This window comes from Dendrobates tinctorius, unplaced genomic scaffold (assembly GCF_039654945.1).
Source record: "Dendrobates tinctorius isolate UK_male_01 unplaced genomic scaffold, ASM3965494v1 ptg000028l, whole genome shotgun sequence".
In the NCBI taxonomy this organism is placed as follows: Eukaryota; Metazoa; Chordata; class Amphibia; order Anura; family Dendrobatidae; genus Dendrobates; species Dendrobates tinctorius.
The window spans coordinates 100,213,485-100,790,200 of NW_027361696.1; the positions used below are offsets into that span (position 1 = coordinate 100,213,485).

The following is a 576,716-nucleotide window of genomic DNA, read 5'->3' on the forward strand; positions in this document are numbered from 1 at the left end:
TCCTAAAGCCAAATTGGATATAATTCCACACCAAACATAAAAAAGAGGGTGGACAAAAGTATTGGCACTGTCCAAAAAATCATGTGATGCTTCTCTAATTTGTGTAATTAACAGCACCTGTAACTTAGCTGTGGCACCTAACAGGTGTTGGCAATAACTAAATCACACTTGCAACCAGTTGACATGGATTAAAGTTGACTCAACCTCTGTCCTGTGTCCTTGTGTGTACCACATTGAGCATGGAGAAAAGAAAGACCAAAGAACTGTCTGAGGACTTGAGAAACCAAATTGTGAGGAAGCATGAGCAATCTCAAGGCTACAAGTCTATCTCCAAAGACCTGAATGTTCCTGTGTCTACTGTGCGCAGTGTCATCAAGAAGTTTAAAGCCCATGGCACTGTGGCTAACCTCCCTAGATGTGGACGGAAAAGAAAAATTGATAAGAGATTTCAACGCAAGATTGTGCGGATGTTGGCTAAAAAACCTCGACTGACATCCAAACAAGTTCAAGCTGCCCTGCAGTCCGAGGGTACAATAGTGTCAACCCGTACTATCCGTCGGCGTCTGAAAGAAAAGGGACTGTATGGTAGGAGACCCAGGAAGATCCCACTTCTTACCCCGAGACATAAAAAAAGCCAGGCTGGAGTTTGCCAAAACTTACCTGAAAAAGCCTAAAACGTTTTGGAAGAATGTTCTCTGGTCAGATGAGACAAAAGTAGAGCTTTTTGGGCAAAGGCATCAACATAGAGTTTACAGGAGAAAAAAAGAGGCATTCAAAGAAAAGAACATGGTCCCTACAGTCACACATGGCGGAGGTTCCCTGATGTTTTGGGGTTGCTTTGCTGCCTCTGGCACTGGACTGCTTGACCGTGTGCATGGCATTATGAAGTCAGAAGACTACCAACAAATTTTGCAGCATAATGTAGGGCCCAGTGTGAGAAAGCTGGTTCTCCCTCAGAGGTCATGGGTCTTCCAGCAGGACAATGACCCAAAACACTTCAAAAAGCAGTAGAAAATGGTTTGAGAGAAATCACTGGAGACTTCTAAGGTGGCCAGCAATGAGTCCAGACCTGAATCCCATAGAATACCTGTGAAGAGATCTAAAAATGGCAGTTTGGAGAAGGCACCCTTCAAATATCAGGGACCTGGAGCAATTTGCCAAAGAAGAATGGTCTAAAATTCCAGCAGAGCATTGTAAGAAACTCATTGATGGTTACTGGAAGCGGTTGGTCGCAGTTATTTTGGCTAAAGGTTGTGCAACCAAGTATTGGCTGAGGGTGCCAATACTTTTGTCTGGCCCATTTTTGGAGTTTCGTGTGAAATGATCAATGTTTTACTTTTTGCTTCATTCTATTTTTGTGTTTTTTCATTTAAGACAAATTAAATGAAGATAATAATACCAAAGAATTTGTGATTGCAATCATTTTCAGGAAGAAACTGAGTATTATCTGACAGAATTGCAGGGGTGTCAATACCTTTGGCCACAACTGTATAGTCCTCATGAGCCTAGGAATAGGGAGGGATACTGCTATAGTGCCACAGTGTCGCTGGATTATATGCTCACATTATATGTGCTTATATGTGTGATATTTATGTGCTGACATGTATTATGGGTACTATGGATGCCATAGTTTTGTGATTTTATCATGTTTTTATTATGTATAACTCTTTTGTATCAATAAAAATTACTTATTTCAGTCTTAATTATAATTGGTGCAGTGTGCGCTTTTTCTGCAGTGGTGCTTTCTCTCCTTTTTTTTTTTCTTTTTGTCATTATTCCACTGCTGTGGCACCTGGCCATATCATTGATGTTGCTATCACGCACAGCTGAGTGCGCCCACAATTGCACCTTAAATGTAGTCATGTACGTCGCAGAAAATTGAAGCGCTGCTGGAAACGGCAGAAGATGGTGACCAGTGGACATTGCAATACACTCTGTATACACATTACTCTTTTCTAATTGAAAATAAAATAAATAACTTAAATCAATTATTTTGTAGATACAATCATCGACTAGGGTGGTAAGGGCCCACCAGTAACATTGATTTTGAGGGCCACGTTTTGGCTATATACAAATACCACATTTACCTGATTCACAAATTTCTACATAACAATACACTTGGGAACAGGGGAGGTCACTTCTGCACAGGGGCTCACCGGAGGTTCACCTGCTCCCCTATGGGCCAGTCGGAGCTTGTGTATATAGGTAATATTATTAGTTAAATTGGGACAATGAGAAGCAGAGGCTGGGAAAAGAATACCTTTCATTAGGTAACAGTAGTATTCGTTCAGCAACAATCACAGTTATTGAAGTTCAGACAGAAGGAGCAAATTCCTAGTGTAGAGAAGAGCCTCAATCTTCCAGCACATCAACCATAATGTGGACATTGGAGCTCTCCTTTTACAGTCATAGATTCAGACAGACAGATTGATCCTTTGCCAACCAGCCCTGCACCGAGTCTTTTCTGCCTTTTTGCTGCTGATTTAAGCCTATAAAAGGATGGAGAGACCCTATTCTGTTGTTTAGACCTACAGATCTCCGTGATAAACAGGCAACAGTGAGACTTGCAGAGAGCACATTATGACATGGAGACCTCCTTGAAGAAATTAGAGCATCCCATAAAACAAAAAAGATACATTGCGGGTGGCGATTCTTATCACAGCACAGTCAAATATTTCTCAGCATTAAGGGCAACTTGACCTGCACAACACGGATTCATCCTTATGCTTGGAGCACAAAAGTGATTAGAGTGATGTAACGATGCATTTGTGCTTATAAACCAGTGGAGCACCAATGATCATAGATATAGAAGTTACATTCACTTTAAAGGGTCTTCCAAACTTTTTTGAATACTACATTCCTAGAAACAATAAGAGCAACATCTACGGAAAAAACTCCACTCTCAAAAGCTTCTTTACACACTTACATGGAAGGTGACACTGCATTCCACGTACCATTTGCCTTAAACTAGCACATAGAAGTTAAAGTGTTTAGCAACTATAACAGAGTTAAAAGTACCTTATAATAATGTATTGTGTATATAAGCTCGACAATGTCTGCTTCCCTTCACCACACATAATGCTGGAGTTTATACTAACACATAACAGATATGCTTTGTTCATATATACTGTAAACCACACAGCAGTCACATAAACATCCCTCTTAATCATGTCAATTTGTTACTTCGCCAAGAAAAAACCTGTGCACCATTTCCTACAAATCTGTTATATACAGTAGTCTTGAGACTACACCTGCCATAACATCTGCAAGGCTTTTTGCTTTTTTTTACCTTTTCAAAATCCATAGCTTTGATAACTTTGGACGCTTCTGCATATCCCAGTGATACTGAGATTCTTTTTGTGACACATTGTTTGCTGTAAATTTAGGTCGATATTCTTGGTTTTTATTTATGAAAAAATACCGGAAACATTGAATTTGTATGCCACTAAACCAGACAGTCTTACTATGCACAAAAATGTAATCAATAACATTTTCTATATGTCTACTTTACGTCAGCATCATTTAAAAAAAAAAAAATCCTTTTATTTTGTTAGAATGCTAGAAGGCTTAAAATTTTAGCAACAGGTTCTCCTGCTTTACACTTATGAGTTGCAAACAACTTTAAAACACTTTTTTTAAAAATAAAAAAACATCTGCAAATGAAGTTTTATATTTGGCTTCCTTCCCTAACTCATGTGACAGTGTGGGGAAGGTGACTTGACGGACAGACGTGACTGGCAGTAGGAGGGGACGGTTTGTACACCAGAGACGGAGATTGACAGGATAGAAGGGTGACAGCTAGGAAAGGCAGGATAGGAGGGTGTAGTACTGAGAAGTGACCACAAGATGGCAGGGGAGAGTAGTGTAGGACTATACATCAGCTTATGGCTCAGGATATGCTATGCTTAGTCAAGGGGGCGGGGAGATAGGAGCCCGGGAGGGGAATTCCCCTGTGGGAGAGGGGATAAATAGAAGTAGGCGGGGCTCGAGATTAGTCTAGTCCCGGGAGGAGCTCAGAAGAAGACAGGGAAGAGAGAAGAGCTCGGCCGGGGGACGGACAGAGAAGAGACAGTCGGGGGTGGATCTGACCCAACGGACCGCAGAACAGGCGAGGTGACATACCGCAGGACAAGTGAGGCCCCGGGGGTACCGACTGGACGACGACCTCGGACAGGTGAAGCGCTGGGGGTAGATTGGTCTAAAGATCCACGAGGTGCGTTACTGCGACTGGAACGAAGGTGCAGGGCTTGGAGACAGTGTGAAGAAGCTGCGGTGCATGTTTGGTGGTCGTCAGGAGGACGACAAATAAATCCGGAACTGTTACACGTGAAATCTGTCTCCGCCTCATCCTTGAGTCACCTGGTGCCTGCGACGTCCGAATAGGGTAAGCAGTGGACCCCCCCAGGCCCGGCCCCTACCACATTTGGCGTAGTCGGCAGGATCGCCGCCGCTAATACGACACCTTCCGCAGCAGGCCTGCGTCTGGAGAACCTAGACGGACTTGGACTGCCCTCCTGTGGATTACGAATACCTATGGATTACAAATACTTGTGGATTACAAACACCTGTGGATTATAAATTGGGGATGTTGTTCCGGAACATCGCTGCCATCAGAGGATCCGGGGCGGCACCAGATTCCATCCAAGATGTTGGTGGTACTCCAGTGCTGGGAAGAGACCCAGGCATTTGCAGTCGTTCTGGACGGACTGGGGCCCCCTCCAACCCTACCCCTGGGGGGAGCGGGGTGTGTCTGGAGGCTGCCGCCCCCCCATACTGGACCCGGGCAACTGGGTGGAGAAGTCGGCCACCGTCTCACCCAGGAGCGGGAGGGGCCAGGGAGAGAAGGCTGGCTGCGGCGGCTTGGCGCCATTCGACTTTTGCCCACTGGACGGGATGCGACGCTGCAGCTGCCGTGGCCTCAGACGCCTGGAGTGGCAATGGCATCGGGAGATCGAGTCTCGCTGGCAGACCAGCTTCTTGGAGTCATGGACAGTACTCCAGACTTTGGGCAGAGAAGAGGAGCAATGGCGGGCCCCGCGGGAGCGGCCGCCGAAGACACCACCGGGGAGCCTCCCTGCGGGATCCGTGAGCCTGGAGGCTAGCCCTGCCAGACGGTGGGGTGAAGAGCGGAGGCTGCAGGAGGAGCCGCGGGGTGACATGTCGGAGGCCGTGGCGCCGGGGAAGGTGAGAGTTCGCCCGCAAGCGGCCCCCACCACTCAGCCGCAGCGCGCGGCCTCCTGTGCTCCTGGAAGCCTGGCGGTGGAGGGCTCTGCTCCCGTCCCCGAGCCGCCTCGCCCAGCGGCGCCATGTCAGGTGTCGCCGGTGCGGAGCCAGCCCGCGGCCGACGCTGCTGCGTTCCACCTGGCAGCGGCGGCCCCGTCCCTGAAGCCAGTCGCTACTCCGGCCCCATCTGCAAATCCGGTTGTAGCCCACCCCGCGGCCGCATCTGTGTCATCACCGGAGTCCTCCGCGGCCTGCTTGTCGGGCTCTGCATCCTAGTCATCAGGAACTACGGCGGCCCCTACCCGCCGCCCGGCCCTAGCGGCTGCTGCGCCACCGACATCTATGGCCGCCTCTGCCCCGCTCTCGACCCTGGCTGCGTCCCGCCCACCGGACTCTGGGGCCTACACTGGACCCTCCGTTTGTGTCTCAGAGGTCATCCGAAAGAAAAAGGCCAGGGAGCAGGAGGTCTGGAACCTGCTCCTTAAGAGGGGGGAAGCTGGCATGGCGGCTGCACGATCTATGGGACGGCTCGTGTATACTAACTTTCAGAAAGGTTACGGCTTCATCCGAGACCTCGCAACCGGCCAGAAGGTGTACATCAATGTGACCTCCATTTGTCACGGCCGGGCGTTGTGAGAGAGGGACTTGGTGTCATACTACAAGGAATACTGTCCCCGCGGCTACTACGCGGTAGCCGTAAATCGCTGAACCCGAAGCTTACGAGCCCCCATAGAAAGGACACCTAAAGACACTCCCAGCATCCTGGGAGCTCCACGGCTGTGGGGTCCCTTGCTACCGGCCACCAGGAGATGGCTTGGACTGTCGGGATTTCGCTGCACCGTTGTGCAGACCACGAGGACAGTGTTCGTCCAGGTTGAAAGAAAAATGTTTTTGTATGGTTAAGGTTGTTTTTCATGACATAGCGGGGATGCGTAAAAGGGAGTACTAATGTTAAAGGGAGGGGGAGTCTTCATTTTAAAGATACTGTACGGGAAGTATTGTGAAAAAATATGTTAACGTGTTTTGGAAAAAAAAAAGAAGAGGAAAAGGGGTTACTCCAGTTGAGTAACTCCCCATGTTATTAAAGTAAAAGTAACAGTATGTTAAGAGTTGATTTAGTGAATAATATGTTTAACCCCTTAATGTCCAATGATGGACACAGTCCATCATTAGACATCTTCCCTACTTTGATGAGGGCTCCGGCGCTGAGCCCACATCAAAGCCGGGACATGTCAGCTGTTTTGAACAGCTGACATGTGCCCGCAATAGGCGCGAGCAGAATCGCTGTCCGCCCGCTCCTATTAACTAGTTAAATCCCGCTGTCAAAGCTGACAGCGGGTATTTAAATAGAACTTCCGGCAGCCGGGCCGGAAGTGAGCTCATTGCCGACCCCGTCACGTGATCGGGGGTCAGCCTCATGTTGCCTGGACAACCAGAGGTCTCATAGAGACCTCTATGGTTGTTCCAGGCTGATGGCTTTCAGCGCCGCCCAGTGGTCGGCGCTGAAAGCACAGGAGTAAATCTGTTACATATGGGCGATCTGCTCATCGCCCATATGTAGCAGAGCCGATCGAGTTGTGCATGCTTCAAGCCTCCTATGGAGGCTATTGAAGCATGCCAAAAGTAAAAAAAAATATGTTTAAAAATGAAAAAAAATGAAAAAAATCTAAAAGTTGAAATCACCCACCTTTCGCCCCAATCAAAGGAAAACAGTAAAAAAAAAAATCACACATATTAGGTATCGCTGCGTTCAGAATCGCCCAATCTATCAATAAAAAAAAGCATTAACCCGATCGCTAAACGGCGTAGCGAGAAAAAAAGTCAAAACCCCAGAATTACATTTTTTTTAATCTCTGTGACAATGAATTAAAATGCAATAACGGGCGATCAAAAGAACGTGTCTATATAAAAGTGGTATCATTAAAAACATCAGCTCGGCACGCAAAAAATAAGCCCTCACCCGACCCCAGATCACGAAAAATGGAGACGCTACAGGTCTCAGAAAATTGTGTTTTTTGTGTGTTTTTTTTAGCAAACTTTGGATTTAGAATCATAGAAATCATAGAATCATAGAATCGTAGAGTTGGAAGGGACCTCCTGGGCCATCTGGTCCAACCCCCTGCTCAAAGCAGGATTCGCTAAATCATCCCAGTCAGATGCCTGTCCAGCCTCTGTTTGAAGACTTCCATTGAAGGAGAACTCACCACTTCTCGTGGCAGCCTGTTCCACTCATTGATCACTCTTACTGTCAAAAAGTTTTTTCTCATATCTAATCTGTGTCTCCTCCCATTCAGTTTCATCCCATTGCTTCTAGTCTTTCCTTGTGCAAATGAGAATAAAGTTGATCCTTCTACAATGTGACAGCCCTTTAGATATTTGTAGACAGCTATTAAGTCTCCTCTCAGTCTTCTCTTTTGCAAACTAAACAATGCCAAATCCTGCAACCTTTCCTCATAAGACAGGGTTTGCAGACCGGTCACCATTCTGGTCGTTCTTTTCTGAACTTGCTCCAGTTTGTTGATGTCTTTTTTAAAATGTGGTGCCCAAAACAGGACACAATATTCCAGATGAGGTCTGACCAAAGAGGAGTAGAGGGAAATAATGACTTCACGTGATCTAGACTGTATGCTTCTGTTAATACATCCTAGAATTGCATTTGCCTTTTTTGCTGCTGCATCACATTGTTGACTCGTATTCAGTCTGTGATCTATTAGTATACCCAAGTCTTTTTCACATGTGCTGTCACTAAGCCCTATTCCTCCCATTCTGTATATGCTTTTTTCATTTTTATTGCCCAGATGTAGTACTTTGCATTTCTCCCTGTTAAAAACCATTCTGTTAGTTGCTGACCACTTCTCCAGTTTATTTAAATCTTTTTGAATCCTCTCTCTCTCTTCTCTAGTATTAGCTATCCCTCCTAGCTTTGTGTCATCAGCAAATTTAATCAGTTTACCCTCAATTCCTTCATCTAAATCGTTGATAAAGATGTTGAACAATACAGGGCCCAGGACAGAGCCCTGTGGTACCCCACTTGAGACATTCTTCCAACTGGATGTGCAGCCATTTACGACCACTCTTTGGGTCCGATCACTAAGCCAGTTATGAATCCACCTAACAGTTGCCTTGTCCATTCCATACTTAGTCATTTTTTCAATAAGGATTGTATGAGAGACTTTGTCAAATGCTTTGCTGAAGTCAAGATATACTATATCTACAGCATTTCCTTGATCCACCCAATCAGTGTTACCGTCATAGAAGGAAATTAAGTTAGTCTGACATGACTTATTAGTTACAAACCCATGCTGACTCTGTTTAATCACTTCATTCTTATCCAGGTATTGACATACATGTTGTTTAATAATTTGTTCAAAGATCTTTCCTGGTATAGAAGTCAGACTCACCGGCCTATAGTTGCCTGGGTCCACCTTCTTCCCCTTTTTGAAGATAGGAACAACATTTGCTCTTCTCCAGTCTTCTGGCACTTCTCCTGTTCTCCAAGAATTTTCAAAGATTATGGAGAGGGGTTCAAAAATTTCTTCTGCTATCTCCTTCAGTACTCTGGGGTGTAATTCATCTGGACCTGGAGACTTGAATTCATTTAGGTTAGCTAAGTGTTTCCTCACTATCTTTCTGTTTATAGATATCCTGGATTCTTCTATTCCCTTAATAGGACAGTGAAGAACAGTTGATGTTACATTTCCTTTCTGAGAGAAAACAGATGCAAAATAGGAATTTAAAAGTTCAGCCTTCTCAACATCCTCTTACCATTTCATCATTTTTATCCTGTAAAAATTCTATAGCATCTTTGACTTTTCTTTTACTTTTGACATATCCCCAAAATCCTTTATTATTGCTTTTGACATCTCTTGCAAGCCTCAATTCATTTTCAGCTTTAGATAATCTAATTTGTGCCCTGCAGGTTCTGCAGACAGGATTTTTTTTTCACCACTTAGATAAAAAAGAACCTAGACATGTTTGGTGTCTATGAACTCGTAATGACCTGGTGAATCATAATGGTGGGTCAGTTTTAGCATTTAGTGAACCTAGCAAAAAAGCCAAGCAAAAAACAAGTGTGGGATTGCACTTTTTTGCAATTTCACCGCACTTGGAATTTTTTTCCCGTTTTGTAGTAGACAACATGGTAAAATCAATGATATTGTTCAAAAGTACAACTCGTCCGGCAAAAAATAAGCCCTCACATGGCCATATTGACGGAAAAATATAAAAGTTATGGCTCTGGGAAGAAAGGGAGCGAAAAACAAAAACGCAAAAATGAAAATAACCCCAGTCCTTAAGGGGTTAAAAAAAATTGTATGTAACAGGTTCCGGGTACGAGGTAGAGGTGACGAATACGCCGACCATGACTCTTAAGTGGAAGATGAAGAAACGAGGAACATTGAGCCAGACAGTGGTCCGCCAGTCAGGTCCCCAACACCACGGACACCCCAAAAGGACAAGTGGGTGTCGATGACCTGGTCGGCGAAAGCCCTCCGTCATGGCGTTCCGGACAACTGAAGGTAGTGGAAGGGGAGAGCAGTGGGAGGTTCACGCCGTAGAGTAGGTGGACCTTGCCAACCCGAAAGAAGTTGTCACGCGGCGTGCACGTTGGCGAGTAGCGGTAGGCTGCTCAGAGCATGGTACTCCTGGTTTAGTTCGGCCCCCGTGGGTGGCGGGTGCGGCCAACGACCGGTCCGATAACAGACTGTGGATAAGCTTTAGAACGACGTAGGTAGGATGATTGTCAGGACGACAATGGACAAAGGGAGGAGGAGTGTGGGGAAGGTGACTTGACGGACAGACGTGACTGGCAGTAGGAGGGGACGGTTTGTACACCAGAGAAGGAAATTGACAGGATAGAAGGGTGAGAGCTAGGAAAGGCAGGGTAGGAGGGTGTAGTACTGAGAAGTGACCACAAGATGGCAGGGGAGAGTAGTGCATGACTATACATCAGCTTATGGCTCAGGATATGCTTAGTCATGGAGGCGGGGAGATAGGAGCCCAGGAGGGGAATTCCCCTGTGGGAGAGGGGATAAATAGAAGTAGGCAGGGCTCGAGATTAGTCTAGTCCTGGGAAGAGCTCAGAAGAAGACAGGGAAGAGAGAAGAGCTCGGCCGGGGGACGGACAGAGAAGAGACAGTCAGGGGGGTGGTCCTGACCCGGCGGACCGCAGGACAGGTGAGGTGACGTACCGCAGGACAAGTGAGGCCCCGGGGGTACCGACTGAACGACGACCTCGGACAAGTGAAGCACTGGGGGTAGATTGGTCTAGGACAGCCCCCAGTGAAAGATCCGCGAGGTGCGTTACTGCGACTGGAACAGGTACCCCGGCCTGGAGACAGTGTGAAGAAGCTGCGGTGCGTGTTTGGTGGTCGTCAGGACAACGAATAAATCCGGAACTGTTACACGTGAAATCTGTCTCCGCCTCGTCCTTGAGTCACCTGGTGTCTGCGGCATCCGAACAGGGTAAGCAGTGGACCACCCCCCCAAGCCCGGCCCCTACCACAACATGTACCTTTAAAACATTGATATTGACTTTTAGGATTGCTACATCCAATAGCTGACAAAAGATGTACATTCCTCTTCCTCTCAAAAAAGATTATTTTCATATTTAAATTCTCAGTTGAGCATTTCATGTCCTATAAGTCTCCCGATGCCGTATTGACTATTTACACTAGCAGTAACTTTCCTCTAAGACCACCTATCAAAGGACTACTGAAGCGATGGACGGGGAACCACCACGGTGCAGGGAGATTACAGTACACAAGATGAGGTGCAAACAACAAAGTGTAAATTTATTGGAAGGCAAGGAATGAAGTGGATAGGGAAGGTGCAAACAGGGGTACGCAGTGGCAAAAGATAATTTACAAGAGTTTGTATTCTTTAGCTGGGCCGTCAAATAGCACGGTGCTCCAACTATTACAGGATCAACATATTTCACACAGGCAAATCCAAACAACACAGAATGATGCTACTCTACATGTAGCCTCCATGGCCTCTACTAAACAGGGCACACGGCTGCTGTGTTCTGTCTATTGAAGCCTACACTAAGCCCTGTCATGTGCTCAAACGGGAACAAACTCACGGTAACGTTGGGGACTTAGGTCAGTCCCGGGGACCCCCAACAGTCTTGAACAGTGGTGCGCACATCTGTCTGGCAGATCCGTGAAATGTGGTTTTCTCCTTTCTTCAGGGTCTTGGAGGTGCTCCGGGAAACTGTTAATCCCTTTCTCGGTCTATTCATGGCTTCTCACAATAGCACAGGACAGCCACCTTTGCTACACCCGAAGAGTCTGTTTAATCTCACAAGTCCACTAAGTCTCAGGCTGTGCGACCTTTTTACACAGCTCCATGTACAGCAGCTCTCAGCAGCAGCAGCTTCCAGCTCACAGCTCTCACAGGCTCAACTCCTTCCCTCAGACTCGAGCAGTTCATTAACACAGTCCTTTACAGAGGGAGCAGATCATTCCATCACACCAGACAAGGGGGTACTGTCTCTTAAAGTTGCAGCATGTTTCTTACTGTCCATAACAGCACCACCCCCTTACACTACTTTGCACTGATGAGGGGCACACATGCCTGACATGTCTCTACAATTAAAGTGTTGCTCACATATTTGTGGAACCACTGAGTCACGGTCTAGGGTGATCCTGGAGCACCTGACTCTTCGTTAGAGACCCTGATGGTGGGGTTAGAACTGGCTCCAGGTGAACACCACGTGTTACTCCAGGATGGACCTACTGAGTGGTGTCAGCTGACCTCCATGGAGGACAGGGAAGCAGGAACGGTCAGAAACCAGTTAGTGGGATGGTACACCACAAGCTGGACTAGAACAGGAACACGGGACAGCCACAGAATGGGATCACAGATACAGCTACACAGGTGCAGGTTCACACTAGGTAGGTAAGCGGCACAGATAAAGGTCAGACGGATCAGGTTTGGGACCTGGCACAGGCCGAACGGATTCAGGACTGAGTATAGAAGGGTGGACTGGGACAGGTACAGGACAGAGCGGAGCGGATCAGGAGTATGGGGACATTAAAACTAACTAGCAGCAGACACACAGACTAAAGTTGTTAAATCACCTCCCAATACAAGAGGGTGCCTTACATACAAGATTTCTACCAGCCAATGGCTCTGGATTACTTTAGCAGAGGGCTAATTGGCCCAGGAGAACTGTGTGCCGCACGCAGGTCCTGGTAGCAGACAGACGCTGAGGGAGCACAGACAGGTAAATACACAAGCCACAATTCATGTAGGAAGGGGAGAGAGGACACGTGCAGGGATGCTGGCGGTGTTCTAATATAAAATTTATGGTTTGAATATTTATCCTAAATCATGTAGCAAGGACCTTAAAGGCTGTGCTCCCACAATGAGTTCACAGTGAGTTTTTGACCCTCATATTTTTGCTGTATAGGTTACTGTAAAGCGGTTAAAATGAAAAGAAATCTCATGCACACTGTGCTGCATAAACTCACCTGCAATGAGTGTTTCAAATCCACATGTCAATTTTTCTTGTGAGTGTGCTGAGCTTATGCGCATAGCTCTCCCATAGAATTGCATTAGATCAGGGATGTTAAACTCAACTACACAGAGGGCCAAAATTAAAAACTTGAAAACCGTCGTGGGCAAACCTTGATATTTTAGGAAGGATTGGAAATCTTGAAAAATGAAATTCTCAAAGCACAATTGTTAGCAATTCTGAAAAGAGGGAAGAATAGGAAGCATTTATGGAAACCAGGATGGATGAACACAGAACTTAAGCACATGCTAAAAAGGAAGAAAGAAATGTTTATAAAATGGAAAGAGGGAGGCATATCTAAAGAAGAATATAATGCTGTCTGCAGAACCTGCAGGGTACGAATCAGATTTTCTAAAGCGGACAATGAATTGAGGCTTGCAAGAGACGTCAAAAGCAATACTAAAGGATTTTGGGAATATGTCAAAAGTAAAACAAAAGTCAAAGATGCTATAGGATTTTTACAGGATGAAAATGATGAAATGGTAAGACAGGATGTTGAGAAGGCTGAACTTTTAAATTCCTATTTTGCATCTGTTTTCTCTCAGAAAGGAAATGTAACATCAATGGTTCTTTACTGTCCTATTAAGGGAATAGAAGAATCCAGGATATCTATAAACAGAAATATAGTGAGGAAACAACCTGGATAAGAATGAAGTGATTAAACAGAGGCAGCATGGGTTTGTAACTAATAAGTCATGTCAGACAAACTTAATTTCCTTCTATGACAGAATCACTGATTGGGTGGATCAGGGAAATGCTGTAGATATAGTATATCTTGACTTCAGCAAAGCATTTGAGAAAGTATCACACACAGTCCTTACTGAAAAAATGACTAAGTATGGAATGGACAAGGCAACTGTTAGGTGGATTCATAACTGGCTTAGTGATGAGACCCAAAGAGTGGTCGCAAATGGCTGCACATCCAGTTGGAAGAATGTCTCAAGTGGGGTACCACAGGGCTCTGTCCTTGGCTCTGTATTGTTCAACATCTTTACCAACGATTTAGATGAAGGAATTGAGGGTAAACTGATTAAATTTGCTGATGACACAAAGCTAGGAGGGATAGCTAATACTAGAGAAGAGAGAGAGAGGATTCAAAAAGATATAACTAAACTGGAGCAGTGGGCAGCAACTAACAGAATGGTTTTAAACAGGGAAAAATGCAAAGTACTACATCTGGGCAATAAAATGAAAAAAGCATATACAGAATGGGAGGAATAGGGCTAAGCAACAGAATATGTGAAAAAGACTTGGGTATACTAATAGATCACAGACTGAATATGAGTCAACAGTGTGATGCAGCAGCAAAAAAGACAAATGCAATTCTAGGATGTATTAACAGAAGCATACAGACTAGATCACGTGAAGTCATTATTGACCTCTACTCCTCTTTGTTCAGACCTCATCTGGAATACTGTGTCCAGTTTTGGGCGCCACATTTTAAAAACAACATCAACAAACTGGAGCAAGTTCAGAAAAGAGCAACCAGAATGGTGACCAGTCTGCAAACCCTGTCTTATGAGGAAAGGTTGCAGGATTTGGGAATGTTTAGCTTGCAAAAGAGAAGACTGAGAGGATACTTAATAACTGTCTACAAATATCTAAAGGGCTGTCACATTGCAGAAGGAGCATCTTTATTCTCATTTGCACAAGGAAAGACTAGAAGCAATGGGATGAAACTGAATGGGAGGAGACACAGATTAGATATTAGAAAAAACTTTTTGACAGAGTGATCAATGAGTGGAACAGGCTGCCACGAGAGGTGGTGAGTTCTCCTTCAATGTAAGTCTTCAAACAGAAGCTGGACAGATATCTGTCTGGGATGATTTAGCGAATCCTGCTTTGCGCAGGGGGTTGGACCAGATGGCCCAGGAGGTCCCTTCCAACTCTACGATTCTATGATTTATTAAAGCAATGTCTACAATTTAAGAAATTTTCTCCTATAAATATAATGATGAATCTTTGTTCTCAACAGTGCTCTTCAAACCCTATATTTGTGCACTGTGCAGGTTGTCAACAGTGCTCTGCAGACCCTATATATGTGAACTGTGCATGTTCTCACCAGTGCCCTGCAGAGCCTATATGTGTGTATTGTGCAGGTTCTCACAAGTGCTCTGCAGACCATATACAGTATGTGTGTACTCTGCAGGTTCTCAACAGTGCTCTGGAGATCATTTATGTGTACACAGTGCAGGTTCTCACCAGTGTTCTGCAGACCCTATACATGTGCATTGTGCAGTTTCTCACTAGTGCTGTGCAGACCATTTAGGTGTTTATATTGAAGCTCGCTATAGGTTGTTTCCAATACTTGCAGTATGTATAAATACGTTCACATGTTCATTGTGTTGAATTCTATGACTAAGGCCAGTTGCTAGAAATGCATCAGAAGATTTTAATGTATTACCTGAACTAGTTTGTGGTTTTATGGATTTTCAATAAAGATCTTTTACTTTCATCTACTTCCATTTGGACGGAATTTCTCAAATTTTGTCTATTACTTAAATTAGTGGTATAAAACTTATGGAACTTTTTTATGGACTTCGTGCGCTGCCAAACATAAGACTTAGATCCAGTTGATGACAGACAACATGTCTGTCATCCCCTGAGGAAGAAGTTATTAATACTTCGAAACGCGTTGGGAATAAAACTTTAATCTGTCATCTCAACTGGATCTAAGTCTTATGTTTGGCAGCGCACGAAGTCCATAAAAAAGTTCCATAAGTTTTATATATGTTAGCGGTCACTGGTTTGACCCGTGGACGTGCAGCAGCTGAACGCATATCCTACATGCTTTTTCTTTCCTGGAGCGGGTGAGTTAATAATATATAATTATATATCTCTTACCATCGGATAAGACCCTATTTGCGCTTCCCTTGTTCCTACAGTATAAATCATTAAATTAGTGGTAGACAGTCAACAAAACATGCAAGGATTGCCTGTCATACATGCAAATGTTGCAGCCATGTTCGCTACTGGCATTACTGTGATTGGCCAAAAGTATAGATTAATCGTGTCTTATTTAAGACATGATGAAATGAAGCTCAGCATACTCTCCTCTGGAAGCAGTTCAGAGAGAGTTTATCTAGGAGGAAGTGCATAGATTAGAGCAGGCATATAGGCAGTGTTTAATTGCTATTGGAGCACTGACATACCGCTGCTGCACCATTAAAACAAAAGTCCTTTCGCTATTAAAACTGCTGTAACCTGTATTCAGAGTAAGGATAGCTGTAGGAAAAGGGATAGTTTTATATTAGAGGCATATAGGCAGGGTTTATTGCTTTCGAAGAGTGCTTCTATAGATAGACTGCTTCTGCAACCTAAAAACAAAACACCTTTTCAGGGCTACATATTTTCTTTTCCTTATTAATACTGGAAAGTTTGCAGGCATATATTATATACATAATTTAAAATGTGCCAGGTGTGCGGTTAGGGACAGGGAAGTGAATATGCTACTGATGGTGCACGCAGAGGCCACGGGCCAGGTGAAACTGCCTCTTGTGGGAGCACAATAAACATCTTCATCCACGAGACCTAGCTTCCTGTCACACTTTGCAGGGAGGGGCACAGAACACTATTCTTGAAGCCAAGAACAATGCGAACAGATGGTTGGTTGGATGGCAGATAATGCTTACAGTATGTTTCCCAGCACCACCCTGCCTTCCACACTGTCAAATCTCACTAGTTAAGAGTCTGGACCATATAATGCTCATAATGATGCTCCTTCCCACCATAGTGAGTCTCAAGAAACAAGAGATCCCACACTCAGAGGAGCTCTTTACATTTCCATTTATTGATTTTGGCCTCTCACTCCGCAGTCAGAAAGAGGCAGTGGGGTGGACAGAGGGAGAAAGTGGCAAACTGTTCCCACATGCGGCACGTTCCCAGCCAAGAGTTAGGTGTTCCCCAGTCTGGTGCTTTTTTAAAGACAGTGCGGATGATAAAAGAACAGTCATTTGCAACATGTGTCGTACCAAGAACAGCAGGAACCTGACCACTCACAGCCTAACCACCACCAGCATGCTCAGGCACATGCAATCAAAACACTCGGCAAGGTGGGCTGAACGCCTGGGTCCACAATCAGTGTCTGTGGATGATACCACTGTCTCTTCCCCTGTGATATGTGATTGTCAATCCCCTGTCCAGAACACAGGGGTGGATGCCTCTCGCCCTGCCCCGGTTGTTGCACATTCGTAAGCACCATCGGCAACCACGTCCAATTTTTTGTCCAAGCACACCATTCAGCTGTCCCTACCTTAGTCATTAGAATGCAAATGCAAATACCCAGCCACCCACAGTTCTTAATACTAAACTGGTACTTTTACACACTGCTTGCCCTGAAAATATTGCCGCTTAGGCTTGTGGACATTGAGGCTTTCCGCAGCAACAAGGAGGCAGCCATCTCCTGTTACTCGGTCTTTAGCCACAACTATTTTTCCTGGGGTGCCATTCACGCCTTCCAACAGCACATGTCCCATAACAACACTCGTACCAAGAACAACATAATTACTAAGAAGTTCCACTTAATGACTAGACATGAGCAAACCTTTCAAGGTCCTGGCTGGATGTTCGCCGAAAGGTTCGTCAAACACACCCGAACCCTATTGAATTCAATAGGAGGCAAAACCAGACGCATACACCTCACTTTCGGAGGGGAGAAGATGCCAAAACAGCTCAAATTAGGGGCAGATACCAGGAAAAGTGGCATCAATTGACCCAGAGTACAAATAGTATAATTGTGCAGCATGGATGCAGGGCCTGGGACAGGGCTTGGACCAGCATTTCTAGCTTAAACATTGATCAGTAACAGGTGACTGAGTGACAGGTGTAGGCCTGGTGCTCTGAGAGACCTCCAAAATGCAGGCAACACACATGAAGAATATCCAACTTGGAGTCCAAACATTTCCAAAAATTAGGGGCAGACACCAGAAAAAGTGGCATTAATTGACCCACAGAAGAAATTTGATAATGGCACTGTAAAGCAGGTTGTGGGATGCAGTGACGCAGGGAAGGCAGAGCAAGGGTTAACAGCATAACAGTTTAATAACAATAAGAGAACTCGCAGGAGATAGTTAAATTGAGAACAGAAATTGCAATGTAACAACGGTCCAGTTATTAAACTTATCGTGTCTGTGGGTTCCTCAGCCGCAGACAGTCCGCTGGGGGTTGTAGTACTGACAACGGCCGGCGTAGTGTCCTCAGATGGGGTCCAATAATTAACAATCCAACTTCTGGTGGCAACGGACCGTCTCCCGTTTTGCCCGCTAAGCCCCTAGTTCATAAGCCTGTGCAGCCGAAGTGAAGGAAGCTGCAGGAATCCCGGTAGAAAGCATGAGCTGATGCGCACTTGTCAGTACAAGAAAACAAAACTCAGAATCCTGTGATCGGGCCACACTTCTCTGCACAAGCGCTGTCCTATTCTTAGCCAGAAGCACGATGCTCTACACTCTCACTGTCTCACTGGAGTGCTCAGGCAAGCTCAGCTGCAGTAGTTCTCGGCGCTGCTTCTCGGGATTCGGAGCGCGCTGCACACCCTGCTGCGCTCTCCCTGATATTGGGAAACTTACTGCTCCTTCGCACGCTTTCTGCTCTCAGGCCGGCTTAGCCACACACCCTCTCCCCGGGTCATGGGGCCTGTCTGTTCGCCTATTCCTTCCCCCAGGCAACATGCGATGCACCCTCGACAGTTCAGGACCCGGCCTGATTCAGGTACTCGCAGCCCGGTCTTCCTTCTTACAGCACAGCAACAGGCAGCTATGGGCCAGCATTTAGAGCTTTAAATTTAAGTTTAAATTAAGACAAGGTGGGTGAGGAACTGGTGTAAGCCTGCTTTGCTGGGAGCCCTGATACCTCATGCAAGAGCTTAAACAGCTTTTTTGCTCAGCCACACTAAAATGGCACAAATATCAGCTTGTTAGATCACTAATGTTCGAAAAATTTAAGGATCGTAACACAGGTAGTTGACTGAAAGTAAAGGCAGAGCCCTACTGCTACAGGCAATACACATGAAGGAGACCCAACTTAGAATCTCCACATTTTAAAAAATTATTGCCTCACTAAAGTGGCATCAGTTTCCCCAGAATAGAAATAGTATAATTGCGTAGCATTTTGACAACTTCTGTTACTGGACGGACTGCTTGACTCCCTTTCTTTGGCAGCCGCACAGATGTATTTTTATTTTTGTTATTTATTATTATAGGGCAATTTATTCCATGGCATTTTACATGTGAAAGGGTTATTAATAATAAAAACAAATACAATAATCTTAAACAACACAACTCACCGACTGGTACAGGAGAGCGTAACCTGCCCCAGAGGGCTCACAGTCTACAAGGGATACAATAGGTGAGGTTAGAGCTGCTTGTGCAATGGTATGGTGGAACGATGATTACTGTAGTTTGTAGACTTGTTGGAAGAGGTGGTTCTACAGGTTCCTTTTGAAGGTTCCCATGGTAGGGAAGAGTATGATATGTTGGACTACACAGTTTCAGAGTAGAGGGGTACAAAGGAAACAATGAATTATGTTATATTGTGTATTTAATCTGCAATAACTATAACTATGGTAACAGCAAGAAAACAATAAGGGTATGTTCCCACGGTAAGTAAAAGCTGCGGTTGGACATTGTGTACATCCGCAGCGTCCATCCCGCAACGGCCAGGTATTACAGTATAGTGGATGGGATTTCAAGAAATCCCATGCTCACTATGCGTGCTCCAACACCTGCAGCTTCCCTGCAGAGGCACACATGCGGTGCGCTTTTCCAGACAATAACATGTCTATTTATGTAGTGGAGAATCTCAGTCTCCGCTGCCTAAATTACCCATAGACTTTCATTAGATGCGGTAAAACCGCACTATCTTCCTAGTCACATGCGTATTAAGTGCGGGAATGCAGCTTACTACGCATGTGTACCAATTTACATAATGGTGTACCTTGTTTTAGCTGGAAGTACACGTGCACTGCAGTTCTCACGATCAACTGACCGCGAGAAATGCAGTGCACATGACCACTGGGACATGGTTATCACCGGTCACTAGCATCAGCTTCAAGTTCTCACGATCAGCTGATCACGAGAACTGCAATGCAAGTGACCGCCAGGGACCGAGTTGTCTCCAGTCATCAGCTTCAAGCTCAGCTGTGTTCTGGATGTCAGACTCAATGGTGGCATAATGCCACCGTTCAAAGGCATTCAGATGTAGCAGAGCTGAAATCGTCATGGTACAGTATGTATATTTTCTTGGTGGACAGGTAAGGAATATTGTTGCTTTTTTATTTTAATTCTTTTCCAGGAGACAAGGTCGTCGGTGGAATAGTCAATGCAGTAAGTATGGTTTATTTAAGATCTATTAAAGGAGTCTGTGTCATTATTTCGATTAAAAGACTTTATTCTTGCTGTGTGTTTATTTACCATACAACTATAGGATTAGCAACGAATAGGTGTCTTTGACACTTCTCCACTGCTAAGCTGTGGGCTTGATGTCACCAGACAATACAACGGTGACATCAATCCCACAAAAATTAACCCCACTTGCCACCACAACAGGGCAAGTGGGAAGAGCCAGGTAAAGTGCCACAATTGGTGCATCTTTGGATGTGCCAATTGTGGGCAGCTGCGGGCTGCTATAACTCACCGACTGGTACAGAAGGAGAGCGTAACCTGCCCAAGAGGGCTCACAGTCTACAAGGGATACAATAAGTGAGGTTATAGCTGCTTGTGCAGCGGTATGGTGGAACGATGATTACTGTAGTTTGTAGACTTGTTGGAAGAGGTTGTTTTTCAGGTTCCTTTTGAAGGTTTCCATGGTAGCGGAGAGTATGATATGTTGGACTACACAGTTTCAGAGTAGAGGGGATCTACGGGAGAAATCTAGTATGCAATTGTGGGAAGAAGAGATAAGAGGGGAGTAGAGAAGGGTATCTTATGAGGAACGGAGGTTGCATGCAGGTAAATACCGGGAGACTAGATCACAGATGTATGGAGGAGAAAGGTTTTGGATGGCTTTGTATTCCATGGTTATGGTTTTGAACTGGAGTCTCTGGGTAATTGGGACTTAGCGAAGGGATTGACAGAGCAGAAAGGCTAGGGAATAGCTGGGGATAGATGGATTAGTCAGGCAGCAGAGTTTAGGATAGATTGGAGAGGTGCAAGAGTGTTAGAAGGGAGGGCAGAGGTTGCAATAGTTGAGACAGGAGATAATGAGTGCATGGACTAGGATTTTTGCAGAATCTTGATTATTTTTGAGTTGCAGTTGTCAGGAAGTTGAAAAGGGCATGGATAAGTGTTTTAAAGGAGAGATCAGAGACCGGGGTTACCCCGAGGTAGCGAGCTTGGGGGATGCCCTCATCTATGCCTTGTAGATGAGGGCCAGAAAGAGCATGTGCTCCAGTGGATGGAAAGCACTGCATAAAATGGCCTCTCATCCTCTTCCTCCACCTTAACATCACACACAGTACAGTCTTCAGAGGTGGCACCCCAATTATCCTTGTTCTTTCCCCACATCACAACTCTCCAACCGCCCAACTGACTGTGGGGAACCACAGATGGGCAAGTCAGCAGAGCTGTTTACACATTATATTCCATGGGCATCAGAGAAACTTGGCACTCTGGTGATAGATGAAAGTAAGTGATTTTATTTAGTGTCACAGTACAATTGACGTTTTGGTCGGCAAAGACGTTCATCAGAGAACACACTGTTATGAGTACAATGTCTTTAACACAAACTCCAGTGTTGCAATCTCAGTGGTCCAGGGAAGACTCAGCGTTGGTGAGGCGTGCATATGAACGCGGTGTATACCGTGTTCACGACAGAATCTCCACACATTAAGTTAATGGGAAAAAAAAGAACAAGTCTGCAGCTCCTCTGACCTCTCCACACCCCCACCCTCATCAAACAGGTCCCCCCGCTCATCATACAGCATCACTATCCTAGTCAAAGTCCTAACAAAAGCATTAGTGGAAACGTGATCATTTACTGAATGGCGCAAGGAATTTTGCCGACTTTGAGGAACCTGAAAATGAATCCGAATGAGATACGTTCGTGCCGAATTTGAGATTGTCAGATGTTTTACAAACAATTTCGCTCGTATCTATTAACGACCGAAACTGCTTGTGGCCAGGAATATTATATTTTCCTTACGGCACACTGGGTGAACCTTGTAAGGGCCGGGGACAAGTTGGACCATGGGATGACACACGTGCTACTGACAGGATTGCGGGCCCTAGTTCCATCATGGTTTCCTCCACCTCACACACCAATTTCTGCACCCCCTTCTCCTCATTCTCCAACTCCGAATTGTCATCACGGAGGACATCGTTCATATCAGTCGCAAGTTAGAAGTTGCAGCTCTGCATCTATAAAGCGACAACAGGCTCTCTTGAAACTGTTTAGGCGACAAACAGCACAGTGCAGCAGAGTTGTGGAAAAGTATAACAGACCAGACATATATGTGGCACTACAATCTGGCATGGTCTTGTGTGAGAATGGGTATAATTAGTGGTCGCTCTGAAGCTTGGCATGCCTGGCCCAAGTGCTCAACTTAGTGGTTCAGTGAATTCTGAAAAACCTACTCAGATTTGCCTGAGCTACTTGTGAAGGTACGCCATGTGTGCTCACATTTCCGATAGTTCCAGCTGCCGCCTGTCTGGCAGCGGTGCAGCAGCACTTGCAAGTGCCAGCTCATTGACAGGTGTGCGATGTGACCACGCACTGGAACTCCACATTACTTGTCTTTCTAAGACTTTGTGAGCAGCAGAGGGCAATAGTTGAATACCAACCACAACATGTCCATCATTATTCCAGTCAGCGTCTGCACTTACCAACCGTTGAGTGGGCATAGATGTCTGACATCTGTGAGGTTCTATAAATCTTTTGAGGAATCAATCAAGATGGTAAGTGGCGCTGATGCCATAATCAGCGTAACCATTCCACTTTTGAAACACTCGCTGATCACAATTAAAGAGGAAGATTTACATGTTGACCTGGTGGAGATGGAGGGAGAAAATACACAAGGTAAAACTACTCAGCACAACCTCATCTCATCTTCTCATCCTCCTGGTGGGGACAAGGAAGTCTTGCCTTTTGGGGGTCTGGTACACATAGCAGACTTATAGACCCACTGACGTACCTGTTACCTTCGTGTTTGGCCAACACCGATTACTGTTGTTCACCCTTCTCGACCCACACTATAAGGAGAACTTTGCATCTGTCCTTCCTGTAGCGGACAGGGCTAGTAAAATGGTGCAAAACCAGAAGAACCTAGTCAAATAATTAGTACAAAAATTCTAATCTGACAATGCTGGCGGCAGAGGTCATACAGTAGTTCCTTGGTTAACCAAGGAGGACAGATGAGGGAAACACACACCAGAACCAACAGAGGCAGGGGAACACGTTCAAGGGTCTGGGACAGTTTCAATAGACCCTCCCAGCGCCTTGATGCGCGGTGTAGTCTGTCAAGGGAGGAACAGTTTTTGATGATGGTGAAGAAGTATCTAGTATTTAGTACCAGGGTGCTTCGTGATTCCTCTGTGCCATTCAACTATTGGGTATCCAAACTGGATATGTAGCATGAAATGTCCCTTTAAGCCATGGAGGTGCTGGCCTGCTCTGCTGCTGGAGTTTTGTCAGAACGGGTTTTTAGTGCCTTCGGGGGCATATTAACTGATAGGAGCTTACAAATAACAGAACACTGGCGGCACATCAAGAACTAGTCTGAACAAGTGCATACCAAAAAACAGCTTACATATCAAAATGAGGAAATGGTTGCACTCAATTGCATTATGGCATGTCAGTGTGAAATACATGGTGTGAATAGCGTAATGGCTATTGAAATTTAGGAAAAACATGAGATGCTTAGCACAAAATTTGGCCAAAACATGTGAGCCCATTCACCAACGTCAAGGTAATCTCATGGATCGAATGGGTCCCTGACCTAACTGCCTAGTGTGAACACTTACCTCTGGCTAATAACTAAGTAAAGCCTATTTTTATAGGAAGGTGAATACTTAGGCCGGTTTCACATTTGCACTTCAGGGTGCAGAGATGGCCTGCGCACGGCCGCCGCTAAGCCCCGCCCCCTGCTGCGCCTCCGCCAGTAGCTCCGCCTCCGGGCACATGACGCTGCATGCGTCCCCTATCTTTATCACTGAGGACGCAGCCCGTGCGCAGTATGCGTTTGGCGGCGCCTGCGTCCTTTTGACGGTGGGCCGAGCGCAACCAAATTGCAACAGGTTGCGTTTGGCGCTGGTCGGCGCACCGTCAAAAGGACGCAGGCGCCGCCAAATGCATACTGCGCACGGCCTGCGTCCTCAGTGATAAAGATAGGGGATGCATGACGCATGCAGCGTCATGCGCCCGGAGGCGGAGCTACTGGTGGAGGCACGGCAGGGGCTTAGCGGCGGCCATGCGCAGGCCGTCGCTGCGCCCTGAAGCGCAAATGTGAAACCGGCCTTAGTACTGAACACCACCTACCATGGAAAACTCCAATATATATATATATATAAACACCCAAAGAAAGAAAGGAGTCTATATCCACCTATAAAATTCCATCATTATTTATTAGTAGTCACAAAATACTGTATAAAAATCCATAGACAAAGATAAAAAACCACATGTATGACAAATGCATTACAAAGAGACCAAGGTGCAACTATGTGCAGGGTCACTATCAGCAAACATAATTAGCATATCTACAGCCAGTGCCATTATCTACCAGAGGCCCCATAGGATACTGACTAACATAAGTGATGTAATCCTCCAGTGAGGTGTGAATTTCAAACAAGTGCCCTGCTACCAGTCCTCAGGTCATAACCTCCATATCATTGCTCACCCATTTGCTGTCAGGAACACCACACACTGTGCCCCTACGCGCGTTTCGCGTGGGCTTCTTCCGGGGGCTGCTCAGGTTATGACCTGAGGACTGGTAGCTGGGAATGATGGAATTTTATAGGTGGATATAGACTCCTTTCTTTCTTTGTGTGTTTATATACATCCAAAGAATTGCAGGCCTCACTTGCCTCAGTTAAGGTCAGTGTTCATGACTCCACTATAAGAAAGACACTGGGCAAAAATGACCTGCATGGCAGAGTGCTAAGACAAAAGCCACTGCTGAGCAATAACATCATAAAGGCTTGTATCTGTTTTGCCTGAAACATCTTGATGATTCCCAATACTTTGGGGAGAATACGCTGTGGACTGACAAGACAAAAGTTAAACTTTTTGGAAGGTCTATGTCCCTTTAAGAACACAGCATTTTGGAAAAGGAACATTATTCCAACAGTAAAATATGGTGGTGGTACTGTAATCGTCTGGACCTGTAAGACTTGCTGTGGTAAATGGAACCTTCAATTCTGCTGTATACCAAAAAATCCTGAAGAATTTCCAGCCATCTGTTTATGACCTCAAGCTGAAGCGCACTTGGGTTATGCAGCAGGACAATGATCCAAAACACATCAGCAAGTCCACTTCTAAATGGCTTAAGAAAAACAAAGTTAAGACTTTGGAGTAGCCTAGTCAAAGTCCTGACTTTAATCCGACTGAGATGCTTTATCATGACATTAAAAAGGCGGTTCATGCTTAGAAACCCTCCAATGTGGCTGAATTACAACATTTCTGCAAAGATGAGTGGGCTAAAATTCCTCCAGAACGTTGTAAAAGACTGCCAGTTATCACAAACACTTGACTGCAGTTATTGCTGCGAAAGGTTGCCCAACCAGTTATTAGGTTTAGGGGGCAATCACTTTTTCACACAGGGCCCTGTAGGTTGGATTTCTTTTTCCCTTAATAATAAAGACCTTCATATAAAAACTGCATTTTGTGTTTAAAAATGTTATCTTTGTGTAATATTTAAATTTGGTGATCTGAAACATTTAAGTGTGACAAACATGCAAAAGAATAGGAAATCAGGAAGGGCGAAAACACTTTCTCACAACTGTATTTATAACCCCAAGGTTGTGCAAAGGCTTTACCAGTCAAGGAGTCCCCACTCCTTAAAAAATGGGAAAAAATGATTTTTTAAGGTCCTACTCTACGTTTCTTCCAGGGTGCTGCAGTCCCTCTTAATTTTTGACAGCCCTTGTACTTAGTGCATAGGTTTTATGAGTCTATTTTAACAGAATGAACAAACACTTGACAAATGAGGTTTAATATAGATAATTGTAGAGTAATGCACCTAGAATGAAGTAATCCTATTGCTGCATATATATTAAATGGGAGTACACTGGGGACTACAGAACAAGAGGACTTGGGTATTCTGGTTACAAGTAAGCTGAGTAGCAGTACTCAATGTCAAGCAGCAGCTGCAAAAGAAAGCAAGATTTTAGAATGTATAAAAAGAGATAAAATCCCGTGATCCCAACATATTGTTACCCCTTTATATATCACTGGTGAGGTCGCATCTAGAATATGTGAACCAGTTTTGGCTAAACATTTTAAAAAGGATATTCAGAAGTTAGAGTCAGTTCAAAGACGGGCTACTAGATTATGATGGGATGGAATGTCTCTCATATAATGAGAGGTTGGAAAAGTTGGGCTTGTTTAACTAAGGGTCCCGTCACATTTAGCGATGCACCAGCAATCCCCACCACGATACGACCCGGTCAGGATCGCTGGTGCATCGCTAAATGGTCGCTAGTGAGCTGCCAAACAGGCAGATCTCACCAGTGAAATAGCAGCGGTCGGCGGTCGTTACTTACCTGTCAGATGCGGCGATGAAGACGTCCTCCCACCCGCGTCCACGCGTCAGCGCCAGCAGGAAGCCCAGCAAAAGCGGCCGACGAGAAACGGCCCAGGACGATCTCGCGCGATCAGCGATAACCAGCGGGGGAGCCGGTCGGAGGTGAGTATCACACATAGCGATATCGCTAGCAATATCGCTGCTGCGTCACAAAATTGGTGACACTTTATCGATATTGCTAGCGATATCGCTATGTGTGAAGCCCCCTTTAGAAAAAGACACCTCAGATGGGATCTCATTTATATGTATAAACACATGTGTGGCCAGTACAAAGGACTGGCAAATGACTTCATTCTTCCAAGGACCATACTTAGGAACAAGGTGCACTAATTACAGGTGAAAGGCGATTCCGACGGCTAAATAGAAAAGGGTTGTTTCCAGTTGGAGCAATCAGACTGTGGAATGCCCTACCCACAAAAGTAGTATTGGCATATGACAGCTTTTAAAAAAGGGGTGGATGATTTCCTCGATACAAATAACATTGTGGATTATAGTTACATTAGTGACAAAATGTTCCTGTTGGTGGAGAAAGGTTTACCTTGATGGACCTAGGTCTTTTTCAACTTATGTAACTGTGAAACTATATAATGTGTATGAGGCCCTCCTTTATGTCTAATACAGGGTTTATATGAGTCCCTCTTCCTTCTAATTTTTGGCAGTTCTTGCATTGTCTGCATAGGCTTTGTGAGTTTCACAGTCCCTCATTAATAAATTAAACAGGATGTATCTGACCATATCACACACACCACATGCACTGATAAGGTAGTAAAATATTATCCCCTTTCTGACCTTGGACACAATAGTACGTCCAAGGTCAGAGCCCCGCCATTGCAGCCAAGCGCGGGAGCGCCGCTTTTTATTCTACATTAAACCAGACTTCCAACATCATTAAGTGGTCACCTGTAATTATCAGAGAGCAGTGTTGCAGTACTAGCTGCTTCTGGGCACTACAGAGAGAGATCTTCCCTCCCCCTCTTTTCTCTGCACCTTATCCATGATCTCGCTTTAGATTAAGCGATTAAGGCTCTGGTAGAGCCGAAATGTCAAAGTATTTATATCTCTTCTACTATATATTCTTGTTTGCTCCCATAAATTTGTATATAACAAAATTTAGACTAATCAGCATGAAATCCATATGAGTGTGCGGTGAATTTAAACTATATTGATGAGGGCTCCAGTGGTGAGCCAGCATCAAAGCTGGGACAGGTTAGCTGTTTTGAACAGCTGACATGTGCCCACAATAGGCGCAGGTGGAATCGCGATCCACCCGTGCCTATTAACTAGTTAAATGCCGCTGTTAAACACTGACAGCGGCATTTAGCAAGCTCATCCAGCCGCCAGGCAGGAAATACGCGCATCACTGACCCCCGTCATGTGATCGGGGGTCAGCGATGCGTTGGTATAACAACCAGAGGTCAGCTGGAGACCTCTATGGTTGTTGATGCCGGATTGCTATGAGTGCCACCTGATGGTCGCGCTCATAGCAGTGCTGTAATTCTGCTACATATAGGCGATCTGCTCATCGCCCCCATGTAGCAGAGCCGATCAAGTTTTGGCAGCTTCTAGCTTATTTTTTAAAAAAATAAACGTTTAAATCACCCCCCTTTCGCCCCATTCAAAATAAAACTTTAAAAAAAGAAAATCAAACCTACACATATTAGGTATCGCTGTGTTCAGAATCGCCTGATCTATCAATAAAAAAAAGATTAACTCAATCGCTAAACGGCGTAGCGGGAAAAAAATCAAAACGCCAGAATTACAGTTTTTTGGTCGCTGTGACATTGCATTAAAAGGCAATAATGGGCCATCAAAAGATCGTATCTGCACATAAATGGGATCCTTAAAAATGTCAGCTCAGCACGCAAAAAATAAGCCCTCACCCAACCCCAGATCACGAAAAATGGAGGCGCTATGGGTATCGGAAAATGGTGCAATTTTTTTTATGCAAACTTTGAAATTTTTTTTCACCACTTAAATAAAAAAAAGAACCTAGACATGTTTGGTGTCTATGAACTCGTAATGACCTGGAGAATCACAGTGGCAGGTCAGTTTTAGCATTTAGTGAACCTAGCAAAAAAGTCAAACAAAAAACTTATAAGATTGCACTTTTTTTTGCAATTTCATCGCACTTGGAATTTTTTCCCGTTTTCGAGTACACGAAATGCTAAAACCAATGATGTCTTTCAAAAGTACAATTCATCCTGCAATAAATAAGCCCTCACATGGCCATATTGACGGAAAAATAAAAAAGTTATGGATCTAGGAAGAAGGGGAGCAAAAAAACGAGAAACCGAAAAAAGCTCCAGTCATTAAGGGATTAAAGTTACATTATCAGTGTATGTAGTTTTATTTCTCCCTCTACTATGTAATCTACTGTAGCCACAGGTGACGGTTTTGTATGCTATGTCAGTCCGTAAAAGTAGAGTAATACTCTGACAACATTGTTCCTAGCAGCGACCTGGGAGTCAGAGATGCATCTAGGCATCTTCCCTATGCTGTTCCCATTCCATTTGAGTTATTTAAATAGATGGGGGCTGGGTTGTGGAGCTATCATACTGACTGAGGGGTTGTGGGAGCCATCGTATTGAGAGTGAAGCTGTGAGGGCCATCATACTGTGTGGTTGGCAGTAAAGCTATCATACTGAGAGTGGGCCATCATACCAAGTTGGGAGTGGGCCTTGGATACCTTTGTACTAAGTGAAGGTCTTCAGGGGCCATCATGCAGCGGATCTTTGGGGGCCATCATACTTAGCAGCTTCATAATATTAAGTGAGGGTCTGAGGGACATGATGATGAATTGAGGGATGTGGGAGTAATCATACTGAGTTAGAGGTGGGCTGTGGGACCACCACACTGACAGGAGAGTGGGCTGTGGTGGGTCAGGATACTCAGGGGCTACCATTCTGTGTGAGGGCATTGGACGGACAGACCATCATACTGTGCGAGGAAATTATGCAAACCTCATTGTGTGGAAGAATCTAGGGGCATCATGTTGTGGGGGTATTATACTGTGCTGGGGCACTGTGGGGGTGTCAAACTGCTGGAGGCGCTATGGAGCTGTAAGATGCACAGGGCAGTTGTCATAGGTGAGGGGCTGCTGTGTTCACACACCCTGGCAGCCTACAAATAAACGGTGTCCCAGTTCCCATGTGCAGTGCAGCTCACTCATGTTTCGGCCGTGGGCCTCCGCTGTCTCCACGAACCCAGATCCAGGAAGTTGCACATTCAATAGAGGACACCAGGTTCATTCATTTTAACATGTTCGTCTTTACTGAAGGTATAGCACCCTCCGTTTGTTTCAGTAACACAGTATATTTCCGGTTTTCCTTGTTTCTCGCCTGGCCTGAACTTTCCCTTCTGTAACAGTTCCTGTCAGCCTCAGAGATTTTGCATCAATCCAGGCACCATTGCTGAGATCCATAACCTTTGCACATTCAGCTTCCTTTGTACAGAAGGGGTGTTGGTGCTCTCCATAGCCCCCGACTCGAGCCTTAGGCTCCAGACGTTAGAAGAATGTTGGCGGGGAGATTTATAAGACCTCATACCACAAAAACGATTTTGTCCACATCATACCTCTAGCCCACTGCACCTTAAACTTCCCCTAGCATATGTCACTAACAAACTCTTATTAGCTGACTAAACCAGGAAGTAGTTGCATTTTACTGGCCCTAACCCCTCCCAATCAACAACTGCCTCCTTTCTCTGTCTGCCCCAGCAGTTGGTGGCTGGGCAAACTTCACCTTTCACCTATTTAAGCTCACTAACTACCTTCTAACAGTATGCACTGAACTTCCTATATCCAATGTGCCTCTAACTAAATCTTCTCCCTTTCTAACTTAATAGCCAAGTCCTATGAAACTCTATGCAGATTCACATATTTGTCATAAAAATACAATAAAACCACTTTGTACAAACACTGTTTGGAAAGGGAGAGGCATATGACAGTCCTGCCACACCCTTACAGAGCCATTATATGTTACATGTGGAGGGGGGAATTCACTCAGGAGATAATGTACTCTGTATGTATGAGTGGGCATTATTAAGAACAATATAGTTTATAATGGCCATGAAAGGGATATCTGGGTGAGAACACCAAGAGGCTTCCATTGGCGCATAATTACTGTGTACGTGCAATAATACACATCCCTCTCCTTTATAACAGGTGGGAGATATGACCCTGCCAAATATTTTTTTGGGGGGGGAGTTGGTGGGGCTCAATTAGAACTTTTGGCTTGAGGCCCCTTGATTTCTATGTACACCCCTGAGTGTAAGTCACGAGCAGAGATGGGCAGATATTAATAGGCGGCATACGAAAATTTCTGGGATCACCATATAGAATTTTTGATTCTCTTGAAACCTGCATGGCACTGCACAAAAGAGAGGTGTTAAAGATATATGTGTCTCTTCATTGTAGTTCTATGGGTGCAGTGAATCACTTGGTTGATTCAGCAACTCACAAGCTACACTGGAGTCTTCTGAACGCACCGGCTGTTCCTATCTGGAGTGTAAAATGAGAAGGGAAATTCCCATTCTCAAACAAATAGGACCCATGATATATTTATGTATAAGCATATACTTTCCAGATGCCGTACATATCTCTAATGGTAATCCATTTGTAATGTGAATATGTCAGACTTCACAACAAAAATTGCATATATTTGTGACATCTTCTGGATCTAACACCAGACACTAGGTCTTCGTCCTGATGCGGTCTCACTCTGTTCCCTGACGTGTAGAGTTGTGCACAACTCTGACATGTTGCCCCAAGGCTTTACAGCCAGGCACTGGCAGCGTATTGCCACCTGAGTATTCAAGTTATACAAAATCCCAGCAGCAGAGATCATATCATTCGTGGTGAACACTGGGTAGTCAACACCACAAACAGGCATTAGCCCATGGAAAACTCCAATACATATTATAAGCACACCAGAAAAGGAGTCTACATCCAGAAATAAAATTACTTCATTATTTATTTGTACTCACAAAAGACAGTATAAAATACATAGACAAAAGTGAACAACCATGAATATACAAAGCGTTACAGAGACTAAGGTGCAACTATGTGCAGGGTTACTAACAGCAAGCTGTTGCGGTCAGCCCCCGGAAGAAGCCCACGAGAAAAGCGCGTTGGGGCGCAGTGTGTGGTGTTCCTGACAGCAAATGGGTGAGCAATGACCTGGAGGTTATAACCTGGGGACTATTGGCAGGGGACTAATTAGGAATTCACACCTCACTGGGGGATTATTACACCCATGCTAATTAGCATCCATGGGGCCTCTTGAATATATTAGCACTTGCTATATACATGATAATTCTGCTTGCTGTTAGTAACCCTGCACATAGTTGCACCTTAGTCTCTCTGTAACGCTTTGTATATTCATGGTTGTTCACTTTTGTCTATGTATTTTATACAGTCTTTTGTGAGTACAAATAAATAATGAAGTAATTTTATTTCTGGATATAGACTCCTTTTCTGGTGAGTATTCAAGTTGTTGGCATCCACGGCATTACTGTGGACTTCTCACAATCTCAGCTCTGCTGCCTACCTGCGCCAGTTGTGACATACCCAGCAACACTATATTTCTTGGTACGCTAGTCAGTACGGCTTCAAACTTGTGGCAAAACCAGATCTGCTACATCTCTGGGTACTTTGCCATACAGACTGGGCACTGAACTGTGACAAAATTAACTTTCCTATATCGCTGAGTCAACTCTGCTGTACTATTTCGAGCTCTGCTATATTGCTAATTCAACTCTGGTCTGCTCCACCAATCCATCATCACAGAATCTATTCTGCTTCATCGGATCCTGTGATTCCAGTTTGCTCCTCCTGTTGTCTTTCTGCCACTGTCTTCCATCTTGTTCCATCTGCAACCCCATGCTGAACAAAGATCATTTGTCCATGCTGCAAAATAACTGCTCGAGTCCAAGAACTTTGAGAAGCCACCTCTCCAGGTGAGACGTAACATTATTAAATAAACCTGATGAGGGTGTTTTTCTTACCGTGAAAATCCATGTTGGAATTGTGTAATAATCCCGAAATTAACATGAGCATTTTATGGTGTAAGTTCATGAGTCCAAATGTATTTAGTCTGCACTCACCCAATCTGACTGACTGTTGTAGTTAGTAATGTTCAGGGTATGATTTCCATAGCAGCAGGGTGGGCAGAGATTGAGATTATACTTTCAAAAAGTAATTTGCGAACTGCACACAGCCTCATCGGGTCTAAGATATTTATATAATAATGTATGCAGATTGTTTTGTGAAAAGTGTGGACAGACCTGCCCTTGGGATTGGTTCAAACTGAAAAAGTTTATCCTCCCCAATTGTAGAGCACGGTTCTAAGTATATCTATTTTAAATCTTCTCCCAATACAGGATTGGGATAAAAGCTGACACTTTGGTTTTGTATAAACATATTGATTTATTCATAAATTACCAAATTCCATACTCCTGAAATCTTTTTTTCCAGGTCCCTTTTATGTCAGAAATACAAAACTGTAGGCTACCAATGAAACCCATGGGTGCAGAACGTATCCGGAATCTAAACCTCATGAAATGGGTAAAATGTAATTGCTAAACTCCTCTTCGGTGAAATGCCACATACTTGAATAAAGTCTTGATGATTTCAGCATTCCATGACAGCCCAATGATGACCATGTATTTTCATCAGTGCTTGGAGAGTATTCAGTTCACAACATCTAAATGTGGGTTTACACACAGTATTTTTGTTCTGATAATCCAACAGATAACCACAGGTCATACACATAGCAAGAAAAGGTATGAGTAAAACCAATAAAACTATCATTGGTTAAAAAAAAATAAAATCTGATGATCATGATCATCAGAGGGCCCCACTTTAAAGTGTACCCCCAGTTATAAATTAAAAATCATATGCTACAACAGTTAGAAATAGCCGTTGCACTGTAGATTATTAGCAGAGTCCTGTTGCTTTCTGGTTTCTAGCAGCATATGCAAAGGACACTCCTGCAGATGACAGTAAAGCTTTCCAATGCAGTTCAATAAAGACAAAGAATTTTCAACCGTAGCCAGTACAAACCATCTGCTGCAAAGCTTCTATCGATCACAATAGCAGCAGGTTGATAAAACGTCTAGCTGGTTGTAGATCTCTATAAGATGCCGGGCCTTTAGCAGGTTACTGATAGCTCCAGCAGCAGTTGGCGTGTGTAGCACAGAGATCTGTGTTGCTGTCATAATGCATCTACAATGCACGATTATAGGGAATGAGTGTTCATAGTTCTGCTCCTTTCTCGATAATCAGTGTAAACAGTCTGCCAATAACATGCTGCCTGTGTTGATCGTTCTGAGGGCGTATGAAATGCGGTGTGCCTGCCCAACCAGGTTACTAAGCTGATCGGCAAGTGTTAAGTGCTACAAGTTGGTTGGTGTACAGCAGGGGTGGGGAACCTCAGGCCCCTGGGCCATTTACGGCCCTCGATGATCTTTTATCTGGCTCCGGGCAGATTCTCAGGGACCGCAGTGCTTGGTCAGGCAGCTGAATTTTGGTTGCCACCAGCTCATTAATTTCTTCTTGCTCTGTGAGAATGCACACCCGCAGTGTTCACTACTGAACACTGAAGGGCATGCAATGAAAGATTACGTCCTGACACCAGTGCCAGCGTCAGAATGTAGTTTGTGGGCGGAGTTTGTACGGCCCCCAAAGGATGGTATAAATATCCAAATGGTCCTTGGCAGAAGAAAGATTCCACACCCCTGGTGTACAGTAACCTTAACTGTGCTAATGAACTACAAAGCAAAATGAAAGCTTATAGGAAGTACTATCACAGGATTTTTTTTTTTAATTTATAGTTGAGGTACATTTTAAGGGACAACAGAATGGCGATAACGGAATGTTTAGCTGATCTGAGCTACCTGTCTTGCATGTAACTCCACTTATCACCTAAGAAATGTATTACATACACTGCCAAAAGGCATGAATGAAAGATTGCACTAGCTTCACAATATCTGTACACATAAATTGTAAAGTGTTCTTGGGTGGAAATTTAGGATACACTTTGATTTACTTATCAAAGCTTTAAATGGCATGTGTCAAGTTTTCCAAAATTAAAAGTGCAGTTACTTGTAGTGTCATTTAAACTGGTCTACAGGAACAATTTTGGAGCGTGCTACGGTGCTCCTAATTCAAGTATCAGCAGAAGCATATCAATGCTAGTCACCTGTAGCAGTAAAGGGTTGGTAAGACTGTTTATACTACAGGACCCAAGCAAAAGTTTAGATTGTATAATGCTGAGAAACAATTTTATGTTGACATCCCCCAGTCGAGTACCTATGATTAGTGTATTATGAAGAGGAAAATGCTGCCTGGTTTATCTGTATCAACCAAGCAGGTGAAAACGTCCACCACCTTTGGCCAAATCATTAGTCATTGTTAATGGCATTCAAAATTTATTCTGTTCTTCCTTTCCTTCTACGGTCCTGTAGAGTTTGTCCGTGAATGTTAATCCTGTCTGTTTCTGTTAATTTTTCAAAGCTTGTTTCTCTTTGGATCATCTTGTACAATGCAAAGCAAGATGATCGAAAACATTTATCCATTTTTTAATTATCTGGTTTGCCATTAACTGATGCTCCGATGATTTGATGACACAATGGCAACATGATTGCATGAACAATGGTTTCCATGTAAAATTTCAAGGACCATTAGGTTGTATAGGTACACAGAATGGTCATCGTCCTTTCCTTGTCGGTGATATGGTATAGAATGGATATCTTCACAAGGCACCAGCTGGGATCCACAGGGCTTTGTTCTGTTCTTGATCCACAATTGCCAGAATCTGAGTGCAAATGTTGCATAGCGCACCCCCTTGAATTACAGCTAAAATAAAATGAGAGAAAGACATAAAATTCCAAGTTACACCATATACAACACAAATACCAGCACAGGAAATTCAGAAACAGAAAAAAATCATAGAATCTCTTATTCCAACTTTTCTATTGTCCCAAAGACGTAGCTGTTTGAGCCCTTTTTTTGTTACATCATGGGCAGTTTTCATTGCCACCGTAAAATAATCCTTTATTGTGGTGGCATCATCATACCAACAGCAGGCAGATAAAACAATGGAGCAGAAAACAGACGACGATCGTTTCGCGCTACATAGCGCTTCTACAGGTCATATGTAGGACAAGGCTCACAACTTATATATAAGCAACCATTGCCCTTGTCCCTCCCATCTCACAACAGGTGAAAACATCTCATTAATTATGAGCAAGTGAACAGCAAATACATGCAATACAAAAAACTGCTAAAAACAATGCATAAAATCACAAAAACACAGTCAATGGAGGTCAAAGAAAAACCATCCTGCCATGTAAAGCTTTTAAAGCCGCTAGAAATTCACCTGTGTCTTTTAGGATTTTAGGTACATGATGATAAATTATTGCCAGACTATCCTTGTAAACCTTATTGGTATCATGTACCTAAAATCCACAAATCCTCTTCACATCGTCCTGGGCGGCCCATTGTCACAGGGATAGGATCTCTTACAGAACCATTGTCTAAATATCTCGATTGGCTGCTGCGCAAATTACGTTGTATACATTGTTTTTTGTCCTTGCGGTTTTCATTATATCGGAAACACTATCCGCCCCTTAACACAGTCAAGTCGATTTTGTCATTGAAACCTGATGGACCCTGAGCACGAGTACGAATAATCCATCTAGCCTCCTTTCTTAATAATAATTTATTTAGGTCCCCTCCTTGTGCAGGCATTTTAACGGTTTCAATGCCAGCAAGCCGCAATACTTCAGGATTGCCTGCATGTTTTTTCCTGATATGTTCAATTAGTCTAGGGAACCCTTTGCCCGATGTGATGGAATTAAAGTGCTCACGGAAACGTACAAATAAGGGACGGATAGTCTTTCCGATATAATGAAAACTGCAAGGACAAAAAACAACGTATACAACGTAATTTGCGCAGCAGCCAATCGAGATATTTAGACAATGGTTCTGTAAGAGATGCTATCCCTGTGACAATGGGCCGCCCGTTACCGATTTTGTGACGTAGCAGCGATATTGCTAGCGATATCGCTATGTCTGATACTTACCTCCGACCGGCTCCCCCGCTGCTGATCGCTGGTCGCGCGAGAACGTCCTGGACCATTTCTCGTCGGACGCTTCCTGCGGCGCCGACGAGCGATGCGTGGACGCGGAAGGGAGGACGTCAGGATCGCAGCGTCTGACAGGTAAGAAGTGACTCCCGACCCCTGCTATGTCGCTGGTGAGATCTGCCTGTGTGGCAGCTCACTAGCAACCACTTAGCGATGCACCAGCGATCCATATCGTTGTCGGGATCGCTGGTGCATCGCTAAGTGTAACGGTACCCTTAGACCCTTTCCAAAGTACTTAAACCCCTAAGGGCCATTGTAGGTGGACACATTTTTAAATATTTTGACACATGCATCTATATATACATGTCTATCACCTTGCTTTGATTAATTGCTAGTGGTTTGGTAGTCATCAACAATAGGACACTAAACCATTTGGTCGACTGTGATTTTGCAGTCCTTTTGAGGTTATGGGAGTTAGTACCTGCGCGTGTCTATCTTATTTTCTGCTTTTTTTCTTGTCATGTAGGCCAGAATAGGGACACCAGGGACAGAGGCCGAGGTGCGAGGGCGCCACTGGTGTGGGATATAGGGTGCCAACCTAAGATGATAGGCAGAAATATAGAACAGGTACTCCGCCGACATTTTGTGAAAGCCAGGAGTCCCCGCACTTCCACTGCTGTAATGAGTTGGTCACCAGCGAGCATCTCCAAAACTGCCGCACGCCAGCCTGGGATGGATGTGTGGGGGCTCCGGGATTTCACAAAATGTCGGTGGAGCCCCACACCACCGAGCTCTTGCAAAACTGCCACGCATCCACCTGGGATGGATGTGTGGGGGCTCAGAGATTTCACAAAATATCGGCGGAGCCCCCGCACCAACGAGCATCTGCAAAGCTGCTGCGCATCAGCCTGGTATGTGTCTCCTGGTAAGTACATCCGGCCTATAAGGTGCACCCCTATTTTCCTCCAAAAATTTTTGGGAAAAAAGTGCGTCTTAGTCCAAAAAATATGGTATTTTATAGAAAAAATAATTATTTTTGCATCACTGTATTCTGATGGGGCTGTATGACATCTGTATTTTGCGGGACAAGATGTCATTTCAGGCGGTACCATGTTTATTTATATCTGTCTTTTTGATTGCGTTTTATTCCACGTTTTGTTCGGCGGTATGATGATAAAAGCATTGCTTTTTGCCTTTTTTTTTTTTTTTTTTTTTTTTTAAGCGTTTCTCTAAAGTGGTTGACTGGTAGAACAGCTTTATAGGTCGGGTCATTGCGGATGCGGCGATACGAAATGTGTGTATTCTTATTGTTTATATTTTTCATACAAATATTTATAGATACAATATCTTGAATTTTTTTATTTTTTATATTTTTGTAAAATATTTTTACAATTATTTAAAACATTTTTTTTTTTTTAAACCTTTTTTTACTTTGTCCCACTATGGGATCATCATTTTTTGCATGCTGAACGCTTGTAAAACAATGTAGCAGCATCCCTATGCTTTGCAAACTGTCAGCTCTGCACTGACAGAGAAAGTTGCTGCTCATGCATTGCGCATGATCTAGAAACTTTCCTAGCTCTGGTAACCTGGATGTCATCATGACAACATCAGGTCTCCATGGCAACGATTGGGACGTCATGCTACAGGGTTTCTGATCCAAAGGCAGAAGGGCTGTCATCCCTCTGCCGGCTCCCGGAATGCTGCAATCACAGCATTTAAGGGGTTAAAGTGCTGGGAGCAGTGCGGGATCGCTCCTGGCACTTAGTGCCAGGTGTCAGCTGTCAGAATCAGCTGACACTCGGCGGCGATCACCCCCGCACAGCCTGTGTGCGTTGGAAATCGCAATGACATAAAAATCCGTCCCTGGTCAAAAAGGCCTAGGGCACATGGACGGAATATAACATCAGATAGAGGCTAAGAGGATAAAAACTTTGATAGGAGTGCTTCTTTAATTAGAAGGGAGTATTAAAGACTTATCAACTCTTCTGAAAGAGGGAAGTTTAGACAAATTGAGTTAAATCTAGTCCGTTTTTAGAGTGGGTCATATTGTGAAAGGTATTGTGAAAGGAGAGCCCCTCACAACTAGGTAATGTCAGAATTCGAGGCAATATCTGCATGCCACGAGGTGGATACGATAGGTTGATAAACCCTAGAAAATTCCTTAAATCTTCACTAGTGAAAGGCCTGGAGATTTAAGGATCCTGGGTAAAAGTCTTGGTTAAACCAGAGACTAAATAACAGAAGATGGGAAGAGGTCAATTGACTGGAATATTTAACCCAGTCCCAGATTGTGGGATGTTGTATTGTCTACGTGTTTAAGATTGTTGATGATTCGTCCAGCAATTATAATTCTTTCTGCTTTTTAGGCAAGTACAGCCTTCCTCAAAATAGCTTCTGCATATAAATTGAAGATAAATGGTGATAGTGTGCAGCCTTGTCTGACTCCTCACATTACTTGGAACAATGACGTTTCACAGTGTTTCGTTCTGACTCTTGCTTCTTGGAAGATGTAAAGGTTCCTATTAAGGCTGATAGTTCGGCACACCCAACACCCAAATCCTTCATGGCATTTCAAAGTTTATGGTGATTAACACTGTGGAAAGCTTTGCTGTAGTCCCAGGATAGAGACGATGACCTGGTGGAATCCATAGAAGCTAGTTTACTGTATGTGAGAAATTGAGATCTCTAGAAAGACCCAGAGTGGCATGTCAGACTTGGCATGAAAAAAGGACAATTGACTTATAACCACCGCATAATTTTTATTTTGTTATGTTCAGAACATGTACCCGCTATGTTATCTTTGAATAAACTTGGTGTTGTGTGGATTAGTTTATAAGGACAAGTCTTTAGAAGAGGGATTCAACTTCATCCAGGCATCAACTAGGTTAAAGTCCAACACAGACTGCTGAGGGGTCTGAGAGGAGGTTGATAGAGTTGCACTTGTCTAAAGAGGGCTGAAGCAGTAGGTGGGAGTCCCTCACCACAAATAAAAGGCCTTTTCTATTTGTTTGTATAACTTTATACAAATGTGAAATAAAACTGAGTGGAAAATGTTGGGAGCACAGTTTGTAATATTAAAGTAATATTAATTATTGAATCTGAAAGACTGCACAAAGATTACATACTAAGGGTGGTTTCACATTAGCGTTTCAGGGTGCAGCGACGGCCTGCGCGCGGCCGCCGCTAAGCCCCACCCCCTGCCGCGCCTCCTCCGGTAGCTCCGCCTACCGGCGCATGACGCTGCATGCGTCCTGTGTCCCCTATCTTTATCACTGGGGACGCAGGCCGTGCGCTGTATGCGTTTGGCGGCGCATGCGTCCTTTTGACTGTGCGCCGAGCGCAACCAAATTGCAACAGGTTGTGTTTGGCCCAGTGATAAAGATAGGGGACGCAGGACGCATGCAGCGTCATGCGCCGGCAGGCGGAGCTACCGGAGGAGGCGTGACAGGGGGTGGGGCTTAGCGGCGGCCGTGCGCAGGCCGTCGCTGCGCCCTGAAACGACAATGTGAATCCACCCTAAGTCATGGTCAATTAGGTCTGCATGAGCCAAAGGTGAGTCTTCATCAATAGCATTCAGCTCTGGCACTCAAATAGAATACCATACATCGCACTAACAATTCAGGCGGTGAAAAAATGCCACCTGCTTGCCATACAGATGGACTGCAATCTTGGTAGGTACCAAAGTTTTTGATAACGTACCTGTAAAATACTTGCTATATTCTTGTTCTATTTTCTGCGCAGATTCAAACTGCTCTTTGGAATTCTTCTGTGTTACCTTGTCCCGTAGAAAGATTGGATCCTTTTGTTCCCTGCATATACATAAACTCATGTGACCATTTCATCTAAAGGCTTTTTGACATTTTTATATTTGCAATAATTTCACAATATTTTACAAAGGAGCAGCATTTTAACAAAAATCAATCACCATATGATTTTGCAATCAGTTATAAGGAAGAAATCTTAAGATTTCTCATGTAGGTGCATCCTTATTCAAAAAGAAGACCTCTAGGGGAAACACAACTTTCCATTACTGCACCTCTCACTGGATTATTAAAGAATAAGTAAATCTTTAAAAGAAGCGGAGTCCGAACTCAGAAGGAAAAGAAAAAACAGGTAAAGGACATATACATAAAATTTCTTAAACAGAATACATGAGAAACTTCAGTTTCGGAGGGCACATCACTTTAAACCACAGACATTTGGTTAGGATTATCAGACTCAGATATTGAGAGGATAACAATAGGATACAGTCATATGTAAAAGTTTGGGCACCCCTATTAATGTTAACCTTTTTTCTTTATAACAATTTTGGTTTTTGCAACCGCTATTTCAGTTTCATATATCTAATAACTGATGGACTCTGTTATATTTCTGGATTCAAATGAGGTTTATTATACTAACAGAAAATGTGCAATCTGCATTTAAACAAAATTTGACCAGTGCAAAAGTATGGGCACCCTTATCATTTTCTTGATTTGAACACTCCTAACTACTTTTTACTGACTTCCTGAAGCACTAAATTGGTTTTGTAACCTCATTGAGCTTTGAACTTCATAGCCAGGTGTATCAAATCATGAGAAAAGGTATTTAAGGTGGCCACTTGCAAGTAGTTCTCCTATTTGATTCTCCTATGAAGAGTGGCATCATGGGCTCCTCAAAACAACTCTCAAATGATCTGAAAACAAAGATTATTCAACATAGCTTTTCAGGGGAAGAATACAAAAAGTTATCTCAGAGATTTAACCTGTCAGTTTCCACTGTGAGGAACATAGTAAGGAAATGGAAGAACACAGGTACAGTTCTTGTTAAGCCCAGAAGTGGCAGGCCAAGAAAAATATCAGAAAGGCAGAGAAGAAGAATGGTGAGAACAGTCAAGGACAATCCATAGACCACCTCCAAAGAAGTGCAGCATCATCTTGCTGCAGATGGTGTCACTGTGCATCGGTCAACAATACAGCGCACTTTGCACAAGGAGAAGCTGTATGGGAGAGTGATGCGAAAGAAGCCGTTTCTGCAAGCATGCCACAAACAGAGTCGCCTGAGGTATGCAAAAGCACATTTGGACAAGCCAGTTACATTTTGGAAGAAGGTCCTGTAGACTGATGGAACAAAGATAGAGTTGTTTGGTCATACAAAAAGGCGTTACTGTATGCATGGAGGCTAAAAAACACAGCATTCCAAGAAAAACACTTGATACCCACAGTAAAATTTGGTGGAGGTTCCATCATGCTTTGGGGCTGTGTGGCCAATGCCGGCACCTGGAATCTTGTAAAAGTTGAGGGTCGCATGGATTCAACTCAGTATCAGCAGATTCTTGGCAATAATGTGCAAGAATCAGTGACGAAGTTGAAGTTACGCAGGGGATGGATATTTCAGCAAGACAATGATCCAAAACGCCGCTCCAAATCTACTCAGGCATTCATGCAGAGGAACAATTACAATGTTCTGGAATGGCCATCCCAGTCCCCAGACCTGAATATCATTGAACATCTGTGGGATGATTTGAAGCGGGCTGTCCATGCTCGGCGACCATCAAACTTAACTGAACTGGAATTGTTTTGTAAACAGGAATGGTCACAAATACCTTCATCCAGGATCCAGGAACTCATTAATAGCTACAGGAAGCGACTAAAGGCTGTTATTTTTGCAAAAGGAGGATCTACGAAATATTAATGTCACTTTTATGTTGAGGTGCCCAATACTTTTGCACCGGTCCAATGTTGTTAAAATGCAGATTGCACATTTTCTGTTAATACACTAAACCTCATTTGAATCCAGAAATATAACGGAGTCCATCAGTTATTAGATATATGAAACTGAAATAGCTGTTGCAAAAACCAAAATTGTTATAAAGAAAAAAGGTTAACATTAATAGGGGTGCCCAAACTTTAACATATGACTGTAAAAGTACATAAGGAAATCGGCAGGCTTATATATTGTTTTTGCAATATTGGTTGAACACAGCCAAACGTCATTAGAGTCAATGGGAGTAGAAATTACCGAATATGTCTGGAACTGAACACAAGACAAATATTCGGCCGAATAGTGTTCGAATATGGCCTGAATATGTCAAAATCAGATTCAGGGCCAAAATCCGAAAAATTCTGTTCATCTCTACTCATTAATACAGTGGCCTCAAGGAGGGAACAGTATTCCTTCTTCTGGACTATTGTTAAAATAGCACAAAATATAGTACATTTTGCACACACAACCGATTTTAGTTGTAGTGATGTCCAGCAAAATGCTTAAAACTCAGCGAATAACTTCTTCTAGAAAGGTTTAAACAAAACATTCACTCATCAAAAACCTAAGTTATTTTTTATTTACATATAAGTGATACATAATTAAAGGGGTTTTCCCACAAATAAAAGTTCATTTTAAAGAATAGATCTTGGAATAATAGTAACTTGCACAATTGGATGTGTTTAAACAAAATGTTTCTGAACTGAGAATTTGTGTAATCGTTGTGTCTGACCGTGCAGGAAAATGGTCTGATCATACCACATGCCCTAGGCAGGGGGGAAGCAAAAGAGTATACTGACTAGTGTTGAGCGATACCTTCCGATATCGGGAAATATCGGATCGGACCGATACCCAAAAAGTATCAGATATCGCCGATTCCGATACCGGAAACCAATGCAAGTCAATGGGACAGAAATATCGGAATTAAAAAAAACCCTTTCTTTCCTTGTAGGTTAATTCTACATGAAGGAAAACAACTAAGAATAATGTAGAATGTATTGGGGGTGGTGGAGGAGACATTAAAGGCATAGAGGTTTAGCCCAATCAAATGGAATAGCAGGAATTAATTTTTTTTTTTAAGACATTCGGAGATACAAAGATATTGACTATGTTAAAGGGGTTGTGTAGCAACAGAGGGAGACGTTCAGAAAAGGCACATGTTGGCGGAGTGTTGGAACGGAGTGCTTCATCTAGCTTGGAGGTTGACGGAGCCCCTGACCCGGAGGACATGGCACGGATGCGGGCACCTGTATGCACAACAGACTGTGAGTAAAGCTTTGGAACTACATGCCCTGGTGTCCTCCAGTTATTCCTGCGCCAACACACTTAGCACTGCTACATTTCTGTGCCTGGCACTGCACCATCTCCGTCTCTTCACTACCTCTCCATCTACACTGCCCTGGGACTACAGCCCTACCTGTGGAGGGCCACAACATCATTGCTGCACCACACCATCTGTCCCAGAGTATCTGTCTGCAGCGTCGGCTTAATATCTTCATTGCCTAACACCACAGGTGGCATCACGAATCATTCACTCAAACTGTAATCATCATCCACACGTTCAACATTTCCCTTTTACAATGGACGCCCAGGGCCACGGACCGGGTCACAGCTAGCGTGACATCTCCCACTGAAACCAACGGTCCCGGTACCGAGTACCCCACCAGCCCTGGCAGGCGATCCAACTTGGCGGAAATACATAACAGAACAGGTTGTCCTGGCTTTTCACATAATCTCAGTGCATATCTAGGCTGCAGAATGCTGACAATAAGTAATTTACCTTCTGTGGCTAGTCTGCACGTTTCCAAGATATCATCTCTTGCTTCTAAGATAAACATCCGGGGGGGGGGGGTGTTCTGGCATTGAAATGAGAACTTGTCGTTTCCTCCTCCCTCACTAGTTTCACTTTCCATAGATCACTGTTCAGCGTGTGTCTGGGGGAGGAGCAGCTGGGTGGTCTGCTCTGCTCGCAGCCAATCACAGCCATGCCATTAGTTAACATGCCTACATGCCTAACAGGATGTGCCCACACTTCTTAGGATTCCTCATTGGCTGAATCAAATCAAACTGGCTCATAGCATTATGGGAGCTTCCGATTCCGGTATTCGATATCGCAACTCAGTATCGGAATTCCGATACTGCAAATATCGGGTATCGGCCGATATTCGCAGTATCGGAATGCTCAACACTAATACTGACATTACCCCTTTAAGTATACGTTATTGCCACAGCACAATTCCAGCAATCTCCTAAAATACACACATCACTGGGTTGCTTCCATGTGACTTACTTTATCTGTTTAGTGCTTTTGTAGCGAATAAAAAGGACAATTGGATATATGTGGACGCTGTGAAGTCTTTCAATTGCATGAGGAGCTATGTCCAGAAGGCAGTGGCAGTTCTAGAAGATAAATAGAAAGATGTCACATTTATATTCTATTTTCCCAGAAAGTAAGAGATGGCGGCATATGATCAAAAAATGTGACTAGAAACATGTTTTATAAAAAGATAAGATAAAACTGACTAATATGGATTGTATGCATAATTTTCGGATCTGGACGGATTTCACAAATTGATCGCGGCCAAGATTGTAGCTCTTTACTGCTTTTTTACCATTATTGATATACTTGTAACTAAGTTTGACAATTAAAGCATATTCTTATAATCTATTCAGCAACTTTTATTGCATCGGCTGAGTAAAATGTACCTTATCTGTGATCTCCTTGATTGAAGCCACTGTTGTCACATCAAAATGGCCACTGCGCCTCTTGTAATCTATAAACAGACAATCCTTTACTCCACGTTCAATGGCCTGCTGAGAGGCCTTCATTACCTCTGTAAATACAAAAAGTAGGCAAAAAATTAGTATACTATGAAAAAAAAAAATCATAAATTAGCATACTGGAAGCCACATGCCATGAATGCACAACGACCACAAGATTTCTTGACAGATGACAACTATATAATCCAATCTTACCAAGAGGGCATCTGCAGAACTTCCCTGGGGACTCTTTGACCAGCATGTCCTTCACAGCATCAACTAATGGTCCTAAAATCAGCACAGGTCGTGGTGCAGTGCAGTCTACCCTCTGTACTCGTTGGTACGCCAAGTTCATGGAGTCTGACAAAAAAGATATATGACCAGAAAGATGAAACATTGTTCCTATAACATAATATATGTATCAATCATATTTGCAAGCAAAAACCTATTTATTATAACACAGTTATAAGAAAATAACATGTCTCTAGTTATCGTTTAACGACCACAATAAAATGTTTTTACAATAGCCATTCATGAGACTTTTGAAGCATTGCCTTTTCGCTCCTTTTGCTGCTTTAGAAACAACAATATGAATGTTTTAACTCAGGAGGAGTTCAGAAATCAATATTTTGTGGAGTAACAATGATTTTTAAATCACAGCTTTCATGCGCTTTGGCATGCTTTCCACTGTACTCCAGTCCTCTATGGTCCAATCCTTATGGTCTTTGGCAAACCTCAGCCTGGCTCTCCTTTGCTTCTCATTGATGAAAGGCTTTTTTCTACCTTTTCAAGACTTGAGACCTGCCTCTAGGAGCCTGCTGCGAACTGTTCTTGCCATGTACTTCACCCCAGCTGCCATTTGCCATTCCTTTTGTAGGTCACTTGATGTCATCTTGCGGTTGCTGAGTGACATTCAAATAAGATGATGGTCATCCCGGTCAGTGGAGAGTCGTTTTCGGCCTCGGCTGGTCTGTAGCTTTGTTGTCACCAATGTCTGCTGCTTGACCTTGTTGTAATGGACTGGCGTCTTTGAAATTTTAAGGATGGAGGCAACATGACTTTCACGGTGTCCCTCTGCTAGTAAAGCCAGAATTGGTCACCCAAAAGCAGTGTGAAAGACTGGTGGAAAGCATGCTAAGATCCATGAAAGCTGTGATTAAAAATCATGGTTATTCCACAAAATATTGATTTCTGAACTCTTGCTGAGATAAAACATTAGTATTATTGTTTCTAAATGATTATGAATTTGTTTTCTTAGTATTATTTGAGGTTTGAAAGCACTGCATTTTTTTGTTATTTTGACAATTTCTCATTTTCTGAAAATAAATGCAAAATTTAGCGCTTGGAAATTCGAAGACATGTTGTCAGTAGTTTATAGAATGAAAGAGCAATTTATATTTTACTCGAAAACATATCTATAAAGAGAAAAATCAGACACAAAGAAAATTTAGCAGGGGTCTCTTAATTTTTGCCAGAGCTGTATCTATATACACACACACTACATAAATATACAGTACAGACCAAAAGTTTGGACAAACCTCATTCAAAGAGTTTTCTTTATTTTTATGACTATGAAAATTGTAGATTCACTCTGAAGACACCAAAACTATGAATTAACACATGTGGAATTAGATAATTAACAAAAATGTGTTTGGGGTCATTGTCCTGTTGAAAAATAAATGATGGTCCAACTAAAAGCAAACAGGATGGAATAGCATGCCGCTGCAAGATGCTGTGGTAGCTATGCTGGTTCAGTATGCCTTCAATTTTGAATAAATCCCCAACTGTGTCACCAGCAAAGCACCCCCACACCATCACACCTCCTCCTCCATGCTTCACGGTGGGAACCAGGCATGTAGAGTCCACCCGTTCACCTTTTCTGCGTCGTACAAACGCACGGTGGTTGGAACCAAATATCTCAAATTTGGACTCATCAGACCAAAGCACAGATTTCCACTGGTCTAATGTCCATTCCTTGTGTTCTTTAGCCCAAACAAGTCTCTTCTGCTTGTTGCCTGTCCTTAGTAGTGGTTTCCTAGCAGCTATTTTATCATGAAGGCCGCTGCACAAAGTCTCCCCTTAACAGTTGTTGTAGAGATGTGTCTGCTGCTAGAACTCTGTGTGGCATTGACCTGGTCTCTAATCTGAGCTGCTGTAACCTGCGATTTCTGAGGCTGGTGACTCGGATGAACTTATTCTCCGCAGCAGATGTGACTCTTGGTCTTCCTTTCCTGGGGCGGTCCTCATGTGAGCCAGTTTCTTTGAAGCGCTTGATGGTTTTTGCCACTGCACTTGGGGACACTTTCAAAGTTTTCCCAATTTTTCGGACTGACTGACGTTCATTTCTTAAAGTAATGATGGCCACTCGTTTTTCTTTATTCAGCTGCTTTTTTTCTTGCCATAATACAAATTGTAACAGTCTATTCAGTAGGACTATCAGCTGTGTATCCACCAGACTTCTGCACAACACAACTGATGGTCCCAACCCCATTTATAAGGCAAGAAATCCCACTTATTAAACCTGACAGGGCACACCTGTGAAGTGAAAACCATTTCCGGTGACTACCTCTTGAAGCTCATCAAGAGAATGCCAAGAGTGTGCAAAGCAGTAATCAAAGCAAAAGGTGGCTACTTTGAAGAACCTAGAATATAAGACATATTTTCAGTTGTGTCACACTTTTTTGTTAATTATATAATTCCACATGAGTTAATTCATAGTTTTGATGCCTTCAGAGTGAATCTACAATTTTCATAGTCATGAAAAGAAAGAAAACTCTTTGAATGAGGTGTGTCCAAATTTTTGGTCTGTACTGTATATATTAATAAGTAGCACAAAATCATATCTCCAACATATTTGTTAAGATATGAAGCGGAGATTCTCACTATACGCTTTATATATGTCTATTTATATGTATATAGTTCACAAAAGAAAGCAGCATTCTAGTAGAACAAATCGTTCTCCTGCTGATGTGACAGTTTGTTTCTATATACTGAGCCTTCCTCAAACCTCCTATAAATTGGAGGTTTTGGTACGAGGATTACATCCACCACATACAAGGATTATGAGGAATTGAGACCTTTCTGTCTTTTATCTAAACATACATATTTTTTATTGTTTTGCTTCCAAGTTTTATCTTTGTTTAATCTAAGGTTAGTTACAAAACACAAGGACTGACATGTAGTGGACAAGCAAGAACTGGAAATCTCAATGCATTGTTTAACATTTTCCTTACCGTCAAGGAAAGGGATAGAATCTGTGCTAATGGTGTCCAACCCTTGAAGTTCCTTACCATCTCGGGACCCACTTCGCTTGTGTTTATTTTTTCTGCGAAAAAAAGACCGCCTAGCAGCGGCAGAGAGGGTTTTGGCAGCACCACCTTCATCTCGTACTTCAGAAACACTGAGGCGGCGGGAAAATTCTTGCTCCATCCTGAAATAGTCAAATTAATACTTGAATGGTATGCACACCAAAAACACTTGGAAACAAAATACAAGAAATAATATAGAATAAATGCTTTGTAGTAGACAATTTTCCCAGCTTTTATATGCACTGTGAATAGTTTTGCATAAGTGACGTGGACAGTCAAAAAGCGAAAGCACGGAAATATATTGAAATATATTTTAGGGGGGTTCAATAAAAGGGCAACGAAGAGCCAGAGTACCTGGCTTTCAGTCATGGAGGCGAGCACAGAGCAGCTGCAGTCACCTCTCACAGCACTGCTCATTATACTGCGCACTGTACTATGAGCAGTAGCTGTAAGCACACCCTGGCACTTTGACTGATAAGCCAACTCTGCAGTGCATCTTTGTAGGTCAGGCAGCATTATAACACTATTTATCTCCAAATTAACTTCATATCTGCATTTAAAGAGCGTTTTCGGAGGTTCCCACTTCACATCTCATCAGGGATTACATTCATGATTTTCCTTGTTATAATGTATGTGTTTCAGAAGCTTCAGGGCAACTTATCATATTAATCTTTGGAATAGGTCAAAACACATATTAAAACCTATACTAAGAAATATACATACAGCAAATGATTTGCAAGCTTCACAAGAATTTCAATACTAACATATATTTGCTGGGAATTTGACCCCTTTCCAGTTTCTGTGCATTCTCATCGAGCTGCCAACCCATCCATGTACCAAAAGCTCCTTGAGGGAGTGTGTCATCCACATATAATATATCATCCTTCTTGAAACTCAACTCCTGAGGATTTTCAGCTTGTCGATCATAAAGTGCTCTGCAGGAAAACATGTTGTTATTGAACGGTAATGCTGCTTCCATTCTCTTTCCTAAACAATCTAATCATATTTATGGAAGCATCATGCTCCATCTTGTAAAACAGTGATCAGAAGGGCAATAAATGTGTTTGCTTCAGTGACTAATAAAGCCCCGTTACACACTGCGATACCGCTAGCAATATCGCTGTAAAGTCACCGATTTTGTGACGTAGCAGCGATATTGCTACATGTGATACTTACCTCCGACTGGCTCCCCCGCTGATTATCGCTGGTCGCGCGAGAAGGTCCTGGATCATTTCTCGTCGTCAGCTTCCTGCTGTGACGACGAGTGACGCGTCTGACAGGTAAGTAGCGACCCCCGTCCCCTGCGATATCGCTGGTGAGATCTGCCTGTGTGGCAGCTCACTAGCGACCACTTAGCGATGCACCAGCGATCCATATCGTTGTCGGGATCGCTGGTGCATCGCTATGTGTAACGGTACCCTAAGCACACCACCGGGCCTCGCTGATTGGAGAGAAGCAAGGCTCTGTACACTGTATGGTGGACATTCTCGAGTACTGTAGTTATGGTCCTTTTCACTTTAACAGGCACTGAGCTACAATACCTGATTATGTCAAATCCCCGGTATATATGGAGCCATGCTGTTCACATGGGACCACCAGAGGAGCTGCCACCAGCTGATTAGCAGAGGTAGAGAGTGTCAGACCTTGGCAGAACTGATACCAATGATCTATCCTAAGAAAAGGCCATCTATATCTAAGCAGACCAGTAGCAGTACTAATACACGTAGTAATAGTAATGCAACAATAACTTTTTCTTTTAGATTTCTTTTTTTTTCATATCATCTACATTTAAAAATAAATCTTGCAATTTTCACATTGGCTGCTATTAACATAACAGCATTACAATGAAAGGTAACACCTCTCTATATACAGTAGATAAGAAAGGACACACCATTCACAAGAGATAAGGGGGTTTTACACATAGCGATATCGCTAACAATATCGCTAAAACGTCACTGATTTTGTGACGTTATAGCGATATTGCTAGCGATATCTCTATGTGTGATACTTACCTCTGACTGGCTCCCCCGCTGTCTGTCGCTGATCGCGCGAGATCGGGCGGCTCCATTTCTCGTCGTCAGCTTCCTGCTGTGTGAGACGAGCGACGCTGGACGCGGGCGGGAGGACGTCAGGATCGCTGTGTGTGAAAGGTGAGTATCGTGCGCTGCGTCGCTGCTGCATCGCTGTGAGATCTTCCTGTGTGGAAGCTCACTAGCGATCATTTAGCGATGCACCAGCGATACGACCCGGTCAGGATCGCTGGTCGGATCGCTGGTGCATCGCTAAATGTAAATGGGCCTATAGTCACAGCTCATTTACTCCCCTACATTCACAAAGACCTTTGCCCAGATCAGACAATGAACAAAACATATGTCTATACAATTCAATAGGGTCACAGCCAGTCTGCTTTCCTGTGAGAGTAATGTTAGGAATAGTGAGCAGTGTTAAAACTGCAAGAAAATGTAACAATATTAACATAATAACATTATTTAAAAAATAGGCTATTTTCTGATCACACATTCATAAACATGATTGCTGTAAGAACTTAGAATAGGACTGAGCTGCAGTACCAGATGATGCCTGTTACACATAGTTATGTGAAAAAGTGTTTTTGTCCTTCCTGATTTCCTATTCTTTTGCATGTTTGTCACACTTAAATGTTTCAGATCACCAAATTTAAATATTAGACAAAGGTAACACTTTTAAACACAAGATGTAGTTTATAAATTAAGGTCTTTATTATTAAGGGAAAAAGAAATCCAAACCTACAGGGCCCTGGGTGAGAAAGTGATTGCACCTACACCTAATAAATAGTTGGGCCACCCTTAGCAGCAACAACAGCAAGCAAGCGTTTGCGATAACTGGCAACAAATCTTTTACAACGCTCTGAATTTATTTTGGCCCACTTATTTTTGCAGAATTGTTGTAATTCAGTCACATTGGAGGGCTACAAAGTATGAACCGCCTTTTTTTAAGCTTATGCCACAGCACCTCAATCGGATTAAGGCCAGGACTTTGACTAGGCCTCTCCAAAGTCTTAATTTTGTTTTTCTTAAGCCATTCACTGTGTTTTGGATCATTGTCCAGCTGCATAACCCAAGTGCGTGTAAGCTTGATGTCATGAATAGATGGTCAGACATTCTTCTTCAGGATTTTTTGGTACAGAATTCATGGTTTCATTTACCACAGCAAGTCTTCCAGGTCCTGAAGCAGCAAAACAGCACCAGACCAACACACTACCACCACATGTTACTGTTGGAATGTTCCTTTTCTGAAATACTTAGTTACTTATACGCCAGATGTAATGGGACATACATCTACCAAAAAGTTCAACTTTTTCATCAGTTCACAAAGTATTCTCTCAAAAATCTTAGGGATTATCAAGATGTTTTCTGACAAAACCTAGATGAGCTTTTATGTTCTTATTGCTCAGCAGAGGTTTTCATCTTGGAACTCTGCGATGCAAGCCATTTTAGCCCAGTCTGTTTCTTATGGTGGAGTCATGTACACTGACCCCAACGGGAACAAGTGAGGCCTGAAATTCTTTGGATGTTGTGGGGTCTTTTGTGACCTCTTGGGTGAGTCGTTGCTACACTCTTGGGGTAATTTTAGTTGACCGGCCACTCCTGGGAAGGTTCACCACTGTTCCATGTTTCCCCTTTTTTGGATAATGGCTCTCACTATGGTTCGCTGGAGTCACAAAAATTGAGAAATGGCTTTACAACCTTTTCCAGACTGATAGATCTAAATTACTTTGTTTTTCATTTTTTCCAGAATTTCTTTGGATCGCGGCATGATGTCTAGCTTTTGTGGATCTTTTGGTCTGCTTCACTTTGTCAGGCAGGTCCTATTTAACTGGTTTCTTGATTGAGAAAAGTTGTGGCAGTAATCAGGCCTGTGTGTGCCTAGGGAATTTCAACTCAGCATCCCAAAGATGTGATAAACCACAGTTAGAGGGGATCTTTCACCCCATTTTTGGCCTATCAGCAGCCGCCACTGACATCAGGGACTTATCTACAGCATTCTGTAATGCTGTAGATAAGCCCCTGATGTAACCTGAAACATAAGAAAAAAACAGTTATATTATATTCACCCCTGCATTCGGTCCAGTTCGATGGGTGTCTCCGTCCCGTCCGACGCCTCCCATCTTCATATGATGATGTCCTCCTCCTTGCTTCTCCCTCGGCTCCTGCGCAGGCATACTTTCTCTGCCCTATTGAGGGCAGAACAGAGTACTGCAGTGCGCAGGACCTCTCTGACCTATCCCGGCACCTGCGCACTGCAGTACTTTACTCTGCCCTCAACAGGGCAGAGAAAGTACGCCTGCGCAGGAGCCGAGGGAGAAGCAAGGAGGAGTACATCATCGTATGAAGATAGGAGGCGCCGGACCGCGACACCCACCGCACCCGACTCCGCCCCCCGGTGAGTATAATCTAATGTGTTTTTCTTATCTTTCAGGTTACATTGGGGGCTTATCTACAGCATTACAGAATGCTGTAGATAAGTCCCTGATGGCGGTGCCGGCATCTGATAGGCGAAAAATGGGGTGACAGATTCCCTTTAATTTATGTCTTAAAGAGGGAGGGGGCAATCACATTTTCATACTGGACCCTCTAGGTGTGGATTTAATTTTCCCTTAATAAAAACCTTCATTTAAAAACTGCATTTTTTGTTTCCTTTTGTTATCTTTGTCTAATCATTAAATTTGTTTTGTTATCTGAAACATTTAAGAGTGACAAACATGCAAAAGAATAGGAAATCATGAAGGGGGAAAAGCTTTTTCACACAACTGTATCAACTGCTAGGCTTATGTCAAATGTGAAGATTACACAATGTAGATCCATCATCCTGTTAATTAGAAGAGGACCATTACAATCCTTAAACTGGTGTAATACTCTAAGTATAGGAAATACATTGTAAATGTTCCTGAAAAATGTTAATAAAGTTTCTAGGAGACTGACCTTATGTAAAACCCATCACCAGGCTGGTCTTTGATTTTGTTGAACTCATCCACTTTTTGCTGCACCTTCAATTTAACATTTTCTGTTGGCTTCAGCATCTCTAGATAGGCTTCCTCTGCTGTTTTGTTTCTCATGTCAACAGAGCCATACTAAAGATGGAAACATTAAAAAAATTAAGTTGAGTAGAAAGATTGGAAGGAAATGCCAAAAAATAATATGTAACCCCCACCCATTTCTATATATTATATATATATATACACATACATACATACATACATACATACACACACACACACATACACACACACACACACCATTTGGGTTTTCTTTTAGTTCATTATCTCTCCTCCTTTTTAATATTATTTCTGCATTTATTTAATGTTATCTAGACATCTCTGCATTAATGCTACTCTGTGCTGCTGTGCATGTGTTTGCTGCCTTTCAACGCAATGTGAGTTTCTCAAAACATAATATATGACTAACTTTTTTCTACAATGTTGTTTGTTTTTCACTCTTTGTTTCATTGCAGCCGTTTGGTAAATTCAAAAAAGTTAATTTTTTTCTCATTAATATACACTCTACACCCCATCTTGACTGAGAACATCAAAAATGTAGAAATTTTTGCAAATTTATTAAAAAAGAAAAACTGAAATATCACATGGTCATAATAATAATAATAATCTTTATTTTTATATAGCGCTAACATATTCCGCAGCACTTTACAGTTTGCACATATTTTCATCACTGTCCCTGATGGGGCTCACAATCTAAATTCCCTATCAGTATGTCTTTGGAGTGTGGGAGGAAACCCACGCAAACACGGGGAGAACATACAAACTCCTTGCAGATGTTGTCCTTGGTGGGATTCGAACCCAGGACTGAGCCACCGTGCTGGTCATAAGTATTCAAACCCTTTGCTCAGACTCATTTAAGTCACATGCTGTCTATTTCCTTGTGATCCTCCTTGAGATGATTCTACTCCTTCATTGGAGTCCAGCTGTGTTTAAACTGATAGGACTTGATTTGTAAAGGCACACACCTATCTATATAAGACCTCACAGCTCACAGGGTATGTCAGACCAAATGAGAATCATGAGGTCAAAGTAACTGGCCAAGGAGCTCAGAGACAGAATTGTGGCAAGGCACAGATCTGGCCATGGTTACAAAAGAATTTCTGCAGTACTCAAGGTTCCTAAGAGCACAGAGGCCTCCATAATACTTAAATTGAAGAAGATTGGCTTCAGAACAACTCTGTGACCATTCTTGACTGGCCCAGCCAGAGCCCTGACCTAAACCCAATTGAGCATCTCTGGAGAGACCTGAAAATGGCTGTCCACCAACGTTCACCATCCAGCTGAAAGGAAATGGAGAGGATCTGCAAGGAAGAATGGCAGAGGATCTCCAAATCCAGGTGTGAAAAACTTGTTGCATCATTCCCAAGAAGACTCATGGCTGTACTAGCTCAAAAGGGTGCTTCAGCTTAATACTGAGCAAAGGGTCTAAATACTTATCACCATGTGATATTTCAGTTTTTCTTTTTTTAATAAACTTGCAAAAATTTGTACATTTGTTTTTTTAGTCAACTGCCATTTTTTTTTTTTATTTCTATGCAAGATACAGCCAGGCCCATCAATGTTGGCCTTGTAAATTAGGGTGTCTGTCTCTGTGTGCACCCCACTTATATATAGTATTGGACAGTCTGCCTGATCTAATAGTATTGGCGTCACTAATAAGCTGTAAGCTAGAAAATGTGCACTACATCTGTGTGACTGGTGCTCTATACAAGCCTTATCTATGAGCAATTCTAATACTAGGTGACCGCCCCCTCCATGAATTGGTAGTTGTGTGAGTGGTTGTTTCATCAGTATTTTGCACCTCAGCTTTCATCAAAGGGGACCTGCTGCTTCCCGTGGTGCAACACTGTGACCAGTGTTGCTAAATATGGCTGACTTTTTCCCTTAAAATGTTTTGTGTCCTTTTGCAGTGTTTATTTCATGCTTGTTTCTTGGCGAGTGTCCCAGATGTCAGCTCTCTGCACACGAAGCGGCGCCTAATAATAAAGTTAGAGTCTTTCTACTGGTGCAGACACTGATTAATCTCATTTATAAGGCCTTGCTTCATCCCCTCCAGGTCAATACCTGAGGAAGCAGTACGCTAAATACGTGTTGGGGTGTGTGCTAAGGTTATCTTCTACTTATACTTAAACTGTAATTTTTGATTTATAGTTGGTTTATTTAGTCAGACTAAATCGTGTACTATAAATGCAGGCCTGTAATACACACATCTGCTTATAGGAAACATAGTATTTGACTGTTTCATCATTGCTATATACTTTCACTTTATTACTGTAATTTCATATCAACTATAGATGCGATTCACATCTTTCTAGTGCACTTTTTATATTGCATCTATTTTTTGCATATTTTTTATGGTGCATTCATTTTTTTATTGCATATATTTAATTAAAGATAAAGTTGAAAAATTCCAACTTCTTGGATAAAATTCAGAATGTATTAATCTTGATTAAAACATTTTCTGGCAAGCTCCTGAACCGCACTCATGCAGGGGAGATACAGCATTGTGTTTCGATCGGAGATCGATCTTTATCACAGCTGGCATTTTCCAGGGAAGAGAGGTATTTAAATAAAGGATGACCAATCAATCCCAAGAAATTCGTCATGTGACACATATAAGGTCCTTTTGGCAGACATTGTAAGAAAATATCCATATAAAATTCGTAGTAGAAAAAGACAGCAGGATGGCACTCACCGTTCCCTTGAAATGATTCACTTTATTTCATGTTAATAAAGCACAGGCAATGGCACGGGAGAAATGCAAAAAGACGGACGAGTCATTTCGTGCACAATGCACTTCAACAGGTCCCATCATGCATTTCTCCCGTGCCATTGCCTGTGCTTTATTAACATGAAATAAAGTGAATCATTTCAAGAGAACGGTGAGTGCCATCCTGCTGTCTTTTTCTACTACGATAGTTCATGTTTTTTCTTCACATGGATAGAGCACCCGTTCAGCAAGGGTTACAGGTGTCACACTGATAGCGGTTATAAGTGACTTTGCGGGTATTTCTTTCTCAGGGACAGTGCCGGATGTTTCTTTTTTCTTTGACTGACTATTGTTGATCCATATAAAATTATATACAAAACATTTGATAAACACAAAGAAGAAAAAACTTGAAATCGTAAACATGATACATTTTCAATAGTGAAACATAATTTCATTACGTTTGTTCAAACCGTTAGGGATCCGTGTGCCGAGATGGTACATCCAGAAAGCTTCCTGTGTGAGAAGGCAGCGCCTGGTGCAACTGCCAGCATGTGTGCGGTTCAGGAGCTTGCTAGAAAATGTTTTAATCAAGATTAAGGCTATGTGCACATGGAGCTTTTTGGCTCTGCGGATTTTGTAGTAAAAACCGCAGATAAATCCGCAGGACTAAAGTCCTGCAGTTTAGCCTGCGGTTTTACATCTCATAATGGATGAGGTGTGAAACTGCAGCGTTTCTGCACTAAAGAATTGACATGCTGCGGGGATTGTAAACCGCAGCAAAACCGCGCGGAAAAATCCGCAGCATGTGCACTGCGTTTTCCAGTTTACCATTGAAACGCTGCGGATCCGCAGCAGAATCCGCACCGTGTGCACATACCCTAATACATTTTAAATGTTATCCAAGGAGCTGGAATTTTGCAACTTTATCTTCATTAAAATCCCCGTCGGGACAAGACGGAGTTCCGTGCACCTTCTATTGCTGTTTGGTGAGCTGGCTATTTTTCCTCTTTCCATTTTAAATATTTAATTAGATGGCCACAATACTGATTTGGTTTATGCATTTAGTATTAATTGTTGTATTTATTTTCCCTGCAATCAGCTGGCATCCTCTCGCTCCCTATGCCATAACCATTTTTAATCAAGTCTTCGAGTTATGCCGTTTTTGGTCTCTTTTTGAATTGACAAAATCATGAATAATGAGTATTGTTTTATGTTTTACCAGGGTATTTGGGATTTTCTTGTTCTAATGTATAAGCTAAGCAATAACACATGCAAAAAAACACAAACCAAATTAACATTTCTGGTTCTAAAGAACTCAGGCTCTAAAAAACTCAAGCATGATGATTTGTACTAATAAAGGATGTTGGACAGTCAAATTTTAGAACATTATTTCATCTTATGTAAAACATTTTAGATGATAGAAACATCATCACAACATTAAAGAGAATCTGTTACTAGTTCTTTTTCAACCCCATTTGAAAGGAGCATGATGTAGGAGCCTGAATCCAGTGAATTGTCACTTACTGGACTGCTTGCTGCATTTTGATAAAATTAGTTTTATCTGCTGCAGATCATGAATGCTGATCTCTGTATAACCTTGCCCACACCACTGATTAGCACCTGCGAATCAGTTGTTGAGGTGGGGTTATATAGAGCTCATAAATATGAAGAACTACGTGTAGGCAGGTTTACCAGTCCTCTAGTAATAATTTCCTGCTGATAAAAATGTGATTTATTAAAACTACAGCAAGGAGCCCAGAAAGTGACACATCGCTAGAGTAAGGGTTTCTGTGTCTACAGATTAGGCAAGAAAATCCTGGTGAAAGATTCAGTTTAAACAGCTTAGGCAGTCAGTTTGTACATCCCACATACATCTATAATGAAGTCTCCTGACATCAGCCCTTCCAGTCCACTGGATGCATTATCCTCATCTAATTCCAACACATATACCCCATGAAGGTTCCCTCCACAGATCTGCATTCCAAGCTCCACAGGAGATTTTGACAGAATGACTGTGCGGGTCTCGGAGTTTTTCTTTAGGCCGTCCACTGGTGTCCTAGTTAAGAAAAAAAATTATTATTGTGGACACTACAGAGCACTGTATCAAATGTCATAGGTGAAAGAAGAAAAGTCAGATACAGAATAGAGTAACCCCTTAAGGGTAGAGCCTAATTGGGCCTTAACAATAACTTCGTTTTTGTTGGTTTTATGACTGCATTTCAGGAGCCAAAGTATTTTTTTGTTGATGCAGCAGTATGATAGCTTGGGGTACATATAACTTAGGTTACGTTTTTATGGGCAGAAATAGAAAAAAAAACCAAAAACGCAATTCTGTTTTTGATTCTTTAAACTTTTCCAGTATTCATGTGTTGCACAAATAAAGTAAGAAAGTTATTATGTGGCTCAGCTTGATTATGGTTATAGCAATTTTACATATTTTTCATGTACAACTCCATTACCAGATAAACCATTTTCTGGAAGATAAACAACTCTTTAATCCCTGTTTATCACCCTTTTTTGCATGAGGAATGAAAATGCTAAAAAACAATACCATCCACTAAAATTGAAGTTAACTTTATTTTGTAAGTCGATACAATAATGACAATATCAAATATAGATTTTTTTTTTTGAAGTATACATTTTTCTATGTTGCACTGTGATTTTATTGGTCATCATATTCTTAGACCAATAGCTTATTTTTCCATAGAGCTAATTATGTGGGTACTCATTTTTTTGATAGACTAGCTGTAGCTTTTATGTATTAATTTTTCATCACTTTTTATTTAACTTTTTTTGTGAAATGGGATGAACAAAAAAAATGTTTTGAATTGTTTTTCGTATTTTAATTTTAAAGCATTTGCTGTGCGTGATAAGTAAATCATATCAGTTTATAGAAAGAGTCAATGCCATCATGGAAAAACTCAGTTTATGCAGTTTTTACAATTTACTACTTTTTCATAAGAAGATCTTGAAAATATATATATATTTTGGTTGTTTTATTCATAGGGCCATAATCCCCTTTTTCTGGTAAGAGCTGTGTAAGGGTGTATTTTTTTGTGTGATGAATAATTTTTATTTGCTATAATATTTTGATAAATACAACTTTTTGCATCTTTTTCATTTTATTTTTTTTTGCAAGGAATGACGAACAAAAACAGTAATGCCGGCGGTTGTTTTAGTTTTTTTTGCAGGTGATATAGCGATATTTTTTTTTTTTTTTTTAATCTCTGCATCCGTAACAACCTGTACTATAAAACTCTGTCTTTTTTTCCTCAGATTAAAGTATTTTTTACTTGAAGAACTGGAGTTTTTATCCTACATTTTGTATCTAAAACACAAACATTTTTTACAGTATTTATTAATTAGTCCTCCAAGGGGACTTCAACATGCAATTGGTTGATTGCACAGGTAAATACACTGCACTCCATATGTAGTGTAGTGCACTACCTTATGCTGTCAGTGTTGTAAGCCTATTAGATCCTGCATCCCATGGGGTCTAATAGGCATCAGCATATCATAGACACTGAGGCCTATGTTTGTCCTCCAGTTGCCACAACTAAGCATTAAGGCGGATCACAATGATATGGCATAGACAAGTCTCTGTCTGACTGTCAAACTCCTCATGTGCCAATGCCACTATTGACAGTGGAATATGAGGGGTTACCTGACTGGATCCATCAGAACATTGATCCTAGCTGTCACAGCAACAGCCTGGCTTTCTATATCAGTTTGGCTCCTGCTGCTCATCACATGGGTAATGAAGGAGTAGCCTGGGGATTATCAAGATGTATAAAGCAGACATAAAGGACTAATTAATAAGAGCTCATGACGTATATGTGTCATGTAGTGTTCACGGGTTAAATAAAAGTTTGTAGGTTTAGTTTATTATGAAAAAGAGAAATAGTTTTTTCTTAGAGGGAGAAAAGAAAAATCACCTAAGTGAGCTGTGAGGGCTTGTAGTAGGAGTGGTTTCTTTTGAAGGTGGGGTTATGGTCCCCTCATCTTGTTCACTCACAGTGTCAATGACAGAATGATTGTCAGGTGTTGCAGCACCGCTCCCGTGAGGCGTAGAGTGAGAAGTACTAGAATCCAGGCGTGAACTGGTGAAAAAATGAACAAATGAATAGAAAATATGCAGTAATTGTAGAAATCTATAAGGATTGTGCTAATGAAGTAGAAAACATGACTGCACATTATACCTGGATCGGGAATGAAGTGGCTGGCACATATGAGGGTTATACTGGGCCAGGATAGTGATGGTATCACACTGCTGTCCGATGATCAATCGTGCTTGCTGCTCTGTTGCATTTCTCAAATTTATACCATTAAACTGCAGGAAACAGGATGAAGATTAATGTAAAAAATGCACAAAATTTGCTTTTACGGTTTGTTTTACAAACTAAAGGACTGCATAAGGCTCAATCTACGCATGGACTTTTTGCAACAAGACGCTTGAAATTGACCAGCTCAGAAATAAGAGAAACAATTTTTTTTTATGTTTGACCATGTGTCAAAAAGTCTAAAAAAAAGCCCCAGAACCCATATACAGTATGAATTGCAAGATTGCTAATATTGTTTTTTAATAAATATCGTGATATGACGGCCTATTTGTGGTTTGGCGGGTTGGAGAGGGAAATGTCTTTCTATTCCAAAGTCCTTTTCACATTACATTTTTCACTATATTACTTATGTTCACATCTACTATTGACTTGTGTAATAAAAATTAAAGTAACTCTGTAAGGTCATTTTTGTGTACCATACAACAGTATCCTGTAATAGGGCTTGGACATCCCTTTCCGGATACAGAGGCATGTAAAAGTTTGGGCACCCCAACTCAATATTACTGTTAATGTGAACAGTTAAGCAATAAAGATGAAATGATCTCCAAAAGGCCTAAAGTTAAAGATGACACAATTCATTTGTATTTTAGGCAAAAAAAAAAAAAAAAAAAATGTAATTATATATTTTCTGCTTTTACATTTTAACGCCTTCTCCCCGAAGCCTGTTTTCACCTTCCTGACCGGGCCAATTTTTACAATTTTGACCACTGACATTTTATGAGGTCATAACTCAGGAACGCTTCAATGGATACCACTGATTATGAAATTATGAAAATAGCTGCTAGGAAACCACTGCTAAGGACAGGCAACAAGCAGAAGAGACTTGTTTGGGATAAAGAACACAAGGAATGGACATTAGACCTGTGGAAATCTGTGCTTTGGTCTGATGAGTCCAAATTTGAGATCTTTGGTTAAAACCACCGTGTCTTTGTGCGACGCAGAAAAGGTGAACGGATGGACTCTACATGCCTGGTTCCCACTGTGAAGCATGGAGGAGGAGGTGTGATGGTGTGGGGGTGCTTTGCTGGTGACACAGTTGGGGATTTATTCAAAACTGAAGGCATACTGAACCAGCATGGCTACCACAGCATCTTGCAACGGCATGCTATTCCATCCGGTTTGCGTTTAGTTGGACCATCATTTATTTTTCAATAGGACAATGACCCCAAACACACCTCCAGGCTGTGTAAGGGCTATTTGACCAAGAAGGAGAGTGATGGGGTGCTACGCCAGATGACCTGGCCTCCACAGTCACCAGAACTGAACCCAATCGAGATGGTTTGGGGTGAGCTGGACCGCAGAGTGAAGGCAAAAGGGCCAACAAGTGCTAAGCATCTCTGGGAACTCCTTCAAGACTGTTGGAAGACCATTTCCGGTGACTATCTCTTGAAGCTCATCAAGAGAATGCCAAGAGTGTGCAAAGCAGTAATCAAAGCAAAAGGTGGCTACTTTGAAGAACCTAGAATATAAGACATTTTCAGTTGTTTCACACTTTTTTGTTAATTATATAATTCCACATGTGTTAATTCATAGTTTTGATGCCTTTAGAGTGAATCTACAATTTTCATAGTCATGAAAATAAAGAAAACTCTTTGAATGTGAAGGTGTGTCCAAACTTTTGGTCTGTACTGTATGTGATATCAGCATGCTCAGGATAAATTGCACAACAAATTTTGTGGTTCGTCTTTTCCTGTTACCCTTGCAAAAGTAAAAAAAAAATTTTCTGACAAAATTTAAATGTTTATTTTTTTCCCCAAAAGTTCCTGCGAAGAACCTAAAGGGTTAATAAACTTCTTGAATATGATTTTGAGCACCTTGAGGGGTGCAGTTTTTAGAATGGTGTCACTTTTGGGAATTTTCTGTTATATAGACCCATCAAAGTCATTACAAATGTGAGGTGGTCTCTACAAAAACCAGTTTTGGAAATTTTGTTGGTAAAATGAGAAATCGCTCGTCAAAATTTAACCTTTATAACTTCCTAAGTAAAAAAATTTTGCTCCAAAAAATATGTGCTGATGTAAAGTCGACATGGGAGAAATGTTGTTTCGTTACTATTTTGTGTGATATAACTCTGATTTAAGGGCATAAGTTTGAAAATTGTAAAATTTATGTTAAATTTCCGTTTTTGTCACAACTAAATCAAACTCTTATCAAGAAATTTTACCACTATCATAAAGTACAATATGTTGCGAAAAAGCAATCTCAAAATCAGTGGGATCCAATAAAACGGTCAAGAGCTATCACTTAAAAAAGTCACAGTGGTAAAAATTGCAAAATTTGGCCTGGTCATGAAGGTGCAAACAGCCTTGGAGGTGAAGGAGTTGAAACAATAGTTACTCTTTAAGCTTCACTTTGTGTCAAAAATTCAAGCACTGATATCGTCTATATGACACAAATTCCAAACATTGTGAACTTATAACTAATAAAATGCTGCAATACCTCTAGCAGCTGATCTCCATATTCCAGCCCGGCTTGTTGCGCAATGCTCCCAACCATCACTTTCGAGACAAAGATTCCCCCACTCTCTCCACCTCCAATTGAAATTCCTAGCGGTTCAGCTCCTTTCTGTACCTTAACATGTCGAGGCTCATCTACTAGTGGTCTGTGGAGAAAACATACATACTTACACTACAGGATTTACACTAGAGTACTTTGTCCACAAAAAAGCAAAACAAATAGATAGTAGCTTCCAAGGGGTTTTAAAAACCTCAAATCTTCAGCGGATGTTTATTATTACCCTACTTATTATATTAATAGCTGGACCATACAATACAAGCCCTTTTAACCATTTCCCTTTCATGTCTCCCTTATTTCCTCAGACTGTTAGCTTGCGAGTACGGCCCTCACTCCTCTTGCTATCTGTTTAATTATGTGTTTACTCTGTAACGTCTATTGTCTGTACAAGTCCCCTCTGAAATGTAAAGTGCTGTGGAACATGTTAGTGCTATAGAAATAAAAACAATTTTTATTATTGTGTGGCTGTGAACACACTTTTATAGAATCCAGTCGTTCTCATTTTACTGCAGCATTAAGGAATTGGGTCCACAATATATATATTGTAGGAAAGCAGGAATTCAAGTCCTGGATTTGTCACCGAGGTGGCTAGCCTCAGTGATCTACAGCTGAAACTAAAGTTTACTTACACTATATAAAAAGACACATATGCATGTTTTTCTCAATATCTGACATGAAATCAGAATAAACCTTTCCCGTTTTAGGTCAATTAGGATTACCATATTTATTAATATTTGCCAACTGCCAGAATAATGAGAGAGAGACTGTTTTAAGGAATTTTTATAACTTACTGCAGTCAAAAGTTTACATACTCTAAGATTATTATCTCTTTAAAAAATTCTGAACTGGCCATATGATGACGACATGTGTTTGGAAGCTTCTGATAGTTTTTTTTTTGCAACATCTGAGTTAATTAGAGACACACCTATGGATGTATTTTAATGCACACCTGAAACACACTGCTTCTTTGTGTAGCATCATGGGAAAGTCTAAAGAAATCAGCCAATTATCAGGAAGAGAATTGTGGACTTGCACAAGTCTGGCTCATCCTTGGTTACAATTTCAAGATACCCGAAGGTGCCTCGTTCATCTGTACAATTATACGCAAGTACAAACAAGGTGGGAGTGTCCAGCCATCATACCGCTCAGGAAGAAGACAGGTTCTGTATCCCAGAGATGAAAGTTCTTTGGTCTGACATGTGCATATCAACTCAAGGACAAAAGCAAAAGACTGTGTGAAGATGATGATGGAAGCTGGTAAGATTGTGTCAATATCCATAGTGAAACGAGTACCATATCAACATGGGCTGAAAGGCCACTCTGCCAGGAAGAAGCCACTACTCCAAAAGAAAAAAAAGCCATATTAATGTTTGTAAATGAACACAGGAACAAATACCTTAATTTTTGGAGACATGTACTGCAGTCTGATGAAGCTAAAATTTAACTTTTTGGGCATAAGGCCTGGGTCACATTGCGTTATGGCAGTCCGTTAGACGGACTGCGTTACACCGCGGCATAACGCGCTGTAACGCAGTCCGTTAACGCTGGCATAGACCCCCATTGTCGGGCGCATCGCGACGCATGCCGTAAAGCGGCACGTGTTCGCGATGTGCCGTCATTTAGTGACGGAGCCTCAGACGCGGGCTCCAGCGTCTGAGGCTCCGTCACCAATAGCGCAGATGAATCATCAGCGCTAGCGGGTATAGCATAACGCGACTGCGTCATGCTATACCGTTTAACCAGCCCGTCAACGTTTAACCAGCCCGTCAACGCTATGCGTTGAACGGGCTGGTTAAACGTAATGTGAACCTGGCCTAATGACCATCGATACGTTTGGAGGAAAAAGGGAGAAGCTTCGAAGCCTAAGAACACCATCCCAAATGTGAAACACAGGGGTGGCAGCATCATGTTGTGGGGTTGTTTTTCTGCAGGAGGGCAATACTGAAGCAACATCTCAAGACATCAGCCACGAAGTTAAAGCTTGGGTGGAAATGGGTCTGCCAAATGGACAATGACCCGAAACAAACTTCCAAAATGGTAACAAAGTGGCTTAAGGATAACAAAGTCTGTGTTTTGGAGTGGCCATCACAAAGCCCTGATCTCAATTCTATTGAAAATGCATGGGCAAAGCTGAAAAGGCAGGTGCGAGCAAGGTGACCTACAAACCTGGATTGATTACACCAGTTTTGTCAGGAGGAATAGGCCCAAATTCCAACCAACTATTGTGAGAAGCTTGTGGAAGGATATCCCAAACATTTGAACCAAGTTATTCAGTTTAATGGCAATTTTACCAAATACTAATGAAATGTATGTAAAACCTTTAAATTTGCATTAATAAAAATGCCTTAAAACATTCTCTCTCTCGCTCATTATGCTGGCATTTGGGAGACAATAATAATTATGGAAATCCTAATTGACCTAAATCGAGAATTCTGAATTCATGTCAGATATTGAGAAAAACACCCATATGTCTTTTTATACAGAGTATGTAAACTTCTAGTTTAAAATGTAAATCCCAGAGTTTAAGTTTCCAGCAATAATAGGAAGGCTAGGGTTAATTCCTGGCACTACCGGTCCTGTTTAAATGCACCTGGGTAGCTATGACTTCAGTTTCTGAGATAAAAACCCTGTGGCTTCGTGTTCCAAGCAGCTACCCGATAGCGTAATCCCCTACAATATGTAAATTTTTACAAGACTGAGTTTGATAGAACATTTTTTAACGCATAACATGAAAGTAAGGTTAATATTGTAACTTTCATTACAAAATCTTGTGTCCCTCAATTTCCTTACAGATTGCAAATTTGCAAGCAGGGCCCTCACTCCTCCTGTAACTGTTAAACTATGTTACACTGTAATGACTTTCTTGTCTGTAAATGTCCACTAAAATGCTGCAGAACATGTTGGCACAAAATAAATACAATTATTAATATAAAATCTTCAGTTTTACTCAAATTAGTTTATGTAAAATTAAACACGCCCCAAATCAAAAACTACTATATTTAGTAATTTGTATGATCTCCATAATTTTTAAGGACAGCACCAAGTCTTCTATACATGGCATGAACAAGTTTGGGACATATTATAACATTTTTTTTTCAATCTTCAAAAATGACCTCTTTTAGAACCTGGATGCTGGATGGAAAGAGATGCTCAACTTGTCTCTTCAGAATTCCCGTAGGTGTTTTGGTTGGTTTCACATCAGTAGATGCTAGGCAACTGAATCACTTTCACCCTGATCTCATTCACAAATGCAACAGATGTGTGTTTTAGATCTTTGTGATGTTGGAAAAGTGCTGTTCTACCAACGGCACATAGTAATATTAGCATCAGCTCTTTTAATACGGAGCAGTGCACCTGTGAATTCATGGTACCAATAATAAATTAGCAGCACTAACGTATCCTCACATAAGGACTCTGCCACCACCATGTTTTGCTGGGTATCATGCATTTCTTTGTATTCGTCACCTATGCAACACCATAGTTTTATAGCTATCAGTTCCAAATGCCTTTATCTTGGTCTCATCATTCTCAAGTATAGTCTCAGTAGTCTTCGTATTTTTTAGCACTGGCCCTAGTAAATTCTAGACAGCCTTTTTGTGCATGGGCTTTAGGAGTGGCTTCCTTCGTGGATGATACCCATGCATGCCATTAGTTTGCAATGTATGCCATAGTGTGTCACGGGAAACACCTCGATTTGTCATTCTACTTGTTTAGATAACGGCAGTGAATTTGCATGTTGATTTTCTTCATCCCTTCTCATCAGAAGACACTCTTGTTTAGGTTGTAACTTCCGTACCTGGCCTGGACATCTCAGTGAGATGGTTGCAGTTTCAGCTTTGTTAAATTTTTGCGACGGTATTGTGGCTGATAAGTAAACCTTTGCCGATATTCATGTTGCCTTCACCTTTCTTGGGTAAAGAAATTAGTTTCTTTCTCGGGTCGTTTGACATTTCTCTTCCATGTGGTACCATTGCTGACAGAATGAAATAGGAAGACGTTTTCTCTGTTATGTAACACCCCTTTCTAATGGACCCCTGTGTAAAATATAATTAGTCTTGCCTGTGGTTTAATGTTTCTTAAATAGTCAAAACTTTAGCTTTGCTCCTAAGACTTTCACTGGGGTGTACTCATTTTTGAAACATTATCTTGAATGAATTTGTTAGGAAAATTACTTTTTTGGGTGTGCGAAATAACATTTCTTGTTTGCAATCACTGGCCTAGATTTGTTGGGAGTATTTATTCTTAAAGGACTCTAAAGGTTTTCTGACCAATCTGTTGAGGTGTAGTTATTTAAACTGAGCACTTTCTATATAGTGGGCTTTGAACTTTTCATAAATGTTCCATTAATCCTTGAATTAACAGAGAATTTTTCATTTTTGAGCTTCAGTTTTTTCCTCATCTTCTTTCAAGAGCTATAACTTTTTTTATTTTTCTGTTGACATACTGTAAATGCGTGAGGGTTCGTTTCTTGCAGGTCGAATTGTAGTTGTGAATGGCATTCTTTTTAACATAAATGCACTGCAACATGGAAAAAAAATTCCAAGTGTTATGAAATGGTGAAAAAAAATGTAGTCCCGCCATTGTTTTTTTTTTTTGGTTTGGTTTTACAGCATTCATTGTGTGATAAAAAAAAAAAAAAATAGCTGCAAACATTATTGTCCAGGTCAGTTCAGTTGCGGTGATACAAAACATGCATTGATTTTTTATTTCACTTGAAGAAGTGAAAAATTTTTTTAATATTGTAAAATAAAAAAAGTTAGCTTTGTGATGAAGTTTCCAAAACACTCTTATTTTTCTGTTGATGGGGCCAAGTGAGGGCTTTTTTCAATCTGCGGTGAGCTGATATTTAGAGTGGCATGTAAAAGTTTGGGCACCCCTGGTTAAAATTACTGTTATTATGAACAGTAAGCAAGTTGCAGATTAAATGATCTGTAAAAGGCCTAAAGTTAAAGATGTCACATTTACAGAGTGTTTTAGCCAAAAATATATATACGGTATATACTCAAGTATAATCTGAGTTTTTCAGCACATTTTTTATGCTGAAAAAGCCCTCCTAGGCTTATACTTGAGTGAGGGTCCCACAAGATTTGGGGGGTTAAGCAGCGGCGGAGCAGTGGATCACAGAAGGCAGGAGCCGACTGCTGCGGCTAAAGCCTGTGCCCGCTGCTAAAGAGAAATGAATATTCATTGCTCTTTAATAGAATGCACAGTAGTCGCAGCCACCGGCTTCTTGCAGCTGCCGGGCGATCATGGTCGTGGAGGGCAGTGAATATTAATTCCCTTAAGTAGCAGGCACACGTGATTGCCGGGCCACTGCAGGAAGCCGGCGGCTGCTGAGCATGCTACTAAATAGCAATGAATACTCACTGCCCTCCATGCACATAGTCCCGGCGTGGAGAGCAGTGAGTATTCCGGCAGCTGTCCTCTGCTTGTATGAAGTGCTTGATGACCCTGCCATGCACTGTTTACAAGCATAAATGAGCAGATAGCATCAGAACAAGATGCTGCGAGGGAGTGCAGAGAGTTAAGTAGGATGGTTCAATTTTTTTTTAATGTTTTTCTGATGAGGGCCATACATACCAGGATAGGAATGAGGGTGCCATGCACACCAGGATAGGGATTGAGGGGGCCATGCATACCAGGATGGGGATGAGGGGACAATGCATACCAGGCTTATATACTCGAGTCAATAATTTTTCCCAGTTTTTTTGTGGTAAAATTAGGAGCCTCAGCTTATATTCGAACATATACGGTATATATGTTTCATCTTTAACATTTTAAAAAATACAAAAAGGAAAATTCTTCCAATTCTATGAGATTCCTGGGTCGTCTTGCATGCACTGCTATTTTGAGGTCTAGCCACAGATTTTCAGTGATATTCAGAACAGGGGACTGTGAGGGCCATTGTAAAACCTTCAGCTTGCGCCTTTTGAGGTAGTCTATTCTGGATTTTGAGGTGTATTTAGGATCATTATCCATTTGTAGAAGCCATCCTTTTTTTCAACTTCAGCTTTTTTTTTTTTTTTACAGATGGTGATATGTTTGCATGAAGAATTTATTGAAATTTCATTGAATCCATTCTTCCCTCTACCGGTGATATGTTCCCCATGCCATTGGCTGAAACAAAACACAAAAGCATGCTTTATCCACCCCCATGCTTAATAGTTGGCAAGATGTTCTTTTCCTGAAATTCTGTGCCCTTTTTTTCTCCACACATACCTTTGATCATTGCGGCCAAAGAGTTCAATTTTAACCTCATTGGTCCACAGGACTTGTTTCCAAAATGCATCGGATTTGTTTATATGTTCTTTTGCATACTAATGACGCTGAATGTTATGGTGAGGATGCAGGAACGGATTTTTTCTGATGACTCTTCCACGAAGGCCTTATTTGTGCAGGTGTCTCTGAACAGTAGAACAATGTGCCACAACTTCAAAGTCTGATAAATCTTTCTGAAGGTCTTTTGAAGTTGAGCAAGGGGTCCTGATTTGCCTCTAGCAATCCTAAGAGCAGCTCTCACTGAAATTCTGTGTGGTGTTCTAGACCTTAGCTTGACCTCCACTGTTCCTGTTAACTGCCATTTCTTAATTACGTTTCAAACTGAGTAAATGGCAACCTGAAATTAGCTTTGTTATCTTCTTATAACCTTCTCCTGCTTTGTGGGCTTCCACCATTTTCATTTTCAGAGCGCAAGGCAGCTGCTTAAAAAACCCAATGGCTGTTGCTTTTTGGCACAAGATTAAAAGAAGTTGAGTTTTTAAAAACTGAGAAATTTGCATCACCTGGCCGTTCCTCATGATGATAGTGAGCATGACATAGCCATAACAGGCTAATTAATGTCTGAAACCTTGGTAAAAGTTCTCTGACACACAGTTTTGCAAGAGTGTCCAAATTTTTCCAATGCCCCATTTTCGTTTTTGTAATTTTTAAAATGAAAAAAAAAAAAAAAAACCCCACAGGACATACCATATATACACGAATATAAGCCGACCTGAGGATAAGCCGAGGACCTTAATTTTGCCACATCACACAAAAAACTGGGAAAACTTATTGACTCGAGTATAAGCCTAGGGTGGAAAATGCAGCAGCAACTGGTAAATTTCAAAAATAAAAATAGATCCCAATAAAAGTAAAATTGATTGAGAATTAGTAGGTTAAATGTTTTTGAATATCCATATTGAATCAGGAGCCTCATATAATGCTCCATACAGTTCATGATGGGCCCCATAAGATGCTCCATACAAACTACGCCCCATATAATGCTGCACAAAGGTTAATAATGGCCCTATAAGGTGCTCCATAGAATAATATGCCCCCATATGCTGTTCCATAAAGGTTGATGGCCCCATAAGATGCTCCATAGAATATGCCCCATATGCTGCTCCATAAAGGTTATGGCCTCATAAGATGCTCCATAGAATATGCCCCATATGCTGCTCCATAAAGGTTATGGCCCCATAAGATACTCCATAGAATATGCTCCATATGCTGCTGCTGCGAATAAAAAAAAACATGGATTTTTGTGATAAACTCACCGTAAAATCCTTTTCTCTGAGACACTCATTGGGGGACACAGGTACTGTGGGTGTATGCCACTGCCGCCTGGAGGCTGATACTAAGTGAAAAAAGAGGTTAGCCCCTCCTCCGCCGTATACACCCCTGCCCCGATTGTGGGCGGAATCAGTTTGGTGCAAAAGCAGTAGGCGATCAAACAAAAATCAGACATGAACCTTAATGCAGGTAACAACATGTCTAGAAAAAACACGACCCTAATATCATTCAAAAAAGTATATTAATTAAACAAAACAGAAGCCAACTTGGCTAACAGGGTGGGTGCTGTGTCCCCCAATGAGCGTCTCGGAGAAAAGGATTTTACGGTGAGTTTATCACAAAAATCCATGTTTCTCCTTTGCCTCATTGGCGGACACAGGTACTGTGGAACGTCCTAAAGCAGTCCTTGGGTGGGAATTTGACTCACCGATCCAAGCTGCATACACCTCCTGTCTAAAGGTGCCCTACCGCTGCTTGGAGAATCCTTCTACCCAGACTCGCATCTGCCGAAGCCTGAGTATGGATATTGTAGTGCTTTGCGAATGTGTGCAAGCTGGACCAGGTTCCAGCCGATGCCTGGTGCCGAAGCGCCCAAGAGGCACCCACTGCCCGAGTAGAGTGTGCTCTGATCCCTGCTGGAACTGGTGTGCCTCTGATGCGGTAAGACTCCTGAATAGTCAAATTAATCATCTGGCTATGGTCGATTTTGAGGCAGCGAATCCCTTCCTGCGCCCCTCGGGAAGCACGAACAGTGTGTCCGTCTGACGAAAGGGTGCCGTCCGCGTCACGTACCTCCTGAGAGCTCTCACCAGGTCAAACGTATGAAGAGCCCTTTCCACACGGTGTACCGGTGCGGGACAAAAAGAGGGCAAGACAATATCCTCATTGAGGTGGAATGAGGAAACGACCTTCGGCAGAAAAGGAGGAGCTGATCTGAGAACCACCTTATCTTTGTGGAAGATCAGAAACAGAGCTCGGCAGGATAGAGATGCCAGCTCTGAGACCCGCCTGATTGACGTTATTGCCACAAGAAATACTACCTTCCAAGAAAGGTAGGTTAAAGAGACCTCCTGTAACGGTTCAAAAGGAGCCTCCTGTAGAACATTTAGGAACAAGTTAAGGTCCCAAGCCTCCAGGGGCGCCCTATAAGGAGGTACCAAGTGGGAGACTCCCTGAATGAAAGTCTTCACCTGCAGATTGGTGGCAATCCTGTGCTGGAACAGAACGGATAAGGCTGATATTTGTCTCCTGAGGGAACTTGGGGCCAAGCCTGAGTCTAGGCCAGACTGAAGAAAACCAAGATGCTGAGAATAGAAAATCTCAGTGGAGAACAACCATGGTTCCGACACCATGTGAAGAAAACCTTCCAGGTGTGGTGATAAATACGTGCTGAGGCCGGTTTCCGGGCGGTAACCATTGTAGCGACCACATTGCGGCTGAACCCAGCCTGGGTTAGAATCCAGGATTCAACGGCCAAGCCGTCAAACACAAGGCGCCTGAGTTCGGGTGGTAGATTGGGCCCTGGGACAGTAAGTCTGGGTGCTCTGGCAGGCACCACGGAACGTCTGCGAGTAGCTGTACTAGGTCTGCGTACCATGCCCGACGAGGCCAATCTGGGGCAAGCAGAATCACTGGCACCCCTTCCGCCTTGATGACCCTCGGAAGTAGTGGCAACGGGGGAAATAGGTATGGGAGGCGAAACTGGTTCCATGGCAGAACCAGCGCATCCACGGCAATTGCCTGCGGATCCCGGAAACGAGCGACAAATGCTGGTACCTTGGCGTTCACTCTGGAGGCCATTAGGTCCACATCCGGCATCCTCCATCGTTGGCAAATATGCTGGAAGATCTTGGGGTGAAGTGACCATTTCCCGGATGCGAGACCCTGCCGGCTGAGGAAGTCTGCCGCCCAGTTCTCCACGCCTGGGATGTGGACTGCCGATATCGCCAAGTGGTTTCTCTCGGCCCAATGAAGCACATGCCCTACCTCACGCATGGCTGCCCTGCTGCGGGTGCCCCCTTGATGATTTATGTAAGCCACAGCCGTGGCGTTGTCTGACTGAATCCGAACGGGCCGGCCTGCTAGAAGGGGATGAAACTTTCGCAGAGCTAGCCGGATTGCCAGTATTTCCAACAAGTTGATTGGGAGGCGTGTCTCCTGTGGCGACCACCGTCCCTGGGTCGTGTGGTGGCGAAAAAACGGGATTGCAGGGTGGCCATGATGACTGCCATGACCTTTGTGAATACCCTGGGAGCGGTGACCAACCCGAAGGGCAGTGCTGCGAACTGAAAGTGTAGGCCGTTGATGGCGAAGCGCAGGAACCTTTGGTGCGGGGGAAAAATGGGGATGTGTAGGTAGGCATCTTGGATGTCGATAGAGGCCAAGTATTCTCCCCGCCCCATGGCAGATATGACTGAACGGAGAGACTCCATCCGAAAATGTCTGATCCTGATAAACTTGGTTAGGAGCTTTAGGTCCAGAATGGGCCTGACAGCCCCATCCTTTTTGGGCACCGTAAACAGGTTGGAGTAGAACCCATGATATTTTTCGTTCTCCGGTACGGGAACAATGACTCCGTTGTGCTGGAGTAATTTTATGGCCTTGAGTAAAGCCCTTGCTCAGGCGATTACTTTTGGAGGACGGGAAAGAAAAAACCGTCTTGGGGGGTATTTGATGAATTCTATCTTGTACCCCGAGGACACCAGCTCCGTTACCCATGTGTTGTGTGAAACGGAGAGCCAGGCATGGCGAAACCAAAGCAGGCGGCCGCCTACCTTGCTGAAGTCGCCTTGAGATGGCCTCAAGTCATTTGGCTGCTGATCTCTGGGACCTGGGTCCCCTTGATCTGGGCTGGTGGGTATGAATTCTCCCCAACGGGTTGGCTCTATAAGAAACCTGACGATCCCTGTCCTGGCTGGGACGACCTGAAGCGGCGGGATTGGTCGCTGCAGCCCACCCGGGGTTGTGAAAGGACCGAAACCGTGTCTGAAGTTGGTGGCGAAACGGCTGCTTAAGCCTTTGTTGAGGGAGGAAGCTGCTCTTTCCACCTGTGGAACCAGAGATGAGCTGATCCAACTTCTCCCCGAACAGACGACCGCTCTGATAAGGCAAGGAAGTCAGGGATTTCTTGCAAGTTGTGTCTGCCCGCCATGTCAACCATAAGGCTATGTGCCCACGTTGCGTTTAAATCTGGACACTGAAAACCGGACTCCTTCCCAGAAATCACGCGTTTTTCCGCGCGATTTTACCGCGATTATGTTCGCGATTTTCGCATGCGATATTCAAGCACTTTCCAAGCGATTTGAAGCATTGCTTGGAATGTGATTGACAGGTTGTTCACACTCGTCAAACAAAGTGTTTGACAAGTGTGACCAGCTTTTTACTACTGAGGCCGCCTATGCGGCATCAATAGTAAAAGAATGAATGTAAAAAATAATTAAAAAAATAAAAAAATCGGGGTATATTTACGTTACGACGTCCCGCGCAGTCTCAGCGACGCTCCCGTTCCCAGCGATGCCTTGCGAGACCTGTGATGACGTTGGTCTCGCGTTGCTATAGTGATCTCACGAGACCGCTAGTCACGCGAGACTACGTCATCACAGGACCTTGCCACAAGGCATTACTGGGAACGCTAAGGCCCGGAAAGGCAGCGCGGGACATCGGAAGGTAAATATACCCCAATTCTTTTTTTTTTTTTTTTTTTTTTACAGGGGTATGGTACCAAGGGCCTGGAGGACAGTCTCCTCTCTTCCACACCGTGGGTACCAACCGCACGAGACGCTTAAATTTGTGCATGGTGGGCATAGCCACATGCGAGAAGTAAGCGATTCTCATGCATTCCTATGGGTGCGGAATCGCGGCAATTCTTTGCGATTCCGCACAAAAGAATGAGCATGCTGCGATTTTTTCCGCGATGTGATTCCGCCGCAGAAAAAAGCGCAGCATTAGCAAAGCATGTGCGGAATGCCATAGGAATGCATGGGGTGCCTTCTGCACAACATTTTCGCGCCGAAAATCGTGGCAAAAATGCTTAAAAATCGCATCGTGGGCACACAGCCTAAAGCTCTCCTAATGGAGATCGCATTTGCCGCAGCGAGAGCCCGCGCAGTTGGCCGCATCCAAAGATGCATTAATTAGGTAGTCCCCAGCCAAAGTGATCTGATTTGCGATCTCTGATATCTCTGCTGGTAGGCCATACCCTGCAGGGCTCTGTTCAATGATTCTGACCAAGACATCATGGCCTTTGCTACCCAGGTTGCCGCAAATGAGGGGGAGAGTGCTGAACCTGATGCCTCAAATACTGAGCGAGCTAGGCTCTCTGTGAGACGGTCAGTGGGATCCTTGATAGAGGACCCACTAGGTATGGATAACAGGGTCGTAAAGGCCAAGCGTGACACGGGTGGATCTACCGTTGGGGACTCTGCCCATTTTTTACGGAGATCAGGGGCGAACGGATACCTCGCCTCGAGCGCCTTTTGCCCTGAGAACCATTTGTCGGGCCGCTCTCTGTGTTGCTGTACTATGTCCTCAAACTCTGGGTGAGAACTAAACACTCTATGCGGTCGCTTTGCTTGCTTAAATGAGACCTTGTGACCTGAGGCCAAGGTGGAAACATCTTCGATCCCAAGGGTCTCGTTGATGGCCTCAATGAGACTGTCAATTGTTTCCCGGTATTCTAGAGAACCTGAATCAAGCGGCTCATCAGAGTCGTAATCTGAGCTCCTGTTAACGACCCTTGGTGAAGGTGAGCGAGAGGCCGAACTTATGGATGCCGAAGCACCAGATGGACCGGGAGACGCTGTGTAGGTTCGTTTCCCCGGCGTCTGCCTGGAGTGAGAGTGGCCCCTGCAGGGCGGAGGCTCCTATGAGGTGGAGGACCCCTCTAACACAGGCGAACCGCTTCTCCCTGCCCCTATCTGAGGCTCAAAGGGACTCGATTGCTCTCGTAAGCAATGCCATGGCTTGGGACAGAGACAGAGCCCATTCTGGGGGGCTCAGACGCAGAGGAGGGCTCCTGGGCACGTTCGGAATCGAAGGCTTCGCAAATCTGCATGGGAAGGCGGACTGACAGGAGGTGCACGCAACATATAAGAATGTGTGTGCCTTTGCTTTTCTGGACATGATAGCTGATAGGTGATATGCCAAGGACCAAAAAGCTGCTTAGCCTCTGGAAAACACAGAGGATGGCCTTCCTCCAGAGGTAGCACTTACCCCAGTCCTATGTCCCCCGTCCTGCACCTGTCAGGAGTCTAGCCCGCCGACCAGCTGTTCCTTCTTTAAAAAACAGCACGCTCCGGCGTGTTGGCGGGCCTCCGGATGAAGAAGTGGCCCCGGGACGTCATGGGGCGGGACTTCCGTCCACGGCCTAGTCCCTGGCAGAAGCCGGGGACTAAATTTCTGCCGTTCGCCCCGATGGGCGGGTCCGCCGGAAGTGGTCGCGTCACGGGGGCGGGACTTCCGCACGCGGCCTAGCTCCGGGAAAAGCTGGGGACTAAATTTCTGGCGAGCGCCCGGACTCGGGGCCGAACACCGGGCCCAGAGCCTGCGCCGCCAGCTGCCACGCTATGTGGCGAACCGAGGAAGCCCGGGTATGCCTAAGAACGGCACCAGGAGTGTCGACCACGGGGTCCACAGGAGCCCTCCCAGCCCACCTCCTTCCATGCCTCACCCCTCGATGTCCTCTTGATCCTCAGGTTAGGGGGGGCGGAAAAAAGTTTTAAGGACGGTGCAGGCACCCTAGCTCTTCCCTTATAGGGGAGGAGGAGAGGGACTGTCCGCCACCTTCCATCACCGCTGTCTGGCATTGGTGATGCAGTGGGGACTGCACGGACATTTTGCAGACCTCTGTACAGCCTAGGGTTTCACTACCTTAGGGTGGTCAGGGCTCAGTCCGGCATCATGTCCCACGTAGCGGGAAAGGATACGTGGAGGCGACACTCGCACATGCTTGCCCGTTGTTGGTTTGGGGAAATCGGACCCTTTCAATAGGATCCGTTGCCCCTGTCTTATCTTCATGGAAAAAAAGACCAGACGTGTGCCTCCAATGGACACTTATCAAAAACTGATTCCGCCCACAACCGGGGCTAGGGTGTATACGGCGGAGGAGCTAACCTCTTTTTTTCACTTAGTGTCAGCTTCCAGGCGGCAGTAGCATACACCCACAGTACCTGTGTCCCCCAATGAGGCGAAGGAGAAAAATGACATACTCACCTCTCATCGCTGGGGGCCAGGTGCCGTTGTCACCGCTGGCTCAGGGCCCCGGCACCTGCGATATTCACCTTTCTCTGTGGAACGGGGCAGGTGAATATCGCATATGCTCACCCCGTCATACTCAGCCCCTTCTGGCACAGTCTCTGCAGTTCCTGCTTCTCCGATGCCAGCAGCGCCTTCCAGTGTTCAGCGGTCAAGTGGTACCGCTCATTAAGTAATGAATATGCGCATATTCACTACTTTAATGAGCGTTACCAAGTGACCGCTGAACAGAGGAAGAGCTGCGGCGCCGGAGACGATCTGAGAAGCAGGGGCTGCAGAGACCACGCCAGGAGGGGGTGAGTATGATCTGACAGCCGCCCTCCCTCCCCCGCCGACCCCCTGGTCTATGACTCGAGTAGAAGCCGAGAGGGGCACTTTCGGCCTTAAAAAATGGGCTGAAAATCTTGGCTTATACTCGAGTATATACGGTATATATTTTTGCCTAAAATACAAAGGAAATCTGTCATCTTAGAGATCATTTAATCTTCAACTTGCTTAAATATTCAAAATAACAGTAATTTTGACCAGGGGTTCCCAAACTTTTACACACCACTGTATTTCAATACCAGTTTTATGTACATATAATGCTTTGATTGCTTTTTATTACAACTTTTACAGAGGTGAGGTGTCCAAAAAACTCACAATCCAAGCTAATTGATTTTTTTTCCCTCTATACTATTCACTAATTAAGTTAAATCCATGTTTTAAATCGATCGGACTTTTACAAAGCGGTGGTACCAAATGTGTTTATTTTTCTTTATTTTTAACAGGGCAAAAGGCGGCGATTTGAACTTTCAGATGGAAAAAATATTATTATTATTTTTAATAGGCCTATTTTTTCAACCTGTGATCATCTGATTGCTTTTACTAGACACTGCAAGATCACAGTAGTATATAGTGAAAATTTTGATCATCTATGGAGTTCAGTATATGGCTGAGCTTCACAGGAATACTGAGATGAGAGTGACAGGACCCTTTAGCAGACCCTTGCCTGTCATAGTAACCCAATGGACACAGGCACAGTACGCATTCCATTTAAATGGAAGGTCAGAGACTGATAGCAACATCTAAATGGTTAACAGCCTTGGCTGGAAATCAGTTCCAGTTATTACTTTTAGAAATGCTGGCTATATAACATTCCTGGTATCTGCACCATGCGGGGGGAGGGGGGGAGGAGCTTCTGAGCCACCTCCACACGTAAGAAACCTCTTCCCAGAATGTGAATACAACATCCTTTTGTGGGAAGGGGTTAAAAAAATTGATCCGTTTATAACAGATAAAAAACATATACAAAAAATGTCTGTTTTAAAACTGAATTGAAAAAAAAAGAATCAGTTTTAAAGGGAATCTGTCAGTGGGATCATCCCCCTTAAGACGTTTAAATGCATGCAGGTCATAGGAAAAGGAGTCAAATGATACCTTGATATCTGCGATCTGAAGTCTTATTCCAGAGAAATCCATGTTTTTCTTATTTGTAAATAAGCTTTTCAGAACTATGGGGAGGATGTTGCCTGGAAGATAACTCTCTGTCTTTATTTTAAATAAAAGGGGTTGTTGCCAGTGTAAGACAAGTAATGAACACAGAAAAGTAGAACTGAACTTGGTCTTCTTGCAAACACATTTTCTGCTCCTCTCTGAGCTCTGCTGTGTTGTAACAATATTGCATCCCTGTCTGCCTGTGAGATGGAAGCTGAAGCTGAGAGGAACCTGCAGATTTGTTAGGTATAATCACACACAGCTCTGCAGTGAAATCGGGAGAGCAGAGAACGGCCATCAGACATCACACTCAAACTCTCTACACCTACATATCAGACACTCACCTACCAAAGATGGGGGGACACCTGGATGTTTGGGTCTGGTGGATTGGGCTGAACAGTTGCAAAAAATTGGGGTTCGGGAACAGTACTCGGACTTGATCCCAGATCCCATTTACTTGAATGAGGGTCCCGAACATCCAGTGTTTGCTGCAATGTCATGTAAATGACAGCATGGCAAACACCGATTATGACAAGCTGGTCAGACAGCCGCAGTTTCCACGCTTTGCTTGACTCTTCCCACTTACCCTGTACCGGTGGCAAGTGGGGTTCATATTTGTGGGATCGAAGTCATCTTTGTATTGTTGGGTGACATGAAGCCCACAAATTACTAATGGAGAGGAGTCTATAAGACACCTATCCATTACTAATCCTATAGTTATATGGTAAATAATGACACAGCCAGAATAAAGTCTTTTATTTGAATTAAAACAAAACACTTTTCCATTTTTATTTCAAAATAAAAACAGATACTCACCTTGTGCCTAATTCCACCGAATCTCTTGTCTCCTGTAATAAAACAAAAATCAAAAACAACAATATCCCTCACTTATCCGTCGTTCTGTCCCATGCCATAATCCATGTCTGGGGGATAAACAGTTTTCAACCTGGATGATGCCAAGATACAACCATCCAGGCTGAGAACCACTGGGTAATGAGCTGCTAAGAGCGCAGCATCAGTGACTAGCAGTGACACCATCGAGGTTACTGTCGGTCTCTGATGCTGCATTTCCAGTCGGGATGAATTGCTGTGACCTCTGTGAGATCCCCCGCTAGCACTGTGAGAAAGTCTCACTGTGCAGAGGCAAGTTCACCGCAGTTCAATCGGTAGAATTTCACTGCGGTGGATTTGAACTGCGGTGAACTCGCCTCTGCACCGTGAGACTTTCTCACGGTGCTAGCGGGAAACTCACCAAGGTCACCACAGTTCAGTCCGGCTGGAAATGCAGCCTCAGTGACCGGCTGTAACCTCGATGACATCACCACATGTCACTGATTCTGCGCTCACAGCAGATAATTTCTCAGTGGTTCTCAGCCTGGACAATCGCATCTTGTCACCGCCCATGTTGAAATTGTTTATCCTCCAGACGTGGATTATGGCATGGGACAGAACGACTGACAAGTCAGGGAAATTGTTGTTTTTATTTTTTTTATTACAGAAGACGAGAAACTCAGTGGAATTAGGTGTTAGGTGAGTATAACTGTTTGTTATTTTGAAATAAAAATGGGAAAGTGTTTTGTTTTATTTCAAATAAAGACTTTATTCTGGCTGTAAAGTTCAGTAGGGGTAGCGGTCGATGAGGAGCGGCAGGGGGGTGGCAGATGGAATAAACGAGAGTCAGTGATCCACTGCAGCTCCAGCCATACACCTCCGGTGGAGGATAGTAAGCTAGGACGAAGAAAATGAATGGTCTACGGAGCGCTGTGAGAACAAAGACACCAGAAGAATCTTCGTTAACCTATAACGCGTTTCGATGGTAACCCCGTCTTCATCAGGTGGCAGTAAATCTTAAAGCTCTTAAAGAAACATACAAGGGAATTACAGAAAATAAAAACTAAATTTTGGAAGCAATGTAATTTTCAAAAGATTAATGTGCATCTCTCCAGTTTAGGGTAACAGTGACTATTAGACCTAATGCTATCCATCGAGGAATATTCAATTATTATTAGCATTAGAAGCAGCTTTTTATGTGGATTTAGACCAAAAACCTTGCAGAACTTTTACTTTATCATATGTGTTGTTTTTTTTTACTGTGTATTAACCTAGTGGGATTATATAGTACATGTGTACGGCAGGGTCAAGTCCTCTTTTAATTCCAGGTCCAAAGATTGATTGACAGTCTTGTGAGAAGGCACTATAAGTACATTTAACATAATGCAATGATTCCAATAATACCACTGTATCAAAAACATCCCCTTTAAAACCGCAAGACAAAGGAGAATCAACACATGCACCAACATGCAGAAACTAAACAAAATACAAGACTTGACGCTTCAATTACAGGACACATCAATAACAGCAACTTACACCCCCCACCCAGTGAAGACAAAGTAAATGTATGAGGACAGCAAGACACCATTTCCAGCATGCCAACAAAGCAGGGGTGAAGAAAGCTGTAAGAAAAGCAGCAGATGCTATGTACACATTAGCGGAAGATATAAGCTGAAGTCAAGAATGGTGAAGACTAAAAGTCAGGCAAGAGGCAGACCTCAAACATCTTACTGAGGAAAACCTAGGCCTAGAAGGGGCTTGAAGCCTCAGTAAAGACCTAGTACGGAAGACATATCTAGAAGACGAAACGTGGGGAAGAAAGTAATAATGGCTTGGGGTACAAAAGCAACATGGAGTTATGAGAATGAAAGAATATGTGAATCAATATTGCAGCGAAAATAATTTTAAGCAGAAAGTTACATGCGAAGTATGGTTAGGAAAGTAGCATAAAGGTCAGAATGAGAAGTGTAGGAACAGACCATGTTCAAAGGAGGGAAAAGAGGGAAATATAAAAGAAACATGGATTAATAGCTGACACTTAAGGCAAACACCATGAAAACCATTAAACTACACAAGACAACATTTCTTAGCAGCAGGAACTCTTAATTACAGGTTTTAATCTACACTTTAAACATACAAACAATTAATACCGTAATATAATTGATCAATCCTGCTTGAGACTTACGCTATGTAAATGCACAATAGGGATTTATTTCTTGAAACATTGGGGGAGTATACAGTGCACTGCAGATTAATACTAGCTTTAGATCTATTACACATTTTTTAAGGGTAAAAACTACAGTTTTAGGTGAACATTTGCACAGCAGCCACAAGGTGACAAAGATAAGAAGTGTGTTTCCCATATCTTGCAAGTGGTACCAAACTTACACCATGGGTGGCATTTTTATTTTTTGCAATTTATGCCAAACCTAGTAAGTGTATGGATCCTATGACAATAGTAATAACTCTCTACAGTTATAACAAGTCATTCCAAAACTCTTCCGTGTTTCTTCTATAGCTGTAAAATTAAAGAAGTTGTCCAGTATAACGTTTTTTTTTTTTCATAAATCTTGCTATTATATGCCACTCAAAACATCCACTGTGTTTATTTTAGCAATATTACCTTTTAGCATGCTCTAGCAGCACATCTGGTGGCAGCAACTATACCCAAAGTCTTCTATGTCCCCCATTGACATGAATGAGAAATTTCAATGTGATAATATGCCAAATACAACTTATTTGAACTCAATCTAGCACAAAAGGTCTAATTTAGTCAAAATGTCTCTCCAATTCTATTATGGATGTATGAATCCGGCAAAAATAATTGGTTCTGCTAACTAACATTTTCTAATAAAGCAATTATAATACTATGCCTACAACAGAATTATTGCATATTTATATTTAGTTTTAAAAATATATATAATTTTACCTGTCTTTCTTGCGTTCCCCCATGGGTACAGTGCTGATGGAAATTCTAGGTAAGCTAGCAATGGAATTTTGTGACTGGCTACTTGCAAATGACGACAATTCTAAGTTAAGGGGAGAATGAGGAGGGCTGGCAAGGCTGGGACTACTGCACTCGGATTGTGAAAGAGAACCTATGAATAAAAAAGAAAGGAAATGCACATGAGCATATTTCTTTGTACAAGAAAAAACATTTTAGCCACTTTTTAATAATCTCTAGAAATGGGTGTATCCATTGTGAATTGTAAGCAAGCTGCCAATTAGTGGTGGGGCTGGGATACATCAATTAACCTGATTGGCCTGCACATGAGATCTACACTGGCAGTGATAATATCCTGCTAATAACACACTGATTGTACCGAATCTACAATACACAGCCAAGTAAGTGAAATGTCCATGGAATCAACCTCACTTGCCCTATATTATGCCACTCTAAGATTAAACAGAAAATAACTGCTGACACAGCACAAGGCATTGCACATGTGGTACCTTCCAATGCCATGTGCAGTGCTATTGGTGGCCGCTGAGTTTGATCCGATGCCAGTCAATCAGCTACCATGTTCTACACTGGAGCACTGTACTATTAGGGGGCACCACTATAAAAAAAAGACATTACCGCTGCTCTAATAATTCAGTTCTATCTGTAACTCAATTAGGATGTTTCATTAGGAAGTGTCTATCCCTTTAAAGCGAAGGTGCCGTGTTTTTTCATAATTTAATGAAAAAAGAAAATAGTATGAAAAGATATTGTTCCCTAAGCTTGACTCAGAGGTGTGTATGTTTGTTTTTTTTTTTACTGTATTAATGCAGCCACTGGGGGTTGCCATCTTACCTTTCTGGCTGCTGAACGACACTTTCCAGTTTCCATGCTCATTTACGGCAGTTCCTGGGCATTAGAGACAAGAGTCGGCTGCTGACCCCTATCTGTATCATTGCAGCAGCATGAGCTGTGAACTGGGCACGCCTCTGAGAGCAGCTCAATTCACAGCTGTAGGTGTGGCCAGGCGCCATTTTATTAGAGCACAGTGCTTTCCTTTTAGCTCCATTTACACTCTATTGCAAGCCCTGTTATGCCGGATGCAGGGCTTGGATGTTCACTCTGCACATACCAGCTGCAGGAGAGGATACAGGACAAGCTCCTGTAGACCGAGCTGCTCTTTCCAAAACACCCGACCAGCTGCTGCCCCTGCTCTTGCAAAACACTTGGCCGTCTGCTGGACATCTAATCCTGTCCTGTATGATAATGACTTCTGAACCGTGTATCTAATCCTATCCTCTGTGATACTGTCTGCTGAGCCGTGTATCTAATCCTATCATGTGTGATACGGACTGCAGAGCCGTGTATCTAATCCTCTCCTGTGTGATACTGACTGCTAAGCCGTGTATCTTATCCTATCCTGTGTGATACTGACTGCTGAGCCGTGTATCTGATCCTCAGCCGTGTGATACTGCTCTCCTGAAATACTCCGTGCTGCTGTCACCCTGCTGGTTTTGTGTGTGATCTATATGGTGGTATTGTGTATGATCTATATGGCGGTATTATGTGAGAACTATATGGCGGTATTATGTGCGAACACTATGGCAGTATTATCTGCTAAAAGGGGACCCATTCTAGGGTGGTTCTGGCTGAGCACCTGAACACGGGTCACGGGTAATGGTTAGGTGCAGTCAGGGGAGGGCTGGTGAGGCAGCTGATGAGAGGGGTTTCATTTTTATCGTTACTGTATGGCTACATTTCCCCCCAGCTTGCTTCCCAGCGTCACCCCGGACTGTGCCTGTTGCCTCGCTTTCACACATCGCCAGGACAGGATCTGAGGAGGGGAATGGGGTCTTTGCATGCAAAGTCTGGATCAGAACAGGCTGTTATGAATGAGTCACCGTAGGAGGCAAAAACAGAAATACTAGCTAAGTCCAGAAAACCAGAGAAGTTGGCAGCTATCGGATTGCAGACCCCTGAACCTATCAACAACAACTAGCAGTAGCCGTGGGGGGTTCCTACGGTGCCCTAGACCCCTCGATCACAGCCGGAGAACTACCTAGCCTAAAGACAGAAAGGGAAATCTAAACTGCCCCAGAGCAGACCCCAAAGCAATAGGCAGCCCCCAACATATAATGACGGTGAAGCAAGAAGAAAAAACACTAACACAGATAGAAAGAGACTGAGCAAATGATGGGGCCCAAGCTAACTAGATAGGACAGGATAGGAAAGCTGCTGTCTGCAATCCGCCAAAAACCCTATCAAAACAAGAGCCAACAGACTGACAGGGAAAAAGGCCCTGAAGACGCTAGGCTTCAAAAAGACTATGTCAGTACTCAGGTATTTTCTGAAGAAAGAGCAAACAGACAAAAAGGAATTCAGCTCACCCCAGCAGGGAATGGCAGAATCCAGAAAAGCAAGGCAAAATAAAACCAAAACACAAATGCAAAAAGGCAAAGCAGAAAACTTAACTTTTGAGGAGCAGGAATCAGACTGGTCTCCTAGAATCCCTCAGAGAAATCACCAGCGAGGCAGAAGGGCGTCGGCTGCCTTATATCCAGTCAGAAATTCCCGTCACCCAGTCATCCTCTACCAGCTCAGGTGCTTGGTAATCAGCTTCACTACCTTCCTTCACCAGAAGAGGGAGTTCATCAGACCTCAATGGTGAAGGGGAAAATGAACTCATAACAACAGGCAATCAATCAGCAGAAATGTTTCCTGGATTTCTGTGGTGCTTTCACCCTGCTCCTCCCCCATACATCTCCCTCTGTGCCCCCCCATAGACCAGCACACTGCTCTCCTGAAAGTATTAAGTTACGTACCGGTAACAGTATTTTTCGGAAGCCCATGACAGCACCACGAGAGAGGGGATCTGCCTTTCAGGAACAGGAAACCTACAGATACAAAAGGGCGGCACCTCTCCCACGCATTTAGTCGGTTTACAGAGCTTGAGAGGCTACCATGGTTAGTGGCACAGCATATATACAATCTATATATCCTATTTACAATTTATATACAATCTCCCACATAAGGTAAATCCGTGAAACAATCTTCTAAAAGGAGTGCACCCCTATACGTGAACAAGGGAGGGAACTGTCATGAGCTTCCGAAAAATACTGTTACCGGTACGTAACTTAATACTTTATTCGGACTCCCATGACAGCACCACAAGACAATTACAGAGATGTAAACTAACTTAGGGAGGGACTACAGTCTGCAGCACCTTTAGCCCAAAGGTGAGATCCGAGGAGGCACCCATATCTAACAGATAGTGGTTAAAAAAGGTGAAAGGAGATGACCAGGTGGCCGCCTTACATATCTGGTCAATTGACACTCCAGATTTCTCTGCCCAAGACGACGCCATGGCACGAGTGGAATGCGCCCTCAGATTCTGTGGAGCCAGACCGCCACCTGCTGTGTAGGCAAGAGAGATAGTCTCCCTAATCCACTTTGCTAATGTGCGTTTTGATACCCTAAACCCTTTCTTAGGACCTTGGAAGGATAAAAACAATGCGTTCTCTTTCCTCCAAGGATCAGTAACTGATATATATTTTAGTAGGCATCTTTTAACATCTAACGCATGAAGCGTCTGCTCTTTAGGGTTGGTAGGATTAGGGAGGAAGGAAGGGAGAACTATCTCTTGTGTCCTGTGAAAGTGTGATGCTACCTTGGGCAAGTATACCGGGTCCGGTTTTAGGATTACTCTATCCTGTAAGAACTCTGTATAAGGGGGCAACCTGGAAAGTGCCTGTATATCACTTATTCTACATGCGGATGTTATTGCTACCAAAAAAGCTGTCTTAAGGGATATAACCTTTAGCGAGGCCGAATCTAGAGGTTCACATGGCTTCTCTGTCATAGCTGTAAGGACTAAATTTAAGTCCCATGGTATACATTTATCCCTGTGTTTGGGTCTAGATCTAGTAGCCGCTTTGATGAATCTAGCCACCCAATAGTTGCTGGCAATATCACAGGTAAATAGGGCCCCCAAGGCTGAAACCTGTACTTTTAAGGTACTTGTGGAAAGACCCAATTCGAGACCCCTCTGGAGGAATTCTAGAATCTGTTTTGTGGGTATTCCATCCCTGATATTAAACTCAGAGGTGGACAGGAATCGCCTCCAGGTTCTAGCATAGATATTCGTAGTAGTTTGCTTCCTGCTTTTCAGGAGGGTGTCAATTAAATTTTTGTAGAAACCTCTATTCTTCAACAGTGCCCTCTCAAACACAACGCCGTCAAATGGAGTCCCGCTACTTGTGGATGGTTGACTGGCCCCTGTTAGAGGAGATCCGGAAGGTTCGGCAGTACCCAGGGATCGCATACTGACATGGTCCTCAACCATGCGAACCAGGTCCTTCTGGGCCAGAATGGGGCAATTAATATGACCCTTGCTCGATCTTCCCTGATCTTTCTTACTACCAGAGGTAAGAGGCTTAATGGTGGAAAGGCATGTGCCAGAGAGAAGTCCCATTTTATCAGGAAGGCGTCCACTGCCAGTGGATATTCCCTGGGGTTCAGAGAGCAGAATGTTTTTTCCTTTCTGTTTTCTTTGTTGGCAAACAGGTTTACCTCCGGCTGACCCCATTTGCGGACAATCTGGTTGTAAATGTCCGTGTTTAAAGCCCATTCTCCTTGCCTTAGGGCTCTGCGGCTTAGAAAGTCTGCCTTCATGTTGTCTTTCCCTCTGATATGGAGCGCAGTTAAAGATTGAAAATTTTCCTCGGCTGTCTGAAATAGACGTTCCGTTATCCGAATCAGGGCATCGGAGCGTGTTCTCCCTTGGTGACTGATATAGGCTACTGCTACCTGGTTGTCCGAGAGGATCCTCACATGATGACCCTGTAGGTAAATAATGAGTTTTTTAACTGCCAACTCAATCGCCAACAGTTCCCTCTGGTTAGATGAGGTTTCAGTTTCGGAGTCCCAATGTCCCTGCACCACTATGTCCCCCATATGGGCCCCCCAACCCAAGGGGCTAGCATCTGTGGTTATTATGCGGGTTATCTGCGTCACCCAGGGCACCCCTGAGGATAAGCTATTGTCATCAAGTCACAATCTAAGAGATGTAAGAGTCAAAGGGCTCAAAGATACCTGACCTTGTAGAGACCCCTCTAAGGCCCTGTTGCTAACTAGGACGTCTCTCTGAAGGGATCTAGTGTGAAATTGTGCCCACCTGACTGCTGGGATACATGAGGTCAAAGAGCCTAACAGAGACATGGCTTGCCTGAGGGTCATGGAGGATCTAGCAATTGCCCGAAGTACCTGCTGTTGTATGTGTTCTAGCTTATCTAATGGCAGAAGACACTGCTGGGTTTCTGAATTTAACAGTAAGCCTAGGAACTTTTGGACTCTTAGGGGCTGAAATCGGGATTTCTCGTAATTTATTATCCATCCGTGGCTCTGTAGTCTGGATTTAGCCTGCTCTATCTGGGATAGACAATGGTCCACCAAATTCCCCACAATCAAAAAATCGTCTAAGTACAGGACAATCAAGATATCAGCCCCCCGCAAATGAGCCATGACCTCGACCACTATCTTCGTAAATACCCGGGGCACTGCTGAGAGACCAAAAGGAAGAGCTCTAAAGTGAAAATGACGGATTAGACCGTCCATTGAAACCGCCACTCTCAGGAACTGCTGGAAGTCTGCGTGGATAGGCACATGATAGTACGCGTCTTTCAAATCCACGACTGCCATAAAACACCCTTCAAACAACATCTTTATTGCTGAACTGATGGATTCCATCTTAAAGGTGCGATTAACCAAAAACTCATTGAGGGAACGTAAATAAATAATGGTTCTAAATGATTTATCTGGCTTTTGGATCAGGAACAGGGGAGAGTAGAAACCTCTACCTCTCTCAGATTCCAGAACCTCCACCAGGACCTTTTTCAGGCACAGACTAAAGATTTCTGCTTCTAAAGCAGCTTGTTCAAGTGGCGAAGATCTTAAGGGAGTTGGTTTAAAGGTATCCCGTGGAACATAACTAAACTCCAGCTTGACACCGGTGGATATTACGTTCCGCACCCAGTCACTGTTGGTGATCTGCAACCAGGCTGGGAGGAAGGCTGACACGGGAATTGCTAGTCATTGGCCCGGTTTCTTTCGCTCTCTTGACGAACACCTGAACATGAAGCCCATACGTCTTCTCCTTCTATCCTCCCATCTGGGACGGTCTCTATTAGGTGAGGGATTGCGCCTTCTCCCCTGACCGAATCTCCTTCTATTGAACGGACGTCGGTAGGATGCGGACCACAGATTAGGGAACTTTTTCTTATCGTCCCCCCGGCTTTCTCAAGCAACTCATCCAGGACTGCTCTGAACAAATATTCCCCTTCGCACGGGATAGTGCAGAGCTTTGACCTGGATTGAATGTCTCCCTGCCAGCACTTTAGCCACAGGACTCTACGAGCCGCATTAGAGAGTCCTGCTGCCCTGGCGGCCATTCTCATCGCATCAGCAGGGGCGTCCGCTAGGAAGGCTGCGGCCTCCTGGATTACTGGTAGGGCACTAAGAATTGTCTGTCTAGGCGTCCCTTGTTTCAACTGAGACTCCAACTGGTCCAACCAGATCATCATGGACCTGGCTGTACATGTTGAGGCTACTGCTGGTCTTAAAGAACCGGCTGCCATCTCCCAGGTACCTTTAAGGAAGGTATCTGCCTTCCTATCTAGAGGATCTTGAATCTTTTCGTTCAAGGGGAAGACCCTTCGCTTTCTCTGCTCCAGCCCCCCGAACATGACATCCTGCATGGATAATTGAGGTTTAGGCTCCTCCACTTCCATTGTTCCTCTCACCGCCTTTACCAGCTTGTCCACCCAGTCTAGCAGCAGACAAAACCAGCCAGAATCCTCTTCCTCCGAGGAGGATGAGGGGGATGAGACAGGGGAGTCCTTACCCCTCCTCCATTCTACCGAGGAATCTGACTCCACAGGGTCCCCACCCCTTAAGCTCTCTGGTTGGGACAGGGATTTCAGGGTTTCTCTCATCTCTGCCCTGACTATGTCCTTTAAGCTTGCAGCTATTATGGGTGATTCTTCCGCCACTGTCTGCTGGATACAGGGGGGACACAACCTTTTGGGGCATGAGTCCGGTAATGGGCATGCACAAAGTGCGCATTCTCTGTGTTTTGTTTTACTCATGGATTTCTTCCCCTGAAAGTAAAACATAGAGGGAGGCCCCGTCACTGAGTGAACATTCACGTAGATCACTTACCAGTGCAGCAATTAAGCACCAGAGAATGAGGGGGATCTTTCTAAGTCAATGCTCCTGTCTGTCTGGAGGAGCTTTTATGACTGGATTGGTCAGTTCGCCCCGCATGCTCCTTACTGTACTGGGACTCTTTTCTTTTGTTTGACCTGCCGAAGGTCCTCTAGGGGCGGCAGTGATGATTGTCGCTGCTGCCGTTGCTGCTGCTGCTCTCGTTCACTCTCCATTACTGCGTGCAATAATGTGGCCATGAGCATGTAACCCCTTTTGGGCCTTGCTTATATACCCCTCCTCCAGACAGCAGATTTTCAGCGCCCTCCCCCTTTGATTGGGCCCCCCTCCCCAGCTGGCGCCGCTATCGGCCGGTGACTCGGCGCTTACCGGCGCCTATTCCGATGGGCGCCACCATCTTGGAGTCTTCGCGCCTGCGCAGTGGCGCCGCCGACCTGGAAGTGCCCCCAGGCTCCGCCCCCGACGTCACCGCGACCCCGCACACACTTCCTGCGTAACCGGAAGTCCCGCGGGACGCCCGGGCATTCCTTCCACAGCGCTCCCCGGTACCATGCAGCCATGCCAGCCCCCCGACCACAACAACCGTGCCGCCGGAGCAGGGAGACCCCCGGGGGCATACTCACCGGCGGCAGCTGATCTCTTCCCTGGAGGCGGATATCCTCTGGACACCGCTCCCTGCTGTAGACGCCACCGCCGTGCAGCCCAACCAGGACCACCGTGGCGTCTTCCAGGAGCTCCGCACCTGGCCGAAGTAGGAGACTCCCCCCCCGCTACCTTTACCGGCCGGTCGGCCTGGGATCCATCCGGATTCCATCTGTAGGATCCCGTCCCCTCAGGAACAGGAAACCAAACTGATGCGTGGGAGAGGTGCCGCCCTTTTGTATCTGTAGGTTTCCTGTTCATGAAGGGGAATCACCTCTCTCGTGGTGCTGTCATGGGAGTCCGCATAAATACTCTGCGCTGCTGTCACCCTGCTCCTCCCCCATATATCTCCCACTGTGACCCCATAGACCAGCACACTGCTCTCCTGAATTACTCTGTGCTGCTGTCACCCTGCTCCTCCCCCATATATCTCCCTCTGTGCCACCCCATAGACCAGCACACTGCTCTCCTGAAATATTCTGTGCTGTCACCCTGCTCCCAGAATCCTTGCTGCCTGCCATCCTCAGTGACTGAAGACCCCATTCCTCTCCTCAGATCCTGCCCTGGCGATGTGTGAAAGTGAGGCGACTGGGGCCTGATATATGGTGGAGATAACAGGGTGACAGCAGCACAGAGTATTTCAGGAGAGCAGTGTGTGGGTCTATGGAGGGTCATAGAGGGAGATATATGGTGGAGGGAGCAGGGTGACAGCAGCACAGAGTATTTCAGGGGATCAGTGTGCTGGTCTATGGGGGGCACCCTGTTCGGTGCCAGGGATTGTACATAGAGCGCTGTGTTTTATACACATGGATGGACCGTCTGCTTGTCTGCTCCACAGAAATCCAGGAAACATTTCTGTTCTGATCCAGACTTTGCATGCAAAGACAGTAAGTAACTTTGCAGGCCCCTTCAAAATGGCTGCTCACTGTGTTCCTAGATGTCATCCTCTCTTTTCCCTTAGAAAACACCCAGAAGGGGAGGAGAGGAGTGACCTCACAAACAAACACACGTCAGCAGATTCTGCCCATAATTACTGCAGAAAACTGGGAGGTTAGCGTGCACTCTAGTCCAATAACAAGGTGCACGTGTAATGCTGGCACCTTCCCTTTAATGAAACAGTCATAGGTATGTAATATGTCCAGATCAGCACAGAAGGGCTCTACTCACTGATAACCAAAGAATCATGCTACCGTGAAGTAAAACTACAAACACCTCCAGGCTAGTACACATATTATAGCAACATAATTCCATCTAGAATTAATTACATTTTATGCTTCTTTTTTATGTCTTTAAAGGAACAGCTTACAGCAAATATTTCATATTATTCAAGATTACTCATGCCGAAGCTAAAAAACTAAGCAAACACAAACACAGCTTCTACTTGAGCACAGCAGTATATCATCATCACTACTCTCTCCTGTTGCAATAAATTATTACAGTGATTGTTTTGCTGACAGAAAATTGCATATACTGGATATAATTGCGGCAAAGTGTTAAAAATTAATTAAAAATTAACACTGAAGTCACAGGATTTAAAGTGAACTTAACAGGCTGATACATGGCGCCCGATCCGTGGGCAGCATGCATAAGACAGGGCTGTGACATCTCAGCCAGTTATATTTGTTATATTTGATTTAAACACTGGGATGTTTCAACTTCATGACAAGGCCAAATTTTACAATTCTGACCAGTGTCACTTCATATGGGTATAACTCTGGAACGCTTCAACGAACACCACTGATTCTGAAAATGTTTTTTCGTGACATATTGTACTTCGTGATAGTGGTAAAATGTGTTGTGAAAAAAATGGAAATTTGGCAGTTTTCTAACTTTCTTATATTTATGCCCTTAAACCCAGGGCTGTGGAGTCGGTAAGCCACAGTTGCGACTCCGACTCCTGGATTTTATCAGGCTCCGACTCAGACTCCGGCTCCGACTCCATAAATGGCCAATTCATAACAACAAATTTACTGTTGTAAAATATTAAACATCGTGCTTATTCAGTTTCTCACCATCATATAAGTAATCAGACCACTTAGAGCAAAAACTACATTTATTAGAATACAATTAGAATATAGCAAATAACTTTTATAAACTTTTCTAAACTGTAAGTAAATATGCAATAAACACTTTTATGCAGTTAATAAGAAGAAATCTATACATTTGTCCTCAGAAAAAGTATTGCCTCTGTCAGATCCTCCTTCATGGATGCCCTCAAATCTGATCTAATTATTTTGAGAGCAGAGAACAACCTCTCTACACTAACTTGTGTTGGTGGCAAAGCAGTAACCACTCGGGCAACATCTCTGACAATGTCAGGATACAGAGGAATCGCTTGTTGCACTGTTATTTTTGATGAACGGTCAAATTTTTCAATTTCTTTTAGTGCACATGAAAAATTCTGCTGAAATGTACTGGCTGTGTTCCTTGATGGGGATGACTCTTCTTCTATGCGGGAACGCTTTGCACGGTCCTTGTGATCCAAATATTTTTCGAAATTAAATTCTTCATCAGTTGATGATATGGGTGAAGATGTGGCAGGACGACCAAATTCTTCTTGTTCCTCCTGACTGTTCTGCAACCCTTTCATCCTTACTGCTATTTCAAACAGAGCTTCTTTTCTTTTACTTAGCTGTTGATCATCTAGAAGAATTCGATGCATTGGGTCTACAAAAACAGCTGCCAAAAGAATGTTATTTTGTAATAGTAGCTCCTCTCTCCGTTTAATTGATGTAGCAATGCCACTTGCAATTAACCCTCCTCTTTGGGACAGGCGAAACATCAGGCTCTTCCACTCCTTTAAGAAAATACCTGGAGTTAAGTCCTCTGCTTGTAATTTTTTAGTCACTGTAAATGGGTGCTCTAGCAATTTTTCCAGCTCAGTCACCTGATTCCACTGACTTTCATTTAGCGTCAGTTGAGGGTTAGCCATGTCTACAAGAAAGGTTTTCAGTTCAACCAAGCGCTGAATCATTAAGTACTGCCCCATCGTGTGGCTTGATCAATAATTGCCCCTTTTCCAGCACGTCTCTTCAAAATTGAGTCAACTTTAGGGGTTCTGGCAACAGTAGCCAATTTTCTCACCTTGCCAATCAGTGCAGCAGCATGTCCTTCTTGCAGACTGTCTCTTATAGCTAGCTGTAGCGTATGCACAACACAGCGCATGTGATGAATGAAAGAACATATTGACACAGTTTCAACAAGATCATCTAAATTATCATGTTGCAGTTCATCTGAAGCAACTTCAGTTTGCTCCTCAGTTACAATACTGTGTTCCTCTACTTCAAACATTTCTGTGTCTGTGGACCCAGAATGTTCTTCCAGCTGCTGGTCACCATCTTTACTCTCATTCATTAGCTTATTAGTACTTAGTACTTATCATATTTGAAGCATTGTCAGTTACGACAGAAAGAACTTGCTCTTTTTTAAGTTCATAGTCTTGCAGAACCTTTTCTACCAAGACCTGGAGACACTCACTGGTGTGATGAGCTTTGGTGTCTTTTACTGCCAATGTCTTGGTAACTATTTCATTTTTGTCACAAACAAATCGGACATTGATGGCAAAATAGTTCACTCTGTGACGTGTGCAGGCATCCATTTTAAGAAACAGAAAGCGTCCCTTGAGAGTTTTTTTAAGTTCTTCCTTTTGTTTAAAAGTTTCTTCGATTACTAATTTTCTAATACTCTCTCTCTCTCCAGAGAAACACCAAGCTTGCCATTTCCCCATTCAGACACATAAAAGCTGGTCATGAAAATAATGAAATAGGCACACTATCCTTTACAACAAGCTCTATGATCTGTTTTTTAAATGTATCTACTGTCATTGTCACAGTAACTTTGTCACTGACAAAATATCTTGCAACTGATGGCTGCAAAGTTCTCTGCTCCTTTGTTTGGCTGGAAGAGCTGGGCACTGGTTCATTGGTTTGGATGCAGTCTTTCTCATCCACTGCTTTCAGTACTTCTGGATGAAAGCGCTGTAAATGTCTCTTTAGATTAGAAGCTCTGGTAGGAGCATTTTTATCTTTGCCTGAATAGGCACTCATCTTGGCTTCACAGCATTTGTTTTCGTCTGGATCATTTGTCATACACTGACAGACATAATGTTTTCTATCTTGAGTGATGGTGAAATGTTCAAATACAGCTGATTTAATGTGATGCTTCTTTGACATTCTCAGGTTTTTAATTCTGCATTCACAATCCAAATGACAATTGTTTTTCCTAAAAACAATTGTACAAAATTCTTGCCAGGTCGTACAACTGATATAGTGGTCAGTAATACTGTTATTATTCCTCATGTACTCACAGTTAACTGCTGCAAAGTTTGTTGAAAGGATAATACTTCTTCAGTCTTCCTCTTCTGAGTAGCAGGCAGCTGTGAGATGCTTGGAAGACGCACACCTAGTATGATCTAGTCTAGAGGAGGAGCTTTACTACTAAGAATTTGCAACACATTTTCACTTTCAGTTTCATACATTGTAAGTAGGGGGGTTGGGGCAGCATGAGGTTAACCAAGTATAAGATTAGATAAGGGCAGTGGAGAACAGTGACACACAAGAAGTAAGAAATGTCTCTATCTCCAGCAGAACTGCTTATCACTGTTGTTCATAGTTTGATAGAACATATATATTTGAGTAACATTTATAAAATTCATATGAAAGTTCAATTATGAAATATTAATACATTTTTTTTAAAGCTGGAGTCGGTACATTTCTACCGATTCCAACCAAAACTAACTCCGACTCCACGACTCCGACTCCACAGCCCTGCTTAAACCAGAGAGTTATGTCACACAAAACAGTTAATAACATATCCCACATGTCTACTTTTACGTCAGCACAATTTTTGAAACAAAATTTTTCTTTTTGTTGGGAGGTTAGACCTTAAAAGTTGACCAGCGATGTCATTTTTCCAACAAAATTTATAAAACTATTTTTTTTTTTTTTAGGGACCACAACACAGTTGACATGACACCATTCTAAAAACTGCATCAGTCAATATGCTCAAAACCACATTCAAGAAGTTTTTCACAGGAATTAATGGAATGTGGAAGAAAAAAAATGAACATTTAGCTTTTTTACACAAAAATTTTACTTTAGACTCATTTTTTTTATTTTCGCAAGGTTAACAGTCAAAAACAGACCCGCTGATACCCCATAAATGGAGGAAAACTACTGTTTGCACGCTTGGCAGCGCTCGGAAGGAACACCGTTTGAATTTTTGAACACAAAATTGGCTGTAGTCATTAGCGGACGCCATGTCGCATATGGAGAGAGCCCCTCCATATGGAAACCCCCCACAAGTGATGCCATTTTGGAAACTAGACCCCTCAAGGAATTTATCTAGATGTATGGTGAGCACCTTGAACCACTGGGTGCTTCACTGAAGTTTATAACATTGAGCCATGAAAATTAAAAAAAAAAAAAATCACAATTTTTCCCACAAAAATGTTCTTTTAGTCCCAAATTTTGCATTTTGAAAAGGGTATCAGGAGAAAATGCACTGTATAATTTGTTGAGCAATTTCTCCTGAGTACGCCAATACCTAATATGTGAAGGAAAACTACTGTTTGGACACACGGCAGGCATTGGAAGGGAAGGAGCGCCATTTGACTTTATGAACATAAAATTTGCTGGCATCTTTAGCGGCCGCCATATCTCGTTTGGTGAGCCCCAGATGTGCCTAAAGAGTGGAAACCCCCAAGTGACCCAATTTTGGAAACTAGACCCCTCAAGGAATGTATCTAGATGTGTGGTGATCACCTTGAACTCATAGGTGCATCACAGAAGTTTATATGCTGAGCCGTAAAAATAAAAAAAAAATGTTTTTAGCCCAAACTTTTTTATTTTCACAAGGGTAACAAAAGAAAATGGAACCCAAAATTTATTGTGCAATTTCTTCTCAGTATGCAGATACCACATATTTGGGGAAAAACTACTGTTCAGGCACAGGGCAGGGCTCAGAAAGGACAGAGTGACGTTTTAGTAAGCAGATTTGGAGTGGTCTGCAGGTGTCATGTCACTTTGGAGAGCCCCTGATTAGCTTAACCTGTGGAAACCCCCAAAAGTGACCCCATTTTTGAAACTAGCCGCCTCAATGAATTTATCTGGATGTGTGGTGAACACCTTGAACCCACAGGTGCTTTACAGAATTTTACAACGCTGATCTGTAAAAATGAAAAAAAAAAAAAAAAAAAAAAACATTTTTCCCAGAAAAATGTTTTTTAGCCCCAAATTTTCTCATTTTCACAAGGACTATCCACCGCTAGTCCCACACGCTCCACAGGCACGGCGCGCACCTCCAAATATTTTCAGACTTGCCAGTTTGTTTGGCCATACCGCCCCTGTTACAGGCAGCAGTTTCATTAACCGCCTGATTATATTCTATTACCATTGATCTTATGGGTCCGCCCATATCCCTGAACAAAATATAACGGCGACTGATGAAGGTCCAGCATTAGGACGGAACGTTTCTGTTACTACTTTGTGGATACCATTAAATTCCTTGTCTGATCACTAAGTTGAGTGCTGAGTTTCATGGTGTGTGAACCTACTCTGGCACCTTCTTATGGCTGTGCACACGCCTATTATTCATACTATTACTCTGGACCCCGTCTGGCCTCTGTTCAGAGGTGTCCTCCTTTTCACAAGTGCACAAAATTTCAGAGATTTACAAGGAAAAAAATCAACAGCAGGTGAAGAATTGGTTTTATTTATTTTTTACGCCGTTCCTCATGCGGTATAAGTGATTAGACGAGATTATTCTTTGGGACGGTGCGATTACAGTGATTCTAGATTTTGTTTGGTTGCTGTCACACACGAAAAATAATTATTTTTTCTAAAAAAAATAGTTTTTGTGTAAAAGCGCCAAAACATAAACAAAATACAAATGTGGTATCGCTGTAATCGTGCTGACCTGAAGAATAAAGCCGCCTTAACAATTTGCTGCTTTTTGGTTTATTCTTCCTCCCAAAAATTGGAATAGAAAGCGATCAAAAAATGTGCCAAAAAATGGTACCAATAAAAATTTCAACTCGTCTTGAAAAAAAACAAGCCTTCACGTGACTCTGTGTTCGGAAATATTGAAAAATGACAGCTATCAAAATATGGCCATTGGAAAACTTGTTTTTGCAATAAAAAGCATCTTTTAAAGCCACTTAAGGGACTGAGACTGCGCTGGAGACTAATCAGACAAGCGGGTCCCTGGCGGCTTCTCACCACCCACTGCACTGTATAGACAAGTCTCTCCCTATGTCACCTCTCAGTCCAGAGCAGCAGTTGCATTGCTATGCTTTAAAAGCGATAAGAGTGAAAGTCACGTAGACTAAGTAAACAAGTTAAAATAAAAATTAAAAATATGCTAAAAAATATCACAAAATAATAATAAAATATATATATTGTACCCATAAATACTTTTAGGGAAACCTAAATAAACAAAAAAGTACACGTCTGGAATGACCTAACTACTTAACCCAATCAGTGAACACCATATAAAAAACAAGGCAAGAAACAATGTTTTATCATACTGCCGAGCAAAAAGTGGGATAAAATGCGATCAAAAAGATAAATGTAAATAAAAACGGTACTCTGAAAATGTCATATTGTCCCACAAGAAATAAGCCTCCATATAGCTCCATCAGCAGAAAAATAAAAAAGTTATAGCTTTCAGAATAAAGCGATGCAAAAGTATGTTTTTCTCTGAAAACGCTACAGTGTATCAGAGTCAAAGATTCATGGGTGAGATCATATAGCCAGGGCCTAGTACATGCTGCTCGTGGATTGGACACCTTGTATCAGCGTTCTAGTTTCCTTTAAACAAATACACACTATGTTGTCACACAAAACATTGTATGGAGCATACCTCTGTCTGACCCCATTGTGCACCTCAAATATCTTGGTGTTAATGGGATTTTAATGCGTTCAGTTCTTGAAGATCCTGAAAGAAAAAACAGACAATGTATAAAAAAAAAATTTTGATTAGTACACTTACAGTGGGGAAAAAAAGTAGTCAGCCACCAATTGTGCAAGTTCTCCCACTTACAAAGATGAAAGAGGCCTGTAATTGACATCATAGGTAGAGCACAACTATGAGAGTCAAAATGAGAAAACAAATCCAGAAAATCACCTTGTCTGATTTGGCAAGATTTTTCAAATTATGGTGGAAAATAAGTATTTGGTCATTAACAAAAGTTCATCTCAATATTTTGCTATATATCCTTTGTTGACAATGACAGAGGTCAAACTTTTTCTGTAAGTCTTCACAAGGTTGGCACACATTGTTGGTGGTATGTTGGCCCATTTCTCCATGCAGATCTTGTCAAGAGCAGTGATGTTTTGGGCAACACGGACTTTCAAATCCCTCCAAAGGTTTTCTATTGGGTTGAGATCTGGAGACTGGCTACACCACTCCAGGACCTTCATATGCTTCTTATGAAGCCACTCCTTCATTGCCCTGGTGGTGTGCTTGGGATCATTATCATGCTGAAAGACCCATCCACCTTTTATCTTCAATGCCTTTGCTGATGGAAGGAGGATTGCACTCAAAATCTCATGATACATGGCCCCATGCATTCTTTCATGCACACGGATTAGTCGTTCTGGTCCCTTTGCAGATAAACAGCCCCAAGGCATGATCTTGCCACCCCCATGCTTCACAGTAGGTATGGTGTTCTTTGGACGCAACTCAGCATTCTGTCTCCTCCAAACAGGACAAGATTTGTTTCTAACTAAACAGTTCCACTTTGGTTTCATCAGAACATATGACATTCTTCCAATACTCTTCTGAATAATCCAAATGCTCTCTAGCAAATGTCAGGCTGGCCCAGACATGTACTGGTTTAAGCAGGGGGACACGTCTGGCACTGCAGGATCTGAGTCCCTGGCGGTGTAGTGTGTTACTGATGGTAGCCTTTGTTACGGTGGTCCCAGCTCTATGCAGGTCTTCACTAGGTCCCCCCGTGTAGTTCTGGGATTTTTGCTCATCATCCTTGTGATCATTTTGACCCCACGAGGTAAGATCTTGCATGGAGCCCCAGATCGAGGGAGATTATCAGTGGTCTTATATGTCTTCCATTTTCTTGTTATTGCTTCCACAGTTGATTTCATCACACCAAGCTGCTTGCCTATTGCAGATTCAGTCTTCCCAGCCTGGTGCAGGGCTACAATTTTGTTTCTGGTGTCCTTCGACAGCTCTTTGGTCCTCACCATAGTGGAGTTTGGAGTGTGAATGTTTGAGGTTGTAGAAAGGTGTCTTTTTACTGATAACAAGTTTAAATAGGTGCCATTACTACAGGTAATGAGTGGAGGACAGAGGAGCCTCTTAAAGAAGAAGTTACAGGTGTGTGAGAGCCAGAAATCTTGCATGTTTTTGGGTGACCAAATACTTATTTTCCACCATAATTTGCTAAATAAATTTTGCCAAATCAGACAAGGTGATTTTCTGGATTTGCATTCTCATTTTGACTCTCATAGTTGTGTTCTACCTATGATGTCAATTGCAGGCCTCTCTCATCTTTTTAAAGGGAATCCAGTCACCTATTTTTTTGCATATAAGTTTTGCATATAACCTGAAAGATAAGAAAAACGAGTTATATTATACTCACCCAGGGGGGGGCAGTCCGGCACCTCCTATCTTCTAGTGATGACGTCCTCTTCCTTGTTTCTCTTGCGTCTCCTGCGCAGGCGTAATTCTCTGCCCTGTTGAGGGCAGAGCAGAGTACTGCAGTGCGCAGGCGCCGGACCTCTCTGACCTTTCCCGGCACGTGCGCACTGCAGTACTCTGCTAAACCGCGACAGAAGCAAGGAAGAGGACGTCATCACTAGAAGATAGAGGAGGCGCCGGACCCGGACCGCGACACCCATTGGACCCGGACCAGAAACGGAAAGCACTGGAGTTCTGAAGTGGCCACCAATGAGTGGCCACCTTTGGAGAGATCTTAAAATTGCTGTTGGGAGAAGACATCCTTCAGATACGAGAGAACTGGAACAGTTTGAAAAAGAAGTGTGTTCCAAAATTCCAATTGAGAGATGTAAGAAGCTTACTGATGGTTATAGGAAGAAACTGATAGCAGTTATTTATTCCAAATGTTGTGGAACAAAATATTAAGGTTAGGGTGCTAACAATTTTGTCTGGACTTTTTGGGGGGGTTTGTGTGAATATATGTCTAATTTGCCTTTTGTTCCCTGCTTTTTTGTTTTGTTCCAATACACAAAGGAATAAAACAGGCGTATAACACCACATGTGCAATTGCAATAATTTTCCTCGAGAAATACTTAATTTCAGCCATTACTGTAGATGTGCATGCCTGTCGTAGTCTGCACACAGTCCACATTTCTTTATACATGTGTTTGAATGAATGTAAACTGTATGTGTATTAAAGTGTGTATTTGCATGTCTGTGTCACAGGGTCTTTTCTTTGTTTAATTATGCATCTATTTTGAAAAATTCAATATGTGTCTCTTATTTTATTTAATGCCTAAAGCCTTTATACAAAATAATTTCAATATTAAAAATATAAAGGTATTAGCCAAAATACATAAACAAAAAACAATAAAAGAGTTGTCTTATCTTATTAAAGGGAATCTGCCGGCAGGTTTTTGCTATGCAATCTTAAGACAGCATGAGATTGAGGATGAAACACAAAATCCAGGGATGTGTCACATGTCAAAGTGCGTTCTGTTTACTAACTAAGAATGATTTATTTCTAAGAGATTAACTAAGCAGCTCACTGTCTATGGACTTTGTACATACAGAGCCTGGTATGGGAGGGGTTAGATTTCTCAGCTCTGCTTCATTGCTAAATCTAAAAAAATCTGATTGTGAGAGAACAGCTGCACCAAGTAATCGAAGTGATACATCGTTAGATTCAGCTTCTTTGCATACATATGCCTGCTCTCAGATGAGATAGCAAAAACCTGCTGACAGATTCCCTTTAAATGGATAACATTGCAAAGCGATTGTAGAAACAGTAACTATGCATATATTTAAAAAAAAACGTTATACATGTTTAGTTATTATTTAACAAATAAAAATATGTGATGTTTACTAAGACACTTCCTAAACAATTATGTCGCTTATCCATGTTATGTAAATAAAAGCTTATAATAACCTGTCGTTAAATTCATCCATTGGTTGTATAAGGCCTGTTTCACACTTCAGTTATTGTCCATCAGTCAAGATCCGCCGTTTTGCAAAAAAAAAACAGATCTGCCATTTTGCTTGGTGGATCCGTTTTTTTTCCCATTGAGTTGCATTACCGGCAGATCTTGACGGATGGCCATCCGTTGGATCCGTTTTTTTGCGGATCAGCCAACGGAGCATGTAACGTTTTTTCGGGCGGCAGGATCCGCACTTCTCACTGCGCATGCCCGAAAGACTTCAGTCAGCCGGAAATTTAACCCTAAACTCTGTTCTGGCGGCTGGAAAAAATCTCTCTCTCGGGCTGCGGTTCCTTAAAAATTCTTCATTCATCGGATCCGCCAAACAAAAAAAAAAAAAAACGGTCCGGTGGCATCCGTTCACATCAGTTTAGCAACGGATCTGCTTTCCGACATTTTGGCGGATTTTAACTGACACAAAAAACTGAAGTGTGAAACAGGCCTAAGTTATTCTTTTGAAAGCTGAAATGCAGAAATATTGATCATTTAATGGACACAGAATGGTCAGATTTTGGCAAGACAAAAGTTTTGTCGCATGGTCATATAATGCACCCAATCCTAGTTTACATCCTCATCTGTGCTCAGTAAATGATCTGTTAATTAGTGGGTGTGTATAAAAAGAAACCCAGCACCCCAGACCTTCACTTGAGCTGCAACTTGAGCTCTGACAACATGCAAAAATCCACCCTGCGATCAAAGCCTGGATTATCAAGACGCTGAAGACCAGATCCACTGCAGAGGTAGCTGGCACCTTTAATGTGTTTCAGCGTCAAGTACAAAGAATTAAAAAAAGATTCAAAGAGACTGGAGATGTGTTTCACAAGCCCAGGTCCGGCAGACCCCGCAAGACAACTGCTCAAGAGGAACATTTATTTGTTAGAAAATCCAAAGCTAGCCCATCTTCCACTGCAGCCGAGCTCCAACAGGCCTGGTCACCTCAAGTCCCTATGTCAACTGGAACAGTTTGTAGCATTCTGTCTCGAAATGGCCTCCATGGTTGAATCAGTGCCCAGAAGCCAGCACTAAACAAAAGGCAAATAAAAAAACGTGTGGCATTTGCAAAGTCCCACAGTCTGCTAAACAGATGGACACTGGAAAAGTGGCAGAAGGTGGATTTCTCTGATGAATCTTCAGTAGAAGTACACCACAGCCACCACAGATACTGCAGGAGACCTACTGGAGCCCGTATGGATTAAAGATACACCCAGAAAACAGGGAAATTTGGTGGTGGAAAGATCATGGTCTGGGGTTACATTCAGTAAGGGGGTGTGTGAAACATTTGCAAGGTGGAAGGCAATATCAATAGCCTAAAATATCAAGAATATTAGCTACCTCTTATATTCCAAATCATAAAAAGGGGTCAAATTCTGAAGCAGGATGGTGCTCCATCTCATACATCCATCTCTACAACAAAGATCCTCCAGGCAAACAAGATCAAGGTGCTAAATAGAATAACTGATCACATTCTGTATACTGCAATATGGAGAGAAAATTGCGATCTCTTATGAAACCCAACCACAGGCTGGTCATCACAGGTGTTACATCATAGCAGCCTCCTGTTTGCCACAGAAAACCATCGGCACCCCAGTAAATTACGTCTGAGGTGACGGATGAGCCTGCCCCCACACTCCCGAGCCTGTGAGTTTTTAATGCCGTTGTCAGCTTTGTTCATTGATGTTAAGAGACAGTTGATGACTATACAATACAGCATTTCCCTGGTACGGTGCTGGCTCACCTCCTGACAAAGGTCCCAATATTGGACAAAGTAGGGCCTCCAAAGTGGGAAGTGTTAATAAAATTGGCCATGTTGGCAACTAATAAGTATCTAGAGGGTCTCCTGAGTTATTGGGGCCTAATGGAGAGCGCAAACTAGATGCTGATAAAAGGTTTCTTTTGTTTGTGTAGTCAGTAAATTCTGAAATACTGCCCCCACAAGTGTATTCTCTTTACTTTGGCTCCCCCAGCGTACCAGCAGGGCTACCTACCTCAGCAATGGTACCTTGGTCAGGAAAGTATGCTGGGATAGTGGGGTGAATAGACAAGGAAAATACAACAACTCCATTGCTAATGGGAGGCAGAGGAGCTAGGCTGCGCTGGTCCACTGTGCCTCCTTGAAGGAAGGAGTAACTGTGGGATTACTCAGAGAAGCCCTTCGAGAGCAGGGAGGTCTGCCTCCTACAGGAACTAAACTGAAAACTGATGCAGCTCAATGCTACCAAGAGGGGTCTAACTGGTGGAGAATACACTTAGAGGGGAATCTGCCAGATTTTTGTTATGTAATATGAGAACAGTTTGATGTAGGGACAAAGACCCTGATTAGAGTGACATGTCGCTTACAAGGTTGTTCTTTGTTTCCATTGAATCAGTGTTTTCACTAGAAAACTAGGTATCACATGCCTCCTGTTCCAACCACTATACTGCACAGTGTACACAGAAGCTGCCTATCAATGATGTGCACAGGGTTATATACAGCTCAGCATTCAGAGATCTGCTAGATCTGCAGCAGAAAAAACTGTGATTGTATCAGAACTGATTCACCCAGTTAACTAAGTGATACATCCCTGGAATCAAGGTCTCTGTCCCTACATAATACTGCTCTCAAATTACATAGCAAAGACCTGCTGACAGATTTCCTTTAACTGTTTAGTGTCTGCCTCCTAATACGGTAGCAGCAGCTGTACTCGAAAGGCTCTGCGTCCCCAGTGACACAGATGAGAAAATATCAGAAGTAAGTAACATAGCATAAGATAGCTTACCTAAACGGGCACTTGATGGCAGAGAGTTTGAACCATGTGGTACCCTAGGACGGGAGGTATCACAGTATTCACTGGGGTGTTTATGACTCAGATCCAAGCTTAACCTGCCATGGTGTTGAGCACTGCGAGGAGTTAGAATACAGTTACACAAAATACAAATCTCTAAAATACAGTTCAAATATTTTCTTCCAAATACGTCTGCAATAACACATTGTGTACAGCCCCAATCGCAATTACTGTGATTAGGACAGATGTCGCCCTTCTCGCAGAAAAGAGTAGTCCTGTGTTTTAGAAGAACTGCCAATGTTCCTCATCATTGCCAATCAAAGGTCAACTTTCATGAAAGTCATAATAACAGTGAGACCTATCATGTGGTTTTATTTTCTTTACATAGGCTGGACACATGTAACCAACAATGGTGACTAGCTCTTCCAATACTCACACGTGCACAATTTACGCTAGGAGCTATGGACAATGTTACTCCTGTGGCTGTGACTGCAATACTGCATCATGCACGGTCTTTAAAGCTACATTCGCCTCATACTCACTATTCTAGAAATAGTAATTTGTTAATTTGTGAGCAATAAATAGTTGTTTTAAGCATTTGCAAAGCAAACAGCATAGATCTGTTTTAAGGTTTATGTGAGTGCAAAGTGGAGGACAAATGAACAGACATTAAACAAATAGATATACCTTTGATGCATGTGCTGAGAGCAGACCTGGCCTGTAGAGGAGGGACAATTATTAGATGGCACACGATGACTCCAAGCGGTGTAGACTGGATTCCTTAAAACTGCGGTAACAGCAGGACATGGAGCGAGGCTCCGAGGTACTGTACCTAATTAATACGTAATTTTAGGCTATGCATAACTGATGTATATCTACATACTTAATTACAGCAATAGTAAAATAATTGCTTCTGTATCTAAGTCTTTCACTCACCTGACATACCAGATCCATACAAAGTAGATGCAAAAATGTCACTATGGCGGGGAGAACGGGTGGGAGAGAACCTAACCCACTCATGATTTAATTCAGGAGAAAGGCGATCCTCTGAACTAGGAGAAAACTTCTGTGAAGGAAGACAATGAATATCAGTATAGCGAGCTGTCCACTTTCATAAGGTATAAGTTTCCAACATACAAAAAAGCACCTGGTACGGTAAAAAATTATTGCTACATTTCATAGATCACAATTCAGAAATTGCCAAAATGATGAAAACTCACCTGAAGTGAATGGTGGGGAATAGTAACGGGTGCTAATCTGTGTTTTAAGGCTGGTGCTGACAAAGGTCTGGGCCTCTTCACTTCTGGCTCTTCCGCCCTTTGCAAGCAGCTTTCGACATCTCCACTTCCTCTACAGCCTGCCAGAGAACAATCTACCCCATCCTCTCTGCAGCATTTTCCAACCCCTCTGTTTTGATGTATTTTATGGGCACTTTCATGGGAGCTATTAGGAAGCGAAGTTGGTAAAGGACTAGTAGGTGGTGAACCAGCTGTAACAGTGGAATCGGACGCTGAACTTGATTGATGTCTGTGTTTAAACTTAATAGAGTCACTGCGTTTGGGAGGTGTTGGGGGAGAGGATGGCCTATCTACTTTTGAAGGCTGGGATGAGTGAGATGTCAGAAAAGTTAGTTTTGGAGGTGTCTGAGGTCTCTTGAAAGTCTCTGGATCAAAGATGGACTTTCTCTGTCTTGGTCTTTTAAAGACAGTGAACTCACTCTGAGAGTGTCCGGGGCTCACCATAACCTTTGGCCACGTGCCACTACTCCTCTTGCTGGTGGACGTTTCAACCAAAGAGCCTGTAATAGCATCAGTATACCCAATAGGTCTACTTTCCTCTTCAAGCAATTCATAGCCACGTCCCCCAAAAGCATCTTCACCGAAAGAACCTAAACTGTGCTCAGAATGACTGTGGCAGCTCAACTGAAGTGCCCTTTCTGATCCACTGCCATCACCCATCTCTTTCTTATGATCAAGAATGTCTGTGCGAAATATATCGGTCTGTGTTGAGCTATTATTCTTTAGGTTCCTGTTATTCTGAGCTTGAATGTTTGGAGGGAGAATGCGACAAGAATCCTTCAGGTTTTCAAAGAGGTTTTGCCCACTCCAAGATGTAGTGGGTGGAAAGACCTAAAAGAAAAATCTTGATTAACTTTGAGCTTGGTATAAGCAACAATAAGTGTTAGGGTTCACTCACACTTGCATATAAAATCAGACGAGAGAAACCTGATTTAAAAAAAACCCAAAACCGATGTTTTTCAATGCGGCAGTGCGGATCAGTATATTTTTCCTCAGCTGTGATTTCACTCCGAAATTGGACAGTGCGAGAAATAAATTGCATGCTATACGGACCATCAGAGGGGCATCCGATATTTACGGATACATTACAAATCTGTAGCATCGGGAACTATAAATGGTCCTGTAACAGATTAATAGCTGTTAAGAAAAAAAAAAACTGATTGTAAATGGATGACAAGTGAAAAAAAAATTGTCCAACTCTACTGGATGAGAATGGGACTGACTATTTAAACGCAAGTGTGAGAGACCCTTAAAGGACACCAAATTATTCTCTCTCCATGTCCGAGAAAAACTGATGACACTGATCAAAATAATCAGACTGTTTTTCTCGGATGTAAAGGTATCGATAGCATGCACCTACCCTTTGAGTGACTTCTAGTGGGAATTACAACATCCTGTGAGGTTTGGCAGACCTGAAGACATTAAACCCTTTCTTATGCTAACAAACGGAAGAAGTAATTCTACAGGATGTGCTCTTTCATCAATTAAAAAACAGACTCAACGAAAATCACAATGGAATCCTCTGCTTCCGTTTACATCTGTCATGCCTTATTCACACATCCGTACTCTGTCACAACATTTACCCACTATAGTCTATGGGACTGTTCACATGTCTGTGCCTCTTCACGGTCCATGTGTTTGTGCAAGACTCACAGAGATGTTTGTTCTTCCCCGGTATCACAGATGAATAGTGAAAATACAAGTCTATAGATGTGTGAAAAAAATCTGTGTGCTGACCATATCTACTATATAATCGTCTAATTCTGTCTTGTCTGTCTGTAACGGAAATCCCGCGTTGCTGATTGGTCACAGCCGGCCGGGCGCGATCAAACAGCGACAGGCGCAGTCCGGCCGCGAATTGGTGCAGCATTCGAATGACGCACGCCACCGGTACCGTCGGGAGATCTGCGGCGCTAGACGCTGATCTACCGACGGTTGCCGCGGGTCATCTCCTGCCGCACGGAGGTCAGCGGCGACGCAGCCAGGAGATGACCGGTGCAGCACTCAATGTGCGGATGGTACCCAGGGTCGGGAGTAGAGACTCTCCTCCAGGCCCTGGGTACCATAAATCTGTAAAAAATAGAATTAAAATAAAAAATAGTGATAAACTCACCTTTCGACGCCCCCCGGACTCTTTCCTTCCTCTCACCACACGCCCAGCATCTTCCGGTCCCAGTAATGCTTTGCGCGAAAGATCTCCGGTCCTTTGCGCTAAGCATTACTAGGACTGGAAGATGTCGGGAGCATGGAGAGGAGATCGGGGGGCCGTCGGAAGGTGAGAATAACCTTTTTTTATTTTTTGAAATTATTTTTTACATTCTATCTTTTACTATTGTTGCTGCATAGGCAGCATAAATAGTAAAAAGTTGACCACAATTGTCAAACACTATGCTTGACAAGTGTGACCAACCTGTCAATCACATTCCAAGCGATGCTTCAAATCGCTTGGAATGCACTTGAATTCCGCACGCGAAAATCGTGTGAAAAATGCATGCGAATTCACATGCGTTTTTTCCCGCGGCGGGAGTTGCGGAAATGCTGCTGAAATTTCCGCAGCATTTCTGCAACGTGGGTACTTAGCGTCAGTGTGACACGCAGCAGCGACCAGGCCCCCGCTGTGTGATTGCCAATCGTAGTGGATCGTCCTGGACCATCTTCTGAACGTCGGTCTCCTGCTGGCCAAATTCTAGAATACCTGATGCATTAGAATAGGGCCACTATCTAGTTTAACATATAAAAGAACTGGAGAAGCTTTGTAATTTATTTTTTTTTATTTATTCATCCCTTAAAATCACTGATGACACGGATGGTAAGAATGGACACACTGATCATACCCTGATGATACACTGATCCAAAACCATGATAACACCAGATGACAAGGAAGGAAAGTGAGTTGAAAAAAAGCAAATGAATTGGAGCCTAAAAAACCTAATAAAAACACAAGCTTGCAAAACAAAGACTCAAAAGTGAAAGGTCTAAATACCATTTTCCATCTCGCCTTTCAAATATATCATTATTGTCCAAAGTGTGGACAATTCGTATACTGAAAAGTCATGCAAGTTCTCACAGTGAAGCTTCTGAAATGAAGGGAAGGAAAGAAATGTTGCATGTTGCAGATTGCAGGATGCTGGCGGATTAGAGAAGTAAAGAATCAGCAGGTTTTATAGTAAAGATGTGAGATATCACAACATTATATCTAATGGAAGAATTTACATTGTGATAAACATGTACACTATCTCAGTCCAGGATGGTCAAGAAATACACCAAAACGGCTTCTTAAGTCACATTCACACAGTCAGTATTTGGCCAGTATTTTACCTCAGTATTTGTAAGCCAAAACCAGGAGTGGGTGATAAACACAGAAGTGATAAATTGTTTCTGTTATACTTTTCCTCTGATTGTTCCACTCCTGGTTTTGGCAAATACTGATGTAAAATACTGATCAAATACTGACCATGTGAATGTGACCTTAGAATAATGCTGCTGAAACGAGAGATATTCTGCAGTCAGAATATCTAACCCCTTACTACCGCAGTCTGTTTTTAGCTATTATGATGTGGCACTTTCTATTGTCATTCCGGCCTACTAGGAATCATATTTTTCCCACAGGATTAGCTCTATAAGAGCTTGTTTTTATGGGGCAATTAACATTTCTACTGGAAGAGCTTAAATTGCTTATTAGGGCTCGCTTACAACGCTTTATACATTGTATAAAGAATACATCGCATTGCACGCTCACCAATGTTATTCAATGAGACAGTGCAGATTTGCGATTTTTTTTCCTCACCTCTAATTGGATGGAAAAAAATCGCAGCATGCTGCGAGTGGATGCGAGAATCAGATGCAATGAATGTGAGAAAAAAAAAAAAATCAGACGGCACACGGACCATGCGCGTGCTGTCTGATTTTTATGCACACATTTCAAAAGGAAGACCGAAATTTACATTAAGTACAGTAAATTCACAGCCAGAACCCTCAGAATAGGAGAATAGATATATAGGCTAGCTATAATATATACACACGCATAATGGCAGTTGGGGTTGGTGACAGCTGTGATTTGTCAAAAATCCCAGCTGACATCAAGCCCTGGCGTTAGTAATGGAGAGGAATCTATCAGATACCCTTATTACTAACCCAGTCTGTTGAAATAAAAACACACACAGAAAAAAAAAAAACATTATTTGAAAAACGACTCCCCCACACTATTACTCGTTCACAGATTTATTTAAAAAAATAAAAATATCCCATGCAGGTCAACTGTACTACAACGAATCCAATGTAGTCCAGAGATGGATACCTGAAAAACATAAAAACACAGAAATAAAAACATGAGACAGTCCTTCGTTCACCAATTTATTAAAAAAAAATGTTTACATGAAGCTCTGATATAGTCCACGTTCCCCGATTTTGGCTCCGGCAACTGTTAATGGCAGTAAAGAGTCCACTATTCACAGGTGTCGTGTAGTGACGACAACGCTCATCACAGTCGCTGGATCCTGCTGCGCTCAGAGAGACCCGGCTTTTCTGATAAGCATTGTCGTCAGTGCCTGGCAGCTGTGAATAGCGCTCACTTTTACTATTCACAGTCGCCAGAACCAAAATCTGGAAACGTGGACTATGTCAGGGCTTCATGGGAACATATTTGGAAATAAATTGGTGAACGAGGGACTGCCTCTTGTTTTTATTTAGTTCTTTTTATGTTTTTCAAGTATTCATTTCTGAACCACATCAGATTCATTAAAGTACAGTGGACCTGCATGAGAATTGTTATTTTTTTTAAATAAATCAGTGAATGAGGGATAGTGTGGGGGAGTGCTTATTTGATGTAGGAAGTTTATGATGATTGGTCTTCTGTTTCAGGAGACTCCACCCATGGAAATAGAGAAAGATATAAACTTTAGAGGGTATATATCCTCAGACACCTAATGAAGGCTGTACTAGCCGAAACGCGTTGTGTTTAACCCTTTTTATTCTATTTTATGGATGATGGCCATGATACTTTAAATACATCTCTAAAATAAACAGAAGTCTTTTTTTATCATCACTCATGGCGACATATTGTTGACTCATCTTGGGATTTCCTTCTTTGAAAATGAAGTGCCTTCCAGGATATTCACTTACACATATCTATCTAGATAGAAAAAGATTCTTAATTGAGCCAAAACGTTGCTGAGCCACAATGGGCTATTAAACCTCTTTTTCTCATTTTTTTTTTCTCCAATGGTGTGCTGCCTTCATTTTTCTTTAATTATGTAGAGGATTGGTAATTGCCTAGAAGGTTTAGCACCTAGTGCTGTTTCTTTTGGTCTATTTTTTATGTATTAAATATGTAATATCTTGCTATAATCTATCTACTGTTATATTTATGTAACATTGCTTTATTAGTTTTGTAAAGTAGCTTAAAATTACATAGGGAATTACAGTATGTAAAAGATGATGTTAAAAATGCATTGCATGAGGATTGCACACGGATGTCATAGATGCTAGGTGAGAAAAATCGCATTGTACTCGCATGACACTCGTACTACTTTTCTGGATCAATATCAGACCAATTTCGATACGCTAGTGTGACTGCAGCCTTATAATTTCAACAATGTTGTGTGAAAGGTAGACCTACACGTCCAATATAACCTGGTAACTTCAGAAATTGACATGGTTTGACTACACTAATCTTGAATTTACCTTTACTAGAGAGATGCTGAGTGATTCCCGACAGCTCCTGAGTAAAGCCTCACATTCTGTAATAGATTTGTTGTCCAAAGATATGCCATTAATCTGCAATGAAAGAACATACCAGATTATTAACGCCAATTGTAAGGGGTACAGTAAAAACACAAAATCCACTTTACAATGGATTACTATAACAGAACCTAAAATAAAAACAAAATGACCAATTAACCCGTAGTACAGTAAATAAATACGGTAGTATAGAATAATATAACCCAGGGGCTGAACAGTGAGAATTGTGCCCTTTTGGTGTTTAACTTACAAGCAGATTTAAAGAGAACCTGTTGTCAGTATAAAAGTGGCCATTTTTTTTCTTTTGTTTTATTCCCAGCTGCTCCCCTGAATATTTTGTTTTTATAATCTCTTTACCAATGGGGTATGGCTAACAAGATTCTCTAGGGGTGTATCTTTAGGCTGTTAAGCACAATAACTATTAGCACCTTTGTAAAGACCATAAAATTAGATTTCTCAGAGAAGTAACAGGAAAAAATAAGAACAAAAACTGGCTACTTTTGACCTGCTGACAGTTCCTCTTTTCATCTTGAAAGGGAATCTGTCTGCAAGATCCACGATCTGTGGGGGAAACAGGACGATGGGTGAGACAACAATGGTTAATGCAGTCTGTCAAATGAAAGTCTCTCTACAGGATCCCATGTCTTAATGCAGTGTCCGCAAATGCAAACAAATGCAACCTGTAAAATTTGGAAAAAGTGTGATGACCATGTGGCAACTTTACACACCTAGCACTGTGATGAAAATAGGGATTTTTGTGTACTCACCGTAAAATCCTTTTCTCCGAGCCATGCATTGGGGGACACAGATACCGTGGGTGTTATGCTGTCTGCCACTAGGAGGACACTAAGTAAACCAGAAAGAAAGATAACTCCTCCCCTGGAGTATACACCCTCTCGCTGGATGAGATTTCTCCAGTTCGGTGAAAAAAGCAGTAGGGGCTTAAACAATTCAACAAAAAACATAACTATGTCACAACATAAAGATGCTACAATGAGCCGGTAGGCTAAACAGGGTGGGTGCTGTGTCCCCCAATGAATGGCTTGAAGAAAAGGATTTTACGGTGAGTACACAAAAATGCCTATTTCTCCTATGCCTCAATGGGGGACACAGATACCGTGGGACGTCCTAAAGCAGTCCCTGGGTGGGGAGCATATATCTGCTAATACCCCATGTACCACTGAGTCAACTCTGAGGTACTGCCGAATGCAGGATGCGTCTGCCGAGAGCTGCTTCCGCAGAGGCCTGAGAATGAATTTGGTAATGCCTTGTAAAAGTATGCAGGCTGGACCAAGTCGCAGCCATGCAGACCTGTACTGCCGAGGCTTGGTGACGAATGGCCCAAGAGGCGCCCACTAAGCGGGTAGAGTGCACTTTAATCCCTGCTGAGACAGGCGCGTTCCTGACAGTAGGATTCTTGAATCGCCAAGCGGATCCATCTGGCTAGCGTTGCCTTTTAAGCGGCTAGACCCTTCTTATGCCCTTCTGGAAGTATGAACAGGGCATCTGACTTGCAGAAGGGAGCCGTCCGCGAGATGTACTGTCTCAGGGCCCTAACCACATCCAGAGTGTGGAGGGCTTTCTCAATACGATGGACTGGTGCCGGACAAAAGGAAGGCAAAACAATGTCCTCATTGAGATGGAAAGAGGACACGAGCTTGGGTAGGAAGGACGGAGACGTCCTGAGAACTGCCTTGTCCTGATGAAAATTCATGAACGGGGGGCAGCAGGACAGAGCCGCCAATTCTGAAACTCGTCTGATTGACGTAAATGGCACTAGAAAGGACCACCTTCCAAGAGAGAACAGTCAGTGGTACGTCGTGGAGAGGTTCGAAGGGAGCCTCCTGTAGGGCCCCAAGAACCAGGTTAAGGTCTCATGGTTCAAATGGCATTCTATAAGGAGGCGCCACAGGGGAAACTCCCTGAAAGAAAGTCTTGATTCGAGGTTTGGTGGCAAGTCTGCGTTGGAATAGCACTGACAAGGCTGAAATTTGGCCTTTGAGCGAGCTAAGCGCGAGGCCCGACATTAGTCCGGATTGAAGGAATTCCAATATAGTAGGAATGGAAAACGCCACAGGGGATCGGCCATGAGCCTTACACCATGAGAAAAAGGTTTTCCAGGTGTGATGATGGATGTGCATGGACACGGGCTTCCTAGCACTCATCATTGTGGAAATCATTGTGAGAACCCAGCCTTTGTTAAAATCCACGATTCAACAGCCTCGCCGTCAAGGACAGGGCCCCGGAGTTTTGGTGGTAAATTGGACCCTGAGAGAGAAGACCCGGGCGATCTGGAAGTCGCCAGGGAACGTCGACGACTAGTTGAATCAGTTCTGCGTACCAAGCGCGGTACGGCCAATCTGGCGCGACAAGAATCACCGGTACTCCTTCTGTTCTTATTTTCTTGATGACCCTCGGGATCAAGGGAAGAGGGGGAAAGATGTATGGGAGCCGAAACCGGTGCCACGGCAGAACTAGGGCTTCCGCACCGATGGCGCATGGATCGCGTGATCAGGCGATGAATCGAGGAACTTTGTTGTTTAGTCTCGAAGCCATGAGATCCACATCCGGAGTCCCCCAACGATAGCAAATCTGCTGAAAAACCTCCGGATGAAGAGTCTTGGCGACTGAGAAAATCTGCCGCCCAATTCTCTACGCCCGGGATGTGGACTGCCGAGATGGGCGAATGATTGGTCTCGGCCCAACGAAGGATGTGACTCACTTTGTGCATGGCAATCCTGCTCTGAGTACCTCCCCTGGCGGTTGATATATGCCACAGCCGTGGCGTTGTTGGATTGGATCCTGATGGAGTGGCCTGCAAGGAGATGGTGAAAACTCCGTAGGGCTAATCTGATTGCTCGAATCTCTAGGATGTTGATGGGGAGACGAGACTCTTGAGGAGACCACTGACCCTATGCCCTGTGGTGACAAAAAACCACACCCCAGCCCAGAAGACTTGCGTTGATGGTTACTACCAACCATTGTACTGGGAGAAAGGACTTCCCTTGATTCAGGGAGGATTTCAGAGTCCACCACTTGAGGGCTTGTCTGACCCGCAGAGACAGAAGGAACCGACGGTCCAGGGAAAACGGGTTCTTGTCCCAGGCTAACAGAAGCGCATGTTGCAAGGGACGGAGATGGAACTGAGCGAACGGGACAGCTTCCATCGCTGCTACCATCTGTCCGAGAACTCTCATGCTGAAACGAAAGGAGTGAGAAACAGGTCGAGAAAGAGACCGCGCTGCTTGTTGTAAAGCTTGGGTCTTCTCTGGAGGGAGAATGACCAACCCGCGGGAAGTGTCCAAGATTATTCCTAAAAAGGAAATCTGTTGAGTCGGCTTTGGGAAGGACTTTTCGAAGTTTATTTTCCAGCCTAGGCGAGAAAGTGTATTTACTGTTATTTCCACGGATTCCTCGCAGGCTGGAAGGGACGGACCCTTGATGAGCAGGTCGTCCAGATACAGTAACACTACTACTCCCCAAGAGTGAAGAATGGCCATGACAGCCGCCATGACCTTGGTAAATACCCTGGGGGCGGTGGCGAGTCCGAAGGGCAAGGCAACGAACTGGAAGTGTTCCTCGTGAATTGCAAAACGTAGGAACTGCTGGTGGGACGGGGAGATCGGAATGTGAAGGTAAGCGTCCGTGATGTCGAAGGATGCTAGAAACTCTCCTTTTTCCATGGAAGCGACAACTGATCGGAGGTTCCATTCGGAACCGCCGTACCTTGACAAACTGATTTAACAGTTTGAGGTCCACTATGGGCTGCATTGTCCCGTCTTTCTTTGGAACCACAAAAAGGTTTGAATAAAAACCTCTGAACCGTTCATTCTGAGGGACCGGAATGATGACTCCGTCCTTTTGCAGCGCCTGAACAGCCAGAAGGAAGGCTGTTGTCTTCTTCTTGGGGGGTAAGGAAGGGAAGAAACGTGTTGACGGAGGAGAGGAAAATTCTATCTTGTATCCGGAGGACACCAGTCCCCTGACCCACTTGTCATGGACGACCGCGAGCAAGATGTGACTGAAGGAAAGTAGACGACCGCCTACTTTGTCGTCATCCGCTGGATACCGCAACAAGTCATTGCGTAGAAGATTTGTGGGATCGGGATCCCCGAGATCCGGATGCCCTGGGTCTGGGCTTCCAAGAGCGATTAGGTCTGTATGAGACCTAGGGCTAGGGGCCTCCGTCTCCGCGCGGGGGCCGACCGGAGTCGGAAGAGAAGGTAGAGGAGGACCAACCGGAGTTATTGCGAAAAGATTGAAAGCGCCTCGGCTGTTGGTTCCGAAACGGCCGAACAGCCCTTTGTTGAGGAAGGAATTTACTTTTTCCCCGGGTAGTATCAGAGATGAGCTGGTCCAGTTTCTTCCCAAAAAGGTGACCAGTTTGATAGGGTAGAGAAGTTAGCGATCTTTTAGACTTGGTGTCCGCTCGCCAGTCGCGGAGCCATAGGGCTCTTCTAATGGAGATTGCATTAGCTGCAATTTGAGCAGCACCATTGGCGGCATCAAAACAGGCGTCAACTACAAAATCCCCTGAGTGAACTATCTGCCTGGCAACGTTGGTAGCCTCCAGAGGGATATTGCTACCCTGAAAGGCAGTGATTAAAACTTCTGTCCAAGCGGCCATAGCCTTAGTGACCCAGATTGATGCAAACGATGGAAAAAGCACCGCTCCTGAAGCTTCAAAAACTGAGCGGGCGAGGTACTCAATTTGACGATCGGAGGGATTTCTGACTGAGGAGCCTTCCAAAACGGATAGGAGCGTTTTAGAAGTCAGCCCCGATACAGGAGGGTCCACAGAAGGGGACTGCAACCAATCTTTCATTAGGTCTGGGTCAAAAGGGTATTTAGCCTCAATAGACTTTTGCCCTGTGAACCTCTTATGTGGTCGATCCCTATGTTTCTGGACAATGTCCTTAAAATCCTGGTGGCTGGTAAATAATTTGCGTACACGTTTGGTCCTCTTAAACGAAAAAAAAGCTAGTACTGGAGGGGGAGTAGAATGAAGAAATTTAAGTGAAAATGGAATTAATAAAAATATAAAGACCATTTAATTTGATCTATAATAAAAAAAGACAGCACTTATGTGTTGAGCTGTTTTTTTAAACAGTGAAGTAGATACTTACCTGTGGAATTTAATCACCAATAAAAACTCTGAGGTGGATGTGTGTTGTCTAGCAGGTTCACCCCTTGGGTCCATTTCTCTTAGATGTGGGAGATGGTACATGAAGGCAGTGAGGAACAATGAGCGATATCATGCTGGCATGCAGCAGCGGAATGGGGTGCTTCCTGCCTAGTAGGTATGCCTCTAATTCAGACTCTAATGTAAAATGGATCAGCTAAGTGACAGTAGGAGGGTATAGCTCGTGGGGAGATCCTCCAAGTGACAGCAGTTATAAGCCATGGTTCTGCATCCCACAACAGAACTGATGAAAAATTAAGCTGTGCGCGACATATCATTCAGAGAGCAAAATAATCATGACAGCAGCTTAATGAGGGGGGTGCTTGGGAGGATTACATCATTCTGACAGACTCGCTTTAAAAGACTACATACACAGCCGTTAAAGTGTACATGTCAGCAGGATTGTGCTCAGTAAACTACAGACACTGTCAGGTTGGGGCCATCATACTGATTAAAATGATACCTTGGTTGATGAAATCCATCTTGTGGTTGTTGTTTAATCGGTATTTGTAGTTTTCAGTTACTGAGATTCTCGTGCTCCGGGGCGGCCTGTGGGCAGGACTTTATGTGGTACTCGGCTTACATATTCATCTGTATGGGCTTATGACAGGTCACACCTGCCACCTATTTTACATACTGCATTAACTATGGTGTGTTTAGAAAAAATAAGTTTGCGTTGAGCAAAATACCACCGGTTTTGGATCCTGCGCAGTACTATGTAAAGCATTATGTCTGTAATATTGCGGAGTAAAAAAAAATTACCTTAATAAAAATGGCGCCAGCGGGGGCGCATGTGCAGTAGCATCTATCACACGCCGATTGTTTTCTAAGCAATATCCTGCTGAGAGGTTTGCTTTATATGCGGCTTCTTCAGAGGCTATGGGACAATGCTATGGAACATTGTGAAGGGGAGTCTAAAATAGCCTCCTAAGTCACTCCCTTGAGGAGGTGGCATAGTTGCTTAACCCAGTGATTGGAGTGGATGAGGAAAAATGGACCCATTATGATAGAATATTTCCCCGGGAAGTTCTATTTATGACCAGAAAAGCGACAGCATTGAGATGGATGGGGGGGGGGGGGGGGGTCTCCTTCAAATCGGCAGTGGAAAAGGTTAGTGAATGATGTGATTCCATACGAAAATATATTATATAAGCATAGAGGGTGCCCTCGGAAGTTTCACGGGATTTGGGAAAGATGGTGTGACTCACCCTTGACACATCTGGCCCGATACTATAACCTCATCAATTTTGCAATATAACCCCTGAAACATACCTTCTTAAATGCATGAAAGTGATGCTATGAGTGATCTTAGGAATGAGTGTTTATTATAATGTTAATAAATACAGACTCAAACTCCGATAAAGAACCTGCTGGTCTAATGGTGCAATGCTTTTTGTAGAAATGTTATACTTTATTTGTATTGTTTGTTTATACTATTATTGAAAGTATGCTTCCATATCTACTTTGGATGGTAATTTTATGCTGGTCCGAATTCTATACTGCATTATTGTTTGCTTGTTGTATTAATTTGTGGAATCTTTCAATAAAAAGAGTTTAAAAAAAAAAAACCCAGTGATTGGCTCCAGTGGTCTGCACTTATGACATCACAACCACTGCCTTTAAACAATGAATGGGAGCAATGGCCAACAGGCATCGCTAAAGCGGCGGTAGGACTAATATTGCTGTACTTCTTATTTTCAACATATACAAGTATATGCACTGGAAAAAAATGTAGAAAGTAAAATAAAAACCCTTTAACTTAAAAGAATCTTTATTTGTTAAAACCATAATACTGATTTTAACTTCACCGTACATAATAGACCAAAGTGCCCAAAAAACATTGATTTTGTCTGGAATGGTGGTCAGTCAATCATGCAGCATGGGTACACATCACAATTCAGGATATTGTAGCATATCATATCAATGTACGATTTATGTTCCAGGTTGTAGCTTAGCTTTGCACATGCATATAGTGAATATATGGAAAACTGGTTGATACTTACAGCCACTACCCTGTCACCAACGGTAAGAGATCCTTCTTTGGCAGCAGGACTCCCAGGCATCACAGATGCCACCAATACTCCATTCTCCAAAGAAATTCCACTTTCTATAACATGGAGAGAAAAGCTGTACTAGTTACTATATACAGTATGGGTATACTCAAAAAATGCTAATCAGACCAAGTAAACATTGCATCTTTACATCATGCCATTTATAAGCCATTAAATTTAGACATCTCTCAGATCTAGGGAACATCATATGTCTGGGATATATGAGTCACAGGTCCAATATGGACAGATTTTGCCTAATAAACATTTATTTCTGACATCTCCTGTACTACCAAAGAAATATGATAAAATCTAGGTAATACCTATCGTAGGTGAATCAAGTTCCAGGATCATTTCAATTCTTTCCTGACAGATGGCACTTAGTCAGACCCACATGCAGTTTCTAGACTGTGGTCGAGAAAGGCCATCTCAACACAACCAAATATTGCAGGGATGGATTAATACACATGACTAAGAGCCCTTTTATTTCTGTATTGCATAGTACTGTCTTGTCAGTGTCCTCTCATTGACCACTGTGGCAAGGCTTTAAGGGTTGTAAACAGCTTCATTGAATTACCTATTCTTAGGCTAGGTCATCAAGATCAGAATGATGGGAGTCCGAAACCTGACACCCTCACCGATAAGCTATTTTCAAGTCCACTGACATTTTTAACATTGTACAGAGATAGAACAGCAAACCTTTGTTCTCTGAGTAGCGGCCATTGAAAATATTGAAGATACTGCAGCTCAGCTCCAACTCCCTTCAATAAGAGTTAAGCTGCAGTACCAGTGAACAGACTCTACTACACAGTGAACGGATCTGTGCTGTTACACCTCAAGTGCACGGTTTATATCTGGAAACTGTAAAAGTGTACAAGAGTTGATCAGGTGGGGTGCCAGCCATCAGAGCCCTAGTGATCATAATATAGGATGGGTGGATGGTGTAGTTTGCACAAAAGGGGTAACAGAGGGGACCCCTTAGTCTAACCTCTGTAGGAAAGTTAGGTCGGACTGGGTTTAGTCCTAGCACTGCATGTCTTTATTAGATGCACCTTGGCTTAGAACCAGGATATATGTTCACCTTGCTCACTCTTAGTCTGATGGGGAAGCTGAGCAGAGTGGATTGTGTTGAAGCTGGGTAGAGATAAACCAGAGTCATAATAATCTGTACAGGGCCGTGTGCACCAAACTGCAGAAATCACTATGGTTACTTACCGGTAGCCGGTTTTTCCGGAACCCATGACAGCACACCTGAGAGAGGGATCCGCCCTGCCAGGACAGGAACCTACTGAGACATAAGGGGCGGCACCTCTCCCCCGCTTCAGTTGGGTTACAGAGCATTGAGAGGACTTCCCGGTTAGTTACATGTTAATCCAACACCACATCACTCAAAAACACCCTACTAATTGTGCACACCCATACGGTGAAAAGGGGGGGGGGGAATATACGGGTGCTGTCATTGGTTCCGGAAAAACCGGCTACCGGTAAGTAACCATGGTGGTTTTCCCTTCACCCATGACAGCACACCTGAGAGATTTTTGGAGACTTCGAAACACCTTAGGGAGGGACCACCGCTTGCAGCACCCTTCTACCAAAGGTTAAGTCAGCAGAGGAGGATAGATTTAATCTATAGTGTTTAAAGACGGTTGAAGGTGAGGCCCAGGTAGTGGCCTTGCAAATCTGTTCAATCGATACCTCTGCCTTTTCAGCCCAGGAGGTCGCCACGGCTCTGGTGGAGTGAGCCTTAATGCCGTCAGGAATCGAAACACCACTAGCTGAGTAGGCTACACTAATGGCCTCCCTAATCCGTCTAGCAATGGTTCCTTTTGAAACCCCATAGCCTTTCCTGGCACCTTGAAAAGCTACGAATAGGGACTGGGACCTCCTCCACTGGCTAGTGACTTATGCATTCTAACAGGGCCCTCTTGACAGCCAAACTATGGAATTTTTCCTCCCCCGAATTTTTTGGATTCTCACAGAAAGATGGGAGGACAATCTCCTGACCTCCTGGAAATCTGATGCTACCTTAGGCAGAAAAGCGGGGTCTGTTCTTAACACCAGCCTATTCTGAAAAACTTGTGTATAGGGTGGATTTACCGAGAGAGCCTTCAAATCGCTTATTCTACGAGCCGATGTAGGGCCACTAAAATCATCGTCTTTAGGGTCAGAAACTTTAGGGGTAGCTGATGTAACAGCTCCTTTGTAAGGGCCTCTAGTACTAGGTTTAAATCCCAGGGGGCTATTCTGGCTATTGGGATAGGCCTAGCCCTATGGCAGGATTTAATGAACCTGGCAACCCATCTATTTGCTGCCAAGTTGCAGTTGTAGAGTGCCCCTAGTGCAGACACCTGAACTTTAAGCGTCTTTACCACTAACCCCAGCTGCAACCCTGATTGTAAAAACTCCAAGATGGCGTTAATCGGGGGTTCTTGTTCTAACGGCTTACCAAGGAACTGTAGGAACTTTTTCCATGTTCTGCCGTAGATGTTAGTCGTCACCGGCTTCCTACTTTTTAGCAGGGTGGCCACCAACCCGGGGGAGAACCCTCTATCTATTAAAAGCGACCTTTCAAATTCCACGCAGTCAGATGGAATCCTTTGACCTGAGCGTGGAATATTGGGCCTTAAGCTAGTAGGTTCGGCATTTCCGGCAGAACCCATGGATCGGAGAGGGACATTCTTTGTAGTAGAGAAAACCAGGGCCTTTTTGGCCAAAAAGGGGCTATTAGAATCACCCTGGCTTGATCGTTTCTGATCTTCTTGACAACTGTTGGGATCAGAGCCACTGGGGGAAACGCATAAGCTAGCCTGAAGTTCCACTGAATGTGCAATGAGTCCACTGCCCATGGCTTTTCCCTCAGGTTTAGAGAGCATAACCTTTCTGTTTGCCTGTTGTGCTTGTTGGCAAAGAGGTCTATCACTGGTTTCCCCCAAAGCTGCGTTATTTTTTGAAAAATGGACCGATTTAGCGCCCATTCTCCTAGCCTCAGAGTATTGCGGCTCAGAAAATCTGCCTCTATGTTTTCTGCCCCCTTTATGTGCAAGGCTGTTAAGGAGTGTAGGTGTTGCTCTGCTCTGTTCAGAATGTCGCTCGCCGCTTTCATTAGGGAGTGTAATCTCGTCCCTCCTTGGTGGTTGATGTATGCCACTGTTACTTTGTTGTCTGACATGATGCGGACATTGCGACCTCTCTCTCAGGTTGGAAGATGCCCCCATTTCTTAAGGCGTCCAGGAGCCCTGGCCTACGTGACCCCTTAGGTGTGCCCCCCACCCCGTGGAGCTTGCGTCTGTTGGAATCACATCTGTCATCTGTCTTTCCCAAGGTATTCCTGAGGCCAGGTTTGTACCGTCCAGCCACAAGTTGAGAGAGTCTCTGGTTTGTAGGGAAAGCTCCAGCTTTCCTTCTAAACGCCCTCTTAGCGATCTTTGCGCTGATAGTAGCAGGGGGAGTTGTCGGGTGTGAAATTGAGCCCATCTGACCGCCGGAATACAGGACGTAAGGGTACCTAGTAGAGACATCGCCTTTCTCAATGTCATATATGGTTGATTTCAGCCAGCCAAAGCCAGATTCTGTACCTTCTCTATTTTGGTATCTGGGAGCAGACACGCCTGCCGTTCTGAATCCAGGATAAATCCCAGGAAGGTCTGTTTTTTTAGGGGTTGTAGTTTTGATTTTTTGAAATTTATTATCCACCCTAATTCTTGTAAGGTGTCGGTCACCAGGCTCAGCTGTGCCGTGCAGTGGTCCTCTGAGCTGCCCACTATAAGGAAGTCGTCCAGGTATGGTATTATGACCGTATCGTGAATCCGGAGGAAGGCTGTCACCTCCGCTATGACTTTGGTGAAAACCCTCGGGGCTATGGATATGCCAAATGGAAGAGCTCTGAATTGGAAATGCCTCAGTACGCCTTGGATATAAAGAGCTACCCTCAAGTATTTTTGGTAATCTGGATGGATAGGGATGTGATAATATGCATCCTTTAATCGACTACGGCCATAAAACAATCTTGATGTAGTAGCTTTACGGCCGTAGCCACTGACTCCATCTTGAAGGTTTGTTTTTTTATCCACAGATTGAGCCGTCTGAGGTTTATAATCATCCTGAAGGATTGATCCGGTTTCTTTACCAGAAAAAGGGGTGAATAGAACCCCCTTCCTTCCTGTGTGTTTGGGACTTCGTAAAGTACCTGCTTGTCTATCAGGTTCAGGATTTCTGCTTCCAAGGCCAACTGTTCTTCGGTTACCTTCCTGATAGGTGTAATGATAAACACGGCTTTTGGCCAGCGAACAAAGGGGATTCTCAGGCCTTCTCTTAAGATGCCCAGGATCCAGGTATTGGAGGAGATATTTTCCCAGGCCTGGAAAAAGAGTGCCAATCTCCCCTCCCACTGGAATACTGGCGTCATTGTGGCGATTTCTTTGAGGTGGAGGTGCCCCCACCCAACATAAATCCTGACTCTTTTTTCCTTTTATCCTCCCATCTTCTCCTGTCAGCCGGAGGACGCCCTCTATTGAATCTTCCCCTCCGAAAGGGCTGTCTTCTTTGTTCCGTCGGGAACCTGGGGAAGCCTTTCTTCCTATCGCTTGCCTTCTCCAGGATATCGTCCAAGTTCTTGCTGAATAAGAACCAACCATCGCAGGGGAGAGAGCACAGTTTAGCTTTAGACTGCAGGTCACCCGGACAGCCTTTAAGCCATAACACGCGTCTGGCAGCATTTGATAATCCTGCTGCCCTAGCTGTCAACCTCAGAGTCCGCCGAGGTATCTGCCAAAAAAGCTGCTGCCCCATGCAAGAGATACATATCTGCTAATATCTTCTCTCTTGGGACCTTTGATGCTAGCTTTTCTTCTAACTGCTGCAGCCAGATCATGAGGGAGCGTGCCGTGCAGGTGCCCGCTATCGCCGGCTTTAATCCTCCTGCTCTCGCTTGCCACGCGTGCCTCAAATATGAGTCCACCTTCTTGTCCAGCGGGTCTCTAAGAACCCGAGTCTTCCAGGGGCAGGGCAGATTTTTTTGAAGACCTGGATACTGCTGCGTCTATTTTTGGGACTTTGTCCCATATCTCTGCATCCATCGTCTCTTAGAGGTGGAGGGAAGGGCCCCTGATCTTTCGGGTTTCCTCCACTTTCTCTCAATAAGCGCCTGGACTTTTTCGTTTACTGGAAAGGTCCGTTTTTTTCCTTTCTTGCAGCCCCCCTAACATAACATCCTCTAGGGTTTTAGCCGCCTTTCTGTAGGCCCATTGTGGTTCTAATGGCCTTTAGGAGAGCATCCGTGTCTTCAACAGGGAAACATGGCCTACCCCCTGTGTCACTGTCTGAGGAGGATGCCTGTACCGCATGAGACGAGGCTGATGAGGAATCTGAGGGAGAACTAGGAGGATTTTTCCGACTTTTCCTCCCTTTTTTCAATAGGGTCTTAATTGAACCCTCCAATTCTGACCTCAGGGCCGATATCAAATTGGCTGTGAAACTAGGCACTTCCTCCGCTATGGTCCGCTGAATGCAAGTGGCGCAGAGATCTTTCTGCCAGTCTCTTGCTAGGGGACTTTTACATATAGCACAGTCCCTATTATTCTTCTTGCTTCCCGCTTTTTTGGGCCTTTCCTACGGGGTAAAACATACAACAGAGAATCCCTATTAACATAATGCTAGCATTCACGAAGATCACTCACCAACCATAATCAAGGGTACCGGACTCGGAGTCTGCGTCGGAGCACGTGACCTGTGCTCTCTGGACCTTGAGGATTCTCCCGACCTGCGGCTGGGGTGGCTGCTGCTTGAACGGCTTCCATGTTTGCAGCCAGAGGGTTGTGAGGGAGGCAGAGATAAGGACCTCTCCTGATCTGACTCCATCTTTCCACCGTTTCCCCTGCCGCTTGTCCTTGTTTATATGCAGCCTCTGCCCTGGTGGCGTCTCCTCCCCTCCCCCCTGCGACCGCCGGCCGACCGCTTGAGAAAAGCCGGCCGGCATCGCACCCGGCGCCATGACACCGTCGCCTTCTGCTGACGTCAGCCGGCGCACCCATAATCCACTGCACCGCTGACGTCAGCGGCCGGAAGAAGCCTGCGTCTCTCCCCTGCCTCTGGGATGGAGATGCGGCGTGCGCGAGGGGAGGGTGGCGCGGTGGGGGCTCCCCGGAGCCACCGGGATGCCACCTGTGCCCACACGAACCCGGAGCCCAGGGGAACACCGGGGACTGTGCCTCCAGCACCCGACGGCCGGCGCTACAGGGAAGATACCTGTTCTTCCTGCGTCGGGACGGGCCTGGGTCCCTTTTTTTTTTTTTTTCCCTTTCTTCGCCCATGACAGGCACCGCCAACAGTGAGATTTCTTCCAGGACAGGAACCCAACTGAAGCGGGGGAGAGGTGCCGCCCCTTATGTCTCAGTAGGTTCCTGTCCTGGCGGGGCGGATCCCTCTCTCAGGTGTGCTGTCATGGGTGAAGGGAAAATACTGACTCCACTTATGAAAAAAATTATTTGTCATTAATATTATATCATTCATTTATTAACTTTCATATTAATGTAGAAATGTTAATATTAATATACTTTATGCTCGCAATCTTATGCCCATATTCATCAAACAGTCATACCAGGATGTTCTAGTGGACATACAGAATCTGTTCTCATCTCTACTGTGTTCCCTTTTGTCCCTTATACTAGGTATCTTCATGTTTGCCTCTAGTTAAAAATGTCTGTGGATTGCTTTACACAAATACTGGCAATTACAGGAATCATTGTCAGAGTCAGAACTTCCGACCGACGATACAGCTCCAATTAGCAGACAATGCATATGGAATGGCCTAAATACGGCTCAGTAAGATTTTCTTTTTTTGAGTACATGTTCCAATGTTTCACGGCTAGGACATTTACATATTGCAATCTATGGGGCTGTTTTCATGTCCAAATGTATTTGTTGACCAGTGGTCCGCGCAAAATGCCAGAGACTGTGTCTGATATTGATTCAATATTGGATCTAAACTGCCAAATCAGGTCTATGGGGTTATGAAAAAAAAAATAGACAACATTCAGATGCCATCCAAGAGCTTTCTGTTTTCATGAACTGCTAGATAGGAGAAGGGAGAGAAATTTTTATTTCTCATCCTAGAACAACTGATGAAACTCACACCGCACGCAAATAGAACTGAGATGACACTATAATGAACATCTGATGAACCTCTGAACAAAACCACTGGTGAAGCTAGGATCTTTGTCTCTTTAGAAAAACAAAAAAAACAGAAATCTGAATGAGCCCTAAGGCTACTTTCACACATCCGGTGTATGCGGCGAGATACGGCTCGGACATTATTTAAAGGAGCCGCAGGACGAGGTGGACAGAGGCAGCCGATGAGAGACAGCTGCTGAAAGGGAGGTGAGGGGAGGAGAGGATAGGAGAGGGGAGGGGAGAGGGGGGTGGAGAGAGAGAGAAATGGGGGGTTAACACTTAGTGTCCAGGTGAGAGAATCTCTCTCTCTTGCCGGGCACTTGTGGGGTTAACCCCACAGAGAGATCTCTCTCTCTCTCACACAGACACTGTGAGTGTTAACCCCACAAGTGCCTGGCGAGAGAGATCTCTCACAAGTGTCCGGGTGACAGAGAGAGATCTCTCTCTCTCGCCGGGCACTTGTGGGGTTAACATTCACAGAGTCCGGGCATGCGCTGTGGAAAAAGCCAGTCCGGCGCTGACAAAAAACGTTGCAGGGAACGTTTTTTGCAGATGCCGGACGGCTAATTTATGCCCTGTCCGGCAACAACCGGACACGACGCATAACCATCCGGCACGATGCGGCGACCATGAAAGCTTATGGGACAAAACCGGATCCGGCGCTGGATCCGGTTATTAAAAATTTCGCCGCATCGTGCCGGATTACAAAAACCGGATGTGTGAAAGAGGCCTAAACCGTATTCCAGGATGAACATCACATGTCCTAAAAGATTTAACGGCCCACAACATTGACATATGATATATTTCAGATGGGGCTGATTCCTCAAAATATAACTGAACACAATCCCACATTTGCACTTTCATCAGGTTAAAGATTAGTTGCATCTTTTCTAAAAACAAAGTAACATACTTGTCAGATTCTGATAGATATACTTGACACCAGAAACACTGTGTGCCTTTAATATCAGACTAAAAATACATCCTTTAATTTTGTATGCAAACAGTTCACATATCCTAACCTTTCTGATTGCCCAGGTTGATATGCAAGGGTGTCACAATACGACTTCCAAGAGACTTTCTTCTCCGTATTACCATATTGATGACATCTCCTCCGCCAAGGACAGCTTTTATTAACTGCTTTCGGTCCTTATTGGTAAGATCCACATCATTTATTTTCAGGAGACAGTCATTCACCCTGGAACATGGGAGTAAATAATTTGAGTTTCTGAAAATAACATATATAAAAAAAGCTGAGGAACAAAAAGCGTAATGAGCTCTTGATAAAGGACACTAAGACGCAGGGATGGTCAAGTTGCGTATCACACAAGGATCAAGCCTAAATTTGCAGTCCCACAGGTAAAAAAAACAAAACATTGAAATGCCAAAAGAGAAAGAATTGGTGGGTCGTCAGCGCTGCTGATGGAGATCCAACAGAATGGTCCAGAGTTCAAAGAAGACTTGATGTGGTTTTATTATCACTGCACTTCAAAGTCTTCTACCTTCTTCATCAAAATATAACCACATGAAAAGCAAAGATTTGTATTTGATTATATCCTGAGGAAGAAGTCTGAAGACTTCGAAACACATTGATAATAAAACTCCATCAAGTCTACTTTTTATCTACGGTCATTCTCAGATCTCAATCAGAAGCGCAGGCGACCCACCGTTTGTTTTCTCTTCTGGCATTTCATCTGTAAATAACATATTTCCCCAGAGAAGACTGTGAACAGGGTCCAAATAAATATCAGAGAAACATACTTAAATGTTAAGTGCTGTGCATCATGTTGGTGCTATATAAATAAAATTATTATTATACAAATTATTACTATATACACAAAATACTAAACTGCACTGTAGGAACATTAGTCACGTTTATCAGTAGCTATCTGGGGGCATTTACATTAAATGTAGCATATTGTTTCTCTCTTTATCAAGTTATGATCGTTTTAGGCCTTGTTATACACATTAACCCCTTTACCGCCAAGGGTGGTTTGCACGTTAATGACCGGGCCAATTTTTACAATTCTGACCACTGTCCCTTTATGAAGTAACTCTGGAACGCTTCCATGGATGCCGGTGATTCTTGGTTTCTCGTGACATATTGTACTTTATGTTAGTTGTAAAATTTCATTGATATAACTTGCGTTTATTTGTGAAAAAAAAAAACGGAAATTTGGCGAAAATTTTGAAAACTTCGCAATTTTCCAACTTTGAATTTTAATGCCCTTAAATCACAGAGATATGGCACACAAAAAACTTAGTAAATAAAATTTACCACATGTTTACTTGACATCAGCACAATTTGGGAACCAAAATTTTTTTTTGTTAGGAAGTTATAAGGGTTAAAAGTTGACCAGCGATTTCTCATTTTTACAACACCATTTTATTTTTAGGGACCATATCCCATTTGAAGTCACTTTCAGGGGTCTATATGATAGAAAATACCCAAAAGTGACACCATTCTAAAAACTGCACCCCTCAAGGTGCTCAAAACCACATTCAAGAAGTTTATTAACCCTTCAGGTGCTTCACAGGAATTTTTTGAATGTTTAAATGTTTGAATGTGTTTTTTTTCACAAAAAAAATTATTTCAGGTCCAATTTTTTTTATTTTACCAAGGATACCAGGAGAAATTGGACTGCAAAAGTTATTGTGCAATTTGTCCCGAGTACGCTGATACCTGATTGCAGTGGGGATCCACTGTTTAGGCGCATGGTAGAGCTCAGAAGGGAAAGAGCGCCGTTTGACTTTTTCAACGCAAACTTGGCTGGAATTCAGATCGGACACAATGTCACGTTTACAGAGCCCCTGATGTGCCTAAACAGTGGAAATCCCCCACAAGTGACTCCATTTTGGAGACTAGACCCCCCAAGGAACGTATCTAGATATGTGGTGAGAACTTTGAATCCCCAAGGGCTTCACAGAAGTTTATAACAGAGCCGTACAATTAAAAAATCATATTTTTTCCACAAAAATTATCTTTTCACCCCTAATATTTATTTTCCCAAGGGTAACAGGACCCCAAAAGCTATTGTGCAATTTGTCCTGAGTACGCTGATACCCCATATGTGGGGGTAAACGACTATTTGGGTGCATGGCAGAGCTCGGAAGGTAAGCAGCGCCATTTGACTCTTTTGGCTGGAATTGAGATCGGATGCCATGTCGTGTTTGGAAAGCCCCTGATGTGCCAAAACAGTGGAAACCCCCACAAATGACACCATTTTGGAAACTAGACCCCCCCAAGGAACTTATCTAGATGTGTGGTGAGCACTTTGAACCCCCAAGGGTTTCACAGAAGTTTATAACGCCCAGGCGTGAAAATAAAAAAAAAAATCATTTTTTCCACAAACATGATCTTTTAGTCCCCAATTTTTTATTTTCCCAAGGGTAACAGGAGAAATTGGACCCCAAAAGTGGTTCTCCAATTTGTCCTGAGTACGCCGATACCCCATATGTGGGAAAAAACTACTGAATGGGCACACGTCAGGGCTTGGAAGGGAATTAGTGATGCTTTGGAATGCAGACTTTGACAGAATGGTCTGCGGGTGTCATGTCGCGCTTGGAGAGCCTCTGATGTGCCTAAACTGTGGAAATCCCCCACAAGTGACACCATTTTGGAAACGAGACCCCCCCAAGGAACTTATCTAAATGTGTGGTGAGGATTTTGAACCCCCAAGTGCTTTACAGAACGTAGAGCCATAAAAATAAAAAAAATCATTTTTTTTTTTCCACAAAAATATTTGTTCCCCCAAATTTTTTATTTTCCCAAGGTTAACAGAAGAAATTGGACCCCAAAAGTTGTTGTCCAATTTGTCCTGAGTAGGCTGAAACCCCATATGTGGTGGTAAACCACTGTTTGGGCGCATGGCAGAGCTTGGAAGGGAAGGAGCACCGTTTGACTTTTTCAACGCAGAATTGGCTGGAATTCAGATCAAAAGCCCTAACCCTAACGGGAAAATGGAAATAAATATATTTTTTTTAAATTTTATTATATTTCCCCAACTAAGGGGGTGATAAAGGCTGGTTTCATTTACTATTTTTAGCGGGGTTTTATGTTTGGCAGCTGTCATACACTAAAAGACACTTTTTATTGTAAAAATAGTTTTTGCATCACCACATTTTGAGTACTACAATTTTTCCATATTTTGGCCCACAGAGTCATGTGAGGTCTTATTTTTTGCGGGACGAGTTGCCGTTTTTATTGGTACCATTTTTGGGCACGTGACATTTTGTGATCGCTTTTATTCCGATTTTTGGGACACTGAATGAACAAAAACCAGCATTTCATGAATTTCTTTTGGGGGTGCGTTTACACCGTTCCACGTGTGGTAAAATTGATAAAGTGGTTTTATTCTTCGGGTCAGTACAATTACAGCTATACCTCATTTATGTCATTTTTTTATGTTTTGGCGCTTTTATGTAATGAAAACAATTTTATATAAAAAACATGGATTTTTGTGAGTACTCACCGTAAAATCCTTTTCTCCGAGACGCTCATTGGGGGACACAGAGACTGTGGGGTGTATGCTACTGCCGTCTGGAGGCTGACATTAGGTATACAAAAAAACAGGTTAGCTCCTCCTCCGCCACATACACCCTCGCCCCGGTACCGGGCGGAAACCAGTTTAGTGCAAAAAGCAGTAGGAGGACATAAACATAATTTTAACCTTATGCCAAACATATGTCTGAAAAAGGACCACCCTACCTTAAACAAGGAATTATATTAATTAAATAAACGAAAGCCACCTGGCTATTAGGGTGGGTGCTGTGTCCCCCAATGAGCATCTCGGAGAAAAGGATTTTACGGTGAGTACTCACAAAAATCCATGTTTCTCCTTCGTCTCATTGGGGGACACAGAGACTGTGGGACGTCCTAAAGCAGTCCCTGGGTGGGAAGACAACTCACCGCTCCAAGCCGCATGCCCTCCTGTCTAAAGGTGTGCCACTGCTGCCTGGAGAATTTTCCTACCCAGGCTTGCATCAGACGAAGCCTGAGTATGCACACTGTAGCGCTTACAAAAAGTGTGCAGGCTGGACCAGGTTGCTGCCTTGCATACCTGCTCTGCCGAAGCCTGGTGCCGAAGCGCCCAAGAGGCGCCCACTGCCCGAGTAGAGTGCGCCCCTCTTCCTGTAGGAACCGGCGTGCCTCTAAGACGGTAAGCCTCCTGAATAGTTAGGCGAATCCATCTGGCTATGGTCGACCGTGAAGCTGCGAGACCCTTCCTGCGCCCTTCAGGGATCACAAACAGCGAGTCTGTCTGGCGGAAAGATGCTGTCCTTAACACATACCTCCTGAGAGCTCTTACCAGGTCCAACGTGTGGAGCGCTCTCTCCACTCTGTGAACTGGTGCCGGACAAAACGAAGGCAGAACAATGTCCTCATTAATATGGAAAGAGGACACGACCTTCGGCTAAAAAGGCGGCGGCGGTCTAAGGACTACCTTATCATTAAAAAAAGTCAAAAATGGAGCCCTACAAGACAATGCCCCCAACTCCGAGACCCGCCTAATGGAAGTCATGGCTACCAGGAATACCACCTTCCTGGACAGATATGCCAACGAAATCTCCTGTAACGGCTCAAACGGGGCCTCCTGCAGGACACTCAGTACCAGATTCAGGTCCCAGGCCTCCAAGGGTGCCCTAAAGGGGGGTACCAAATGAGAAACCCCTTGAATGAACGTCCTGACCTGCATGATGGTAGCGATCTTCCGCTGAAAAAGGACCGACAAAGCCGATATCTGCCTCCTAAGGGAACTCGGAGCCAACCCTGCATCTAGGCCGGACTGGAGAAAGGCCAGGATGTTGGGGACCGAGAATGATAATGGCGCCACTCCGTGTTCTTGACACCACTGAAAGAAAACCCTCCAAGTGTTATGATAGATTCTCGCCGAGGCCGGTTTCCGGGCGCTAACCATTGTAGCCACCACATCACGCCCGAACCCCGCCTGGGTCAGAACCCAAGATTCAACGGCCACGCCGTCAAACACAGGGCCCCTAAGTTCGGGTGGCAGATCGGCCCCTGAGACAGCAAGTCTGGACGCTCTGGTAGCCGCCAGGGTACGTCTGCGAGGAGCTGCACCAGATCCGCATACCATGCCCGACGGGGCCAATCTGGGGCCAGCAGAATAGCCGGAACCCCCTCGGTCTTGATCTTTCTGATGACCCTCGGGAGAAGTGGCAGCGGGGGAAACAAGTACGGGAGCCGAAACTGGTTCCATGGCAGGACCAGCGCATCTACTGCGATCGCTCGCGGGTCCCGAGACCGGGCGACAAACACGCCCACCTTGGCGTTTTCCCTGGAGGCCATCAGGTCCACGTCCGGTGTCCCCCACCGCGGGCAAATTTGCTGAAAGACATCGGGGTGCAGAGACCATTCCCCGGCCGCAATCCCCTGCCTGCTTAGGAAATCTGCTGCCCAATTTTCCACGCCTGGTATGCGAACTGCTGAGATCATCGAGTGGTTCCTCTCGGCCCAGCGGAGTACATGCTCTATCTCGCGCATGGTTGCCCTGCTGCGCGTGCCTCCCTGGTGATTCACGTATGCTACTGCCGTGGCGTTGTCTGACTGAATCCGGACCGGGTGCCCTGCCAGCAAGTGCTGAAACTGCTGCAGTGCCAACCGTACTGCTCGAATCTCCAACAAGTTGATAGGGAGACGCGCCTCTTGAGGCGACCATTGCCCCTGGGCCGTGTGGTGGCGGAAGATTGCCCCCCAACCGAAAAGACTTGCATCGGTCGTGATCACTAACCACTGATCCGGGGGAAAGGGCCTCCCCTGGCGGAGAGAGGAGTCGCGCATCCACCATTGAAGCGCCCTTCGGAGGACAACCTGCACTGATGATCGAGCGAGAACGGACTTTTGTCCCATGTCGCTAAGAGAGCATGCTGCAGGGGACGGAGATGAAATTGCGCAAACGGAATTGCTTCCATCGCCACCACCATCTTCCCTAGAACCCTCATCCCAACCCGGATAGTGTGGGGCCCCGGCTGTTGAAGGGTTCAAACTCCCTGCCGAAGTGCCCGAGCCTTGTCCTGAGGGAGAATCACCAACCCTCGGGAAGTATCGAAAATCATCCCTAGAAACGGAATCCCCTGGGCTGGAGTAAGGGATGATTTCTTCCCGTTGACCAACCATCCTAGGCGAGCTATGGTATCCAGAGTGACGCTGACATTCTCCTCGCAAGCTCGAAAGGACGGACCCTATACCAGAAGGTCATCCAGGTACGGCAAAACCACTATGCCCCGAGAATGTAGAGTGGCCATAACGACCGCCATCACTTTCGTGAATATCCTGGGGGCCGTGGCCAACCCGAAAGGTAGGGCCACAAACTGGAAATGTCGCCCATCGATTGCGAACCGCAGGAATTTTTTATGTGGTGGAAAAATAGGGATGTGCAGGTAGGCATCCTGGATATCGATGGAGGCCAAATATTCTCCCTGCTCCATGGACGATATGACCGACCGGAGAGATTCCATGCGGAAATGCCTGACCCTGATGAACCTGTTCAGAAGCTTTAAGTCCAGAACCGGCCTTACTGTTCCATCCTTCTTGGGTACTGCGAACAGGTTGGAATAAAAACCCCGGGTTTTTTCGCCCTCTGGTACGGGGACAATGACCTCGTTGCGCAGCAGCACCTCGATGGCCTCTAGCAAAGCCTGTGCCCGAACTTCGGTCTTGGGAAGCCGAGAAAGAAAAAATTGTTTTGGCGGATCCCTGATGAATTCTATTTTGTACCCGGAAGACACTAATTCTGCCACCCATGCGTCGCGTGCCACTGCGACCCAGACGTGGCAGAACCTGAGCAGACGTCCGCCTACCCTGCTGTCCCCGGGTACTGGATGTTTCGAGTCATTTTGTTGAGGTCCTCTGAGACCTGGCCCCCCTTGATCTGGGCGGCCGGCCCCGCATCCTGCCCAAGGGGTTGGCCTTGTACGTAACCTGACGCTCTTTGTCTTGGCCATAGCGAGCTGGGACGGAGGTACCGGCCGCTGCCGTCCACCCTGGGGTACGAAATGCTCGAAAGCACGCCTGCGGTTGACGAAACGGCACTTTACTCCTCTGTTGTGGAAGAAAGCTGCTTTTTCCCCCCGTGGCGTCTGAAATAAGCTTATCCAATTTCTCCCCAAATAACCGGTCCCCCTGAAAGGGCAGAGAAGTCAACGATTTTTTAGAGATTGAATCAGCCCGCCAGAGCCTTAACCATAAGGCTCTCCTAATGGCGATTGCGTTTGCCGCCGCTAGTGCTGCGCCATTAGCCGCATCTAAAGATGCACTAATTAAATAGTCCCCTGCCATTGCGATCTGACTTGCTATCTCGCCTACTTCTGTCGGCAACTCTCTATCCTGCAGGATCTTGTTTAAAGAATCCGACCATGACATCATGGCCTTGGCCACCCATGTCGCTGCAAAAGAAGGAAAGAGTGCTGATCCTGATGCCTCATACACCGAGCGGGCTAACCCCTCTATGAGCCGATCCGTGGGGTCCTTAATGGCGGAACCACTGGGAACTGACAACAGGGATCTTGAGGCTAGGTGAGACACTGGGGGATCCACTACCGGGGATTCCGCCCATCTTTTACAGAGTTCTGATGCGAACGGATACCTCAATTCTAGCGTTTTTTGTCCCGAAAAACGCTTATCTGGACGTTCCCTGTGCCGCTGCACAATGTCCTCGAACTCAGGATGAGTGCTAACCACTCTATATGGTCTCCTGGCCTTTTTAAAAGACACCTTATGACCTGCAGCTGGGGAGACATCATCCTCAATCCCCAGAGTCTGATTGACAGCTTCAATAAGACTGTCTACCGTCTCCCGACACCCCGGTATATCCAGGTTCAAGGATTCTTCTACGTCGTCACCTGAACTCTGCTCGCTCCCGGAAAAAGGTGACGGTGAGCGTGATGCCACACTCGCGGATGCTGACGCACCGGAGGGGCCTGGAGACACAGTATGGGTTCTTTTCCTGTGCGTCTGCCTAGAGAGTGTGCGGCCCCTGCAGGCCGGAGGCTCCTGTGAGGTGGACGAACCCTCCCAAACCAGCGAGCCGTCGTCTCTACCCCTATCCGGGGCCTGAAGGGTCTCAATCGCCTTCGTAAGTGAAACCATGGACCGAGACATTGTCCAGACCCTTGGGCTCTGTCGCAGGGGAGGGCTCCTGGGCGCGTTCGGAGTCGCAGGCTTCACACAATTTGATAGTCTGTGCTCGTGGGAACATAACCCCACAGGAAACGCATGCAGCATAAAGGAACGTGTGCGTTTTCCCTTTTCCAGACATAATGCCGCCTACTCCTATCACAAGTTAAAGGGGAAAGGAGGAGGGTAACCCTTAAATGTACCCGCGCAGTTCCAGAACGGGGTCGCACTTACCATGCTTCTGTGAGCCCCCCTTCCAGCGTGACTCCTTGCCTCTGGGTAGGTCGCCCGCGTCTGTTTCCAGATGCGGCCTACCCTGCTCTGAAGCCGGGGCCTTGATTTAAATCAGCGCCCGCCCTAGGCCTCGGGGGCGGCGCCGGCCGTGACGTCGCGCCGGGGGCGGCGCCGGCCGTGACGTCGCGCCGGGGGCTGCGCCAGATAGGATGCCGCGCCCGGAGGCGGCGCCGACCGTGACGCCGTGCGGCGCCCAGGCTGAAACCGCGGCGACCAACCGGCCCAACACTCACCCCCCGACGGCGCACAGGCCCGCGGCTTGACACATACCTCCTGAGGGTGCAGGTACTCTGAGGCGGGGGGCGAAAGGCGGGGGGGAGGTCGAAGGGATCCCTGGCTCCTACTCGCTGCCCAGAGCCCTCCCCAGCTGCATACCTACCGGGGTATTTACTCTCTGGACGGTGCAGGCACCCTAGCTCCGTCTGCCCTGCAGGGGCGAGGAAAGGGACCGTCCACCGCCATGCAGCACCGCCGTCTAGCGTTGGTGGAGCAGTGGGGGCACACAGACTAGTCTTGTGCCACTGTGCAAGCCCATGGTTTCCATACCTAGGGGTGGACAGGGCTAAGTCTGGCATAATGTCCCACGTCACGGGAGAGGAAAACGTGGAGGGACACTCGCACGTGGTCGCCCGTTGCTGGTTTGGGGAAATCGGATCCTTTCAATAGGATGCGTTGCCCCTGTCTTATCTTCATAAAATAACAAACACGGAAAAAAATAGATGTCTAAAAAAATAGATGTCTGGGGAAAAGTCCCAGAGATGTCCCTCGGTGCGGGAAAGGATACGCGGAGCGATGCTCAACGCGTGCTCGCCCGTTGTTGGTTTGGGGAGATCGGACCCTTTCTATAGGATCCGTCGCCCCTGTCTCCTCTTCATAGCGAGAGAACCGAAAAGGAATAAAAAAAAAAAATAGTCTGGAGAACTCCAGACTGCGTGTGCCTCCAAAGACACTAAGCAAAAAACTGGTTTCCGCCCGGTACCGGGGCGAGGGTGTTTGTGGCGGAGGAGGAGCTAACCTGTTTTTTTGTATACCTAGTGTCAGCCTCCAGACGGCAGTAGCATACACCCCACAGTCTCTGTGTCCCCCAATGAGACGAAGGAGAAATAATTATTTTTGCATCGCTTTATTCTGCGAGCTAGAACTTTTTTATTTTTTCGCTTATGATGCTGTGCGGTGGCTCATTTTTTGCGGGACAAGATGACTTTTCAGCTGTACCATGGCTATATATATTCGTCTTTTTAATTGCGCGTTATTGGACTTTATGCTCGGCGGTATGATGATAAAGCACTGTTCTTTGCTTTGCTTTTTATTTTTTAAGGGGTTCATTACAGGGGTTAACTAGTGGGACAGTTTTATAGGGCGGGTCGTTATGGACGCGGCGATACTAAATAAGTTGTACTTTTATTGTTTTTTGTTTTATTTCCAAAAAATGAATTAGGGAATATTTTTTTTTTAAATTTATTTAGGGATTTTTTATAATTTATTTTTACACTTTTTCTTTCACTTTATTACTTTGTCCCAGGGGGGGACATTACTGTGAAGTGCCAGATCGCTGATCTGACACATTACACAGCGCTGTGTCAGATCAGCGATCTGACAGGCGCTGCTGCAGGCCCCCGCGGCCATCTTTGATCCGGGGGCCTGCAGGGAAGGAGACCCTCGGACAGCACAGCACATCGTGCTGCTCCGGGGGTCTCAAGGAAGCACGAAGGGAGCCTCCTCCCTGCCGATTCTTCCCTAATCCCCCGGTACACTACGATCATGTTTGATCGCAGTGTGCCAGTGGTTAATGTGCCGGGGGCGGTCCATGACCGCCCCTGACACATAGTGCTGGGTGCACGCTGTGATAATCAGCTGACAACTGGCCGCTGATCGCTATGACGTACTATCCCGTCCATGGAAATTAAGTCCCAGGTCACATGGACGAGATAGTACATCTAATGTCAGAAAGTGGTTAAAGAAAGTTCCATAATTTATAACTTTATTTGAAAGGGGTCTGATAACCACAATTAAAGTTCCTGAAATTACTTTTACTTAATTTAAGATGCTCATGTAGAGTGATCATCAAGTTTTAGGCTATGTTCACACAATGCGCTTTTGCCGCGTTTTTTTTTCCCGCTCGGAAATGTTCCAAAAACGCAATGGAATCCTTACGCAAGCTAATTCATTGACAATCCTGAAGTGTTGTGCACTTGATCACTACATTTCCATGCGTATTTGCAGTGCGTTTTTTTCTGCAGCATGTCAATTCTTTTTGCGTTTCTGCATCCATTGACTTCAACTAAGTCAGTCAAATCCACAGCAAAAACACAGGTATAAAAAAGTTTGCGGATTTTCTGAGTTTCTGTTTTGCGTTTTACCGACTTCCTGTGATGTTTCTCACTCTGTCATCTGTGTAACAGCGTGGGAAACACCGGCACGGTGGTTCTTATTGACGGTAACGTTACCGTCAGTAAGAGCGATGCGGGTTCATGCTGTCAGCGTGATCTCGCAGCTGTGACAGTCACCCGCTGTAACGTTACCGCAGGTAAGACCATCGGTCAGAGTGCTGCGGAGTCATGATGGCAGATGTTAGCGTGACCCCGCAGTTGTGACTGCGACCTGCGGTAACGTTACCGCAGACTGTCGGCCTACATAGGCTAGTGACAATGTGTGTGTGTGTTTGTGTTTATTTATCGCTTTAGTAATGAGGGTGTTGGGCTGACACCTTTTCATTAATAAGCCTAGAGTTAGGGTACCGTTACACCTAGCGATGCACCAGCGATCCCGACTAGCGATATGACGCGGTCAGGATCGCTGGTGCATCGCTAAGTGGTCGCTAGTGAGCTGCCACACAGGCAGATCTCACCAGCGACATAGCGGTGGTCGGGGATCGCTACATACCTGTCAGACGCGGCGATCCTGACGTCCTCCCGCCCGGCTCCACGCGTCGCTCGTCGGCGCCACAGGAAGCCCAGCAGGAAGTGGCCGATGAGGAATGGTCCAGGAGCTTCTCGCGCGATCAGCGATAACCAGCGGGGGAGCCGGTCGGAGGTAAGTATCACATGCAGCGCAATCGCTAGCAATATCGCTGCAATGTCACAAAATCGGTGACTTTACAGCGATATTGCTAGCGATATCGCATTGTGTAACAGGGGCTTTAGGTGTCCATGATAGCTGCTAAAACCAAGCCCTAATCCCATTATTCTGATGCCACTGCATCAACATGAAAAAGGTGGTGTTGAACCTATAAATTACAACTTTTTTAAAATCTTTATTTAGCACAAAAAATCAATCATTCCTGTACAAAAACGCATGCAAAAAAGCATACAAAAATGCATGCAAAACGTGCATTTTTTGCCACAGCGTTTTTTTCTGCTAAGAGATGCAGAGACCTTGCAGAAATTTCTGCAATCAAATACTCAATGTGCGCACATAGCCTCATAACTACTTCCCTTAAAGATGGTATGGAATGATAGTGATTACATTCAGAAGAATGCTTTATTACACCATGAATGATGAAGAGACCTAAGTAGTTCTGAAAGCTCACTTTGTAACACCACTTATTGTACTTTTATACTAAAAGGTCTCATATTATTTTGTTTCTCTTCCATCTTGAATTCAGAAGAAATAGGAGTCTCAGGAATCCTGTACTAGTGACTGGCAGAGGGGCAATAAAGTACTTATCACCTAAGCCGATATGTTTTTTTTCTCCTCAATAAAAAAGTAACAACTAATGATTACGGTAATTCTGAATCTAGTAGAAATGTAGAAAGAAAATGACTGTTCCAAAATAAAGTCCAAGACAAATGAAATTGTAGAATCATAGAATGTTAGAGCTGGAAGGGACCTCCAGGGTCATCATGTCCAACGCCATACTCAGTGCAGGATTCACTAAACCATCTCAGACAGATATTTGTCCAGCCTCTGAAAACTTCCACTGAAGGACAACTTGCCACCCCTCGTGACAGCCTGTTCCACTCATGGAACACCCTCACTGTCAAAAAGTTTTTCTAATATCTAATCTGTATCTTCTCCCTTTCAATTTCATTCCATTGCTTCTCGTGTTTCTATGTACAAATGAGAACAATGGTGATTCCTCCACACTGTGACAGCCCTTCAAATATTTGTAGACAGCTACTAAAAGCCCCGTCATACTAAGCGATATCGCTAGCAATATCGCTATAACGTCACTGGTTTTGTGACGCAGCAGCGATATCGCTAACGATATCACTATGTGTGATGCTTACCTCCGACCGGCTCCCCTGCTGGGTATCGCTGATCGCGCGAGAACGGCCTGGGCCGTTTCTCGTCGTCAGCTTCCTGCTGTGCTTCCTGCTGTGGAGACGAGCGACGCGTGGAAGCGGCCCAGAGGACGTCTTCATCGCCTCGTATGACAGGTAAGTAGCGACTGCCGACCGCTGCTATGTCGCTGGTGAGCTCTGCCTGTTTGGCAGCTCACTAGCGACCACTTAGCGATGCACCAGAGATCCTGACCGCGTCATATCGTCGTCGGGATCGCTGATGCATCGCTAAGTGTGACGGTACCTTTAGTCTCCTCTTAGCCTTCTGTTTTGCAAACTAAACATTCCCAGATCCTTTAACCGTTCCTCATAGGACATTCTTTGAAGTCGGCTCACCATCCTAGTAGCTCTTCTCTGAACTTGCTCCACTTTTTCAATGTCTTTTTTAAAATGTGGTGCCCAGAACTGGACAAAGTGTTGCAAATGAGGTCTGACCAAGGATCAGTAGAGGGGGATAATTACTTCATGTGATTTAGACTCTATGCTTCTCTTAATACATCGTTGAACTGCGTTTGCCTTTTCTGCTGCTGCATCACACTGTTGACTCATGTGCAGTCTATGATCTATTAGCATACCCATGTCTTTTTAACACATGCTGTTGCTTACTTCTATTCCTCCCATTCTGTAGATGTAATTTTCATTTTCATGCCCAGATGTAGAATATTGCATTTCTCCCTGTTAAATACTATTCTATTAGTCGCTGCCCATTGTTCAAGCTTATCTGCATCTTTCTGAATCTTTTCTTGGTCTTTTCTAGTGTAAGGGTACCGTTACACCTAGCGACTCACCAGCGATCCCGACCAGCGATATGACGCAGTCAGGATCGCTGGTGAATCGCTAGGTGGTCGCTAGTGAGCTACCACACAGGCAGATCTCACCAGCGACATCGCAGGGGACGGGGATCGCTACTTACCTGTCAGACGAGGCGATCTTGCGTCCTCCCGCCCGGCTCCACGCGTCACTCGTCGTCACAGCAGGAAGCGCCGCAGGAAGCTGACTGACGACGAGGAATGATCCAGCAGCTTCTCGCGCGATCAGCGATAACCAGCGGGGGAGCCGGTCGGAGATAAGTATCACATGCAGCAATATCGCTAGCAATATCGCTGTAACGTCACAAAATCGGTGACTTTACAGCGATATTGCTAGCGATATCGCAGTGTGTAACGGGGGCTTTAGCTATCCCTCTTAACTTTGCATCCTTGATTAGTTTACCTTCAGTTTCCTTATCTAGATCATTTATAAAAATGTTAAACAACACTGGGGCCAGGACAGAGCCTTGTGGTACCCCACTTAAAACACTTTTCCAATTGGATACAAATACCTTAGCCGGCCATCAGCAATACTGCCTTTATCCACTTTAGTTACAAAAATGCCGCTGTCCCCTGGGAAAAAAGACTCACTAACTCCATCTGCCACTTCAAATCCTAGTGCTTTGAGGTCCATGTTGTCCTGCAAAGAAGAGTTTAAAGTACACAAATCAGCAGCAAATCAAATATTTGAATTACATATTTATTTTAAAGGGGTTGTCTGGGACTTTAACACTGACCCTTAGGATAGTTAATCAACATCTAATCGGTAGGGGTGCGACACCCATCAACTCCTCTGATCAGATGCTCCCGGTGTCACCGGCGACCGAACTGCTCAGCTATGCAGCGGCACAGCACAGACCCATCAACTGTATAGTGATTGTGGCCAGGTACTGCACATCCTCCACCTATTGGATGGAGCACCCAGTCGCATTCACTATTCTACCGGAGCTGTGCTGCGCAGCAGCAACACGTCGGATCCTCCAGAAATATCAAGACATTTTCAGAGTGACCTGTTTTAGGCTCCACTCCTCCCCAAAAATATGCATGTTCAATCAAGTCAAGCATGCATATTTATGGAGGAGTCGGGAGGTAAAGACAGTTATCGCATGTATATGGTAACCATAACAATATATGGACAGATAAGATTCTGTGTATATTGTCCTGTCCCTCCCTAGTAGGTGGTAGAGAGGGATGGACTTCTTAACTTTCCGGAGACAGTAAATAGTCTATGAATTTCTTGCTTAATTAACTCACAGTGCTGTTTTAAAGCACAAGCATTTCTGAATCAGATACTGTATATACTCGAGTATAAGCCGAGAATTTCAGCCCATTTTTTAAGGCTGAAAGTGCCTCTCTCTGCTTATACTCAAGTCATATACGCCAGGAGGTCGGCGGGGGAAGGTCAGATCACACTTACCCCCTGCTGGCGCGGTCTCTGCTGCCCCTGCTTCTCCCACGGTCTCCGGCGTCGCAGCTCTTCCTTCCTTCAGCGGTCACGTGGTACCACTCATTAAAGTCATGAATATGCGCATATTCATAACTTTAATGAGCGATACCACGTGACCGCTGAAGGAAGAGCTGCGGCGCCGGAGACCGTGGGAGAAGCAGGGGCTGCAGAGACGTGCCAGGAGGGGGGAAGTATATGCGATATTCACCTATCCCAGTTCCACCGCCGCTCTGACCTCTCATCCTCTAGCTGTGACGTTCAGGTCAGAGATCGTGATGACATGGTTAGTGCGCGCCCTCTGCCTGAACAGTCCCTGCAGAGACTCGGAAGTCAGAGCGGCGCGCGGCGGTGGAACGGGGACAGGTGAATACCGCAGGTGCCGGGGCCTGAGCCAGCGGTGACACCGGCACCTGTTACCAATAGCATGCTGGTGTCCCCACCTGCTCAGGACACCGGCACCTGGCCCCCAGCGACGAGAGGTGAGTATGTCTTTTTTTTTTTTTATTATTATTCGCAGCAGCATATGTGGCCATAACCTTTATGGAGCAGCATATGGGGCATAATCTATGGAGAATTTTATGGGGCAGCATATGGGGCATAATCTATGGAGCAGCATATGGGGCATATTATTCTATGGAGCATCTTATGGGGCCATAATCTTTATGGAGCAGCATATGGGGCATATTATTTTATGGAGCATCTTATGGGGCCATTATTAACCTTTGTGCAGCACTATATGGGGCATATTTTGTATGGAGCATCTTATGGGGCCATCATATGGGGCTCCTGATTCAATATGGATATTCAAACACATTTAACCTACTGATGTCTGAATTAATTTTACTTTTATTGGTATCTTTTTATATATTTGAAATTTACCAGTAGCTGTTGCATCCTAGGCTTATACTCGAGTCAGTAAGTTTTCCCAGTTTTTTGTGGCAAAATTAGGGGGGGTCGGCCTATACTCGGGTGGGCTTATACTCGAGTATATAAGGTAATATAAGGATTATTTGTGTATCTGATAATGCTGCCTGCAACATTTTTAAAATAGCAAAAACAGTCAGCCTTCTCCTGGCAGTAGCATACATCCATGGCTTCCCGTGTCCCCCAATGAGGCATCCAAGAAACACATTTTATTTTCTAAAAAATTTAACAATAAAACATTACTTAAGTCATGACACATTCCTTCTAATTAAATGCCACAGGTAATTGTCTAAAGTAATGATGAAATGTAAAAAAACTAAGACTCATTTAAATAAAAACAGAACTGAAACAAGAAAAACGTAAACTTGTATTTTTAACTTATGGAGGATTGTGAGACTTGCTCATGAATTTACACTAAACTCACCCTATCACGCTCAAATTCCACCACTTCTGTCTCCCACTCCAGCGAGTCCGTGTCAATAGCAGAGTCGTGAGAACTATGAGCCATTAACTGCCGAAAACGGGCTTCTTTCTCAATCTGATTATCCATCTTTTCTCTAAAGTGAATTAATGAAAAACAATTTTCACAACAATAGTAATAAAGTGCAAGGTTATTTAAATGAATATTTTTCTTTATGTTGATCAGTTTCCTGTAGTTGAAAATTACAAACTCAGGGTCTCACCCTCCATGCTGCTAAGCCAGTCTTTATTGACAGGCTGCAGTGGCAACATCGTCATCATGACTACATGGCATGTGACAGCTGGACTCAGCGCGCTGTGCCATCTACATGAGCATCACTACTGAGTCGTGTGATTGGCAAAAAGTGGTAAAGTGTGTTGTAGTTGTGACGTCACTGTTGCAGCCTGTCTACACATACTGGGATACTGACTGGTACGGTAATTTGTTATTTGCAACTACTGCAAGCCAGTTGCTGTAAACTTATTTCAGAAAACCTTTTTCAATCTGTTCAACTTAATTCCATCTGCATCTGTGTAGCTCAGCCACAGTGATCTTGGGGTTCTACTTTACCTCTCTCACCAAGGCTCTTCTCTCATGATTGCTCAGTTTGGCTGAGCATTTAAAGATTATCGAGGCCACTGTGCTATTAGGAACCTTGAGTACTGCAGAAATTCTTTTGTAATTCTGTCTCTGAGCTCCTTGACCAGTTCCTTTGACCTTATGATTCTCATTTGGTCTGACATGCAGGTGTGTGCCTTTACAATTCAAGTCCTATCAGTTTAATTGAACACAGCTGGACTCCAATGAAGGAGTAGAACCATCTCAAGGAGGATCACAAGGGAATGGATAGCTTGTGACTTAAATATGAGTGTCTGAGCAAAGAGTCTGAATACTTATGACCATGTGATATTTCAGTTTTTCTTTTTTTTAAAAAAATTTGCAAAAATTTCTACGTCTGTTTTTTTCAGTCAAGATGGGTTGCAGAGTGTACATTAATGAGAAAAAACGAACTTTTTTGAATTTATCAAATGGCTGCAATGAAACAAAGAGTGAAAAATTTAAAGGGGTCTGAATACTTTCAGTACCCACTGTATTTGGACCAAATCGCAGTGCCTGTGTGAATGCAAACTAATGCCTACCTGAGAGAGAGAATCTCTATAGTGGTGCAAACTTAAAACTAGACAGTCTTAAAATTAAACAAATCTATCAAACAGCATGAACCTGTGATGCTGAGACACTTCTCACGCACAAGTCTTGAGTCGGGATAGTGAAGAAGTCTGAGGTCAAAAGGAGGGTATGTTATAAACAGAGGCAAGAGACAAAGGTGTAGTCAGGTAATGGTTCCAGGTCAAAATACCAGGAAGAAAGCGAGTCAGAACAAAGGGGTTAAACAGATGGTTGGTCAGAACAAAGTTCAAGGTCAGGCAACGGAAGATAATCAAGCAAAATACTAGGCACACAGAAAACCAACCAGACTTAGCTGAAGCTACGTCTTGCAGATGTCTGGGACTAACAGCCCAGTCAAGTAGCCGAGCAATCACCTTGGACAATGAATACTTGGAGACAGTCAGCTCTTCCCAGCCTCAGATTGGACAGCCGAGCTGTCAATCAAAACACTGACACCTCAGCACACCCCTGCATCAAACTGGACACTGAGCTATCGATCAAAGTACTGACAGCTTCAGCACGCTCGTGTACCAGATTGGATAGCTGAGCAATCAGTAACTGCATCCCAGATACACTGAGGGTTAGACTCGTAACAGAACCACTCTGAAATATTTGGCATATTTTAAGACTATCTTGTTTAAGTTTGATTAGATAGTATTGATAAATGTGCATTTACGTGCTTGAAATGCAACAGGGAACAAATACTTTTTGTCAAGTTATTAATGAAACTAAGCATATTACTGAGTTTTTAACTAAAACTGACATTACAGACACATTTAACTAACAAAAGGCCAAAAAAAACCCTTCAAATTTGCAGTTCTGCAATAACACAATCACAGGTATTAATTACTTGCCTAAAGTGAACCTGTCAGTAGGACTTCATCCCCAAACGATTTACAAGTGTATGTAGCTTACAAACACAAATCCATCCAGACCTTTAACCCCTTTACCACCAAGATGGTTTACACGTTAATGACGAAGCCAATTTATACAATTCTGACCAGTATCACTTTATGAGGTAATAATTCTGGAACGCTTCAACGCACTGATTCAAAGATGTTTTTTCGAGACATATTGTACTTCATGATAGTGGTAAAATTTCTTCGATATGACTTACGTTTATTAGTGTGAAAAACTGAAAGTGCCAAACATTTGGAAACAGTTTCAAAATTTGCAAAATCAATATTTTTTTATGGGACCACATTACATTTGAAGTGACTTTGAGGGGTCTATATAAGTCAGAAAATAGCCAAAAGTGACACCCTTCTAAAACCTGCATCCCTCAAGTTTCTCAAAATCACATTCAAGAAGTATATTAACCCTCCAGGTGCTTCACAGGAATTTTTGGAATGTGGAAAAAAAAATGAACATTTGACGTTTTTCACAAAATTTTTACTTTAGACCCAATTTTTTTTTTATATTTTTAAGGTTAACAGGAAAAACCGGATTCCACAATTTGTTGTGCAATATCTCCTGAGCATGCCGATATCCCATATGTGGGGGGAAAACTACTGTTTGGGCACACAATAAAGCTTGGAAGGGAAGAAATGCTATTTGACTTTTTGAAAGCAAAATTTGTTGGAACAATTAATGAGCACCATGTCATGTTTGGAGATCCCCTGATTTGCCTAAACAGTGAAAATCTCCCACAAGTGACACCATTTCGGAAACCAGACCCCTCAGGAAACGTATCTTATCTTGTGCAATTTCTTCCGAGTACGCCGATACCCCATATGAGGGGGGAAACTACCTTTGAGGCACAGTGCACAGCTCAGAACGGAAGAAGTGCCATATTGGAGTTCAGATTTAGCTGGAATGGTTTGAGGGTGCCATATCACACTGACAGAGCCCCTGAGGTGCCAGAACAAGAGAAACCCCTCATAAGTGAACTCAAATTACAAACTACACCCCCCCCCCCAAGTAATTCATCTAGGGGTGCAGTGATCATCATATTGACATCACAAGTGCCACACATAATTTTATACCAGTGGTGAAGAAAGAATAAATTACATTGTTACCACTAAAATGTTGTTTTAGCCACAAGTTTTTAATTTTTCTAAAGGCTAATAGGAGACATTTTTACAACAAACTGACCTAAAGCCCCCTCCTGACATAGCGAGATCGCTGATGAGTCACCGATTTTGTGACGCAACAGCGACCTCGCCAGCGATCTCGCTACATGTGTCACGCAGCAGCGACCCCCCCCCCCCCCCCCCCGGATATCGCTGATCGTGCAGGAATTTTTTCGTCGTCGGCGTCTCGCTGGCCAGCGCGCATCGCTGTGTTTGACCCGACCAGCGACCTCGCTGGCGACGCAGAACTCAGGGACGCAGGCTGGAATCATTCAGAATCGCTGCTGTGTGACAAGGTACCAACGACCGCCGAGGATCACTGAATGGTTGCTGCGTCGCTGAAGAGATCTGCCTGTTTGGCAGCTTACTAGCGATCATTTAGCGACGCACCAGCGATCCTTACAGGACATATCGTTGTCGGGATCGCTGGTGCATCGCTAAGTGAAACGGGACCCTTTCTCCTGAGTGTGCCAATACTCTACCCTACATGTAATCGGGAAATACTTTTCAGGCACAGTGCAAAGCTTACAAGGAAAGGAGCAATATAGTGTGCTAATTTTGCGATTTTGGTTTGCGGATGCCATGACCTACTTGGGAAAGCCCCTGAGGTCCCAGAACAGTAGAACCCTCCCATAAGTAACCCCATTTTACAAACTACACCTCTTATCAAACTCATCTAGGGGTGCAGTGATCATATTGACACCACTAGTGTGTCACAGAATTTTATACCATTGTATAGTGAAGAAAAAAAATTAAATTTTTGCCATCAAGATTCTATTTTAGCCCATTTTATATTTTCACACAAGAAGTGGGTAAAAATGGCACCATAATTTGTACCACAATTTCTACTCAACATGGCAATACCGCATATGTGGCTGTACAGTACTGCTTAGCCACACACCGAGACTCAGGAGGGACGGAGCAATATTTGCCTCCTGAAGCTCAGATTTTCCTAAAATTGTTTGTGGACTCCATATACAGAGATTCCCAAGTGCTTGAAGAGCAGAAGCCCTCCCTCTAGTGACCCCATTTTAGAAATTACACCCCTTTGGGAATTTATCCACAGATGACATCACGATTTTGACTCCATGGGTGTTTTCCAGAAACAAGCAGCAGTGGATGTTGCGGAGTGAAAATTGCAAACTGCTGTTGTAGTGACCAGTACGCTGTAGGGACCAGTATCTTATAGTGACCAGTACGCTATGCCCAGCTCATGCTTCTGGAGACAGGCACCCACAAATTAGGCTGGCTCTCATTGCTACAGAAATGCGAAACATGTGGATCCTATATGTGGTTTAGGAACACTGGGGTCAAAAGGGAGGGGTCATTTGGATTTGAGTGTGCAGAATTTGTTGAATTTCTTTTGGAGGGTGAGGAGCCATTTCGCTTTTCCAGAGCTTGTATATCCAGGGGACAGAGTTGAAGCTTTTATTAGGAATATTTTGCAAAACGTTTGAGATCACATTTATTCTGCACTTAACACTGAAGAACTTACATTGGGGTTTCCATCTTAATCTCCGAGTGACGTGATTCAGATGAAACCCCCGAGGCATCCATTCACTATTATGAGGCTTGCAGAGTTACTCTGGAATCTGTTCAGCAGTGTCCTTCTTTTCAGAAGTGCACAAAACTAAGGCCAACTGCACTTTTATGCACGCCTAAAAAGAAGGACACCAGAGGATCATAGTCCAGACGGCATCGACATTTCCACATTGCCTCAATCTGGCTCATTATAGTTAATTGTCTGCCCGGGGTTCCGTCTGAATCACGTATTTCAGACATTTACATGGAAACCCCGGGGCAAGCGCGCAGCGCAGAGCGCAGGATAAATGTGTGCTGAGACTTACTGCTATCTTTGGGAGGCAGAATGGAAAAAAAAAAAAAATTCAGTGAAAAGGTGAAGAATTAGTTTTATTTATTTTTTTTTTATACCATATAAGCGATAAGGCGACTTTATTATTTGGGTTGGTGCAATTACACCGATGCCAGATTTATATCACGTTTTTATGTTTGGCTGCTGTCACATGCTTTTCTTTTTTGCAAAAACTATTTTTTGCATTGCCATATTTTGGGAGCTATAATTTTTCCATATTTTGGCCAACAGAGTCATGTGAGGGCTTTTTTGTGGGACGAGTTGACGTTTTTATTCTTACCTTTTTCAGGCAAATTACATTTTTTGACCGCTTTCTATTCTGATTTTTGGGAGGCACAATGAAAAAAAAAACCCAGCAATTCAGGAATTTTGGGGGGTTTTTGTCATGTTGTTCCGCTTGTGGTAAAATTGATAAGGCAGCTTTATTTTTGGGGTCAGTATGATTACAGCCATATCAAATTTATATATGGTGAGATACAGGGAGAGGGACGAAGACTGTAGCTGGAAGATTTGGCGTGGAGTTCCTCCTGAGGGTGCCGTTTCCACTGGAGATCACAGGAAGGTAGACGAAAAATGGGGAAAGATTCCGGCACAACCATCCAGGGATAAAATAAATTTTTTATTCTAATGTAGTTAAAACATTAAAAGGCAAGGCCTCGTTTATGTTTTAGCACCCAATAAAAACTATTCTATAGAAAAAATAATTATTTTTGCATCGCTTTATTCTGAAAGAAATAACATTTTTATTTTTCTGCTGATGAAGCTGTATGATAACATTGAGTTACCATGGCAAGGATTGGGACCCCGCGATAACTTCACAGGGTCTCCTATCCAAGGACAGAGGGGGTTTCTTCCCTCTGCCTGTTCCCGAAATGCTGCAATCGAGTTCGATTACAGCATTTAGGGGTTTTAAGTGCCGGGAGCGTTGCAAGACTGCTCCTGGCACTCAGTATTGGGTATCAGCTGACACACGGTGGTGATCGCACATATACAGCATCTGTGCGCGCAAGATCGCCTGGACGTATGGATAAGTCTAAGGTCGGAAAGGTGTAAAACTAGCCAGTTCACCGAGCAAAGAAGCCATCAGTCAAGTAGAAAGTGCTGATGGGCAAGGAATAGAACTGCGTAGAGCAAAGGTTTGGAAGGAGCATCCATGTGCCAAATGTCACGTGGACCCGTCCTGTGTGACGCGACCAGCAGGCCGGTAACTAAAACAACAGGACGCGGCACGTGATACTGTCCTGTGTGACACGGCTCGCAGGCCGGTAACTAAAACGACAAGACAAGGGGTAGGGAAACCGTTATAATGGTGGCCCCTTCAATAGGGAAAGGGAACGTGGAGACCTCCTGCACTCCCCTGAGTCAGTGTCCCTAACGCTCCTAACGTTCCCTATGCCGGTTCCGCACCGGGCACCGATCAGGAACCTGTCGCCCTAGCACACCCTACACCTATCCCTTGCTAGGGAGCTGGGTGGCGCAGGCACTGGCCCCACCGCTGTACTAATACACACTAAGGAAAAACACAAACAGGGAAACACCACTTTGCTTTACTCTGTTGCACTTGCTCCTGGCAACAGAGTCCACCACCAGAATGCAGCTCTCCTGCTCCTTCCTCCACCAAGGTTGGTTGAAATGAACACTATCACCAACACTGATTGCAACACCTGTGACTCTTTTATAGCAGAGCCAGCAATCACACCTGTATTATAATCATTTAACTAAAGAAACTAGAGTGCAATGACGCTCACCACCACCGGGGCAAACTTAGAACAAACGACACCACAGTGCAATATTCCTAATGGCCACCGGGGGCAAAAACCAAACAAGCACAGCTTAAGAAAAAAAAAAGGTTACCTGTGCTTTTTATCAGTCCTGATCCAGCATGTATCATGACACCAAAAGCACGTCAGCCTTATTTGCATACCAATTCAATGATTTCTCAGTGACAGAGCAACAGACTGGCTAGATTAAGGTATCAATGAAATTGCCTTTGCAAGAGCTACATGTACATCTAAATCACATTGGGGGGAGAAGCCCTGCTGACAGATTCTCTTTAAGACTGACTTCAGATGTCTATATTTCAGTTTCTACAGGGATGGATCGCAATCACCGGACCAACGATGGGTCGTCTGGTCGAAACTATACTTGATATATAGTAATATAAAAGAACTTGGCACTCAAATGGCGAATTAAGTGAATCTTTGTATATTTGCATCCAGATTATACGTGTTTAAACGTTTTCGATCCAACAGTGGATCTTCATCAGAAATTCTCTAGAGAACATATATACAAAAATAAAAATTAATCTATGTCATGAGTTATCTTATTCAGAGAGAATATTAAATCATATGATGCATAAGAATAAATGCATAAATCAGGAAAGGTCTGGTACGTCAAAGAAGCATACAGTTTCAGTTGGATTCCTGAGGTTGAATCTTAGGTGCATGTGATCCGTGAAAAGATCTTTTAAAATATATATGCATATCAGTGTTAAGGAAAGACTGCCATTCAATATGTATAGATCACTGTTGAAGAGAAAAAAGTGTTCTTTTGACTTGATGACCATAACCTTGTCTTTCTTACAGAAGAATTTGGAGAGTGTCAATTCGCAAATATGTGTTATAGAAAATCAGCTCTCAGCCACCATGACCCAAGAGGAGTTCCAGGAACTCAAGGTCAAAAAACAGGAGAATTTGCTTATTCACAGATCAGAATTGGAGAAGAGGAAGAGATCAAAGTTCCTACGAGACACCGAGGACTACCTGCAAAACAGAGTCTACGGATGGCGAGATACACAACATTTTTCCAGGCGTCGCACCTCACGAAGCTCCTCAGGATCAACAGACAGCAGATCTGGTACAACCAACAACGCTACCTCTATGACTTTTTTAGGCCACAATCGGGGCCGCACAAGAGGAAGACGAGGCGGGGCGGCCAGTGCTATCGGGGGACACCAGAACCAACATACCGACCAGATCTCAGGTAATACACCTTTAGTGATAAATATTTCCTCAAAAAATCTGGATACCAATCAACTGACTGTGCTTCAAAAGGGGTTATCATTTTGTCCATCATATAAATTTAATTTCTTTGAGCTTGATATGGATTTACTGAGGTTCTTTAGAAACCTTAGACTCAAGGTCCATTTTGCGAAACAACCATCTAGACCAACAGGTCAGGTCTCCACAAGTCTACTTCAGTTTAATGATTTAGGGCTTCGTACACAGTACATTTATGCCCCCAAAAGGCAATCCACCGGTCGAAACATTTATCTCTTTGATTGAGAGGGACATAGGCATTTTTCATAGGGATGTTAATCAGGGTAAATTCCAAAACCATACAAATCTGTCTAAAGATGAAAAAATGGCCCTTGAGTGCCTTTCCTCAGACAAATCACTGGTCATTAAACCAGCCGATAAGGGTGGGGCCATAGTTATCATGGACAGATCTGATTACTTACACGAGATCCACAGGCAACAAAATGATAGAGAGTTGTACATGGCCATTCCTCATAATCCTCTTAATTCCATCATTAATAAGATTAAACACATCATTGAACATCATGTAGGGGTGGGTACAATAGACAAAAAGATCTGGGATTTCCTTCTGAAAACAGATCCCATCACACCAGTTTTCTACATCTTACCGAAAATACACAAGAGACTGGATAAACCACCAGGTCGCCCGATTGTGTCTTCCACGGATTCCATCCTTTCCCCACCAGCCATGTTTTTAGAAAAAATTCTCACACCCCTAGTTAAAACTACGTGATCATTTTTGAAAGACACGAATGAATTCATTACACTCATTAAATCCTTGGGCCCTTTCCCTCCCATCTTCTCTCTTAGTCACATGGGATGTTAACAGTTTATATACATCTATTACACATGAGAAGGGCATGAGAGCCACAGAGACACTGATGGAGACGGTAGGCATAGACATTAAGATCCGTAACCTCTGTTCTGATCTCTTGGAACTAGCGTTAAAAGAGAACTATTTCCTTTTCCAGGACACATTTTAAATCCAGAGACAGGGCACCGCAATGGGGTCACATGTAGCGCCCCCTTACGCTATTGCCTGTATGGCCTCATTTGAGGATAATTTCATTTATACCCACCCACTATATATACAACACTCCAGAGTGTGGGTAAGATTCATCGATGATATTTTTTGTGTATGGAATGGCCCTCTGAACACTCTACTACAATTTGATCATCATATCAATAATGTTTGGCCTGAACTTAAATTTAGTCTACAACACGATGTAGAAAAAATGAACTTTCTGGATACGCTGATTAGTAAAGATTCAAAAGGGGCTTTGACAATTGATCTTTATGTCAAACCAACTGATAGGAACAGCATTCTACATTTTGACAGCTTCCACCCACTACAGTTAAAAAATCCATCCCCAGGTCACAATATTGTAGAATAGACAGGATTGTCTCAGATGAAGATACAAAGGCCCAGAGATTGATAGATATGACAAAGAAATTTACAGATAGGGGTTATCCTGAGAAACGTTTATTTGAGTCGGGACCAACAAAACCAACAACTCTAGTAGGCGCATACCCTTTGTCAATACATACCACCCCTATTCAAGGAAAATACAGACCACTATGAACAGACACTGGAATCTATTATCCAGAAGTTACCCGGAAATAGAGGAATTTCAACAACCATTCCTCCCCTGTTACCGGAGACTGAAAAATTTGAAGGATAAGCTTGTTAGAGCTGATACAGGCTATAACACGATAATGCCGAGACAGACATTTCTTCAGACACAAAAACAGGGCACATTTCCATGTCTATCCTGTTTACAATGTAGCAATATACAGAAGGGAAGTCAGATTTTTCACCCACAAACAGGAAGAGCTATCCCAATTAAAGGTTATTATACTTGTGAGTCCACACATGTTGTGTAATTAATCAAATGCCCATGTGGTCTAGCTTATGTGGGGGAAACCACACAAATGGTGAAAGACAGAATTTCCCAACACAAATCTAATATTAGATGCAAGAAGACTCATCTCCCACTTCCGTATCATTTCCTTGAAAAAGGACATAATACTTCTCAGTTAAAGTTCCAAGTGTTGGAACAAATTGAACCCAACAGAAGAGGATATGACAAAACAAAAAACCTCAAAAAAAGAGAAGCCTATTGGATTTTCACGTTACAGACCTTGGAGCCCAAAGAACTTAATAGAGATTACGATACACAAGAGTTTTTTGTGAAAAGTGCAGTCTTTGATTGATGTTTATGCTGTAACTATTCAATTTTTAACTATGTTTCTTTTTTCTTTTACATAGAATCGCTAACTTCGCTCTTCACCTCCTCACTGGGCACCACTGTTTATTTGGTATAGTATACCCTCACCGCCATTTTACTCTGCATATAGGCCACAATTTCACCATATAGAGTGTTCATATTTAGGTTCATTGAGGTGGTTCGTTATTTGCCCACCACATAACGTGAGCAGATTTGTTCTGCTTTCTTGTCTTTATGTTAACCCTCCTGTGACCTCCCTATTGCAACATTACCATACTAGTAATCTCCCCGTATACTCCTTTGTGATTTTACTGAACACCATGCAATTCATGAATTAAAACGATCTCCCAGTTAGAAAAGCCATAACCAGCAGTCTCCCCTTATAATTCTATGAAATTTTTTGTATGATTTTGCGCAATTTATTAATGCATCACGCTACCTAGCAACGAACCCATTACTCCTGTTACAGGATTGCCTCAATAGGACAGGCGCGCTTCATCAACCACCACAACGCAGGCGCGTGGTGACATTACCATGTGACCGCTTTGATGCGGTCCGAGAAACAACCCCCGCCCCATCCTAAAAAATGAGAAACACAAAAATAGCCGGGTGACATAACAGGCGCAACAGCGCAGGCGCGCTTTATTAAATAACACGTGACCGCTATGACGCGGTCAGGGGCGTGATGTATCCACATCACGTGACCGCTATGACGCGGCCAGGGGAGTCTCCCTGCTGGGTTCCATAAACCTGGAAATACATAGTTTTAGCCTGGCGTCCTCCACTTAGCGGTCTATACCGCATGCAACTAGAAGCACAAGGAGCAGGTAACGCATTTCCCTATTCCCACATTGCACCTTTAGCCACAGTATGGATACATGTTTAGCAATTCTGTTATCTTCTTATTACAGCGCCACTAAAAGCGACTCAGGTCGCTATACCTGTGAATTGTCTCCCCTAGCTCTAATATACAAAGTCCAGGTAATGTCAATGATTACTTCATTTGAGGTTTTGGGCAATTTTCGTCACTTGGACCGCCACTATATGTACAGTTGTGGCCAAAAGTATTGACACCCCTGCAATTCTGTCAGATAATACTCAGTTTCTTCCTGACATATCCACAAAAAAGATGATTAGAAGGCACTTTTACTAATATAGAAAAAACTTTATTTTTAGAACCACATTTAAAATATTACACATCACCAATTAGAGGAATAAGGGGAAATAGACATACACATCTGTATAGTGTGATTGCACACATAAAAATGATGCACACATCCAGCACCTGGAGGATAATCACTGCTGTATATCTCCAATTATATGACTATCATAAATATGGTAATTATCCAAAAAGTGGATCAACCTCAGAAAACAACAAAGATATAATCTATAATGTCAAAAAATAATTATCTCAGATTATACCACTGAGGTTGTATATTATAATCTCACATGATACCACATAATATAAGGAAACCATATTCTAGATGTCTATTTATGTTATTAAGCATCCACCACTAAACAATAGCCACTATAATTAGGACACATTACCACTATGTAATACTGAATATTTGTAGGACGATGCATAGATACAGACACACATCCTGACTAACCACCTATTTCACTGCCTATACTACCGCCAAAATGGCCACTATGTATATAGGGAACAAAGATCATATTATAATAATTACCGGCGGTGATGGTCAGGAGGTACCCCGATGTCTGGATAGCGCGTCCACCCATGCGGCAGGATCCAAAACCGGTGGTATTTTGCTCAATGCAAACTTATTTTTTCTAAACACACCATAGTTAATGCAGTATGTAAAATAGGTGGCAGGTGTGACCTGTCATAAACCCATACAGATGAATATGTAAGCCGAGTACCACATAAAGTCCTGCCCACAGGCCGCCCCGGAGCACGAGAATCTCAGTAACTGAAAACTACAAATACTGATTAAACAACAACTACAAGATGGATTTCATCAACCAAGGTATCATTTTAATCAGTATAATGGCACCAACCTGACAGTGTCTGTAGTTTACTGAGCACAATCCTGCTGACATGTACACTTTAACGTAGTCTTTTAAAGCGAGTCTGTCAGAATGATGTAATCCTCCCAAGCACCCCTCTCGTTAAGCTGCTGTCATGATTATTTTGCTCTCTGAATGATACAGTTGTGGCCAAAAGTATTGACACCCCTGCAATTCTGTTAGATAATACTCGGTTTCTTCCTGAAAATGATTGCAAACACAAATTCTTTGGTATTATTATCTTCATTTAATTAGTCTTAAATGAAAAAACACAAAAAGAATTGTCCTAAAGCCAAATTGGATATAATTCCACACCAAACATAAAAAAGAGGGTGGACAAAAGTATTGGCACTGTTCGAAAAATCATGTGATAATTCTCTAATTTGTGTAATTAACAGCACATGTAACTTACCTGTGGCACCTAACAGGTGTTGGCAATAACTAAATCACACTTGCAGCCAGCTGACATGGATTAAAGTTGACTCAACCTCTGTCCTGTGTCCTTGTGTACCACATTGAGCATGGAGAAAAGAAAGAAGACCAAAGAACTGTCTGAGGACATGAGAAACCAAATTGTGAGGAAGCATGAGCAATCTCAAGGCTACAAGTCCATCTCCAAAGACCTGAATGTTCCTGTGTCTACCGTGCGCAGTGTCATCAAGAAGTTTAAAGCCCATGGCACTGTGGCTAACCTCCCTAGATGTGGACGGAAAAGAAAAATTGACAAGAGATTTCAACGCAAGATTGTGCGGATGTTGATTTAAGAACCTCGACTAACATCCAAACAAGTTCAAGCTCCCTGCAGTCCGAGGGTACAACAGTGTCACCCGGACTATCCGTCGGCATCTGAATGAAAAGGGACTGTATGGTAGGAGACCCAGGAAGACCCCACTTCTTACCCCGAGACATAAAAAAGGCAGGCTGGAGTTTGCCAAAACTTACCTGAAAAAGCCTAAAACGTTTTGGAAGAATGTTCTCTGGTCAGATGAGACAAAAGTAGAGCTTTTTGGGCAAACGAATCAACATAGAGTTTACAGGAGAAAAAAATAGGCATTCAAAAAAAAGAACACGGTCCCTACAGTCAAACATGGCGGAGGTTCCCTGATGTTTTGGGGGTTGCTTTGCTGCCTCTGGCACTGGACTGCTTGACCGTGTGCATGGCATTATGAAGTCTGAAGACTACCAACAAATTTTGCAGCATAATGTAGGGCCCAGTGTGAGAAAGCTGGGTCTCCCTCAAAGGTCATGGGTCTTCCAGCAGGACAATGACCCAAAACACACTTCAAAAAGCACTAGAAAATGGTTTGAGAGAAAGCACTGGAGACTTCTAAGGTGGCCAGCAATGAGTCCAGACCTGAATCCCATAGAACACCTGTGGAGAAATCTAAAAATGGCAGTTTGGAGAAGGCACCCTTCAAATATCAGGGACCTGGAGCAGTTTGCCAAAGAAGAATGGTCTAAAATTCCAGCAGAGCATTGTAAGAAACTCATTGATGGTTACCGGAAGCTGTTGGTCGCAGTTATTTTGGCTAAAGGTTGTGCAACCAAGTATTAGGCTGAGGGTGCCAATGCTTTTGTCTGGCCTATTTTTGGAGTTTTGTGTGAAATGATCAATGTTTTGCTTTTTGCTTCATTCTCTTTTGTGTTTTTTCATTTAAGACAAATTAAATGAAGATAATAATACCAAAGAATTTGTGTTTGCAATCATTTTCAGGAAGAAACGGAGTATTATCTGACAGAATTGCAGGGGTGTCAATACTTTTGGCCACCGCTGTATAGCCATATATATATATAATGTGACACTGGAAGGCCTGTATGATGCTTTTTCTGCTTTCTTATAGGAAAACCAGCGTTCACAAACCACGTATATTATTAGCACCTTTATATTCTATTCAGACACAGTCTGCACCTAGTGACTGGAAGTACACAATATCCTTTAGCTTTACCGTGGTTTCGCTTTTTTTCTCTTCAACAGTGATCTATACGTATTGAATGGCAGTCTTTCCTTAACACTGATTTGCATATATATTTTAAAAGATCTTTTCACGGATCACGTGCACCTAAGATTCAACCTCAGGAATCCAACTGAAACTGTATGCTTCGTTGATGTACCAGACCTTTCCTGATTTATGCATTTATTCTTATGCATCATATGATTTAATATTCTCTCTGAATAAGATAATTCATGACATAGATTAATTTCTATTTTTGTATATATGTTCTCTAGAGAATTTCTGATGAAGATCCACTGTTGGATCGAAAACGTTTAAACACGTATAATCTGGATGCAAATAAACAAAGATTCACTTCATTCGCCATTTGAGTGCCAAGTTCTTTTATATTATTACTATATGGGCTGGAGACCCTACTTGTGCACCTGCACGGAACTGATTGATGAGTGCCTTGTTGTTTCTACTATACTTGATATATACCATTAGTTTTTGATCAGGAGACAAGTGGTCAGTTGAGACACTGCGGTCCGAACAGAGAAACTCGGATGTGTAAACTCAACCTAAAAGCATACATTTCTGCACAAAACTAAACTTGCAGAGAACAAACAGATAATTTGTAACTGCTAAACTCACTTCAATTCCTTCAGTTCTCGAGTAGCATCATTCTTCTGTTTCCGCATGTCATCTAGATTTCTCAACGCCTCTGCTAGTTCACTAACTGCACGGTCTCGTTCTCTGCGCAAATTATCACACAGGGTCCTAATAAAAAAAGAGGGTTAGGTTGTTAATAACAGGGCTATGAAGTCGGCAAGCCAAACCTCCGACTCCTCAATTTCCCTGACTCAGACTCCATAGCACTGCCCCCCTACTGAGCAAGTACATAAAGTGCAGCACTGTGGTATGATCAGACCACGTTCCTGTATGGTCAGACACAGCCTTTACACAGTACACAGCATGGGCACATTTATAAGATTATCTCAGCACAGGAACATTTCATTTAAACACATCTAATTGTGGAACGTATTATTATTCCACGCTATATTGACTGAAGTGAACTTTTGTTCGTGGGAAAACGCCTTTAAGAAAAAAAAAATACATCCATTATTACAATTATTAGGTAGGATTTATCATGACATTATTTTCTAATGGCTTCCTCATGAGCTGTGGGCCAGACATTATATAAGTGATTATATATGAGTGGAAAGAGTCAGAATACATATATGCTTTTGACACATAGCTGCAAATGTACACATCAGAAGTAAATGTCGGCGTGACACAAAGCTTTACGATTTTAATGTGTGACAAGGCAAAAAATTGCAATATACAATTATGATAATATAGTTTTAGTTAAAAAAAATAAACAAATAAATAAAAAGTATAAGCAGCTTGAAGATTGTAATATTAAACCATGATCTTAGATTGAAGATAAATGTGTGTGTAGTGTAGTTATACACCAATTTTCAAGAAATAGAATACAAATTACTCACCGGATACTCTCTCTCTCAGCTACAATCTTGTCCCTCTCCTGGAAGGCCCAATCTCGTCTGCATTTGGCTACCTCAGCTTCCTGGGTGGCCTCTTTGACTTCATGGGTCATTGCTTCATATTGTTTTCTCAGTACTTCTATCTCCTTGCTGGCCCTCTCCATGTCTAAAGTTGCAGAATCCTGAATCTGAAAATAGTGAATGCCATATATAATGTCAAAGGCGAACGCTACATAAGGTCTCATTCAGACATCTGTGTTGTGGGAGTAACTGTCCCATCAGCCGCCGCCTGTTGTCTCTTTTATTACTTAAAATGTAACTCTCATCATTCTCCCCTGCTCGCGCCGATAGCCGGCAGAGCAGGGGAGAATGATGAGAGGCGGTTTCAGCACTCGGCGCCGGGGAACAGCGCTTACTGTAACGCTTCTTCCCTGGCGCCTGTCCGTGTGGTACTGATGCGGCACACGCATGCCACACGTGTGCTGCAAGTATTACACACACGGACACTGACATCTCCGGTAGCAGAAATATCAAGACGTGTGAAAGAGGCCTTATAGCGGGTTATGTTTGGCAGCTGTCACACACTAAAAGACGCTTTTTATTGCATAAAACAGTTTTTGCATCACATTTTGAGAGCTATAATTTTTCCATATTTTGGCCCACAGAGTCATGTGAGGTCTTGTTTTTTTGCGTTACGAGTTGACGCTTTTACTGGTACCATTTTTGGGCACATTACATTTTTTGATCTCTTTCTATTCCGATTTTTGGGAGGTTGAATGCACAAAAACAGCAATTGATGAATTTCTTTTTTTGAGGGGGCGTTTATAAAGTTCCGTGTGTGGTAAAATTGATAAAACAGTATTATTCTTCGGGTCAGTATGATTACAGTGATACTTCATTTATATTGTTTTTTTTTGTTTTGGCGCTTTTATACAATAAAAACTATTTTATAGAAAAAATAACTATTTTTGCATCGCTTTATTCTGAGAGGTATAACTTTTTTTTTATTTTTCTGCTGATGCAGCTGTATGACAGCTTGTTTTTTGCGGACGAGATGACGTTTTCAGCGGTTTCATGTTTATTTATATCTGTCTTTTTGATCGCGTTATTCCCCTTTTTGTTCGGCGGTATGATGATTAAGAATTTTTTTTTTGCCTTATTTTTTTGTGGTTTTCACTAAAGGGGTTAACTAGTGGGACAGTTTTATAGGTCTGGTGATTGCAGATGCAGCGATACCAAATACGTGTACTTTCATTGTTTAGATTTTTTTTAAATTCAAATATTTATTTAGTGATAGAATATATATTGATTTTTCTATAATTATTTTTTATTATATATATATATATATATATATATATATATATATATATATATATATATATATATATATACACAATTATTTTAACATTTTTTTTTACCTTTTTCTACTTTGTCCCACTATGGGACAATCATTTTTTGCAGGCTGATCGCTTCTATAGCATGTAGACGAAGCAGCCTCCATAGAAGCTGTCAGCTCTGCATTGCGCATGATCAGCAAGTTTCCTCTCTCTGGTGACCCGTATGTCATCATGACGACATCGGGTCACCATGGCAACAATCGAGACCCCATGTCACACCGTGGGGTCTCCGATCCAAAGGAAGAGGGGATGTCAGCCCTCTGCCACCTTTCAGAAAGATGCGATTGTGTTCAATCGCAGCATTTCGGGGGTTAAAGTTCCAGGAGCAGTCTGTGACTGCTCCTAGCACCTAGTGCCAGGTGTCAAATGTCAGAATCAGCTGAAACCCGGCGGCGATCGTTCGCGCACCCCCCGTGTGCGTGGGCGATCGCGATAATGAAATATTCCGTCCATGGTCAAACTGACAGTAGCATTTAACGTGCGCTTCCAGCAATATATAAAAAAAGAATTACCGTATATACTCACGTATAAGCCACTTTTTTGTGTCTGAAAGTCCCCCCCCCCCAACCATCTCGGCTTATACACGAGTCATATGCGCATATTCATGACTTTAATGAGCGGTACCACGTGACGGCTGAAGAAGAGCTGCCGGAGACGCAGGGGCTGCAGAGATCGGGCCAGAAGGGGGTAAGTATATGCAATATTCACCTGTCTCCGGTTCATCGCTGCGCGCTGCTCTTTCATCCGCGTTATCTGTCAGTGACGCGAAGGCGCGATGACGTAGTTAGTGCGCGCCGCGCCCTCTGCCTGAACGTCACTGACAGAGGACCGGAAGACAGAGCGGGCGCAGCGATGGACCGGGGACAGGTGAATATTTCAGGTGTCGGGGCCCTGAGCCAGCAGTGACACCAGCACCTGGCCCCCAGCAACGAGGTGAGTATGTCATTCTTTTTCTTATTTGCAGCAGCATATGGGGCATAATCTATGGAGCATCTTATGGGGGAATAATCTATGGAGCATCTTATGGGGCATAATCTATGGAGAATCTTATGGGGGCATAATCTATGGAGCATCTTATGGGGGCATAATCTATGGAGCATTTTATGGGGCATAATCTATGGAACATCTTATGGGGCCATAACCTTTATGGAGAAGCATATGGGGCATATTATTCTATGGAGTATCTTATGGGGTCATTATTAACCTTTGTGCCGCATTATATGGGGTGTATTTTGTATGGAGCATCTTATGGGGCCCATCATGAACTGCATGAAGCATTATACGGGGCTCCTGATTCAATATGGATATTCAAAAACATTTATCCTACTGGTGTCTCAATTAATTTTACTTTTATTGGTATCTTTTTATTTTTGAAATTTACCAGTAGCTGCTGCGCATTTCCCACCATAGGCTTATACACGAGTCAATAAGCTTTCCCAGTTTTTTGTGGCAAAAGTGGGGGGGGGGGGGTCGGCTTATACTTCGGGTCATCTTATACACGAGTATATAAAGTAAGCCGACTGGTAGACAGCGTAACAAGAAAAAATTAAAAATGCCAGAATTATGTTTTTTGGCCGCCGCAACATTGCATTAAAATGCAATAACGGGCGATCAAGAGATCATATCTGCAACAAAATTGTATCATTAAAAATGTCAGCTCGGCTCGCAAAAAACCCAACCCGAGATCACGAACAATGGAGACGCTACGGGTCTAGGAAAATGACGCAATTTTTTTTTCTTTTTAACAAACTTTGGATTTTTTTCACTTAAATAAAAAAAGAATCTATACATTTGCTGTCTATCAACTCGTAATGACCTGGAAAATCATAATGGCAGGTAAGTTTTAGCATTTGGCGAACATGGTAAAAAAAATCCAAAAATTAGTTGTAGAATCATATTTTTTTTTTTGCAATTTCACCACACTTGGAATTTTTTTCCAGTTTTTGAGTACATGACACGGTAAAACCAATGGTGTCGTTCAAAAGTACATCTCATCCTGCAAAAAACAAGCCCCCACATGGCCATATTGACAGAAAAATGAAAAAGTTATGGCTCTGGGAAGAAGGGGAGCGAAAATCAGAAACGCAAAAACGAAGGAGCACAGAAATGCAGTCATGCAACCAACATGTACACCAAAATGTAATGAGTACCTGTCTGGCTTGATAGTACTCTCTTAGCAGGTGGTCCCTCTGTATGATGGCCTCGGTCCTTTCCTTCCTTGCCACATCTCGTTCTTCCTTGACAGTCTCAATGTCTTTACAGGCTTGGTCCAATTCCTTTTGCGCTTCTGTTTTATCCTTCACTTCATGGCAGTACTTCTCTAAGAGCTCATTCCTTTCAAAAATGGCCCTATCCCGTTCCACAAGGGCAGAGTTTAGCTCCTGTGCAACAGAAGATGAAGAAAGTAAAGATCTTTTATTCTCGTTATTTCTACCAACACATGCTACATTATTACATTTCAGTAGTAAATTCAGTGTTCGATAGAAATTAAGTCCAAAGTTTGCGCTTTTCCTCTCCTTTAGGTTTGTAAATTTGAGCTGATATAGGTGTAAACCGGCAGAATGCTGTAACCAATCTGCAATCAACTGATCATTCTCTTCAGTCAAAGCATACGCATCACACAGCCTTCCTGCCTTCTTTCTATGTTATTGGAGACAGGCACTACTAATTAGTGAAATTTGTAAGTCTTAAAGGGAACTTGGTGTGTCCTAAAACACTATTAATCTGCAGATATGGGGTTAATCTGCAGGCTAATAGCATTCTAAGGCTGTGCGGCTGCTGCACTGGAAGCCCAGCTGCCGGTAGGAAATGACCTTCATTCCTCCCAGCAGTCTCCGGCTTTCATCATAGAGCTATGCCGGCCATGCTTCTATGACTGAAAGACCGAGGCGGGCAGGCTTTCAGTGTGGCAACAGGTCAGCTTTAGAACGCTATTATTCTTCAAATTAACCCCCTATCTGCAGGATAATAGCATTTTGGGACACGATAGGTTCCCTTTAAGAAACTACAAGCAGACAAACTATAGGATGCTTGGGAACAAGTAGTTATCCCAGAAATTCACGCAAATTCTTTTCACATATGTACACGCACTAATGACTCCTTTGTCCTTCCCAATAATGGACAACACCGCACTAATAAACATTCCTTATGGTCCCTACAATACACAGCATCATTTAGAATACATGCAGAAATACCTGTCTGAGCGCTTCCATCTCCTCACTTGCAACTCTCTTCTCACTGGATGTATTTTTCAGCCTTCCTTGGGCTAGTTCAAGTTCAGTTTGCATTTTGTCCATCTCTTTAATGACTTGGTCTCGCTCGCTCATAATTAAACGATATTCATTAAATACAGAATCTCTCTCTTCCTTGTATTTTTCAGCATCCTTGACAGCTTTAAGCTGCACGGTCTTAAAACGGGTGGCCTCTGCCTGTAGCCGCTCAATCTCTCTTTGAAGCTCTTTGTTCTGTAAAGTGGCTTTATTCAGTTCCTGCTGTATAGAATCGTACCTGTGTAAATTAAAAACCACATGTCAATACTACGTAAGTAACCCCTTAATGGCGGCCTACTTTTGACGTTAGAACGCACTCATTTTTCGAATCTGGCATCTGTCACTTTACACAGCAATAACTTAGGAACGTCTTTCCGTATTAAGTGACTGAGAATGTTTTTATCGTGACACATTGTACTCTACAATAAAAGTAAATTTAGGTCACACAACTGAAACTTGCACAAAAAATAAAGTAAAATAAAAAATAGAAAAATATGCATTGTTCAAAATTTTAATCTGTCTTTAAACCAGATAGTCATACTATATATAATAGCAACATTATTATCTAATTTATATTTCTAATTTATTTTGCCATCGTTTTTAATGTGTCCAAAATCAAGATGTTTTGAAGATTTTGATCCCTTTTTTTACTACATGCATATCAGTAACATGTCTATCCTGCGATTTTCATATTTCACAATTTTTGTTTTTTGGTGTTGAAATTTCAATGTTGAGATGTATATTTGTTAAATCCTTTTCACAAAATGACGTAACTATGTCCAGATGGCAGATTATTTTCTGCAATCTCCATACAGTTACATTTTTGGGATGGCACAGGCAGATCAATTGTGGCCACACAACATCCCAACTCATCCCAGCTCCCAGTTATCCTCATTTGGGTAGAACTTCATCAATGGTGTGAAAATGATAAACGTTGCAAAACATTTATACAACTCTGCATTGCACAAAAAATATTCCGGAAGTATTTCGCTGTGTTCCGGAACATAGTGTACCGGCGCATGAGCAGTAATGATTTGCGGCTTTGCCCGCAGTTGGGCAAAGCATACTGCATGTGCGCGAAGTAAGATTGCTTTGCGCACACACGAACTATGGAGTTGAACTTCTCTAATACCGGCAAAGATCGCGGACGGGGGCCACGGATGGGGTGGAGAAAGAAGAAGAAACACCGCCCATCGGACCGGACACAGGCCATTTACATAGGCCGACAGCTTCTGGTGACAGATACCCTTTAACGTTATACTTTGTTGCGCCACCTTTGCTGCGATTACAGCTGCAAGTCGCTTGGGGTATATCTCTATCAGTTTTGTACATCGAGAGACTGAAATCTTGCCCATTCTTCCTTGGCAAACAGCTCGAGCTCAGTGAGGATTGATGGAGATCATTTGTGAACAGCAGTTTTCAGCTCTTTCCACAGATTCTCGATTGGATTCAGGTCTGGACTTTGACTTGGCCATTCTAACACCTGGATACGTTTATTTGTGAACTATTCCATTGTAGATTTTGCTTTATGTTTGGGATCATTGTCATGTTGGAAGACAAATCTCCATCCCAGTCTCAGGTCTTTTGCAGACTCCAAAAGGTTTTCTTCAAGAATGGTCCTGTATTTGGCTCCATCCATCTTCCCATCAATTTTAACCATCTTCTCTGTCCCTGCTGAAGAAAAGCGGGCCCAAACCATGATGCTGCCACCACCATGTTTGACTGTGGGGATGGTGTGTTCAGGGTGATGAGCTGTGTTGCCTTTACGTATTGTTGCCAAAAAGTTTGATTTTGGTTTCATCTGACCAGAGCACCTTCTTCCACATGTTTGGTGTGTCTCCCAGGTGGCGTGTTGCAAACTTTAAACAACACTTTTTATGGATATCTTTGATAAATGGCTTTCTTCTTGCCACTCTTCCATAAAGGCCAGATTTGTGCAGTGTATGACTGATTGTTGTCCTATGGACAGACTGTCCCACCTCAGCTGTAGATCTCTGCAGTTCATCCAGAGTGATCATGGGCCTCTTAGCTGCATCTCTGATCAGTCTTCTCCTTGTTTGAGATGAAAGTTTAAAGGGACGGCCGGGTGTTGGTAGATTTTCAGTGGTAAGATACTCCTTCCATTTCAATATGATCGCTTGCACAGTGCTCCTTGGTATGTTTAAAGTTTTGGAAATCATTTTGTATCCAAATCCGGCTTTAAACTTCTCCACAACAGTATCACGGACCTGCCTGTTGTGCTCCTTGGTCTTCATGATGCACTCTGTGCTTCAAACAGAACCCTGAGACTATCACAGAGCAGGTGCATTTATACAGAGACTTGATTACACAGAGGTGGATTATATTTATCATCACTAGTCATTTAGGACAACATTGGATCATTCAGCGATCCACAATGTTCCGGAGTGAGTTTGCTGCACTGAAAGTAAAGGGGCCGAATAATATTGCACGCCCCACTTTTTATAATAATATATATATATATATATATATATATATATATATATATATATATATATATATATATATATATATATATATATATACACACACACTCACTGGCCACTTTATTAGGTACACCATGCTAGTAACGGGTTGGACCCCCTTTTGCCTTCAGAACTGCCTCAATTCTTTGTGGCAGAGATTCAACAAGGTGCTGGAAGCATTCCTCAGAGATTTTGGACCATATTGACATGATGGCATCACACAGTTGGCGCAGATTTGTCGGCTGCACATCCCTGATGCGAATCTCCCGTTCCACCACATCCCAAAGATGCTCTATTGGATTGAGATCTGGTGACTGAGGAGGCCATTTGAGTACAGTGAACTCATTGTCATGTTCAAGAAACCAATCTGAGATGAATCGAGCTTTATGACATGGCGCATTATCCTGCTGAAAGTAGCCATCAGATGCCTGTTCTTAGCTGAGAGGAGTGGTACCCAGTGTGGTCTTCTGCTGCTGTAGCCCATCTGCCTCAAAGTTCGACGCACTGTGCGTTCAGAGATGCTCTTCTGCCTACCTTGGTTGTAACGGGTGGCAATTTGAGTCACTGTTGCCTTTCTATCAGCTCGAACCAGTCTGCCCATTCTCCTCTGACCTCTGGCATCAACAAGGCATTTCCGGCCACAGAACTGCCGCTCACTGGATTTTTTTTCTTTTTCGGACCATTCTCTGTAAACCCTAGAGATGGTTGTGCGTGAAAATCCCAGTAGATCAGCAGTTTCTGAAATACTCAGACCAGCCCTTCTGGCACCAACAATCATGCCACGTTCAAAGGCACTCAAATCACCTTTCTTCCCCATACTGATGCTCGGTTTGAACTGCAGGAGATTGTCTTGACCATGTCTACATGCCTAAATGCACTGAGTTGCCGCCATGTGATTGGCTGATTAGAAATTAAGTCTTAACACACAGTTGGACAGGTGTACCTAATAAAGTGGCCAGTGAGTGTATATATATATATATATATATATATATATATATATATATATATATATATATATATATATATATATATATAAAATTAGTTTTATATATAGATAGATCGTTCGATATATTAGACGGACAAGCAGTTTTTGCTGATGTCGTCCTTGTCTGTTAATTCTAGCGACAGCGAGACTTAGTAGCAGAGCAGCAGGCGAGAACCTAGTAGTGCTACTGCGGCTGTAAATGACTGGGTACCCACAGAATCCTACACTCCATGCGTGCCAGAATTTATTTATGCCACAGGCGTCCTTGTGGACACTGCTGGAATTAGGGAGGTCAATTTTTTTTTTTTTTACCATTTTCTTCTCTAAGGAATTATTAAAATTTAATGTTTCAGCAGACCAATTCATATGCTGCTCAATTCATTGCCAGCCACCCTACTCTAAAAGTAGTAATTGGAAACCTGTTGATGTGGCAGACATTTTAAAAAATTTTTGGCCTTTTTATAAATATGGGTCTGATTAAAAAAAAAAAAAAAAAACACCATCAGATCATATTGGTCAACTGATGTCCTGTACAACACCCCCTATGTACAGAGAGGTAATGACCGGCGACTATATGTATTCTGCGATTTCTACATTTCGCATTAAATGCAGATTGCCCCCCTCCCAATGACCCCAGCTATGACTGACTTTACAAAGTCAGGCCCTTAATAAATTATTTTCACACTAAATTTTCCCAGACATATACCCCCCAAAAGAAGTATCTGTGTGGATGAGTCTCTAGTCTTTTTCAATGACACGTTGCATTTCAAGTAGTACTTACTGAATAAAAGGTCCCAATTTGGACTGAAAATATTCAAGTTGTGTGAAAGCGACACTGGCTACACACACACAAATCCTGGGTGTATGAGGTAACAGACACCCAGATTGTTCCTCCCAAATGCCCCCCTTCCCTAAACACAGTTGGGAAAATTGTCTTGCACCCCTTTTAGATAAGGGGTACAACTTGTACGTAGATACCTATTATACGAGTATACCCCTGTTCAGCCAAAAAAAAGTGACCCGTGGAACTATTCACCAAAACCAAAGAGCACTGGCCAAGACTCTTTGTCACCCAAAAATTAAAGGCAGGCAAAATTAAAGCGCTCTGTAATGAGGATATGCTGCTTGTCAAATTTCGGGACAAAAAAGAAGTCCTCATGTTGTCATCAATACATGCTAACAGGAGCAGCCAAGTCTATGTAAGCGGGGCAAGTTCTACTGTCCGGGAGCATGTCTGCATAAAGGACAACAATAAGTTTATGGGTGGGATGAACCTTGCAGACCAGATGCTGCAGCCCTACAAAGCTGTTTGCAAGTCTCTCATATGGTGCAAAAAAAAAAAAAAGTGGTACACCTAATCGAAGTGGCCCTATATAAATCTTTTGTACTGTACAGAAAAACTGGGAACCAAGGATCTTACCTTGATTTCCAAGAAAGATTAATAAAATATTTGATATTTGGAGACCAAGGGAGGATGGGGGGAGAATCATCTAGTAAGGCCAGCAGAATTGTTCCTGGTCAGATTTTCCCTCACAAGTGCCACAACCAAAAAAGGCCGACCCCAAAAGAGAAGCAGGGTGTGTTATAAAGATGGAGTTAGAAGGGAAACCATATACCAGTGTGACACATGTCCTCTGCATTAGGGAATGTTACTGTTACTACCATACATCTCTACAATAACTGGATTTATTTTTTTGGTTTAACACTTGCCACCTTCTGCCATTTTCTTTTTTAATCACTTTTCATTTCTTCATCGTACGTTAATAAATTGTAATACAAAAAAAAAACTGAAAAAGTGAATCTTGACTAAACTCCTAGATGAATACTGTAAGGGGAATTTGCTCTAATAGCATACCTTTTTTCTTTTCGCCAGTTTGGCTGTGCCTTGCCATCCAAAGCAGTCATTCTGAACCTTTCTACTGTTTGGTGTTATAGACATGGCGGTTTTTCATGGAGGATACCTAGTACACAAGCCATTCTTGGTTTATAAAGAATGGGGTTTCTTATAGTTTGATTCGGGTATTATAAAACCCGTTATACCAGCTTAAACTGTCCATATGTAGTGTGTTCCATCCCTATTGGGTCCGATCGTTTAAACTATACGAATGGGGTTACGCTTGAGCATAGGAGGAATAGCTCTATAAATTTTGCAATCCATTTCTTCACTTTCACCAATATGTAGTAAAAATTAGTCTAAAAATTATGCTTTTGTGAAAAAAAAAATTTTTCTCCCACACATATTTGAACTAAATCCTTTGACAAAATAGGGGCTCAAAACACTCATTACACCCTTAAATGAAATCTTTAGGCGGTGCAGTTTAGAAAATGGGACAAGTGTGGAGTTTCTGTTGTTTTGGCATGTCAAGAACTCTCTTTCAGCTATATCTGTGTTCCAAAATTCAAACTGCGCTTCTTCCGCTAAGAGCCCTGCCATTTGTCCAGTGTTTTTTTACCACATGTGTAGTATCGGCATGCTCAGACGAAAATGGGTAACTAAGTGGTCTGTTTATTTTCAAGTTACCTCTTCCAAAAGTGAAAAAATTGGGGCTAAAACAACATTTTCATGAAAAAATATTTAAATATTTCTATATGACAATCTAATGTTATCACAATGTGTGTAGTACCTGTGGGTTCAAAATCCTCACTATAACCCTGGATAAAATCTTTGAGGGGTGTAGCTTCCAAAATGGTGTCACTTGTGGGAGGTTTTCACTGTTTAGGCACACCAGAGGCTCTCCCAACATGACACGGCGCCCGCTACTGATTTCAGCTAATTTTGTGGTGCAAAAGTCAAATGTTGCTACTTCTCTTCAAAGTCTTTTGACAAATGCAAAATTTGGGCTTAAAACAGTTGTGTTAAAAATGTTTTATTTTCTCGGCTCAACATCAAACTTCCGTGAAGCACTAGGGGGTTCAAGGTGCTCACCACATACATAGATAAATTCTTTGACGTGTCTAGTTTCCAAAATATGGTCACTTGTGGGGGGGGGGTTTCCACTGTTTACGCACACCAGGGGCTCTCCACACATGACATAGCATCCACTTTTGGTTTCAGCCAATTTTGCCTTACAGAAGTCAAATGGTGCTCCTTCTCTTCCAAGACCTACTGTGCACCCGTAGTCTTCCACCACTTATGGGATATTGGCATATTCAGAAATAATTGCACAACAAATTATATGGTCCATTTTCTCCTGCTCCCTTTGTGAAAATGCAAAATTTTGGCCTAAAGTAGCATTTTTGTGGGGAAAAGTAACATGTTAATTTTTTCCATTCACATTCCATTATTTCTTGTGAAGCACCTGATCGGTTGATAAACTTCATGAATGTGGTTTTGAGTACATTAAGGGAGCAATTTTTAGAATGGTGTCACTTTGGGGTATTTTCCGTCATTTAGGTCCCACAAAGTCAATTCAAATGTGATGTGGTCCATAAAAAATGGTTTTGTAAACTTTGTTGGAAAAATGAGAAATCGCTGGTCAACTTTTAACCCTTATAATTTATTAACAAAAACAAATTATTTCAAAACTTGAGCAGATATAAACTAGACACATGAGAAATGTCATTTACTAACCATTTTGTGTCATATCTCTCCGATTTAAGGACACAAGAATTCAAAGTTTGAAAATTGCAAAATTTTCGCCAAATTTCTGTTTTGTTTTTTTTCACATTCAAATGCAAGTCATATCGAAGAAATTTTACCACTATCATGAAGGACAATATGTCATGAAAAAACAATCTAAGAATTAGTGGGATCCGTTGAAGCATTCCAGAGTTATTACCTCATAAAGTGACACTGGTCAGATTTCAAAATTTAGGCCTAGCCACTAACCTACAAAGTGACTCGGTCATTTAAGTGTTAAGGGCAGGTCAATTTACAGTTTTCATTGTTGACATTGTGGAGAAAATGTTTCTGTTTTTATTACATTTTTAGAGGGAAGATGAATAAAAAAAACTAAATTCTTTTGTCAGTGGGTTTTCTTTCCCAGCATTACCCAGGAGAGATAAACAATATGATAAAGTTATAGTTCAAGTTATTATGGACACTTTATGTATTATTACAAAATAAAATCCTAAAAAAAAATGTGTTATTTTGAGACACAACTTTTAGATATTTTTTTTACAATGGGGGTGCATGAGGGCTTGTTTAATGTTGGACAACAAGTAGTTTTGATTTGCTTTGACTTTCTGATCACTTTTCATTCCATTTTCATTTGACTAAACATTTCTCGTTTTGTTTTCATTTAGTTTTTATTTCCTCAGTGTTCATTGGGAACAATAAATAGTGTGCTCAAGTTAAAGTTTGGGTAGTCACATTCATGGCAATACTAAATACATATTGTTCATATTTTATTAACTTTTATTTCTATACTTTCAGGCAGATTCTCAGGGAGATCTTCGACTGGCTCATAGAATTTAACAGCACATTTAAAAGAAAATCGTGGATTTCTCAGGACTAAAACATAGGATCACAGATATCAAAGTATGATTGTATACACCTTCCTATGACATGTATCACCATATAGACGGCTTAGGAGAGTTGATCCTATTGACAGGTTTTCTTTTAAAGGGAACCTGTCACCCCCCCAGGCGTTTTTAACTAAAAGAGCCACCTTGTGCAGTACTTATGCTGCATTCTGTCAAGGTGGCTCTTTTAGTTGGAGTCTCTTCCACTGCTGAAATAATCGGTTTTATAATTTGTCACTCATACCTCTAGTTTGTCCAGGGGGCAGGTCTTTCCCCCCGGACACAAACGCCTCACAGCCATCAGTCATTTCCTCCATTCTTCTGGGCATCGCCTCCTCAGCGTTCAGTTATTTACCCGGCGCCTGCGCTGTAATCTTGTTTCTTGGGCATTCGCAGTTTGCACTGCCCGTCCACTGACATCACATGATGTCTTCCTTCTCGCGCCTGCGTGGACGCGCGACCAGAGATGCCGCCAAGTAGCGCAGGCGGCGCCCAGAAGAATGTCTGGGGGGAAAGACCTGCCCCCCGGACGAACTAGAGGTATGAGTGACAAATTATAAAAACGATTCTTTCAGCGATGGAAGGGACCCCAACTAAAAGAGCCACCTTGACAGAATGCGGCATTAGTGCAGCACAAGATGGCTCTTTTTGTAAAAAAAACGCCTGGGGGGGTGACAGGTTTCCTTTAAGTGAACTTCTAGTTTTGTCTGCTGGCAGTATCCACTGGGATATCTGCAGAATTAAGCTTTCAGCACTCATATGCAACAAGACCAAGAGACCAGAGTGGTTTAAAACATTATTTCCACCCATATGAAAAAATTACCTTCTCATAGAGGAGGAATATTGATGTTGGAGATGCAAAGCACTGTCCCTTTGCTTCAGCAGCCCCTCCAGTTGTTTCTGAAGGCTTCTCTTCTCTTCCTCACTCTGCTCCAATCGCCCTAAATCCACATTATGACTAGACACTTTGTCGTTGTACTGCCTTCGTAAGGAATCATATTCCTTCTTCACAATTTCCAGCTTGTCTAGAGCAGTGTCGTATAACTTGTTAATTAGCTCTGAAGAACCATTCTGTTTTACAACCTACAAGGTATAGAAAAACATCAGTACGAGAACAAAAACTAGAGCAATAATTATTAATATATGGTAAATTACAAACATTTTATAGCTTGAAACTTTTCTCATAAATCAATACTAACTAGCAATATAATTACTAACAATTACTGTATATTCAAGACCTCTTTATATGGAAAAACAAATATCCTCTTGTTACGCAAAATTTATAAAAATAGGATTCAGTATTTTAATAGTTTCACATTAGTAATATCAGCATCAAAAAGCCTGCGAATTAATTCTAGAACGCAACTGTATAAATTGAGGAAAGCATGTAAAAGATTTCTAAACAAGTCCAGTAGATCTCCACTTCTCACTACTATATAAAGTCAGGGCTGGTGGTTACTTAAGAGGGTTGTACAGGAAAAATAAAAATGTTGCCAATCATGCCTTATGTGGGTTACCTTTACATTTTCAAGCTTTTTCATTTATTTATCTTGACTCATTTGTAAATTTCAAAATTACAGATTTTCCTAATGGGCATCTTGATTTATGTGATCAAGTTTTTCATTACTCTAGTATTGACATTTTGCTTGTTCTCCATTTTCCATCATAGGGGCCTGATACCTTATTTACTGATGGATGTGAGAAACATTTATACATCTATAGGCTCACATATTTCCAGGCACCATGTTTTATGCTGATGACTAATTTGGTGCATTGGATCTATCTAGATATACAGTTCTGGCAAAAATTAAGTGACCGCTGCACAGTTTTATAAAAATCTGCTTCTCTCCATGTCTGACAGCCATTCCATTCCAGTGTCAGTTGAATTCCAACCAGAATACACCTCATTCTACTTAATGTGTTTCTGATTATATGATCACCTGAACCAAATCTTATTTCACGAAGGAAAGTATAAAAAACCCTGCAGTGGTGTTCACAATCCTCTTGCAACAGGTCATGCTGGATGGCAAGACAAGTGCTAGTAATATCCCAAAAGTAATAGGAATGAAAAAAATAACTTTTAACCATGCCAAAGGAGTTGAAAAGAAAAGTCTTGAGTGAGGAAAAGAAGGGCTCAATTCTGGCTTTACTAGTAGAGGGATACAGTGAGCGTCATGTTGCCTCCATCTTTAAAATTGATAAGACAGCAGTCCATTACCACAAGGTCAAGCAGCAGACATTGGTGACAACAAATTTACAGACCGGCAGAGGGTGAAAACAACTTTCCACTGACCGGGATGACAGTCATCTTATTCGAATGTCACTCAGCAACAGCAGGATGACTTCAAGAGACCTACAAAAGGAATGGCAAATGGCAGCTTGGGTGAAGTGCACGACAAGAACAGGTCGTAACAGGCTCCTAGAGGCAGAGCTCAAGTCGCGTTAAGCTAGAACAAAGCCTTTCATCAATGAGAAGCAAAGGAGAGCCAGGCAGAAGTTTGCCAAAGATCATAAGGATTGGACCATAGAGGACTCGAGTAAGGAAATCTTCTCTGGTGAATCTAATTTTGAGCTTTGCCCAACACCTGGTTGTCTAATGCTTGGCCTGTTTCACACTTCCGTTTTTGACCATCAGTCAAAATCCGCCGTTTTGCAAAAAAAACAGGATCCGCCATTTTTTTGAGCGGATCCGTTTTTTTCCACATTGATTTGCATTACCGGCGGATCTTGACGGATGGCCATCCGTTGGATCCGTTTTTTTTTTTTTGCGGATCCGTTTGCGTCCGCCGACATGCCTGGATGGACCATGCAACTTTTTTTTGCTGCAGGATCCGCATTTTATAGTGTGCATGCCCGGAAGAATGAATTCAGCCGGAAATTGAACCCTGAAATTATTTCTGGCGGACAGAAAAAATTCACTCTCTCTCTCGGGCTGCGGTTCCTTTAAAATTCTTCATTCATCGGATCCGTCAAAAAAAAACCAAAAAACGGTTCGGTGGCATCCGTTCACATCAGTTAGCAACGGATCCACTTTACGCCATTTTGGCGGATTTTAACTGACACACAAAAAAATAAAGTGTGAAACAGGCCTTAGACAGACACTTGGAGAGGAGTACAAGACACAGTGTCTTGCACCTACTGTGAAATTTGGTGGAGGATCGGTGATGATCTGGGGGTGCTTCAGCAAGGCTGGAATTGGGTAGGTTAATCTTTGCGAAGGACGTATGAATCAAGCTGTATACAAGGTTATCCTGGAAAAACAGTTGCTTCCTTCTGCTCAGACAATGTTTCCCAACTCTGAGGACTGGTTTTTCCAGCAGGACAATGCACCATGCCAAACAGCTAGGTCAATCAATGTGTGGATGAAGGACCATCACATCAAATCCCTGTCATGGCCAGCCCAAACTCCAGACCTGAACCCCATTTAAAACCTCTGGAATGTAATCAAGAGGAAGATGGATAGTCATAAGCCATCAAACAAAGAACTGCTTAATTTTTTGTACCAGGAGTGGTATGTCACCCAAAAGCAGTGTGAAAGACTGGTGGAAAGCATGCCAAGACACATGAAAGCTGTGATTAAAAATCATGGTTATTCCACAAAGTATTGATTTCTGAACTCTTCCTGAGTTAAAACATTAGTATTGTTGTTTCTAAATGATTATGAACTTGTTTTCTTAGCATTATTTGAGATCTGCAAGCACTGCATTTTTTTGTTATTTTGACTATTTCTCATTTTCTGAAAATAAATACAAGATTTAGTGCTAGGAAATTCGGAGACATGTTGTCAGTAGTTTATGGAATAAAAGAGCAATTTACATTTTACTCAAAAATATAACAATAAAGAGAAAAATCAGACAAACTGAAAATTTGGCAGTGGTCTCTTAATTTTTGAGAGAGCTGTAAATAGATAGCAAGATATAGAGATATATATATATGATATAGAGAGAGAGAGAGAGACACAGAGAGAGAATTAAACTGTCACCCCATTTTTGGGGCCACCGCCATCAGGGGCTTATCTACAGCATTCTGTAATGCTGTAGATAAGCCCCAGTTGAAACCTGAAAAATAAGAAAAACACGTTAGATTATACTCACCGGGGGGGCAGGTGCAGTGGGTGCGGTGGGTGTCGCGGTCCGGCGCCTCCCATCTTCATACGATGATGTCCTCCTCCTTGCTTCTCCCTCGGCTCCTGCGTATGCATACTTTATCTGCCCTGTAGAGGGCAGAGTAAAGTACTGCAGTGCGCAGGCGCCGGGAAAGGTCAGAGAGGTCCGGCGCCTGCGCACTGCAGTACTCTGCTCTGCCCTGCCCTCAACAGGGCCGAAAAAGTATGTGTGCACAGGAGCCGAGGGAGAAGCAAGGAGGAGGACGTCATCGTATGAAAATGGGATACGCCGAATGGGACGGCGACACCCATCGGACCGGACCGAACGCCGGGGTGAGTATAATATCTCTTTTTTCTTATCTTTCAGGTTTCATTGGGGCTTATCTACAGCATTACAGAATGCTGTAGATAAGCCCTCGACGGTAGCGATGGCGTGCATCGTTCGAATTCCGCTCCAATTCGCGGCCAGACTGCGCCTGTCGCTGATTGGTCGCGACCGGCCGGGCTCGACCAATCAGCGACGCGGGATTTCTGTAACAGACAGAATTAGACGATTATATAGTAGATATATAATATACACACACACCGTATTTTGCGGATTATAAGACGCTCCGGATTATAATATTGAGGAGAAAAATAGGAAAAAAAATGTTTTAATAAAATGGTGGTGCTTGTTATAATCCATGCGTCTTACGGGGTATGGGGTGAGTGGGTGTTCAAATGTGCGGCGCGTAGCTGCGGGTGTCCGGTGCTGCGGGTGTCTCCGGCACTGTGAAAGGCCAGAGCCCCCGCACTTCCATTATTTCCTACGCGGTGGACTCCGGGAAAATGGCTGCCGGGGGCGGCGCATGTGCAGCGATCAAAAAATGTCGTACCAATTCTTCACATGTTGATTTTTTTCATTCTGCTTTCCAAAGATCGCAATAAGGCTCGGCGCACATTTTTCCTGCGTTCTGCGCGCACACTGAGGTTTCCATGTAAATCTCTGAAATACGTGATTCAGACTGAACATCTGGCGGAAGATTCCTTATAATGAGGCAACTGGAGGTACTGTGGACCCCGTCTGATGTGTGATCCGGTGGTGTCTATCTTTTTAGGATTGCATAAAAGTGCCGTTGGCTACAGTTTTGCGCACTTCTGAAAAGAAGGACACCACGGAACAGAGGCCAGATGGCGTCCAGAGTAACTGCTGCCTCATTATAGTTAATGGATCCCTTTCATGTGAATCACGTCACTCAGAGATTTAGAAGAAAACCCCAATGTAAGTGGTCAGCGTAGAGCACCAGATAACTGTGATCCCAAACGTTATTCAAAATGTTCCCAATAAAAGCTTCACCTCAATCCAAAAAAAGCAAGTCCTCACTCAGGTCTGTCATTTGTTCACAGAAATATAGGGAGCTTCCACGATACTGGTAGCACAAAGGATCTAGAAAAGCGAAATGGCTGCTCACCCTCCAAAAGAAATTCAGCAAATTCTCTGCTCCCATATACAAATGCCCCCCTCTCTTCTGAGCCCCATTGTGTACCTAAACCACATATAGCGTCCACGTTTGGCATTTCTGAAGTGATGAGAGCCCGCCTAATTTACGGGTGCATATCTCCAGAAGCATGAGCTGAGCATAACGTACTGGTGACTGCAACGTACTGGTCACTACAGTGGCAGTTTGCAATTTTCACTTGGCAACATTCATTGCTGCTTGTTTATGGAAAATATCCATGGAGTCAAAACTACACCTGTAGAAAAATTTCCAAAGGGGTATAATTTCCAAAATGGGGTCACTTGAGGGGGGAGTCTGCTCTTCTAGCAATTAGGGGCTCTGGATATGGAGTCCGCAAACTGTTCTAAGAAAATCTGCGCTCTAGGAGGAAAATAGCGCTCCATACCTCCCGAGTCTCTCCGTATGGTTAAGCAATACTGTACAGCCACATATGGGGTATTGACTCGTTTAGTAGAAATTGTGTGACAAATCTTGGTGCTATTAATACCCACAGCTTGTGTGAAAATGCAAAATATGGGGCTAAAATTAAATTTTGATGGTAAAAATGTAGTTGTTTTTTCTTCACTGCTCAATGGTATGAAACGCTGTGACACACCTGTGATGTCAATATGATCACTGCACCCCTAGATTAATTCATTGAGAGGTGTAGTTTGTAAAATGGGGTCACTTATGGGGGGGGGGTTTCTGCTGTTCTGATATCTCATGGGCTCTCGCAGTGGGTCACGGTACCTGCAAACCAAAACAGTAAAATCTGGTGTGCCTTGCCTTCTAAGATTTGCATTGTGCCTGAAAAATATTTCCGATTACATGTAGGGTATTGGCGCACTCAATAAAAAATGGACTTCTGTTTGTTGTAAAAAAAAAAAAAAAGAGGGATTTTGGGTTCTTACCGTAAAATCTCTTTCTTGGAGCCTTCATTTGGGGACACAGATTACCATGGGTGTATGCTGCTGCTGCTAGGAGGCTGACACTATGCAAAACATGAAAATTAGCTCCTCCCCGGCAGTATACACCCACCGACAGGCACCAAGTACCTCAGTTGGTGAGAAAGCAGTAGGAGAAGCAACAACAAAAAAAAAACTCTCAAAATATGTACCAACCAAACAAGGGGCTCGAAGACCCAACACGGTACAACTTAAACAGGGAGGGTGCTATGTTCCCCAATGAAGGCTCCAAGAAAGAGATTTTACGGTAAGAACCCAAAATCCCTCTGTCTTTATCGCATTATTGGGGGACACAGATTACCATGGGACGTTCCAAAGCAGTCCCAAGGGTGGGAACAGCCATAAAGGAACGAAAGAAGGAATGGCTTAGGTTGGCCGATGTGCGACCGCCGCCTGCAGAACCTTCCTACCAAGAGCTGCATCAGACGAGGCCTGGGTATGAACCCTGTAGAACCTCGCAAAGGTGTGCAAAGACGACCAGGTCGCGGCTCTGCAAAGTTGTAAGGCCGAAGCCTGGTGTCGCACAGCCCAAGAAGCCCCTAAAGCCCGGGTGGAGTGGGCTCTCACTCCCGGAGGGGGCCGTTTTTCCTGAAGTCGGTAGGCTTCCAGAATGGTAGAACGAATCCAGCGAGCAATTGTGGATTTGGATGCCGGGGGAGACCACCTTTGGAAGGAAGGAAGGAAGGAAGGAAGGAAGGAAGGAAGGAACTGGCCTAAGAACGACCTTATCCTGGTGGAGGATAAGGTACGGGGAACGACAGGATAAAGCTGCCAGCTCAGAAACTCTCCTGATGGATGTCATGGCGATTAGGAAAGCCACCTTCCATGAGAGAAGGGACAGAGGAATGTCCTGGATAGGTTCAAACGGCGCCTTTTGGAGAGCGCCAAGAACGAGATTGAGATCCCACAGATCTATTGGAGAATGATGAGGAGGAGCCACATGAGCGACTCCTTGGAGAAAAGTCCTCACCTGCAGTAAGGAGGCCAGATCCTTCTGGAAGAGGATCGCCAGCGCAGATACCTGGCCTTTGAGGGGACTAAGGGACAGGCCCGCATCCAAACCGGACTGGAGGAAGCCAAGTACGGATGGAATGGAGAACGACAACGGAAAAATATCGCTATCATCGCACCAACAGAAAAAGGCCTTCTAGTACCTATGGTAAATGCAGGAGACTGGCTTCCTGGCTCTGATCATAGTTTGAATGACCTGGCTGGAAAAACCTGATTCTCGGCCTCAACGGCCATGCCGTTAAACTCAGGGACTGAGAATTCTGGTGGTAAAGGGGGCCTTGTGAGAGGTCTGGAAGCCTCCAGGGGACATCCTCGAGCATGTTCACCAACTCCGCATACCAAGGTCATCTTGGCCAGTCTGGAGCCACCAGAATTACTGGGATGCCTTCTGACTTTATCTTTTAGACCACCCTTGGGATCAGGGCAAGGGGAGGAAACAGGTAAGGCAGTTGGAACTGGGACCACGGAATTACCAGGGAGTCGCAACCGACGGCTAGAGGATCCCTGGACCTGGCTACAAAGTGAGGAACTTTGTTGTTCATCCGAGATGCCATGAGATCGACGTCCGGGGTGCCCCAACGCTGGCATATCTGATTGAAAACCGTGGGATGAAGGGACCATTCGCCTGACGCTAGACCCTGACGACTTAAGAAGTCGGCTGCCCAATTTTCCACCCCTGGAATGTGAACGGCGGAGATCGCCGGAACGTGACGCTCTGCCCAACGCAGAATATTTGCCACTTCCGACATTACCTGCCTGCTGTGAGTACCGCCCTGGTGGTTTATGTACGCCACGGCCGTGGCGTTGTCTGATTGAATGCGGACTGGTTTGCCTACGAGGAGAGGCTGCCAATGAAGGAGAGCAAGGAAGATTGCTCTTATCTCCAGAAGGTTGATAGGAAGAAGAGTCTCCTGGGCGTTCCAGCGCCCTTGGGCCGTTTTCCGATGGAAAACCGCCCCCCATCCTAGGAGACTGGCACCTGTCGTGATGACTTGCCACTGAGGCGGAAGAAAAGACCTTCCATGGAGAACTGACGCTGGCAATGTCCACCAAGTCAGCGATTGTCTGTCTTTGAGCGCAAGGAGAATGGGACGGTCCAGAGAAAAAGAGGTCTTGTCCCAGACTGAAAGGAGGAACAGCTGGAGGGGGCGAGTGTGAAATTGTGCGAAAGGCACTGCTTCCATGGAAGCTATCATCTTCCCCAGGACCCTCATGCAGGGCCGAGGAGGGATGGTCCTCGAGCGCTTTAGGGATCGGATCCACTTGCAAAGGGCTGAAAATTTGTCCTTCGGTAGAAACAACCAGGCTAGATTTGTGTCGAATTCCATGCCCAAAAAGGTCAGACGCTGGGTAGGGTGGAGGATGGACTTCTCCTTGTTGACTATCCATCCAAGGCGGCCGAGAGCATCCAGGGTTATCTGAAGACTTTGAAGACAGTCATGGTGGGACGAGCCCTTGATTAGGAGATCGTCCAGATAAGGAATGATGAGAATCCCCCTGGATCGAAGGATGGCCATGACTGTCGCCATTACCTTCGTAAAGACCCAGGGGGCGGAGGCTAGGCCGAAGGGAAGGGCCGTGAACTGATCGTGATTGTCCTGAATCGCAAAGCGGAGATATCTCTGATGTTGCAGACAAACAGGGATGTGGAGATAGGCATCCTGTATGTCCACAGAGCAGAGGAACTCTCCGGATTCCATTGAGGCTATTACCGAGCGCAGGGACTCCATCTTGAAGTGGAGGATCCTCACGTGGCGGTTGAGCAACTTGAGGTCCAAAATTGGAAGGCAGGGAGCCGTCTTTTTTTGGGACTTCGAAGAGATTCGAGTAGAACCCTGAAAACCGTTCGTTTGAAGGAACGGGAACGATAACCCCGACGGAAAGAAGGGAAGAAACGGCCTGAAGGAACCCTGGAATCTGGGACTGCTGTCTTGGGGGTCGAGACAGGAAAAAGCGACTGTTTGGGGGGGAAGAAAATTCGATTTTGTATCCGGATATGATGATTTCCCTGACCCAAGCGTCGTCGACAACGGACAGCCAAGCGTCCGTGAAAGAAGAAAGCCTGCCTCCCACCCTGGAAGAAATTCCAGGTGGGGGTGACCCGTCACTTTGAGGAAAATTTACCGGAACGGGAGCCTGAGGACTTGGAGGGTTGGCTTCTTGATTTCCAGCTGGGAGCGGGTTTATACGATAGTTTTCTGCGATCTCTGGAGACAGAGGACTGGTCCTGCTGGGATGATCATTCTGCTGAAGAGAAAGGACCTAAACGGCCGAGGAGCCTTTCTGTTGAAAAAGCGTCTAGGCCGAAACTGGGGAAGAGAGGTACTTTTACCACCTGTGGCATCGGATATTATCTGATCCAGCTTGGCGCCAAAGAGTCTAGAGCCGTGAAATACCAGGTTAGTGAGCGACTTCTTGGAGGTGGTGTCCGCACTCCAAGACTTCAACCAAAGAATACGGCGTATAGCTACTATGTTGCGGTTAGCTCTTGCTACGCACCCGGCCGCATCTAAGAATTTACCCGCATGATTAATTTGATCTGCTAGATCTGCCAATCCGTCCTGAGGGGCAGACGACAGGATGCCCCTGCAAAGAATTTTTGCCCAAGCTGAAATTACTTTTGCCACCCAGGCAGAAGCAAAAATAGGGCAGAGAGAGGCACCGGAAGCTTCAAAAATTGATTTAGCCAGAGATTCTATTTGTCTGTCTGTTGGATCTTTAAGGGATGCCCCGTCCGGAAGGGATAGAACCATCTTAGAGGATAGACGGGAAACTGGTGGGTCCACTTCGGAAGCTTTCGTTCATTTTGTAAGAAGGTGCCCATCGAATGGATACAGGACGTCTAAGTACCTGCGGCCTGAGAAGCGCTTCTCAGGGTGTTCCCAGTTTTTGGATAAAGTAGTCTCGAACTCTTTGAGATTAGGAAAGGTTCGGGAGGGAGATTTCGCTTGTTTAAAGGGGACGGAGCTGTCCTGAAGAGGAGCCTTATCTTCCTTTATTTCGAACGTTTTGAAAATGGCCAATATGAGACTATCAACCATGTCCTGAGTCTAAGGCTAGTTTCACACTAGCTTATTTTCCACGCAGCGCTCGGCGCCGCTAAGCCCCGCCCCCTGCCGGCTCCCTGCCCGCCCTTTCCGGTCATCGCCGCCTACTATCGCACACGGCTGCATACGATCTGCGCACCCTATCTTTAGCATAGGACCCTGCGAGCTGGAAGACGAGCTAGAAAGAACACGCTTCCTAGAAATCCTACCCGGGCTGTCCCTGTGGAGGTCGCGGTCAGGTGCAGACAACTCACCGTGAGAGGTGGTCGGAGCACAGGTGGCTGAAGATAGTTGAAGAAGTCGTTCTAAGACCTGGACCAGGGACTGAGAGACTTTAGTCAGGTCAGAGACCGACTGAGACATTGCAACAGCCCACTCGGGGGGAGGGGGAGTGCACTCATCCCGGGACTCGGGGTGCTCCGGTGGGGCAGACATCGTGGACATCGTGGTGGGGCACTGGTTGTCTCATCGGCATTCTTGCACCTGTGTTAAATGGGTCCACTGCATCCTGTTAGTGCATTAGTTTGGAGGCCAGGGCAGGTAAACATCTCTGCCTTTTCTTCTGCTGTTTTTGGAAAATATGCAGCTCCTTCAGGGTTACCTTTGCTCTCTGTGTTGCCTCGCTGATTAATGTCTTCCTTGTACGGGCTGAGAGTTTTGGTTGGCGGCTCTCTCTTGGAACGTTTGTTGCAGTACCATGTTCTTCCCATTTGATGATAATAAATTTGATGGTGCTGCAGTGGATCATCGGAGACTGGGATTTTTTGTTTTAGAATCAAACCCTTACATGTACTTCCTTGTCCCTGACTTGTTTGGAGATCTCCTGGTCTTCATGTTGTTGCTTGTTTAGTGGTGCCTCTTGATTAATGGTGCTACAGCCTCTTTGGCCTTTCAGAAAAGGTGTCTATTAGGGATGAGCGAATAGCTTCGGATAGGTGCTTATCCGAATATCTATAGCCCTTCCCGAATAGCTGCCTCGGGAACCCGGATACCTAGAGCGCTCCCGATAATCAGCTGTTCATTGCCGCAGTTGCATGTGTCACGGCTCTGTGACAGTCTCAACAAACAGGCAATCCATACATGTGTTGTGACTGTCACACAACTGCGACACATGCAGCTGCGGGACGCTTATCGGGAGCGATCCAGGTATCTGGGTTCCCGAGGCAGCTATTCGAGAAGAGTATTAGCTATTCGGATAAGCACCTATCTGAAGTTATTCGATCAACCCTAGTGTGTATATACGGACAGGCCATGTGACACTTAGATTGCACAAAGGTGGATTTCCTTTCACTAAGCATGTGACTTATGAAGGTAATTGCTTGCACCAGAAATTTTTATGGGCTTTATAGCAAAAGGGTTAACCCCTTCATGATATGCGCCATACATGTACTGCGCATGTCATGCCTCCCCATTTCATGTGGGCTCTGGCGCTGAGCCCACATCTTTTCTGGCACGTCACCTGTTTTGAACAGCTGACATGCTCCTGAAACAGCCACGGGTGGAGTCGCGAGCCACCCACGGCTGTTAACCCGTTAAATGCCACTGTCAAACTCTGACAGCGACATTTAACGCTCGCTTCCAGCAAGCGCACCGAAAATCACGCCCATCGGTGACTTCTGATCATCGCCTGTATGTAGCAGAGGCAATTGGGTTATGAAGCATTGACTATTGAAGCATGCTAAAATTTAAAAAAAAAGATTTTAAAAATATTAAAAAAAATTAAAAATATATACTGTATATAACGTTCACCCCAATCAAAATAAAAACAATAAAAAAAAAATAAAACAGACATATTTGGTATCACCGCGTTCAGAATCACCCGATCTATCAATATAAAAAAAAGAATTATCCCAATCGCTAAACGGTGTAACAAGAAAAAGAAAGTCAAAATGCCAAAATTACGTTTTCTTGGTCGCTGCAAAAATGCATTAAAATGCAATAATGGGTGACCAAAAGATCGTATCTGCACCAAAATTGTATCACTAAAAACGTCAGCTCAGCACGCAAAAAATAAGCCCTCACTCGACCCCAGATCACGAAAAATAGAGACGCTACGGATCTCGGAAAATGACGCTTTTTTTTTCTTTTCTTTTTTTTAACCCCTTAAGGCCCAAGGGTGGTTTGCACGTTCATGACCGAGCCAATTTTTACAATTCTGACCACTGTCCCTTTATGAGGTTATAACTCTGAAACGCTTCCAAGGATCCTGGTGATTCTGACACTGTTTTCTCGTGACATATTGTACTTCATGTTAGTGGTAAAATTTCATTCATATAACTTGAGTTTATGTGTGGAAAAAAACGGAAATTTGGCAAAAATTTTGAAAAATTCGCAATTTTCCAAATTTTAATTTTTATGCCCTTAAATCGCAGAGATACGGCACACAAAAAAATTAATAAATAACATTTCCCACATGTTTACTTTACATCAGCACAATTTTGGAACCAAAATTGTTTTTGTTAGGAAGTTATAAGGGTTAAAAATAGACCAGCGATTTCCCATTTTTGCAACACCATTTTATTTTTACGGATCACATCACATTTGAAGCCACTTTGTAGGGTCTATATGATAGAAAATACCCAAAAGTGACACCATTCTAAAAACTGCACCCCTTAAGGTGCTGAAAACCACATTCAAGAAGTTTATTAACCCTTTAGGTGCATCACAGGAATTTTTTGAATATTTAAAAAAAAAAATGAACATTTAACTTTTTTCACAAAAAAAATACTTCAGGTTCAATTTTTTTTATTTTACCAAGGGTAACAGGAGAAATTGGACTGCAAAATTTATTGTGCAATTTGTCCTGAGTACGCTGATACCTGACATGTGGGGGGAACCACTGTTTCGGCGCATGGCAGACCTCAGTAGGGAAGGAGCGCCGTTTGACTTTTTCAATGCAAAATTGGCTGGAGTTCAGATCGGACGCCATGTCGTGTTTGGAGAGCCCCTGATGTACCTAAACAGTCGAAACCCCTCACAAGTGACCCCATTGTGGAGATTAGACCCCCCAAGGAACTTATCTAGATATGTAGTGAGAACTTTGAACCCACAAGGGCTTCACAGAAGTTTATAACGTACAGCGGTACAATTAAAAAAATCATATTGTTTCCACAAAAATGATCTTTTCACCCCAAATTTTTATTTTTCCAAGGGTAACAGGACCCTAAAAGATATTGTGCAATTTGTCCTGAGTGCGCTGATACCCCACATGTGGGGGTAAACCACTATTTGGGAGCATGGCAGAGCTCGGAAGGGAAGCAGCGCCATTTGACGTTTTTGGCTGGAATTGAGATCGGACACCATGTCGCGTTTGGAAAGCCCCTGATGTACCAAAACATTAGAAACCCCCCACAAATGACACCATTTTGGAAACTAGACCCCCCAAGGAACTTATCTAGATGTGTGGTGAGCACTTTGAACCCCCGAGTGCTTCACAGAAGTTGATAACGCCCGGGCGTGAAAATAAAAAAATCTTATTTTTTCCACAAACATGATCTTTTAGTCCCCATTTTTTTTTTATTTTCCCAAGGGTAACAGGAGAAATTGGACCCCAAAAGTTGTTGACCAATTTGTCCTGAGTACGCTGACACCCCATATGTGGGAGAAAACTACTGTATGGGCACACGTCGGGGCTCGGAAGGGAAGTAGTGATGCTTTGGAGTGCAGACTTTGATGGAATGGTTTGCAGGTGTCATGTTGCCTTTGGAGAGCCCCTAATGTACCTAAACAGTGGAAACCCCCCACAAATGACCCTATTTTGGAAACTAGACCCCCTAAGGAACTTATTTAGATGTGTGGTGAGCATTTTGAACCCCCAAGGGCTTCACAGAAGTTTATAATGCCCAGGCATGAAAATAAAAAATCGTATTTTCTCCACAAACATGATCAGTTAGTCTCCAATTTTTTTATTTTCCCAAGGGTAACAGGAGAAATTGGACCCCAAAAGTTGTTGTCCAATTTGTCCTGAGTACCCTGATACCTCATATGTGGGAGAAAACTACTGTATGGGGACACATCGGGGCTCAGAAGGGAAGTAGTGACGTTTTGGAATGCAGACTTTGATGGATTGGTCTGCGGGTGTCATGTGCGTTTGGAGAGCCCCTGATGTACCTAAACTATTGAAACTCCCCATAAGTGACCCCATTTTGGAAACTAGACCCCCCACGGAACTTATCTAGATGTGTGGTGAGCACTTTGAACCCCCAAGTGCTTCACAGAAGTTTATAACGCCTGGGCATGAAAAAAATCACTTTTTCCACAAAAATGATATTTTTGCCCCCAATTTTTTATTTTCCTAAGGGTAACAGGAGAAATTGGACCCCAAAAGTTGTTGTCCAATTTGTCCTGAGTATGCTGATACCCTATATGTGGGGGTAAAACACTGTTTGGGCGCATGGAAGAGCTTGGAAGGGAAGGAGCACCATTTGGCTTTTACAACGCAGAATTGGCTGGAATTGAGATCAGACGCCATGTTGCATTTGGAGAGCCCCTGATGTGCCCAAACAGTGGAAACCCCCCAATTATAACTCCAACCCTAACCCCAACACACCCCTAACCCTAATCTCAGCCCTAACCCTAATGGGAAAATGGAAATAAATACTTTTTTTTATTTTATTATTTTTCCCTAACTAAGGGGGTGATAACGGGGGGTTTTATTTACTATTTATGGCGGTTTTTATGTTTGGCAGCTGTCACACGCTAAAAGACGCTTTTTATTGTAAAAATAGTTTTTGCATCACCACATATTGAGAGCTATAATTTTTCCATATTTTGACCCACCGAGTCATGTGAGGTCTTATTCTTTGCGGGACGAGTTGACGTATTTATTGGTACCATTTTCGGGCACGTGACATTTTTTGATCTCTTTTTATTCCGATTTTTGGGACGTAGAATGAACAAAAACCAGCGTTTCATGAATTTCTTTTGGGGGGTGCGTTTACACCGTTCCGCGTGCGGTAAAATTGATAAAGCGGTTTTATTCTTTGGGTCAGAACGGTTACAGCGATACCTCATTTAGGTCTTTTTTTATGTTTTGTCGGTTTTATGCAATGAAAACTATTTTATATAAAAAATAATTATTTTTGCATCGCTTTATTCTGCGAGCTATAACTTTTTTATTTTTTTGCGGATGATGCTCTATGGCGGCTCTTTTTTTGCGGTACAAGCTGACATTTTCAGCGGTACCATGGATATTTATATGCGTCTTTTTGATCGCGCGTTATTGCACTTTTTGTTCGGTGGTATGATAATAAATCATTATTTTTTGCTTTTTTTTAATTTTTATTTTTTAAGGGGTTCACTGAAGGGGTTAACTAATGGGACAGTTTTAGGCTAGTTTCACACTAGCACTTTTGAGTGCAGCGACGGCCGCCACTAAGCCCCGCCCCCTGCCGCGCCTCCGCCGGTAGCTCCGCCTACCGGCGCATGACGCTGCATGCGTCCTCTATCTTTATCACTGGGGGCGCAGGCCGTGCGCAGTATGCGTTTGGCGGCGCATGCGCCTTTTTGACGGTGCGCCGGCGCAAACAAACTGCAGCAGGTTGCGTTTGGCGCAGGTCGGCGCACCGTCAAAAGGACACATGCGCCGCCAAACGCATACTGCGCACGGCCTGCGCCCCCAGTGATAAAGATAGGGGACGCGGGACGCATGCAGCGTCATGTGCCGGTAGGCGGAGCTACCGGCGGAGGCGCGGCAGGGGAAGGGCTTAGCGGCGGCTGTGCGCAGGCCGTCGCTGCGCTCAAAAGCGCTAGTGTGAAACTAGCCTTATAGGGCGGGTCGTTACGGACGCAGCGATACCAAATATGTGTATTTTTATTGTTTTGTTTTTTTTATTTTCAAAAAATGAATTTATTGGGGAATATATATATTTTTTTTTACGAATTTATTTAGCGATTTTTTTAAAATGATTTTTACCCCTTTTTTTTTTTTTTTTTTTTTCTTTAACTTTATTACATTGTCCCAGGTGGGAGATCACTGTGACAGATCAGTGATCTGTCACAGGCACTGCTGCAGACTTCCTCATGCCTGTGCTTTGTAGGCAGTGAGGAAGTCAGCTCCCTACAGGCCCCCGAAGGTCCCCGTCGCCATCTTGGATCCGGGGGCCTGTAGGGAAAGAGCCCCCCGCAGCAGCGCTGCACATTGTGCTGCCGTGGATCCGGGGGCCTGTAGGGAAAGAGCCTCCCGCAGCAGCGCTGCACATTGCGCTGCCGTGTTTGATCGTGGTGTACAAGGGGTTAACGTGTCGGGGGCGGTCCGTGACCGCCCCTGACACATTGTGTCGGGTGTCAGCTGTGATAATCAGCTGACACCCGGCCGCGATCAGCGGCGCTCACCACGTGAGCGCCGCTGACCGCTATGACGTACTATCTCGTCCCTGGGAATTAAGTCCCAGGGCACATGGACAGGATAGTACGTCTCATGGCAGAAAGGGGTTAAACAAACTTTGGATTTTTTTTTTCACGACTTAAATAAAAAAAATTAACTAGACATGTTTGGTGTCTATGAACTTGTAATGCCCTGGAGAATCAGAATGGCAGGTCAGATTTAGCATTCGGTGAACATGGCAAAAAAAAAACAAAAAAAAACAATTGTTGTGGAATTGCTCCTGTTTTGCAATTTCACCGCACATGGAATTTTTTTCCTGTTTTTGAGTACACGATATGGTAAAACCAATGGAGTTGTTCAAAAGTACAACTTGTCCCACAAAAAAATGGCCATATTGACGAGAAAAAAACGCAAAAACGAAGAAGGGCTCGGTCATGAAGGGGTTAAATACATATGCACATGGCCAATTTTTAGTTATTTGATCCCATAAATAAAATGTATTCCTATATTTTTCTCACTTCATCAAGACAGACTATTTAGTGCTAGTGAATCACACATGAATCGGATTACAAAATTATTTAAACAGAGGTTGTAATATAACAAAATAGGTAAAAGGTCATGAGAGGGAGGGTGTGGTGAATACTTTCACAAGGCACTGTATTAGATAAACCAATATAAGTTACATATAGCCCAGCTAAAGAAATAACAGGAATAATTGTACAGTATATATCACAACAGTTTGCTCTACCTTGTTTGATTAGAGATCCTTCCACCCAACAGTGATTTAGGATATGCGGACTAATTAAAATATCATAACATTTTTGGCAAAAGCTTGTTAATATTATTTTAAGATACAGAATAAGGCTATGTTCACACATTGCGTTATTGCAGTGCTTTTTAATGCAAATTTTCAGCTTCCTTTTACAGTACCAGCAAAGTCTATGAGATTTCAGAAATGTCATGCACACAGCTTGTGATCTCAGCACAGCCAGGCGACAATGATGAGTGCTGCTTTCAGCAGCCACTTGTGATCTGTGTGAACCATACTGCTTTTCCCAGGCGCCGGTACCTGTCACACGGATCGCACATGGATGTAACACACGGACAGCAAACAGTACTGGTCTTTCCTGTCCAGGAATCACCAGGATATGTGAAAGAGGCCTTACAATGTACTTGTCAGTATTGGGTAAGCCAGGGAGGAAGCCAACCACAGATTGTGTGTCACTATAAGGCTATGTGCACACGTGGCGGATTCTGCTGCGGATCGGCAGTTTTTGGCTCTGCGGACCCGCAGCAGATTTAGCTGCGTTGTACAGTACCATTGTTTTCAATGGTAAAATGAAAAACGCTGTGCACATGCTGCAGATTTTTCTGCGCGGGTTCAAATCTGCAGCATGTCATTTCTTTGTGCGGAATCCGCAGCGGTTTCACACCTTCTCTACTGTAGAGGTGTGAAGACCTGCGGATTTACCTGTGGATTTTTCCAAATCCGCAGCACCTGTCACTACTTGTGCACATAGCCTAAGGCTATGTTTACATGTTGCGCTTTTGCTGTGTGTTTTTTCCTGCAGGCAAAACCTCCTCTCTTGGCAGTAAAGAAACCGCTTACAAAAAGCAGGTTTTGTTGACTTTTTGCTGCGCTTATATTGCTGCGTTTTTGCTGTCTCTTTTGCATGTTGATAACGTTTAGTGGCCCCAAAAAAGCCTGATTTAACTTCCTTAGACTTTTGCACCAACAACGCAGCAAACACTGATACCTAAAAGAAGTGACATGCTGCAGTTCTAAAAAAAAACGCAGCAGTTTTCCAAATCAGTCAGGAAAATAAAACCAATGTGTGTACATGAGATCTCTGAAATCTCATAGCTTTTGCTGGTACTGTAAAACGCAGATTAAAATTTGCGCAAAAATACAAAGCAAAAACGCAACTTATGAACATTGCCTAAGAAGGAGTTTTTCCACACATACATACAGAACTTAGAAAATCACATAAATGAATCCAAGAGATGGTTACCAGTTGCTGCTGCCTGCGCAGCTCAGAGATCTCCTTTTGATCAGCCTCGTGCATTCTCTTTAGATCCTGGCAGGACTGCTGCAGATGGGTAAACTCGCGCTGTAGTTGGGCATATTTTCTGCGCACACTCTCACCATCTTCTTGTAGTTGTGTTTGTTCAGTTAAAACTCGGCTGTGCAGAGTACTACAAGGAACAACAAATGTTGGGAAATTCATGTTAATTAAAGGATAGTTACTAAAGGAAAAAACTAAAGAACATTTTCTAAAAGATAAACTCTGGGAACCATTTTTGGCAATCTCTTATGTCTGATTAATACATGCGTATTCTCCTAAAATAGATTTCTCCCCAGGAAAAAAAGAAAACAGTCTCTTTATTGGTTGCTTAAATGGCAAGGACTGCACTCTTCTGCTGGATGAGATGGATCTGGATGCTGTCACAGTGAACAGGGCGAGGAGCCAAAAGCCAGTAACCAGGGCCAACTTTCTAGTCACTATAGCGACTGGTTGAACAGAGTTTTACTAACAAGAGATCAGACATTGCCTTACAGGATGGACATGTAAAGGTGGCAATAAACAGACAGGCTTTTCTCTCTCTGGAGGAGACTTATAATTCATACATTTATCACTAAGAATTACCATAAAGGGAACCTATCATGTCCCCAAACACTATTAACCTGCAGATGTAGGGTTAATTTGCAAGTAAATAGCGTTATTATAATGCTCACCAGCCTCCTTACTGAGAGTGTGGCTACCAGGAGAAAGTCACCTTCATCCCTCCTGAGATCTGTAGGCTCTCAGTCATACAGGCGTGCCTGTAGTGGTTTCAGTCACTGTGAACGGTAGCTGTAAGCACGCCCGACACTCTGATAGCTTGCACTGCTGCAGTGCATCTCTGCAGGGCAAACTGTCAGTCTGTGTCAGTGCGCGCTTACAGCAGTCACTGTGCGCTGAGCCGGTGACTGAAGTCCCTCTGGGCACGCCTCTATAACTGAAAGCCGGTTGTTCCCAAAAGGATTGAAGTTGATTTTCTCCTGGCAGCTGTCAGTAAGGTGTCCAGACAGCATTGTAACACTATCAACCTGCAGATTAACCCTACATCTGCAGATTAATAGCGTTTGTGGACATGACAGATTCCCCTTAAAATCTTTTTATCGTTTTTCTAATCTATGCATGGAGAATCCATAAGTACTGTGTATATGAAATAAAAGTCCTAGACCTTGATCTGTTCTGATAACTAAAAATGATATTGTGTTTAGTCCTGTTTATTTACCTATTGTTTTCTAAATTAATATGAAATTGCTGCCAGTAAGCTACAAGCTTCCTCCGATTCCCAAAAAGCATTTCTGCAAAATAGCACAACTATCAGAGGACAAGGGAGTCTGAAAAGTGACAAACACTGTAGTTGTATTCTCATCTCCTTGCTTCCCCACAAACAGACACAAATGACAACTGATGATTTTCCATTATTTTGCATATCTATACCGCTTTGAATTCAAATGTGAAGAAATATAAAATATGAAGAAAAAAATCTTAGAAGTGTAAAAGGAAGACTTCAAAGTGAATTATATTTAGTTTGTGGAAAAAGAGGATTTACACACTCCTTACATGTACGCTCACACTGGCGAGGAGCCAGCATATAACCAGGACGAGTGCTATCTGATGTTTCATGGGATAGCACTCGCTCCAATGTTACATTATGGAGCCGGGCTGACTAGCGTTTATTTTCTCATAAGTCGGCATGAGAAAAAAAATCATTCCATGTTACGATTAGCAGCGTTTATTGAATGCCACACATCCATACAAGTCTATGGGTGCATGCAAAACATTGGACTGAACTCAGATGTCATCCAAGTGCATTCCGATATACACCAACTCACAGAATGGAGAAGTTTAAAAAATTAAGATCTCTGTGATCCATCTTCTCCGCACACGTGATTCTCGCATGAGAGAGAATCGGATCACAGAAAAACGACACCCGATTCTCACATGAGAAAATCATCGGGTGCTACTCACCAGTGTGAGCGAGCCCCAACATTGAGATTGTGACAGCAAGAATGAAGTCATGGAATTATGGATACCAAAGAATGGAGACATATTATTGTTCTGCGAATGACAAAAAAATGGAAACTACAATTTAAGAACATCTCAATTTATTCAGTATGGCGTATAAGCACCTGTGCAGAAATCCCGCACTTACATCGATGTGTGTCATCACTTAGGTTATTAATGGTTGTCTGAAGAATGTTCTGAATACACTTGGGCAAGTCATCAAGATCCACTGCTGGCAACTCTCTTTATAACAGCAGACCAGTAATGTCTCTGTTGTGCTCAATGAGAAGTACAGAGATGCTGCAAACCATGATCACATGCTTAGGGCAACAGAGGCTACTTATAGAAGCATGAGGAACATACAGCCCGGTGTTGGCGTGTTAAAAAACAGCTCCTGAGACACTTTGGATAAATGGCTGTACCACTGGTTCCACATTTGATCCATTCTGTACTGCATGTGAAATTAAAAGTCGAGCACCAAGTCTAAGGCGTCAAACAGTGTCTACGCAAACCCATTACAACATTAGTGTCCCTTGACCTCACACCACCGCTCTAAAAGGCTATCATGGTGCAGAGAAAGACATCGATGATTACCGCTTCTGCATTTAACTCAATGATTTCACGTGGGAATACCATGAAGAGGCCTCCAAGGGAGGAACATCACACCGGTCTTAATCTAGGGATTATGGTACCCCGAACCCTCTGGTCTTCATTCCAACTACACTATGGGTATTTGCACACATTCAGTATTTGCAGAAAACAAATCTACCGGTAACACAGCTGCAGATTTGTTGCCAGGAAAAACGCAGAATAAAATACAGACGTTTCTACGCAGCAAAATCTGCAGCAAAAATGCTGAAAAATGAGCATGCTTCAGATTTAAATCTGTTGCAAACCTGCATGTAAATAATCAGCATGTACATAAAACCGCACACTTCTCATTCACTGGTACTGGGCAATCCATCTGTTTTTGTGACAAAAACTGTGCTAAAATCACTGCAACAAAAAATGCAGCATGTGCACAGACTGACAGCTCGGCATTACAATGACTTGGTCGTGGAGCCAGTGGTATGGATATTTCTACAAAATGTCCCATTTTTTTCATAATTTGCATGTCATTAAAATGTCCATCCATCCTGTGATTTGCACAATTCCAAGAATTTTGCTTCTTTCTGTCGCAATTTCAATGTTGAGGAGTCTACATTATATGAATATTCTCACTTAAACAAGGATTTTTATGTGAATTTTCCATGTAAAAATAATCCAACACCGTGGCTGACAGCACTGTCACAGTGTTAACCACATACTTACTGGTAGAAATCAGCTTCCTTCGCAGCCTCCTCACACTTTTTAAGTGCTTTGGAGTGCTGGCTCTGTAATGCCTCCAGTTCTGACATAGCTTTCATACACTGCACCTTTAATCGTTCGTAGTCCGGCGTGACCTTGGGGCTTGGTCTGTATAAAAATGAGAACAAAGACATTTTTGATGCATTCAACATCAGTGTTTTACAGGTCTAAAAAATTAGGAATAAAAAAACCTGCAAGCTGTGTTAAAACGCTTTTAAGAATAACATTGCAATAATCAAATGATGGCTAGGTAATCTTCTCTATTGTTACCTGCAATCATCAAATGTTGAGCCAGGAGAGGACAGAGCCAGTCGTTTCCGAAGCTCATCTCTTTCACGTGTCACTTGCCTCAACTGTGACAGTATGGTGTCCAACTTCTCACTCATAAGACGGCCATCAGTGGTAGATAAGGGAGGAGAGGAAGCCTTATTAGTCGTACCTGTAATGTATTACAAAAAAAAAGCAGTTTAATCCATCACGAACCATAACAAGGAAACATTTAGATATATTAGTTACCTTGTATGGTCAGATATTTTATTTTTGTGCCAATTATGTTTTGAAAGGAAGATAGAAAAACCTTTACAGGGAGGTTTTCTATTTTTTCACAGACAAGAAAAAGGTAACACACATAGAAACATTGCTACCTAGAGACATACATTTTTGCTTAAGATCCATTAACCCCTTCGCCCCGAAGCCTGTTTTCATCTTCATGACCAGGCCAATTTTTACAATTCTGACCACTGTCACTTTATGGTCATAACACTGGAACGCTTCAATGGATCCCACTGATTCTGAGAATGATTTCTCGTGACATATTGTACGGTATGACAGTGGTAACATTTCTTTGACATGACTCGCGTGTACTTGTGAATAAAATGGAAATTTGGTGAAAAATTCGCAATTTTCAAACTATTAATTTTTGTGCCCTTAAATCAGAAGTTATACAAAATAGTTCATAAATAAAATTTCCCACATGTCTACGTTACATCAGCACAATTTTTGAAACAATTTTTTTTTTGTTAGGAAGTTATAAGGGTTAAAAAGTTCACCAACAATTTCTCATTTTTTCAACAAAATTTGCAAAACCAATTTTTTTTTTTTTTTTAAAGGGAACCTGTCACCTTCATTCTCCACATATAAACTGCGGCCATCGCCATTAGAGGCTTATCTACAGCATTCTGTAACCTGAAAGATAAGAAAAACAGGTTTGATTATACTCACCGAGGGGTGGTCCGGTCCGATGGGGGTCGCAGGTCCAGGGTCCGGCGCCTCCCATCTTCATGTCGCGGCTCCTGCGCAGGCGTCATTCTCTGCCCTGTTGAGGGCAAAGCAAAGTACTGCAGTGCTCAGGCGCCAGGAAAGGACAGAGAGGCCCAGCACCTGCGCACTGCAGTACTTTGCTTTGCCCTCAACAGGGCAGAGAATGATGCCTGCGCAGGAGCCACGCCAGGAAGCAAGGAAGAGGACGCCATCGCATGAACACACCCATTGGACCCCGCCCCTGGGTGAGTATAATCTAACTCGTTTTTCTTATCTTTCAGGTTACATCGGGGGCTTATCTACAGCTTTATAGAATGATGTAGATAAGTCCCTAATGGTGGTGGCCGCAGCTTATATGCGGAAAATGAGGAGACAGGTTCCCTTTAAGGGACCACCTCACATTTGAAGTAAGTTTGAGGGGACTATATGACAGAAACTAGTGACACCATTGTAAAAACTGCATCCCTCAAGGTACTCAAAACCACATTCAAGAAGTTTATTAACCCTTCAGGTGCTTCACAAGATTTGGAATGTGGAAGGAAAAAATAAACATTTGCTTTTTTTTCACAAAAATTCTCCTTTGGACCTTTTTTTTTTTACCTTCATAAGGGTAGCAGGAGAAAATGGACCATACAATTTGTTTTGCAATTTCGCCTGAACACGCTGATACCCAACATATGGGGGAAATCTACTGTCTGGGCACACGGCAGAGCTCGGAATGGAAGGAGCGTCATTCACTTTGGAATGTAAAATTTGCTGGCATAATTAGCATGTCACGTTTGGAAAGCCCCTGATGTGCCTAAACAGTGGAAACTCCCAACAAGTGACACCATTTTGAAAACTAGATCCCTTAGGGAACTTGTCTAAATGTGTATTGAACACCTTGAACCCCCAGGTGCTTCACAGAAATTTATAACGTTAAGCCATGAAAATAAGAAAAATCATGTTTTTCACATATTTTATTTTTTTTTAGCTCCAAATTTTGCATTTTCACAAGGGTAACAGGAGAAAATGAACCCCAATATTTGTTGAGCAATTTCTCATGAGTTCACCGATAGCCCATATGTTGTTAAAAACTACTTTTGAGGCACAGTGCAACGCTCAGAAGAGAAAAAAAAAAAGTCATATTACAGTGTTTGAGAGTGCCATGTTACATTGTCAGAGCCCCTGAAGTGCTAACCCAGCTGCAACCCCATAAGTTACCTCATTTTTCAAACTAAACCTCTCAATGAAGTCATCTAGGGGTGCAGTGAAGATAAAATAGGTTACATTTTTGGCACCAAGATTGTGTGCTAGCCCCAGATTTTACATTTTCATACTGGGAAATGGGTAAAAATGGCACCAAAATTTGCCCCACAATTTCTACTGAACATGGCAATATCCCATATGTGGCTGTACAGTACTACTTAGCCACACGGTGAGACTTGGGAGGGACTGAACGTTATTTGCCTCCTGGAACGCAGATTTTCCAAAAATAGTTTGCAGATTCCATATAAAGCGCCCCTAAATTCTAGAAAAGAATAATCCCCCCTCAAGTGACCCCATTTTGGAAATTATAGCCCCTTGGGAATTTATCTACAGATGTACTGACAATTTTGACTCCATGGGAGTTTTCCAGAAACAAGCAACAGTGGATGTTGCTGAGTGAAAATTGTAGTCACCAGTACATTATGCCCAGCACATGCTTCTGGAGACACGCACCTGTAAATTAACCTGCTCCTCATCACTACAGAAATGCCAATCATGTGGGCGCTAAATGTGGTTTAGGCACACGGGGGCTCAGAAGTGGGGGGGGGCATTAGGATTTGGGAGCGGAGAATTTGCTGAATTTCTTTTTGGGGGTGAGGAGCCATTTCACTTTTTCAGAGACTTTGTGCTACCAGTAACGTGGAAGCCGCCCCAATATTTCTGTTAACAGATGACAGACCTGAATGAGGGCTTGCTTTTTTGTGGATTGAGTTGACGCTTTTATTGGGAAAATTCTACATAACGTTTGGGATCATATTTATCCGGTGCTCTACGCTGAGCACTTACATCAGGATTTCCATCTAAATCTCTGAGAGAGAGCTTTTGGATTTTTAAACTTGGCACTTTGACTCCAGAGGGGTTAAACCTTACAATTGAGAAAGCTAATTGAGGACCGTTTTCTTTTTATGATATATTTTATATATTTTTGTTCTTAACAGCTTTTACCCTTCATTCTTAACTACCGTATATACTCGTGTATAAGCCGACCCCCCATAATTTTGCCACAAAAAACTGGGAAAACTTATTGATTCGCGTATAAGCCTAGGATGGAAAATGCAGCAGCTACTGATAAATTTCAAAAATAAAAATAGATACCAATAAAAGTAAAATTAATTGAGACATCAGTAGGTTAAATGTTTTTGAATATCCATATTGAATCAGGAGCCCCATATAATGCTCCATAGTTCATGATGGGCCCCATAAGATGCTCCATACAAAATACACCCCATATAATGCTGCACAAAGGTTAATAATGCCCCCATAAGATGCTCCATAGATTATGCCCCCATAAAATGCTCCATAGATTATTCCCCATAAGATGCTCCATAGAATATGCCCCCATAGGCTGCTCCATAGATTATACCCCCATAGGCTGCTCCATAGATTATGCCCCCATAGGCTGCTCCATAGACTATGCCCCCATAGGCTGCTCCATAGACTATGCCCCCATATGCTGCGCCATAGAATATGCCCCCATATGCTGCCCCATAGGATATGCCCCCATATGCTGCCCCATAGGATATGCCCCCATATGCTGCCCCATAGAATATGCCCCCATATGCTGCTCCATAGAATATGCCCCCCATATGCTGCTCCATAGAATATGCCCCCCATATGCTGCTCCATAGACTATGCCCCCATATGCTGTCCCCATAAGATGCTCCATATATTATGCCCGCATCTGCTGCTGCAAAAAAAAAAAAAAAAAATGCCATACTCACCTCAGCTGCTCATGACCCAGCTCACCTCTGTCTGCCGCTTCCTGTATCGGTGACTGTTCAGGCAGCAAAGGGCGCAGCATGCACTAACCACGTCACCGCGGCCTGTGCTGCCTAAATAGCACAGACAGAGGACGCAGCAGACAGCGGTGAGCAGGGATGGACAGGGGGCAGGTGATTATTGCTATACTTACCCCCTCCTGGCATGGTCTCTGCAGCCCCGCTTCTCCACGGTCTCCCTTCCTGCCTTCAGCGGTCACGTGGTACCGCTCATTACACTCATCTCATGAATATGCGCATATTCATCAGTTTAATGAGCGGTACCTCGTGACCGCTGAAGGCAGGAAGGGAGACCATGGAGAAGCGGGGGGGGGCTGCAGAGACCACGCCAGGAGGGGGCAAGTATGATCTCTGACACCCCCGCTCCCCCTCCCCCGCCGACCCCCAGGTATATGACTCGTGTATAAGCCGAGGGGGACTTTCAGACCAAAAAAATGGGCTGAAAATCTCATCTTCTACACGAGTATATACGGTATATTGTGATTGTTTGCATCCTTATGCAATTACTTTTATCGTTTTTTTACTTATAGTAGCATGTTTAATTATGTATGATGTAATTAATTGGTTATCACTCCCCATTGGTCAATGCTCTTTTAAATACCGTATGTGCCCTTTGCATTTTTTTTGCATATTGCCACCTGAGGAAGACAGAATTCATCTGTCGAAACGCGTTGTGGATTACTTTAATAAAAAGAAGATTTCATAATTCATTTCCTTTCCTTGCGCTCCTACAGACCAGGTTCACCAATCTCTGCAATTACATCTAGGTAGGTCACAAGAAAAAAATGACAGCACTCAGATCAATGTTATTCAATGGGGCAGAGCAGATGACCGTTTATTTTATTGACCGAATCCGCATGTGACAAAAAACAAAAATCGCAGCATGCGCTAGTTTCTTCTATATGTCGGGACAGAGTTCCCCCTTCAAATCTATGCATGTGAAGAAAAAAAGCAGATCCCATAGAGGATATCAATACAGCATCTGGATTTTTATGCATATATTGCATTTCTGCAACATCAGAAATGTAAACGGTCTAGTAAATTATTAATAAATGCTGCTATAAAAATAACGGTTTGCACCTGGACTGCACATGGGACAAATGAGAAAAAAAACATCCATGTTTTCTGGATGAAACTGATGATTTTTAAACACTTGTTTGAACCCTGCCTAAGCTGGAAAGTGATTGTTTTTCAAGATTGGCCAATAATCTCATGTATATGGCGGTTTCATGACTGTACACAGACACCTGGGCTTGTCTCTCATGGTAGGAAAGACACTGCAAGGTTAGCCAAAATTTTCCAGTACTAATAGTGTCTGTAAAGAGCATTTACACAAAAAAAGCTACCAGTTATGAAGCACTGCATTTTATATTTGGCTTTACTTTTAATGAAATAGAAGGCTGAAACTAGACAAAAGGTATTCCTCAAAAGAAAAGGTTTTTATTTCTATGTTGCATACCTGTTTTGGAGTTAAATTACTTGTACAGAAATTTATGGTATACAAATACAACCATGTGCTGGATACGAGCCCTTGTCTGCAAACTGGTTCTTAAATTGGTTCAGATTTTTTTTCTCTAGGTAAAAAGCAAAATCAGTATCTCCCTGCAATAGGGTCATAAATATCCTACACAACTGAGTAATAAGGAAACGCAACACGTGCAGTGCATTCGGGCACACCTACACATAGTACTTTGTTCTTCCAACCGGTGAATCAGACATTGCTGCAGGAAGAAATGTTCTATAGCGTTACTGCTGACAATAAAGCCACAATTTAGGGACTGAACAGAAAAGGCTCTTTCTTAATATGCTTACACCGCTTATGTAATTAAAAAATATGGAACAAGCACCATAACATGGCTGTTTAATATCAGGTCAATTAAAGCACAAAGCTTCAATAGATGGAATCTCTCCTTAAAAGCCTCATATTGATTTGGCTTCAAAATACACTGGAACAATACCTGCTCCATAGCTCTCCATTTATTACACAAATCACGTCACAGCAGAAAATAAGCATATTAACTATGATTACCGTATGTACATCAATAGTTCAGGGGAAGAGTATGTTGATGTGTACATTCCTCATGTGGGCATGTGTACTGTATCACTGCTGGTGACCCCCCAACAACTAAATAAGGGCTGATTTCATTTCCAGAGTTCTGATCTTGTGTGTTCCCGTGGAAGCCAGGGTAGGAATAAAGGAAGGCGTGCTAAGATGCAAAATGACATGGAGGTAACTCCTGCAATAATGGGACATTACCGTATATTATTACTACCTCTGACAACTTGCAAGGTGTCTATTTGCTAAAAATATATTTATGGGACTATAAAATGACAATTTTATTATTTAATTCTGGTGTTTGGTATACAGTTGTGGCCAAAAGTATTGACACCCTTGCAATTTTGTCAGATAATACTTGGTTTCTTCCTGAAAATGATGGCAATCACAAATTCTTTGGTATTATTATCTTCATTTAATTTGTCTTAAATGAAAAAACACAAAAGAGAATGAAGCAAAAAGCAAAACATTGATCATTTCACACAAAACTCCAAAAACGGGCCAGACAAAAGTATTGGCACCCTCAGCCTAATACTTGGTTGCAAAACCTTTAGCCAAAATAACTGCGACCAACCGCTTCCCGTAACCATCAATGAGTTTCTTACAATGCTCTGCTGGAATTTTAGACTATTCTTCCTTGGCAAACTGCTCCAGGTCCCTGATATTAGAAGGGTGCCTTCTCCTAACTGCCATTTTTAGATCTCTCCACAGGTGTTCTATGGGATTCAGGTCTGGACTCATTGCTGGCCACCTTAGAAGTCTCCAGTGCTTTCTCTCAAACCATTTTCTACTGCTTTTTGAAGTGTATTTTGGGTCACTGTCCTGCTGGAAGACCCATGACCTCTGAGGGAGACCCAGCTTTCTCACACTGGGCCCTACATTATGCTGCAAAATTTGTTGGTAGTCTTCAGACTTCATAATGCCATGCACCCGGTCAAGCAGTCCAGTGCCAGAGGCAGCAAAGCAACCCCAAAACATCAGGGAACCTCCGCCATGTTTGACTGTAGGGACCGTGTTTTTTTCTGTGAATGCCTCTTTTTTTCTCCTGTAAATTCTATGTTGATGCCTTTGCCCAAAAAGCTCTACTTTTGTCTCATCTGACCAGAGAACATTCTTCCAAAACGTTTTAGGCTTTTTCAGGTAAGTTTTGGCAAACGCCAGCCTGGCTTTTTTATGTCTCGGGGTAAGAAGTGGGGTCTTCCTGGGTCTCCTACCATACAGTCCCTTTTCATTCAGACGCCGACGGATAGTACGGGTTGACACTGTTGTACCCTCGGACTGCAGGGCAGCTTGAACTTGTTTGGATGTTAGTCGAGGTTCTTTATCCAACATCCGCACAATCTTGCGTTGAAATCTCTCGTCAATTTTTCTTTTCCGTTCACATCTAGGGAGGTTAGCCACAGTGCCATGGGCTTTAAACTTCTTGATGACACTGCACACGGTAGATACAGCAACATTCAGGTCTTTGAAGATGGACTTGTAGTCTTGAGATTGCTCATGCTTCCTCACAATTTGGTTTCTCAAGTCCTCAGTTCTTTGGTCTTCTTTCTTTTCTCCATGCTCAATGTGGTACACACAAGGACACAGGACAGAGGCTGAGTCAACTTTAATCAATGTCAACTGGCTGCAAGTGTGATTTAGTTATTGCCAACACCTGTTAGGTGCCACAGGTAAGTTACAGGTGCTGTTAATTACACAAATTAAAGAAGCATCACATGATTTTTCGAACAGTGCCAATACTTTTGTCCACCCTCTTTTTTAATGTTTGGTGTGGAATTATATCCAATTTGGCTTTAGGACAATTCTTTTTGTGCTTTTCATTTAAGACAAATTAAATGAAGATAATAATACCAAAGAATTTGTGTTTGCAATCATTTTCAGGAAGAAACTGAGTATTATCTGACAAAATTGCAGGGGTGTCAATACTTTTGGCCACAACTGTAAGGGTGAAAAATGACCCAAGTCCCTGGTCATGAAAGGGTTAAGCTAGTAGGCACAGATTCTTTAACCTATCAACAGATTTTACTATTAGTTTCTTGACTCTATAGCTGCATTCTCGCTCTCAAGCCCTGTATGGCCAAATAGAAATAGAAAACAGACAGCTTTATGACAGGTCCGGAAAAGAGGCATATAAAAAGAATACTAAAGGTTTAAAACAAAATATAAAAAACACAAAAAAAAATTTCTTTTCATACCAGAAATATTCTCATATTAACTATTTAATCGCTTGCGGTAAAAGGCCCAAAGCCTGGGGTAGAAATAAGCAGAAATACAGAAATAGTCTTCTTGACAACATTATTAGCTAACAGAAATGTTGTCAGAACTTGGCAGTAGTTCAGCTCAGACTAGAAGCTATTTCCAGTTTTCTCTGGTATGAAGAATGTCTGTCCAATGAGGCTCTTGGCTATAGACGACATCCCTAGACTTACAGAAGGTGCAGAGATTGCACAGTTCTCAGGGATGAGACCTCCAGCTTGTAGGCATTTTAGCACAAATTCCACCATAGTGCAACAGGAGGTGCACAATATATCTATACCGTCAGTAATCAGATTTTTTTTTGTCTTAATCATTTTATTTAGAAATAAACAACAAAATAATCCAAAATAAAGTGAACATATGAAAACTGTCTTACCAACACTACTGAGAGAGCCACTGCTTTCCGAGTCTGAAGGCATGGTGGTGAGGACACTGTACGTGGAGCCTGTTACAAAGCAGAAGAAATGCCAATTAGTGATGACGAGTCAGGCATTACTGGTGTTGGGCAACTGGCTATACAAATCAGAAGCAAGGCTGATATCAGATAGCTGTAATCGGTTTTGGTTTGGAAGTCAAGCCACCACTTAGAGCAATAACGAAGAAGTGGACGTGACCATGTATTGAAATAGTTGTCGACTAATTTGTCTAGGTGCCATTTATGAGAATATTTTCTACAGGAGCATGAGTGTATGTATTAAGATCTTTTAAAGTCCCTTGCGCCTCCCCTAAAGTCATCCTAGTCTGTCAAATTTTAAATTCTGTTCTATTACATTGTGTGTCTTTAGATAACCTTTCCTCCGCACATCAGTTTTTTGTGTGCAAATGTGATCTGTGTTTTTCAGAGATAAAAATCACACCAATTATATTCTGTGGGGTAGTTCACATGTGTTTCTTTCTACAGATCAAGTAGTCCACAAAGAAGAATGGAGACTTGTCCATTATTAACATGAGTGTCCGATAAAAAACTTGACAATGCAATTCAAGGGCTCCATTGAAAAAAAATAAAATAAAAACACAGACCGCACTCTGATGCCATCGGTATGCTGCCCATTTTTCACAGACTATTTGATAGGAGGAGCAGGAGAAAACTCCATCAGTGTATTTTATCTGAGAAAGGGCTCATACTCATTTCACTCTGACTAGTGTTAGGGTATGTGCACACGCTGCAGATTACTCTGCGGAATTTTCTGCACCAAATCTGCATCCCTTGGCAGAAACCGCTTGCGGAATTGATGCGGATTTCAATGCGTGTTTGGTGTGCGGATTTGTTTGTACTTGTGTAGGAGAAAGAAAGAAAGAAAGGAAAGAAAGAAAGAAAGGAAAGAAAAAGAAAAGAAAAAAGAAAGAAAGAAAGAAAGAAAAAAAAAAAAAAAAAAGAAAAGGAAAGAAAGAAAAGAAATAAACTCATTTTTATGTGCCAGACTGGAAAACGCTGCTGCGAATCCGCAAAAAGAATTGATATGCTGCGGGGGGAAAAAAACGCTGCAAATCTGCATGGAATTTTCCGCAGCATGTGCACAGCATTTCTTAACTTTTCATAGACTAACATTGCCTGTGCACTACACTGAGGATTTAATGCAAATACGCATGGAAAAAACCGCTGCGGATCTGCATCAAGATCCACAATGTGTGCACATAGCCTTAGGCCTGTTTCACACTTCAGTTTTTTAACGTCAGTCAAAATCCGCCAGTGTGAAAAAACGGATCCGTTTACATTTTGTGACAAATGAATGCCACCGGATCTGTTTTTTGGACAGATCCGTTTTAGTTGCAAGTAAATGAAATTTAAAGCAACATGACGAGAGGGAGAGAGAGAGAGAGAGAGAGAGCGCAAAATGAAGGGTTTTGACTGACGTCAAAAAATTGAAGTGTGAAACAGGCCTTAGTCAGTGATTCTGTGTTCATCTGTGATTTTTTTTTTTTCTTAGCTCGGACTGAGAAACAAATGCCAGTATGCAGAGAGTGGCCGCATTTATCAGATGAGACTCTGCAGTGCAAGTCAATGGGTGCAAGAAATAAAAAAAATCATACAGACCATGCGTGTGCTGTGTGATTTTTACCCACCCATCTCATAGGAAACTCAACATTTCATCAGCCGAGTACAGTAAATTCACAGCCCGGACCGTCAGAAAAGAACAGATATATAGATAGATTGAAATAAAAAAAATAGCATGGGGTCCCTAATATTTTTCTTAAAGGGGTTATCTACTACTTTAAATTAACCCCCCAATGTATCCCCCCGGGGCCCCTAATGAATTTTGTACATACCTTATGTTGCCTATACTGCCTGTGAGCGGCGCTATCCGTGGCCGCTCATAGGCAGCACGTGACCCAGCACTGACATCATGACAAGTGAGGCGTGACTCAGCGCTGGGTCCCCGTGGTGGCTGCTGGTTTGTGGGCGGGGAAACCCCGCCGCATCACAACCAGCATCCACCGCGCGCTTTCTCAATGAACGGGCGTGTGGTGGATGCTGGGTGTGACGTGAGGGATAATCCCGCCCACAGCCTGGCAGTCAGCGTGGAAGGAGGAAGGGGTTGCTGCCAGCACTTGACGGGACGTCAGTGGAAGAGCCGGCTGCAGCCGGAGGTCATGTGCTACCTGTGAGTGGCCAGCGATAGCGCTGCTCACAGGCAGTAGAGGCAACATGAGGTATTTACAAAATTCATTAGGGGCCCCGGGGGATACATTGGGGGGGGTTAATTTAAATTAGTGGACAACCCCTTTAATCAGCTGAGGGAAAGCCAACAGCTGGGGGCTGATGTTTATAGTTTGGAAAGGGGGTAATAAACATGAAGCTTCCCAGGCTAATAATATCAGTTCACAGCTGTATACTTAACCTTTACTGTTTATTAATAACGGGTGACCCCCCCCAATAAAACGACGTGGGGTCTCTCCTATTATTAATAACAAGCAACAGCTAGGCAGACAGCTACGGGTTGATATTAATAGCTTAGGAAGGGGACATGAATATTGGCCCCTCCCAGACTAAGAACATCAGCCCTCAGCCACCCCATAAATAGCACATCTATTAGATGCGCCAATTCTGGCACTTAATCTACACTCTTCCCTTGCACTAGTGCGGTGGCAAGTGGGGTAGTAGTATTGGCGTTTTTGCTGCTTTCTTTATGCAAAGTTTAAGCTGCATTTTACAGTACCAGCAAAAACTGGAAAAAAACTGCTGCGATTTTGCAAACCGCAGCATGTTTCATCATTTTTGCAGCGTTTTTATAACCCATAGAGTGCAAAAACGCAGCAAGAACGCAGATATCAGGTGTTGCTGTGTTTTTGGTGCCAAAACCTTAACAAAATAGCATACTCTTTTTTTGGGGGGGGCAGTAAACTTTATCATCATGCACAAGAGACAATAAAAACACAGCAAAAAATATGCAACAAATACACAGCAAAAAATGCAGCAAAACCTGCTTTTTGAAGCAGCTTCTTTACTGCCAAGAGAGCAGGTTTTGCCTGCGGGGAAAAAAAACACTTAAAAAACACAACATGTTAACATATCCTTAGTCGTGTAGCTGTTTTAAGAAAAGCTCCAAATCTTCTGAGCCCGGGCTCCTTCACACGTCAGCGATTTTTCTGGTAAGCAAAACACAGTCTGAGTTTCATTAGTGTTTTTGATCAGTGTCATCAGAGTTAAGGCCTCTTTCACAAGTCAGTGTGTCCGGTAGGTACGTGTGGTGACAGTTTACACACGTACCGGAGACACTTATACATGTAGACCCATTCATGTGAATGGGTCCGTGCACATGTCAGTGTGTTTCCACGGACCGTGTGTCCCTGGGCAAAATAAGCTAACATGTCCGTCTTTTTAACAGTAGCACGTTTTGCAAAACATCCCACACGCGTGCCCACGGATGTAATCAGTATGACACGTACCGGCGCCAGTGAAACAGCTTTACAGTTAGCGCTCTTCCCAGTGTCAGGTGCTGAAGATCATTCTAATCATGCTCTCCTGCTCTGCCAGCGATCAGTGCAAGCAGGGGAGAATGTTGAGAGTTATATTCAACTGATAAAATCGAGAGTAGGCGGCTGCTAATTGGACTATTACGCCAATTAACCTACACCTGCTGCCGCTAATAACAGTGAAAACAGGCGGTAGCTGATGGGAGTGTTCATCAGCCGCCACTTGTGCTATAAATAAACCGGTGTGGGTTCCCTTGTATCTATAATATAATGCTAGGAGCATCACTCTGTCCAAAGTCTTCATAGACTGCGCAAGCGTGGCCCAGGAGATAGCGGTATGCATAAGCACTGAACGCATACTGTGATCTCCAGCACAACTTACCTATCCGGTAATGCCGCTGCGTCTCTTCGGGCCGGAGGCCGGGACATGAATCCTCTGTCGGAAATGGTGCATGCGTTTAGCGCACTTCAGGCGCCATTTTGTTGGTGGGCGGAAATCATTGAAATAAGGCCGTGATGTCAGGAGAGTGTGGGTTGTGGCGCCGGAATCAGCGCCTACCAGGATGGCGGCACAGGATGGGAGCAGCACATGACAGGATGGGGGCGCAGGATTGGAGCAGCACATGACAGAATGGGGGTGTAGCATGGGAGCAGAACATGACAGGATGGGGGCGCAGAATGGGAGCAGCACATGACAAGATGGCAGTGCAGGATGGTAACAGCACATGACAGGATGTGAGCACCAGGTGACAAGATGGGGAAGCAGGATGAGAGCACCACATAACAGGATGGGGGGTGCAGAATTGGAGTAGCACATACCAGGATGGGGGCAGCACATACCAGAATGGGGGTGCAGGATGGGAGCATCACATGACAGGATGGGGGCACTTGATGGGAGCACCACATGACAGGATTGGGCCGCAGGATGGGAGCACATGACAGGATTGGGGTGCAGGATGGGAGCACATGACAGGATGAGGGCACAGGAAGAGAGTAGCACATGACAAGATGGAGGTGCACAAAATAGGATGAGGGCGCAGGATTGGGGCTGCACATGACAGGAAGGGGGTGCAGGATGGTAGCAGAATATGACAAGATTAGGGCGCAGGATGGAAGCAGCATATACCAGGATGGAGACCATATAACAATATAAATGCTCGCCACACGAGCATAGAACGGATTCAATAGTTAGTTTTCTATAACCAGCCAGGCAAAACTCACAGCTGGGGGCTGCAACCCTCAGCTGTCAACTTTAGCAAAGCTGGTTATCAAGAAAAGCGGGGTCTACAGGCTGTTTTTTTTTAATTAAATAAAAAACCACATGTGTCACCCCACTTTTGGCAACCAGCCTTGCTAAAACAGACAGCTGGGGACTGGTATTCTCAGGCTGGTAAGTGGCCATGGATATTAGTCCTTTCTCCCTAGCCCAAAAATAGTAGCTAGCAGCTACCAAGAAAAGGCACATCTATTAGATGCGCCAATTCTGATGCTTTGCCAGGCTCTTCCCACTTTCCCTGTAGCGGTGGCAAGTGGAGTAATATTTGTGGGGTTGATGTCACCTTTGTATTGTCTGGTGACATCAAGCCCACAGCTTAGTAATGGAGAGGCGTCTATAAGACGCCTCTCCATTTCTAATCATAAACTTGTATTGCAAATTAAGACACAGCAAGTATAAAGAATTTTTATTTGAAATCAAAACAAAACACACTTTTCCATTATTATTTAAAAATAACACAGTTATAGTCACCTAACGCCCATTCCAATGAAACCAACGTCTCCTGTAATAAAACAGAAATTAAAAAAAAACAATATCCTTCAACTGTCCGTCGTTCTGTCCCACGCCGTAATACATGTCTGGGGAAAAAAAGTTTTCAACCTGGATGGTGCTAAGAAGTGGCCATCCAAGCTGAGTACCACTGATGAATGAGCTGCTGTGAGCACAGCATCATTGAGCAGCGGTGACCTCATTCAGGTTACCGTGGGTCAATGAGGCTGTGTTTCTGCAACGCAACGTGTGACACAGCTTTAGACTAGATTCAGACAACCGGAGATCGTGTAGTGGCCATAGGTCTCGTGAACCAAACTCAATAGCCCCATAAGAGACCCCCAGTCGCCGCGTGCGTCACGAACCTGTCCTCAGAGCAGAGCAAATGAATGTGTGAATCTAGGCTTTCATGATTCAAATCTGTCTCAGAAACATGCAAGATGCATAGTTACACAATGAAATCTTGTAATTCTCTAGTAAATGCAAGCTGAACTCTTAATAAACTTTTGTAACAAAGGTCAATATATAAATTTCCTGACTGTCTATGACGCCATTCTAAAACTCCAGCGTTAAGGAAACCGCTATAGCTGGCAGGGATGGAAATAGCTCTTTAAATAACAACTCATCATAGACATTGACATCATGGGTAAACTTAATTACCGAGCAACATTTTAAACCCTTAGTGACCAGGCAAAATTTCTCAAATCTGACAAGTCATTTTATGTGGCAATAACGCTGGAATGTTTCAACATATTCCAGTGATTCCAAGACTTCCTTTTCGTGACACATTATACTTTATGTTAATAATAAATTTAGGTTGCTATGTTTTGCATTTATTTACAAAAATATCAGTCATATCACACAAAATAGTTAACACATAACATTTGCTTCAAGTCTGTAAAATGTTCTTTTATTTTCTTAGGATGTTAGAAGCTTTAAAATTGTAGCAGAATTTTTTTATTTTTTCAAGGAAATTTACAAACTTATTTTTTTTTTTTGGACCTTTTCAGTTTTGAAGATACATTGAGGGTACAGATATTGGTAACCCCCTAAAAGTCATACCGTATTAAAAACAGCACCATCCAACATATTCAAAACCGCTGTCAGGTAGTTTATTAACCTTTCAGTGTATTTCAGAAATTAATGCAAAGTGGCATGCCTGGAAAGAAAAATTTTATTTTTATCACATAAATGTCGCTTACTTCTGAACAGGTCATTATAGCTGGTGGACTCTAAAATCATTATTTGGCAGTGAGGTGCCTTGGCAAACATCAGGGACACACACTCATCAAAGTACAGATAGGAATAAAGAGGGAGTACCCATGCTCTGTTAACTATCTAGATGCCGTAGTCACTACTGACAGCAGCATCTAAGGCAGTGTTTTTCAACTCCAGTCCCTCAAGATCCACCAACAGGTCAAGTTTTCAGGATATCCTTAATATTGCACAGGTGATAATTTCATCACCTGCTCAAGCATTAATTCTGTCATCTATACAGTACAAAGGAAATCATGAAAATATGACCTGTTGGTGGGTCTTGAGTAGAGATGAGCGAATATTTAAAGGTTTGCTTCGGATTACGATCTCCAAATTTGCAATATTCGCCAATTTATTCGTTGAATACTCGCTGAACACAGTCGAACACCATTCAAGTCAATGGGAGGAAAACACAAACGCATGCACAACATCCTCTAACGGCCCTAAAAGATGCCAAAACACATCAAATGAGGGACCGACTCAAGGAAAGTGGCCTCAGTTCACCCACATTACAAATTGTAGCATGGTACTGCAGCAATCAGCCATGCATGAGGCATTGTGGTATGGGCCAGCATTAACAGCTTTCAATTGAACATCAAAGATAGACGAGGTGAGTGAGGGATCGGTGTAGGCCTGCTGTGTTGGAAGCCCTGATACCACATACAACAGCTCTACCTGTTTTCATGCTGAGCCACTCTCAGGTGACACAAATATCAGTTTCGTAGACTACGATTCTCAGAAAAATCTAAGGATAGTAGTGACTCCAATGAAGTGGAGGCCTGACGGTCTCAGAGGCCTACTGCTACAGGCAACACAAATGAAGGCGATCCAACCAGGAGTCTATACATTTTCAAAAGTTAGTGGCAGACACCACCAAAGTGGCATCAATTTCACGAGAGTAGAAATAGTATAATAGTGAACGCCAGGTCTTCCACTACACCCAACCCATTAAATGGACTCCCAACCAGGAGTTTTCAAATTTAATAAAACAAGGGGATGACACCACAGAAGTGGCATCAATTTCACAAGAGTAGAAATAGTATAATTGAGACCGACATATTTTCCACTATGCCCAATCCAGCAGATGGACACCCAACCAGGAGTGTTAACATTTCCACAAATTTGTGTTAACATCTGCAGCAGCAATCGCAGGCACAGAAGCCACACTAAAGAGTGCAGTTAGGCGACATTAATGCAGCATACTAAAAAATGCAATATCTGTACAGTCTGCGATTGGGGTGCAAAAGTCCTTTGAGATCCACAACTTGTTCATCTCGATAAACGTTAGGCGGTCTACACTTTCAGGGGACAGCCAGCTGTGCTTATACTCTTGCACCATCCTCTCCATTTGTTCACCACGTGTAAGACTTGGACTCTGTTGTGCTGGTGCACAAACTTGTATAAAAAAAAAAGTGCCAAAGGACTCAAAGAAATTGCTTCTTCCACTTACACTTTTGCTACTGCTAATGTTTTGGCGTTGATGACTTGACGTGCCGGAGGTTGAAAGTAAAGAGCTGCGATGCACACTGTGGGCCTCACTGCTATCTTGGGGAAAAACTCTTAAGGTTGTGTTTTGATACTCCACCATTTGCGGGTCACTTTCCAGGGTGGGAAGCATCTGGGAAAATTTGATTTTACAACGTGGATATAACAGAGTGGTAACCCAGTAGTCAACAGTATTTCTAATCATAACTATAGGGGATCATGTTGCAGATAGTGCAGCAAGAAGGCACTCATGTTGTACTCTACCATGAGGTCCAAGCCCATGATATGTTGGTGGCTGGGTAACACTGATGCTTGTTTCCTCCGTTCCCCCCTGCCAACCACAAACAGAGAGGGGAGAATTATCGACTTCATCTCCTGAAAGTTGCTCACCCATCACCTCTTCCTCCTCCATTTGTTCCACGGATCTTGCACCTTCACTAACAGTTTGTCTGTTATCACCAGCCCCCCTTGATCGCAGTAATCCACCCTCCCTTTGGCCCCCACCTATGTGACGACTGTCTGGAAGTTTGAGACAATGTTATCCCTTCCACATCCTCCTCTGCTTCCTCCTCTTCTTATGGGACCACCATCTCAAAGTCTGCTCCAGCATATAGATGACCGGAATAGTGATGCTAAAGACGGTATCATCAGCGACAACCATCTTAGTAGCCATTTTGAACCTGTGCAGAAGGGTGCAGAGGTCCTTAATCTGTACCCCCTCCATGAACGTGATATGCGCCCAGGCTACACGACATGACATACTGCATCAGGGCTCACTGCTGCAGCCACAGTCGCTGAAACATGTGCACATCGCACATCAATCTCTGCCATGGACAAAGACCTCTGTATCGATGCAAGTCGATGACCTGAGGGGTGCGAACGGCTTAAGTGATCACACAGCTTCTGAGCTTTCTGCAGCAGATCACCCAGGCCAGGATAGTGGCGGAGAAAACACTACCACCAGGCTGAGGATGTGAGCCATCCAAGGTACGTGTTGCCTTTGTGTAGAGCCGCCACCAGGTTTGCACCGTTATCGGACATGGCCTTCCCTGGATACAGGTTCAGCAGAGACATCCATTGCTCAAACTTGGCATAGAGAGCTGTCCACAACTCTTCAGTTGTATTGACTGTGATCTCCAAGACATATCAATTTTAAACACTGCCTGATTGATGTGAGCTCTGGCTGCGCAGTACGGAGGTGTTGGGATTTGCTCTGCACTGTTGGAATGCATGTCTCATTAAGGCAGAGGTTGAGGGCACAGGTGGAGGTCCTAGAGGAGGAGACAGAAGCAGTGGAGGAAGTGTTAAATGTAGAGGTTTGTCCTGCAAGCCTTGGAGATTCCAAGACTTGTGGAGCAGAGCCTGTCCCCACAGCCACCCCCAGTCAGCAAGATATAAAGCCCTTGGTCATGCTAACTCGCCCAAGTGTCTGTGGTGAAATGCACCCTGGCCGATATTTAGTCAAGGAATGGGTGATGTGTTCTGTGACATGCTGGTGTAGCGCAGGCACAGCTTTTTTTTTAGAAAAGTAAAGGCGACTGGGCAATTGGTACTGGTGAACTGTGATGACCATCAGTTTTCGGAAACAGTCTGTATCTACCAGGTGGAAAGGAAGCATTTCCATGGCCAAGAGATTGGAGATAGTGTTCGAACGTCTTAGCTTTTTCATACGTAGGAAAAAACAATCCTTTTCATGTGACCACAACTGCGGTACCATGGGCTGGCTGCAGTGCTGAGAGAGGGCAGAGTATGGTGAACCGGACAAACTGCTGGACCGTGAGGGAGATGCAGGCAGACATGTTACGGTGGATTTAGAAACTTGTGGTGTGCTCGTTCTCTGAGATCGGTCAAAGACAGCAGGCATGTTGGTTTCCGTTACAGTTGACGGCGGGCTCACAGTCAGCATGACTGGAGCAGGTAAAGAACCAGAGGTTCTGCAGTCGAAGCCTTGAGTCTCAATAGTTGGCACGGTAACAGAGGAGAAAGAAGCAGCAGCAGATGCGATTGATGGGGTGGCTGATGGTTGTTGAGGTCCACTGGTCCGCATTTTAGAGCAGTGGGATTCCCAGAGTAACGCATGTTCATCGCACATGTGAAGGTTCATACATGTAGTAGTCAAATTATTGCACTTTTTACCTCTACTGTTTTTTTTCTTGCAAAGTTGGCACATTGCGTGAGTTGGCTCATCATTTGCATTGTCAAAATCCACCCGTGAGCTGTAGACCCACGGACGTTGCTGGTCACAGCCACAGTTGTGGCTGAGAATGCATTGTTCATCGTGGCTGCATCACTATGTGTCTGCAACGTACAGTGCAATGTAGCCTCCTCAGATTACTTACTCAGCTGTGTGCCTCTATGTTCACACCAACTGTCTCATCAGGATCACCTCCTCAGGGGTTAAAGTTTGATAACAAGGGCCAGGATGATTGCTCGGACCCTACTTCGTCCTGCCTCGCATCCAAGGTAAAAAATTTTTGGGCATTGGTGCAGATTTCCTCCTCTTGACTCTGTGAAGCTTTTGAGTACACTTCTGATGACCATGGCATAGAATGTGTAAGGCCGGAGTCACACTAGCGATTAAATCGGACGAATGCAATGCGATAAAAAAATAAAAAAAATCGCATTGCAGTCGTCCCTATGATATTCTATGGTGCTGCTCCCATCATCCGTTTTTTTATCGGATCCGTTCCTCGGACCGAGACAATCGCAGCATGCTGCGATTGTCACCGATTTTCAGATCAGATTCGCCAATGCAATTCTATAGATGCGATTAAAAATCGCATTGAAAACGCACCACACGTGTGACTTGCGATTAAATCGCAAGACTTCTCCAGGTCAACAGGAAAGAGCATCAGGCATTGGCATTGGATGTCAATTTGATGCTTAGATGCGAATAAAATCGGTTCATCGCAGGAAATTCGGATGACAGACGGATCCCTGGACAAGAAATCTTTGTGCGATTTCGTACCGTAAAAATCGGACCGATTTTTTAATGGTTGTGTGTGACTCCAGCCTAAACAGCTCTTCGGTCTCATCCATATGTTGTCCCGTACAGTCAGTTGTAGAGTTGGGTCGTGGGAGAAAGCAAGGGTAATTTTGGGTGCCAACTCTGTGGACTGTACTGGGTGTGATTTGAGGTGGAGAAAGAGGAGGAGAAGCCACTTGAAGCTGCGCTTGCCATCCACTCGAGAACATGCTATTTCTGGGCCTCATCAACAAGGCGTACCGTTGTGCATCTGCTAAAGAAAGGTAGTGGAGTAGACCACCCAGTAACAGAAGTTGCCAGTTGTCTTTGCATAGGACGTGACATTGTTGATTCACTAGTGCTTTCACAAACATTACCACCTACCCCACGTACATCTTGAACACAAAGCCTAATTTCCCATCCACCATAGCCTGACTTTTTCCTAGTTATGTTGGTCAGATAGTGTGGTAGGAGCACAGTATCAGCAACAAAATATTAGTTTTTAAGCTCTGCACCTGCTCTGCAAACAGATGAAATTCAGCGGCAGTAAATTATAAGGTGAAATATGGCATGCCAAATCGCGTTAGTCACAGAAGAAAGAATTGTTTGAGTGTGGATGTGGCCTGTATGAAAAAGATAAGCTACAAACAATTTGAAAGTGAGATGTCCCCTACTGTATGACGTTAGTAACAGAAGAATTTTTGGGGTGCCTGTGGATTAGGCCTCTATAACAGACTAGATGCTACTATTTCAAAGTGAGATGTCCCCTACTGTATGGCATTAGTAACAGAAGTTTGTTTTAGTATGGGTGACGCCTGTATTAACTACAAGATATGTTTAAAACAATTTCAAATTCGGATTCCGCCTGTTGTATCACGTTCCTAAAACCCCCAAAATTTTGTTTTTTACTATGTGCAACAGCTCTGCACACACAGCAATTTAACTGGCACAAAATTACAATGTGGCGGCCTGTATCACATTTAGCAACAGAAACATTTTTTTTTTTTGTTATGTACGTGAGGGCTGTAGACAGGATAATTTCAACCCAACAAAATGACAATGTGGGATAAGGTGGGCTGTATCATGTTTTGCAACAGAAAAATTAAAAAAAAAAATGTAATGTGTTAGGTCTGCAGACCGTTTCATATCACCACCACAAAATGACAACATGGAATATGGCGCGCTGTATCACATTTAGCAACAGTAAAAAATTATATCTTTTTTTAATGTGCACGAGCTATGCACACTGTGGAATTTCACCAACACTAAATAACAAGGTGAGATATGGCATGGTGAATCACGCTAGCAGCTGCCCCAAAAAATATTTCTTCATGCACAACAGCTGAAATCACAGAACAATGTCACCACAGCACTAAATGACAAAGTTGGATATGGTTTGCTGTTTCGCATTTAGCTAGTGAAAAAATAAGATTTAGAACGCTATACCCGTGCATGGAGCACAGTAGAAAAAGTGCACAACACACTTGTATGACATGTGCACTGCTGTTTTTGTCTGTGGAACTCAGTAATGACAAAAAAAAAAAAAATAGCTGGAAAGTCGATTTCACAGCTGGACAGGACACTATCTAAGTAAGAAACAACCACCTAGCTAACTAGCTAGAATCTAGCTGCTAACACTACCAACATCAGGAGCAGCCTCTTGCGCTGTTATAGTGTCAAAATGGCGCTAAAACAAGATGCTCACACTTTATATGGAGAGGGATATGTGATTTCAGCAGCCAATGACACAAGCCGTTGTGTCAGGACATTGTGGATGTTTCCTATGCCCTGGTTAGCTAGCTGCAATGAGCACACAAAGTTAGGATTAAAAAAAATAAAAATTACTGTTTTCTGCAAACCCCCTCCCCTCATCAAACACGTGCCAAACATTCATGATACACCACCATTATCATTGCAAAAGTGCTGAAAATACTTTTGTGGCAGCGCAAATATTTTACTGCACTTTTTACTGAATGTTACCAATTTTTCCTGATTTTATAACATTTTTCTCGTGTTTCTGATCACGAATCTGAATGTGCCATAATCGTGCTGAATTTATGTTTGGCGACTATTTACCGAACAAATTCGCTCAACACCAGTCTTGAGAAATGGAGATGAGAAACACTGATCTAAAGGGTTAAATGACCTTGGTCAGTGCCAACACCAATGTAACTGATGCAGCAGGATGTCAGCTACAGTGGGCAGCTGCTGCATTTTGTATTGGGGTTGCTATTCACTTATCTCTCAGATCAGTTTGGTAGTCACTAATGGGTTAATTATAGGTTGTTAAAGTTTTATTCTATTTTCATTATTGTAGGGGCAGTCATCTTGCCTATACATCTGCTAATAATATACAGACATATACTTTATACCAGCCTCATGTACTATAGGAAGTAATAGTCTAGAGATATTCAATGACTATTGTGAGCTTTCTAGATGTATTCTGTGATCTTTGCAAAGGTCATTGTGCAGGGAGGGAGAGGAAGTGAGCTGTGCCCATCACCTACTGTGGGAGCCCTCGCAGGCAGGGTCCTCTCTCCTCCTATACCAGTCATGACTTGTATTGTTTAAGATTACTGTACTTGTATTCATTATGTATACCCCTCCTCACATGTAAAGCGCCATGGAATGGCGGTATAATAATAAATAATAATTAGTAATCAATGTAAGGTCGGGGTCACACTTGTCTCTTGCATCAATAACCGGCACTGCCACCAGCAGTTCGGACAGAGCGTTCAGCTGCATGGAAATACATGCAGCCGTACACTCCGGTCCCGAGTGCCGGCGGCAGTGCCGGGTATTGAAGCGCGAGTTTCTCGCAATGCACTCGCAAGTGTGACCCCGGCCTAATGCGGTTTGTGATTATACGCAGGTGACTTCTGAACACTAATCTCTGCAGAATAAGAAGCTTCAGCTTATTAGGATCCATTATTAACTGGTTCCAGACTGCCCACTGTAGATAAACGTCAGCACTTGCTGGTCTGTGTGCAGCGCCGACATTCATCAACGATCGGCAGTCTTGCAGCGCTCAGGAGCAAGCACTGTGATCCCTGTAATTCCGGTGCAGAGCAATAGCTCTGACAGGTTGACACAGGTCCCAATGATGTTAACCCTTTTACCATCTTCCACATACAGCAATCAATATCTTCCTTTGCTGTCTTCCAGATATGGTAATAGCATCTATTGCAATGCATAGAAATTTAAAAATATAAGACCCATATAGGGACTAAGGAAAAAAAAGTAAAAAAAATAAATAAAATTATAAAAAAAAAAATAAATTAAAAAAGTTGAAAAATTAATTAAACAAATTTTTTTTACGTAAATATACATAAAACAAAAAATGTACGACTCGATCTATAAAACTGTCACACTTTTTAACCACTTCTGTGAACACATTCAAAAAAATAAAAATAAAAAATGTGGCAAAAAAATATGCTTTTTCATCATACTGCAAAACAAACAAAAATATCATCTTGTCCCGCAAAAAAACAAGCTGACATACAGCTTCGTCCATGGAAAAATAAAAAAGTTATAGCTCTTAGAATAAAAAGTGACGGAAAAAATATTTTTGCTGTTCTGGCACCTCAGGGGCTCTACCAGTGTGAAATGTCACCAGCAAATTATAACTGCAAAATCTGCACTGTACTATGGCACTCCTTCCCTTCTGAGATTTGCACTGTGCCTCAAAAGTAGTTTTCAACCACTTATGGCATATAACTCTAGTCAGAAGAAATTGTGCAACAAATTGTACTGTTCGTTTTCTCCTATTACCCATTTTGAAAATTACAAAGTTGGGGTCAAAGCAACATTTTAGAGGACAAAATGGTAATATTCAATTTACTAATTTCAATGCTATACAAGTTTGTGAATCGCCTGAGGGTTGAAAATATTAGAAACACTCACTTCTCCCCTACAAGAATTCTTTGAGGTGTAGTTTCCAATATGGGGTCACTTGTGGGGGTTTCTGCTGTTTTGGCATGTCAGGGTTCTAATGTGAAATGTTTGCAATCTATTCCAGCCAAAATAGCGCTCCTTTGCTTCCGAGCCCTGCCGTGGTGCTCAAACAGTAATTTTTCCACCACATATGGGGTATTGGCGAACTCAGGAGAAATTGCACAACAAATTTTGGGGTCCATTTTCTCATTTTACCATTGTGAAAAAAAAATAGAGGCTAAAAAAACTTTTTTTTTTTGTGGGAAAAATGTGATTTTTTTAATTTTTACAGCTCAACGTTATAAAATTCTGTGAAGCCCACATGGAGCTTCAAAGTGGTCATCATACAACTAGATATATTCCTTGAGGGGTCTAGTTTCCAAAATGGGGTCACTTGTGGGCGGTTTCCACTGTTTAGCCACCTCAGGGGCTCAGCTTCTGCCGCGTGTCCAAAGAGAAATTGTGCAACAAATTGTGTAGTCCATTTTTTCTATCACCCTTGTGAATATGAAAAATTTGGGGCTAAAGAAACATTTTTGTTTCAAAACTAAAACATTAGTTTTTTCCTGTGAAGCACCTGAATGGAAAAAAAAAAAAACGTCTTAAATGTGGTTTTCAGCACTTTGAGGGGTACAGTTTTTCGTATGGTGTCAACTTCGGGTATTTTCTTTCACGTAGGCCCATCAAAGTCACTTCAAATGTGAAGTGATCTCTAAAAAAAATGGTGTAAATCTTGTTCAAAAAATTTGAAATTTCTGATTAACTTTTACCAGTTCTAATTTCCTAAGAAAAAAAAAATGTTTAAAAAATGATGCTGATGTACAGTAGACATAAATGTAATAAATGTTACTTATTAACTATTCTGTGTGATATAATTCTCTGGTTTAGGGGAACAAATTAAAAGTTTGAAAATTGATATTTTCCCCTAAAATGAAGTACAATCTCCGAATCATTGGGATCCATTGAAGCGTTCTACAGTTATTATCTCATAAACTGACATTGGTCAGAGTTGAAAACAAGCTCTGGAGCGAAAGAGCTAATGACATTTTGAAAAAATAAAATAAAATATAAAAATAAAAAAGTAAATAACATGTTTAACATAAAAACTTGATTTAAACAATAAGGCATTTACTGACAGCACATTCCCTGAAAAGGGATTGTCCCATCGTACCCAAGCAGGAGCACACAGCTCCCTAGCCTCCCTTCATCTTGGGAAGGCAATCACGTAACACTTTAAAGTGAGCCTGTCAGCCCCCTTCACACATAGCGAGATCACTAGCGATATCGCTAAAGCATCACCGATTTTGTGACGCAACAGCGATATCGGTAGCGATCTCGCTACATGTGACACTTACCTCCGACCCGGCTCCCCGCTGGATATCGCTGATCGCGCGAGCACAGGATTGTCCACTTCTTGTCGTTGGCTTCATACTGGCACAGACGAGCGACTCCATGGACGCGGGCGGAAGACGTCACCCTCGCTGCGTGTGACAGGTACTGACCGCCAACCGCTGCTGCATCACTAGAGAGATCTGCCTGTTTGGCAGCTCACTATCGACCATTTAGCGAAGCACCAGCGATCCTGACCGGGTCGTATCGTTGTCGGGATCGCTGGTGCATCACTAAATGTAACAGGGCCTTAAGTAAACTACAGGCATTGTCAGGTTGGCAGTGTTACACTGATTGAAATCATACCTGGGGTGAAGAAATCCATCTTGTGCTTCTTGTGCATTCAATGATAGAAGCTTTCAGTTAATGATATGCCTGTGCTCCGGGGGGACTGTAGGCAAGAGTCATATCTTCCTGCTTAAGGACACAGAAACCAAGGAAAGACCTGCCCACAGGCCGCCCGAAAACACAGTCTGTCTCTCGCTCACTGTCCTCTATGATGAGGAACATGTTTGTGCTTTGGGGCAGGCCTGTGGGCAGCTCTTTTCTCTGACATAGAGTACGAAGATAAGACCTGCCTACAGGCCCGCCCAAGAGCACGAGAATATCATTAACTGAAAACTTCTAACACTGAATTCCTCACAAATTCCTCATGGTTGTCAAGATTTCTGCTTCCTGTCGCTAAAATGGCATCTGATTGATTTGCAATGCATTAAAATCAGTTCTGATCATGCAATGATCGGACAGATTAATCACACAGCTTTGACAATTGGACCGTAATGAGAAATGCACCCATGTGAGACAGTAAGGAATTGATACAAAACGAAATTGAGAAGACTGTATAATTTTTCATTATACATTGAATAATCAAAGTCATTTAAGACCTTACAAAAATTATCACAGTTTGCTTGGTTCTCAGCATTCGAAGGTGTGACTGTGAACACAGTTAACGTTAAGTGCAATTGGGGGGGGGGGGGGGGATCATCAATATCAGGTTGGTGAGGATCCAACACCCAGAGCTCCACTTAGGCCTGTTTCACACTTCAGTTTTTTGACGTCAGTCAAAATCCGCCAATTTTAAAAAAAAACGGATCCGCCAAAAAAGGGGCAGATCCGTTTTTCCCCCCACAGACTTACATTAGCGGCGGATCTTGACTGATGGTCGTCCGTTCCACCCGTTTTTTGACGGATCCGTCAAAATGTTAGCGTCTCCCGGGCGGATGGGACGGACGATGCAACGTTTTTTTGCAGCGTCGGTCCGCTATTTTGTAGTGCGCACGCCCAGCAGATTTCCCCTGCTGAGCATATTAACCCTAAATACCGTCCGTGTCTCTCCTTCCAGACCGCGATCGCCTTAAATTTCTAGCGCTTTGCATCTTCGGTGGATCCGACCAAAATAGCGGCCGCTGACATCCATATGTCACATAACGCAGGCAGATCCGTTGCTTTTCGTTTAGTGGATGTCAGCTGACCACCAACAACGGAAATGTGAAACAGGCCTTACCGATCGGATGCAAGCAGCTCAATTAAAAATGAGAAGAAAAGTATCTCTGCAATTCCACTGACGCAAAGAATTAAATGAACATTAAATTTATACCACAAGATATAGGAAGATGTTATTTTTGACAATCCTGATTTCCAAGGAATTAAAAACATGCCAGCAAAAATGCTACTGGCTAAAAGAATTTTTTTACAAGTGTGTTTATTGTGCAAAAGTAGAAAAACAAAACAAAAATAGGTATGGTATCGCTGTATCAGTACAAAACATGTAGTCTGAAATAGGACCTTTCTAAAAGAAAACAAGCCCTAATGTTAACAGAAAAATAAGAAAATTATGGCTATAGAAAATGGGTATTAAAAAAACACTTTTTTTTTTTTTAATCACTGAGTCACAATGGCCAAAACCGACTGAGGAGCAAAGGGGTTAATGTACATAAGGCTCCAGTAGAAGATAAAGGAAAGGTCAGTGGGGTGGAATCTATGAATCTTATGATGGCAGAAGGCTTTGGATAATTCTATAAATAACTACTGGAACTGGAGAATTATGGAGCTAGAAAATAACATTAGCAATGGCAAAGTTTATCCTCTACCACTATCCCCAGTGTTTTCCAGGTCACGTACTAAAATAAAAAATACAAAAATAACTTAGTACCTGAGTTATAACGGACATTCACATTCAAAACTCTAATTGAAAATTCTCAGTAATATCTTTTTCACTGAAAGCTAATTGATACCACACATCGTTGACATCTCACATGGCAATTATAAATTACTCACTGCATAATTAGGAAGGTACAGCAGGTGAAAAAAGTAAAACATCACCAATTTTCTAAGTAAACATATTTCTAAAGGTGCTATTGACATGAAATTCTCAACAGATGTAGGCATCAACCCATACAACCCACACAGGCAAAGAAATCAAATAAATATCTATAAATTAAGTTATGTGTAATAATAAGGAATGATGCAGGGGAAAAAGTATTGAAAGAGGTGCAAAAAGCCATGGATAGTCATGACATCAGTTGAAATCAGTAATTAGAAAGCAATCCTGCCACTTAGTGAAAAATAATGTCAGCTGGTTTAACTGATGGCCTATAAAAAAAAAGTCTCATTACCAAGGTGTCACACCAGAAATATCTCATGATGAGTTAAACCAGTGAGCCGTCTCAAGAGCTTTACAACCTTATTGTTGCAAAACATACTGATGGCATTGGTTACAGTAGAATTTCTAAACTACTGAAGGCTCCAGTGAGCACTATTGGGGCCATAATCCGGAAGAGGAAAGAACATCATTTCACCATAAAGCGGCCACAACCAGGTGCTCCCTGCAAGCTTTCAGTCAGAGGAGTGACAAGAATAATGAGAAGAGTTGTCCAAGAGCCAAGGACCACCTGTGGAGAGCTATAGAAAGACCTGGAATCAGCAGATACAACTGTTTCAAAGAAAACAAGAAGTAATTCACTCAACCTCCATGGCCTGTATTGCATGCTCACCACGCAAGACTCCATTGCTGGAGTCAAGCCTGTGAAATACTATAGTCTGATCAGGTGAGACCAAAATGTAATTATTTGGCTGCCATAATATACACCATGTTTGGAGGCCAAAATGCCCTGCATATCACCCCCAAAAACACCATGCCAACAGTGAAGTTTGGAGGTGGGAACATCATGGTGTGTGGCTGTTTTTCCAGCATACGGGACTGACATACTTCATATAATTGCATTCCCATTTTCATCTTTGAAACCCTGAATTAAAGGTATATACTTCACCTTACTAAATTTGTCCCCTGATGATTTTCTCAAAGAGTTTATGATCCATGCTGGTCTGTAAGCTTGCTAATTTCTTTCTGCATTTATTGCCTACTGCTGTTTTAAACTAGTTAATTGGTAATGACAAGCTAATTTAGTGATAGATCTAAGAGCAAACTCTCCTATATATTCAGATAAAGCTTTGTGAAGCATCTATGCAGGGGTGCATTTATGTCCATTTTATCCAAGTGCCATTTTTCAAAGTGCCTGGCAGTTAAAGTAAGGTAAGACATTCAAAGAACCCTATTTCAACAGTAATTGCATTTCAATATTTGTATCATTTATATTCTGGCTGCAGCATTCACTCATATCCACCGTTCTTACACACACTCTTTGCACTCCATCCATATCAGCCCTTCTCTCTTCTCCTATGTAAACCACTCATGCTCTTTTCACAATCCTAATCTGCACAGATCCATTCACTTCCACCATACAATACAAAAAACACTCTCACAAATCACTTAACCATGTGCTCACGCTCTCAATCCTTCTTCTCCTAGTGGCAGAAGATATCTCTCCCAACCCTGGCCCTTCTTGCTATACTCAGAATCCCTGCAAATCTCATTAATATTACTTGCGTGCCTTTCGTCTCTTTTAATTGTGCTCATTGGAATTAACGCTCAGCGTGTAATAAGCCCTCCTATATCCATGACTTTCTTTCAAATTCCCTTAACCTTCTGGCTCTTACTGAAACTTGAATCCAGCAGTTGGACACCACCGACGCTGCTGCTCTCTCACATATGGTGGCCTACATTTTTTACTTGAGAGCAGACAAGGTGGAGGTGTAGGTCTGCTCCTATCAGCCAAATGCACTTTTCAGGCTATCCCCCAGTACAATCACTTATCTTCCCTTCTTTGGAGTTCCACGCTGTCAGACTCTACCAGCCCTTCCCCCTGCGAGTGGCGGTTGTGTATCACCCTTCGGGCCCCTCCCGTCAGTTCCTGGATCACTGTCAACTGGCTTCCTCACTTTCTATCCTGTGACATCCCCAGCCTCATCATTGGGGACTTCAACATCCCCATTAGTAATCCTCTCTACCCATCTGCCATTCATCTTTTATTTCCAATCTCCTCCTTCAACATTTCACAGCTTACGAACTCTTCTACGCACAAAGATGGAAATATGCTGAATTTGATCCCTCAGCTTTGCTCAGTGTATGATTTTACTAACGTCATGTTAGAACATCATGGTGATCTACCTGGATGGCAGCTGATTCTGAGAGTTGACACCAGGCACTTTAACCTGCTTAATGCTGCGATAGATATCAATTGCATCATTTAGCAGGCATGCAGAGTGAGGGGGTTCCTTCTACTTTCTGATTGTCACCCCAAAAGTGCTACATTATGCGCAGTGCAAGCGATCAGCCTGCGAAAAGTGAAAGCCCCATAGTGGGACAAAGAAAAAAAGAAGAAAAAAAAAATATATTGTGCAAGTTCGCCCACTTAAAAAGATGAGAGAGGCCTGTAATTGACATCATAAGTAGACCACAACCACAGCTATGAGAGACAAAATAAGAAAACAAATCCAGAAGATCATCTTGTCTGATTTGGCAAGATTTATCTTGACAATACCCCATAGATTCTCTTTGGGGTAAAGGTCAGGCGAGTTTGCTGGCCAATCAAGCACAGTGGTTTTAAATCAGGTATTACTTTTAGCAGTGTGGACAGGTGCCAAATCCTGTTGGAGAATTAAATTTCCATCTCCAAAAAGCTTGTCGGCAGAGGAAAGCATAAAGTGCTCTAAAGTTTCCTGGTAGACGGTTGAGCTGACTTTGGTCTTGATAAAACACAGTGGACCTACACCAGCAGATGGCATGGGTCCCCAAACCATCACTGAGTGTGGAAACTTCACACATAGACCTCAAGTAGCTTGGACTGTGCACCTCTCCACTCTTCGGGACCTTGATTTCCAAATGAAAAGCAAAATTTACTTTCATTTGAAAATAACACCTTGGACCACTGAGCAATAGTCCAGTTCTTTTTCTCCTTGGCCCAGGTAAGATACTTCTGGCGTTGTCTATTGGTCATGAGTGGCTTGACACAAGGAATGCGACACTTGTAGCCTATGTCCTGAATATGTCTGTGTGTGGTAGCTCTTGAAGCAGTGACTCCTTGTGAATCTCCCCCAAATTTGTGAATGGCCTTTTCTTAACAATCCTTTCAAAGATGCGGTTACTCCAGTTGCTTGTGCACCTTTTTCTACCACACTTTTTCCTTCAACTCAACTTTCCATTAATATACTTGGATACAGCATTCTGTGGACAGCCAGCTTATTTCGCAATCACCTTTTGTGGCTTACCCTCCTTGTGGAGTCTGTCAATGACTGCCTTCTGGACATCTGTCAAGTCAGCAGTCTTCCTCATGATTGTGGAGCCTTACACATTTTTGTCACGGAGTGACTGACCAGTGTGACAGGACCCAACAGTTGGTCGGTCACCAAACGGCACAACACAATGCCGATGGAATAGGGGACAGGAAGGCCCTGACAATAGGGAATCAGGGACGGTCACCTCATGAGCTCCACCCTGTTCTCACCTAACACCCTATGCAGGTCCTTCCCCCTGCCGACTTCAGGATACCTCATCCCTATTTGTCACCTAGATCTGCCCTGGCTAGTGCACTGGCCGGCAAGGAGCTCTAGCCTCAGCACTGCAGATAAAACACACAGGGGGAAGTGACAGACACCATAGGGACAAGGTAACAAAAATACAACACTTTGCTTTGTGCACACCACTGCTTAACTCCACACCAAAGGTAGAACAGCAACAGAATTCCAAACACCAGATTTGGCAGACACCAGCGAGCTGCTTCTGCAAAGATTGATCTCCAAAGAGGAACTGTATCACCAACAGTCATCTGATGCAACAGGTGACCTTAAAGAATTAAATTAAAGAATGTGGGAGTGGTCAAACAACATCAGCTGACCCAGCAGCACTGCAGTAACACCAGCATGCCAGCGGAAAAAACTGCATTTAACCCCCTCTGGCCTGAAAGGAAAAAAGTTTTAATGTGAGAGAAACCAGAACTGCCACAAATCCAAGAATGAATTGTGACAATTTTAGTGGAAGAAATGTAATAATTCTTTCTACACCACCCAATCACCAAATATTATACAATTTCTGTGACACACCTGTGGTGTCAAAATGATCGCTAAACCATTAGATGAATTTATTGAGAGGTGTAGTTTGTAAAATGACATCACTTATGCGGGATTTCTGCTGTTCTGGCACTTCAGGGGCTCTGCTAATGTGACATGGCACAAACCATTCCAGCAACATCTGAACTCCAACACGGTGCTTCTCCAATCCTCAGCTTTGCACTGTGCCTCCAAAGTAGTTTTCACAACATAGGGTGTTGGCATACTGAGGACAAATTGCACAACAAATTTTGGGGTTCATTTTCTCGTGTTACCCTTGAGAAAATAAAAAAATTGGGGGTAAAAGAAAAATTTTGCCAGAAAAATGTTATTTTTTTTTTATAATTTTCTTAGCTCTATTATAAACTTCTGTAAAGCACCTGGTGGTTCAAGATGCTCACCACACATCTAGATAAGTTCCCTTGAAGTGTCTAGTTTCCAAACTGCTATCACTTGTGGGGGGTTTCCACTGTTTATGCACATTAAGGGCCCTCCAAACGTGACATGGCGTCCGCTCTCAATTCCAGCCAATTTTGTGATCAAATAGTCAAACTTTGCTCCTTTCCTTCTGGGTACTGCTGTGCGCCCAAAAGAAGTCTTCCTCTACCGATGGGGTATCGGCGTACTCAGGAGAAATTGGACAACAATATTTGGGGTCCATTTTCTCCTGCTCTTTGTTAAAACAAAAAATTGGGGCTAAAAGATGATTATTGTGGCAAAATGTGATTGTTAATTTTCACGGCTCTACGTTATAAACTTATGTGAGGCACCTGGGGGCTCAGGGTGCTCACCAAACATCTAAATACATTCTTTGAGGGGTCTAGTTTCCAAAATGGTGTCACTTAGGGGGGGTTTGCACTGCTTAGGCACTTCAGGGGCTCTCCAAACGCCACATGGCATCTGCTCTCGATTGCAGCCAATTTTACGTTCAAAACATCAAACAGGGCCCCTTCCTTCCGAGCCCTAAAGCCCTGTGCGCCTAAATAGTGGTCTTCCTCCACACATAGGGTATTGGTGTACTGAGGAGAAATTGCACAACAAATATTGTGGTTCATTTTTTCCTGATACCCTTGAGAAAATTAAAAAAAATAGGGTCCAAAGTAAAAATTTGGCGAAAAAAAAGGTAAATGTTCGTTTTTTTCCTTCCATGTTGCTTCAGTTCCTGAGAAGCACCTGACGGGTTAATAAACTTCTTGAAAGTGGTGAACAGCTTGAGGGGTGCAGTTTTTAGAATGGTGTCACTTTTGGGTATTTTCTGTCATATAGGCCCCCAAAGTCACTTCAAATATGATGTGGTCCCTAAAAAAATGGTTTTGTAAATTTTATAGAAAAAAAATGAAAATCGCTGGTCAACTTTTAACCCTTCTAACATCCTAACAAAAAAAGTAGACATGTGGAGAATGTTATTTATCAACTATGTTGTGTGACAGAACTGTTTTAAGGGCATAAAAATTAAGTTTGAAAATTGCTAAATTTTTCGCCAATTTTTTTTTTTCACAAATAAACACAAGTCATATCAAAGAAATTTTACCTCTATCATGAAGTACAATATGTCAAGAAAAAAATGTCTCAGGATCAGTGAGATCCGTTGAAGCGTTCCAGAGTTATTCCCTTAGGGCTGAGTCAGAAGACCGTATAACTCGTACGAGAATCGTATTGCACTGCACGGACTGGCCGGCACCTCTCCTGACCTGAGCAAGACAGCATAATGGATTACTATGCAGCTGTCAAGCTCAGGTCAGGAGAGGTGCCAGCCAGTACGAGGTTTACCATTCTATTCTCGCATGAGAAATACGGCAGTCTGTCTCTGACCTTATAAAGTGACACTGGTCAGAATTGTAAAATTTGGCCTGGTCATGAAGATGAAAACAGCGTCAAACCACAGAGAAAATAAGCATATTCTTGATCAATATACTGCAGTGTTTAAAAAAAAAAAAACACAACAGCACTGTAGTTATGGGATTTACATAATCGTCATACTCTTTGCTGGATATGTAATACACTGCATTTTTTCTGAATGAAAATATGCAGAAGAAAAAAAGCAACAAATACTTATGCTGGGAACTTAGCATTAAAGTGCAAATTTGGAACAGTCAACTATTTTTTTGTTGTTAAACAAATAACTAGGACAAGGTTGAACAGAAACAAATATTCAAGATTATCTGCAGAGAAACTAGCACACCATGACACTTTATGGTCAGCTTTAGGGTAGGTACGCACACATCACTTTTTGGCAGCAAATCCAGAGAAATCTCCATTATAAATTTCCACCAAAACAAGTTCATTTTGGTGCAGCTGTCTTTTGCAGATTTCCCTTCAGAAAACAGCAAAGTGCCTAGAATAAAATAGAGAACTATAATCTTTTCACATGCACTTTTGTGCAAACACTTCATAGGTATCCATACAATCAGTCCCCACTAATGATGTTTTTACATGCGACTGCTTGCTTTAGAACAGGGTCGGGAACCCTTTTGGCCATGAACGCCATATAACTTATAATGTAATTCCGTGAGAGCCATACAATATGTTTAACACTAAATACAAGCAAATGTGTGCATTTTATGTACGACCAACACTTTTAAAGTACAATAAGTCTCTGAATTCTTTTTAATAAGGTTGTTATGCTGTTGCTAACCAATGACGAATATAGTACTTTTTACCATTAATGTGACTTCTGGTGCTGCATGGTTTTGCTGATGGCTTTGTAGTCTGGTTGATACGTGGTGAGGTTAAGCTTCATGCAGGCGTTGAGACTTTCATCCGTTAAACGTGATCGTAGGATGGTCTTAATGTTCTTTAAATGTTAGAAAGACTGCTCACATGCATATGTAGAGCCAAACACTGTCAGTACAGCAATACTCACGCTGCACTGTGTGGTATGTGATGGGAAGCGTGTTCAAAGTTTTAACAATCAGCTGGTCCACGGGTTGAAGTTTTTTAATTTCTCCCCACTTGTGTTTGCTCGCCAACTCTGCTCGCTGTCGTGCAAGTCTTTCTCAATCTTTATTTAGTGACTTGAACTTATTCACCCACATGTCTGAGGCCTTCTGACAGACACACCTGGGATGTAACCCAGGTCGGCGCTATCCACTGCACAATTATGTGGATGGATGATGAACTTAAAAAGACGAGTGCGCTCACGAAATTCTCCAAAGCGCGCTTTGAATGACTGCAGGAGATTTGATGTGAAGCCCGCTAGCTGCTGAAGATCAATCTTTAAACTCTTCCAGTTTTTCCAAAGTGTAGTAAACGACCTGTTTCAATGTCGGCAATGAAGAGTTCTAGCTTGTTTTCAAATGCAAACGCTGCTTGTTGAAGGGATAAGATTGTATTTCCAACGCCTTGCATTTTCACATTGAGCTGGTTCAGATGTTCAGTCATGTCCACGATATAGAAGAACTTCAGGAGCCACTCAGTGTTAGCTAACTCAGGATGCTCAACATTTTTCATTTCAAGGAAAGTCCGGATTTCACTCAGACGAGCTGGGAAACGGCTGAGCACCTTCCCTCTTGACAACCAATGCACTTTGCTGTGCAGAAGCAGACCAGGATAATTATTTCCAGCTTCATCCAGCAGTGTTTTAAACCAGCGATCATTTAAAACACTTCATCCAGCAGTGTTTTAAACCGGTGATCATAAAGTTGACCACCTGAATGACCAGCGACATCACATCACCAAGCTGCTCATCACACATCTGAGCACAAAGCACCTTCTGATGTAGGATGCAAAGAAAACTTAGGATAGGTCTCTTTTCATGTTCACAAAGAAGCGCTATGAATCCTTTGGCTTTCCCACCACGCACGGAGCACCATCAGTACACACTTGAATAAATCCTCCCCTCTTGAGCTGTCCCGACCAGTGACAGGCGCTCTGTGTGGCTCTACCAAGCAGGCGTGGATGTTCAGGTGCTGCAGTCGAGTCCTGTGATAGGATGGTGACCGGAGATTGCAAGACCTGCATGACGTCAGTGGTCACGTGTAGACCACGTGACTGCCGCAGGTACGAGGCGCCGTAAGGGCAAAACTTATTCTACGCGTTTCAGAAATCAGCGGTTTCCTTCATTTTTTTGTCAATGATTTGTCTGAGCGCCAGATGCAGCCATCAAAAGAGTCACATCTGGCTGGCGAGCCATAGGTTCCCTACCCCTGCTTTAGATGTTACAGGTGAGATCAGCAGAGTGTATTTTATGTTAATGTATCTGCCCTAGCAGATTTAGCTGCAAATCGACAGGTCCTTAAATCCCACTGTCCTCTCCAACACAATATATTCCCATTAGGCAAAAACAAATTTTCTAATGTTTAAATGTGACCTGAAAATCTGCTGCATATTACATTATATTATTATGTTACTGGGAATTAGATTTCTTGCTGTGCATGTGAAATGTCTCATGAGAGCGTCCCCTTGCAGTTCCTCAGATCCTGGGTTCAAATCCCACCAAGGACAACATGTGCAAGGAGTTTGTATGTTCTGCCCATGACTGCGTGTTTCCTCCCACTCTACAAAGACAATGATTGGTCATTTATATTATGAGCCCCAATGTGGACAGTGATGATAATGTCTGTAAAGACCTGCGGAATATGATGGCCCTATATAAGTAAGCATAATTAATAATAAAGTTAATAGATTCACTGCGATACTTAAAAATACATAGTATGTCAAAACATCAATTATGCCATTCAAAACACCCATTTTGCTGAAACAGGTATTCTGCAAATTTCATCATTTAACCCAAGGACAATAACTAAGTTACAGCATGTAATGTACTTTGAGGTTTCTTTACGTTACCATGATGATAGACATGCAGATCAATGTGAAGACTGTGATGACTCTTCAAGGCACAACAAATTACTCACTTCCTTCACCTGTAACCTTTTGCATGCTATAGCAAGTTGGAAGGAAGGAGTTAAACGCAACAGAGCACAATGACAACGCACTTTGGACACAACAAAACAAAAGCCTTGTTGTTAATTGGTGGTGAAACCAGTCAGCCCGGGTGTGTTGTATTACTGTGAGACTGCTGAGGTGTAATGTTACAGTGTTCAATGTTTCAATGTCAGCATCCAGGAAAAGTTGGGGGAAAGGCAGAAGGAATTAAAAAGGACGACACAATGTTTGAACGGAAAGAAGCACATAAACAAATACAATGGTAATAATATTATAAATGGGAGAGGGGACAATTAAAAATTTACTACATGCAGAAGGACCCAGGTACCCAGTGAAAAATAAATAACTCTATATACAGCTCTGGCAAAAATTAGGAGACCACTGCAAAATTTTCAGTGTGTCAGATTTTTCTCTTTAGGCCTGTTTCACACATCAGTTTTTTTGGTCAGTCAAAATCCGCTAAAATGGCGGATAACGTATCCGTTCCTGTACTGACCACAACGTTTGGCACCGGACCGTTATTTTAACGGATCCGTCAAAGGAAGAATTTTAAAGGAACCGCTGCTGGGGAAAGAGAGAGAGGAGAGAGAGGAGAGAGAGGAGAGAGAGGAGAGAGAGGAGAGAGAGGAGAGAGAGGAGAGAGAGGAGAGAGAGGAGAGAGAGGAGAGAGAGGAGAGAGAGGAGAGAGAGGAGAGAGAGGAGAGAGAGGAGAGAGAGGAGAGAGAGAATTTTTCAGCCGGCAGAACAGTTTAGGGTTAAATTTGTGGCTAAGTGAAGTCTTTCAGGCATGCGCAGTGACAAATGCGGATCCAGCCGCCCGAAAAAAACGTTGCATGGTCCATTCGGGCATATCGGCGGACGTCAAAATTTTGGCGGATCCGCAAAAAAACAGATCCAACGGATGGCCATCCGTCAAGATCCGTCGGTAATGCAACTCAATGGGGAAAAAAATGGATCCGCCAAGAAAAATGGCGGATCCGTTTTTTTTTTTTGTAAAACGGCAGATTTTGACTGATGGGCAAAAACGGATGTGTGAAACAGGCCTTATAGGTATATTTTTGAGTAAAATGTAAATTGCTCTTTTATTCTATAAACTACTGACAACATGTCTTCGAATTTCCAGGCACCATATTTTGTATTTATTTTCAGAAAATGAGAAATGGTCAAAAGAACAAAAAAAAAAGCAGTGCTTGCAGACCTCAAATAATGCTAATAAAACAAGTTCATAATCATTTAGAAACAACAATACTAATGTTTTAACTCAGGAAGAGTTCAGAAATCAATATTTTGTGGAATAACCATGATTTTTAATCACAGCTTTCATGCGTCTAGGCATGCATTCCACCAGTCTTTCACATTGCTTTCGGGTGACCTTATGTGTTGTGAGTTCATTTTCCCCTTCACCACTGAGGCCCGATGAACTCTCTCTTCTGGTAAAGAAAGGTAGTGAGCCTGATTATCAAACACCTGAGCCTAATGATGATGACTGGCTGAGTGGAGTTTCTGACTGGATATAAGGCTGCCAACGCCCTTCTGCCCTGCGGGTGATTTCTCTGTGGGATCCATGGAGACTAGTCTGAATTCCTGCTCTTCTAAAGCTAAGTTTTCTGCTCGGCTTTTTGCATTTGTGCTTTGACTTTGTTTTTCTGGATTTCTGCCATTCACTGCTGGGGTGAGCGGAATTCCTTTAGCTCTGTCTTCTGAAAATACCTGAGTGCTGATATAGTTGTTGAAGCCTAGCTGCTTCAGGGTCTTTTTCCTTATCAGCTTGTTGGCTTATGTCTTTGATAGGGTTTTGGCAGATTGCAGACAGCAACCTTCCTTTCCTGTCCTGTGTAGTTAGCTTGGGCCCCATCGTTTGCTCAGCCTATCTTTCTATCTGTGTGAGTGTTTTTTCATCTTGCTTCACCGTCATTATATGTTGGGGGCTGCCTTTTACTTTGGGGTCTGCTCTGGGGCAGTTTAGATTTCCTTTTCTGTCTTTAGGCTATTTAGCTCTCCGGCTGTGATCGAGGGGTCTAGGGCACCGTAGGAACCCCCCACGGCTACTGCTAGTTGTGTTGATAGGTTCAGGGGTCTGCAATCTGATAGTTGCCAACTTCTCTGGTTTTCTGGACGTAGCTTCTATTTTTGTGTCTGCCTCCTACGGTGACTCGTTCATAACACTTATGCCTCTCCTGGAACAAAAATGTAAGCAGTTCTTCTTTGTTTGATGGCTTGTGACTATCCATCTTCCTCTTGATTATACTCTAGATGTTTCAATGGGGTTCAGGTCTGGAGATTGGGCTGGCCATGACAGGGATTTGATGTGGTGGTCCTTCATCCACACATTGATTGACCTAGCTGTGTGGCATGGCGCATTGTCCTACTGAAAAAAAAAACAGTCCTCAAAGTTGGGGAACATTGCCTGAGCAGAAGGAACCAACTGTTTTTCCAGGATAACCTTGTATGCGGCTTGATTCATACGTCTTTCGCAAAGATTAACCTGCCCAATTCCAGCATTGCTGAAGCATCCCCAGATCATCACCGATCCTACACCAAATTTCACAGTGTGTGCAAAACATTGTGTCTTGTACGCCTCTCCAGGTCTCGACCAGGTGTTGGGAAAAGCTGAAAATTAGACTCATCAGAGAAGATTACCTTACTCCAGAGTCCTCTATGGTCCAATGCTTATGGTCTTTGGCAAACTTCACCCTGGCTCTCCTTTGCTTCTCATTGATGAAAGGCTTTTTACTACCTTTACATGACGAGCCCTGCCTCTAGGAGCCTGTTATGAACTGTTCTTGCCGTGCACTTCACCCCAGCTGCCATTTGCCATTTCTTTTGTAGGTCACTTGATGTCATCCTGCGATTGCTGAGTGACATTCGAATAAGATGACGGTCATCCCGGTCAGTGGAGAGTCATTTTCGCCCTCTTCCGGTCTGTAGCTTTGTTGTCCCCAATGACCCCTTGTGGTAATGGCCTGCCATCTTAAAAATTTTAAGAATGGAGGCAACATGGCGCTCACTGTATCCCTCTGCTAGTAAAGCCAGAATTGAGCCCTTCTTTTCCTCACTCGACTTTTATTTTCAACTCTTTTGGCATGGCTAAAAGTTATTTTTTCAACCCTATTACTTTTGGGATATTACTAACACTTGTTTTGCCATCCAGCTTGTCCTACTGCAAGAGGACTGTGAACACCACAGCAGGTTTTTTATACTTTCCTTTGTTAAATAAGATTTGGCTCAGGTGACCACCTTAATCAGAAGCACATGAAGTAGAATGAGGTTTACTCTGGTTGGAATTCAACTGACACTGGAATGGAATGGCTGTCAGACATGTAGAGAAGCTGATTTTTATAAAACTGTGCAGTGGTCTCTTATTTTTGCCAGAGCTGTATTTATCTATCATAATTCCAGTCCATGAAACGGCCCCAATGTGTCTGACAGGCAAACCAAAGTAAGCGATGCGCACTCGGTGATCTATACTAGATCACTCAGGGTAAACAGGATGCCATAGCTGTCGGCAGTGCGAGTCCTGATCACAGATGACTATGCACCTATGAGAACAGTGACCTTTAACACTGCACAAAAGATCATTTCATCATATAAAAGGTGTTCGGCAGCAGTTTTTAACAGCACTGATTATTTAGTAATATAAATGCCATTTAACCCCTTTACGCCCGAGGGTGGTTTGCACATTAATGACCTGGCCAATTCTTACAATTCTGACCACTGTCCCTTTATAAAGTAATAACTCTCGGAACACTTCAATGGATCCTGGCGATTCTGAGGTTTTCTATTGCGCCTGCGTGTTGCGGAGGCCCCAGCCCCGCAGTGTGAATACATCATAACACACTGCGGGACGGGATCTGGGGCCTCCGCAACACGCAGGCACAATAGCCGATACCCAATATGTAGGGTAATACTACTTTTGAGGCACAGTGCAAAACTCAGAAGGGAAGAGTCGCCATATTGGAGTTCAGATTTTGCCAGTAGTGACCTCTATGATGTCACCACCGGTCACCGACGCTGTGTGCCCAGCAGCTCATTTACCAGAGGTTCTCATCCTGGATGGTCGCATCTTGGCACCATCCAGGTTTTTAACTATTTTTCCCCCAGACATGGATTACAGCGTGGGACAGAACGACCGACAGGTATGGTATATTTTTTTATTTTTGTTTTATTACAGGAGAATGAGGGCTTCGGTAGAATAGGCGTTAGGTGAGTATAACTGTGATTATTATTTTTAAATAAAAATGGAAAAGTTAACTTTGCTTTATTTCTAAGAATAGACTTTATTCTGGCTGTGTCTTTACCATACAAATCTAGGATTAGTAATGGATAGGTGTCTTAAGGGGGTTTTACACATAGCGATATCGCTAGCAATATCGCTAAAGCATCACCGATTTGGTGACGCAGCAGCGATATCGCTATGTGTGATACTTACCGCCGACCGGCTCCCCCGCTGTCTGTCGCTGATCGCGCAGCTCCATTTCTCGTCGGGCGCTTCCTGCTGGCGCCAACGAGCGACGCGTGGACGGAGGACGTCAGGATCGCCTCGTCTGAAAGGTAAGTAACGACCGCTGTATCGCTGCTGCATCGCTGTGAGGTCTGCCTGTGTGACTGCTCACTAGCGACCATTTAGCGATGCACCAGCGATCCTGACAGGGTCGTATCGTGGTCGGGATCGCTGGTGCATCGCTAAATGTAAAGGGGCCATTTTAGATGCTTCTCCATTACTAATCCGTGGGCTTGATGTCACCTGACAATACAATCAGTCGCTCCTGCTGTCACTGTAATTAGCAGCAGCAGAGTAATAGTCCCCATCAGCCGCCGCCTGCTGTCTCTTATCACCGATTGCCTTCAGAGCAGGGGAGAATGATGACAGCAGTGTTCAGCACCCGGCGCCGGGGAACAGTGCTTACTGCAAACTTCTTCCCTGGCACCTGTCCGTGTGGTACTGATGTGGTATACGCATGCCACTTGTGTGCCACAAGTATTACACACATGGACACTGACATCTCCGGTACCAGAAATATCAGGACGTGTGAGAGGTCTTATAGCGAGTTTTTAAGTTTGGCAGCTGTCACACACTAAAAGATGCTTTTGGTTGCAAAAAATAGTTTTTGCATCACCACATTTTGAGAGCTATAGTTTTCCATATTTTGGCCCACAGGGTCATGTGAGGTTTTGTTTTTTGCAGGACGAGTTTACGTTTTTATTGGTACCATTTTCGGGCACATGACATTTTTTGATCGCTATCTATTATAATTTTTGAGAGGCAGAATGAACAAAAACCAGCAATTCATGAATTTCTTTAGTGGGGTTTATACCATTCTGTGTGTGGTAATATTGATAAGGCAGTTTTATTCTTCCGGTCAGTGCGATTACAGTGATACCTCATTTATATTTTTTTATGTTTTGGCGCTTTTATACAATAAAAACTATTTTATAGAAAAAATAATTATTTTTGCATCGCTTTATTCTGAGAGTTATAACTTATTTTTCCACTGATGGCGCTCTATGGTGGCTTTTTTTTTGCGGGACAAGGTGACGTTTTCAGCGATACCATGGTTATCTATATCCGTCTTTTTGATCGCGTGTTATTCCACTTTTTGTTCAACAGTATGATGATAAACCATTGTTTTTGGCCTTGTTTTTAAATTTTTTTATGTTGTTCACTAAAGGAGTTAACTAGTGAGAGTTTTATAGGTTGGGTCGTTGCGGACACGGCGATACCAAATATGTGTACTGTATATATGTGTATTGTTTATATTTTTTTATTCAAATATTTATTTAGCAATAGAATATATTTTGACTTTTTTTTATTATTTTTGATTTTTTTTAAATATTTCTACATTGAAATTTTTTTTTTACTTTTTTCTAACTTTATTACTTTGTTCCACTATGGGACAATCATTTTTTGCAGGCAGATCGCTTCTATGACATATAGATGAAGCAGTATGTGCATGCCATAGAAACTGTCAGCTCTGCACTGACAGGGAGGCTTGCTGATCATGCACAGTGCTTTATAGACATTATCATCCCTGTCCTCATTGGGGCTCACAATATCAATTCCCTATCAGTATGTCTTTGGAGCATGGGAGGATACCAAAGTAACTTGAGGAAAGTCATAAAAGCACGGGAAGAACATGCAAACTTCCTGCAGATGTTGTCCATAGTGAGATAGGAACCCAAGACGCCAACACCACAAGGCTACAGTGCTAACAACTGAGCCACCGTGCTGCCCAAGGAAGCGTGGCTTACAGGATTCTCTGGGGGGGTATGTCTTTAGGTTGCTTTATATTACCCTGTGAGCAGAGCTTCCTTACCTGTATAACTGTATTACAGATTTTAGGAGGACCTGTCACTAGGTCAAAAGAGAGCAATTTGTGCTCTTATTTATTTATTTCTTACTGCTCCCCTGAGTGCTCCTGTTTTAAGGATTTTTTTTTTATCGGCCATATGGTTCTGGAGATATTGATCATTTTTATTTTGTGCTAATTTTTATGGTGTTTACCTATAGGGTGTTGCTCACAGGATACCCTGAGGACAACTCTTTAGGCTGGTCTGCATTATTACCCAGTGAGAACTGCCTCACTGCCAAAGACCATATAAGTTATAACCAAATAAGGAGGACTATATCTGCAGCATAATATAACACATTAAAAAAGACAACTCGGGAGCATTGACAATGAAATAAGAGTAAAAACTGTAAAATAAAAGGAAACAACTGCCCACTGGTTGCCAGACTTCTCCCTGTCTTTTTGCATTTTAGAATCTGATCAAGTAAGTGGAAAGGCTATTGTGACGCGAGGAGGAGCCTGTTGTGATTGGTGGATAATGTGTTATCAGAGGTGTTACCTGCTATTGTAAACCTGCTTTGCTGAAAACTGTTCATGAAAAGACAGGAAGTGTGGATCTATCTTTCCATTGCAAGTCTAGTGGTTTGCAAAAAAGAACTCCGATTGCATTCGGATGCCAACCATGTGCTGTCCATTTTTCATGGACTGTCTGATAGTGGTTTGAGAATCTTCCATCAGTTTATTTTTTCATCCGAGACAAACTCATCTGTTTGGTCGCTTCGATCAAAAATACTGATGAAACTCATATGCGCATATGAAAAATCACTGAATTATAAATGAGCCCTTATGTTCAGATTGCACTTTTGATTAAAAGCTACAAAACTTAATGACAACTACGAAATGCGGAAATGAAATTTTACATATACCTCACACTATATTCTAATACAGAGCATCAATTAGAAAGCTACTAATGTTACTTCAGAGGCGTCATACGATCATTCCACCAATCAATAACAGATCAGTCAAAAGAAGTAGCAGCATGACCAATTCAACAATGCAAAACTATTAATCCTTCACGTCTAGAGATGTGCACCTAGAGAAGTCCCTATTACTGTCTGGGTTCAGCTCCCTGAACACCGGGTGTTTGTTGCGCTGTCATGTGTATGACAGCGCAGCAAACGCCCCTTCTGACAGTCGGTAAAATCAACTCCGCCGGTCAGCCACAGTTCCCAATGTCAAATGACAGCATGAGCCTGCAGCTATGATCAGAGGTATAAAGTTTACCTGCGGTTATAGGTATCGGCTGATGGAACTACTGATCCCATCAGCCGATGCCTGCTGCAGCTAATAGTGAGAGCATGAGCAGCTGATGGGAGATTCATCAGCCGATGCCTGTGCTGTAAATAAATAAATTAAAAAAAAAAAGAGTGGATTCCCCTGTATTTTTGCTAACTAGCTAGGCAGAACTCACATCTGGGGGCTGTGCAACCCTCAGCTTCAGAGAAGCTGGTTATAAAGAATAGAGGGGTCCTCACGCTGTTTTTAAATAATTATTATTTAAATAAATAATTTTACAAGCTGGCGTGGGGTCCCCTCCATTTTTGACAACCAGCCTTGCTAAAGCAGATAGCTGGGGGCTTGTATTCTCAGGCTAGTAAGGGGCCATGGATCTTGCCTCCCCAACCTCCCAGAAAAGGCACAGCTATTAGATGCGCCAATTCTGGAGCTTTGCTCGGCTCTTCCCACTTGCCCTGTAGCGGTGGCAAGTGGGGTTCATATTTGTGGGTTTGATGTCACCTTTGTATTATTAGGGAACATCAAGCCCACGGATTAGTAATGGAGAGGTGTCTAGAAGACACCTATCCATCACTAATCGTATAGTTGCATTGTAAATAAACACGCAGCCAAAATAAAGTATTTTATTTGAAATAAAACAAAACACACTTTTACTTTTTTATTTAAAAATAACAAAAACCTACTCACCTAATGCCCATTCCATTGAATCCCTCGTCTCCTGTAATAAAACAAAAATATAAAAAAAAATATCCCTCACCTGTCCATTGTTCTGTCCCGTGCCGTAATCCATGTCTGTGGGATTAACAGTTTTCAACCTGGACAGTGCCAAGATGCGACCATCCATGCTGAGGACCACTAATGAATTGCTGCGAGCGCAGCATCAGTGACCAGCGATGACGCCATCAAGGTCACAAAGGTTGCGTTCCCAGACGGGTAAATTAACTGCGGTGACCTTGGTGAAATCACCAGAAATAGTCTCACCGTGCAGAGGCAGCTCACCAGGAGAAATTCACTGTGGTGAATTTGAAATGCGGTGAACTCGCCTCTACACCGTGAGACTTTGGCTCACTGTGCTAGCGGTGGTCTCACTGAGGTCACCGCAGTTTATTTGTCGGTCACTGATGCTGGTCACTGGCTCACTGGGCTAGCGGTGGTCTCACTGAGGTCACCGCAGTTCATTTGCTGGTCAGCATCGCTGGTCACTGATGCTGCACTTGCAGCAGCTCATTAATGGTTCACAGCTTGAACTGTCGCATCTTGGCATTGTCCAGGTTGAAAATGGTTTATGGCATGGGATAGAACGACGGACAGGTGAGATATTGTTGTTTTTTTATTTTTGTTTTATTACAGGAGACCATGGCTTCAATGGAATGATTTGAGTATGGTTTAATTTAGAATCATTAATGGAGTCTGTGTCATTCTTTCAAATAAAATACTTTATTCTAGCTGTGTCTTTATTTACAAAACAACTATAGCATTAGTAATGGATAGGTGTCTTATAGACGCCTCTCCATTACTAAGCCGCGGGCTTGATATCACCTGACAATACAAAGGTGACATAAAACCCACAAACATGAACTACTACAGGGCAAGTGGGAAGAGCCGGGCTAAGAGACAGAATTGGCGCATCCAATAGATGTGCCTTTTCTGGGTGGCTGCAGGCTGCTATTTTTAGGCTGGGGCCCAATATCCATGGCCCCTTACCAGCCTCAGAATCCCAGCCCCCAGCTATCTGCTTTAGCTTGGCTGGTTGTCAAAAATGGTGGGGTGAGGGCACGCCTATTTTTAATTATTTAAATAATTTAAAAGAGTGGGGACCCTCTATTCTTCATAACTAGCCTTGCTGAAGCTGACAGCTGAGGGTTGCAGCTTCAAGCTGTGCGTTTTGCCTGGCTTGTTATTAAAAATACACAGGAACCCACAGAGGTTTTTTTTTATTATTTATTTACAGCGCAGAAGCCAGATTATGAACACTCCCATCAGGTGCTCCAGGTCTCGCTGTTATTACTTTATAACTCCGATCACAGCTGCACGCTCACACTGTGATTTGCACCTGTCTGACCAGCGTTGATGATTTTAGTGTATGGGGTCCTTTTTTTTTTTTTTTTTTTTTTAACTGTTCAGCTGAACCCACTGGACCTGAACATCCAGGTGTCCACCCAGCTCTATATCTCTATTCATGACCTTGCAATTTTCCCCCTTTATTTTTCTTTTTCCTCTCCTTCTTTCAAGAGCCATAACTTTTTTGATTTTTCCGTTGATATAGTCATATCAGGGATTGTTGTTTGCGGGACAAGATGTACTTTTGAATAACATAATTCATTTTATCATGCAATGCACTGGAAAGGGAAAAATTCCAAGTGTATTGAAAATGAAAAAAAAAGTGCAAGTCCAAAATAGTTTTTTTTTTTTATTTACTATGTTCACAATATGGCAAAACTCACCAAGCAATATGATTCTCCAGGTCAGTACGAGTACGCAAGACCCCAAACATGTATACATTTTTTGGGTTGAAAAGTGTGAAAAAAGTTTTTATGAAATTTGTAATAAAAAAATGTTTGGTTCTGTCGCCATTTTCGGAGACCTATAGCGTTTACATCTTTCGGGATATGAGGCTGTGTGAAGGCTTGGTTTTTGTGCACAGAGCTGTCATTTTTACTGATACCATTTTGGGGTAGATAAAAAGTTTAAATCACTTCTTATAGCATTTTATCGTGGAAGTCAAAAAATGTAATTCTGGCATTTTTGAATTTTTCCCATTACGCAGTTTACCGATCGGATTAATTTATTTCATATTTTGATAAGATTAGACATTCCTGAACACAACAATACCAAATATGTATTTTTTCATTATTATTTTCAATGGGGCAAAAATTGGAAGTTTTGTGTTTTCTTATTATATTTTTAAAAACTTGCTGCATTTAATAATGCCCTTGGGGACTTGAACTTGCGATCACAGGAGGATTGTGATGGTGTGCACGGAAGTCATCAGCAGACCCTAGGTTGTAATGGCAACACATCGGTGATCATGTCACGGAGCGCGCCCATGGGAGAGTGGAATGACTATAACAATTAAATGTATTTTTCTTATTTTCTATGGGGCAAAAGGGGCGATTTGAACTTTTGTATTTTTAAAAACATTTTTTTTACTGTATTTAATAGTCCCTTTAGGATGGAAGCTGCCATCGCCTGATCGCTTGTGCTCTACATAGCAGTCCATCAGCATGATCTCAGACCGGCATTCATAGGAGAATAATGATGGCAGCAGGACGTCATAAGCAGTCCCCTGGCTGTCATGACAACCCATTGGCACATTGATGGGAATGTGGAATTATGCGCCACTCCACCCACAGCTGTTAGGCTATGTTCCCACAATCAGGAAGTAGCAGCGCTTTAGACGCAACATATCTTTGCTGCATCCAAAGTGCTGCGTTCTAATCATGCATTTAAATCCACGTATGTTCACTGAACAATGCGGATTTACCACATACAATACATTCTATAGTGGAAATTTCTAAAGCGGAGACAAACAGAAATTGACATGCTGCGGCTCATAAACCTGTGTCACAGGTGAGTTTATGCCGCATCAAATAGAAGCACAGTGGGCATGAGATTTCTATAAACCCCATCCACTGTGCTTGTACTGTATAATGCAGCGTTTTGAACACAGCGCAAGTGCGCTGTGTGCAAAACGCTGCTATTCCTGTTCATGGACACACACCCTTAACCCCTTACTGACATTTGACGTACTATCCTGTCCAGGTGACCCAGGCCCGTATAACTGTGGACGGGATAGTACGTCATCGCAATCAGCTGCACTCACGGGGGGGAGCGCAGCTGATTTATTAGAGCTGACACCCGGCCCTATGTGCCAGGAGTGGTCACGGACCGCTTCCGGCACATTAACCCCCGGCACACTGCGATCAAACAAGATAGCAGTGTTTGGGTGGTATAGGGAAGCATCGCGCAGGGAGGGGGCTTCCTGGGTGCTTCCCTGAGACCCTCAGAATAACGCGATGTGATCGCGTTGTTCCAAGGACCTCCTTCCTGCAGGACCCCGAATCCAAGATGGCTGCGGGGTCCTTCCGGGTCCTACAGGGAGGTGGCTTCTCAGTGCCTGGTAAGAGCAGGCGCTAAGAAGCCTCCTACACTGCCTGTCAGATCGCTGTGCAAAGTGTCAGATCAGCGATCTGGCACTATATAATGATGTCCCACCCTGGGACAGTGTAAAAAAAAAAGTGAGATAAAAAAATACATGTGTAAAAAAATTTTTTAAAAAATCCTAAATAAAGAAAAAAATATTCCCCAATAAATACATTTCTTTTTGTAAAAAAAAAAACAATAAAAGTACACACATTTAGTATCACCGCATCCGTAACGACCCGTCCAATAAAACTGTCCCACTAGTTAACGCCTTTAGTGAACCCCTTTAAAAAAAGGCGAAAAAACAATGCTTTATCATCATACCGCCAAACAAAAAGTGCAATAACACGCGATCAAAAAGACGGATATAAATAAACTTGGTACAGCTGAAAACGTCATCTTGTCCCGCAAACAATGAGCCACCATACAGCGTCATCAGTAAAAAATTAAAAAGTTATAGCTCGCAGAATAAAGCGATGAAAAAATAATTATTTTTTATATAAAACTGTTTTTATTGTATAAAAGCGCCAAAACATTAAAAAATTATATAAATGAGGTATTGCTGTAATCGTACTGACCCAAAGAATAAAACTGCTTTATCAATTTTACCACACGCGGAACGGTATAAACGCCCCCTCCCCCCCCAAAAGAAATTCATGAATTGCTGGTTTCTGCCTCCCAAAAATCGTAATAAAAAGCAATCAAAAAATGTCATGTGCCCGAAAATGGTACCAATAAAAACGTCAACTCGTCACGCAAAAAATAAGACCTCGCGTAACTCTGGGTCAAAATATGGAAAAATTATAGATTTCAAAATGTAATGACGCAAAGACTATTTTTTGCAATAAAAATAAAAACCCGTTATAAATTGTAAATCAAACCCCCCTTTATCACCTCCATAGTTAGGGAAAAATAAAAAAAGTATTTATTTCCATTTTCTCATTAGGGTTAGGGCTAGGGTTACGGTTGGGATTAGGGGTAAACAGACATGCAGTGTGTCTTTTCATAACGCTGCATGTCTGTTTATGATTAAAAGCACAAATGTGACATGCACAATTGTGAACACGTCGATCAGACAATGCTCACACCACCCACTAACTGAGATACAACAAGAAAACACAGAATGACAGATTTGCAAAAATACTCTGCAATAAAAAATGGCAGTAATCAGCAAGTGCTGGATAACAAATACAGGGTATTTAGTCAATATGTTTTTTGCGCAAAAAAATGTACATCAAGCTGCTCCACCACGTCAAGGTAACCCCTATCGAAGCAGTTTTCCCTATCTAATGTATTAAAAACCTGAACATGCGAACAGTGTCTAATATGAACAGGATTCAGACTGGCCGCTCCCTAGTATGGGCTTGTGGTCTGAGACAGCTCTTATGTGCACGTCACACAAGAGATGGGTGGGGTCTCCCAAACCATGCAAAGCAAGGAAAAAAACGGATTAAAAACACAAATGTGACATGCACAATAGTGAACACGTCGATCAGACAATGCTCACACCACCCACTAACTGAGATACAACAAGAAAACACAGAATGACAGATTTGCAAAAATACTCTGCAATAAAAAATGGCAGTAATCAACAAGTGCCGATAGGGGTTACCTGGCTGTGTCTTTTTAAACCCCTTAACTATGGATTAATAATGGATAGGTGTCTTATTGACACCTCCTATTGACACCAGATTTTTTTTTAGCCAGGGGGGGCCCCAAAAACAATGGTCCCTCTCTTGGCTATTAATATCTGCCATCAGTCACTGGCTTGCCCTCTCTGGCAGAGAAAATTGGGAGCCCACGCCAGTTTTTTCCGTGAATTAATCCTTTAATTTAACACCTACAGCTCCAAAATTTTACACACCTACAATACTAACATTATTAGTGAGGGACATATAAAAAAAACAGATATGCAATGGTTTACTGTATGTAAACCATGTCTCATATCCTGTCGGGTTCTGTAATGATTTTATAGATGCCGACATTTTCACCTATTCTGCTATCTAGATCTCTATGATATATGACTGTATATATGTTTTCACGAATATTTGAGGCTATGGATCCATTATATGTCCATTTTGCAAGCCGGCGAGAAAATCTCGCCATACGAATGCCATACGGATGCTTAGATGTGAGAAAATCTGTAGAAAACGGACAGTATTTTTATACATTAAGTGTGACCCCGGCCTTAAACTGCTGAAAACAGGAGCAGAGAACAATTATTTCTCAAGTATACATTTCAGTAAAATGGTTTGCTTTTTAGATTTTATAATGTACAGTGAAACATTCTCCAGACACTCATATTGAGTTTGACTACATGGTAAGAGGATTACATAGAGCCTTCATTTCTATGCAATTTTACTTCTCCTGCTTCCTATACCACTACCATTAGTTTAACTGACCTAAATATTAAAATTGTAAATTAAATATGTTAAATAGGTCATCCAATTGTAAAAAAATATATATATATAATTTTTAAATATAAAATTGTTTTAAAAAATAAAAAGGAGGCATACTCGCCTTCCAGGGACCCCCCTCAGATGCAGCTCAGGCCGCTCCGGAGGTCTGTGCCACCTCTGGAACCTTTTGGAAGTCACAGCATAAATGTTTGTTTTTTTGATGACTTGCTACTGTAATCACCTGACTGCTGCAGCCAGTCACAGGCTGCAGTGGTGCCGTGACTTTCAAACACCGCATGCCTCCCAGAGCATCCTGCGCTGGACCCATGAAGATGTTGTAACATGAGTATGCCTCCATTTGTTACTTTCAAAAAAATTAATACCTAGCAAACAAATCCTGTCATGCATTTTTTTTTTTTTTTTTACATTGAAACATTATTCCAATGAAATTATCCCTATACAGTCTACATTTTTAAAGATGCTTTAGTTAGTAATAAATTTAAACATCTATTTAATAAAGTTGCATTAACAGAATTATTCTTGACTCGACAATCCCTAATTAATGGCCCAGGGAGGAGAAAAAAAAAAAAAAAAGTTAACTCCCCTCCCGGACTGATTTCTCTCTCTGCTGTGTTCCTTGCTGGTTTCTTGGTAACAACTTCCAGCGGGGCCTTCTTGTGGGCTCTGCAATCAGCCCAGCACTAAGTAGGAGTAGCACTTCAAGTACGGAAATTGAACATAATTTTTTTTATAGTATTTTCCCCTTCTTGGGCATAGTACTAATGTATTATCCAGCGGTAGACAACTCCTTTAAGCTCTTGTAGCAACCTTTATTCATAGCCAGTCTATTTATATTACATGAGAAATGTAATGTTGATAAATCAGTACTAGTGTTGAGCGATACCATCCGGTATTGAGAAATATCGGATTGAATTGGATCGGCCGATATCCAAAAAGTATCGGGTATCGCCGATTCCGATCCCGGAAGTCCCATTCAAATCAATGGGACCGAAATATCGGAATTAAAAAAAACCCTTTCTTTCCTTGTACAGTCATGGCCAAAAGTTTTGAGAATGACACAAATATTATATTTTCACATGATCTGCTGGCCTCTGGTTTTTATGTGTGTTTGTCAGATGTTTTTATCACATACAGAAATATAATTGCAATCATATTATGAGTAACAAAAGGTTATATTGACAGTTAGAATGAGTTAATGCAGCAAGTCAATATTTGCAGTGTTGACTTCTTCTTCAGGACCTCAGCAATTCTCCCTGGCATGCTCTCAATCAAATTCTGGATCAAATCCTGACTGATAGCAGTCCATTCTTGCAAAATCAATGCTTTTATTTTGTCTGAATTTGAAGGTTTTTGTTTGTCCACCTGTCTCTTGATGATTGACCACAAGTTCTCAATGGGATTAAGATCCGGGGAGTTTCCAGGCCATGGTCCCAAAATCTCTATGTTTTGCTCCCTGAGCCATTTAGTTATCACCTTTGCTTTATGGCAAGGTGCTCCATCATGTTGAAAAAGGCATTGTTGATCGCCAAACTGTTCTTGGACGGTTGGGAGAAGTTGCTCTTGGAGGACATTCTGGTACCATTCTTTATTCATGGCTGTGTTTTAAGGCAAGACTGAGAGAGAGCCCATTCCCTTGGCTGAGAAGCAACCCCACACATGAATGGTTTCAGGATGCTTGACAGTTGGCATGAGACAAGACTGGTGGTAGCGCTCACCTGGTCTTCTCCGAATAAGCCGTTTTCCAGATGTCCCAAACAATCGAAAAGGGGATTCATCAGAGAAAATGACTTTACCCCAGTCCTCAGCAGTCTACTCCCTGTACCTCTTGCAGAATATCAGTCTGTCCATGATGTTTTTTCTGGAGAGAAGTGGCTTCTTTGCTGCCCTCCTTGAGACCAGGCCTTGCTCCAAGAGTCTCCGCCTCACAGTGCGTGCAGATGCACTCACACCTGCCTGCTGCCATTCCTGAGCAAGCTCTGCACTGCTGGTAGCCCGATCCCACAGCTGAAACACTTTTAAGAGACGGTCCTGGCGCTTGCTGGTCTTTCTTGGGCGCCCTGGAGCCTTTTTGGCAATAAGGGAACCTCTCTCCTTGAAGTTCTTGATGATGCGATAGATTGTTGACTGAGGTGCAGTCTTTCTAGCTGCGATACTCTTCCCTGTTAGGCCATTTTTGTGTAGTGCAATGATGACTGCACGTGTTTCTTTAGAGATAACCATGGATAACAGAAGAGAAACAATGATGCCAAGCACCAGCCTCCTTTTAAAGTGTCCAGTGGTGTCATTCTTACTTAATCATGACAGATTGCTCCATTAACACAGGTGTGGGTGTTGATGAGGACAGGGCTGGAGATCAATCACTGAAACGATGTTAGCTGGCCCTTTTAAGGCAGGGCTGCAATGATGTTGAAATGTTTTGGGGGATAAAGTTAATTTTCTAGGCAAATATTGACTTTGCAAGTAATTGCTGTTAAGCTGATCACTCTTTATAACATTCTGGAGTATATGCAAATTGCTATTAGAAAAAATGAAGCAGTAGACTTTGTAAAAATTAATATTTGTGTCATTCTCAAAACTTTTGGCCATGACTGTAGGTTAATTCTACATGAAGAAAAACAACTAAGAATAATGTAGAATGTATTGGGGGAGGTGGAGGAGACATTAAAGGCATAGAGGTTTAGCACAATCAAATGGAATAGCAGGAATTATTTTTATTTATTTTTTTAAGACGTTCGGAGTTACAAAGATATTGACTATGTTAACCTTTTTTATATTTTGTCAGATATCTATGTTTCACTACTTCCATGCTCTTCACCTTTTTTACTTCTCCCACACTTTCTCCTTCATGATCCTCAGCAGCATCTTTTTTCATCAACTTCTTCTTCACCTTATTAATCTTCACCTTCTTCCTATTATTCTTTTTTTGTACATTATTCATATTCTTCTTATTCAACGATTATTCTTCTTCCTATTCTTCTTCATCATATTCTTATTTGTGACAGTCATTCCTGTAGTTGTTATCTATAAAAGTTTGAAGATTACACCTTCCGTTCTGCCTGTCACAAAAGATTTACAACAGGACTTGTCCGCGTTCAGTTTTGCCTGCAGCAGCAGGTATTTTCCAGGGGCACCTCGAGGAGGAACGGACTCACCCCATACACTGCTTAGTCTTCTTCTGCTTATAATTTAGATAATATCTTTTGCTCTGATTTTTAGTCTTATGCTTAATGTTCTTCTGATTTGGTTTTTCTGCTTTTTGTTCTTCTGCTTCTTGGTCTTCTGTCTCTTGTTGTTCTGCATCTTGGTGGTTGTCTTCATGTTCTTTGTCCTCTTGGTCATCTTCTTCAGGGTCATCTTTTTGGTCTTCTTCGGTGTGGTCTTCAGGGTCGTCGTCTTCAGGGTCGTCGTCAGGGAGATCCAGAGTGAGAACCAAAAACCATTTCCACAAGCTTGAACTTGGAGAAGTAGCAGAAGGTACAAGAAGGCTGAGGAACTGCTGAGAACCAGCTCACGGTACTGGAACCCGGATGGTTAGCAGAAGGAACAAGAGCAAATGGAACTAGCGAGGACCAGCTGACGGTGCTGGAACCCGGAGGAGCAGCATAAGGAACAAGAGCCAATGGCACAACCGTGGACCAGCTGACGGTGCTGGAACATGGTTACTAAGCAGGAGGTACCTGTGCTAGAAAGCACTACCAAGGACCAGCAGATGTTTCTGGAACTCGGATACCGAGAAGGAGGCACCTAGGCCAAAGGCACTGCCGAGAACCAGCTGACAGTGCTGGAACCCGGATGGGTAGCAGAAGCTGCAAGAGCAAATGGAACTAGCGAGGACCAGCTGACGGTGCTGGAACCCGGAGGGGCAGCATTAGGAACAAGAGCCAATGGCACAACCGTGGACAAGCTGACGGTGCTGGAACACGGTTACTAAGCAGGAGGTACCTGTGCTAAAAAGCACTACCAAGGAAATAGCAGGCGTGCTGAACCCAGGCTGGGCAGGAGGGAGTACCCGTGCCAAAGACACTGCCGAGAACCAGCTGACGGTGCTGGAACCCGGATGGGTAGCAAAAGCTACAAGAGTCAATGGAACTACCGACAACCAGCTGACGGTGCTGGAACCAGAGTGGCAGCTGAAGGAACAAGAGCCAATGGCACAACTGTGGACCAGCTGACGGTGCTGGAACACGGTTACTAAGCAGGAGGTACCTGTGCTACAAAGCACTACCAAAGACCAGCAGACGTTGCTGGAACTCGGATACCGAGAAGGAGGCACTTCGGCCAAAGGCACTGTCGAGAACCAGCTGATGGTGCTGGAACTCGGATGGGTAGCAGAAGGTACCCATGATAAACAAAGTTGCAAGGCCGCGAGCCGGCCGCAGTTACCGAAACCCACAGTCCTACAGGGGGTGCTTGTCCTATTGGCACTACGGAACCTGCCTTTATTACCAGAACCCGCAGCCCACATAGGAAGCACCTAAACTGTAGGCACCATAGACTCAGCTAACCCGACCGCAACACGACAGGACAACGTATTGATGGCAAAGTGATGTTGACATTACTCGGAAACAGCAGGCGTGCTGGAACCAGGCTGGGCAGAAGGGAGTACCCGTGCCAAAGACACTTCAGAGCAGCAACTGGCGATGTTGGAGCCCAGGGTCAATCAGGGTGTAGGCTGAGGCCTAATTTCATCAAGTTTAATATCTGTTGTAGACTACTACTGATTTTAAACGTGCTCCAACTAGGCCTCTGGCTCCACTCTGTCTCTAGTATTTCCCCTGGCCTCCAACCCCGCCAGTTGCTGCTCAGAAGTGGCGTCTGCACAATCAACACTTGTTCCTGTGTTACTGATGCGTGTCCGGCAATGTCTCCTGCTCTGTCCACAGAATGATGGATTATGGGAACTTCCGATTCCGGTATTCGATATGCTAAAAGTATCGGAACTCAGTATCGGAATTCCGATACCGCGAATATCGGCCGATACCTGCGGCATCGGAATGCTCAACACTAATCAGTACAGTGGCTTGAGAAAGTACTCACCTCCCCTTGGCATTTTTTGTTTTTTTGCGGCAACATGGAATTTCACTTTTTTTTTATGGTTTACATAAGTTCATGTAAAGAATTGGACGTCTCCCCTGCTTTGATGAGGGCTCCGGCGGTGAGCCCGCATCAAAGCCGGGACATGTCAGCTGTTTTCAACAGCTGACATGTGCCTGCAATAGGCACAAGTGGAATTGCAATCCACCTGCGCCTATTAACTAATAAACCGCGTTACCACCTGCCACCACTGAGAAGTTAAAATAGTAGTTAGCAGTCATTTCTCAAAGCCAGACTCAGTCAATAAAACTTTTTACCCGTATAATATCATTGAAAAGGTGCAAAGTGAAACATAATAATGAAAAAAATATCATAATTTATACAATATCAAAAAATACATAATATATATAAATGTATTATACATAATTGATAAAATACATAATAGTGGCAGGTGGTAACTCGGTTTATTTGCGCATACACCTGGCGCTTTTCTATGTGGGATACAGGGTTATTATGCCTCTCTCATATGTGAGCACATACAATGTGCCTGTGTTCCAGCGCATGCGCCCGGCGCTCTCTCGGGGGACAATGTGCTTCCGGCTTCAATGGTCCTAGTGCGCATGTCCACTGACATCACTTGGGCATCTCCCCATGACGTGTGCACTCGGTGAATGCTGGGAGGTGGCGTCACTTCCCCCAGCAATTACGTCGCGACGCATGCGCATTGAGAGCACGCCATGTAATTTAGCTCACTATAAAGAACACTGGAAGTGGATATTCCCATCAATCCCTTTTGCGAAAGCTAACGCGAAACGCGCGTCAGGGGCAGCACGTGGGTCCCAGGCACTCAAGCACCATACTTATGGGTAAGCACTAGCGTACTTTTGTCTTTGTGAACTTATTTTTTTTTACATTTATGGTCACGATCTAGGGCGGGTCTCTTTGCATTAAAAGCACAAGCACATTTATATTAATATATGGTTACACTGATAGCAATATGATGCTTGATATGTGATTTTATGTATTTCACTGAATCTATTGGGTATTTTTTTATTGCTTGCTGTATGTCCTGGATCCACTTGGATAATACTAGGGTTACATGTGATATACCATTGTGTGTTTTTTATGGAAATTTTTCTGATGTAACAAATATTAATAATTTTTTAACTTATTATTGTGTATAGAACTCCATTTTTTCATTGGTCATGTTTTTGGAGTATACATTATAGCAGGGCTGTGGAGTCGGAGTCGTGGAGTCGGAGTCGGTGCTCATTTTGGTGGAGTCGGAGTTGGAGTCGGTATAAAATGGACCGACTCCGACTCCTAAAATATATAATAAATTGGGTACAGTAATTCAATGCAGGATGTGCTGAATATTTTTTCATAGGAATTTGGGAAAGTTATGAAATGTCCTATAAATGGCTGTTCTATTCGTGATCTAAGGCTACATTCACACACAGTGTTTTTCCTGTGTTTTTTGAGGATACGTTTTTCAGCTGCAAAAGCTGATCATCTTTTTAAAAAACCGCATCACCTGAAAGGTTTTTGAGCTCATAGATAATGTTTTCAATAGCAAAAGCAGATTAGAAATCTGCTCTATCTATCCATTTATCCATATCTGTCTATCCATATCGTATCTGTACCAAAAAGAATGAAAACCGGGTAGTACACCAATATATATTCTGTTCTATCTAAATATCTTGATTATGGGATCATAAAAATGATTAAATGTCTGAGGTTCACATTGTACTACAATAAATTTTTCACTTAAATATAAGCAATATGTGTGGGAGTCGGAGTCGGAGTCGTGGAGTCGGAGTTGGAGTCGGTGTAAGAGAAATTGAGGAGTCGGAGTCGGAGTTGCAGGTTTGGCTTACCGACTCCACAGCCCTGCATTATAGCCTTCATGACTTTATGGGTAAATGAAAGGGTATATGTCCACTTGGAGTATTGATTTGTATATTCACTATTAAATAACCATAGCTGTATTGGGAGTTTTTGTGTACATGTGACACATAGCGGCGACCGCCCCCCCCCCCCCCCCCGGCTAAATATTGCTGATCGTGCTCGAATGTCCTGGGCCATTTTTTTATCGTCCCGCTGGCCAGCATTCATCGCTGTGTTTGATGCCGACGAGCGACCTCGTTGGCGACGCAGAACTCAGGGACGTAGGCTGGAATCGTTCAGAATAGCTGCTGTGTGACAAGGTACCAGCGATCCTTACCAGGTCGCATCGTTGTCGGGATCGCTGGTGCGTCGTTGTAGAGATCTGCCTGTTTGGCAACTTACTAGCGACCATGTAGCGACGCATCAGCGATCCCTACCAGATTGTATCGTTGTCGGGATCGCTGGTGCGTCGTTATGTGAAACGGGACCCTTAGATAAAAAAGAACCTAGACATGTTTGGTGTCTATGAACTAGTAAAGAATACCTGAGTCATTGGCTGCTATGGGCATAAAAGGAGACAAACTCATGGTGTGGCCACCATCTTCCCCTGACCTCAACCCCATAGAGATCCTCTGGAGTATCATCAAGCAAAAGATCTATGAGCATGGGACGCAGTTCACATCAAAACAGCAGCTCTGGGAGGCTATTCTGACATCATGCAAAGAAATACAAGCAGAAACTCTCCAAAAACTCACAAGTTCAATGGATGCAAGAATTGTGAAGGTGATATCAAAGGGTTCCTATGTTAACATATAACTTGGCCTGTTAGGATGTTTTGGAGTTAAATAGCTTTTTTTTGTTCAGTGAATGTGACCTCCTAATGCTGCCAATTCCACAAATGAGCATTTTCAGTTCTTTAAAACATATCAAATGTTTAGAAATTCTACTGTGTCTAATAATTTGGAACAGAGTATTTTGAGTCTTTATTCATTTTGGAGATTATACTGTTATCATTGGGAGGTTTCTACAATAAAATTCAATGTATACTCTAACGGGTGATGACTTTTATTAGATTGACTGACATTTGCACCGACCATTTAGGAAAATCAGAGAAAAATATCATTTGCATAATAATTTGGAACATGGTGTAGTGAACCTAGCAAAAAAAGCCAATCAAAAAACAAGTGTGGGATTTCACTTTTTTTGCAATTTCACCGCACTTGGAATTTTTTTTTCCCATTTTGTAGTACACGGCATGGTAAAACCAATGGTGTCGTTCAAAAGTACAACTAGTCCCGCAAAAAAAATGCCCTCACATGGCAATATTGATGGAAAAATAAAAAAGTTATGGCTCTGGAAAAAGGGGAGGGAAAAATGAAAATGCAAAACCAAAAATACCCCTAGTCGTTAAGGGGTTAAATAGGAGATTCTAACGGATGATTACTGGACATGTGAATATAGCCTAAGAAAACACATTGTAAATCAGATACAGCTAATAACAAAGGAATGGCCAGACGACGGCGCTGGCCATTCACTATGACTCAGGGTAAGGTTTTATTATTATAGGTTAGGACTATCCTGAACTTGGGTACATCTTAACGTTGGTGGGATGGCTTTTACACTTTTTTTGATCAATAACAGTGTTTACTAATTACCCAATGTTATTCATCTGCATTATTGCTTTTACTTATTTACTAACAGCAGGGATATGTATTTAATTTATTTTGTCTCTGTCTTGGATGGTGCTGGCAGTATGTCTGACCTGCAGAGGACCAATGGCAGCACAAGAGGTAAAAAATGTTTGCGTCCATTGACCTTCGCAGTGGGCTGAGTTTCATACTCATGCAGCAAGCCGCACAGCTGACAAACTGTTCTGAAATCCAGAACATCTGTAGTACAATACTATACTGTATATACTCAAGTATAAGCCAAGTTTTTCAGCACTTTCTTTGTGCTGAAAATGCCCCTCCTCGGCTTATATTCGAGTGAGGGTCCCAGAAAATGGAGGGGGAGCGACAGCGGTGGAGCAGCGGGTCACAGGAGGCAGGAACCGGCGGCTGCAGCTAAAGCCTGTGCCGGCTGCTAGAAATTAATATTCACTGCCCTGACAGTGAACATTCATTTCTCTGTAATAGCACGCACAGTAGTCGCAGCTGCCGGCTTCCTGCAGCAACCGGGAGGTCACGTGTGCCCGCTACTTAATAGAAATGAATATTCACTTCTCTCCACTTACACGCCGGCAGCTGTGGCTGACACTGTGGGCACTACTAAATAGCAATGAATACTCACTGCCCTCTACGCACATATTCCCTGCATGGAGAGCAGCGAGTATTCCGGCAGCTGTCCTCTGCTTCTAAGCATCGCATGACGTCACTGCCACACGGTGCTCACAAGCATAAATCAGCTGCTCGCACCAGAACAAGAGGCTGCGAGAGAGCGCAGGGATGGCAAGCAGGTTTTTTTTTTTATGTTTTTTGATGGGGCCATGCATACAGGATAGGGATGAGGAAGCCATGCAAACCAGGATAGGGATGAGGGGGCCACGCATAACAGGATAGGTATGAGGGGGCCACGCATACCAGGATAGGGATGAGGGGGGCCACGCATACCAGGATAGGGATGAGGGGGGCCACGCATACCAGGATAGGGATGAGGGGGTCACGCATAACAGGATAGGGATGAGGGGGCCACGCATACCAGGATAGGGATGAGGGGGCCACGCATACCAGGATAGGGATGAGGGGGCCACGCATACCAGGATAGGGATGAGGGGGCCACGCATACCAGGATAGGGATGAGGGGGCCACGCATACCAGGATAGGGATGAGGGGGCCACGCATACCAGGATAGGGATGAGGGGGCCACGCATACCAGGATAGGGATGAGGGGGGCCACGCATACCAGGATAGGGATGAGGGGGGCCACGCATACCAGGATAGGGATGAGGAGGCCACGCGTACCAGGATAGGGATGAGGAGGCCATGCACACTGGGATGAGGAGGCTATGCATACCAGCATGGGGATGATGGGACAATGCATACTCAGCTTATACTCAAGTCAATAAGTTTCTCCATTTTTTAAGCTTTCAAATCACAGTCCATAGCTTTTAAATCACATTTAATTCATCAGAACAAAAACTCATTCCATGAGGAAGGACCTTTACCATTTTTTTTGCAACTGGTGTTAGTGGTTAATGTTTACATGCACAGATTTTCACAAAAAAAATGAGTGCCAAAGTAATTTGCTGTGAATAAATGATTAAAATAATCCAATGCCTTCCCTTAACTAAGCTATGAAAACACTTTCCCAATGAATGCAACAAAAGGGATCTAAAGGAAACCTTGATTAAGAATAAGGGTATATTCAAATGAAGATTTGTTGCCGAAATTTCTGTAACTTCTCATTCACCGTAACTTGAAAGGAACTTGAAGAAATTCACGTGCTTCCTGCAGAAATAACCCTACTCAGATGTATGGAACAGATTCTAAATAACAAAAATTTTTCTAAACAAATATCTGCCACTCATGAATTTATCCTAAACTGTAATGAGTTTTCCAGTTTTCGTGCAGCAGAGGCTGGATAATTGTATGAATGCTTTTTACATCTAAAGATGCATTTAATTTTACTTGATGGATGTATATAATCTTATAGCAGATTAAACGAAAAGATACTTATCCTAAATCAGCAGATAAGAATGGTACCTCTGCTCTCTGCTGGCCACGACTACAAGCTGCTTATAAAACACTACTTTTGGCGCTCTGCCATGTTCCCCTCTGTTTGTTCACTAAAGGAACATTAGCTGAAGGCTGTAGTGTCAGCATTTCCCAGATAGACTAAAATGCAGAGCGTCTGCCACAAGAAGAAACTATCAAACCAATGTGGAGATTGGACAAGCAAAGACATGCAGCTTTACAAAGTCTCTCCACAGTACTTAAAGGGAACCTGACCGTAGATTTAAGCTACAGGGAGTTAGGCGGGGAGAAGCCGCCAGGGATCCGCCTTGGACTAGTCATTTGAGATCCATATTTCGCAGACAGCTTTACAAAGAATGTTTTTTCTGAAATGCTGAAGTGTTTCAGAGTAAAACATAGATGGATGCAATAACGCTGCCAATAATAAATTCATACTGCCTGCAGCTCGAGCAATACGAATCTGCTGACAGGTTCCCTTTAAGAAAAGCCTGGCATGAACACTTTATAGTTATGCTCTATCTTTCATGCAGCAGTCTCTCTTGTATCTCCTAATATTTCCCAGCAAGCAAACAATGGCCCACAGAATACAGCATGTGTGCAGCTGCCTGGCAGTGCTCACATAGGCAGGGTACCCTGTTGTTTTCCAAGGACCGGCATTGTAAATGACTTTGGATCTCGTAAACACAACTGAAGAGTTATTTTTATCGTGTGTGTGTGTGTGTGTAATAAAGATCAGACAGCGTTTGCAGGCAGTCTAGTCCATGGACGGCTGTTTTCAATTTGCATTGTATAAATCACAGCGTTACATGCACAGCAGACACACTAAGGCTCATACACAAGGTTATACAGCATTATGGCTCGGTGCAGGACACTTTGGGTATGTGCACACGCTGCGGATCCGCAGCAGTACCATTAAAATCTATGAAAAACAAAAACGCTGTGCACATGCTGCGGATGTTTCCGCGCGGATTTGCTGCGGTTTCTAATCCGCAGCATGTCAATTCTTTGTGCGGATTCCGCAGCGGTTTTACACCTGCACCATGATCAGGTATCAAACCGCAGGGCAAAACCGCAGGCTAATGCGCAGATAAAACGCAGGTCTTTTGACCTGCAGATTTTGCAAAATCCACACGGAAAAGTCCGCAGCAGAACCCGCAACGTGTGCACTAACCCTTTGTTGTTATTTTGTATTAGAGAAAGCTTCCCCAATCCTACAATACAGAATTCAATCCTATCCTTGCATTTATTCCTTAAAGCGTACCTGTCAGCAGGATTGTGCTCAGAGAACTACAGACAGTGTCATGATGGCGCCGTTATACTGATTACAATGATACCTTGATTCATGAAATCCGTCTTGTGGTTGTTGTTTAATCTGTATTTGTTTTCAGTTACTGAGATTCTCATGCTCTGGGGCAGCCTGCGGGGGGCGCTTTATGTGGTGCTCTGCTTACATATTCAACTGTATGACTTATGACAAGTCACAGATTCCTCAGTGACCTGCCCCCGGTTTTACATACTGCATAGAATATTGTGTGGGGAAAAAAAATGTAACATTCATTACGCAGGCGCCTGCGCTGCAGCATGATACAGTGGCCTGGTATGCATATATTCATTTATAATTTAGTTATATAGTATTGTGGTGGAAAAAAATAAATCTTCATCAAAATGGCACCGGCGGACATGCCTGCACAGTTGCATCAATCATGTTCCAATAGTCCGATAGATGCTACTGCGCATGCGTCATTTTGCTTGAGGAAAAAGAAAAGTTTGGTGTTGGCGGCGTCTGCACAGTAGCATCCATCGCCGATAGATGCTACTGCACAGGCACCATTTTGATGGGAGCCAAATTTTTTTCCTCTAGCAAAATGGCGCAAGTGCCTGTGCAGTGGCATCTATCGGGACGCTATATACAGTATGCTACTGGGCTGGCACCATTTTGACGAAGAATTTCTTTTTCTCCCTCAATACTATATGACTAAATCATAAACGAAAACATGCATATTATCCATTGTATCATGCTACAGCGCAGGTGCCTGCATGCTGAATGTTTTTTTTTGTTTGTTTGTTTTACACACAATATTCAATGTAGCATGTAAAGTAGGGGGCATGTCACTGAGGGATCTGTGACCGGTCATAAGCCATACAGATGAATATGTAAGCAGAGCACCACATAAAGACCCCCCCCCCCCCCAACACACAGGCCGCCCCGAAGCGCGAGAATCTCTTTAACCAAAAACTACAAATAAACATTAACCCCTTAACAACCAGAGGTATTTTTTGCTCCCCTTATTCCTAAAGCCATAGCTTTTTTATTTTTTGGTATAAATGGCCATGTGAGGACTTGGTTTTTGCGGGACGAGTTGTACTTTTGAACGACACCATTGGTTTTACCATGTCGTGTACTGGAAAGCAGGAAAATAAATCCAAGCGCAGTGAAACTGCAAAGAAAGGTGAAATCCCAAAGTTGTTTTTTTTTTTAATTTTTTTTTTTTTTTACCATGTTCACTAAATACTAAAGCTGACCTTCCATTATGATTCTCCAGGTCATTATGAGTTCATAGACACCAAACATATCTAAGCTCTTTTTTATTTAAGTGGTGGAAAAAAATTCCAAAGTTTGCAAAAAAAAAAAAAATATGCACTATTTTCCAATACCTGTAGCGTCTCAATTTTTCGTGATCTCAGGTTTGGTGAGGGCTTACGTTTTTATTGATCTTTTGATCGATCATTATTGCAATGTTGCATAGAACAAAAAAAAACATTTCTGGCGTTTTGACTTTTTTTCTCGTTATGGCATTGAGCGATCGGGTTAATTTTTTTTATATTGATAGATCAGGTGATTCTGAGCGCGGCGATACCAAATATGTGTATGTTTGTTTTTCTTTTTTTATTTTATTTTGAATGAGGTGAAAGGGGGGTGATGGGGATTTGAACTTTTATAATTTTTAAATATTTCTAAAACCTTTTTTTTAACTTTTTGCATGCTTCATCGGTGTTGAAGAATCCCACTGACTTATGGGTCCTGTCATCTTACACTGTTCTTGCTATTTTTGCAGGAAGAACAGAACTGCACAGAGTGGCTTGTGTTGAAGCCTGTCGACAAAGGCTCAGGGTCTAAATGCAGAAAGAACACCCAGACCCTCTCATTGATTTTCCTGAATCAAAACTATATTTACACAGAACCCCAAGGGTTCATTCACATAATCTAAAATCATTAACAAATCAACAGCAAAATCTACACTTATTCATGAGGGCTTGTGCCATGCATTTCACACAATGCATTGTAAAGGGAAACCCACAATTAAGTGACACCACAGCTCAATTTCAGGAAGGATATTTTGTCAAAATGTGTGGAAAATCCGCACCCTATCCATCCATGTGAACATACTCCATTGGTCACTACCAATTTCACTGCTGAATCTGAATTGGGAAAATAAAGACTAAAATTTGAAAATCTGCTATAAATAACAACCACCCACTCACTGGTCTATGTATGAACACTTCTGCTGGCTGCAGTCTGATTCAGGAGCTGGTCTCAGTGACTCTCTATATGGACAGGTGTTTGTTTACACATGCATACAAGCTTATCAATAAGAATGGAGGCTGGAAATTAAATTGCTGTGTCATTCGTTGCTTTCAAACCAAATACAGAACTCAAAAAAACTGAGCTCTAACTCTTGGAAAAGGTAGGAATTAGAGTGTGTTTTACTGGCCTTTTAACAGGATATAGCGTTACTAAAGGGGGTTTTACACATAGCGATATCGCTAGCAATATCGCTAAAGCATCACCGATTTGGAGACGTAGCAGCGATATCGCTATGTGTGATACTTACCTCCGACCGGCTCCCCCGCTGTCACTGATCGCACAGCTCCATTTCTCGTCGGCCGCTTCTTGCTGGGCTTCCTGCTGGCGCCGGCGAGCGACGCGTGGACGTCAGGATCGCCGCGTCTGAAAGGTAAGTAACGACCGCTATATCGCTGTGAGATCTGCCTGTGTAACTGCTCACTAGCGACCATTTAGCGATGCACCAGCGATCCTGACTGGGTCGTATCGTTGTCGGGATCGCTGGTGCATCGCTAAATGTAAAGGGGCCTTTAGAATGCTATAAGCTGCCAATCACGAGACAAACAAGCAAAACTCCCATTCGTAGGGTTTAAGCTTGCTTAAAAATCATCACTCTCATCAGCACAACACACTGTGTAATCAGGACATGTGCTGCCGAGAACATGATGTTCTATGCAAAAAGAAGTGTTATATTAACAATAGAAATGGGCAAACCCCTTACAGAAATGTTTGGCATTCGTACCGGACAGCCACTGCTCGGGCCTGAACGCCGAACATGGACTTTCTACAGAAGTCCGATGCAGTGTTCAGGGTGAGAGAGGGAGATTTTCTGCTTTCTTAGCAATTCAGGTATCCATTTTCAATGGGGTTCGGGTTTTGGGGGACGTTTGGGTACTATTCTAGTACCCGAACCAAACTTTCTAAAAAGTTCAGGTTAGGTACCAGACTCTGAACTTCCACCAATCCGCCCATCCCTAATTAACAATTGTTCTGTGTTCATGAAAGCAGTTGGCCTGCCTAAACAGGATATTAAAGGACAGCTGAACTACTTCAATGTAGCCAATCAGTGGTCGTTTAAAGGGAATCTGTCACCCCTTTTTTGAGATCTCATATAATGATATCATTCAATTGTGTGTCACATAAGGATTCTCTTAGTACTTTTGCTTCCCCCTGACCCCGCACCTTTCATGCATAAATACCATTTAATATCGGTTCAGTTGTATGTAAACTGCCACGGTCCGGTCCGATGGGCGGGGCTTATTCAACTGCTCCCCCCTCTCCCTGTCTTGCTCTACACAAGAAGAAATGTGTAGAGCAAGACAGGGAGGGGGGAGCAGGTGAATAAGCCCCGCCCAGCGGACCGGACAGCGGCAGTTTACATACATCTGAACCGATATAAAAAAGGTATTTATGCATGAAAGGTGCGGGGTCAGGGGGAAGCAAAAGTACTAAGAGAATCCTTATGTGACACACAATTGAATGATATCATTATATGATATCTTAAAAAAGGGGTGACAGATTCCCTTTAACACCTGCAGAGTGCCCAGGGGGGCAGAATCATAGAGAATCACAGTACAATGCGCCGCCAAGAACCATGACCCTTTAGCTAGCTTAAAAATCTTTTCACCTGACAAACACGCGTTTTGCTAGTTCATCTGGAGATTATCCGATTCAGGTAACAAGCATCCTAGGAACACTTGTTCACAATAATCATCCAGATGCCTGTGGCCATATCTATTAAATACCCACTCTCCTCACGTTTGCATAATCAACCCATCCAGCTTTTACCTGGATGGCCATTCATTTTCACCTACAAAAACGAAGTCAGTCAGCCAGAGTGTCTAACAAAATATGACAACAGTATCAAACACAAAAAAATGTGAAACAAAATAAAATGTTTTCAAACTGTAATACTAATTACCATGTAATTTACATGCAATTCCCTAAAATAAAGATATTTATTAGGTATGGGTGATGCTATGTATATACTTAAATGGGTTTTCCATTTTTCTGATAAAAGTCTGCAGTATCTCTAGTAAACTGCAAACTACTGAATCTTGATATAAATGCTGTCAGGATTCACTAGTGTTATTGTGGAAAACAGGCAGACACTTGTCCGCAAGTATGCAATTTGCATATATGCAGTCACTGCCAACTTCAGTCAGTCCATGTGTATTAAGTGAGGCCAAGCATGTCTAGTTGGAATGCAATCAGAAGTATGCAAATTGCATAGCTGCGGTCACCGCCCATTCTCACCTGGAACACAGCGACTTATCAGAAGACAAGGCAACCCCTTTTAGTAGAGCTAACAGTGACCACTAAATAGCCACTGATCTGCTATATACAAGACAGGCACTGGCAGTTGTTTAATGGCTCAATTAGATAGACCAATCAGAATTCTATGCTCAAAAAATAAATCATTAATTCAGTCATCCTGTGCATGTAGTAGAATATGAAGAATAGGAAAAAAATTCAGCTCACCCCTGGGATGCTATTCCAATCCGGGAGGAGCACGGCATCCCCGATGCTGAACATTGCTGAAGTTGAATGAAGGAAATAGGGGTGGAACCAGCTCAACACATTGGAAAAATTAAAAATTTAAAAAATCTTTATTGAAAATCCTTAAAAATAAGTGATGAAAAAATGGGCATCTCAGACAACAAAGCAATTTTTTGAATTTTTAATTTTTCCGATATGTTGAGCTGGTTCCACCCCTATTTCCTTCATTCAAATTTAGCACATGTAGAATATACCGTATTTTTCGGATTAAAAGATGCACTTTTTTCACCCAAATTGGGGGGAAAATTGGGATGCGTCTAATAATGTGACTATACCTTACCGGCTGTGGCAAAGCAGGGTCCCAGGGTCGCTGCTGGAGGAGGCAAGAGTGGAGCGTTTCTGTAGGCTGGGATGAGGGGGTGTTCGGATGTGTGACGCTGCGGGTGTTCAGTGGTGCGGGGGCTTCGCAGACATTTTGTGAAAGCTGGGAGCCCTCGCTCTTCCATGGTTTACTATGTGGTGGACTCCGGGAAAATGGCTGCCGGGCGTGGCGCATGTGCAGATAAAGATCTCAGAACCAAAATCTCGGGAGAGGAGATCTCAGCGCCAAGATCTCCATCAGCGCATGCGCCACCTCCGGCAGCCATTCTCCCAAAGTCCACCGAATAGTAAACCATGGAAGTGTGGGGGCTGCGGGCTTTCACAAAGAGTCGGCGGAGCCCCCACACCACCTAACACCCGCAGCGTCGCACATCCAAACACACCCCTTTCTCCCAGTCCGGGGTCCACAGCATCGTCCCACTCTTGCCTCCGCCAGCAGTGACCCTGGGACCACGCTTCACCACAGCCACCACCCCAGTAAGCAATAAGACACATGGATTGTAAGAAGCACCACCATTTTATTAAAAAGTTTTTTTTCTTATTTTACTCCCCAACATTTGGGGTGCGTCTTATAATCCAGTGCATCTTATAAACCGCAAACTATGGCAATCATTATTGAATTTTTTTTTCCAGTTTAATCATTTTAATGCTCTTATGAGTGGTCCCAATTATTATTATTATTTATTGTTATAGCGCCATTTATTCCATGGCGCTTTACATGTAAGGAGGGGTATACATAATAAAAACAAGTACAATAATCTTAAACAATACAAGTCATAACTGGTACAGGAGGAGAGAGGACCCTGCCCGCGAGGGCTCACAATCTACAAGGGATAGAGGATAATACAGTAGGCGAGGGTAGAGCTGGTCGTGCAGCAGTTTGGTCGATCGGTGGTTACTGCAGGTTATAGGCTTGTCGGAAGAGGTGGGTCTTCAGGTTCTTTTTGAAGGTTTCAATGGTAGGTGAGAGAGTGATATGTTGTGGTAGAGAGTTCCAGAGTAGGGGTGATGCGCGAGAGAAATCTTGTATGCGATTGTGGGAAGAGGAGATAAGAGGGGAGTAGAGAAGGAGATCTTGTGAGGATCGGTGGTTGCGTGCGGGAAAGTACCGGGAGACGGGGTCACAGATGTATGGAGGAGACAGGTTGTGGATGGCTTTGTATGTCATGGTTAGGGTTTTGTAATGGAGTCTCTGGGCAATGGGGAGCCAGTGAAGGGATTGACAGAGGGGAGAAGCTGGGGAATGGCGGGGGGACAGGTGGATTAGTCGGGCAGCAGAGTTTAGAATAGATTGGAGGGGTGCGAGAGTGTTTGAGGGGAGGCCACAGAGCAGGAGGTTGCAGTAGTCAAGGCGAGAGATGATGAGGGCATGGACTAGGGTTTTTGCAGATTCTTGGGTGAGGAATGAACGGATTCGTGAAATATTTTTGAGTTGAAGTCGGCAGGAAGTGGAAAGGGCTTGGATATGTGGTTTGAAGGAGAGATCAGCGTCAAGGATTACTCCGAGGCAGCGAGCTTGTGGGACTGGGGAGACTGGGCAGTCATTTACTGTAATTGATAGGTTCGTAGGGGGGGTCACGTGAGATGGGGGAAAGATGATGAATTCTGTTTTGTCCATGTTGAGTTTCAGAAATCTAGCGGAGACGAAGGATGAAATAGTGGACAGACATTGAGGGATTCTGGTTAGTAGGGAGGTGATATCTGGTCCAGAGATGTAGATCTGTGTGTCATCAGCGTAGAGATGATACTGAAAGCCATGAGATTCTATGAGCTGTCCCAGGCCAAAGGTGTAAATAGAGAACAGCAGGGGCCCAAGGACTGAACCTTGTGGGACTCCGACAGATAGGGGGTGAGATGAGGAGGTGGTGTGTGAGTGGGAGACGCTGAATGTCCAGTCTGTTAGGTATGATGAGATCCAGGATAGGGCCAAGTCTGTGATGCCGAGGGATGAGAGAGTCTGTAATAATAGGGAATGGTCCACTGTGTCAAAGGCAGCCGACAGGTCCAGGAGGAGGACAGAGTAGTGTCGCTTGCTCTTGGCGGTTAAGAGGTCATTGGTGACCTTAGAAAGGGCAGTTTCAGTGGAGTGGTGTGACCGGAAGCCAGATTGTAAGCGGTCGAAGAGGGAGCAAGAAGAGAGATGGGAGGACAGTTCAAGGTAGACGTGTTGTTCCAGGAGCTTGGAGGCGTAGGGGAGAAGTGATATAGGGCGATAGCTAGATACAGAGGATGGGTCAAGAGAGGGCTTTTTGAGGATAGGTGTGATGGAGGCATATTTAAAGCTTGAGGGGAAAACACCAGTTGTTAGTGATAGGTTGAAGAGATGGGTTAGGGTTGGGATGAAGACTGTGGTGAGGTTTGGTATGAAGTGGGATGGGATCGGGTCGAGTGCACAGGTGGTGAGATGTGATCTTGAGAGTAGAGTGGAGAGTCGATCTTCTGTAATGGTGGAGAAGTTGGTTTTGAAGGTGGAGGGCTGGGAAGTCGGGAGGAAGGGCTCTGGAAGGAAGGGTCTCAGACGAATTAGTGTTTTACTCAATCACCAGGTGATTGCCAGCATGTTTACACAAGTCAGCACTCGACAAATGCTCCTCAATTCACTGAGGAATAATTTTGGTGGAGTTAAATTTTTCTGCTGATTTAGACTAAAGTAGGCATGCTACTTTCAAAACTGCAGCTGGTTTTCTCCTATCACGCCAGTGTTTTTTTCTCTCTACAGCTCATCTTAATGCGATTAACTCTAGACTAGATTGAAGGTAGCACTAGTGCTCTCCAATTGGCCAAGAGAGAACTGCCCTGGAGTGGAAAGAGGTGGGGGGGCGACCTTGGCGACAGGTTATTTGTATAGGCTATTCAGTTACATGTTAGACAGTGTGCCCCCTATAAATCGTGAAACGTATTCCAAAAGTCCATATACAAGGGTTAGCAGAATTTATTTTTTTTATCTATTGTGACAAAGTCACTGGCAAAGTACTGGTGGGGAGGTATGTTCACTAGTAGCTTCAGTGATTTGAAATGGGAGGATGTCCACCATATCTCCACCCCAGGGTGTGGTCTAGGATGTAAACAGTCAGGATTGTGAGGCAGTTTCGGTAGGCCTGGAAAGAGAAACACCAGTGCTATGTGTCCTGATAAGGAACGCTGAACCAGTGTATGTTTGTTTTCCTGAACGGGCGGATCCCCGCAACAACACAGACAGAACTGTATGTTATGTTTTTGTTTTTCCTTAGGCCAGAAAGGCAGTGTTTATTTTTGCTAACTCTGCATTGGTGTATGCAGCAACCTTAATAAACCAGTGTAAGACTGAAAGAGACAGCGTTCCTATGTCTACCTCCGTGTGCAACAAAATGAGCTGATCAACCACACTATACACTTAATTCCTTTCTTTCATATTATGTCTGCCTCAGCTATATCTCGTCATAAGTGCCTAAACAGCCCTGATTCCTTTTGTTATATATTGTGACAGTTTCACCATTCCCAGTCAGAGGACAAATATCAGCACATTTATAAAGCAAGCCTATTTTGCATATTTCAAAGTAAAACTTGGTGATCGAGATATGTCTTCAGCTCCTCACAAGGTGTGCAAGCAGTTTGTAGAGAATTTACGGATGTGGACATAGGGAACATGTGATAAGCTGTAACGTAATTTGGTATTCCTATGGTTTGCCAGGAGCAAAGAGATTAATCCAGTGACTGTTACTTTTGGAAAGTGAGAACTTCATATATAACAAGAAAAACAGGAGTAAAATAGAGTATCCTAGTCTATCAGCTGTATGCCAAGTGCTTCACTATGGTGAAGAAAAAAGTGACAGCATAGGTGAAGATTTTGAATAAGAATATTTTGAAATTGAAAATGATCTGACCAACATGAGTTGAATGATTTGGGACGATCAAAAAAAGGTTCAGAAGTAATGACTGCATGAGAAACGTGCTTGACAAGAAGCAAAGGTATCCTACTTTCGATCCAGATAAAGTGCCTTTCTGCCAGTTTTTGTGGAGTCTGTAAGCCAAACCACCGACTCAAGACTCCTCAATTTCCCCTAACTTTCGACTCCACAGCCCTGCCTCACTACTGAGCATGTACATAGAGTGAAGCACAGATTCATCTCAACTAAAAGCCAATATCCTTAGATCAAGAACAGAACATACATTTATAGGACATGTTATAACCTTCCCAAATTATTAAAACATTTACAGCACATCCTGCATTGTACTACTCTCCATTCATACTGCACCCACACACACAAATAATACTCCATTTGAAAGGTAAACTTGCCCCCTTCAGCAAGAAAATATAGCCAAACCAATCAATCAATCAAATTTATTATCGCCAAGTACATATTATATATATACAAGGAATTCTTTGTGGCAAAGAGGCAACATAATATATAACAACAGATACAACAAGTAACATCTAACAAGACAGATACAGTATATAGTCTACACATGACAAACAAACCACACATCCACGATATGATAACAAAATACAGTTTAAACATTAATTTTCAGAAACCTGCAGTATGGAAAAATGACCTGCAGGTGGCACCACAGTACCCAAAGCACACTACCACAAAGTTGCTCACAGACATCACAAACAAATCTAAACATTTGCCTTGGGGGCTTTCCAGCTTGCCCAGCCTATTTCAGCCACATTGGAGGATTGCACATTTCACTGCAGGTGAGGCACATATGCAAACACATTTGTAAACATGCACTGCCTATTGAACTGCACACTTGCTCCGTTCATACTCCACCAACACAAACAAATGATACACCATTTGAAAGGTAAAATTACCTGCAGGTGGCAGCACACTACCCCAAAAGCACACTACCACAAAGCTGCTTACAGACATCACAAACAAATCCAAGCATTCGCCTTGAGGTCTTTCCAGCTTGCTCAAGTGCTTGCCTAGACTATTCCATGCACATTGTAGGATTGCACACTTCACTGCAGCTGAATCACATATGCAAACACATTCGCATACATGCTCTGCTTTTTCGGTGATTACTTCGCTCTACACACACAAATGGTGAGTCACATGAAACACATTTGTAAACATGCACTGCTTTTTAGCTGGATTACTTCGCCCCATCACAAAAAATGATACACCATTTAAAAGGTAAACTTGCTCCCTTCACCAAGAAAAGAGCCAAACAAACCACACATTCACGATTATATCACTAAATACAGTTTAAACATTCATTTTCATAAACCTTCAGAAAGACACAATGACCTGCAGGTGGCACCTCAATCGGAAGACATTTTTTGGCATCTACTTATCAAACCAATTTACTGTATTACATATATATATATATATATATATATATATATATATATATATATATATATATACACCCATCTGTGTTCATCATCTCATGAAATACATTTACATTTGACCAGCTTGCTTTTTCTGAAATTGCCTGCGCCCCCGACGACCAATGTGCAAAAATTTTGCACGGGCCAAGCTAGTTTATTATATATTTTAGGAGTCGGTCCATTTTATACCGACTTCAACTCTCACAAAATGGACACCGACTCCATAGCTCTAGTTTCTGCAATACTTTAGAAGTGACAGTGGCTTTGTGTATTGTCATAACCTACATGGTTTAATTGATAAATTGGGAAGTGCAATCTATAACTCAAATGAATGGCGACTGTTCATTGACAGCTCAAAGCAGAACTTAAAGTGTGTCCTCCTCCACAATGGCAATTTATTTGATGCATTCCCAAGCGGCTATTCAGCTTCTCTTTATGAAGAATCCAGAGGCATAAAGAGAGTCATTGAGTTGTTGCAATATCACAAACACAATTGAATCATTTGTGTTGACTTTAACATGGTATGCTTACTTCTCAGTAATGTGGATACACCAAGTATTTTTTTTTTTTTATGTGCATGTAGGACAGCAGAGCTTTTGAGATGCATTGGGTTGAGAGGAATTGGCCTCCAAGCTCTGACCACAAACCTGAGCCACTTATTGCCAGAAAGAATATTACACACCCACATCTACAGATGAACCTGGGTCTCGTGAAGCAATTCGTTAAGGCATGGCCAACTGAAGGATCCTGATTCAAGTACCTCATTTTGGCATTTCCTAGCCTATCATTTGAACAAATAATGTCCGGTGTGGTTGATGGTCCACAGATTCAGAAGCTCATCAAAGCTGAACATTTCATTGGGATAAGGTCAGAACTCCAAATTAATGCTTGGTTAATATTCAAACACCTTATCAAGGTCTTTCTTAGAAACTCACGAACAAGCAAACACACTGAAATTCTCCAGAGACTCTTGGAGAACTACAAAATGCTTGGTCGCAGCATGAGCATTGAGGCGCATTTTCTGCATAGCCATTTTGCTAACTTCCCTATAAAATTTGTTGCAGTCATAGATGAGCAAGGTGAACGATTCCACCAAGATTTAAACATCATTCAGGGATGATCTCAGTGTAGATGGGATGCGCATATCATGGCTGACTACTTTTGGAGTGTACAGTCTGTGGGCAATCTAGCCTGATGCTTCAGGAAGAGCTACAAGAGTAAAGGTTTACCTTAACTGCTACCTAACTTTACAACTTGCACACAATTTGATTTACAGTAACAATATATCCTTTGTATGAACAAAATAGATATAAATAAACAATACATTTAAGTTATTTTTTCCATTATTTCACATTTGTATGGTTTTGGAGAGAAAGGGAGGGTAACTCGTTGCTAAAAAGTTGTTGTGATAGAGAAAAACTGGGGTCACTTTGGATTCAGAAGCCAAAAATTAGTCAAAAACAAGTGTCAGATCTAACTCAATGAAAATTGCCTTCCTCAGTGTATTTTGGTCATCTAAATTGGTTCTGTAAAATGCTAGTTTACATATACAATCTACATAAAAAATAGGAAGATTGCAGATACAATGCATTATATACAGGGTGGTCCAAAAGTAGGTGAACAGAAAATAACAACATTTATTTTGATTTATATATAAAATTATAATTACCAACACAAGCATAATATTGACAATTTTATTCTGAACAATAATACAAAAGCCCTTAAATTTTATCATCACAGGTGCTCAAACTGTTTTCCATCACAATTTGCACAGCTTTGAAGTCTGCCTCTTACGCTTCGACAAACATTTTTGCACAAGTCTCTTTGGGTATTAATTTCTTGAAATACCGTATTTTTCGCTTTATAAGACGCTCCGGATTATAAGACGCACCCCAAATTTTGAGGAGAAAAATAGGAAAAAAAACTTTTTTTTAATAAAATGGTGGTGCATCTTATAATCCAGGCGTCTTATTGCTTACCAGGGGTGGTGATGGAGGAGGCCGGAGTGGAACATTGCTGCTGGGATGAGGGGGTGTTTTGATGCTCAGCGTGCCGGTGTCTGATACTGCCGCCGCCCTCTGTCCCCTGATGCTTGCCACCACCGCCACGCTGTCCCCCGGTGCCTGCTTGCCACCACCGCCGCACTCTGTCCCCCAGTGCTTGCCGCCACTGCCGCGCTGTCCCCCGGTTCTTACCGCCACGCTCTCCCCCGGTTCTTACCGCCATTACCGCGCTCTGTCCCCCGGTTCTTACCGCCACCGCCGCGCTCCTGTCCCCCGGTGTTTGACGCCATCGCCGCGCTCTGTCCCGTTCTGAGGGTACTTGCCGCGGCACTCTGTGCCCTGATGTTGCCGCTGCGCTGTCCGCCGGTTCTCACCGCCACCGCCGCGCTCCTGTCCCCCGGTGGTTTCTGCCGCCGCCGCGCTCTGTCCCGTTCGGCGTGGGGGGTCTCTACCGCTCCATGCCTGCTTTCCTGTGGCTTACTTCCTGGAAAATGGCCGCCGCGCATGCGCAGATGGACATCTCGGCACTGAAAACTCACCACTACTTTTGGACCACCCTGTATTTTATACTGATGTTAAATTGCAGTGGGGATTACAACTAGAGCTGAATTTAACTCTACTTCTTGCCACTTGAAGCAGTCAATAAGCTGAACTATAATGCAGTGAAAGTAATCCCGATATACAGTGGGCACAGAAAGTATTCAGACTCCTTTAAATTTTTTCACTTTTTGGTAAATTCATACAAGTTCATTTTTTCTCATTAATGTATACTCTGCACCCCATCTTGACTGAAAAAACAGAAATGTAGACATTTTTGCAAATTTATTAAAAAAAAAAAACACTGAAATATCACATGGTCATAAGTATTCAGACCCTTTGCTTAGACACTCATATTTAAGTCACATGCTGTCCATTTCCTTGTGATCCTCCTTGAGATGGTTCTACTCCTTCATTGCAGTCCAGCTGTGTTTAATTAAACTGATAGGACTTGATTTGTAAAGGCACACACCTGTCTATATACAGTGGGGAAAAAAAGTATTTAGTCAGTCAGCAATAGTGCAAGTTCCACCACTTAAAAAGATGAGAGGCGTCTGTAATTTACATCATAGGTAGACCTCAACTATGGGAGACAAACTGAGAAAAAAAAATCCAGAAAATCACATTGTCTGTTTTTTTTTTTCATTTTATTTGCATATTATGGTGGAAAATAAGTATTTGGTCAGAAACAAAATTTCATCTCAATACTTTGTGATATATCCTTTGTTGGCAATGACAGAGGTCAAACGTTTTATGTAAGTCTTCACAAGGTTGCCACACACTGTTGTTGGTATGTTGGCCCATTCCTCCATGCAGATCTCCTCTAGAGCAGTGATGTTTTTGGCTTTTCGCTTGGCAACACGGACTTTCAACTCCCTCCAAAGGTTTTCTATAGGGTTGAGATCTGGAGACTGGCTAGGCCACTCCAGGACCTTGAAATGCTTCTTACGAAGCCACTCCTTCGTTGCCCTGGCGGTGTGCTTTGGATCATTGTCATGTTGAAAGACCCAGCCACGTTTCATCTTCAATGCCCTTGCTGATGGAAGGAGGTTTGCACTCAAAATCTCACGATACATGGCCCCATTCATTCTTTCATGTACCCGGATCAGTCGTCCTGGCCCCTTTGCAGAGAAACAGCCCCAAAGCATGATGTTTCCACCACCATGCTTTACAGTAGGTATGGTGTTTGATGGATGCAACTCAGTATTCTTTTTCCTCCAAACACGACAAGTTGTGTTTCTACCAAATAGTTCCAGTTTGGTTTCATCAGACCATAGGACATTCTCCCAAAACTCCTCTGGATCATCCAAATGCTCTCTAGCAAACTTCAGACGGGCCCGGACATGTACAGGCTTAAGCAGTGGGACACGTCTGGCACTGCAGGATCTGAGTCCATGGTGGCGTAGTGTGTTACTTATGGTAGGCCTTGTTACATTGGTCCCAGCTCTCTGCAGTTCATTCACTAGGTCCCCCCGCGTGGTTCTGGGATTTTTGCTCACCGTTCTTGTGATCATTCTGACCCCATGGGGTGGGATTTTGCGTGGAGCACCAGATCGAGGGAGATTATTAGTGGTCTTGTATGTCTTCCATTTTCTAATTATTGCTCCCACAGTTGATTTCTTCACTCCAAGCTGGTTGGCTATTGCAGATTCAGTCTTCCCAGCCTGGTGCAGGGCTACAATTTTGTTTCTGGTGTCCTTTGACAGCTCTTTGGTCTTCACCATAGTGGAGTTTGGAGTCAGACTGTTTGAGGGTGTGCACAGGTGTCTTTTTATACTGATAACAAGTTTAAACAGGTGCCATTACTACAGGTAATGAGTGGAGGAAAGAGGAGACTCTTAAAGAAGAAGTTACAGGTCTGTGAGAGCCAGAAATCTTGATTGCTTGTTTCTGACCAAATACTTATTTTCCACCATAATATGCAAATAAAATGAAAAAAAAACAGAATGTGATTTTCTGGATTTTTTTTTCTCAGTTTGTCTCCCATAGTTGAGGTCTACCTATGATGTAAATTACAGACGCCTCTCATCTTTTTAAGTGGTGGAACTTGCACTATTGCTGACTGACTAAATACTTTTTTTCCCCACTGTAAGACCTCACAGCTCACAGTGCACGTCAGACCAAATGAGAATCATGAGGTCAAAGGAACTGGCCAAGGATCTCAGAGACAGAATTGTGGCAGGGCACAGATCTGGCCAAGTTTACAAAATAATTTCTGCAATACTCAAGGTTCCAAAGAACACAGTGGCCTCCATCATCCTTAAATGGAAGAAGTTTGGGACAACCAGAAGTCTTCCTAGGCCTGGCCATCCAGCCAAACTGAGCAATTGTAGAAGAACCCCAAAATCACTTGTCGCTGAGCTCCACAGATGCAGTAGGGAGATGGGAGAAAGATCCACAAAGTCAACTATCACTGCAGCCCTGGTTGCAATTGAAGGAAACATGAATGCGGCCAAGTACAGAGATATCCTGAAGGAAAACCTCTTCCAGAGTGCTCTGGACCTCAGACTTGGCCGAAGGTTCACCTTCCAACAAAACAATGACCCTAACCACACAGCTAAAATAACAAAGGAGTGGCTTCAGAACAGCTCTGTGACCATTCTTAACTGACCCAGCCAGAGCCCTGACCTAAACCCAATGAGCATCTCTGTAGAGACCTGAAAATGGCTGTCCACCAACGTTCACCATGCAACCTGACAGAACTGGAGAGGATCTGCAAGGAAGAATGGCAGAGGACCCCCAAATCCAGGTGTGAAAAAATTGTTGAATCATTCCCAAGAAGACTAATGGATGTATTAGCTCAAAAGGGTGCTTCTACTCAACACTGAGTTATGACCATGTGATTTCAGCTTTTCTTTTTTAATAAATTTACAAAAATTTCTACACTTGTTTTTTTGCAGTCAAGATAGGGTGCAGAGTGTACATTAATGAGAAAAAAATGAACTTTTTAAATTTACCAAATAGCTGCAATGAAAGAGAGTGAAAATTTTAAAGGGGTCTGAATATTTTCCGTACCCACTGTATATGGAGTGTGAACACAGCTTTGCCCTTTATAAAAGCAAGTTGTAAAAAAATGTTATCAAATTAGTGGCAATCTTTTCATATTGATAGTAAGCCATTTCCAACAGGTGTGAACATGGAGTAAAGCTGGCCCTACAATATATATTAGATGACCACATTGACACCTAGGCCAGCTAGCAAACTTTATCTCTAGAGCCGCCCCCCCCCCCCCCCCATAGAGATTACACCAATGATGGGCTAACCCGCTGATATCTATGGGTTTGGCCAACAGTTCAATGTGTATGGGAGCCCCAAATGATTTATTGTCTGGGGAAATATTGATCTGTTATGCCTGATTTTAGACTGCTGATCATATTGTCTCAGAGATTATCAGAGATCACCCCCTGGACAAAATTTAAGCTATTACTATGGGTATACAGGTAATAGAATGGTTAACGGGAACCTGTCAACAGTTTTGGCTGATATAAGTTACAGCCATCACCTTTCAGGGCTTATATACAGCATTCTATAATGATGTATGTAAGCCCCCAACTCAACCTGGAAGAACTGAAAAATAAGTTTTATTATCTTACCTGCGGGCAGTCCGGTCCGAGGGGTATTGCTGGTCCTGGACCGGCGCCTCCCATCTTCTTATGATCGCCACCCTCCTGCTTGCTTTTTGTTGATGACACGTCCCTACGTCATCCACACAGGCTCCCCGGCGCACCAGAGCAGGCGTACTTCTCTGCCCTGTTGAGGGCAGAGCAAAGTACTACAGTGCGCAGGTGCTGGAGCTCTTTGACCTTTTCTGGCACCTGCGCACTCCAGTACTTTGCTCTGCCCTCAACAGGGCAAGACCAGCGACACCCCTCGGACCGGACCGCCCCGCAGGTAAGTAATAATAAAAGTTATTTTTCAGTTGTTCCAGGTCGGGTTGGGGGCTTATATACAGCATTATAGAATGCCGTATATCAGCCCTGAGAGGTGGTTGCCGTATCTTATATCGGCCAACACTGCTAACAGGTTCCCTTTAAACCAGTCATGACTGTATGCCTCATAGCTGTGGTGTAGATGTTGAGAAATCCAGCGCATGCACAGCAACTCGCCGACGCCTGAGGAGAAGATTGATGAAGACTCTGCCCATAGAAGGGTAGATAAGTTTCATATAACAAGTAGATGGTGCAAGGGCAGGATTACAGCACCGCAAATGCATGTCATAGATCAGTGTGATGTGCATGAGAGGGGGGTACCATTATAATGAAAAGATGAAACAGGAATTTCTTCCAGGCAACACACTCCCCAGAGCCTGCAAGAAATCATTAACATATAACATTAAAACTGCTTTTCTCAACATCTACACCGCAGCTATGATGCATACAGGTAAGACTGGCTCAACCATTCTATTACCTGTATGCTCATTGAAAAAGCTTAAATTCGACCTGGTTGGTGACAGATTCCCTTTAAAGCCTGCATAATGGTGAGTACAGCTATGGAATGTAATGTGGGACTTATAGTACCTAAGAATTAGTACAAGATAAATAATAAAATGTATTTATAAAGTTTCTCAACTCTGTGAAATTAAACACTATAATACTGTACCAAAGTGGAATATATACTTCAAACAGAGATGTTAGGTGCAGTTACACCACACGATTGCGGTAGTAAAGCGACTGCCATTAAAGGGAATCTGTCACCCTTTTTTTGGACTATCAGCTGCTGGCATTGACATCAGGGGCTTATCTACAGCATTCTGTCATGCTGTAGATAAGCCCCCGATGTAGCCTGAAAGATAAGAAAAACACGTTAGATTATACTCACCGGAGGGGGCGTTCCGGTCCGATCGGTGTCGGGATCCGGCACCTCCCATCTTCATACGAAGCCGTCCTCTTCTTCCCTTCCTGTAGTGGCTCTGGCGCAGGCACACTGCTCTGCCCTGTTGAGGGCAGAGCAGAATACTGCAGTGCACAGGCGCCAGACCTTTCCCGACGCCTGCGCACTGCAGGACTCTGCTCTGGCCTCAACAGGGCAGAGCAGTGCACCTGCACAGGAGCCACGACAGGAATCGGAGAAGAGGACGGCATCGTATGAAGATGGGAAGTGCCAGACCGGACCGCGACACCCATCGGACCGGACCGCCCCCTCCGGTGAGTATAATCTAACGTGTTTTTCTTATCTTTCAGGTTACATCGGGGGCTTATCTACAGCATTTCAGAATGCTGTAGATAAGCCCCTGATGTTAATGCCGGCAGCTGATAGTCCAAAAAAAAGGGTGTCAGATTCCCTTTAAGCTACTTGAAAGCCTAACAGAGGTCATTTCCTAGCCTGTTGACACAGGCTAGCCATATTTCCAATGAGCAGAGAAATCAGTAATAGAACGCTCTGAGCATAGACTGTCATAGTTCTTGACAGCCCTTGTCGTGTTTACACAGTACAGTGTGCTGCTGAGAATGATAACTTTTAAGCCAGCTTAAAAATCATTTCACCAGATGAAGGAGCATGTTGTTATTTTGTTGGGTGGTCAACAGCCTGTTTACTCTGCCCAATTACCGGGAAACAAGCGCTCAGAGGAACACTCCTTCATATTAATCTGCCAGTGTAAATGCATCTTTGCTTGCTGCCCAGATGTTATCTTTGGGACTGCAATGTTTGTGTACATACAGTGTGTCCAGGTACAAAGGGATCAGGGCATGGAAGCTAAGCAGATCATTAAAGGCCCTTTTACATTTAGCGATGCACCAGCGATCCGACCAGCGATCCGACCCGGTCAGGATCGCTGGTGCATCGCTAAATGATCGCTAGTGAGCTTTCATACAGAAAGATCTCACAGCGATGCAGCAGCGACGCAGCGCACGATACTTACCATTCACACACAGCGATGAAGACATCCTCCCGCCCGCGTCCAGCGTCGCTCGTTGTCACAGCAGGAAGTCTCAGCAGGAAGCGCCCGACGAGAAATGGAGCCGGACATTCTCGCGCGATCAACGATGGACAGCGGGGGAGCCGGTCGCTGGTAAGTATCACACATAGCAATATCGCTAGCAATATCGCTATAACGTCACAAAACCAGTGACGTTTTAGCGATATTGCTAGCGATATCGCTTAGTGTAAAACCCCTTTAAGAGGCAGCACTTCCTGTACTGACATGCTCACTTTTACAGAACCAGCTTCAGTACAGCACGCAGCAATCCACGCACAAATACTGAGCTCAGTGCTGCTCAAAGTAACCAATCAGCTTACTGCTTTCATTTTTAAGTAAACATATAATCTTTGGGCAATAAACATGCATGAAAATATGTTTTTTTGCATATAAATTTTTAATCACGCATTCAATGAATGACACATAGATGCACCGTTCCATTCACAAGGGGCCCTTGAGAGAATGGTCTTGGGTTGGGTAGAAGACCCAGTGGATAACTGCCAAACCCAAAAACTCCCCTTTGAGTGAGGTAAATCTCCTGAACCCACTGATTTTGCAGGACCGGCTGGCAATGTAATGGGCTGCCCAAATTGTCCCTAAAGGCAAAGGCTGGAGAAATGGATGTCACAATTTGCATGTACATGGCAGAACTCAGGAGGACCAGCTGTCATTGAGCCCTCATTCAGCGGCCAGGTGTCGTAGGTGTATGGCTACCTTTAGTTAGACCTAAATCTTTCTTGTATTGGCAGACCCCCCCCCGTAGTCAGAATCAGCCATAATGGGGGGGGGGGTCGCATGGTTATATAGTCTGCGTTTGAAATCCAAAATTCTCTTATTAACATTGATTATTTTCCCTAAGGAGCGGTCATTTAAGGGTTAAGTGTGTTGGTCCGCTGATTTTATTTGTAATTTGATCTGGTTATGTCAGGTTTTCTTGGCGCCGTTTTTTAACGGGCTGGGATTGGTTAAAGTGTTTTTGGCGGTTATTCTAGTGGGTATATAAACCCCTGTGTTTAGTTTATTTACCTCAGCAGCGGTTTTCCTGTGAGGAGAGAAGATCCCCCACCCGCCCTCCCTCAAATTTTTTATTTTTGTTGTGATGTTTTATTCTGAGGGAAAATCTCCCATTTTTATGGGAGGATTGTGTCTTGGAATGGTAATTTATGGTTATTTATATGGATTTATCTATTTAATACTTGGTGTTATTTATTATACTTTAACCCAAAAATAAAACTCACGGCCACTTTTTACCAGTTACCTGATTGGTCTCTTTTATTATTAGATCATAAGTCGGGCTTGTATAACCATGTTAAAATGGGTCTATTGCGCATTTTCTGGGATGTGGAGAGGGCTGCTACGTGCATGTACATAGGAATAGCTGTCCATAGAGGGAACAGAGCGGATCATCTCACAGCACAGTGTGTATAGGGCTGACATAGGCTGTATCTCACCTGAGGCGAGCGGATCATCCCACAGCACAGTGTGTATAGGGCTGACATAGGCTGTATCTCATATGAGGCGAGCGGATCGTCCCACAGCACAGTGTGTATAGGGCTGACATAGGCTGTATCTCACCTGTGGCGAGCGGATCGTCTCACAGCACAGTGTGTATAGGGCTGACATAGGCTGTATCTCACCTGTGGCGAGCGGATCGTCTCACAGCACAGTGTGTATAGGGCTGACATAGGCTGTATCTCACCTGAGGTGAGCGGATCGTCTCACAGCACAGTGTGTATAGGGCTGACATAGGTTGTATCTCACCTGTGGTGAGCGGATCGTCCCACAGCACAGTGTGTATAGGGCTGACATAGGCTGTATCTCACCTGTGGCGAGCGGATCATCTCACAGCACAGTGTGTATAGGGCTGACATAGGCTGTATCTCACCTGTGGCGAGCGGATCATCTCACAGCACAGTGTGTATAGGGCTGACATAGGCTGTATCTCACCTGTGGCGAGCGGATCGTCTCACAGCACAGTGTGTATAGGGCTGACATAGGCTGTATCTCACCTGTGGCGAGCGGATCGTCTCACAGCACAGTGTGTATAGGGCTGACATAGGCTGTATCTCACCTGCAGCGTCTCCACTCCCCAAGCCGTTCAAGTAGAGGATGGGTAGTAGATGAGGCTCAGTCTTCTCCAAGGCTACTCTCAGGTCCTGGAAGTGGTCCTTGTCCTTAACAAGAAGCATCTTGAGCAGAAGGTCTACTTTATCCTGCTGTGTGGCACAGCTAGTGTCCAGCTCCTGCCTGTCCCTGAGGGTGAGGGTGCCAGCCTCCTCCAGGAGGTTCAGCAACCTGTCTGCATCACTGATGGCCTCCACCAGATTCTTGTGGCACTGCTGGAGCAACTCCCTGTGCTTGGGCTCCATCCTGAGAAGCGCTGACTCGTCAGCAGCTCCCTCCTCTTGTCTGTGAGCTTTTCTCTGTGGAGTTACAGGCCCAGCAGGAAGCTCCAGCTTGCAGCCTGCACAGGAGCCGAGCACAATCCTGCCCTCATACACCCTCTGCCTGCACATAGCCTGCAAGCAGCAGCCATATTGCCCAGCTGGGGAGGGCTGCGGGGCTGCATCTGTGCCTCACCTCACAACCTTATCACTGCTCCTCTCCCTCCTTCCCTCCAAACTGTTCCCAGTCAGCAACTGCGAGAAGACGAAACTGCTCCGCTCCTCCTCCTCGGCAGGCAGAGTCAGGCTCGGTTTCCAGCTACATGACTGACAAAGTGAGTCCTCTCCAGTGCTGCTCCGCGCTCTCCCCGGGCGCCCGCTCCTCTTACTGTCCGCTCCACAACTCCTCGCCCCGAACACCGTGTCCCACTGCCAGTAACAATGTGCCGCTTTGGAGAGAGCTTTCCTTCCGTGTCCCCTCCTCTCTCGGTGGCTCCCTCCTCTTCTTCGGGCCCTCCCCTCCTCCCTATCTGTGGACATTGCTGGGTCACTTCTGTGTTCTCTGCACTGTGTATTTACAGTGATAAAAGTGTCTTCATGAGTGGAAAGTGTCGGCACTGGATCCACTGTAGTAATGGCCCGGACTGGCCGCGCACAGACGAGATGGAGGCAGATTTCGGGTACAAAGGTCCGAGTTTATTGGCCGTCCTGCTGATGACCGTAGCCATACGCCGCAGCACCTTCACAGCTCTCCGTATCCAGACCCGCGTACCTGCATCTTTCTTCTGTCGTAGTGACGTTCCTCGCGGCTCTTTCGCTGGGGCTGCCCTAGGCCTATCTACCGCCAGCGCTTCACCAGTCCGAGGTCGTCGTCAGTTTGGTACCCCCAGGGCCTTGTCTGTTCTGCAGTTCTTTGTGTCGGGGGCCACCCCTCTGACTGTCTCTTCTTCTCAGTCCCTTGGTCAAGCTCTCCACCACTGTCCGTTCTCCTGTCTCTTCTCCTCCTGAGCTCCCCCCAGGACTGGAACCCCCTGGAACCCTCTCCTGTCCTATTTATCTCCCTCCTTAGGAATTTCCCTCCTGGGTTCCTATCTCCCTGACCCCCATGCCCTAAGCTGCTGTAAAGTCCTGTTCTCACGCTTCCCCCTGCCATCTTGTGGTCAAACTAAGGTGCTGCACTCCATTTCCATATTCCACAGCTGTTTCCCTTCTGTCACTACAAACATCCGTCTACAGTGAATCGCATTCCCTACCTTCGTTGTCCTGAAACTTGTCCACCGTCTGTTGTCGGACCGGTTGTTGGGCCAAACCCGCCATACGCGGGGGGCCGAGCCAAACCAGGAGCACCATGCTCCGAGCAGCCTACCGCTACTCGCCGGCGCACATGCCACATGACAACTTCTTTCAGGTTGGGCTAGGTCCACCCGGACTACTCTACAGCGTGTACCTTCCACTACTCTCCCCTTCTGTTACCCTCAACTGTCCGGCACGCCATGACCGAGGCCTTACGCCTACCAGGTCATCATCAGCGCCCGCCTATCCTTTTGGGTGTACATGGTGTCGGGGACCTGACTGAAGGACCACTGTCTGGTTCAATATCTTCCGTCTTATTGACCATCAAGTTAGAAAGTCATGGTCAGCGTTTTTATCGTACCCTGTACCTGGGACCTGTTGCACATTCTTATACATATTACACATTAAACCAACTTTTTGTATACCGTATATACAGTTTACTTTGTTTTAATAACAATATGAGTTACTTAACAGGAGTAACCCCTTTTTCTTGTGGTTGTTTTTTTTTTTGTTTGTTTTCAACACATTTCTTTAAGCACAACATTTCAAAAACAGAACATGAATACTCCCCCTTCCTTTAACATAAGCACCTTCCCCTAGGCATCCCCGCTCTATCAGGAGAAAAATAGAAAAAAAAAAAAAGAATTTCCTTATCTTGGACGTGAAACTGTCCTTTAGGTTGCACAACGGTGCATCGAAATCCCGGTAGTCCGGGCCATCTCCTGACAGCCGATGTTTCACCAATTCAGCAGGGAACTACACAGCCGTGAAGTTCCCGGGGTGTTTGAAGTGTCTCTGTGGGTCCTTTTACAGGGGCTCGTAGCCTTCGGGATAGGCAACCACTGCTACCGCATAGTAGCTGCGGGGACAGTATTCCTTATAATAGGAAACCAAGTCCCCCTCCCGCAGAGCCCAGCCGGGACGGATGGAAGTCACATTAAGGTATACCTTTTGGCCGGTTGCGAGGTCCCGAATGAACCTGTAACCCTTCTCAAGGTTGGTGTATACGAGCCGCCTGGTGGACCGTGGGGCTGTCATGCCAGCCTCTCCTTTCTCGTGGAGCAGCCCCCAAATCTCCCGCTCTCTGGTCTTCTCAATAACCTCCACAACCCAAGCAGAGAGTCCGGTGTAGGCCACAGAGTCGGGTGGGCGGGCCGCAGTCGGGGTCGAGAGCGGGGCAGAGGCAGCCGCAGATTCCGGCGGCCCAGCTGCAGCTGGGGCCAGGCGACGGGCAGTGGCAGCCGCGGGTCCCGGTGAGTAGGCCGCAGAGCCCGACAAGTAGGCCGCAGCTGGCTCCAGGAGTGAAGTGGACGCGGCCGCAGGGGAGGTCGCAACCGGATCCAAGGCGGCCGCGAGCACCGGCGAGTCGACTGCAGCCAAGGCCGCAGATGGAACAGCGGCGACCGCAGAGGCCGGTGAGTCAACCGCCGTGGATCTTCACCCCGCCGTCTGACAGGGCCAGCCTCCAGGCTCGATGGTTCCACGGAGAGGCTCCCTGAAGATTTCTTCGGCGGCAGCTCCAGCAGAGACCTCTGTAATGGGAGAACTTGACCACTTATCTAGGGGAGACCCCTGTAAAGTGAGAACGTGACCACATAACTAGAGGAGACCCCTGTAAAAGGAGAACATGACCACATAACTAGGGGAGACCCCTATAAAGGGAGAACTTGACCACTTATCTAGGGGAGACCCTTGTAAAGGGAGAATTTGACCACATAACTAGGGGAGACCCTTGTAAAGGGAGAACTTGACCACTTATCTAGGGGAGACCCCTGTAAAGGGAGAACTTGACCACTTATCTAGGGGAGACCCCTGTAAAGGGAGAACTTGACCACATACTGTAACTAGGAGATACTCCTGTAAAGGGAGAACTTGACCACTAAGGGGAGATCCCTGTAAAGGGAGAACTTGACCACAAAACTAGGGGAGACCCCTGTGTAAAGGGAGAACTTGACCACATAACTAGGGGAGACTCATGTAAAGGGAGAACTTGACCACCTAAATAGAGATCCCTGTAAAGGGAGAACTTAACCACCTAAGGGGAGACAATTGTAAAGCGAGAACTTAACCACATAACTGCGGGGGACCCTTGTAAAGGGAGAACTTGACCTCATAACTAGGGGAGACCCCTGTAAAGGGAGAACTTGACCACCTAAGGGGAGACCTCTGTAAAGGGAGAACATGACCACACAAATAGGAGATACACCTGTAAAGGGAGAACCTGACCACATAACTAGGGGAGACACCTGTAAAGGGAGAACTTGACCACATAAGATAAGATAATCCTTTAATCGTCCCACCATGGGGAAATTCAGAGCATTACAGCAGCAAGGCAGGAACAAGTACAGATACAGATGCATATAGGCATTACATTGACAGTAGGTAGGTACATATACGAAAAAAAAAGATATAACCGGACTATCACAACTTTGGATCTATCGGTTCACTGGGTCGTAACTAGGGGAGACCCCCCGTAAAGGGTGAACTTGACATAACTAGGGGAGACCCCTGTAAAGGGAGAACTTGACATAACTAGGGGAGACTCTTGTAAAGGGAGAACGTGACCACCTAAATAGAGACCCCTGTAAAGGGAGAGCTTAACCACCTAAGGGGAGACAGTTGTAAAGGGAGAACTTAACCACATAACTGAGGGGGACCCCTGTAAAGGGAGAACTTAACCACATTACTGAGGGAGACCTCTGTAAAGGGAGAACTTGACCACATAACTAGGGAAGACCAGTTTGCCAACCGAATATGGTTATACGTTCCATCAAATTTACAGATGGAAAACGTGGATCACATTAGTAGTAAATGGCGCTGTGCTGTTTCCATAAGGCTACGTCACCACGGCAGTGGACGGACTGCGCTTTTCTGGACTGTAAAATGCAGTGGATTTCATGGAATCTTAGGATAGATTCACCCATCAGTTGGTCACAATCCCAGAGATATGGATTAATTTTCTTCCAGTGTCATCCTAGTTGCTTCTGCTCATTTTATTTTCACTGAAAGGCATATTCACTTCCAAGCCAATCAAAACCCATGGAAAGGCACGTTTTTATTCAAGCTTATAACTAAGCAACAGGCCCGTGAGTCACTGATACAAAAATGGAGGCACATCAGAAGCCTTCTTATTTTCATCTGTCTCATGGATCTTTATACACTGCGTTCCAAATTATTATGCAAATTGGATTTAAGTGTCATAAAGATGTAATTTTTTGTTTTTCAAATAAACTCATAGATGGTATTGTGTATCAGGGCTCTTTGGATCACTGAAATCAATCTCAAATTCCTGTGATAATTAGTTTACCAGGTGAGCCCAATTAAAGGAAAACTACTTAAGAATGATGTTCCACATTATTAAGCAGGGCACAGGTTTCAAGGAATTTAGGAAAGAAAAAGGACCTCTCTGCTGCTGAAAAGCATCAAATAGTGCAATGCCTTGGTCAAGAGATGAAAACATTAGATATTTCCCAAAAATTTAAACGTGACCATCGTACTGTTAAGAGATTTGTGGTTGATTCTGAGCACAGACATGTTTGTGCTGATAAAGGCAGAATGAGGAAGGTTTCTGCCAGGCAAGTTCATCGGATTAAGAGAGCAGCTGCTAAAAAGCCATTACAAACCAGCAAACAGATATTTAAAGCTGCTGGTGCCTCTGGAGTCCCTCGAACCTCATAGTGTAGGATCCTTCAAAGGCTTGCTGTGGTGCATAAACCTACTATTCAGCCACCCCTAAAAAGTGTTCACAAGCAGAAATTGTAGCAGTGGGTCCAGACATACATGAAGACTATTTTTCATACAGTCTTGTTTACTGATGAGTGTCGAGCAACCCTGGATGGTCCAGATGGATGGCCACTATGTCCCAACAAGGCTGCGACTTCAGCAAGGACAGGAGAAGTCATGTTTTGGGCTGGAATCATGGGGAAACAGCTGGTAGGGCTCTTTAAGGTTCCTGAAGGTGTGAAAATGACCTCTGCAAAGTACTGTATATAGAGTTTCTGACTGACAGCTGTCTTCCATGGTATAAAAAGCAGAAATGTGCCTTCAGGATCAAAATCCTCTTCATGCATGACAATGCACCATCTCATGCTGCAAAGAATACCTCTGAGTCATTGACTGCTATAGGCATAAAAGGAGATAAACTCATGGTGTGGCCACCATCTTTCCCTGACCTCAACCCTGTAGAGAACCTTTGGAGTATCATCAAGCAAAAGATCTATGAGGGAGGCAGTTCACATCAAAACAGCAACTCTGGGAGGCTATTCCGACTTCATGCAAAGAAATCCAAGCAGAATCTCTCCAAAAACTCCCAAGTTCAATGGATGCAAGAATTGTGAAGGTGATGTCACAGAAGGGTTCCTATGATAGCATGTAACTTGGCCTGTTAGGATGTTTTAGAGTTAAATAGCTTTTTTGTTCAGTGAATGTGACCTCCTAATGCTGCAAATTCCACAAATGAACATTTTCAGTTCTTTAAAACAGATCAAATGTTTAGAAATTCTAATGTGCCTAATAATTTGGAACAGTGCAATTTGAGTTTTTATTCATTTTGGAGATTATACTGTTATCATTGGGAGGTTTCTTCAATAAAATTTGATGTATACTCTAACCGGTGATGACTTTTATTAGACTGACTGTCATTTGTACTGACTATTTAAGAAAATCATAGAAAAATATAATTTGCATAATAATTTGGAACACAGTGTAGATTTGAATGGCCAAAAATCTGATCAAATAGAATCTGCTGAGACTCATGGATCTCAATCTTGGATCTGTGATTTTAACGGATGAGTGAAAACATCCATTCTATTCTGCAGGTCCAAACGCGGTCTGAGGGGAAAAAAAAAAATTGGACAGCACTCAGATGTGTCTCTTTACTTTAGGTCTGTCTTCATGATCGCAGGACACGAGACATTGGACTAGTGAGGAGATACTTGAGTTTTTGAGATACTTCCAGAAAATGGATCGTGGCGATAGTGATTTTTGTAAGGTTGACTAGAAGCTAAGCAACATTGCACACTGAGGAATCTGAAATAGAACAATGAATTATGAGAAAATGCCAAAATATCCATTTGGTGCCATTGCCAATAGCAGAAAATATCGTAATGTAAAATTGCTTTTAGGTTTACATTTTTCCTCCTGGAAACTGAACCGAATCTGAACATAATTCTAATAATGTTTTATGTCCAAAATTAAAAGAAGTTATCACATCCACAGGATCAGTTATAACTTGTTTATTGTTGGGTCCGACCTTTGGGACCTGCACCGATCAGCAAAACGGGGCACTTTTATCCTTGTTAGCATGGAGTGGAAGTGTTCATGTTCAACTGCAACTTCATTCTCTGTGGAGCTTGTGAGCGCTGTGCTCAGCCTTTTCCATCAGCTGCATAGAGAATGAATGGAGCAGTGGTCGAGCTTCTGACCTGTCGTGCCATGTTGTAACAGTCATAAATGTTCCCCATTCTGCTGATCAATGGAGCTCTGAGCAATGGGATACCAGACAATCAGTAAGATATCTGTACAATGGATAATTTGTTTTAACTGGACAACCCCTTTAATGTCATTTTCTCATTTCTATAACAGTTTATGATAAAGTTTCCAATGTGTGTTGTGACCTCAACCTCCCTGTTCAGTGCTCATCTTTCTACAACCATCAGTCCTTGGAAAGAAGGATGTGGTTATGTTCGAAGGATGTGGTAAGATGAACCAGGACCAGAAATGTGACCTTGTTTCCCTGAAAAAAAAGCAAAAAAAAAAAGCAAATGTATCTATTGTGAGACAGTGACTGGTGTTGTGAATGACCGGTATGTGTTGCAGAAGAGGAGGTCCTCTGCGCTGTAAGCCTGAAATGTTGCTCTGGGACCTGTAGTTCCATGAGCCTTGTTTAGCTTATAAGGGGCTGGGCTTACGGGGTTGGCCGGAGAGCTGGGCGGGTCTGGCCAACCACCTACCTCCCATCAAGGGGGTGTGTCTCATACGATATAATGAGACTGTGGTTTGGTCACATGGTCTTTGTGTTGGAAGGTCATGAAAGTGTACAGGTTTCCTGGAAGGCACATGGAGGAGGCATGTGCGGGCAGAGTCCGTTACGGCTAACTGCGTTGGGGGAAACTACCGACCTTCTGTGGGTCTGGAACTGATGGATGTAAGCTTGTCAGGCAAGTCATAGTCAGTGATCCCAGTAAGGCAGCTTCCCTGGAAGTGAGGACTCATGTGATTCCAGCCTGTGAAGCCTGCAATGCTGCCAAGCAGGTAACCCAGAGCATGGGGGACTGTGTGCACTGACGAGGGTCAGTTAATGAACTGTGCGGACGTAACCGCAGTTGAGAGTGGACAGTATGTTAGGTCTGTGATGTGTAACATGGTCTGCAGTGGTTTATGACTTACATAATAAACCGCTTAGACTGTTTAACCTCTTCATGACCCAGCCTATTTTGACCTTAATGGCCAGGCCATTTTTTGCAATTCTGACCAGTGTCCCTTTATGAGGTAATAACTCTGGAACGCTTCAACGCATCCTAGCGATTCAGAGATTGTTTTTTCGTGATATATTGGGCTTCAGGTTAGTGGTAAATTTAGGTCAATAATTTTTGCGTTTATTTGTGGGAAAAAATGGAAATTTGGCAAAAATTTTGAAAATTTCGCCATTTTCAAATTTTTAGTTTTTATTCTGTTAAACCAGAGAGTTATGTGACACAAAATAGTTAATAAATAACATTTCCCACATGTCTACTTTACATCAGCACAATTTTGGAAACAAAATTTTTTTTTTGTTAGGAAGTTATAAGGGTTAAAGGTTGACCAGCGATTTCTGATTTTTACAACAAAATTTACAAAACCATTTTTTTAGGGACCACCTGATATTTGAAGTCACTTTGAGGGGTCTACATGGCAGAAAAATACCCAAAGTGACACCATTCTAAAAACTGCACCCCTCAAGCTACTCAAAACTACATTCAAGAAGATTATTAACCCTTCAGGTGCTTCACAAGAACTAAAGCAACGTGGAAGGAAAAAATGGACATTTTAATTTTTCCAACAAAAATTTTCTTTTAGCATCAATTTTTTCATTTTCACATGGGTAACAGGATTAAATAGATCCTAAAATTTGTTGGGCAATTTCTCCTGAGTACACCGATACCTCATATGTGGTCATAAACCACTGTTTGGGTGCACGGCAGGGCTCAGAAGGGAAGGAGCGCCATTTGACTTTTTGAATGGAAAATATGCTGGAATATTTAGTGGTTGCCATGTTGCGTTTGGAGAGCCCCTGTGCGCCTAAACATTGGAGCCCCCCACAAGTGACCCCATTTTAGAAACTAGACCCTCCAAGGAACTTATCTAGATGCATAGTGATCACTTTGAGCCCCCAGGTGCTTCACAAATTGATCCGTAAAAAAAGTCCTTTTTTCACAAAAAATGTATTTAGCCTCAGTTTTTTCATTTTTACATGGACAACAGGATAAAACGGATCGTAAAATTTGTTGGGCAGTTTCTCCTGAGTACACTGATGCCTCATATGTGCTCATAAAACACTGTTTGGGTGCATGGCAGGGCCCGGAAGGGAAGGAGCGCCATTTGACTTTTTGATTGGAAAATTAGCACCAATCGTTAGCGGACACCATGTTGCATTTGGAGAGCCCCTGTGTGCCTAAACATTGGAGCTCCCCCACAAGTGACCCCATTTTGGAAACTAGACCCCCGAAGGAATTTATCTAGATGTGTGGTGAGCACTTTGAATCCCCAAGTGCTTCACAGAAGTTTATAACGCAGAGCAGTGAAAATAAAAAATCTTTTTTTTCCTCAAAAATGATTTTTTAGCCTGCTATTTTTTATTTTCACAAGGCTAACAGGAGAAATTGAACCACAAAAGTTGTTGTGCAATTTGTCTTGAGTACACTGATACCCCATATGTGGGTGGAAACTACTGTTTGGGAGCATGGGAGAGCTCAGAAGGGAAGGAGCGCCATTTTGGAATGCAGACTTTGAAGGAATGTTCTGCGGGCGTCATGTTGCATTTGCAGAGCCCCTGATGTGCCTAAAATGTAGAAACCCCCCACAAGTGACCACATTTTGGAAACGAGAACCCCGAATGAGCTTTTCTAGATGTGTAGTGAGCACTTTGAACCCCAAGTGCTTCACAGAAGTTTATAAACGCAGAGCCATGAATATAAAAAATTATTTTTTTCCCCTCAATTTCCACTATTTTTTATTTTTCCAAGGGTAACAGGATAAAGTTGTCCAGTTTGTCCTGAGTATGCTGGCGGAAACCACTGTTTGTGCGCACGGCAGGGCTCAGAAGGAAAGGAGCGTCATTTGACTTTTTGAATGGAAAATTAGCTCCAATCGTTAGCGGACACCATGTCATGTTTGGAGAGCCTCTGTGTGCCTAAACTTTGGAGCTCCCCCACAAATGGCCCCATTTTGGAAACTAGACCCCCTAAGAAACTTATCTAGATGCATAGTGAGCACTTTGAACACCCAGATGCTTCACAGAAGTTTATAACGCAGAGCTGTGAAAACAAACATTTTTTTTTCCTCAAAAAATGATTTTTAGCCCACTATTTTTAATTTTCACAAGGGTAACAGGATAAATTGGACCCCAAAAGTTGTTGCCCAGTTTGTCCTGAGTACGCTGGTACCGAGGTTCACCGAGGAGGATGGCAGGAACAAGCTAGGCCACCCGAAGACCAGAGAGGTTGGCACCTAAGCGGATTGCAGACCCTTGAGACTATCCGCACAGCTAGCAGTAGCCGTGGAGTGTTGCTACGATGCCCTAGATGCCTCGTCACAGCCGGAGGACTAACTAAGCCTAAAGACAGAAGGTGAAATCTAAACTGCCCTGGAGCATATCCCCAAAGGAATAGACAGCCCCTAAACATATTGTCGGTGAGACCAGATGAGACACAAACACAGGCAGAGAACAGACTGAGCAAACGGTGGGGCCCAAGCTGTCTAGACAGGACAGGATCGAAAAGATACTGTCTGCAATCACGCACAAAAACCCTGAAAAAGTCCAACACTACTGATATACAAAAAAACTGAGATCACACGATCTCACCCCCACTAGATCAGCACTCTGGTAAAAACTGGCAGCAAGCAAAAAGATACAACATAACAGGGGACTGAACAAGCTGCCAGATATGAAGCAGGGCCCAGCACTGCCCCCAGCAAGGAGCACGCTGAACCCTAGCAGCAAAACAGAATCAGATTAGATGCAAAGGATTAGCAAAAGAATACTTAGCTGAACCATGCAGATCAGGCAGGGGACAAAAGAGCTCCAAATGCACACTGAGGAAATCACCAGCAAACTCCAAGAGCAGCCAGCTCAATTGTATGCTCCCAGCCAGTAATCCCAGGTTTCCAATTATCTTCGTCAGGTGGGGAACTTCCATCCACCTGGTCAGCTCCACTACTCTCAGCAACCACAAGAGGGAGCAGAGGGAGCTTCAGCTCAGAACTCCGAGCAAGAGCATTCACAACAAGGGACCACTGTTCGGGCACACGTTGGGGCTTGGAAGGGAAGTAGTGACGTTTTGAAATGCCGACTTGATGGAATGGTCTGCGGGCATCATTTTACGTTTGCAGAGCACCTGATATACCTAAACAGTGGAAGCCCCCACAAGTGACCCCATTTTGGAAACTAGACCACCCAAGGAACTAATCTAGATGTGTGGTGAGCACTTTGAACCCCCAAGTGCTTCACAGAAGTTTATAACGCAGAGCTGTGAAAATAAAAAATATTTTTTTTCCACAAAAATAATTTTTTTAGCCCCCAATTTTTTATTTTCCCAAGGGTAACAGGAGAAATTAGACCCCCAAAGCTGTGCAATTTTTCCTGAGTATGCTGATACCCCATATGTGGGGGTAAACCACTGTTTCGGCACATGGGGCTTGGAATGGAGGGAGCACTGTTTGACTTTTTGAACGCAAAATTGGTTGAAATAAATGGTGGTGCCATGTCGCGTTTGGAGACCCCGTGATTTGCCTAAACAGTGGAAACCCCTCGATTCTATCTCCAACTCTAACCCCAACACACCTCTAACCCTAATCCCAACTCTAACCCTAACCACAATCCTAACCCTAATCCCAACCCACCCCTAACCTTAATCTTAACCCTAATTCCAACCCTAATCACAACCCTAAGCCTAATTCCAACCCTAACGCTAATTCCAACCCTAACCCTAATTCTAACCCTAATTCCAACTCTAACCCTAATTCTAACCCTAATGGAAAAATAAAAATATTTTCTTCATTTTATTATTTGTCCCTACCTATGGGGGTGATAAGGGGGGCGGTGATTTACTTTTTTTTATTTTAAATCACTGTGAGAGTTTATCACAGTGATCAAAATAATTGAATGACTCTGCAACTTTCCTGATTCCGGCGGCCGCACTGCGCATGCGCCCGCCATTTTCCAAGATGGCGGCGCCCATGATCTGGGACGGCGGGACACCGGGGCGGCCAGAGGGACTTCGGAGGCACCATGCAGGGTGAGGGGGGGTCTGATCGGTGTCTTCAGCCAAGGCAGATGCTATTTCAGCATCGGCCATGGCTGGATTGTAATATTTCACCAAATTTCATTGATGAAATATTACAGATTGGCTGTTTCACTTTTAATAGCCAATCAGAGCGATCGTAGCCACATGGGGGCTAAGCCACCCCCCTGTGGTGAAGTACAAAGCCCTCTGTACCTGCGGGTCTGGTGACCTTTCAGTGACCCGGTCACCTGACCTGCAGGGGGGCAATCAATTCAGGACGCCACATAGGCGTCATGGGTTGTATTGGCACAGCTTTTCATGACGCCTATGTGGCGTCAAAGGTCGGGAAGGGGTTAAGAGAAAAAATCGTTCCAATGTGCCTTAAATCCCACTGCCAAGTGAGTGTCCCCCAACACGTTCAGTGAGCGCTGCCTTACATTATGAAATAACTGAAAAGTATAGAATATTCAACAGTCTAACAAATAACACCCTTTATTCTATTGCTCACGCAAAAAAAAAAAAATAAACAGAATACTGTACATCATTCATTTAAGAATAGATAATGGTGAGCAAAGTACAACTGAACACTGCTAAGTGACAGGTACAATGGGAAAGATGACCCAGTCCATGTAGGATTGCAAGCTAGAGCCCGAAAGTTCACAGCATAAAGAAAATTATTAGTAAATGACATTTCCTTGAACAAAAATAAGCTAAACTATCACCAATATATCCACCACTGATCCTCAAACCTGCTTACTAATGCAACGCCATACGAGTGAAGAAATATATTAGCTGATAATACCCTTAACGATAACACCTGTGAAAGCTATACAGACATTCAGACTTATGGTCATCATCCTTTCCCAAATAAAGATTTGACTAGGGGCAAGCAAACCAGCAATGTTGAGCCACTTCTAGATCAGAAATTAGTGATGGATGAGCACTAAAATGCTCTGGTCGAGCAAATTGGTATACTTGGACAGAACAACGAGCCCAATGTACGTCTATGGGAGACCTGAGCATTTTTACCGTTATCACCACCAGGGGTCCTTTTAAGGTGTAAAAACGTCTGAAAATGATGGAAACACTGCTGAAATGACACGGGGACATAATGGGGATCGCCCCTGGAAGCATTCCTGACTCCTAGTTCACAGCTTTAAAGGGAATCTGTCATCAATTTTTTTGCCTATCAGCTGCAGCCACCGGCATCAGGGGCTAATCTACAGAATTCTGTAATGCTGTAGATAAACCCCCGATATTACCTGAAAGAGAAGAAAAAAGAGTTACCGTATTTTTCGGACCATAAGACGCATTTTTTCCCCAAAAAATTTTGGGGGAAAGTGGGGGGTGCGTCTTATGGTCGCAATGTACTAACCTCCGAGGCTGGTGCGGGTGCCCTGTAGTGCGGTGGTGGCAGCGGGCTGTGCGCCGGTGCAGGGGTAGCGGCTCTCTGTGCCCCGGTGCAGGGGCGGCGGCTCCGCCGGCATTTCCTCCAAGCCCGGAGGCCCCCGCACATCCCTTGCTGGCCGCCGACATGTTGCGGTGGCCTCCGGGGACATGGACGCCGGGAAGATGGCCGCAGGTCCGGGGACGGCACATGCGCAGGTTCAGATCTCGTCCCAGCCCCAGCACAGCTGCCCCAGCACAGCCCAGCTGCCCCAGCCACAGCACAGCTGCCCCTGCCCCAGCACGGCTGCCCCAGCACAACCCAGCTTCCCCAGCACAGCCCAGCTGCCCCAGCCCAGCTGCCCCAGTACAGCTGCCAAAGCCCAGTTGCCCCAGCACAACACAGCTGCCCCTGCCCAGCTGCCCCAGTACAGCTGCCAAAGCCCAGCTGCCCCAGCACAGCCCACCTGCCCCAGTACAGCCCAGCTGCTCCAGCACAACCAACCTGCCGCCACCGCACGAGCCTGGACCACTGAATGACCCCTGTGACCACTCCTCCACCTGTGCCGGATCCCTTCCCAGGTAAGCTAAATTCGGACTGTAAGACAGACCCCCATTTGACACATTATTATTTATTTCCCTATTTTCCTTCTGAAAATTGGGGTGCATCTTATGGTCCGGTGCGTCTTATAGTCCGAAAAATACGGTAGATTATACTCACCCAGGGGCAGTCCGGGTCCGGTTCGGGTCCGGAGGGAGTCGCGGTCCGGTGCCTCCAATCTTGCAGCGATGACGTCCTCTTTATTCCTGGCCGTCGCAGCTCAGGCGCAGGCACACTGCTCTGCCCTGCTGAGGGCAGAGCAGATTACTGCAGTGCGCAGGCGCCGGAAGAGGGCTTGCGCCTGCACACTGCAGGACTCTGCTCTGCCCTCAACAGGGCAGAGCAATGCACCTGCGCCAGAGTCGCGAAGGCCAGGATTGAAGAGGACGTCATCGCTGCAAGATGGGAGGCGCCGGACCACGACTCCCTCCGGACCCGAACCGGACCGCCCCTGGGTGAGTATAACCTAACTCTTTTTTCTTCTCTTTCAGGTAACATCGGGGGCTATTCTACAGCATTACAGAATGCTGTAGATAAGCCCCTGCTGCCGGTGGCAGCAGCTGATAGGCAAAAAAATTGATGACAGATTCCCTTTAAACAATGATGTCAGAGTTTCATGCCATTTTTACCGGTGCGCCAAAAAACATACCAAAATTAAACCAAAACAGATTTTGCTGGGAAATATGTTAAGGTACATCCTTTCCAGGTTAATGACTTGTATATAAGGCAAAATAATTAACCCCAGACCAAAGTGTTCGTCCACCACTTGGACTATGTTCAGACGTAGCGTTTTTGAAGCGTTTTTCAACTTTAACATTGCTTTCAACCAATACAAATGCATTCACTGGGAAATGTCATTGTAACATTTAACAACCCTAGCTGGCCATGTGGTGTGTGACTCATAAGCAGACACATCTGTTTCATTTATGAAGGAGGGACTCAGTCACAGAGCCTATTTTTACAGTGGCATCAGGCGGCATTATTCTTCTTAAAGGGCCATTATTAAACAGTGGGTCTCCTAAACTGTTATTGCCTATGCAGTGAGTGGATGGACTGCTAGGAATTATGACGCACCCCAATACCCCTTTCACAAGATGTCCAGGAGGACTTCCCTAAAAGATGTTGCATTGAATGCAAGCCCTGGCTTGCCCCAAAGTTACATGCACCCCAATAAGCTTTTCAAGCCACGTACTGGATGGACACCGGAAATTCCACTTCACATTATTAATTTCGCAATCCCAAACTCTTTTCTTATGCATTGACTGCAAGGCCTGCCCTGCTGCCAAGTTATCTGTACCCCAATATGCCTTTGAACCCACATACTGGATGGGCACAGGAAAATCCACTTCACATTATTCATTTTGTACTCCCATTCTGTTTTCTTATGCATTGACTGCAAGGCCTGCCCTGCTACCAAGTCATATGCACCCCAATAACCCCAATCCCCCCCTTGGAAGAAACATGTAGGAGGGCCTCTTAACAAAAAAAAGTCCCATTAAAAAGGAGCGGGTCTCCTAGACTTGTAATGCCCATACACTAAGTGTATTGGGCTGACAAACATTTTCCCCTGTGGGATACACCTCAACCTTTTCCATAACAATTCTTTTACGCCCAGCAAAAACACTCACCTTTGTTCGGAATTCGACACTGGCTGACGCAGCACGGAACACGTTAATGCTGGTGATCTAGTGGCGGCGGATGATGAGACGTGGAGGAAAGCCTGATTAAAATTTATGCCCATACACTAAGTGTGTTGGCTGTCAAACATTTTCCCCTGTGGGGTACACCTCCAACCATTTTCCGAACAAGTATTTTACACTCAGCATAACCACCTACCCTTGTTCGGAATTCGACCCTGGCTGTAGCATCACGGAACACGTTAACCCAGTTGATCTAGTGGTGATGGTCGTGGATGAAGAGACATGGAGGAAGGCCTGATTAACAAATAGGCCCAATTTAAAGGAGCGGGTCTCCTAGACTTGCAATGCCCATACACTAAGTGTATTGGGCTGACAAACATTTTCCCCTGTCAGGTACACTTCAACCTTTTCCATAACAACACCCTTGTTCGGAATTCGACACTGGCTATAGCAGCACGGATCACGATAATGCTGGTGATTAGTGGTGGCGGTTGATGAGACATGGAGGAAAGCCTGATTAAAAAAACTATTTAACAATTTAAAGGAGCGGGTCTCCTAGACTTGGAATGCCCATTCACTTAGTGTATGGGCTGGCAAACATTTGCCCCATGGGGGTAGATATCAACACAGTGTGGCCTTTTTTTTTTTTTTTTGTGGGGGGGGGGGGCGGGCATCATAAACACCTTGCAAAACTGTAATGTGGTTTAATACACAGTTGCTGCTGGGAAGGTGTAGGTTTTTAGTAAAAATATGGTGGACGAATTGTTGGATGAAGTGATCTGGAAAAGGGGCATGGTGATGACAGGAATGGGAAAGTACATGATTAATAACAGCAGTGGCTATGGGAGGTATGAGATCCAGGATACAGCCAACAATGATTTGTCGTTTAGCCACCATAAATTACCATAATCTGTTTCATGCCCGTTATAAGATCGATGTACCAGATGCGCGTGAGACTCTCCCTAAGAAATACCCAGCCAAAATATGTTGCCAAACATGCACGTGTCTGTATAAAGGGCAAAGTGCAACATGTTCGTGAGATGCTGAGTTATAGAAAGCAGATCAGTGTAGGAGGAAAACCCAACACACTGATGGATGCTCGTGAAAAACTAAGTTTAAAGAGGAGTGCATCGTCCATAACTATAAACACACCGTGCAACAAGCTTCTTCATCTTCACCCATACATATTACCAATAATATACAAATGTCACAGTCAAATTAATGTCCAGAGTGTAACCAACACTGTTAAAGGAATGCCACAAAACGTAAATAGCCACGACCCTTTGAAAAACCTGATTTCCTCTTTACAACATATGGACGATGATGGTATTGATGACGACTTAGAAATTTTCCACATTCATACCAAGGACATGATGATCACAGCTGCAAAAAATGTTTCAAAAAGGCAGTGAATGTCTTGAAAATCATTTTCTCTAGGTCAATGTTTACCTCTTACTAAAGTGGTACCGAATGAGGCATACACAGCTCTCTGGTGTACTCAGCCTGAGATGCTTGACAGATGATGTATTCTGATTTGTCCATGTCCACTTTTTGAAAGCGAGCAGAAAAGAAGGATCATTATGCGGGAATACGTGTGATTTTGGTCAGTAAGGAGATGATGTCAAGTACAGATAGGTAGATTTGCGTGTCATCGGCGTAATCATGATATTGCAAACTGTGCCATTACATCAGCTGGCCCAGGCCGAAGGTGTAGATGGAGAAGAGTTGGGGTTCTAGAACAGAGCCTTGGGGAACAACGAAAGACAGGTGTCGAGGTGAGGAGGTGGTGTGGTAGACGGAAACAATGAATGTCCCCCTACCAGTCTTCTTGTTAAGAAAGACTCTGCCGATAACCCCAAAAAGGACATTTGCACCACGGGCCATGACCGCATCTTCAGGGGTAGTAAAACTACCAGCCTTACCACCACCAGTATGATCAGGCACATGGCAGCAAAGCAACAGACTTTGTTGGTTGAACACCAGGCTCCATGAACAGTGTCTGCGGGTGATAATAATAATAATATTTATTTTTATATAGCGCTAACATATTCCGCAGCACTTTACAGTTTTGCACACATTATCATCACTGTCCCCGATGGGGCTCACAATCTAAATTCCCTATCAGTATGTCTTTGGAATGTGGGGGAAACCCACGCAAACACGGGGAGAACATATAAACTCTTTGCAGATGTTGTCCTTGGTGGGATTCGAACCCAGGACTCCAGCGCTGCAAGGCTGCAGTGCTATCCACTGAGCCACCGTGCTTCATCCGCTGTTGTGCATGCAAGCCAATCCCCTTGTCCACGGTGCATGTGAAGATGTCTCCTGCCCTGCACCTGTCATTGACCACAGTCAAATTGCACCATAATCAAGCACGTCCACGTTCTTGTCCCTGCGCAGCCTTCAGTTGTCCATGCCCTAGTCATTGGACCGTAAGCGGAAAGACGCACCCAACGGCCCACAGGCCACAGTACTAAATTCACAAATTTGTCATCTGCTTGCACTCGAAATGTTTCATTCTAGGCTCTTGGGAAACTGACACTTTCCGCAATCTGATGGCGGTGACCGTAACAAGGTACTCGGTCCCCACCCGGCATTATTTCTCCAGGTCTGCCGTCACAATATTAGACAAGCAAGCACGTGTCCCACATCATTACCCGTGCCATCACAATGCTGGTACTTGGAAAGTCCACCTAACCACAAACACGTGGACAAGTGCTTGTGGTCAGGGATGATACATCTCACTGAGGGTACACTGGGTTAACATAGTGGAAGCCGGGACTCACTCAGACCTTGGTATGGTGCCCATCCTCCCAAACACTGAGTATTGCGTGCCCTACGTCAATCTGGGTTGCCCCCAAAGTGTACAGCTCCTGCACCTCCTCCTCTTCAACCTCCAGCTACAAAAGGTAGCACATCAGTCACAAGCTGGAAGCACTGCTGCACTGCCCAATCAAAGCGGGAACAGGCTGTGCTGAAGCTAATATGCTTCTGTGACAAACCCCACAATGCTGAAGAGTTGTGGACAGCTCTGAAAGAGCAGGCAGATCGGTGTCTGAGACCGCTGAACCCACAGCCAGGCATGGTTGTGTGTGACAATGGCTGGAACCTGGTGGTTGTTCTGTGGCGAGGCGAGCTCACACACGAGCCATGCCTGGCTCATGTGCTTAACCTAATTGGTCAACGTTTTTTGAAAAGCGACATAGAGCTGGCAGATCTGCTCGGAAAAGTACTCTCTAAATATCTATTTTAGAAAGTCAGCTACAGCTTCATCCGCCCTTGCCGTGATTCAGCAGCTCTTGCAGCTTCAGGCTCACTGACTGGTGTGTGATGCCCCCCAGGCCTTGGAACTCTACACTGCACATGTTGGAAAGGATTTGTGAGCAGAAGAGGCCAGTTGGTGACTAGTCTACCAGCAACAACAAGGTTGTCGGTATTCAGTTCTGTCTTCACACATAACATCTGAGGAGTGGACAGGGATGTCTGACATATGTGATATCCTACAAATCTTTGAGGAATCCACCATAATTAACGTCTCCATCCTGCTTATCTGTGTTCTAATTTTAAGATTGAGAGTTATACAGTTTAACAGTTTCAAACACAACAGTCCTAAGTAACAACGATAACAATAATCCAATAAATAAACCAAAATAAAACTACCCTGCTGGTGACAGCTTACAATCTACACTAAGTAACAACGATAACAATAATTAAACCCAAACAAAACAATCCTGCTCGTGACAGCTTACAACCTAAAATGAGGTGGGGGAGATAAAAAAAAAATACAGGGGTGTATTTACAAGAAAGTATTTTCAATGATGTTTGTACAATGATATTACTGAGGTTAGTTCTAAGTGTTGGAGGCCTGAGGACAAAGAGGAGGAGGAGAGCATGGTCAGTCGTTCTCTTGGTGAGGACACGGAAGTATTGACTGTTAGCAGTCTTGCACGCATGGCTGAGTTTATGTTACGCTGCCTTTCCCGTCACCCTCGCATTATCAAAATTTTGGGTGACGGGCAATAATGATTGGTGAAACTTCTAGAACTTTACATCTCTTATTCCAGAGGCAGAGAGGTGTACTAAAATGTTGGAGAAACAGAGGGCCCTTCTTGCTGAATTATTAAAAAAATTCACATCTGAAATAGGCCGCATCAATAGTAAAAAGTTGGTCACACTTGTCAAGCACTACGCTTGACCAGTGTGACCAACCTGTCAGTCACTTTTTCAAGCGATGGTTCAAATCGTTGGAAAAGCGCTAGCATTCTGCAAGCTACAAACGCTTGCAAAACGCTTGTGTTTTGCAGAAAAACGCATGCGAATTCCACATGCGTTTTACCCACGGCAGAGTGTTGCGGAAATGCTGCTGTCTTTGTATTACGAAGGCTAACGCTGAGTACAATACAGAGTACAACACCGCCTAAGCGTTCACCCTCTGCTACTCAGACTTTCTATCTGCGCATTAACTGCGTCTAGGCTGAAGATGATGATGGTGGTAGTAGGTGGAGCATTTAACACAGTCATGAAGCTGCCATAACAACTTGAAACAGAATTCTTTTTACCGACATACCTCACTGTAAAATATGTTTGTTTGTTTTTGGATGCAAAAGAGTGCTGGATATAACGAGAGTGACAGACTGCAAAAAAAAAAAGGAATTTAGGCCTAAAATGCCTCAATTTTTGGCACAAGGATGTATGAGGCTTTTCATAGATATACCCCACTGTAAAATGTGGCCTTTTTTTAAATAATGCAACATAGTGCTTGTCACGCTGCTGCCTGCTCTGCCTTGCTCGCAGCCTCTCGTGCCCAGTCATACTCACCGGGTCCGGCGCAGTCCCATCTGCTCTTCTTCACCTGCACCCGCTCCTGTCTTGGCTTCCTGTCAGGCGCACGCACGCGACCGGCCCCACCGCGCACGCGCACACCCCTCTCTGTGAGACTGGCCTCTCTTCCCGACTCACTATAGGTCCTGACCCGGAAGCACCTCTGCACCTGCCCTTATCAGGCCGCCTCTTCCTCCCTGGCGTTGCCTGATCGTCACTCGTGTTTAGCTAAGTGACCCTGGCCCCTTGTCTGCCTGCCTTCCCAGTTCCTGCTGCGTTACTCCGCTTCCCATCTCGGTCATCCTACAGTATTTAACCTGCTCCTTTGTGTCTCTCCCAGTGCCTGCCATCCCGTGTCCACTTCCAGTCTGTGTCCCTGTGTTCCAGTCCTGCCAGCCTGTGTCTTCATCCAGTCCGTATCTCAGCGCTCCTGCCGTGCCTGCCTGAATCTTCCTGTCCACATCCCTGTGTTTCAGTCCTGCTAGCCTGTGTCTCCATCCCCTCCATCCAATGTGGTTCCGGTCCTGCACGTCCGTCCGCCTGCCTCTCTCATCTCCTGCTGTGTCTCCTCTGTCCTCCTCGGGTACCGGCTGCCGCTGTGAGTAGTTTCCCCTGGGCCTGTCCCTAACACTCCCTGTATAGGGGGTGGTCCACCTGGCCTGCTCGCCCAGGGGAGGTTCGCTTACCGCGGTCCAGTGGGTTCACCCTTGGGAACCATCACAGCATGATCAGGCCATGGACCCCGCCAGTACCTCTGCCGCTGCCCAAAAGGAACTAGCAATCCTACGGGAGAATCAGTCTCGGATCATGGCTTTTTTGAAAACCATGGAGTCCTGTCTTTCGGCTTTACAGGCCTCCGATCCGGGGAGTGAGTCCCAGCTGTCCAGTCTCCAGCAGGAGCTTGCCCAGCAGCAAGACACCCAAGCCCACATGCTTAACTACATGGCTTCGGTGGATAACCGATTGCTCTCTCTCCAAACCTCTTCCTCGGTCCAGGCCCCTGTCTCACATCCGTCACCCCGTTTGGCCAAACCTCCGCGGTATAGCGGGGATCCCAAATTATGTCAGGGGTTCCTTAACCAGTGCCAGTTGCATTTTGAGCTGTTGCCGCAGCAGTACCCCTCCGACCGAACAAAAGTGGCCTTTGTGGTATCCCACCTGGAGGGGGAGGCGCTAGCCTGGGTAAACCCCCTGTGGGAGCGAGACGATCCTCTGGTCTCCCAGCTCGCTACTTTTCTGGAGACTTTTCGGAAAGTCTTCGACGAGCCAGGTCACCTGGCCTCCACCACCGAGTCCCTAGTTAATCTCCGTCAGGGTTCCCTCTCCGTAGGCCAGTACGCCATCCAGTTCCGTACATTGTCATCTGAGCTGGGATGGAACAATGAGGCCCTGGTAGGAGCTTTTTGGCGAGGCTTGTCTTCTCGAATCAAAGACGAGTTGGCAGGACGAGACACACCAACGTCCCTTGAGGATCTAATTTCCCTGGCTACGCGTATCGATCTACGCTTCCAGGAGCGATCTCGCGAAGCTGCCAGGGAGAGAAGGCCTTCTCGGCCTTTCCCAGCCACACGCAGTCCTTCCCGCTCGCGATTTTCCACCGCAGCGCCTGCGCCAGAGCCCATGCGAGTGGGCCGCCTCAAGCCAGCTGAGCTGCGCCGTCAAGAGAGGCTCGTCCAAGGTCTCTGCCATCGTTATCCCATACACTCCTCTTAGGCCTTCCTTGGTTAAGAACCCACGAACCCGTACTTGATTGGCGAGCTGGTGACATTTTACGATGGGGTCAATCCTGTCACTCTACGTGCCTTCTTCCCATTCAGCCAGTCAAAGCTTTTTTATCTCCTGCGGTGCCTGCAAGCTTGCCTTCGGCCTACTGGTCCTTCGTGGACGTTTTTAACAAGAAAGAAGCAGAGAGCTTGCCTCCGCATCGTCCCTACGACTGCCCAGTCGACCTCATTCAGGGTTCTACTCCACCCCGTGGTCGAATTTACCCTCTGAATCCTCTCGAATCACAGGCTATGACCGAGTACGTTCAGGAGAACTTGGCCGGAGGCTTTATTCGGAAATAGTCTTCGCCCGCAGGAGCAGGCTTCTTCTTCGTCAAGAATGACGGCTCGCTCTGTCCCTGCATCGATTATCGGGGCCTAAATGATATCACCATCAAAAATAAATACCCGCTCCCTCTCATTCCGGAGCTATTCGATCGACTGCGGGGAGCACGAATCTTCACCAAATTAGATCTCCGTGGAGCCTACAATCTCATCCGTATTTGTTCCGGAGATGAATGGAAGACCGCTTTTAACACCAGGGACAGTCACTACGAATATCTAGTGATGCCATTCGGCCTGTGCAATGCTCCCGCAGTGTTCCAGGAGTTCGTGAATGATATTTTCCGAGACCTTCTTTACTCCTGTGTGGTGGTATATCTGGATGACATTCTTGTCTTTTCCCCGAACTTGCCTACCCATAGAAGGAACGTCCGTCAAGTGTTGCTGCGCCTGCGAGAGAATCGCCTGTATGCTAAGCTAGAGAAGTGCGCCTTCGAGCAGACATCTCTCCTGTTCCTGGGTTACATTATTTCCGATTCCGGCTTGAGTATGGACCCGGAGAAGGTGTCCGCCGTGCTCAACTGGCCACCACCTCATGGAATCAAGGCAATCCAGCGATTTCTTGGCTTTGCCAATTATTACCGGCAGTTCATCCCTCACTTTTCTTCTTTGACTGCGCCAATCTCCTCTCTAATTCATAAGGGGGCCGACCCTCATGTCTGGTCCTCGGAGGCCGAAAAAGCTTTTCTTGCCTTGAAACAAGTCTTTGCCTCAGCTCCAGTTCTCCATCGTCCGGAGACCAACAAACCTTTCATTTTGCAGGTGGATGCCTCTGCCATCGGGGCTGGAACTGTGCTATCGCAGAGATCCTCTTCTGGGTGACTGGTCACCTGCGGCTTCTTCTCAAAGACATTTACCGTCTCGGAGCGAAATTATGCCATTGGTGACAGAGAGCTGTTGGCCATCAAGTTGGCATTGAAGGAATGGCGGTACTTATTAGAGGGAGCTGTGCACCCATTTAAGATCTACACGGACCATAAAAATTTGGCATACATTCGAACGGCGCAGAGGCTGAATCCCTGGCAAGCCAGATGGTCCTTATTTTTCGCCCGGTTCGATTTTGAACTCCACTTCCATCCAGGTAGTAAGAACCTCAAGTCCGATGCGTTGTCCAGATCTTTTCTTGCGGACGATACTGAAGAGGAGCCCACGCACATCGTGGACCCTTCTAAGATCATCACGGTGGCACCCCTTAGCCTGTCCACTAAACCACCAGGAAAGACCTACGTCCCTGAGAACAACAGGAAGCGGGTCTTGCGCTGGGGCCATGCCTCCAAAATTGCAGGTCATGTTGGGTTCAAAAAGACTCTTCAGCTCGTGTCTCGCTACTACTGGTGGCCCACTCTTCTTCAGGATGTGCGAAGTTTTTTAGTGTCTTGCCCCTCATGTGCCAAGAACAAGGTCCCCAGGCAATTACCTTCTGGTCTCTTGCATCCGCTGCCAGTCCCTTCGGCTGCCTGGCAGCATGTGGCTATGGACTTTATTTCTGATTTGCCTTGCTCTGTGGGCCGCACCGTCATCCTCGCTGTTGTGGATAGATTTTCCAAGATAGCCCATTTCATCTCGCTTCCTGGTCTACCTTCGGCCCCCGAATTGGTGAAAATCTTCATCCATCATATTTTTCGTCTTCATGGTCTTCCTCAACATATCGTCTCGGACAGGGGAGTCCAGTTCACGTCCCGATTTTGGAGGGCACTCTGCAAATCCATGAACATCGTACTGGATTTTTCCTCCGCCTATCACCCACAGTCCAACGGACAAGCTGAGCGCACTAACCAAATTTTGGTGAATTACCTCCGTCACATCTCCAACGCTCATCAGAACGATTGGACAGACTTACTTCCATGGGCTGAATTCACTTATAACAATCACGTCAGCGAATCTTCTTCCAAGTCCCGCCTCTTTATCGTATACGGGCAACATCCAGGCTTACCGCTGCCGGTTCCTCCTGTCTCGGGTGTGCCGGCGGCCGATCTTCTGTCTGGGGATTTCTCCAGGATCTGGCAGGAGACCAAGACCGCTCTCGAGCAAGCGCATGTAAGGATGAAAAAACACGCAGATAAGAGGCGCTTGGATCCACCCCTTTATCATCCGGGCGATAAAGTGTGGTTGTCCTCCAAATTCATCCGCCTGAAGATTCCCTCGCACAAATTGGGTCCTCGGTACATCGGACCCTTCGAGGTCTTGTCTCGCATTAACGACGTCTCTTACAAGTTGAAGCTTCCCGCCTCGCTCCGTATTCCCAATTCATTCCATGCCTCTCTTCTGAAACCAGTGATTCCATGCCTCTACCACTTGTTCTCCTCGGCCTATTTCCGCTGATGATGTCTTTGAGGTTAAAGACATTCTCGCCATGAAAAGGCTTAGAGGGAGAACCTATTTCCTGGTGGATTGGAAAGGTTTTAGTCCAGAGGAGAGATCTTGGGAGCCTCGGGAGAACATCCAGGCTCCTCAGATTTTGGCACGATTTCTTTCCAGTCTGGGGAAGAGGCGTGTAAGGAGGGGGGTACTGTCACGCCGCTGCCTGCCCCGCAGCCGCACGTGCCCGCGCCTCGTCATACTCACCGGGTCCGGCGCAGTCCCATCTGCTCTTCTTCCCCTACACCCGCTCCTGTCTTGGCTTCCTGTCAGGCGCACGCACGCGTCCGGACCCACCGCGCACGCGCACACCCCTCTCTGAGACCGGCCTCTCTCCCCGACTCACTATAGGTCCTGACCCGGAAGCACCTCTGCACCTGCCCTTATCAGGCAGTCTCTTCCTCCCTGGCGTTGCCTGATCGTCACTCGTGTTTAGCTAAGTGACCCTGGCCCCTTGTCTGCCTGCCTACCCAGTTCCTGCTGCGTTACTCCGCTTCCTATCTCGGTCATCCTACAGTATTTAACCTGCTCCTTTGTGTCTCTCCCAGTGCCTGCCATCCCGTGTCCACTTCCAGTCTGTGTCCCTGTGTTCCAGTCCTGCCAGCCTGTGTCTTCATCCAGTCCGTATCTCAGCGCTCCTGCCGTGCCTGCCTGAATCTTCCTGTCCACATCCCTGTGTTTCAGTCCTGCTAGCCTGTGTCTCCATCCCCTCCGTCCACCGTGGTTCCGGTCCTGCACGTCCGTCCGCCTGCCTCTCTCATCTCCTGCTGTGTCTCCTCTGCCCTCCTCGGGTACCGGCTGCCGCTGAGAGTAGTTTCCTGTATAGGGGGTGGTCCACCTGGCCCACTCGCCCAGGGGAGGTTCGCTTACCGCGGTCCAGTGGGTTCACCCTTGGGAACCATCACAGTGCTGTATATAACTTGAGTAACAGACAGTAAAACACTGGAATACCGGCCTAAAATCCACTAATTTGTAACATGGAGGTCTGAGGCGTGTCACAGATATACCCCACTGTAAAATGTGGCCTGTTTTTTTTAAAAAATGCAACAGAGTGCTGTCTGTATATAACTTGAGTAACAGACAGGAAAACACTAATAACGGCCTAAAATCCCCAAATTTTTATCACACGTACGTATGAGGCGTGTCACAGATATACCCCCACTGTAAAATGTGGCTTGCTTCTTTTAAATAATGTAACATAGTGCTGTATATAAGTACAGTGACACCCAGGACAAAAAAAAAAAAAAAAAAAGAAAACTGGCCAAACTTTGAGCACACACACATAACAGCTGACACGGAAATACCACACTGAAAAATGTGTGGCCTGTATTTTTTTTATTTGTTGGCTAAATAGTGCTGTATATAAATACAGTAACACCCAGGACAAAAAAAGAAAACCGGCCTAACCTGGCCAAGTTTGAGCACACACAGATATGAGCTTGCACGGAGATACCACACCGAAAAATGTGTGGCCTGTATTTTTTTTTGCTAAATAGTGCTGTACATAAGTACAGTGACACCCAGGACAAAACAAAAGAAAACCGGCCTAAACTGGCCAAAGTTTGAGCACACACAGATATGAGCTGAAACGAAGATACCACATCGAAAAATGTGTGGCCTGTATTTTTTTATTTTTTTGGCTAAATAGTACTGTATATAAGTACAGTGACACACAGGACAAAAGAATAAAACCGGCCTCAACTGACCAAACGTTGAGCACACACACATATGAGCTGGCACGGAGATACCACACCGAAAAATGTGCGGCCTGTATTCTTTTTATTTTTTTGCTAACTAGTGCTGTATATAAGTACAGTGACAGACAGCAAAAAAACCCTCGAATTTAGGGTTAAAAAGACCAAAATTTTTAGCAGACGGATGGATGAGGCATGTCAGATATACCACACTGTAAAATATGTAGCCTTTTTTTTTTTGGAGGGGGGGGGTGTCAGCAAAATAGTGTCAAGAAATTGTGCAAGACACGCAAAAAAAAAAAAATCTACTCAACTGTATCACATAAAAAATAAATATTTCTCTGCGCACTCAAAAGGCACTTTTGGGACCCCTTTAAAATTGCTGGATTTTCATGCTGTGCTAGTAAAAGGATCTGGCTGAATTGTACGCTGTCAAAAAGCAAATGGAGTGTGAGTGTGAAGGAGGTGGAATGTGCAATACTGTCTATGCCCAATAAAAAATCACTGGGAGCTGATGGTCTACCTGGGGAGGTGTACAGGGAGTTAGTGGAACTGCTGGCTCCGAAATTGAAATCTGTGTTTGATGAGGCTTTAGTGACGGGGGCACTGCCGAGATCAATGGAGGAAGCGGTGATAGTAGTTCTGCCGAAGGAGGGAAAAGATCCCATGGATGCGGAGTCGTACAGGCCCATTTCGTTGTTGACAACGGATGTCAAAATACTCGCTAAGATCCTGGCCACCCGGCTCACCGGGGTTGCGCATACCATTATACACGAGGACCGGTCAGGCTTTATGCCTAACCGCTCCACGGCTATTAACTTAAGAAGATTATTTCTTAATATGCAACTGCCTGCTGCTAATGGTGGCAGGAGAATAGTGATGTCATTGGACGCTAGAAAAGCATTTGATAGCGTGGAATGGCAATACTTATGGAAAATCATGGAACTGATGGGATTCGGCCCCGCGTTCATGGCCTGGGTGAAGTTATTGTACTCATCCCCAAAGGCGGTAGTTAAGGTGAATGGAAAACAGTCCGGGATGTTTGACTTGCATAGGGGCACAAGGCAGGGGTGTCCGCTGTCCCCGCTATTGTTCGCGGTGGCAGTGGAGCTCCTGGCGGCCAAGATCAGAGCTGAGAGGGGAGTGGTCGGATTTAAACTTGGGAAGCTGGAAGAAAAAATATCATTGTATGCCGACGACATCCTGTTGTTTTTGGAAAGTGCAGGAGAGACACTGGGGTGCACGATGGATGTAATTAAACAATTTGGAAGCATTTCGGGACTGGAGATAAATTGGCACAAGTCTTATGTCATGGCTGTGGATAGAGCAATAGAAGCAGAGGAGATAGATGAGAGGGGGAAACAACTCCAGCTAGTTTCACAGTTTAGATACCTAGGGATATGGGTAGCTCTTCCACTGTCCCGATTCACGGATCTGAATTTGGTTCCTCTGCTAGAGAAATGTAAAGGGAAAATAGGTGCATGGTGCAAATTGGCTTTAACGGTAACGGGTAGAACTAACCTGATTAAGATGGTCCTTATGCCACAACTAATGTACGTTTTGCACAATTCGCCGATATGGCTACCAAAAAAACGGTTTCGGGGCATTGATTCTATCTTCAGATCCTTGATATGGGGCAAGAGGCAGGCACGGATTAAATTTGGAACTCTGCAAAAAGGGAAGGAAGAGGGAGGACTGGCCACACCAAGTCCATGGGTCTATTTTTTGGCAGTACAGGGCCAGCATGTCAGGGGGTGGAGAGAGCTCGATTGTGGAGGAGCAGCTCACCGAGTGCTGGTACATGTGACGGGGAGACGCCCACTTATCCAGGGTCTAGAGGATGGTACCTTTAAGAAACTGGGAGCACCATATCCTACCATAGGCATGATTCAGAAGGTATGGGACACCATTAAAAGGATCAGAGGGGTGGATGAGCTGACTAGTTACTCACCGGTGTGGGACAATGAGCACCTGCCGGAACTTAATAGGCTGCGTCAAATGGGCAATTCGAAGGCGAAAGGAGTGAGATATGTGTGCCAGCTGCAGAGTGGAACGGACCTGAAGACCTTTGAGACATTGAGAGAGGAATTTGATTTGCCTTCAGTATGGGGGTTTCAATACTATATGCTTCGACATGCTTGGAGGGCACAGTGTAGATTGGGAGCCATGACGGTTCAGGGCGACATTATACTAGACTTTGTGTGTATGAAGGGAGGGACGAGGGGAGTTATATATCGAGCATATATCATGATCTACTACACTCTTATCTGGGGGACAATCACCTCACTGCAAAGAGTAAATGGGAAAGGGAGGTGGGTACCCTCACAACAGAACAATGCGAGGCTATTCTTGAATATGTCCCGAAGATCTCTCTAAGCGAGCAGGCACGGCTCTCCCAATTATATGTAATACATAGAACATACAAAACACCGCTGGTCCTATTCAAGGCGGGCTTGAGGGGAGACTCTAGCTGCCCTAGATGTGGCACAGACCAGGCCGGACTGTTACATATGTTATGGTCGTGTCCGCAGCTGGTGGCATACTGGCTGGTCGTTATCAACAAAATTGAGAGAGCTTATGCATGTACGCTCGACAGGAATCCAGTGCTGTGTGTTTTGGGGGAGGTGGATGGGATACCTGTCTCAGAACATTACAAGGTGGCAATAGCGAGGTTGCTGTATGTGGCACGCAAACTAATAGCACGAAAATGGAAGGATTCGGAACCCCCCACTAGGAGGGAATTTATTGCTCAGACACGTATGGTAATGCATTTAGAGGAAAGCATTTACAGGCGAAGGCATGGTGAAAGAACTTTCAAAAAAATATGGTCCGCCTGGATGGCGGTGATATGATTGCTAATACCCGGCATAAGGAATATTAGGGGAGGGGGGAGGGGGGGATGGCTTTGATTGTATTATTACAAGATATGTGAATTGTTACATGTACTGTATATTGATATCCACTGTTTATTGTTTAAAATCTTTTGAAACCTAAATAAAAATAACTGGTTTAAAAAAAAAAAAAAGAAGCAAATGGAGAAAAAAAGGCCTCTGGATTGCAATAAAAAAATCTCTATTAACCCTGGCCAAAAATACTTTCCACCTAGGGCTAGGTATATACGGTCAATATATCCTACAGGTAGCAGCAGCAGCACCAGAACACAGGAAGGGAATGGACCCACTTGATGTATGCAATGAAATGTATATACACACATTCAGAGCCTTCAGGCCTTGCGCTGATGTGTATACAGCGATATACACTACCCTGCCTACTGGAACCTACATACTCCGGAATTAGTCCTTAGAAGGACTGTTGGTTTAGCTGGATTTGAGTAATTTACAATGGTAGACCCCACACTGACTAATAAATCCCCAAATCTGACCCTATCTTGGCAGCAGCTCTCCCTACACAATCTAAATCTGGAGCTGAGTGCGCCGAGCAGGGCAGCGTCCGGTCTCTTACACCCCTGATGATCCTGTGCGGCCAGCCAATCACTGCACAACCACAACAAAGTTGGCTGCGGCATTTCATTGCCTGGCAGACAATCCCTGCATTGTGATTGGGTCTGTAAAGTCTGCCAAAAAAGCTCGGTGGAGACCTGAATTCCCACCGAGTAATCCTGGAAATGCTTGGTGCTCGCCGAGTACCAAGATACTTGGGCGAGTAACGAGTAGTGATGAGCACGTTCGCTCATCACTATCAGCAATCAATTTGTATTCTGAAGAAGTCAGGATACATATAAAAAATGTCTGCCACATTCTCGCCCAACATGTCACAACATAGTCTCACACCAGTACTATCCATTAGTCCAGTCAAAATACACTTTGATCCGGAACAAATTCCAAGAAAGCGTTTTATGATTTTTTTACTACTATTATATGTGGTGTGGTGTAGTAACCACTGTGTCCGCTAGGGGGTGCTGTGTGGAGGTTCCAGGAGAAAGGATGAATAGCAGAATATTGAATGGCCGTTTGGTATCTCAAAGTGGGTGGCTTTGAGATGGAGACTTACAGGTGTGTGATCAGCAAGGTCTTTGCTGAGATGCTGATTTAATATGAGAGGGAGAAGTCTCCAGGTAACTAGAGAGATGGGCGGGTCTGGTTACCTATAAACCCACCCAGGGGTGTGTCTGAAAACACCTGTAGTAAAAGGCTATGTGAGTGTGTGAAGGACCTGTGATAAGGTCATAGTCACGTGACCCGATGGGCGTGGCTATAGACCATATAATGTGGCCAGGGTAGGTCACATGTGGTGAATGCAGGGACCTGGTTGGTCCAGAGCGGAAGGTCCCGTGCGCAGGATTGTCTCCTGGCTAACAGCCTGTGTGTGGCTGTGTGTAATGGATGCCAGAGCCTGAAAGTTCCATGGAGGGTTATCGACGTCTGCAGCATGAATGACGGAACCATGTGGAGACCCTGACATGGGTGAGATAAATGAGGCTAAGAGAGCCTGTATGCTGGACATTGAACAACCTGTGTGAACACTGGGTTCACAGAGGGAAGCTATAATGGACGCTCTGCTGTTTATGTGAAGTTTTGTTGATTACTTCTATCGGTTTATGCTGCATAATAAACCGCATGGACTGCTATGTTTGATGGATAACCCGTGCCGAATGTGTTTTGTTCGCTGCCAAGCGAGAATTCCCCAAGTAAATGACAGCGCTACCTCACATTTGGTGGAGAATGTGGGCACTGTTGTAGCCTTGTTGCTGGGAGCAACAGAAGAGGACTGCAAAGTCGGTTGCTAAGGTCAACAAATCCAAAAAAGCGTATGTTGCAGTGCTGGCAACACTGAGCCAGGACGGCTAACGGTTGGGGAAGCCACTGTCCGGCTGTGGTTCTGGAACCGTGGGGCGGCCTAGGGAGTAAGGCACTGTCCGAATCGGTGAGCCCAGTGCGGCCGTTTCCTCAGGAGAAAGAGACTGGTGTTTACTAGGATACCTCTGCTGTAGAGGGGTCCGAGAACATGCGCGGCCAGCAGGTGACGGTCGTGAAAAACGTGTTTTACTGTCCAGGATCAGTGAGAAAGAGACTGGTGATTGCTATAGGGTGCCTCTGAGGAGAAGAGGTATCCAAGGACCTGTGTGACCGACACAGGTAACGGACAGGTGTTCGTGTTGTACTGACCTGGGTCAGTGGGAAAGACTGTGTTCCTGGAGGGTTCAGTGAGCAAGGTCCTGGAGGGTCAGTGTTGGGAGGTTCTGGGAGAAGAATCGGATTCCGGGAGCACGTGGTATGACCTTGGACCTGGTGAGGCGTAAGTGTTGGGCAGTCTCAGGCCGAGATGGATGTCCTGAATAGCACCAGCTAAGCCCCAGGACCTGGTGAGGCCGGTGTGTTGGGAAACCCTGGAAAGAGGGTCGGCTCCCTGAATAGCACCCTGTGCGCCCTGAGTGTTGGACGGTCTCAGGCGGAGACGGTGCGTCCTGAATAGCACACAGACAGGACACGTGAGCTTTGTGTTGGTGTGGCTGGTGTGTTGGAAAACCTTGGGAGGAGGGTCGCTCCCTGAATAGTACCCTGTGCGCCCTGTGTGTTGGACGGTCTCAGGCAGAGACGGTACGTCCTGAATAGCACACAGAAAGGACACTTGAGTTTTTGAGTTTTTTTGTGTGGTGTTTGTCTTTTCTTCTTTTCTCAACTCAGCCTGCGGTGGCTCAGTGGGAGTCAAGAAGGTGACAAGCGGCTTGATGTGGCTCAGTGGGGTCACGAAGGTGACAAGCGTGACAAGCGGCTTCCGGTAACTCGGCGGGGTTACAAAGGTGACAAGCGGCTTCCGGTGGATCGGCCGGTCCACGAAGACGGCGCAGCAGGTGCTGCAGGGACACCAGCCGCTGTGGGTCTGTGTGAACAGCAGTCGGTGGTGTCGGTGATCGGTGACAGCAGGAGCTGTGGTGGTGCCAACAAGGACTTGTGCGGTATTGTTACGACAAACTGTGTTGTGTGAACTGTGGTCTGGGAAGACCGGTATAACGGACATGGGGAGATCCCAAAAGGGGGTGGAGTCCCAGAAGGGGGCGGTGACCCAAATCGGAGTGGTAACCCAAAAGGGGGTGGAGTCCCAGAAGGGGGCGGTGACTCAAATTGGGGTGGTAACCCAAAAAGGGGTGGCGTCCCGGGAGGTGGCGGTAACCCAAATTGGGGTGGTTCAGGAAATGGCAGCACTGGTTGACTCAGTTGGTATGTCTGGAATACCGCAGTGTATGTGTATGTCTTGGGAGAAATGTGGGATATCCTTTCCAAATAGTAACGATGGGCCGCAGGTGTGTACCGTGATGCTGTACCAGGAAGAAGTCCCTGGTAAGCTGGACTCAGAGTCAGGTGACTGACAGGAACTCCGCTCGTTTTCTCTCTGACCGAGAAAAACGTCAGAGTTCGCTGCGTCCACGGGGTTATTGTGAATTATAAGGTGGACAGAGTCATGATTGAGATGACAAAGGGGAAGTTGCCAAGGTGGTAGTATGCCACCAAACTTAGTGCATACCTTTGAGAGGCGCCGGGACTTTGTCATATTTGATGATGTGGGGCAGGAGGGTAGAGACGTTTCTACCGTGGGGCTAGCAGACACAGACGCTGACACCCCCTAACGTGGACAGGCCAGACATAGGGGCGACCGGAAAAAGAATGGCGTTGGACAAATTTACTGACCTGACGTCACCTGAAGGGTACCACAGTATGAATGAGAAGGGTGTGGTAAACAAATAGAGCGGAGCTGACACACGGATAGAGAGTGCCTTGAGAGTTCACCGTACGGTGTGGTGTGACTGACGTGTTGTTGCCAGTAGCCACCACTAGGACAGAATCTAGTGCTGTGCTGACTGAAACTCGTGACAGGACTGATGGTAACCTGATCGAGAAGATAACGGGAGTAGAGACACCGTCAGAGGGTAACTGGGGGGTTCACTCGAATGACGAGACTAATCAAGGGGTACCCTTTGACGATATAATTAAAGAAATAGTGGTGCAACACATGCTGGCCAAAAGAGAACAAGAGCAGGAGATACAATTAATAAAAGAGACAGTGAAGGAAAATCTCGAACGAGAAAGTGTGATGAGACAAACGGCCGAGCACAGAGTGGAGGAGCTTGAGAAAGAAGTCTTGAAGCTCAGAGGTCACCTGTCAACATGGCACAGTGTTAACAAGACCCTTAGGGAAGAAATGAAAGAACTCAGAGGAGTAGTTAAAAGTCTTCTGCGAGAGAAATTGGGCGAAGACTTACCGCGGGTAAGCGCAAGTGATAACAGGACAGAACAGCCAGAAGCCTTCATGGCACAGGGTCATGAAGTGATCAAATCATGTGAAGTTGGTGAGTTAAGAACTGAAGAAGACAGTCACCTGGTCGGGTTAACTGTAGTGAGGGAAGTGTCCGTGGTAAAGCTAGAGCCTCCTAGCCAGGAAGAGAGCAAGGCCATGACCTTCAAGTTGGTGACTGATGTACCAGAAGACATGCAAGAAGCCTGTGCTGAGGAAGGTGTGCATGAGGCTTTCAAAGAGGTGGTCAAAGCGTGTAAGGTGCACTGGGCACCTGAGACTCGGCAGCTGGTGATAGTATCAGTCAGAGAAGATACATCAAGCCGAGTAGCTCTCTTGAAAGAGATGCATTTGCAGTGTCTCCATGCCAAACAGTTGGTCAGGCAGAGTAATGTGAAAGCTGCTCGACGCCTAGAGTTAGCAAGGGAGGCTACGGATCGGCTGGGTATGCGGAAAGATGTGGTTCCGGTACCCAAAGCCCTGATTGGAAGAATCATTGGAAGATCCGGGAAGGTAATGCAAGACCTTGTGAATATCTCCGGTGTGGTGAGGGTGAGGATCACTCCTGATGATGAAGACCAGATATCCAGTGAAGTGGGTAGGATTCCCATCATGGTGGTTGGTTCCGTGGAGAGGCTGAGAGACTTTCAGATGCTCTTGGAGTATCGAGTGGGGTACCTGCAAGAGATTGAGCCGTTGAGGCAGGACCGCCGGCGAATTAATAAAGAAGTACGGAATACCAGGTGGCGGCCGCCTGCAACCCAACAAGATGTAGGGACCCGAAGAGTTCCGCCAAGAACTGACAGGGCAGATGGCCGAAGAATGACAGCAAGTAGTAGTTTGACTGGCAGGATGACGTTGAGGGACCGTAGTTCCTGTGAGACCCTAAATGAGTCAGACTCAGGCCAGACAGTAGGCCTGTTCAAGACTGATGACCGTACCAACTGGGAGAGCTGGTCGGGGAACGGAACAAACAGAGAGAGGAAGGTGGTGACTAGACAGTGTCTGATGACGCAGACAGACTGTAGCTGGAGGGTCAAAGAGCAGAACCGATATTCTGACTGCTGGGGGGGCGGGGGAAGCCTATCGTAGAGAGGAGGCCGTATGACAGATGGAAAAGGTTCTCTCGACCTGTGGGGCAAGGTGTGATGAGTGCCCGGTCTCGAGAGCCTAATGTAATGTTGTGTGTTCAACCCCACAAGTTTGAACAGAGGGGCGGGGTATGTGGTGTAGTAACCACTGTGTCCACTAGGGGGCGCTGTGTGGCGGTTCCAGGAGAAAGTATGAATGGCAGCACAGTGAATGGCCGTTTGGTATCTCAAAGTGGGTGGCTTTGAGATGGAGACTTATAGGTGTGTGATCAGCAAGGTCTTTGCTGAGATGCTGATTTAATATGAGAGTGAGAAGTCTCCAGGTAACTAGAGAGATGGGCGGGTCTGGTTACCTATTAACCCACCCAGGGGTGTGTCTGAAAACGCCTGTAGTAAAAGGCTATGTGAGTGTGTGAAGGACCTGTGATGAGGTCAGTCACGTGACCCGGTGGGCGTGGCTATAGACCATATAATGTGGCCAGGGTAGGTCACATGTGGTGAATGCAGGGACCTGGTTGGTCCAGAGCGGAAGGTCCCGTGCACAGGATTGGCTCCTGGCTAACAGCCTGTGTGTGGCTGTGTGTAATGGATGCCAGAGCCTGAAAGTTCCCTGGAGGGAGATGGACGCCTGCACCATGAGTGACGGAACCATGTGGAGACCCTGACGTGGGTGAGATAAATGAGGCTAAGAGAGCCTGTATGCTGGACATTGAACAACCTGTGTGAACACTGGGTTCACAGAGGGAAGCTATAATGGACGCTCTGCTGTTTATGTGAAGTTTTGTTGATTGCTTCTATCGGTTTATGCTGCATAATAAACCGCATGGACTGCTATGTTTGATGGAAAACCCGTGCCGGATGTGTTTTGTTCGCTGCCAAGCGAGAATTCCCCAAGTAAATGACAGCGCTACCTCACAGTGGGGAACAACATATTAAAAGTTTTCCAAAAATAGATCACCACAAAGGTCCTAACTATGACGTCATAAGACGATGACAGCCGTCGCACTAAAAATAATGAATATTTCCCTATTTCGAACCTGTAGCTTTAGGTTACAGAAGAGTTTGCATTTTGTATACTATATATTTTCATATAACAATTTTTATACAAAGTTTTATACTAACTACATGGACAGGCGAGGTCATGACGTCATCAATGACGTCATGACATATATGTACATTTCTAGAAATTTTAGAATTAATACACAGTGCATTTTAAGACCTACTTCATCACTGAATAAGTGTGTCAGGTCAATAGTCACTATTTTCATCATCAGACACTGCTTCCTCATTCATATTGTCACAATGCCCTTCTTGACATGGTCCGCATACCCGTGAACAGGTAAGTCTGTGTCTTTTGCAAGTGCACCGAAGTGTACTACAGCCATGAGAAGAATTGCAGTGAATTATTTTCAGAAGTGTTTCTGGCGCGGGTGAAGTATCCATCATCACTGGAACTAGACTGTTGTTCTGCAATCCCCATTCAGTAGTGTCCATGGCCTCACCATTGTCCATCCAAAGCATCACTTGGAGGTAACTCCGAAGGGCATGATACTTCATTGCAGAGGAGGTCGGTGGCAGTCGTTCAGGTGTAACAAAGATTTTGGCTGAACCAACTTTTTTGCAGAGAGTAGAATACCTCATTGCAGACAGATTGTCTCCAGGTTTGCCCCATCGCTTTACACCCAGCGTCTTCATTCTCAGCTCTGTTTTTGTTAGGTGTGGAAAAGATTTTAGCACAGCTATTTAAGACCGAGTCTCCCTTCAAAACCTTGTGTAGACAGAGTTTTTTCCCGATTCCAAAAAACGCGGAAGTGGTATCGCAACCCGTGAATGCATGAAGGAACAGAAGACTGCTGCAGACATGGTTTCCCAGGAACTTCTTCATAACCTTAATGTCATATACTGTTGCAAGACTCCCTTTATCCGAGTAGAAATAAAGCTTGTTGCCATCGCTGGTTGACGCGTGATGAAGTAACACCACCAAAAGATCTGTATCTTCGCCAATGAGACTAGTACTTTTGTTGGATGACATTGACACTGCTGCCTTAATCTCCACATCTGCATCCCCCTCTGATTGTATTACGTGGCAACCTCTGTCATTCATGCGCTGTGAAACGAGATTGATAAGAGACTGTTTGTTCTCCTCATTCGAAAGGAAGTCCTCCTTTTTCCCGACAAATTTCGTTCCTTCAGCAATGTTCACTTTGTTACTTGTTCGTTTTTTGTGCCGTCGCTGATGGGTAATATCCTTAGTGTTTAGTCCTCCAATGTAACCATCAAATACTATTGAAGCCTTACCATAGTGCTTTAGTGTGAAAGATGCATAGTCTTCAGCGATTGAACAATATGTCTTTCCTTCTAACCACTTCAGTCGATGGAGAAGAGAACCTCCGTCAAGAACATAATGTTCCACTTCTGGTACATCCTTGAGAACTGCGTCATCTGAACTCTGTTCTTTTATAGCAGCCATCAGTTGTGCTTTGTTTGGTCTGCGTAAGAGATGTTTTGCCTCAAAGAGGGATGGTGGGTATGGTGAAAGTTCATAGGCCATCACCTCATCAAGGGAAAGATCAGCAGTTTGAGATACCACAAGAAACCTTTGGAACAAAAGAGCGGGGTCTATTGTTTTGTCCTTAGCAACGTCAATAGCCTCACTGGATGCCAGGGTCTTGGCTTTCATTGACCGCTTGTACTTAACTGAAAACAGTGATTGACCCTCCATTGTTGCCACTATTTCTCTGCCAATGGTGAACAGATTATGGACATTCACATCCTTATTTGCATTGACACCGGTGATAATGTTGCGAAGAGACACTTCATCAGAGAAAGGTGAAAAGGTCTCGAGTTTATCTGCAATTTTCTCCAGGTCTTCACGATCTCTTCTCATCCTTGATGTTCTTGCCTCCTTGTGTTGTTCACTGGTGACAAAGCTCTGGCGAGTGAAACCCTGCATTGCATCACTGTAGGAAGAGGACACTGGCACAGACAGAGTCCACAAGGCCCTCTGATGTTCGGACATTCCACTTCCTCTGGCGAGTCCTCCTGCAGTTCTTAGGGAGCACATCAGAGCTTGCTCGATGACTAGGTCGCAACCATGGCCTGCCCAGTACTGATCAGTCCGCCTTACAACATGCAAGCCATTCATAAATCTATGGAAGACTGATGGCATATCATCAACCAGAGTGGTCATAGACTGGAGGTAAAGGTAGGCGGCCTTCACATAGTTCCCATGCCCAGCAGCTGCAAGAATGGGCAAACATTCGGCTACAGCATGAAGGTGCATCAGCCAGGATCCTGTACAATCGGCTTCGATAAGCTCCCTTGCAATTCCATCCATCTGTTGGTAATTCAGCCATAGTTTACTGGTGCGAGAGTGAGCGGATAATCCGTTTCTTTTGGTGGACAAGAGGTGGACAATTTCACTAAGGCAGGTAGAAGTGATGACCGAATTCAAGTCACTCTCCCCTGTCAGTGTCCGAGCATACAACTGCTCAAGTTCTTGCAACAGATCTGCAAAACTGGGATGGTCGCAAAGTACTTGGTCTGCAACTTGCTGAGTAAGACACTGATCAAGGAGGAGATGGCCACGAACTGCACGCTGAACTGCCTTTCCAGTCATGATGTGTTGCACAGCATTGTCACCGTAAATTGTTCCCAAGATCTCTTTGATTCCACTCCCATCCATCAACGTTCCTATGGCACCCATACGATTCATCAATGTGTGGAAGCTCCCGAGCATCAGGACAACATCTCGAACCGGGCTGTATTCAGGCACCTCGTGTTTTATTTCTGACGCTTTCCAGTAGAGTGGCTGATCGAATGTAACAACTGCAGCGGATCGGTGGTTATCAGCAAGGTTGCACAGATACTCAAGAGTAGAGAAGATGCATGACTTGTCTCCGGATAACATTTCAATGATGGGCATGAAGATTACCGGACGACCCCGGATGATCACAGTCTTTATGTAGCATGTGCATCATTCCATTCCAGCTCGGTGCAGGCTGTTTGAAGCGTAAAGACATCTCCCACAATACATCAACACGATGGTCAATGGTGTCGAGAAATGGCAAGGGCTTGAATTTTATGTTTCGGCTAATGTGTTTTGCGAAACGGTATTCCCTTACATCAACTCTGCTTTGTTCAACTATCACCAAGTCCGCAGTCTTCCGTCTGAGAACAGTGCGACTGACCTTCCTTCCTGAAGTCACAGTAGCTACCATCCCCATGCCATGGAAAGTCCCCTTCCCATCTAACGTGATGATATTATGATCGACGTTTTTTTGGAAGTGCATTGAGCAGCAGGGTGGTGTACTGGTAAAAGGGGAAAAAAAAAAATCTTTTAAATCTTCTGCCTGAGCGAGTATGAACGAGCTGAGTGTGACCTGAGCGTAAGTGCGAATGGTGGTAAGTGTGTGACTTGAGATTCAGTGAAGAGGTGTTTAGAAAACCTGTAACAAATACCTGTGTGAGTTGCTGAATTGTAGGTTGCTGAGTGCTTTCTACCTGTTCAATTTTTGGGGGGCTTGTTTAACCTATTTCTTCTCTCTACAGGGTTAATCTCTTATTTTACTATCTGTGTTTTTAAGGGTTAACTATATTGCATTTAAATCTTGAGGTGTAACTATTCACAAGGGGTTAATTAAGGGTTGGAGTTCATAATTAAGGGTTTATAAGGGGCAGCTGGTTGGGGCTCAACTCCTTTTGGATGTGCATTGAGCAGCAGGGTGGTGTACTGGTAAAAGGGGAAAAGAAAAATCTTTTAAATCTTCTGCCTGAGCGAGTGTGAACGAGCTGAGTGTGACCTCAGCATAAGTGCGACTGTGGTAAGTGTGTGACTTGAGATTCAGTGACTTTGGATTCAGGGAGTTTCCAAGGGAGGTATTACTGAATTGCTGTTATATTTTATTAATACTTTTATTTATTTTTGCTTATCTTATTGTCTGGTGCAATCCCCATTAGGATGTGCTCCACTATTGCCAATGCCATCCAGTGCACGTCTTGCCGCATGTATGAAATCCTTGAACAGCCAGTTGAGGGTGCATACTGCTGTGCGAGATGTGAGCACGTTGTGCATTTGGAAGCCCAGATACTGGATCTAAATGTGCAGCTGGCAACACTGAGATCCATAGACAATATGGAAAGGAGTCTTCTGCTCACTGAGCAGACGCTCAATGGGATAGATGAGGGAGGGATGCTAGGTTGGACCTGCAGTACAATGAAGCAGCTAGCTGGGTGACAGTTAGAAGGCGGGGTAGAGGGAAGAGCACCAGGGAGGCTAGTCCTGATTTGGCACACCCCAATAAGTTTGCTAAGTTGGCAGATGAGGGGAGTGTTAGTGCAGGAGTAGCACTGCTGCAGCAAGGCATGTCCTCTGAAAGCCGGAGGAGTGTCTGCTCTAGTAAGGGGGGAAATAGGAGAGCAGGGCAGGCCAGACAGGTTATGGTAGTGGGGGACTCAATTAATAGGGGAACAGATAGGGCAATCTGTCACAAAGACAGGGATCGTCGAACGGTGTGCTGCCTACCTGGCGCTCGAGTCCGACACATCGCTGATCGGGTTGACAGATTACTGGGAGGGGCTGGTGAGGATCCAGCGGTCATGGTGCACATTGGCACAAATGACAAAGTTAGAGGTAGGTCGAAGGTCCTTAAAGATGATTTCAGGGAATTAGGCTGTAAGCTTAAAGCAAGGACCTCCAAGGTGGTATTTTCGGAAATACTTCCTGTACCACGCCAGAGAGGCAACGGGAGATTAGGGAGGTTAATAAGTGGCTCAGAAATTGGTGTAGGAAGGAGGGGTTTGGGTTCCTGAAGAACTGGGTTGATTTCTCAGTTGGCTACAGGTTCTACGCTAGGGACGGGCTGCACCTCAATGGGAGGGTGCAGCTGTGCTGGGGAAGAAAATGGCTAGAAGGTTGGAGGAGTGTTTAAACTAGGGACGGGGGGGAGGGTATTCCTTTTATAGGAGGGGAAGACAGTGCAGATAGAGTCCTGGGCGCAAATAATGAAATTGGGGGTGGCATGGGGGGTGGGGTTAGAACAGTTAATAATTTAAGAAAGAATAGAGGTACAGAGAGATACATAAAGTGCATGTATACCAATGCCAGAAGCCTCGCCAACAAAATGGAGGAATTGGAGTTAATGTTGTTGGAACATAATTATGACATGGTGGGGATATCTGAGACATAGCTGGACGAGAGCCATGACTGGGCGGTTAATTTACAGGGCTATAAGTCTGTTCAGAAATGACCGTACAAATAAACGAGGGGGAGGCGTGTGTTTATATGTAAAATCATCCTTAAAACCCATCCTTCGTGATAATATATATGAATCTAATTACAATGTAGAGTCCCTGTGGGTAGAGATAAGGGGAGGGGGGAAAAATAATAAATTACTGATAGGGGTTTGTTATAAGTCTCCAAAAATAATGGAAGCAACAGAGAATATCCTCATAAATCAAATAGATGAAGCAGTGACTCAAGGATAAGTCATTATTATGGGGGACTTCAACTACCCTGAAATACATTGGGGAACCCAAACCTGCAGTTCCATCAAAGGTAATAGGTTTTTGACAACTATGAGAGACAATTACCTTTCACAACTGGTTCAGGACCCAACAAGAGGGGGGCACTGCTAGACCTAATATTAACCAACAGGCCAGACCGCATATCAAATGTAAGGGATGGGGGTCACTTGGGTAATAGTGATCACAAATTAATAAGTTTTCATGTATCCTTTAATAAGATGTGTAGCAGAGGGGTTACAAGGACACTAAACTTCAGGAAAGCAAATTTCCAACGGATGAGAGATGATCTTGGTGCAATTAACTTGGACGATATCCTGAGACATAAAAATACACAAAGAAAATGGGAGACGTTTATTAGCATCATGAATTGGACCTGTGCACAATATATACCGTATGGGAATAAACATGCGAGAAATAGGAGGAAACCACTATGGCTAAATAGAGCTGTAAGGGGTGCAATAAGAGATAAAAATAAAGCATTTAGAGAATTAAAGCAAGTAGGTAGTGATGAGGCATTAACTAAATACAGAAGATTAAATAAATTCTGTAAAAAGCAAATCAAGACAGCAAAGATTGAGACAGACAGACTCATTGCCAGAGAAAGTAAAAATAATCCCAAAATATTCTTTAACTACATAAATAGTAAGAAACTAAAAAATGATAGTGTTGGTCCCCTGAAAAATAGTCTGGGTGAAATGGTGGATGACGATGAGGAAAAAGTCAATATGCTAAATGACTTTTTTTCAACAGTATTTACACAAGAAAATCCCATGACGGATAACATGATCAGGGATAAAAATTCTCCATTAAATGTCACCTGCTTAACCCAGCAGAAAGTACGGTGGCGTCTAAAAATCACTAAAATTGATAAATCCCCGGGCCCGGATGGGATACACCCCCGAGTACTGCAGGAATTAAGCACAGTCATAGATAGACCATTATTTTTAATCTTTAAAGATTCCATAATAACAGGGTCTGTACCACAGGACTGGTGTATAGCAAATGTGGTGCCAATATTCAAAAAGGGGACAAAAACTGAACTCGGAAATTATAGGCCAGTAAGTTTAACCTCAACTGTGGGTAAAATCCTGGAGGGTTTTCTAAGAGATACTATACTGGAGTATCTGGAGAAGAATAGCCTCATGACCCAATATCAACATGGGTTTACAAGGGACCGTTCCTGTCAGACTAATCTGATAAGCTTTTATGAAGAGGTAAGTTCCGGACTGGACCAAGGGAATGCAGTGGACGTGGTGTACATGGACTTTTCAAAAGCTTTTGATACGGTGCCACACAAAAGGTTGATACATAAAATGAGAACAATGGGGATAGAGGAAAATATGTGTAGGTGGGTTAAGAGATAGCTCAGGGATAGGAAACAAAGGGTGGTTATTAATGGAGCACACTCGGACTGGGTCACGGTTAGCAGTGGGGTACCACAGGGGACAGTTTTGGGCCCACTTCTTTTTAACATATTTATTAATGACCTTGTAGGGGGCATAGAGAGTAGAATTTCAATATTTGCAGATGACACTAAACTCTGCAGAGTAATCAATACAGAGGAGGACAATTTTATATTACAGGAGGATTTATGTAAACTAGAAGCTTAGGCTGATAAATGGCAAATGAGCTTTAATGGGGATAAATGTACGGTCATGCACTTGGGTAGAATGAATAAGATGTATAATTATGTGCTTAGTTGTAAAACACTGGGCAAAACTGTCACTGAAAAAGACCTGGGTGTATGGGTGGACGACAAACTCACATTTAGTGGCCAGTGTCAGGCATCTGCTGCAACGGCAAATAAAATAATGGGATGCATTAAAAGAGGCATAGATGCTCATGAGGAGAACTTAATTTTACCTCTATATAAGTCACTAGTGCGACCACACTTGGAATACTGTGTACAGTTCTGGTCTCCGGTGTATAAGAAAGACATAGCTGAACTGGAGCGGGTGCAGAGAAGAGCGACCAAGGTTATTAGGGAACTAGGGGGTCTGCAATACCAAGACAGGTTATTACACTTGGGGTTATTTAGTTTGGAGAATCGAAGGCTTAGAGGTGATCTTATTACAATGTATAAATATATGCGGGGACAGTACAAAGACCTTTCTAATGATCTTTTTACTCTTAGACCTGTGACGGGGACAAGGGGGCATCCTCTACGTCTGGAGGAAAGAAGGTTTAAGCATACTCACAGACGCGGATTCTTTACTGTAACAGCAGTGAGACTATGGAACTCTCTGCCATATGATGTTGTAATGAGTGATTCCCTACTAAAATTTAAGAAGGGACTGGATGCCTTTCTTGAAAACTATAATATTACAGGCTATATACGCTAGTTTCCTTAATATTGCGTTGATCCAGGGAGCTAGTCTGATTGCCGTATGTGGAGTCAGGAAGGAATTTTTTTCCCCAATGTGAAACTTACTGTTTGCCACATGGTTTTTTTTTTTGCCTTCCTCTGGATCAACATGTTAGGGCAGGTTAGGACAGGATATGGGTTGAACTAGATGGACTTAAAGTCTCCCTTCAACCTTAATAACTATGTTACTATGTTGTCCGCAGCGAACAGCAGTGCCGTATCCAGTCTGTCTATGGTACCACCGAGTACATCCTGGCCAGCAGAAGCTGCAGCGTTTTCCTCGAATCGCTGAACTTCCGAATATGATGAACAATATCCCATGCCTGAGAGACTGTCTACAAGAAATTATGATGGAGCTGGACTGCTAACCCAAGCTGCAATGGAGCTACTACAGCCCTGGGACGTACAGCCTGAACAACTGATTGTCCAATGCTTGGCTTGCGACCTTCCTGTGAATGACCTTTCCAACGAAGAGGGTTTCAAGCAAGCAAAGCAAACTCAGGGGGAGATAATCTAAGGCAGACTGACATTCAAGCGAAGAAGTCTTCGGATATTCATCGGTTGAAGATGGGATCTTAGACTTGATATCGCTCTTGATTAGTTTGGCCGCAGTCTCTATGATGACTCTCTTCTGGGCTTCTTCGTCCGTTTCCTGACTACAGAAATAGTCCCTCAGGATTATTCTGGTCTTTTCACGGAACGTTACAATGTTAGGCAACCCTTCACACTCTGCTATGAATAGCAAATCGCCATACCTCTTCTCCAGCCTATACCTCAGCCATTTATTACTATAGGCAGCACTGTCTCCTTCTACAAGATACTCCGTCATTTTCTTTGCAAGATCTGTGACAGTCAGTTGCTCTTCATCGTTGTCCTCGAGAAATGCACACATTCTCAAGAACACTTACTCTTGGTCCATGTTCATCGGCCTCCCTACCTTCCACGATTTCTTTGTAGTAGATCCACCACCATGACGCATAGGAATTCCGTAATTTGTCCGAAAGTTAATGTCACAAGAACGATGATACAGTCTGCAGCATGAAAGTCCTTCCCATCATTACGCTGTTTGCAATGTGACAAGATGGACCTTACAAGTCCATCCGTTTTAACAAAGCTATAGTCATCGAAATCACTACTAGATCTTGTCTTCACCACTTCATGTCCACAGAACAAACACACAAACACTGCATCGTGCTATCATAGGACCCAGTAGACACCCGTGTACCTCTCTTGGCAGGTGAACGATGAACGGAAGTAGCTTTCTTATGCAAGTCTATTTGCTTCTTGTTTATGTAGTTCATGCGACATCTCTTGTGCACCACTGCTCCAACAGCTACCACAGTGCTAGCGCCCCTCTCAATACTGGCTTTATTGATCCCTTCAGCTCCTTTCGCACCAATCACCACTCTTTCTCTGTCATCTTCTACTTCATGGCTGCATAAGGGGCAAGTTTCTTCACTTTCCATCATTCTCAGCTCTGTAAAAGAAGATAAATAAATCGTTAAATAATAAATATAATAATAGTAGTAATTGTAAAATAAATATGATAGACACTTAAAGGCGAGTCACATTTAACATTTTACAGCTTTGGCGGCCATATTCTTTGACATCACATTTGGACCCTTTGTGGTAACCCTATCTTGGTAAACTTTTAGTACTTTTTCCCTACATGTAATACTACCAAAAAAAACAATAAAACGCTTTCTTGGAATTTGTTCAGGGTAAAGGATTTTTTTTTCGTATTTTGACTGGACTACATGGCCTTCTTTAACAAAGAACCAGCTAGCATGTCCTGTATTTCAAGAAGCTGCTATTATTACTGTATACTTTTAGTTCTGGATTTTCTGAAGGCAATGTAACTGAAAGCTGAGATTTTGTTATTCCATTTAAATTGGCCAATGACAATACTGGGCTTTAATGTGACAACAACCTTTATTGAAGAAAGGTATACAAAGACAGAAAGCAAGAGCAAATAAATAACAAAGGAACATATTTGCATACAGTTCATGACAACATTGAGGACACATGTACCAACAAGACAACCTTTGAGGCTGTTGTGGAGTCCATGAGAAGGGGTCCTTAACTCTTGCTCCATGACGTTTTGCAGTAGAATATATAAAAATGCAAAAGGCAAAACAAACAAGAGAAAACTAGCAGAACAAGAACAATGAAAGTATATAGAAAAATCTGAGCACATGAGTTATACTTTATTCTAATAAAGCCATATCCAAAAGATATGCCAATGAATATGTGTAGGAGCAACTCATGTATGGTAAATATGCAGAATAGTTCTACTTACAGTATCTCAGAGGAACAATGGAATAAAAATGTAGTGTTTAGGTAAAATATTTTGTGTCGCTTAATCAGAAAGGATGTCAAACAGAACTTTGAAATTCCATGCATTTACAGGGTTCAAAGTTGTACCCATATGAGACATTTATGGTTTATTGATATCATATTCTATAAATGTCAAATATATGTCTTCTAGTAAGTGCTGACAGTAAATGAGATTTGGCCATTTTTTATTAATTTCTACGGGAACTCCGGATATTGTCAAGCGAGCATACTTCTCGGTGAATATCTTTTGTTAGGCATAACTTACTGACAAATCACATGGAACAAAAAATGTGTGAAATCGTATAAGTAAAAAATGTTGTATTTGATAAAAAAAGCAGAACAACAAAGCAAGCCAATTCAGACACTCCCAACTATAGGATATCTATACTACTATGATATGTAGGACTTATTCACAGATTGGTTAAGATGCCATGTGTCTGAACGACACCATTCAATTGGTTAACATCTCCATCGGCCGGGCATAAACAGCAAGCGGAACAGCAGAGCTTTGAAAAATGTTTAGTGGCCATTGCTGAGAACAGCAGTTCAGTGCCTATTTTTGAATTTGATAGGTCATCAATATCAAAGTAGTGGACAACAACTTTAATACATAGAAAAACACTCTTTGTTTGATTCTTTTTAATGTGGTTTATCAGGACTACCACAATATAGGTTCCAGAGTAGTCTGCTATCATGCCTTTTGCCTTGATATCCATCCTTCATTATCTTGATATATATATTTATTGATAAATTTCCTTGTAAATCTGTGAAAGTGGCTACAGAGAACGTAAATCTTTATACTTGTATTAGTTCCCAATTTCAAAAATATTTCACATATATTTTTCATCAGTTCTCTATATTTGCCTGCTTTGTGCTTAGGCCAGAACTTTTTGACAACACCACACCAGGTAAAAGACTCCACATGCCATTCTTTTTAAATCTCTTTATATTAAAAGATGAGGTGTTCAGAAACCAAACATTTGAATGATAAAACATGTAAGCTGTAAGTGTTACATTCAAATTGCTAATGTAATTTTAAGGAGGAAGACCGGGCTACGTTCTATGTTTCCCGGGGGGAAGGAAGGAATAAGGGCCTGGACAAACCCCACAACCCAGGGGAGAGGGGGCATGTACACAGGAAACTCAGAGCAGAAAGCGTGCAAAGGAACAATGAGTTGCCGGCCGCCAGAGAGAGCACTCCTCACCCAGCGCAGCAGTGCCGAGCCGAGCAGCGTCGAGAGATACCCGCATGTTATAGCGGGAATGGGAGTAAGGAGAGCGCCGTGCGCCCGAATAAGCATCAGGCAGTGTTCATACGGAGGAGTGTGTGTCAGCTGGGGCACATCTTCCCCAGCGGACCAGTGTGCATCAGCTCACGTGCGCTACTGAGACTTCTGCTACTTCTTTGGCCCTCACTGATCGGGCTTATGAACTGGGGGCTCAGTGGGTAAAACCGGAGACCGCCCACTGCCGCCAGAAGACGGATCGGTATTCTCAGACCCCATCGGATGACTCTACACCGGCCGTTGCCGGCACTACTATCCCAATCGGACTGTGGCTTAAGAAGCATCAGCGGGAGCCATGATAAGTGTTATTTGAATATAGGACTGTTGCTTTAATTCTGCCTGTTCCTTTAACTCTGATTCATTGTTTAACTCCCTGCAAGATCATCCCTTAATTTGACTGTTACATTAAATAATTTTGTTATACCGTACTGCTCTGCTACCCCTGCGTACTGCATCTTAGCACCTGCTTACATATTCTCATTAAGAACAATAACCAGTGGTGCTTGGAAAAATTAGATGGTAGCATACAAATCTGTTTGTTTTTTTTTTGTTTGTTTTTTTTAAAAGGGAACCTGGTTGGTGGATATGAGATATGGCCACCATCTTTCAGAGCTGATATACAGCATTCTAAAATGCTATATATATGCCCCCTAACCCGACCTGTAAGAGAAGAAGAATAACTGATTATACTCACATACAGGGTGGTCCGATCCGAGGGTTGTCAATGTTCTTGGTCCAGCGCCTCCCATCTTCTTACGATCACCACCCTCCTTCTTGCTTCAAGCTGATAACGCGTCCCTGCATCATCCACACAGTCTCCTCAGCATCATACTCCTGTGCAGGCATACTTTTCTGTCCTGTTGAGAGCAGAGTAAAGTACTGCAGTGCACATGCACCTATGCTCTTTGGCCTTTCCCAGTTCCTGTTAAAATATTAAAAACAAAATCACATTTTTTTCCCACAAAAATGTCCTTTTAGCCTTAAATTTTGCATTTTCACAAGTGTAACAGGAGAAATTACACCATACAATTTGTTGTGCAATTTCTCCTCAGTGCACTGAATTCCCAGCATGTGGAGGAAAACTACTGTTTGGGTGCACAGCAGGGCTTGGAAGTGAAGGAGTGCCATTTGACATTTTGAATGCAAACTTTGGAATTATTAGCGGATGTCATGTTGTGTTTAGAGAGCTCCTGATGTGCCGAAAGAGTGGATACCCCCAACAAGTGACCCCATTTTGGAAACTAGACCCCTGAAGGAATTTATCTAGATGTATGGTGAGCACCTTGAACCCAAAGGTGCCTCACAGAATTTTATGACGTTGAGCAGCGAAAACAAACAAAAAAAATCACATTTTTCCCACAAAAATGTTCTTCTAGCTGAAACTAGGCATCGGAGCTCCAGTGCCTAGGGCAACGGGTTGCATTGTGCGGGGCCTACAGTTGAGTAAAAAAGTGTTTGCCCCCTTCCTAATTTCCTATTATTTTGTATGTTTTTCACACTTAAATGTTTCAGATCACCAAACAAATTTAAATATTTGACAAAGATAACACAAGTATACACAAAATGCAGATTTTAAACAAAGGTATTTATTATGAAGGGAAAAAGAAATTAAAACTTACAGGGCCCTGTGTGAAAAAGTGATTTCCCCCCCTTAAATAAATTATCGGGGGCGTGTCCAGATGCTGAGGAGAGAGGACGCACGGCTACAGAGCTTCCGCCAGACACTTGATATCATCGGCTGCAGAGCCCTGCACCGGTACTTTACCCTGCTTACTGATGGGTTCCAGGAGAGGGAAGAAATCTGGCTCTTACCGGAGCACGGCTGACGGACCCTGCAACCACCCTAGATGCTTTTCTACTGCGGGAGCAGGAAACTGCAGGGTCGCGGGCGCCATCTTTCCGAGAGGGGGAGGCGGCTAAACTGCATGAGGAAGCCGCAGTGTCCGGAGCTGGATATAAGGGAGAGCTGCACCAGGGGGCCCAGCAGACGCTGGGACTCCAGGGGGTAAGGACATGGGGCTGAAGGAGATGAAATCCAGGGACTATTTGATATTGTGGAACTTGCACAGACACTGACTCAGCAAACCCACCATAATGCTGCTAATACCCTCAGCAGACAGGAGATGGAGATCATCTTCCCCCCTCCCCTGATCCGGACCAGGTTGCAGAGACTGTGTTATATCAAAATCAGACAATGACCTTTATAGAGAGGAAAGGTGGATTGGAGAAAAAAGAGGTACTAAATTAACCCATAGCATCTCCCATGAGGAAGATGAGAGTGATTACTTAGAGGGGTCCTCTGAAGAGGAGGGAGAGCAATTGGATGAGCACTTCCCTCCACAATTTTTAATTTTTTTTTGTCGTTTGCCCTCAAATTAAGACTTTTTTTTTAAATCAGATAAATTTTTATTTAACCAAATTCAGGTACAAAACAATAGAACAAAAATCGCAATGCAAACATTAACAATGGTCATTAGTTTCAGAAATTCCCTCCCACCCTTCCCCTCTCCCTATTACATACAAGAGCAGCAAATAATGCATGGTGTAACCTAAGGTCAGGGTCATCTTCTCTCCACCCAAGGTGTCCACAGTGTCTCAAATGTTCTTATGCCTTTTCTCTGAGCGTAAATATCTTTTTCCATATTCACAATATAGTCAGACTGTCTGAAAAATTCCCTCAATGTCGGCGGATCTTCATTTATCCAGTATCTGGCGATCAGTTTTCGTGCAATATATAATAATCTAGCTATAGACACTCAGAAGTCTGTCTCAGACCCGCTCTATACAGCCGTTCAGGAGTCCTATATACTCTATGGAGTACATATATCTGCGAGAGTCTGCCCGTTTCACTCAGCGATAATTGGGGTATATATTCCATAATCACTTCCCATTTATCTTCCTCTATCCTACCAAACTCCTCCTCCCATTTTCCCTGTGCTCTAATAGGGTAATTATTTAAAAAAGTATGCATTAGATCCTTATAAATGCCCGACACTACCACTTTTGTTCCCCCCTCTGCAAAGACATAATCAATCAATATATCCTTATGAATCTCCATATTCATCGTCCTACTCTGCGTAACATAAGCATGCCTAAACTGCCCATATTGAAATCTGCAGACCTCCGGTAGCCCATAATCTTCCTGCAACTTTCCAAAGGGCACCAGTCCCTGCGCGTCCTGCACCTGAACCATGTACTGTATTCCCAGTCTCATCCAATTTTTAAATTCTCCCATTTTAACAAATTCCGGTAGAGTCTCGTTTTGCCATATCAGGGAAAAATTTGTCAAGTGTTCCAAACCCCTAATCTTTTTAATTGCCTCTCAGACTTTATGTATCAGCGCTAAAGTAGGATACATCAAACCTAACTTCCTAAAACTTCCTGCCTCCAATCCCTGAACCAAGGGATCCCTCCCCATCACCTGAACCAAGACCCTTTGTGTTGAACCAGCCCCCGACACATCCCTCCACCCCCTCATCTGTTGGCCCTGAGCAGCTAAGTAGTAAATCCAAGGGTTCGGAAGCGCCAGTCCCCCTCCATCCTTGGGCCTCTGCAATATCTCAAGTCTGATCTTTGGCTGCTTTTTTCCCCACACAAGATCCCTAAATATAGTCAATAGTACGAAACCACCGCCTAGGGAACCAGACAGGGGCATTGTGCAAGACGTATAGCAGTTGGGGCATCAAAATCATCTTAATCAGATTAATTCTTCCCATTACTGATAGATACAGTTTACACCAAGCCCCTACTTTACTCCTAAACTTACTCAGCAGTGGGATCGGATTCAAATCTGCATAGCTTGAAATCGGAAGTGCCACCTGAATGCCCAGGTATTTAAACTGTCGCACCACTGCCAACCTACTACCCTCCCCCGACACTGGCAAATCAACACCACAATCATCTACAGCCATGACAGTGGATTTTTCCCAGTTAATTTCTAATCCCGATATAGACCCAAATGTTTTAATAATTTCCATTGCTCCCAAAAACGACTCTCCGGAGTCCTCCAAATAAAGCAACACATCATCTGCATACAGTGATACTTTTTCTTCTACCAAGCCATATCTGAACCCTTTAACCGAAGCTGTCCTCCTAATTGTCTGCGCCAGGGGCTCCACTGCCAAAGCAAAAAGTAGCGGTGATAGCGGACACCCCTGCCTAGTCGCCCTATGAAGTGGAAAACTCCCAGACATTTCATAGAATCATAGAATCGTAGAGTTGGAAGGGACCTCCTGGGCCATCTGGTCCAACCCCCTGCTCAAAGCAGGATTCGCTAAATCATACCAGTCAGATGTCTGTCCAGCCTCTGTTTGAAGACTTCCATTGAAGGAGAACTCACCACTTCTCGTGGCAGCCTGTTCCACTCATTGATCACTCTAACTGTCAAAAAGTTTTTTCTAATATCTAATCTGTGTCTCCTCCCATTCAGTTTCATCCCATTGCTTCTAGTCTTTCCTTGTGCAAATGAGAATAAAGTTGATCCTTCTACAATGTGACAGCCCTTTAGATATTTGTAGACAGCTATTAAGTCTCCTCTCAGTCTTCTCTTTTGCAAACTAAACATTCCCAAATCCTGCAACCTTTCCTCATAAGACAGGGTTTGCAGACCGGTCACCATTCTGGTCGCTCTTTTCTGAACTTGCTCCAGTTTGTTTGCCCGTTAACTCTGACCCTAGCGGTCTGGGAAGTATATAGCAACCCAAAATAAGACTTTAAAGCACTGATAACGGAGGTTAAAGACACATGTAGGTCAGAATTTGCATGTGTGAGGCACGATTTGCTGCTTCTGACAGGAAGAATTGACTCCCTGGAAGGGGAACATAATGTAACCAGATCTCACATGTTTGAGCTGCACCAGTCAACTAATATGCAGCAGAAAATACTTAAGAATCTTCAAATTCAACTAGAGGACCTGGACAATAGAGGCAGGAGATGTAACATTAGAGTGAGAGGAGTCTCGGAATCAAAAGAACAGGAAAACACTAAGCTAATCCTGAAGGAAATTTTCACCTCCATACTTTGGGATCCAGTCTCTATGCTCCTTAAGTTTGATCGAGCATATCGGGCCTTGCAGCCTAAGGGAACTACACAATTTCCAAGAGACATTATTTGCTGTCTGGCCTACACTATTACTGGTGGTTCAGTCCCTCTGTCCTTGTTCACATTTACGTCACTTGACAAGTGGAAAGGTCTTAAATACAAGAGTTAGGACTGTCCCACAAGGGTTGCCGTGACGTGGCGGGATGGCTTCTACATTATTTTGATCAAAATTATGTTAACTAAATACCCTTATTATTACTATTATTACTACCTTCATGCAATTTTTGCAATATATTTTTTTACTTTTTTATTCCAGGATATTTGTTTTGTGTTTTGTTTTTGGTTTTCACAATTTCCAAGAGACATTATTTGCTGCTTCCATGACTTTGAAACCAAAGAAAGAATTATGATGAAGGCCAGGTCCTTGGGGGAGGTCAAATTTTAGGATGATACCATTCAGTTATTCCCAGACTTGTCTTGTATAACCTTGCATAAAAGGAGGCTCCTCAGGCCCTTGCTGTCTGTCACCTATTTTTTCTCATATAAGATGCAGCCACCGCCATCAGGGGCTTATCTACAGCATTCTGTAATGCTGTAGATAAGCCCCCGATGTAACCTGAAAGATAAGAAAAACGTGTTATATTATACTCACCAGGGGGGCGGTCTGGTCCGGGTCCGATGGGTGTCGCGGTCCAGGTCCGGCGCCAAGGAACGAAATTTATTGGTTATTTTAAATTTTTGTGGAAATTCAAAAACTGAAAAGTGGGGCGTTCAATATTATTCGGCCCCTTTACTTTCAGTGCAGCAAACTCACTCCAGAAGTTCATTGTGGATCTCTGAATGATCCAATGTCATCCTAAATGACTAATGATGATAAATATAATCCACCTGTGTGTAATCAAGTCTCCGTATAAATGCACCTGCTCTGTGATAGTCTCAGGGTTCTGTTTGAAGCACAGAGAGCATCATGAAGACCAAGGAACACAACTGGCAGGTCCCGTGATACTGTTGTGGAGAAGCTTAAAGCCGGATTTAGATACAAAATGATTCCAAAACTTTAAACATCCCAAGAAGCACTGTGCAAGCGATCATATTGAAATGGAAGGATTATCATGCCACTGCAAAACTAACAAGACCCGGCTCTTCCTCTAAACTTTCATCTCAAACAAAGAGAAGACTGATCAGATATGCAGCCAAGAGGCCCATGATCACTCTGGATGAACTGCAGAGATCTACAGCTGAGGTGGGACAGTCTGTCATAGGACAACAATCAGTCGTACACTGCACAAATCTGGCCTTTATGGAAGAGTGGCCTGAATAAGCCATTTCTCAAAGATATCCATAAAAAGTGTTGTTAAAAGTTTGCAACAAGCCACTTGGGAGGCACACAAAACATGTGGAAGGTGCTCTGGTCAGATGAAACCAAAATCAAACTTTTTGGTAACAATGCCAAACGATATGTTTGGTGTAAAAGCAACACAGCTCATCACCCAGAACACACCATCCCCACAGTCAAACATGGTGGTGGCAGCATCATGGTTTGGGCCTGCTTTTCTTCAGCAGGGACAGGGAAGATGGTTAAAATTGATGGGAAGATGGATGGAGCCAAATACAGGACCATTCTTGAAGAAAACCTGTTGGAGTCTGCAATAGACCTGAGACAGGGATGGAGATTTGTCTTAGAACAAGACAATGATCCCAAACATAAAACAAAATCTAGAATGGAATGGTTCACAAATAAATGTATCCAGGTGTTAGAATGGCCAAGTCAAAGTCCAGACCTGAATCCAATCGAGAATCTGTGGAAAGAGCTGAAAACTGCTGCTCACAAACGATCTCCATCAAACCTCACTGAGCTCGAGCTGTTTGCCAAGGAAGAATGGGCAAGAATTTCAGTCTCTCGATGTACAAAACGGATAGAGACATACCCCAAGCGACTTGCAGCTGTAATCGCAGCAAAAGGTGGTGCAACAAAGTATTAAGTTAAAGGGGCCGTATAATATTGCACGCCCCACTTTTCGACTTTCCACAAAAATTTAAAATAACCAATAAATTTCGTTCCACAATTGTGTCCCACTTGTTGATTCTTCACCAAAAATTTACATTTGGTATCTCTATGTTTGAAGAATGATATGTGGGAAAAGGTTGAAAAATTCCAGGGGGCCGAATACTTTTGCAAGGCACTGTAGGTACAGATGTCGTGTAGGATAGCCGAACAACAGGTTACTGATATTCTGTGGAAACAAACAGTATAAGCAGAGTGCCAAACGGAAAGCTATAACAGCGCAGACAGATCAGGGACAGAACCGGTTTGGCAACAGTAGATACACGTCGCTCCGGCACTCCCCCTATGGCGGAGTGACCAGAAATAGTAATCAGTGCGCTGCCATTGGTTAACTGATTTTTTTTTAAAAATGCCCGCTGTCCCTTTAGACTGAAGGGAAGCGCGCGCGTCCTAAGCATTCTCCCTGGAGGCCTGCTGACAGAGTGCCAGGAAGTGGGGGAGAGCGAAGCAGCAGCAGGATGCCGAGGGACAGACAGAGAGCGAGGATCATGACAGGTACCTTGCAGAGATTCAGGGGGGTCATTCCATGGTAACTTACGTTACAACACAGTTAGTAACTTATGCTACAACAAGTTTAGATTACTTCTCATATGAAGTAATGGTATTGTAACAAGTTACCATCAGCTTTGTAACGTAAGTTACTACATTGTGTTGTAACCTAAGTTACCAAGTTATAACACTGTATTTTGTATTTAATTTGTATTCTTGAAAAATCAAACTGTGTTGAAATCTATTGAGAATAGTTTAATGGTACAATATACATTCACTCATTTTTGTGCCTGCCTTCAAAGAACAGTCTGTAGCCATTATTAAGTCAGTTTTAGGCTTGTGAATGTAACGTATGTTACCATGGAATGACCCGGGGCAGCTTCGGGAGCAGGAGCGGGAGAGGGACCAGAACTGGGGGCAGCACCAGAACTGAGACCGGGTGTAACACAGTGTGATCCTGCTTTCATCTGTGAAGAGCACAGGGCACCAGTGGAGAATTTGCCAATCCTGGTGTTCTGTGGCAAATGCCAAGCATCCTTTACGGTGTTGGGCTGTGAGCACAATCCCCATCTGTGGATGTCAGGCCCTCAGACCATCCTCATGGAGTCGTTTTCTAACAGTTTGTGCAGACACATGCACATTTGTGGCCTGCTGGAGGTCATTTTGCAGGGCTCTGGCAGTGCTCCTCCTGTTCCTTTTTGCACACAGGCGGAGGTAGCGGTCCTGCTGCTGGGTTGTTGCACTCCTACGACCCCCTCCACGTCTCCTGGTGTGCTGGCTGGTCTCCTGGTAGCGCCTGCAGTCTCTGGACACTACGCTGACAGACACAGCAAACCTTCTTGCCATAGCTCGCATTGATGTGCCATCCTGGATGAGCTGCACTACCTGGAGCCACTTGTGTGAGTTGTAGAGTGTCTCAAGCTACCACGAGTGTGAAAGCACAACCAACATTCAAAACAGACGAACCACTCCTTTATTGAGTGTGTCTTGATAATTGCCAATCATGTGAAATTGATTGTCAATCAGTGTTGCTTCCTAAGTGGATAATTTGATTTCACAGAAGTTTGATTTACTTGGAGTTACATTCTGTTGTTTAAGTGTTCCCTTTATTTTTTTTTGAGCAGTGTATATTGACCCTTAAGATGATGGCGGAGGCGGAGATGGGTCACATTACCTGGTCTGACCAAGCCCCGGTGGTGTTGTACTTTAAATCCACCCAGTCGTTTACCAGGGAGTGCTACTGGCGGTTGAATGAGTTCCTAATTAAGGACATAATTATCCAGAAGTCTATTGAACCATCTCACCGACTTCTACTTGAATGAGGGCTCAGTTTTTTCCCCTTCAGTTCCGTGGGAGGCCCATAAGGCCGTCATGAGAGGGTTCTATATCAAAGAAGGTTCCAGATTAAAAAACTAAACTTGAATTAAATTAACTTCTCAATTAGCTACGGAGGAAAGTAGATTGACAGCCTCACCCTCTGTGAGGATTTTAAATAAAGTTGTGGCAATTCGGATTAAACTAAAAGACCTCTCAATGCGTAAAGTGGAAGCACTCCTTTATACTAAACAAAAATATTATGAAAAGGGCTATAAAGCTCATACAGTCTTGAGAGATAGAACCCCGAGTGCCCACTCCCAGGCTCTGAGAGGGGCCGACGGCACGATCCACTATAACCCAATGGTAATTTTGGAAATATTTTATAATTTCTATAGCAAACTGTATAATTTACAAGATTCATCCCCTAGAAATAAGGCTGACAGGAATGAGACAATGAAACACTTATTACCAAAATTGAAACTCCCAGTTCTCCCTCCTGAGGCCTTGTCGTTCCTTAATCAACAGGTGACACAGGAGGAGGTGGTGGACATTTTGAGGGACCTTCCCTTGGGTAAATCCCTGGGTCCTGAGGGGTTGACGTATTTATATTATAAAACCTATGCAGAGGAGCTTTCTCCCCATGTGATCAAACTATTTAACTAATTTCTGGAGGGTTCTCCCATACCAGATACGCTAACTCATTTTTGCCTAACTCTCATCCCAAAGCCGGAGAGGTATCCATTGAATTGCTCAAACTATCATCCAATCGCGTTACTAAATTCTGATTTAAACATATTCACTCGTATATTGGCTAATAGACTAAAATACTGGCTCCCTAAATTTATCAATAAGGACCAGGTGGGATTTGTTCCTAATCGGGGGGGGGGGGGATAACACTAGAGGGGAAATAGACTTAATAGAGGTTCCTAATAGAAATAAATTGCAGTCTGTCATACTGAGCCTGGACGCAGAAGGGGCGTTCGACCGTCTCAATTGGTCCTTTCTATTTGAGACACTGAAGGTTTTTGGCTTGTCGGGCCCCTTTACTGTCTCTTTAAGTATCTCTATTTAAGTGATCCTGTTCCCTTTTGGCTAGCACGTGTCGCACCATAAGTTCTTTAATTATATTTTCAGATGGGACAGCTTGTCCACCCACCCTCTACCGCTTCAGAGTTCTACCTGTTCCTTCATCAGCAGGTTCAGCTTTCTCTTGGGTCTTCCCTCCATTACCTTTGACTGCATCTACGGTCTCTGCTGGGCTCTCTGAAGATTCAATGTCCTCATTCTCAGACTCCATCTTCCCAGCCTCGGGTTCCCTGGAGTTCTCACCCCCTACTGGCCTGGTGTCACACGCCTCAGTAGTTTCCTTCCTCTTCCAGAGTTTTGGTGTAGTTGTCATCTTCCGCCACCTCAGAAGTGAATGAACCACCAATCTGCTTTGTGATCTTTGTGCGTTTTCCCCCCACCTGTGCTCTCTGCAGATGGATCTCCACCATCACAATGTGTCAGTTATGTCAGTTTTATTTTCAGGCACATCAGCGGATACCTCTGTGCTGGCGTTTGTCAGCGGCAATGTGACATCCTTATCTAGGACATTAAATCATAGACCACTTATAAAATGTGTTCAAAGTGCTGCCCATTGTGTTGGATTGTCAATGCAACCCTCTTCTCCCACTCTTGACACACTGATAGCAGCACCTCAGAAGAAATGCTAGTCTAAGGGGGTTAGATTCCTTGTAGGAATGCTCGGACCTGACACCCATAATGTGGTGGTGCACCATCTTGCTGGAAAAACTCAGGGAACGTGCCATCTTCCGTGCATAAAGAGGGCAACACATCATCATGTAGCAATTTCAGATATCCAATGGCATTGAAGTTTCCATTGATGAATGGCCCCACTCTCTTTGTACCCCATATATCACACCATACCATCAATTATGGGTGTCAGGTGCGAGCATTACTAAATGAACAGTTTCCTGGAAAATGGATTAGCTGTCATGGGCCAGTTGAATGGCCACCAAGGTCTCCCCATCTGACCCCCCTAGACTTTTATCTTTGAGGTCATCTGAAGGCAATCGTCTATGCTGTGAAGATACGAGATGAAACAAAGGATACTGGAAGCCTATGCTAGCATTTCTTCTGCGGTGTTGCTATGAGTGTGTCCAGAGTGGGAGAAGAGGGTTGCATTGACAATCCAACACAATGGGCAGCACTATGAACATATTTTATAAGTGGTCATAAACTTGTAAATAACTCATAAAAGAATAAAGTTAGGTTAAAACCAAGCACACCATTGTTTTTCTTGTGAAATTCTCAATAAGTTTGATGTCACATGACCCTCTTCCCATTGAAAAAAATAAAGTTGGATCCAAAATGGCTGACTTTAAAATGGCCACTATGGTCACCACCCATCTTGAAAAGCTTCCCCCTCCCATATACGAATGTGCCACAAACAGGAAGTTGATATCACCCACCATTCCCATTTTATTTAGGTGTATTCATATAAATGGCCCACCATGTATATATAATACTAGATGGAGGCCTGATGCGAGGGCAGTAACGTCATGATGGGGGAAGACATTGCAGCGTTGAGAATCTCTCCCCCCATGTGCTCACCCACCTATCCACTCTCTCTTTCCCCATGTGCTGACTTCTCCTGTCTGTGCTCTCTTCTTTGACCTGTCTACCCCATGTGCTATCCCCTTGTCTGCTCTCTCTCCTTCCTGTGCTGTGTTCTCATCGCATGTGCTTATATGCACTGTTTTTGTCCCAGCGATGCTGTTGCTCTTCAAGAGTCTCATTTGCACGTTGTTGTCTTCGACGTTCTGCTTTTGCTGCTTTCCTTTCATTGTCATTGGCGTACTTTTTTGGAGGAGCCATGTTGGCGTTGATATTTGCTCTTTAATGGAGTTTTTCCACGAACGATTTTAAAAATTGTGTCTGACCGGTATAGAACATACCACTGCTCCTGGGCAGGGGAGGAAGCAAACTACAATACTGACATTACAGCAGGAGATCACAGACGATACATTTTGTGAGGTAAAATATTGTTTAAAAACAATCAGTGAAATATTTTACCTCAAAAAATGAATCCTCTGTGATCCCCTGCTGTAATGCCAGTATTGTCTTTTGCTTCCTCCCTTGCCCATGTGGTATGCGCCATACACGGTAGAGACAGACAATTTTTAAAATGAACTTTCGTTCATGGGAAAACCCCTTTAATGTGACCGTCTTCCTCTGCCTGTAGACAAGTCGCGCATCTGCCACTGGGATCAGCCGAATAATTCACTGCGCAGGCGCAGTAAATCAGACCGCCGCTATCTTTGTGCAGACAGATAGTGGCAGTCACATTAAAACTGCGCATGCGCTCCTCCTGTACAAAGATGGCGGCGGTCAGTGAATCATTTGGCTGATCCCGGCGGCGTGTTCACGACGGTGTTCCGCTGGTGGTACTGCGCAAGAGACTGCGTACAGCGTATACAGTGTGTGTGTGTGTGTGTGTGTGTGTGTGTGTGTGTGTGGTGCGTACGGCATATACAGTGTTTGTGTGTGTGGTGCATATGGCGTATAGTGTGTGCCTGGTGCGTACGGAATATAAAGTGGTGTGTGTGGGGGGCGTATGGTGTATACAGTGTGTGTGTGTGTGTGTGTGTGTGTGTGTGTGTGTGTGTGTGTGTGTTACGGTGTTCCGCTGGTGGTACCGTGTAAAAGGCTGGTACCACCAGCAGTTTCCATATTGAGACACCTATCACTTGGGAGTCCCTATATGGCGGTCGGTGAACTTCCGCCGTTTGGAATTCTGTTTTGTTTTAATGTTTTATTTATTGAAATCTGCAAGTTACATCCGAAAGAAAGCAATCAACAAAGTAGCTTACAAAATTATTATATAACCTACAAATTCCACTTTTCGGGAGTTAAACAGATGGTTTGAAATATCAATTCATGGCAAATACTATTGATATATAGAGGTTTAAGGACAACAACAGCCTTAAAGGAACTTCCAGTAGCAAGATTATCTGGGTTCAAATCTGGGTTATTCCCATCCACACGCCCCTGCTACATCACATATGCCATGATTTCAAACAAAGATGAAGAAGAACAAAAAAGAAGAAAAAAAAAAACAGTATAGGGAGTAAAGGGACAGGAGGTCAAGTAATGAAAGGGAGAAGTTGGGAGATAGGGGTGGAATATAGGGGAAGTAAGGGGAGGGGTGGGGGAGAGGGGAACACTAGGCAACAAGGGTTTCGTCCACTCTGATAAAGCCGAGCAAGGAGGCCACTATAGCCTTATCAACTTCTACTAATGGATCTGAATCGGGTCCATGGGTGCCATACTCTTTCAAAAGCTGAAAGTGAGCCATTCACCAAGGCAGCCAGTTTGGCTACTTGATATAGCATATCTACCTTCTCTTGCAATTGGGATATAGATGGAGTGGTAGTTGTCTTCCAGTTCATAGGTATCAAAAGTTTCGCTGCTGAAAGAATGTGTTGAGTCAACAGAGCAGTATTCTTATGTCCAGTCGGTGACAGAAAATTTAAGAGCACTATCTCCGGTGTCAATGTAAGCTTTTTGCCCACAATTTCCCCGATATAATCCTCTACTAGTCGCCAGAACTGCAGCAGGGGTGGACAGGACCACCACATATGTAAGTATGTTCCCTCCGAGTCACAGCATCTCCAGCATCTAGTAGAAGACCCCGTCTGCCAATAAGTGTTCTGCTGTAGTGTAATATACCATCTGGCGACTATTTTAAAAGAATTCTCTTGTGTTCTAACGCATTGTGATGGGCCATGAGAAGAATTATAAATGTGTGATATTTGATTTGGGGTAAACTTGTATCCCAAATCCTTTTCCCAATGTGTTATATAGGCTCTTTTGAGGCAACAGTCAGTTATATTTAAAATCTGGTAAATAGACGACATTATCTTTTTGGGTTTATCCCTTGTTGCACAGAGAGTCTCAAATGCAGTCAGTGGGCGGGTAACGTCTGCTCCTAAAAGATACTGTGCCAAGGAGTCTCTTATAGAGCCGAATTGTATAAAGGTCAAGTTGGAAAGCCCTGGTTGCTTCTTCAGTTCCTGAAAGGAGGGGAGTGCCCCGTCCGTTAAGAGTTCATCAACCGCTACATTTGCCAGGGAACCGGGTTTGATTAGATCATTGTCTCGGGAATAAGATGCGTGTGGCATTATATCTGCCAACTTGAGTAAGGGGGACAAAGGGGGAACTAGAGTTTTCACCAATCCCTTCCATAATTTTAAGGTAGCTTTGGTGTGTATATTAGGTAAATTTTTGTTTATGTTTTTACAAGGATATGCCAAAAGGATGGATCTCAGGGGATAAGGTGCTAGTGCTTCCTCCACCTCAATCCACTGCTTATTGTTAGGAGACCGCAACAGGTCTACCACTCTGGTAAGCATTGTCGCTTGGTAGTACCTTACTATGTCTGGTGCACCCATCCCACCCCTCGATTTGTTTAATGTTAATGTCCTGTATGCTAATCGGGGCTTCTGCTTTTTCCAAACATATCTGCGGAATTATGTATTAATTTTAAGAAGATACGATTTGGGGATGGTTATAGGGAGCATTTGGAAGATATATATGAACTTGGGTAAGATTAGGCTCTTCAGTAAATTTTTCCTTCCCATCCACGACACATACGAGTCCCTCCATGATTTCATGATGGTTTCTACTGAGGCAATTAGGGGGGGAATATTCTGTTGAAAAAGGTCTCTATCCGATCTTCCTATCTTTACACCTAAATATTTGATATATTGTTTTGGCCAGGTGAATGGGTATGTACTTTTTAGTTTAGCTAAGGTATTCGGGGACATATGTATGTCTAGCGCTTCCGACTTAGACATATTTACTTTAAAATTGGAAATTTTGCTATATTGATCTATGAGATCCATCAATGTTGGGAGTCCCAGCAAAGGATTAGTCATCAAGACTAAGAGATCGTCCGCAAATGCCGCTATTTTATAGTGTGTCTTATTGATACGAATACCCTCTATTCCCTCATGTATTTGTATGGCCTTTAAGAGAGGTTCCATTGCTAGCACAAATAACAACGGGGATAGGGGACAGCCCTGTCTTGTTCCGTTCTTTATAGTAAATGCATCTGTTGTAAAATCGTTAATCCTATTATGTGCCTTGGGCTTATCGTACATTGCCATTACGGCTGCTATAAACGCTTCGGGTATCTCAAACTTGATCAGCACTTCCCGTAGGTATACCCAGTCCACCCTGTCAAAGGCCTTCTCTGCATCTGTTCCAAGAAGCATCAATGGGAGTTTACGATTTTTTGCGTATTGAAGAAGGTGTAATACTTTGTGGACATTATCCCTTCCCTCCCTTCCACCCACAAACCCGGTCTGATTTAAGGAAATCAAATTTGGCAATGACTTGGCCATTCTTTTTGCCATCAGCCCTGCTAGGATTTTTAGGTCCATATTAAGGAGAGAGATTGGCCTATAGCTACTACATTGCTCAGGATCCTTCCCCTCTTTGTGTATTAGGGATATTCTGGCGGTAAGCATTTGGTTTGGCAATGGGTGGCCTTGTAAAACTGCGTTGCAAACGTTCAATAAATGTGGGAGTAGGAGGCCAGAGAAGGATTTATAGTAAAGTGCTGAGAATCCATCTGGACCGGGCGCTTTCCCCTTCGGGCACTTTGACAGGGCGGACTGCAACTCCCCTAGTGAAAAAGGTCTAGTGAGATATTGTTTTTGGGAATCAGACAAGACAGGCAGATCTAAAGTGCTTAGGAAGGACCTAGTGTCCATGCTTCTTTTAAGTGCGGAATCGGCGTTATCTTCCGGACGGAGATTATATAATTTCTTATAGTAGTCAAGGAATGCCCGCTCCATGTGCTCAGGAGTTTGCGAGCTTAACCCTTGTTCATTCTTGATTGAGTTAATCAGCGTACGTGACTGCCGCTTCCTTAGTTGTGATAACATTAATTTGGATGCTTTGTCTCCATGGACGTACATTCTGTTTTTCCATGTTGCATAGAGCTTAGCAGATCTCGAGTTTAATATGTCTTTAAGTTGCTGTCTTTTTTGTTGCAGCTTCTCTAAGCTATGTTGATCTATTTTATGTTTATGTGTAAGCTCCAGCTGTGATATACTATCATAAAGATCCTGGATTTCTTTTTGTTGAAGTTTATTTAGAAAGGAAGTGATAGATATCAACTCCCCTCTGACAACTGACTTATGTGCTTCCCATAGTATCTGTGAGGAAATTTCTGGTGAAGCATTTTGCTCAAAATATTGGGAAAGCACTTTGTTTATACGTGTCTGTACCTCGGTACTTCCAAGTACTGACTCATTGAGCCGCCATACTCTATGTCGGGGAAAGGCTTTAGATAATGAGAATTTTAACAAAACCGAAGAGTGATCGGAATAAATATTCGGGATTATTTTCGCCTGTTGTATATTGGCAAGCATTTTACTGGATATAAAAATATAGTCTAAACGGTGGTGAGATTTATGAGGGTGGGAGTAGAAGGTGTAGTCTCGGTCAGAGGGGTTTAGATATCTCCATGTGTCAATCAATTGTAGAGATCCCAATTGTGGCTTTATTCTGTAAAGATCTTTAGGTGAGAGCGAACTTTTCTGTTTGGTCGTGTCTAGCAAAGGCTCTAATGCAACATTCAAGTCCCCACCCACTATCAATGCACCCTCTCTAAAGCCATCAATTTTTCTCAGTGTTGAGAGTACCCATCTCAATAGTTTTTTATTTGGTGCGTATAAACTGCACAATGTTACAAGGGCACCGTTTAGTAGACCTTTAACAAAGATGTAACGACCCTGAGGGTCCGCCATAGTTTCTCTTAGCTGGAAGGGCACTCCCCTTGCCACTGCTATTGACACTCCTCTGGAACCGGATTGGGTGGTTGTCGCATGAAACCATTTATCATATATCGAGCTTTCAAAGGAGGGCAATTTATCCGGTTTGAAGTGCGTTTCCTGAATAAGCAATACTGCTGCCTGCTGTTTTTTGAATAGTTGTAATGTGTGGCGTCTAGTGTTTGGAGAATTCAGCCCATGTGCGTTAAAAGAGATAAAGGTGTGTACCTTATCCGAATCCATCATGTTTCTGTACACAGCAGCATCCTTGCAGCTCACGACGGAGACGAATCCCTGTGCCTATGGGAGTGGGGAGGGGGTCTAGGACAAGTAGACCAGACGAAAGAAAGAAAAGGGTAGAGAAAACAAAAAGGTGAAGAGGGGGAGAACACAATATTAACATTATCCATGTTATTATGTTGCACAATATCATTGACCAATATGCCAACGTACCATAGTTACCTACTGACATTGTTTCATAGAGTGCCAGCTTGAGGAAAATTCCAATCAACCTTATAAACTAAATATGAAATATGAAATGCTCCATTCTAGGAGAATGCCCAGTTTGGGCTGTAACTAGATCTAGGTTGAAACCTTACAACGAATTATTGGATAGATGTGGCAGCAGTGCTTACCCATATTTGGAAAAGCACGCCAACCCCATCAGATTTGCTTCAACCATACTCAATACCCCAACTGGGGTAGACACCAAGAAAACTTAACTGCAAAATCTGGGTCTAACCCAAAGATCAAGTATTGTCTCTGGAGTCCTTAGGAAGCGAGGTCTTTGTCAGCTTCCTTTTCAGCCTTTGTGATTTTGGCGTCAGGGCTATCTGCCACGCCGGGTCATCTGGTAGCGGGTGCAATAGGGTCGCCGAATGGAAGGACTCCAGGTCCGGGTAGGCCTCCAGCTCAATCCCCAAGGATTCACATGCCTCTTTGATGTCTTGTGATGTTCTTGCTGAGATACCTTTGTCTCCATTTGTGATATGTACTCCAAACGGGAACAACCATCTAAAACGGATGCCTTTTTTTATCAATGCTTCAGTGAACGGTTTCAAGATCCTCCGCTTCCTGAGAGTGCTAGCCGATAAATCCTGGAAAAGTTTAATTTGTGAGCCTTCATACGAGATCTCCTGCGCCTCCCGCGCTCTGCGAAGAACTAAGTCTTTTGCTCGATAATCGAGGAAGCGACAGATCACATCTCGTGGAGTTTCCCCTTGAGAAGGCCTCGGACGCAATGCTCTGTGTACTCTCACCAGTTCGATTTCCTGTGGATCTGATTCATTAAGTAGATCTTTGAATATCTCTTGTGTTGCTTTCCATAACGCCTCAAAGGCCACCGTTTCAGAAAGGCCTTTAACTCTTATGTTGTTACGACGTTCTCTGTTTTCATGATCTTCTAGCACCGTGTGAATTGTATGTAGTTGGAGTTCATGGACTTTTAAAGAGTCTAGTACAGCGTTCGAACTTTGTGTCATGGCAACTTGCGAATTTTCCAATGTCTCAAGTCTGTGGCCTTGAAGTTTTAGGTCGTGTTTTATCTCTGCAAGTTCTTGTCCTATTGGCTCAAGAGCTTTAGACAATATACGTTTGATGAACGAACGAGTGACTAAGGCCTCTCTCGCTGTGCTGCCCGTGTCAGAGACACTCTCCGGTTCAGAATCTGAATCTTCTAATGAGGTCAAATCACGAAGCTTGGGTGGTTTAAGAGAATCTGACGGAACCGTTTGTTTTTTAAGAAAGTCATCCATGTCTGTTTGCGTAGTGGATTTTGTAGGTTTGGGCATGCTCTTTTGCGTTTTTACGCTAGATCTCCCCATTTTTGCAGTTATCTAAAGCAGAGAAGAATAGAGCAGTTTGAAGATTAGAATTCCTCTCGCTGGCTATGAATTTAGCTAATGTTCCATTTTATGCCCAATCTTATAAGTGATAAACAATGGAAAGAGATGTCGTTCTGGCTCTGGTCACTAGATGGCAGTCTATAACCACTTTCTGCTGGTTTTCCAGAAAATCCTCTCTTATATCCTTTCAGCTAGGTATAACATGGGTTAATTAGAAAGCAGATAAGGGGGGGAGGAAAGGTGTAGGGACAGCACTGGTGGGGGGGGAGCGCTTAATACAGATCTAAGGCTCCTTATATTACTCCCTTCTCTCCTCGCACCCCTCGGGTCAGACAGTCTCAGGCCCCCACTTGATTAATTGATTATCTCCTTTATTGCTACGGAGATAGGGAGAATGACCATGCTCTCCTGATCCTCTGTCCCCTGAATCAGACCCCCCTGCTCAAGACACTCCGTCACCTTGCTTCTGTTATTTCAGCGTTACCTCAGCTCCCGGAGACGCTTGATTCCCTCAGATCTCTCTCACTGATTGCAGAGAGGGGAGGAGGCTGAAGCGTGCCGCTGCACGTCTATTCTAGGTCCCGGGCCGCGTGTCTTCTGCAAGCCCGACGGGACTATTTTCAATGCTGCGGCGTGATACACACTCTCTGTAGCCGTCCCCCAGCTATGAGAACAGTAGCGACTTTGTGTGTCCTGGTCTGGGGATTTCGCAATGGTACCTTATCTGCAGGGGAGGGTCAGCTCCGGGGTCTCTCTTATCTGACAGCCTTAGGTCAGGGGTGAAGTCTTCTGCCCGAGGCGATGGTGCTGTTAGCAGTATATCCTTCCGCCACTCCGGCAATCTCCCGCCTGCAGGGCCTCAGTTAGATGAATCCCTTCTTTATCCCGAACGTGACTCGCCACCCAGGGTCTATGCGATCCAGTGGGGTCCTGGTTTGGGTTGTAATGCGGGGATGGTATAAAAAGAAGGCTCTGGTGATATTAGAGCCCCTTTTGGTGCATTTGTCCGGGAGCTCAGGTTTCCTGCTTCTTGCTCCACCAACGTTTCCGCCGTTTGGAATTCTGGGATCCGGACACATCTGGCCGGAACAGGATGTGAAGACATTACAAGGTAAGTATATATTAGATATATTCACCTATATTGTAATGATATTATGGTCTTAAATGGAGAATGAAAAAGAAGAGGTTAAACAAGGAAATGACATCACAATTCTTTTTTTTTTTAAATAATATATCTTTATTTAGCTTTTAAAAGCTTACAAATCCGCATGAAAAACTGCATGAAAATCCACATCAATACTGCGCGAATTTTCAACTGCGCTTTCTGCCAAGAGAGGCAGAAATCACGCAGAAATTTCTACAAGCAAATCTGCAACGTGCACACATAGCATTAAAGCTGTGGGAATTGGGGATTGATCGAATTATCCTGGGTAGTGTATTCCAAAGGACTAGTGCAGCATGTGAGAAGTCTTGGAGACAGGAGTGGGAAGTTCTGGTTATTGAGGATATTAACCTCAGGTCATTAGCAGAATGGAGGGCATGGGTAGGGTGGTAGACTGAGACAAGGGAGGAGATGTAGGTTGGTGCTGAACCTTGGAGTGCTTTGTGGGTGAGAGTGATAAGTTTATATTGAACTCTGGAGTGGATGGGTAACCAGTGCAATGACTGGCACAAGGTAGAGGCATTGGTGCAATGGTTGGTGTGGAATATGATCCTGGCTGCAGCATTCAAGACAGATTGGAGAGGGGAGAGTTTGGTAAGAGGGAGACCGATTAACCCAAAGTGTGGTTTGCACGTTCATGACCGGGCCAATTTGTACAATTCTGACCACTGTCCCTCTATGAGGTAATAACTCTGAAACGCTTCCATGGATCCCAGTGATTCTGACACTGTTTTCTCGTGACATATTGTACTTCATGTTATAACTTGCGTTTATTTGTGGAAAAAACGGAAATTTGGCGAAAATTTTGAATATTTTGCAATTTTCCAACTTTTAATTTTTATGCCCTTAAATTACAGAGATATGGCACACAAAAAACTTAATAAATAACATTTCACATATGTTTACTTTACATCAGCACAATTTTGGAACCAAAATTTTTTTTTGTTAGGAAGTTATAAAGGTTAAAAGTTGACCAGCGATTTCTCGCTTTTGCAACATCATTTTATTTTTACGGACCACATCACATTTGAAATCACTTTGAGGGGGGTCTATATGATAGAAAATACCCAAAAGTGACACCATTCTAAAAACTGCACTCCTCAAGGTGCTCAAAATAACATTCAAGAAGCTTCAGGTGCTTCACAGGAATTTTTTTAATGTTTAAAAAAAAAAATGAACATTTAACTTTTTTTCACAAAAAAATTAGTTCAGGTCCAATTTTTTTTTATTTTACCAAGGGTAACAGGAGAAATTGGACTGCAAAAGTTATTGTGCAAATTGTCCTGAGTACGCCGATACCTGATATGTGGGGGGAACCACTGTTTTGGCGCATGCAGAGCTCAGAAGGGAAGGAGCGCAGTTTGACTTTTTCAATGCAAAATTAGCTAGAATTCAGATTGGACGCCATGTCACATTTGGAGAGCCCCTGATGTGCCTAAACAGTGGAAAACCCCCACAAGTGACCCCATTTTGGAAACTAGACCTCCAAGGAACTTATCTAGATATGTGGTGAGAAATTTGTACCCACAAGGGCTTCACAGAAGTTTATAACGTACAGCCGTACAATTAAAAAATCATATTTTTTCCACAAAAATGATCTTTTCACCCCCAATTTTTAGTTTCCCAACGGTAACAGGACCCCAAAAGTTAGTGCAATTTATCCTGAGTACGCTGATACCCTATATGTGGGGGTAAACCACTATTTGGGCGCATGGCAGAGCTCGGAAGGGAAGCAGCGCCATATGATTTTTTTGGCTGGAATTGAGATCGGACGCCATGTCACTTTTGGAAAGCCCCTGATGTGCCAAAACAGTGGAAACCCCCCACAAATGACACCAATTTGGAAACTAGACCCCCCAAGGAACTTATCTGGATGTGTGGTGAGCACTTTGAACCTCCAAGGGCCATACAGAAGTTTATAACGCCCGGGCGTGAAAATAAAAAAAATCATTTTTTCCAGAAACATGATCTTTTAGTCCCCAATTGTTTTATTTTCCCAAGGGTAACAAGAGAAATTGGACCCCAAAAGTTGTTGTCCAATTTGTCCTGAGTATGCTGATACCCCATATGTGGGAGAAAACTACTGTATGGGCACACGTCAGGGCTCGGAAGGGAAGTAGTGACGCTTTGGAATGCAGACTTTGATGGAATGGTCTGCGGGTGTCATGTTTGGAGAGCCCCTGATGTGACTAAACTGTGGAAACCCCCAACAAGTGACCCCATTTTGGAAACTAGACCCCCTAAGGAACTTACCTAGATGTGTGGTGAGCACTTTGAACCCCCCAGTGCTTCATAGAAGTTTATAACGCCCGGGTATGAAAATAAAAAAATTATATTTTTTTTCCACAAAAATGATATTTTTGCCCCAAATTTTTTATTTTCCTAAGGGTAACAGGAGAAATTTGTCCTGAGTAGGCTGATACCCCATATGTAGGGGTAAAACACTGTTTAGGTGCATGGCAGAGCTTGGAAGGGAGGGAGCACCAATTGACTTTTCCAACGCAGAATTGGCTGGAATTGAGATCAGACGCCATGTTGCGTTTGGCGAGCCCCTGATGTACCCAAACAGTGGAAACCCCCCAATTCTAACTCCAACCTGTTATGATTGAGTTACCGTAGGAGGCAAAAACAGAAATGCTAGCTATGTCCAGAAAACCAGAGAGGTTGGCAGCTATCGGATTGCAGACCCCTGAACCTATCAACACAACTAGCAGTAGCCGTGGGGGGTTCCTACGATGCCCTAGACCCCTCGATCACAGCCGGAGAATTAAATAGCCTAAAGACAGAAAGGGAAATCTAAACTGCCCCAGAGCAGACCCCAAAGCAAAAGGCAGCCCCCCCACATATAATGACGGTGAAGCAAGAAGAAAGAACACAACACAGACAGAAAGATAGGCTGAGCAAAGACGGGGCCCAAGCTAACTAGATAGGAAAGGACAGGAAGGCTGCTGTCTGCAATCCGTGAAAAACCCTATGAAAATAAGAGCCAACAGACTGACAGTGAAAAAGGCCCTGAAGACGCTAGGCTTCAAAAAGACTATGTCAGTACTCAGGAATATTCTGAAGACAGAGCAACAGGCAAAAGAAGAATCAGCTCACCCCAGCAGGGAATGGCAGAATCCAGAAAAGCAAGGCAAACAAAAACAAAACACAAATGCTAAAAGGCAAAGCAGAAAACTTAGCTTTAGAGGAGCAGGAATGAGACTGGTTTCCTAGAAGTCCACAGAGAAATCACCCGCAGGGCAGAAGGGCGTCGGCAGCCTTATATCCAGTCCGTGACTCCACTCAGCCAGTCATCATCATTAGACTCAGGTGCCTGATAATCAGGCTCATTACCTTCCTTTACCAGAATAGGGAGTTCACCAGACCTCAGTGACGAAGGGGAAAATGAACTCACAACACCAACCCCAACACACCCCTAACCCTAATCTCAACCCTAACCCTAGCCCTAACCCTAATGGGAAAATGGAAATACATTTTTTTTAATTTTATTTATCCCTAACTAAGGGGATGATAAAGGAAGCTTCCTCAGGCCCCCGAAGGCCCCCGTCGACATCTTGGATTCGGGGGCCTGGAGGAAAGGAGCCCCCCCGCAGCAGCGCTGCACATTACGCTGCCGTGGGGGGCTCAGGGAAGCACGGAGGGAGCCCCCTCCCTGCCGATGCTTCCCTTTAACCCCCGGTACACCGCGATCGTGTTTGATCGCGGTGTGCAAGGGGTTAACGTGTCGGGGGCGGTCCGTGACCGCCCCTGACACATTGTGTCGGGTGTCAGCTGTGATAATCAGCTGACACCCGGCCGCGATCAGTGGCGCTCACCACGTGGGCGCCGCTGATCGCGGTAGACGTACTATCCCGTCCACGGTCATACGGGCCCGGGTACCGTGGACGGGATAGTACGTCGGATGTCAGGAAGGGGTTAAAGGTCGTGCTGGCTATTATTGCTTCTATGTAATATAATTGGTTCACCTTGTGCAAACATTCTGCCAGGGTAGGACAGTCCTGTGATAACCAATGTAAGGGGATAAGCATTTTGGCTGCTGCTAACAAATACATAAGAAATTTTTTATGTTTGTATTGTGCAAGATCGCTTGACCAGTTTAGAAAAATCAATTTCAAGGATGGGGGGTTTGGAAGCTGACAAAGTCTTGTTGCAATTTTAAGCACTTTCCTCCAGAATGGTTGAATATTTTCGCACTGCCACCATATGTGTAAATAAGATCCCCTCTCCCAGAAACATCTCCAACAATTAGAGGGTGCATCAGGCTGTCACTTCTTTCTAGTGTCAGGGGTGGTGTACCACCTAGTAAGGACTTTTAGTAATACAAAATAGCCCAATACTTTGCAAAAAACAGTTGGCAGTAACCTGCAGTCATGGCCCGCCATAATAATAAAAGGTTCCACTCCATAAGCAAGTATAAATAGATGGAGAAAAAGTGGAGTGATTGAATCCAGAAGGATTTTTTATAAAAATATCAAACAAAAATACAATGTTCATGGCAAAATTGCATGTAAAATGTGACACCAAAAGAACCAGAAGGGAAGACACATGGGGATATTCAAAGCAACAAGTTAATGCGTCCACTGAAAGTGACCCAGGTGGAATGTGAGCAGCAAATCACTGCCTGTATGCATTCCTATTACCACCATAATAGGTGGGAAGCGGTGAAAGGCTTCCAGGGCTCACCACACATAGTGGAGGAAGCCACAATAGCAATCTCATAATATGTAATTAAATCACAATAATGCAAGGGTAAAGTAATGAGAGCGCTTACCAACTGGTGCTCGGATAACCCAGGCTGTGAAAAAGATCTCCGACGTACGTTTCGCGCTTACCAATAGCGCTTTCTCAAGGAGATCTCTTGCGCTATTGTGATTTAATTACATATTATAAGATTGCTATCCTTCTGGATTCAATCACTCCACTTTTTCTCCATCTATTTATACTAGTAAGGACTTTGTAAGAATTTTCTTGGACCCTCACACAGCCAGAAGGACCATGCGAGTTTTTATATATCTTTTCAACCTCCCAATCTTGCAATACAACCTCAAGGTCCCTTTCCCATTTCATTATAAACGCTCATTTAACCGAGGTTGAGTGGGCCAGGAGCATCTGGTAAAGCTTACCCAACACGCCCCTTGGTTTATTTCTCTGAGTCAGCAACTTTTCAAAAGCGGTCAACTCTCTGTGCGGAAGTCCAGATTGTAAATACGATCTGATTGAGTTTTGAGCTTGTTGTAATGAAGAAAGTTAATATGATAGTGTGGAAATCTCATTTGTAAATCTTGCAGAGGGAGGATCACACTATCCTCCATGAAAGTATCTAGACTTTCGTTTATTTTATGGAGAGAGTCTGTGTCCTTAAGAAAAGGGCGATCTAAATAGAGGCCAGGTAGGTCCCCTACTTTTATCAGGGGTGATGGAAGTGGCATTAGTGTGGATGAGAATCTGGCCCAGGTCCTGATTACATTTTTTGTTATTGCATTTGGGGAGAGAACCTTCTTTATAAAACCCGTTGGTGAGTGAAGGATAGTAGAGATTGGTACTGACAGTGACTCGCTAGCAATCCCTGTCCACAGTTTGTGATTACTCTCTCTCGTCCAATCGATTAATAGCGACAAAGTTGCCGCTGCATGGTATTTTTGTGGGTCTGGTAATCCTATACCCCCTTTATGTTTAGGTAGGGAAAGAGTATTATAGATTATTCTAGGTCTTAAGCCCCCCCATATATACTTCCCAAAAGAGATTGGACCTTCTGAATAAACGTGTCCGGGACATTAATTGGTAGCATTCTGGATATATAACTATACTTGGGTAAAATAAATCCTTTGATAAGATTATTTCTTCCTATCCAGGAAATATAGGGTGCTCTCCACGACTTAATGGCTTCAAGAGTATCATCGAGAAGGGGTACAAAGTTGAGTGAGAAAAGAGAGTTCCAGTGAGGACTCAGTTCAATACCTAAATACTTAATATATTTAGAGTTCCATTTTATTGGGAATTTAGCTTTCAAATTTTGGATTGTTGTATGTCGAATATTTATCCCCATCGCCTCAGACTTCTCTAGATTAATCTTAAAGTTCGATAACTCTCCAAATGCCTCAAACCTCTCCAACACCGCCGGAATTTCTTTTTCAGGGTCCGATAGGAGCAAGAGAAGGTCGTCTGCGAACGCTGCTACTACATGTGAGGAGTCCGAGATCTCGATACCCCCTATTGCTGGATGCTGTCTAATACTCTGAATTAACGTCTCAATGGTTAGGACAAATAAAGCTGGTGAAAGGGGGCAGCCCTGACGTGTGCCGCTTTTGATCTCAAAGGGTGGAGAAAAATCCCCGTTTACCCTTACTTTCGCAGACGGTGACTTATACATTTGAAAAATGGCGTCTATAACTGTGGGAGGAAAACCAAACCTCGCGAGAGTCTCACACATGAATGTCCAGTCCACCCTGTCAAATGCTTTCTCTGCGTCGGTGCCCATTAAGACTAGGGGTTTGTGGTGGCTGTGCGCATGCTGCATCAGGTACAGTACTCTAAGGGAGTTGTCTCTTCCCTCCCTACCCCTGACAAAACCTACTTGCTCAGGTGAGATGAGTGTGTCGAGGATCAGGCCTATCCTTGTGGCTAACATCTTTGCAAATATTTTTAGGTCATTATTTAATAGTGAGATCGGCCTGTAATTACTGCATAGTTCGGGGTCTTTACCTTCTTTGTGTATTAAGGATATGTGTGCTTCCAATGTCTGTCCTGCAAAGGCCGCACCCCCCAGTACACCATTGCACAGCTTCAATAAAAACGGACTCAACGTGTCCTGAAAAGTCTTATAATAGGATGCTGGGAGGCTATCTGGACCAGGGCACTTGCCCATAGGACACTCCGACAGGGTAGACTGGAGTTCCCCTATCATGAAAGGGGCTGTCAGTTCCTGTTGTTGTGTTTCAGATAAGGTAGGGAGGTTTATAGATTGTAGGAATTCCTTTATATTCATTCGCCTTTTTTCTAACTGTTCTACATTCTCTCCCGATCGCAAATCATACAAGGTGGAATAGTACTCCCTGAAAGCTGAAGCTATCCCGTCTGGGTTTGTAATTTTGGCTCCATCCGACCCCTTTACCGTATATATAAGAGACCTAGCCTTACGCTTTTTAATCATGGTTGTCATAAATTTTGACATTTTGTCTCCATGAGCAAATACCCTGTGTTTCCATCTAGTATAAATTTTTATTGAGTCTTTATTCAGTAAGTCTCTAAGAGATTGTCTCTTCTGTGAGAGGAGAGCTAAGGCATCAGGGTCCAGTGTCATTCTATGATCTCGTTCTAGTGTTTCGATTTCTTTATAAAGAGTGTCGGTTTTTTCTTTTCTGCTTTTATTCTTATGCGAGGCCATAGAAATCAATTCACCTCTTATTACGGCCTTGTGAGCCTCCCAGATAGTAGAAAATTGAATATTTTCACTCAAGTTGATCTCCAAGTACTCTTGAATTTTCTTTTCTATTTTATTTCTGGAGGGTTCATCTACAATTAAAGTTTCGTTTAACCTCCAAGGGATATTATTTGGTCTACGGCCTATTATAAGTTTGTTTATTAAGATGGAGTGGTCGGAGTGAACACTCGGAATTATTTGAGTCTTTCAGATGTAAGGACATCTGTAATGGGATAAAAGATAGTCAATTCTACTATAAGACGATTGCGCTTGTGAGAAATGTGAGAAGTCTCGTTCAGTGGGGTGGAGAAATCTCCAAATATCAATCAGTTGGTTCAGATGTAGGGTTGTTCGAATGCGTGTTAATGCATTCTTAGGAGCACTAGATTTCCCAGTAGAGGAGTCTATTGGTGGTTCAAGAGGAACATTCAGGTCACCTCCCAGGATCAAAGTGCCCTCTACAAATTGACTTGTCTCTCTCATAATTCTGGAAAACCAGGTGTCTTGTTTTGTGTTGGGGGCATATACACACCCTATCGTGACCAATTTGTGTGCCAACTTCCCCTTTATGAAAATATATCTACCATACTGAAATGGTGTATTTTTTGCAAGAGCGATTGCCACTCCCCTCCCCTTCCTGGAAGAGGAAAACGAGTGGAACCATGTATTATAGTAGTGTTTCTCAAAACCCGGGGTTTTTTCCTGTATAAAGTGGGTCTCCTGCAGGAGTGCAATATCAGTCCCCAATTTCTTAATATGTGCCAATACCTGAGCTCTTTTATTTGGCGCGTTCAGACCTCTTACGTTGTATGATGCTATTGTCGTTTCTTGCATATGATCAGCCATGTCGGGTCAGTGGGCGCCGGGGCTCAGGACAAGATGAAAGGTGATTCGCCGATGGACATGGGAAAGGTTGGGGAGGGGAAGAGAGAAAGGTAAAAGACAAAAACATTAGCATATATTCAACAAAAAGGGCTTGTTGCCCTAAATTAACAACGTTCTTTGTAATAAGAAAAATTACAACTATCACTGTAACACCCATCAGGGAGTGTAAAAGAGAAAACATGACAATTTTTCAATTTGTTCCACATGTTAAATAGGCAGTCACTGTGGATTAGCTTAAAGGATCCATACAGAGATGGTTAGGAGACAAGGGTCCCCAATTCAATCGATGGAGGAATGCTTCCCTGCTTGTCTTTTTCTGCTTCTTTGTTCTTTAGAGTTGCTCGCTCTTCTCCAGGGTTCTTGCAATGGTAGATCTGGAAGACTGAAATTAGTGCGGGCGAGACGAAGATCAGGCAGCGAGTCGAGTTGAATACCCAGCTCTGCACATACTTTGGCAATGTCGGAAGATGACTTAACTGTAAATCTCTTGCCGTCTGCTGTGATGAATAGACCGAATGGGAAAAGCCATCTGAAAAGGAACTGTCTCTGGCTTGAGGGTGTCCGTAAAGGGTTTCAATAAGAATCTCTTAGACAAGGTTGATTGTGCCAGATCCTGGAAAACACGAATTGTAGAGCCTTTATATTCCAATGAGCTTAGTGTCCTTGTCCTTTTGAGAATTTTCTCTTTCATGCGGAAGTCCAAAATTCTGCAAATTATATCTCTAGGGAATTCTGATTGTTTGGGCTTGGGTTTTAGTGCCCTATGTGCTCTTTCAAGAATTAACATCTTTCCTTCTTCTGTGTCTAGCATAGGCAGAGAGAGTTCATAAAGAATGGCTGGTACATCCTCTCGGTTGGTCGCCTCCGGCACTCCCCAGCCTCTGAGATTGTTTCTTCTGTTCCTGTTTTCAATATCTTCCATTGCAGTATAGAGGGAATTGATATGATTTTCCTGTTGCTGACGGCCCGTTTTTAGATCCCCAGCGAAGGCGGACAGCTTCGACTGCGCCTCCTCCAGCTCCTCCACTCTGCTGCCAATCTGCTGAATGTCCTTTTTAATTGTAGATAAATCTTTTGCAATGGGGGCCGAATGCTTTTAAAGAAGCTTCTAGAAATAGGTTTATCTGAGTCCGCAAAGTCAGAAGGATCCTCCTGCGATTCCTCCAAATCTGGGTCATCACCTGGGTCCTTATACTGCGATGGCCCTTGTTTGGGTCCACTTTGTTTTGTGATAAATTTTTCCATCTTTTTGGTTGTTTGTGACCCACTATTAGCGTTTGTGTCAGCTGATCTACCAATCTTGACCATGGTCCGTTTTTGCTGAAAAAAAAACTGGTGATGTAGTAAGTTTCGGCACTAAAAACCGTGGGCAGGTATCTGGACTGTTAAATACAATATCTCTCAGCAGAAGTGGGACGAGAGATCAGAGATTTCTCAGCTGGCACTTTCCAAATGCACCACTAGATGGGGATCACTCCCCTTTTTCTCACAAGCTTTTCAGTGGCCTAGCCACTAGTGTGCGTTATAGCATGGATAGGAAAGACAGAAAATAAAATAATTGCCTAACAGCAGCTTGGCGGTTCATTCAGCAGTGAGCATTATTTTATGAGAGAGAAAGTAGCTCCCCTATGACTCATGGGAGTCACAGGTCTCCCCATCTCCATGGAACTTTCATATATGTACCTCCCTGGTGGGCATAATGTCAGTTCTTTAAATCATGACAGGAACGGAAAGACTGAGCGGTTGTTCAGAGAAATAGTGCTTAACAAAAGCAGAGATAGGTGTCGTGCATAGCGTTGCCTCTAATAAATGTTGAAAATGAATGCTCTTATTTGGAGCTTCCAGCTATGATCGCTGCTGCATATATCTTCCTCCAGGGGAGGGGGAGAGCAACTGTTGCTGGGGTGAGTGGGCTTTATAAAGCGCCGTGAAAATACAAGTCAATTTGGCATCAGGGCGTAATGGTCGGTCTATTAGTGGGTCCCAGCGGCACCTGTTTCTTCCCACTTTACTCGGGCAGATTGTCGCCCCTCTGCTTCACCCGTCACCCACCTAGTGGACGTTGGTCAATCCTCTGTGTTTCTGCTCCTATGTAAAGGCTGCGTGCAGGCAGAGCTCAGTTCAGTAATAGGAGCAGGGATGTTATTCACCCACAGTAGGGGAGGAGGAGGGATCTTCTTGTCTATAGCTGTGAAAGCAGCATGGCAGCCATATTGGGATCTTGCAGCAGTGTGATCTTATTATCTTCTGTGATGAATATCTTTGGATTAAATGGTCCAGGGGTCCGAGATAGGTCTCAATGTTCCAGGGGAGATAGGGAATAATCCTATGGTGAGTTGGAACCTCAAAGTCCGCTTTTGAGTTGCTTTTCAGGGAAATCCTGTGGGAGCTCCAGACTTCTGCTTCCTCACATGGCAAGAGCTAGGCCACGCCCCCCCAGGTTGATACCATGTTATGGCTATTTTTCTTATTCTCGGATTACAAAAAGGAGTCTTTTTTAAATTTTCTTGACATCTTAGTACCCTTGGGAACTTGAATCTGCAATAGCATCAAAGAGGTTCAGATTGCACCATCTGTCAACAGGTTTTTGCTATGTAATCTGAAGAAACCATGATGTAAGGGTGAAAACACTGAATTCAGCAATGTGTCATTTATTAGACTGTGTGCTGCTATTTACTTATGATAAAGATTTTATCACCAGGACCTTATCATTGCTTGAACTACAGCAGCACATGAGACCTAGTCTGACAACGCCTCCTCCTCTGATAAACACCTCACTGTTTATGGATTTTGTACATAGAGAGCCAGGTGTGGGCAGAGTTAGCTTTCTCCACTCATGCTACATTTAAGAACTCTGTGTCATAAGTGCTGCACCCAATTAACTAAGTGACATATCACTGGAATCCTGGTCTCTCTGCTTACATCATGCTGTTCTCAGATGAGAACACAAAAAGAAAACACAGAATGACAAATGTGCAGAAATACCCTGCAGTAACAAAGATGACAGTAATCAGCAAGTTCTGGTAAAAAGATGGCAACAAATACAGTGCATTTAGTCGATACTTTTTTTGCAAAAAAATGTATACCAAGCTACTCCACCTCGTCAAGGTAACCCTTATTGGAGCAGTCCCTATCTAATGTATTTAAAACCTGAACATATGAACAGTGTCTAAATGAACAGGATTCAGACAGGTGCTTCCTAGTATGGGCACGTGGTGTAAGACAGCTATTTATGTGCATGTCACACAAGAGGGGTGGGGTCTCTCAAACCATGCATAAGCAAGGAAAAAAAGGGATTAAAAACACATGTGACATGCACAAATGTGAACAAGTCGGTCGGACAGTGTTCACACCACCCACTGACTGAAACACAAAAAGAAGAGGGTATTTCTGCACATTTGTCATTCTGTGTTTTCTTTTTGTGTTTCAGTCAGTGGGTGGTGTGAACACTGTCCGACTGACTTGTTCACATTTGTGCATGTCACATGTGTTTTTGTTCTCAGATGAGGTAGCAAAAGCCTGGTGATAGATTCCCTTTAACTGCTGCTGTCAGCAATTATCAGTGGCATCTAAGTGGTTAAATAGCAGCCATTGGAGCTAGCTCACATGTCTGCTATTAGAAGCAGGTGTAGGCTGTATAACACAGCCAGAAAATTCTGTGTACGGAGCAAGATCAATGACTCAGCCTGCTTCATACACACATAACAAAAAAACATGAATGGTTGGGGGTAGTGAGGGATCAGATACATTTTTACATTTTTTCAGTCAGCAGTTAGAAAAGACGTATGAAGGGTAACACTTTGCAACAACACATTTCAAAAGGACCATAACATATATAGAAAGACTAGAATCTATCATGTAACACTAATGTTTTTGAATTCAGTATCCCCAAAATACCCTAAATTCATTCAAATGGTATTGGCAGCTTATAGAATCATAGAATCGTAGAGTTGGAAGGGACCTCCTGGGCCATCTGGTCCAACCCCCTGCTCAAAGCAGGATTCGCTAAATCATCCCAGTCAGATGTCTGTCCAGCCTCTGTTTGAAGACTTCCATTGAAGGAGAACTCACCACTTCTCGTGGCAGCCTGTTCCACTCATTGATCACTCTAACTGTCAAAAAGTTTTTTCTAATATCTAATCTGTGTCTCCTCCCATTCAGTTTCATCCCATTGCTTCTAGTCTTTCCTTGTGCAAATGAGAATAAAGTTGATCCTTCTACAATGTGACAGCCCTTTAGATATTTGTAGACAGCAATTAAGTCTCCTCTCAGTCTTCTCTTTTGCAAACTAAACATTCCCAAATCCTGCAACCTTTCCTCATAAGACAGGGTTTGCAGACCGGTCACCATTCTGGTCGCTCTTTTCTGAACTTGCTCCAGTTTGTTGATGTCTTTTTTAAAATGTGGTGCCCAAAACTGGACACAATATTCCAGATGAGGTCTGACCAAAGAGGAGTAGAGGGAAATAATGACTTCACGTGATCTAGACTGTATGCTTCTGTTAATACATCCTAGAACTGCATTTGCCTTTTTTGCTGCTGCATCACACTGTTGACTCATATTCAGTCTGTGATCTATTAGTATACCCAAGTCTTTTTCACATGTGCTGTCACTTAGCCCTATTCCTCCCATTCTATATATGCTTTTTTCATTTTTATTGCCCAGATGTAGTACTTTGCATTTCTCCCTGTTAAAAACCATTCTGTTAGTTACTGCCCACTTCTCCAGTTTATTTAAATCTTTTTGAATCCTCTCTCTCTCTTCTCTAGTATTAGCTATCCCTCCTAGCTTTGTGTCATCAGCAAATTTAATCAGTTTACCCTCAATTCCTTCATCTAAATCGTTGATAAAGATGTTGAACAATACAGGGCCCAGGACAGAGCCCTGTGGTACCCCACTTGAGACATTCTTCCAACTGGATGTGCAGCCATTTACGACCACTCTTTGGGTCCGATCACTAAGCCAGCTATGAATCCACCTAACAGTTGCCTTGTCCATTCCATACTTAGTCATTTTTTCAATAAGGATTGTATGAGAGACTTTGTCAAATGCTTTGCTGAAGTCAAGATATACTATATCTACAGCATTTCCTTGATCCACCCAATCAGTGATACTGTCATAGAAGGAAATTAAGTTAGTCTGACATGACTTATTAGTTACAAACCCATGCTGACTCTGTTTGATCACTTCATTCTTATCCAGGTATTGACTTACATGTTGTTTAATAATTTGTTCAAAGATCTTTCCTGGTATAGAAGTCAGACTCACCGGCCTATAGTTGCCTGGGTCCACCTTCTTCCCCTTTTTGAAGATAGGAACAACATTTGCTCTTCTCCAGTCTTCTGGCACTTCTCCTGTTCTCCAAGAATTTTCAAAGATTATGGAGAGTGGTTCAGAAATTTCTTCTGCTATCTCCTTCAGTACTCTGGGGTGTAATTCATCTGGACCTGGAGACTTGAATTCATTTAGGTTAGCTAAGTGTTTCCTCACTATCTTTCTGTTTATAGATATCCTGGATTCTTCTATTCCCTTAATAGGACAGTGAATAACAGTTGGTGTTACATTTCCTTTCTGAGAGAAAACAGATGCAAAATAGGAATTTAAAAGTTCAGCCTTCTCAACATCCTGTCTTACCATTTCATCATTTTCATCCTGTAAAAATCCTATAGCATCTTTGACTTTTCTTTTACCTTTGACATATCCCCAAAATCCTTTATTATTGCTTTTGACATCTCTTGCAAGCCTCAATTCATTTTCAGCTTTAGCTAATCTGATTTGTGCCCTGCAGATTCTGCAGACAGCATTATATTCTTCTTTAGATATGCCTCCCTCTTTCCATTTTATAAACATTTTTTTCTTCCTTTTTAGCATGTGCTTAAGTTCTGTGTTCACCCATCCTGGTTTCCTTAAATGCTTCCTATTCTTCCCTCTTTTCAGAATTGTTAACAACTGTGCTTTGAGAATTTCATTTTTCAAGATTTCCCATCCTTCCTGGACATTTTTGTCTTTAAGGATATCCAGCCATTGGATCCCTCCAATTATCTTTCTGAATCCCTTAAAATCTGCCTTTCTGAAATCTAACCTTGACGTCTTTTGACAGCTTTTACAGCCTGTGTAACATACCATAAAAAAAAACAAGTTTTTCTGGGTATGGTCTAGTCAGTGACTTCTACAATTTATGTTTCACTAGTTGTTGTATCACATCTCTCCCCACCTATTGCGTTCTGAATCTGTAATCCATAAAGCCTGGAGGAGGAGAAGAAAAGTCACCCTGCCTAGAATGTAGCCCAGATTTTTCCTGAACGAAAATCATGTTGGTGACGTTGGGAGTTCACATGCTTCGGCAAGAAAGCATCATGTATTTCTATAGTGCCTCTAGCACTAAGCTTCAACACCTGCAGAACGTAAAGCGAACCTGTCAGCAGTTTTGGCCGATATAAGATACGGCCACTGCCTTTCAGGGCTTATCTACAGCATTCTATAATGCTGTAGATTAGCCCCTGGTCCGACCTAAAAGATAAGAAAAATAAGTTTTATTGTACTCACCCAGGGGGTCCGGTCCGATGGGTATCGCAGGTCTGGGTCCGGCGCCTCCCTTCTTCTTGAGATGCCGCCCTCCTGCTTGCTTCATGGCTCCCCGGCATCACGATCCTGCGCAGGCATACTTATCTGCCCTGTTGAGGGCAGACCAAAGTACTGCATTGCGCAGGCGCCGGGAAAGGTCAGAGGCCCAGCGCCTGCGCACTGCAGTACTTTGCTCTGCCCTCAACAGGGCAGATAAGTATAGCTGTGAAGGAGCTTGATGCCAGGGAGCGATGAAGCAACAGGAGGACCGGCCCCCGGGTGAGTACAATAAAACTTATTTTTCTTATCTTTCAGGTTGGATCAGGGGCTTATCTACAGCATTATAAAATGCATACAAATCCTCACACAAATCTGCATCAAAAACTCAGAAAATCAGCACAAAACACGCACGTAATTTCCACTGCATTTTTCTGCCAAGAGTTGTAGAAACCACGCAAAAATTTCTGCAAGCAAATCCACAACGTGCGCACATAGCCTTAGAGTTCTGGCTCCTACAGACCAGTTAGATGCTCCTAATCAACTCATTACCTGCATTAAAGACAGCTGTCTTACATAGTCACTTTTATAAGACTCCTGTCCACAGACTCAATTAATCAGTCAGACTCAAACCTCTGCAACATGGGCAAGACCAAAGAGCTTTATACGGATGTCAGGGATAAGGTCATAGACCTGCACAAGGCTGGAATGGGCTACAAAACCATACATAAGGCATTGGGTGAGGCGACAACTGTTGGTGCAATAGTATGAAAATGGAGGAAATACAAAATGACTATCAATCGACATCGATCTGGGGCACCATGCAAAATCTCACCTCATGGGGTATCCTTGATCAGCCTAAAACTACACAGGTGTAACTTGTTAATGATCTCAAGGCAGCTGGGACCACAGTCACCAAGAAAACCATTGGTAACACATTACACCGTAAAGGTTTAAAATCCTGCAATGGCTGCAAGGTCCCCCTGCTCAAGAAGGCACATGTACTGGCCCTTATTAAGTTTGCCAATGAACACCTGAATCATTCTGTGAGTGATTGGGAGAAGGCGCTGTGGTCAGACGAGACAAAAATTGAGCTCTTTGGCATTAACTCAACTCGCTGTGTTTGGAGGAAGAGAAATGCTGCCTGTGACTCAAAAAACATCCCCACTGTCAAGCATGAAGGTGGAAACATTGTTTTTGGGGTGTTTCGCTGCTAAGGGTACAGGATTACTTCACTGCATCAATGGGAGAATGGATAGAGCAATGTACGTAAAATCCTTAGTGACAACCGCCTTCCCTCTGCCAGGACATTAACAATGGGTTGGGATTGAGCCTTCCAGCAAGACAATAACCCAAAACATAAAGCCAAGGTAACAAAGGAGTGGCTCAAAAAGAAGCACATTAAGGTCATGGAGTGGTCTAGCCAGTCTCCAGACCTTAATCCCATAGAAAACTTATGGAGGAAGTTGAAGCTCCTAGTTGCCAAGCAACAGATTCAAAATCTTAATGATTTAGAGATGATCTGCAAAGAGGAGTGGACCAAAATTCCTTCTGACCTAATCATCAACTACAAAAAACATCCGAGTGCTGTGCTTGCCAACAAGGGTTCTGCCACCAAGTATTAAGTCTTGTTTGCTAGAGGCATCAAATACATATTTCTCACTGCAAAATACAAATAAATTTATATAATTTATACAATGTGATTTTCTTAAAATTATAGACTGTTTATGTCTTTGTCAGTTGGCAGACTTACAAAATCAGCAAAGGATCAAATACATATTTCCTCCGCGCAGCGCTCTTCTGTTTGACGCTGGCCAGTACTAGCGTCAGAGCATCTGTTTAGTTTCCTGTTTTACTTACCACCAGTCCCAGCCAAGGATCCTCTGCATGCCCGACGATGGATCCATCTCATCTCTTCATCCTCCCCCCATCTCAGGGATCTGGGTGAGTTCCAATATGGAAACTTTGTTTTTTGTATATACAGGGTGGGCCACTTATATGGATACACCTAAATAAAATGGGAATGGTTGGTGATCTCAACTTCCTGTTTGTGGCACATTAGTATATGAGAGGGGGAAAACTCTTTAAGATGGGTGGTGACCATGGTGGCCATTTTGGATCCAACTTTATAAATGGCCCACCCAGGTATATCCATGTAAATGGCCCACCCTGTACAGCACTTGCAGTACCACCTGTATACTGCAGTATATACAATAGATGGATTTTTGGTTCTTACCGTAAAATCTCTTTCTTGGAGCCTTCATTGGGGGACACAGATTACCATGGGTGTATGCTGCTGCTGCTAGGAGGCTGACACTATGCAAAAACAAGAAAATTGGCTCCTCCCAGGCAGTATACACCCACCGACAGATACCAAGTACCTCAGTTGGTGAGAAAGCAGTAGGAGAAGCCACGGAACTTTAAACATATGTACCAACCCAACAAGGAGCTCAAAGCCCAACACAGTACAACTTAAAACAGGGAGGGTGCTGTGTCCCCCAATGAAGGCTCCAAGAAAGAGATTTTACGGTAAGAACCAAAAATCCATCTTTCTTTATCGCCTTATTGGGGGACACAAATTACCATGGGACGTTCCAAAGCAGTCCCAAGGGCGGGAACAGCAATAAGGAATGAAAGAACAGGAAGGGCTTAGGTCGGTCGGTGTGCCACCGCCGCCTGCAGAACCTTCCTACCAACAACTGCATCAGACGAGGCCTGGGTATGAACCCTGTAGAACCTCGCAAAAGTGTGTAAGGACGACCAGGTCGCTGCCCTGCAAATTTGTAAAGCCGAAGCCTGGTGACGAGCGGCCCACGAAGCTGCCACAGCCCGGGTGGAGTGAGCTCTCACTCCCGGAGGGGGCCGTTTTTCCTGAAGTCGGTACACTTCCAGAATGGTAGAACGAATCCAGCGAGCGATCGTGGATTTGGATGCCGGATGCCCTTTCCGGCGACCTTCAGAAATAACCAGCAAGGAATCGGACTTGCGAAGTAAAGCGGTCCTAGCGAGATAGACACGCAAGGCTCTAACTACATCCAGTTTGTGAAGTGACTTCTCAAGAGGGTGAGAAGGAGCAGGACAAAAAAATGGGAGAACGATATCCTCATTGATGTGGAAAGAGGATACCACCTTTGGAAGAAAAGAAGGAACGGGCATGAGGATGACCTTATCCTGATGGAGAACCAGGTAAGGGGAACGACATGACAAGGCTGCCAACTCAGAAACTCTTCTGATAGATGTAATGGCAATCAAAAAGGTTACCTTCCATGAGAGAATGGATAAAGGAATGTCCTGGATAGGCTCGAACGGTGCCTTTTGTAGAGCGCTAAGGACGAGATTAAGATCCCACGGATCTATTGGCGAATGATGAGGCGGAGCCACATGAGCGACCCCTTGTCTTAACCTGCGATAAGGAAGCTCTCTTTGGAAAAGGATAGACAGAGCGGAGACCTGGCCCTTGAGGGTACTGAGGGACAGACCCGCATCTAAGCCGGACTGAAGAAAACCAAGAATGGATGGAATGGAAAAGGACATCGGAAAGACTTTTTTATCGTCGCACCAACGGAAAAAAGCCTTCCAGTACCTATGGTAAATGAGGGAAGAAGCCGGTTTTCTGGCTCTGATCATAGTCTGAATCACAGTCTGAATCACCTAGTCGGACAAGCCTGATTCTCTCAGGATCGCGGCCTCAATAGCCATGCCGTTAAACTCAGAGACGGAGAATTCTCGTGGTAAAGGGGGCCTTGCGAGAGAAGATCTGGACGGTCTGAAAGCCTCCAGGGAACGTCCACAAGCATGTTCACTAGCTCCGCGTACCAAGGACGCCTTGGCCAGGCTGGAGCCACTAGAATCACTGGTACGCCTTCCGATTTTATCTTTTTGACCACTCGTGGGATCAAGGCAAGAGGCGGAAACCGGTAAGGAAGATGGAACTGGACCCATGGAATTACTAGGGCATTGCAAGTGACGGCTAGAGGGTCCCTGGATCTGGCTACGAAGCGCGGAACTTTGTGGTTCATCCGCGATGCCATGAGATCGACATCCGGTAAGCCCCAGCGCTGGCATATCTGATCGAAGACCGTGGGATGGAGAGCCCATTCATCTGATGCTAGGCCTTGGTGACTCAGAAAATAGGCTGCCCAATTTTCCACCCCTGGAATGTGAACAGCGGACATTGCGGAATGTAACGTTCCGCCCAGCGCAGTATCTTGGCCACTTCTGCCATTACTTGCTTGCTGCGTGTGCCCCCCTGGTGGTTTATGTATGCCACAGCCGTGGCGTTGTCCGACAATGCGGACCGGCTTGCCGACGAGGAGAGGCTGCCAATGAAGAAGGGCTAGGAAGATTGCTCTGATCTCCAGAAGATTGTTAGGGAGAAGAGCCTCCTGTGGGTTCCAGCGTCCTTGGACCGTTTTCTGATGGAACACCGCTCCCCATCCTAGAAGGCTGGCATCGGTGGTGATGACTTGCCACTGAAGCAGAAGGAGAGACCTCCCTTGAAGGACGGACTCTGGCATTGCCCACCAAGCCAGGGATTGCCTCACTCAGAGGGAGGAGAATGGGGCGGTCCAAAGACCGCGTGGTCTTGTCCCAGGCTGAAAGAGCAGCCAGCTGGAGGGGGCGAAGATGAAATTGTGCAAAGGGCACTGTGTTATGATTGAGTCACCGAGGAGGAAAAAACAAAACACAAGCTCAGCCCAGATAATCAGAGAGGTTGGAAACTAGCGGATTGCAGACCCCTAATCCTATCACACAACTAGCAGTAGAAGTGGAGTGTTCCTATGGTGATCCTAGACACCTCGTCACAGCTGGAGATCTACATAAGCCTAAAGAGAGAAAAGGGAAAAACTGACTGCCCCAGAGCAGACCCCAAAGCAATAGGCAGCCCCCAACATATAATGACGGTGAAGCAAGATGAAAACACTAACACAGACAGAAAGATAGGTTGAGCAAACGATGGGGCCCAAGCTAACCAAAAAGGACAGGACAGAAAAGCTGCTGTCTGCAATCCGAGAAAACCCTGCTAAAAATATTACCAACACAACTGATAAGCAAAAAGGACCCTGAAGTCACTAGACTTCAAACCCTATATCAGCACTCAGAATATTCTGGAAGCAGAGCAAAAGAGAACACTGATCAAGGAAAAAGAATCCAGCACACCCCCGGCCGGGGATGGTTGAACTCCAAAAAACAAGGTAAACAAAACCAAAACTAATAAGTTCAATAGCAGAGCAAAAACTTATCTTTGGGAAGCAGGAATCAGACTGGTCTCCAAGAATCCAGCAGAGAAATCACCAGCGACTCAGAAGGGCGTCGGCTGCCTTATATCCAGTCTGAAGTTCCCGTTACCCAGTCACCATCCACCTGATCAGGTGTTTGGTTTCTTTCATCAAAATCAGCCTCACTACCTTCCTTCACCAGAAGAGGGAGATCCTCGGACACAAAAGGTGAATGTACAGATGAGCTCACAACAGCACTGCTTCCAAGGAGGCTACCATCTTCCCCAGGACTTTCATGCAGCATCGAAGGGGGACGGGCGTCGGACGTTTTAGAATGCGGATTCCCTTGGAAAGAGCTGCAAATTTTTCCCTCGGAAGAAATACACGGGCTAGATTCGTATCGAATTCCATGCCCAGAAAGGTCAGGCGCTGAGTGGGGCTCAAAATGGACTTCTCCCTGTTGACTATCCATCCGAGGCAGCAAAGAGTATCCAGGGTTATCTGGAGACTCTGAAGACAGTCTTGACGGGACGAGCCCTTGATCAAGAGATCGTCCAGATAAGGGATGACAAGGATCCCCCTGGAGCGAAGGATGGCCATGACTGACGCCATCACCTTCGTGAAAACCCAGGGAGCTGAGGCCAGGCCGAAGGGAAGCGCCGTGAACTGGTAATGATGTTCCTGAATCGCAAAATGAAGATATTTCTGATGTTGAAAACAAACAGATGTGAAGATAGGCATCCCGTATGTCCACAGAGCAGAGAAATTCTCCGGGTTCCATTGAGGCTATGACCGACCGAACAGACTCCATTTTGAAGTGGAGAAAATTCACGTGGCGGTTGAGCAATTTCCCTGACCCAGGCGTCGTCGACAACGGACAGCCAAACGTCCACGAAAAAGGAAAGTCTGCCTCCCACCCTGGAAGAGTTTCCAGGTGGGGGTGACCCGTCACTTTGAGGAAAACCTACCGGAACGGACGCCTGAAGACCTGGGGTATTGTCCTCTAGATCTCCAGCGGGGAGCGGGTTTGTAAGATGTTTTTTTTCTGCTCTCGCTCTCTAGAGGCGGAAGGCCGATCTTGTTGGGTAGATCTCTCTGTGGACGAAAAGGGGCGAAAGGGCCTAAAAGTCCGGAAACCTTTTATGTTAAAAAAGCGTTTTGGTCGAGACTGGGGAAGAAAAGTGCTTTTACCACCAGTGGCATCGGATATTATTTGATCCAACTTGGCTCCAAAGAGTCTAGAGCCATGGAATGGCAGGTTGGTAAGCGACTTTTTAGAGGTGGTATCCGCTTTCCATAACTATAGCCAAAGGACTCGGCGTACAGCCACTATGTTGCTGTTAGCCCTTGCCACGCACCCAGCCGCATCCAAGGAGGCGGCCAAAAGGTATTTACCCGCATGATTAATTAGATCTGCCAACTCGTCCTGAGGAGCTGCTGCTAATATGCCCCTGCGAAGGATCTTAGCCCAAGCCGAGATGACTTTAGCCACCCAGGCAGACGCGAAAATCGGACAGATGCCTCGAAAATTGACTTCGCCAGAAATTCTATTTGCCTGTCTGTTGGATCCTTAAGCGATGCCCCATATGGAAGGGATAGAACTGTCTTAGAGGCTATGCGAGAGACAGGAGGATCCACTTCGGGGGCTTTGGCCCATTTTGTGAGTAAATCTACATCAAAGGGGTACAGGACATCTAAATACCTGCGGCCTGAGAAGCGTTGCTAAGGGTACTCCCAATGTTTGGTTAGTGTAGTGTCAAACTCTTTATGGTTCGGGAAAGTTCTGGATGGAGGCCTTGCACGCTTAAATGGAACAGAGCATTCCTGAGGCGGGGGCTTGTCCTGCTTAATTTCTAGGGTTTGGAAGATAGCTAAAAGGAGACTATCGACCATATTCCGAGTTTTAGACATGTCATCCGCTTCTGAACTAGATTGGGGATCGTTCTCTGACCTAATGTCGTCCCCTGAAGAGGGAGAAGGGAACCTGGGTGAAGCAGGTGGGCCTAGTGACCTGGAAGATGAGCAAGACAGAACACGCTTCCTAGAAATCCTACTTGGTCTGTCCCTCTGAAGGTCGCGGTCAGGTGCGGATGACTCACCTTGAGAGGCAGTCGTTGCACAGGTGGCTGTAGATAGCTGAGGCAAACATTCTAGGACCTGGACCAGGGACTGAGAGACTTTAGTCAGATCGGAGACCGACTGCGACATTGCAACGGCCCACTCTGGGAGAGGGGAAGTACCCTCATCCTGGGACTCGGAGTGTTCCTGGGAGGCCGACATAACTGAAGGACTGCAGGACGGGCAGAGGGGTGACGACTGACCTGAAGCCCACTTCTTTCTACAGCATGCACAGGCGTAGTGGGAAACGGTGGGCTTGAAAGACAGAGCCGTTGCAGGGATGAGCATAGGAAAATTACACCTTATGGCTGCACTACACAGAAAAAGACTGCAGAGGGGAGCCAATTTGCCATTAAGCGCCAATCCTACCGATACTCTGACGAGCAGCGCCTGACGTGTCCCCCAAGCAGCGCAGGAAGCAGTGAAAATGCAGGAGGAAACTGGCTGTGAGCTCGGATGGGCGGGATTCAGCCTCAGGAGGTGATTGGGCAATGGCAGAGGGAAGGCGTGGTAAAAGGAAGATTGACGTCCCAAAAAAGAAAGTAAAGACGTAATAGGGAGAAATGGGCGCGAGAAAAAAGGTGCCTAGAACGAGGAAAGCGCGCCCAGAGTACAGGGGAGCGTGCTCAGAGCGGGGAGAAGGAAGGGCGACCGAAAGTGAAAGTTAACGGCCTCCGTCCCCGCCGGAGCTGCATACTGATGCCAGCGGAGCCGCTATTTAAGGTGAGCCAGCGATTCCCTGCAATGTAAAACAGACCCCCCTGTGTCCCGGAAGACCCCAGTGCTATGAGCCTCTGTATAAAAAGGAACACGGCTGATCTGAGGGGTGCTCGACTGGAGTGAAGGAGTAGAGGCGGGAATTTCAAATGCAGCACTGTGGAACACCGCTCCTGCTTCCTGAGACATGCGGGGCTAAGGGATCGTTCAGGGACTTGCCTGACGTCCCTGAAGAGGATGACTGCAGGGGCATGAATAGGGAACAGGCCGCTGGGAGGGGTCCTCTTACCCGTGTTATGTAGAAGATGGCATCCTTTTGTTGGGAGCGATGGCGACCACCGTCTTCCTCTCAACCCTGTCCAGGGATAGGGATGAGGAGTTGTTTTGGCAAGGACAGGCCACCTGTCGTCCGCCCATAGCACCGAATGGTGATAGGGAAAAAAGTCCTGCCTGCGGTACTGAGAGTTGCGATGTGCATGACACCACACTGCTCGCTCAGACGCATAATACGGGAAATCAGGGTGATAACTACGCCCTGTTTCCCGACGGAGAACCTGCAAAATAAACTGGAAAAGATTAAAAGGTTTGCTAAAAAACCTAAAGGAAAAAAGGGATTATTAATCTGCGGATCTGGGGAGATCACGGTCCGCCTCCTACAGACACTAAGCACAAACTGAGGTACTTGGTATCTGTCGGTGGGTGTATACTGCCGGGGAGGAGCCAATTTTCTTGTTTTTGCATAGTGTCAGCCTCCTAGCAGCAGCAGCATACACCCATGGTAATGTGTCCCCCAATAAGGCGATAAAGAAATATAAGTGATACTGTGCCTGCTGTGTATACATATTATAGGTCATATTGAGACTCTGGTGTATATACAATATATAGGTGATACTGTGACTGGTGTGTACCGTTGCAGTATCAACTACATAACATATATACAGCAGTATCACCCATATATTGTATTTATAGCAGTCGCATTATCCCCTATAACATGTATATCGATACAGCAGTCTATATACATGATATGTTATATTGTTACTGCTATAACTACAATATATAGGAGACACTGCTGTACATATGTTACATAGGTGATACTGCAACTATACACACCAGTCACAGTATCACCTATATAATGTATACACAACTGTCTATAAACCAGGTTTGGACAATACACATTACAGCCATCACCTTTCAGGGCTTAGATACAGCATTCTATAATACTGTACATAAGCCACCAATCTGAGCTGAAAGAGAAGAAAAATAACATTATATTCACCTGTGGGGCGGTCCAGCCCGAGGGGTGTCGCTCTGCTTGGTCCAGCGCCTCCCATCTTCTTGTGATGTCGTCCTCCTTGTTCCGTGTGGATGACGTGTCCCTTCATCATCCACATAGGCTGCTAGGCATCGCGCTCTTGCCCAGGCGTACTTATCTGCCCTGTGGAGGGCAGAGCGAAGTACTGCAGTGCGCAGGTGCTGGGCCTCTCTGACCTTTCCAGGAGAGACAGATGGGGCAGGAACATAGGGCAGGATGGAGACAGATGGGGCGGGAACATGGGGAAGGATGGAGACAGATGGTGACGGATCATGGGCAGGATGGAGACATGGGGCAGGATGGAGACACATGATGCAGGATCATGGTACAGGATGGAAACAGAAAGGGAGGTGTTATGAATGGGTCACCGAGGAGAAAAAAGCAAAACAAGCTAAGACACAGAAAACCAGAGTGGTTGGTAACTATGCAGATTGCAGATCCCTAATCTTACCACACAACTAGCAGTAGCCGTGGAGCGTGCCTACGATGAACCTAGACGCCTCGTCACGGCCGGAGGACTACATAAGCCTAAAGCAAGAAAAGGGAAAACTGTTGTGAGTTCATTTTCCCCTTCACTACTGAGGCCCGAGGAACTCCCTCTTCTGGTAAAGAAAGGTAGTGAGCCTGATTATCAAACACCTGAGTCTGATGATGATGACTGGCTGAGTGGAGTTATTGACTGGATATAAGGCTGCCGACGCCCTTCTGCCCTGCGGGTGATTTCTCTGTGGGATCCTTGGAGACCAGTCTGAATTCCTGCTCCTCTAAAGCTAAGTTTTCTGCTCGGCCTTTTGCATTTGTGCTTAGACTTTGTTTTGCTTTGTTTTTCTGGATTTCTGCCATTCCCTGCTGGGGTGTGCTGAATTCCTTTAGCTCTGTCTTCTGAAAATACCTGAGTGCTGATTTAGTTTTTGAAGCCTAGCTGCTTCAGGGTCTTTTTCATATCAGCTTGTTGGCTTATTTCTTTGATAGGGTTTTGGCAGATTGCAGACAGCAACCTTCCTTTCCTGTTCTGTTTAGCTAGCTTGGGCCCCATCGTTTGCTCAGCCTATCTTTCTATCTGTGTGAGTGTTTTTTCATCTTGCTTCACCGTCATTATATGTTGGGGGCTGCCTTTTACTTTGGGGTCTGCTCTGGGGCAGTTTAGATTTCCTTTTCTGTCTTTAGGCTATTTAGCGCTCCGGCTGTGATCGAGGGGTCTAGGGCATCGTAGGAACCCCCCACGGCTACTGCTAGTTGTGTTGATAGGTTCAGGGGTCTGCAATCTGAGAGTTGCCAACTTCTCTGGTTTTCTGGACGTAGCTTCTATTTTTGTGTCTGCCTCCTACGGTGACTCAATCATAACAGAATCACCCGCCATACCGCAGATCCTAGGGTACTCAATAGCAGTAAAGAATTGTAAAAAAAAAAAAAGTGTGTATATTTTTTCCTCTATATCTCTGAGGCCGTAGGGGGAATTTTTTTTTCTCTCAATGGAGATAAAGCAATTGTCTGATCGTGTGGAGCAGCTCGCTGCGGAAGTGCGGGGAATTTCCGACTACCTTGCTCATTCACATGCTGCTGAACCAAAGATTCCTACACCTGATGTATTTTTTGGGGATCGGTCTAAATTTTTGAATTTCTAAAAATAATTGTAAATTATTTTTTGCCTTGAAGCCTAACTCGTCAGGGAGCTCCGCGCAGCAGGTTAAAATTGTCATCTCTTTGCTGCGTGGCGATCCCCAGGATTGGGCGTTTTCTTTGAAACCAGATGATCCTATTCTGACTAATGTGAACGCATTTTTTCAGGCCTTGGGGTTGTTGTATGACGAACCTAATGCCATTGATCAGGCTGAAAAGACCCTGCTGGCATTGAACCAGGGTCGTGATTCTGCAGAATTGTACTGTCAAAAATTCCGAAAGTGGGCAGTACTTACTACCTGGAATGATAATGCCTTGGCTGCTCTCTTTCGGAAGGGGTTGTCAGAAGCCGTAAAAGATACTATGGTGGGATTTCCTGTTCCCTCTGGTCTTGACGATTCTATGTCATAAGCCATTCAGGTTGATCGGCGTTTGCGTGAACGCAAAGCTGCACGAGAGGTGTTGCCACCTGTTGAACAAATGTCTGAACCTATGCAATGTGATAGTTTTTTCCAGAGAGCAGCATCAGGAGTTCAGAAGGCGTAATAAGTTGTGTTTTTTCTGTGGAGATGCCTCGCATATTATTTCTGTCTGTCCTAAACGAGAGAAACGCTTTGCACACACGTTTTCTGTTGGTGGCGTTCAACCTAAGTTTCTTCTGGCTATTACTCTGATCTGCTCCCTGTCCACATTTTCCGCCAAGGCTTTTGTGGATTCGGGAGCAGCCCTAAACCTAATGGACTTGGATTTTGCTAAACGTTGTGGATTTCCGATGACACCTCTGCAGACGCCTATCCCTTTGAGGGGGATTGATGCTACTCCTTTGGCTAAAAATAAACCTCAGTTTTGGACCCAGGTGGTAATGCGGGTCGCCCCAGACCATCAAGAAAATTGCAGATTTTTGGTGTTGCATAATCTGCATGATACTATTGTTCTGGGCTTTCCCTGGTTACAAATTCATAATCCAGTTTTGGATTGGAAATCTGTGTCTGGTGAGTTGGGGTTGTCGGTGTGCCTTTAGTGAGGCTCCGGTGTTTTCCACCTCTCTTCAGTCGCATGATGTTCCTGATTATTTGGCGGACTTTTATGATGTATTTAGTGAGAATGAGTCTGCGTCTCTGCCTCCTCATAGGAGTTATGACTGTGCAATTGAACTGAGCCCGGGGTGTAAATTTCCCAAGGGTCGGCTCTTCAATCTATCTGTACCCGAGCACGAGGCTATGCGATCCTATATTAAGGAGGCGTGGGAGAAGGGTCATATTAGACCATCCTCGTCACCCTTAGGTGCCGGTTTTTTTTTTGTAGCCAAAAAGGATGGATCATTAAGACCTTGTATTGATTATCGTGCCCTCAACAAAATTACTGTTAAATATCAGTATCCGTTACCCCTGATTTCTGATCTATTCTCCAGAGTTAAAGGTGCTTGCTAGTTTACCAAGCTTGACCTTAGGGGGGCGTATAATCTTATTCGCATTAAGCATGGGGATGAATGGAAGACGGCGTTTAATACTCCAGAGGGACATTTTGAGTACCTGGTGATGCCTTTTGGGCTCACAAATGCCCCTTCTGTCTTCCAGTGCTTCATGAACGATATTTTCCGAGAATTTGTCGATAAATTTTTGATTATCTATCTGGATGATATTTTGATCTTCTCCAAGGATTGGGATTCTCATGTGGAACATATTCGGACTGTGTTCCGGATCTTGAGGGAGAATTCCCTGTATGTCAAAGGATCTAAATGCCTTTTTGGAGTACAGAGGATTTCTTTTTTGGGATTTATTTTGTCCCCGTCAACTATTGAAATGGACCCGGCCAAGGTACAGGCCATTTACGATTGGGTTCAGCCCACTTCTTTGAAGGCCCTCCAGAAGTTTTTGGGTTTTGCTAATTTTTATCGGAAATTTATAGTAAAATTTTCTAGTATTGCCAAGCCATTGACTGATTTGACTAAGAAGGGTGCTGATGTGTTAAATTGGTCTCCGGAGGCTGTTTCTTCCTTTCAGGAGCTGAAGCGAAGATTCACCTCCGCCCCGGTTTTGCGGCAACCTGATGTCTCACTTCCGTTCCAGGTAGAGGTGGATGCTTCTGAGATTGGTGCAGGAGCTGTTTTGTCCCAAAAGGATCCTGTAACATCTAAAATGAATCCCTGTGCTTTCTTTTCCCGAAAGTTCTCTCCATCTGAACGTAACTATGATGTGGGGAATCGGGAACTGTTAGCCATGAAATGGGCATTTGAGGAGTGGAGACATTGGTTGGAGGGAGCCAAGCATCAAGTCGTGGTCCTCATTGACCACAAGAATTTGATTTACCTAGAGTCGGCTAAGCGCTTGAACCCTAGACAGGCTAGGTGGGCCTTGTTTTTTTACACGTTTTGATTTTGTGGTTTCTTTTCTTCCTGGAACTAAGAATGTCAAGGCAGACGCCCTCTCTAGGAGCTTCTTTGCTGATTCTCCTGTGGTGACCAAGCCTATCATCTTAGGCGAAGGGGTAGTTCTTTCTGCCATCTCGCCCGATTTGAAACGTGCTCTGAAAGAGTTCCAGGAGGACAAACCTGAGCGTTGTCCCAGTGGAAAGTTGTATGTTCCTGACCAGTGGAAGAAGAGAGTGATGTCTGAAGTTCATTGCTCTGCTTTGGCTGGTCATCCAGGTATTTTTGGTACTAGAGATCTGGTGAGTCAGTCTTTTTGGTGGCCCTCCTTGTCTCGTGATGTCAGGAATTTTGTGCAGTCCTGTGGGACGTGCTCCCGGTCTAAATCGTGTTCTCGCTCTAGTGGGTTGTTGATGCCTTTGCCTGTCCCCAAGAGGCCATGGACCCATATTTCAATGGATTTCATCTCTGATATGCCTGTCTCTCAAAGGATGACTGTTATTTGGGTGATTTGTGATAGGTTCTCTAAGATGGTTCATCTTGTACCACTCCCTAAGTTGCCGTCTTCCTCTGAGTTGGTGCCCCTGTTTTTAGAACAGGTGGTTCGCTTGCACGGGATTCCTGAGAACATTGTATCTGACAGAGGAGTTCAGTTTGTGTCTAGATTTTGGAGGACTTTCTGTTCCAAGCTGGGAATTCAGTTGTCCTTCTCCTCTGCTTTTCACCCTCAGACCAATGGGCAGACAGAGAGAACAAACCAGACCTTGGAGTCATATTTGAGATGATTTATTTCTGCTGATCAGGATGATTGGGTTTCATTTTTGCCCTTGGCAGAATTTGCTTTAAATAATAGAGCTAGTTCTGCCACTTTGATGTCACCTTTTTTTTGTAACTTTGGGTTTCATCCTCGATTTTCTTCAGGGCAGGTGGAGCCCTCTGCCTGCCCAGGTGTTGACACTGTGGTGGAGAGAATGCACCAGATCTGGGACCAAGTGGTGGATAAGTTATCTCTCTCCCAGGAAAAGGCCCAGCGGTTTTCCAACCGACATAGGACCATTGGTCCCCAGTTTAAGGTTGGTGATATGGTGTGGTTATCATCAAAAAATATTGCTATGAAGGTGGCTTCTCCTAAGTTTAAGCCTAGATTTATTGGACCTTACAAGATTTTGGAGATTATTAATCCGGTCTCTTCGTTTGGCTCTTCCTGTCACATTTAAAATCCATAATGTGTTCCATAAATCTTTGTTGAAGAGGTTTGTTGAACCTGTTGTTCCGGGGGTGGCACCTCCAGACCCTGTATTGGTTGAAGATAACATGGAATATGAGGTAGAGAAAGTACTGGATTCCCGTCTGGCTAGACGGAGACTCCAGTATTTGGTTAAGTGGAAGGGTTATGGTCAGGAGGATAATTCCTGGGTCTCTGCCTCTGATATTCATGCCAAAAGATTGGTGCGTGCCTTTCATCGGGCTCACCCTGATCGCCCTGGTGGCGTGGTTGAGGGTTCGGTGACCCCTCCTCAAGGGGGAGGTACTGTTGTGAGTTCATTTTCCCCTTCACTACTGAGGCCCGAGGAACTCCCTTTTCTGGTAAAGAAAGGTAGTGGGTCTGATTATCAAACAGCTGAGTCTGATGATGATGACTGGCTGAGTGGAGTTACTGACTGGATATAAGGCTGCCGACGCCCTTCTGCCCTGCGGGTGATTTCTCTGTGGGATCCTTGGAGACCAGTCTGAATTCCTGCTCCTCTAAAGCTAAGTTTTCTGCTCGGCCTTTTGCATTTGTGCTTAGACTTTGTTTTGCTTTGTTTTTCTGGATTTCTGCCATTCCCTGCTGGGGTGTGCTGAATTCCTTTAGCTCTGTCTTCTGAAAATACCTGAGTGCTGATTTAGTTTTTGAAGCCTAGCTGCTTCAGGGTCTTTTTCATATCAGCTTGTTGGCTTATTTCTTTGATAGGGTTTTGGCAGATTGCAGACAGCAACCTTCCTTTCCTGTTCTGTTTAGCTAGCTTGGGCCCCATCGTTTGCTCAGCCTATCTTTCTATCTGTGTGAGTGTTTTTTCATCTTGCTTCACCGTCATTATATGTTGGGGGCTGCCTTTTACTTTGGGGTCTGCTCTGGGGTAGTTTAGATTTCCTTTTCTGTCTTTAGGCTATTTAGCGCTCCGGCTGTGATCGAGGGGTCTAGGGCATCGTAGGAACCCCCCACGGCTACTGCTAGTTGTGTTGATAGGTTCAGGGGTCTGCAATCTGATAGTTGCCAACTTCTCTGGTTTTCTGGACGTAGCTTCTATTTTTGTGTCTGCCTCCTACGGTGACTCAATCATAACAGAAAACTAACTGCCCCAGAGCAGACCCCAAAGGAATAGATAGCCCCACACATGTATTGACGGTGAAACAAGATGAAGGCACAAACACAGGCAGGAAAATAGGCTGAGCAAATGATGGGGCCCAAACTAACTAGACAGGAAAGGAAAGGGAAGACATTGTCTGCAACCTGCAAAAAACCCTACAAAAATAATGTCCAACACTTCTGATAGCAAAATTAACCCAGAAGTCACTAGACTTCTCCCACTATATCAGTACTCTGAAATATTCTGAGCCAGAGCAAAAAGAGACCGAACTAGTAAGGGACAAAAAGCTAATTAGCAAAATACTGATAAATAAGAGTGGAAATTCAGCTCAGCCCCTAGCCGGGGCTGGCAGACCACACAAAAAACTGAATAGACCAACAAAATCAAGTGTGAACATTAGCAGAAAAACTTAGCTTTAGATGACTGGAACAGAGCTGAAAACCAAGAGCTGACAAGCCAGAAGGAATCACCAGCAACTAAATAGGGCGTCGGCTGACTTAAATCCAATCTGAGAATCCTGAGATCCAATCGTCATCCTCATTCTCAGGTGGCAGATCTCCACCGATTAAACCAGCCGCACCACCTCCCGACACCACCAGAGGGAGTCCAGATGGGGAACCAGAGAATGAACTCACAACAGTACCCCCCCTTGAGGGGTCACCGAACCCTCATCCACGCCACCAGGCCGATCAGGATGGGCCCGGTGAAAAGCACGAAATAATCTATTGGCATGAATATCGGAGGCAGAGACCCAAGAATTATCCTCCTGACCATAACCCTTCCATTTGACCAAATACTGGAGTCTCCATCTAACCAAACGAGAATCCAATATTTTCTCTACCTCATATTCCACATTGCCTTCGACCAACACAGGGTCAGGAGGTGCTGTGTTATGAATGAGTCACCGTAGGAGGCAAAAACAGAAATACTAGCTAAGTCCAGAAAACCAGAGAAGTTGGCAGCTATTGGATTGCAGACCCCTGAACCTAGCAACAACTAGCAGTAGCCATGGGGGGGTTCCTACGGTGCCCTAGACCCCTCGATCACAGCCGGAGAACTACATAGCCTAAAGACAGAAAGGGAAATCTAAACTGCCCCAGAGCAGACCCCAAAGCAATAGGCAGCCCCCAACATATGACGGTGAAGCAAGATGAAAAAACACTCACACAGATAGAAAGATAGGCTGAGCAAATGATGGGGCCCACGCTAACTAGATAGGACAGGATAGAAAAGCTGCTGTCTGTAATCCGCCAAAACCCTATCAAAACAAGAGCCAACAGCTGATAGGGAAAAAAGCCCTGAAGACGCTAGGCTTCAAAAAGACTATATCAGTACTCAGGTATTTTCTGAAGACAGAGCAAAAGGAATTCAGCTCACCCCAGCAGGGAATGGCAGAAATCAAGGAAAACAATGCAAAACAAAACCAAAACACAAATGCAAAAAGTAGGGCAGAAAACTTAGCTTTTGAGGAGCAGGAATCAGACTGGTCTCCTAGAATCCCTCAGAGAGATCACCAGCAAGGCAGAAGGGAGTCGGCTGCCTTATATCCAGTCAGTAATTCCCGTCACCCAGTCATCATAATCCTGTCCAGGTGCTTGGTAATCAGCCTCACTACCTTCCTTCACCAGAAGAGGGAGTTCATCAGACCTCAATGGTGAAGGGGAAAATGAACTCACAACAGTGCTGCCATAGGAACCACTGGCTCAACAAACTTCTTCAACAGAGATTTGTGAAATACGCTATGGATCTTGAACGTAACTGGAAGAGCCAATCGAAACGAAACAGGATTAAGATTTTCCAAAATCTTATAAGGACCAATAAATCTTGGCTTAAATTTACGAGATGCAACCTTCATAGGAATATTCTTAGACGACAACCAAACCATATCACCCACTTTAAACCGGGACCAATGGTCCTATGCCGGTTGGAAAATGGCTGGGCCTTTTCCTGAGAGAGTGACATCTTATCCACCACTTGGTCCCATATCTGCTGCATTCTCTTAACCACCGTGTCCACACCTGGGCAGGACGAAGATTCCTCTTGCCCTGAAGAGAATCGAGGATGAAACCCAAAATTACAGAAAAAGGGTGACATCAAAGTGGCAGAACTAACTCTATTGTTCAGTGCGAATTCGGCCAAGGGCAAAAATGAGACCCAATCATCCTGATCAGCAGATATAAAACATCTCAAATAAGACTCCAAGGTCTGGTTTGTTCTCTCAGTCTGTCCATTGGTCTGGGGATGAAACACTGAGGAGAAGGATAACTGAATTCCCAGATTGGAACAAAAGGCTTTCCAGAATCTGGAAACAAACTGGACTCCTCTGTAGGACACAATGTTCTCAGGAATCCCATGTAACTGAACCACCTGATGTAAAAACAAGGGCACCAACTGAGCAGAAGATGGCAACTTTGAGAGTGGTACAAGATGGACCATCTTCGAAAATCTATCACAAATCACCCAGATAACAGTCATTCTCTGAGAGACAGGAAGATCAGAAATAAAATCCATTGAGATATGGGTCCATGGCCTCTTGGGCACCGGCAAGGGCATCAGCAACCCACTAGAACAAGAACAGGGTTTAGACCGAGAACAAGTCCCACAGGACTGTACAAAATTCCTGACGTCACGAGATAAGGCAGGCCACCAAAAGGACCGACTCACCAAATCTCTGGTACCAAAAATACCTGGATGACCAGCCAATGCGGAGCAATGAATTTCAGACATCACTCTCTTTCTCCACTGGTCAGGAACATACAATTTTCCCATAGGGCAACGCTCAGGTTTATCCTCCTGAAATTCCTCCAGGGCGCGTCTCAAATCGGGCGAAATGGCAGAAAGAACTACCCCCTCACCTAGGATGGTAGTAGGCTCGGTCACACTAAGAGAATCGGCAAAGAAACTCTTAGAAAAGGCATCTGCCTTAACATTCTTAGTGCCCGGAAGAAGAGACCACAAAATGAAAACGCGTGAAAAACAAGGCCCATCTAGCCTATCTAGGATTCAAGCGTTTGGCCTACTCCAGATAAATAAAATTCTTGTGATAGGTGAGGACCACAACTTGATGTCTAGCTCCCTCAAACCAATGTCTCCACTCCTCAAATGCCCACTTCATGGCCAACAATTCCCGATTCCCCACGTCATAGTTGCATTCAGCTAGGGAGAACTTTCGAGAAAAGAAGGCACAGGGATTCATCTTACAAGTCACAGGGTCTTTTTGGGACAAAACAGCTCCTGCACCAATCTCAGAAGCATCTACCTCCACCTGAAATGGAAGTGAGACATCAGGTTGCCGTAAAACAGGAGCTGAAGTAAATCTCTGCTTAAGCTCCTGAAATGCTGATAGCCTCAGGAGAACAATTTAGCACATCAGCGCCCTTCTTGGTCAGATCAGTCAGTGGTTTGACAATACCAGAAAAATTACCTATAAATTTACGATAGAAATTAGCAAAACCCAAAAACTTCTGGAGGGCCTTCAAAGAAGTAGGCTGAACCCAATCATAAATGGCCTGTACCTTGGCCGGGTCCATTTCAATAGTCGATGGAGATAAGAAAAATCCCAAAAATGAAATCCTCTGTACACCAAAGAGGCATTTCGATCCCTTAACAAACAGGGAATTCTCCCTCAAAATCCGGAACACAGTCCGGACGTGTTCCACATGAGAATCCCAATCACTAGAAAAGATCAAAATATGATCCAGATAGAAGATCAAAAATTTATCCACAAAGTCACGGAAAATATCATTCATAAAGGACTGGAAGACAGAAGGGGCATTAGTGAGCCCAAAAGGCATCACCAGGTACTCAAAATGTCCCTCCGGAGTATTAAACGGCGTCTTCCATTCATCCCCGTGTTTAATGCGAATAAGATTATACGCCCCCCTGAGGCCAAGCTTAGTAAACCAGCAGGCACTCTTAATTCTGGAGAATAAACCAGACATCAGAGGTAACGGGTACTGATATTTAACAGTCATCTTATTAAGGGAACGATATATACGGTCTTTATGAACCATCTTTCTTGGCCACAAAAAAAACCCCAGCACCTAAAGGTGACGAGGATTGTCTAATATGACCCTTCTCCAATGACTCCTTAATATAGGATCGCATAGCATCATGTTCGGGTACGGATAAGTTGAAAAGCCGACCCTTGGGAAATTTACACCCAGGCATCAACTCAATTGCACAGTCATAACTCTTATGAGGAGGCAAAGACGCAGACTTGCTCTCACTAAATACATCAGAAAAATCGGCTAGATAATCAGGAATATCATGAGACTGAGGAGATGTGGAGAAAACAGGAGCGTCCCTAAGAACACACTGACAACCCCAACTCACCACAGACACAGATTTCCAATCCAAAACTGGATTATGAGTTTGCAACGAAGGAAAACCCAGAACAATAGTATCATGCAAATTATGCAGCACCAAAAATGTACAATTTTCTTGGTGGTCTGGGGCAACCCGCATCGTCACCTGGATCCAAAACTGAGGTTTATTCTCTGCCAAAGGAGTAGCATCAATACCCCTCAAAGGAATAGGCGTCCGCAGAGGCATCATGGAAAAACCACAACGATTAGCAAAGTCCAAATCCATCAGATTCAATGCTGCTCCTGAATCCACAAAAGCCTTCGTGGAAAATGTGGATAAGGAGCAGATCAGAGTAATTGCCAAAAGAAACTTAGGTTGTATACTGCCCACAGCAAATGAGTGTGCAAAACGTTTCTCTCGTTTTGGGCAGACAGAAATAGTATGAGAGACGTCTCCACAGAAAAAACACAGCTTATTACGCCTTCTAAACTCCTGACGTTGCGCCCTAAACAAAACCCCATCACATTGCATAGGTTCAGACATTTGTCCAAAAGGTGGCAACTCCTCTCGTGTAGTTTTGCGTTCACGTAAACGCCGATCAATTTGAATGGCTAATGACATAGAATCGTCAAGATCAGAGGGAACAGGAAATCCCACCATAGTATCTTTTACGGTTTCTGACAAACACTTCCGAAAGAGAGCTGCCAAGGCACCATCATTCCAGGTAGTAAGGACCGCCCACTTTCAAAATTTTTGACAGTATAACTGCAGAATCCTGACCCTGGTTCAATGCCAATAGGGCTTTCTCAGCTTGATCAATAGCATTAGGTTCATCATACAACCCCAAGGCTTGAAAAAATGCATCCACATTAGTCAGAATAGGATCTTCAGGTGACAAAGAAAACGCCCAATCCTGGGGATCGCCGCGCAGCAAAGAGATGACAATTTTAACCTGCTGCGCAGAGCTCCCCGATGAATTAGGCTTCAAGGCAAGAAATAATTTACAATTATTCTTAAAATTAAAAAATTTAGACCGATCCCCAAAAAACACATCAGGAGTAGGGATCCTTGGTTCAGGAACATGTGAATGAGCGAGATAGGGGGAAATTCCCCGCACTTCAGCAGTGAGCTGCTCCACACGATCAGACAATTGCTTAATCTCCTATAAAAAAAAAAATAATAATCCTCCTACGGCCCCAGAGAAAGAGGAAAAAATATACATATAAAAAGAAAAAAAAAATTCTGACACTTTTTTTTTTTCTTTCTTTTTACAATTCTTTCCTGCTTTTGAGTACCCTAGAATCTGTGGTATGGCTGTTGATTCTGTTATGAATAGGTCACCGAGGAGAAAAAGGCAAAACAAGCTAAGCCACAGAAAACCACAGTGGCTGGTAACTATGCAGATTACTAATCTTACCACACAACTAGCAGTAGCCATGGAGCGTGCCTACGATGAACCTAGACGCCTCGCCACGGCCGGAGGACTACATAAGCCTAAAGCAAGAAAAGGGAAAACTAACTGCCCCAGAGCAGACCCCAAAGGAATAGATAGCCCCCACACATGTATTGACGGTGAAACAAGATGAAGGCACAAACACAGGCAGGAAAATAGGCTGAGCAAATGATGGGGCCCAAACTAACTAGACAGGAAACAAAAGGGAAGACATTGTCTGCAACCTGCAAAAAACCCTACAAAAATAATGTCCAACACTTCTGATAGCAAAATTAACCCTGAAGTCACTAGACTTCTCCCACTATATCAGCACTCAGAAATATTTCCGAGACAGAGCAAAGAGACCGAACTAGTAAGGGACAAAAAGCTAATTGGCAAAATACTGATAAATAAGAGTGGAAATTCAGCTCAGCCCCCAGCCGGGGCTGGCAGACCACACAAAAAACTGAATAGACCAACAAAATCAAGTGTGAACATTAGCAGAAAAACTTAGCTTTAGATGACTGGAACAGAGCTGAAAACCAAGAGCTGACAAGCCAGAAGGAATCACCAGCAACTGAATAGGGCGTTGGCTGTCTTAAATCCAATCTGAGAATCCTGAGATCCAATCGTCATCCTCATTCTCAGGTGGCAGATCTCCACCGATCAAACCAGCCGCACCACCTCCCGACACCACCAGAGTCCAGAAGGGGACCAGAGAATGAAGTCACAACAGGGAGGGATAGAGACAGAAGAGACAGGATCATGGTGCAGGATGGAGACAGATGGGACAAGATCATGGGGCAGAACAGAGACAGATGGTGCAGGATGGAGACAGATGAGGCAGGATCATGTGGCAGGATGGAGACAGATGGGGCAGGATGGAGACACATGGTGCAGGATCATGAGGCAGGATGAATACGATGCCACAAATGAGGCAGGATCATGGGACAGATGAGGCAGGATCATGGGACAGAATATTATTACCCTAGGGTTTAATTAAGGGATATTATTACTGCAGTCATGTATTTTATTTTTTGAGGATATGGTTTTCAATGTTACTGTGCAGAGCGACACTGTCGCTTTTTTTCTTCATTTGGTGTAGTGTAGAAGTTAGGAAAAAATTAAATAATGTGCTCTGTAAGTGGTGCTCTAGATAAATTAATTCCTGCAGAGACGAGCCCTGTCTGGAAGAAGTGGTGGCGGTCTGTGCTGGATGAAGATGAAAAGGGAATATTAAGGACTTCACATAGAGACATCACTGGAGAGTCAGTGTGGTAGGCTAGTTTCACACTAGCGTTTATTCAACGCAGCGCACGGCGCAGCTAAGACCCGCCCCCTGCCGGCTCCCTGCCCGCCCCATCCGGTCATCGCCGCCTACTATTGCACATGGACGCTTGCCATCTGCGCACCCCATCTTTAGCATAGGGTGCGCAGATCGTGCGCTGGCCGTGCGCTAGTAGGATTTTGGCATGCCCTGCGCACTTTTAAAGATGCGCCCGTGCGCGCCGAATGCATGTTGCTTTTCGGCACGCACGGCGCACCTTCAAAAATGCGCAGCGCACGCCGAAATCCTACTAGCGCACGATCTGCGCACCCTATGCTAAAGATAGGGAGCGCAGATCGCAAGCATCCATGTGCGATAGTAGATGGCGATGACCGGATGGGGCGGGCAGGGAGCCGGCAGGGGGCGGGTCTTAGCTGCGCCGTGTCGAATAAACGCTACTGTGAAACTAGCCTTACCTGTACACTGACACTATACACTGTATACTTTGTACAGAGGTCCTGTGTACAATGTCACCAGTGATCACTGTATTACCTATAGGCAGGTCCGGCTCCATGTTTCTGAGGGCCCCAGGAAAAAAAGTCTCAGTCCCCCCCCTTAACACATACCACGATTCATGCCGTGTAGCATCCGTGGTGCCAGCCAAAAACGGACTTGTCTCCGTGTGGATCACATGGACACGCATGTGATCCACATGGACACACGCTCTGTGGCAAAACATGTTCATGTGAAGGAGGCTATTGATTAGTAGTGTACATATGAAAGATGAGAAAGTAAGAACAGAGAGAAAAAAGAAAGAACAGAGAGAACAGAAAGAGAAGAAAGAACAGAGAGAAAGAAAGAAGCGAAAGAAAGAACAGAGAAAGAGAAATAAAGGAAGAACAGAGAGAGAAAGAAAGAGGGGAAAGAAAAAGAAAGAACAGAGCAAAAGAAAGAACAGACAGAAACAGAAAGAACAGAGAGGGGGGAAGAAAAAGAAAGAACAGAGAGAAAGAAAGAGTGGACAGAAAAAAACAGAGAAAGAAAGAGGGGAAAAAAAGAACAGAGAGGGAGAGAGAAAGAGAGGAAAGAAATAAAGAAAAAACAGAAAGAAAGAACAGAGAGAAAGAGTGAACAGAAAAAAAGAACAGCGAGTGATAAAAAAGCGAAAGAAAGAACAGAGAGAAAGAAAGAGGGGAAGGAAAAGAGAGAAAGAAAGAAAGAAAAAAAAAAAGAAAGGGGAAAGAAAGAAAGTACAGAGAGAAAGAAAGAACAGAGAAAGAAAGAAAAAAAGGGAAAGAACAGAGAGAAAGAGGGGAAAGAAAGAACAGAGCCAAAGAAAGAACAAAGAGAAAGAGAAAGAAAGAGGGGAAAGAAAGAGGGGAAAGAACAGAAAGAAAGAGGGGAAAGAAAGAACAGAGAGAGGGGAAAGAAATAACAGAGAAAGAAAGAAAAAGAACAGAGAGAGGGGAAAGAAATAACAGAGAAAGAAAAAGAACAGAGAGAAAGAAAAAGTGGACAGAAAAAAAGAACAGAGAAAAAGAGGGGAAAAAAGAACAGAGGGAGAAAGAAAGAGTGGAAAGAAAAAGAAAGAACAGAGAAAGAACAGAGAAAGAAAGAGTAGACAGAAAAAATAACAGGAAAAAGAAAGGGGAAAGAAAGAAAGAACAGAGTGGTAGAGAGAAATAAAGAGGGGAAGGAACGGAAAGAGAAAGAAAGAGGGGAAAGAAAGAAATAGAGAAAGAGAGATGGGAAAGAAAGATGGGAAAGAAAGGAGAGAAAGAGAAAGAGAAAGAAAGAACAGAGAAAGAAAGATCAGAGAGAAAGAGAGGAAAGAAATAACAGAGAGAGAAAGAACAGAGAGAAAGAAAGAAAGAAAGAAAGAAAGAGGGGAAAGAAAGAGAACAGAGAGAGAAAGGAGGACACAGTGATGCATCTGAAGCATTCCCTGAAGTGCCTCCATGGTTCCATCGAAATCTCCTCCCGAAATTACCTCATTTCTGGTCAGCTTTCAGCACGTCAGTTGCGGTAGAACGTCACGTGCGAGTTTTAAAGTGCTCCTTGGGGCTCTGCCGTGTACTCCTGTGTCCGCGGGAAAATCGTAGTTACTTATTGATAACGGTATTTCTCTGATCCCATGACGGCACCACGGAGAGAGGGATCCGCCCTCAGGGACAGGAAACCTACAGATGAAAAAGGCGGTACCTCTCTCCCACATCAGTTGGTTTACAGAGCATTACACAGAACTTCCAGCTGCAACTCAAATGGTTATAAAAATCCAAAATTAATCAAACTAAGCTTAATAGAGGGACCGTGTGGCTAAGTACTAAGGCTAATTAACTCACTCTAATGTGCACACCTGTGTGTGAAAGGGAGGGGATGTACGGGTGCCATCATGGGATCAGAGAAATACCATTATCGGTAAGTAACTACGATTTTCTCTTTCCCCCATGACTGTACCACGAAGAGAATTACAAAGATTGTACATCTAGGGAGAAACCACCGCCTCTAGAACCCTTTTTCCAAAGGTGAGATCTGAAGAGGTCAAGTCTAGACGGTAATGTTTGAAAAATGACCAAGTGGCAGCTCTACATAGCTGGTCTATTGAAGCGCCGGCTTTCTCCACCCAGGATGATGCCACTGGCCTGGTTGAATGGGCCCTTACGTCCTCCGGGATGGGCGCCCCGCAAGAGGAGTAGGATAGGGTGATGGCCTCTCTTATCCATCACGCCAGTGTGGCCTTCAATGCCTTTTGACCCTTCCGTGGACCCTGAAAACAGACAAACAGAGCCGTATCCTTCCTAAACTCCCTTGTGGTTAACAAGTATTGGACCAGGCACCTTTTTACATCTAAGGTGTGCAGTACCTCCTCTGTTTTGTTCTTGGGATTGGGACAGAAGGAGGGTAAGGAGATCTCCTGGGTCCTATGAAACTGTGATGGAACCTTGGGGAGATAGGGTAATTCTCAAAACCGAGCCGGCCTATCATCCAGTATCTGAGTGACGGGTGAGTGGGCAGATAAAGCTTGCATATCACTAATGCGACAGGCCGAAGTTAAGGCTACGAGGAGAGAGGTCTTAAGGGACAATATTTTTAGGGGAGCTTCCTCTAGGGGTTCGAAGGGAGAGTTGGTCAGTGCGTTTAACACTAGGTTTAGATCCCGGGGGGGGGGGTGCGTAGAGGGATCGGCCTGGATCTACTTCAGGCTCTCATGAATCTCCTAACCCACCAATTTCTGGTTAAGTCATGGTTATACAAAGCTCCTTAAGGCCGCCACCTGTACTTTCAAGGTGCTGGTAGCTAACCCCTTTTCTAGCCCCCTCTGTAGGAATTCCAGAATTTTGTTTATTGGGATTTCTCCCGTTGGGTCAGAACCTGATACTGACATGAATTTTTTCCATACTTTCCCATATGCCTTAGTGGTTACTGGCTTTCTACTTTGTAGTAGCATGGTTACCAAGTTTGACGAGAAGCCCCTATTGCTTAGGAGTTCCCTCTCAAAAGCCAAGCTGTCATGTGTAAGTTTTTTTATATGGGGGTGATACACTGGTCCCTGGGATAGAAGGTCTGGGGTTTCTGGTAGAACCCAGGGGTCTGTAACGGACATTCTTCTCAGCCAGGGGAACCATATTCTCCGAGGCCAGAAGGGCGCTATTACCACTACCGTCGCTTTGTCCCCCCGTATTTTCCTCAGTACTAAGGGGCTGAGAGATATTGATGGGAAAGCGTAAGCCAGATGATAATCCCAGGGTATCGTGAAGGCATCTAGAGCTACTGGGCCCCCCGGGGATCGATCGAGCAGAAGGTTTCTAATTTCCGGTTCTGACTGTTCGCAAATAAGTCTATTTCTGGCCGGCCCCAGAGTTTCACAATCTGGTCGAAGACTAACTGACTTCGTTCCCACTCCCCCTGTTGTAGACGTGTTTGGCTTAGGAAATCTGCTGTTCGGTTTTCTGAACCTTTTACGTGGAGGGCTGTCAGGGATTCTAGATTGAGTTCTGCTAGGTGAAAGATGGATTTTGTTACCTCCATCAGTGCTCGAGATCTGGTGCCCCCCTGGTGGTTTAGATATGCTACCACTACCCGGTTGTCTGAGAAACCCTTGTGTGTTGTGAGCGAAGAGAATCCAAAAAATGTACAAGAGCTAGCTTTTTTGCCAGCAACTCCTTCATGTTTGAGGAAGCTGACTCTCTTCCCTGAGTCCAGGGCCACCTGGCTGCCTAGATGTGCACCCCACCCCCAGGGACTTGCGTCCGTCGTTAGGATCTGTGTTGCTGGTAACGCCCAAGGAACCCCCCCTGGTTAGATTGGCTGGATCTGTCCACCATGTTAAGGAGTGTATTGTGTTTGGTGAGATGTCTAATTGCCTGTCTAAATTCCCGCATAGGGAAACGTCTGTGTCTAATATTTCCCACTGTAAGTCTCGGGTATGGCTTTGTGCCCACTTTACTGCTGGCATGCAGGCTGTCATTGACCCCAATAGAGACATTGCTTTTCTCATGGTAGTGACTGGGGAAGCTATCATTTGTGACACCATTAGTGTCATCTTTTGAATCTTCGTCTGCGGAAGATAACATTTCTGTTCGGTTGAGTCCAGTATTATCCCCAAGTACTCCTGTACCTGACTTGGTACAAGTCTGGATTTGGGCAAATTCAGCATCCATCCTAGACTCAGTAGAGATCTCATGATCATGTCCAATTGTTGTCTGCAGTGGTGAAAGGTGACACCTACTACTAAGAGATCGTCCAGGTATGGGACTATCAGGATGTTTTGCTCTCTTATGTGGGCCATTACTTCTGACATTATCTTTGTAAATACTCTTGGAGCAATAGCTAGCCCGAAGGGGAGCGCTCTGAACTGATAATGTTTTATGTCCCCCTGGATCATCACCGCCACCCTGAGGTACTTCCTGTGGTCTCTGTGAATAGGCACATGGTAATATGCGTCTCTCAAGTCTAAAGGGGCCTTTACAAATAGCGATATCGCTAAAGCGTCACCGATTTTGTGACGCAGCAGCGATATTGCTAGCGATATAGCTATGTGTGATACTTACCTCCGACCGGCTCCCCCGCTGGTTATCGCTGATCGCGCGAGATCGTGCAGCTCCATTTCTCGTCGGGCGCTTCCTGCTGGCGCCTACGAGCGACGCGTGGACACGGGCGGCAGGATGTCAGGATCGCCGCGTCTGAAAGGTAAGTAACGACCGCTGCTGCGTCGCTACATCGCTGTGAGATCTGCCTGTGTGGCAGCTCACTAGCGACCATTTAGCGATGCACCAGCGATCCTGACCGGGTCGTATCGTGGTCGGGATCGCTGATGCATCGCTAAATGTAAAGGGGCCTTAATACAGCCATGAAGCACGATGAGAGAAGCATTTTTACACAAGATTTTAGTGTCTCCATTTTGAAATGCTGAAATTCCAGGAACTTGTTAAGCCTTTTTAGATTTATGATCGCCCTGTACGTTCCGTCTGGCTTTCTGCGAAGGAAGAGAGGGAAGTAGAAGCTTTTGCCTCTGTCCTGGTAGGGGAATTCTTGTAATACGTCCTTCTCCCTTAGATTCGCGATTTCTTGTTGCAGAGCCAGCTGCTCGTGTGATGTCTTTTGGGGGTGATATAACGAAAGAATTGTTTGGGAGGGTATTGAATTTTAGCCTCAGACCTTCCTTTATTATGCTCAGTATCCACGCACTCACGGATATTTTTTCCCAGGCCTGGAGGAAGTAGGACAATCTTCCCCCAACCCGGGGAGCACCTTCATTGTAGCTTTTTGTTGTCGGGGTGTTTGTTAAACATAAAGTCTTTGTTTTTATTTCTTTTATCCTCCCATCCTTCTTTGTTCCCCTTTGGGGGTTTTCGTCACAGAAATCTTCTGTTCCGAAAAGGCCGTTTGTATGACTGACTAGGGAACCAAGGAAAGGATTTTTCTTGTCTCCTGCCTTGTCCAAGATGTCATATAGTGTTGGCCCAAATAAAAATTCCCCCTCACACGGGATTGCACACAATTTGGTTTTAGTCTGCAGGTCTCCCAGCCAGCATTTCAGCCATAAGGCGCGTCTCGCGGCATTTGAGAAGGAGGCTGCTCCAGCTGCCAACCTAGTTGAGTCTACAGGCGCATCCGCCAGGAAAGCTGCTGCTCCCTTCATTACAGACACTGATCTTTGCATTGTTTCTCTTGGGACTTTTTCCTTTATTTGGGAATCTAAGTGATCCAGCCAGACCATAAGGGCTGCTATGGCTGGCTTTAGACCACCTCCTGCCGCCTCCCAAGCATTTTTTAAAAAAGTTTCTGCTTTTTTATCCATTGGGTCCTTCAGGGTGCCCATATCTTCGAAGGGCAGGGCAAATTTTTTAGAAGCTTTTGCCACCGCTATGTCTAATTTAGGTGCTTTACTCCATAGGGAGCAGGCCGGGTCGTCAAAGGGGTATTTTCTCTTGGGTGTTAGGAGGACTTTGTCTGGCTTTTTCCATTCTCATTTAATTAGGGAGTGGATTTTCTCGTTGACCGGAAAAGCCCTCCGTTTTTTTGTTCTAGGCCACTGAACAATAAATCTTGGGCCGTTTTCTTAGGGCGTTCATCTACCAGCCCCATAGTTGTCCTCACGGCTTTTACCAGGGCGTCCGTTTCTTCAATAGGGAAGCAGCTGCGTCCCCCTTCTGAGGATGATGAATTACTTGAGTCAGATAGTTCACTTCCTGACTCACTAACACTGGACTCTGGAGACCTATGCCTGGATCTACGTTTTTTCTTTGAGACTCTAAGGCTGGTTTCACATTTGCGTTAAAACAACGCTGCGCCCTGCGTCGTTAAGCCCCGCCCCGAGACGGCTCCCTGCCCGCCCCATCCGGGATCACCGCCTACTTTCGCATTTGCACGCATGCGATCGGCGCACCCTATCTTTAGCATAGGGTGCGCAGATCATGCGCTGCCAGTGTGAAAGTAGCGTGCTGCGCACTTTTGACGGTGCGCCGTGCGCGCCGAAATGCAACATGCTACATTTCGGCGCGCACGGCGCACCGTCAAAAGTGCGCAGCACGCTACTTTCACACTGGCAGCGCATGATCTGCGCACCCTATGCTAAAGATAGGGTGCGCCGATCGCATGCGTGCAAATGCGAAAGTAGGCGGTGATCCCGGATGGGGCGGGCAGGGAGCCGGCTCGGGGCGGGGCTTAACGACGCAGGGCGCAGCGTTGTTTTAACGCAAATGTGAAACCAGCCTAACGCCCTTAAGGGCGTCTTCGACCTGGGTCCTTATCACTGTTTTGCGGTCTGAAGCAAACCTCGGGGATTCGTCCTGAATGGTCTGTTCTATGCACGCCGCAGAGAGCTTTTTTCTCCCACGTAAGGGGTAGCTCCTCCGTACATATAGCACATACCGTGTTTGGATTTGGCTGTGCATTTACACCCCTGAAAGAAATTAATAATCGCACATTAGCGAGCGGGCTTTCACGGAGATCACTCACCCTCCTTGTGGAACGAGATACCGTCTCGGGTGTAGGGATTGTTTCCACCGCTGAATCCACTTCTGGCTGTGCCGCCATGGTGGAGCTTTGGCTGCGTCGCGATCCTGCATGACCGCTGCTGTTGCGAAGGGTCGTGCTGGCACTGCTCTTGTGTTTGCTGCTGCCCCTGCTTCGGGGACCGCCGCCGCGTCTCCTCTTTCTGTGGCTCTTCACTCATGATGATCGCACCTCTCCCTTTAGTGGGGTTTTAAATATGGCGCCTTTTTTTTCCCCTGCAGCGCGGCGCCGCTTCCCCTTCCCCATAGTGCTCTGCGTCCTCATCCGGAAGTGGCCCCCTGCGCATGCGCACTGCGCCTCCTTTTCTCAAGGGCTATGATCGCGCGCATAGCCTATACCGGCGTCCTGCGCGCGCCCGGTGCCGGCGTCCTGCTTCAGAGGACCAGTATACCGCGGCTCCTAGTGGCTGCCGCCACCCCCACTGGCCGCTCCGAGGCCCGGCGCCTGCAGAGGTCCTGTGTGCCGCAGCTCCCGGTGGCCACCACCACCCTCCACTGGCGGCTCCGAGGCACGACGGGAGGCTCTCCTTTAGTGACCGCCGCCATTATTCTTGGAGGAGGCAGCGCCCGTTTTTTTTTTTTTTGGGATCGGCAGACTTCTTCCTTCTTCACTGCCTCTCCCCACTCACCCTCAAGGCCCGCCAACCCCGGTGGTGGTGCTTCGGGGGAAGCCAACACATGGCCCCGAACCAGCCGAGGCAGGGAGCCCCACTGCCTGTTGCTGCACTGGTTTGGTCCCCGGCATCCCACGTCGATCTGCAGGTACGTGCTGTAGGTTCCCCGTCAGGGACAGGAAACCAACTGATGTGGGAGAGAGGTTATGCCTTTTTCATCTGTAGGTTTCCTGTCCCTGAGGGCAGATCCCTCTCTGGTGCCATCATGGGGGAAAGAGAAAAGTAAGCTCCCGGCTGGGGCAGTCTCTCTTTCAAAATTAGGACTGTCCCGCTGGATCCAGGACGGTTGGGATGTATGAATGCTCCCCACCATACACCTCGTACACGCACGGCTCCACACACCTCATACATACACGGTTCCGGTTTGTATGCCTCGTACACACACGGCTCCAGTACGTACACCTCGTATACACACGGCTCCGCTCTGTACACCTCGTACACACGGAGCTCTGCTTCTGCTCCGTACACCTCGTACACACCCGTCTCTGCTCCGCACACCTCATACACACGCAGCTCTGCTCCGTACACCTCGCAGACACTCAGGTCCGCTCTGTACACCACGTACACACACGTCTCCGGACCGTACACCTGCGGCTCTGCTCACGCTCCGTACACATGCAACTCCGCTCCGTACACCTCATACACACACGGCTCCGCTCGGGTACACCTTGTACACACGCAGCTATGCTCTGTAAACCTCATACACACGGTTCTGCTCCGTACATACACACACACCCACTACATCCACCCTGTAAACCCCTCCTGACCCCACAGAAACTTCCATCATCCAGCACCATGACCACCACCAGCACAGCAGAGTCCTGCAGACACCGAGGCTTCTGATCATGTGACCCCTGGCTCCTCCCCTCCAGTGACCTCTTCACTGGTCCTGTGTCAGAAGAGAACAGCCCAGCGATGACTCATTGCTGGCTGCGGTGGGTCTCTGGGTGGGCGAGGATGGGGTCGGTGCATGGGGGGCATGGCGGCAGGTATCCCAGACAGCGTGAGTGGGCCCCCCCAAGTGCTCATGCCAGAGAAAGCGGATTCAGATTGAGAGCGGGCTGACGATTCTACTTACACACTGCACTATGCCTGAAATCCCTGTGTCAGTTTGTTCTGACTTCCTCACATATTATTCCACCAGGACGTGTCCTGACGCGCGTTTCGCCGGTATACCGGCTTTTTCTAAGGGCAGAATCATCCATATTCACCAGATATTTATGCACTTTGTCATGATTGACAGGTGGAACGGCCAACCTCCACATGATATTCACACAAAGGGTATTAAAGATTAAATTGGTTCAAGTAAATTATAGTAGAAAGAATTTTCCCATGTAAATCAACTGATTTTAACATGGGTTGGGTATAATTAATTTTTATCAAAAAGGATGTCATATATATGTCCTGTAGGACACGGTCTTCAACTGCATTTGAATTAAGTATACAGATGTATTACTTCATTCCTAGAACTGTATGTATTTAGTCATGGTGTTATGGATCATATATAGATTGAAAGGCTAGCTTCTTCCATATTATAATTTTGTAATAATTTGATTTTTAATTTGTGTTTTTACTTTATGATTTTTAAAACTCATAGATCATCCACAATAAATTACCATATCTATAATATATATTGCTAGGCAAAAATTTTTGTGATCACACCATTATGTAGGGAGTATATTTGGTTGTTATACACAGCTTAAAAAAATAAAGGGAAAACTCAAATAACACATCCTAGATCTAAATTAATGAAATATTCTCATTGAATACTTTGTTCTGTACAAAGTTGAATGTGCTGTCAACATAATCACACAAAAATCTTGAACCAATGGAGGCCTGGATTTGGAGAGACCCCCAAAATGAAAGTGGAAACAAGTCAAAATGATGCTCAGTATTGTGTGTGGCCTCCACGTGCCTGTATGACCTCCCTACAACGCCTGGGCATGCTCCTGATGAGATGGGGATGTTCTCCTGAGGGATCTCCTCCCAGACCTGGACTAAAGCATCCGTCAACTCCTGGACAATAGGTGGTGCAACTTGACAGTGGTGGATGAAGCGAGACATGCTGTCCCAGATGTGCTCAATCGGATTCAGGTCTGGGGAACGGGCAGGCCAGTCCATAGCTTCAATGCCTTCATCTTGCAGGAACTGCTGACACACTCCAGACACGAGGTCTGGCATTGTCCTGCATTATGAGGAACCCAGGGCCAACCGCGGCAGCAAATAGTCTCACAAGGGGTCTGAGGATCTCATCTCAGTATCTAATGGAAGTCAGGCTACCTCTGGCGAGCACATGGAGGGCTGTGCGGCCCTCCAAAGAAATGCCACCCCACACCACTACTGACCCACTTCCAAACCGGTCATGCTGAAGGATGTTGCAGGCAGCAGATTGCTCTCCACAGAGTCTCCAGACTCTGTCACGTCTGTCACATGTGCCGAGTTTGAACCTGCTCTCATCTGTGAAGAGCACAGGGCGCCAGTGGCGAATTTGCCAATCCTGGTGTTCTCTGGCAAATGCCAAATGTCCTGCACGGTGTTGGGCTGTGAGCACAACCCCCATCTGTGGACGTCGGGAGATCAGGCCATCCTCATGGAGTCGATTTCTAACCGTTTGTGCAGACACATGCACATTTGTGGCCTGCTGGAGGTCATTATGCAGGGCTCTGGCAGTGCTCCTGTTCTTCCTTACACAAAGGCAGAGGTAGTGGTCCTGATGCTGGGTTGTTGCCCTCCTACGGCCCCCTCCAGATCTCCTGACGTACTGGCCTGTATCCTGGTAGCGCCTCCAGCCACTACGCTGACAGACATAGCTACCCTTCTTGCCAAAGCTTGCATTAATGTGCCATCCTGGATAAGCTACACTACCTGAGCAACTTCGGTGGGTTGTAGACACTGCCTCATGCTACTGTACAGTACTTCTAAGGATGAGAGCAATGACAAAATGCAAAAGTGACCAAATCAACTGCCAAAAAGGATGAGAAAAGAGAAATGGTCTGTGGTTCCCACCTGCAGAACCATTCCTTTATAGGGGGTGTCTTCCTAATTGCTGATCATTTCTACCTGTTGTCTGTTCCATTTGCACAACAGCAGGAAAGATTGATTCACAATCTGTGTTGTTTCATAACTGGACAGGTTGATTTCACAGAAGTGTAATTGACTTGGAGTTATATCGTGTTGTTTAAGTGTTCCCTTTATTTTTTTGAGCAATGTATTTATATCCAAATTAGTCTATAATATGGCAAGTGAGGTCACAAAAATGTATAAATCCAATGCTATATAGCCCATTGATCACATTCCAGGTTCATGTACGACGTAGTATTATTTGCATTTAGATCTTATTTGATTATGGTTCTCCAACAGTGTGTTCCAGGGAAGAAAAAGACCAAGTGTGTCCAGAAAGGTATGTTCCACAAGGTGGTTCATAAGAAACAGCCGAAGTTGAAATTTTCATTCATTCCATTGGGGTTGACGGTGTTAAGCCGGAAGGAACTCCAGGGATGCGCACTCTGTCAAATCAAATCAAACCAGATATTAGAGGTGGAGATCTGGACTCCATTCTGTTAAAAAAATAAGAGTGAATGGATCTTCAGGCTCAACACCGTCAACCTGCCCCAATGGAACAAGTCTGGCAGGCGAAATAGCGCTGTTGGGGTTGTAGCAAGGGTAAATCACTAGCTGGGACTGATATTAAATGTAAGTAATTCACTATGCAACTGACTGCTTTTTTCCAGCAGTTCTAAGTATACTTGACATATATCATAAGCACTTGGCACTTTCATATATGGCAGGTTTAAGCATATCACTTTTTTGTAGTTATTTCCTACAGTCTTTGATTGGTTCATGGTCACATGATCCTAAGAGAATATGCACAAACACTTGGCACTTTCATGTATAAGCAGATTTAAGTATATCTCATCTCTAGAAATTCTCTACAGTTTTTGATTGGTTCATGGTCACTTGACCCTAATATAATATGTCCCAAAATTCGTAGACACTCTTGCTGTCAAAAAAGTAACTGGTTTTGAAAGCACTGACTTCATCTGCATATTTTCATAAGCACATTCCACTTCCTTTAAGTTGATGTTTACATTGACTAATTTGATTGTGTTTATATGTCATTCACTAGGAACGACTATCTACAGTCATTCTAGTGCTGCCAAGTCCCCAGTTGATAGTTCACCCTTTGCTACTTTTATTTGAAATGCCTGATTGTATTTCACCAGAATTTAAACACTGCTCAAAAAAATAAAGGGAACACTTAAACAGAATATAACTCCAAGCAAATCAACTTCTGTGAAATCAAACTGTCCACTTAGGAAGCCACACTGTTTGACAATCAATCTCACATGCTGTTGTGCAAATGGAATAGACAACAGATGGAAATGATTGGCAATTATCAAGACACCCGCAATAAAGGAGTGGTTCTGCAGGTGGGGACCACAGACCACATCTCAGTACCAATGCTTTCTGGCTGATGTTTTGGTCACTTTTGAATGTTGGTTGTGCTTTCACACTCGTGGTAGCATGAGACGGACTCTACAACCCACACAGGGTGGCTCAGGTAGGGCAGCTCATCCAGGATGGCACATCAATGCGAGCTGTAGCAAGAAGGTGTCATGAGTTATTCAGGATTCTGGACAGATGGTACAGGGGTTAATAGGGAGAGCCTCTCTTTGACGCCAGGGAGGGTTTTTATAGCCTTAGGTGAGCACCCCTCCCTGTCGTTTATACTCCTAACTAGAGTGTGCACGACCCTGCATCTCTAGTGCCTCTCGCCTGTTCTCGTACGTTGTTTGGTGTATGATCTGTTCTGGACTTGGTTTACGTCTCTTGGTTTCTGATTTGGTACTGTACTGCTCGACCCGTGTATGACCCTCTGCTTCCCCTGACTGCTCTCTATCATCCTGATTCTGTACTGCGTTGCCCGACCCGTGTCTGACCCTCTGCTGCACCTGATGATCCTCTGCCATTCTGAGTCTGTACTGCGTTGCTAGATGGTGTATGACCCCCTACTTTATCTGACTATCGCCGCTGCTCAGCCCCTGTGTGACTTAGTCTCCTGCCTGTCACCGCTGCGTCCCGGGGGTAAGCCCCGCCCCCTCCTCTGACAAGCGGTCACATAGTGGAAGGTCCTGCGGGTACTGAGTGCCTCTCCATCGCTCCCTCCCCTCCCGCAGGTCCTGTAACCGTTTTCCTGATCTCAGATACTGCGCCCCTGCCCGGCCACCAAGAGTTACCTTCCCCTGGAGTCTCAGCATCTTCAGGGCCCGCTGACGCTCGCCTGTCACGCCACTCCTGACAGCTACAACAGGTGAGCGTGACAGAAGGTTTGCTGTGTCTGAGCGTGGTGTCCAGAGGATGGAGGCTGTTATGAACAGGTCACCGAGGAGGATGGCAGAAATAGGCTAGGCCACCAGGAAACCAGAAAGGTTGGTAACTTAACGGATTGCAGACCCCTAATCCTAACACAACTAACAGTAGCCGTGGAGCGTACCTACGATGCCCTAGACGCCTCGACACAGCCGGAGAACTAACTAGGCCTAAAGCAAGAAAGGCGAAATCTAAACTGCCCCGGAGTAGAACCCCAAAGAAATAGATAGCCCCAAACATATATTGTCAGTGAGACAAAATGAAACACAAACGCAGGCAGAAAATAGACTGAGCAAATGGTGGGGCCCAAACTGACTAGATAGGAAAGGACAGACACTGTACGCAATCACGCAAAAACCCTAAAAAATCCAACACGTCTGATGTACAAAAAAAACACTGAGGTCTCACGACCTCGCCCCCACTATATCAGCATTCTGGTATGAACTGGCAGCAAAGCAAAAGAGACTAATTAACAGGGGACTGAACAAACTGACACCAGCTGTAACATATGGAGCGGGGTCCAGCACTGCCCCCAGCAGGGAGCACGCTGAACCCTCACAACAAGCAGAAAGAGGCAAAACCAGATCAGATGCAAAGGATTAGCAAATGAACAACTTAACTGAAAAATGCAGGATCAGGCAGGAGACATCAGACCTCAGAATGCACAGGCAGAACTAATCACCAGCAGGGATTGAAGGAAACCAGCTGACTTAAATACTCTAATCAGTAACCCCAGATCTCCAATCATCATCATCAGGTGGCAGACCTCTGTCAATCCGGCCATCTCCACTACCCACAGTAACCACCAGAGGGAGCCCAGACTCAGAAGTAAGAGAATTCACAACAAGAGGCGCTACCAGGAGACAAGTCAGCACACCAAGAGACGTGGAGGGGGCCATAGGAGGGCAACAACCCAGCAGCAGGACCGCTACCTCAGCCTTTGTGCAAGGAGGAACAGGAGGAGCACTGCCAGAGCCCTGCAAAATGACCTCCAGCGGGCCACAAATGTGCATGTGTCTGCACAAACAGTTAGAAATCGACTCCATGAGGATGGCCTGAGCGCCCGACGTCCACTGATGGAGGTTGTGTTCACAGCCTAACACCGTGCAGGACACATGGCATTTGCCAGAGAACACCAGGATTGGCAAATTCACCACTAGCTCCCTGTGCTCTTTACAGATGAGAGCAGGTTCAAACTCAGCACATGGTTAGAAACAGACTCCATGAGGATGGTCTGAGTGCCCGGACGTCCACAGATGGGGGTTGTGCTCACAGCCCAACACCGTGCAGCCCTCCAAAGAAATGCCACCCCACACCATTACTGACCCACTGCCAAACCGGTCATGCTGAAGGATGTTGCAGGCAGCTGATCACTTTCCACGGCGTCTCCAGACTCGGTCATGCCTGTCACATGTGCTCAGTGTGAACCTGCCTTCATCTGTGAAAAGCACGGGCGCCTCTGGCGAATATGCCAATTCAAGTGTCCTGCATGGTGTTGGGCTGTGAGCACAACCCCCACCTGTGGACGTCTGGCCATAAGACCATCCTCATGGTATTTTCTCGTGACCAGAAATGATTACACTGCAGGCTAGAATTGGCCCGCAGGATTTAGTTTCACATCTATGGTCTAAGATATAATGAGATCTAAAACACAAAAGAGAGGTGGTTAGTGTCTCATCTATCAAGGCTAAGACTGGTCTGAGGCTCAAACCCATGTCTACCTTTAACTGATACTAGGCTAAACTGAATAACGGGTGTCGGGTTGCCCAGGTACAGTGTGGTCGTGAGGAATATTTTTTTTTCTCTAAGATGTGGCATCATGTGACCCTTGGTTTTGGTGTCCCCCAATGAAGCGGCTGAAAAAGTTTATTGATAGACGTTCGTATCATGCCACCGTTTTCCATACAGGAGGCATTGGTGATCAGCAGATTTTTAACGACAATAGAACTTACCATTCACCCTGATTGCTAACGAGTTATTAAAAAAATCTCCTGCTTATTGCTCAATTTGCTCTCTACATCACTAGAGAAGTACTATATTTACTTGCGATCGCCTCTTCGAAAGCTACAGAATATGCACATCTATAGACCCACATACAAACAGCCATAAAACAAAATGCATGACCCATTCTCCTGGTAAGAGTGGTCTATTGAGATTATGCCGCGTCACACATAAATGAGTCAACAAAAAACACTTTATTTAGGGAGAAACCGAAATACATACATATATATATTTATATACAGTATATTAATTATTTAATACAGTAAAGTGTGTATTATGCAACAATCAAAACATTTGAGAAGAGCAACGTAAAATAGTCCAAAGTTGTAACATTCAAAAACATTTAGGGTATGTTTCCACGTTCAGGAAATGCTGCGGACTGGACGCTGCGTACAGCCGTAGTGTCCAGATGTTACAGCATAGTGGAGAGGATTTTATGAAATCCCATATCCACTATGCGTTCAAAGACGCAGGTGGCAGACCTGCGTATACGCACATGTGGCGCATCTTTATAGACTGCAGCACATCTATTTATCTTGCGGAGATGCTCCGTCTCCGCAAGATAAATGACAAAGTTTATGTACAGGATGCGGTGATTCCACATGTGTTCAATGAAGCGCTGCCGTTTCCTGAACGTGGAAACATACCCTTACAGAAAGCTTGTCATATTCAAGTGCTCTTTGACACCACAAGTACTTAAATGTGAGAGCTACTTTTTATTTCAAATTGCTTCCAGGATCCTACTATTTCCAAAGATGCCCGCTATTCGAAAAGGGAAATTCCATCAGCTTTATAAATAATCTAACTATATATCGAAACATGACAATGTGCACACAATTTTACAATTTCATTTTTTCCAGTATCGGTTATGGAAGAAATGCTGATCAATCAACCTGCATAATATTCAGGGCTGTGCACATAGGTCTTTTTTATTGTCTACGTAAAAAAAAAAAGTTGCAAATTATGGCATTAGTTTGGCATGCCCAATAATTTGCTGCTTAATTACACCATAAAACTGGAGCAAAGTCAATGATGAATTCCCCCCAGCATGCATTTACACTCAAAGTTCATCATGAACGAATGAGTGTTCCTATAGCTACTCATGATAATCATTCTATTTAAACAGGCTGCCGATCACTGGATGAATAAGCAAAACACTTTGTTTAGTGGAATAATGTTTAGTGCTACACAAAAGATCATTGTCCTGGAGAGCTCATCTTCCTGCATAAACAGGACTTGCACTGCCAACAATAACGCGCAGTCTATGCGCACTTTGCAACCTATTACCAATTGCCCAGTGCTCGTCATTTACCGCGGTCTGCATGTCTGTATCAAGGCAGCTGTTTAAATCCACCAGTCGGTCCAGGTAAACCAATGTTTGCCAAACTCCAATCCTTATGGCCCCCTAGAGATCAAGTTTTCAGGATTTCCTTAGTATAGCACAATTATTGATGTATGATGATAATTCCATTGCCTGGGTACAATACTGAGGAAATCCTGAAAACATGAAAGGTTCGGGGGCCGTGAGGACTAGTTTGGGAAACACTAGTGTAAACGGATCTTGACATAACCCAGCGTTAAAGGGGGTGATCAAAAGGCACAGTCATTTTGCCCCTAACTCCCTAGCTATTTTTTTTTAATAGACTTGCTTAAAAAAATTCCTACTGTTCCCTAACTACACAATCTTATTTTTTCCCTACTTCCTGTGTGATGACGATTCGTTTGAGTACGCCAGTGCATGCTGGGACACTTAAAGCGTCAACAGAGCTAGGGGCAGATGCTCCAGTCACTGGTGCAGCCCTTGCCTCCTCCCCAAAAGAGTCAGTGACGATGGTTTCAGGGGCTGTGCTGTGTCTGCTTAGATGAATAGTAATAAGCTGTGAGATACACCCGGCAGAGACCAGTGACGTCATTTGCAGTAGCGGTATAGTGACACCGCTCTGTTCTCGGCTCATTACTATTCATCTAAGCAGACAACACATCACAAACAGGGGAGACAGTGAGCTGCGCACATCGCACAGGGGAGACTGCAGGAACGGAACCGCCTCTTAAACAAGCGTCGCGCTCCATTTCAAGGAGGGAGGAGGGGCTGTGACATTGACCAGGCATCTGCCCATTACTCTGTTGACGCTTTGCTTGCATATCCCAGCATGCAATGGGACACTCAAATGAATAGTCATTACACAGGAAGTAGGGAAAAAAAATACTATAGACAGCGTTGAGTGGGAACAGTAGTTTTTAATGCAAGCATATTAAAAAATGGCTTGTATTATAGCATAAAAAAGCTAGGGAGTTCGGAGCAAAATTACTTTGCCATTGGACCACCCCTTTAACGCATAGTGATAATGTAAATAAATGCAACACAATTGCGGTGTTTAGAGTATGCATGGCATATACTTGGCGTTTTTATCTAGAGTACTACATGGACATACCTCGTATTCTTTCTATTTGCTGAAAAGGCAGCTGCACTTTTTACATTTATTAAGCAATCATTTCTGGATCCAGAAAAGCTTTTCCATCAATAAGTTATTGGAGACATTTCCAACTGCATGCATCTAAGTGTCTATCATCGAATGAAGCAGGCACTAATGGGTTGATGATTAGTGTAAAGGTTCCTGGCTAAGTACTAGCAATAGGAAGGTGAAATTCTTTGTTGTCAAATATGAGTGGTCTCTTGGGTGGGTTAGGATCCTTGTCTGCCCTGTGCAAAAGCTTAAAGAGCCCAGTGCCGATGTTCATAGGGATGCCCATTATTATGCATTCTGACACTCCTAGGAGAGAAGTGAAAGGTGAAGACAAGATTTCCGCAATGAGGTATTCAGATCACACTTGAAAGAACTGTGTCTGCTCATAGAACAATCTCACACTGAATTTTTACAGCTGAAGCTTTTATACTAAGCATAACTTTTAAAACTTTTTCACAGTATACCACCCAAGTGTTTAGATGCATCTCACTACACCTATTAAATATGTAATTTCAACCTATACAGTTGTGTGAAAAAGTGTTTGCCCCTTCCTGATTTGCTATTGTTTTGCATGTTTGTCACACAAATGGTTCAGATCACCAAACAAATTTAAATATTAGACAAAGAAAGTGGCGGACATATCGCCGGTACAGCTGCATTGAAGCCCGGAGGTGGAGGGGGCCCCTGCAGGCAGGCAGGGTCGGCGTCACCACCTGGTAAGCGTTGGGGCCCACCCGCCATCAGGGACAATGGTGTGCTATGGGGCTCATGAGCCGTGCTTGAAAGACTTCTCTCCCTATTCCTCCGCAGCTCCAGTGTCTTCCACGTCTTATGACTATCTGACGTCTCAGGGGAGACGACGCAATGACGTCACTACAGCATGTACTCTGCGCTCAGCAGTGCAAAGTCACAAAATGCTGAGGAAACCATAGCAACAGAGCCTGGAGCAGTGTGGGAAGAGGGAGAGATAAGTATTTGATAATTTTTTTTTATGCATGGAGTATTATATGGGGCCCATTCGGTATGGATCAATATATGTATGGAGCATTATTCTATATGGAGCATAATATGGGGTCCATTATTAGCTATGGAACAATATATGGAGCTATATATGGGGAAGATAGTTCTGTATGGAGCAATAAATGGGCCCATTATACTGTATGAAGGACTATGAGGTGCCCATAATACTGTATGGAGGACTATGTAGTGGCCATAATACTGTATGGAGCACTATGTGGTGCATATAATACAGTATGGAGGACTATATTAGGAGGAAATTGACTTTTGTAAAGGGTACACTGCTGAGGACAGTGTCTACTGGTAGGGTACTCTTATCAATAACTTGTTTACCTCTAATGCTACAGGTAATGAAACCTGTGAAACCTCGATCACCTGAATACCCTCTGCCTTATGGTACTGTAGAATTCACAACAAACATTGCTCATGTAAAGCAAGAAGTGAGATCTTTGGCATTGTACTATATCTATATTTCTCTGCCGTATCTGTGCATCATGAATTGTGGTAGAAGTGGCCTACTGAGATTCTTTCGCCCGGGGCCCGCGAAAACCTGGAGCCGGTCATGTGTGTCTCCCTATGCATGTGTGTATGTTTATATGTGGGTGTATGTATGTGTTTAAGCATGTGTGTATATGTATGCATGTGTGTTTACGCATGTGAGTGTACATATTCGTTTTTGGCTCATGTATGATACTGTAACTGTAAAGAATAGGAAAATCAACCTGGCCCTTTAAAGGGTTATTCACCAAATAATCAAGCTCTCTCTGATCCATAGGATCCAAACACTGTCCCTCCTCCCCTAAGAGATTCTGAGAACAGGAGTCTGCAGATTCCTCTTCAATGGTGCAAAGTGTATATTGGCCTTTGCAATCTTCATTATCTATAGAGCTGCTGAGCGCTGTGCTCGGCCATTTCAATCAGTTCCATAGACAATGAATAAAGCAGAAGTCAAGCATGCTCCCCTCCAATCCATTCATGGCTGAGCTGCAGAGTACTGTTCTCAGGATTACTGGGGCTCCCAGTGGTCAGTCACTCAAAAGTCAGTAAGTTATCTCTTATCAGTATTGTGGATAACTTGATTTATTTGGGAAATAACCCTTTATCAGATATCAAATGGTATATTTACCAGACATATAACTTAATATAATAGATACATATTAGGCTCAACAAAAAATATAAATATATATATTTTTGAGTTGTGGGGAAGACCACATAGAACTCTTGCTATGGTGCCCTGTGAACTCTATGTATGCCCCTGCTTGAAGGGCAGTTATAATGAGGGCAATCTGTCCCAGTCCTCAGAGCCTAAAGCTCTGGGGGTCCCATGACAAGATTACCCTCCTCATAAGAGGCATGCCGGGCAGGGAGGGGCCCAAACATATTTCTTGTACAGGAGCCCAAAGCGGTCAGTGTCTGGCCCTGGACAAAGATAACAAGTATATACAAAAAGGATTTTTTTAAATGAAGATCTTTAGTAAGGGAAAAAGAAATCCAAACCTACAGGGCCCTGTGTGAAAAAGTGATTGACCTCACCCTTAAAACATAAATTAACTGTGGCTTATCACATCGTTGGGAAGTGGAGTTCAAATTCAAATCAAGGAACCACTTAAATAGGACCAGCCTGACAAAGTGAAGTAGACCAAAAGCTAGACATCATGCCACGATCCAAATAAATTCTGGAACATTTGAGGAGAAAGTAGTTGAGATCTATCTGTCTGGAAAAGGGTTATACAGCCATTTCTAAACCTTTGTGATTCCAGCGAACCACAGCGAGAGCCATTATCCACAAATGACAAAAACATGGATCAGTGGTGAAACCTCTCCGGAGTGGTCGGCAGACCAAAATTACTCCACTAGTGCAAAGACAACTTATCTAAAAAGTCACAAAAGACCCCACAACTACATTAAAAAAACTGCAGGCTTCACTTGCCTCCGTTAAGATCAGAATTCATGACTCCACCATAAGAAAGAGACTGGGCAAAACTGGCCTGCATAGCAGAGTTTTAAGACAAAAACCACTGCTGAGCAATAAGAACATAAAAGCTCGTCTCAGTTTTGCCAGAATACATCTTGATGATTCCCAATACTTTTGGGAGAATACTCTGTGGTCTAACGAGACAAAAGTTGTATGTCCCCTTACATCTGGAGTAGAAGTTACACAGCATTTCAGAAAAGGATCATTCCAACAGTAAAATATGGTGGTGGTAGTGTGATGGTCTGGGGCTGTGTTGCTGCTTCAGGACCTGGAAGACTTGCTGTCGTAAATGGAACCATGAATTCTGCTGTCTACCAAAAAATCCTAAAGGAGAATGCCCAGCAATCTCATCGTGACCTCAAGCTGAAGTGCACTTGGGTTATGCAGCAGGATAGGGATACAAAACATACCAGCAAGTCCACCTCTCAATGGCTTAACAAAATTAAGACTCTGGAGTGGCCTAGTCAAAGTCCTGACCTTAATCCGATTGCGATGCTGTGGAATGACCTTAAAATGGCGGTTTATGCTTGGAAACCCTCCAATGTGGCTAAATTACAACAATTCTGCAAAGATGAGTGGGACAAAATTCCTCCAGTGTGTTGTAAAGGACTCATTTCCAGTTATCAAACGCTTGATTGCAGTTGTTGCTGCTAAGGATGGCCCAACCAGTTATTAGGTTTAGGGGGCAATCACTTTTTTCATACAATGCCCTATAGGATTGAATTTCTTTTTACCTTAATAAAGACCTTCATTTAAAAACTGCATTTTTTGTTTACTTGTGTTATCTTTGTCTAATATTTAAATTAGTTTGGTGAGCTGAAACATTTAAGTGTGGCAAACATGCAAACGAAAAGGAAATCAGGAAGGGGGCAACACTTTCACACAACTGTATATATGAAGTTATCCACTGCCAAACATCGTATGACTATTACCTTATTTTTAGACTGTGCTAATAAATCTGGACTACTCTACCAGCTCAAAAAGGTACTAGCTGTTTTCCATACACTCTTGACAAGTTGGGACAGATGGAAGTGTGAAAATCACAACATCTCTGGACCAAAGGGACAGAAATGCAGAATGAGCAGTGTTCCAAGGCTCTTAGACAGTTTATGGCCTATACAACACCTTTTCCCCAGACCAACCACACAAACCTGCTTTACTTTACTTTTACTTTACAACTTCAGAATGATTGTAAAACACTTAGCTGATTAAACATTGTAACACAAATTTACTCACCACAGACCGAATCTTTTTGCCCAAAATATGCCGCATCAAAAAGGTGGTCAGCAGTCTTTTCAAAAGAAGCCAACATTAGGACACTTTCTTTCATCTTTGCCAGCCCAAATCGAGTAATACCAAGCACCTCTCCCTGTGGCAGTAGGAAATGGTAAATATGAAAGTTGATAGGCTTAAATGGGTAGGTGGATGGGGACCTTTTATGAAACACACGATTAAAACTTACCTTGTAAGTCATGAGGTCTGCAAGTAGCATTACATGTCGCCGATCAATACTCATCCCGTGGTTCACCATTGTGTATTGGATTTCATTTATAATGGTTGAGCGAGCTGCTTCAATACCAATAGTCTTTTCCACCTTAAATGAGAAATTAAAATATCTAATAAAAGGTGCATGAACAAAAAAATAGATGTCAGCTTAAAATCAATTAAAGTAAATTCTAAGCATCACATTTACATTTTGCATAGGAATAGCTTTTTAGTCTAATCTAGCATGTAGTATTTTTTTAAATATCCTTATTCGGGATGAGCTAACCCGAACTGGAAAGTTCGGAGTTTGTAATGAACTTCTCATGTCCAGTACCCAACCCCGAACACTACTTTCTGTATCTCTGGTTTTCTGTTCAGGTTTCTCATCCTAATAAAGCATGTTGAAAGGCTCATCAACAAGATTTAAGGCTGTGGACAATTCCGGCTCCATCACAGCCATGTCAATTAATGGCATGGCACGCAACACGTGACTCGGCCTGTGTAAAATAAATACCTGAAAAAAAACAAACAAACAACAAAAGCGTGCAGTCCCGGTCTTTTTTAATAACATTCGAAGGAAAAAAGACAGCTGTGAGCTGGTGGTGTTATTCTGGGAAGGGGCCAATATCCCTAAAGGGTCACAGCCTATTAATATCATCTCAGAGATGTATGCAAACCCTTCACTGGTTATTAAAATGAGTGGACACCCCCCCCCAAAAAAAAAATTACGTTGGGTCCCCCTATATTTAATAACCAGCAAGGGCCAAGCAGTTAGCTGCAGGCTGATAATAGGCTGGGAAGGGGCTATGGATGTTGCCCCCCTCCCAGACTAATAACACCAGCCCTCAGCCGCCTCAGAAATGGCATATCGGCTCATGACCTAATGCATTGGCAATCGGGGTAATGTTTTGGGGTTAATGGCAGCTGTTTTATGTCCGCTGACATCAAGCCCAGGGGTTAGTAATGGAGAGGCGTCTATAAAACACCCCCATTACTAACCCCGTAGTCAAAAGTAAGAAAGACACAGAGAAAAGTCCTTTAATTGAACAAAACACTCCCTGGCAAATCCTCTCTTTTTAATAAGAAAATTAAAAATCAAAGTAATCTTCAGCTGTCCGCAGTAAATCCATAATGATGAGGTCTCACGATGATCCACGACTTTGCTACATCCAGATGCAGTGCTGAGCGGTGACATTAGTAACGTGCCCGCTCAGCAAGAGCTGCCAGAGTGTGAATTCGCCTGCTGCAACGAGTGATGACATCACTAAGGTTATTGTTTTCTCTTGGCTCTGTTTCTCCGCCTCCCATCTCCTGTGTGGGTGTTCCGTTGTGGCGGCTTGGCACCGGCCGTCACATGTGATCGCGTCACTATGGTTGGTGGAGACACGCAGTCTGAGGCATAGTGCGCATGCACTACCATGTTTTTTGATTATTGGGCTACCCGTGTCTTGTGACCGGAGGATTAGGATATTTAAGAGGCAATTTTGACTTCATTAGCCACGCCCTCTGAGGAAGCAAATACCACTTTTGTGAAACATACGTCTGGGTTGACAGGTGCACCTGAGCGGCTACAATGGGTAACCTTTATTCTTTTAGACCTGCTTTCTGACCAAATATCTCCTTGTTTATGGTGCTGCACAGATACCTCCTTTTACGTATCAACTTTGGTTAAGGTACTGCTAATTTTTCTTGTGGAGGTCTCTCTGCAGCACGGCATACTCTGCACAGTGTGGGTCCAGTGCCATTAGTTTGGTATTAGAAGTGCTGTTCTGGCTAGTTTTTCATGGTCGTTTGCATAGCAAGGACTGACCCGATCTTGCACTTCTTTACCCTGCCCATATTTTATATCAGGGAAGCACCGGTCTTGTTCATCTCTGGGCAATGGTCATTTTTCTTCCCCATCAACTCAATCTATTATATGACTACTTTTACTATGTCTCGTTCCACTATGTGTCCATTTTGTAATTAATACAATTTAAATACTTTTGGTAGTTTTTTGCTTTTGTTCATCTTTTTTTTTTCCCTTTCTCAGGACTCCGTCTGGCCTCTGTTCAGGGACAGTTTTATAGGTCGGGGTCTTCCAGATGCAGCTATACCAAAAGTGTACTTTTTTAAAAAAAATAAATTTATTGGAATTTTTTTTGTTTTTTATTTGGGGATTTTTTGTTTATATTTTACACTTTGTAATAACTTAATTTTAAACTATTTTACATTCTCCCGGGATGGGATACCACTGTATTGTAACAGATCACTGATTTGATGCTCTGATGGCCCAGGACGATCCTGCACGATCAGCGATACCTGGCAGGGGGCCCGATCTCGCTAGCGATCTCGCTGTGTGACGGGGGCCTTAAGAGATGTCTTTTCAGGATACTTCTGAAGGCTTAAGATTGTGGAACACAATGTGATGAACTGAGTTGTGAAAATGTGTTTGTAAAAATCAGAGATTATGTGTGGGGAGGTAACAGAAGATAAGTTTGGAAATGTATGGGGAACACAGATTGGACAGTCTTGTAAGTCATTGTAATATAGACCAGATTCACTGGGCAATACAGGAAAAAGAGATTAGTAGCAAAGAGAGGCATATGAGTAGCAAAGTGTGAAAGTGTTAGATGGGAGGCTAATTAGGAGAACACTGAAATAATCACAGCAAAACATGATAAGGGCATGTACAAACATTTTTGTTGATTCGAGGTTGAGGAAATGGTGAATTCTGCAAATATGTTTCTGCAAAGGGTTACTCAGAAGCAGCAGACTTCCAATACAGGTGAAAGTGTGATGTCATTTATTATAGATCAGGTCAGGAAGCGGAGTGAGATGGAGGAAAGAGGATTAGAACAGTTTTGTATATGTTATTATACAGATCTCATTGGACAAAAAACACTGGTGTACACCACAATTAGATCATAGAATAGGGGGTGAAGAGATGGGAAAGGGATATGTAATAAATTTAGCAGCAAAAGTCCTATCTCATCAGACCAATTCGCAATGTGGGCACCACTGAAATGGTAAGTATCAAGAAAGGAAGGGGGAGGAAATGTGAATTTAAAATTTAACCCACGGTGTATTGATATAATATTAATATTTTAAATGACAAATTAAGTGTAATCATACATCTAATGAGATGTATATTGGATGACAGTGCGTGATTTATTGTGTTATAAGCACAATCCCTTCCCATCTCTTCACACCCTTCCCTATATTCTTAGTACACTTTTGTCCACGTTCAGCTTTAGGAACCATGTTAAGGAAGAAGAGGATATGGCTTATGCACACTTTGGGATTCTGGATAGCAGAGAAGTGATGTCTGGGCCAGAGAGGTAGCTCTGAGTACCATTAGTATATAGATGGTACTGGAGGCCATGGGACTTCATGAGCTGTTCCAGGCCAAAGGTATAGACGTAGAAGAGTAGGAGTCCCAGGACAAAGCCTGGAGAGATTCCAACAGAAAGCGAGCAAGATGAGGTAGTTCGGGAATGGGAAACAAAATAAACGGTTAAGTGAGATATGAGGGGTCCAGGAGAGGATGAGTTCTGTGATGCCAAGGGAAAAGAGGATCTGGTAGGTGGAAATGGTCAATTGTGTTGAAGGCAAAGGACAGCAGGAAAAAGTATTATCATTTAGCTTTGGAAGTTAGTAAGCTGTTTGTGACTAGGGCATGTCAATAAAGTAAAGCAAAAACTAATGGCAGATGTAAACATATTGTGAGAATAACTTCATGGAGTGCTGGTGAGAATATGAAGTAAAGTTATTTAGCAATTAGTCTCACCTTCTGTTCACGTCTTTATATGGAGCAAGTACAGGAACTGAAATCGTAACTTAGCCCTGGCTATGTAACACAACGAGCATCTGCGTGTAACAGCAATGACTGGGCCTAAGCCTAGATTGATGCTGTTAACCTCTTGAATGCACCTGACAGTTTCTGACAGCATAATTTAAAGTGCATGGTTCAAAAGGCACGCTTTGCCTCGCAGGGTGTTGATAGGCTGCCATAGCTGCTAGGGTCATGCTGAAGGCCACAAGGTTGGTACTCCTGTGAAACCTAGTCATAGCTTTGTTTAGCTAAATGCTGCAATACAGAGGCTGCTGTCATTTGCGATGTAAAATATGCAGAACATGGACACATGAACTTGCCTCATAGGTGTTGTTTGATGTGGTATGAGAGCCCTTCACTCCATGGGTAGCCATTACAGAACGCAGATTATCTCCTTCCACCAGCAGTTTATACTTTTCCTTTCCACTCTGCTCATCAATGTGTATTACAGCACGAGCTACTTCTGGAATGCCCTGTACCACAACCTAATCCGGGAAAAAGAAAAAAAGAGGAGACCACAAAACAAATGTTTGTAGTAATCCATTAAACATGGAGATATACCTAGGTCAAAACTAGAACCTGACCTGTTCATTTTAACAAAATGATTGTAGACATGTTAGAGCTGTATTAACATTTACCATGGAGCAGACATTCAAATCCCTTTAGTGCAGTAAAGAGAAACTCCAGAATAAAAATGGATTCATGATTTAGTTTTGGTCATCTTGTTTTTTCCATGTATGTGTTTGATATTCAGTGTATTAGCAATTATTAATCTTCTAACAGATCTCTTAGGAAGGTCATTCTTTACTTCATATGTTTTACTATAAAACTATTTAATTGAGGGCGCTCAAAGGGACACTGTAAAGGCAAACAGCCCCCTGTGGTGACATTAGTCATTGTCAAAGTTGCCTTGGGAAGATAAAGAAAGTCTACCATCCAAAGGGAAGCTGGAAATCATGTGGATTGGTCATTTGATAGGCAGGTTCAATAGAGGAAGCAGCATTACAGCTGAAAAATCTGCAATTGCTACATGTACACTTTAAAAAAAAAAAGCATGGCTAAAAATTCACAACATATGTCAGGGATTTGGGTAAAAAAAGTTGCGCTGTGCCCTACACTCCATATATATTTTTTAGGTCTTTAGGGGTGTAAGAGGGGGCACCGATGAGCATCCCTCCTACATAACCGAGGACAAAAAAAGAACACCCTTGTATTACCTGAAAAACAATCATACCATGTTACATGGCGATTGCTGTGATGCTGAAGGAGAAAGTAGTTTTCCCAGTGGTAACAGCATGATCAAGGGGATCCCTGTAATAGTGCCCCAGTAAAATATCTTTAGCCTGTAACTTCTGTCTGATATCAATACTCCTTACTGTAGCCTTTACCCAAACTCCTCACTACAGCCTTCACACAGTATCTATCTATATATACACACATATAGATACATTCAGCTACTTTAGTCAACGAGAACATTGAACCAGTAAAGGAGACAAGCTGGCACACCGACCTTTGGGAGCTCCTCTTTAAGTGACTGTAAGACATAGTACATTGAGCTTTTGTTGTTCTCTCTTGGTGTGACACAGACCACAGCCTCGCCATGAACCGCAATGTCTCCAGGTTTCACGCGAAGTTTTGACATGCAAATTGAGTATCTCACAGTTTCTGCATTCACCTGAAAAACAACCATTACATATGTAGATATTACATTACATATGTACAGTACATTGTTCAATGAGAAGAATAGGCAGCCATACAGAGCACGAGGTTCATCTCACCTCAAGCCTCAGCAAGCGGATACGTTCTAGTGAAAGCTTCACTAGCAGGAAACAATCATCCGGAAGAAACACCTCTTCTATGTACTCCGATATCTGTGTATAGAGGTCAAGAGACATAGTTACTAGTAAAAGTGTGGTTAATGTGCGATATGCACTACAGATCTGCCAATTCTCAATATTGTCAAGTCCTATAGCAAACAGTCCAAGACAAAGCTCTTACAAGACACCATTATAGCATTGCTTTGACCAGGATACTCTGAGCTCTCTTATGAATGACAATGTTACACATTTTAAATGCCTTTAACGTGCTATTCCAGATTTCACTCAAAGCATTTCACATAACATTAAAGGGATTTTTTGGCTTTAGACTATACCTACCCCCAGTTGCAGTTTGCTTTCACTGTGAAACTTTGCATTACTCCCCTTTTCCTAGGTCCTGTGTAGAGTCCTTGCTGCTGATGTGTCCTAACACTGCTGCAGCCAATAACTGAACTCAACAGCTCTGCGCGAGTGGATCGCTGTGTGTGACAGGGATCAGCGACCGGCCCCCTTGCCGGTTATCGCTGATCGTGCTCGAGCGGCCTGGGCCGTTTTTCGATCGCTGGTCTACCGCTGCCCAGCGCGCATCGCTGCGTGTGGCAGCAAGAGACCAGCGACGCTGGTTGTTAATGTAAACGTCGGGTATCCAGGAGTCGCGCAGCTCCTAGATACCCGATGTTTACCTTGGAATCCAGCGTGTACGCCGGTTTCCAAGGTAAACAGCAGGTATCCAGGAGTCGCGCGGCCCCTGGATACCCGATGTTTACATTAGATACCAGCGTCGCCGGTCCTGATCGCTGGGGCTGTCTATGTGATAGCTCACCAGCTATCAGCCTGACGATGTCCCAGCGATCCCATCATGTAGGATCGTTGGTGGGATCGCTGGGCCATCGTTTAGTGTGACGGGGCCTTAAGCCTCAATACATTGTCCTTTAATGTGATTTCTGCTACATCTCAGGAGAGCCATGACCTTGGCCGAAAGGAGTCTGATCATAGTTTTTTTTTTTTTTTTTGTGCTCAACTCTAACTGTAAAAGAGTGTGAACAGACTGAAAATTGAATGAGGTGGAAACTTAACATACAGGACATCAAGTTTGACAGAAAGAATGTAGTCCTTCTGGACGACTGACTGATCCACTGTTGGAGACAAGCCACTTAGATGCCAAGTCCCCCACAGAAGGGAACAGCTGCTCTGTCCAGTAGAATTGGATAAGTGATGGTCAGGGTGCTCCCATTCCTTTGGGAAAACATCCTCCAAGTTCCATGGTTCGCAAAACCAGCAAGGTGACACTGGATGAGAGTTTACTCCTGAGCAATGGATCCATGTCCTTGATATGAATAGTGACCCATAAATCTGATCAGGCTGCTTATCTTCATTTGCATCATATTAAGCAACTAAATCCTTGATTGGAGACATTGAAGAAAAAGAAGTCTGGCCCAAAGGTATTCAGAATCTATTTTGCAATTGAACCCACAACTCAGTAGTAGGGAGACCAGGTTTAACTGCAAATGATTCAAAGCAGCAATCTGTGGCTGTATCAGGTCTGGGTGCAAGTATTTTTGGTAGACTGCAACAGACTTGCTCTGACTTGTAATACAGGCAAAATAGTACAGAATTAAGAGATTGGGAAAACAAGTGTGTAAAGGAATTAGTAGCTGGAGTCTCAGGAAGAAAGTGGACTGGCACAATAAAGAAGATCTTGGTGATGTGCTATCTTTACAGCAGGGGTCTCTAAGGGTCCCGTTACACGCTTCAATGTCCCAGCGATCCCACCAATGATCCGAAGTGGATGGGATCGCTGGGACATAGTTAGCTGATCACTGGTGAGCTGTCACATAGGCAGACTCACCAGCGATTAGGACCAGCGAGCACGCTGGTATCCAGGGTAAACAGCGGATAACTAAGCGCTGCGCGGCTCTTAGTTACCTGCTGTTTATCCTGGATACCAGCTCCCAGCGTCTGCTGTATGGCGCTGGGAGCTCGCCTATCGTTGGTCTTTCGCTGTAACACGTAGCGATGTGTGCTGCCCAGCGGGAGACCAACGATAGATTTATGGCCCAGACCATTAGGCAACGATTAACGATCAGCAAACTGGTCGTTGCCACGTGTCACATAGACATCGCTGCAATGTCACCAAACTGGTGACGTTGAAACAATGTCGTTCACAATATCGTTGCGTGTAACGGGGCCTTAACTCAACAGGAAAAATGGGCTTACATAGAAAAAAAATTTGAATATCAAGGGCCATGTTCTTTGCGGGAGAAAATGATGCATGATTTGGCATGTTTTCATTCTTTTTAATGGTGTTTATGATATGGGTTATGGTACAGTTCTTTTTTACTTCAGTTTTTACATAAAACAGTATTTTTATAGTCAAGTAATTTTCCAGTATTTTTGCATTCTTTATTTTGAATATTTTTTAATAAAAAAAGTTTTTCCTTTTTTTGTCCCCCAATCTGCTCCATGCAGTATTATTGTTTTACAATTTACAATTAGACTTTTATAGTAATTCTGGCCCCAATCCTGTAATAATGCCCCCAGTCCTGTAAGAATATCTCCCAAGTCTGTCATAATGTCCCTCGTCCTGTAGTTCTGTTCTTCAAGCTATAGTAAATGTACCCTGCGCTATAATTATGTCCCCTGTCCTGTAATAATGGTCTCAATCTTGTAGTAATGTCCCCATCTTGATGGCCATCATATAGAAATGTCCACATCCTGGTTGCCATTATATAGTAATGTCCCTCTCCTTGTCCCCATCTTGTTGTAATGTCTCCAATCCTGTAATAGTGTCCCCGAAGCCTGTAATGTCCCAATCCTGTAAAAATGTCCCCAATTCTGTAATATTGTCCCTCGTCCTGTAATATTGTTCCTCAACCTATAGTAATAGTCCTCCATCCAGTATTAAGTCCCCAATCAAGTAATAATGTACCCTGTCCTATAGTTAGGCCCCCTGTCCTGTAATAATGTCTCTGGCCTGTAGCAATGGTCCCCTGTCCTGTAATAACGTTCCTCATCCTGTAATAACGTCCCCATCCTGGTTGCCATCATATAGTAATGTCCCCATCCTTGTCCTCTTCTTGTAGTAATGTCCCCATCTTTGTCCTCTTCTTATAGTAATGTCCCCATCTTGTAATAGTAATAATGTCCCACATTCTATTGCTCTTTACACACAAAAAAAAATATCACCTGACCTCGCTCCTTTGGTGAACAGTGCCCTTTTCCTCCTACACAGCCGGGACGGCACATGGCACTGACGGCATGTGCGGCCTCTGATTGGTCGGTGGATGGTACTGGCATTGCGGTGCAGGGAGTTGGTCTCTGCGCTGCAATACATTAAGTTGCACACTGGAGCTTCGGGGGCAGAACGTAGCCTGCGTGTTTGAGACCCCTGCCTTACAAGATGTACAGGACAAAACCAACAGATAAAAAAAGAAAGTAGATAACACACTTCGGGCCCTCCTTAGAGACCTGCGTTTTGTGATTCAGAGTACATGGAGAGCACTTCCTCTAAAGCTATGTCCACATGGAGTTTTCTTGGAGTGGGAACACAAAAAAAAACCTGGAAAAAAATTGCTTACAAAACTCTTGAAAGACTCTTCCTATTTATTTCTAATACAAAACATCTCTCTCTTTTCATAGGTTCAGTATTTTAACTGTTTTTTTTTGTTTCAGCTACAGAAATACATTTGATAGATAAAAAAAGAAAGAACCTATCACTGACATCTCTGGATGGAATCTGCTCCAACCTTATAAAGAGAGAAATCAAAAGGCTGCAAAAAAACATTTCAGGTAAAAAATAAAAAACACTCTTCCAATATGCTTCAGGATATTATCTCCTCCAAAAACTGCCCAAGGAGATTTTAATAAAGCAGTCTCCACTAGAAAAATGTCTTGTTTTTTGACTGCATCAAACCATTCTGTCTGCACAGAGCCCAACAGCTGGACTGACGGAAGGCTACAAAGATGTGAACAAGAAATCTAATTTTGACTGCTGTCACAAAAGGCTGAAGTGACCATAAGAAGACAGAAGTTGTGGAATGAAGGACTGTAGATAAGGGGCCTAAGAGACGAGAATCCATAGAATGGGTCTTGCCTCAGAAACCTATGGCAGAAAAGATTAGTATGGAGGATAGTCCAGCAAGAATGGGAAGAAAACACTGCATGACCAGCAATGGATGGAAATAAACCACTTACTGTCTGAGCGAAAATTATTAGTCTGGTCCTTGTTCAAACCACGATTCATTTTTTTACCTATGCATATTATAGTAATGCAGCTTTTTAAAATCAAAGGAATTTTGTTACTTGCAATACTTTCCTTACCTCACCTAACAGGGTCTTCTCAATTCTGCCTTTAACCAAACGAGCAAAGTCTGAGTCATCATCTCTGTCCAGGTGGGCAGTAATGATCGGGGTACTGAAGGGATAAAGAAGAATGGTTTCATATCACCCACTATATTCAGCCGACATACGAAACTCCCAATAACCAGCAGTTATCAATGGGTGAATTTGCAGCCATTCATTTCCCCTGCAATGGATGCTTCAGAGAAATGTCGTGTTACCTGGAGGCCATAATATTCTGTGCCTCACAACTCCGGCTCATAGAGGGGATCTTGAGAGGCGATCACTGACATGCATAAGGCATAACGAATGGGATCTTTGTGAAACAGCAACCTTTCACCCATGACAAACATCACACAAACAATTTAGTTATCACAAGACTGGTAACATTTTTTTGTTAAATGCCTGTATTTGGGATAAAAAACATTTTTGAAATTGGTTTCCATTAAAAATGTTGTTCTGTTTGGCTTTTGCAGGCTCTTTGTTTCCCTCAACATTTAATGTGGTGTGTGGTCACAAATCAGCTGAGAGGAGCTCAGAAAAAGACAGATAAGGCTGAGTTCACACGTAGCGTTTTGCCGCGAAAACGCGAAAAATAAGCATCCCATGCATTCCTATGGGATTCCGCAATGCTGTGGTTTTTACCGCGGCGGAATCGCTTTGCGGTAAAAAAAGCAGCATGCTCATTAATTTTGCAGAATCGCGGTGATCCCGCACCCATAGGAATGCAATGTTCTGCTTACTTTCCGCATGTGGCTCTGCACACCATGCGAAAAGTAAGCAGAACAATTGCGGATGGTACCCACGGTCCGGAGGAGAGGAGACTGTCCTCCGGGCTCTGGATACCATATCCCTGTAAAAAATAGAATTTAAAATAAAAAATATTGTTATTCTCACCTTCCGACGTCCCGCGCAGCCTTCCCGCCTCTCTCCACGCTCCCGTTCCCAGTAATCCTTTGCGAAAATGCCCGCGATGACGTCCGTTCTTGCGGGATCGCGAAGTCTCGCGGTCATTAGCACGTCATCGCGAATTACCGCGAGACGTCGCAATCCCGTGAGAATGGACGTCATCGCGGGCATTTTCGCAAAGGATTACTGGGAACGGGAGCATGGAGAGAGGCAGGAAGGCTGCGCGGGACGTCGGAAGGTAAGAATAACACCATTTTTTATTTTTTTTTATGATTTTTTACATTTTATCTTTTACTACTGATGCTGCATAGGCGGCCTCAGTAGTAAAAAGTTGGTCACACTTGTCAAACACTATGTGACCAACCAGTCAATCAGTTCCCCAAGCGATGCTACAGATCGCTTGCAAAATGCTAGTTTTTCCGTGGAAAATTTGCGGGAATTTAAAATGCGATTTTCCCGCGGAATGGAATTCCGGAACTCTCGTGGTGATTTCCGCTACGTGTGAGTTACAAACTCCCCATCAGACTGTTACATTGTGGTGACTGACGGAATCTCAGCTGCTTTTGTGGCCAGCAACATAAATGTTATAGAAGGCAAATGATGGATGTTTTTTATTCAAACCAGTTGCAAAAATTATTTGTCTCCCAAATACATGGATTTAAGAAAAAAAAATGGTCCCCAATGGTGGACAACCCTATATTACAATAATTATTACAATACTATAATACTCCCTACACTGTATCTTGGCTTCCCACCAACCTCTACAATTTCTGCCCAAGCTCATACTCAACACATACCTGATGTTCTTTGAAGCATTAATAATTTCCTTGATACGAGGCACACCCAAAGTGATGTTCATGGAGGCAACACCAGCAAAATGGAACGTCTTCAGAGTCATCTGTGTTCCTGGCTCCCCAATACTTTGAGCACACAGGGCTCCTACTGCGGAGCCTGGTTCCATCTGAGCTCTGGGAAAGTTGTAAAATATAAAGCAGGAAATGAAATCACAAAAAAGTAAATGGTCAAACATTTTACTCCTCTAGAGCAGGGCTTCTCAGACCTTTTATTCTGGGGCCTCATCATTCAGACCAAGATAATACCAAGGCCTGATTGGCCAGACCAAGATATTGCCTGGAACTCGCCAAGATTTAAGAATGCTTGTACATGTAGCAGTGGAAATAACAGGATTTTTGGGTTGCTTACCGTAAAATCTGTTTCTCGGAGCCTTCATTGGGGGACACAGAGACCATGGGTGTATGCTGTGCTGCCACTAGGAGGCTGACACTATGCACAAAAAAAGGTTAGCTCCTCCTCCGCAGTATACACCCCACCGACCGGCAGGGAATTCCTCAGTTAGTGAGAAAGCAGTAGGAGAAGAAACAGAATAGATTGAAAACAGAACAAACAACTCAACTGTAACCAATCAACCAAAGTAAGAACAGGAGTTGTAGAACATGGGAGGGTGCTGTGTCCCCCAATGAAGGCTCCGAGAAACAGATTTTACGGTAAGCAACCCAAAAATCCTGTTTTCTCGTTCGCCTTATTGGGGGACACAGAGACCATGGGACGTCCCAAAGCAGTCCCTGGGGTGGGAAACAAACTTCCATCAGGCCAGTGGACTCACCACTGCTGCCTGCAGAATCCTTCTACCTAGGCTGGCGTCCGCCGAAGCGTAGGTGTGGACCCTGTAGAATTTCACAAACGTGTGAACCGAAGACCAGGTTGCAGCTTTGCAAAGCTGCAGCGCGGAGGCTCTGTGGCGTACCGCCCAGGAAGCACCCACTGCCCGGGTAGAGTGCGCTCTGATCCCTGGAGGGGCCACTCGATGCTTAACCCAGTAGGCCTCCAAAATTGCCGATCTGATCCAGCGAGCAATAGTAGCTTTGGAAGCCGGGTGACCTTTCCGCGCCCCATCTGGAATGACGAAAAGAGAGTCTGTTTTTCGCAAGGAAGACGTCCTAGACAGATAGACTCATTGCCCTGACCAGATCCAGCTTGTTCAGGGACCGCTCCCGAGGGTGAGTTGGACTCGGACAGAAGGACGGCAGAACAATATCCTCATTGAGGTGAAAGGAGGACACCACCTTCGGAAGAAAAGAGGGCGGAGGCCGCAGAACTACCTTGTCCTGGTGAAGTACCAGGAAAGGAGAGCGGCAAGAAAGAGCCGACAATTCCGACACGCGCCGGATGGAGGTGATGGCCACCAGAAAGGCTACCTTCCAGGAGAGAAGGGAAAGGGAGACTTCTCTGAGAGGTTCAAAGGGAGAACCTTGCAGAACCTCAAGAACCAGATTAAGATCCCATGGATCTACGGGCGCTCGATACGGAGGGGCCGTGTGAGCCACGCCCTGAAGAAAGGTTTTGACCTGAGGGCGGGAGGCCAAAGTCTTCTGAAATAAAATGGAGAGTGCCGAAACTTGACCCTTCAAGGAACTGAGCGCAAGCCCCGCATCCAGCCCTGCCTGAAGAAACGCCAGAACGGAAGGGAGCGAAAAGCACATAGGCGCGATGTTATTGGCCTCACACCAAGTGAAATAGGCCTTCCAAGTACGGTAGTAAATTTTGGAAGATGATGGCTTCCTGGCTCGGATCATGGAATGAATTACTCGACCGGAGAATCCTGCCCTTTTCAAAACCTCGGTCTCAACAGCCACGCCGTTAAATTGAACGGCCGAGAATTGGGGTGGCAAATCGGACCTTGAGACAGCAGATCTGCCCTGTCTGGAAGCTTCCAGGGGGCGTCCGCGAGAAGGTTGACAATGTCCGCGAACCAAGACCTTCTGGGCCAATTCGGGGCGATGAGAATGACTGGAATTCCTTCTGCTTTGATCTTCAACAGCATGGGAAGAAGAGGCAGGGGATATAGGTAGGGGAGCTCGAACTGTGACCAAGGAATGGCCAGAGCGTCGGCGCCCACTGCGAGAGGATCTCGAGCTCTGGATACAAACTGTGGGACCTTCCTGTTGAGGCGAGAAGCTAGCAGATCTACGTCCGGGGTTCCCCAACGACTGCAGACCTGAAGAAATACCTCCGGGTGTAGGGACCACTCTCCTGCCGCGAGACCCTCGCGGCTGAGAAAGTCGGCAGCCCAGTTGTCTACGCCGGGAATGTGTACCGCGGAGATTGTCGGAATCAAAATCTCTGCCCACTGAAGGATCTTGGACACTTCTGCCAGGGCTGAGGCACTCCATGTCCCTCCTTGGCGGTTGACATATGCTACCGCTTTGGCGTTGTCTGTCTGAATCCGGACAGGCAGGCCCCCGAGGAGTCTGTCCCAGTGGACGAGAGCCAGATGGATCGCTCGTATCTCTAGAACGTTGATCGGCAGAGCAGATTCTTGAGTCGACCAACGACCCTGAACAGTGTGATTGCGGAACACTGCACCCCAGCCGAGGAGGCTGGCATCCGTTGTTACAATCTGCCAATGAACAGGAAGAAAAGACCGCCCCAAGAGGATGAGAGGTGACGTCAACCACCAGTTGAGTGACCGCTTGATCCGGCATGAAAGACGAACAGGGCGATCCAAGGACAGAGCCGACCTGTTCCACCTCGACAGAATGGCATGTTGGATAGGTCTGGAGTGAAATTGGGCAAAGGGAACTGCCTCTATCGCCGCCACCATTTTTCCCAGGACCCTCATAGCTGTTCGGAGGGACGGAAATCGTGGGGTCTGCAGCGATCGCACAGCCTGCTGCAGGGAGAGAATCTTCTCTTGTGGGAGAAAGACCCTTGACCGACGAGTGTCGAACAGTAGGCCCAGAAACACAAGACGTTGAGTAGGGACCAGACAGGACTTTTTCCTGTTGATGATCCACCCGAAATCGGAAAGAGTGTCCAGGACGATCGTCAAACTTAGGCGCGCCTGCTGGAAAGAGGGAGCTTTGATCAGAATATCGGCGAGGTACAGAAAAAGAACGAGACCTCTGATCCTCAACAAGGCCATCAACGCAGCCACGATCTTCGTGAAGACTCTGGGAGCGGTGGCGAGACCGAAGGGCAGCGCGACGAACTGGTAATGTTCCTGGCGAACCGCAAAACGCAGGAACTTCTGACGAACTCTCTTGTTGAGCAGCTTGAGATCCAAGATGGATCGGACCGCCCCGTCTTTTTTCGGCACGACAAACAGGTTTGAATAAAACCCTGTAAACCGCTTCGATTCGGGAACGGGCACAATCACCCCGGGACTGAGGAGAGAGTCGATGGCCGTAAAGAACCCCGGGATCAAAGCTGGATCTTTTGGAGGACGGGATTCGAAGAAACGATCCCGTGGAAGAGAGATGAACTCTATCTTGTATCCTGACGATACAACCTCCCTGACCCAAGCGTCCTCTACCGAGGCCAGCCAGACGTCCTTGAAGAACAGGAGTCGACCTCCCAATTGGGAGGGACCCTCGGGAGTCCGAGGATAGTCATGTTGATGTGGGCCGACCCGATCCGGATCTGGATGGTCTGCCCCGCGAATAGTGGGAGCGTCAGGAGGGAGTGGGTCTGAAGGAAACTTTCTTCCTATCTTGGTGTGCCTGCGGTCTTTGCTGGTTGGAGGAGGTCTCCGCCGTATTGAAACGGCGGTAAACCCGAAAGGGTCGAAACTGACGCCTCAGTGGGGGTCTGCGAGGTTTGGCCTGAGGCAGGAGAGAACTCGTGCCTCCGGTGGCGTCCTTAATAATTTGGTCCAATTGGGATCCAAAGAGGTGCCCTCCCTGAATAGGCAGATTAGTAAGAGACTTTTTAGAAGACAGGTCCGCCTGCCAGGCCTTGAGCCAAATTGTACGTCGGATTGCCACAACGTTACTTGACGCCTGGACTGCGCAGGATGCGGCATCCAAAGAAGCAGAAAGCAGATAATCCCCCGCATGGGAAATCTGATTGGCAAGATCGGCCAATCGATCTGGTTGTGCTTTCTCTAGGATGCCCTGACGAAGATCCTCTGCCCAAGTGGCTATGGCTTTTGCTGCCTAAAATGAAGCAAAAATTGGGCATACCGCCGTCAAAGCCGCTTCGAAGGCAGACTTCGCTAGGGATTCTATGATCCCATCATTAGAATCCCTAAGAGACGCCACGCCTGAAAGCGGGAGAACCGTGTTATTAGAAAGCCTGGACACGGCCGGATCGACCGAGGGAGAAGCAGACCAGTTGTCCGTGAGCTCTTTAGCAAACGGGTACAGAACGCCGAGACGCTTCCCTCGTTGAAAGCGTCTGGTCAGATCCCCTCTTTCTCTGGTAAAAATCTTTCCAAACTCGGAATGTAAAGGGAATACCCTGGAGGGTGTTTCCTCCCGTCTGAACGAAACCTCCTGATTTGAGGATTTCGCAGGGGGGTCAGCAATGTCGAAGGTCTGGTGGATCGCTGCAATGAGGTTCTGCACAGTAACCCTCATGTTCGCATCCTGATCCGAATCCAGCTCTAAGATCCCCTCAGATGATCCGTCCGAGAGCGCTTCACCTGACTCGGGAGAGGAGGCCCGGGAGGGATGCTGCCGAGAAGGACTATGTGGTGACATGGGGCGAGGAGAGGAATCCGGCTGGGGATCCTGCCTGGGTCTTTTGCGACTATCGCTGGCCGACTCAGATGGAATCTCTCGGGACCTGCTGGACCCTGTAGAGGTGTCCAGGGGCAGCTTATCCAGGACGGCTACTAGGGTCTGAGACACCCTGGTGAGGTCTGCCACTGACTGTGATAGAGACGAGGCCCAGCCAGGCATGGGGGGGGGGTTCACTCTCGCCTGGGGCCCTAGATGGCTCCTGGTCGGCGTCAGGCTGAATAGGGTTGCTACAATCCAGGCAGAGGGAAGTGGACTGACCTGAGGGAAGTTTGCGATTGCAAGAAGAGCACGCAAAGTACTTAACTAAGGTGCAAGAGGAGGCAGGAGGACGAGAGCGGTCAGACTTAGAATTAGACATACTGACGGACAGTCACTGAGGCAGTGCCGGAAGGTTGGGGGACAGGAGGCAGAGGAGGGTGTCAGTCTGCAGTCGCAGAGCTACTCACGGTCCGGTGTCCTGTCGCAGCTTCCAGCAAATGAAGTGCACGGCTTGTCTGGGCTTGCAGGGGGCACGGCAGATAAGACAGCGTCCGGCTGACAGGCTGTGAAAATGGCGGCAGCCTGAGAACAGAGCAGGAAGCGCGCACTTCCCTGCAGAGACCGAGGAAGAAGATGGGCGGGGCTAACCGCCGATGTTAAAAATGGCGCCGTCCTATCCAGACTGGGGTGGGTGGAGACAGCGCCGCCTCGGGGAGACTTGGCGTGAGGGGAGAAGGCGGTGGGCAGGCTTAAAGCGGGCGGGAGGAAAGCCCGCCCGAGAAAGAAGGCGGGGGGCGTGGCCGCGACGCAGGACAAGGCCCAAGATGAAGCCGGGGCCTGGATTAGATGAGGCGGCCGCCTGTCAGCACGGGGCGGCGCGGAGGCCCCGCAGCACTGCCGCGGTGACCGCTCCTGAGGCTCGCTGGGGCCGGAAGGGAGAAACCCCCCCCCCCCTAGAAATGCACTGGGGGCAAGTTGCGGCAGAACAGGCCGAGAAGCCGGGGCCTGAATTAAATGCGGCGGCCGCCGGGAAGCGCGGGCGGCGCGGAGGCGTCGCAGTACCGCCACAGTGACCTCTGGGGCTGCCGAGGAGAATGGGACCCGGGCCTCATACTTACCCTCCGTCACTATAATAAAGGTACCTTCATCCAGTGTGTGTTGTCACGAAGAGTATCCGCGCCTCATCCAACCGACAGGCTCTGGTAGGCGAGTGGGTGGGAGGCGGGGGACGAGGACCATCTGGATCGCCTGACACACATCCGTGTACGGTCTCCTGGTCCTGCTGTAGAGACCTATGAGGATACGGGGTGGCAGTACACGCCGTACTCATAGTCTCTTTGTGGGAGTACAGTTGTGACTGTTCACACTGTATCCCTCCGGGAACCTGAAAAGGAACGACGCACAACGAGGTAGATATGGGTCTAATGAAAGACCCGTGTCCACCTCCTACTGACACTAAGCTAAACTGAGGAATTCTCTGCCGGTCGGTGGGGTGTATACTGCGGAGGAGGAGCTAACCTTTTTTTGTGCATAGTGTCAGCCTCCTAGTGGCAGCACAGCATACACCCATGGTCTCTGTGTCCCCCAATAAGGCGAACGAGAAACAGGAAATATACTTAATATATTAAATACATGAAACTACTGAATTTCTAAAGTTACGGGAGATTTATAACTTTCACATGGGACTTAGAATTTATTTTCCGTTTCCAAGTGGATTTGCACCCATAAGGTTAGCACCAACATTTATCAGCGGTTGAGAAGTAAAGGTTAAACAATATTACTACTTTAGGCTTTTTCTACTCTGATACCGACATTTTGCTGCTGCACTCAAACAGAACACAGGACGTTGTCCTATGAATTAGTTAACAGAAATTGATGACACAGATGAAATGGTATTTTGCATTAAATGAATTCATGAGTGGCAGCATCCCCATACATGAAAGTGATAGTGATTTCATGGAGATAAATCATATTGTTCGGCTTCTGCAAATGCAGTTGCCTTAACAGATTGTCTTATCAAGCTGCAGACACAATGACAATATTAAATGTTACTACTCTAATTACTGATTTACTAAACAGCCAACTATGTTTTGGGTGTAAATTAAGTTAATGGTAATCTGTCAGCATGTTTTTGCCATTTGATCTGAGAGCAGCATAATATATCCACTTGAGCCTAATTACAAGGATGTGCCACTTATTAGCCTGTGTGCTGTAGTTTCACTACAATCAGCCAAAAAAAGGAGCAAGTGAAAAATACAGACGTGCTTCAACACCTTTCCTCTGATTGTTCCACTCCTGGTTTTTAACAAATACTGATGTATAATACTGACCAAATACTGAATGTGTGAATGTGGCCTTAAAGGTATTCTATCGGCAGGTTTTTGCTATGTAATCTTGACAACATTAGGCAGATAGACACCCCGATTCCAGCGATGCATCACTTCATTTCCTGGGTGGAGCAGTTTCGATGGAGCCACAGTTTTCCCTGCTGCAGATCTAGCAGAGCGCAGTTGTTAAGCTGCGTATAACCTCGTCCACACCACAGCTTTTGAGTACATTGTATAGTGACAGAGCTGCTAATCAATGCTGGGGGCATGGTTGGAATATAGTGATAATCTCCTGCTGATAAAATAATGATTATATTGAAACCGCCTAGTAAGTGACACATAGCCATAGCTGTTATCAGGCCCTCAGCTCCTACATCATGGTGCTCTCAGATTCAATAACCTGCTGGTAGATTCCCTTTTGAAAAAAAAAAATGAAAAAATAAAAAAAATAAATCAGTCCAGTGACAAAGTCTTGTGAATTTCTCTGGAAGAAATCGCAAAAGGGCTGCTCATTTCACCTCATGTACTTATCCCGACACGTCTCCAAAAACTTCTCCAGCTGAGTTGGTGTAATCCTATCCAGTTGGTACAAAACGCGTGGCTGTTAGTGGAGTAAAAAAAAATAAAAATAATGCAGAAGTTATTCAGTAGTTTACTTGTAATCAAGGAACAATTTTCCTACTTCCCCTTCTGTTGAACTGAGGCCTCAAAAGTAACAGTCATATAGTGCACAAATGGCGGATAATAAGCTGGGATTTTTTGGTATGTATGGAATAAAAGTGAGCATTCTTTTGCCGCTTTGAAAACATTTTTGTTGGTAGGACAATTTTTATTTGCTTTTTAAAGAAAGTCTGTCGCCCTCAAAAGGAAAGTGAAACTAGCTTTACAGTAACTTTACAGCGGACGTAGCTGCTATAATACACGTACCATTCCTGTATAATATGGTGGTAACACTGCCTAAGAAACTTTACTTTTAACTCAAATGGAAATGATGCAGCTTAGGTTCACCCTTGGTGTAGCCAAAAGCTCAGCGCTCCATTACATCCACTCAATTTGCATTTTCTGGTACTACTTCTGATTGACAGCACTCACTTGCCAAGCACGAGCACTGCCTGACCTCAGTCCAACTATCTGCGCATGCGCACTGACACTGCCTGCGCTCAGGCGTGTTCTCCTCCCTGGCAACTCTCTGTGGCTGTTCTCACTACACCTCACAGCCTAGCAATGAAGCGACTTCAGAGCAGGAAAGGGAGTACAAAAAAATGCTACACTTCATTCCATCTGCACGCTCTTCCTCTATGTAGCTGCTCATGCACTACACTATTGTGTGTATCGGTGTAGAGGGTAGCGGCTGTTCAAGCGGTGTCAGTGGAGCACTCGCTAGCGTGGTCAAATGCGGGGAAAGTCACCAAAATGCAAACTGAAGGTTCATAATGGGGCAATGAGCCTTTAGCCACACCAAAGGTAAAAAGGACACCCCTCATCTGCTCTTGAATTAAAAGTCATTTTCTGCCTCCGCAAAAGAGAATGAGATTTCTCAAATCTCATGAACATGTTGCTTAATTATTCCTTGCAGATTTGAAGCAGTTTCTGCAGCATGTCAATTCTTTCAGCATTTTTCAATCATTGTAATGAATGGGAAAAAACAAAATTAAAAACGCAAGCAGAACATGCATTTTTTATGCAGCGTTTTTCCTGCCAAGAGACACATATTCGATGCAGAAACGTCTGCAGAAAATACTTAATCTGCGCACAAAACCTAAACACGTTTCCTCCCACACTCCAATAACAAGGACAGGTTAAATGCTTTCCTAGGCAGGCAAGACTGAGCCTGCAACATGGAGTTAGATTAAGACCAGTGACTGATGTGAGAGCAGATAACGTCTGTATATTTGAGCAGTAGGAAAAATGGCTAAACTAACATAGAAAAGGAAAAACCCAAGCAATGTATTGGTGGTCAGTGGATCTAAAGAAGGTCATACACATAAGATAGCTCTTGGCTCAGTCTTTTCAGCTGGCTTGGCCAACATCAAAAGGTATGTTCAGACATGATGTAATTACAGGCAATGCAGAGATACCAACCAGTGTCAGCGCCATTTTGTCAATTGTGCTGACAGATAGCAATGTACTCGGCTACCAGTCACAGTTGCTCAGTTTTCAGCTCTAGTGTAAAGAACTTAGAAGGAAAGGTACCAAACCAAGGATTTCTCCTCTCATACAGTTTCCCTGTGTTTCCAATCCCTGTGTTTGTCTATAATTTTCTTTCTAATCTCCTGAGACAACTTTTTCCTTCGCTTCTTCTGGTCCATGTTGAGTGTGATACACACCATGTCACCAAACAGCACAGTGAGTATCTGTAGCCCTCTATACAGGCCCACTCACTGATTCCAAGAATGTAGACACCTGTGAAGCTAATTAGTGGACATACCGCGATGTAACATGTCTCTTTTGTCACATTATTTTCAGGGGTACCATCATTTCTGTCCAGGCCTATTTCATGAGTGTTATTTTTTTTTTTTTATTCTGTGGAAGCATGGTTGAAAAGCAATGTCTGACTTTCATTTGTTCATTTTCATAGATTTTTGATTTATTATTACTTTTGTCAGATTCAAGTTATTTCCGTCACCATTGTGGGTTTTTCAGTCATTAAACGAGGGGTACCAACAATTTTGACCACGTGTGTACAGCAGCTCTCTTTGAATACTCAAGACTTCTTGGTATTCCAAGTTTACCCATTAATCAGAAGTTTCTAAAATCTCTAAATATGGCTACAAGGCATTTTACCTCTGTAGTGCCATTGTCATTGATCCCATATTTATCTCTGGTCTTCCTGATGCGATCTGAAACAGTCTCGACAAACTTTCTAATTTCCTGTAAGAAAAGTAAAAAGATTAGAAAAAAACAAAACTCAGACTGAGGTGAACATACAGTAAGATATCACAACCGTGCACAAATACTACACAGCATTAAACTCTCAGTGATTAAAGGACTTTGTCAGCACAGAATGACTGTTCAGACTAAAGGGGGCTTCACACATAGCGATATGCGATATTTTGTGACGCAGCAGCGATACGGCTAGCGATATCGCTACATGTGATACTTACCTCCGACTGGTTATCGCTGATCACGCAAGATCGTCCTGGACCGTTTCTCGTCGGCCGCTTCCTGTCGGAGCAGACGAGCGACGCATGGACGTGGGCGGGAGGACGTCTTCATCGCCGCGTCTGACAGGTATGTAACAACCGCCGACCGCCGCTACGTCGCTGGTGAGATCTGCCTGTTTGGCAGCTCACTAGTGACTATTTAGCGATGCACCAGCGATCCTGACTGGGTCGAATCGTGGTTGGGATCGCTGGTGCATTGCTAAATGTGACGAGACCCCCTTAGTCCTGCTGTGCAGAGCACAAAAGTGCAGCCAATCATTTAAAAACCTCTTCGCATCTGGTCAGTTTCCCTCAATATCCCCCTCTACCTCCCATACTTTAATGGACAGCTCTAGCTTCATAGAGCTAAAAATGGTGGAGATAGATGGAAAATAAGCAGATGGTAAGGTGTGGTTAAAGGTCTGGTTGGGCCACGATGCACCAAGCGCGGTGCTTGGTTTACACAGTCATTCTGTGCTGACAATGCTTTAATTTAGTTAGTTAAAAGGACCAAGATATTAAATACTTTATAATTCTTAATGCACTTCGGGAGACCATATTTAAAGCCATTGTCCTCTTTCACTTAAGTTTTGTCCCTGAGGACGGTTTGGCAAGCTATACTCCTCTTTGCCGGGTCCACAGGTGAGTACCAGTCCACTGTTTCCACCGTCTGGTAGTAGCTGCAGCCCTGATGTCACGATCACAACATGGAAGCCAGTCAGTGAGCTTAGTAGCTCTGTCAGTGCAGACGGAATGCTCTGCTTAGAGCCACTGATCAGCTGCAGTGCTGTTGATGTGTCGTCAGCGCTGCAGCCATTGCTAGACAACAGGTGCACTGGTGAAGGTGGACACAGGGGAAGGAGATTATAGCAGAGTTTTTTTTTAACCAAACTCTGCTCAGCAACTAAATTTAACTTTGAACAAGAGGAAAGCACAGTTGCATGAGTGAAACACCTGAGGAGATTTAGCCAACCTTCTGTCAGCATTCCAAATCAATTCCAACAATGCTTAGAAAGCAATGCCTATATTAGGGATTCCCAATAACCCAAGGGTTATTCCCATGTTCTGAAGTAGGTGAGCACCATTCCTCACCCTCCATGCTTCCTGGGGATCGGGCCCTCTTGCTTGAGTGACAGTTCAGGCCAGTGGCACCGTTGCTGTACTTGCGATGATGACATGAGACAGCTCTCCTTCTGCAGCATTGGCAGTGCAGTGGCACTGGAGCTGGCAACGATCGGGAGCCAACTGTGCGCTCCAGTGATCCTGGTCAGCTTCAAGGCAGAGCTTACAAGCTCTTTTCTATAGAACTTTCAAGTACTGCGCATATTCAGCCACCTCTGCTAGACAGAAGTGGCCAGTCTCCTAGGCAACCCGTTCTAAACTAAAGAAATCAGCTAATTTCTAAAAAAATGTTATTAAACAGAAGATCTGAGCATAGTCATCTATGAAGAATAAGACGAAGTTTGAATTTCGGTCCTTGATCTGTACTTCTTTTAAAATGTAGGGCACTGTACATACGAATTAAAGAGTTTTAAATATAAGCTATAAAAAAGTCTTGTAAAACATAGGGTGCAATAAATGATGTGAGAGGGGACTGGGAAATCGGTCATGAAAATGTGAAGGAAACACAAGGTAACACAGTGTTCTACCCATAAGGCAGAACAGTTTCCATAGTATGCCCGTGCAGGATTTTGGGCGCCTGTCTACAGGCTCAGGGCTTGCTCACGCCTGTACTATGCAAACATGTAAGATTAGAAAAAAAAAAAAATCATTCTTTACGAGATTGGGCTTCCATTTGCAGAGCAGAGATTCAAAATCGATCTTTGGACAATTTCTGCATCTACAAGCATTTGATGCATTTACCGTATGTAGATCTCTCCAATAATAAGTCATCGACAGTAACACAGTGAGAAGATCAAGGCAATGTTACACAAATGTTGAAAAACTCTGTTAAGATTATTTTGAAGCATGCACAAAAGATTATTTTGAAGCGACACAAGACACAGTGCAGACACACATGGCCATGTTACAGAATGTGCGCACAGCATCCCCACAGGAGAAGTTTAATTCCATGCTTCATTTACCTCATAAAAGTGAGCGAACCCTGTATCTGTAAGGGACTTCAAATAAAAGGGTCTCATAAGTCTCAGGGAACAATAGAAAAATAGCACACCTTAAAAATGGTAATATTTTATCATTGTTTTCATTGGTCAGTATAAACCAAAGGAAACTTACAGGGGTTACCACTATCACAACTTACAGGGTGGGTGACAAGTTGATAATTTCTGAGGGTCCCAATGCAGCACCAATCAAGAGAGTCCCATGTTTGTATGTCACATGTACTAGATATGATCAAGCACGGCTATTTAACACCTAGTGATTGGCAACAATTTGTCAATCCATAATCGTTGCATGATGAAAAGTTTTGCAACTTTCTCATATACTGGGGATGATTGGGATTCATGAGGCAAAAATTTGGCTTTACTTGTTCTAAAAAAACATGCCTTATTTATTATGTGTTTAGACATGTTTTTTCAACATGTGTGGCCTACCTGAAAGTTGCTGGAGAAATGGTGTGACCCACATGTCAATCCCCTGCATCAAAATGGAGCCGAAAATACAGTGCCTTGCGAAAGTATTAGGCCCCCTGGAACTTTTCAACCTTTTCCCACATATTATGCTTCAAACAAAGATAGCAAATGTAAATTTTTGGTGAAGAATCAACGAGTGTTGAATTGAATTGTGAAGTTGAACAAAATTTATTGGTCATTTTAAATTTTTGTGGAAATTCAAAAACTGAAAAGTGGGGCGTGCAATATTATTCGTCCCCTTTATTTTCAGTGCAGCAAACTGACTCCAGAAGTTAATTGTGGGTCTCTGAATGAGCCAATGTTGTCTTAAATGACTAATGATGATAAATATAATCCACCTGTGTGTAATCAAGTCTCCGTATAAATGTACCTGCTCTGTGATAGTCTCAGGGTTCTGTTTGAAGCACAGAGAGCAACATGAAGACCAAGGAACACAACAGGTATGTCCGTGATACCGTTGTTGAGAAGATTAAAGCCGAATTTGGATACAAAATGATTTCCAAAACTTTAAACATCCCAAGGAGCACTGTGCAAGCGATCATATTGAAATGGAGGGATGTTATGATTGGGTCACCGAGGAGAAAAGCAAGCCCAAGCTAAGCCACAGAAAACCAGAGAGGTTGGTAACTAAGCGGATTGCAGACCCCTGATCTTATCCACACAACTAGCAGTAGCCGTGGAGCGTACCTACGATGATTCTAGACGCCTCGACACAGCCGGAGAACTAAATAAGCCTAAAGCAAGAAAGGGGAAATCTAAACTGCCCCAGAGCAGACCGCAAAGGAATAGATAGCCCCCAAACATATACTGTCGGTGAGACAAGATGAAAACACAAACGCAGGTAGGAAAATATGCTGAGCAAACGATGGGGCCCAAACTAACTAAACAGGACAGGAAAGACACTGGCTGCAATCACGCAAAAAACCCTGCAAAAAATGCCCAACACGTCTGATAGAAAAAATACTGAAGTCACTAGACGTCGCCCACTATATCAGCACTCTGGTATATTCTGAAAACAGAGCAAAGAGAGGCCAATCTAATAAGGGACAAAAACAACCTGGCACAAACAGTAACATAAGGATGGAAATTCAGCACAGCCCCAGCCGGGGCTGGCTTACCACACAAGACTGAAATAGACAAAACCAAATCAAATGAGAACAATAGCAAAAGAACACTTAGCTTGAGCATGCAGGGACTGAGCTGGAAACTAAGACCTCAGTAGGCAGGAAAAAAATCACCACCAGGGATAGAGGGAGTCGGCTTAAATCCAGTCAGAAACTCCCAATGTCCAATCGTCTTCCTCATTATCAGGTGGCAGGCCTCTGTTAATTAGATCAGCTCCATTACCTCCTGTAACCACCAGAGGGAGCCCGGAAAGAGAACTCACGACCCCTCTGTCAATACAACCATCTCCACTACCTTCACCAGCAACCAGAGGTAGGCTAGAAAGTGAATTCACAACAGGAGTATCATACCACTGAAAATCTACCAAGACCCAGCCGTCCGTCCCTCTAAACTTTCATCTCAAACAAGGAGAAGACTGATCAGAGATGCAGCCAAGAGGCCCATGATCACTCTGGATGAACTGCAGAGATCTACAGCTGAGGTAGGACAGTCTGTCCATAGGACAACAATCAGTCGTACACTGCACAAATCTGGCCTTTATGGAAGAGTGGCAAGAAGAAAGTGATTTCTCAAAGATATCCATAAAAAGTGTTGTTTAAAGTTTGCAACAAGACACCTGGGAGACACAACAAACATATGGAAGAAGGTGCTCTGGTCAGATGAAACCAAAATCGAACTTTTTGGCAACAATGCCAAACGATATGTTTGGCGTAAAGGCAACACAGCTCATCACCCTGAACACACCATCCCCACTGTCAAACATGGTGGTGGCAGCATCATGGTTTTGGCATGCTTTTCTTCAGCAGGGACAGCAGAGAAGATGGTTAAAATTGATGGGAAGATGGATGGAGCCAAATACAGGACCATCCTTGAAGAATGCCTGTTGGAGTCTGCAAAAGACCTGAGGACTGGCACGGAGATTTGTCTTCCAACAAGACAATAATCACAAACATAAAACAAAATCTACAATGGAATGGTTCACAAATAAATGTATCCAGGTGTTAGAATGGCCAAGTCAAAGTCCAGACCTGAATCCAATCGAGAATCTGTGGAAAGAGCTGAAAACTGCTGTTCACAAATGATCTCCATCAAACCTCACTGAGCTTGAGCTGTTTGCCAAGGAAAAATGGGCAAGAATTTCAGTCTCTCGATGTACAAAACGGATAGAGACACATCCCAAGCGTCTTGCAGCTGTAATCGCAGCAAAAGGTGGTGCAACAAGGTATAAAATTAAAAGGGGCCGAAAAATATTGCACGCCCCACTTTTCAGTTTTTGAATTTCCACAAAAATTAAAAATAACCAATAAATTTCGTTCAACTTCACAATTGTGTCCCACTTGTTGATTCTTCACCTCTCATAACTCTAGCCCCTTTCTTGTTTCCCTGGAAGGAGACAAAAAGAAACCTACACTGCCTCCAGGGGCCTGTCCTATCTAGGTAGGCTAGCACTGCTCTCCTTACGTCCAAGGTGTGATATTTAATCTCCTCTTGTGTTGTTGGGTTCTCATAGAAGGAGGGTAGGCAGATCTCTTGAGACCTATGAAACTTAGTAGCCCGCTTGGGAAGATAAGAAGGGTCCGTTCTCAATACTAGTCTGTCCTGGGTTACTGACAGGAACGGGGGATCTACCGATAGGGCGTGGAGATCGCTTACTCTTCTTGCCGATACTAAGGCTACGAGCAGGACAGTAAAGGCATTTCATTGATGCTGAATTCATTGGCTCGAACGGGGCCTGCGTGAAGGCATCCAAGACGAGGCTAAGGTCCCATGTTGGTAACTGAGGAATGTGGACCGGATCTGACCGCTGACAAGCTGAAATGAACCGGGTCACCCACTTATTACTTGCCGCATTGTGGTTAAACAAGGCTCCTAGGACCTTTAGAGTATTCACTGAGAGCCTCAATTCTCGGCCTTTCTGAAGGAATTCTAGAATGGCCGTAATGGGTGCTTCCCCGGACAATCCTGCTGGGTGAAAGGCCAGGAATTTACTCCACACTTTAGCGTAGATCCTTGTTGTGGATTCCTTCCTACTTTGTAGAAGGGTGTTAATCAGGTTGTTTGAGAAGCCTTTCTGCTTCAATAGCTGCCTTTCAAATTCCAGACCGCTAAGCGCAGGGCTTTGACCTGTGGATGGTAACAGGGTCCCTGCAAGAGAAGGTCCTGGTATAGCGGCAGAATCCATGGGTCGGTTATTGACATGGCTCTCAGCCATGAGAACCACGGCCTCTTGGGCCAAAACGGGGCTATCAAGATGACTCTCGCCTTCTCCTGCCTTATCTTCCTGACCACTGTTGGTAACAGAACCATTGGAGGCAAGGCATAGGCTTGCCTGAATGTCCAGGATGCTTGGAGGGCATCTAGTATGTTTGGGTTGTCTGCTCTGTAGAGAGAAGCGAACCTTTCTACGTGTCTGTTGGCTCTGGTTGCCAACAGGTCTATCTCCGGTCTGCCCCATCTTGCCGCTATCATCTCGAAGCTGTGCCGGCTGAGGACCCACTCGCCCTGATATAAGGTTTGGCGGCTGAGGTAGTCTGCCCGAGAATTGTCCACTCCTCTTATATGGAGTGCAGATAAGGAGTGGAGATGCACCCCCGTCATCTCTAAGATTTTTTCCGCGATAGACATCAATGGTCCTGATCGCGTGCCTCCTTGCCGGTTTATGTATGCCACTGCCGTGGTATTGTCCGATTGGATCCTTACGTGGGTTCCTCTTAGCTGCAGGAGGAATTTAGATATAGCATAATAAATTACTGTTAGTTCCTTTATATTAGAGGAGCTTTCTGTTTCATGCTCCAACCACTGGCCTTGCACCATCACCTCCTCTAGATGGGCCCCCCACCCTAAGGGGCTAGCGTCCGTGGTAACTACCCTAGGGGGAGTAAACCACCATTGAACCCCCTTTGACAAATTATTAAGGTCTAACCACCAATCTAGGGAGTTAATTACTTCAGGCGATAGGGACATCCTTCCCTCCAACAGTCCTTCCAGTCTGTCTCCTGCAAAATAGCCCACTGCAATTTTCTGGAATGGAATTGGGCCCATTGCACTGCCGGAATGCATGCTATTAGGGACCCCAACAACGACATACCCTGTCTTAATGATATTATGGATTTCTTAGTAATTCTCCGTATTTTATTAACAATGGCCTGCGCCTTAGTGTCTGGTAAAAAGCATTTCTGACTTACGGAGTCTGCTTGGAGGCCCAGGAACGTTTGACAGGTTATCGGTTGTAGCCTGGACTTCCCCCAGTTGATCAGCCAGCCTAGTGTCTGTAGGGATGAGACAATATCAACTATCCTTTTTTGTCATTGGGAGACTGAATATCCTACTATGAGTAGGTCGTCCAAGTAGGGGACCACTAAGGTGTCATTCAGCCTCATATATGACATCACCTCCAGCATCAATTTGTTAAACACTCGAGGAGCCATAGACAGCCCGAATGGCATCGCCGTAAATTGGAAATGTTGAATCCGACCTCTGAACAAGACTGCTACCCGCAGGAACTTCTGGTGCCCTCGGTGTATGGGGAGATGGTAATAGGCATCTTTTAGGTCCAAGACTGCATATAGCACCTGGGGAACAAAAGTTTTATTGCTGAACGTATTGTTTCCATTTTAAACGGTCTCAGCTTCAAGAATGTATTAAGCTTTTTTTACATTTATTATCGTCCTAAAGGACCCATCAGGTTTAGGGATTAAAAACAGGGGAGAATAGAAGCCCATTCCTTTTTCGTCCTCTGGGACATTTATCAGAACAAGCTTGGCTAACAGCGCTGTAATTTCCATCTCCAATGCTTCCTGCTGCGTTTGAGACTTCATAGAAGTCAATAGGAAGGAATTCGGTGGGTTTCGAACAAAATCTAGTTCTAGGCCTGATGAAACGATATTATTGGCCCAGGGGTTGGATGTAATTTTCTTCCATTGGTGGCTGAATTTTAACAGCCTGCCACCTACCGGTGAACTGGTGCTATCGGAATCTGTCCCCTGGCCTGAAGGGACGCTTCCCAAATAGGTTTCCTCTCTGTTTGGGATCCTTACTGCCCCAGCGGTTTTGAGGTTTGAAATCCTTTTACCCATATGGAGGTTTTCTGAAGGCTTTCCTGTTGAAGGGAATATACGGGTTAGGGAAACCTTTCTTCCTCTCACCCGCCTTGGTTAGGATCTTGTCCAGCTCCGTGCCAAATAGGTACTTGCCCTGGCAGGGTATAGCACAAAGCTTAGTCTTTGTTTGTGTATTTACTCTCTATCCTTTTAACCATAAGGCCCGCCGGCCTGAATTGGTTAGCCCTGCTGCTCTAGCAGATAATTGGAGAGAGTCCGCTGAGGAGTCGGACAGGAAGGCCGCTGCCCCTTTAATCAGGGGAATGGAGGAAAGGAGCTTTCTCTAGATTCTCCGCTTTTAATTTTTCCTTCTAGGTCATCCAACCATATCAACATCGACCTTGCTGTGCATGTGGCGGCTATTGCTGGCTTAAAGGCTGCCGTGCACGCCTCCCAAGATCGTTTAAGGAAGGTATCTGTCTTACGATCCAACAAATCAGACAGTGTCCCTGAATCTTCCACCGGCAGGGAAGATCTGCGAGAAGTGGAGGCCACTGCCGCGTCTACTTTGGGGGCTCTCGACCAAGATGTCAACTCTTCATCATCAAAGGGATATTTACGTTTTGATGTTAAGGGGAGGAAGGTTCTCTGACCCTGTTTCTCCCACTCCCTCCTTACCAGCTCCTTTATAGCTGGAATTACTGGGAAGGCCCGGATCTTTTTCCGGGAAATGCCCGCAAACATCATTTCTTGAGGAGTTTTGGGTTCCTTAGTCTCAGGGAGCCCCATAGTATTCCGGACGGACTTCACCAAGTTATTAACACTGTCCGTAGGAAAACATGTTTGTTCCTCCTCATCTGAGGACAAATATTCTTGGGATCTATCTGAGTCTAGCTCCCCAGTCTCTGACGGCGATCCAGACGCCAGTGAAGCTATTCCTCTGACAGAGGAGTGACCCCCAAACTACCGGAGCTGCCTAAGGCCCGTAGCTCCTCTCTAATCATAGCCCGGATAGCCTCCTTTTTCCCCTGAGGATTCTTACTGTAAAGTCTTTTCAATAAAAGGCTGACAATCTCTTGTGGTGTGAAACACCAATATAATTACTCTCCCTAGATAAAAAAAAGAAATATGGCTGCATTCCAAAAGTAAGTAGCAGTATCAGTTACAGTATCTTGAAAGATAAGATATTTTGCATAGGACAATTACTCTAAAGGTCCCGTTACACCAAACGACGCACCAGCGTTCCCGACGATACGACCTGGTCAGTATCGCTGGTGCGTCGCTACATGATCGCTGGTGAGCTGCCAAACAGGCACTCACCACCGATAACGACCAGCGAGGACACTGGTATCCAAGGTAAATAACGGGTATCTAAGCGTGCGTGGCTTAGTTACCCGCTGTGTATACCCTGGATACCAGCATGCTCGCACTGGGAGCTGGTATTCACGTTAAACAGCAGGTAACTAAGCGTGCGGTGCTTAGTTACCTGCTGTTTACCTTGGATACCAGCTCCCAGCGCGAGCACACTGGTATCCAGGGTATACACAGCGGGTAACTAAGCCACGCACGCGCTTAGTTACCTGCTATTTACCTTGGATACCAGCTCCCAGGGTCTGCTTACAGCGCTGGGAGCTCGCACATCGTTGGTCTCCCGCTACCACATGCAGCGATGCGTGCTGGCCAGCGGGAAACCAACGATCATAACGTGGCCCAGGACATTCCTGCACGATCAGTGATACCCGGCGGGGGGGCCGGTCGCTGATGCGTGCTTACTGTGGAGTACCCCTAATACTAATAATGGTGCTGTGTGTTTAGCAGTATCAGTAACTGGGCAGTGTAGACATTGCTGTTATCTGTTGGAAGGAAAGATTGACTGCTGAAACCGAGAGGGAAGTGGAACTGTTAAATTTTGGCATCTGTTCCAAAAACGGCTGACCCACAATGTTTACAATTGAAGAGCCTAATAGTGGGGCGTGGCCTAGCACCTGATGTGAGCAGTCAGCTTCTGGAGCTCCTCCGCTGTGACCCTGCATTTATCCTGAAGATAAGATCTCTCTGGGAGCTGACAACACTTTGTGCGGCTGAGGGAAGACACAGGAGGTCGGCCCCGACATGTGAAGCTGTGCAGAGCTGCAGAAATGGTCCGGAAAAGGCAGCAGGACGCCAAGGCAGGAGCAGGGATCCGGACCCAAGATGGCGCCGACAGTGTGGAGGCAGCTGAGAGAGCAGACATTGCAAACGCCTCATATGCAAACAGGCTAGAAGTGGCTGCCAAGCTGGAAAAGTATGCCTGGGTGGAAGGAGCATGGCAGGAGATAGCTGAAGAGAAGGAGGAACAGGCTGGAGAGAAAATGAATGTGCAAGGAGAAGGCTCTGAAGATGATACGGTACAGGGGAGCCAGAGGGGGAGGAAGAAAGGCAGGAAGATGATGGTGTGGCGCAAGAGAATGTGGAGGAGCTTATAACAGGGGAACCCACTTTGCGAGACATTTATGAGCTGATCAGGTCATGCAAAATTGCAATAACAACTCTCACTCACAGAGTGGATGGGACTATAGCAGAAGTCAATACAATAAAGGCAGACATGGGAAAAATGGATAAGAGAGTGGGAGAGGTGGAGGAGAGAGTAAGTGTACTGGAAGACCATATCTCTAAAATACAAAGGTCCCACACTCAATGTTTACAAAAATGTGCTGCTCTGATTAATAAGACTGATGATCTGGAGAATCGTTCACGGAGGAATAATGTGAGATTAGTGGGTATCCCTGAGAAGACTGAAGGAAATGACCCTACAAAGTTTATTGAAAAATGGCTCCAGGACAAGATAGGCGCTGATAACCTGTCTAAGTTGTTTACGGTGGAAAGGGCCCACCGAGTTCCTATGAAACCCCTCCCGACGGGGTCCCCCCCCCTTGTACTATCCTTGCTAGGATCCTGAATTATAGAGATAGAGATGCCATATTGAGGAGTGCTCGTACAGCTGAGGACATGTGCATTAATGGCCAGAAGATCTCTATTTACCCAGACTACTCGGCTGAGGTACAAAAACAGAGGATGAGCTATGGAGCAGTTAAAAGGAGATTGCGAGATTTGAAATTGATCTATTCTACTCTCTACCCAGCGAAATTAAGGGTTGTAGCCCTGGGGACGGTTCACTTTTTTCCAACACCAGAAGAAGCCACTAAGTGGTTGGACTTAAATAAGCAGAAGCTTTCAGCTAACAAAGAAAGAGGGAAGTGAAAGGAAGATTCTGGAGATGACGATGATGCTACATTATTGCTGCCTCTGGACTTTGGTTTAACAGTTTATTGCAGTTTTCGGAGGACTTATTGTCACAATGTTGTTCTATATGCGGAGGGGATGGGGAGGTGTTCTAGTTACAGCAGTTTACAGGTACTGAGGGAAGGGTAGCTAGACGCTGGACTACCTACTCTCTGATGAGAGGTGAAAGACAACAGCAGATTAGTTATGGGTTACTGTGTTAATGAATATTGGGGGGGGGGGAGGGAGGGGAGGGCTGGGGTCTGTTGCTGGGAATTGGGACTTACAGTTTGCTGGGAACAACGTCCTATTTTAAGGGGTCAGGAATTTGTATTTGTGAGGTTTCATGGTGGGAGACACAATTAAAGTTGTTAGCTGGAATATAAGAGGACTGTCGGAGGGGAATCGGAGAACGGCAATTATGGAATATGTGAGAAAACGGGGCCCGGATGTAATTTGTCTCCAGGAGACACATTTACTTGCAGAAAAGGTAGAAGTGTTAAAAAGAAGGTGGATAGGGAGGTCTTATCATTCTACATATTCCTCGTATGCTAGGGGGGTCTCGGTGTTGATTGGGGCGTCTACGCCCTTTGAAGAAACTGAGAGCCATGTAGATAGAGATGGGCAATATGTTCTGTTATTTTGCAAAATTTATGGGCAGCCATTATGTCTAGCGGCTGTTTACTTCCCACCACCATATTCTGGGAAAAAGGTACAAGAAATATTTGAATTGTATAAACGAGGTATGGGGTTACCAATGTTAATCATTGGGGATGTCAATAATGTGATGGATGAAGGGTGAGACAGACATAAGAAAGATTTAAGCAAAGGCATTAAAAAACTGTCGACGTTTGGGAATTATATGACGGAATTGGGGATGGTGGACCTCTGGAGGGTGAGGAATGAGAACGTGGTTTGCTACTCCTGTTATTCGGCAACTCACGGTTCCCTTTCCAGGATTGACCTAGCACTGGAAATGATTTAATGACGCGCATGATCTGTGGAATAGAATATCTCCCGAGAGTGATTTCAGAACACAAGCCTATGGAGCTCTTGATTAGACGGACGGGTGGGAGGACTGGACGGGGAGGGGGATGGAAATTTCACCCACTGTGGCTTGAACATATTGATATGGATAACATTAAGAAGGAGATCACAGAGTACTGGCAGTTTAATGAGGATAGCGCTGGTGGGCGGGTAGTTTGGGACACAATGAAAGCTTTTCTGAGAGGTCTTCTTTTTAGGGAGATTTCTAGATGTAAATCCAGGACTAGGATGGAAGATAAGGAGATCATAGAGGAATTAGAAAGAGCAGAAAGAGATATGGTGTAGGACCCATCAGAGATATCTCAATGTAGACTAAGGGAAGCTCAGGAAGCGGTTAATAAGTTGTATATGAAAAAGGCGGAGAGAAGAAGAGCTTTTCAGAAATTACAGTTTTTTGAGGAAGGGGAAAGAGTGGGGCACTTGCTCTCGGTGGTAGCGGCGGCACAGAAAGAATCATTGTATGTGTACAAACTAAGAACAGAGGAAGGGACTGTATTGACAGAAGTAGTGGATCTTTTGGGGGAGTTTAGAAGTTTTTATGAACAGTTGTATTCATCTGGGTTGAGGGCTACAGTGGGGGATATTGAAAGCTTCCTTGTGGGGGCGAAACTTCCTAGGATTGGGGACGGCGACAGGAGGAGGTTGGATGAACCTATAACGGAGGAGGAGATTGGACTTGCTATCATGTCAATGACTAACAACAAGGCCCCTGGTGTTGATGGACTCCCGGTTGAGATATATAAGAATTTATTGGATATTTCAGTGGCTAAATTGAAGATAGTTTTTGATGAGGCGCTACGGGAGGGAGAGCTGCCGGCGTCCATGAGAGAGGCGACAATAGTAGTTAAAGGAAGGAAAGGACCCGGAATTGGCGGAATCCTATAGGCCAGTTTCGCTGTTGACGGCGGATGTTAAGATTTTGGCTAAAGTAGTGGCTGGCCGTTTGGCAAGTGTGGTCCAGAATCTGGTCCATCCTGATCAATCTGGTTTTATGCCGAATAAGTCTAGAGCGATAAACCTACGTAGATTATTCTTGAACTTGCAGCTGCCGTCGGACAACGAGGGTAATAGAATTGTGGTCTCATTGGATGCGCGTAAAGCGTTTGATAGTGTTGAATGGTGCTATCTTTGGGAGGTTTTGAGATCTTTTGGTTTCGGACCGACTTTTATTTCGTGGGTGAGGTTATTGTATTCTTCTCCGACTGCTAGGGTGAGAGTTAATGGAGAGTTACCTGGAAGTTTTGGTTGATATAGGGGGACTAGACAGGGGTGTCCGCTGTCGCCGCTGCTCTTCGTGTTGGCAGTAGAGCCCCTGGCACAGACAATTAGGAACTCGACTTTGGTTAGGGGGTTCCGGTATGGCATGATAGAGGAGAAAATAACCCTATATGCAGATGACATGTTACTCTTTTTAGAAAATTCTGGAGAGGCCTTGGAGGGTGTGATGAGCATTCTTAGAACATTCGGTGAGATATCGGTTCTTGAAATCAATTGGGCAAAGTTAAATATCTTGATAGTGGATAAAGGGGGTGATGACATCCCGATGGCATTGGAGAGTAGCAGGTTGTCGGTGGTTCAACAGTTCAAATATCTGGGTGTTCAAGTGTCTCTTCCTCTTTCGAGCTACGTCGATTTAAATCTGTCCCCATTGTTGGACAGATTTAGGAAGAAAGTAGGGGTGTGTTGCAAGTTGTGCCTCTCTGTGGTGGGTAGGATAAATTTAATCAAAATGATTCTTATGCCCCAATTATATATATTGCATAACTCCCCCCGTTTGGTTGCCCCGAAAGTGGTTTCATACCATTAACTCTATATTTCGAGACCTTGTTTGGGGGAAGAAACAGCCAAGAATTAGGCTGGAATTCCTGCAGAGGCCTCAAGATGGGGGGGGACTGGCCCTTCCGAATCCCTGGATTTATTTTTTGGCCGCACAGGGTCAGCAGATGAGAGGTTGGAGAGAGGTGAATGGACTGGGTTCAGTCCAGCAGATTTTGGTTTGGTTGGTGGGAAGGGATCCATTGGTTCAGGGTCTGGAGGCAGGGGGATTTGGGAAGTTTGGTGCGGCCTATCCTACTTTGATAATGGTTCACAAAGTATGGGAGGCAATTAAAAAGACAAGAGAAGTGGGACTATTAACAAATCTCTCCCCAATATGGAACAATGAAGTATTACCTGAATTTATTAAAATGGGGGAATTCAAAAATTGGATATCATTAGGTATTCAATATGTGGCTCAGATTCAGGACACACGAGGACTGTTATCCTTTGAGACACTGCAGGAGAGTTATGGGTTGCAGGAGACCTGTAGGTTTCAATATGGACAGTTGAGACATGCCTATCTGGCGCAGAGTAAAACGATGGATATTGGAATTTGTAGAGATATTCTGGTGGACTATGTCTGTGCGACGGGAGGAACGAAAGGGGTAGTCTCCGATATTTATAGGGATTTGTTACATACCTTTCTTAATAGATTCCCTATTAAGGCAAAAGAGAAATGGGAGGAAGAGTTGGGGAGGATAGAGGAGGATAAATGGGAAGATATCATGGAATATATTCCTCAGTTATCATTAAGTGAGCCGGGTAGACTTTCACAGATATATGTGCTTCACAGAGTATATAGAACTCCGGTTAGGCTTTATAAGGCAGGGCTGAGACAGACCTCTGAGTGTCCTAGGTGCCAGTCCGAGGGGGCAGGGATTCTGCACGTTATGGCAATGTACGAGATTGAATGCATATTGGTTGGAGGTGGGAGAAGCAATTGGGAAATCGTATAGCTGTACAATCGCAAGCGATCCTGTGATACAGTGGGGAAAAAAAGTATTTAGTCAGTCAGCAATAGTGCAAGTTCCACCACTTAAAAAGATGAGAGGCGTCTGTAATTTACATCATAGGTAGACCTCAACTATGGGAGACAAACTGAGAAAAAAAAATCCAGAAAATCACATTCTGTTTTTTTTTCATTTTATTTGCATATTATGGTGGAAAATAAGTATTTGGTCAGAAACAAGCAATCAAGATTTCTGGCTCTCACAGACCTGTAACTTCTTCTTTAAGAGTCTCCTCTTTCCTCCACTCATTACCTGTAGTAATGGCACCTGTTTAAACTTGTTATCAGTATAAAAAGACTCCTGTGCACACCCTCAAACAGTCTGACTCCAAACTCCACTATGGTGCAGACCAAAGAGCTGTCAAAGGACACCAGAAACAAAATTGTAGCCCTGCACCAGGCTGGGAAGACTGAATCTGCAATAGCCAACCAGCTTGGAGTGAAGAAATCAACTGTGGGAGCAATAATTAGAAAATGGAAGACATACAAGACCACTGATAATCTCCCTCGATCTGGTGCTCCACGCAAAATCCCACCCCGTGGGGTCAGAATGATCACAAGAACGGTGAACAAAAATCCCAGAACCACGCGGGGGGACCTAGTGAATGAACTGCAGAGAGCTGGGACCAATGTAACAAGGCCTACCATAAGTAACACACTACGCCACCATGGACTCAGATCCTGCAGTGCCAGACGTGTCCCACTGCTTAAGCCTGTACATGTCCGGGCCCGTCTGAAGTTTGCTAGAGAGCATTTGGATGATCCAGAGGAGTTTTGGGAGAATGTCCTATGGTCTGATGAAACCAAACTGGAACTGTTTGGTAGAAACACAACTTGTTGTGTTTGGAGGAAAAAGAATACTGAGTTGCATCCATCAAACACCAAAGCTACTGTAAAGCATGGTGGTGGAAACATCAGGCTTTGGGGCTGTTTCACTGCAAAGGGGCCAGGACGACTTATCCGGGTACATGAAAGAATGAATGGGGCCATGTATCGTGAGATTTTGAGTGCAAACCTCCTTCCATCAGCAAGGGCATTGAAGATGAAACGTGGCTGGGTCTTTCAACATGACAATGATCCAAAGCACACCGCCAGGGCAACGAAGGAGTGGCTTCGTAAGAACCATTTCAAGGTCCTGGAGTGGCCTAGCCAGTCTCCAGATCTCAACCCTATAGAAAACCTTTGGAGGGAGTTGAAAGTCCGTGTTGCCAAGCGAAAAGCCAAAAACATCACTGCTCTAGAGGAGATCTGCATGGAGGAATGGGCCAACATACCAACAACAGTGTGTGGCAACCTTGTGAAGACTTACAGAAAACGTTTGATCTCTGTCATTGCCAACAAAGGATATATCACAAAGTATTGAGATGAAATTTTGTTTCTGACCAAATACTTATTTTCCACCATAATATGCAAATAAAATGAAAAAAAAAACAGACAATGTGATTTTCTGGATTTTTTTTTCTCAGTTTGTCTCCCATAGTTGAGGTCTACCTATGATGTAAATTACAGACGCCTCTCATCTTTTTAAGTGGTGGAACTTGCACTATTGCTGACTGACTAAATACTTTTTTTCCCCACTGTATATATATTGGGATATGTGGAGGAGATCCGACTTCCAAATCATCATAAACTGGCCATAGCTAGATTATTGTATGTTGCACGTAAGTTGATTGCCAGGCACTGGTTGAGTGGGGAACCGCCGACCCTGCGGGAATTTTATAGACAGTCTGATATGGTTATTAATATGGAAAAGGATATTTTTGAAAAAAGGAAAAGTGTGAAAACTTCTGAAACACTTTGGAAACCGTGGATGGAGAGAAACTGATGTTGTTTTATTGTGTAAGCAATGTATGCTAATGTCCCATTCTTGTTTATAGAGGATTTAAGGGAGGGGGGAGATGAGGGGGGGAACTTGGGGATTGTTTCAAAATGTTTGTAAACATGACTATTCTCCTTTCCTGACACAATTGTGTGTAGTTGTCAATTTGAATATTGTTAATAAAAATTATCTGATTTAAGAAGAGCCTAATAGTACACTAACCCGAAAGGATACATGGCTGCCTGAAGATTTAAATAACTGTGGAAGCGATGGACAACACCAGGAGTTGACAATTATATTTCACTAGGTAAGGCTAGTTTCACACTAGCGTTTATGAGCGCAGCGACGGCCTGCGCACGGCCACCGCTAAGCCCCGCCCCCGCCGGTAGCTCCGCCCACCGGCGCATGACGCTGCATGCCCCTGCGTCCCCTATCTTTATCACAGGGGGCGCAGGCCGTGCGCAGTATGCGTTTGGCGGCGCATGCGCCTTTTTGACGGTGCGCCGACGCAACCAAACTGCAGCAGGTTGCGTTTGGCGCATGCGCCGCCAAACGCATACTGCGCACGGCCTGCGCCCCCTGTGATAAAGATAGGGGACGCAGGGCGCATGCAGCGTCATGCGCCGGTGGGCGGAGCTACAGGCGGGCCGCGGCAGGGGGCGGGGCTTAGCGGCGGCCGTGCGCAGGCCGTCGCTGCGCTCATAAACGCTAGTGTGAAACTAGCCTGAGTAATGTGGTTGATACTTGCCAGAGTTGGTGTTAATTGAGTTGCCTAACCCAGGTCATCTGCCATAACCGTAAACTCCTGACATTGGACACAAGCCTTAAGAACCACCTCTTAACTTACATCAGCTGCTCTTCTTTTCATTAGCAGACCGGTGTAACGCCACATGTGTGTAATGCCGCAGTGATGAGGTCATGCCAAGCCAGCTATTCAAAGAAAGAGCTGTGGATGTTGCCAGGTAAGAGATGGATCTTAATGCTTTCGTCTAACAAAACGATTACTGTCATGGCAGATTGACCTGGTCAAGTAACTCAATTAACTCCTGGCTCCTGATCCAGCGATAGCACAATTACTTCTCCCATGGACATGAGTAATACGGTTGACCACTGCGCCTCCTGCGTGCAATAACTGTGCAGATGTGTTCGATACAGACTCTCTCTTGCTTGCAACAGCTGCACAGATGTATTGGATATAGCATCTGCTACCTTGTGGTTGAAGCCACCCCCTTCCCACCCTTTATAAAAGTAAGCACTTTTGTTAGATCACTTTACTTAATGTGAGATTTCATCACAGAAAAGGGTGAGGGTCTGTACCTGACCCTATATAATGATAATCATTACCTGCAGATAAGAATCTTGACAGGATAAAAAATCCGTTTTCTTCAGAATTGAGTCAGTTGTCAAAACAAGTTCATTTTTACTTAAGGCTGGTTCATCTGAGCAGGGAAACACTGCCTATGAGAGAAATAGGACCCCATGAATGCAACAATATGAGACAGGGTTAGGATGAGAACATGGTTCTTAAATTCACAATGCAAATCAAATGCAACAGGATAGCAGACCTAGCTAGCCAACTACCACATTCAATATATCTAATGGTGAACTTCATGTAACTTTTCACAATATGAGGATTGAGGAGTAACACTACATCTGGCCATTATGTGACTTGTACCCTGCACGCTCACCAGTTTTTTCCATACAGGCTCTCTCTCTTAAAAGGAATGTGTCGAAATTATTATTTTTGTATTAATATTATGTAATCAATTATGTTAATACATAAATGTCATGTTTTAAAATTTATTTACTGTATTGTTCGGACTATAAGATGCACTTTTCCCCCAAAAAAAATTTGGGAGAAAATGGGGGTGCGTCCTATAGTCACAATATACTTACAAATACTGTGGCGGCAGCAGAAGTCGGGCGATTCTGCGGCGGTCCCGGTCCAACGTTGCCTGGCGATGATGACACTCCCTGCCCAGGCTGGTGCAGCAGGTTCGGCGGTGGTGCTCTGCCGGCATTTTGTGAAAGCCCGGAGGCCCCGCACACCCATTGCTGCGATGCGGTGGCCTCCGGGAAAATAGCCGTTGCTGAGATCTCAATCTGAGCATGCGTCACCCCCGGCGTCCATTTTCCGGTAGGCCACCACATAGCAGCAATGGATGTGCAGGGTCTCCGATGCGGTGGCCTCCGGGAAAATGGCCGCCAAATCTGCCGCACCAGCCTGGGATGGGATTTCCCAGAGGTCACCGCACCAGCCTGGGATGGGAGTCATATCGCCGGACCACTGAACATATCCTGTGACCCTGCTCCACCAGCGCTGCTGATATCTGCATACTTGATCTGTTAGAGGAGGAGATGGATTTGGATTCCCCTATAGCCATCTCCCGGGTGCTATTTCGAGCTAGAAAACTTCACTGGATAGAAAAATTTGCCCCAATGATAGGAGAATTGAACTCCAAACTAAATGTCTTATGTATGGAATGGGGAACAAATATTAAGAGAAACGCTCTAAAAAAAAAAAAAAAAAAAAATGTATAAAGCTATGGGAACAATGGCTAACTACTCCGGGGATTGCACTGGAAAGCCTTCACAGAAACACTATGATGGACTGTCTGTACATCTCCTTCTCATAAACTTGTAAAATCTAGATTTTTGTTTTGGGAAACAAAAGAGTCCTAGATAATTATATGTAAATACTATAATTGCCTGTATTTAATGCAATAAACAAGCAGTCAGATTGCATTCATGTATGTAATTGAAGTCAATGAAAATGTCTACAATAAACTATGATAAACGCCTTTTATTTGGTTTGTAATTACTTAAGTTTTTTGTGTGTTTGTATTAATTAGTTTTGTCTCTAAAAACAAAATTAAAATGTGAATGTATTTTGACATCTTTCACAATAAAAATGATCTGATTGAGAAACTTGCTAGAATGCTCAACACAATCTTTCTTTGTCTTCCTCTGATACTGACCCCTTCCCTGCCATTCAGGAGGCAAGGGAAGAAGTGGCTCATAAAAAGAGAAAACAAAACAAAACAGAATTCTCTGATAAGATATATTGCAATTTTTTTTTTATACATTTTCTTGTTCTATCGATTTATGCAAAGTTTGTTAAAAATACAGTTTGAAGGCAATGTCTGTCTTTGCAACATTTTGTTACACAAGTGGATTCAAAATAAAAAGCACCACTGCAGCATTTTTTTTTATCACAGCGCTGGAGTGGTGCTTCTAACTAAAGGTCTCTGCCTACAGAGGTAATTGCTATAGAATTAAAATGGTCACCGCCTTTTTTCACTGACAGAAAACTGTCCTGTAATGTTAAAGAATTACTCTAGCAGATTTGTTTTTATTGCAGAACTGGAGTGGGGTACTGCCACTAGTCTTACACGTACCCACCGCTGTCATCACCTCCCATCCCCACCGTTCCCTAGTAGTTTGTGACCTGCTGGAGCAAGCCAGAAGTCACTTCTCAATGCAAGTTTGTACGTGTCTGGCTCTGGATCTAATAGAATTACATTGAGAGCTTGTTACTGTACCTTCGACTTCTTCGCATTCGGAAACTGCGGTCACAAGATGGCGTTACTAGCTTAAGACCGCGGCTGATAAGTATAAGCTAGAGGCAGGGAGCTTAGATTAGAAGCAGCACTTCAGCGCTACAATAAAGAAAACCCTGGATTGGTGCTTTCAAAAATGGCAATTATTAAAAACTTGCAAACAAAATATCTTGCTTTTTTTTTTTTCTTCTTCTACGGGTTGACCTCTGTATCTCCATGGCAAAATTACAAGCACACACATTGCAGTATGATCCTGCAGTCTCTCCCCTTTCCAGTCTGTCCCGAACTTGATGCTTAAATGTTATGAGAAGGCAAGAAGAAGCAGGAGTCAGACTGAAGATAGTGGAAATGCTGGATCAGACTTCACAGTGGAATAAAAAGTTACAAAGTAGGCGTATGTACGCTATGAAATCTGTAATTAAGACTGGCCACCAAATTCAAGACTCAGATGAAAAACTTCTCCCACCTTTACATTGTCCAAGACCCTTTTAAATTCAAGAGGTTCATCCTTTCCTTCCATAGCTGCAGGGTCCAACCCATCTCCTCCATATATGAACTGAATGATATCACCAGTAGAACTCCGGACTGTCAGATCATACTGAGAGCAGAGGTCTTCAAGAGATTTCACAAGACGCCTCTGCAAAGTAGAAATCCATGTAAATCATTGTCCCAACAGCACACTTTTTTTTTTTTTTTTTTTTTTTAACACCTTCATGACCTGGCCATTTTTTGCAATTCTGACCAGTGTCCCTTTATGAGGTAATAACTCAGGAACGCTTCAACACATCCTAGCGATTCTGAGACTGTTTTTTCGTGACATATTGGGCTTCATGTTAGTGGTAAATTTAGGTCGATAATTTTTGTTTTTATTTGTGAAAAAAAATCAGAAATTTGGCGAAAATTTAGAAAATTTCACAATTTTCAAATTTTGAATTTTTATTCTGTTAAACCAGAGAATTATGTGACACAAAATAGTTACTAAATAACATTTCCCACATGTCTACTTTACATCAGCACAATTTTGGAAACAAAATGTTTTTTTTGTTATAAGGGTTAAAAGTTGACCAGTGAGTTCTCATTTTTACAACAAAATCATTTTTTTTTTTTTAGGGACCACATCACATTTGAAGTCACTTTGAAGGGTCTATATGGCAGAAAATAACCAAAAGTGACACCATTCTAAAAACTGCATCCCTCAAGCCACTCAAAACTACATTCAAGAAGACTATTAACCCTTCAGGTGCTTCACAGGAACTAAAGCAAAGATGCAAAGTGATCACTTTGAACCCCCAGGTGCTTCACAAATTGATCTGTAAAAAAAAAAAAAAAAAAAAAAAAGTACTTTTTTTTCCACAAAAACTTTCTTTTAGCCTCAGTTTTTTCATTTCCACATAGGCAACAGGATAAAATGGATTCGAGAATTTGTGGGGCAATTTCTCCTGAGTATACCGATACCTCATACTGTATGTGGTCATAAACCACTGTTTGGGCGCACGGCAGGGTCCGGAGGGGAAGGAGCGCCATTTGACTTTTTGAATGGAAAATTAGCTCCAATCGTTATCGGACACCATGTCGCGTTTGGAGAGCCCCTGTGTGCCTAAACTTTGGATCTCCCCTACAAATGACCTCATTTTGGAAACTAGACCCCCTAAGGAACTTGGAATGTGTGGTAAGCACCTTGAACCCCCAAGTGCTTCACAGAAGTTTATAACGAAGAGCCGTGAACATAAAAAATAATATTTTTCCTCCAAAAATTTTTTAGCCCTCAATTTTTTTCCCCCACAAGGGTAACAGAATAAATTGGACCCCAAAAGTTGTTGTCCAGTTTGTCCTGAGTATGCTGGTACCCTATATGTGGGGGAGGACCACTGTTTGGGCACACATCGGGGCTTGGAAGGGAAGTAGTGAGGTTTTGAAATGCAGACTTGATGGAATGGTCTGCGGGCATCATGCTGCCTTTGCAGAGCCCCTGATGTGACAACTGTGGCAACCCCCCACAAGTGACCCCATTTTGGAAACTAGACCCCCCAAGGAACTTATCTAGATGTGTGGTGAGCACTTTGAACCCCCAAGTGCTTCACAGACGTTTATCACGCAGAGACGTGAAAATAAAAAAAACTTTTTTTTCCCGCAAAAATAATTTTTTAGCCCCCAATTTTTTATTTTACCAACAGTAACAGGAGAAATTAGACCCCCAAAGTTGTTGTGCAATTTGTTCTGAGTACGCCGATACCCCATATGTTGGGGTAAACCACTGTTTGGGCACACGTTGGAGCTTGGAAGGGAGGGAGCACAGTTTGACTGTTTGACTTTTTGAACGCAAAATTGGCTGGAATCAATGGTGGCACCATGTCGCGTTTGGAGACTCCCTGATGTGCCTAAACAGTGGAAACCCCTCAATTCTAACCCCCAACACACCCCTAACCACAACCCTAACTCTAACACACCCCTAACCCTAATCCCAACCCTAACTATAACCCTAACCACAAGCCTAACCCTAATCTTAACCCCAATTCCAACCCTAATTCTAACCCTAACTCCAACCCTAACACTAATTCCAACCCTAACCCTAATTCCAACCCTAGCCCTAACGGAAAAATAAAAATATTTTCTTTATTTTATTATATGTGCCTACCTATGGGGGTGATAGAGGGGGGGTTTATTTACTTTTTATTTCATTTTGATCACTGAGAGTGATCAAAATGAATGAATCGAATCTGCAGCCGGCAGATTCAGGCGGGTGCACTGCGCATGCTCCCACCATTTTCCAAGATGGCGGCGCCCATGATCCGGGACCGCGGGACACCGGGAGCGACAGCGGCACTCGGTAAGCATCGGGAGGTGGTTGGGGGGGGTCATCGGACTGCGGGGGGAAGTGGAAGGAAGGCGGGGGTGGGGCCAGATGATGACAGCGGCGGCACACCGCCACTGTCATTCAGTGGCGGGGGGCCGATCGCCCCCGCCAGCTGGTGTGTGTGTGTGGGGGGGCAGGTAACTTTCCCCAGCCATGTCCGGTGCTAATGCAGCATCGGCCATGACTGGATTGTAATATTTCATCAATTTTCATTGATGAAATATTACTAATCATTCTGATTGGCTGTTAAAAGTGAAACAGCCAATCAGAGCGATCGTAGCCACGTGGGGGCGAAGACACGCCCCTTGTGGTGAAGCTCAAAGCCCCCTTTATCTGCGGGTCGGGTGACCTTTCAGTGACCCCGGTCACCGGACCCGCAGAGGGAGGCTTTAAAGTCATGACGCCACATAGGCGTCACTGGTCATAATGGCACAGGTTTTCATGACGCCTATGTGGCGTCATTGGTCGGGAAGGGGTTAAAAGCCAAGACCCATGCAGATATTGCAGCTACAGAGTGCACAAACCTGTGACCACCTCCTGTGTGTCCATTTACAAACTGGCATCCCGTAGCTCAGTTTAGAAGGAATGATTGGACAACGGGTGATCCAGCACATTGATGCTCACTTCTCCATTAACCACATCACATGTGGCCAATTTCCGTTTTTGTCGTTTCCTCCCCTTCTTCATAGTGCCATATCTTTTATTTTTCTATCCATTAATCCTTGTAGAGTTGTACTTTTGAATGACACCATTTATTTTACCACGTAGTGTGCTGTAAAAAGGTAAAAAAAATTCCAAGTAGGGAAAACCCCCCGCAATTCTGACATTGTTTTTTGGGTATTGTTTTAACAGAGTACAGTTGTGTTCATAATAATAGCAGTCCAATATGAGTAACCAGATTAATCACTGTTTTTGGTATAAATTATATTACCACGTCAAACAGTTTACCAGTTGTTGCAGTAGACTCTAAGAAAACCACCAGACTCGGCATTCATGATCTGCACGTTTCTGAGTCTGGGTATTAGAATAATTAATTGAAAGGGAGTGTGTTCAAAATAATTGAAGTGCGGAGTTCAATTAGTGAGGTCAAGCATACTGTGAAGAAAATGGTGTGAATCAGGTGGCTTATATTTAAGGTTAAAGCCAGGATATGTTGTACATGCATTTCTCCTTCAAAGCCTGAGAAATATGGGTCGCTTGAGACATTGTTCAGAAAAACAGCATACAGAAGTGCAGACCATGATAGGCTGTTCAGCTAAAATATTCTACAATGCTTTAAAATGGAAAGCCAAACCAGGGAGACGTGGAAGAAAATGGAAGACTACCATTCAAATGGATGGAAGAATAGCCAGCACGGCAAAGGGTCAGCCAATGATCAGTTCCAGGATGATCAAAGACAGTCTCGAGTTACCTGTGAGTACTGTGAGGCTATGTGCCCATATAGAGTTTTTCAAGCATTTTTTTCCTGAGCAGAAACGCATGCCCTTGCAAGGGAAAAAGCATGCGCTTTTTGACACGCGTTTTTGACGCGATTGTCAAGCGTTTTGACATGCGTTTTCCTATGCGTTTTTGCAATTACAGTGTTGTATGCGGAATCGCATGCAATGCCGCACAATAAGGCTATGGGCCCACGTAGCGTTTTAAAACGCAGTGAAAACCGGACTCCTTCCCAGAAATCGTGCGTTTTTTTCCGCGCGATTTTGCCGCGATTTTCTCAAGCACTTTCCAAGCGATTTGAAGCATCGCTTTGAAAGTGATTGACAGGTTGGTCACACTCGTCAAACATAGTGTTTGACAAGTGTGAGCAGCTTTTTACTATTGAGGCCGCCTATGCCTATGCTATTCCACACAAAAGAATGATCATGCTGCAATTTTTTCCGCGATGCGATTCCGCCGCGGAAAAAAAGCGCAACATTAGCACAGCATGCGGAATGCCATAGGAATGCATGGGAGGCGTTCTGTACACGATTTTTAAACGTTTTGGCGCCGAAAATCGCGGCAAAAACGCTTAAAAATCGCATCGTGGGCACACAGCCTTAATGAACATGCTGCGTTTTTTCCCGCGTTTCCGCAGCGGAAAAAAACACACCATTAGCACAACATGTGCGTTTTCCATTCTATTACATTAGATGCTTTTCTTAAGCGTTTCCGCAGCAGAAACGCTTGTCTAAAAGCGCTGCGGAAACGCTTAAAAAACGCAACGTGTGAACACAGCCTGACAGAAGACGCCTAGTGTGAAGCTAATCTCTTACCAAGAAGTCCCCGTGTTAAAAAAAAAAAAAACAACTAGTACTGAAGCAGATACAATTTGCCAAAAAACATATCAACTGGCCTAAAGAGAAATGGAGAAACATTTTGTAAACTGATGAAAGTAAAATTGTTCTTTTAGGGTCCATGGGCCGCAGACAGTTTGTCAGACGACCCCCAAACTCTGCATTTATGCCACAGTGCACTCTGAAGACAGTGAAGCATGGTGGAGCAAGTTTCGTGATATGGACATGTTTCTCTAACTATGGTACCGGACCCATTTACCGCATACCAGGGATCATGGACCAGTTTGTATATATTAAAATACTTGAAGAGGTCAAGTTGCCTTAGGCTGTGTTCACACACAGCGTTTTTTTTAGCGTTTTTTTACAGCGGTTTTCACTATAAAACTGCTAAAAATAAACTTCCCAGTCGTTTCTATGCATTTTGCACTTTTTGTGCACATTGATGCGGTTTTTACCGCAAAAAAAACGCATCGCGGTAAAAACCGCAGCATGCTCATTAATTTTGCGGATTTTTCCGTGGTTTTGGCTTCTTCCATGCGGTTTGAAACCACTGCGGAAAAAAACGCATCAAAAACGCATCAAAACCACGCAAAAAACGCGCAAAAACCGCCGCGGAAAAATAGGTGCGGTTTCTGGGAAGGGATTCAGGTTTTTGAGCAGAAATTTTCCGCAACGTGTGCACTTAGCCTTATGCTGAGGAGAATATGCCCTTGAAATGGATGTTTCAACGAAGACCATGACCCTAAACACACCAGTAAACCAGCAAAATCTTGCTCCTAGTCTGACAAAATTGAGGTTATGGAGTGGCCAGCTCACTCTCTGGACTTTAATCCGACAGAAAACTTGTGGTGTGACCTTAAAAATGCAGTTTCTGAGGCAATGCCAACATATGCCAAAAACCATGTCCAAGCATCCTGGGCTGGAATAACAGTGGACAGGTGCCAGAAGTTGGTTGACAATGCAACATAGATGTGAAGCAGTTCTAAAAAAAACTGTGGGTATACAACAGAATATTAGGATAGCGATTCACAGGAATGCTAAATCCACAAAAAAATACATTATGTGAGTTTGTAAAGACAAATGCAGATATTGCTATTTTTTTTTTAGAACAGCCCAATGTTCATTTTTATTTTCTGTAAAGTAGTTAAAAATTGCTCTTCATGTTTTGAATTGGAAACAAGTGTGCAATGTTCCCAATGTATGGAAATAAAAACTAGTATAAAGATTTTGAGATTAACTCATGCATTCGAACACACTGCTATATTTTTGAACACTACTGTATATTGTATGGTAAAAATACCTTCACAATATGATTCTGCTCATCAGTATGATTACGGCTATACAAACATTCAGTTTATCACTTTAGTAGTGAAAGAAAAATATCGGAAGTTTGAAATTAAAAAAAAAATCTGGAGGTTTGTCACAATTTTACCGAGACCCTTAACATTTTTCTTTTTCAGTTGATGGAGACGTGTGGCAGATTTTTTTGAGGGGGAGCGAGATTAAGTTTTTATGGACACCATTTTGGGATAGATATAACATTTTGATCGTTTGTTACAGGATTTTTTGTGGTATTACAGCAACCCAAAAGAATACAAGTAATTTTGGTGTTCTTGATTTTTTTCCCCCCATTTATGTTATTTACAGATCGGGTTACCATATATACTCATGTATAAGCCAACCCCCCCAATTATGCCACAAAAAACTGGGAAAACTTATTGACTTACGTATAAGCCAAGGGTGGTGCTGTACAAGGGTTAATGGTGGTCCATGAAGATGCTCCATAGATAAATACCCCCCATAAAATGCTGCACAAGGGTTAATAGTGGCCCAAGAAAATGCTCCATAGATAAAAAAAAAAACCCATATATTGCTGCACAAGGCGTAATGGTGGCCCAAGAAGATGCTCCATAAATACCCCCCATATGCTGCTGCACAAGGGTTATTGCTGGCCCAAAACGATGCTCCATAAATACCCCCATATGCTGCTGCACAAGGGTTAATGCCGGCCCAATTAGATGCTCCATAAATACTCCCCATATGCTGCTGCACAAGGGTTAATGCCGGCAAATTAGATGCTCCATAAATACTCCCCATATGCTGCTGCACAAGGGTTAATGCCGACCCAATTAGATGCTCCATAAATACTCCCCATATGCTGCTGCACAAGGGTTAATGCCGGCCCAATTAGATGCTCCATAAATACTCCCCATATGCTGCTGCACAAGGGTTGATGCCGGCCGAATTAGATGCTCCATAAATACCCCCCATATGCTGCTGCACAACGGTTGATGCCGGCCCAATTAGATGCTCCATAAATACTCCCCATATGCTGCTGCACTAGGGTTGATGCCGGCCCAATTAGATGCTCCATAAATACTCCCCATATGCTGCTGCACAAGGGTTGATGCCGGCCCAATTAGATGCTCCATAAATACTTCCCATATGCTGCTGCACAAGGGTTAATTCTGCTCCATAAGATGCTCCACAAATATCCCCCATATATTGCTGCTGCTGCAATTAAAAAAAATAAATAATAAAAAAAATAAAAAAATGACATACTCGCCTATCGTCGCTGGGGGCCAGGTGCCGATGGCGTCGCTTGCTCAGGCCCCCCGGCACTGGCGATATTTACCGGTCCCCGATCCATCGCTGAGTGCCGCTGTGTCTCCTGACTATGTCATCGCGCCCTCTGTTGAACGTCACATCCAGAGGACCTGGGAGACAGAGCGGTGCACGGCGTGGAACGGGGACAGGTGAATATTGCTCTGCCCCCCCCCCCCCCCCCGTTATACTCACCCCCTCCTGGTGCACGGTCTTCTCTGCAGCCCCTGCTTCTCCCTCGGTCTTCTTCCTGCGTTCAGCTGTCACGTGGTCCAGCTTATTAAAGTAATGAATATGCGCATATTCATGACTTTAATGTGCTGGCCCTGAACACAGGCGCAGGAGACCTACGGAGATGCAGGGGCTGCAGAGACGTGCCAGGAGGGGGCGAGTATGGTCTCTGATACCCCCGGCTCCCCCTCCCCCGTCGACCCCGGGATATGACTCGCATATAAGCCGAGAGGGGGACTTTCAGCCTTAAAAAATTGCCTGAATATCTCCGCTTATACGAGAGTATATAAAGTAATTATTTTAATATCTCTGACTTTTAGGAACATGGCGATACCAAGTTTGTGTATTTTTTTTGCCATCTATTTTTAATGAGGGAATAAAGGCGTGATTTTAAGTTTTTTTTTTCATATTTTTTAAAAACTTTTTACTATACTTGTTCGAACAATTAGGGTACCTAAAGCTGTGCTCATCTTATCGCTTGTACAAAACACTGATTTTGTTAATATACCGTAAATCCCTGCTCTTTCATAAACTTATGAGACTGCCCACTGGATTAATACACATCAAAAACAGGAATTAAATAAAGGGGTTACTGAGTCTTTTCCACAAATCTGAAAGTTAATCTGCACAAACCCCCACAGTCAGAAAAACCCAAACCAGACGTCATGTTCAATGTGGCAGGTTCTCGACGTCCCATGATGAGGCTATACAGATTTGAGAATACCCACTTTGAGTATATCCAGACTATACCTGCATATAACCAGTCTCTGCTGTCTTCACAGCTGTGTCTACAAGACCTTCGCGTCCAGCCATGGTGTGGAAGAAGAATTCTGTGGGAGTCAGTCCGGAGTAAAAGCTGTTTGCAACAAATCCTTTGGCCGCTGGTAGCTGTGAATATGTTATAAAATGCAACTTAAAACTACAGTAATGTGCCGAGTTATATATTAGATATTATCCCATCACAGAATGTATAAATCATTACAAGGTATTGTCACACACTATTCAGATGACAACTCAAATGAGCAGTAACAGTGACGGAAAAACTGTATTTTCTTTTGTGAAGGTAAAATTCTTTACTCATCGCATTCATTAGGGATGAGAACTTGGATTATAGCTGCTGCCACCATGAGACTGACATTAAGTAGTTAAGCGTTTGCTTTGAGCATGCGCTACACCCCTCCTACAGGCACTAAGCTGAATCTTGTAGCGGGCAGTAAAAGTAGAGAAATAATAAGATAAATAAAAAAAAAAAAACAGATTATTCGAGATCCATTGTGAAAAACTCTCTGCTTGAGGGCAGTGGAAACAGAATGCAACAGGTACAAAACTGTACTCTACTGTGTCCGTAAAGGAACGTGATGAGCAAAGAATTCTACAGCAGCTAACAAAAAAAGTAATTTTTCCTGTCCGTGTCACTGTGTGGACATAGAGACCCTGAGATGTTCTAAAGCAGTCCCCATTACATCTGATGAAGGCTGGACAGCCGAAACGCGTTCTATTTTTATATTGCCATTTTTATTTATTTAATATCCAAATATTTTATCATTAAATATTTTATTAAACATCAATTCTTTGGAACTTTAGTATCAGAGAGTTGGAGTGCCCGTATCTTGGTTTTCTATTTTTATCCATTACTTCATTCTGGATCCTTTTCAAGGAATTGTCCATGGTAACCATGTTGGCAGCAAACCACCATGGATTAATTATTGGACATTTGCCCTTGTCAGGATCACTGGTGCATCGCTAAATGGTCGCTAGTGAGCTGCCACACAGGCAGATCTCACAGCGACGTAGCGACGCAGCAGCGGTCGTTATTTACCTTTCAGACGCGGCGATCCTGACGTCCACCCGCCCGCGTTCACGCGTCGCTCGTCGGCGCCAGCAGGAAGCGCCCGACAAGAAATGGAGCTGCGCGATCAGCGACAGACAGCGGAGGAGCCGTTCGGAGGTAAGTATCACACATAGCGATATCGCTAGCAATATCGCTGCTGCGTCACAAAATCGGTGATGCTTTAGCGATATTGCTAGCGATATCGCTATGTGTAAAGCCCCCTTAAATGTCTTGGCTCCTGAGGAATTAGAGGGGCAGGGCTAGCTCTAGGAAAAGAAATGCTTAATATTAAATGGTTAAAATCACCCAAGAAAAAAGTTCAAAAAAAGGGATAGAACCAGAATTCCTAGATCCTTCTCACAACGCTAGCATTAAAGCCAAAGTAGTCTATGATGGACAGCGAGCAGTAACCTGGCTCCAGAAACATTGCCTCAATGAAGCTGGCTAGCCCACTTGGCTGCGAATATGCTGGCTAAGGCAAAGGAAAACTGTAATTAGACCTATCGGTAATTGTATTTCCAGGAATCCATCCTGACAGCACCATGGAGGACGTCCTTCTTATCCTCACTGGGACAGGAAACAACGAGAGGTTAAAAGGGCCCTCCCATCTCCACCCCTCAGTGTCTTTTCAAAGTACCACATCTGTATGGCTGCAACAAATGTATTTATTCTTTATACAAACGTTATGTCACAATAATATAGGATTTCTCAGAAGCGAGGAACTATCCGTGCGGTCAGGATAGATTCCTGAAAATACAATTACTGGTAGGTCTAATTACAGTTTTCCAGGTCATCAATCCTGATAGCACCATGGAGAATACCAAAGTATGATGATCTAGGGTGGGACCACTGCATGAAGAACCATCCTACCGAAGGCCAGTTGCCCTGAGACTACGTCTAGCTTGTAATGTCTTGAGAAAGAATTCAGACTCGACCATGTTGCGACCCTGCATATCTGATCCACTGAAACCCCCCCTTTTTTAACCAATGAAGTAGCCATGGCTCTAGTTGAATGGGCCCTAAGAGTTTCTGGGGGAGATCTTCCCTCAGCCTCGTAGGCCATACCAATTATGAATCTGATCCACCTAGCTATTGTGGATATTGCATAAACAAGTTTGTGTCCCGTCTCCAGTCCCTAGTTGCCTCTAGGTATTGGAGAGCTGTCTCTAAACATCTAGGCAATGAAAGGATTGTTCCTTCGGGTTTCTAGGGTGCTGGCAGAAGGAGGGGAGAATGACTTCCTGGTTCATGTTCGGGGTTGATACCATTTTAGAGAAGAACGCTGGGTCGAGCCTCAAGACCAGTTGGTCCTCAAATACTCGTAAATACGGGTCTTTGATAGATAGGGTCTATAATTCCCCCATTCTTTTGGCTTATGTGATCGCTACCAGGAAAGCTTTTTTAAATGAGCCTACTAATGTCCATATCATTTGCTGGTTAATATGGATGTTTTCAAAGTGTGTTTAGCACCAGGTTTAGATCCCAAGGTGGGACAGAGTTCCTTGCAGAAGGCTTCAGTCTCCGGATAGCTCTAAAGAACCTAGCTATCCAAGGGTAGGAAGATAGGGGAGAATCAAAAAATACGCTAAGGGCTGAAATCTGTATTTTCAGAGTACTTGGTCTAAGACCCTTATCAAAACCTGTCTGCAGGAAATCAAGAATCTTGGGGATGTCCGGGTGAGATGTATCTACTAACTATTACCCGCAGTAAATGCAGAAGCGCTTCCAGATCTTAGTGCAGTTGACATTTGTCCCAGGCAGATAGAACTGCACCCTGGAGCTCTAATGAGTAACTCCACCATATGCAGGGGATACAAGAGGTCATCACTTCCAGGATTCCCATCACTTCTCTGATGGAGCAGCGGCTTCCTGTAAATTGGTGGATTCTTTCCATCATGGTGCTCTGCTTCTCTTCTGGTAAAAAATATAATTCTTAGTTGGGAGTCAAGCAGAACCCCTAGGAATCACTTTCTGGATTCTGGAACGAGATACGAATTTTCACAATTTATGACCCATCCCAGCCTCTGAAGCATGGAAATAGAGGTCTGGCAGTGATCCCTGAGCTGTTCTTTGAAGCTGGCTATGATCAGGAAGTCGTCTAGGTAGGGGACTATGATGATGTCCCGTTTCCTTAGATAGGTGACTAACGCCACCCAAGCTTGGTGAATACTCTGGCTGCTGAAGCTAGGCCAAAGGAAAGACAACGGAACTGGTAGTGACGGACTCTCCCATGAACCCTCAGAACCTTAGGTATCTCTGGAATGAAACATGGATGGGAATGTGATAAAAACTGCGTACTAAGTTTAGGGTACACATCAATGCATTTCTGTCTATAAGGGGAATTGTAGATCTGATGGCTTCCATCTTGAATTTCTTGTGTTTTATCCATTGGTTTAAGGGTTTTTAAATTTATTATTGTCCTGCTCTCTCCTGAGGGTTTCTTTACCGAGAAGAGACTGGAGTAATGGCCAGGAAAGCCTGCTTGGGGACTGGGATTACCGCTCTGATTTTTAGTAGATCCTGGACATCTGTCCACATGGGGGAAGTGGCTGACTGAAGACAGGAGTTTGCAATTATGAAGCTCTCTGTCGGATAATTTATTTTCTGAGATCTCCTGTCAGCCCTCCAGGACCTGCCCTAGCCATCCCCCCCCACTCTTATGGCGTCACTTTCTACCTGAGCCTGAAACAAAAATTGAGTTCTTACCCCCTACCTCCCTTGGGTAGCTCCAGCTGCCCGCTTTGCCGTTTTCCTTATAGCCTGACTTCTGGCTAGGTTGGGGAACAAAAGGGCTGATATTTCTTTGGTTTCTCCTCGGGGAACCCTTTCTTTTTGTCTGATGCCTTTTCCAGAATATCATATAGAACAGGGCCAAACACTATTGCCTGAGAAGGGAATGGAACACAGATTGTTTTTGGACTATGTGTCCCCAGACCAAGTCTTTAGCCAGATAGCCCTCCAGGCAGTATTGGATAAAGACCCATTCCTGGCTGTGAATAGTACAGATTCAGATTCTGCTGATACGTCAGTCATGAATCCGGTCGCCAGATTCAGGAGGGGGAAGGGATTTTAGAATGGTGTCCCTGGGGGTCTTAAGACCTCAAGTGTTCCGCCAAATCGTCGACCCATAAATGCATGGACCAATCCCGGATTATGGATGCCGAGGTTTCCCATGTTCTCTTTAGGAGGCCATCCGTCTTCCGGTCCATGGGTTCTTTTCGGCTGGAGGAGTCCTCAAACAGAATTGAGGTTCTCTTTGCCACCTTGGCTACCGGAACGTCGATCTTGGGGAAGTCTTCCCAGGCTCTGATGTCTTCAGGTGCAAAGGGTAGACAAAGTTTAAAGTCTGTAGGAATAACAAGTCTTTTTTCTGCATCCTCCCATTCCTCCATGATCATAGAGTGAATGTGGCTGTTGACCGGGAATACTCTGTTTCTCTTGGATCGTAGCCCCCAAACATCTAGTCCTCTACGGAGAGGGGTTTTGGGGCTTCCTCCACCTGCATAGTATTTCGTACTGCACGGAGGATGTCAGCTTTGTCCTCGGAGGAAAAGAGATCTCTTCCCTCCCTCTGGTGGGTCAGTAAATACTTCCCCTTCTTCCTGGTCGGATTCATCCAACGTCATCTCTTCTTCAGAGGACACTTCTATTTCCCTTGCTCTTTTACGGGAACCACTCTGGGATTCGGGCTGTGAGGTATGTGCGTGATCTATCCCAGAAATTGAGGCCTGGACCTCCTCTCTGATTATGGAACTCATGTCCGACAGCAAAGAATTCTGCTCTTCTCTGATAAATTTTAAGTGCAGGGTTCAAATAGGTGCTTCTGCCAGGTGTCCGGTAGCTTTACGCTACAGATCGCACATCTTCTACCCTTTCCTGACTTCTTGCTATCATTTTAAGGAACTGCGGAGACAGGTGTCACCCCCCTAGAATAAACAGAGTAGATGCCATGTGTTTCTGTGTGTGGGGTAAGGGCTTAGAGTGGGTATCTTTTTACAAGCTTACTCACATGCCCCTGGTTCTGTTCCAAGCCAATCTCAGTTTTAGCAGAATCCTCCATGTCCTAAGCAAACAGTAGGGCAGCCTGCACACATTTCATGACCCTATATATACGATACCTGTCCGGATTCCTCTGTCCTGATGTCCTCGGATCCTTCTTCCTGCGTTCCACCGTGGAATGCACACTGGCCTCGACCCGAAAGTGCTCTGCCCGTCTTCCAGAGATGACGTCACCGGAAGCACTCCAGCAGAGTTTCAGTGCGCCGGAGGCAGACGCCGGAGCAGAGCATCCAGGCAGGAGGAATCGGCTCACAACCCAGGAGCAGCACTCACCAAGGTAGGCTGAGGGACCCCCCCTCCCATCGGAGGGAGTCGGCCGCAGATTACTTGACAGCAGGAAGGGAAAGGCTGGGCCCCCCAATCTATGCTGATCTGCCCGGTACAGCCAGGGATAGGAGATCCCTCTCATCGTTCCTATCCTCACTGAGACAAGAAAAAACACAGGGGTGGAGATGGGGGGGTCCTTTTAATCTCTCGTTGTTTCCTGTCCCAGTGACGATAAGAAGGATGTCCTCCATGGTGCTGTCAGGATTGATGACCAGGAAAAGAATAATTATTGCCTTGTCAACCTGGTTACCCCATGGAACACTAGCAAATAATTGTATTTGCTTCAATCCTGAAGGATATGGAAACACCAAAAGTAGAACAGAAGTCATAACCAGGTTAAAGGCCAGGAAGTTAAACAATAAAAGGCCCTGAACCTGGAAGTTTTCACTTGCACCCTTAAAAGGGAATCTGTCACCTCATTTTTGGCCTTTGAGATGTTGCCACAGCCATCAGGGGCTTATCTACAGCATTCTGTAATCCTGTAGATAAGTCCCCGATGTAACCTAAAAGATAAGAAGAACAAGTTAGATTATACTCACATGGGGGGCGTGGTCCGGTGAGGTGGGTGTCGCGGTCCGGCGCCTCCCATCTTCTAGCGATGACGTCCTCCTTCTTACTTCTGCTGCGGCTCCTGCGCAGGCGTACTTTATCTGCCCTGTTGAGGGCAGAGTAAAGTACTGCAGTGTGCAGGACCTCTCTGACCTTTCTCGGCGCCTGTGCACTGCAGTACTTTACTCTGCCCTCAACAGGGCAGATATAGTACGCCTGCGCAGGAGCCGCGGCAGAAGAAGGAGGACGTCATCGCTAAAAGATGGGAGGCGCCGGACCAGAAAACGACACCCATCGGACCGGACCCCCGGGTGAGTATAATCTAACTCATTTTTCTTATCTTTCGGGTTACATCGGGGGCTTATCTACAATATTACAGAATGCTGTAGATAAGTAACTGATGGCTGTGGCCGCATCTCATAGGCCAAAAATGAGGTGACAGATTCCCTTTAAAGTTGGTCCAGTTCTCGTTGGGCGCTTCCTGTGGCGCCGATGAGCGACGCGAGGACGCGGGCGGGAGAACGTCAGGATCACCACGTCTGACAGGTAAGTAGCGACCCCCGACCGCTGTTATGTCGCTGGTGAGATCTGCCTGTTTGGCAGCTCACTAGCGACCACTTAGCGATGCACCAGCGATCCATATCGTTGTCGGGATCGCTGGTGCATCGCTAAGTGTAACGGTACCCTTATAAACTTTAAAGGGAATCTGTCACCTCATTTTTGGCCTATGAGATGCGGCCACAGCCATCAGGTACTTATCTACAGCATTCTGTAATATTGTAGATAAGCCCCCGATGTGACGTTCTCTCGCGATCAGCGATAACCAGCGGGGGAGCCAGTCGGAGGTAAGTATCACACATAGCGATATCACTAGCAATATCGCTGCTGCATCACAAAATCGGTGACGTTACAGCGATATTGCTAGCGATATCACTATGTGTAACGGGCCCTTAACATAAGTAGAGCATGTTGGACAGTTTTTCCACATCTAAGTGACAAGCTAAGCGCAAAGCTTAACCTTAAAAATGTGTGGAGGTGACTGAATAGTTACATCTGAAAGGTGGAGAGGTCATCTCTGGTTTGACTTCTAGCAGGACTCCAACACTGCAAAGCAACACCCTAGCCCACCCAGCATGGAGCATGGTGTCTACAGCAAGAGGACCCAAGAGTATCTTGGTCTGGTGCTCTGCCCTGCCTAACAGGAACTTTATATGCAACCTTGCTAAGGTGCATTAACACTAACATGACATCCAAAATCCTCCCTGGTGAATTCCCTAGTGAATGAGTGGGGGTTATCATGTGATAAAGGTTCACTTACTTGCCACCTTGAAGATAATCAGTGGAGAGATGAATATGTTGACTTTGGGACAGACCATGCAGATTCTATTCAGTGTTACTATGGGGCAGTGTTGTCATAGTGGGCTGGACATACAAATTTTGTTCTATGTTGATGCAGTCCTGACGGAGAATACATAAAAATTTTGTATAGATGTTGTCTCCGGCTAGATGTGTCACTAGTGGGCACAATGTAAGGAATCTATCCTGATGTTTTGACGAGCAATTTCCCATGATGCAATAATCCTCCCTTTTTACCCTCTTCTTGCTGGCTCACCCGATGTACCTGCAGAGTCTTCCCCTTCAGCATCTGCCCCACGAGCAGCATAATACACTGGCATAGTGAGGGAGACAGAGGAGCTAGGCTGCTCTGGTCCACTGTGCCTCTTTGGAGGAAGGAGTAACAGTGTGATTACATTCATCACTGTGCCCCCCCCTACTTGGGGATAAGCTGGGAGATTGTGTTACCCTGGTTTCCCAGCTACAGAAGAATAAAAAAAAATCTAAAACAAAACAAGAAAAGCTGTGCAAAAGTAGGAAGGTCTGTCTCCTACAGGAACTAAACTAACAACTGATCTATCTCAGTGCCTGCAGGAGGGGAATAGCTGGTGGAGAAAACACTTAAATACTCAGTGTTTGCTTCCTAGTGACAGCAGGTTTTTGTGTCACCAATGACACGGACGAGAATAAATGTTCACAAATCTTTAGGTGAGAAAGTGAACCGGTACCTGACAATTTTTAGATCATATTTCTAAAAGAAAACCAAATAACTCTATAACAGTTAAAAAGCCTGCAAAGTACTCATCAATAGAGTCATTACTGGAAACTTACCTTTGAATGTTTCTCAAAATGTGGAAGAGATCGGTTCTCAAAGCCATCGGGAACACGAGAGCCGCTGATAGCCTGCTGACCCACACAAGCAATCATCTGGGAGATGTTAATAAATGAGCCTTAAAAAAAAAAATGGAAGAATTACATGTACGCAAATGAAACTCTCCCATAACCTTGAGCACAGGTCAGATCTGCATATTTGTTATTTATGAAGTCAGTGGAATGTAGTGATACATACTACAAATTTTCAGAAAAATAGTGTATCTACTGGAAACTTTAAGTCAAAATATATGTGTTAAAATGTAGGTGATGTAAATGAACAGGTATTAGCGTTACTACCGTATACTAACACTGCCGCAGAATGAGGCATGTCTGTACACAGTAGAAATAAAACTGATAAAAGGATGAGTAAATAGGTATAGCCTCCTGCGCTGGCTGCTATTAAAGTGTAAAACCATAATAGACGTACCAGTAAAACAAAACGATAGACAACAACATATAAACCAAAGGACTATAAGCACAAAGTTATGGCCGTTTGTTAGTGCTTGCAGAGTATTGCACGTGAGTGTCAGTGTTCACTGATCTTTGTGTATAATGATGGCGTGTAGATAACCTCACGACCAGTCTATTTTATCTGGATAATAGCATCCCGAGTATCGTACTTCTAGATCTGTAGTAATGCATTGTGGATAGGAATTCAACCCTGTGAGAGAGCTCTGGGCTGTAGTGATTGTTCCAAGTTCACTAGTTTCGAAGACAGCGTTTTTCGGTACCTAGCGCTACTGAAATCCAGATAAATCGAACCAGCATCCAACACGGTTTGAAAAGTCTTAGTTACTCACCGGTTAACGGTATTTTTCGGAGTCCATGACAGCACCACCTGAGAGAGGGGATCCGCCCTTTAGGAACAGGAAACCTACAGATACAAAAAGGGTGGCACCTCTCCCACGCATCAGCTGGATTACAGAGCATAAGAGGACTTCCAAGGTTAATGCATGATTTATGTACAGTATTCTTTACAATTATAACTTTTATCACCAGTGAGCATATACAAGAAAAAAGACGTGCACACCCCAATTAAACTAAAGGGAGGGAATATACGGGTGCTGTCATGGACTCCGAAAAATACCGTTAACCGGTGAGTAACTAAGACTTTATTCGGTCGTCCATGACAGCACCACCTGAGAGATTTACAGAGAGTAATATCAGCTTTACGGAGGGACTACAGCCTGCAGCACCCTTATACCAAAAGAGAGGTCTGTGGAAGCACCCAGGTCTAGCCTATAATGACTATAAAAGGTGCTCGGAGAGGACCAAGTAGCCGCCTTACATATCTGGTCGATGGAGACTTCTGATCTTTCGGCCCATGAGGTTGCCATTGCCCTGGTGGAATGCGCCCTCAGCTTTCCGGGTGGCAACCTGCCCTTTGATGTGTATGCTATTGCAATCGCCTCTCTAATCCATCTGGCTAGTGTATTTTTTGATGCTCTACAACCTTTTCTGGGGCCTTGATGAGAGATAAATAGGGCATTATCTTTCTTCCAGGGATCGGTGACTGACAGATATTCTATGAGGCCTCTCCTGACATCCAGGGTGTGTAGTTTCCTTTCCTTCTCGTTAGTTGGATTAGGGAGGAAGGATGGCAGAACTATCTCCTGTGTCCTATGGAAACTAGAAACTACCTTTGGCAAGTACGCTGGATCAGGTCTAAGTATTACCCTATCCTCTTTAAACTGTAAATAAGGAGGACACCTAGATAAAGCCTGAATATCGCTTATTCTGCGAGCTGATGTTAGAGCTACCAGGAAGGCTACCTTGAGGGACAGGTTTTTTAGGGAAGCCGACGAGATAGGTTCGAATGGAGTCTCTGTCATAGCAGTGAGGACTAGGTTCAAGTCCCACGGCATAAACCTATCCTTCATTATTGGCCTGGATCTACCTGCTGCCTTAATGAATCTGCTTATCCAATAATTACCAGCAATGTTACAGCTAAACAGAGCCCCCAAGGCTGACACTTGTACTTTAAGGGTACTGGTAGAGAGTTCCATGTCTAGACCTTTTTGTAGGAACTCTAATATCTGCATTATAGGTGCTGAATCCCCAGCGATTACTTCTGAGTTTTGAAGGAATTTTTTCCAAATCCTAACGTAAATTTTTGTGGTAATGATTTTCCTACTTTTAAGTAGGGTGTTAATTAGGTCTGCGGAGAAACCCTTCTCTTCTAATAATGACCGTTCAAACTCCACGCCGTCAGATGAAGGCCAGCCACCTGAGGATGGAAGACTGGGCCCTGGGACAGGAGATCCGGGATGTCCGGCAGAACCCAAGGATCGGACACCGACATGGTCCTGAGGCATGAGAACCATGCTCTCCTGGGCCAAAACGGAGCGATAACTATCACCCTTGCTCTGTCTTTCCTGATTTTCCTCATCACTAGGGGTAGAAGAGATAGGGGAGGGAAGGCGTAGGCTAGTTTGAAGTCCCAGTTTATCAGGAAGGCATCTACCGCCAGAGGATTTTCTCTGGGATTCAGGGAGCAGAATTGTTTCAATTGCGTGTTGTCTCTGGTGGCGAATAGGTCTACCTCTGGATATCCCCACTTTTGAACAATCAGATTGAATATGGAGGTGTTTAAAGACCATTCCCCTTGCTTTAGCCGATTGCGGCTTGAAAAGTCTGCCGTGATGTTGTCTTTTCCTTTTATATGCAATGCTGTTAAAGATAGGAAGTATTGTTCTGCTAGATGGAACAACCGCTCTGCTACAAACATCAGGGGTCTGGAACGAGTCCCGCCTTGGTGATTGATGTATGCCACGGTGACCTGATTGTCGGAGAACACTCGCACGTGATGGCCCTGTAGGTACACAAGGAGCTTTTTAGCCGCCTGTTCTACTGCCGTCAATTCTTTTAGGTTAGATGACATTCCTAACTGATGATGTTGCCATTGGTCCTGGACTAAAATTTCACCCATATGAGCTCCCCAACCGTAAGGACTAGCATCCGTGGTGACTATGCGGGTTACGTTATACTCCCAGGGCACCCCTTTTGATAAGTTATCCTTGTCTAACCACCACTCTAGGGACTCCCTTGTGTTAAGGGATAAGGTTAGCTGACCCTCCAAGTAACCTCCAAGGACTTTTTGATGTAATAAGACCTCGCTCTGTAGTTTCCTTGCATGAAACTGGGCCCACTGGACTGCCGGGATACAGGCCGAAAGAGAGCCTAGAAGGGACATGGCTTTTCTGAGGGACATGGTGGGGTTATTGGAGGCGTTCAGGATCTGATAATGGAGGCGAACAAGCTTGTCCGGAGGCAGACGGCATTCCTGTTTTTCAGAATCCAGGGTTAGGCCCAAAAATTGTTGGACTTTCATTGGTTGCAACCGGGACTTTTTGACGTTCAGCAACCATCCTAACCGTTCTAGGGCAGACATTGCCTTTTGTAGCTGTTGTAAACAATGGTTCGCCGTTTTACCTACAATAAGAAAATCGTCCAGGTAGGGGATCACCAGAATGTTCGATTCACGTAGATGGGCCATGACCTCCGCTATCACCTTAGTAAACACTCGGGGAGCGACTGCCACTCCAAAAGGGAGGGCCGCATATTGGAAATGTCGAATTGACCCATCCAACTGAACCGCCACTCTGAGGAACCGCTGATGGCCTGCATGGATGGGTATATGGTAGTATGCGTCTTTTAAGTCTAACACCACCATGAAGCAGTTTTGGAACAGCAATTTTATTGCAGATTTAATCGTTTCCATCTTAAAGGGACGTATGACCAAAAATTTGTTGAGGGCCTTAAGGTTAATTATTGTCCTAAAGGAGCTGTCCGGTTTGCAGACCAGGAACAGAGGGGAGTAGAATCCCTTCCCCCATTCTTCCTCTGGAGCCTCTATCAGGACTTTCTTAGCGCACAGGTTATGAACCTCGGCTTCCAGGGCAGCTTGTTCTGCCGCAGACGACCTGAGTGGGGTGATTTTAAATTGATCAAGGGGAACCCTAGAAAACTCTAGTCGTAGTCCCACGGCTATTATCCCCAATATCCAGCTGCTATTGGAGATCAGAGACCAGGATGGGTAGAAGGCAGCTAGTCTCCCTCCTACTGGGGCAACTAGTCATTGGGGCGGCTTTTTCGTATCCCGAGCTGGACCTTCCTGGCGCCCTCCCCCAAACATGAATCCTGTACCTTTCCTTTTTTTATCATCCCATCTGCCCTGATCTCTGGACGGCCTTCTCCGGAAAAACCCTTTCCTGGCAAAGGGACGTCTGTAAGAGGGGCTCGGGAGACTGGGAAATTTCTTTTTGTCATCTCCAGCTTTCTCCAACAATTCGTCCAAGACGGGGCCGAATAGGTACTCCCCCTCGCAGGGAATGGAACAGAGACGGGACCGGGCTTGAATATCTCCTGGCCAGCATTTTAACCAGAGCGCTCTTCGCGCTGCATTAGACAGACCTGCGGCTTTAGCAGCCATTCTTGCAGAGTCTGCAGAAGCATCGGCTAAAAACGCCGCGGCATTCTGAATGATGGGCAAATTTTTCCGAATAGATGATCTTGAAGCTCCATCTCTTAGTTCGGAATCTAGCTGATCTAGCCAGACCATCATAGATCTGGCTGTACAGGTGGCAGCTACCGCTGGTCTTAACGCGCCTGCTGACATCTCCCATGTCCCTTTAAGGAAAGAATCCGCTTTTTTATCTAACGGATCTTTCAGGGAGGCCATATCGTCAAATGGTATGGCGGATTTTTTAGATGCTTTGGCTACTGCTGCATCTAGTTTCGGGGCTTTATCCCATCTGTTTACTACCGGGTTATCGAAGGGGTATCTCCGCTTAAAGGCTGGTGGCATGGAGCCCCTTTTCTCCGGTCTCTTCCATTCTCTATCAATTATGCTCTGAACCTTTTCGTTCAATGGAAAAGCTTTACGTTTTTTGGGGTCCAACCCCCCGAACATTATGTCCTGTGCTGAGAGTTCCCGTTTTTTGTCCGCTACCCCCATGGTGGACCGTATAGCTTTCACTAATTTGTCCATCTGGTCTAAGGGGAAGCAGAACCGGCTAGAGTCTTCATCCGAGGAAGACGACGAGGAGGCCGAGGAGTCCGAGGAATTGTCACCCTTCCCAGGGGCGACTGAGGCCTACGAGCCTGAACCACTAGCCTCTCTTCTCCTAGAAGGTTCTCTTTGAGGTAAAGCTTTCATTTCTGCCCTGATCATGTCTCTCAGGTTTGAAGTGAAGTCAGGTGTCTCTTCCGCTACCTGCATAAACGGGGGAGAGTATAAGGGCCTGACAATCTACCCCTGGACTCCCTGTCCTTAATAACTCCTACCGTCTGCCGTATGCATGGCTGGCATAACTTTTTAGGGTGGCCATCTGGTAGGGGGGAACTACAGAGGGCACATTCCCTGTGTTTCTGTTTTCCCGTAACCTTCTTCCCCTGAAAAAAACAAGGGAACACTGCATCAGGGTACATTCACGGAGATCTCTTACCCATGCAGATGAGGCAGGTACCGGATCACGGAGGCAGGCAGGGGGGTCCTTTCTGGAGGAACTTTCGCGGCTCTGGTCGCTAGTTCGTCTCTGATTCTTCTGTTGGCCACTCGCCTGTTTCTGCGGGTGCTCCTGCGTCTCGTCCTGTTGGACTAAGGGGGCTTCCGACGTATCCATTGCTGGGGCCTTCAGAAGCACCCCAGCGGCGTCCCCATCTGCCTTATATGGCCTCCTGTCCGGGTCAGCAGGCATCCTGCCATAGCACCACCCACCCGGCTTTTGCGTTCCCTCCCCCATGCTCCGGCCCCCCTTGCCTTCGCCGGGTCGCCGCGCGACCCCCGGACCGGCATGCACCCGCGGCGCGCGCCGGAGGCCGCCGGCACCCGACTTCCGGTATCTGCGCTATCGCTCCGTCACTTCCGCCGCTCACAGAGCCCTGCGGGAGCGCGCGCGAAGGAGCCGCGCAGCCCCGCCCGGAGTGCCAGCACCCCCCCGCGCCCGCCGCCATGAGCCCGGCCAGGGGACAGCACCGACCCGGAGGACCGGGCCTGGGGAAGCGCACCGGGGCATACATACCAGGTGCTGGCTTTGGAGACGGCATCCACCGGACCCCTGCTCCACCTGCTTCGTCCACTGCCGTGGTGACCTACCCGGCCCCACCGTGGCGCTTCCAGGGACCCCGCACTGACCGAGGTAGGAGACCCCCTCGCTACCTGGGTCGGTCAGCCGGCCTGGGTATTCAATGATGATTCCATGACGGACGATCTGTAGAGAGTCCTGTCCTCTAGGAACAGGAAACCAACTGATGCGTGGGAGAGGTGCCACCCTTTTTGTATCTGTAGGTTTCCTGTTCCTAAAGGGCGGATCCCCTCTCTCAGGTGGTGCTGTCATGGACGACCGAATAAAGTTACACTTATCTTCTTTAAAGCTGAATCCCCTTTATTCCATGGCTTCTTATGTAGGAGCTGTCTAATGATAGACCTGCAGGGCTACTTATTAGCTGGACCTTTTATCCCTACCCTCATACTGCGGGAAAAATATTACTAAATGAATGGGTGCATCTAATCTTATGGAAGTGACAAATAATATTTATTAGTAGTTAGATATACAGTGCTCGTTTTCTTTGTTACAAACACTACTATAAAAAGAGCAAATCTTTTTATCGCGCTATTTAAACACTGAATTGCAAATTAATTTATATAATTATGCGCATTTTTATACTAGGGTCTTCAAACATGCAGGTTGTAACTAAAGAAAATTGCAGCATATATCTGTTGGGTTATATTTGTAGCTTACTATGAAGGTAGAGATAAAATGTCCGGCTAGTGAGGAACACTACAGGTGTGGGATAAGACAGCTGCTAATAGCCGAAGAGGAATAATAAGAAAAGCGTTGCTTTTCGAAACGCATTGGCCCATGGTTTCATCTATCTGGACTCGTGTACTTCCAGGTGACGTCACTTAACAATGCAGTCTTTGAAATTTGTGGATTTCAGAGAATGACTAACGGCTAGAGAGCTCTCACGGTACTGGTTATCTCCCACCCTTGTATTACTATGTATCAAGGTCTACGATACTTGGGAAAGCATTACCCAGAATGGACAGACTTGTCGGTGAGGTTATTGCCTACACACCATCACATTATACAAAGATCAGTGAACACTGACATCCTGCATGTATTACTTGGCAAGCACTCACACACAGCCAGGACTTTGTTCATAACGTCCTCTGAAACACACATTGCTATCTATTGTTCGGTTTCATTGTTACATTTATGATACCTTTGCATTTTAATAGACATCAGGGAAGGAGGTATAGACCTCCATACTGTGCCTTTATTATACAATTATTACCTAGGTTAAAAAAGAAAACTGGAAATAAAGAATACACTCGAAATATTGGTGAAAGTTCCGTTCATTTGAATATATTGCATCAGTAATAGCAAAAAGGTTTCATCTGTGTGATGTAACAAACCTTTGGAGCCACATAAAGCCATAATCAGAGGGCTGTTGCTCTTGTCCAGTTCTCGCAGGCAGGCACTACCAGCATGGTCTCTGATCACGGACAGTTCACGCAAGATCAAGGCCTTATGAAAAAAAAGGAAAAAATTAGAAAAAACACTCCAGAGAAAACGCCGCTAGTTTTAAGTCTCAAGAAGCTGCATTTTCTTGCATACTATGGAAAAAAAAGCTTCCAAAAAGTCTCAGATAATTTTATAAATGGCAAAAAATATTAGAAGCAAAAAAAGAAAGTTTCTAGATAATATAAGGCTTTCAAGTATCTTAAGCTTGTACCAATAGATATTCAATAACGCAAGGCAAAAAACCTGGTAGCAATGGAGTCTCAATTTAGTAAAAAGTGAGAAGAAAAACCTTTCCGATTATGTCTAACACATGAGCATGGCATATTACTATAGAGCTGTGGCTTGCATGGATATGTATGTATGTATGACATCTCACACAGTTAATATCAGTAGTCGCTTATACAGCTCCCCACTTTTTGGTAAGAAATGCCACATCAGTCTAGTCACTTCTGTTTAACAGATTCCTTGCCAAGGGTATAACTAAAAGCGAACAGATGCAAAATAGTAGAATAGGTAGAATGTTACTGTATAATATATATATATATATATATATATATATATATATATATATATATATATATATATATTATATGTAACAACGCATCCAATCTACAGAGGCAAAGAATTCAAACCATGTCCATAAATTATGTGAAATAATGAAAAATGACACTGGTAAAAAGTATTGAACACAAAGAAAAAGAGGTGCAAAGAGCATTGGAAAGTCATGATTCAAGCTAAAATCTATCAGTAATTAGAAAGCAATTCTGCCACTTAGTGAAAAATAATATCAGCTGGTTCAACTGATGGCCTATAAAAAGTGTCATTACCAAAGCGCAACATAAGAAACATCTCATGATAGCTAAAACCAGTGAGCGGTCTCAAGACCATCACAACCTTATTGTTGCAAAATAACAGAATTTTGGTTGCTTACCGTAAAATCTGTTTCTCAGAGTCTTCATTGGGGGGACACAGGAACCGTGGGTGTGTGCTGCTGTCACTAGGAGGTTGACACTATGCATGAAAAAAAAATGTTAACTCCGCCTCCGCAGTATACACCCCTCCGACCGGCTGTAGGACAATCAGTTAGTGAAAAAGCAGTAGGAGGAGACATCATCATGTAAGTCATCATATATTCATTACACGTAATAAAATCATGGGAGGGCGCTGTGTCCCCCAATGAAGACTCTGAGAAACAGATTTTACGGTAAGCAACCAAAATCCTGTTTTCTCCTTCGCCTCATTGGGGGACACAGGAACCGTAGGACATCCAAAAACAGTCCCTGGGGTGGGAAAAGACAGAAACTTCCTTCAGGTCAGAGAACTCACAACTGCCGCCTGCAAGATTCTTCTGCTTAGGCTGGCGTCCACTAAAGCATAGGTATGGACCTTCTAGAACCTTGAAAAGGTATGCACCGACGACCATGTGGCAGCCTTGCACAACTGCATGGCTGATGCCCTGTTGTGTACCGCCCAGGAGGCGCCCACTGCCCGGGTTGAATGGGCCTTGACCCCAGCAGGGGACACCCTGTCCTTTACCTGGTAGGCTTCCAGAATTGCCATTCTGATCCAGCGAGCAATTGTTGCCTTAGATGCCGGCAGGCCTCTTCTCACCCCATTGGGAATAACAAAAAGCGAGTCTGCCTTCCTGAAAGGAGCGGTCCTGGTCAGATAGATCCTTATCGCCCTGACCAGGTCTAGCTTATTCAAAGAACGCTCCAGAGGATGGGTTGGAGCGGGAAAAAATGACGGAAGGATTATATCCTCGTTCAGGTGGAAGACGGATACCACCTTGGGAAGAAAGTTAGGAGGAGGCCGCAAAACAACCTTGTCCTGGTGCATAATTAGGAATGGAGGACGACAGGACAATGCCGCTAATTCTGAAACCCGCATAATAGAGGTGATGGCTATGAGAAATACCACCTTCCAGGACAACAAAGACATGGGAGCTTCCTGTAGGGGTTCAAAGGGTGAACCTGTCAAGGCTTCCAAGACCAAGTTAAGATACCATGGAGCCACAGGGGATCTGTAAGGAGGGGCCGCATGTGCCACTCCTTGCAGAAAGGTCTGAACCTGTAAGCGGGAGGCCAAATTCTTTTGAAAAAGAATAGAGAGAGCAGATACCTGGCCCTTCAAGGAACTTAGGGCCAGACCGCCATCTAACCCTGCCTGGAGAAAAGCTAGGACAGATGGCAGGGAACAGGGCATAGGTGTGACATGAATAGACTCACACCAGCCAAAATAGGCCTTCCAGGCTCGATAATAGACCCTGGAAGAGGAAGGCTTCCTAGCCTGGATTATTGTATTAATGACTCGATCCGAAAAACCCGCTACTCTCAGTATTGTGGTTTCAACGGCCATGCAGTCAAACTGAGCAACAGAGAATTCGGGTGGTAAAACGGTCCCTGATCCAGGAGATCTGGTCTGTTGGGGAGTCTCCAGGGGGTGCCTGTGAAAAGATTGATAATTTCTGCGAACCAGGCCCTCCTGGGCCAGTAAGGGGCGATCAATATGACCGGCACCCCTTCCGCCTTGATCTTCTTTAGCAGCCTGGGCAGGAGAGGAAGGGGAGGGAACAGGTAAGGGAGTCTGAACTGTGTCCAGGGAATGACCAGCGCGTCGACCCCTATTGCTAGAGGATCGCGGTATCATGAGACAAACTGTTGGACCCTTCTGTTCTGTCGCGATGCCAGGAGGTCCACATCTGGAGTCCCCCATAGCTGGCATATCTGACGGAATACTTCCTGGTGTAAGGACCATTCCCCTGCCGTGAGCCCCTCCCGACTGAGGAAGTCGGCGGCCGTGTTGTCTGCGCCGGGAATGTAAACTACCGAAATTGCCGGAATTGTAGTTTCTGCCCAGTTGAAGATTCTGGATACCTCGGCCAGTGCCCGGGGACTTCTGGTTCCCCCTTGGTGATTGATGTATGCCACCGCCGTGGCGTTGTCCGTTTGAATCCGGACTGGCTGGAAGTTGACGTATCTTTCCCAATGTAGAAGTGCTAGAAAGACTGCCCTCAGTTCTAGAATGTTGATAGTGAGGATTCTTGCCTCGACCATCGTCCCTGGACAGTCAGGTGGCGGAATACCGCACCCCAGCCCAGGAGACTGGCATCTGTAGTTACTACCTGCCAGTGGACAGGGGGAAAAGGCCATCCCAGATCAACAAGGGGGGAGTCAGCCACCACTTGAGGGACTCCCTGGTCTGAATGGAAGGGAGGAAGGGGCGATCCAGCGAAGAGATGGACCTGTCCCACTGAAGGAGGATGTTCATCTGCAGTATCCTGGAACGGAACAGGGCAAAGGGTATTGCCTCTGAAGCTGCCACCATTCTTCCCAGGACTCTCATGGCAGCAGCCAGAATTTCAACAGAGAGCGAATTCCCTGCTGGAGGGTAATCCACTTTCTTTCTGGGAGAAAGACCCTTGAGCGGCGGTGGTGATTACCATTCCTAAGAATTCTAGGCGTTGTGTTGTCGTTAGGTGGGATTTCTCCCTGTTTATGATCCAACCAAACTGGGAGAGCGTGTTTAAAACTACCGCGCTAGATTTTCCTGGGCCTCAGCGAAGGAGGGCGCCTTGACGACAATATCGTCGAGATATGGTACCAATATTATGCCTCTGACCCTTAATATAGCTACCATCGCTGCCATAATCTTTGTAAAAATTCTGGGGGCTGTTGCCAGCCCAAATGGCAGGGCCACAAACTGGAAATGCTGCTTTTGGACAGCAAAATGCAGAAACCTCTGATGTCCCTGAAAAATGGGGACGTGTAGGTAGGCGTCCTGGATATCTATGGAACATAGGAATTACTCATCCTCCATAGACGTAATTATCGACAGAATCGATTCCATCCTGAAAAGGCGTAAGCGGACCCATGTGTTTAGCCTTTTGAGGTCTAGTATGGGACGAACTGAGCCATCCTTTTTTGGTATCACAAACAGGTTTGAGTAAAAGCCGGTGATATGTTCCTGCTCGGCAGGGCTGTGGAGTCGGTAAGCCAAACCTCCAACTCCACCACTCCCATACATATTGCTTATATTTAAGTGAAAAATCTATTGTAGTACAATGTGAACATCAGACATTTAATCATTTTTATGATCCAATAATCAAGATATTTAGATAGAACAGAATATATATTTATTGGAATACAACTTTAGAACACAAAAAACTGTAATAAATTGTAAATATGTAATACACTATGTAATATCGATTACATATATACAGTACAGACCAAAAGTTTGGACACACCTTCTCATTCAAAGAGTTTTCTTTTATTTCATGACTATCAAAATTGTAGATTCATTCTGAAGGCATCAAAACTATGAATTAGCACATGTGGAATTATATAATTAACAAAAAAGTGTGAAACAACTGAAAATATGTCTTATATTCTAGGTTCTTAAAAGAAGCCACCTTTTGCTTTGATTACTGCTTTGCACACTCTTGGCATTCTCTTGATGAGCTTCAAGAGGTAATCACCGGAAATGGTCTTCCAACAGTCTTGAAGGAGTTTCCAGAGATGCTTAGCATTTGTTGGCCCTTTTGCCTTCACTCTGCGGTCCAGCTCACCCCAAACCATCTCGATAGGGTTCAGTTCTGTTGACTGTGGAGGCCAGGTCATCTGGCGTAGCACCCCATCACTCCTCTCCTTGGTTAAATAGCCCTTACACAGCCTGGAGGAGTGTTTGGGGTCATTGTCCTGTTGAAAAATAAATGATGGTCCAACTAAACGCAAACCGGATGGAATAGCATGCCGCTGCAAGATGCTGTGGTAGCCCTGCTGGTTCAGTATGCCTTCAATTTTGAATAAATCCCCAACAGTGTCACCAGCAAAGCACCCCCACACCATCACACCTCCTCCTCCATGCTTCACGGTGGGAACCAGGCATGTAGAGTCCATCTGTTCACCTTTTCTGCGTCGCACAAAGACATGGTGGTTGGAACCAAAGATCTCAAATTTGGACTCATCAGACCAAAGCACCGATTTCCACTGGTCTAATGTCCATTCCTTGTGTTCTATAGCCCAAACAAGTCTCTTCTGCTTGTTGCCTGTCCTTAGCAGTGGTTTCCTAGCAGCTATTATACCATGAAGGCCTGCTGTACAAAGTCTCCTCTTAACAGTTGTTGTAGAGATGTGTCTGCTGCTAGAACTCTGTGCATTGACCTGGTCTCTAATCTGAGCTGCTGTTAACCTGTGATTTCTGAGGCTGGTGACTCGAATGAACTTATCCTCTACAGCAGAGGTGACTCTTGGTCCTTTCCTGGGGCGGTCCTCATGTGAGCCAATTTCTTTGTAGAGCTTGATGGCTTTTGCCACTGCACTTCGGGACACTTTCAAAGTTTTCCCAATTTTTCGGACTGACTGACCTTCATTTCTTAAAGTAATGATGGCCACTCGTTTTTCTTTACTTAGCTGCTTCTTTCTTTCCATAAGAGAAATGCCAAGAGAATGCTAAGGGAATGCCAAGAGTGTTCAAAGCAGTAATCAAGCGAAAGGTGGCTACTTTGAAGAACCTAGAATATAAGACATTTTCAGTTGTTTCACATTGCACACCCCTACACTTGAAAATAAAGCCTGCACCTTAAGAAGATGTGGTGGTGATGAATGCAGTCTATTTATTCCAACTATCAATTGATGGTGATGTGTTACTGAAGACGAGCAATGCCTGTCCTGGGCGTCCTTTTGGGCAGCTATGAGGTGTACCTGACTGGTGCTAAAAAAAAAAAAAAAAAAAAAAAAAAAAAAAAAAAAAGAAGTGTTAGTCTGTGTACTACCCGGTTGTCATTCTTTTTGGTACAGATATGATATGGATAGACAGATATGGATAAATGGATAGATAGCAAAAGCAGATTAGAAATCTGCTCTATTGAAAACATTATCTATGAGCTCAAAAACCTTTCAGGTGATGCAGTTTTTTAAAAAGTTGATCTGCTTTTGCAGCTGAAAAACGTATCCTCAAAAAACGCAGGAAAAACGCTGTGTGTGAATGTAGCCTTAGATCAGGAATATAACAGCTATTTATAGGACATTTCATAACTTTCCCAAATTCCTATGAAAAAATATTCAGCACATCCTGCATTGAATTACTGTACCCAATTTATTATATACTAGATTATGGCCCGATGCTATCGCATCGGGTGGATGCGATAGCATCACACCTCTTGCCATGTTAACCCTCAACACACACTCCTCTCACCTTTCACCATCTCCACTCACTCTTTCACTCCACATACGACCCCTTCTCTTACTCCGTCTCTCATACTCACGCTGTCATCGCCGCTGATCCACGATCCCCGACATCTTCTTCCGCCGGCGCCATCCTGGATCCAGACGTTGTCCACGCCAGCGACATGTTCTTGCGGCGACGCCATCTTGAGTATTGTGAAATCCCGCGATACTAAAGATGGCGTCGCCGGAAGAACATGTCGCTGGCGTGGACGACGTCGGGATCCAAAATGGCGTCGGCGAAATCTCGCGAGTTTTCGCCGACGCCATTTTGGATCCCGACGTCGTCCTCACCGGCGACATGTTCTTGCGGCGACGCCATCTTCAGTATCGCGGGATTTCGCCGATCCAAAATAGCGTCGCCGCAGGAACATGTCGCCGGCGTGGATGCTGTCGGGATCCAAAATGGCGTCGGCGAAATCTTGCGAGATTTCGCCGACGCCATTTTGGATCCCGACGTCCTCCACGCCAGCGACATGTTCTTGCGGCGACGCCATCTTGACTATCGGGCGGCACGGTGGCTCAGTGGTTAGCGCTGCAGCCTTGCAGCGCTGGGGTCCTGGGTTCGAATCCCACCAAGGACAACATCTGCAAGGAGTTTGTATGTTCTCCCCGTGTTTGCGTGGGTTTCCTCCCACATTCTAAAGACATACTAATAGGGAATTTAGATTGTGAGCCCCATCGGGGACAGTTATGATAATGTGTGTGCAAACTGTAAAGCGCTGCGGAATATGTTAGCGCTATATAAAAATAAAGATTATTATTATTATTATCATCGCGGGATTTCGCCGATCCAAAATGGCGTTGCCGCAAGAACATGTCGCCGGCGTGGAGGACGTCTGGATCCAGGATGGCGCCGACGGAAGAAGATGTCGGGGATCGTGGATCAGCGGCGATGACGGCGTGAGTATGAGAGACGGAGTGAGAGAAGGGGTCGTATGTGGAGTGAAAGAGTGAGTGGAGATGGTGAAAGGTGAGAGGAGTGTGTGTGTTGAGGGTTAACATGGAAAGAGGTGTGCGGTGACGTCACCGGTTACAACTGGACGGAAGTTGTTACAACCGGAAGCTGCTTAGGGCATTTATTATTATAGATTTTAGGAGTCGGAGTCGGTCCATTTTATACCGACTACAACTCCACCAAAATGAGCACGGACTCAGACTCCACGACTCCGACTCCACAGCCCTGCTGCTCGGGAACGGGGATGATTACTCCTGCGTTGAGGAGAGAGTCGATTGCCGCAAAAAACCTAGAGCCATAGCAGCGTCTTTTGGTGGCTGCGATAGAAAGAAGCGATCTCGTGGAAGCGCGCTGAAGTCTATCTTGCATCCTGTTGATACTGCCTCCTTTACCCAGATATCCTCTACTGAATTCTGCCACACATCTCTGAAGAGGAGAAGGCGGCCTCCTAGTCTGGGAGAGGTATTGGGAAGGGAGATGGACTCCCTGTTGGCATCAGGCTGAAGTGGCTCTGCCCGGCCCTGACCTGGTAGCTCTGCTGTTGGAACCGCGGGAATGCCATGACGGGGTGGCCCGAAATGATACCTTTCTCCTATCTCTCGGTGCTTGTGACCTCTGCGGGCCCTGAGCATAAGTGCCTGTCGCTGGGGTACGGCGAAAGGGATGAGCCCTACGTTTGAAAACATATCGATGAGGTTTGGCCTGAGGGAGAAGCGAGCTTGTACACCCCCATTGCATCCTTAATGATTTCATCTAACATTGACCCAAAGAGCCGGGTTCCCTGAAACGGCAGATTGGTCAGTGATTTCTTTGAGGACAAATCAGCCTGCCAAGCCTTTAGCCGGACAGCTACCATGTTACTGGATGCTTGAAATGTGCAAGACGCAGCATCCAGGGCTGCTGATACCATATACCTCCCGGCATGAGAGATTTGATCTGCGAACTCCGCCAGTTCCGCTGGTGGTGCCCCGGCCAATATGCCCTGTCTAAGCTGTTTGGCCCATTCTGTAACAGACTTAGCTATCCAGGCTGAGGCGAAGGCTGGACACAATGTAGTGGCTGCTGCCTCAATGGCGGATTTTGCCAGGGATTCTATCCTCCTATCATTGGGATCTTTTAGGGCTGCCCCACTGGCGAGTGGGAGGACTGTATTGGTAGCGAGTCTGGACACTGGTGGGTCCACCGAAGGGGAGGCGGTCCAGTTGGCAGTGAGATCTGGAGGGAAGGGATCTAGAATCCCAAAACGATTCCCTCTCTGAAACCGCCTGGTTGGGTTTTCCCTTTCCCTGGCCAACAATTCCTCAAAATCCTTGTGGGAGGTGAAGACCCTAGAGGGGGACTTATGACGCTTAAATGAAAAAACCTGATCATTAGGTTTTGATGTGGTGTCCCCAATGTTAAAAGTCTCATTGACTGTGGCAATGAGGCCCTGAACCATATCCTTGACCTGGAACTGTTCTGGCCCGTACTCCGAACCCTCCTCTGAGTGTGTCTCTGAAAATGCCTTGTCTGATTCCGGGGATGAGGACCGGGAGGAGGCAGACGGCCAGAGGAATTCTGGTGGTGAGATGGAGTGAGAAGGGGACCTGGGTTGGTGGTCCTGTCTAAACCTTTTACGGCCTCTAAAAGGCCCAAAAGGAGGCTCCTTTGGTGCTCCTGTGTCCACTGGAGTCTGAAGTAGCAATCTGTTAAGCACCATTACCAAGGTCTGTGATACCTTGGTAAGGTCGGCCACGGACTTAGATAAGGAAGAGGCCCATCCCGGACACTCGCTGTCTCCCATGGCGATGGATGGTCCCTGGGCGGTAGGCAAGGTGGCTTCCTCCTGCTCCAGGGGTAATGTGGGAGCTCTGGCAGCGGGGGGGGGCTGCACCTGCTCTCTAGTGTAGGTGACACCGTAGGTCTGCTGCAATCTGAGTAGAGTGGCGAGGGCTGAACTGAAGGAAGCCTGACATTGCATTTGGTACATACAAAATATTTGACCAAGGTCACTGAAGCGGATGAGGAGGAGCGGGACTGCTCTCCCTTGGGCATACTGACAGGTTTTACCTGGTGCTGACCGTCGGGGCTAGAGAGCGGAGTGAGGAAGCAACCTGTAGTGCAGTACTCACATACCCACGACCTGTGTCCCCGCCGCAGCTGCCACCCGGAGGCTGATGAGAGAGAGCGAGGTGAACAGCCCTGCCGCTGCCTAGAAGCCTTATGAAATCCCCGCCCGGAAGTGGTGGGCGGGGCCCTGCTCTGGCCTCCTGGAGAAGCAAGATGGCGCTGGTACAGGAAGAGAAAGCCAGGGGGCATAGCCTGCCGGGAGACGGAATCTGGCGTCGGCTGAGCTGAGCTCCTACTGGAGCCCAGGGCTATAACGCTGCCACGGGAGGAGGCTGGAACCGCGCGCCTGAAAGTAAGAGTTGGCTCTTATACTAAGTATAGCGCCATGGGTTGTAAGCCCAAGTGCTGATTACAGCGGTCACATTCAGCCAGTGAGGCTGGTGAGCAGATCATACAACGCTGCAGCCTCTTACCTCCAGTTCACTCCGTAACAGGGGTCGGTTTACCTGCATGAAAAGATTGCTGTCCCAAACCTTTTCTGCACGGCGTCTCTCTCGATCATCAGGCTCTGGTGGGCGAGTGATGGGAGACGAAGGTCAGGACCAGGAGCTGCCACCTGAACACGAGTCCTGTGTTAGGGGATAGGGTCCTGCCCGCGGGATTCATGAGGATACGGGGTGGCAGTACACGCCATACTCATAATCCCGGTGTGGGAATACAGATGTAGCATATCTACTCTGTATCCCTGCATGGTTACCTGAAAAGGAACGACGCACACCGAGGTAGGCATGGGTCTGCGAGAGACCTCTGTCCACCTCCTGATGACACTAAGCAAAACTGATTGTCCTACAGCCGGTCGGAGGGGTGTATACTGCGGAGGCGGAGTTAACTTTTTTTCATGCATAGTGTCAACCTCCTAGTGACAGCAGCACACACCCACGGTTCCTGTCCCCCCAATGAGACGAAGGAGAAATAATGATGGCATTAATTACATAAGAATTTCTAAATTACTGAAGTCTCCAGTGAGCACTGTTAGGGGCTTAATCCAGAAGTGGAAAGAACATAATTACACAATAAACCATCCACGACCAGGTGCTCAGTCAAGATTTCAGACAGGGGAATGTAAGGAATTATCAGACGAGTTGTCCAATAACCAAGAACTACCTGTAAAGAGCTACAGACAGACTTAGAATCGGCAGGTACAACTGTTTCAGAGAAAACAATAAGTAATACACTCAATCTCCATGGCCTGTATGCATGCTCACAACACTATTGCTGAACAAAAAGCATGTTCAAGTGCGTTTAAAGTTTGCTCAACAAAATTTAGACAAGCCTGTAAAATACTGGGAGAACACACTTTGGTCAGCTGAGACCAAAAATTAAACTCTTTGGATGCAATAAAACACACCATATTTGGAGGCCAGAAGGCACTTTATCACCCCAAAAACAATCATACCAACAGTGAAGTTTGGAGATGGAAACATAATGGCGTGGGGCTGTTTTCAACATACGGCACTGGCAAGCGTCATATAATTGAAGGAAGAATGAATGGACAAATGTACAGCGACATTCTTGGTAAAATATGCTGGAATCTAAGAGGATGATGAAGATGAAACATTGATCCTTAACACACAGCCAAGGAACCTCTCAATTTATTATTATACTTGTCCATATTTCCCCTTTTCACATGTAAAGCGCCATGGAATAAATGGCGCTATATAAATGCATAATAATACTAATAATAATTTGTTTAGAGAAAGAAAATAAAACTTCTAGAATGGCCCTGCCAATCATCTGACCTGAATCAAATGGAGAATTTATGGAATTAACTAAAGCTTAGAGTTCAAAGCCCACAGAACTTTTAGGATTTGAAGGGTGTTTGTGCAGAAAAATGGGTCAAAAATCACACCTGAGCAAAACATGCAACTAGTTTCTTCACACGGAAGGAGCCTTGAAGCGATCACCACCACCAATAGATTTTGTACGAAGTATTAAATAAATTTCAGTAAGTATGTTCAATACTTTTTCCCTGTGTCATCTCTCATTATTACATACAAGTTAATTTATAGATATCTATAGATTGATTTCTTTGCCTGTGTGGAAAGGATGAGTTGTTACTAACATCTGGTAGCAATTTCATGTCAATAGCAACTTTTGAAATATATCAAGTTTGAAAATTGGTGATTCCACCCACTGCGTATTTACACATACACATATTTTAGACATACACATTTTTTTTAATATACTACCTCCAATGTCTCTTCTGCACTACACCCAGGTTGCTGCTGTAACTTCCCAGTATTTAGAGCTTCAATGTACTCATCACACTTCTTGTACCCCGCATCCAAAAGATCCTGTTTGGCCCTTAAGAGTCCTTGTCCTGGAGTGACATCTCCAATGCCAATAGAAAAACCTCTGTTTGCTGCATCAGGGGGAGATAATATGGGGCACAAATTAACATTGGGTTCAGATGACTGTTTGAAATCTGACCAGTGTCACTTTATGTGGTAACAACTCTGGAAAGCTTCAAACAGATCCCACTGATATGTAGCAGTGCTTTTCCAAGGAAAGTTACAAAATTTATTTTTTTAGGGACCTATTCAGTTTTGAAGTGACTTTTGGGGCCTGTATATTGGAAACATTCCAAAAGTGATACTATTTTAAAAACAGCACCAGTCAATATAATAATATCTGCTTAACCCTTCACGTACTTTTCAGGAACTAATGCAAAGTGGCATAACAGGAAAGAAAACATTTATTTTTACCACCTAAATTTTGCCAACAGGTCACTGTAGCCGGTAGACTCTAAGGGCGTTATTTGGTCGTGAGGTACCATGGCAAACATCAGGACCACACAATCATGATGCCAAGGTGACAATAGGGTTAAAGAGGGATACCCCACACACTGTTAACCTTTTAGATCCTGTAGTCACTATTGACGGCAGCATCTAAGGGGTTAAAGGGTTATGGTTGGTGCCAACACTAATCTTGACTGATGTAGCAGTGTGTCAGCTACAGAGTACAGCCGACCGCTGCTGGACTGTCACCTGTCTGGGGATGCTATTCTCATATCTCAGGTCAGTAAAAATACAATGGTGTTCCTTAAGGGGTTAAACAAATACATCCTGACAATATACAATTTTTTTGTGAACAGGGCCTTAATTTTACAGATATTCCATTCCTTAAACATAAAAATAGACACATCTTTAAAGGGAACCTGTCACCATGAAAATACAATCCAACCTGCAGGCACCATATCAGAGTAACAGGAGCTAAAGAAATTGATATATAGATTGGTAAGAAAAAGATTCAGCATAACTTGTGTTTTAATCATTTACACCTCTGCTCTTTCTGGGATTTTGGGTCCAGTGGGCGGTTCCATCAGTGACTGACAGTAATCTTGCTATGCATTCTTATATAAAGAAAGCGGGTTAGTCACTGAAAGAAAATAATAATCTTTATACAGCGCCAACATATTCCGAAGCGCTTTACAATTCAGTGGTTCATATACAACAGTCATAAGTAACATAGTTAAAGCGAATCGGTCAGAAGGATTTTGATTAAAATGATACCTGGGAAGAAGAAATCCATCTTGCGGTTCTTGTTTATTTAGTGGTAAGAGTTTGTAGTTGATATGCCTGTGCTCCGGGGCGGGACTGTAGGCAGAGTCGTATCTTCCTGCTCTACACCAGAGAAACCAAGGAAAGACCTGCCCACAAGCTGGCCCGCAGCACAAACATGTTCCTCATCATAGAGACAGACTGTTTGTGCTTCGGGGCGGCCTGTGAGTAGATCTTTCCTTGGTTTCTCTTTCCTAGAGCAGGAAAATAAGACACTGCCTACAGCACCGCCCCAGAGCATGAGCATCTCATTAACTGAAAACTTCTAATACTGATTATACAAGAACCAAAAGATGAATTTCTTGATCCCAGGTATAATTTTAAGCAAAGTAACAATGCCAACCTAACAATGCCTGTAGTTTACTTAGCAAAATTCTGCTGACAGGTTCACTTTGAAGATAATACAATAATTAATGCGAAAATAATGATGACCCTGCTTGTAAAGGGGCCTTTACACATAGCGATATCGCTAAAGCGTCACCGATTTTGTGACACAGCAGCGATATAGCTAGCGATATCGCTATGTGAAATACTTACCTCCGACCAGCTACCCTGCTGTCTGTCGCTGATGGCGCGAGATCGTGCAGCTCCATTTCTCGTCGGGCGCTTCCTGATGACGCCGCCGAGCTACGCGTGGACGCGGGCGGGAGGACGTCAGGATCGCAGCGTCTGAAAGGTAAGTAACGACGGCTGCTGCGTCGCTACATCACTGTGAGATCTGCCTGTGTGGCAGCTCTTTAGCGATGCACCAGCGATCCTGACCGGGTCGTATCGTTGTCGGGATCGCTGGTGCATCGCTAAATGTAAAGGGGCCTTAAGAGTTTACAATCTACAATGAGGTGGGGGAGTCACAAAGTACAGGTGTTTACTTACAATGATGGTTCAGCGATTTTGAGCGAATGGGGGATAGATAAAGGCTGAATGATCTTGTCACCAGCCAATATTTGTAGTGCTTTTGGGCGCGGTGGAGTTTGATTGAGAATTATGTTCAGATAAATAGTGAATGGGCTATATATAAAAAAGGACTTTGATTAAAAAATGTAATAGGCCACCCTAAACAGATGTGTTTTTAGGGAGCCCATAAAACTGTTTTTAAGTTGTGGTTAGTCCTAATTTCTGGGGGTAGAGCATTCCAAAGAATTGATGCAACTCGGGAGAGTCTTGGACTCGGGAGTGGGAGGTGTGGATTAGTCCAGATGTTAGTAAGGATCCTATAATGTAAGGGCAGCCAGTGCAATGACCGGCACAAAGCAGAAGCGTCCAAGTAACGATAAGCCAGATAGATGACCCTGGCTGCTGCATTAAGGATTGACAGAAGAGGGGAAAGTAGAGTGAGAAGGAGGACAATTAATAGAGAATTACAGTAGTCAAGGCAGGAGTGAATCAGTGCAACAGTGTGGGGGGTTTTGTTGTTTCCATGGTGAGAAGGGGAGGATTCTAGAAATGTTCTTCAGGTGAAAGCGACAAGAGCGGTCAAGAGATTGTATATAGGAGGTGAAGGAAAGAATGGTGTCAAACATAATACCCAGAAGGCTCGCCTAATACATAGGCGTTGTTGTGGTGCCACACATGGAGAGGGAGATGTCAGATGTAGGGAGGTAAGTAGACAGCGGGAAAAGTTTAGTTTTGGAAAGTTTGAGTTTCAGATAGAGAGCAGACATGATGGAGACTGCAGACAGACAGTCACTGGAGTTCTGTAGTACAGCGGGGATAAGGTCAGTGGAGGACGTGTATAGTTGTGTGTCATCAGATGTCAAAGATGGTGCTGAAAGCCAAATTTGCTTACTGGACCCATAATCACAGAAAAAGCAGAGGTGCAAATGATTAAAACATGTTGAACTGAATATTTTCTCACAAAACGATAGTAATATACTCCAATCCCCCCTGTTCTATAATCATACCTGCAGATTGGACTGCAATTTCATTTTAACAGGTTCCTTTGTTTTAGTGAAATGTTTTCCAAATGTTTTATTGGAGTTTTAAATAAATGGGGAAGAAGGTGTAGGGGAGGAAAGGAAAGATGAAAAGGAAAAGAAGGAAAAGAGGAAGGACAACAATGTCCAAATGTAAAGAATACATAAAATATAACATGTTAATGCAGAAGCATATTATACAATGAATTATTACAAAGGTAAGTATTTAAGCATACAATATATTAAATTTGCTCCAAGCCAAAGACCTAACCCCAAAGGGGCCTAGGCAGGCGCACTCTGGTTTAAGACCTTAAGAGAACAGCTCCAGTCATCTAGACCATTTCCTAGCATGTTTGGCAAATTGATCATGCATATGTGCAAATTTCAGTTCAAAGGAATGATGAAGGCTAATTTTGTCTATAATATCGTTAATTTGTGGAGGTTTTGGATTTTTCCAAAGTTAAGCGATATTGTGTTTGGAAACTAGTAAAATGTGCATAATCAACAGCCTGTTAGTAGGGTCAATTTTGTCAGCGTCTAGAGAAAGAAGGGCCAGATGAGGAGACAAAATAAGTCGCGTTCCTAAGATAAAATCGATAAGATTTGAAACCTTTCTCCAAACGGGAACAATTTTGGGACACTGCCAAAACATATGCAAAATATTTCCTGGCCTTCCAACAACCCCTCCAACAGAGCGGAGAATTGTCAGGGTTGATTCTATGGAGTCTTACAGGGGTATCATACCATCTCGTTAAAAGTTTGAAGTGGGTCTCTTGTAGTGATAAGGAAATGGTAGAGGCGTACGAGAGGGAGCATGCCTGTTCAAGGTCAGGTTATTGTATGTAATTCGTTTTCCCATTTGATAATATTTTAAGTCTTGACCACTGCAAAGCTATTATTACACCACTTGTAAATATACTCAAAACTCCAGAAAATATTATGGTCTATATTACAAATAAGATTAACTGCTGGTTCAGAAATTCTTGGTGAAATAGCAAGGAACTCATGGACTTTGTCTTTAAGGATGACATATTGTAAGAAAGCAGGAGTAGTAGATTGAAATCTATTCTTGAGTTTGTTATAAAGTGTACAAAGAGCACCATCGTATAAATCTTTGAGTCTTTTGAGACCAAGTGCAGACCAAACGGGGTCAATAGTCTGATTGGATACTTGAAAAATAACTGATAAGGTCAAATTTTTTAATGTGACTTCTTTATTAGAGCCTCTTTTTGGAACAGAAAATTTTTTCCAAGCTTCAGAAATAGCGTGAAAAATTGGATGAGAGTTTTCAATTAATTTTTTATGAAGGAGTTGGTTCAGAATTAGTAGGTGAAGAGGATTATAATTGTTAAAAGACAATTCTAGTTCATGCCAAGCTGGTGTCTTATCATGTGGCCACCAGAATGCGCTTTGACTAAATTTGCAGTGTAATAAGCTGTGATATTTGGGGAACCAGCTCCACCATAAGATTTACGATTGTAGAGAATGTTTTTTGCTATTCTGGGTCTTTTGTTATTCCATATAAAGTAATTCAATGAGGCTTGGAGATTTGTAAGAGAAGAAGTGGGAACTTTTAAAAGAAGAGAGCGAAGTAGATATAGGATTTTTGGGAAGATGTATGATTTAACCATCATGAGAGTCCATCATCTCTAGATATACGAAATTCATTAAAAAGCTTTTTGGCAAGAATCTCCAAGTTTAATTTTATAAGAGAGTATATATTTTTGACAAATTTTAGGCCTAGGTGTGTCAGCCCATCAGTAGCCCAACCCCAAGGCGAGAGGCCCTCAATTTTTTCTTGGTCTATTCCCAGGTTAAAGCCAAGTATTTTGGATTTAGAGTCGTTTATTTTAAAATAAGAGACCTTGGAAAAAGTCTGGATTAGAGTTTGTAAGGCAGTGCTTGGATCGGTAAGGGTAAGAATTTTATCATTTGCATATAACGCTATTTTAAAATCTCTATGCAAGGTTTTAATTCCTGAGATCTTTGTACTATTCCTGATTAATTGGGCCAGAGGTTCAATGCGAAAAGCAATGGTGACAAGGGGCAGCCCTGTCTAGTCCCATTAGCTATATTAAACGTAGGGGAAAGATGTTTGTTGGAATATACCCTCGCCCCAGGGCCGGAGTACAAAGCCATAATACCTCCCATGAGTCGAGAATTCATTCCAAATTTTTTGAGAGTCGTTTCGAGATAAGACCAATTAAGGCGGTCAAACGCTTTCTCAGCATCAAGAGAGATAACAGTGGCTTTGAGGTTTTTAGAGGAAATGAGCTTATGTTAATGAGCCTTCTCATACCATCTATGGATTTTCTTGCTTTAATGAAGCCTATCTGATCGTTGGAAATTAGTTTCGGGAGAAATTGATTTAGTCTATTAGACAAGATTTTTTCGGAAATTTTTACGTCTGTGTTGATGAGGGATATAGGTCTATAATTAAAAACTTGGCTAGTGTCAGAATTTGGTTTAGGAATTACGACAATGGTCGCTTCCAGCATCTCTTTGGGAAATTGACCTGATTGGAAAGCTGAATTAAATACTTTTACAAGGTGAGGGGCCAATAAATTACTAAAAGACTTAAAATAATCATTACTAAACCCATCTGGTCCATGTGATTTACATTTTTTTTTTTTTATAGTTTCCAGGACTTCTTGTTCAGTGAAGGGAGAAGACAAAAAAGATAAGTCTTCAGAGTTGAGTTTTGGAAGGTTCATCCTGGAAAGGAATGATCCAATCTCTGAGGTAGTAGGCTGCAAATTAGGGTTATCCTGATTAATATTATAGAGATTTTTGTAATAATCGGCAAAAGCCTTTACAATATCTTTAGGGTGGGCCAGAGATGTACCATTAGAGGAAGTTATAGTGTCAATTCTATTCTGTTTCCGTATATTCTTAATTCTGTTTGACATGTATTTTGAAGGGCGATTTATAGATAAGTAATGCTTGCATTTTGCAGATCTAACAGCTGAGTCGTAAAAATTGAATATGAGTTTCCTTAATTGCATTCTAAGATCGGTAAGTTCTGATAATACAGCTTGTTTGCTAGAGGAAACAGGGTCGACAAAGTTCCTTTTCTTTAGATTTAATTGACTGTTGTAGGGTAAGGATTTTATCTCTGTTAACTTTTTTTTGCCTGGAGGAAATTTGGATCAAAACTCCCCTCAATACCGCATTGTAGGCGTTCCAACAGGAAAATGGATTTAGGAGGACGGAGTCGTTTTCACTAAAATAATTCTGTAAGGCTGAGCTGATTTCAGATTTGGTGGAGGGGTTATGAAGCAAAGAGGAGTTGAATTTCCACATGAATTGGGGGTGAGTTGGAGGCCCTATTGTCAATTCTGCAGTTACCGGAGAATAATCTGAAATAGATTTATTAAGTATGGAGACGGAGGAGAACATTGGCAAGGAGAAGACATCTGTATCAAGTCTATTCTAGAGGCCGACTGATGGCCATCAGAAAAATGAGTAAATTCTCTAGATGTGGTGTTCAAACAGCGGAATGAGTCGAATAGATCGTGATTATAAATCCAGCTGTTTCAAGGATTGCGATCTTTGTCTGCTGGGGGAGGTGGAGTCTAGTGTATTATCTGGCACCATATTAAAGTCACCTTCCTGAGCGTAAGGTGTCGATTTTTTTCATTAGCTTATTTAGGAAGCTAAGTTGTCTGATGGTGGTAACATAAGTATTAACTATTGTGAAGGTGTGGCCGATCAATTTGCATAGGAGAATATGATAGTGACCTTTTACGTCCTTGACTTCAGAGAGAAATTCAAAGGAAACTGAATTACCAATCAGGGTTAAAACCCCAGCTTTCTTTCGTGGGCCGCAAGACTCAAAAAACAAATGGGAAATTTTTGAGATTTATAGAAGGGTGGTTGTCTTTTTTGAACTTAGTTTCTTGGAGGCATACAACCTCAGGATGTAACCCGTTAATTTCTTTACCAATGGAAAATCTCTTCCAAGGGCTATTTAGCCCCCTGACATTATAAGACACCACTTTTATTTTCATGTTACAAAAGTGGCAAGGACCGTATGAAGTGGGGTAGATGAAATAAGGAAACCAGAGGGCACCTACCTTTGAAGAACTTAGTTAACAAAAAAAAACAAAAAACCTAAAACTGAAGACCTGTTTAAAACCGAAAACAGAAAAACACAATACAGTAAGAACAAAATTGTCCTTCAGAAAGAGCCTAGCCGGTAGGCTCTAATTCCTTAGTGGGGAAAGTTTGTGTAAGGATCCCATTAGAGGCATCCTTTAGCTGTCAATCATAACTGCACTGTTCCTAGAAGGAAAATAATCTCATGTGATATATGAGTCCATAAAGAAGTCGAGAAGAATAATAAGCAGAGTAATACACTGAACAAATAATTCACAGGTCTGCAAAAAATATTCTTTCAAGAGCTGTTTTGGTTATTCCACGTAATCTTTATGTTTTTTAGTGTGCTGAATCCGAAAATGACCTCCATTTTGTAATAGGACATCACGTTTTCTGACAATTTAAGTAACTAGGTTAAATAAGACAATACCTCAAAATAAATGAAAATAAACTCAAAATTAATTTTTTATTACAAATGTTTCATGAAAATCATTTTTTTTTTTTTTAACTGCAATGAGCACACTAACACAATAAAATCAATTCTTCTTCCCTGTGAGGCTTCTCTTGGTACATTTACGCTTGTGACTAGCATCTGTTATGTCTCTCTGAAGCGTCCAACAGTAGTCTGCCATCATTGTAATGCTCCATCTTCCCTGGTATCTTCTTTCCATCTCTTTAATGTCCTGGTGGAATCGTTCACCTTGCTCTTCACTCACAGCTCCCAAATTTTCAGGAAAGTTGTCAAGGTGGGAATGAATGAAATGCACTTTCAAACTCATCAGGCAACCTAAAACTTGAAATGCTTTCAGCATTCGTCCGACGATTTTTTTGTAGTCAGGGTCTTTGTTATTGCCTAAAAATTTCTCTACGACCTCTTTAAATGCAATCCACCCTTCTTTTTGAGGATGCGTCATGGTATTGATAAAACTCTTGATCAGCTATAAGCCTTCTAATGTCGGGTCCGACGAACACACCTTCCTTCAATTTTGCCTCCGAGAGGCCTGGAAACTTGGTGACCAAGTATTTGAAGCATTCTCCATCTTTTGGAAGTGATTTTACGAATTGCTTCATCAATCCCAATTTGATGTGGAGAGGTGGTAGAAAAACTTTATGGGGAGGAACCAAAGTTTCTCGGAGGACATTTTTTTCACCAACTGTGAGCACCCTCGGCTGCCAATTCTTCTTGGTCCAGTGATTTTGTAGGTCTCGACTGTCCCATAGACACAGAAAACAAGGGTATTTGGTATACCCAGCTTGTTGCCCGAGCAGCATGCACAAGACTTTCAAATCCCCGCACACTTGCCAACCGTGGTCTTCATATTTAAGTTTACGAAGAACCAATTCCAAGTTCTCGTAGGTTTCCTTGAGGTGTACGGAATGACCTACAGGGATGGAAGCATAAAAACCGAGGTTGTGGAGTAAAACTGCTTTGAGACTTCTTTTTGAAGAATCTATAAAAAGACGCCATTGCGCTGAATCATATTGGATTTTGAATTGACCCATCAAACCTTCGACATCGATGCAATAAACCAACTTATCTTCCTGGGCAAAGTAAGGAACGAACTAGTCTTCACGATGTCTGAACCATGAAAAAGACACTCCTGGCAACAATAAATTCTTGCTTTTGAGCCTTGATCCGAGTAACTCAGCGGCATCTTTGGGAAGATTCAAGTCTCTTACCAAATCATTCATCTCCTCCTGGGAAAACAATTTTGGTCTTGTATCATCTTCAAAGTCAGAACTTGATTCATCATCTGGTTCAGGAAAGACTCCACCGTCATCGGAGCTAGTTATGTCTTCCAAGGTAGCAGGGGCCTTGGGTACTGGTATATCTGTGCCATGGGGGATGGGACGAATTGCTGAGTGAATATTGAGGTATAAAATGGAATGCTTCCATTCTGAATTATACCCCTTCACCTTGCATGAACAAAAGTAACAATCATCACTATGGTTCTTTTGCTCTCCATAGGAATCCCATAACGGAAAGCTTTTTTCTTACCCTTGAACCAATTTCGGAGGTCCTCAACACACCGTTTGCACACTTTATGAGGCGCCCAAGCTTTATCTTGATCTCCAAGCTTTAGTCCGAAATATGCGAAGTATACTTTTTTCACAAAGTCTGTAATATTCAGCTGTTGCTTTAACACTGTATATTCACCACAAATGTAACAGAAACCGTCAGGCGAATTAATACACTTCCACTGAGCCATAATGCTAATCTTGGGAAACACGGTTGAATATGAAGAGCTAACACGAACTGAGATTAAAAAGTGTGAACAGGCAAGAAACCAAGATAAAACAAATGAAACAAGCACGGGCATGTCAGAGTCCGCTCGCTCAGCTTGCAACATATGTTGATGCTGGTTTCATTAGCTCACTCTGCAAGTTCTTTTCTTTGAAAGTTATATTTTTTTGGCATTGTGTATCTTCAATGCATTGATGTGAATTAATTAATAGTAATTTTCACTTTCATAACCCTAAGATAAAAAAAAAAAAAAAATAATAGAGAAAAATGTACTAAATTTGAAGAGAATTTTGCATTTTGTGGCAAATCCTGACGTCCGGGATTTTTTTCAATATTTTTTTCATTTTCAGCACACCAAAATACATGGAAATTAGATGAAAATAAATCAAAACAGTTTTTTAGTCGCAGACCTGTGTAATCAAAAAGTGTAGAGGCCTTTTAACCAGGAGAGAAAATATGTAGGCAGGGTCTTTCCGTTGGATCATCCCGTCTCTGAAGAGGGCCTGGGGTCTTGAGAGTTAGAGTTTCTATGGCGATCGGGTATCCTGCAGTAGGACAGGAAATCTCTTCCTTCCTTAGGCGAGAATAGGACAGTCGTCTTTCCTTTGTAGAATACCAAAAGTTTAAGTGGAAAACCCCATTTATAGGGGATATTATTTTCCCTCAAGGTGGAGGTGACTGGCTTAAAAGACTTTCTTCCTTCAATCGTATCCTTTGAAAGATCTGTGAATAGCTGAAGGTGAGCATAGGGTTCTGGAAAACCTCCTAGATATTTAACAGATTTTTGAATTTTTTTCCTTGATCTTGAAGAAGTGGACCCTTAGGATGGTACCACTAGGTAGAGCTTTATCGATATTCCGTGGTTTGGCAAGTCTGTGGATCCTATCTATGATGAGATCCTGGTCTGTAAGTGCCGGTAGTAATTTTTTGAAAATTGTCTTGACGAAGTCTTCTAGTTTATCCGGTGAGATAGATTCTTGTATTCCTCTTATTTTCAAGTTGTTTCGTCTGTTCCTGTCTTCTATATCCGCAACTTTAATTTTAAGTCTGTGAAATTCAGATTTGAGGTCATGGGTGTCTTTTGATAAATCATGTGAAATTCAGATTTGAGGTCATGGGTGTCTTTTGATAAATCAATCATCAGTGTGTTCTTCCACTACAGTTAGCTGTTTTTCGTGGTTGTCTAACCTGCTGCTAAATTTATCCAAGGTGGACTGTTAAATTTTATTTTGGTTTTCAAATGATTGAGACATACTAGATGTGATTTTCTGGGCGAGAGTATCTATGTAAGAGTGTATGGATATAACATCCAGATTTTGGGAAGGAGAAGGATTGGTGTTATCCATCTTAAATTTTGACCTTTCCGGCGAAAAGTTTGGTGAATTATCTCCATACTCAGGACTTGAAGCGTCGGCTGGCGATGTGAATTTTTCAGAAGTTTTACCAGGATTTTTCCTTTTTGATGAGAGAGATGTATCCATGACCTCTTTATGAGGAGATCTGGCCTTAAATGGGTTAACGATATCCACTTGATCTTTAAAGTGAGGATTGTAAGAATCCTGAAATTTTTGTGCTTTTTGAGGAGTCATATTAGACACTTTCGTTGATTTGGACACTGGAGTAGCCTTGTGACTCATCTTGTGCCTTTTTTGAGAATTGATATTATTGGTGATGTTTATACTGAATAAACATTAAAAATATAGAAAATTCTTGTGTCTTCCTATGCCTTTTTGCAAAAGGGACCTTGAGGAATGAGATCCACCACAGAATCAGATGGCACTTTTAATATTGTATGATGCATACAGTAAAATCCTTTATTAACTGCGCGCCGATATAGACGCGCTCCCTGTGACTTTAAATGCAGCCGTGACAGGCGGCTAGTCTTCACACAGGGCTCAGTGACGTCAGTCCCCGCTCGTAAAATATGCAACGGGGGGAGCCGGCAGCTGATACACGGCACCGCTGAAGAAAGGCAGATCACCCCAGTGGAGCCGCACAGGAGCGGTGGGGAGCGGAGGTAACATAGAAATAGGCATAAATCACAAACTATTTTGTGCCCTTCCGCCTCACAGATCTGTTATGACAGGAAAATGGCGTACTTGAGATAGGACGTTGAGATGAAAGAGATCCCTCCGCAGCCGTTATAGCTCCCGCAGCCTCGCAGGGGAATATAGCTTAATTAGGACACCCTGGGACTTCAAAAGGGTCTAAAACAGACAAGAGACAAAAAAAGTCAATGTCTTTTAATTATGCAACGAGAGAAATCCTGTCAGATTAGGCACAGGGTAGGAACTATTTTGTATCCTTCCGCCAATCAGCTGGTATATGACAGGATTTTTGTTAAAAAAACCTCCAAAAGACAATAAAAATCTTTAAAATGTGGTAGACAAGCGTGGAGATACTTTTTCTGAGGACAAGGACAGCCGGTGGGTAATGGAGGGAGCAAGGAAAGGATTTTTTCACTCACAGTCCAAAATGGTGTCACCTTGCAGTAAAATGGCGGGAAAAGGCCTCAGATTTCAAAAATGTCTTTTTTAATGTCCAAAGCTCAGACAACGGTTATCAGAATGTACCTCTGAGTAACGAGAAAACAATCCTTCCGTGGGTTATCGAAGAGAGCGATTTTCTTTTGCTTTGTCGCTTTAGGAGATGCCTCCTCAGAGATCCTGAGCCGTGCGTGTTACACCATCGCCAGCTCAGGCCATGCCCCCTGTTTTAGTGAAATGTGCCAAGTAGAGCACTACATGTGAAAAATGTTATTTCTAAACTTTTTGGTTAGACACAGAAGACTATGTATAGTTGCTGGCACTACGGAACAAATACCACGCCAAACTTGTACGTCGCTGTAACCAGGGCTATATCCCTTCTGCAGAGGTTCAGGTGAGCATTTTCTCTATAAGCAATTGGAGCAACTAGGAGAAATCTACAGAAGGTAATATGGAAAATACAGTTCATGGGTGGAGAACAGACAACAAAAGAAACACATTCAGATTAACTGAGCAGGTGCACCAAAACAAAACATAACTAAGAACAACGCTCTCCAATAAACTCTGATCGAAAAGAATTTTACAGGCAAGAAAAAAAATACTCTTTCCTCGCTCATGTCATTGGGGGAACACAGATTTCTGTTGGATGTCGTAAAGCAGAAGAAGGGAACAAAGAGACAAGACAATTGATCATCTGATCAAAATCTGCTTGCAGAACCATGTAACAGAGAAAAACTTCTAAGGATGCAAAACTGCACCGGATGGGGATGATGTCAGCGATGGAGAAATACAGGTAGCAGCCTTACAGAGCTGTTTAACACGCTCAATGGGGCACTGGCCAAAAAGGAGTTTACAGGTTTGCAGATGTGGGATGTGATTTGGAAAGAGCTCCGTTTTGTGTATAATATGAGGTTGCTTAAATGTCTATACACATCCACGAAACAACAGTAGTTTTGCATACAGTCTGGGAGAATAAGCAGGGAACTGAACCAGCGGAAAACCATGCTTTAGATTGGACCTATCTATGATCTGCAACATGATAAGCTGGAGAGAGCTTTCCCTATGAGGGGAATGACTGTCCTAAAGGGGTATTCTCAAGATGTCTTTTGAGCAACAAAGTGAAGTTTCCTTTCCTCCTGGTTCCTAGCAGTGCAGGGACTGACTCTTACTTGAGTTACAGGTATGGTATACAATAAAAATATAGTATTAGTAGAACTATAATGTTCAGCACATCTTCTGCTATAACACAATCAGCTATGATAGGTTTGTTCCAAGTCTCCACTACAATCACTGTTTACACAGATACAATAAGGCATTTGAATAAGCACATAGCTCCAGACAGTGAAGGTGCCGAGATTAGGTGACCTGCTTTGTAAGCTAAGGTGTGGTTATGTTGCAAGACACTGTGCTGGAAAGAGGTGAGTGGGATGATAAGAGTTAACTCTTAACGTGGAAAATAACCACTGTGCACTAGAGGCTGGGCTCCATGGAAACTAGCTCTACATTATAAAAGATAAAATCTCCAATTGCAGGAGAAAGACAGCAGGTAGAAAAAGCAAGTCGATTGCAAACTACTTATTTTCATGCTGTCTAACTAATAAAGGCAATTTATGAACACACGTTGCGGATTACCCTGCGGATTTTTCCATGCGGATTTTGCTAAATCTGCTGGTAACATGACCTGCGTTTTACCTGCGGATTTAGTGCAGATTTACTGCGGATTTTCTGCAGTTTTTGTGCGGATTTCACCTGCGTTTTTACACCTGCGGATTCCTATAATGAAGCAGGTGTAAAACGCAGCGGAATCCACACAAAGAATTGACATGCTGCGGAAATGAGCCCGCAGCGTATATGCTGATTTTTCCGCAGCATGTGCACAGCGTTTTTTAATTTACATAGGATAGAATGGTACTGTACAACGCAGGAGAATCTGCTGCGGATCTGCAGGGCCGGATCTGCAGTAGAATCCGCAACGTTTGCACACACCCTAAAGCCTGCTGGAGGCACCTGGATGAAGAAGATCTGCTTTCTGTGGACGCCAAGCTAAAACAGAGTGGCTTAGTGACTGCAGAAGGGCTATTAGCTTGTGTAAAAACTTAGACTTTTGGTTTACTGTTTGGAAACAGCTCTACCCATGGTCTTCTGTGTACCTCAATAACATTAGAGAGGAAAGGGAACCATACATTGCACACAAACTTATAACATGACACAGTGAATCAACCACCTCTCAAGATATAGTTTTAGAAAGTCATTAATTTCCTAATGCGGAAGATTGCATCAAGCAAAATTTTAAAAAGCATGTATTAGAAAAACATTGAAAAAGCATCTTTTTTTTTCTAATTTAAAGATGCCATGCTGACAGCTTTCACTTACACAAATATACTGGTGCCAGTCTAGCCAGGCGGGACATTGCATCAGCAGCCTCAACTTGTCCCCAGTCCCTCAGAAGGATATAGAAAATGTTATTCTTTGAGCCAGAACCCAAAGTTCCCTTGTCCATGCTACCGCACATCAGATCACTGTTCTGAATAGTCACATCTGGGAAAAAGAGAGTAATGTGACAGGTAAGTAAACAAAACATTAGTTGGATGTTATTGATAATCAGTTTCCTCATAGGGATTAAGAAAAGATTTATCAAAATTATCCTTTGCTTAATTTGACTCAGTTTTTCATGATCACAGTAGCGGAGAATTACTTAAAAGCAACCTTTGTCCGTCACTTCACATTAACTCAAAGGGAACCCGAAAGCGGATATATGCCGCACATTTCATAGGCAGCATGTATCAGACTAACTACAGTATATGATTTCAGCCTTGTATGTTTGACTCAACGCTGCAGCATTTCAGGGAAACACATACTTTAATAGCTACTAGGGACAGACTCGCACAGGAGGCTAGACGGCCAGCCGGGTCGCCGGTGGCGTCTCTCCGCCTTCTGCCAGTTACGGTCAGGTCTCCGCCTACACACGTACAGAGAGGAGGGAGAGACCCATCACTACAAGACAGCAGGTGACTACAAGACACTGGGGACCAGCCTGTACAACCAGTCTCCAGTGCGGTCCCTGGTGACTTTCAAAAGTAAGTTATTCTCTGCAGCGTTCCAGAATCAAACATACAAGGCTGAAATCATATAGTGAGAGTCTTGATCCATGCTGCCTGTGTATCTTGTAGCAAGTATCAGCGTTCACTTTAACAAATAAAGAAACCGTATCATCTGTTGCCTCCATGACTATGAGCCTAAGGAAAGGATCATGACAAAGGCTACGACACAGAAAATGATATATTCAGGTTCTTTGGTCCAGCTGTTTCCAGATTTGTCCCGCTTAACCCTACAGAAAAGATGGCTCCTAAGATGCTTATTGTCAATTTTGAAAGGCCTCCATATCCTTACAAATGGGGTTTCTCCTTTGCCCTAATAGCCCACAGGGAGGGAATTTCAGTGACGTTATGCTCCTTGAAGGACCTTCCAGCTTTTTGTGAAGCTATGGGGATGCAGATCCCCAAGATTGAAAACTTGTCCTCATCTCTCATGAAACGCAGAGGGGCCTTTCCGTTCCTGGCATTGTAGGATACAACTGGGTGGCCCATTTGTGCATGATCCCCCACCCCCAAACTACGGTTGGCCTCAAGTCATCCAAACTCATTACTGTGGACAAATAAGCCTATCAGGTTTCCAGTTTCTCTACTGGGTCCTATGCAGTTTACGAGGGATGTTTGGCTTTCGAGTATGAGGAGGTTTAACCTGTCCTCTCCCAATTCGCCAATGATATCATTCATTTATCAACCTCGGATATCAAATAGTATGGATCCTAAAGTGGTTCACCCGTGGATTTCAGTGGGATTGTTCAGATTTGCAGATCTGGTAGAGGGGGACACGATGGAGGTTCCCTCTTTTGACAACATCAAGTCATCTAAATTTGCCATCTTAATATGGAGTTCTTTCAGTATATGCAGATTAAACATCTTGCTTTTTCGTTCTATGGAGTATCGAAGGTGTCTTTAACGTCTGATTTTGAGAGGCTTTCCAAACGAGGCCCATCAACTAAGAGATTAATATTAGATATATATAAGACTATAAATTGTCCTCAAGGAGGTCAACAGTTAAAACATCTGTCCATAAGTAGATGGGAGTCTATCTTGGGGAAGGGGCTGTCACCTCAGATCTGGCAACACATTTGGGAGAAAGAGGCCAAATCTTCTATTTGCACTCTCTATAAGGAGAATCAGTAAAAAACACTGATGTTCTGGTATCACACCCCAGAGCTCCTCCACAGATTGAATCCACAGCTCTCGAACCTCTGTTGGCGTTGTGGCTCTGAGGTTGGCTCTCAGTATCACATTTTTTGGTCTTGTTTGGAGATCATTAGTTTTTTTTAGAAGGTGTTAGAGCATTAATTCACAAGGTTCTTTTTGTGGAGGTTGAGTTGAACCCAGCTATCTTTCTCCCAAATGTCTCTCCTTGCTAGACTGTTACTCCACATTCTTACTGCAGCAAGGTGCTTAATAGCTCTTAACTGGAAGCAGAACTCTCCCCCCTCTAATCAGTCTGTACTGAACAGAATTGCTGATATTCGTAGGATGTAATATATGACAGCCTTGCTGGGAATGAGAGTGTACAGATATGATACAGTTTGGGCCCCTTGGGACTATTATTGGGCTCAGATTAGGTTTTTATTATATTATTTCTTCTTTAGGACTTGTGCCTCTCGCCTCCCATCCCTTCTTGTATAAGTCTTGCCTTTTTGCGTGAGGATGATTTATCGGGTAGTAGTTTAATGGATGGAACTAGCTCATAGTGGTGTTAAATATTCCTTTAATAGGAAATATTCCAGATTTTTGATACTTAATATATCACTTAACGCTTTGGTTTTTCACCATTAGGGGGAATGACCCCTTATATATTTCAGTTTACTGTACTCTATCTGGAGCTCCTTCAAATCTATTTGTTCTTTTCACTGTTTTCTGAAAAATGTTCAAAGTGTAATTATTTGGACTTTTGTTTTCAATTATTACAATATAAAATTCAATAAAAAAAATTACAGTTTAAAAAAATAAATGAAAATAAAGAAACAGTTGGGAGGGACAAACTTCCCCCCCCATCTTAAATGTATATATTTTGGGCTAAAAATTTTTACAATTGGGTTTCTTTCAAACTTTGCACCATTTGACTTTTACAGATAGTTTGCTTCTTAGGACTGCTGGCAGCAGAACGGTTTAACCAACAGTCAACAGTGAACAAAAAACTGGTTTGTGTCATCACTTTACAAGACCGGTAACTTTTTGATTTTTTTGTGTCCATGAGATTGTGTGACAACTTTTTTTCTGCATGTAGCTATACTTTTTTTTATTCATAATTTTAAGGTTCATACATTTTGATCACGTTAAGGCTAGTTTCACACTAGCGTTGAGGAGGGCTGCAGATGGCAGCTTACTTCCTCGTTCTTTCTTCCGTGAAGCTCTGCCTACTGCGGCGACCGCACGGAAACGCAACATTTTGTTTTAACCCCAGATTTTATATTTTCACACAGGGAATTGGGTAAAAATGGCACCAAAATTTGTTACAATTTCTGCTGAATGTGGCAAAATACCACATATCTGGCTGTACAGTACTGCTTAGCCACACTGCGTGACTCAGGAGGGAAGGAGTACTTTTTGACTCTTGGAGAACAAATTATCGTAGAATAGTCTGTAGACTTCATATACAAAGCCCATAAGTACCAGGAGAGCAGAACCCCCCCCCTCCCAAGTGACCTTTAACTCCTTGGGTGTTTTCCCAGAAACAATCAGCAGTGAATGTTGCAGAGTGAAATTTGCAAGTCTGCCATTGTAGTGCCTCTACATTGTAGTGGCCAGCTCATGCTGCTGGATACATTTACCCCGTAAATTAAGCGGGTTTTCATCGCTAAAGAAATACCAAACATGTGGACGCCAAATCTGGACTAGGCACACTGTGTTGGCATCTGCTCCAGTGGTCTTTTTTTCTTTTGTCTCATTGGGGGACACAGAAGCTGCGGGTGTGTGCTGCTGCCTCTAGGAGGCTGACACTATGCCATGAAAAAAATGTTATCTCCGCCTATGCAGTATACACCCCTCCGACAGGCTGTAGGACAATCAGTTTTGCTTAGTGTCAGATAGGAGGTGGACAGGGGTCTCTTACAAGACCCATGCCTACCTCAATGTGCGTCATTCCTTTTCAGGTAACCATGGAGGGATACAGAGTAGAGCGGCTACATCTGTATTCCCACACCGGGATTACGAGTACGGAGTGTACTGCCATCCCGTATCCTCAAATCCCATTGGCAGGAACCTAGCCCCTAACACGGACAAGCGTTCAGGTGATCGTATCTGGTCCTAACCTTCACCTCTCATCACTCGCCCTCTAGAACCTGATGATCGAGTGAGACGCCCTGCAGAAAAGATTTGGGACAGCAATCTTTTCGTCAGGTAACTGCTCCCTGTCACAGGGGGGAGCTGAAGGTAAGAGGCTGCAGCATTTTTCATGGGATAAAAAAAAAAAGCGCTCTTTTTCTTGAATTTTTGGAGGGGATCACTGTTACCCTGTGCTTACAGCCCGTGGCTCTAACTTATCTTAAGAGCCAGTACCTGCTTCCAAGCACTGCAGGAATGCAGATTGCAGCGCAGGCTCCAATCCTTCCTCCCGCGGCGGTAATATGCTCCTGGGCTCCAGTGGTCATCCAGCATGAGCGCATCCGATGTCAGATCCCGGCTTCCGGGGTAGGCCCAGCCCTCCGGGGTCCTCTTCCGAGACCGGCGCCATCTTGGTGCTGCAGGAAGTCTGGGTCTGGGCCCCGCCCACCGGTTCCAGGAGGGGCTAGAGGGCGGTTCACCTCTCTCTCTCCCCTCTGCCTTCGGGCAGCAGCTGCGGTGGGGACACAGGACATGGGATGTGAGTACTGCGCTACAGTTGTTGCTCCCTCACCCCGCTCTTTACCCCGATTGTGGGCAACCATCGTTAAATATTTTGTATGTACCTCAGGAAATAAGCTTCCTTCGGGTCAGTTCTCCCCACTCTGCTCAGAACGCAGCAGACCCACTGTATTACCTATGCTAAAGAGCAGGTGCAGCCCCCCACCTTTCCTGCCAGGGAGCTGGATGAGGCCGTCTTGCCTGCCGCCCAGGAGTCAGTCGTTGCCGCAGGAGACTGGAGTGTCCGGGATGGGCCTCTTCCTTATCTAAATCCGTGGTTAATCTTACCAAGGTATCACAGTACCTGGTAACGGTGCTTGACAGATTGCCACCTCGGACTCCAGTGGACACAGGTGCATCAAAGGAGTCCTTTTTCTGGACCTTCTAAAGGCCGTAAAAGGTTAAGACAGGACCACCAACCCAGGTCCCCTTCTTACTCCATCTCACCGCCAGAGTTTCTCTGGCTGTCTGCCTCCTCCCTATCCTCCACAGAATCGTGTGAGGCATTTTTAGAGACATGCTCGGAGGAGGGTTCTGAATACGGGCCAGAACAGCCTAGGGCGTCAAGGATATGGTCCAGTACCTCATTGCTGCAGTCAGTCAATGAGACCTTAACATTAAGGACGCCACATCGAAGCCTAAGGATCAGGCTCTCTCATTTAAGCGGCATAGGTCCCCCTCCAGGGTCTTCGCCACCCACAGGGATTTTGAGGAGGTGTTGGCCAAGGAAAGGGAAAACCCGACCAGGCGGTTTCAGAGGGGAAGCCATTTTGGGATCTCATATCCAGATCTCACTACCAACGACTCTCAACCAAAACAGTCCCTCCACTCACCAGTGGGGCACCCCTGGAGGATCCCATTGATAGGAGGGTAGAATCCCTGGCGAGATCCACATTTAAGGCAGCAGCCGCAATATTGTGTCTGGCCTTTGCCTCAGCTTGCGTAGCTAAGTCGGTGTCAAGATGGGTCAAACAGCTTAGACAGGGCATATTGGCCGGGGCCCCGCCAGCAGAACTAGCGGAGTTCGTAGACCGAATCTCACTGGTCGGGAAGTATATGGTATCAGCAGCTTTGGATGCCGCATCCTGCGCAGCCAAGCATCCAGCAACAGGGTAGCTGTCCGGTGAACGGCCTGGCAGGCTGATTTGTGCACAAAGAGATCCCTAACCAATGTGTCTTTTCAGGATTCCCGACTTTTTGGTCCAATGTTAGATCAAATCATTAAAGATGCAGCTGGGGGCATAAGCTTCCTTCTCCCTCAGGCCAGGTCTCGTCGATAGGATTTGGCCTTTCGTTTGAAAACCTTTCGTCGTGCCCCAACGGCAGACACCTATGCTCAGGGCCCACAGAGGTCGCCGGCGCCTAGGGACAGGAAGGTGGTGTCCTTTCAGGCCTCTCCTTCATGGCGCCCTCGCAGATCCCACAGCAGAGCAACCAGGTCGGGGCTAGGCAGATCCTCTTCAGCCTGACGCCTGCAGGGATTACAGCTCCCTTCCCAGCCCCTCTCCCACACTAGGGGGCCGCCTTCTCTTCTGCAGAGATGTCTGACGGAGTTCTGTAACGGATACCTGGGTAAGAGAGGTGGTATCCACAGGATGCAAGATGGACTTCAGCGCGCTTCCGCGAGGCCGTTTTTTCTATCTCAACCACCAAGAGACGCTGCCATGGACTCAGGTTTTTTTGCGGCAATCAACTCTCTCCTAAGCGCAGGAGTAATCATCCCTGTTCCCGAGCAGGAGCTTTTTACAAGCCTTTACTCAAACCAGTTTGTAATACAAAAAAAAAAAAAAAAAAGAAAAAAAGAAAAAAGGGATGGCTCGGTTCGTCCCATACTAGACCTCAAGAAGTCAGACAAATGGGTCCACCTACGCCACTTCAAGATGGAGTCGATCCGGCCGGTGATTGCCTCTATGGAGGATCAGGAACTCCTATGCTCCATAGATATTCGGGACGCCTACCTGCACACGGCCCTATTTTTCAGGGACATCAAGGATTTTTGCACTGCGCTGTCCAGCAGCAGCATTCCCAGTTGGGGGCCCTACTATTTGGGCTGGCAACATCCCCAGAATTTTTACGAAGATTATGGCAGCATTGGTAGCCATATTAAGGGTCAGAGGTACAGTATTAGTCCCTTATGTCGATGATATTCTCGTCAAAGCACCCTCCTTCGATCAGGCTCAGGAAAACCTATCTGCGGTTCTAGTCACGCTGTCCCGGTTTGGTTGGCTCTTCAACAGGGAAAGAATCCCGCCTTACGCCAACACAACGCCTAGAGTTCTTAGGGATGCTAATCGACACCCGCCGCTCGAGAGCCTCTCTTCCCGAAAGGAAGTGGATTACTCTCCGGCAGGGAATTTGCTCTCTGCTAGAATCCCAACTCCTATCTTTTCGCACTGCCATGAGAGTCCTGCGGAGGATGGTAGCAGCCTCAGAAGCAATACCCTATGCCCTGTCCCGTTCCAAGATACTTTAGAGGGACACCCTCTTTCAGTGGTAAAGGTCCGTCTCTTCGCTGGATCGCCCTTAATCCCTCCCATTCAGGCCAGACAGTCCCTCAAGGGTGACTGACCTCCCCCCTTGTTTATCTGGAGCAGTCCTTTTCCCCCCTGTCCACTGGCAGGTGACAACTACGGATGCCAGCCTCATGGGCTGGGGTGCGGTATTCCGTCACCTGGCGGTCCAGGGGCGATGGAGGCGGCGAGAATCCTTTTCAGGCGGCAGTGGTGAGTTCTCCGACCTGAAATGCTGGATGTTTCTGTCTTCTCCCTCCCAGGGACTGCTTTTGGACGTCCCATGGTTTCTGTGTCCCCCAATGAGACAAAAGAGAAAACAGGATTTTGGTTACTTACCGTAAAATCTGTTTCTCAGAGTCTCCAGAGGTATTAATCGGTTAAGGGATTAATCGGCCCCGATCAAGCACAAAACTGGCCAGGTCTGATACTGCTGGGTGTCAGCTGTCATATACAGCTGACACATACAGGTATCGCTGCCACTGGGCAGTGCTATTGGGTCGCCCTCACACCCAGGGCAGCGGGGTACCCGGTAGCGGGCTGGTGTCAGGGGGAATGTGTCACAGCAGCAGTGACCCGGTCCGTGGCCCTGGGCGCCCAATATCAATGGCGGTGATGTTAATGGTGTTACGGTTTACTTGAATAGTTCGTGACGCCACCCGTGGTGTTTGGCAAATAAGATGTTGAGCCAACGCTGTGTGCAGATCCACTGGGACTGATGGTGTGGTGCAGCAAAGATGGTGTAGCTCCCCACAGGTAGAGCTGTAGTCCCAGGGCAGTGTGGGTGCAATGGATGAGGAGAGGCGCAGAATGGTATAGATGCTGGTACCCAGATGTAGCGGTGCTGAAGGTGTTAGTGACGAATGAATGGAGGACACCAGGGCTTGTAGTTTCAACGCTTTACTCACAGTTCTTGGTAACCACTGGTGCCTGCCTCCGTGCCGTGTCCTCCGGGGTAGATACTCAATCAACCTCCCGGGCAAGTCAGGGTTCTCCTCTCCAACACTCCGCCAACATGTGCCTTTCCTGAACGACTCCTCTATTGCGCCTTTTAGTGTGAAGAACTCCAGTACCGTAGTTCTCTGGAATTCCTCCTATCAGATGTTCCTAGAACCTTACTTGTATAACAGACAGCTGTAGCCTCGATCGGGGGACTCCCTTTTCAGAAGTCCTGGCTCTCTATCCAGTTGCTGTTGTGTCCCAAGTCTTTGATCGGAGTAGTGCATTTACAGCCAACTACTCCACCGGTGTCTGCTGCAGAACCATAAGTGTCCATACAACCTCGGGGACCGGGCCCCGGGCTTGCGCTGAGAACCTATACGCAGGGTTCCTCTTCCATACCACAACTCCTCTCTGTTCTCCTACTCCTTCGTTCCACGCTGTTCCTTCTCTCTCTTATGGAAGCTTAGGTTGCAGGTCTACGTCTTTCTCCTTCTCTTCTCTTTCCCGTGCCAGCTGGCTCAGATCACTGAGGCAGCTGCAGCACTCTTTTTAAACTGAACTCAAACTGAACTCAAAACTAACTTCAGAACTGAACTCCTCTCGCCTGACCTCCCGTCAGACTGACCTACAATTCTCAACTTTCCCTCTCTTTTATACTAACTCCACCCACCTCCCAGCATATCTCGTGTTACGAAGCAGGGTTCCACGAAGGGTGCTCTGCTACCCCCAGCCTGAAGCTGCTAGGCGGACCTACTATACTATCCTGTGTGTGGGATGCAGGTGTTGGAGCATGGAAAGGAGTTCCCAACTTACCTAGGCAGTGGGGCACTACACCTTAGGAGAAGGTGCAGTACCTCTGTGGCGACTGAGCCTCAGGGGCGCCACACTATTCCCTTTCGTGGTTTTAAAATGACAATGAGGGGCTAAGTACCCTTAACGACCGCCGTTTTAATGTGCATCGGCGGTCGTTAAAAGGTGAAAGTTTGAAGGTAAACAAGACTTACAAGAGTCGTTATGGCACAGATCCTCTCCTTTTCCACAGTACTGTTTTCCCTTAGTACGCAGGTTGGCACGAACCGGATTATCCACACTTGGTTGCAAGATGATGCTGAATATCTGCTTTCCAGTCCACAAAGTTACAGGCTATGAAAGTGAAAAGAAAAGGATTGTGTGAGCTACAATTCACAAAACCTGCAATAACCATTCATGCTACTTAACCTGGACAAATACCTTCAAGATTACTGGATGGGGCAGACGGACTTTTATCTTCTCATCTTTACCGACTAAGACAGATGCAATAATTTGGCAAGCTTTGGAACGGTCAAAAAATGTGTCCTTGAGAGTGAGGAGATAGGCCGCTGACAAAGGTGGAAATTATTAAAACAATCTTGTGGAGCTTTGTATACAAAGCACATTTATTAACAGTAGATAAAAAGATTAGACATATAGAAAACAGTTCCATGCAGAATAGCTCAAGTACAATCATTTCACTTAAGTGTAACGATTCCAAAATGAAAAACTCCAATGATCAGTCATTCATCTACGGAAGCTTCATCCTACGGACCAGTGCATCTTTTTTTCTAATACCACTCCACCATGCAAAGAAAATAACCAATGGTTTTATCATATGATCAAATACTGTGCACCACGTGTGTGAATATCGCTTAATGTGTTTATCCTGTTTTTTGGAGTAGTGCTGACCTTTCTATTATGTAGTAATCTTCATTCTTCTCATCAGTAGAAATCTAGTATTCTGCACTGGTTTCTGGCTGTATTTATTGTAGACTGCTCGAGTTTTCGTATTTTATTTCCAAGTTGGATGATGCATTTATACTTGCAGGGGCAGTGTGACCTCATCGTTTGTACTTCTGAATTGTTGTGTAATGTTCACAAGCAACTCTGCTGATAGATTCCTTCTTAAAAGGAATCTATCAGCACAATTTCACACCCCAAACTATTTATATGTGCATATTGCTTTTTAATGGACAACTCCAACAAATAAAGTCATGTGGCCAGTCTGAAATGCAAATGAGGTTGAAGATCTATGGTAGATCTGAAGCCACTTTCACTCCAACTCTATTCCCCCATATAGGATTGCCTCTTCTTCCTGCTCAAATGGGATATCAGATGATGGTGATGGCAGCTATATAGAAGATAAGCTACCCCAGACTATGGTGCTGAAAAGGAATTTGTCAGCAGGATTTCACACCCCAAAATATTTTTATGTGCATGCAGCTCTTTCTTAGACTAGTCCAGAAATACGTTTCCATGACCATTCCGTTCCTCCATTACTCAGAAATTAACATTTGAATTGATAAGCAAATGAGGCTGGAGAGCTATGGTAGATCTAAAGCCACTTTCATTCCAACTCTGGTCCCCAACTAGCACTGCCTCTTACTCCTTTGCATGAAGTCACACAGCATAGAGGCTGGTAGTCAAGAAAGAAGAGGCTATGCTAGAAGGGGAAAGAATTTGGAGTAACAGAGGCTTCAGATCTACCATAGCTCTTTAGCCTCATTTGCATATCAATTAAATTGTTGGTTTCTCATTAATGGAGGGGCGGATTGGCCATGGAAATATACTGCTGGACTAGTCTATGAAAGCTGAATGTAAATATTAATAGTTTGGGGTGTAAAAATCTGCTGACAAATTCCCTTTAAGCACCACAACCCGTGGTAACTCATCTATATATCTGCCATCATTATCGTCTGATCTCACTGGATGATCTTGTTGATTGGTGTCCATGTTTGGCCATTCTAAAACTTTTTCAGGAAACCGCTCTGTGGGCCTCACATAGGAAACGTAATTCCTTTTACTCATAGCCCTATTGTCCATTGCTATTAGGTACAGTTCAAACTGCCCGACATTACTTTACAAGAACATCACCTACCTGTAAGAAAGTCCTGAATAGCAGCAATAAGTGGCTCCCCATTACGTGGCGTGACCAGGTTAGCTTTAGTCTGAAAAACATGTTAAAAATAAGTATTATACACACAAACACAAAAATAACCCATCCATGACAAGCAAATCTTTCTTTTTTGTTTTTCAAAAGTTTTTTTTTTGAGATTTTTAAAATATAACATAGGTGAAATGGGGATGGGATAAAGGGGAATGGGTAATGAAGGATTCATCATCAAAAAATGAGGGGAAGGGGAAAGGAGGAGAACTTAGTTTGTAACATAGTAAGGTACAAAGGAAACAACAATGAATTATGTTATATTGTCTATTTAATCTACAATAACTATAACTATGGTAACAGCAAAAAAAACCAACAAGGGTATGTTCCCATGGTCAGTAAAAGCTGCGATTGGACGTTGCGTACATCCGCAGCGTCCAACCCGCAACGGCCAAGTGTTACAGCATAGTGGATGGGATTTCAAGAAATCCCATGCTCACTATGCGCTCCGACACCTTAAGCTTCCCTGCAGAGAGAGACATGCGGTGCGCCTTTCCAGGCAATAGCATGTCTATTTATGTAGTGGAGACGCTCAGCCTCGGCTGCGTAAATTACCCATAGACTTTCATTAGATGCGGTAAAACCGCACCATCTTCCTAGTCACATGCGTATTAAGTGCGGGAATGCAGCTTCCTACTCATGTGTACCAATTTACATAATGGTATACCTTGTTTTAGCCCGAAGTACACGTCCACTGCAGTTCTCACGGTCAGCTGACCGCGAGAAATGCAGTGCACGTGACCACCGGGAACAAGGTTATCGCCGGTCACTAGCATCAGCTTCAAGTTCTCACGATCAGCTGATCACGAGAACTGCAGTGCAAGTGACCGCCAGGGACAGAGTTGTCTCCAGTCATCAGCTTCAAGCTCAGCTGTGTATCGGTGTATATCTTCTTGGTGGACAGGTAAGGAATATTGTTGCTTCTTTTATAATTATTTCTCTTCAAGGAGACAAGGGCGTCGGTGGAATAGGCAATGCAGTAAGTATGGTTTATTTAAGATCTATTATAGGAGTCTGTGTCATTATTTCAATTAAAAGACTTTATTCTTGCTGTGTGTTTACAGTCAGGTCCATATATATTTGGAAAGAGACAACATTTTTCTAATTTTGGTTCTAGACATTACTATAATGAATTTTAAAACAAATCAGATGCAGTTGAAGATCAGACTTTCAGCTTTCATTTGAGGGTATCCACATTAAAATTGGATGAAGGGTTTAGGAGTTTCAGCTCCTTAACATATGCCAGCCTGTTTTTAAAGGGACCAAAAGTAATTGGACAGATTAAATCATTGAAAATAAAATGTTCATTTCTAGTACTTGGTTGAAAACCCTTTGTTGGCAATGACTGCCTGAAGTCTTGAACTCATGGACATCACCAGACGCTGTGTATCCTCCTTTTTGATGCTCTGCCAGGCCTTCACTGTGGTGGTTTTCAGTTGCTATTTGTTTGGGGGCCTTTCTGTCTGATGTTTAGTCTTTAACAAGTGAAATGCATGCTCAATTGGGTTGAGATCAGGTGACTGACTTGGCCATTCAAGAATTTTCCACTACTTTGCTTTAATAAACTCCTAGGGTTGCTTTGGCTTTTTGTTTTGGGTCATTGTCCATCTGTAGTATGAAACGACAACCAATCAGTTTGGCTCCATTTGGCTGGATCTGAGCACACAGTATGGCTCTGAATACCTCAGAATTCATTCAGCTGCTTCTGTCCTGTGTCACATCATCAATAAACACTAGTGACCCAGTGCCACTGGCAGCCATGCATGCCCAAGCCATCACACTGCCTCCGCCGTGTTTTACAGATGATATGGTATGCTTTGGATCATGAGCTGTACCACGCCTTCACCATACTTTTCTCTTTCCATCATTCTGGTAGAGGTTGATCCTGGTTTCATCTGTCCAAAGAATGTTCTTCCAGAACTGTGCTGGCTTTTTTAAATGTTTTTTTTAGCAAAGTCCAGTCTAGCCTTTTTATTCTTGATGCTTGTGAGTGGCTTGCACCGTGCAGTGAACCCTCTGTATTTACTTTCATGCAGTCTTCTCTTTATGGTAGATTTGGATATTGATACGCCTACCTCCTGGAGAGTGTTGTTCACTTGGTTGGCTGTTGTGAAGGGGTTTCTCTTCACCATGGAGATTATTCTGCGATCATCAACCACTGTTGTCTTCCGTGGGCGCCCAGGTCTTTTTGCATTGATGAGTTCACCAGTGCTTTTTCTTTCTTTCTTTCTTTCTTTCTTTCTTTCTTTCTCAAGATGTACCAAAATGTAGATTTTGCCACTGCTAATGTTGTAGCAATTTCTCGGATGGGTTTTTTCTGTTTTTGCAGCTTAAGGATGGCTTGTTTCACCTGCATGGAGAGCTCCTTTGACAGCATGTTTCCTTCACAGCAAAACCTTCCAAATGCAAGCACCACACCTCAAATCAACCCAAGGCCTTTTATCTGCTTAATTGAGAATGACATAACGAAGGGATTGCCCACAACTGTCCATGAAATAGCCTTGGAGTCAACTGTCCAATTACTTTTGGTCCCTTTAAAAACAGGGATATGCACATAATATGCATGTGATTCTGAAGATAATTCGGTTTCACCGCATCTAATGAAAGTCTATGGGCACATGTTAAGGAACTGAAACTCCTAAACCCTTCATCCAATTTTAATGTGGATACCCTCAAAATGAAAGCTGAAAGTCTGAACTTCAACTGCATCTGAATTGTTTTGTTTAAAATTCATTGTGGTAATGTCTAGAACCAAAATTAGAAAAATGTTGTCTCTGTCCAAATATATATGGACCTAACTGTATTTACCATATAACTATAGGATTAGTAACAGCTAGGTGTCTGACGCTTCTCCACTGCTAAGCCATGGGCTTGATGTCACCAGACAATACAAAGGTGACATCAACCCCACAAAAATTAACCCCACTTGCCACTACAGGGCAAGTGGGAAGAGCCGGGTAACGTGCCACAACTGGCGCATCTTTGGATGTGCCAGTTGTGGGGCAGCTGCGGGCTGCTATTTTTAGACTGATGAGGGTCAAAATTCAAGGGCCTTGCCAGCCTGACAACACCAGCTGTCTGCTTTTTCCTTGGTTGGTTGACAAAAATACGGGAACCCCACACTTTTTTTTGGAGGGGATCCCACTACTTTTGCTATTCACTATTTTTTGTTTTTTTAACTATTTAAAAAAAAAAAAAAAAAAAGGGACCTCTTTCTGCTTTCCTCCAAATCATGTATCTTGTACTTCTGGATGTGTCACAAGATTCACTATTTAAATTAGTACACATGCGTAGTAAGCTGCGTTCGCGCACATAATATGCATGTGATTCTGAAGATAATTCGGTTTCACCGCATCTAATGAAAGTCTATGGGCAATTTACACAGCGGAGACTGAGCGTCTCCGTTACATAAATTGACATGTGGAGATCTGGAAAGACGTGAAGCATGTGCGTCTCTGCGGGTGAGCCGTGGGCATTGGTGCACGCATAGTGGGCATGGGATTTCTTGAAATCCCATCCACTGTGCTGTAACAGCTGGACACTGCATTAGCAGGACAATAAAGAATAGCAGCCCACAGCCTAAGAATAGCAGCCCACACCTGCGAGTTTTGCCGAGTTGGTTCAAAAACATAGGGGGAACCCACGCCAGGTATTTCATTCATTCGCCTCTGCTTGCGCCGATCGCCGGCAGAGAAGGGGAGAACAAGATCCGCGTTCAGCACCTCCCGCAGGGGAACAGCGCTTACAGTAGCACTTCTTCCCCGGTGGCCGTCCGTGCACACGGAGGAAATCAATGTGTGTTCTCCGTGTGCACGTGTGAGGTACGTTTTGCAGTCCGTGGTGACAGTAAAAAACGGACATGTCAGCGTGTTTTGCCCACGGACACAGGATCTGTGGAGAAAGATACTGACATGTGCACAGACCCATTCATTTGAATGGGTCTACATGAGTACATGTCTCCGGTACGTGTGAAATCTGTCACCACACATAACAGTGACATGGACGTGTGAAAGAGGCCCTAAGAAGGGTAAAACACACAATGTGAATTCACAGCAATACAATGTTTTGCAAAAATGAACATTTGCAGTATATTCAGCCATGTTAATGGGATTTTATAAAATGTGCAGTAAACAAATATTAACGAAAAATCTTACATTTCCTAACCGCTTAGTGACAGGGTCAATTTGGTACTTAATGACAAGCCAAGTTTTACAATTCTGACCACTGTCACTTTATGAGGTTATAGCTCTAGAACGTTTCAACGTATCCCACTGATTCGGAGAATGTATTTTCGTGACGTATTGTACTTCAGGTTAGTGGTAAAATTTCTTCGATATAACTTGTGTTTAGTTATGAAAAAAATGGAAATTTTGGAAAAATTCTGAAAATTTTGCACTTTTCAAACATTTAATTTTTGTACCCTTAAACCAGAGTGGTGTCACACACAAAATAGTTAATAAATAACATCTCCCACATGTCAACTTTACATCAGTACAATTTTGGAAACAATTTTTTTTGTTAGGACTTTATAAAGGTTAAAACTTGACCAGCATTCTCATTTTTCTAACAAAATTTACAAAACTATTTTTTATGGGGACCACCTCACATTTGAAGTTTGGGGGGGGGTCAGTATAACAGAAAATACCCAAAAGTGACACCATTCTAAAAACTGCAATCCTCAAGGTACTCAAAAATCACATTCAAGTTTATTAACTCTTCAGGTGCTTCAGGAGAACTAAAAAATGTGGAAGGAAAAAATCATTTTACCTTTTTCACAAAAAATTTACTTTGCAACCAATTTTTTTTTTATTTTCACAAGGGTATCTTGAGTATGTTAATAGCCCGTGTGTGTGTGTGGGGGGGGGGGGGGAGAAGGCCACCATTTGGGTGCATTGCAGGGCTCAGAAGGGAGGGAGCAACATTTTACTTTTTGAACACAAAATATTGGCTGGAATCAATGGTGACGCCATGTCACGTTTGGAGACCCCCTGATATACCTAAAAAGTGGAAGCCCCAATTCTAACTCCAACCCTAACTTTAGCCCTACCCTAATGGAAAAAGGGAAATAAAATAAAAAAAGTATTTTTACCCAACTAAAAGGGGTGATACACCAAGGTTACTTACCTGTAGCTGTTTTTTCTTGAACCCATGACAGCACACCTGAGAGAGGGGATCTGCACAGTCAGGATAGGAACCCTACTGAAAATTAAAGGGTGGTACCTCTCCCTCGCTTGTTGGTTTACAGAGCATGAGGGGCCCCCCCGCTGGTTAGTTCACAAGGCAAAAGCCATCACCACCACAAAGTGTAGTGCACACCAAAGGAATGAGAAGGGGGGAATATACGGGTGCTGTCATGGGCTCAGGAAAAAACGGCTAATGGTAAGTAACCTTGGTGTTCTTCCCTTCCGCCATCACAGCACACCTGAGAGACTTTTAGAGAATGAAATACCTTAGGGAGGGACCACCGCTTGCAGCACCCTTCTACCAAAGGTTAGGTCAAAGGATAGATCTAGTCGGTAGTGTTTGAAAACAGTAGATGGTGAGGACCAGGTAGTGGCCTTACATATCTGATCAATCGATACCTCTGCCTTTTCTGCCCAGGAGGTAGCCACGGCTGTGGTGGAGTGAGCCTTGATGCCTTCAGGAACCGGAACGCCACTCGCAGAGTAAGATAAACTAATGGCCTCCCTGATCCATCTGGCAATGGTACTTTTAGATACACCGTATCCTTTTCTGCTAACCTGGAAGGCTACAAATAGGGACTCATCTTTCCTCCACTTACTAGTTATGGACATGTAATGCAACATGGACCTTCTCACATCTAAAGTATGGAACTTTTCCTCCCCTGGATTCCTCGTGTTATTACAAAATGATGGCAAGGTAATCTCCTGGCTCCTATGGAACTTAAGAGCTACCTTGGGGAGATAGGGTAGTTCTAAGACCGGATCCGGCCTTAGAACTACCCTATCGTCAAAAACCTGAGTGTACGGGGGGCATATAGATAGGGCCTGTAAGTCACTCACCCTACGGGCTGATGTTAGGGTCACTAGCAACATCGTTTTAAGTGTGAGGAATTTTGGTGACAACTCCTGTAAGGGCTCGAATGGGTCTCTGGTTAGAATCTCTAAAACTAGAATCAGATCCCAGGGAGGAATCTTTGGCACTATAACCGGTATAGATCTACTACAGGATTTTATAAAATGGGACACCCACCTATTGAATGCTAAATTGCAGTTATACAGGGCCCCCAAGGCCGACACATGAACCTTGATTGTACTAGTCGCTACCCCAAGTTGCAGTCCCACCTGTAGAAACTCTAGAATAGGCCCCACTGGAGCTTCCTCCCCCAAAAGGTTGAACCAGGAACTCCAGGAATTTTTTTTATGTTCTACCGTAGATTCTTGATGTAATCTGTTTCCTACTCTTCAACAGGGTGGAGACTAGCCCTGGTGAGAATCCCTGGTGACTCAGTAATACCCTCTCAAATCCGATGCTGCCAGATGGAAACCCTTCACTTGAGAGTGGCATACTGGTCACTGGATAAGTAGGTCTGGAATCTCCAGTAAAATCTATGGATTGGTGACCGACATTTGTCTTAGAAGGGATAGCCATGGTCTCCATGGCCAAAATGGAGCAATGAGAATCACCCTCGTTTGATCCTCTGCGATTTTCCACACTACTGTCGGAATCATTGCCATCGGCGGAAATGCGTAGACCATGGGAAACTTCCAGGGTTTTCGCAGGGCATCTACCGCAAACGGATTTTCTCTTGGATTTGGCGAGCAGAAATTCCTGACCTTCCTGTTGTGTAAGGTGGCAAATAGGTCTATCTCTGGCTTGCCCCAAGCCTGTACTATTTTCAGGAACACACGAGTGTTTAGGGACCATTCCCTCTCTCTCAATTCCCTGTAACTTTGGAAGTATGCTTTTAAATTCTCGACTCCCCTTACGTGAAGTGCCATGAGATAGCATGTGTTGTTTCACTAACTGAAACAGGGTACTGGCTACCCCCATAAGAGTACGAGATCTCGTTCCCCCCTAGTGGTTGACATAAGCCACCATTGCTCGATTGTCCGACATGACCCGGGTATGGCGGCCCTGAAGCAAGGGGAGAAAATATCTCAAGGTCTTTTCCACAGCTCACAGTTCCTTTACATTCAAACCTTGATCTCTTTCTAGAGAAGACCAGGTTCCCTGCACTGAGTGGGATCTTAGATGTGCTCTCCGTCCCGTACCACTCGCATCGGTCGTGATCACGTCCTCCACTGGTCTTAGCCACTGGACCCCTGATGTCAAAATGTTCTCTTACAGTCCGCCAGGTTAGGGAGTCTCTTACGACTAAGGAAAGATGTACTTCTCCTTCCAAACGTCCTTTCAATCTCTGTTATGACAGGACCTCCCACTGTAGCTGCCTTAGGTGAAACTGTGCCCATACTACTGCCGGTATACAAGATGTTAGGAGGGCATAGCAGTTACATCACCTTCCTCAGTATCATTACGGGCTGCTGTATTGCTGACAGAACCAGACCCCTTATTTTGACAATTTTGCTCTCTAGTAGGAGGCAAAGTTGGCATTCGGAGTCCAGTACCAACCCAAGGAAGGATTGTACCTTTTCCGGTACTAACCACAACTTGAGGGTATTCACCACCCATCCTAGCTCCATTAAAGTCACTTCCTTCATCTGATGTACACAGTGATCTTCCGACCTCTCCACTATAAGGAAGTCTTCCAGGTACGGGATGATAACTATGTCCCGAGAACGAAGGTAAGACATCACCTCTGCCATTACCTTGGTAAAAACCATTGGAGTTGTAGACAGAGCGAACGGAAGGGCTGCATATTGGTAGTGCCTGATCTGTCCCAGGACATATAGAGCTACCCTCAGGTACTTTTGATGATCCTGATGAATTGGGACATGGTAGTAGGCATCTTTTAAGTCTATGGCCGCCATGAAGCAGTGCTGGAACAACATCTTTATAGTCAAGTTTATTGACTCCATCGTGAGGAAGTAATTCTCTACCCATCGTGGTTGAGTTTCCTCAGGCTGACAATGGTTCTCCAAGAACCATCGGGTTTTTGTATCAAAATGATGGGGGAATAAAATCCCCTTCCTTCCTCCTGTCTTGGGTCTTCTTGTAGAACTCGTTTCTGCACTAGTCCCAAGACCTCCACCTCCAGGGCTAGTTGATCCTCCTGAGAGTTCCTGAGAGGTGTTAACACAAAGGTCTGTCGGGGTGGATGGATGAAATATATTCTTAAGCCGTCTCTGATGACTGGCCCAGGAAGGGAGAAAAAAAAAAAAAAAAGGAAAAAAAGGCCTCCCCCCTACCTCTGACCTGACGTCATTGGGGTGACTTTTTTGATGACATAGAGGGTCCTCTGAACATTTAACCAGACCCCTTTCTGTCCTTAATGTCCCAGCTCTTCCTTTCTCCCAGAGGACGACTTCTATTACATTTCCTTCTCCAAAAAGAAGGTTTCCTGGTCTCTCCTGGGAAACAGGGAAATCCCTTCTTTTTATCCCCCACCTTTTCCAAAATATCCTCCAGCTTCTGCCCAAAGAGGAATTGACCGTCACACGGGATGGAACAAAGTCTATTCTTTGAAGGTAAATCATCTGGACACCCTTTTAGCCACAGGGCGCGTCTTGCTGCATTTGACAGGCCTGCTACTCTGGCTGCCAACCTTACTGAGTCTGCTGAGGAGTCCACTAAGAAGGCCGCTGACCCTTGCACCAGAGTCATATTGGCCGAGATCTCCTTCCTTGGAACTTTATCCCTCAGTTGTTCGTTAATTTGTTGCAGCCAGATCATAAGAGAGCGAGCAGTACACGTCCCAGCTATCGCTGGTTTCAAGCCGCCAGCCGCTGCCTCCCAGGCGTGTCTTAAGGACCCATCTGCCTTTTTGTCCAATGGGTCTCTTAGCATGCCAGAGTCCTATAAAAGGTAGAGACAATTTTTTTTTTGAGGACCTAGCCACGGCCCCGTCAATTTAAGGGATCTTTTCCCAGCTCTCAGTCTTTTTCTACAAAAGGGGTTGCTTCTTTTTGACGAGGAAGGTAAGCTACCCAACCTCTCTGGCCTCTTTCACTCTTTGTCTATAAGTGCCTTCACCTTCGTATTAACGGGGAAGGTGCGCTTCCTCTTTTCCTCCAGGCCACCGAACACAATATCCTCTAAGGATCTAGGTGTTTTGTCCTCTTTCTGGCCCATTGCGGACCTGACCGCTTTAACCAGTCTCTCCATATCTACGGTTGGAAAGCACGATCAGCCCCCTATATCACTGTCCGAGGAGGAGTCAGAGGATTGGGGAGGGGAGGATGAGGGAAACAGGGATCTCTCAAGATAAATCCCACCAGAAGGAGAGGCTTCAGAGTCTGTGAGCACTTTATTGCTCTTCTTGCTCCCTTTTCTTAAGGCTGACTTCAGACAGCCTTTTACCTCCACCCCGAATATGGCCCTAAGGCTTGTGGCGAAGTCCTTCTGCCACTGAACTGCCAAAGACCACACTCCTTATTTCTGGTTTTGGTGCTAGCATTCCTCAGCCCCTGGTGATTAAGTAGAAAAAATAATCCCCATTACCACCAGAGTGACATTCATGGAGATCACTTACCACCGCTGTCAATCAAGGGTACCGGATTCGGAGGTTGATCAGGGGTACGAACAACGTCCCTCCTGGATGCTGAGAAGTCCTGTGACCTCTGGTCGGGAAGACTGCCGCTCCTGCCACTCGAGCGGCTTATCCTCCCGGTGCCAGATTTCCTCTGGTGGCCCGGCTTAGAAGATAGTAAGAGCTCGTGCTTTTGCTGCTGCTGCTCCACATACTCTATGTGGAGCTTTGGACATGAGCGCCTCTTCTGTGGTCATCCCTCCTTTTAAGAGGGATCCACTGCGCTCTCCCCCTCCTCCGGTGCCCCTCCCTCTGCTATCCTGCCAGGATGCTTAAAAAATGACCGTGCCACCGGCCAACGTTTTCCCCATGGGAGCCACAATCTTGGATCCGGTGCGTCATACTGATGGCATGCTCATCCCCAGCATGCCTCGCTCGTGACGCCGCCAGCGCTACCCGGAAATGAAACTCACCCTGGAGAGATGGACCGCCGGCAGAGGAGGGAGAGTGGCCTGGCAGCTGCAGAAGAGTCGCCGGACCCCTGACTGCCCTGCCCCACGCACGACGAGGGCCTACAGGACTCTCGGACGCCGCTTCCACCACCTGAAGGCCGGCATACAGGTGCTCTGCCTGTTCTTCCAGTGCCGGGCGTGGGTAAGTAAAAAAGAAAAATCCTGAACCGCTGTCTTTCAGCACAAGGGTCCCTGTCAGGACAGGAAACCCAACTAAAGTGAGGGAGAGGTACCGCCCTTTTATTTTCAGTAGGGTTCCTGTCCTGACTGGGTGGGATCCCCCTGTCAGGTGTGCTGTCATGGGGGAAGGAAAAAAAGGGGGTTTGATTTACTATTTTTTTTTATTTTGATCACTATGATAGGGTCATGAGTAAGACTGCTTAATGCAGTTGAAACGCATTGACTGGGTCATGTCGACGATGTAAATTTTTCTTTTGTATGCACTATATTTTCTTTTGAAAAATAAAAAGGAAAATCCATTCCTGTTGAGCTGGACTCCAATTTTTCCTATTAACTCAAAAGGATGCAACATGCAACCAAGGTAATTTCACATGAATATTTAAGATTATTATTACATGAAAACAGGAGCTTTTATGCTGTACTTGGATCTAGTTGGAGGCACTTACCCCCATCAGGACATAGGCTTCTGCCTTGGCTTCTTCTGTCTGGGGGAGATGAAGGTTCATTTCGTCCCCATCAAAATCGGCATTGTATGGTGTGCAGACACATTCATTGAAGCGGAAAGTTCTATGTGGTTTCACTTTGGCCTACATAGGAAAAATATCCAGATGTTAGCGATCATCTGGGTTCCTTTATAACTAAACCTGGAAATGGTTGGCGAGATAAACATGCACAAAGCAGCAAATCAATGAGAAGGATCCAAAAGGGTTTAGGAATCACAGCAAAATCCACAGGGTATGAGCAAACTAGTGGATAAGAATAGTGAAAGTGACACCGACTGGAAAAAAAAAAAGGGACCACAATAATGACATTAGATTGGCTTCATCTCAGTGTTTCAGAGAGGCCAGCACAGGACTGGTCCATTTTTACAGCAGTGCAGATAAGCTGCTCCATGGTAGAGCACTGCTCCCACAGAAGCAGGCAGACTGGACCAAACTAGAAAATAAGGTTTCTGGGCAGGCTAACAGAATTTATATATATGCCTTACTTTATCTGGGAGAATGGCCATATGTACTACATGGGCAACACTTATGAATACATCTATGATACTAGTAAGAAAGTGTAGAAAGTTGCTGGAGAGGAAAATGGACTGAAGAGAAGTGGTAGAAGTCATGATAAACTCATTCAATGAAAACAAAAAGGTGCAAAAAATTAAGCCAAAAAACAAAAAAACAGAGGCTGCTGAGCACAAATGCATATATAGGATGTACTCACTCTGTACTGAATGCACAGATAGAGAAAACATGGATATGGCATAGGGAACAAACAGAGAAAATCAAACTAGTAGCCGACTAGCTACCTATACACCACTAGGTGGCACTTCAATAAAAGGGCACCAGCACAGCATTGGTTGGTGACCCCACATAGAGAGATGATCAGAAATCCAACATCATCAGTTTTCCAAACACCCTTTATGCATTAAAAAACAAAACACACCATTGTAATGAAGATGCAGACCAGAGGTGGATAGACAGCTGGGGACACCAAGCATTTCATTTTACAAGACTCCCTAATGTCTCTCTAATACACAATTCATAAATAATTGTTAGCAATGTGAAGAAAACCATTTTGTCTTCTGCGCCTTACATCTTGTTCCATGTATCAACAATATGCATAGATTTCATCCATGTAGCTCACAACCTTGAAGAACAAGTTCCGGACTCACCCTGGATTGACTGCAGGCTATACCTATTGTGCCTGTCAGGGCCACCCTGAATACTTACCATAAGTTTGCCTGTCTATATATAAACATGAATTTACATTGGGTATACATAGCTGCTCTGTGTGTTTCTTCTTCTGAGCCAATTGTACACATTCATTTACATTAAATTAGTTTGGCACCATACTGTATTGCAGGGAGCAGATTTTGCTCACAGCCATAAAACTCGATACCTTTGGCTTTTACCCGCAGTCTAATGCACCCTTGTAAGGACCATAAAAATTTGCACTACATAAAAATCTCATCTGGAATTGAATGGTTAATTTAAAAACAAACAAAAAAAACAAACAGAATACTCAAAAGGAATAAAGTGCTAATAAAATAAAAAAGTCAATTTTTCACCTGGTGATAAGACCTCTTTTAAAGACTAGACATTACATCCTGCAAGAGAAGAAAAATTCTTGCTGCATACCCAACCATATCCTGAGACAATCAAATACCTGAATGACCTGTAAACTAACTGAACACTTTTAACTGTTAAATATTTAATATTGTTAAATATTGTTTAAAAGTTTTATTGTTAAAAGTAGACTAGACTGATTTCTATAGCATATAGAGTAGACAAAATAAGTATTGAACACGTCAATTTTTTAAGTAAATATATTCCTAAATGTGCTATTGACATGAAATTCTCACCAAATGTCGGTAAAAACCCATCCAATCCACAAAGGCAAAGAAATCAGAGAAATGACACAGGAAAAAGTATTGAACACGCTTACTGAAATTTATTTAACCCCTCAACGACAGACAATTATGACCTTAATGACCAAGCCAAATTTTACAATTGTGATCACTGTCACTTAAGGCTATAACTCTGAAGTGCTTCAACATATTCCACTGATTCTGAGACTGATGGTAAAATAGTTGTAAAAGTTCTTTTATGTGACTTGCCTTTATTTGTGGAAAGAAAGGGAAATTTGGTAAAAATTTTGCAATTTTTCAAACGTTTATTTCTCATGCCCTTAAATCAGAAAAATATGTCATAAAAATACTTAATAAATAACATTTACCACATGTCTACTTTACATCAGCACAATATTTAAAACTTTCTTTTGTTAGGAAGTTAGAAGGGTTATAAATTTGACCAGCAATTTCTCATTTTTCCAACAAAAATTTTTTAGGGAACACATCACATTTGAAGTGACTTGGAGGAGTCTATATGATAGTGACATGCTTGAGTCCCTGTTTCGTAGCTGCTAGACACCCAAAAAAGACATGCGGGGATCCGCAATACTCCATGCATACCAGAGCACCTGATGCAAACTCCAGTAACGAGCAGTTGCGCTCAATACTAACCCTTTTTTTTTTTTTTTTTAAACCCCCCAGTTCTAATCCCAACCCCAACTGCAAAGACTAGAAAAAGAAACAAAATAATTCTATTTTTTATCTAAGGGGGTGACAAAGGGAGATTTAATTTATTATTTTTTTTATTTTGATCACTCTGATAGCGTCTATGACAGTGATCAAAAGGAACCAATAGGAAAAATGTCCTATTGTTGCTGGGTACCGGCCAGGAGATCTGGGCGGGCGCACTGCGCCTGCCATTTTTCTTCTTCCAGGAAGAGGACCCCGGGCGACATATCAGGAGGGCCCAGGAAAGGTGGACGTCTCGGGGGATCTCAGGGGGGGGAATGATTTCGCTTTCCTCTGACATGTATATAATGTCAGAATAGAGAATTATTTAAAACAGCCGGCACACTTTTTTCCTTTGTGATTACCATTATTCAATGAATAACGATGATCACATGATCAGGTACCTGAAAATCCAGCCCTGATCATGCTCTCTGGGATCTCAGCTGGTATCGGAGACTACTGAGATTTACAACCAACCTGACCTGAATCTAATAGTAAATTTATGGAAGGAACTAAAGCTCAAAGTTCACAGAAGGAACCCTCGGAACCACCAGGATTTGAAGAGTGTTTGTGTGGAAGAATGAGTTAAAATCACACATGAGCTATGCATGAGACTAGTTTGTCCACTTAGGAGGCGACTAAGCTATCACCAACAAAGGATCTTGTACAAAGTATTAAATAAGTTTCAGGAAGCGTGTTCAATACTTTTTCGGTGTCATTTCTCATAAATTACACAAGTTTTGTTTTTGTTTTTTTAAATTATTACTATTAATTTTTATAGCGCCATTTATTCCATGGCGCTTCACATATGAAAAAGGGGCATACAAAGACAATAAACATGAGCAATACATGACACACACAAGTACAAAAGGAGAGAGGACCCTGCCCGCGAGGGCTCACAGTCTACAGGGCAGAAAAATCATCTCTAGTTTTCATATATAGAATTTAACATACATTTTGATTTTTCACATTTTGACAATTATTCATTATGAGAAGTAGACTCAACAACACATACAAAGAAAACAATAAATGACAATACTACATTAAATTCAACATACACCGTATTTTTCGGATTATAAGATGCATCCCAAATTTTGAGGAGAAAAATAGGAAAAAAAAATTTTTTTTAATAAAATGGTGCTGCTTCTTATAATCCATAAGTCTTATTGCTTAACGGGAATGGTGGCTGCGGTGAAGCGGAGTCCCAAGGTTTCTGCTAGAGGAGGCAAGAGTGGAGCGTTGCAGGATGCTGGGATGAGGGGGTGTTCCGATGTGCGGCGCACCAATGCCCTGTGTCCAGCGGTGCTGTGGGGGGGCTCTGCCGACATTTTGTGAAAGGCCAAAGCCCCCAGCAGTTCCATGGCTTCCTGTGCAGTGGACTCCGGGAAAATGACACAGGGCAGTGGGGCGCTGATAAGGTATATACGTACTATAAGGCGCACCGCCATTTTCACCCTGCCGGTTCCATCTTGGATGGAGGAGCTTCTCTCGGTGGCTGGTCATTTTCTCCAGTTTGCCTGCTGTGGGTCACGTCGTTTCGGGCTGCGAAACAGATCACTGCACGGCATGGGTGTAGGGTATTACAGGATTTTTACAGGGGTAGAGCAGGAGCAGTGAGCCGAGGATCCTCCTCACATGCCTGCCAGGCCAAACCCTCAACTACACAATTTATGGACATCTATGGTTTGGTTTCTTTTCCTGTATGGATTGGATGGGTCGTTACGGACATCTGGTGAAAATTTAATGTCAAGAGTACCTTTAGAAATATATTTATACTGTTAGTAGTAATTAAAGGAACACTAAAAATAAGAAATAGAGAAAACTAAGCTAAATCCAGTAGGGTCCTTAAAGTGGTATTTACATCTCCAAGATCCTATCCCAAAATGGAGTAGGTGTAATAATAATAGCAATAATGTCAAATATCTACAATTAGAAATGTAGTAAGTATAGTTTTTCTGATTTGCTATGTCTCTTTCCTCATGTGCAGGCATTGGAGGACCTTAGGTATTCAAGGTTACAACTACTGATATAGTGACAGTTAGCTAGTTGCTAATTGGAGGTATTTGCTATTATTACACTTATTAGCCCGGCCATTTGCTAAGCCCCGTCTCACCAGCATTAGCTACATGATCGTTTTATAAACGTGCATAAATTCTTACAAAACTAACTGTGTGGACAAGGGTAACTCTGGTTTCCAGTGTTCTTTATCTCCAAGTTTAGTGTTCCTTTAAGTATATATCCTCCGTACACTAAACATCCCAATCCTGTGGTACTCACTATATGAGCCATGATGCTGAGCTTATGCAGGGATGGCTGTCGATTGAAAAGAACTATATCTCCGTCTATGAGGTGCCTCTCCACTATGTCTCCATAGCGCAGTTCTTGAGCGATCTTTTCACGGTTACCATACTTAAGGAACCTGCAAAAGCAAGTTTTACAATAGAGACAAACAGAAAGCGAATACAAAAGATACTGTGCTGTAAAAAATAAATTCTGCAAAATTACACTTTCCCAAATGGGTGCCTTCATGCCCTTGACTTTACACTACTGAGACAGGTTCCCTACTGTTGCTCTCTGTCAAGGGCACATTTCCATTCATCGGATCCTGCCTACCCTGAGCTATGCATGCTACATACAGTTAAAAACAATCTAATATTTCAAAAGGTTAAAAGGAAAGCACAAAAAAAAGGAAAGGCCAACCTCTTCATCTGGGTATGTCGCTGCTGGATGAAGTTTGCTCCTGGATGAGCATCTGGCCCGTTCTGTACCAGTTTCCTCATAAAATGGATATTTGCCTTGTTCACCTGCACATAAAAACAATAATGTAGGAAAAGGCAGTGTTCAAGAAAAAATTATAAACATCTCCAGCACAGTTAACTGAGAAAGTGATTCCTGCCTAATTAAACAGTGCCAACAAAGTCTGCTGTAGCAGGAGTAATGTGCCGCCTCACTTCTCCCCATACACTCCCTGACAGAAGTTATGTCGCTTTTCCATGTTATGTAAATAAAAGCTTGTAATAACCTGACGTTAAATTCATCCATTGGTTGTATAAATTATTCTTTTGAAAGCTGAAACCCTCCGAAATGAGGTTTAGGTTAATAAAATAAATAGGCATCAATGCAGAAATATTGATCATTTAATGGACACAGAATGGTCAGATTTTGGCAAGACAAAAGTTTTGTCGCCTGGTCATATAATGCACCCAATCCTAGTTTACATCCTCACCTGTGCTCAGTAAATGATCGGTTAATTAGTGGGTGTGAATAAAAAGAAACCCAGCACCCCAGACCTTCACTTGAGCTGCAACTTGAGCTCTGACAACATGCCAAAAATCCACCCTGCGACCAAAGCCTGGATTATCAAGAGGCTGAAGACCAGATCCACTGCAGAGGTGGCTGGCACCTTTAATGTGTCTCAGCGTCAAGTACGAAGAATTAAAAAAAGATTCGAAGAGACTAGAGATATGTTTTACAAGCCCAGGTCTGGCAGACCCCCTTAAGATAACTGGTCAGGAGGAACCTTTGTTGGTTAGAAAATCCAAAGCAAGCCCCTCTTCCACTGCAACAGAGCTCTAACAGGCCTGGTCACCTCAAGTCCCTGTGTCAACTAGAACAGTTTGTAGGATTCTGTCTCGAAATGGCCTCCATAGTCGAATCAGTGCCCAGAAGCCAGCACTAAACAAAAGGCAAATAAAAAAACGTGTGGCATTTGCAAAGTCCCGCAGCCTACTAAACAGATGGATGCTGGAAAAGTGGCAGAAGGTGGATTTCTCTGATGAATCTTCAGTAGAATTACACCACAGCCGCCACAAATACTGCAGGAGACCTACTGGAGCCCGTATGGATCCAGAATACACCCAGAAAATAGGGAAATTTGGTGGTGGAAAGATCAAGGTCTGGGGTTACATTCAGTATGGGGGTGTGCGAAACATTTGCAAGGTGGAAGGCAATATCAATAGCCTAAAATATCAAGAAGTATTAGCTACCTCTTATATTCCAAATCATAAAAGGGGTCAAAATCTGCAGCAGGATGGTGCTCCATCTCATACATCCATCTCTACAACAAAGTTCCTCCAGGCAAAAAAGATCAAGGTGCTCAAGGACTGGCCATCCCAGTCACCAGACATGAACATCATTGAGCATCTTTGGGGTAGGATGAAAGCGGAAGCTTGGAAGACAAAAGCAAAGAATCTAGATGAACTCTGGGAGGCATGTAAGACTGCATTCTTTGCTATTCCTGATGACTTCATTAATAAATTGTATGAATCATTGTTGAACCGCATGGATGCAGTCCTTCAAGCTCATGGAAGTCACAAAAAATATTAAATATGACTAATAGCATCACAACTTCATTCACCAATGTTATGCAACATATATTTGTATTTTAAGTTAATTATTTGTTTGAGTATCACATTACTTTCTGTGGCCGACAAAACTTTTGTCTTGCCAAAATCTGACCATTCTGTGTCCATTAAATGCTCAATATTTCTGCATTGATGCCAATTTATTTTCTTAACCTAAACCACATTTCGGAGGGTTTCAGCTTTCAAAAGAACAAAAGAATAATTTATACAACCAATGGATGAATTTAACGTCAGGTTATAAGCTTTTATTTACATAACATGGATAAGCGACATAACTTCTGTCAGGGAGTTTATGGATTGAGCGCCTTGGTTTGGCTAAACTCATTTCTATCACCAAAATGCTAATAATATTACATTATAACCTATTTTCTATGTATGATCCTGTGTTATCAATCTATAGCTTTTTGATAAAGGTGCTACCATGGACCTTCTACACCAAAGACATTCTAAATATTTAATCCCTGTTATTTATTTGCACTTTCCTCCCACTTTTACAAGAGCCACATTTCTTTTTTCCGTCCACACAGACGTATGAGGACTTGTTTTTTTGTGTGGGACGAGGTGTAGTTTTGAAAGACGCCTTTCATTTCACAGTAATAACGGGAGAAAAAAAATCCAAGTGCTATGAAATTGTGCAAAAACCTCTTAGCTTTTACAATATTCATTGTGCTGTACAAATAAACTCGTAATAACTTGTCTTGTCTATACCAATACAGCACTAGAAAACTCGTATAGTTTTCTATTAAGTGAATAAAAAAATGTAAATTCATAAAAAAATAGAAGTTTTTGATGTTCTGAGACCCATGTTGTTTTCATTTTTTCCCCCATCAATGGAGTTGTGTAAGGGATTTCTTGTGCAGGGCTCACATCTGTATATTATTTTGGGGTAGCTATGACTTTTTAAATCGCTCCTTATTGCATTTTTCTTTTTGCAGTGATGCAGTGACTCAAAAACCACAATTCTGGCTTTTCTATTTTTGCACTTCGTCAATCGTGTTCACTGATTGTATTAACTATATATTTTGACAGATATTGACATTTAAAGAAGCAGTGATACCCCATTTAATTTTTAAGTTTTTTTTTCACTTTCAATGAGGGAAAGAGGGGTGACTGGAATTTTTATACAAGTCTTTCAAACTATTTAAGTCTCATTACGGGAGCTTCAACCTGTGGCTGTCCGATTGCTTAGATCAGGGGTGGGGAACGTCAGTATACGGCCTGCGATATCATCTGGTGCGGCCCGCAGCCACTTTGCCCGTTTTTTTTGGCCGTGGGCCCTTTAATTCTTCAGAGGTGCGTGCAGTATTGTGTCCGACGTGATCTAGTGTCAGGGCCTAAGCGTTATGTGTGTGAGGAACTGCTGCGCCGCGCTCTCCAGCTCCCCTCAAGCCACTGAAGCACCTAATCAGCTACTGCAGTAAGAATACCTTCCACCACCTCAGTATATGTGCGAGTAAAAAAAAAAAAAAAAAAATTAAAAAAAAAAAAGCTATACTTGTTCTCTGCCGAATTACTACGGTGCAGGGATGAGGTCTGTGTCGGCAGCAAAAAGGAGATCCAGCAACGCACCCAAAGGAGGGAGATAAAAATCTATAAAAACAAACCAAGTTGACGCATATATGACCATTTTGATTTTTATCTGCCTTCCCTTGGATGTGATGCTGGATACATCTAGTTTTTGCTCAGGCCCCGTATATCACTCATGTGCTGTATACCTCAGGTTCCGTGTACCACCCATGTGCTGTATATCTCAGGCACCATGTACCACCCATATGCTGTATACCTCAGACCCCAGAAATGGGGTTAATCTGCAGGATAGTAGCGTTCTGAACCTGCCTGGCTGCTGCAAATAAAACACTGCTGGGAGGAAATGAACCCTAATCCTCCCCGCAGTGTTCAGTCACTGCTTTGTAAATCTAGAGCAGCGGCTGTAGAGCGCATATACATTACCTTAATGAGCGGTACCACATGACCGCTCAGCACAGGAGAGCTGCAGGAAGCCGCGACATGCAGCGACGGCACGGGGAGGACGGACGGGCGAGCGCGGAGGACGGACGGGCGAGCGCGGAGGACGGACGGGGGAGCACAGCCATACATAGAAGGATGGGACTGGGGGGAGCAGAGCAATGTATAGAAGGATGGGACAGGGGGAGCTGAGCCATACATAGGATGGGTCAGGGGGAACCGAGCCATACATAGGATGGGTCAGGGGGAACCGAGCCATACATAGGATGGGTCAGGGGGAACCGAGCCATACATAGGATGGGTCAGGGGGAACCGAGCCATACATAGAAGGATGGAACGGGGTGAGCCACACAGAGCAGGACAGCGATAAGGGGACAATGCATACCCGGCTTATACTTGAGTCAATAAGCTTACCCAGTTTTCTGTGGCAAAATTAGGTGCCTCGGCTTATATTCGGGTCGGCTTATACTCCAGTATATACGGTATATGCCACTGCCTCATACACCAGGAAAGTCTCTGTGTACAGTCATTGCGGCTCAACAATGATTTCAACAGTTGTGTCATGCATAAATTTTATCAAAAGCAGAGCACTGATCAGTCGCCAGTTTAAGGAGTTACTGAATGATCTTCAATCTGAGTATGGTGTTCTTGTTTATCACTGAAGTGTGGTGGTTGAGTTGGGGGAACATGCTCATGAGGTTTTACGAATTGCGGGAAGAAGTCAAGCAGTTCATGGAGATGAAGGGGAAACCTATCAGTGAATTCAATGATAGCAAGTGGCAGTGTGATCTAGTGTTCAAGGTAGACATAAACAAAGAACCTCTCAGAGCTGAACGTTAAGCTGCGAGGCCCTAGATTCTTAGGTCTCTGCTTTCAAACGTGAAATTTGAAGCTAAACTAAGGCTGTGGAAAGTGCGACTTGAAAGGAATAACCATTCATTTCCCCACTCTTGAAAGACAAGAGCCTTCCATGGCACTTGATTGTGCTGGTGAATGTGCAAAACTAATTGAAGCATTTGATGAAAGATTCAAGGATGTCAAAAGTAAACAAATTCATTATTTAACATCTTTGCTACACCATTCAATGAGAAACCCAGCTGATGTGCTTACCTAATGACCTACAACACAATCATTCAGCTGCAAAATAATGACAAGCTGAAAGCTAGGTACAGTAACCTCCCATTGCTTGAGTTTTATAAACGTTATGTCAACAATGATGATTTTCCCACTGTGAAGAGACATGCACTGAAATATGCATCTGTGTTCGGAACAACTTATTGCTGTGAGCAGTTCTTTTCAAAACTTCCAATCGCAAAGTGTCGACTTCGCTCAGGACCGACTGATGCAAACTTAGAAAACCAGTTCCAAGTAGCAACAACATCAATACCTCCGAACATCGCACGCCTCTCCAAAGAGAAGTCATTCCAGCCATCACATTAGGTGGGAGTTATTTAAATGTTTGAATAAATATAGTTGGCTAATGTTTAAACTAATAATTTTATACGGCCCCTGAACGCTATTATAAAATTCCAAATGGCCCTTGGCAGAAAAAAGGTTCCCCACCCACCCCTGGCTTAGATCATATACTGCAATACCATGGTATTGCAGTAAATATTGAAAAATCACAGTCTGCGATAAAAGTCAGCCACACGCTGGCCTTCAAAGAGAACCATAATGGAAAAAATAGGAGAAATTCAGAAAACCTCAGACATTATTTAATTATCTAAGCGGGGGCCTAAAAAGCTTGTGAAATAGCAGATCACACCAATCCATAAACTTTACAAGCCGCCATTCGAAATTTACAGCAACATTTAAAAGGTTTCTGTCACCCCTTTTTTGAGATATCATATAATGATATCATTCAATTGTGTGTCACATAAGGATTCTCTTAGTACTTTTGCTTCCCCCTGACCCCGCACCTTTCATGCATAAATACCTTTTTTATATCGGTTCAGATGTATGTAAACTGCTGCTGTCCGGTCTGCTGGGCGGGGCTTATTCACCTGCTCCCCCCTCCCTGTCTTGCTCTACACAAGAAGAAATGCGTAGAGAAAGACAGGGAGGGGGGAGCAGGTGAATAAGCCCCGCCCAGCGGACCGGACAGCAGCAGTTTACATACATCTGAACCGATATAAAAAAGGTATTTATGCATGAAAGGTGCGGGGTCAGGGGGAAGCAAAAGTACTAAGAGAATCCTTATGTGACACACAATTGAATGATATCATTATATGATATCTCAAAAAAGGGGTGACAGATTCCCTTTAAGTGTTTAAAAGGAATCTTTCACCCTTTTTTTGGAATATGAGCTGCCGGCATCGACATCAGGGGCTTATCTGCAACCTTAAAGATAAGAAAAACAAGTTAGATTACACTCACCCAGGGGGGGGGGGGCGGTCCGTTCTTGGTCGGATGGATGTTGCGGTTCAGCGCCACCCATCTTCATACGATGCTGTCCTCTTCTTCCCTTCCTGTTGTGGCTCCAGCACAGGCGCACTGCAGTATTCTGCTCTGCCCTCAACAGGGCAGAGCAGTGCGCCTGCGCAGGAGCCACGACAGGAAGGGAAGAAGAGGATGGCATCGTATGAAGATGGGAGGCACTGGACCGCAACACCCATCCGACCAAGAACGGACCGGCCCCCCCCCCCCCGGGTGAGTATAATCTAACTCCTTTTTCTTCTCTTTCAGGTTACATCGGAGGCTTATCTACAGCATTACAGAATGCTGTAGATAAGCCCCTGATGTCGATGCAGGCAGCTCATAGTCCAAAAAAACGGTGACAGATTCCCTTTAACATCTCAGTTCCACCTGCTGCTGTTAGGCCTCTTTCACACATCCGTTTGTCTCCATCAGTCAAAAGCCGCTGTTTTGCAAAAAAACGGATCTGCCATTTTTCTTGGCTGATCCGTTTTTTTCCCATTGACTTGCATTATCAGAGGATGTATACATGTAAATGTATATCATATGTTGGGAAGGGATAACTGGTTGAAACAAACCTTAACCCCTTATTGCCATCAGACGGTATAGTACGTCCGATGGCAGTATCAAAGCCGGAGCATGTCAGCTGTTTTGAAAAGCTGACATGTGCCTGCAAATGCAGCTGTCAAACGCCAACAGCAGCATTTAACAATGATCGTAGGTCACCGGTGTGTCGGCATGACAACCAGAGGTCTCCCTGAGACCTCTATGGTTGTTGATGACGGATTTCTATTTGCGCCACCTGGTAGTCGGCGCTCATAGCAAATCTGTAATTCTGCTACATAGAGGCGATCTGAGCATCGCCTCTATGTAGCAGAGCAGATCTGGCTATAGTAGCTTCTATTGAAGCATACCAAAAGTTAAAGAAAAATAGTTTTTAAAAAAATATAAAAGTTCAAATCATCCCATTTTGCCCCATTCAAAAAAAATAAAAATAAAAAATAAATCAAAACATACAAATATATGGTATCGCCGTGTTCAGAATCGCCCGATCTACCAATAAAAAAAAATAAAAAAAAGGATTAACATGAAGCTAATCGGCATAGCGGGAAAAAAAAATCAAAACGCCAGAATTACGTTTTTTTGGTCGCCGCAACATCGCATTAAAATACAATAACGGGTGATCAGATTATATCTGCACCAAAATGGTATAGTTAAAAACACCAGCTCGGCGTGCAAAAAATCATCCCTCACTCAAGCCGAGATCATGAAAAATGGAGACGCTATGGGTCTAGGACAATGGCGCAATTTTTAGCAAAGTTTTTTTTCACCACTTAGATAAAAAAGAACCTAGACATGTTTGGTGTCTATGAACTCGTAATGACCCGGAGAATCACAATGGCAATTCAGTTTTAGCACTTAGTGAACCTAACAAAAAAGCCAAACAAAAAACAAGTGTGGGATTGCACTTTTTTTTTTTTTTTTGCAATTTCACCGCACTTGGAATTTTTTTCCTGCTTTCCAGTACACAACATGGTAAAACGAATGGTGTCGTTCAAAAGTACAACTCGTCCCGCAAAAAATAAGCCCTCACATGGCCATATTGATGGAAAAATAAAAAAAAGTTATGGCTCTGGGAAGAAGGGAAGTGAAAAACAAAAATGCAAAACTGAAAAAAACTCCGGTCATGAAGGTGTTAAAAGGGGTATAACAAAGTTATTCAATTGCTGTAATGCGTTACATAAAATAAGAAAGCTTAGAATGAGCAATTCCATTCTCTCTCTTGCTGAGAGAGCTTATTTCTCACATTGTGTAGGGCTTGTTTCCATGGAGCTTGGCCACCAGTACCTTGCCCAGACCCAGGGTGCACAGTAGCTCCATTCAAGGAGAGGAGTTAATGCCTAATATTTCAGGCAGCTCTCTAGCACAGTGATTTCTATACAGTAGTTATCTGCTCAACTTCCCTCCCTCTCGGCTTCTGACAAAATGGGGTTATAAATTTTGCAAAAATAACCAACTGCTTTCAGTGCAGTTCTTAGTAATCACAGCGCTCACTATCCAGAGTTCTGAGATTCTTCAAATTCCCTGTTATCGATGTGTAAATTTAGTGATAACAGTGTAGACTCAGAACAAGTTACTGATAGAACTTGTGTTAAGCTTTTATTTCTACTAATACTAAAGCATTGCTGTTCACCAAAATGATCACGCATGGAGGAATGCCCTCCCATTAGAAACTAGAAAGCAAGGAGACTGCAGAGCTGTGACCTGCTCAAGAGACAACTTGAGAATAACCCGTTAAAGTCTTAACTAGGTGGTACCCAATACCAGCTTGCATGGACAAGAAAATCCCTGGGTATTCTTCGAATTGCTTTATTTACCCCAGGTTGCCCCACTACAGGAGATATGCTTCAAATATGATGGATGGCCTGAAGGTCAAAAGATTGTGGATCAGAACCTACTCCTTAACAGATTATAATACTCCCAAAAAGAAATAGAAGCATCGTTTCCTTAAATATTTACTTTTGTGGCAGTTAAGCAGACAATTGCTCATGGTTAGAAGAGCATGTGCTTCCATCTGCAGAGGTCAAAAGAAGCCTCTCTAGGTATAAAATAAGTGAAAAACTAACATTATTCTCCTAAATCAGCGTTTTCCAAACTTCAGTCCTCAACGGCACACGTTTTCAGGATTCCATTAGCATTGTAGAGAGGACAGAACCTGTGGCGTTGTGTTTTTTTATTTTTTCTTTCATGTGTCATGAATGCCTCATGATATTGCATTTATGTATGCTCTGTTAAAAAATGTTAATAAAATTGTTTGGAAAAGAACCGGTGGCAATTTCTTATGCCTTGCTAATAATTGCATCACCTGTGTATTTGTAAAGAAATCCTGAAAACATGATGTGTTGGGGGCCCTGAGGTCTGGAGTTTGGGAAAAAACTATTCTAGATAGACAGGATAAGTTACAGCATACATGGTCGTGCTATGAAGTTGGGAAGATAAGTGTATGATACACTGCCAATTTTGCAAGTTTTACCACTCACAAAGAATGAAGGGGAACTGTAATGTTCATTGTAGGTAGACTTCAACTGTGAAACACAATGTTTAAACAAAAAAAAAAAAAAAAAAAAATACAGAAAGTCACATTGTATGGTTTTTACATAATTTGCATTCATTTTATTGCATGAAATAACTATTTGATGCTTAATATTTGGTAGAGAAATCAACTCCTCCACTCAGATCTTCTGAAAGATCTGGAGTGCTGTTACTAGACAACACTGAGATCAGCATTCTCTAAAGATTGACTATTGGGTTCAGGTCTGGAGACTGGATAGGCTGCTCCAGAGCCTTAAAATGCTTCTTACGGAGAAACTCATTAGTTGCCATTCAGGAGCCACAGCTGGCACCTGCCTGCAGAAGTATTTTTTTTCTTGTTCATCATATACAAGTATTGATTATGAAAACTAGGGGGCAGGTCAATGAGGGATCAGTGACCTGTCAGCAGTCTGCATTATGAATACCTAATCAGAGCAGCACATGAAGACCCCTCCTCCAGGCCCGCCCCTGGGCACAAGCATATCCTTAACACAAAACTGAAAATAAAGATTAAAAAACAATCACAAAACGGATTTCGGCAACCAAGGTATTTTACTCAGTATAATAGTGCCGACCTGACACTGTCTGTAGGATACTGTGCACAATCCTGCTGACATGTTCCCTTTAAGTGGTGGATCTTGACTTTCCTAATTTTGGTCTTTTTTCTGATTACTTCAACCTAACAGTTTTTAAACCAAGGTTTCCTTTGCAGCTTTACTGTAAGGGTGTGTGCACACGCTGCGTATTGTGCTGCAGAATTTTCCACGCGGATTTGTGTAAATCCGCTGGTAAAACCGCAGGTTAAAAGACCTGCGGTTTATCTGCAGATTTTCTGCGGTTTAGCCTGTGGGTTTCCTCTGCGGTTTGACACCTGCCATGGGGCAGGTGCCAAACCGCAGCGGAATCCACACAAAGAATTGACAAGCTGCGGATTTGAAACCGCAGTAAATCCAAGCTGAAAATTCCGCACCGTGTGCGCTGCGGATTTCATTTTCCATTGAATATAATGGTATTGTACACCACAGCAGAAACTGCTGCGGATCCGCAGGACCAAATCAGCTGCGGATGCGCAGCAGAATACGCAGCGTGTGCACACACCCTTACAGTTTAATCAGTCCCCATGTCACATTGAATTCCCTATCAATTGCTACAACACACATACTAGGAATTGGGGCCTTAAATCATTCTTCCAAACAAAAATGGGAAGAATAAAAAAATCCCCGTTTTCTCTGTAAGAATTCTCAGAGATAGTTTTAGAACACAGGTGGGAAACCTCAAGGCTCTGGGCCGACGTCATTTGGCTCAGACTTCAGGCTGATCCCTGGTGAGACACAGGGCTTATGCCACAGAACTCCATGACCATTAGAAGTTTAATTCTTCTGCAGACTGCGGGTACATGAATCGGTCACTACTGAACACCACTGCTGCGCAAACACTGCATTACTTCCGATGCAGTTCACTGCCAGGACGTTCATTGTGGGCAAAGTCAGCTCGCTTTGCTCTCCTGTCCCACACTTGCTTCTGTGGCGCCCCTGAGGGTTCAGTCGCCACAGAGGTACTGCACCTCCTCCTGAGGTGTGGTGCCCCACTATCCAGGTAAGGTGGAGACACCTGACCACACTCCAACACCTGCATCCCACACAACATTGTAGTGTAGCAAAGCACCCTTTGGTGGCTCCCTGCTTGGAACACGAAGCGTGCTGGGAGGCTGGTGGAGTTTAGCTTGCACTAAAAGAGAGGGAAGAGGATAGGATTTAGTCAGTTAGTCACAGGAGTCTGACGAGGTCAGTCTGTGAGAGGAGATCCCCTGAGTGGGATGGATGAAGGAAGTGCTGCAGCCGACCTCAGTGATCTGGGTCCGCTTGCACAAGAAAGGAACATTGATAGAAAGCCTGACTCTCCATAAGAAGGAAAGGATTAGTACGGAACGTGAGGAGAAGAAGAGAACTAAGGATTAGGGTTAGAGGAGAACCCTTCCCAAGTTCTAAGCACAAGGCCGGGGTCCGGTCCCCGAGGTTGTACGGATACTAATGGTCCTGCAGCAGACACCGGAGGAATAGAAGTTGTCACCACTTTATTCCCACACCAGACTTGGGGGCACAACAGCAACATAAGAGAGAGACGGGACTTAGTAGCAAGGAGTCCCCGAAGCAGGCTACAGCTGTCTGCCGTACAAGTAGGATTCTTAGGAACATCTGACAGGAGGAACTCCAGTGTAACTCAGTACTGTGAGTACTTCACTAAAAGGCGCTAAGAGGAAGACGTTCAGAAAAGGCACATATGTTGGCAGAGTGTTGAAAAGGAGTACTTCATCTTGCCTGGAAGTTGGCTGAGCTCCTGACCCGGAGGACACGGCACGGATGCGGGCACCTGTACCACAATAGACTGAGTAAAGCTTTGGAACTACATGCCCTGGTGTCCTCCACTTATTCCTGCACCAACCTGCTTGACACTGCTACATCCCTCCTGCGCCCGACACTACACCATCTAAGTGTCACTTCACCTACACTGCCCTGGGACTACAGCCCTGCCTGTGGAGGACTATAACATCATTGCTGCACCACACCATCTGTCCCAGAGGATCTGTCTGCAGCGTCGGCTTAACATCTTCCTTGCCAAACACCACAGGTGGCGTCACGAATCACTTATAAACTTTCACCACCATAAGCACACTGAAACTCCCCCTTTTGCAATGGAGCCCCAGGGCCACGGACCGGGTCACTGCTGCCGTGACAACCCCCGTTGAGAAGATCAACCGGCCCGGTACCGAGTACCCCACGGCCCTGGCGAGTGAGGGCGCTCCACTTCTTAGGCAGCAGTCTCAGTGCCGCCTACGCGGTGAACACACGCAGCAGTGCCGCCTACGCGGTGAACACACGCAGCAGTGCCGCCTACGCGGTGAACACACGCAGCAGTGCCGCCTACGCGGTGAACACACGCAGCAGTGCCGCCTACGCGGTGAACACACGCAGCAGTGCCGCCTTCGCGGTGAACACACGCAGCAGTGCCTCCTACGCGGTGAACACACGCAGCAGTGCCGCCTACGCGGTGAACACACGCAGCAGTGCCGCCTACGCGGTGAACACACGCAGCAGTGCCGCCTACGCGGTGAACACACGCAGCAGTGCCGCCTACGCGGTGAACACACGCAGCAGTGCCGCCTACGCGGTGAACACACGCAGCAGTGCCGCCTACGCGGTGAACACACGCAGCAGTGCCGCCTACGCGGTGAACACACGCAGCAGTGCCGCCTACGCGGTGAACACACGCAGCAGTGCCGCCTACGTAGTGAATACCCAGCAGTGTCAGTGTGGCCTACGTGGTGTAAAGACAGCAGTGTTGGTGACACCTAGGTGGCGAATACACACAGCAGTGTCTGTGTCGTCCACGTGGTAAATATACAGCAGCCATTAACAGACTTTTCCAAAAGAATGACAGATATGTAGTTTAATAGTTAAAGCATTTAGGTACATTGCAGGTTTACCTTTTCAGGAAAAGTAAGTATTCTGGCCACATGTACGGGAACAGCAACTTCATCTATACGAAGATTTGGATCAGGAGAAATGACTGTGCGACCAGAAAAATCTACTCTCTTGCCAGAAAGATTCCCTCTGAACCGACCTGTAAAATATAAAAATATAATAAGGTTAAATAAAGTAAAATACAGGCATGCAATAAAGAGACATTTTTATCAGATAAATGCAGTCACCCCCCCGCCCAAAAAAAGCCAGGTGTGGTTTACTTTGAAATGCTCTAGTGCATCAGGAAAAAGTGTTTAAAAAGCTGTCCGAGGACTGACCTAATCTGAAAGACCTGACAAGTCCTATAAGGTCCGCGGCAGGCATCTCACCGCATCTCTTCAGTTGATTCGACAGGTTCCCTTTAAAAAGGAGCTGTCGCCAGGTCAAAAGTGGCCAGATATTGCTCTTATTTTATTTGTGGTGCTGCTCCGAGTTTACAAATGTATTTATTTTCAGTCCACCATACTTTTATTTAACCTTAATTTTTATGTTCTTATCAAGAGAGCGCTTCTCAAAAAGTACGGTATGTAGAGCAGTCTAAAGGTACTGTCACACTTAGTGATGTACCAGCGATCCCGACCAGCGATATGACGCTGTCAGGATCGTTGGTACATCGCTAAGTGGTCGCTAGTGAGCTGCCACACAGGCAGATCTCACCAGCGACATCGCTGGGGACGGGGGTCGCTACTTACCTGTCACACTAAGCGATCCTGCGTCCTCCCGCCCGGCTCCACGCTCGCCTCTCCACCGGAAGCGCCGCAGGAAGCTTACGACGAGAAGTGATCCTGAACGATCTCGCGCGATCAGCGATAACCAGCGGGGGAGCGGGTCGTAGGTAAGTATCAGACACCGCGATGTCGCTAGCAATAATCGATATAACGTCACAAGTTCTAGCGATATTGCTAGCGATATCACTTAGTGTGACAGTACCTTAAGGCTATGTGCACACGTTGCGGATTCGGCTGCGTTTCCGCAGCGTTTTTGGCCCTGCGGAAACGCAGCAGTTCCGCAGACATGGTACAGTACCATGTTAGCCTATGGCATTTCAAAACCGCTGTGCTCACGCTGCGGTTTTTTCCGCGCAGCTTTGCTGCAGTTTACAAACCGCAGCATGTCAATTGTTTGTGTGGAATCCGCAGCGGTTTCACACCTTTAACATAGTAGAGGTGTGAAACCGCAGGGCAAAACTGCAGGCTAATCCGCAGGTCACTTTACCTGCGGTTTTACCTGCGGATCCAAGCGGAAACACCCGCAGGTGAATCCGCAGCGTGTGCACACAGCCTAAAGACCTTTCCCCAGGGAATCCCGTGAAACACGCCACCTTGTAAAGACCATAAACATTAGCACTGATTGAAAGGGCTCAAATCTCTGAATAGTATAGAAACTAGCTTGGCCCGTGCGAAATTTTCGCACATTGGTCGTCGGGGGCGCAGGCAATTTCAGAAAAGGCAAGCTGGTCAAATGTAAATGTATTTCATGAGCTGATGAACACAGACAGGTATTTATATACAGTGGGGCAAAAAAGTATTTAGTCAGTCAGCAATAGTGCAAGTTCCACCACTTAAAAAGATGAGAGGCGTCTGTAATTTACATCATAGGTAGACCTCAACTATGGGAGACAAACTGAGAAAAAAAAATCCAGAAAATCACATTGTCTGTTTTTTTTTCATTTTATTTGCATATTATGGTGGAAAATAAGTATTTGGTCAGAAACAAGCAATCAAGATTTCTGGCTCTCACAGACCTGTAACTTCTTCTTTAAGAGTCTCCTCTTTCCTCCACTCATTACCTGTAGTAATGGTACCTGTTTAAACTTGTTATCAGTATAAAAAGACACCTGTGCACACCCTCAAACAGTCTGACTCCAAACTCCACTATGGTGAAGACCAAAGAGCTGTCAAAGGACACCAGAAACAAAATTGTAGCCCTGCACCAGGCTGGGAAGACTGAATCTGCAATAGCCAACCAGCTTGGAGTGAAGAAATCAACTGTGGGAGCAATAATTAGAAAATGGAAGACATACAAGACCACTGATAATCTCCCTCGATCTGGTGCTCCACGCAAAATCCCACCCCGTGGGGTCAGAATGATCACAAGAACGGTGAGCAAAAATCCCAGAACCACGCGGGGGGACCTAGTGAATGAACTGCAGAGAGCTGGGACCAATGTAACAAGGCCTACCATAAGTAACACACTACGCCACCATGGACTCAGATCCTGCAGTGCCAGACGTGTCCCACTGCTTAAGCCTGTACATGTCCGGGCCCGTCTGAAGTTTACTAGAGAGCATTTGGATGATCCAGAGGAGTTTTGGGAGAATGTCCTATGGTCTGATGAAACCAAACTGGAACTGTTTGGTAGAAACACAACTTGTCGTGTTTGGAGGAAAAAGAATACTGAGTTGCATCCATCAAACACCATACCTACTGTAAAGCATGGTGGTGGAAACATCATGCTTTGTGGCTGTTTCTCTGCAAAGGGGCCAGGACGACTGATCCGGGTACATGAAAGAATGAATGGGGCCATGTATCGTGAGATTTTGAGTGCAAACCTCCTTCCATCAGCAAGGGCATTGCAGATGAAACGTGGCTGGGTCTTTCAACATGACAATGATCCAAAGCACACCGCCAGAGCAACGAAGGAGTGGCTTCGTAAGAAGCATTTCAAGGTCCTGGAGTGGCCTAGCCAGTCTCCAGATCTCAACCCTATAGAAAACCTTTGGAGGGAGTTGAAAGTCCGTGTTGCCAAGCGAAAAGCCAAAAACATCACTGCTCTAGAGGAGATCTGCATGGAGGAATGGGCCAACATACCAACAACAGTGTGTGGCAACCTTGTGAAGACTTAGGCCGGTTTCACACTAGCGCATTTTCAACGCGCGCACGGCCGGGGGTAGCTCCGCCCCCGATCCGGCTCTCTGCCCGGCGTGCCCGCCCCTTCCTTGTAGCGCCGCCTCCTAGCGGACAGCGGCGCCTGCGATCGGCGCACCCTATCTTTAGCATAGGGTGCGCCGATCGTGCGCAGGCCGTGCGCTAGTTGCGCTTTGACCTGCGCTGCGCACTTTTGACGGTGCGCCGTGCGCGCCAAAATCAAACTTTTCGGATTTTGGCGCGCACGGCGCACCGTCAAAAGTGCGCAGCGCAGGTCAAAGCGCAACTAGCGCACGGCCTGCGCACGATCGGCGCACCCTATGCTAAAGATAGGGTGCGCCGATCGCAGGCGCCGCTGTCCGCTAGGAGGCGGCGCTACAAGGAAGGGGCGGGCACGCCGGGCAGAGAGCCGGATCGGGGGCGGAGCTACCCCCGGCCGTGCGCGCGTTGAAAATGCGCTAGTGTGAAACCGGCCTTACAGAAAACGTTTGACCTCTGTCATTGCCAACAAAGGATATATCACAAAGTATTGAGATGAAATTTTGTTTCTGACCAAATACTTATTTTCCACCATAATATGTAAATAAAATGAAAAAAAAACAGACAATGTGATTTTCTGGATTTTTTTCTCTCAGTTTGTCTCCCATAGTTGAGGTCTACCTATGATGTAAATTACAGACGCCTCTCATCTTTTTAAGTGGTGGAACTTGCACTATTGCTGACTGACTAAATACTTTTTTGCCCCACTGTATGTAGATTGGTAATACAATAAATTGGTTTGATAAGTAGAGGCCAAAAAATGTCTTCCAGTTGATGTGCCATCTGCAGGTCATTGCTTCTTTCTGCAGGTTTAGGAAAATGAATGTTTAAACTGTATTTAGTGATAAAATCGTGGATGTGTGGTTTGTTTGGCTCTTTACTTGCTGAAGGGAGAAAGTTTACCTTTCAAATGGTGTATCATGTGCGTGTGTGGGGCGAAGTAATCAGCGAAAAAGCAGTGCATGCTTACAAATGTGTTTGCATATGTGACGGCTATTTTCTTGCTAAAGGGGGAAAGTTTACCTTTCAAATGGTGTATCATTTATGTGTGTGGGTGCAGTATGAACAGCGATACAAAGTAATCACCGAAAAACAGTGTTTAGAAATAATAGAATAGATTGAACAAAAAAAAAAAAATACAGCACTCACTGGAGCTGTGGGAATAAAATAAAAGCAAACATTGGCCACTTTCACCTGGTGATAGGTCCTCTTTTAAGTTAGGAATTAGATTTTTTTTTTTTCCAAAACTATGAAATTGATAGCCTATAGTTATGACTGGTCATCAATATAAGATCGAAGAGAATTTGGCACTTGGTACCACAACTAGTGTTGAGCGATACCATCCGATATTGAGAAATATCGGATCGGATTGGATCGGCCAATATCCAAAAAGTATCGGGTATCGCCGATTCCGATACCGGAAGTCCCATTCAAGTCAATGGGACAGAAATATCGGAATTAAAAAAAACCCTTTCTTTCCTTGTAGGTTAATTCTACATGAAGAAAAACAACTAAGAATAATGTAGAATGTATTGGGGGAGGTGGAGGAGACATTAAAGGCATAGAGGTTTAGCCCAATCAAATGGAATAGCAGGAATTAAAAAAAAAAAAAAAAAAAATTAAGACGTTCGGAGTTACAAAGATAATGACAATGTTAACCTTTTTTATATTTTGTCGGATATGTTTCACTACTTCCATGCTCTTCACCTTCTTTTTTACTTCTCCTTCATGATCCTCAGCAGCATCTTTTTCATCAACTTCTTCACCTTATTCATCATCTTCTTCACCTTCTTCCTATTCTTTTTTTTTTACATTCTTCATATTCTTCTTATTCAACTATTATTCTTCTTCATATTCTACTTCATCTTCTTCCTATTCTTCTTCTTCATCATATTCTTATTTGTGTCAGGCATTCGTGTAGTTGCAATCTATAAAAGTTTGAAGATTACACCTTCCGTTCTGCCTGTCTCAAAAGATTTACAACAGGATTTGTCCGTGTTCAGTTTGGCCTGCAGCAGCAGGCATTTTCCAGGGGCACCACGAGGAGGAACGGACTCACCCCCATACACTGCATAGTCTTCTTCTGCTTATACTTTAGATAATATCTTTTGCTCTGATTTTTAGTCTTATGCTTAAATGTTTTTTTCTTTTTGTTCTGCAGCTTCTTAGTCTTCTGTCTCTTGTTGTTCTGTATCTTGGTGGTTGTCTTCATGTTCTTTGTCCTCTTGGTCATCTTCTTCAGGGTCATCTTTTTGGTCTTCTTCGGGGTGGTCTTCAGGGTTGTCGTCAGGGAGATCCAGAGTGATAATAAACAAAAAACATATCCAAAAGCTTGAACTTGGAAATGAAGCAGAAGGTACAACAAGGCAGAGGAACTGCTGAGAACCAGCTGACAGTGCTGGAACTCGGATGGTTAGCCGAAGCTGCAAGAGCCAATGGAACTAGCGAGGACCAGCTGACGGTGCTGGAACCCGGAAGGGCAGCAGAAGGAACAAGAGCCAATGGCACTACCGAGGACCAGCTGACGGTGCTGGAACCCGGTTACTAAGCAGGAGGTACCTGTGCTAGAAAGCACTACCGAGAAGGAGGCACCTAGGCCAAAGGCACTGCCAAGAACCAGCTGACGGTGCTGGAACCCGGATGGGTAGCAGAAGGTACCCATGAAAAACAAGTGGGAAACTAGTAGTGGGAATGTGGACAGAGCAGGAGACATTGCCGGACACACATCAGGGGATCAACTGACGTTACTGAGCCCAAGTAACACAGGAACAAGTGTTGATTGTGCAGACGGCACTTCTGAGCAGCAACCGCCGGTGTTGGAGGACAGAGTAAATACTAGAGACAGTGGAGCCAGAGGCCTAATTGGAGTACGGTTAAAAATCAGTAGTAGTGTGAATGTGGAGGCAGCAGTAGACATTGCCGTACACACAGCAGGGGAGCAGCTGGCATTACTGAACCCTACCAACACTGGAGCATGTGTTTTTCTCTGTGCAGACGGCACTTCCGACCAACAACTGGTGATGTTGGAGCCCAGGATCAATCATGGTGTAGGCTGAGGCCTACTTGGAGCGAGTGTAATATCTGAGGTAGTTTGAATGTGGAGGCAGCAGGAGACATTGCCGTACACACAGCAGGGGAGCTGCTGGCATTACTGAACCCCACTAATGTGTGACACTTACCACCGACCGGCTCCCCGCTGGTTATCGCTGATCGCGCGAGAACGTCCTGGACCGTTTCTCGTCGTCAGCTTCCAACTGGGCTTCCTGTGGCGCCGACGAGCGACGCGTGGACGCGGGCGGGAGGACGTCAGGATCGCCTCGTTTGACAGGTAAGTAGTGACCCCCGACCCCTGCTATGTCGCTGGTGAGATCTGCCTGTGTGGCAGCTCACTAACGACCACTTAGCGATGCACCAGTGATCCTGACCGCATCATATCGCTGGTCGGGATCTCTGGTGCATCGCTAAGTGTGACAGCACCTTAACACTGGAGCATGTGTTTTTCTCTGTGCAGACGGCACTTCAGAGCAACAACTGGCGATGTTGGAGCCCAGGGTCAATCATGGAGCAGGCTGAGGCCTAATTGCAGCAAGTTTTATATCTGTTGTAGACTACTACTGACCGTCCTCCAATTAGGCCTCTGGCTCCACTGTCTCTAGTATTTACCCTGTCCTCCAACACCGGCAGTTGCTGCTCAGAAGTGTCGTCTTCACAATCAACACTTGATCCTGTGTTACTGGGGCTCAGTAACGTCAGTTGATCCCCTGATGTGTGTCTGGCAATGTCTCCTGCTCTGTCCACATTCCCACTACGGAGGCAGCAGGAGACTTTGCTGAACACACAGCAGGGGAGCAGCTGGCGTTATTGAACCCCACTAACACAGGAGCTAGTGTTGTTTTCTGTGCGGACGGCACTTCCGAGCAACAACTGGCGATGTTGGAGCCCAGGGTCAATCAGGGTGTAGGCTGAAGCCTAATTTCATCAAGTTTAATATCTGTTGTAGACTACTGATTTTAAACGTGCTCCAGTTAGGCCTCTGGCTCCACTCTGTCTCCAGTATTTCCCCTGGCCTCCAACACCGCCAGTTGCTGCTCAGAAGTGCCGTCTGCACAATCAACACTTGTTCCTGTGTTACTGGGGTTCAGTAACGTCAGCTGATCCCCTGATGTGTGTCCGGCAATGTCTCCTGCTCTGTCCACAGTAGCAGCTGGCGGTTTTGGAGGCCAGGGGAAATACTGGAGACAGAGTGGAGCCAGAGGCCTAATTGGAGCAAGTTTGAAATCAGTAGTTGTGTGAATGTGGAGGCAGCAGTAGACATTGCTGGACACACAGCAGGGGAGCAGCTAGCGTTACTGACCCCCACTAACACTGGAGCATGTGTTTTTCTCTGTGCAGACGGCAGTTCTGAGCAACAACTGGCGGTGTTGGAGCCCAGGGATTACAGTTCAGGTGGTAGAAACATGAACACAACAGGAGACCTGGATATTATTGCCAACCAATTATTTATTCTGGAAGAGGACTGGCAAATTCTGGCGAGATCCAGGCCTTGTTCATTTTCAGAAAAGTAAGCAGGTCAACATTATCGGAGGATAGTCGCGTGCGACAGTCTGTTAGTACACCACCTGCGGCACTTAAGACGCGTTCCGATAATACACTAGCAGCAGGGCAAGCCAGCACCTCCAATGCATACTGGCTAAGCTCTGGCCATGTATCCAGCTTAGAAACCCAAAACTTGAAGGGGGAAGAGCCATCTGGGAGTACACTGACAGGGAAAGACAAATTCTAACAGTCTATTCAGTAGGACTATCACCTGTGTATCCACCAGACTTCTGCACAACACAACTGATGGTCCCAACCTCATTTATAAGGCAAGAAATCCCACTTATTAAACCTGACAGGGCACAGCTGTGAAGTGAAAACCATTTCCGGTGACTACCTCTTGAAGCTCATCAAGAGAATGCAAAGAGTGTGCAAAGCAGAAATCAAAGCAAAAGGTGGCTACTTTGAAGAACCTAGAATATAAGACATACAGTATTTTCAGTTGTTTCACACTTTTTTGTTAATTATATAATTCCACATGTGTTAATTCATAGTTTTGATGCCTTCAGAGTGAATCTACAATTTTGGGCGTAGCCAGGCTCAAACCTAGAATCTCATACTGTTCCGCAGAATTTCATACTGCACACCTCAGCTGCTGCAGAACCTCATACTTCACACCCCTACACTTGAAAATAAAGCCTGCACCTTAAGAAGATGTGGTGATGAATGTAGTCTATTTATTCCAACTATCAGTTGATGTTACTGAAGACGAGCAATGCATGTCCTGGGCGTCCTTTTGGGCAGCTATGAGGTGTACCTGACTGGTGCTAAAAAAAAGGAGTGTTAAGGCCCTTTTACATTTAGCGATGCACCAGCGATCCAACCAGCGATCCGACACGGTCAGGATCGCTGGTGCATCGCTAAATGATCGCTAGTGAGCTTTCATACAGAAAGATCTCACAGCGATGCAGCAGCGACGCAGCGCACGATACTCACCTTTCACACACAGCGATCCTGCGTCCTCCCGCCCGCCTCCACGCGTCGCTGGACGTCACAGCAGGAAGTCTCAGCAGGAAGCGCCCGACGAGAAATGGAGCCGGACATTCTCGCGCGATCAGCGATGGACAGCGGGGGAGCCGGTCGGAGGTAAGTATCACACATAGCGATATCGCTAGCAATATCGCTATAACGTCACAAAACCGGTGACGTTTTAGCGATATTGCTAGCGATATTGCTTAGTGTAAAACCCCCTTTAGTCTGTGTGCTATCCGGCTTTCATTCTTTTTGGTATAGATATGATATGGATAGACAGATATGGATATATAGATAGAGCGAGCAGATTTCTAATCTGCTTTTGCTATTGAAAACATTATCTATGAGCTCAAAAACCTTTCAGGTGATGTGTTTTTTTTAAAAAGCTGATCTGCTTTTGCAACTGAAAAACGTATCCTCAAAAAACGCAGGAAAAAAGCTGTGTGTGAATGTAGCCTTAGATCAGGAATAGAACAGTCATTTATAGGACATTTCATAACTTTCCCAAATTCCTATGAAAAAATATTCAGCATATTCTGCATTGAACTACTGTACCCAATTTATTATATATATTTTAGGAGTCGGTCCATTTTATACCGACTCCGACTCCACCAAAATGAGCACCGACTCCACAGCCCTGGGTCTTAGTGCATCGGTTATCAAAACCATAACCTGGTTTGTAAACAGTTAGTGCTTATTAATATTAATGCACATTCTAAATCAAACTGAGACATCAAGGAAGCAAACCTCTGTGTGTCATACTCTCCTTATCAAAAGGCCACAGTATGCACAAAGATGGGATTCCTGGCACTTCCCAGCCATGTGTCCCTTTAAGAACATTATTTGCAGCAAATTACAAAATATACTGGCAATGTTGACACATACAATTCTTGAGTCAAATTTGCACTGCTCAATGTTTGCAGCCATTTATAAAGTGCATAATCAACCATTGACCCATATCAAATTCAGTCAAAAATAGCACTTAATTGGAACGCTCTCATCGGGTACTTGAGGGGGGATTCAATTATTCCAATACCACTTCCTCTTTCATGATCCGGTGGGCGTCCTAATCTTGGCCTCCCTTCCTGACGCATTTCATCACACTTGACTCATCAGGGGAGGCGCATCCAGGCCCACATGAAAATGTGCTGCTACACTGCTGCATCTAGCTGCCTCCATCTTATAGTGCCCTTCCTCAATTAAAATATCCATCGCACTTCCGGTGAGTGGAGCACACGCAAGGGATTATGGTCAACTTCCGGTTTCAGGAATGTAAATCCAGGCCCATGATTTTTGTTTGTATTTTAAGAGCACGTGAGTACTTTTTATAAGAGGTTGGCCCTCCTGGATAGGTTTTCTGGGGGACGGGATCAATTTGCTATGCTCTGTGAAGCCTGCAAGCTTTACTTTAGGCTTCATCCTCGTTAATCTGGGAGGAGCAACTGGTTGGGATTGTTATTTTCCTCCTTCAAGGAGATCCTTAATACTGGGCCTTTTCATTTCCATCAGACTCGCTAGCTCTCAGATTGGTTGATGGTTTTTCTTTGGCACTAGGCCTCATGTATGATGATCCATATCATGTCTACCTTGCTAAGTCTAAGCTCCAGAAGCTCCAGCAGAGAGACTGGCTGGCAGAAGAATTTTGCTCACAGTTCCATGGATCGGCTACTGACACCCGGTGGACTGATCCTGCTTTTAGGAGTCAGTTTTGTCAGAGCATGTCTGAAAGACTAGAAGACGCATTTGTGCTTTACAAAACTCTTGAGTCGTTGAAGACCGCCATGGCTCTGGCCATACTCTAGGTCCTTCTTGATGGAGCCATATTGTCCAGGTAGAGTTTTTTTATGGAGTCATGGTGCCCTAGCTGCTTTTCTGTCAAATCACACTTGATACACAGGCATATCCCCCTTATACAGACCTGTCCTACAAGCCACCATCCACAGGTCAAGGAGGGGAGGTGAGATGAGTTTAACTTTCATTGAGTAAACAATTTTCACAGTTCGTCCTTCTCCGTTTTGCAGGTCAACAAACTAGCTGGCCTGGTACAATGTTAAATCAACATATTAAACATCTATTGTTCAATTACCTTATGTCCCTGTCCCTCAAAAATATCAGACAATGAGTAGCAGTAAACAACAGCAAGCCAACAGTCAACATCCAGCTTATATGAACAATTGTCTGTCCTTCTTGACTAACCCAAGCAAAACATTTAATTTTAACTAAATTGTATGTGTCATCACCGTGGGGTACGGTCTCAAGGGTGTCACGTACCTCTGGGAGACCTTGAGTTAGAAGGTCACAACAGGTAATGGATTGCAGGTCCTGTTTAGAGATGGTGTGATTCTTGTTCTATTTTAAATGGATTTCCTTTCTTTCAGCATTGAAGGGGTTAAGGACTCTTTCCATGCTGGCTGGGAACATTCTTCTGCTGCTAATCATCTACTCTCTACATATACTAGCTGTGGGCATTTCTTCCTTGCTGGTGAAAGAATTTTCTTCCTGTGCTAAGTGCTAAGCTGTGTAGCTGGAGTAGTAGTTGTAGTGATCTGTAGTTTGCTGTAGAACGTGAGTGTTGATCTCCTTGTCTTTATTACTATTCAATTTATTCCTCCCTGTCCCTATCCTCATGCCCCAGGGATAGTTAAGGTCCAAGTTTCAGGAACGGTTTGAGGACCTCTACCCTCACAGTGCAACATGAACACTGCCATATCTTAGAGTGTGGTGTGAAGAAATGGCTTTGAACAAGCCTTTCCTTCAAAGATTTATGCTTTCTATAAGTGACACAAAGGATCTTTTCCAAATGTCCCCTAATTTTGCAGTGGGAAATAAGTATTTGATCCCTCTGGCAAACAAGACCTAATACTTGTTGGCAAACCCTTGCTGGCAAGCACAGCAGTCAGACATTGTTTGTAGTTGATGATGAGGTTGGCACGCATGTCAGGAGGAATTTTGGTCCACTCCTCTTCACAGATCATCCCTAAATTATTAAGACTGAGCCAGAACTCTTAATGGTTGGTAGGGGATTAAATACTTATTTCTCATTGCATAATGCAAATAAATTTAAATATTTTAGGCCGGTTTCGCATTTGCGTTCAAGGCCGCAGCGTCGGCCTGCGCACGGTCGCTGCTAAGCCCCGCCCCCTGCCGCCGGTAGCTCCGCCTCCTGGCGCATGACGCTGCATGCGTCCCCTATCTTTATCACTGAGGACGCAGGCCGTGCGCAGTATGCGTTTTGGCGGCACCTGCGTCCTTTTGACGGTGTGCCGACCAGCACCAAACGCAACCTGTTGCAATTTGGTTGCGCTCGGCGCACCGTCAAAAGGACGCAGGCACCGCCAAACGCATACTGCGCACGGCCTGCGTCCTCAGTGATAAAGACAGGGGATGCATGACGCATGCAGCGTCATGCACACGGAGGCGGAGCTACCGGCGGAGGCGCGCCAGGGGGTGGGGCTTAGCAGCGGCCGTGCACAGGCCAACGCTGCGGCCTTTAACGCAAATGTGAAACCGGCCTTATACAATGGAATTTTCTGGATTTTATTTTTGACATTCTCTCAATGTTATAATTAACCTACTGTAGTCATAATTGGGAGGGGATAACCTTTTTTTTGGGAAGTAAAGGAAATCCTCTGTTACCATGTTTACAAAACATCTATGGCACACATTTATGGCTAAAACATCATTTAAACTTGGAGGCATCTTATTTTTTTTGAGATCTGAAAACAGGCCCTTAGCAGTCAACTCTGTCACATAGCGTTTAGGGGGTGCGTTTAACGCTTCCGTTCCATAACGCATCCATTACATAGCGTTAATGCCGCTAACGCACCCATACACTGCTGTAGATGAGCGTATTGCTAACGCATGCCATAATCCTCATGCGTTAGCAATGTGCAGTTAATTCTGTGACGGACCCTCGGACATGGGCTGCAGAGTCAGAGGGAAAGTCACTGCTAGCGCAGATGAAGTATCTGTGCTAGCGGGATCACATAACGCAATCGCGTTGTGGGAGTAGCGTTAATGCAGTCCGTCAATGCTATGCGTTGAACGGACTGCATTAACGCTATGTGAACCTGGCCTTAGGAGGAATACCCAAATATCTACACAGGTCTTTATTCTGTCTTGCAAAATATTTCTTCCATTTAAGTTTTCGAGCAAATAAGTTAAACTCCTTCACAATATTAAAACAGGTCAAAGTCTAATGTAGGGACAAAAGAAAGGCCTTTTCTTAAAACCATTATTTAGTACCCGAGAGGATAGATTGATGACCTGAAGGTCAAACTTTAATTGTGAGTGTTCTGGGAGGCTAAATCGGTTTCTTAAAGGGTAATGTCTAGAAAATGAGCCCCAGTACCATATATTTCCCTCCCCTTTTGGTATTCATGTCCCTGTCCTCTTCTCCGACTTTTCCCACGTTGACCTTTATTTTTAGTCTCGTTATCTTTAGCCTCGGTGTCAGTGGACGAGTGGGCGGTTTCTAACACTGGTGCTGTATATTGTTAAGGAATAAATAGGCCCTGAAGGTATATGGTTTAATTATGCGGTTCACTATGAATGATGCGCTCAGTCGCATGGCAACACTATGCTGCTAATCATGTGACCCTGCAATGACGGGCCAGGAGGCGTGTATTATTTTGAACGAGGTATGCGAGTCACGACCTCCGGCGTGCGTGCCAAGAGGATCTGCAGCATTATGAACAGCTGAGAACATGTCATATGGTATTTCTGACCCAGTATTTAAATGAAGGACTTGAGTTTGCTCTCTGAGACACCATTCTGACAGAAAGCAGGGTTGATACTGGGCAGTGGACACATAGCCTTTGATTTTATATGATGCTTGAAGACCTATTACAGGAGAAACACAAGGCTATTTCAGGTCAACGCCAGCTGAGGGCAAGCTGTGGACTGCCCTTGTCATGGGGCATATAGAGGAACTGTATTTCCTATAGGGCATACTAAAGCTAATGATCCTGACTCTGCTCATCCCAGATATGATGAGGATTCCCTCCATGGTTTATCGGATTAAGTATTTTCTACTTACCCTGTGGAGAACCTACATCGGGTGAGAGATTTCCATATTTTTTGTCACTCGATTTCAGGAGACACTATTGACTTCTCATTGTCTAATATGCATCATTTTGACCACAGTCTTATATAGGCATGTGTATTTTTTTTCTGGATCTTTCAGACAGATTGTCCACCACTGTGGCTGTCTGATTTACTGTATATATACACATAAATACACACACAAACACACACATATGGGAAAGTTTATACTACCCTAGTTGGTTTGTATACATGTTTTATTATTCTCAAATTGCTGCTTTTTACTCTAGCAAACCCTAGATCAAGACTAGGTCATAATATGTCAGTCTTTATCAATTCCCCCCAATGTGACAAGTCCACCAGAAAAAAAAAAAAGAAAAAGATATTCCATTTGAACAGGCAAAATAGTGATTCATTTGCCGCCAATCTGCTCTGCAGTTCCCCGTGTGGAGGCCTTTGCTTACATGCTTTTCTACTGATTCATTCCCTTCTAAGAGACAAATAGCAGTTCTGTTAGTCTCATAGACAAAGATGGAATAGGAGCACTACTATTCCTTTAAATCAAGAGACTTCTGGGATTGATGGGATTCCCAGCAGTGACACCCGAATTATATTGATCACCTATCGTTAAAAGTTTAATTAAAGGGAAAACCACCAAATTCAGTATCTCTAAGGATTAGTGTACATTTGAACTAAAAATTCTAATTAAAAATCCTTTCCATTTTCAAAAAGAGGGATTTTGAATTGTATAGTTTATAGCTTGGCGCCTCGGGATACCAGCTACCTAAAAAATGGCTGGACAAGTAAGGCACACTTGTCATTTTCTATACAGTTTGCAAATGCTGCTCTGAAAGTGGCCAGTGTCAGAGCACCTATGCTTCTCTGATGATGGAGAGACAACATAGCCTTTGCTAGTATTGGAGAGCATGCAGTTCGGAACAGTGGCCAGACTGAACTGTCAATCTTAGGGAACAGTGTTCTCAGTAAAAAGGAAGCCAGGAGGCAGGGGAGCGGTGCAAGGCTGCAGATCAAACATGAGACCATCTATTTAATAAACTGACATTTAACAGTTGAGTGACCGACATCAGGGAAGGTTAGATGTTAAGGAACATTTGTTTGCAATAGACTGTACCTTGCTTCCCCTTTAGTCTTTGAACAAAGCCACGTGTCCATTTTTTAGGGGCCATATTTAAAGGAATTCCAGATAGTTCACTATTTATGTAAAGCGCACACTGCAACTGAAGGAAATCCCAATCTTCAATGATCATCTGAGTTTTGGCTCCAGAGATTCTATGCTTTAAAAAAAACAAAAAACAAACGATTACATCATTATAACCTATTCAGGAAATTATAGTCTAGCTATAAAAAAAGAGAGCCTGACACATCCAGAAAAGCTACTTACCTGTAGATATAGGGATAATCTGTTGGTATATAGTGTTTAAACCCTGTGTAGTCAGCTTAATATAGCATTGTATACACAGATTACATGACGCGAGTCACTGGTGTGCGTATTTCCGGCCCAATGGCCAAAGGCACCATTGAAATGCCACTGTCAGCGTTTGAAAGCGGCATTTAACTAGTTAATAGCCACGGATGGATCGATATTCTACCCGCGGCTATTGCGGGCAGATGTCAGCTGTTTAAAACAACTGACATTTCCCAGGAAAGATGTGGGCTCACCGCCAGAGACCCCATCAAAGGCAGGGATACAGACATCGGCGTAATAACACGTACAATGTCGGTAAGGTGTTAATCCATATTGTCTCATGACAATCCTGATGACTTTGAGAACAGTCAAAGTAACTGCTTTCAAGGAAAGCCAGCTACACGCTGACAGGAGCATGTAATCACTCCTACAGTGTCTAGCGCTGAGAGAGTTCACTGAAGTCAATCAGCTGATGAGCCCCGGTGATCTCAATTAAGAAACAACCACTGCGTGAGAAAGCTCTCACGCAGCAGTGGTTCTGTACGCGACATCACCTGAGCTCATCAGCTGATGAACTCGTGTGACCTCCCTCACGGCAGCTCAGCGCTATACACTGCGGGAGCGATGATGCTCTTGTTAGTGTGTAGCCGGAGGCCGGTTAGAGCAGTCACATCTCCCAATATGACTGTTCTAAAAGTGAGATCGCCACGGGACACTCTGAATTATGTGGACTTCGGCAGACAGGAGAGTATATGGTTGTTCATTATTTTTGATTGTTTACAAAGCACATGGGCATCAGGGATTTGGTGCAAGGAGAGTATTATGTCCTATCTTTTTTTATTTTAATATGTATTTAAATTTAACTTTTTTTTTTGCTTTTTTAAGTTCGAGCACAGACGCTGGCTGACTAGAGACTACTTCTCCCATCATGGGCGCCTGCTATCACTGTTTTCAGTGACAGAAGACATAGCCTCATGGTAGTAGTAGACTCATCAGCCGACGCCTGCTGACCTGCGGTAAAGCTTTATCCTGCAAGTCACAGTATCGCTGCGGGGTCACGCTGACATCAAGACCCCGCAGCGCTCTGACCGCAGTATGGTTACAGGTGGTAGCATTACCGCCGATCACATGACAACGTGGGAAACACCATAGGAAGTCCGGAAAAACTCAGGAAATACACAAATATTTTTAGGCTGAGTGCAGACAGAGTTTTGAGCCCTGCGGATTTTTCCGTGCAGAATGGAAGAAAACCGCAGGTCAAATGACCTGCATTTTTCCTGCGGATTTCTTCCATTTTTCACGTGGTTTTCATGCGGTTTTTGTGCGGTTTTCCATTGCGGTCTTCCCCCTGCGGATTTGGTGACAGGGGAGATAGAAAACCGCACAAAAGAAGTAACATGCTGCGGATTTTGTACCGCAGGAAAAATCCGCAGCGTCTGCACAGCGGTTTTTTTTTTCATTCATTTTAAAGGTACTGTACATCACAATGCGGATATGCAACGTTTCTGCGCGGTAAAATCCGCTGCGGAAACGCTGCAAATCTGTATCGTGTGCACATGGCCTTATACCTGCGTTTTTGCTGCAGATTTGACTAAGTGAATTAAAGTCAATGGGTGAAAAACCACTAAAAATACGCATTGACACAGAAAAAAAAACGCACTGCAAATACTCAAAGGAAATTTCTGATCAGAAAAGTAAACTACAGGTAAAAACAGTCACCTCACCTTCTTAATTACGTCATTTAGGAAAATTATTTCTGTCAACTTCATAGTAAGGTCATCTTCATTGGTGCCAGATTTCAGGTCGCTCACTACTGAAGGCCGGATACAGAGGGGAGGCACGAGAAGTCTGGTGAGGATAAGGTCACAAGGCTTAGCAGCTTCTGGATTCATGAGTAATAAAGGCACATCTTCAGCTGGGATCCGTCTCAGAATATTTAACACAACTAATGGGTTTAAATTTTCCTGGAAAGAATCGGATATCAAGACATTAGGCAGAATTTTCTCAAGCATGATCACCAACATTTATGGTATAAGATTTGGATGAGCCGTAACCATTTTTAGTGGCAAAAACTCACACCTTTACTGAAATATGACGTACCGTTAAAGTCATATGTCAGGTTCCCTTCTTTTGATGCACGGTCCGGAGCCAAGCCTGCTAGCAGACACTGGCTGTGTTACACAGCCATCACCGGACTCTAACAGCAAATATACAGTGACTTGCAAAAGTATTCACACCCCCAAGACCATTGACATTTGTGTTTTGGTACGTCACAACCTGGAATTTCACTTTTTTTGAGGGTTTGGACTAGTTCATGTAAAGAACATGCCTACAACTGTGAACTTTGTGGTTTTCTTCACAACAACAAAAATTGGGACAAATTAACTGAAAACTTCAGTGTGAAAAACCATTCACTCCCTAAAGTCAGTACTCTGTAGAGCCTTCTTTTGTGGCAATTACAGCTGCAAGTTGCTTTGGTTAAGTCTCTATGAGCTTTCCACATCTTGCCACTGGGATTTTTACCATTCCTCATGGCAAAACTGTTCCAGTTCATTCATGTTAGATGGTTTCCACTGGTGAACAGCAATCTTCAAGTCTGACCACACAGTCTCAATTTGATAAGATCTGGGCTATGACTAGCTGACTCCAAAACATTTACAAGTTTTCCCTTCAAAAAAACTAGAATGATGATTTAGCAGTATGCTTTGGGTCCATCCCAGTCTCAAATCAAAGACAGACTGAAACAAGTCTTGCTCAAGAATCTCTCTGCTTTTCGCACCATCCATCTTGCCCTCGACTTGGATCTTTGTCCCTGTCCTTGCTCCTGAAAAACACCCCCAAAGCATGATGCTGCCACCATGTTTCACTATGGGAATGGTGTTCTTGGGGTGTTGATTTGGCGCCAGACATAACATTTATCTTGGTGGCCAAAAATTCAGTTTTGGTCTCATCTGACCACAGGACCTTCCTCCATAAATTTGGGGAGTCTCCAACATATCTTTTGGTAAACTCAAAACGAGACTTACACATTAATTGTAAGTAGATGCTTTTTTTATGCCCACTCTTCCATAAAAGTCACCCCTATAGAGTGTACGAGTTATTGTGTTCGTATGGACAGATACTCCAGTCTCTGCTTGAGAACTCTGCAGCAAATTCAGGGTTACCTTTGCTCTGTGCTGCCTCTTTGATTAATGCCCTCCTTACCTGAGCTGAAAGTTTTAGTGTGCAGCCCTCTCGACAGGTTTGTTGTGATATCAAGTTCTTTGCATTTGATGATAAAGGCTTTGATGATTTGCTAGTGCTCCAGGGATCATCAGAGACTGAGTTTTTTTTTTGTTTTTTTAAAAACCCCTTTCTGACATTAAATGTAATAATCTGTCCATTTGACCTGGGTCTATCTGACCAGGGACGGATTATTACATCTGCGATCGCCCATATACCGCATGTGGGTGATCGCGGCCGGATGTCATCTGATTCTGACAGCTGACACTCGGCACTAAGTGCCAGGAGTGGTCACACACGGCTCCCGGCACTTAAACCCCCAAAATGCTGCGATCGAACGAGACAGCAGCATTCCGAGAGCAGGCAAAGGGCTGATAGCCCATCTGCCTTAGGATCGGAGACCCCGCAGGGAGAAGTGGTGTCCCGATCGTTGCCATGGTGACCCGATGTCATGACGACATCCGGGTCACCAGAGCTAGGAAACTTGCTGATCATGCGCAGTGCATCAGCAACTTTCTCTGTCAGTGCAGAGTTGAGTTTATACAGCATGGGGATGCTGCTGCATCCCCATGCTGTACAAGCGATCAGCCTGCAAAAAATGATAGTCCCATAGTGCAACTAAGTAAAATAGTTAAAAGTACTAAGTTAAAAGAATTAAAATTTAAAAGAACTAATTAAAAAAAAAAAAAAAAAAAAAAGTGAAAACTTTTTATAAATAACTAAAAATATTTAAAAAAAATAAACAAAAAGGAAAACATTGCTCATATATTTTTTTCATTCAAATATTGATTTATAGATACAATAGAAGTACACATATTGGGTATTGCTGTCTGCAACGAACCGACCTATAAAGCTGTCCCACTAGTTAACCCCTTTAGTGTACACCATAAAAATAAAAAACAAGGCAAAAAAATGCTTTATCATCATACTGCAGAACAAAAAGTGGAATAAGGCTAGTTTCACATTAGCGTTTACGGCCGCCGCTAAGCCCCGCCCCTGCAGCACCTCCGCCGGTAGCTCCGCCTATGGGCGCATGACGCTGCATGCGTCCCCTATCTTTATCACTGGGGACGCAGGCCGTGCGTAGTATGCGTTTGGCGGCGCATGCGTCCTTTTGACGGTGCGCCGAGCGCAACCAAATTGCAACAGGTTGCGTTTGGCGCTGGTCGGCGCACCGTCAAAAGGACGCATGCGCCGCCAAATGCATACTGCGCACGGCCTGCGTCCCCAGTGATAAAGATAGGGGACGCATGCAGCGTCATGCTCCCGTAGGCGGAGCTACCGGCGGAGGCACGGTAGGGGGCGGGGCTTAGCGGCGGCCGTGCGCAGCCCAACGCTGCGGCCGTAAACTCTAATGTGAAACTAGCCTAACACGCGATCAAAAAAACTGATATAAATAAAGTACTGCTGAAAATGTCATCTTGTCCCGCAAAAAACAAGTGATGGGTGTCTCAATGTGGAAACTGATGCTGGTACCAACCTATTGCGAGGTACCAGTAGCAGAACACCGTCGCACCACACTCACACTGTCTCTTGCGCGGTACCACCAGTGAAAGACCGTCACACCTCGCTTGCACAAATTCCGTGCAGGCGCAGAAAATCATTCGGCTGATCCCGGCGGCAGATGCGCGACGTGTCTGCAAGCAGAGGAAACCGGTCACATTAAAGGGGTTTTCCCATGAACGAAAGTTAATTGCAAAAGACAATACTGACATTACAGCAGGGGGTCACAGAGGATTCAGAGGATCCACCTAAGTGCATCCTTCTGTGAATTAAAGAATGTGGTAGTGCCAAGTGCTACCACCCTAAGCTTGGCTAGCTATATAATTGAGTACTGCAGGCCCAGTGTCCTCATTCTTTTTATGTCCAAAAACAGGGATCTTCTCCTCTGGACTTCGGCAGAAAAATCCAGGAAGAAAAACTCTGTCCCCCCAGCTTTATATCCTGTTTCTCCCTTGCTTTTCTCAGGATAATGTCCTGGTCTTTATAGTGTAATATTTTTTATCAGTATGGCCTAGGGGAACTGCCCACCAGTCTCGGTCTTGTGGGCACTCTATGAACTCTTTTAATAGCAAATAATGGAGCAAGAGTGTCCCTTCCAAAAGTCTCCAGCAACCATTTTTCAAAGAAGCTGTCTGGCTCTTTCCCCTCCCTTATCTCAGGGACCCCCATCAGCCTGATGTTATTTCTTTGCGACCGATTCTCCAAATCATCCACTTTTTCCATCAGTGCATTAATCGCCTGTGTATGATTCTGCACTTCCCTGCACACTGGGGCAAATGCATCTTCCAACACACTCATTCTGCCCTCCTCTGCTTTTGTGCATTCTGCCCCTTTCTGCACATCATGACATATGGTAGAAATCGAATCCTGTATTTGGCACAGCAGTTTATTAATACCAGGACTTCTTGTATTCACAGCATTAAGGACATCTTGCAGAGAAGGGGAGTCTATTGAAGCCTCTGCAGCATTATCTCCTACCTCAAAACTCCCTTCCCCCACCTCTGCACTCTGTGCCAGCAGCATCTCCATATCTGAGGAATCTGTGTCTCTGTCTACCTCCAGATGCAATGCTCTATATATCTGGATCCTCCTCCAGCTGCTGACCCCAGTTCTTGTACTGACCTTTTTGCTGTCATGCTAGTGGAAGCAGACCTGCTAGCAAACTTTTGGAGTTTTGCAGCTGCCTCCTCTCTCCTGCTGTGCGGGGGCCATCTTGGATTCCAGCCTGTACTCCTTCCTTCTCTCTCCCTTGTCTTTTTGATCTCGTCTTTGCACCTCCAGCCCCAGATTTCACACCTCAGGACTCCAGGCAGTCTGTGGCAGCAATGAGTCTGGTTTCTATCACTCACCCACAGCTCTAATGGCTTTTACAGGATGTATATGGCAGGAGCTTCAAGCAAACATGTCCTACTGCATTCACCTCTTGGCCATGCCCCACTCACAAGATTTAGATGGAAACCTCGAAGTAAGTAGTCAGTGAAGGAGTGCCGGATAACTATGATCAAAAACGTTATGCAAAACGTTCCCAATAAAAGCTTCAACTCAATCCACAAAAAAAGCAAGTCCCCACTCAGGTTTGTCATCTGTTAACGAATATATAGGGGGATACCACATTATAGGTAGTACAAAGGCTCTGGAAAGGCGACATGGCTCCTCATTCAGCAAATTCTACGCTCTCAAATCCAAATACCCCCCTCCCTTCTGAGCACCACAGTGTACCTAAACCACATATTGCTTCCACGTTTGGCATTTCTGAAGTGATGAGAGCACGCCTAACTTAAGGGTGCATGCCTCCAGAAGCATGGGCTGGGCATAACATACTGGTGGCTGCAACGTACTGGTCACTACAGCGGCACTTGGCAATTTTCACTCTGCAACATTCATTGCTGCTTGTTTCTGGAAAATACCCATGGAGTCAAAATAGTCACTACACCTGTGAACACATTCCCCAAGGGGTATTGTTTCAAAGATGGGGTCACTTTAGAGGGGATCCTGATCTTCTAGGATGAAAATGTATAATGTAGGGTTTGAAACAAGATTTTGGTGGTAAAAATTCTTATTTTTTCTTCATTGCCCAATGGTTTTAATTTCTGTGACACACTCGTGGTATCAATATGATCACTGTACCCCTAGATAAACTCAAATTCGTTGAGAGGTGTAGTTGATAAAATGGGGTCACTTATGGGGAGCTCTGCTGTTCTGGCTCCTCATGCGCTCTTTCAGTGGATCATGGCACCTGCAAGCCATAACAGTAAAATCTGGGGCTCCTTGCCTTCGGAGCTTACACTGTGCCTGAAACATATTTCCCGATTACATGCAGGATGCTGTCAGGTAAAATAAATCTCAGTTTGTTGCTAAAAAAAAAAAAAATAACTAAAAAAAATCCTATTAGCCTGTAGAAAAATAAACTTGGGGCTAAAACAACATTTTAAATGGTAAAAAATGTAATTTATTCTTTCACCTCTCAGTGGTACAAAATTCTGTGAGGCACATGTGGTGTCAATTACTGCACCACTAGATGAATTCATTGAGGAGGGTAGTTTGTAAAATGAGTTCACATATAGGGGGGTTTCTGTTGTTCTGGTACCTCAGGGGCTCTGACAATGTGACATGGCACCCTCAAACCATTCCAGCAAAATCTCAACTCCAATATGGCACCTCTTCCCTTCTGAGCCTCCAAAGTATTCCCCACATATGGGGTATTGGGAGTACTCACGAGAAATTGAACAACAAATTGTATGGTGCAATTCCTCCTGTTACCCTTACAAAAATCCAATATTTGGGTCCAAAATAACATTTTTGTGGTGAAAATGTGATTTTTTTTTTTTTTACAGCTCAATGTTATAAACTTATGTGAAGCACCTGGAGGTTCAAGGTGCTCACCACGCATCCAAGTACATTCCTTGAGGGGTCTAGTTTCCAAAATGGTGTCACTTGTGGTGGGTTTCCACTGTTTAGGCACACCATGGGCTCTCCAAATAGGACACGTCCGGTAATGTCCCTCATAGCGCGTCGGTGTCCCCGCCTGCTCAGGACACCGGCACTTGGCCCCCAGCGACGAGAGGTGAGCATGTCTTTTTTTTTTTTTTTTTTTTTTTAATTGCAGCAGCAATATATGGGCCGTATGCATCTATGGAGCATCTTCTTGGGCCACCATTAACCCTTGTGCAGCATTTTATGGGGGGTATTTATCAATGGAGCATCTTTTTGATCCACCATTAACCCTTGTGCAGCACCAACCTCGGCTTATATAAGTTTTCCCAGCTTTCTGTGGCAAAATTAGGGGGCTCGGCTTATATTCGGGTCGGCTTATACTTGAGTATATACGGGTTTTTATTTTTGTTTTTTTTTTTCCTTAAAATGAAATGTGTCATCTTTAACTTTAGCCCTTTTAGAGATCCTTTAATCTTCAACTTGCTTAACTGTTGACAACAGTAACTTTGGCCCTGGGTTCCCTAACTTTTATATGTCACTGTGTATCTGGTGTCACCTTGTCTGTAAAAGACTGATCAAAACATAAAACGAACTAACGCTATTGGTAAATGCTGTAAAGAGAAAAAAAAAAAAAAAAAAGAAAAAAAAATTCTCAAAACACCAGAATTGAGATTTTTGGTAGACAAAACACTCCAAAAACTTCAAGAAGCAGGGATCAAAACATTGTAGCTATCCAAAAATGGCATCACTAAAAACTTCAGCTCAACACACAAGAACCAACCCCTCAAGCATCTCCAATGACAAACCAAAACGTTTTTTTTTCCACTACTAAAATAAACACAAAAACCCCCAGAGTTTGGTATCCGCATAATCGTACTAACCTAGAGAATCATATTGCCTGGTGATTTGTGCTGCACAATGGCATAAAAAAAAAAAAAAAAAAAAAAAAAGAATTGCAGAACTGTTTTTAGGGCAATTTCACAGCATTTTGGAGCTTTTCAACAGTTTAGCAGTACATTGAATGAAGTCCATCAAAAATACAATTCATCCTGTAAAAAAAACAAGCCTTTATACGGCTATGTGGAATGGAAAATAAAATACGGATCTTGGAAGGCGGGGAAAAAAAATGGAAGCAAAATAATGGGGGGGGGGAAAAAAAAGAAAAAAAAAAAAAAAAAAAATCGCCATGTCAGGAAGAGGTGAATAGGTTAAAATAAAAGAGGGACAGTATATAGTTCTAATACTTAAACGGAATTTATCATAATGTAGAGACAGAGACCTTAATTTCAGCATGAGTCACTTCACGCTGTCCTGTAGAACGCCATACTCATGAGCTCCGTATAACCCAACCACCATCACTGATTGGCAGCTTTCTCTGTGCACTGTGCATAGGCAAAAAGCTGCCAATCAGTGGTGTGGGTGGATTATTCAGAGCTCAGCATTCAGAGAACTGGTGAATCTGCAGCAGAGAAAACAGGGATTTTAGCAAACTAACAGCAATCGGCTCAGTAAGTGATACATTGCTGTTATCAGGGTCTCTGCCCTTACTCTGCTCTAAGATTACATACCAAAAACCTGGTGAGAGTCCCTTTATAGAGAACCTATCATGCGGGTAAATGTATCCAGTTTCTGCTCTTATTCTCACTGCTCCCTTCCATCTTTGTTTTCTTTTAAATCTGTGAGATGTATGGGCCTTTAACTGACAATTTCTATGGTCCTTATCAAGGGGCAACAAATGAGAAATCTAAACCTATCTATGCATGCATAACCCAATCCACTGACTGCATTTTTAGAGCATCATTTTAAGTACACAGTCATCTTGTCTGCATAAAACCATAGAAACCAGTCCTTGGTGACATTCCCTGTTTAATCGTAACTAGCCAAGAGGTACGCAGAAGCAGCAGTAATAATGTAGAATGTAGCAAATATACAATATTAGGTTTCACAAAGATGCTCTCACCTGAGCTCGCCCTAAGAGGGCCTCCACCTCCTTGTTGTGCTCTATAGCATTATCAAAAGACTGTAAGAACTGAGACACCATGGGGTCTATCACTTTTTTAGTAGTTTTGTATTTTTCATGAATGATTTTAAGCAATCCACACTTCTTCACAGGGCCTACAATTGCATAAAAATACAAACAATTAATCGGAGAACCTCGAGTTCCATCTGGGACTGTACAGAAATGTTAACCTTTTCTATTTTTGTAGAGGTAATAAATAGTTATATTAGCAGAACTGAGGATATTTTTTTTTTTTTTTCAATTTCGTTTATTGAACTTCAGGACATAAAAAATGCACAACATACAATTGGCCTATGGTAATAAACATTTTCCACAGAGCATACATGTTTCCGTCCATTATAAAATATAGAGCCAAGAAATTACACACTATTTTTTTAAAAAACAAGGTAGCATTGTACATAACCTTCCCAGTATGCGCAAAGGACAGTTGGTTATATATCATAAAACATGTATATCGAGCAAATCTCATAAGCCTTTAACCTATTATTCGGATAAGGAAATCTAATCAGAAATTCCTAAACTAAACTACGACTACCACTACATCAACCTATATCTACTATTTCGCAGCCTAGTATCCTACAGCATACTATCTCGTATGTGATGTCTCAACCCTGCAGGGTAAGATGAGAGGAGTTCCACCTCCCCCAAATCTTTTCAAATTTACCCGGGCATCCCCTATTTTGGTATAACGTGCGCTCGTATGGAACAATCAAATTCATCAAGTCAATCCAAATTCTAAGGGAGGGGGACAAAGTTCCCATCCACCGTAATGCCAGTACCTTCCGTGCCATAAATAACCTCTCACGCAGGAAGACCCCATTATATCGATCCCAGATCTCCTCATACCATACCCCAAACAAGCAGACCAGTGACTCTAGAGGGACCGGGGCTTGTACTAGGGATGACAGTAATGATGTCACCTCTCTCCAGTAATGCAGGACAGTGGGACACTGCCATACCATATGAATAAAATCTGCGTCTGGAGAGTGGCACCGTAAACATTCTGATGATTGGAATCGACCCATCCTAAAAAGTCGTGTTGGAGTCAAGTACGACTGATTATATATAATTCTGTTGTTAATAGATGGTGATACTCCAATCGGAGATTCCAAAATCTCCTCCCACTCCTCGTCCTGCGTATTAGGGATGAATCGTTCCCACTTTCTCTTGACAGAACTTATGGCAGATTCTGCTCCCGCTGACAGCATGTATGTGTATAAAGAGGAGATGAGACCCTGAGGGCCCTGCGATTCAAGGATTCCAATCAGAGGCAGAGATGAAATAGTTCGGCCTACACCCTTACATCTCACATGCGATTGAAAAGCTGATCTCAGTTGTAAATAGCGGAAAAATTGGGATCTTAGGATATCATGCGAGACCTGAAATTGCTCAAAAGACTTTAAAGTCCCCTGACCATATAAGTCTCCCATCGAAGAGAGATCATGCTGAATCCAAAATTCAGTGGACGGGTGGTTTAGCAATTCTGGAAAATAATCATTATTCCACAGGGGCATTTCAGCTATAAAATCTTTAAAACCAGTCACTTTCTTGATTTTCCTCCATGTTAATCGTGCCAATCGGAGCAAGAGCAGCAGACGAGGGGCATTAGTTCTAACTCAAGGAAACCCAGTGGGCAATCAGTCTGTGCAGGATGAAGCAGGTGACTTTCAGAGTTGGGAATGTAGCTACCCAGCATCCAGTTACTTAAAGCTTTTGCTTGCCCAGCCAAATAATACAGGAAAAAAATCTGGTAGCGCCGCTCCACCTCCCGTTTTAGGTCTTTGTAAGGTGGCCAATTTAAGTTTGGGCCTAGTTTTCCCCCATATAAAAGACATGATCTAGGAGTTGAGATTCACAAAGAAAGATTTGGGCACCATCACAGCACTGTGCTGAAGGGAGTAGCTAAGCTTGGGAAGTAATATTTTAATCAAGTTAATGCGTCCGGCTACAGACAACGGAAGTTTGCTCCAGGATGTAAATTTAACTTTAACTAGTTCCAGCAGTGGGTGGATATTAAGTTGTGAATCAACCGCACTATCACAGGATATGTAGACACCCAGATATTTAAAATTAGATACAATAGACAGTGAGGAGAGAGCCTCTAGCTGCGGCATCGGGGCATGAGAAAGGGGTAACAGAGCCGACTTCTCCCAATTTATATATAAGCCTGAATATTTGCTGAATCTATCTAATAGGGCTATCACTTGCGGCAAAGTTTCTTCCCCTTCATCCATGAATACCACCATATCAGCATATAGACCTATAGTGTCCACCCGACCCGCTACATCAATTCCCTTAATGCCAGGGGAAGACCTTATACGTATTGCCAGTGCCTCAATTGCAAGAGCGAAGAGGGCGGGGGAGAGAGGGCAGCCTTGACGAGTCCCCCTATGTAATGGAAGAGACTCAGATATAGAGTTATTTACTATGATACAGGCTTTGGGTTTCATATATAGCATTTTGATCCATTTTATAAATTTATCACCAAAGCCATATCTTTGCAAGCACACGGAGAGAAAAGGCCACTCAAGAGCGTCAAAAGCCTTGGCAGCATCTAACGACGCCAATGCCCATTTGTTGTCGGGTATTAGGGAGCTATATTGGACTATTGACCGAACCCGTCTGATATTAATGGAAGTGCTCTTACCAGGCATGAAACCCGTTTGATCAGGATGTACAAGGTTCAATATAATTGAGTTCAGCCTGGTAGCTAGGATCTTAGTAAAAATTTTATAGTCCACATTCACTAATGAAATAGGACGGTAAGATCCACATTCCAAGGGGTCCTTTCCCTCCTTCCTAAGCATTATGATATTAGCCTCATAAAAAGAATCAGGCATAGACTTCCCTTCCCAAATTCCCCAAAATACCTTCACCAGAAATGGTATCAGTAAATCCTGGTATTTCCTATACAATTCAATGGGGAACCCATCTGGTCCAGGGGCCTTCCCAGAAGCCATGTCCGTTATAGCATTTTCTCTCTCTTCCGCGGTGAATGCAGCGTCCATAAGGGCTCGCTGTTCAGGATCTAATGTAGGGAATGCCACATCTGATAAATAGTCCAGGCATCCCAAATTATCAAAGTCACTTTTAGATTCATATAGTGTCCTGTAATAGTCATAAAAACAACCAAGTATCTCCTCGGTCGAAGACACCAGTAAACCATCTGCCTTACGAATCTGCAGTATTGTATTGGAGGTATTGTGTTGGCGCACCAAATAGGCCAAAAACTTACTCGCCTGGTTTCCCAGTTCAAAATAAGATTGACGGGTGAAGAATAGTTTACGCTTAGATTTAGTGTCTATGTGCTGGGCGTATAACCTCTGGGCAGCCAACCACTCAATCCTATTGCCACTAGTTTGGTTAGTTATATATGTAGCCTCTGAGTCTTTCAATCGTCGCTCCATTTCCTCACCCTCCATTGAGGTTACCCGATTAATATAAGAGATAGTGGAGGACAAGCAACCCCTCAAGTATGCCTTAAGGGCATCCCAAAATAGATTAATGTCTTGAGGTTCCGGATGAGACTCGATGAAACAATGCAATTAATCGATCGTTCTATAGGGGGACACTATTAACTTCAATCAGAAAGGATTCAACTTTCAAACTATCCCGTTGTTTAATTATCCATATTTAAGTTTAAGGATAACCGAGCTATGATCTGAGATCCCCCTAGTGCCATGCTCTATGTCAGGGGTCCCCAACCGCCGGTCCACGGCCCAGCACCGGGCCGCTGCAGTGCCCTTGCCGGTCCGCGGACACAAGGGGAGCCAGTGGCGGTCAGTGCCGTAGCGGGGGCTGGGGCGGCGTGTGTAGCGGCGGCAGGGAGCGATCCAAGCAGCTCCGCTGCCTGCAAGAGGGAATAGCAGGAGCGGAGCTGCAAGGACCCGTCCAGCTTCCTGCCCGCCGCCCGCGCTTCCTGTCTCTGACACAGAGAGGAGCGCGGCCGCTGCTGTGTCAGAGCGAGGAAGCGCGGGCGGCGGGCAGGTGAGAGGAGAGAGGTGGTGTGTGTGTACGTATAATATGTGTGTGTGTGTGTGTGTGTGTGTGTATATATGTGTGTGTTGGTCTGTGTTTGTGTAGCCTGGCCCTGGAGGAGATGGGGACATGAGGTGAAGGCCATGAGGGAAGTGATGGAGAGACAGCAGTGATGGGGTGAAGACAATGATGGGGAGAAGGGAGTGATGGGGTGAAGGCAATGATGGGGAGAAGGGAGTGATGGGGTGAAGGTAATGATGGGGAGAGGGGAGTGATGGGGAGAAGGGAGTGATGGGGAGAAGGGAGTGATGGGGAGAAGGGAGTGATGGGGAGAGGGGAATGATGGGGTGAAGGCAATGATGGGGAGAAGGGAGTGATGGGGTGAAGGCAATGATGGGGAGAGGGGAGTGATGGGCTGAAGGCAATGATGGGGAGAAGGGAGTGATGGGGTGAAGGCAATGATGGGGAGAGGGGAGTGATGGGCTGAAGGCAATGATGGGGAGAAGGGAGTGATGGGGTGAAGGCAATGATGGGGTGAAGGCAATGATGGGGAGAAGGGAGTGATGGGGTGAAGGCAATGATGGGGAGAGGGGAGTGATGGGGTGAAGGCAATGATGGGGAGAAGGGGGTGATGGAGCACTCATTCAAAACCTATGGTGAGTTGAGTCACATTATAAATGTTATTTAATTATAAGTATGCACTGCTACACTACAACCGTGTCCATAGCCCCGCCCCCTTATGACCAAAGCCCCGCCCCTGCCACACCTCCATCCCCGCCCTACCGGGCCATGGAAGAATGGTCTTGCTTGAAACCGGTCCCTGGTGCAAAAAAGGTTGGGGACCACTGCTCTATGTTATCCACCCACATCGCCAGACCGCTGGAACCAAATATGTAATATATGCGCGACAGAGCGTTTAGTGGATGAGTGACAAGTATATTCTTTTAACTCAGGGCAGGGTGGATAAAAATCAATGGTTTTTTTTAAAAAAAAATTAAAAATCGGATTTTTTTGATTTAAATCGGATTTTTTTCAATAAACTGCTTTTTGAGGAAAATATTTTACCATCCAAAGGTTCTTCCATCATGAGATAAAGCGGAGTTGTTTAACTCAGTAGAATAAAGGCTGTATATGTGTAACATTCACAATGCCATGCTCTTCCAGAGGTTTCTGTAGGATTAGTGGGCAGTTTCTCCACTATATTATCACAGACGCTCGCTTTACTTACGCAGTTCTCAAAACTGAATTTGACTCCGCAGAGGTCCCAGCCTCTTCTTCATGGCAAAAATGTTACAACATGAACAGAGTTGAGAAAAAGACCTTAATCCTATTGTTCTACAAACCTATGAATACAGAATCAACCCCTTCAGTGCCAAGTCCAAGAAGTTAGACAATATGTTTCTGATTGTTTGGAGTGGAATAGATCTGCACAACACAAGAAGAATGTGAATCTAAGTGTGAGGAGGAGGAAGGGCAAGCAGACAAGAAAATGAAAGTGAAACTTTGAGCACAATACTGCAGCATAGCCACAGACAGACAAGTCTGGATCTGTTTGTGTGTACGATCTGAGGTTTATTACATTCTTTCCTCATAATGGCAGCAGGCCGTAAAAGAGACCCAGTATGGGAATATTTTAATGATGCTCCTTCGCCTATCGGTAAGGCAGGCATGCGTGCAAAATGCAAACGATGCAACAAAGAGATGCAAGGCCTGGTGGCGCGAATGAGGCAACATCATGAGAAGTGCGGTGATGAAGATGACCAAAGAAACACTTCTGAACAGGCAGGATCTTCAGGTTGGTAAACATTTTTATTGAATCCTATTTCTAAAGACTGAACTGTCATGTGTGAGAAAAATTATATTTCTTATTATTACTGCATGTTACTGTCATTTGGTACAGTTATGAAGAAAAACAAATATTCCTTTTGGGGCAGGGGCAGTGATGTGTTGTGTACAATAAGCAGAAATTGTATAAACAATAAAATAACAGCATTGACTTTTTTTGTTTAGGGGAATTCATGGATTCTGGAAACTATCCACCTCCAAGATCACCATCATCCTGTTCTACAGTTTCAGAGTTATCCATCCAGGATAGTGCTTCATTAGCAGCAGCAGCATCATCAGACACCCACAGCCACATATCACCATCACCCAAAAGGAAGAAAAAACCTTTACCTCCTGGAACCACCATAGATAGGTTTGTGATAAGAACTAGCAGATTAGAAAAAGAGTTGATTGATGAAAAAATTGCCCAGTTTATTTATGCAACGAACTCTTCTTTCCGTCTGACTGAGAACCCACATTTCATTGATATGGTTCAGTCACTGAGACCAGGATACAGTCCACCCAGCAGAGCTGATGTTGCAGGGAAAGTGCTGGATCAAGTGTATGACAGAGAAATGGAGCAATGTGCAACAGCTCTGGAGGGTAAAATTGTTAACCTAAGTATTGATGGGTGGAGTAATGTCCACAATGATCCTATTGTATGTGCTTGTATAACAACAGAAGGTAAAGTCTTCCTTGCACAAACAACTGATACGTCAGGAAATGCACACACAGCAGAATACTTACAAGAAGTGGCAGTAAAAGCTATAATGACATGTGAACAAAAATTCAAATGTCTAGTACGCAGATTGGTCACTGACAAGGCTGCAAACGTATCCAAGATGAGAAGAGATTTAGAAGAGCAGGGAGGGAATACAAAGCTGCTAATAACATATGGTTGCAGTGCTCATTTGCTGCACCTCTTAGACAAAGACTTAAGTGTTCCAGAAATAAAGGCTAATGTTGTTGAAATTGCTAAATACTTCCGTAATAATCATTTTGCTGCAGCAGCTCTGAAAAGGATGGGTGGAACCAAGCTAACGCTCCCACAAGATGTTAGATGGAACTCTGTGGTGGACTGTTTTGAGCAGTATATCAAAAACTGGCCTATTCTGATGACACTTTGTGAAGAAAATCGAGATAAAATAGATGGCACTGTCACGGCCAAAATCCTCAACATTGGGCTTAAGAGAAATGTTGAACATATGCTGAGCTTCCTGAAACCCATCTCTCAAGCTTTAAACAAAATACAGAAAAATAGCTGTTTTATTGCGGATGCTGTTGAAATTTGGAAGGAACTGAGTGAAGACTTAAAAACAGAACTACACATGGACAGAATTAAATTACAAGCAGTAAACAAACCAATGGGACAAGCACTGACTCCAGCTCATTTTTTGGCAAAAATTGTCAATATCCAATATCAGGGTCAAAACCTAAGTGCTGAGGAAGAGGAGTTAGCTATGACATGGGTATCCAGCAATCATCCATCTTTAATGCCAACTATAATAAACTTCAGAGCTAAGGGGGAACCATTCAAGAAATATATGTTTGCTGAAGATATTTTAAGGAAGGTCACACCAGTAAACTGGTGGAAGTCACTTAAGCGCTTGGATTTAGAGACTGTTCAAGTAATGATTTCACTTTTAACAGCAGTAGCTTCTTCTGCAGGCGTTGAAAGAATATTCTCTTCCTTTGGACTCATTCATTCTAAATTGAGAAATCGGTTGGGACCCAATAAAGCAGGAAAGCTTGTTTTTCTTTTCCAGATTATGAATAGGAACAAAGAAGAAGATGATGATGAAGATGACGACAAGTGAGCTACAGAGGACAGCAGGGACAGTAGTATTTAAGTTTTTCATGTGTCGGCTGGGCTGACAGTCTAAGTTTCTTAAAATATATATATATATATATTTTGTTTAGCCAAATTAGTTAACAAACATGGATGTTTGTTTAAGCAAATAACTTATGCTGTAATGTTGTTATTGTTTCAGTTGAATAAATCTATTTAAATTGTTATTAAGGTCAGGATTATTTTTCTCTTTCCTAAGTACAACAGAACAGTGGTGTCCAAATATGAATGATTAACCCATTAAACTGGGGAGAAAAAAGTAATATAAAAAGTGATTCTAAAAATCATCATCTACTTGCATGTTAAAGTAGCAAGTATCTTACTGACTAGTGATTTAAATCGTGATTTAAATCGTGATTTAAATCAAATCCACCCTGACTCAGGGTGACGCATTCTCCACAAATCCAGCCACCCGCCCTCCCCCATAAACAGTGACAGCGAAGTTGTAGTCAGCGAAGAGGCCCCCCCAGTCTTTCCATCATCCAATCTCAATTTATCAAGGCAGTTGTTCATGACCATATTTAAATCTCCCATACAAATAACATCCGCATCTGGATAATCCAGGGCAAAACTCATTGCCCTATGAAGGGACACACTAGCCGGAGGGGGGTTATAGACACATAGGATTACATATTCCCTGGCATTTATCAGTGCATGCACAAAAACAAAGCGACCTTCAGGATCCCTCCGAGTCTCCCTGGCTTCCCATCTATCGTCTCTATGTACCAACAATGAAACCCCTTCTCGAGTAGCTGGTATGGAATGCGTGAACAGACCATTGTACCCAAGGCTTCTGCACACACCAAACTGTATCCCTGGTCAGGTGCGTCTCCACCAAGGCCACAATGTGAAAGTGATAATGTCAGACCTGCGAGAAAACCTTAATCTTTTTCCGGGGAGTTTTTATACCCCTCACATTCCATGTCATACATATCAACTCAGACCCCATGTTTGACTCCGCTGAATATGGGGCACATAATTACCCAGGCAAAATTTAGAGAGACATCACCTAAAGATGAAAATTGTCATTGGCTGCGAATCTTACCTAAAAAAACATATAAAACCACAACAAAGAAAAAACAAAGTAAATAAACAACAAACAGTATGGGAGCAGAGTCCTGTACTCCCGTCATGAAGCAAACAAGGGGATACCATCACTGAGCAGTGTCCGGTATTGTTTGTAATTGGACGCATGCGGATAGAGCTCCAATCAGACCATTGATGCAAAGGTATTGACTAGCAATATATGCACTAGGATTCCTTTGCAGCAGACCCTTTGTGGGACCGTAGCCACTCAGTCGCCTCCACCGGATCCGTGAAAAACAGGGTGGAACCCTCATGAACCACTTGAAGCCGGGCCGGATAAATCATTGAGTACATAACATTCCTCGCCCGGAGGCTCTCTTTTTGACCTCCATGAACTGTGCCCGTTGTTTCTGAAGTTCCATGGAGAAGTCTGGGAAAATTGAGATCGTGGCGTTGTTGAACTTGATGGGGCTTTCTGCCGTGCCAAACGCAGAGCCACATCCCTGTCCCTGCAGTTAAGAAGACGTGCCAGAAAAGGTCTAGGTGGGGCTACAAGAGGAAGAGGCCTAGTGGGGACTCTGTGGGCCCGCTCCACCGCAAATGTTGGAGAGAATTCATCTCCCAAAGTAGTTTTGAGCCAATCTTCCCGAAATTGCTCTGGGGGTTGACCCTCCGAACGTTCCGGGAGCCCAATAATTCGGATATTATTCAGACGCATTCTGTTCTCCAGGTCGTCCGCTTTTTGCCTCCATGCATTCATAGAGCCTGCCACTTTCGTTAACTTGGATTCCATAGGTGTGATGGTATCTTCTACCTGGGACACCCGTGTCTCCACCTCTGTAATGCGGCCCCTCATGGCTTGCATATCTTGTCGGAGGCGTCCCACCTCAGTGTGCACGTCCTCAATCTTCCCAGTCAGAGATGTCCTGGTTAAGGAGATGGCCTGCATCAGTTGTTCAGACGCCCGTTTAAGGGTTAACGCCTCTTGCTCACTCTCCTCGCCTCCAGAAGAGCGGCTTTTACGCTGAGCCTGTGAGGGGTTATTTTTAAGGGGTCTTGAGATGTCAGAATTATCTATTCTAGCATATTCTTTCAGTCTTTCAGCTGCTCCTGACCCTTTAGAGCGGCTCATTTTAACAGCAATATGGCACAGCTGGTTATTAAGAACAGTACACTGGAGACCTCTATTATAGGCGCAGCAGGGCTATCATACAGTGGCAGCAGAGCCCCAAAGGTGACACAGATCTGTAAGGCCACGCAGGGAAACAATGTCCGGCTCCAAGCAGCAAACAAGGGCCCTTATAACCCGGGGGGGGGGGGGGGGGGGGTGGGGAAGAGACCACAGAGCCCCACAAGACAGCAGCCAGGAAGGGACCCAGGCCCTTAAAGCAATAGCACCAGCAGGCTAGGTGATGTAGCGAAGAGGAGGAACGCGGGGCCTAATCTTTCAGGGAACTCACCGCTTGTCCTCCACAGTCCTTGAAGGATATGTGCTCACCCGTCCGTCAGCGCTGCAGCAATGGGGACCAGCACCGCGTCTCACAGGCAGCGCGTGTGCTTCAAAGATGGCCGCTGCCTCTGCAGGCCCCGCCGGCCGCCCCAGCTTTCAACTGCCGCCAGCACACAGGAGCCCAGCAGCGCTCTCCGACGGGGGTCCAGGAGTGCCCGGAATCCAGGGGGGTCCAGAGAGACAGGTAAAGCGCGGTGGTGAGGGTCCACTGACCGGATAATGTCAGGATTCCAGGAGCTCCCTCTCAGCACGTACGTCCGTCCGCCGCCGCTACATAGCCACGCCCCCCAACTGAGGATATTCTTATGCCACGAGGCAGGCAGTTTTAATGTACTGCCTGATTAAAAGGGGATGTCCACTTTCAATAAACTGGTACTCAAAGTGTGTAAAGTACTTAAAATAAACTCACCAGGGTCTTGAGCCTCCTGGGTCCAGCGCAGGCATATCACCGCTGCTCCGTTGTCAGTGTTGTGATCAGTGTGGTAACGTTATCAATCTAGCTTGTCACTGAGTTCAGCATTGCAGGTCATCAACCTTTGCATGAGAGCTGAACTCAGGAATGGTCTAGAGCAGAGACACGGGCGGTCAATGTGACATCACTGCTCTAGCCACCACACTGGGAGCATAAGAGTGGTGAGGAGCCAGTGCAGGACCCAGGGAGGGCGAGTATCTGAGGAATTTGCAATTATATATAAACTTTACAAAATTTTGTAATCACTTTACTGAAATTGGACATTCCCTTTAATGTATCTCCTAATACTGTCCTGGTTCCATCGATGCATCAAAATTGTTTAGTCCTGTAAGCAAAGAGGTGAAGACTCCAGGGATCACAAACTTGTTTTCAACCCTGATTAAGCATTTGTAGGTTGTGTTGGAAACACATGTGACATGCACACATATGAACAAGTCGGTAGGACAATGTTCACACCACCCACTGACTCAAACACAAACAGAGAGCACAGAATGACAATTGTGCAGAAATAGCCTGCAGTAAAACATAACAGTAGTCAGCAAGTGCTGATAAGATAACAAATACAGGGTATTTAGTCGATACTTTTTTTGCAAAACAATGTATACCAAGCTGCTCCACCGCGTCAAGGTAACCCCTAGGTAAGGTAATGCTTAATCAGATTGAGATCTGGTAATTTGGAGGACAGGTAGACATTTAAGAGGTGTCAATTTCCTCCCACAATTACCCTAAATTGGCACTTTGTATTTTTTTTTTAAAGGACATCTGTCACGACATTTGACCTATCTAAACTATTAATATGCAATGAAGGGGCACAGCAGCACTCTGTGAGGATCAAGATATATGTAAACACAAGATCTAGACTACACTGTTGCTTAATAAAATGTACTAACAAAAAGTACTTACAAAAATGCACAGTGCACAAATTGGCCAATTCACATGTGTCATTAACCACAGCAAGGCGACACTTCTTTGATGGGTCCCATCAGGGCTGTGGAGTCGGAGTTAGTTTTGGTTGGAGTCGGAGTCGGTAGAAATGTACCGACTCCAGCTTTAAAAAAAAATGTATTAATATTTCATAATTGAACTTTCATATGAATTTTATAAATGTTACTCAAATATATATGTTCTATCAAACTATGAACAACAGAGATAAGCAGTTCTGCTGGAGATAGAGACATTTCTTACTTCTTGTGTGTCACTGTTCTCCACTGCCCTTATCTAATCTTATACTTGGTTAACCTCATGCTGCCCCAACCCCCCTACTTACAATGTATGAAACTGAAAGTGAAAATGTGTTGCAAATTCTTAGTAGTAAAGCTCCTCCTCTAGACTAGATCATACTAGGTGTGCGTCTTCCAAGCATCTCACAGCTGCCTGCTACTCAGAAGAGGAAGACTGTAAGAAGTATTATCCTTTCAACAAACTTTGCATCAGTTAACTGTGAGTACATGAGGAACAATAACAGTATTACTGACCACTATATCAGTTGTACGACCTGGCAATAATTTTGTACAATTGTTTTTAGGAAAAACAATTGTCATTTGGATTGTGAATGCAGAATTAAAAACCTGAGAATGTCAAAGAAGCATCACATTAAATCAGCTGTATTTGAACATTTCACCATCACTCAAGATAGAAAACATTATGTCTGTCAGTGTATGACAAATGATCCAGACGAAAACAAATGCTGTGAAGCCAAGATGAGTGCCTATTCAGGCAAAGATAAAAATGCTCCTACCAGAGCTTCTAATCTAAAGAGACATTTACAGCGCTTTCATCCAGAAGTACTGAAAGCAGTGGATGAGAAAGACTGCATCCAAACCAATGAACCAGTGCCCAGCTCTTCCAGCCAAACAAAGGAGCAGAGAACTTTGCAGCCATCAGTTGCAAGATATTTTGTCAGTGACAAAGTTACTGTGACAATGACAGTAGATACATTTAAAAAACAGATCATAGAGCTTGTTGTAAAGGATAGTGTGCCTATTTCATTATTTTCACGACCAGCTTTTATGTGTCTGAATGGGGAAATGGCCCGCAAGCTTGGTGTTTCTCTGGAGAGAGAGAGAGAGAGAGAGTATTAGAAAATTAGTAATCGAAGAAGCTTTTAAACAAAAGGAAGAACTTAAAAAAAACTCTCAAGGGACGCTTTCTGTTTCTTAAAATGGATGCCTGCACATGTCACAGAGTGAACTATTTTGCCATCAATGTCCGATTTGTTTGTGACAAAAATGAAATAGTTACCAAGACATTGGCAGTAAAAGACACCAAAGCTCATCACACCAGTGAGTTTCTCCAGGTCTTGGTGGAAAAGGTTCTGCAAGACTATGAACTTAAAAAAGAGCAAGTTCTTTCTGTCGTAACTGACAATGCTTCAAATATGATAAGTACTATTAAGCTAATGAATGAGAGTAATGATGGTGACCAGCAGCTAGAAGAACATTCTGGGTCCACAGACACAGAAATGTATGAAATAGAGGAACACAGTATTGTAACTGAGGAGCAAACTGAAGCTGCTTCAGATGAACAGCAACATGATAGTTTAGATGATCTTGTTGAAACTGTGTCAATATGTTCTTTCATTCATCACATGCGCTGTGTTGTGCATACGCTACAGCTGGCTATAAGAGACAGTCTGCAAGAAGGACATGCTGCTGCACTGATTGGCAAGGTGAGAAAATTGGCTACTGTTGCCAGAACCCCTAAAGTTGACTCAATTTTGAAGAGACGTGCTGGAAAAGGGGCAATTATTGATCAAGCCACACGATGGGGCAGTACTTACTTAATGATTCAGCGCTTGGTTGAACTGAAAACCTTTCTTGTAGACATGGCTAACCCTCAACTGACCTAAATGAAAGTCAGTGGAATCAGGTGACTGAGCTGGAAAAATTGCTAGAGCACCCATTTACAGTGACTAAAAAATTACAAGCAGAGGACTTAACTCCAGGTATTTTCTTAAAGGAGTGGAAGAACCTGATGTTTCGCCTGTCCCAAAGAGGAGGGTTAATTGCAAGTGGCATTGCTACATCAATGAAACGGAGAGAGGAGCTACTATTACAAAATAACATTCTTTTGGCAGCTGTTTATGTAGACCCAATGCATCGGATTCTTCTAGATGATCAACAGCTAAGTAAAGGAAAAGAAGCTCTGTTTGAGATAGCAGTAAGGATGAAAGGGTTGCAGAACAGTCAGGAGGAACAAGAAGAATTTGGTCGTCCTGCCACTTCTTCACCCTCATCAACTGATGAAGAATTTAATTTCGAAAAATATTTGGATCACAAGGACCGTGCAAAGCGTTCCCGCATAGAAGAAGAGTCATCCCCATCAAGGAACACAGCCAGTACATTTCAGCAGAATTTTTCATGTGCACTAAAAGAAATTGAGAAATTTGACCGTTCATCAAAAATAACAGTGCAACAAGCGATTCCTCTGTATCCTGACATTGTCAGAGATGTTGCCTGAGTGGTTACTGCTTTGCCACCAACACAAGTTAGTGTAGAGAGGTTGTTCTCTGCTCTCAAAATAATTAGATCAGATTTGAGGGCATCCATGAAGGAGGATCTGACAGAGGCAATACTTTTTCTGAGGACAAATTTATAGATTTCTTCTTATTAACTGCATAAAAGTGTTTATTGCATATTTACTTACAGTTTAGAAAAGTTTATAAAAAAGTTATTTGCTATATTCTAATTGTATTCTAATAAATGTAGTTTTTGCTCTAAGTGGTCTGATTACTTATATGATGGTGAGAAACTGAATAAGCACGATGTTTAATATTTTACAACAGTAAATTTGTTGTTATGAATTGGCCATTTATGAAGGAGTCGGAGTCGCAACTGTGGCTTACCGACTCCACAGCCCTGGGTCCCATCATCCTAAACATGTCTCTCTTGGGTTATAAACCTACAATTTTAAATGGGCAGGAAGGAACCAGAACTAATTAAAAACACCCATGGGCTGATGGGAGGAGTGCAGAGGCAGTCACAAGAGAGAGGCATGTATAAGATGATAGAAGAGTCACCTTGCCATGGTTGATGGGCTCACATGAATTGGCCAATTTATGCACTAAGTACCTTCATTTTTGTAAGTACATTTTATTCAGCAACAATAGTCTAGATCTTGTGCTTGCATATATCTTGGTCCTTACAAAGTGCTGCTGTGCCCCTTTTTCTTGCATATTATGCAGTCACTGCAGCTTCCACCTGTTCACAGTATATGGAGGTGTTGGTCAGGTTTTTTTGTTTTAAACTATTAATATGGGTATGCAGGTTATAGACTACTGAGGTGAGTGATATCTGCATGACGCATATCAGATGCCTTGCTGTTGAGAAATCATTGTGAAGAATATTGGATACATAAATTCACGTCAATCATTTATATCCTACTTTTGCAGCAGGAACAGGAAACCTGGCTCAGCAGTTTGTCATCATTTTCAAAGCCTCAAGGAGAAAGATGACACCTAGTGAGGCAGGTGGTCAAGCCTCAAAAGGCTGAGACTGACTAATCTGACACCTTAAGCCAGCTAAGCTCAGGACAAAGACTTCCTTGCAATATAGAGCCATGCTGAAGATGCTAAAAGAAACCTTCTAGAACATTCTAGAAAAATAATTTCATAAGGAGTTATGGATATATTATACGTCCTAGCTGTGCATCATGCATATTTCCGAAATCCACAGAACATGGTGAACGCCTTCCAAGGTCTCAATCCGTTCTAGCGCTGCATGGAGGG

The 576,716-nt window shown here is 44.2% G+C and overlaps 2 protein-coding genes across 4 annotated transcripts in view; both read right to left on the minus strand.

Annotated features, from left to right (window-relative positions):
• Positions 1 to 33,493: 33,493 nt before the first annotated feature.
• Positions 33,494 to 277,832, minus strand: DLG5 (discs large MAGUK scaffold protein 5). 3 transcript variants are annotated; one of them, XM_073571224.1, is made up of 34 exons: positions 277,049 to 277,832; positions 202,339 to 202,407; positions 193,635 to 193,803; positions 193,329 to 193,472; positions 189,969 to 190,152; positions 171,849 to 172,108; positions 163,019 to 163,331; positions 161,975 to 162,205; positions 158,431 to 158,615; positions 157,577 to 157,702; positions 142,550 to 142,682; positions 140,267 to 140,394; positions 126,255 to 126,430; positions 118,024 to 118,127; positions 110,782 to 110,874; positions 105,022 to 105,930; positions 104,738 to 104,867; positions 104,489 to 104,633; positions 103,796 to 103,917; positions 97,744 to 97,818; positions 82,009 to 82,177; positions 80,797 to 80,910; positions 62,895 to 63,057; positions 60,315 to 60,445; positions 60,051 to 60,215; positions 58,066 to 58,171; positions 53,332 to 53,480; positions 49,135 to 49,305; positions 48,296 to 48,492; positions 45,279 to 45,422; positions 45,009 to 45,136; positions 44,593 to 44,702; positions 40,260 to 40,369; positions 33,494 to 35,325 (listed from the first exon to the last, which is right to left on the minus strand). In XM_073571224.1, the coding sequence occupies exons 1-34, from the start codon at positions 277,491 to 277,493 to the stop codon at positions 35,222 to 35,224; spliced, it is 6,102 nt and encodes a 2,033-aa protein (XP_073427325.1). In that variant the 5' UTR covers positions 277,494 to 277,832; the 3' UTR covers positions 33,494 to 35,221. The 3 variants fall into 3 exon arrangements, with proteins under 3 accessions (XP_073427325.1, XP_073427324.1, XP_073427326.1); XM_073571223.1 differs by having other exon boundaries at positions 57,988 to 58,171; XM_073571225.1 differs by lacking the exon at positions 80,797 to 80,910 and having other exon boundaries at positions 57,988 to 58,171; positions 277,049 to 277,831.
• A 119,845-nt stretch (positions 277,833 to 397,677) lies between these two features.
• Positions 397,678 to 576,716, minus strand: part of POLR3A (RNA polymerase III subunit A) — a 205,050-nt gene continuing 26,011 nt past the window's right edge. The window contains exons 5-31 of the mRNA XM_073571227.1: positions 561,272 to 561,426; positions 553,377 to 553,616; positions 551,359 to 551,521; positions 536,673 to 536,809; positions 524,052 to 524,155; positions 523,629 to 523,770; positions 518,725 to 518,865; positions 507,911 to 507,980; positions 506,251 to 506,378; positions 506,025 to 506,163; positions 497,016 to 497,180; positions 482,530 to 482,702; positions 470,941 to 471,052; positions 463,479 to 463,597; positions 455,297 to 455,434; positions 447,051 to 447,221; positions 444,369 to 444,482; positions 425,956 to 426,042; positions 423,690 to 423,772; positions 416,120 to 416,290; positions 414,396 to 414,489; positions 410,037 to 410,129; positions 409,769 to 409,933; positions 408,579 to 408,743; positions 404,422 to 404,553; positions 404,196 to 404,328; positions 397,678 to 400,273 (exon numbers count right to left, since the gene is read on the minus strand). Coding sequence (XP_073427328.1) covers positions 400,122 to 400,273; positions 404,196 to 404,328; positions 404,422 to 404,553; positions 408,579 to 408,743; positions 409,769 to 409,933; positions 410,037 to 410,129; positions 414,396 to 414,489; positions 416,120 to 416,290; positions 423,690 to 423,772; positions 425,956 to 426,042; positions 444,369 to 444,482; positions 447,051 to 447,221; positions 455,297 to 455,434; positions 463,479 to 463,597; positions 470,941 to 471,052; positions 482,530 to 482,702; positions 497,016 to 497,180; positions 506,025 to 506,163; positions 506,251 to 506,378; positions 507,911 to 507,980; positions 518,725 to 518,865; positions 523,629 to 523,770; positions 524,052 to 524,155; positions 536,673 to 536,809; positions 551,359 to 551,521; positions 553,377 to 553,616; positions 561,272 to 561,426 — 3,686 coding nt within the window. The 3' untranslated portion in view covers positions 397,678 to 400,121. The remainder of the gene's footprint in view (positions 400,274 to 404,195; positions 404,329 to 404,421; positions 404,554 to 408,578; positions 408,744 to 409,768; positions 409,934 to 410,036; positions 410,130 to 414,395; positions 414,490 to 416,119; positions 416,291 to 423,689; positions 423,773 to 425,955; positions 426,043 to 444,368; positions 444,483 to 447,050; positions 447,222 to 455,296; positions 455,435 to 463,478; positions 463,598 to 470,940; positions 471,053 to 482,529; positions 482,703 to 497,015; positions 497,181 to 506,024; positions 506,164 to 506,250; positions 506,379 to 507,910; positions 507,981 to 518,724; positions 518,866 to 523,628; positions 523,771 to 524,051; positions 524,156 to 536,672; positions 536,810 to 551,358; positions 551,522 to 553,376; positions 553,617 to 561,271; positions 561,427 to 576,716) is intronic.

Bases quoted from the DNA above. Each gene is read 5' to 3' on its own strand.
- DLG5 (XM_073571223.1), bottom strand. From the start codon at position 277,493: ATGTGCAGGCAGAGGGTGTATGAGGGCAGGATTGTGCTCGGCTCCTGT. The intron at 142,683-157,576 runs GTGAGTTTAGCA...AATTCACTTTAG, and splicing joins CGAGAACTGAAGGAATTGAA to AGAAAAGATGGATAATCAGA. The intron at 97,819-103,795 runs GTAAGCTATCTT...TTTTTCTTTCAG, and splicing joins GCCATCAAGTGCCCGTTTAG to GATCTTCAAGAACTGAACGC.